Raw genomic sequence first — 576,716 nt, forward strand, 5'->3', positions numbered from 1 at the left:
GATGCCTGTAAAGAGTGAAGGTTTGACTTCTGGTACCATAAGCAGAAATGTTTACATTATAGCTGGTGTGTTTTTATCGTAGCTTCTGCCCTTGTCTTCTAGAAAATGTCCCTGGAGACTGAGGAATATTCAGAACTCTGAATTCATGGAATTGAAGAGCCACGTGTATAAGTGGAAAGAATGTGGGTCTGGATGAAAGGCCTGTCCTTGGCTCATTGTTAAAAATGTTTGAATGTGGTTGGATTATGATAGCAGGAGAAGCTCTATGAACCAATGCTGCCTGGGCCACTTGGGGGCTATCAGGAAAGGGTTACAGTGCTCCGCTTTCATTTTGCTGAGAACCTTTGGCATGAGAGGAATGGAGGGAAAAGAGTATGCATTCCCTGTGACCCTGAGTGCACATATCGACCTGCATAGAACTGGTATTTGCTGTTCTTGCTTGTTGTGAAGAGATCCAATGCTGGTTTGTGCCAGAGAAAGAAAGGTCCTGTTCAGCACCAACTGATCCAGCTCCCACTCGTGGCAGCTGTTCTTGGTTCTGCTAAGCTTGTCTGCTAAGACTTTTTTGTTCCCCAAATGTGCTCAGCCCACTGAGTTACATTGTGAGTTGTCAGCCAGATCCAGATTTATTAAGCTTCCTCGGAAAATATCAGCGCCCTTGTACCCCCCTGCTGGTTCACGTAAGGCATGCTGGTGGTACTGTCTGTGCAAACCAGTACTGAAGACCCTGCTATCCTTGGTGGGAAAGTTTGGAGACTGGGAGTGATAGCTTTGAGCTCCACGAGATTGATATGCATGCTCTTCTGGACTGAAGACCACTTTCTTCGAATTTGCAGGTCCTGCAGATGGCCACCCCAGCTCTCCACGGAGGTATCATTGGTAATTACAAAGTCGGGTATTTGAGACAAGAACGCAAGGCCCTCTGAAAGGTGGGAGGTCTGGGACCTCCAGGCTAGTGCTTCCATCATACCTGATGTGATGTTCACAAGATCATCGAACAATCCTTATGTTTGAATACACTGTTTTTGTAGCTCTCCTTGTAACAGTCTAATTTTCAGGCATGATAGAGGGACCAGATTAATCACTAAGGGCATCATGCCCGGAAGCGATCTGAACAGATGCACTGAAACTGACTTTATTTTTTAACTGTTTGAGAGCCAATTTCTTGAGCCTCTGTTGCCTGTCCTGGGATGGAAAAGCTTTGTCATGCACAGTATCTATGGCTGTGCCCAGGAACATTATCTTCTTCGATGTAGTAGCTGGTGATTTTTGGTAATTTACTGTGAGATCTAGTTTGTGGAACAACTTTAGGCAAGCCCCTGCTGCCTTGGGAGGACTTTGAATTGGTATTGAGTGCTGGCTACAGTGAAACGTAGGTATTTTAAATGTTAGGGAGGTATGGGGATGTGGAAGTATGCATCCTGTAAATCCAGAGTTGTCATGTAGTCTCTGTGGTTTAGGTGTTGCAGGATGTTGGAGAGGGTGACTACGTGAAACAATTGTTTCTATAGATACTTGTTCTGATTCCAGAGGTCTAGGATAGATCACCCTTCCCCTGTTTTCTTTTTGATCAGGAAAAAACAAGAGTAGAACCCATGCCCTTCTGGTGATGGAAACGTTTTCAATTGCTCCTTTGGCAAGCATGATGAGGGCATCTTTTCTGAGTAAGTAAAGATGAGGTGGGTGTGCTCCCTTTGGTGGAGTGGTTGGTAGCCTTTTGACAAACTCCAGGGTATGACTGTAGGTAACAAGATCTAATCCCCCTCTGTCTGATGTTATTTGCTGCCATTGCTGGAGGTAGTAGATATTCTTCACACCCAGAGTTTGTGAGGAGTTGGGGGCAGCCAGCACCAGTTTGAGGTCGCTGTTTGCGGCTGATGTCTCAAGCCTGAGGGGTCTGCTTCTGTCTAGGCCCTTGTTTGGTGTATGCCACCGTGGGGGGCTGGCAATGGGGCTGTTGTTAGAAAGAGGTCCTACAGTGATTTGAAGGGCTGGTACTGTTCTATGCTCTGGTATCCTCCTCTGTACATTGAGAAGCCCCTTCCACATACTCCCTGGAACGGCAGTTTTCAAAACTGTAAAGTGGCTAGAAATTTATCTGTATTTATGTCTCTTTTGATGGCTAAAAGAGCAATGTCCATGTGTTTTCTAGAAAGTGTTTATCCATTGTAGGCCATATCCAAGATTTTGGATTCCACCTCTGGTCAGAAAGTTGTTGGTTTGAGTCAATCTTTTAACTCAACCCTGCAGCTCCCACTAGGCGCCGAAAACCCCTGGAGGCTAAGTCTGTTGCACAGCCTATGATCTCTGATAGTGTGTGCTCACCTTCCTGCAAGATCTTTCTTGCCTCTGATTTTCTGTCCTCCGGAACCAGTTTGATGAGGGTGCTGATGTCAGACTACATCTGCCTGTCATAGTGACCTAAGAGGGCTAGGGAGTTGGCTGCATGAATCATGATGGCAGACATAGTGGAGAATTGTTTCCCTTTATTGCCCAAGTGCCTGACCTCCTTGTCTGGTTGAACAGAGATAGGAGTGGAGGGGTTCTTAGAACGGTGTTGAGCTGCTTGAGAAATAATAAGGTGTGGCTTAGGTTGCTCTTTGAGGAAAGCAGGAGAGTCTTCAGGGGCCTTGTATTTCTTATCTATGTGCAGCAAACCCATTGATACTGTGTCCGGTTTCTTTATAATCTCTTACCATATGTTGTATATAATGGGGATGGCTCTTACCAATTTATTTGTTAGCTCTTTAAAATCGCAGAGGCAGCAGTCAAACTGCTTGACTGATATTGACAATTTGGAATCTTGTTGCAGCCCTCTTCATTGAATTGTGAAACCCTCCTATGTCCTCCAGAGGTTAGTCTACAGACTATGGTGTAGGAGGTGATGGAGTGAGGATTAGGTAATCATCCCATTCGTCATGTGTGGGCTGGTTGTCCAGAATATCTCCCTCCTCCATGTCATTCTCAGATGATGATGGATCATCCCTTGGGGGCACTGCTATTTTTGATGCAAGCATCATCCTGGCCAGTATAGGTAGAAGGATAGGCCTTGAAGTTGTAGGAGACGGAGACAGAGGTGGAGCCATATGCTGTTCTTGTGGAGGTTCGGGAAAGCTTTTATGGTAGTCCTTCAGCATTGCCTGGGGGTATTGAAACAGAGACATAGGCCTCTGAACCTCACACTGTCTAAAAGGTGATTCATCATAATGCTGGTACTGTCCTTCACAATGTATAAGCTTGTCAGGATCTCATACCTGTGGGGTATTATACTCTCCATAATATATATCCTCTTCCCCATAATTTTCCTCCAGGTATTTAATATGGTTGGGATGAGTTATGGGCTGTCCCAAATGGGCTTTCATCCTCAGACTTTATCAAATCCAGAAGATGGCTTGGGGGAAAAAGAGATACCTTGCTGGGTGAGGTATGTTCAGGTAAGAGGAAAGTCTTTATAATGTTAATGTCGTTGATGGTGCTTTTTTCTACGTCGTCAAGCTGATGAAAGTGGGCTGTGGCAGCTGGGGTTGCCGAATGATTTTCAGCGTCGTCAGTGCTGTTTTCGGCGGCAGGGTTCTTGTTGATAATGCTATTGTAGGTGGTAGTGTTTGCATGGCCATTAATGGAGCCTTTGTCAACAATGAAATTTTCATTGACGGGATCGACTCTGACTCGGAGATGGAAGGCGTTGTCTTCAATGCTGTAGTCAATGGCACTGTGATAATGTTGTTGTCTTCAACACTATTCCTGTCATCGACAGATTTGAAGAGGAGGTTTGAGGTTGAGTTCCAGTTTTGGCAGATGGGCTATTGGGCTCGGATGTGGCAGTTTCTTCTCCTTCTTTGAGCTGTCCTTGGCAGACCCATGGTGGTATGTCTTAAGGGCCTTTCTGCCTTTCTCTGAAGTCCCCAGGTCATGGAATCTTTCCCTCCGTTTCTTAGGCGGACTCAGCACATTGCATACCTGTGACAGCAAGAGGATGTAGTTCTCAGTAGCCAGAAGAGAGTGTTCTCTTGAAAGAAAATCAACCATTAGCTGGGCTAAGCTCCAAGATTTTTCAGAGAGACATTTCCATTTTCTGTTTTCAATCTATCTGGTTTCTCCAGCCTATTTCCTCTCTACAAACCCCAGCTTCTGTGATTAGGGGGGCCAATGGGAACAAGGAAAATAGGAGATCCAGGCTTTTGTGACATCTGTGGTAAAAATAAGTCCTGAGCTTCAATTAGTAGGCTTCCGAACAAATATCGAGACTCAGGTGGTTGCATATGGTAACATCAGACCCTCAAATATCCTTCCTGCCTATTGTTATTCACTTTGAATGGCCCCAAGAATTGTTTGTAGATCCTAATGATTGCCAGAATGAACACTGCAGGTAGTGATTGTTTTTGGTTGCTGATGGCTTTATGAACCTGACACTTGGGGCCTGATTTCTATCTTGGCTGAGAGACAAATCCGTTACAACAGCAACAAAGTTCACTCTCTGACAAGTATATGATCGTCCCACCCAATTAAAATTTTGGGCGGACCAAAGTTTGATGATAGCTGAGACTTCTTCATATACACCATGGTCAACCTCCTCCAATGGCCCAATGAAGTAAAGGCTGTCAAAGTTTAGATGGGCTTACATGTTGTAGTTTTTAAGTGCCCATCACCATTAGGGAAAACCGAGTGGTAAAGGACACTGAAAAGTCTATACCATCATCAAACTACAGTCTAACAGAGTTTAAATTGGGCTTTTTTGGAGTGGAGGGGAGAGGAGTGGAGTAGAGTGGAGTGGAGTGGTGTGGTGTTGAATGGGACTGTATAGTGTGGAGTGGCATTGAGTAGAGTAGACAGAAGTGGAGTGGCACTGTGTGGTGTGGAGTGGAGTGGAGTGGAGTGGCATTGTGTGGAGTGGTGTAGAGTGACATTGTGTGGCATGGAGTGGAATGGCAGTGTGCAGAGGTGAGTGGAGTGTCATTGTGTGAAGTTGAGTGCAGTGGCACTGAGTGGAGGGAAATGACACTGTGTGGCATGGAGTGCAATGGCAGTGAGTGTAGTGGAGTGGCATTGAGTGGCATAGAATGGCATGCAGCAAGGTAGTTCAACATCTCGTCAGGGATAGTAAGTGCTATACAATAAATTACAATTGAGTGAAGTGGCATTGAGTGGAGTGGAGTGATGTGGCATTCAGTGGAGTGGAGTGACATTGTGTGGGATGTAGTGGAGAAGCACTGTGTGGTACGGAGTGGAGTGGCATTATGGGGTGTGATATGCAATGGCGTGCATTGTGTGGCTTGGCACGGAGCAGCATTGTGTGTCTTGGAGTGGAGTGGCTTTGAATGGAGTGGAGTTGCATTGTGTGGTATGGAGTGGAGTGGCATTGTGCCTCATGAAGTGAACTGGAGTTTCATTGAGTGGCATTGTGTGTTTGGGAGTAGAGTGGAGTGGCATTATGTGGCATGGAATGGAGTAGCATTCTATAGAGTAGAGTGGCATACTCAGGAGTACAGTGGAGTGGAATTGTGTGGTTTGGAGTGGAGTGGCATTGTGCAGAGTAGAGGGGAATTGTGAGGCATGGAATGGAGTGACATCATGTGGAGTGGAGTGGCATTGTGTGGCGACGAGTAAAATTAATTGTGTGGTGTGAGGTGGAGTTGCATTACGCAGCATGGAGTGGAGTGGCATTGTGTGATGTGGGGGGAGTGGCATTGTGTGGAGTGGAGTGGCATTGTGTGCTGTGGAGAAGAGTAGCATTGTTTGAAGTGGAGTGGCATTGTGTAGCATGGAGTGGAGTGCCATTGTGTGAAGTGGAGTGGAGTGGCATTGTAGGGAGTGTCATTATCAAGAGTGGAGTGGCATTGTGTGGGATGTAGTGGAGAAGCACTGTGTGGTACGGAGTGGAGTGGCATTATGGGGTGTGACATGCAATGGTGTGCATTGTGTGGCTTGCCACGGAGCAGCATTGTGTGTCTTGGAGTGGAGTGGCATTGAATGGAGTGGAGTTGCATTGTGTGGTGTGAGGTGGAGTGGCATTGTGCCTCATTAAGTGAACTGGAGTTTCATTGAGTGGCATTGTGTGTTTGGGAGTAGAGTGGAGTGGCATTGTGTGGCATGGAATGGAGTAGCATTCTATAGAGTAGAGTGGCATACTCAGGAGTACAGTGGAGTGGAATTGTGTGGTTTGGAGTGGAGTGGCATTGTGTAGAGTAGAGGGGAATTGTGAGGCATGGAATGGAGTGACATCGTGTGGAGTGGAGTGGTATTGTGTAGCGACGAGTAAAAGGCATTGTGTGGTGTGAGGTGGAGTGGCATTAGGCAGCACGGAGTGGAGTGGCATTGTGTGACGTGGGGGAGTGGCATTGTGTGGAGTGGAGTGGCATTGTGTGCTGTAGAGAAGAGTAGCATTGTTTGAAGTGGAGTGTCATTGTGTAGCATGGAGTGGAGTGCCATTTTGTGAAGTAGAGTGGAGTGGCATTGTGTGGAGTGTCATTATCAAGAGTGGAGTGGAGTGGCATTGCGTGGTGAGGAGTGGAGTGGTATTTTTTGGTGTGGCATTGTGTAGCATAGAGTGGAGTGGTATTGTGTGGTGTAAAGTGGAGTGACACTGTGTGGTGTGGAGTGAAGCAGAGGGGCATTGTGTTCTGTGGAGTGGCATGGAGTGCAGTGGGGTGTCAATCTGTTGCATGGAATGGGGTGGCAGTGTGTGGTATGGAAAGTTGCCCGAGTTGTCACTGAATTGCCTGTTAGTGCCTCAAAACCTTGTGCTATGTTAATGCAATTATAATACAATATTTTACCAATTATCTCAACCTACGACCTATGTAAACATTTGATGCCTTTGATCTGACACAGGAGCTTGGTAGCATATATAGAGCTTCTGTAGGAACTGGTTTGCTTACAAATAAATGCATTTTAGAGCAAAGGGGCTAGCGGGGGAGGAAGCAATATATATTGCACAGATTGGGAATAAAGGAGATGGAGCCAGGAAGCTGCAGTGATGTGGAGCTACAAATGTTATTAGCCTTTTCTGAACAGGACTAACAGTCATGCTTAGTACTCAATGATAATAGAGAATGATAGTGACTAACAAAAACCATGTTGAAAGGATAGGCCTCCCGATTGGTGGCCATCTACCTTAGGCCCCTGAGGTACTGGGTTTTTCAGAACCGGTACTGATCCGGTAACCCAGTGGTGCCAGGGTACACCAAAAGACCTCGGGTACTTTCCTGATTCAGACCACAGAAACTCAGAGTCTTCTAGGTGAAGTCAAAGATCGAATTTATTGGCTGCAACCAAGTGACAAGCGTCCTAGAAGTACAACAGCACGGTTTGTATGTTCTCAGGAGACTGTGTTTCAATGCAAAGTCAGGTTTCCTTATATACAGTTTTTTAAGCTTCAGGCAAACATTCTTGACATTTTGGTTGGTCATTCACATGTTTTCACTACAAAGGAAAAAACAGTGTCATGATGAAACCTCATATTTCATGTCATCCAACCCATAATAAATTACCCGGCAAGGCCTAGTATTTTACATCAGATAAGTGTGGACCCCCAATAAAAACGGGCACCTCCCCCTCGTAAAGTAAGAAGAAGAAAAGAGCAGGTGCAGGTGTGAGCAAGATTAGGCAGGGTGTGTGAGCGATAATAAGGGTTTTATGGCATGGTGTGCCTTGATGCTATCTGATTCGGCCACTGGGAGAGGGACTGACCAAACAGGTTTGGCCTGAGGCAATGGTTCCAGGTTGCCCAGGTCAGAGAAAAGTCAATCAAGGTGTACGTGTCCTTGGAATCAAATCTGACTGTATTATAAGCCTATGTGAGGGCAACTTTTAAAAATGGCTGCCGTGTATAAAATGGGAGCCACGAGTGCAGGACGAAAATGGCGATTTCGAGGTGAAAACGCTGCTGGAATTGAGCGAAAATGCTCATGCTTAGTGTACTAGTCATTATCGGTCTTTTGATACTAAAATCGTACTGCTGTGGCAAAGTAAATTACATGGGTCCAAAAATTTTAGAACCACAAACCCTCCTTTTGCCCTTACATAGGCAATAAACCTATTCTCATGCTAATCTGAGTCCAGGTCTATGTTTCTAAAGTCATTGAGATGTTGCTGTAACATCATCCTAGTATTTAGCTCGTCTCTTGGTGCAGGTTTCCTTATGCATGATGTAACACAGAGGCCACATATGGCAGGACAAAGTAAGGAATACCTCTATCCGCAGTAGGTGGCATAAGATCACACACCCAACAATTAGTGATGTTCACTACTAACTAGTGTTGATGCAGAAGCTGTACAAAAGAATTGCTTATGAATTCTGATCTTCTAACCTGCTCATGTTCAGGAAAAGAGTGAAAAGAGTGCAAAGAAACAATAGTAGGAAAAGACATAGGTTGGGAAGTGGGTGCAGAAGTCAATTGAGTAGAGAAAAACAATCCCACCCATAAATGACAACGTCATGTTTAAAAGACACTAGAAAACACGTTATTAAGAACATATAGACAACGGGAGAAAGTAGTGACCACTATTACAAATGAAATAATAATTTTTCACAACCCTAACCAAAAAGCAAATCCTAAAATTATCTAGTAACATTTTAGGGCTCCTCTGCATTTCAGTAATTTTGGTATGTTCAGGTGGAACAGTGGTGACTCTCATCAATGCTCTAAGGTGAAAAGGGGGTACTCTTTCCACAGAAAATGGACTTTATTCTGCTTTTACTAAACAGAATAGTACTTTAAAACAATGCCAGCAAAACAATCAGTCTCCTAACACCTAGTCTATACAATCACACGGAAACCTCTTGTGAAACCAACTATGCCCAGAGTCCGTTCAAAAAGCCTCTCTGGCAGGCTTCTATTGTCCATCAAATTTTCTTTTGTTGTTTTCTTTCGCATGGGCCTCTCAATTCAGGCCTCTTCGTGAGAAAAGTACTGCTTAGTTGGAGTGCCCTCCTGGCAAACACCCACAGCTCACTCGAAAGTCTCAATGTCTTAAAGCAATGCACCAGTGTCTCTCCTCTGTGGCAGACACTACAAACAATGTGCTCTTCATTGATCAAGGGCACAAATCATCTCGTGCAGACCCAAGCACCATTAATTGGGAAATAGCTCAAGCTCAGCAGCACTTTCAGACTCCAACACTCATTATTTAGTGTCAGAGGACGCTCAAGCTGCTCTTTCATGGGCACCACAATATAGTGCCTTTTTCCAAACTTGAAATCTCCAGTGCACTGCCCTTCTTCCGTTGGAGCAAAGAAAAGGGGGTGTGTGGCCAAAACTCAGGCCAAGGGGCTCAAGGGATTGCACACTGTCAGAGGTTACCAGCACATGACAGGTAGAGAAATGAAACCTCAAAACAGCTCTGCCATCAACAACAGGAATCCTTCTCTTTAGCTCTTTTACACTGAAACTTTGGTTTTGTGATGTCCAACGCCGTCTGATGGAGCAAGTACGATACCATGCGCTGGCGATCGCTGTCCAGCTTTGCTACTTTCTGGGTGCTAAGACTGTAGGGCCAAAACGTCCGTCTTTCATCTGTAGCTGTCACTGATGGGAATTAGGCTTAAATCAATGTCCTGCAGGTTATTATGACTTGATACCCGCAGAATCTAGTGACGTAGGAAATGTGCCACAGTTGTTAGTTCCCTTCAATTTAGTACAAAAACAGTTCATGGTTTTTAACAAGGGGACTGCAAGCAGGTGGTCTGCAATCTTCAGAGGAGTAGCCATACACCATGGGCATAAAATACAAAGACAAAGGCAGAAGGGCAAAACAGGGTCTCTAGCATCTTTAATTGGGTTCTCTCCATTATTCTCTGCCATCTATAGCTACATGAGAATTCTATCTGAATGGATTTCCTCACACAGTGGCATTGTCTAATGGGGTAAACACATATTTTCCTCAATGATTAAGTCTAGGTGTTCCTCCTTATCTTAGAACATCTCAATAGAGAAATCACATGATACCGATTATCAGGGACATGTAGAAACCTTCCTTTAAAAACTGTGCATCAGGTGCACTATGCAATACACAAGCTAATAGTCAAATGTGCAAACAAAAAGACAAGAACTAGAGGGTCCTGATATTTGCATGATTAGGACACATCTGATCCCACCAAAAAAAAAAAAAAAAGTAGCAGGAACAGAAGGGAACCGAAAACCAAATTAAAATAGACATTGAAAATTCGTCATGTTCAAAAAGGTAAACATAAGATATCTCCTATTGAGATGGAAAACTTGTCTTACTATAATATTGAGTCAGTTAACCAGTCTATCGCTACCCTGACAGTCAGGCTGGAAAACATTGAAGCAGGCCTAAGGCAAATTCTTGAAAACCAGTCTGGTCATACCAAAGGGAATTATACATAACATGGGGGTCCCTGGTACATCACTGCAGTCTGGAAATGTGAACCTGAACAATACATCAATAATAATAAAAGGTCTGACTGGTGAAAGGAATTTGAAAAAGAGAAATGGGACTAGGACATAGCTAAAATCTCAATAACTAAGCATGATGCGACATTGGTCAGGGGAAGTAACAAAAGAAAAAATCTATAGGAAGAACAAAAAAATTATTTGGGTGATAGTCAGGCATGTGACACAACACCGAGAGTACGGGTGATACACAAAGGCCAAAGTTACACAAATTGTAACTCTACCGTTGGTGACTACACCATATACGGTACTCCTAGCTAATGTTTCAGTTCCTTCTTCAGGAAAAAATGAAAACCTGGTTTTCTTTTAAGGAACAAAAGCCATATGCTACTTGGGAAACAGAACATCATTAACTAATGTAATATAGAAATTAGGCCACCTTGAGTCACAGATCTATAATTTCATCCTTAGGTCCAATCAAGGCTACATAAATGTAGGGCTGCCTGTTCCTTTAAGGGAAGGGGCAGTAACATGACTAACTGCAGGTGACACACTTTGATCCTGTATATCTCTTTTTATTTTCCTTCAATACCATTATAGCCAAATAGACATGCACTGGTGAAGTGTTGTCTCTTATGTTCACAGCATGAAATATCATTATCTGTGGAATTTAGTAACCAGAACAAGTTCAACCAACTGTTGCGTAGCGATGGGCATCGTCATGACCATCCCCTCACAACACAGGGGAGCTTGTAATAGTATCAAAAGCAGCAACAAACATGCAAAAAAAACAAATAAAAAATAATAAAAATGCACAAAACGTCAAGCTATCAGATATACTTGCTGTGTATCAAACACAAAAAGCATAGACAAAACAATAGCATGTGTGAATAAGCGGTGACACACAACACCATGTCATGTACTTTATGCACTGTAAACCTGCAGCCCAAAACCCAATATTTGGGCCTGTTTAATTTGTCAGGTTTAAAATCCTTACCCTCCTTTTGACAGTAGATCACCTGGCAATGGAAATCTGCTGTCAAATATAACTTTACTGTTTCTCTTCTAACATACAGGACCAGCAAGAACAATTCATGATAGGACCAAATACACGAAAATAAATTTCCATTACTTAACTGTTACCCTCTTGTCAGTTACTTCGCAACATCAAGCCACCTTAGTTTTACCTTTCTAAAAGTAAAAATTGTTACACTGACACTCCATATTAATTTGGCACCTACAATTTCCACTGTGAAAAATAAGTCTTAATTGGTAAATCGTTCTCATTAAGGCATGTAGCCTTCAAAATTTTAGAAAAGGGCTGCATCTTATTTTCTGTCTAAGACTTAATGCAACACTTAGTTTTCTGTCAAATAAAAGCAACTAGCAGGCATCATTTTATTTTTTTAGAGCGGAGACACAAATGTATCAGTTCTGCAGAGCATTTAACATGATGTTGGGACTTTCGAAGAAGCCCCTTTTTTTTATTTTTCCTTTGGAATTAAGTTCTTTAATTGTATTGATGTTCTTCTGGAGAAACCAGAAATCCCACTTTTAGAGGCTTGTAGGGTCATTCTGCATTTCACAGAGACAAGGCCCTAATTTAAAAGGTCACAAGTGTCAACATGACAGCCTCCTCCATTGTTTATGGGAAAACTAAAGATAGCATCTCAGCAGCGTGACTTGAGCCAGCCTCTGTAGCTCTCCTAGCTTCTGCCACTCTGAATCTGTCAAAGACAGTAGGCCTTCCTGTTTTCCTTCTAACCTGCAATAATTCACTCTATTTAAAAAATAAAAAAAATTCCTTTTTAGGCGCTAAAAAAAATTATCTCTATTTCCAGATTATTAAACTACATTTACTGTGAATAATTCACAAACCTTAATAACACACATACCAGTTGTTAGAATAAATGCTTGTTGCAATCCCATGCAATGGTACATATTTCATCAACCTCGAATGAATGAACGTCTCAGTAGGCCCAGCTGAAGTTAGAACCTTCAACCTCGATAGTAAAACAAGCCTTTGTACTGGCACATTGACTCATTGAATCATAAGAAGGCACAACCTACAAATATATATCAAACCTAAATGTATGCATTTACTGAAGCCTGAGACACTTTAAAAAGTACTCTGAATGAAAGAAAATGCAGTTTAAACAGTGCTTTTGCCCAAAATCGACTTTGATATTTTAGGCATTAAAAATCAATATCCTACAATTTTCTTGCATAATATGCATTACCAGAATGTCTATTACACAATCCATGAGTCAGCCATTGAAAATATTAACTTATACTTTATAGAAATGAGCTTGTTTGCTCCTGCGCCAAGGGAAAATTGCACATACAAATGTAATTTTAGCGGTGCAACATAACTTAAATTACATTTTAATGCTAGGAGGTCATAGTATAGGTATTAAGCTTTATAAATATTAAAAAACGATTTCGAAAGGCACTTATTTTTTAAATAATTTTTCCATAATTAATAATTTTCTTTTTTTTAAAAAAAACCAATTATTCTTTTTTTTGTGATAATTCCACATATAAAAGCAAGCTGCATCCCTTGCCTATTATTTGGGATACATTAACTCACAAGCCTAAGCGCATAAGCCTAACTTGAAATGCGTCACATTTTTGCGCCACTTTCATTTAAAAGGAAGGTTATGCAAAATTCTACCCGTGTTTAACTGGGAAAGTGCTGGCTGAATTGAACATTCCTATCAAATATACTGCAGCTGAAAAGTTTGCCTGTGAACATCTAATACAATGCATCTAAGAAAAATGCTGTAAATGTATTTATTTTTTTGCAAAAATAGATAATTTCGTTTTTTTTTTGGGGCCCTATTTATATCTATTGAATGTGTTTTCTAATTTATTAAGCATTTAACGGCAGTTTTGTATATGTGCACAATTGCTCATTCTATAAATTAAAGAGCAACATATAGCTATGTTAGCACATCACATGGTTCATTTCTGGATTTTTTCTAAGTTTCTACTTAATATTAATTAACCAACATTTTACTTAACAAACTGAAAACATCAAGAAGACCCACAAACACACATTGAGCTCATTTCAGATATAAACAGAAAACACTCAGGACACACAATACAGCGCGCTTTAGCCATTTTTCATAAATAGCGCCGTCGCAATTTACTTACAGAATCGTTTGCAGATCCTAGTTGTAAGTCATATTTACAAGAGAAAAGAAAACTTTTCTCAATAGTGTTCCAAAAAACTGCAAAAACAGCCTCACAGACATTTATTTCCAAGAATAGCGGACCCATACTTTATTAAACGTGATGGGGCCCACTCCGTGCTTCACATATAGTTCATAGGTTGGAGTTCCAATCGGAGGAACCGGACATGAGTCCTCCAACCGGGAGTCCCTTTTACAACCAAGACAAAACAAATTTCCAAGTCTGCTAAGACCAGGCATCTTCGCTCACTAGTCTAGCTTCAAACTTCAAAGGATTATCATTTACGATAGTCTCGTGAATACACAAGTCCTTCGGCTTTGGTACTTGCAAGTTCCAAATCAAAGTGATCCCGAAGGGATACCAAACCAAATGTCCAACTAAGGACCAAACCAAGTGTCCAACTAAGGACTGGGAGACGCTCCACTTATACTTAACTGAAAATATCGATGACGTCACCAGAAGACTCGTCTTATCGTTTCTCTCTACCAAACATCAAGGGTCCAAATCAGGGCGATAGCCAGGGCAGCAGTCCTTCGTAGCCGTCGGGAAGCGGGGAACCTCGCAGCAAAGACTTTCGGACCACGTCGACATGCAGGGGTCGATGAAGTGGCGGCCTTCCTCCAGAATTTTCACACGAAGCTCCCCACGGACCTCAGGCTTGGACCGGTACCGCTGGTATCGCCCCACGTTGGGCGCCAACTGAGGTACTGGGTTTTTCAGAACCGGTACTGATCCGGTAACCCAGTGGTGCCAGGGTACACCCAAAGACCTCGGGTACTTTCCTGATTCAGACCACAGAAACTCAGAGTCTTCTAGGTGAAGTCAAAGATCGAATTTATTGGCTGCAACCAAGTGACAAGCGTCCTAGAAGTACAACAGCACGGTTTGTATGTTCTCAGGAGACTGTGTTTCAATGCAAAGTCAGGTTTCCTTATATACAGTTTTTTAAGCTAGAGGCAAACATTTTTGACATTTTGGTTGGTCATTCACATGTTTTCACTACAAAGGAAAAAACTGTGTCATGATGAAACCTCATATTTCATGTCATCCAACCCATAATAAATTACCCGGCAAGGCCTAGTATTTTACATCAGATAAGTGTGGACCCCCAATAAAAACGGGCACCTCCCCCTCGTAAAGTAAGAAGAAGAAAAGAGCAGGTGCAGGTGTGAGCAAGATTAGGCAGGGTGTGTGAGCGATAATAAGGGTTTTATGGCATGGTGTGCCTTGATGCTATCTGATTCGGCCACTGGGAGAGGGACTGACCAAACAGGTTTGGCCTGAGGCAATGGTTCCAGCTTGCCCAGGTCAGAGAAAAGTCAATCAAGGTGTACGTGTCCTTGGAATCAAATCTGACTGTATTATAAGCCTATGTGAGGGCAACTTTTAAAAATGGCTGCCGTGTATAAAATGGGAGCCACAAGTGCAGGACGAAAATGGCGATTTCGAGGTGAAAACGCTGCTGGAATTGAGCGAAAATGCTCATGCTTAGTGTACTAGTCATTATCGGTCTTTTGATACTAAAATCGTACTGCTGTGGCAAACTAAATTACATGGGTCCAGAATTTTTAGAACCACACCCCCTCCCTTTACCAAAGCCTAGGGTTAAAAACCTAGGCATTTGGTGTGATGAAAACTTTACCTTTGACAGTCAAATCACAGCCTTGGCAGGCAAAAACATTGGGATTTTAAAATCCCTGAAGAACATAATTTGCCTTTTGCCTCAGTCTGCCCATAAAACTGTTTTTCATGCACTTTTTAACTTCCGGTTGGATTATAGTAATATCCTTTACTTGGGAGTCTCTCAGTGTCGACTGAGGAGACTCCAGCATGAGCAGAATTCCGCAGCCCTTCTTTTCTTAAATCTTTCCAAGTGGGCCTCCATGAGCTCAGCTCTGAGCAAATTGCACTGGCTCCCTATTAAGAAACGTCTTTCCAATAAGGCTGTTTGCTTCTGCTACCAAGCCTTTTGAAAGACAGGGGACAGTTACTTGCATCCGCTTATCAGGCCTTACTCTCCCTCGAGGTGTCACAGGTCCTCTGGGAACCAAATACCCAGAATTAAGAAGATCTGCATTATGGAAGTTCCATCAGATTTTTGGCTCCCAGGTTATGGAATTCTCTTCCTCTCTGTCTTAGGCAATTGGAGACAGAGGCTTTGTTGCAGAAACATCTGAAGACATAGCTTTTTATATAGGCTGTTAGTTCTGTCTATCTTCTGTCTGAGCTTTTGAAATTCCATTATTACTATTATTATTATTAGTAGTAGTAGTAGTATTATTATTAAGAGACGAAGAGAACAGACTGTGGTTTAAACCAAATTATTCCTGATTTGAAAATAGGGGTGCTCTATGAGGACTCTCTTAGACATTGGGGTGTGAGGAGTAGAAGCAACACAGAGAATGGGTGGGTGGGAGGGTGATAGAAGCAACAGAAAGAAGGGGACAAAACAAATAGTACATCAATCACAGTGCAATCAGTGGGTGTTAGACCTGGCCTAGTCTCCCCTGTCTTTTTTCCTCTGCTTCCTATGTTGTGACTGTGTGCTGGACTTTTTTTTTTTTTTTTTTTTTTTTGTACTCTGGGTACTTAACCACTGCTGACCAGTGCTAAAGTGCAACTGCTCTCTGTGTAAACTGTATGTGTAATTGGCTTTATCATGAATGGCATATTTGATTTACTAGTAGGTCCCTAGTGGGCCTGCAGCACTATTTGTGCCACCTATATAAGTAGCCCTCTAAATATGGCTCAGAACTGCCACTGCAGTGTCTATGTGTGCAGTTTTAAACTGCCAATTCGACCTGGCAAGTGTACCCACTTGCCAGGCCCCATCCTTCTGTTTTTATACATGCAAGGAACCCCTAGGGTAGGCCCCAGGTAGCCCCATGGGCAGTGTGCAGTGCATGTTAAAGGTAGGACATGTACTAATGTAGTTTGCATGTCCTGACAGTGAAATACTGCCAAATTTGGTTTTCACTGTTGCAAGGCCTAGCTCTCTCATAGGTTAACATGGGGACTATCTTTAAATATCTTTTAAGTGAAGTTTCCCATTGGGAGCAGATGAAGATATGGGGTTTAGGGGCTCTGAACTCGCAATTTAAAAACACATGTTTTGATAACGTTTTTTTAGATTCTTAGTTTGAAAATGGCACTTTTAGAAAGTGGGCATTTTCTTGCTTAAACCATTCTGTGCCTCTGCCTGCTTGTATATTCCACGTCTGGGTCAGACCGACTGTTGTGAATTCCCTCTAGACAGTGAGACAAAGTGAGCTGGGTTGTAGTCTGCCTATCCTGATGGGTCTCCTGGGCTAGAATGGGGAAGGAGGAGCTGGCACTTCAATATGAATGGTCTGTGCCTGTCCTCACAAAATGCAGTCTCCGAACCCCTGGTGTGTCTCTGGGACCAGGCCTGGGCAAGGCAGGATCTTGTGAACAACAGAGATTTTCCTTTGAAATGTGCCTTTTTCAGAGGCAGAAAGAAGTATAAGTAGTAGTCACAAAACCCCGTGCCTTTGGAACACTTCCAGATCAAGAGGAACCTCTGCCAAGGAGAAGAGCTGGAGGAGGAGCACTGCTCCATTGCTGTGTGTGGTTCACTGGGTTGGACTTCTATGCCTTAAAGAGGGCAGAGACTGGACTTTACTATGTATCCTGTTTGAGAAGATTCTTTAAGGGCTTGTACTGAGCCTGCCTTCTGTTACGAAGTTTCAGGGATAGCAAAGACTTTACCTACCAGCCTCTAGGATCACTTGCTGTGGACTCTAACTCACCAGGTGGTGCCTATTTCAGTTTTTCAATATCAAAAATCTTCGGTCCTCAGGGAGAGGTATAGGCCTACACTTCCACAGCACCTGTTAACTGTCTGTTAAGGAGTTATTCACAACCAAACAAATCAACATTAGATCAATATATATTACTTTTTCATTATTTTAATCATTCTTAACAAAATATATTCCATTTATGGATCACAAACCTAAGGTGCTCCCAAATTATCACAACGCAGTGCAGTGATAATAGTGATAATCAAAGTGAAAAAGTGTTTGATACAATATTTACAATAATGTGGTTAAAAACCAAAACAAAACAGTGAACTTCAAAAGTACCCCTTCATTCCAGGTGTCTTGAAGTCATGTTATATGCTAAACTACATTTAATAGTCAACGTTTTGACCCTTTCAAGAACTAATTAGAGGGTCATCTTCAGGACTAAAAGGTTTTTTGGCGGTAGCACGTATATTTATAAGGTTTATTTCTCTTTAGTTCTACCAATTTCTTCCAGGCAATAAAATATTTATGATTTATACCATGTTGAATAAAAAGTCTTGTCATGTAATTATCCACTTGTCATGCCACGGAATCATGGAAGCTCTAGTTTCCTTTTTGAGAGTACTTTTCTTATTTCTTTGTCGTGCGTGTCTTAATTCAGTCACATTTCATTTCAGTTTTTGGGCCCTTGGAAGTGAAAGGTGGTGAAAAACCAAGAAAACCAAGTGCAACATCTTTGGAGGAAGCTCGGACTAACACAGCTGCAGCATCCCACGCGGCCGGCTCCAACTGAAGCTGTGGTCCCCGCTGGAGTGCAAAGACCCCAACCCTATAGGTCCGACGCCACCTCGCTGAAGTCCACGACTCTGTGAGTTCTGAAGTGGCTTGTCACCGACACCGTCGTGACTGCCGGATATTAACTCCAGAGGAAGTGCAAGGATCTGACACTTCGCATCAATGCCACCTCACCTCCACAGCAAGGACCTGGTGCCTTGCACCGATGCCTCCACTCCTTTGACTCACAGCACCGGAACCAATGATGCACCGGATCCAGCCATGCCTTAATCCTCAACTCCGTGCAGTGGCTTTTTTCCTCATTTTCACAAGATACTGTAGCTGGATTTCTGTGCAACTCCATGACCGGCGCTATTGGTGTAGGATTGTTGAGAATGATTCTGCCACGATGCTGTGATATCAACAAATTGAAGCATTTGTGTTTCTAAGTGCTATAAGTTTATTCTTTAAAAATTCATAACTTTGATTGTGCATGTTGGATTTTTGTCATTTCGGTCTTGTTTTACTCAGATAAATATAGACTATATTTCTAACCTGTTGGTGCATCCTTTTGTGGTGTTCTCACTGTATTACTATATGTGTTGGTAGAAACACTTTACACATTGCCTCTGAGATAAGCCTGACTGCTTGAGCCAAGTTACCAAGGGGGTGAGCAGGGGTTATCCTATGTGTGTATCTCCCTTACCCTGCTAGAGAGAGTGCATACTGACTGCTAACCAGAGACCCCATTTCTAACAGTGGACTAGCACTAATTAAGATGAAACAATCTGTGCTTGGCTGATGCTCCACAGAAAGAAAAGGAAGTGAATCCTAACTCGCACCAGCCAAAAACGAGGCAGCAAAAAAGAGTGACATTGTTGCCAACAAATGGTAATTAATGGGTGGGTTCCAATCTATTTATAGAAAACAATAATCCTCACAGCGAAAGAACATGCGCTGTCAAGAGGCAAGACCTAGTAAGGAGGGAAGAAGGAGGAGGAGGAGCACAGAAAATACAGTGACAAAGTGAGGCAGTATGGCTGGAAGAGAACCTGCAATCATGAGATAAAGAGACAGGGAGTGTCTGGTAGTGGATTAAAGAGGCATGAGGTGGAATCAACAGCTTTGTTATTTAGCACACTTGGTATTCAGTTGTGCTGACCTCAGGCCTCTGAGTGAAAGTTTTGGCACCAGCACTTAATATTTTAGAAATTAAGCAATTGGAGAATGTAAATTGAGAACCATCACTGATCCTTGTTTAAAGCTCTGCCTTAGCTTACTGCCCTCACTGTCTGTCTCAAAAGTGGTTTGGGATTTGTATTGTCTCATCTCAAACTTCTGCGAATCCACACAGAACCTGATAAAATCTAACATTTGTCTATGTGAGTGTCCCTGCCCTTGTATTGAAGATGCTCTGCTTCCATCACCATTCACCGTCTCAGTCTGTGACCACTATACTCATTCATTTATTGACAAAGTTATACATTGACACCTCTTGTTGGATACAAGCAGTAGATGCCCCGAGTTCTCCAACTCACATATCACTACGTGCTGGTGAGACCCTGCTGAGCCACAGGCCACATATGAACACCAACAGATTTCAACTTATGTCGCACTCAGGTTACAGGTCTGCATCTTTCTCTGCTTCGGCTGTGAAGGATATTTTATTATTTTTATTTCCCTTCTCTGTGCAAAAATGAAAGGCAATCTTTTAATGAAAACAGTTTCAAAAGGAAGTAGTCCAGTTATATATGTTAAGGTGTCCTTCTCCTCTTCAGATCTTCATCTAATTGTTTATTAAGGCAGCCCTTTGAAGCTGCGGTTGGGGGTGCATGACGGGGTTAGTCCATCAAGCCAGAGCAGGCGTCAAAATGCTGGAGCTAAAATCTGCTGTAGTCACCATCCCTAGCCTCCTGTCCCAATTTTATTTACACAACTTTTGATTACAGTCCCTTTCTAAACTTGCATAGAACCTGCTCTAACAATGGTCATTAACTAAATTGCACGACCCCTGGGCGGACTGGGCTTTGACACTCACAAATACTGTCTTGGGTCAAGTCAAGTATGTTTACTTATCCTTATGCCCAACCCTGGGTAGTTGCGGCTGCGAGCAGTACGGATTAGCAAAGGAACAATGTGAAAAGCATTTAACAACACCAAACAACAGAATTGGGACAGTCACATGACATGAAAGAAATAAGACACCAGGTTAGAATATTAGATTAGATTTTTTTATGTATATTTAGCAACCTCGATCATCAAAATCCATCAGAGGGTTCTGAAGATATGGATTTTTAAAGGAATAAATAACTTTTGCATCAATGGCAAAGAAGCATTGGTCAACAAATACTTTGGAAACTTTTGAAAATTTCAGAAAAGTTAGCTTGGCAACTCCAGCCCAAGTTGGGTGACCATGTCTAGCAGGACAGTGGTCTAGGGGACCAGAGAGGATACTCTGGACAGTTACCTGGCCACCAGAGCATTTTCGAGCAAGATTCAAACTTTATAGGCTGTCCGCCATAGACGATAAGGGACTGATCCTGATGCTAAGGAATTCAGGCTCAAAGATGCTCAAGGATGTGCTGCATGCTGTGCGTCCACGGGGCTGAAGTCTGGTCAAGTTTTTTGTCCACAAGTGAGTGGGAGCGACTCTGGTCACTGATTTTGGGGTCCCTGGAAGTCCTCTTTGCAGGGTTCCATGGGCTGCAGATGCAGGACTTGCACTTTTGCAACACAGTGGTCACGGTGCAAATCTTTGGTAGAGGCTGGTGCCCCTCTTGGGTGACAAATCCAGTCACAAACAACACTCACAAGTCAAGCAGACATGGGTGCACCTTTTGGCTATCTCCGAATCGTCCTTGGGGGTGCCCGGTGTCCAGTAGCGGCAACACTTCTGTAGCTTCTACCAGAGTTGCAAATTCGGTTCCATTAACTTTAATGTCCCCAGTGCTGTACTGGGGGATAGCCAACTGACCCTTGGAGTCTCTGCTTCAGTCTGGGGCTGAGGATCAACGTTTCCCTGAACTAGGCATGCAGAACAGGGTCCACCATTAGCTCAAAGGCAGCAGATACAGTTGTGACAGCATTGCAGCCTCTCTTTGTGCACTTCCAAATGATGCAGAGTGATCTCCTTCTCGTCTCCTTTCTAAGTCCAGGGAGTATTGAGGTCTTGGGGGACAGGGGTGTCCATTTCTATCCCAGTAAAGTGCCTGAGAGGACAAAGTGGTAATTGACCAATGGGCTAGTTGTTCCCCTCCTTTCTGGTGACACTGATCCGGTGATATGTGGCATCTGGCTATCCCAGAGTGCAACATTCCTGCGTCAACCAATGTGACAAAACCCTTCCTTGGCTGTAGGGACCTTGGTAGCCCCCACCCAGAGACATGGCTAACAAGGGACTACACATTAAAAAAAAGGTTTGTGAACTGGTTTTCCCTCCTCTGTCCAGGGCTCTACTCTGTCTGCAGGAAACAAAAGGCATCCTGCTCAAGAGTGTTGTCACAGCAGCCCTTCAAAGGTGGCTTCTCATTTGAAGCTTGCCTTTTGGGCAAACACCCCGGGCAGCCATCATGTTGGAGGAGGTTACACCTTCCAGTGTGACAGCAGCCTTTGTTCCTGGTCTGGGAGTCCTTTACATGTCGTTCCAGGTAGGGCAAAAAGCTGTCTGTGTGTCAGAGTCTTTGTGAGGCCACTGGACTAGCTTGGGAACAGAGTGGCAACTTTATGACAGATGCTTATCTTTAAAAATGACATTCATTTTGACTTGGCCATCAAGTCGCATTTACTGCCACAATTAATTTGATACTATACGTGACCCTCTGTGGTAGTCCCAGTCAAAAGTTAACTTGGTTGGAATGCCACCAGGTTACTCTGTATTAGACAATAGGGCTACCAACTTTAACCATACCAAAACAACAATTTGAAAGTGTTGCTGCAAACACATATCGTAAAACACGTCTTACTTAACAGAATACAGATCCCTAACATAGGACTCCATAGGCCTTCCTTAGGGGAGACATATATATTGTTAAGGGATAGGGTGGCTTTGCTATAGGTTTAAATGGCAAAATCGAACTGACAGTGCAACGACTGTCCTTCCAGTCTGAAGTGGCAGGCTGGGATCATTTTGTGCCTTTGTCACATGAAGGGTAACACGAATAATGCTGAAACCGTGAATGGACTGGCCCTTACATGCCCTGGATACCATATGCTAGGACTTATACATAAGTCAGGCCTTGACAATGGGGTGTTTCCATTTCGACATATACTTTGCATGGGGTCAGAACACTGGCACCGAGGTCTAGCTAGCAGGCCTCAGTGCACTCTCAGAGTTGAAAACCCAGCAGCTAATAGTCCAAACGGGGGCAGACAGTGGGGTAAACCTGCAAAAAGCATGTTTCCTTATAATTGTCTTTTTGCGAGTTGCAACTGAGGGTCCAATTCACCTAGGTGCTTACATGTGTGGAGTCTCCTTACACTGGGTGGAATCTCCACACTGCAGTTCCCTTCATGAATCGGGCCCTGAGTTCTGGCACTGTCAAAATAAAAGGACTACCGTGGGTGATCCAGATTCCCCTAAGGCTGCCATGCTCCCTTGATCGTTTGGTATAATGGAAGGGGTAATGAAAACCTTAATAGAATTGCGGAGGTACGCTGTGTAATAAAAAAACAACCTGATAAGATTATAATTAGAGGAATACAAAAATGCTAAGGTTCAGAAGAAGTTAATATAAAAAGACAACGATATAATAAACAAATCTGCATGCCAATACAATTCAATTTCCAGCCTAAACAAAGGCTTCAGGCTTTTTTTTTGACGTATCGACCTTCTTAGCTAGGCGCATTAAGACAACTACCTGACTAAATCCTCTAACACCAACAACCATTTACTTACACTACGGTTGTTATGAGCAAGTCATGCACGATCTTCTTTATTGTTGCTGCTTTTGGCAACTATGGCCCTCATTCTGACCCTGGCGGTCGGTGATAAAGCGGCGGCCAAGCCGCCAACAGGCCGGCGGTCTAAAATATGCAATTCTGACCCTGGCGGGAACCGCCAACACAGCCCGCCAACTTAACACTCCGACCGCCACAGCGGTACAAACAAACAGCGCAGCGGTTCCCGCCAACAGCCCGGCGGCAGACAAAGTACCGCCCACCCTATTACGACCCACCAATCTGCCACCTTTTCCGGGGCGGGAGCACCGCCGATAAGAACACGGCGGAAACAGACTACGAACGGGAAAACGCTCACCTCTACGCACTCCACGCGAGATTCCGGCAGTATGGAGCCAGAGTTGCAGGTCATCCCCGCACTCCTATTCCTGCTCATATACCAGGAGCACGCCCGGCGGCGCGGAAGACATCGGTGAGTACGGCACCTACGACACAGGGGAGGGAAAAGATTACCGGCACACACCCACCCACCCACACCCACTACAACACACACATCAATGCATTCCCACAGATCACTGTCACAACCCACAAACCACCCCCCTCCGAAATAATGCAAAGACCAAAAGAAGAGATCATAAACGGGCAGATATATTGAAATATGTACACCATTAATCCCAATAAATAAATAAACTATGTACAAAATATATACAGCTACTAAATGTAGTCCAACCACTGTCCGTGGATCACAGGGGTCCTGTGCAAAGGGGCAAGGCCCAGTCCCACGACAAGAACTCCACGGAGAGAACACTGCAGGGGCATCAGAAAGAAAATAGGACAGGCACCTCAGGGGGAAGGGAAGGGAGGGCACCTCAGCCACTTGAGTACACGACGCCAGATCCACGAGGGGACACCATGACCACTGGCCCATCCTGGGGAGAGCAAAGCCACAGTCCAAACAGTCCATACAGTGGGTGGCCTGCCCACTGGGCCATCCTGGGGAGAGCAAAGCCACAGTCCATACAGTCCATACAGTGGGTGGCCTGCCCACTGGGCCATCCTGGGGAGAGCAAAGCCACAGTCCATACAGTCCATACAGTGGGTGACCTGCCCACTGGGCCATCCTGGGGAGAGCAAAGCCACAGTCCATACAGTCCATACAGTGGGTGGCCTGCCCACTGGGCCATCCTGGGGAGAGCAAAGCCACAGTCCATACAGTCCATACAGTGGGTGGCCTGCCCACTGGGCCATCCTGGGGAGAGCAAAGCCACAGTCCATACAGTCCATACAGTGGGTGGCCTGCCCACTGGGCCATCCTGGGGAGAGCAAAGCCACAGTCCATACAGTCCATAACAGACCCCACTGCCACTGGAGGAGGCAAGTTGGCCAGAGGACATCCTGCAGCCCTGCCCGAGATAGATCCTGCCCTGCCACGTCTGCCAAAGGGCCAGCGGTTCTTGCCCTGAAGGGCCCAGTTCAGCGGTTCTTGAGACGGCGGGGCCCAGTTCAGCGGTTCTTGAGACGGCGGGGCCCAGTTCAGCGGTTCTTGAGACGGCGGGGCCCAGTTCAGCGCTCCTTGCCTTGAAGGGCCCAGTTCAGCGGTCTTGAGACGGCGGGGCCCAGTTCAGCGGTTCTTCAGACGGCGGGGCCCAGTTCAGCGGTTCTGGAGACGGCGGGGCCCAGTTCAGCGCTCCTTGCCTTGAAGGGCCCAGTTCAGCGGTTCTGGAGACGGCGGGGCCCAGTTCAGCGGTTCTTGAGACGGCGGGGCCCAGTTCAGCGGTTCTGGAGACGGCGGGGCCCAGTTCAGCGGTTCTTGAGACGGCGGGGCCCAGTTCAGCGGTTCTGGAGACGGCGGGGCCCAGTTCAGCGGTTCTTGAGACGGCGGGGCCCAGTTCAGCGGTTCTGGAGACGGCGGGGCCCAGTTCAGCGGTTCTTGAGACGGCGGGGCCCAGTTCAGCGGTTCTGGAGACGGCGGGGCCCAGTTCAGCGGTTCTTGAGACGGCGGGGCCCAGTTCAGCGCTCCTTGCCTTGAAGGGCCCAGTTCAGCGGTTCTTGAGACGGCGGGGCCCAGTTCAGCGGTTCTTGAGACGGCGGGGCCCAGTTCAGCGGTTCTGGAGACGGCGGGGCCCAGTTCAGCGGTTCTTGAGACGGCGGGGCCCAGTTCAGCGGTTCTGGAGACGGCGGGGCCCAGTTCAGCGGTTCTTGAGACGGCGGGGCCCAGTTCAGCGGTTCTGGAGACGGCGGGGCCCAGTTCAGCGGTTCTGGAGACGGCGGGGCCCAGTTCAGCGGTTCTTGAGACGGCGGGGCCCAGTTCAGCGGTTCTGGAGACGGCGGCCGGTCTATGGCCAACTGCTAATTGCCTGGTGGTGCCCTCCTGGCCAGCGGGGATGGTGCTCCTTCACTGCCCACCTGGGCTGTGGGTGGTGGGGCCCTCCTGGCCAGCTGGGCTGGGTCCTCCCTGGGCAGCGGCTATGGGGGTGGTGGGCTCTCCCGGGGCAGCTGTGCCGGTTCCTCCCGGGGCAGCGGCTATGGGGGTTGTGGGCTCCTCCTGGGCAGCAGGCCTGCTGCCTGACCTCTCCGACTTGCTGCCCTTGCCCTCCTTAGTCGTGGGCCTGTGGCCCTTTCCTCCCTTTGGAGCTGTGGCTGGTGACTGTCTCTGGGTGGTGTCCGGGGGGGATGTAGAAGGCGGGCTCCTGCGGCGACCCTTCCGCCTTCTGCTCCTCTTCCCAGGGGGTGGGCTGGCTGTCCCCTTGCTGCTGGGCGAAGATCCAGACATGCGGGCTGGCGGGCTCCAATACCCCTGCACCCTTGTCAAGGGGGCTGCAGGGCTGGTGGTGGCTGAGGTGCTCTTCTTACCCCGACGAGAAGGAGGGGGGGGCTCAGGGTCAGGAAAGAAGTTAGTAGTGGCGAGGAAGAGCTTCTTGGGACAATGGAGAGTGGTAGGTACCATGGGAATGGGAGTGGAGGGAGAGGATGTGGTTGTAGGTGAGTCACGTTTGCTGTCTTTGGGTGCAGGTGCAGGAGGGATAGGCTGTCGTGAGGTGGATGGCTGTTGGGTGGGTGGGTGGCTGCGTTTGTGTGGTGTGGAAGAGGGGGTGACAGACACAGTGGGAGAGGACACAGGGGACGTGTAAATGGCAGTGGGGGTGGTGACTGCACGTGTGCGGACTGGAGTGGAGGGTGTGCTGGTGATGGAAACATTGGCTGATGGTGAGGTGAATGGAGGTGTGAGTGTAGACGTCACAGGGAGGGAGGAGGGAGACGAGGAGGTGGGGGTCACAGAGGTGGTAGTGACTGTTGGCATGTCTGCATCGGAATGTTGCGTGTGTGAATGTCTGCGTGATCTGTGGTGCTTATGTTTGGATGAGCTTCTCTTGGGTGTTGAGGTGTGTGAAGGCTGGTCTGATGGTGTGGGTGGGACAGGCAGAGGAACAGGAGACTGGGAGGAGGGAGTTAGTAGAGGCAGGCAGGAGACAGGGACAATGGCTGCCGTCAGTGCTGAGGCCAGAGCCTGGAACGATCGCTGATGGGCAGCCTGACCCGAATGAATGCCCTCCAGGTACGCATTGCTGCGATGAACCTCCCTCTCCACCCCCTGGATGGCATTCAAAAGGGTAGTCTGCCCAACAATGAGCGTTCGGAGGAGGTCAATGACCTCCTCACTGAGGGCAGCGGGGGTAACAGGGGCAGGGCCTGAGGTGCCTGGGGCGAAGGAGATGCCCGGCTTCCTGGCAGAGCGGGCACGGGGCGAACGCTGAGGGGCTGCTGGGAGGGCGGAGATGGTGCGCTGGGTGGCGGCTGTACCTGTAATGGCGGGGGGCACGGATGGTGCCACCCCCGCAAGGGAGCCCCCTTCCGAGGACGTGTCCGTGTCGCTGCAGGGTCCAGTCGTCCCCGTCGTGGAGCTCCCCTCGCCCTCCGTCTCACTGGTCCAGTCTGACTCTGTGGCATGGCCCTCCTGGGCCATGTGAGATGCAGCTCCCTCCTGCCCCGATGCCACTTCTCCTCCGCCTGATGATGCTGATGCACACAAGCACAGAAAGACAAACAAAAAGGGGGGGGGAGAGAGAAATAAAGGGATATTGAGTACATGGATCTCCGGTACAGTTAGCGGACATGACAGACACAGATGCCCCCTGCACTAAGTTGCGCACTTGGGGTACGCTACGCATTCCGTGGAACATGGCCTACACGCCTAGAGTTGACAACTGCACCCATGGATGACACGGCCCAGGGATGGCTGTACTGACAAACTACTGAGGGTGGTGGCTGGGGACACAGGGGCTTACGGGGGTGCCCAGCCTACAGATATCGCCCTGGCCTAGGGGGACCCCCAGCCCTCCTCCCCCACCCAGACACCTCCACTGCGCGACAACAGAGTAGATAATGCTTGTACTCACCTCCTTGTGTCTGCTGTGCTGCCCTCACGTGCCCATCCAATTCAGGGTAGGCCACCGCCAGGATCCGGAACATCAGGGGGCTCAGTTGACGGCAGGCACCCCGCCTACGTTGGGAGGCCATCCCCAGCAGAGACTCGGCGGTCTTCTTGGTCCCGCGGCGGATGTCCTCCCACCTCTTGCGGCAGTGGGTGCCCCGTCGATGGTGGACCCCCAGGGCCCGGACTTCCTTGGCGATGGCACGCCAAATCCCGATCTTCTCATGGGCGCGGACCTATGTGACACGTACAGGGAGGGAGAAATACCACGTTCAAGTTTCTCAGCATTTTCCTTTCCAGTGGCCCAACGCCCCCCATCCCCGCCAGGCCTCCCGCCATGCCCAACATGCCCCTCATCCCCGCCAGGCCCCCCGCCATGCCCAACATGCCCCCCATCCCCGCCATGCCCCCCGCCATGCCCAACATGCCCCCCATCCCCGCCAGGCCCCCCGCCATGCCCAACATGCCCCCCATCCCCGCCAGGCCCCCCGCCATGCCCCCCGCCATGCCCAACATGCCCCCCATCCCCGCCAGGCCCCCCGCCATGCCCAACATGCCCCCCATCCCCGCCAGGCCCCCCGCCAGGCCCCCCGCCAGCCCCAACATGCCCCCCATCCCCGCCAGGCCCCCAAGCCAGCCAGTGGCCCCAAATCCATATTGAATTAAACTCACTTGTTGGTCTGGAGGACCGTAGAGTAGCGCATACTGGGGGAGGACCCCATCCACAAGTTTCTCCAACTCCTCTCCAGTGAAGGCAGGGGCCCTTTCCCCAGTCGCAGCAGCCATTGTCCCTTCCAGACCGAGGTCACAGCAACACTTGCAGTATAGGTCCTCTCCTGTGAAAGTTCAAGTCGCAAGTGGATAAGTAGATAGAAAATGGCGGTCACGTCCGCGGCGGTGCGTACCGCGGCGGTGCGTCCCGCCACCGCCGGCGCCCTTCGCCATTGGCTCCTGAAACCCCTAGGCTTCAATGTTAACCAATGCGGCTTCGCGCCGCGGTCTTCGCCCGCCGCCCGCCGCGGTGTGCCACGCCAGCGCATTGACCTCACATCCCATTGTCACACTTCACAGGTCAGGCAGCCGCCATTTCCAGGGCCCACCTGGCTCAATTTCAACTGCGTCACACAGGCCTAGGCCTTGCATAGCCACTCAGACACGCCATTCACTGCATAGAGAATCGTATACTGTGCTAGCTGTGAGTACGTACCTGTGGGTTGCTTGACTGTGTGCTCCATGTTGTCCTTCCTAGGCACCGTCCGCTGGGTTGGGCGAGGAGACGGATGAATCCTCCCGTGTACCGACCGCTGGTGGACCTGTCGACAATGGAAGAACGCCACATTATCCTGACCTACCGTCTTAACCGTGCCACTATCCATGAACTGTGTGCCCAGCTGGAGCCCGACCTGATGTCCCCCATCCGCCAACCCACAGGGATTCCCCCTCTGGTGCAGGTCATGTCAGTACTACATTTCTTGGCAAGTGGGTCATTTCAGACAACCGTGGGAATTGCTTCCGGGATGTCTCAGCCCATGTTTTCGAAGGTGTTATCCAGAGTGTTGTCTGCCCTGATGAAATCCGTGAGGAACTACATCATTTTCCCTGAGGTGGGCGAATTGGCTACAGTGAAGGGTGATTTCTACGCCCTTGGACATATTCCCAACGTAATTGGTGCCATTGATGGGACCCATGTGGCTTTGGTTCCCCCAAGAGACAGGGAGCAGGTGTACAGGAACAGAAAAAATTACCATTCAATGAACATCCAGGTGGTGTGTTTGGCTGACCAGTACATCTCGCATGTAAATGCCAAATTCCCAGGGTCAGTGCATGACGCCTACATCCTCAGGAATAGCAGCATCCCTTACGTGATGGAACAGCTACAGAGACACCGTGTATGGCTAGTGGGGGACTCTGGGTACCCCAACCTGTCGTGGCTACTGACCCCAGTAAGGAATCCCCGGACCAGGGCAGAGGAACGGTACAATGAGGCCCATGGGCGTACTAGGAGGGTGATCGAACGCACCTTTGGCCTCCTAAAGGCCAGGTTTCGCTGCCTGCATATGACAGGTGGATCCCTAATGTACTCACCTAAGAAGGTGTGTCACATCATCGTGGCCTGCTGCATGCTTCACAACCTGGCTTTGCGCCGCCAGGTGCCTTTCCTGCAGGAGGATGGTCAAGACGGTGGTGTTGTGGCAGCGGTGGAACCTGAGGAGAGTGACGAGGAGGAAGACGACGGGGCTGAAACAGACAACAGGGACAGAATCATTGAACAGTACTTCCAATAGGACACAGGTAACATTTCAAAGATAATTTAGTAAATGTTAACTACTCTCCAGCATCTCTGCTGCCTGTCTATTTGCCCCAGTGTATGATGACTGAGTTTTGGCTTTTCCCTCCCTATTTCAGATCTGGGGTCCCCACTACGAGTCCTGTGCTTCGTTTCCCCATGGACTACAGCTTTGTGGCAGCTGTTTGTTGACTTCACCATGTACAAGGACATATTTGCACTGTCATGTCAATTACAATCTATTGAAATCACAGCCAGACTCCTGATATTTTGGTGCAAAATAGGTGTTTATTTAAGTGCTCAAAATGGGATGGGTGGTTTCAAGTGGGTGGGGGCTATGGTGAAGGAATGTCCATGGCAGAGTCCAGAGTAACAGTCACACAGGTGCATTGTCCAGAGGCCTGTGGAGAGATGGAGCATGGGCAGTTCAAGGATGGACAGGGTGACAATGTGGGACAGTGGGATGACATCAGGTGGTATCCTTTGCTGGCGGGGGTCTTGACATCCTACTCTGTCTTCTTGCGAGATCTCAGGGCCCTCTTGCGGGGTGGTTCTTCTCCTGCAGGAGGTGGGGGTCTGGTGGGCTGCTGCTGTGCGGGGGCCTCCTGTCCACTAGCGCCGGCGGAGGTGGATGGCTGTTCTTGGTCCAGGCTAGTGGCAGGGGCCCTTGGGTGTTGTTCAGTGTCCGCCCTGCTGTTTACGAGGTCCTGCAGCAGCCCTACCATGGTAACCAGGGTGGTGTTGATGGCTCTGATGTCCTCCCTGTACCCCCGATAGTGTTCCTCCTGCAGCACCTGGATCTCCTGGAACCGGGCCAGTACCGTCGCCATCGTCTCCTGGGAGCGGTTGTATGCTCCCATGATGGTGGTGAGGACCTCGTGGAGAGTGGGTTCCCTGGGCCTCTCCTCCCCCCCCTGTCGCACAGCTGCCCGCCGAGTTGCCCTGTTTCCCTGGGCCTCTGCCCCCTGGCCGGTGTGCCCACTACCACTGCCCCCAGGTCCCTGTTGTTGTTGGGGTGGTGGGTTATCCTGGGTGCCCTGTAGTGGTAGACACACCGCAGATTGGCGCGCCCTGGAGACAGAGGCATGGGCCCGCTGGGTGGGAGCTGTGCTGGTGTTCCCAGAGGGGTTTGGGTCTGTAGTGGCCTGGGCCTGTGTGAGGGGAACCGACTGTCCAGAGGTCCCCGATGGTCCGGGCTGGTCATCGGTGTCCAGGTCGACAGAGCTGCTGTCATCGCTGACGGCCTCTTGGGTGGGGGGTGTGGATAATTCTGGCCCCTCCGCCGCGGTGTGTTGACGGTCGGGTCCTGCAGGGGTATAGAGGTATGGTTATAGTTTCAATGTGTGGCATATGGGTGTATCTGTGGGTTCTCGTGTCCCCAAGTGCTGGCATTCGTGTGTGGGGGCTTTGGTGAGGGTGGCTTGTGGGGGGGATGTGTATATGCATTGGGCATGCTTTGGTGATGGGTGTCCATGCTTAGTGGACGCATGCAGGCCTAGGTTTTGGGATGTGTGGGTTGTGATGGTGAGACATTGGCGGGGAATAGGTGTGCTGGGGGTGGGGGTGAGGATGGTGGTGGGGGTGAGGATGGTGGTGGGGGTGAGGATGGTGGTGGGGGTGAGGGTGGGGGTGAGGATGGGGGTGGGGGTGAGGGTGGGGTTCGAGGATGGGGGTGAGGGTTGGGGTCTGATTTGGCATGCAGGTGGGGGGGAAGCAGTATTGAAGCTTCAACTTACCAGTATCCATTCCTCCGCCGACTCCTGCGAGGCCGTCAGGATGCAGGATGTTCAAGACTTCCTCCTCCCATGATGTGAATTGTGGGGGTTGAGGTGGGGGTCCTCCGCCAGTCTTCTGCACGGCGATGTTGTGCCTGGATACCATGGAACGCACCTTCCCCCGTAGGTCGTTCCATCGCTTCCTGATGTCTTCCCGATTTCTGGGGTGCTGTCCCACTGCGTTCACCCTGTCGACAATCCTCTGCCATAGCTCCGTCCTCCGGGCAATGCTGGTGTATTGTATCTGTGTGCCGAACAGCTGGGGCTCTACCCGAACGATTTCCTCCACCATGACCCTGAGTTCTTCGTCTGTGAAGCGGGGTTGTCTTTGGGGTGCCATGGGGTGGTGTGTATGATGTGTGGGGTGGAGTATGTGTATTTAAGTGAGTTGAGTGTGGTGGTGTGTGTTGTTTTGTGTGTGAATAGTGTGTGGGTGATGGTGTTGAGTGGCTGTGGCTGTTATGTTTTGGATGCTGGTGTCTCGCTCTTGCCTTCTTTCCGAATTTTTAAGCGTAGGGGTTTGTGGGTGATGTGGGTGTGTGTTTTATATTGTATTGTGTGTGTGGGAGTGGTGTGTGTATGTGTATCAGGTGTGTGGGATTCAAATCGTCCAATGTGGCTGAGTTTTGTTCGTTTGTGTGTATTCTGACCGCGCCGGTGTGTCCCGCCAATGGAATACCGCGTTTGAATGACCGCCGCGTGGATTCGTGGGTCGTAATGGGATGGGCGTATTTCTGTTGGCGTGGCGGTGGAGGTTTGGTCACCTCCACCTTTCCGCCGACCGCTGGTCTGGCGGTCTGTTGTGGCGGTCGGATTTTCGGAGGTTTGCCTTCTGCGGGTCAGAATGACCGTGGCGGGTTTCCGCGACCGCGGCGGGATTATGGAGGATTTCTGACCGGCGGTAGGCGCCTTTTACCGCCGAGGTCAGAATGACCACCTATGTTTCATAATCTTGTTGCAGTATTCACTGAGAGAGTAGTCTTATTCTGCAACATAGCACGATCGCAAGTATTGCAAATATATTGGGTGTGAATATGCTCTTGCTGAAGGAAAAAATAAAAAAAGACCACACGAAGGTAATGTCCGCAACCCACCACACACTCACGAGAATAAGGGGCCAAGCATGTTTGTAATTATAAGCCATCTAAAATCAACAAGTTGTCTGTGGTTTTGTGAGACAGCATGGACCATTTCGGAATTTGTATTTTACTTTTTAAAGTGTGCTGTTACTCAAAGGTGTCCTGGCAGTGTGTACCCCTGAGAGGCGGTAAACAAGCTGGGCCAAGCAGAACGTTATTGATTGAAAAAATGGCTCTTTATTGCTTTGTCTAGATTATTACATTTATAGTGTTTGCATTTTCTCATCATATTGACAGAGACCTGGATAGGATATTCTGTGCAATGATATGGCATACAATGTGTTGTTCCTTAGTTCTGCAGAAATACAAAGGGACCGATTTAAGAACTCCTAGCGCCTACTTGTGCCGCATTAGCGTCATTTTCTTTTACGCTAATGTGGCCCAACGAGGCCAAAATCTCTGAGTCAAATTTACAAAGTGGTGCAATGCATGCATTGTGCCACTTTGTAATCCTTTTCACTGCATTACGTCTGCACTAGGCCTAATGTATGCAAAGGGGATGTTCCCCATCAGGGGGGTAAAAACAATTGCGCCAAGAAATCTAAAAGATTTCTTTGCGTCATTTATTTATGCACTTTTAGCGCCTGTACAGAGCAGGTGTTAAAAGAAGGCATGCCATTCTTTACAAAGGGCCTCAATGGGCTTTGCAGGATTAGTGTCAACATTTTTAGATGCTAATCCTGCAAAGCTCTGAACTAGCATCAAACATTTTGATGCTAATTCCCCTAACTACCATCATAGTGCGCTGTATCATAGATATGACGCATACTTAGTGGCGTTAGGGGGGCACTGAGGGGCGCAAGAAAAGTGGTGCTGCACTGGGTGAAGCGCCATTTTTCTTAAATCAGGACCAAAGTCTCTATGGTGAATTTAATGAGCCTATCCGGTAACTGTGACAAAGGTCTTCGTCCTAGAGCCTTGAGTCTCAAGGGCACACCTAGCAGCAAGGGATGCAATTGGTTGCAGCTGACAATGTATAATACTAGCCCTCACTTCCACAACAGGGCTTCAACAAAAAAAACATAGTTCAAATTGGTGCTTGCCTAAGGTGCAAGAGTCTTCACTCACGTGCCCTCAAGGTCAGGCAAGATAACATCGGATATGTTGGCTTTTATGTATGTATGTCTGTCAGCATTTATTTGGATAGACGTTTCTCATCCCTTGTACCTTGCACGTGTATTTCCCTTCTATTACACATCTGGAAAATTAGCAGTTAAATCCTTAATCAGAACTTTTGAAACTTGCCTGTTCTGATAGGTTTGGTAGTTACCATCCTTTCCTGGCACTGATGCTCATTCACAAGTTGCATCCTAGGCTGGTTACTCTAAGACGGTTGTGTGCACAGTATTAATATTTTTATTTATGTCGGTGTCACCTCTGATGGATTCAAGGCTCCGCGCCGCATGCTGCCGACCTTGCGTTGTCTCCAGGCCAGGCAGGGACAGGCTCCCAGCCTGCCCTGCAGCCAATCCTGATGCTGCTCAGGCCTGTGCAGGTTCTCTCCAGCCTGGCAACTGTGTTGCCGGTCTGGAAAGATCCAACTTGGCAAATGTGTTTGTCCGGCCCGAGACGGCTGGCCAAACATACATGCGCAGTGAGGAGAGTGCACAGTGCACTCCCCTCTGCTCATCACCCCCAATGCCCATGCCCTTTCACAAGGAAAGGATAATGAACAGTTTTTTATCCTTTCCTTGTGAAAGAATTTGCAGCGGTTGCTGCTTCCGTTGGGGGGAGGGGGAAGCGCCGCTTCTCAACCATAGCGGAGGTGCCGCCACTGCTCTGATGTGTTGAGAGATACTGTAAAGTGGATACTGTTCATAGAGTAATAGTGAAGAAGAACTGGTGGGGCCATCTCCCTACCACACCAACCCTTACTGAAACAGTTTAACCTAAGAGTCATAAAGATCCATACACGGCTGATATGCACATTTTCACTGCCAACCATTCACTTCAAAGGGTGCATGTTTTTAAAAGAAAAATATTGTAACTTAATAGCACTGTCTAACAATGTGTCACTTTTCGCATGAAATCACTGGACCTACAAATTGTGTTACTCCATAAAATAGTGCACGTCCACATCTGTTAGTGCCTTGATTTTGGGGCAAAATCTTTTTATTGTGGGTTAATTTTACTTTTTAGATTACCTCTGAAATATTTAATTACGATTGAATATTATATTTAAAAAGTATTTTCTAATCATTGTTGTTGTTACATTTTCGACATAAGACTTTGTGCAGAAGGAACTGCTCTTTTTACAGCCTTTCAATTACTTCGGTTCTGCAGCATTGCATCCATCCCATAAGATTCATACCTTCACGATACAGTGGATATTGTGCCTTACAGCACGTGCCAGATTGGCAAAAGAAAGCTGTAATACATTTCCTTTTTTAATACAATTTTAGTCTGGATGCCTTGTTAGTGCTGCCTGGCAAAGGTTCTGCCGCAGATTGGGAAAGGAAAAACCTAAAGTAATCCACTTGAATTCAATAAGATTGCACTCTGAAATTGAAGTTAAAAAACCCTATTACCATTTCCGAGAGCAAAATAATTTGATCAGAAACCTTTCTCCATTTTACTGTCAAACACTGCTCTTGTCAAAGTACACATTAGACTCAATCTACTTTTCACAGTCTACCTTCTCTTGTGCACTTGAAAATTATATCTGGCTTGCTGCACCTTCAATGAGTCCCCACCAAAATAAGATGCAGACTTGTAATGCAGTCAAGCAGCTTTAGCAGTTTTAGCACATCATCTGCATGTCCCATCCTTTGGCTAATAATATGGAATAAATGTTTATTTAATGGTAAATGTTTACGCATGTTCTGCCAACTTTTTATATATGTCTAAATATTTTGCGCTCCTTATCTCATCATCTTTTCTCCCCAGCTTACACTCCTTTCTCGCTCCTCACCCGTCTTTCTACCTGCCTCATCCTCCTCTCTCTCTCCACCTCATCCTCCTTTCTTTTCACCTCATCCTCCTTTCGCTCTACTTTAGCCTGCTCATAGCAGCACCCTCTGCAAACTCCTGCCTCAAACTCTTCTCTCTTCCGCTCACGTTCCTCTTTCATTGCCTCATCCTCTTCTTTCTCCATCACGTCCTCCTCGCCCCACCTCTATCTCTCTTCACACAGCCATCCTCTCACTTTATCACTATTTCTACCTCACCCTTCTCTCTCTTCCTCATTCTTCCCTCTTGTCTCACTTTTCATACTATTCGTTCCCTCTCTCTCTTTTCCCACCCACCTCCTTCTTCTATCCACCTCTCCACCCACACTCTATCTTACTCACTACCCTTCCTCTCTTTGCCTCACTCTCCTCCCTATCGCCCTCAAACTCCTACGTTTCTCTTCCCCTCTCTGCATCCCCACTCTCCACTTCACCATTCCCTCTTTCTACCTCAACCTCCTCTCTCTCAACACCACCCTCTTCTGTTAGCCTTACCGTCACTGATCCTGCCCGAGGAGTACTGATTGTGAATATGTGAAGGAACCTTGAAATGCTTCTTTACAAGTAGTTGTGCTTGTGTTGGTGTGTGTAATTGGACCTTGCAATCCTACTGCCTTGTATCTGTTCTTCACTGGCAGCTCTCAACATTTTAAACAGAGGCTGCACCAAGCCCCAGATTACATACTGTGCTCATCAGCATACTGAAGTTCTTCAAAGACTTGGGACCGTGAACATTTTAAAGAGATAGGAAAGAGCTATGCAAAGGTTTGTGCTCTTGGTAGTGACTATTGTTATTCACTTATTTCGAATAAGCACAAACACAATTGGAAGAGCAGTTAACGTTTGGCAACTGGCCGAACCTCAAATGTGCACCTTTTTAACACTTAGCTGCCCACTGTGTCAAGAGTACCGCTTCTGAGGTTGACGGCTGGACTTGCAATTTGGTAGCTAGTTTTTCGACCTAAATTTTCACTGTCAGTCCTTTGAGTAGAATGTTTTTAAATGGGAACAAAGTGGAAGTGTATAGCCAATGTGAGTACCTCATAATTGGACAGTCGCTTCTAAATTGTGACTTCTGTATTTCTTTTTCTTTCATGTTCTCTTCCTTTCTTCCACGTGTCTTTCCAATTCCCATAACCCTCCCTACCCATCACTTTGTCGCCCCTTCTGTTCTACCACTCTTCTCTTAACACTCTCTTCACGTTATTTATCACAGTATATCCTTTGTTTATCACTATCTTCCCTGATTACATTCCTTTATCATCATTCTAGTCCTTTATCAGCCTCATCCCCTACCTTCACCTTCCACTACTTCTCTCCTCCTGCTCACCTTTCATCATTTTCTTAGTACAGGAAAACCAATCACCCAATTTCAATTACGCGCTTTTCTCATCATTCTCCTGCTCCATCCTGAACCGCCATCTCCCTTCATCTACCTCAAACGCAATATTCATTGCCTTCTCTTCTTTATAAAGCACATCACTTTCCTACTCCTCTATAAACAGCCCGTTTACTCAAATTTCTTCTTTTCCCTTCTACCTAACTCATTTCATCCACCTCTTTCCTCACCAATGTTTTGTCTTATCCTTCCGCTTTTCCTTACTCTCATCTTTTCTGTTCTCCCTTAATCACTCTCCATTTCTTATCTCTGCCCCATCATTATTTCCTCCTGTCAAAATTCTAGAATTAGTAATTGTTTTCGTTAGCCTTAAGAGATACAGTTGTGAAAACCGATGACCTGAGTTTTTCAGGACGTCTGATAAAGGGGTACCATCCCATCGCCAGCTGAAGTTAATTGATAGCTGTTAGAATTGGCATCCTTGGCATGTTCTTCCCTAACTTTTTTTGCTCTGCTTCCCAGGTTGTTAATGTGTGCAGTACTAGGTTTTTGCTGTTTTTGATACTCAAGGCACTTTACCACTGGTAACCAGTGGTAAAGTGCAAGTGCTCCTATGTAAAATGTATGTGTAATTAGCTTATCCTTGATTGGCATATTTTATTTACTTGTATGTCCCTAGTAAAGTGCACTAGAGGTGCCCAGTGCCTGTAAATCAAATGCTACTAGTGGGCCTGCAGCACTGGTTGTGCCACCCACATAAGTAGCCCTGTAAACATGGCTCACACCTGCCACTGCAGTGTCTGTGTGTGCAGTTTTAAACTGCCAGTTTGACTTGGCAAGTGTACCCACTTGTCAGGCCTAAATCTTCCCTTTTAATGCATGTACGACACCCATAAGGTGGGCCGTAGGTAGCCCCAGGAGCAGATTGCAGTGTATGTTAAAGATGGGACATGTACTGATGTGTGTTACATATCCTAACAGTGAAATACTGCTAAATTCAGTCTTCAATGTTGCAAGGCCTACCTCTCTCATAGGTTAACATGGGGGCTGCCTTTAAATATAATTAAAATGCAAATTCCCTTTGAGAGCAGATAGAAATATGGAGTTTGAGTCTCTGAACTCACAATTTAAAAATACATCTGTTGGTGAAGTTGGTTTTTAGATTGTTAGTTTAAAAATGCCACTTTTAGGAAGTAGGTATTTTCTTGCTTAAACCATTCTGTGACTCTGCCTGTTTTTGGATTCCTTGTCTGGGTCAGTTTGACAGTTGGGCTGTTTGTGAATTCCATCTAGACAGTGAGACAAAGGGAGCTGGGGTGTAGCCTGCATATACTGATGAGCCATGTGAGCTGGGGCGGAGGGAGTGCTCACTTACACCTGAAAAGGCTGTGCCTGCCCTCTCACAATGCAGTCTCCAACCCCCTGGTGTGTGTCTGGGGCATGGCCTGGGCAAGGCAGGATCTTGTGAACAACAGAGACTTTCCTTTGAAATATGCCTACTTCAAAGGCAGAAAGGGGTATAAGTATTGGACCCAACACCCCTGAAAATTAGATCATTTCTGGATTCAAGAGGAACCTCTGCCAAGGAGAAGAGCTGAAGAGCTGAGGAGAAGAGCTGCCCCTGCCTGTGACTGTGCTTTGTTTTGCTATCCTGCAGTTGCTGCTTCTGCCTAGACCTTGTTTGTGCATTCCTGGTTGAGAAGAATCTCTAAGGTCTTGAGCTGATCTTGCCTCTGGTTTTGAAGTCTCAGTGCCATCAAAGACTTCCTCTGACAGCACCTGGACTTTCTGCTGAGAATCCTGCCCTGCCAAGTGGTGCCCCCATCAAGTACCTAGGTCTTTGAAAGGTGAAGTTGGCAGAACAAGAGCATAAAATCCAAGCACAGAATGCAGTGCGTGGAAATTTGTGACGCACCATCCCCAACGCGGCTGATAAATGACTCATGGCCGGCTTCACAACTAAAATTGATGCTCCACCTGCATCGCAGCTGGGAGATTGACGCATTGCGGCTGGAGAAATGGCATGCAACACCTGCTTGTGGCTGCTGATAATGACGCAAACCCCACGCAGCGGGGTTTTCTAACACCGTGCGACCAGATTTTTCACGCATGGTCCCTGGGCATCAAAGTCAACCCAACTCTGCGTGGATCCAGAGTGCCCCATCTGGAAATCAACATATCGCTCTCTTGCAAGGGAGAAAAACGACACATCGCCGACCCGACCGGAGAAGAAATGACGCATGGACTCCCTTGCATGGAAGAAATTGATGCACCTCTGACTTTTCCGATGTACACTCGCCTGTGCGGCTTTATTTTTGATGCAAACCAGGTACTTTGTGCAAAATCATCATTTCCATTGTTTTCTATGGAGTAAGACTCTTGTTCTTTTGAAAATTCATATTTTAACTCGTGCATGTTGGATTTTTGTCATTTTGGTCTTGTTTTATTTAGATAAATATTACCTATTTTTCTAAACTGGTGTGGTGTCCATTGTGTAGTGTTTTCACTGTATTACTGTGTGTGTTGGTACAAATATTTTACACATGACTTCTGAGTTAAGCCTGCCTGCTCATGCCAAGCTACCAAGCGGGTGAGTGGGGGTTAACCAGGTGTGATTTCCTTTGCCCTGACTAGCGTGAGGGTCCTTGCTTTGACGTGGGGTAACCTGACTGCCAACCAAAGACCCCATTTCTAACAATAGCTAATAAGATTAGGGTCTAAGCTAGTTATGCTGTTTACCTAGATCAGGGACACCTAGCAGTTCAGAATTTTTACAATGATGGCTGATGGCAGGGGGTGCATATTTTTTTACAGCGCTGGCTGTCCCTTTCTTGAGTCAGAAATGAAAAGGTCTGAATAGCAATATTTGAACTTATGAAGCCATAGATTGTAGGAACATCTCTGCAGCATGTGCATTAACCCACTATATCATATTGTAGGCTTAGGACCCAAAGGGGTACCACAACACTATAATCCATTTCTATCTATTCACATGAGTAAAGAGCTTTTCATTTTACAGCAACACATGTTACTCATTTTTAGTACTTTTTGACCCATTTGAGCTTGCTTTCCTATCATCCATCTTCACAGGAAGCAACATCATTAATTTCACACCAAAACATTTCTTGCATTTGGCAGGGTAGTCTCCCCTATAAGGAACTGTCTTCTGCAGTGCCTGTCTGGATAAGTCAGTACTTACTGTGAAGCCCCTTTTGCCTGGAGAAAATTATGGCCCTCATTCTGACCTTGGCGGGCGGCGGAGGCCGCCCGCCAAAGTCCCGCCGTCAGGTTACCGTTCCGCGGTCGAAAGACCGCGGCGGTAATTCTGACTTTCCCGCTGGGCTGGCGGGCGGTCGCCTTCAGGCCGCCCGCCAGCCCAGCGGGAAAGAGGCTTCCACGATGAAGCCGGCTCGGAATCGAGCGCAGCAGACAGTGAAATACATTTAGGGGCCCTCTTACGGGGGCCCCTGCAATGCCCATGCCAGTGGCATGGGCACTGCAGGGGCCCCCAGGGGCCCCGCGACCCCCCCTACCGCCATCCGGATCCCAGCGGTCGGACCGCCGGGATCTGGATGGCGGTAGGGGGGGTCGGAATCCCCTCGGCGGCACAGCAAGCTGCGCTGCCTTGGAGGATTCAATGGGGCGGCGGTACACTGGCGGGAGCCCGCCAGTGTTGCCGGTCCGACCGCGGCTTTACCGCCACGGTCGGAATCCCCATTGGAGCACCGCCAGCCTGTCGGCGGTGCTCCCGCGGTCCTCCGCCCTGGCGGTCTTTGACCGCCAGGGTCAGAATGACCGCCAATGTCTTGATCTGGTTCACAGGCTCACTCTTAATGGATTTGGGAGCGGGTCCAGATGTTTGAGGCCCTTGCTTTCAAACGTCCTTTTACTGGTCCAGTTTCAGAATGTTCTGAATGTTCTGCCAGGACTTGTTGGGATCTTAGAGTATCTGCTCTGTCAGTTTTGCTGGAGCACATCCCTGTATGAATTGGGTCCTGATCTTCTCTGTTTGTCATGCTGCATGCATATGTTGGCAAGCTGTTTGAGACAGGTGTAAAAAGCATCAACAGATTCTTTTGAAAAATGCTGGTTTTGATTAAATCAAAATCTTTCATAGTTGGGGTTTGCCTTGGGGGAACGTAGTTGAGGACTGTAACCATTGTGGCATATGTGAATGAATGGTCTGATTCTGTCATGCTGCAAGAGAGCTTATAAATACCTTTTCCAGTAAGGTTTAGTAGTAGTAGGGGTGCACTTCCAATCTTCTACCACTCCTGTGGCAGTGAAAAACATTTCCAGTCTCAACGTGTCTATATGTTGGATAACTCTAAGACTTATAATGACCAATTAGTAACATCACTTGTTTCCCACCAAAACTGTTTTTAAAAGAAAAAGCCAAGCAAGGGGACTTATTGCCATCACTCATCTGCAAAGGGAGTGACATCATTAATCATCCATCTGCATAGAAACTGACATCACTGCATTTCTTATCACCCATCTGCACAAGAAGTTCCATCACTGGTTTCCTTTCATCCATCTGCACAGGAAGTGGCATTACGGGTTTCCCATCAAGCCTATCTTAAAAAGAAAAAGTCAAGCAAGAGGACTCATTTTCACCATCCGTCTTACCAGGAAGTGGCATCATTGGATTTTCCATCATCCATCTGCACAGGAAGTGGCATCACTGGTTTCCTGCCAAAACTGTCTTTAAAGGAAGAAGTCAAGCAGGAGGATTCATTGCGATCATCCATCTGCACAGGAAGTGACAGCACTGTATTTCTCTTTATCCATCTGCACAAGAAATAACATCACTTCCCCCCCTCCCAGAATCTACTTAATGGCAGCCGAAGGACTGCGCAGCATGTTACTGACTCCATAATGGACTTTGTTGCATCACTCACCCTTGGTGCTACCTGTTACATTCTACTCAGATACATGAACTTTCATTTGGACGAGCATGCTGACCCTAACTTAACAGCACTCAGAGGACCTTGGAAGCCTGGGTGTCACCCAATGAGTAAAAGGACCTACCTAAATCGCCGGACACCTCCTGGATCCTATTTTCACCACCTTTGACAACATCAGAGTTGGCAAGCCCACAAAAGGGCTCCTGGGCAGGCCACACCCTCATCACTGACAAGGACTGGAACACCATGCTCAACGTCCTCTGACCCAAACAGAGCAACAACCTCCCCAAAGCCATCAAGAAATACAATTGGATCACTTCCAGTGCCAACACCCTGAACCCCTTAAACACAGCATTACAAGATCCAGACTCCAGGCAAATTGGTGCACGGAGGAGCTTAGACCTCTTGAAACACCACTGCAGACACCTGGAGCCCAAATGGATAATGAGCCAGAAGAATACAGATGGTGTATGCTCAAATCTGTCCTGGGACCCTACCACTAAATAATCTGTACCACTAAACACTCCATTCAGACCGCATTGATGCCAGCATCAACTGAAGTGAGAAATCTTTGCCGTTGTGAAGAATTTTACCTCCTCAGTGTCCGTCGCTAACTCGGTCACCCCCTCATAAGGTCCGTGTAACAATCTCTCTCAATTCTTCTGCAACAAATCACTGCCATTTACAGCAACATCAAACAGAAACCAGGCCCAAGAGACCTTGCCAAACACCTCCCAATCTTCTTCAAAGTACAATAGCAAACTAATGGCCTGTAATCACGCAGAAGAAACCACCGCCACCATGAAGTCCTTTCACTCAGGGGCCCCAACAGACACCTGCCTCCAGCACACCTAGTCCAGAGGACTACAAGGCATCAGTGCCATACTCACACCATTTCCGAATACTTCCACCTTTTCTGTGAACTTCCCAGACACTTAGAAACACTCAACTGTCCTGCCATTGCTGAAGAAACCCTCCGCGCACCCTTCAATGCTCACCAACTACAGGCCAATTTCCCTGCTACCATTCCCTGTCAGGGTCTCAGAGAAAATCAGCAACAAATGTCTCATTGAATACCTCAATGACCACCATCTCTTCAACACCACATCAGTCTGGTTTCAGACTCAACCACAGCCTACACCTGCCCTCATTGCTTAGACAGATCACTTATGCATGAATGTGTGCCAGAGGAGGCACAAATGCCCTCATCCTCATGTATCCTCGCAATTTTTGACACAGTCTCCCTCTTCATCCTCATCCAATACCTACATGATATCTTTATCCAAGGACATGCACTCCGATAGATCTACTCCTTTCTGACTGGCAGGACCCAGTCAATCAGCACTCTACACCTAGGAAGCCCATGACCTCATTTGCAGTGTTCAGTGGTGATCCTCCTTGAGCCTCACCCTCTTTAAAGCATACATGATCCCTCTATCCAGTATCGTCCTGGCCCACATGCCCCTGGAACAGGAACTACTGCGTACACACCCTGCTAGAACTGGGAATACTGAGTATCCAAACTTAGGTTTATGACCATCAGAGGTTCCATCCGTCCCTTGAACAGTACAGAGCATGAAACACACAGGCCATGTAGGGATCCCATAAAAGGTGTATTATTGGAATTCCATTTTTTTGACGATTTCCATAATACAAAAAGTAACACTGGTGAATTCAGGCTCACAAAACTCCATTATGAAGAAATGCCAAAATGGTGAAATAACTTTGCCAACATAACACATTTTCATAGAAAAGGTATGTGTCTTCGAAAAGTCGCATTCTTAACAGGACGGAGGCTGTTCTAGGGGTAGACAGGGAAGGGTATAAAAGAAACGCAGCTGGAAGTGGGATAATGGAAGAGGCAGTGTAGGGGGAGAATTCCCTTAAAAACAGTGGTTGAAGGGGGGGGGGACTACCCCTTAAAAATGGCAAAGAATAAAACATACGCGAAAACACACACAAATGTTTCTTCAGATAGTTTTCGCCAGGTCCGTTTCGCCAACCTGCTGAAAACCGGAAATAAGGAAAAACTTGACAATCATGGTTCGACAAAATAGGTCACTGTTAGTCGGGGCCCAGTATGTTTAACGTGAGTACCAATTTACTCAAATAGGCAACAATGCTTGAATGTTAAACCTAGATTGTATTTTCCTTGACGAAAGCTGTTTTTAGGAAGTCAATGGATAACTAATACTCTGATAACATTAGAAGCTCTAGTCTAATGGTGGTGATTACTAGCTGACCATTCATAATAGTCAGTTTGGCATACTGTACATGGAAAACATAGGTCAACAGTTGTCCAGTTGAAACGTTAGAATGTCAGCCATCAGGATGTGTGTATGTGTTATAAGTTTCAGTAGAATATTCTCGCTAATAGTAGTAAAACGACTTTTGGGTCCACAGGCATTCAAAAGCACGCAAAAGCTGTCATGCATGATTGCCCAGACTCGCAAAAAAATATCACTAGTTTTGTGTGCTAATATACTTTATATGCTAATGTTCTTCTTCCTGGTTGCCTGATGAATCCTGGAAGAGTGCAAAGCCAGCTAATGCTTGTAGGAAACTGATTTGCCACATTCTTTAACTTTGTAAAGTTGAATTTCTAAAGCCCAGAAAGGGTCCCGTGCACCTTAAAGGCCAGTGCGACTATTTTTAAATTGTATTTCCTGAAATTGGCATGACCAGCTGTGAACCTGGCCGCATTTTCCTCTTTGTAGAAGGTATTTTTTACGTTTGTCAACACGGGCATGTTCCCGTTTTCCATTTTACCATAGTGCTGAGTTTTGCAAATGAGAGATGCAGTGAGAAAACGGAGGGGACTGTGTTTATTTGTACTGTATATCTGGTATTTTTCTTTCATGTATCTTTGCTCTAGAGATCCCACAATACCTAGTGACCCTTTCCTCCTCTCGCCTCCAATGATTCTTTGGCTAAGAGACAAGGAGAATATTTTGATATGAAAAGTTTTCTCGTTTGTCCCATTTGCGGCTCATTATGCAGACATCACTCTCCTGGAGAAGTTATCTTGCTCAAAGTTGAAGACATGTCTAATGGCACCCAAAGCTTGCTAATTTGGTACCATTAAAGCATTTTAAAGCTATCGCAAATAATCCGATACTGCCATAATAAAATATTCACTTTGACTACTCTGTCCCAGGCACTCTGCAGGACACATTTGAGCTGTTTGGGTGCTGGCATCAACAGTCTCTGTAGAATCTCTGAGAGGGTACCAGCAATTCTTTCCCCAAAAATGCAGTACTTCTCCAGATGTATGGGCCTCTTTCTCACAGGACCGCTAGAACAATTTTCAGAGTGAGGGTCCTGCCATAGTGTTAGATCACTGAAGTCATTGGGAGTGTGAAAAACACAAACCTTACACAAAGAACAAGTGTAGCAAATGTATTCAGCGAGAGAGTGGTAAGGGTTTATCATGAAGCTAGTGGGGCTTTTGGGGGAATACTGTCACAAATACTGTATATTGCTAAAGCATGATAGTGCAGTGCTATTTTCAAGCAGTACATTCTCCCTTGAAATGGCAACTAAATTATCTCAGACATACAGTTTTACTGATAAAAAGCGTGCAGACGATAATGTGCGCGCATCGGGTTTCAGTAAATAAGCATGTCTTGATTTGTTTTGATCCTATTAAATTCTTTCTTTCAATCACACTTTAGAATTACAAAATAAATGAGCTTCATCTCTGCTTTCCGAACTGCTGATATATTCTGAAACATTTGTACAGATCATTTGCATGTACTTAAATATTATTGTGTGTTAGAAAGAAAAGTAACATCTTAGAGCATTTCCTTCACACACCCTGAACCCTGCGAAATTGCCACATAGCTCATATTCAAAATCATCTCACTTTGCAGTCGAAGTAAATACCAATCTTCATGTTAAGAGAATAAACTGCTATTTGCCTGAAGATATTGCTTGACTTATGACCTCTGTCTCTGAAGCATAGAAAGCAAAATATATAAACGCATGTTTATTGCTCATTTACCTTCTGAATGGTAATTTGGGGGATATTTCAGAACCCCATATACTCCTAATTCTGAGAATTAAGTATTAAGTGCAAGCAATCCCAACTCCTGCGTGTTCCTTAAAGCTAGGGTCCTATAATGATTAGATGAAATTGTTTAGAAGTTACTGGTATTCTTTGAGAACATCACAAAAACCAATGTCAAGACGCTTTGGCAACTTTTGTGCTGAAAACATAGCTACCAAAGACCAATTTTTGCTTCTTTTGACTGGTATTACTCACATGAGGAGTCAATCCAGACTTTTTGGAGCAATCCCTGCCCAGAACCATTTTGGAACAATGGGTCGTGAGACTTAATTCAAACAGGTTGACAAAGAGTAGAAAATAAATCTTTAGATTTTAAGTCCAGCCCATGTAGAAATTGACAAAAAACATAGGGCCTGATTACAACTTTGGAGGACGGTGTTAAACCGTCCCAAAAGTGGCTGATATACCACCTACCGTATTACGAGTCCATTATATCCTATGGAACTCGTAATACGGTAGGTGGTATATCTATCACTTTTGGGACGGTTTAACACCGTCCTCCAAAGTTGTAATCAGGCCCATAATAGCAAAAAGTCAGACAAAACTACAGAACATTAATCATATAGGCCCTCATTCCGACATTGGCCGGCGGCGGTCGCCGCCGGCCTGTCGGGGGCCGCCAGAATACCGTTCCGCGGTCGAGAGACCGCGGCGGTGATTCTGACTTTCCCGCTGGGCTGGCGGGCGGCCGCCTTCAGGCCGCCCGCCAGCCCAGCGGGAAGGAGGCTTCCACGATGAAGCCGGCTCGGAATCGAGCCGGCGGAGTGGAAGCTGTGCGACGGGTGCAGTTGCACCCGTCGCGTATTTCACTGTCTGCGAAGCAGACAGTGAAATACATTTAGGGGCCCTCTTACGGGGGCCCCTGCAGTGCCCATGCCAGTGGCATGGGCACTGCAGGGGCCCCCAGGGGCCCCGCGACCTCCCCTACCGCCATACGGTTCCCGGCGGGAGAACCGCCGGGAACTGGATGGCGGTAGGGGGGGTCGGAATCCCCTCGGCGGCGCAGCTAGCTGCGCCGCCTTGGAGGATTCCTATGGGCGGCGGTACACTGGCGGGAGACCGCTAGTGTTGCCGGTCTGACCGCGGCTTTACCGCCGCGGTCGGAATGCCCATTGGAGCACCGCCGGCCTGTCGGCGGTGCTCCCGCGGTCCTCCACCCTGGCGGTTTGAAACCGCCAGGGTCGGAATGAGGGCCATAGTATAGAATTACGTATCCTATAAGAATAAAAGTAAATACTCGACCAAAATACATCGCAAATGAAGATATAAAATCTAAATTCATGATTATTACCATAAAATCGAATCACTCAACATTTAAGAAATATGAGGCATACGTTTGCTAAGCTTATGAGCCCTTGTTAATTGGGACACCCACCAACAATGCGATGACCATGTGGCTGTATTTTTAGCAATGTACTTGGCTGTCAAAACATAAGCAAAACAAACATTTTAACCACAGGAACATCTCTTTGTTGCCTTCACACCACTGAAAGAGTGAGGGCCAATAATTTGAGCAGATGGGGGTTAATAAAACAAAACCGCTACCTGCCTCATTGAACAAAGTTATCAAGATGATTCTTGGATAGAGGGGCATTTAAAATGAATATATTTTCCCTCTGACCACATAACGCCTAATTCAAGGTGCTGAGCTTCTTTTGCCAGTCACGTCTGAGCCAAGCTCTACAAAGGGGAGCCACTGGCAATGCATTTTTATTTACTTGCTTCTAAGTGTACCAAGAATGTTTCTTGTACAAACATCGTGAGTAATATGTTTGAGAACAACTAAGCCTTTCGTCTTCCTGAACCTCATCGTTGCAACAGGTGTGCCTACCTATAGATTTAGATTCATAGAGCCTTATTAAAATAACAAAGCCAGCGGTCGAATCTGGTTAATGGTGTAGAATATTAATTCCCAAGTCCGCGATTTTAACATCCCTGGTAGGGCTTCTCGCAATTTACAACTGACCTTCACATATTCTGCTACAAAGCACCATTATCTACATAGAACAATTTCAGCCTTAAGGCATACCTAGATCAACCAAACTTTGAAATGTTTTACACTGGCCCATATCCAGCTGTTTAAACAATTGTCCCAAAAAGCTTCATTGTCATAAATCAAAGTTTACCTGAGATTTGCTTTAGTAGCTCTCATGGTGTAGATTGTAGCGTTTGCAGGACATTTTGGGAGCATTTGAATACACACAAAATTTGGAGAGGAGGCTCCAGTCGTCTCGTAAGTTTTGTGGAATTTTAAGCTGACAAGTTCATCCATCAAAGGCCAAGATGGTTGTAAGAAAATATGAAACTCAAATAACAGTATCACCTTTCTTGCTCTTTTATTCTAAGGCCAAAACATAACAATACTGGCCTTTGACAGGTTCACCCTTTATTTATTGTCAAGGTTTTTTCCCAAGGGCTAAAAGCAATCCTAAAAGGCCATTTGGCATGTCGTCTAAGCAAACAGTATCATTAGCATACTTGATTAAAGGAAAGGGTGTTTATGATCGAAGGGACGCACTCTTTAGGAAAGCTTCAAAATAAATAAATACATTATTTAATGGGTCGACTCTATGGTGACTAGGCAGAATAAGAGGGGTGGCAATATGAACTTGTATTTAACACCCTGGTCGGGATTGATCTTATAGAAGTTATTGTAATCTGGTTTTGTTGTAAAGCACTATAACGTCCTAAGACCAGGTCTGCATTTTGCAAAAATGCAAACAAATAGGTTTAACATTATCCTCGCTCATTTTTGACCTGGTGATGCTGGTTGTTTTAACCCTGGGTTGTCTTTTTTTAATACCTTTGCACGATTCAGTTCAATAATGTGTTTATTCATATCTGGTTTTAAAACTTTATTTTATTGCATTGGACTGTTTCGTTTAATGAAACATACCTAATTACTTATGGAAGGAATCCCAAATGCCAAAAACTGAGCATCTTGGTTGCTTTAAAAAGTCACTGTTTAAGATGACGTGCAAGTACGACGTGCCTTGCAGCCACTCCATCCCTACTGTCTCTACAGCTACCAGCAGAGCCCCATCGGCCAAACAACGTGCCCACCGCCAAGTCTCTGCTGTCTGCGGGTCCTTGCCGGTGCTTCGCTGGTGCCTGCTGGCCCGCTCCCAGTGTTTCCTTTGCTGTTCCCCTTAGGCCGTGGCCCAGCCTTGAAAAGGCCTAGTCCATGTCCAACATGGAGGGCGCTGTGGCCTGAGACCGGGGGTGGGCCTGCGCGGCTTGGTTCTGGCCGGGCAGGATGACTCCCCAACTGGGCCCTTCTGGCCTCCCCTGCTGCCTGACCCGGTGGGAAGCCCAGCAGCCCAATATCAGTAGGGGGGGTCCCACTCTGATGCAGTTGGCCCCCCCTGGAGTCCCTAGGTGCTTCATCCGGCATGCCTATCAACAGCGGCCCACGGGCCAAGAGGTGGGAAAGATGAAAGACCTGCTTCAGTACTGAGAGGGGGGCCAAGAATGGAGCACGTACCCCCTGCACATACCCGGGACTGAGACTGCTGGGCCCGGCTGCCTGATAGCCTGCACTGAATATTGGACCAGCTCCCGCGTGCAGTGGTGCAGACCCCCTGGCGGAGGGTGAGTCACGGCCCTTCAAGACAGCAACGCAGAGCTAGCTCGGTCCTAAGGGTTACCACCCCCAGCTTCACCCCTAGACATGAGCAGACCACACAGCAAGCATGCTACATGCCTGGGGACCCTGGGGACCTTTGAATGAGGGGGCTGGGGAGGCCTTACGCTCGCGCAGCACGGGGGTGAGAGCCAGACCCCCACCGGACATTGGCAGTTGCGGCTGGCGGAGTGGGATGGACCTCCCCTTCAAGCCCTAGGCCCCAGCAATAATAAAAGCGGGCACCACAGGGACTTGGCATGCCTGGGTGGCCCCCCGGGGATCTGACCATTGAGGATGGTGTGATGGACTCCCTTGCTGAGCCCCACGGTCCGGGCGGGGCCTAGGTCATAGCCATGGGACTTTGCTCTTCTTGCCCTCCTGAAACCGGATCACCAGCACGCCGTACCAAGCACCGGCCACTTGGCCTTCGCGTGCGCTTCTCCAGGGGTGCCCACCTTACCTTTTTGAACTTTGCATCATGGTAGCTCAAAGGGCAAAAAAAGACCACTTGCTTAAGGACATGCTCACAAAACCTTTGGGGTCCACTGAGGATAGAACAACCCCACCTGGAAGCATCTGCCCATCTCCAGCTGAAGAGGGTCGGAAGGCCCGGGTGACCAGATCCTTCATGGAGGCGCTCTTCACATCACTCCGCAATGACACACAGGCTGTCAAGAAAGATCTATTGGTGGATCTACGAGAGGTACAGCAGAACCTGGAAGAAATTGGCGACAGAGTCTACGCTGTGGAGGACCGCGAGCCTGAACACGAGTGGGAGGTGGAGTGGTTAAGAGGTTCTGCAGTTGTAGGACCAACACATTGAACTTCAGGCCTATGCCGAGGATCTAGAGAACTGCTCAGAGTGGAATAATATGAGAATCAGAGGTGTCCCTCCGCGCGCTGAGAGAGGGGATCTCAAGGAATACAGAGGAGCCCTGTTTCTACATATCTTAGGAACCTCTGAAGACACCAACACCCAACTTGACTGCGTAAATTGGGTCGACCCCAGCAGGCTGGATAATTCCCCCACTACCGACATCTTGACATACGTGCACGACTTTCAAACGAAGGAAGCCATACTCAGCAAGGCAAGAGAAGCCCATTCGATTCAGTTTAGGGGCCACTCTCCTGTGCTATATCAGGACCTGGTAGCTATAACACTCTAAAAAAGTCGGGAGTTCTGCCCGTCATGACTCATCTCCGGCAGACGGAGATCTCTTGCTCCTCGGGCCACCACTTTAGAATCATCTTTTGTCACAATGGCAAATTAGTCCAACTAAGATCCCTTGCTGAGGCTTGCACACTCTTAGGTATAGCCAACACAACCTCAAAGGATGACCTAGAAGGGCCCCAGGTCAGCAAGAAGCACAAGCCAACATTCTGGGGCAGGGTCGGGGGGGGCGCCAGCACCAAGCCGGATCTCACCATGGCTAGAGAATGCCAATCAGTCCTCTAAGCCCTGGCAGCGGAAACTGAGTGACCGAAGGGCCTATATCACAAGCACTCAGATTTCTTAACAGCCAGTCATTGCAGGCCGTTTGATACAAAGCTGGTGGCGATGGAGGGCTCACCACTTACACAACAGACATACCCGCCGAACTCTACTCTCCCTGCCACTCTTCTCCTTGTGACTCAACTACACTACTCGACCACCATCATTGATGGACTCTTTCGTTGAGTTCTCTTTGGTTTTCTGTTGTTTGTTTATCAATGTTTTCAGGGTTCACTTCCTCCATCTTACACAATGCCACCATTACTGCCTGGCTCCTTTTGAAACATGCCAGTGGACCTTAAAATAATAAGCCTAAACACTAGAGGCCTTAAGAACCCAGTTAAAAGACAGGCCATCTTATCCCTACTAGAATGTTCAGGTAGCAACATTATCCTCTCACAAGAAACTCACCTTCTAGCTAAAGATACCCCATGCATGCGTTCCTTTTGGTTCCCTAGACAACTGTGGTCATTGAGCCCTTTCACGAAAGGCGGAGTGGACGTACTTCTTTCCTCCTGGTTCGGAGCACTAAAGTTTCAAAATTCACTGAGATAAAAGGTTGTTTCTTGGCCTACCCTCTTTAACTAGGGACCTTCCACTTCACAATAGCATGTATCTATGCTCCTAATGAGCGACAAGAGACTTTTATGGAAGACACATTGACACCCCTCTTCCAAACTCCTGATGCACCATCTTAATAGGCGGTGACCTTAACTTGGTGATGGACAATGCTTTGGACTGCTCGGACCAACTAGAAGATTTTTCGGCACAGGGAGTGCTCTGGCTCACAGATTTCGGTCTCACTGACGTCTGGTGTGAGCTGCATTCTACCACAAGGGATTTTACTAACTATTTTGCGGCACACAAGACATAGCCTTACATCAATTACTTCCTAGAAACACCTGCTTTCCGGCAAATTGTTTGTGACGTAACCATCGAACCCAGATCGCTCTTGGATCATGTCCCTCTGAGCCTCACCCTGCATTTGAAATGCCCATACCCTACCCAATGGCGACATAGAGACTCACTGCTCCAACACCCTATGACCATGACTGCTATATGGAAAACCATTAAGGGCTACTTGCTAACGAACAATACAGAACAGGTGTCCCTGTCACCTCTGTGGGGGACCCTGAAACTGGAAACTGGTCATCAGAGGGGAACTCATCATCCTTTCAGCCGCAGAGAACCATCTCTACAAGGAGAAACAGGCAGAACTTGAGCACAATGTTATAGAACTAGAAACGATTCACAAGGCACTGGGGCCCATCGCGTGTGGAGAGAGCTTGAGCATACTCGCTCTCTCCTTAAACCATTGGACCTAGCTAGAGTGAAGTACACCCTTCTCCGCTTAATAAATAGATCATGCTTGGAAGCCAACCACTGTGGTAAAGTTCTGGCACAAATAGCCAAAGCCTTTCATCACTTCTACCACTCTCTTTATTCCGAAGACCCAGGTGTCCCCAATGACTTCCAGGCCTACTTATCCTCCTACCCTCTGATGTCACTCCTCCCACACTGTGCAGACTGTCTTGATTCCCTCATCTGCCTAAAGGAGATGATTTCTGCAAACGCCCGCCTTCAGCCATTAAAGTCCCCCGGCACGACGGATTTTCACCCACATCTTACAAGTCTTTCTGCTGTGAATGGGCCCCGGTGTTAACATGCCTCTTTAACTCCTTTGCAACCTCCAGCACCCTCACGGACTCCATGCTGGAAGCCTCCATTTTCAAGCCAGGCAAGGGTCCCACACTTTGTGGGTCTTATAGGCCAATATCCCTCCTTAATAATGACGCCTAAATATGTACTAGTATTTTGACTCACCACCTCAGTCTACTCATGCCAGGGCTGATCTCTCACGGCCAGGCAGGATTCATTCCATCGCGCCACTGTGGAGACAACACTAGACTCCTGTACCTTTTGGATTAAGTTGTCTAGTCTCAGAAAGATGCTCTCCTCTTCTCCATAGATGAAGAGAAGGCTTTTGTTAGGGTCCACTGGCCCTATCTGCATCACACCTTAGAGGCCTTTGGCTTCGGCCTATGGTTCTGTGGCTGGGTCTCCAGCATATATAACTCCCGGAGGGCACAGTGAGAGTCAATGGGCTAACCTCCCTGCCAATGCCTTAGGAGGGGGACAAGACAGGGCTGCCCCTTGTCCTTCTCCTTTTTGCTGTATATATTGAGCCACTGGCCCAACACATCCAAGCGCACCCTGACATCACAGGAATCCGGTGTGGGGGCGAACAACATCTAATTAGCCTATATACCGACAACGTGACCCTGGCCCTCTTGAACCTGCTGACTCCCCTCCCTGCCTTCGTCTCTGAGCTCCATACATTTGGTGCCTACTCTGGCCTATATGCAAAAATCTCTCATCCTGAACCTCTCCTCCTCCCCTCAAACCGAAGTGGTCATCAAGACCCACTTTCCATTTGAATGAGTACCCTCACATATACCGTACCTAGGGCTCCAACTGGCTATCTCAATTTCTAAAACAATTTCCCTTAATTACAGCATTCTTGCTAAGCAGATCCAATCAAATATTTCCTCATGGGAGCGCCCCGGTCTCTCTTGGTTTGGCAGAATTGCAGCCATTAAAATGACCACACTCCCATGAGCCCTCCATCTCTTCCAAGCCCTCTTCCAAAAAGGCTATAAGGGCCATACAGACAGATATCAATCGCTTCATCTAGAGGGGGTGGCACCTCATCTATCGATCCACACACGAAGGAGGCCAGGCAGTTCCTTCCTTCCTGCAGGACTATCAGGCATTGCAACTTTGATTCCTGGTGGAGAGGAGCAGGCCCCTCACGGAGAAACAGTGGTGTTTTATGGATCAGGCGGTGTCTAGCTTCCACATCTGGAAGGAGCTGTGGCTTCCCAAAAAACACAGAGCTTGGTACTTTATTCCTCTCGGGTGACGAATGCTTTCCAAATATGTGGGCGCTGTAGCTAGGAGAACAGGCCTAACAACCTTCCCCTTCTCAATGACACCAATTCTGTGTAATCCAGAGTTTACTCCTGGGCTGGATGCTACCCACTTTCAGCAATGGTGGGAGGGTGGCTGCAAGAGCATTGGCTGCCTGATCGACCCACTAGGGATAATCCCCTTTGACCAGCTCTGGGAGGATTACGGACTGGCAGAAACAGACAGGATCCAATACCTGCAAAGTTCTGGATTCTGGGGGGAGCCACAAACTTCCTTCCATCCACCATTCCCCCAAGTCTCTCAATATAAATGGTAACTCACTTGTAGGGGTAGGCAAGTGCCTGCAACAGGGAAGGGCCCAAAACATACCGTGGCAATAATGATAACTGAGGTGGGTATACTAATTAGTCCTGTGATCTGGGTCCAGTTGGTGAAACTTACCAAACTCAGACATTTCTAAAAAACAGACACCCATTGGAGTCTAGCGAGGTGTAGCTTGTGTGGATTCCCTAATTTTTTTTTACCCACAATACCCTGCAAAGGTGAAATTATGGAGAAAAAAACACTATTTTTCCTTGCCTTTCTGTGAAGTAAACTACAGGAATGGATCCACAAACATCTTATCACCTAGTATTCCCCAACTTGTCCTGAAAAAACACTAACCCACTGGTGTGTCTGGGCTTAGTCCCCCTGACAGGAATGGATCACACAGGGGTCAATGGTAGTTCTTGTATGAGGGCTATTATTGACCCTGGAGTGATCTATTCCTGACGCGGGCACTAGGCACAGGCACACATGTGGAGTTGTGTTTTTTTCAGGACAAGTGGAGAAACACTGGGTGGTATTAATTTGGTGGATCCCTTCCCATTCCTGTAGTTTACGTGACAGAAAAGCAAGGAACAATAGTGTTTTTAATCAATGTTTCACTTTTGCAGGGTAGTCTAGGTAAGAAAACTTTTTGGAATCCACACATGCCACACCTCCGTGGACTGCTCCAGGTGTCTAGCTTTCAGAAGTGACTTGGTTTGGTATGCTACCGTATATGGCCGCCGAGACCAGGACCAAAGACATAAGGCCTGATTCTGATTCTGGCGGGCGGCGGAGGCCGCCCGCCAGAATTCCGCCCTCCAAAATACCGTGCCGCGGTCAAAAGACCGCGGCGGGTATTTCAAGTTTTCCCCTGGGCTGGCGGGCGGCCGCCAAAAGGCCGCCCGCCAGCCCAGGGGAAAACGACCTTCCCACGAGGATGCCGGCTCGTAATCGAGCCGGCGGAGTGGGAAGGTGCGACGGGTGCATTTGCACCCGTTGCGTATTTCACTGTCTGCAAAGCAGACAGTGAAATACTTGTAGGGGCCCTCTTACGGGGGCCCCTGCAGGGGCCCCCAGGGGCCCCGCGACTCCCCCTCCCGCCATCCGGTTCCCGGCGGGAGAACAGCCAGGAACTGGATGGCGGGAGGGGGAGTCGGAATCCCCAAGCCGGCGCAGCAAGCTGCGCCGGCTTGGAGGATTCCTGGGGGCAGCGGGAATCCGGCAGGAGACTGCCGGTTTCCCTTTACTGACCGCGGCTAAGCCGCCGCGGTCAGAATGCCCCGCGGGGCACCGCCGGCCTGTCGGCGGTGCCACCGCGTCCCACGGCCCTGGCGGAGGAAATCCGCCAGGGTCGTAATGACCCCCATAGTCTAACAAAACCAGGCTGTTTTGTGATAGGTATTTTTGATGTCTTCACAATACGTTTTGGGCCTTTCCCTGTCACAGTCACTTTCCCACCCACACAAGTGATGCAATGTTATCTCTGGAGACTTGGGGGAATTTGGGTGGTAGGAACTGTGTGGCGGCCTGCAGATTCCAGGACTTTCCCTCACAGAAAAACAAGGAAAATGTGTTTTAAGCAAAGTTTGTGATTTCAATGGGATTCTGGGTGAAGGAAAACTGGTGAGAGTCAGGCAAGTCCTGCACCCGTGTACTCCCCTGGCACTAGTATGTTAAAGTTAATCCACCACTCACAGTGGTTGGTTTTAGCATTTCCAGAAATTATGGTTTCAAAGCATGAATAGTTATCAAAGTATCTGAATATTGAAACCAAGCCTTATGAAGGTGAGCCATAAAGCAACTTCACGGCACCAACCTCTTAACTGTCCATTCACACGCCATTCACACACAACACACAACACTTTCATTCTGCTGACCAAGGGTCCAATCCAACCAAGCAATGCACTCACATCAACTTACTGACACCAGACAAGGCCCACATCATTCATACTCCACAAGACGCAATAAGTTTGACTTCATTTTACCACATGCCAATTGAGCGCCTCCTTCTTCCTGAACATTATTGAAAGAATGCGTAAGGAACCTTTACTAATGGCTCCCATGACAGCCACACAAGGCTAAGGAAGACATGTCTTTCATGAGCCTTTAGCACACTCACTGTGCTAAATATAAACTCCTTCCAGTATGTGGATGCAGTTTGGGGAGTATGCCTTGTGAGGCCTATGCCTCGAACTGAGCAAGCATATCTACCTTTGAAACTAAGGCAAACAAGCTTGGAAATGTTCTTGAAGTTCCCTAAAGAGAACATCATAAACTATGAAGAAGGGTATGTTTTGGCACAAAGGGTAGTCCGTGAGAAAGTAGCATATATCCCAGCCACCATTATGTGCAGTGCTGTGACTGTAATGCATTTATCATATAGCAAATTGAACATCTACTGAGTTCTGACAGAGGATAAACATGGCAAGCAGATCAAAAACTGACCCATACGTGTCACTGCTCTCCAGTGCCAGAGTGGCATCAATGGGTTTGAATCCATAGGTGTAGATGATGTGCACTTGTACTACCTTTACTATCTGCCTTCTACCTATGCACCTTCCCTGGGAAAGCACATCTCCTGTAAGCTTTTCTTTCTTGTCCATGTCTCTGTCCTCATCAGAGCCCTGACTAATCCTGTGTAATTGTCAAGTGAAACTATACTAATGCCTTCCGCCATTAGCTACCTGAAGCTCAAGAAGACATGTCTTTCATGTGCCATCGGCACAATTACTGTGCTAAATCTAACTCCTTCAAGTTTGTGGATGCAAGTTGGGGGTGCCCGAGTATGCCTTGTGAGGACTATTCCTCGAACTGAGCGATCGTATCTGCTGTTGAAACTAAGACAGACATGATGGTGAACACCACCTATTGTCTCTGAAAAAAGCCAAACAAACATGATGTGGGGCTCATTTACCAACACTTCCACTTTTGCTTTGAAAGTAAAGCTACAAATTGAGTTTGTACACTTTCAAACAAGTAGAAATGTTGGTGAATATGTCCGACAGGACATTTGTTTGACTTATTACACTTACTCTGGTTCTCCTTGGCAATAAGGATGGTCCTTGTGTAGCATACCTAAGTTCCTTAACAAGCACTTCAAAATTCAGTCACGCCTTTAACATTTTGCGTGGAATATGTTCTGTTCACTTGTACATGCAGTGTGGGGACTTTAATGCAGGTTAATCAAACAGAAAACCAACCGTGTTCTGATGGTGGATAAAGGTGCCAAGCAGGCTATGAGGAAGTTTAAGATTTCCTGAAGTAGATTAACTTAAATTCTGTGGCTGCTTGCCTAACCAAGCAGTGGCCCATGGAAGATCGGTATCCCTGTGACCCCTAACGTAGGAGGGCAACCTACAAGTTGTAGGGTGCAGTCCTTCCCTCTATCTACTCTCAAGCTGTACACATAACCAGAAGAGCTCTCACACATCATGTACAGCTCAATGCCATAGTGAGCTCTTTTGCTCGTAATGTATTGTCTGAACAGCAGCCGCCCTTTGTACAGCATCAATGACTCATTGACTGCTATATTCTTTCCAGGAGTATAGATCTCTGGAAACGTGGCAGACAAATGTTCCATGACAGGCCAAATTTTGAAAAACCTGTCATTGTCTAGATGGTCTGGGGGGAATGCAGCAGAATTTTCATTGAAATAAAAGCAAAAAATGATCTCTGCTCATATACGGTGTGTTAGAAATGGGGTATTTGGTTGGTAGTCAGGTTACCCCCTGTCCAAGCAAGGGCCCTCACTCTAGTCAGGGTAATCAAGCATCACCCTCAGCTAAGCCCTGCTTGCCCCCTTGGTAGCTTGGCACGAGCAGTAGGCTTAACTTCAGAGTGCTAGGTGTAAAGTATTTGTACCAACGCACAAAGTAACTTAATGAAAACACTACAAAATGACACAACACAGGTTTAGAACAATAGAGAATATTTATCTAAACTAAACAAGACCAAAATAACAAAAATCCACAATACACAAGTCAAGTTATCACAAACAATGCAAAAAGAGTGTTCATGTAATTTTAAACACAATGCTAAAGCTGTTAGTGTGAAAATGTACCTTGGGTGCGTTAAAAATAACCCTGCACGGACGAGTGTGCATCAAAAAGGGCTTGCGAAGTGTTAATTTCACTCATGAGCGAGACCTTGAGTAATTTCTCCTTTATTCAGGTCAGTGTGGGTCATTTCTTCTCTCCGCAGGACAGCAATGCGTCGATCCGGTCAGCACTCTCGGGTCCGGGCAGGCGTTGTGTCGTTTTTACACGCCCAGTGGTGTTTGCGTCGGAAATCCAGCCGCACGATGATCCGAAAACCACGCAGCGCGGGTTGCGATCTCACCAGTCTCCGTCAGCGATGCTATGTGTTGTATCTCCAGCCGCGTTGCAGGCGAGTGTTGATTTTCAGCCGCGAAGCCGGTGGTGCGTCAATTTTTCAGCCGCAGATCGGAGTTGCGTCGATCTTTTCCCCTCACGCGGTCTGTGCATGGATTTTTCGCTCTTGGGCTGATGCTTCTCCTTTCAGGGTCCCAGGAACTGGATGGGCACATTTGGCAGAGTAGGAGTCTCTCCAGAGATTCCAGGTGCTGGCAGAGAGAAGATTTTGCTGTCCCTGAGACTTCAAACAATAGGATGCAAGTTCTAAGTGAAGCCCTTGCAGAGTTCTTCACAAGAAGGAAGGCAACACAAAGTCCCGTCTTTGTCCTCTAACACAGGCAGAAGCAGCAACTGCAGGAGGTTTCTGCAAAGCATAGTCACAGACAGGGCAGCGCTTCTTCCTCAGCTCTTCAGCTGTTCTCCAGGGAGAGGTTCCTCTTGGTTTCCAAAAGTTTTCTACAGTCTGTGGTTTTGGGTGCCCTTCTTATACCCATTTTGCCCTTTGAAGTAGGCATACTTCAAAGGAATGTCTCTCTTGATTGTGAACTCCTGCTTTGCCCAGGCCAGGCCCCAGACACACACTAGGGGGTTTGAGATTGCATTGTGTGAGGGCAGGCACAGCCCTTTCAGGTGTGGATGACCACTCCTCCCCTCCCTCCTAGAACAGATGGCTCATCAGAACATGCAGACTACACCCCAGCTCCTTTTGTGTCACTGTCTAGTGAGAGGTGCAACCAGCCCAACTGTCAAACTGGCCCAGACAGGGAATCCACAAACAGACAGAGTCACAGAAATGGTTTAAGCAAGAAAATGCTCACTTTCTAAAAGTGGCATTTTCAAACACACAATCTTAACATCAACTTTACGAAAATATGTATTTTTAAATTGTGAGCTCAGAGACCCCAAAGTCTGCTTGTTTATCCTCTACCAAAGGGAATCTATACTTTAATCATAGTTAAAGGTAGGCCCCGCATTAACCTATGAGAGGGACATGCCTTGCCTTGCTGAAAGAAAGATATATCTATATATCTATCTATCTATATGTATATATAGATAGATAGATATATATATATATCTCTTATAAAAATTCCCCTCTCTATATATAGATATACATATATATATAGAGAGAGACTCTCTTTCTCTACATCCCTTTTTTCTTTATATATGTGTGGGTTCCCTGTGGGCTGATCGTTGCCCTTAGGAAAACCACACATTTACAAAAACAAACTATTCTGCCTCTCTCAATGGTACTTAAAAAACAAAAATCTCCAGTGCTTTTTTTAAAGCCCTCCCTGGTGTCGCGCAATGGTCGCGGCCGGCACGGCCATTGGCCGACACACGCTCTAATGGGGTTAATAACATATCAGTGGTAACACATCATGTTTAATATAGAGAAGAGCATGTCCCAAACGTTTTGAGTGTACCACTGGAGCTTAAGTCTCCTGAACTACTTCATGAAAAGGTAAGTTGACTAGTTTCTGAAAAGCGGTTCTCCTTTCGCATTTGGCAGGCTTCTAATGACCCTATACCAGATAGACTTTGCACAGAGTCCATACCTTTTTTGATAACTACATTTACCTCAAGAGGAGGTATAAAGCCTAGTTGTGGATGGTGAATCTGAGCTTTTAGGGCTGGACAGGTGGAGGTGACTGGGGTCGGTGATGATGACCTGAGGGTCAAAAGTTCTAAGTCGCTAATCAAACCCCAGACATTTTCTTTAATTATATTTTCCACTGATTTTGTTGCATTATTAAAGGCAGATTTCTCAGCCACGCCCTCCTCCTTGAGCCCACTTATATCACTTTGCTCGTATAGCAGACTAATTTAGCTTTTTATGGGGGAGATAGGGTGGGGTAGATTCGCAGAGCCATTATATATAGAAAGAATTGCGTCCACAGGGTCCTTCAGAAAGTTAAATTTATGGGGAATTTTCACTGATTTCTCAAACCTTTGTTAGAAGGGAGGTATTGGGGGGATTAAGGACTGATACTCGGACTTTGTTTTTCGTTTCCCCTTTTCTGTTGAAATATGGATCTTTTAGCTCCTATTTGTTTGTGGCTGAAAGGCCCTTTATTTCCCAGATCTCATCTTCACCAGCCTTATGGTTTTTCTTCACACTTGTTTTATAGACGTGCCGTCATACCTCAGGGATTGAGGGGTACAAGCATACGCACATTTCCTCAACAGCTACTGGATCCTCCTAAATATGCTCCTGGAAATCCTGCAGGCTACTAGAGAGCTTGGTCAACCCTCAGGGGTTTCCAGTGAGGATGACCTTGAGCATCAAGTTTGGTCAAAAACATTTTTTGCGTCGCCACACCTCAGCCAAAGAGGGGCACGAGCACTCACAGTCCTTTTCTCCACGTAGAAATCTAGTGGAGCCTGCTGGCTAGGTACTTAAGTATGGCGAGCGGGTTTCAATGGTTTCCCACAAACCCCACACAGACCTAGCTGGGCTGCTTCTGTGTTGGCCTGAACTCTCCCTTTTGCAGCAGTCACCTACGACTTGCCGCACTCACCAAATACTGTACCAAAACTGCTGATACTGCTAAGACTGCCCTGTTTTCACTGTATTTTGCTGTATTTATGCTATATTGCTGTATTCTGCTGTGCTGGCTGTGCTATATTCCTGTTTAGGCCTCTTGCCACTGGCCTTGTCCTTTTTGTCCTTTCTGTCCTTTTCTGTACTCCTGGCCTCCTAGCCTCCTGTCTCTTACTTATGTGTCCCACCCCCCCCCACACCTCTGCTGACCACCTTCCTACCTTTCTTACCCCTAAACGCTTCCCAAGGAAGAGGAAAGAGGGAAGGTCGGGAAATCAACAGACTGCGGAGTGGTGCTGGGGGCTGCCAAGGGCTGCTTGTATTGATTTGAAATTTGAAATAGGCTCAGTGATTCTTAAAGTTACATAGTTAATTTATTCCAATTTTACTTTATTGGAAAATGTTAATATAATTAGCATTAGAGAGAAGGTCGCAATGGCTGTAAATTTATGGTAAGGACTAAGGCCCTCATTATGACATTGGCGGTAAATCCCACTTACCGCCATGCTGACTGCCGCCAGCATACTGCTGCCGCAGCGGATATCCGTTCACCATATTAAAACACACACATACTAATCCGGCACTATTCAGCCACACACACAATTCCGCCACACCAAAGGTCAGTGATAAACTGGCGGTATCAAAACCCACACCGTTTGCGCCAACAGACCAAGTCCCACAACATTATGACGAATCACCACAGTGGACATTCAACAGCAGTAAACCATTGGCGGTACATACTGCTGCGCTCAAAATACACACACACTAACAAAACAGCACCACATTGGACAATTCAAACTACACACACCTGACACACATACACTCACCACACCCACACAACTATAAAACACACACCCACATTACCCACAACCCTTTACGAATACAAATAATTGCCAGCAGAGAGAGACAGCAAGAGCACTCACACAACCAGAGCCACATACCACCATCACCTATACACCACCCACGCACCTTACATCACAAACCCCAACACATCACCCTACACACCCTGACACACACCACTCACACTACACTCATGGCACCACAACGACACCCCAGATTCTCTGAGGAGGAGCGAAGGGTAATTGTGGAGGAAATCATCCACATAGAGCCAGAGCTATTTGGATCACAGGTGCACCAGATATCCATTGCTTGGAAGATGGAGCTATGGCGGAGAATCGTGGACAGGGTCAACGCCGTGGGACAGCACCCCAGAACAAGGGATGACAACAGGAAGAGGTGGAACGACCTACGGGGGAAGGTGCATTCCATGGCAGCAACTGGCTGTCTAGAGGACTGGTGGTGGACCCCCGCCTCCTCCCCCACTACTAAAAACATGGGAGGAGCAATATTGCAACCTGAGAGCCTGGCAGGAGTAGGAAGAGGACTGGACTCTGGTAAGTCAAATCTCTATGACTATCACTCCCGACCTGCATGCCATCATATACCCCCACCCTTACCCCCACTCCCACCACCTCTCACACACCCCACCATCACATCCCACTCATCCCACTGCTAAGCCCTGCATGCCATACCTATACATGGACACCACTCACAGATCTGCATGGACACATATCACTACAGCATGCACATTAGAGACAATAAGCTAGCCCACCAACTAACAACACACACAAGGCAAAGCTGCCAGGGCAGTAACAGCCATAGAGGGCAACCCACCCATACACAATATGTCACACATAGAAACAATAATACTGCATTCACATCCTCACTGGTATCCCAGCCAATGTCACCCGAGAAGAGGTGCCAGCAACATCCAGTTGACCCACAGAAGAGGCTCACAGTGATGACAGCAGCTCTGCTCGCCTGGATCTGGATGACCAACCTGGCCCATCAGGGACCTCCGGACAGTCAGTTACCCAGGCACAGTCTCACACCACCACAAAGCCTCCCCCTCCAGAAACACCACCACAGCACCCACCCAGCTGGCCTGTACCTCTGTCCCCAGGACACGTCAATCAGGGACCCCAGGACACCCCACAAACCCATGACGATCAGGGACCTGAGGGTCAGTGGCAGTGGGCACACAGTTCAGGGAACAGAGGCACAGGACAACAGGGAAGCTGGGAGGACTGCTGTGCTCCAGGAGGAGGACAGGTCCAGGGAACAGACTCTCCAGGAGGCACTCGCTGCGATCCTGGGAGCATACCAACATTCCCAGGATACTCTGGGCCAGATCATGGACAAGATGGACAGGACAACATGTGGCTGCAGGAGGGACAGTGCCTGGGGATCAGGGACAACTTGAAGACCATTAACACCACCCTGGTCTCCATTGCAGGGGTGCTGGCAGACATGGCCAATAGTATGAGGGAGGCAGTGGCACACCAGCGGGCCCCTAACACTAGCCAGACTACTGAACAGCCCTCCACCTCTGCTGAGGCTAGTGGACAGGAGGCCCCACCACAGGACAAACAGGCCACCAGCACCCCTCCCCTGCAGAAGGAGAACCACCCCTCAAATGTTCCCTGCGATCCAGGCAGAAGCCAAAGACTATTGCCAAGACCCCCGCCAGGAATAAGACTCTCCTGAATGTCACCCTTGTGTCTCACTCTGTCACCCTGTCCACCCTGAACTGCCATTGCTCCCCTTCCTATGTCCCCTTGGACAATGCACCTTTGCTACAAATAGACTGGACTCTAACCTGGACTTTCCTCCATCATCTCCGCAGCCCATTGCACGTCCCCCTTTTCGTCTGAGCACTGCAAAAAATACACTTAGAAAAAATACAAGTCTGGAGTATGTCAAATGATTTCAAAATGTATTTGTTTAACAAGGTTCTTAAATTGCAATTCAACTGTACAGTAATGTTTACATTGGAAAGTTCTATAGTTGCCTGCACTGAACACACCAGGAGCAATAGTGGGGCACCAACATCTGCAAAATGAGATGCCAATGAGTACAGTGAGTAGCCATATTAGTAGGAAATCACAACCTGCCAGTGACAATGTCACACATCAAACTGTCAATGAATTGTGAAATAACACTGTCTTACCTGTGTTTCATTGGAAGTATTGACGAATGACTGCACTTCTGTTATCCTCATCCTCATCCTCTGCCTCCTCATCTTCACCGTCCACAGGGTTCACTGCTGCCACACGGCCATCTTCAGCCTCCTGCTCCTGCAGAAAAGGCACATGGCGTTTCAAGGAAAGGTTTTGCAACATACAGCATGCCACGATGATCTGGCAGACCTTCTTGGGTGAGTAGCACAGGGCTCCACCTGTTAGATGGAGGCACCAAAACCTAGCCTTCAGGAGGCCGAATGTACATTCAATAATCCTTCTTGTTCGCCCATGTGCCTCATTGTAACGTTCCTCTGCCCTTGGCCTAGGATTCCTCACAGGGGTCAGTAGCCATGAGAGGTGCAAATATCGTGGGAACACTGTTAGCCACACACCAACCCCTATGTCCCATACCATACCCAAAAACCATCATCCACTGGGTGGGAACCAGGGCTCACCTATAAGAGCCACCCCGTGCCTCTGGAGGTGAGCCATCACATTTGGGATGCTGCTATTCCTAAGGATAAAAGCATCATGCACCAATCCTGGATACTAAGCATTGACATGGGAGATGAACTAGTCTGCCAAAAACACTATCTGCACATTCATAGAGTAATAATGTTTTTGATTTCTGACAAACTCTTCATTTCCTCTGGGGGGGACAAATGCTATATGTGTCCCATCAATGGCACCAATGATGTTGGGGACATGTCCCATTGCATAGAAGTCAGCCTTCGCTGTGGCCAAATCCTCCACCTGGGGGAAAACAATGTAGCTGCACATGTGTTTAATCAGGGCAGACAACACTCTGTTCAGCACTATTGAGATCATTGGCTGTGGCATTCCTGCCACCAAGCCCACAGTCACTTGGAAAGAACCTGTTGCCAGAAAATGAAACACAGATAGCACTTGCACAAGAAGGGGGGGGGGATCCCAGTGGGTTGACGGATAGCTGGTATTAGGTCAGGCTCCAACTGGGCACACAGCTTTGTGATTGTGGCCCTGACCAGTCTATAGGTGAGGATAATTTGCCTGTCCTCCATTGTTGCCAAGTCCACCAGAGGTCCGTAAACGGGGGATGTCTCCATCTCCTATTCATCCGCAGCGGTTGCAATCTATGGGGTAAAATAGTGAGCAGCTGGTCATTATCTGTACATTGTAACCACTTCAATGCATATTGTGATTGTTAAAATTTGTAGGTGAAATATGTCCAGATTCTGAAAATGTGAACTGTGACGCAGTTGAGATCCATGGCCTTCCCCCCTAGAAATGGCGTCCGCCTGTCCAGTATGGAGGGACAGGTGGAAATGAGGTAATTCCACTGACGTTGTGCGCCATTGCGGGAGGCGTTCGGGAACCGCCGTGAAAATCCTCATTGGCTATCATTGGGCCCTATGGGGTACAGTGGCCAATAGTGATTTACGCCTGTGGTTGCAGTACGCACCTCTGCGGACGTGACCGCCATTTTCTATCTGTTCACTCACTTGCTACCTGACCCTCAAGAGGAGAGGACCTACACTGCATGTGCTGCTGTGACCTGTGTCTGGAACCTACCATGGTACGTGTGACTGGGGAAAGGGCCCCTGCCTTCACCTCAGCGCAGTTGGAGCAATTAGTGGATGGGGTCCTGCCCAGTACTGACTGCTGTATGGGCCTCCAGACCAACAGGTGAGTACACTGTAAGCACGATGCATGGGGCATGATTGCATGGAGTGCTGTGTGTGAAAGCCTTGTGTGGGGGGGGGTTGGTGGATGGGCCCTTGGCAGCGTGCAGCATGTATTCTGGGCCATGTCTGTGCTAATGGGTATGGGAAGGGCTATGGTGGGCCATGAGTGTAACAGGCAGGATGGTCTGACTAATACCTTTACCTGTGTGTATTTCTCTGCAGGTCAGTGCCCATCAAAAGAAGGGTATATGGTGTGCCATCACCAAGGATGTGCGAACCCCTGGGCACAGAAGATGACAGAGGCCCAGCTGGGGATGGCCCCCCAACGAGGAAGGGGTTCCCGTCAAACCCTGACCCCCCTGATGGGCCGCATACTGGTGGTGGCCTATCCAGAGCTGGATGGGCGCTTGGGGGCATCACAGCATCAACAAGAGGGTGAGTACAGTGCCCTTCATTTCTACTTACGCCTGGTGCGGTGGTATCTGGGTGGGGGATGTGTGTGTGTGGGTGCTGCTAGGCCAGGCCCGACATAGCAGAGTAGGTCCCATGTTGGCCTAGGTTCTGATGTGAAATGTCTCCAACCTAGCTAGTAGGCATCCACTACTGGGCAGGGGTGTGTGGTTCTCAGGTATGCTGCAGATGGCATTATGGTGGTCATTACAACCCTGGCGGACAGTGTTAAAGATGCGGTAATACCGCAAACAGTCAGACGGACAAAAAAAGGGAATTATGACCCTGGCGGAAACTGCCAACAAAGACAGCCACTTTAACACACCGCCCGCCACAGCGGTACAGACAAGCAGCTCGGCGGTCACCGCCAACAGACAGGCGGGAGACAATGTACCGCCCACAGTATCACAACAGGCCAATCCGCCACCTTTTCTGGGGTGGATTCACCGTGGATAAAAACACGGCGGAAACAGCTTTTGCTATGGGAAAACGCTCACCTTCTACAAATCCCATGAGGAACGACGACTCCATGGAGCCGGAACTCCAAATACTACCTGCCCTTGTCTTTCTGCTCCTTCACGACCAACAGCGACGTAGGCGCAGAAGATTTCGGTGAGTACTGCACCTACGACACAGGGGAGGGGGGAGGCAAAAGTTAGGGGGACACCCACCAAACACCCCCACCCTCGCATAGTACAACATACACACCAATGCAGTCACAAAAAGAACAGTAACAACCCACAATCCCCCCGGAAGAATGCAAAGACAATGCGAATTTTGGGCAAACATTATAATGTGCCAATATACATTTCATACAAAAATATACAAATATATGTATTCCAAAATCACTCATATTAACATAAATAATCCGAGAAGTATTGCAGATATGTACACAACAATGTCCGTGCACAAACAGTCCAAAAATGCATGGGCGAGGCCCACAATAGATACCTGACCAAAATCCGAGAGAACACTGCCGGGGCATCAAATAGAAACACTACAGGCACCTCAGGGGGAAGGGAAGGGGGGGGCACCTCAGCCAGATGAATGCAAAGCCAGATCCACGACGGGGCTCCATGCCCATTGATGTATCCTGGGGAGTGCAAAGCCACAGTCTCTCAAGTCTCTACAGTGGGTGGCTTGCCCACTGTTCAATCCTGGGGAGTGCAAAGCCACAGTCTCTCAAGTCTCTACAGTGGGTGGCTTGCCCACTGTACCATCCTGGGGAGTGCAAAGACACAGTCTCTCAAGTCGATGCAAGTCCATACTGGTACTGGGGGGTGACTGGTGCCCAGACTGGTTGAGTCTCCCCGTGAAAGGTAGTGTCCTGTCACTGTCCCAGCTGCACATGGGATAAGGATGCCTGATGTGGTGGGCCATTCATTCCTACCCGGTGCATTGCCCTGTTCAGCGGTGCTTTGCCATGGCGGTCTCTGGACTGTTCAGCGGTGCTTTGCCATGGCGGTTCTGGACTGTTCAGCGGTGCTTTGCCATGGCGGTCTCTGGACTGTTCAGCGGTGCTTTGACATGGCGGTCTTTGCCCTGTTCAGCGGTGCTTTGTCATGGCGGTCTCTGGACTGTTCAGCGGTGCTTTGCCATGGCGGTTCTGGACTGTTCAGCGGTGCTTTGCCATGGCGGTCTCTGGACTGTTCAGCGGTGCTTTCACAGGGCGGTCTTTGACCTGTTCAGCGGTGCTTTGCCATGGCGGTCTCTGAACTGTTCAGCAGTGCTTTGCCATGGCGGTTCTGGACTGTTCAGCTGTGCTTTGCCATGGCGGTCTCTGGACTGTTCAACGGTGCTTTGACATGGCGGTCTTTGCCCTGTTCAACGGTGCTTTGCCATGGCGGTCTTTGCCCTGTTCAGCAGTGCTTTGCCATGGCGGTCTCTGGACTGTTCAGCGGTGTTTTGACATGGCGGTCTTTGCCCTGTTCAGCGGTGCTTTGCCATGGCAGTCTCTGGACTGTTCAGTGGTGCTTTGCCATGGCGGTCTCTGGACTGTTCAGCGGTGCTTTGCCATGGCGGTTCTTTGCCCTGTTCAGCGGTGCTTTGCCATGGCGGTTCTGGACTGTTCAGTAGTGCTTTGCCATGGCGGTCTCTGGACTGTTCAGCGGTGCTTTGCCATGGCGGTCTCTGGACTGTTCAGCGATGCTTTGACATGGCGGTTCTGAAACGGACATTGGTGTGTGGCATGACGATCTCCACACTGGACATTGGTGTGTGGCATGACGATCTCCATACTGGACATTGGTGTGTGGCATGACAATTTTTATACTGGACATTGGTGTGTGGCATGACGATTTCCACACTGGACATTGGTGTGTGGCATGACGATCTCCATACTGGACATTGGTGTGTGGCATGACGATTTCCACACTGGACATTGGTGTGTGGCATGACGATTTCCACACTGGACATTGGTGTGTGGCATGACGATCTCCATACTGGACATTGATGTGTGGCATGACGATTTCCACACTGGACATTGGTGTGTGGCATGACGATCTCCATACTGGACATTGGTGTGTGGCATGACGTTCCATCATTGCCCAGCGGGGCTGTGGCATCCTGGCCCCACCTGGGCTGTGTCTTGTGCGGTGGTCTCTGGACCAGTGACAATACTTGGGCCCTCCTGGGCTGTGTCTTGTGCGGTGGGCAATTGGAGTGTTTTAATCCTTTTAGAATATGTGGCAAATTGTATATACCAACCTGTTGGTTTATTAAGTCATGAGGAATGTGTCCACATTATTGCTTTTTAGTTTGAATGCTTGGGGTAGTTACATCTGGACTGCTGTTGCATTAGGATGCCTGATGGTTCTAAGGGTTATAACATATATACACCATTAGAACACACATTTATGGTATGAGTTCTGTAGCTGGATAAGTATGTTGAAGGAAATTCTGCTCATTACCTTGTTGCTTTATTGTATTGCAGAATGTTTCAAAACTGATGGCCCATATTTTGAACAAAGGGTGTAGTTACATCTGGGTTGCCTTTTCTTTGTTATCTCAGTACAACATGGAACTCTGCTATGTTGAATGTTTATGCCTGATGTACGAAATTGTATTTAAGGAAACACTACTTACAGATTACACAATAATCTGTGCGAAAGGTAAATATTTTGAAATATCGATTTCTTGCTATTTCCTGACCCTAAATAAGTAAAACCTAGCAGTGATTCAGGGTCAAAAATAGCGAAGTCATTTGCAAATGGAGAACATCGCAGTGGCACTAAGTGATGACATTACACATGCATGAAGAGTTTAAAAACACTGTTTGAGAGTCTGGCTATATAGCAGATATAAAGATATATTCTGTAGTTCTAAACTATTGATGATGATAACACAAGAGCCGCATAAGTTGGTTCCCAGGAAGAGGAAAAAGAAGAGACAATTTGAAGGAGTGGACATCTTAGTAGAAAAGTGTGTGGCAGAAAATGAGTCTATTTGAAAATGCATTCCTAGCAGTACCAGACACCATCAGGAAACACATTTGGTAAAGATCTAAGTAGGGTAATTGCTGTTGGGGTGACAAATAGAATTATGGGAGGAATCTGAAAAAGGTGGTATGACTCCAGAACACAGAAAAAATAGCTATCTGGAGGATAATGTCTGCTGCAACAGATCGAGGCCCCAGCTCCGAGGAAACTGCCTCATCTTTAGAGCAACTAATAGAATTTCCTCTACAGCCTGAGGCAGTGGCAGGGGTATCATTTATAGACTATTGTTCTAAGAAAGAAAACAGCCGCTATTGAATCTTATATGTTTATTTACATTATAAAGCAACCTTCATATTATTTTTATAGAATATCTTAACACAATAAAAAATAGTCATTATAAAAATCCATATCTGGTTTTACATCAACCTTTAACAAAGAATTATAGGTAATGTAGTACATTTGTTTTTCTCAAATAAAACGTAAAAAATATATTTTTGAAGATAAGATAACTGGGAAAATACATTTAAATTAGTTGTAATGTTTTAGAACATACTGTTTAAAATATATTATTTAATACATTATTTACTTAAATGCATGAACATTATGAAACAAGCAACACACTTTTAAGGCTTTTATGTTCCCAAACAGATCACCTAGTAGAGAAAACACAGGCCCAAACATCTGATGAATCAACAGACATTGAAGAACATGATGTTGTGGAACCTGTGACCTAGATACTTTTCTTACCACCAGAGAAGACATGAATACAACCCTGCCATCTACTAATGTGCGTATTACAACATCCATTGTAACATCTATTGTTGGCACAGAATTCACACCATAAAGTGCTAGAATTAGAAGCAAGAAGGTACTGCATCACTAGAACACATACCACTAGGTACTTCAATGGCTTCTAATTTGCATGTAGAAGAAGGACTGATGATAACATACAAAGAAAACAAACTAAGCCACTTGTGCAATAAGTTGAATGAATAAGGAGGTTCAGAATGACATAGCAGATACCAGATATGCCTGTTATTAGTCAGAAAGAGAAAGACCTGTAACAGGCAATACTTGAAATCGTACAGACACATAGGCACAGACATAGACATATAGATATGCGCCTATGGGCTTTAGGGGAGTCATTAGAGAGATCAGCACCTGCTACTATTACACTGGGCAGATGCACATCTAATATGCAGGTAGAAATGGTGTGTCAACACAGTGATGTAGTCAGAGGGCTATCTCAAATCACACTCATCATGGAGGAAATTCAAAGAGCTAATATCACCAACAAATCTTATATTGGACATCAGAAAGTGAAGAAGGGTCTATTTTTAGTATTTTGTCGGAAACACCTGAGCCTTGCACTAACAGGACTAGACATCACATTGCGCAGGAACATTTATCTGTAACAGCACCTGCAATTGAAAAGACTACTACTAGAAATTAAAAATTTAAAAATATTGGTTTGGAATGTTCCATGCTCATGTATGGAAAACATGGCTCCTTTAAAATAATATTTGTATTATATTTGCATAGTCCTAAAATTGTATTGCTTTAATATGTTAAACACATTTTACATTTACTTTAATTTGAACTATAGTATACTAATTAAACATTTAAATTACAAAAGATGTGTTTATTTTTCATACCTCAAACACAATTATTTTGACATCAGCACAGCATTTATGTCCTTCAGCCTTTCTGCAGTTGTTCTGGAGCATCATGTCCTTGGGTTGAGGGTCACGTCATATTTTCACTCTCATTGTGTGGTTAATCTGAAAATATTTCTGATGGTATTCTTTTCCCTATTCCTACATTATGTAATATAACACATGTGGTTTTTAGTTTGCAACATAATGTAGGGTAGTACTCCAATGCACCTCCACTCTTAGGTGGATATCGAAATCTCCCTTTATGTAACATAAATGTCCTTAGAATACATGATCAGGTTTGCTTGTATGCATCATTGTAATTTTTTTCTCTTGCTGTTCTTGGATTGAAGTGAGATGCTAAAATGCAAGTGCGGAAGGAAAATGTACTCTTACCTGTAAGACTGTGCATATATTTAACACTCGGTATTGACATGCTTTAATTTATAAATAATTTGAGTTTAGTTGAAGTTGTATCTTTACCAGCTGACCAGCCTTCTACAAACTCTCCTGCAGCCAGCCTTGTATAAAGCACAATATGTAAAAATTTAGGTATTATGTGTGTCTCCTGGAAAGGGAGCTACAATGTCTGAGATGAGACTTGAGCCAGTGAAAAGTACCTAGATAATAAGAGAGCTGTGACATTCCCTATTTCTATAAGCATACTATGCTTCAGAAGGTGGACAAATGAAGATATGTGTTCCATACAGACATCCAGTTATATATGGAAAGTGCCCAAAAGAATATAAAGCCACCTTTGTGGCTCATAACTCAGCTGAAGTATGACTAAAACAAACAGAAACATTTAATTTGTTAAGCATAGCATATAGAAAGTTCTGGAACATTTGAGAGAGAGCACTATGTGATGTGCTATTGTGTGCTGATAATTCCCAGATGCAAGGTGGGGAAGTCTACATAAAACTAGAATATGAGGAAGGATTGCTAGAATATGCTGGGTGGACAACCTACAACTAACAAATGAAATGTATGATCACCTTTTTACTAAAAGTGTACCTACTATACACCTCTTCATCTGTTTGTTCAAAAAGTATTCCTCTACCTGAAAGTCCTCTCAGTATGTTTCCCTCATCCTCCTCTGCTGGGCTCCTAGAATGTGTATCCTCTTTATCATGCATACAGTGCTACCACTGTGAACGACTGAAATGCATTTTGGGTAAACTTTTATATGTTGTGACTGGTTCCACCTGGTTTAAGATGGTGTTAAATTACACATGTAAGTGATATTTTTGATTTAGGGAATGAAAAAAATAATTGCTAAATTCTACATTTCCAACTGATGATATTTTACAGAAAGCCTACTTAAGGCTTGCAAACGAATAGTTTGCAGTTAGTTAATTTTTTGTATATCATGCCCTTAATTCATTCATAAAGCTTTTTATATAGTTCTGTAAAGAACCCCTCAAGGAGCAAGCCACAGGAGATGCGATGCAACCTTCACAGCCAGTGCCCTATACAAGACAGGCATTCCACGAGAGGCTATGATTACTAAAAAACACTCTGTAAGAACATGATCCAGCAAACAAGTTAACAAAAGTTTAGCCAAGATTGTGTTACTTTCACTAAGGCTTGAGTTATCAGACAAATACGCTAGATAGTTAATAGAACTTCTAACAGGGTTGAAATAATTATTTGATAGGACATGTTGAATAGGATTTTGTAAACATTTGTTGTTATCTTTCTTATGAAACCTAAAAAATATATATATATATATATTTGGATACATATATATATATTTGATCCAAATGGTCAGAGCCATTTTCTTAAAGACTCACTCAGCTGCCAGTGCCTGTAAGAATCGAGACGACCCTCGAAAGATATTTTGGTGGTCATTCTGACCCTGGCGGTCTTTGACCGCCAGGGCGGAGGACCGCGGGAGCACCGCCGACAGGCCGGCGGTGCTCCAATGGGGATTCCGACCGCGGCGGTAAAGCCGCGGTCGGACCGGCACCACTGGCGGGGTCCCGCCAGTGTACCGCCGCCCCATTGAATCCTCCGCGGCGGCGCAGCTTGCTGCACCGCCGCGGGGATTCCGACCCCCCCTACCGCCATCCAGATCCCGGCGGTCGGACCGCCGGGATCCGGATGGCGGTAGGGGGGGTCGCGATTGCAGGGGCCCCCGTAAGAGGGCCCCTACATGTATTTCTCTGTCTGCTGCGCAGACAGTGAAATACGCGACGGGTGCAACTGCACCCGTCGCACAGCTTCCACTCCGCCGGCTCGATTCCGAGCCGGCTTCATCGTGGAAGCCTCTTTCCCGCTGGGCTGGCTGGCGGTCTGAAGGCGACCGCCCGCCAGCCCAGCGGGAAAGTCAGAATTACCGCCGCGGTCTTTCGACCGCGGAACGGTAACCTGACGGCGGGACTTTGGCGGGCGGCCTCCGCCGCCCGCCAAGGTCAGAATGAGGGCCTTTGTGTCCAAAAAGTAATTTACCGCACTCCAAAGTTCCTTCAGGCAGATTTATTGATAAGAATAGCAACTACCAATGCATTTCAACTCCACTTGAGTCTTGCTCACAGCAAATGACTTTTTTTTATACCACCCTTAAATAGTGTGACGTCATTGTTACCGCCTCATTGCATTCTGTTTATGGTAGTTTGACATTAAACAAAAGCATATATGAAAGAGAAATTTAAAAAATACAATGAAAAAAATCACAAAAATTAGAATCCTAAAGTTGAAAGAATGTCCAATAAAAAAATCAAATTACAATACAATAATTACTTTAACATAAATGAGACCTATATCCAATGTTATTTTCTGCATTTTAAATATGTTACCAACATTTTTGCAATCGCTAAATTTTCATCATGAGAATGTTATACATATACCTACTTGCATATTTTTATATATATGTATTTCTTTTTATAAAGAGCTCTAGTGCAAAACCAGTTCTAGGTTACTTGTGTTCTGGTTTAGGGAGGACTTGGCCTGGAAGTTCAGGCTATACTCCTCCCATGAAGAACCAGGTCAAGACTGATTTGTGCCTGACTGGGTACAAACTGAGGTGGTGTGGTGGGCAAAAAAAGATAGACTGGAATTAGGCCCAGAGACATTGTCAGTGGCTGAGATTAATTCAGGCACTCCATTCATCAGATTGTTGTTTTTTATTTGATCCCCTAAGTGCACCAGGTGTGCCCAGATGTGGGTTCTGGGCTCGCTGTGCCACTGGAACCAAGCTATACCTGGTTGAAGAGCCCTCACTAGGGCAAAACTGGTCCTAGCTTGCTTGTTTTCTGGTTTGGAGAGGACCTGGCCTGGAAGTTTGGGCTTGACTGCTCCCATGAGGAGCAGGGTCAAGACTGATTTGCATATGGCTGGTCCAAACTGAGGTGTTATGGTGGGCAGAAAAAACATGGATTGGGATTAGTTCAAGTATTCCCTCGATCACCTTGCTATTTTCACACTTCCTTTTGCCTGAACATGACATCCATCCTATTGAGAGTGGTGCTATTCTGCCCAGGACACAAGCGGCAATGGGGCCAGTATTTCTTTGCCAAACATAAGAATTGATAAAAAGGTCTATGGAGAAGAGGGAGGGGAGTGTGAACCAAAATAAATTCAGGTTTGGAATAGGTGGGAGAGGTCATTGCAGCAACACATTAATGGCTTATTTGGAGTACGTTGTTAAGTAGGGAGGTGAATGAAACAGAAAACTAGTTTTGTGAGAAAGAAAGCGACCTCTGGTGCATGACAGCTAGTTATAACTCAGATCGTTGGAAACGCCAAGGAAAGCCAGGAAGCAAAGGCCATAAAACCCTAAGAATGTTATGGTCATTAGATTTGAACGGACAATAACATTCCAGTCTCCACATTCATGCTCACCTGTTCATGTCAAGACACAAGTGCATAATGCAATCACAGAGGAGATTAATCTTGACTAGGGATCTAATGTTCTGCAATGAACTGCATGGACAAAAGATCTTTCCACAGTCTATTTCTACCATCCTGAAGGCCACCAGCTGAAGGCCTCCAGTTTCAAATATGAAGATTTCACCTACAGCAACCCTCAATCTGGCAGGAAATAAGATTGAAGACAAGACTTCTTTTCACTGCCTCCTTTTGTAAATGCTAATTGTGGTTGTCACAGGGCTAAGTACTGTGAATAATAGGATAAAACAATTTTGTTTAACACAGTAGTCTGAAAAAAGTTCTATGACTGCTACCCTTAACCATCCTTAACAGTGCCATCAATGTTTGTGGACTTCTTGGTACTCCTTGTCTCGCCTACCACACCTTAAGAGACCCCTATTTTGATTTTGACAGTATGTTTTGTTACAGAAAATCCCCCATCACCATTTGCACGCCTGTTTAATCCTCAGCAGGTGGCCACAATAAAACATACATGGTGTTGAAATGCTATAGGGTTTACAATCGCTCAACCTACTTTGCAAGAAAGATCTGGGAGCATGAGCTTGGGTCTGAAATGCGTCAGATTAGTTCAAAGCCCTCTCCAGCTTTTGCACTGCCTGTTTAATTTTCTCCAACCTGTTTGGAGTTGGAAAGACTTTCCTTCCTGTTTCCTTCGGATGAGGCTCCAATTATTGCCCAGATATTGCCAATGTTGCCCTATATGATTTCATGTTCCCCAACATTACACCCAACTTATCATGAGTCATATGCATGAAACAATTAGGAGCTATTCTTCTTTAGAGAGGTCCATCTTGTTGTCATCCTCCACCGCCGCTTATGGAGGCAGGGTCCCAGAGAAAACCAACTCCGGAGTGATGGTACCCTGATTACTCTTGTGACTCTTGTGTTGCCCTTTCTTGTCCAAAACATTCCTTGTATCGAGACTTCCCCATCCTGCAGTAATGTTCAGTAATGTTAGAGAGGGCAGCAGGTGTTCATAATGTTCCGCTAAGTTCCTTCACTAATGGTACCCTGGAGCTGATAGTTAATGGCAATTTTCTCCCTTCCATCAGTGACTCCACGGCTTTCAAACAGTAGTCCTTTGTACCAAAATTAACTCCACAAAATTTCTGATCCCAGAGATCAATGTGGTATGGTCCACTCTATCTGTATTATCTGCAGTCATTCTACAATGATGCAATCTACCATGTTATGTTCCGGAGCGTAGATTCAGGGGGTTGTTTGGGGTGTTAAACCCCCTCTCAAAATGTATTCTGTCGTAAGTAGTTGGGTATGAGGGCTTTCAGTCCGGTATGATGAAGTGTTTGTTGGATTTCACCTTGGATTTTTACATGCCAACACTGACAAAAACAAATACACACAGGCCCTCATTATGTACATGTGTGGGGCGCCATCCCGGCGGTGACACGAAATCCCGCCAGCTGGCATGGCAACCCACACCGCTACATAACGAGCCATGGCCTGGCGGTGGACGGCACCATTATCCGACAGGGCAGCGCAGGTGCCCTGTCGGATAATGATCCCAAATCCCCCAGCCTTTCCCTGGCGGTTTTTCCCGCCAGGAGAAGGCTGGCAGATGGGGTGCTCCGGGTCACCCCTGAGGGCCCCTGCACTGCCCATGCACTTGGCATGGGCAGTGCAGGGGCCCCTGTGCATTGCCCCTTCGCGCAGGTCACTGCCCGATTTACGCCCCCCGCCGCACAGAGGCATTGGCAATGGCTCCATGTGGTGCTGCCGTCAATGTCCTGGCAGGCATTCCTCTGGGCCAGAGGTTAGAAACAATGTTTCCGCCCACTGGCCCAGAGGAATGTACATTATACGGCCGGCGGGGGGCCGGGGGAGCTGGCGGTCACTGGGAAGACCGCCAGCATGAACACAGCGGTTTTGATTGCTGTGTTCATAATAACGGCCATACAGTCTCTGCCTCTGTTTTAAAGGCCATAATAAATGTGGATAAGGGGTCCTTAATCTGCTGATTGTGTGTTATGTCTCATACAAGTGCTAATTGTAGTCAATAACTTTATTTCTGTCTATCTTGGATAAAGAATAGTGCCCGTTACGTATAGTCTATCAATGCACCACATGCACATTTTGGAACTGCTAACCTTTGGTACTCTTTACTCCTTCAGATTCACACATGCATTTATGTTTGCTGAATTTAAAGTTTCAAATGAATAATTTCTCACCACTACCTTTCATCTGCACTGGTACAATGCTATTCTCAAATTTGAGGCACTTTTACAAAAAAGGTGGTGCAGGGCCTAGCAAGTGACCTTGTTACAATGCCTTGCACCACAGGTAAAGGACAGAAATGCACCTTATTTGCAAACTACAGTGCATTTCTGTCCTCACCCCCTGCACTGGTGCACAATTTGCTGCCTAGTGCCAACACAAACAAGCTTGCACCATGTTGCAAGGGTGCCTGCGTTGCATGCAGGATTGTGTTTGTGTCGGAAGGGGGCACCTTCCTACACAGAAGCAATTCTGGGAAGCTTTTTCCCCTTTCTATGTGTGCTGCAGAAGGCCGCACACATAGAATGAGGAAGAAATTAGGAGAAATAAAGATATTTGTCCTCAATGCACCAACCCTGGGGAGGCATAAGCTTTTGACACATTCCCAAGTTTACATTGCCATGTAAATTTGGGACTTCTTCAAAACCCAGAGGTGTTGCATGGGAAAACCAATTGCAATGTCCATGGAACACCCCCTCGACTCAGTGTATGGCAATGCAGCGACTTACGCAGCGATGCCTTCCAGCATATCTACAAGACCATGAAAAACTATGTAAAATAGCTCTGCGTTGCCTCATAGTTGAAGATTTTATGCAAAGTTGGTGCCAAAAGAGCATATTTTGCCAAATGTTGTTAAGGAAATTCTACTAAGGAAAGTGTACATGATATATCATCTGAAAGTGAATGTGTTGCTCTTCAAGTTGCAAATGACAGTGATGTATGTAAGCAACAATGTGATCATTCATCAGATTCTGTAGTCTTAATGGGATTGCAGTGTCCATGATGATGGGCCTGGGGTGCAAGGCTCTTACATGTATCTGATAAAAATTATGCTTTCTTGGAAAAGTCTGCTTTTTTAAACCACAAATCATGCTCTATAATTATGATGGTAAATCACTTAAATTGATGGAATATTTTGAAGCTAACATAGAGTTGAGAGTTAGAGTTTAGGATTTGCTTTAGATCTCAATTCTAATTACCCTTCCAATCTTCATTAGAAAGTTTGATACTTTCCCTGACATGCTACTTAAAGAACTCTCATATGTATTTCCTGGAAATGTGGGTTGATTCATAGAGCATGTTCAACACTCTCTTAAGTATTTTCTGGAAATGTGGGTTGATTCATAGGGCATGTTCATTGCATAAAGTTGAAGGAAGAGTCAAAGCTGGTAGTGTGTAAGATAAGAAGCATACCCTGCATTGTTTAACCCCTGTGGTGCCTTGGACGAGGTGATCTCGTCCAAGGCACCGGGTCCCGGGTGCCTTGAACAAGATCACCTCGTCCTGCACCCAGGGACTGGGGGGAGCGCTAGCGCTCCCCCCATGGGCTTCCCAACCACCCACCCCCCCCGGTGGGGGATGGAAGGGGAAGACCTTCCTCTTCCACCCTCCACCCCGTGACATCAGCGCGCATCGCGCGCTGACAATCACAGAGGGCCTCCTCCATTGCGCTGGAAGCTCAGCTTCCAGCGCGATCGAAAGAGAAATGCAAAGTATTTCTCTTTCGATCAAGTGGAGGAGGCCAGAGAGGCTTCAAAGGGAAGGAAGTTCCTTTCCTTTTAAGTCTCTCTGAGCGTTTCAAAAGCCGGATTGCAAGCAATCCGGCTTTTGAAACGCCCACTAGACACCAGGGATTTGTTTTTTTTAATTAGAGACTGGCATAAGGGAGCGACCCGTTGGACAAGGGTCGCTCCCAGGGGGGACATTTTTTGGAAGGACTTATCTGCCCCCCCTTGGGGGAAGATCGGCCTATTATTATGCCAATCTGCCCCCAGGGAGGGCAGAAACCTCTAGGCACTATGGATCATTTTTTTTTTTTTTTTTTTTTTTTTTTACTGGGGTGGAGCGACCCCTTAGGCAAAGGTCCTTCCCCTAGGGGGCAAATTATATTTAGGCCATTTCTGCCCCCCTGGGGGCAGATTGGCCTATTTTTATGAGGCCAATCTGCCCCCAAGGGGGACAGAAACCACTAGACACGAGGGAGTTTTTTTTTTTTACGTGAATTTCACGCAAGGGGAGTGACCCCTTAGGCAAGGGTCGCTCCCGTGGGGGGCAAATTTATTTTAGGCCATTTCTGCCCCCCCCTGGGGGCAGATCGGCCTACTGTTATTAGGCCGATCTGCCCCAAGGGAGGACAGAAATCTCTAGGGACCAGGGCAAAAAAATTTTTGTCTTTTTTTTTGTTTGTTTGTTTTTTTAGAGATGGGGAGCGACCCATTAGGCAAGGGTCGCTCCCCTGGGGGGCAAATTGTATTTAGACCATTTCTTAGTCCATCCCCTTGGGGGCAGATCAGCCGATTTTAGGTCAATCTGCCCCCAAGGGGGTAGAAACCACTGGGTACCAGGGATTTTTTTTTTTTTTAGCCAATGTCACGCAAGGGGAGCGTCCCCGTAGGCAAGGGTCGCTCCCGGAGGGGGGTGGGTTGGGGGGTGGGGGCCCAAATCTATTTTAGGCCATTTCTGCCCTGCAACCACTAGGCGGCAGGGCAAATAGTTTTTTGTGTTTTTTTTGTTTGTTTTTTTAGAGATGGGGAGCGACCCATTAGGCAAGGGTCGCTCCCCTGGGGGGGCAAATTGTATTTAGACCATTTCTGCCCCCCTTGGGGGCAGATCGGCAGATTTTAGGTCAATCTGCCCACAAGGGGGGCAGAAACCACTAGGCACTGGGGATTTTTTTTGGCGCCAATGTCACGCAGGGGGAGCGACCCCGTATGCAAGGGTCGCTCCTGGTGGGGTGTTAGGGGGGTGGGGGGCAAATATATTTTAGGCTATTTCTGCCCCCCCGGGGGCAGATCGGGCTATTGTTATTAGGCCGATCTGCCCCAAGGGAGGACAGAAATCTCTAGGCACCAGGGCAAAAAAATGTTTTTTTTTTTTTTTTGTTTGTTTGTTTTTTTAGAGATAGAGAGCGACCCATTAGGCAAGGGTCGCTCTCCTGGGGGGCAAGTTGTACTTACACCATTTCTGCCCCCCTTGGGGGCATATTGGCCGATTTTAGGTCAATTTGCCCCCAAGGGGGAAGAAACCACTCAGCACAGGGGATTTTTTTTTACGCCAATGTCACCCAAGGGGAGCGACCCCGTAGGCAACGGTCGCTCCCGGGAGGGCTGGGGGGGCATATTTATTTTAGGCAATTTCTGCCCCCCCGGGGCCGGCTGAGCTAGAGCCCAAAATCCACAGGTAGGCACTTTGTAAAAAAAACCTCTGTTTTCTGTCAAAAAATGGGATGTGTCAACATTGTGTTTTGGGCCATTTCATTTTGGGGCGCTAGGCCTACCCACACAAGTGAGGTATCATTTTTATCGGGAGACTTGGGGGAACGCTTGGTGGAAGGAAATTTGTGGCTCCTCTCAGATTCCAGAACTTTCTGTCACCGAAATGTGAGGAAAATTTGTTTTTTTAGCCAAATTTTGAGGTGTGCAAAGGATTCTGGGTAACAGAACCTGGTCAGAGCCCCACAAGTCACCCCATCTTGGATTCCCCTAGGTCTCTAGTTTTAAAAAATGTACAGGTTTGGTAGGTTTCCCTAGGTGCTGGATGAGCTAGAGGCCAAAATCTACAGGTAGGCACTTTGCAAAAAACACCTCTGTTTTCTGTCAAAAATTGTGATGTGTCCACGTTGTGTTTTGGGGCATTTCCTGACGCGGGCGCTAGGCCTACCCACACAAGTGAGGTATCATTTTCATCAGGACACTTGGGGGAATGCTGAGTGAAAGGCAATTTGTGGCTCCTCTCCGATTCCAGAACTTTCTGTCACCGAAATGTGAAGACAATGTTTTTTTTTAGCCAAATTTTGAGGTTTACAAAGGATTCTGGGTAACAGAACCTGGTCAGAGCCCCACAAGTCACCCCATCTTGGATTCCCCTAGGTCTCTAGTTTTCAAAAATGCACAGGTTTGGTAGGTTTCCCTAGGTGCCGGCTGAGCTAGAGGCCAAAATCTACAGGTAGGCACTGTGCAAAAAACACCTCTGTTTTCTGTCAAAAATTGTCATGTGTCCACGTTGTGTTTTGTGGCATTTCCTGTCGTGGGAGCTAGGCCTACCCACACAAGTGAGGTATCATTTTTATCGGGAGACTTGGGGGAACATTGGGTGGAAGGAAATTTGTGGCTCCTCTCAGATTCCAGAACTTTCTGTCACCGAAATGTGAGGAAAACGTGTTTTTTGGAGCCAAATGTTGTGGTTTGCAAAGGATTCTGGGTAACAGAACCTGGTCAGAGCCCCACAAGTCACCCCATCTTGGATTCCCCTAGGTCTCTAGTTTTCATAAATGCACAGGTTTTTTAGGTTTCCCTAGATGCCGGCTGAGCTAGAGGCCAAAATCTACAGGTAGGCACTTTGCAAAAAACACCTCTGTTTTCTGTCAAAAATTGTGATGTGTCCACGTTGTGTTTTGGGGCATTTCCTGACGCGGGCGCTAGGCCTACCCACACAAGTGAGGTATCATTTTTATCAGGATACTTGGGGGAATGCTGGGTGAAAGGAAATTTGTGGCTCCTCTCAGATTCCAGAACTTTCTGTCACAGAAATGTGAGGACAATGTTTTTTTTTAGCCAAATTTTGAGGTTTACAAAGGATTCTGGGTAACAGAACCTGGTCACTGCCCCACAAGTCACCCCATATTGGATTTCCCTAGGTCTCTAGTTTTAAAAAATGCACAGGTTTGGTAGGTTTCCCTAGGTGCTGGATGAGCTAGAGGCCAAAATCTACAAGTAGGCACTTTGCAAAAAACACCTCTGTTTTCTGTCAAAAATTGTGATGTGTCCACATTGTGTTTTGGGGCATTTCCTGTCGCAGGCGCTAGGCCTATCCACACAAGTGAGGTATCATTTTTATCAGGACACTTGGGGGAATGCTGAGTGAAAGGAAATTTGTGGCTCCTCTCAGATTCCAGAACTTTCTGTCACAGAAATGTGAGGAAAACTTGTTTTTTGGAGCCAAATGTTGTGGTTTGCAAAGGATTCTGGGTAACAGAACCTGGTCAGAGCCCCACAAGTCACCCCATCTTGGATTCCCCTAGGTTTCTAGTTTTAAAAAATGCACAGGTTTGGTAGGTTTCCCTAGTTGCCGGCTGAGCTAGAGGCCAAAATCTACAGGTAGGCACTTTGCAAAAAACACCTCTGTTTTCTGTCAAAAATTGTGATGTGTCCACGTTGTGTTTTGGGGCATTTCCTGACGCGGGCACTAGGCCTACCCACACAAGTGAGGTATCATTTTTATCAGGACACTTGGGGGAATGCTGAGTGAAAGGAAATTTGTGGCTCCTCTCAGATTCCAGAACTTTCTGTCACAGAAATGTGAAGACAATGTTTTTTTTTAGCCAAATTTTGAGGTTTACAAAGGATTCTGGGTAACAGAACCTCGTCAGAGCCCCACAAGTCACCCCATCTAGGATTCCCCTAGGTCTCTAGTTTTCAAAAATGCACAGGTTTGGTAGGTTTCCCTAGGTGCCGGCTGAGCTAGAGGCCAAAATCTACAGGTAGGCACTGTGCAAAAAACACCTCTGTTTTCTGTCAAAAATTGTGATGTGTCCACGTTGTGTTTTGTGGCATTTCCTGTCGTGGGAGCTAGGCCTACCCACACAAGTGAGGTATCATTTTTATCGGGAGACTTGGGGGAACATTGGGTGGAAGGAAATTTGTGGCTCCTCTCAGATTCCAGAACTTTCTGTCACCGAAATGTGAGGAAAACGTGTTTTTTGGAGCCAAATGTTGTGGTTTGCAAAGGATTCTGGGTAACAGAACCTGGTCAGAGCCCCACAAGTCACCCCATCTTGGATTCCCCAGGTCTCTAGTTTTCATAAATGCACAGGTTTGGTAGGTTTCCCTAGGTGCTGGATGAGCTAGAGGCCAAAATCTACAAGTAGGCACTTTGCAAAAAACACCTCTGTTTTCTGTCAAAAATTGTGATGTGTCCACATTGTGTTTTGGGGCATTTCCTGTCGCAGGCGCTAGGCCTATCCACACAAGTGAGGTATCATTTTTATCAGGACACTTGGGGGAATGCTGAGTGAAAGGAAATTTGTGGCTCCTCTCAGATTCCAGAACTTTCTGTCACAGAAATGTGAGGAAAACTTGTTTTTTGGAGCCAAATGTTGTGGTTTGCAAAGGATTCTGGGTAACAGAACCTGGTCAGAGCCCCACAAGTCACCCCATCTTGGATTCCCCTAGGTTTCTAGTTTTAAAAAATGCACAGGTTTGGTAGGTTTCCCTAGTTGCCGGCTGAGCTAGAGGCCAAAATCTACAGGTAGGCACTTTGCAAAAAACACCTCTGTTTTCTGTCAAAAATTGTGATGTGTCCACGTTGTGTTTTGGGGCATTTCCTGACGCGGGCACTAGGCCTACCCACACAAGTGAGGTATCATTTTTATCAGGACACTTGGGGGAATGCTGAGTGAAAGGAAATTTGTCGCTCCTCTCAGATTCCAGAACTTTCTGTCACAGAAATGTGAAGACAATGTTTTTTTTTAGCCAAATTTTGAGGTTTACAAAGGATTCTGGGTAACAGAACCTCGTCAGAGCCCCACAAGTCACCCCATCTAGGATTCCCCTAGGTCTCTAGTTTTCAAAAATGCACAGGTTTGGTAGGTTTCCCTAGGTGCCGGCTGAGCTAGAGGCCAAAATCTACAGGTAGGCACTGTGCAAAAAACACCTCTGTTTTCTGTCAAAAATTGTGATGTGTCCACGTTGTGTTTTGTGGCATTTCCTGTCGTGGGAGCTAGGCCTACCCACACAAGTGAGGTATCATTTTTATCGGGAGACTTGGGGGAACATTGGGTGGAAGGAAATTTGTGGCTCCTCTCAGATTCCAGAACTTTCTGTCATCGAAATGTGAGGAAAACGTGTTTTTTGGAGCCAAATGTTGTGGTTTGCAAAGGATTCTGGGTAACAGAACCTGGTCAGAGCCCCACAAGTCACCCCATCTTGGATTCCCCTAGGTCTCTAGTTTTCATAAATGCACAGGTTTTTTATGTTTCCCTAGATGCCGGCTGAGCTAGAGGCCAAAATGTACAGGTAGGCACTTTACAAAAAACACCTCTGTTTTCTGTAAAAAATTGTGATGTGTCCACGTTGTGTTTTGGGGCATTTCCTGACGCGGGCGCTAGGCCTACCCACACAAGTGAGGTATCATTTTTATCAGGACACTTGGGGGAATGCTGGGTGAAAGGAAATTTGTGGCTCCTCTCAGATTCCAGAACTTTCTGTCACAGAAATGTGAGGACAATGTTTTTTTTTAGCCAAATTTTGAGGTTTACAAAGGATTCTGGGTAACTGAACCTGGTCAGAGCCCCACAAGTCACCCCATATTGGATTTCTCTAGGTCTCTAGTTTTATAAAATGCACAGGTTTGGTAGGTTTCCCTAGGTGCTGGATGAGCTAGAGGCCAAAATCTACAAGTAGGCACTTTGCAAAAAACACCTCTGTTTTCTGTCAAAAATTGTGATGTGTCCACATTGTGTTTTGGGGCATTTCCTGTCGCAGGCGCTAGGCCTATCCACACAAGTGAGGTATCATTTTTATCGGGAGACTTGGGGGAACGCTGGGTGGGAGGCAATTTGTGGCTCCTCTCTGATTCCAGAACTTTCTGTCACCGAAATGTGAGTAAAATGTGTTTTTTTAGCGAAATTTTGAGGTTTGCAAAGGATTCTGGTTAACAGAACCTGGTCAGAGCCCCACAAGTCACCCCATCTTGGATTCCCCTAGGTCTCTAGTTTTAAAAAATGCACAGGTTTGGTAGGTTTCCCTAGTTGCCGGCTGAGCTAGAGGCCAAAATCTACAGGTAGGCACTTTGCAAAAAACACCTCTGTTTTCTGTCAAAAATTGTGATGTGTCCACGTTGTGTTTTGGGGCATTTCCTGTCGCGGGCGCTAGGCCTACCCACACAAGTGAGGTATCATTTTTATCAGGACACTTGGGGGAATGCTGGGTGAAAGGAAATTTGTGGCTCCTCTCAGATTCCAGAACTTTCTGTCACAGAAATGTGAGGAAAATGTGTTTTTTTAGCCAAATTTTGAGGTTTGCAAAGGATTCTGGGTAACAGAACCTGGTCAGAGCCCCACAAGTCACCCCATATTGGATTCCCCTGGGTCTCTAGTTTTAAAAAATGCACAGGTTTGGTAGGTTTCCCTAGGTGCCGTCTGAGCTAGAGGCCATAATCTACAGGTAGCCACTTTGCAAAATACACCTCTGTTTTCTGTCAAGAATTGTGATGTGTCCACGTTGTGTTTTGGGGCATTTCCTGTCGCGGGCGCTAGACCTACCCACACAAGTGAGGTATCATTTTTATTGGGAGACTTGGGGGAACGCTGGGAGGAAGGAAATTTGTGGCTCCTCTCAGATTCCAGAACTTTCTGTCACCGAAATGTGAGGATAATGTTTTTTTTAGCCACATTTTGAGGTTTACAAAGGATTCTGGGTAACAGAACCTGGTCAGAGCCCCACAAGTCACCCCATCTTGGATTCCCCTAGGTCTCTAGTTTTCAAAAATGCACAGGTTTGGTAGGTATCCCTAGTTGCCGGCTGAGCTAGAGGCCAAAATCTACAGGTAGGCACTGTGCAAAAAACACCTCTGTTTTCTGTCAAAAATTGTGATGTGTCCACGTTGTGTTTTGTGGCATTTCCTGTCGTGGTAGCTAGGCCTACCCACACAAGTGGGTATCATTTTTATCGGGAGACTTGGGGGAACATTGGGTGGAAGGAAATTTGTGGCTCCTCTCAGATTCCAGAACTTTCTGTCACCGAAATGTGAGGAAAACGTGTTTTTTGGAGCCAAATGTTGTGGTTTGCAAAGGATTCTGGGTAACAGAACCTGGTCAGAGCCCCACAAGTCACCCCATCTTGGATTCCCCTAGGTCTCTAGTTTTCAAAAATGCACAGGTTTGGTACGTTTCCCTAGTTGCCGGCTGAGCTAGAGGCCAAAATCTACAGGTAGGCACTTTGCAAAAAACACCTCTGTTTTCTGTCAAAAATTGTGATGTGTCCACGTTGTGTTTTGGGGCATTTCCTGTTGCGGGCGCTAGGCCTACCCACACATGTGAGGTATCATTTTTATCAGGACACTTGGAGGAACGCTGGGTGAAAGGAAATGTGTGGCTCCTCTCAGATTCCAGAACTTTCTGTCACAGAAATGTGAGGACAATATTTTTTTTAGCCAAATTTTGAGGTTTACAAAGGATTCTGGGTAACAGAACCTGGTCAGAGCCTCACAAGTCACCCCATCTTGGATTCCCCTAGGTCTCTAGTTTTCAACAATGCACAGGTTTGGTAGGTTTCCCTAGGTGCCGGCTGAGCTAGAGGCCAAAATCTACAGGTAGGCACTGTGCAAAAAACACCTCTGTTTTCTGTCAAAAATTGTGATGTGTCCACGTTGTGTTTTGTGGCATTTCCTGTCGTGGGAGCTAGGCCTACCCACACAAGTGAGGTATCATTTTTATCGGGAGACTTGGGGGAACATTGGGTGGAAGGAAATTTGTGGCTCCTCTCAGATTCCAGAACTTTCTGTCACCGAAATGTGAGGAAAACGTGTTTTTTGGAGCCAAATGTTGTGGTTTGCAAAGGATTCTGGGTAACAGAACCTGGTCAGAACCCCACAAGTCACCCCATCTTGGATTCCCCTAGGTCTCTAGTTTTCATAAATGCACAGGTTTTTTAGGTTTCCCTAGATGCCGGCTGAGCTAGAGGCCAAAATCTACAGGTAGGCACTTTGCAAAAAACACCTCTGTTTTCTGTCAAAAATTGTGATGTGTCCACGTTGTGTTTTGGGGCATTTCCTGTCGCAGGCGCTAGGCCTATCCACACAAGTGAGGTATCATTTTTATCGGGAGACTTGGGGGAACGCTGGGTGGAAGGCAATTTGTGGCTCCTCTCCGATTCCAGAACTTTCTGTCACCGAAATGTCAGGAAAATGTGTTTTTTTAGCCAAATTTTGAGGTTTGCAAAGGCTTCTGGGTAACAGAACCTGGTCAGAGCTCCACAAGTCACCCCATCTTGGATTCCCCTAGGTCTCTAGTTTTCAAACATGCACAGGTTTGGTAGGTTTCCCTAGGTGCTGGCTGAGCTAGAGGCCAAAATCTACAGGTAGGCACTTTGCAAAAAACACCTCTGTTTTCTGTCAAAAATTGTGATGTGTCCACGTTGTGTTTTGGGGCATTTCCTGTTGCGGGCGCTAGGCCTACCCATACAAGTGAGGTATCATTTTTATCGGGACACTTGGGGGAATGCTGGGTGAAAGGAAATTTGTGGCTCCTCTCAGATTCTAGAACTTTCTGTCACAGAAATGTGAGGAAAATGTGTTTTTTTAGCCAAATTTTGAGGTTTGCAAAGGAGTCTGGGTAACAGAACCTGGTCAGAGCCCCACAAGTCACCCCATCTTGGATTCCCCTAGGTCTCTAGTTTTCATACATGCACAGGTTTTTTAGGTTTCCCTAGATGCCGGCTGAGCTAGAGTCCAAAATCTACAGGTAGGCACTTTGCAAAAAACACCTCTGTTTTCTGTCAAAAATTGTGATGTGTCCACGTTGTGTTTTGGGGCATTTCCTGTCGCGGGCGCTAGGCCTACCCACACAAGTGAGGTATCATTTTTATCAGGACACTTGGGGGAACGCTGGGTGGAAGGCAATTTGTGGCTCCTCTCCGATTCCAGAACTTTCTGTCACCGAAATGTCAGGAAAATGTGTTTTTTTAGCCAAATGTTGTGGTTTGCAAAGGATTCTGGGTAACAGAACCTGGTCAGAGCCCCACAAGTCACCCCATCTTGGATTCCCCTAGGTCTCTAGTTTTCAAACATGCACAGGTTTGGTAGGTTTCCCTAGGTGCCGGCTGAGCTAGAGGCCAAAATCTACAGGTAGGCACTTTGCAAAAAACACCTCTGTTTTCTGTCAAAAATTGTGATGTGTCCACGTTGTGTTTTGGGGTATTTCCTTTCGCGGGCGCTAGGCCTACCCACACAAGTGAGGTATCATTTTTATCGCGACACTTGGGGGAACGCTGGGTGAAAGGAAATTTGTGGCTCCTCTCAGATTCCAGAACTTTCTGTCACCAAAATGTGAGAAAAACGTGTTTTTTTCAGCCAAATTTTGAGGTTTGCAAAGGATTCTGGGTAACAGAACCTGGTCAGAGCCCCACAAGTCACCCCATCTTGGATTCCCTTAGGTCTCTAGTTTTCAAAAATGCACAGGTTTGGTAGGTTTCCCTAGGTGCCGTCTGAGCTAGAGGCTAAAATCTACAGGTAGGCACTTTGCTAAAAACACCTCCGTTTTCTGTCAAGAATTGTGATGTGTCCACGTTGTGTTTTGGGGCATTTCCTGTAGCGGGTGCTAGGCCTACCCACACAAGTGAGGTATCATTTTTATTGGGAGACTTGAGGGAACGCTGGGAGGAAGGAAATTTGTTGCTCCTCTCAGATTCCAGAACTTTCTGTCACCGAAATGTGAGGACAATGTTTTTTTTTAGCCAAATTTTGAGGTTTACAAAGGATTCTGGGTAACAGAACCTGGTCAGAGCCCCACAAGTCACCCCATCTTGGATTCCCCTAGGTCTCTAGTTTTCAAAAATGAACAGGTTTGTTAGGTTTCCCTAGGTGCCGGCTGAGCTAGAGGCCAAAATCTACAGGTAGGCACTTTGCAAAAAACACCTCTGTTTTCTGTCAAAAATTGTGATGTGTCCACAATTGTGTTGTGTTTTGGGGCATTTCCTGTCACGGGAGCTAGGCATACCCACATAAGTGAGGTATAATTTTTATCGGGACACTTGGGGGAACACTGGGTGGAAGGAAATTTGTGGCTCCTCTCAGATTCCAGAACTTTCTGTCACCAAAATGTGAGGAGAACATGTTTTTTTAGCCAAATCGTGAGGTTTGCAAAGGATTCTGGGTAACAGAACCTGGTCAGAGCCCCACAAGTCACCCCATCTTGGATTCCCCTAGGTCTCTAGTTTTAAAAAATGTACAGGTTTGGTAGGTTTCCCCGGGTGCCGGCTGAGCTAGAAGCCAAAATCTACAGGTAGGCACTTTGCAAAAAACACCTGTGTTTTCTGTCAAAAAATGTGATGTGTCCACGTTGTGTTTCAGGGCATTTCCTGTCGCGGGCGCTAGGCCTACCCACACAAGTGAGGTATCATTTCTATCAGAAGACTTGGGGGAATGCTGGGTGGAAGGAAATTTGTGGCTCCTCTCAGATTCCAGAACTTTCTGTCATGGAAATATGAGAAAAATGTGCTTTTTAACCAAATTTTGAGGTTTGCAAAAGATTCTGGGTAACAGACCCACACCATCTTGGATTCCCCTAGGTCTCTAGTTTTCAAAAATGCACAGGTTTGGTAGGTTTCCCTAGGTGCCGGCTGAGCTAGAGGCCAAAATCTACAGGTAGGCACTTTGCAAAAAACACCTCGGTTTTCTGTCAAAAAATGTGATGTGTCCACGTTGTGTTTTGGGGCATTTCTTGTCGCGGGCGCTTGGCCTACCCACACAATTGAGGTATCATTTTTATCGGGAGACTTGGGGGAACATAGAATAGCAAAACAAGTCTTATTGCCCCTTGTCTTTCTCTACATTTTTTCCTTCCAAATATAAGAGAGTGTGTAAAAAAGACGTCTATTTGAGAATTGCCCTGTAATTCACATGCTAGTATGGGCACCCCAGAATTCAGAGATGTGCAAATAACCACTGTTTCTCAACACCTTATCTTGTGCACATTTTGGAAATACAAAGGTTTTCTTGATAGCTATTTTTCATTCTTTATATTTCTGCAAATGAATTTCTGTATTCCCGGTATAGAATGAAAACCCACTGCAGGGTGCAGCTCATTTATTGGCTCTGGGTACCTAGTGTTCTTGATGAACCTACAAGCCCTATATATCCCCGCAACCAGAAGAGTCCAGCAGACCTAACAGTATATTGCTTTAAAAAATCTGACATTGCAGGAAAAAGTTACAGAGTAAAACGTAGAGAAAAATTGCTGTTTTTTTACCTCAATTTCAAATTTTCTGTAGGAAACCCTTGTAGGATCTACACAAATTACCCCTTGCTGAATTCAGAATTATGTCTACTTTTCAGAAATGTTTAGGTCTCTGGGATCCAGCATTGGTTTCATGCCCATTTCTGTCAATGACTGGAAGGAGAGTAAAAGCACAAAAAAACGTAAAAAGGGGGTATGTCTCAGTAAAATGCCAAATTTGTGTTGAAAAATTGGGTTTTCTGATTCCAGTCTGCCTGTTCCTGAAAGCTGGGAAGCTGGTGATTTTAGCACCATAAACATTTTGTTGATTCCATTTTCAGGGAAAAACCACAAGCCTTCTTCTGCAGCCACTTTTTCCAATTTGTTTGAAAAAAAACGCAAATTTGTACAGTATTTTGGCTAATTTTTTGGCCTCCTTCAGGGGAACCCACAAAGTCTGGGTACCTCTAGAATCCCTAGGATGTTGGAAAAAAGGACGCAAATTTGGCTTGGCTAGCTTATCTGGACAAAAAGTTATGAGGGCCTAAGCGCAAACTGCCCCAAATAGCCAAAAAAAGGCCTGGCACAGAAGGGGGAAAAGACCTGGCAGCGAAGGGGTTAAGAAGCTGTTGGGCCTTATTGTGTAGTACACTCACAAATACCATCTTGGGTCCAGTCAGGCTTGTTTACTTAGCCTTAGCCTGGCTGTGAGCAGTAAGGGTTTGGCAAAAGAACTATGGAGCTTTTTTACAAGCCACTTGTGCCGACGGTGCCTCACGTTTTGTGATGCACCAGCAGTGTATACTGGAGACCCATATCTACAAGACCACACAAAGCCACTTTGTGTGGCCTTTCATGGCCAAGTAGATAAGTTGTACGGCAATGCAGTGCAAGTTGCTGCAAATCCTTACACTGCCTCAGGGAGGTGTACCATGAGCTTTGCGGTGGGTGTACCCAATCAACACCCATGGGTTTCAATACTTTCCCAGATTTACAAGAATCTGTAAACCTGGGAATTCGTCAAAACTGTACACCTCCCCAGGGCAGGTGGAATGAGGAGAAATATCTTTATTCCTCCTCCTTGTTGCATCTTATGTGTGCTGCATTTCCCCTTTCTATGTGTGCATTTTGCAGCACAGATAGAAAGGGAAAAATACCTCTCAGGATTGTTTTTGTGGAGGAAAGTGTCCCTTCCTGCACAAAAATAATCCTGCCAATAACGCAGACAACCTTACAGCATGGTGAAAGGGAGTCTGTGTTGGCGCTAGGCAGCAATTTGTGTGCCAGCGTGGTGAAAGGACAGAAGTATTTTGTATTTTGTTAATACGGTGTATTTCTGTCCTTTTGAAATGGCATAGGAAAGCACAGCAGAAAGGCTTGCGGTGCTTCCCCACGTCAATTCCTAGTAAATATACCCTCTATGTGTAAATTATTTAACAGCACCAGACAACAAAATAATAAAGTCACAACACACAGTAGATAGGAGAAACCAATAAAAAATAGATTATATTTTCATGAGATCTGGGTCCTTTGAAGCACTCTATGTTTCAATGAAAGGCCTGCCAATGTTATGCTGCTGGTCAGTCTGCGCCGCAGTTGCAGTGAAACCCTTAGGTTAGGGCTAGTGTGCATTAGATAAGATGAATCTGGACTTAAATAGCACTCCCAAGTCAGGCAGACTTGGGTGCAACTTTTGTATATCACAGATTTGTCCTCTTCAGTGCCCAGTGACTGGTATCTGCAAAACCTCTGCGGTGGCTACCAACTTGTTGGTTTAGGCTTCTTCAGCTCTTGTGGCCCTGGAGCTGGTTCCAGGAGATCAGCCAACTGAACCTTGGCGTCACTGCTGTAAGTGGGGTCTGGGAATCAACTTTTTCCCAAGCCAGGAGCTGCAGGCACAGTTCAAACTTTGCTGCCCAAAGTGCAGCAGGTGGAGTCCTTCCGCCCATCAAGCCTGTATTTGTCCAAGAGCAGTTGGGTACTCCTTCTTCAGTCCTTTCTCTGATTCCAGCATGATCTGAGGGTCAGGGGTGCCATATATATCCCAGGAAAGTGCCCTGAAGGGACTATGTGGTCACTAGCCAATGGGCTACTAGGGTCCCCTCCTAACTAGTGAAACAATTCCTGTGATGTGTGGCATCAGACTATCCCAGAGTGTGACATGTTTGCCCTTTTCAAGATGGCACAACGCTTCTCTTGTCGTCAGAAGCTTGGTAGCCCACCCTAGAGGTGTAGCTACCAGAGAGCTACACGCCCATGATAAAAATGGTTTGGGAGTCAGTTTTCCCTCCTTGGCCCTGTTGTGACTTTGTCTGCAGGAACAAAAGGCATCCTGCTCAGGAATGGTGGCGCTACTTCCTTTACAAAGGCAGCTTCCCCTTTGGAGCTTGCTTTTTTGGGCTAACACTCTGAGTGGCCATCCTGGGAGAGGAGGTAACACCTCACTCTGCGGCAACTGCCTTTGTACCTGTGAGTCATTCACATGTAAATGTAAATGTAAATTAGCACTTGTATAGCGCACTACTCACCCGTTAGGGTCTCAAGGTGCTGTACTCATACCGCTATGGAACCCCTCCTGGCTTTTCCCTGTGAGGCACCCACTCCTGAGCACCCCCAGGGTGAAGCCAGGCATCCAAGCGCTGTTGGGGCCGTTGTGGAGATTAAGCAAGCTATTGCCCAGAGTTGCAGAGTGGGACCCATGAATTAGATTAGGCACCGAGGCGAGAATTATCTGGTCAAGGGGAATTGAGCCCAAGACCTGCCAAAGCGGGACTTGAACCCTGGTCTTGAGCCAGATCTCTGCTTCAGGGTCTGCCGCTCTAACCATTGAGCCACACTTCTCCATGTCACACATGTCTCCTTAGGTGGTCAGAAAGCGGTCTTTGTGCGAGGGTTTTAATGCCATATTTAATTTGATACCTTTCATGACCCAGTTAACTAGTCCCATTCAGAAGTTAGTGGGGTTGGGGTGCCAACCGGTAACCCTGTGTTAGCCAATTGGGCTACTTACTTATACACAGCAAAATGACAATTTGGAGGTGTTGCTGTTAAGACATATTATTAAAAATATATGTCCTTCCTAACAAAATACAGCTCCCTGGCTCCCTGCCACAGGGCTTCCTTAGAGCAGACAAATATATGTATTGGTAAAGGATACAGTGGCTTTTGGAAATTGGGCTATTAGTTGCGTGGCCAACACAAGTGATAGGTGCACAGTGGTCCTCACTGGGAACCAAACACCACATTGTAGCACTTGACTCTCACAGCATAGTGAAGTAAAGCTGTCCATGGCCTTCTCAGAGGAGGTGGTGTGGACTAGTAATCATCAATCACTGGCACTCAATAAAAACACTCAATAGATTATTGTGCAGTAGGTACGTTTGCTTTAGAAAAAGGAGAAGTACATTTACTACACACACAGTACTAAGTACTATGAAATAATTTACAAACATATACATTTGCAGATAGGGCATGCCATAGATGACATTGGGTAACCACTGGTGACCACCTAGAGGGGTCACCCAAACATATCAAGTGAGTTTAAATATTTTTGTTTGGTATTAAACACCTTACTTCTACATGTCATTGTCATTATTGTGATAATGATAAACCAATAAAACGTGCAAGTATCATGATAACCCAATAAAACATTTATCGGGAATAAAACTTGTGTTTGTGTCTTCTTTCATTTGTTTGATATCAAAGCTGCAATTGTAAAAAAACAGACTGTAGTAGACATCACATTGGAAAGGCATTGCACTGCATTGCAACCATACAAACAGCCCTTAGAGAACATAACAACATGAACATTATAGGTGTGCATGTTCAGGCCTTCCAGGCCTTAGCTCTTAAAGTGTGAAACTTTCCAGACTATAGAGCAAAACATCCAGCCATGGGGCCACCACAGGCAGAGATATGGGCAAAAAATGTGCTTCAAATAACAGGACCTGCAAGGCATTATGGGGTGATTTTGTAGAAAACAGTAAATATGATAGCAACAACTCTCCTGTTGTGCTGTGCTGGTGAAAGCTGATTCAGTTTTTTCCCTTTTGTTTTCCTTTTTCCGCTGTGTTTCACTTTTAGGATCAGGATGCCCGTTACAACCCAGGCACCGCATGTGTTGTTCTCCTTGGTTGACCTCGGCGGTTCCCTGGGCTGGCAGCACTTTGATGTACTGCCGCGGGGGCTGGCAGCAGTCATTGGTGTCTTTCCGCTCCCAGGGGCACACACGCAGTATATGTGGCCACCTCCTACTCTCTCCAGACACAGGCATGTGGAGAGGGGAGAGTGGACCACATGGAGGAAGTGTGGCAACACTCCCTCCAGTCTCCATGTTGGCTTTTGGGGCCAGGGCTGGGATCCTGGTCCCCTCCTGACTCCTGAGGGGAGCACAAAAACACCTCCTAGCATCCAGCCCTTTGGGGAAGCATGACAGCACTTCCCCACATCATAAGCTCTCTGGCGTCCAGTGCAAGGTAGAAGAATGGGGAGGGGGGCCGCACCCCCCCTCTCCTCTAGCAAATGACAAAACAACTTATTTGTGCCATCCCTGGTCCCCGGTCCAGCCTGGGGAAACTATCAGACCAGCAGCGGAGCCCCATGTGCTCCAAGGCAGGAAAGTAGGCCAAAGTTCCCCTGCCCCTGTTCTCCTTTAGGTCTTTGTAGGGGGGGGCAGAAAGGGAGGGACAGGAAGGTCCAGGGCTTTCTGCCAACTGGTCCTCAGGATGCATAAGGGGGGGGCAGCCTCACTGGCCCTGGAGGAGACCCACTGGTCTGGAGGTAACTGGGAGTCCTTAGTCCTGAGTGAGGTCATGGGGTTCCTCCTTCCAGTTCTCGATGGCAGTCCCAGGATCCAGCAGCAAAGTCTTTAGGCAAGAGAAAGTCTCCCCCTTGTGCAACAGTTTTTAAAATGCAGAGCGAGGTTCTAGAAGACAGGCACACCTGGCAAATCTAGACATGCCACATCACCTCTCCACTCTGTCCAAACCCTCCTGCACAGCATGTTGGTACAATCCAACATGGCGTTATCCAGAAGCCGTTGGTCACATCAGCTCCCGGGGTCTCAGTTCCACTGCTCATTGACATCACTGTCAGGGACATATGCACTAAAATTTCAAAGTGAGCCCCCTGATGGGTTAGCTCCAGTTGTCTGGGCACTCTCCCTTGTTCAGTGAGCTTGCGTAGGCCTTTTTTTTCTGGTGCAGTGTGACAGTTAGGTGATTGATAAAGATCATTACGCTGTACCGCTTTCCTCTTTGGGAGCTGGAAGAAGTAATGCTAATTGCTCCTTTTGTGTGGGACGACCAGTGTTCCTGCTGCTGGAGAAAATTTAATTAACTGGACACACCAGGGTGACAAAAGGCCTGAGCTGAGCCAGGGAAATATGGAAACTCTGGATGATCCATAAGATTTACAGTTATCATTTTGGAAGTTATATATTTGGTTTTCTTCAACAGGTTACACTCCAAATCAAGACGTCGATGGTTTCTGTAGGCCAGGGAAGAGTGAAACTACAGTCTACGGCAGTTTCCTCCCTGTGTTTATAATGTGGTGCTATCATAGATAAAACAGTAAAGCACACTGACTTTACCTGATAGCGTACATTACCCTTATAAGGCCTATCCCAGTTGAATACCCAATGCTGCTGAGTCCCCATTGCACCAGGCTACCTGTGCTCTGTTAGCAGGCTGTACAGACAGTAGTCTCCCACATGCCACCTGTACACTTGGGCACATGTGGTCATGTGTAACCTTACCCTTGTTGTGTAACAGCATCTTTGTCTTCAAAGATGGACACAGGTGGTAAACATAGGCAGTCCCCTTGCCACATGATTACTGTGGGTGAGACACTTGTAGCAATACTCACCCACAGTGAATAGTCCAAAAAACGGGTGATCAGAAAAGCAGAAAATCTTGGCATACTGCAGGATCAGAAACCAGCGCAACAGTGGCTTTGCCACTGGTGTGAATGGCAAAGTTGAACTGGCAGTATAAACATTGTCTTTCCAGTCAGCAGTAGCAGGCTGCGAGCAGTCTTGTACTTTGTGACACACTGGGTGGCGCAAACAGTGCTGCAGTCCTGAGTCAACAATCTGCCTTACATGCCCTGGGTACCGTGTGACCCATACTAGGGACATTATAAGTAAGTCAGTCCTTCCCAATTTGGTGTATCCAATGTAATGTCTGTTTTGTATAGGGTCAGAACATTGCCACTGACATCTGGTTAGCAGGCTTCAGTGCACTCTCAGAGTTGAGAAAGCAATACCATCAGTCTAGAAATGAGGATGTGAACATGCAAAAGGAGTCGTTTTCTTATTTGGCTCCCCCTCCAGGTGAAAGGTGATGAGCAACTAACACTTATCCTAGTGATTCTTATCAGCTAAGTGGAAGAACCTAGAAAGGCCATCTGCCTTGGCATGGTCAGTCCCAGGTCTGTGTTCCCCATGCAAAGTCCATACCCTGCAGGGAAATGGACCACCTCAAGAACTTTGGGTCCTATCCTCTTATCTGCATCAACCATCTGACCGGCCTGTGGTCAGTTTGAACTGTGAAGTGTGTCCCAAACAAGTAGGGTCTTAGCATCTTTGGGGACAAAACCACAGAAAATGCTTTCCTCTCAATGGCACTCTAATGCTGCCCTCTGGGATGAGTCACCTACTAACAAAGGCAACTGGTTGAGCCTGACCCTGGTCATTTAGCTGTGACAGAACTGCTTCAATCCTGTGTTTTGAAGCATCAGTTTGGACAACAATCTCTTTGCTAAAGTCAGGTGCCTTTAGGACAAGTGCTGAGCACAGAGCAACCTTAAAGGTGTCAGGGCTTTTTGACAGAATCACTCTCCATGACTTTCCTTGGCTGCTTATTGGAGGGTAACTCTGTTCAAGGTGGCACTATGGTACCATTTATCAAAGGGGAATGAAAACCAAAAGAGAATCATACCGGTATAATGTTCAGTGTTATGACATCATTTCAAATAATGGTATGTATTGTCAGAAAAGAGTTAAGAATAAGAGCAATGAAAACCTTTAAATAAAATGATAATCTTGCATTGTATATAATTAAGTAGGAACATTATGTAGTTGTAATTATTATATGTGTATAATTCTAGTAAGGAAACATAAAATGGGGTGCACATTTATGAAATTCATTAATCCTGTGTTACAGTGTACCACTAGGTATGCTATATACATCTAAACCAAAAGAAAGAGGTAAATTTCTCCTTATGTTAATGTAAGGCTTGAGTAACAAAAAATGGGGTCTCTGTCAAGTTGTTGACATCAATAATTGCAAACGCGCTTACCCGAATACCATAAACAATATCTCTTCCGAGTGCAACAGCAGCGTGTTGCCGAGTGCGCATCTTACTTTGACGCCATTCCGCGTGAGTGCCTATAAAAGGGGACTGACCCGTGTTGATTTGGTCCTTTTTTACTTTTTGTGTGGCAGAAAGACCTGGAAAAAATTCTACCCCTTGCACAGTGCTCTCAGTTCATTGATCCTCAGTGTGTGCAAAGTTGCCAAGTCAACTCTCTGGTTCTCCATCTTTGAAGACTTTGTAGCAGGAACGTTTTGCAAATTTGTAACCTTTTCATCTGGGAAACAGGTACCTTGTAACAGAACTTGGCAATCTCGAAAACCTTTTCTCAGTATCAACCTGGAGATTTCTTTCAGTGGTCACTGACATTATTATATATTATACTATATAGTTATTATTAACAATGAAATAAGAACACATGATAGAAAGAAGACACCTATTTATAAAAATAAATTATAATTTATTAAAGTTTTTCTTTGATGAGCAAAATCCACCAGAGAGTTCCACGGATACAGATTTTAGAAGATATTGTCACTTTTAAATGCAACTTCAAACGAACATTGATCAATAAAAACTTTGGAAACTTTGCAAAAGTTTAAAACAGTTAGTTTGACACCTCTTACCCAGGCTGGGTGACAATATCTAGCAGGACAGAGGTCTACGGGGCCAGAGTGGATACTTTGGACAGTTACCTGGTCACCATAACATTTTCAAGGCAAGATCCAAAACTTTGCAGAAAAATTGCCATAGACATCAATGAAGTGGTTCTGATACTGAGGGATACAAGCAAATGATTCTCAAAGGATATTCCATTTGTGGTGCAGTTGATGGTGGTATCTTTTCAGTGGCACCGCTGTCCATGGGTGAAGTGGGGCAAACTTGACCACAGAGTTTGTGGTCCCTCGACATTTTCTACTTTGGAGTACCGGGCTAGCTACTGGTCAGTCTACACCACGGTTGGGGTAAAATTCTTAGGTGGGGTTTAGTGTCCCTTGGATGTGACAAATCTGAGCTTAGATAGCACTCCTGGATCAGGCAGACTTGGGTGCAATGTTTGGCTATCTCTGATTTGTCTTCTGTGGTGTCTTGTGTCTGGTAGCTCAAAATGCCTGTGGTGATTACCAACCTTGACGGTTTGTGCTTCTTCAGCTCTTGTGTTCCTGGTTCCAGGAGATCAACTGACTGATCCTTGGAACCACTGCTGTAAGTTGGGACTGGGAACCAACTTTTCCATGAGCACTGGGCTGCAGGCACAGAACAAACTTTGCTAGCCCAAAATGCAGCAGGTCAGTCCTTCTGAGCGTGTAGCCTCTCTTTGTGTGAGTCCAATGGAGCAGGGCAGTCCTTCTTTGGTTTTCTTTTTGATGCCAGCATTATCTGAGGGCCAGGGTGTCAGGTGTGCCATATTTATCCCAGGAAAATGCTCTGAGGGGACCACCACAGTCACTAGCTAACAGGCTACTTGTTCCTTTCCTACATAGTGATAAAGGTCCTGTGATGCGTGACATCTGGCCATCCTAGAGTGCCACATTCCTGCCTCTTTCAATGTGGCACGATCCTTCTTTGCTCATCAGGAGCTTGATATCCCACCCTACAGGTCTGGCTACCAGAGATCTACAAGCTCACTGTAAAATCACATTGGGGGCAAGTTTTCCCTCCTTGGCCCTGTCTCCACTTTATCTGCAGGAACAAAAAGGCGTCCTGCTCAGGGGTATTGGCATTAATTCTCTTACAAGGCGGCTTCTCCTTTGAAGCTTGCTTTTTGGCTAACCATCTGAGTGACCATCTGAGGAGAGGAGGTAACTCCACGCTCTAAGGCAACTGCCTTTGTTCCTGACCCTGGGAGACCTTCAGGCATTTCCACAGGCCATCAGAAAGCTGTCTGTGCCAGGACCTTTGTGGGGCCACTGGGTTAACTGGAGTACAGAGTGGCAGCTTTCTAAAGGTTGCTAAAGCTTAGTTGTGGTATTAATTTTGAACTGGGCTTCAGGTCAGGTTTAATGCCGCATTTAATATGATACCTTACATGATCCAAATAGGTAGTCCCATTCATGAGTTAGCTGGGTTGGTGTACCAACTGATAACCTTGTGTTAGCCAATGGGGCTACTGACTTATTCACAATGAGACAACAATTTGGGAGTGTTGCTGTTAAGACATATTAAAAATATATGTCCTACCTAACACAATACAGCTCCCTGCCATAGGGAATGCTCTACATTCCTTCCTTAGGGGAGACATGAATATTGTTATTGGATAGGGTTGGCCTTGCCTTTGGTGTAAACGTCAAAGTCAAACTGGTACTGTAAACACTGTCATTCCAGTCTGCAGTGGCAGGCTGGCAATCATTTTGTAGTTTGATACACACAGGGTGGCACAAACAGTGTTGCACCCTGAATTTACACTCTGCCTTTCATTCCCTGGGTACCCTATACGTGGGACTTATAAGTAAGTCAGCCCTTGCCATATGGGTGTATTCAATTCAGCATGCAATTTGAATAGGATCAGAACACTGGAACTGAGGTTTGGTTGGCAGGCCTCAGGGCACTCTCAGAGTCAAAAAACCCAGCAGCATCAGTCCACAAATGTGGGGGTTAACATGCAAGAAAGAGGCATTTCCTTATATGAGGACATGATTAAACAAATTGAAGCATCTGAATATTGTTGTGGCTCAGGTGAGATCAGACTCTGCATTGATCTGAGGCATCTCAATAAAGAGGAAGGAAAGGATAATTTACTTTGCCAAACATTACTGAGATGGTTAGCATGCTGGCAGGGGCAAGATTTATTTTTGACTAATGGTCTTGCCTTTGCTTACTATCAGGTTTGGCTATGCGAAGAATCAAAATATCTTACCTCATTTATAACACTGTGTTTGATTTTTAGGTTTAATAGGATCATTTTTGGACTATGCTCTGTGGTGTCTGTATTTGAGAGGTTCATGAACCTCATCTTGGGGAAATTGCCAGATATTACATTTCTTCAAGATGATGTGTTGATCTTTAGTGACACCATGGAATGTCACATTGGAAAAGTCAGTGAAGTCTTGAAAATTTTCAGTGCAAAGGGAATAACCCTGAAGGCTAACAAAAATACGTTTTGCTCTTGTGAGTTAATTTATTTATGGCATGCTGTTACATCTGATGGTGTGGGACCTAAAGATAAGTTAGTAGGAACATTTTCAGATGTGCCCAGCCCAACTAAAAAAGAGGAACTGCAGACACTCCTGTGAGGAGTGTAGATTTAAGCTAGATTTATTCCTAACTTTGCTAGCCAAACAAATTGTATGTATAGATTTTAAAGAAGGGGGTGTTGTTTTCCTGGGATGACTATTGTGAGGTGGAATTGTGGATATAAAGAACAGTATTTCTAATGCCCAGAGTCTGAGAAGTTTGGGACTGTTTATGTACTGTCTGGTGACAGTGGCAAAGGACTCAGGACTGTTCTAAACCATAAGCAGAAATATGATGACATAACTTGAAGGAAGCAGCAATTAGATATTGAAGGTAGTAGGAATTAGATATTTCCCCATTTAGACGGAAGCTTTGGCTGTGTATTGGGCCATAAGAAAATATAAGCAGTTTCTTTGGGGTGTTCTATTTAAAGTTCAAACAGATCATAAGCCTTTTCAAGCAGTGTCTGGGGAAAAAAGGATTGTATTGCATTTGTATTGCATATGTAAGTGGATAGTGGCCCTTCAGCATTATCAAATTGAAGTAACATATGGCAGGGGTGGAAAACAAAGCAACTGATTGCCTTTCTAGAATGATGGGACGAGTGATACAAGAAGAGGTGGATGATGATGTCTGGTGGAAAGAAGATTAAATCAAAGTGTGCACAGTCACGGAAGGTTGTGCATCTGAAGGGAAATGTCTCAATGAACTTGAAAAGGATGAAGTGTTGAAACATGCAGATAGAATAATCCCTTCTGTTAAGCCTGAATCACTCATAGACGAAGCAGATTTGGGATACTCTATAGTTTTGGAAGAACTTTTGGTTAATGAAGGTCTTAAGGTTTATTCCTCCATTTGGTGTAAGAGACCAATTGTCAAAGCTGAGCCATGTTGGGCAACAAGGTATTTGTAAAACAAATGAAGGATTGAGGAGCATCTACTTGTGACTGGGGGTGGAAAGTCAGAGTAAAAGTTAACAAAGTTTTGCGAGTCGCAAATGGCCCGAATCGCTATTTGCGACCCCGCAAAATCCGAAATGGGATGCAAAAATCCCATTTCCGATCACCAAATAGCAATGCGATCCAGCACCGACTCGCAAAAATTGTGACCTGATTTTGTGACCCGCAATCTGGAAGTCGCAAATTGCGAGTCGCAAACCATATGCAAAAGACAGTCGCAAATTGCGACTAGTCGCAAAAAGCCCGTTTTGCACACCCAGATTACCACTGATTCAGAGCAGGTGGTAACCAGAACCAAAGTATAAATGAAGGCCCAGAAGGCATCTGCGTGACTCAAAATGGCTGAACTGTACGTGATTGCATGGAGGAGGAGAGTCCAGGCTGCCCAGCAGAGGAGGGGGAGGCAGAGACAGGAGAGGATATACCGAACCAGGCAGACACTATTTCAACAAACTGAGGAGGAGATTTATGACAAATATAGACTGAGCAGTGCTGTTATCTTAGAGATTATTGACCTGCTGAAACCTCAGCTTGAATGACAGAAAATGTTTGGCAGCGCCATCCCCACACATGCGCAAGTGCTATGCTCACTGCACCTCTTGGCCTTGGGTAGCTATCAGGGGGTGATTGCAGTGGCAGGTGGGGTATCCCAAAGTACACTCTCACGATTCTTCAGATGTTTCCTAGATGCCATACTTGCACACATGTCCAGATATATATACCTTTCCAGGAATGAGGTAGAAATGAACAGCACCAAGTTGGACTTCTACAGAATTGCCAACTTCCCCCATGTAGTAGGGTGTGTGGACGGGACACATATACAAATTTGCCCACCTGCAAATCTGAAATATGTGTTCCGCCATAGGAAATGTACCCACTCACTAAACATCCAGGTGGTATGTGACACCCATAATGTCATTACTGACATTGTAGCTAAATATCCAGGAAGTACACATGACTCATAGATATTCAGGCACAGTGGGATACACCAACGCCTAGAACGTGGAGAGTTTGGAGACGGATATCTATTAGGTATTGGTGACTACACTCTGAAGCCTTACATACAGGTCACTGTGTAACCCTTTGATGCCCTGCTAAATTTGCCTTTTTCGTCAAAAAGGTGACAGTGCATATGCCCTGAGACCATGGATACTCACCCCATACCTAACACCTGGCAATCAGAACGAGAGGCGCTATAACATTGCACATCGGCGGACCAGAGCTGTAGTTGAGAGGACCTTTGGCTTGTTTAAGGCAAGATTCCGATGCCTCCACAAAAGTGGAGGTGCACTCCAGTATGCCCCAGAAACAGCATGCAAGATAGTTGCCGCATGTGCCATCCTACACAACATTGCCACCAGATGTGGGCTACATCTCACCCCTGAAGACACAGACACAGAGGATGAGGAGCAAGAGCTACCACACCGACAGCCTGGGGATATAAGCATGGCAAATGAGGGCAGACAAAGAAGGAACCACATTACAACCCAACACTTTGGCAGGTACGTGGCAACCGTGAGCACACTCACTAATGTCAGACACACTTAGCCCAGTTGTGTAGTGAAATAAACAAAACATTTTTATTGCTAAACTATAATGTCATTTGAAATGTGCAGTATGCAACAGTCTGGTATTGGAAACAGTCAAATCAGACAGTTTAATTGCATGTGCCTCAGTACTAGTACATGTCAGTGGCTCACAGCCTCCTCCGACTGCGGCCACCATGGCTCACTCCAGGTGTGTCCCCTGAGCCCTGCCGTGCATTGCTAGTCCACAGCACATGCGCATCAGTGGCAGACACACTGCTTATTGTAGAGCCCTCCTCGCTGTCCTGCGAGGTATCCCCTTGCAGCCTGTCGGGTCTCCATTATGTCAACCGCATGGCTGATGTGGCCAAGTCCCCGTGCCACATCACCAGCAAAATGACCCAGTTTGACCTGCAGGCTGACAGTGCTCCTGTTCGTAGCCAGGTGCCGAATGGATGCTGCAAGTCTGTCTAATCGGGCTGCAGTGTTGCGCTCCCTGCGCCGTGTCTGTGCCCTGTCAGCTACCAGTTCCCTGACCAATAAGTCGATGGACTGTGTCAGAGTCCCCAGATGTGTGTTCATAGTTTGGAACTGATTGCCCACATTAGCCAGCCCATGGGTCATAGTGGTCTGCAGTCTTGTTAGGCTCCTGTTAATTGACCACAACTGTCTGTTTGCAGGCGCTGACCCTGTACTAAGGATGCCTCAAGTCCCGCAAACACAACATTTGCGACATCCTCACTGTGCAGAGACAGCACTCTGTGGCGACGTCTGCGCACTGCGCCTGCTGCTGACTGTGTGTGCAGCTCCGTAGGCCTTGGCCCTGGTGCTACCACTGCTGCCTCCATTTCCAGCGCAGGATCTTCCATGGACTCTGGTGGCATTTCCATGGGTGGTGGTGTCCTGCTGTGCCCTGCTGTGTCAGTGTCAGCCTCCTCCTGTGGGTCTGTCTCATGTTCCTCTCCCTGAACGTGTTCGCTGATGGGGGGGCCTTGTGGGAGACCTGTGGGACATAAGGGATACACTGTCAGTCTTGCACATCTGTTTTTTGCCTCATAATAAACATTTGCCTATATTTGGACTACTGTATTACATTGCCCATAATGCACAGTATTCTAGAGGTTGCTAGACTGGAATGGAGATAGTCTGGAGGTGCGTGCTGCTGTGTACTGGGATTGTGTGTATAGTGCATTTGTGGGTGTCAAAGCACATATCATGGTACTCAGTTTTTGATGCTCCAGGCGCCGAACTGTCCACATCTCCTATGCCCAGTACAGACTCCGGCTCCAGTGTTGTCTCCACCATGGTTTCCAGGGCTGTAGGTGGTGGAACGGTGGATGGGCCTCCTCCAGTGCCCTTCATCTCCCTCATGCGCTCCGCAACCCTCTCCTTGGTCCTGGAGCGAAGGTCTCACCACCTTTTCCTAATTTCATCCAGGGTGCAGTGGCTTACCCCAATGGCATTAATTTTGGCCTGGATGTCTTGCCATATTTTTTTTTTTGAGTGTCAGGGACACTCATCACTGTCTTGCCAAAGATTTGGTCATGGTGCAGGCAGCACTCCTCAGTAAGTACCTCCAACTCCTTGTCAAAGAACTTAATTTTTCTCTTTCTGCCAGCACTGGGTGACTCCTTCTTCATTGTTGCTGCAGCTCCTCTCACCTGGGTGTGGCCTGCAGTTTCGGCTGGGTGTGCTCCTCCCTCCTCCCAGTTCTATTTGGTGACTTCCTGGTTCTGATGTCATCATCGAGAGCCAGGAAGTAGGTATTCAAACTGTTTTGTTCCACCTGCAGGCAATTTGCGAGTTAGTCGCATTTTGTGACACCGGACCACACCCTTCGCGCAATTTGCGACCTCGCTTTTAGCGTGGCCACAAACTGCGACCTCGCTAAAAACAGAGGTTGCAAATTGCGGTGCGACACCTCTGAGACTCACAATTTGGAATGGCGAGTCGGAAATAGCGATTCGCATGGAGTCGCTATTTCCGAGTCGCAATTTTTTACCTACCTACATCTGGCCCTTGGTGAGAAACTGTCTGATTGCAGAGTGGCATGTCCTTGAAGACAGCTCCTATGGCTTGTCGTGATCCATCAAGAGAATGTATGATAAAGTAGCCCATGACATAGTGGTACATTTAAGCTGAGAAAACTCCTTTTTACCTATTTCTTTTATCTTTTAATGGACACATTTTTTTAATGGCCTGAAGTAGGCATTGCCCATGAGATCATCATTTCTTTACACTTTTTCAGTGATAAAATTCTTGCCCAATAGATTTTACAGAGAAGGCAGTCCAAAATATCTACTTACTGACAATGGGGTGGAAATAAATTCCAAGAATACAGGTATTCACTACACCATCCCCAAATCAACTGACCTTTTGAGCCATTTAACAGGACATAAAAGGAAACTATTCAGTAAGCAAAACTTAAAGGAACTAATTGGAAAGATAAAGTGACGTGCTGTATAGAAGAGTATAGATTTATTCTGCATTCTACAACATGCACGAGTCCTTTTGAATTGTTCAGAAAGAAAAAAATGTGTACTAAGATGTCCACCTTGGGTAGGAGCTCATTTGAAAGAATGATATGCTGTTCAAGATTTAAGGAGAATGGGCAGGACAAGGAAATGTGAGTACAAGCTAGGAGAAAAAAACAGGATGCTGTCCGCAAGACTGTCAATACATTGAATATTAATGTTTGAGATATATACAAGGGTTATGATATAAGGAACACACAAGATACATATGTGCAAAGTTGGGTGTAGTAAACTCATACTTACAAATCCTCATGTTTTCTCCCATAGAAAAAACGTCTCTGTCACTCGATGTCGTCTTCCAAAATCAATTTATTCCGGCAAATCTACATATCGCCCGGGTGATATGTAGATTTGCCGAAATAAATTGATTTTGGAAGATGACATTGAGTGACAGAGAAAACATGAGGTTTTGTATTTAAGGGATTCGTGATCCCGTCTCTGTCTGCCAATGGGTGCAAACTTACGCAAAGGAGAATATTATATATATATATATATATATATATATATATATATATATATATATATATTTTTTTTTTTAAACCCATATACATTCACTTAAAAAACAAATGTTATGGGGAAGTATGGTCACTCAAAACCATAGAAATTCAGCAACTGTAGTTATAGTTAGCTCAAGTAACTTGAACTCGTGCACTAAGATAACTATAACTTGAGGCCCGCCATGCACAGTTTTCTTCTCAGTAATTTTACTGCAAATGTTACATTGATATCATCAATAATGTTATGAAAGATGTCATGACTGATGTAATATGTGGAGTAATTAACAGTGCATGGCAAGGGTGTGAGTTATAGTTACCTTAGGGCACGAGTTAAAGTTTCTTGAGCTAACCATAACTATAACTGCTGAATTTCTATGGTTTTATGCAAGTGAAATCAGAACCTAACTATAAGGTCCCTGTATCCTTTGTTTTTTTCAGTGAATTGCTATGCTTTTTTCCCACTTAAATATTTATAATTACTATACATTAATCCAACCAGCACTGTGCACCTTTGGCCCTGCGTGGTGGCTGTTGGCCGCAGGTCAGGTGGCCAACTCCCTATAACCACCAAACCCCGCGCCATGCATGAGCAAAAGCTGAGCGCTGTCGGAGATGGCCGCAGGACCTGCCCTGTGGCCAGGCCCTGTAGCCAACTCCCTATAACCACACCAACCCCATGGCATGCATGGCCTTTGGCCATGTGCAGCAAGGCTTGGCTGCAGAGCCTGTGGCCAACCCCCTATAACCACACCAACCATACACTGACTTAGGATGTGCGCACAAGGGCTGGCCGCAAGGCCTGGCCTGCATGCATGGCAATGACACAAGTTATAGTTACCTTAGGGCAAGAGTTATGGCTAATTGAACGCATGTGCATGAGTATCTCAGTGAATCTGTGAGTGACTACATGAACCTCTGAGTCTATGAGTGCATCCCTAAGTGTCTGAGTGGTTCTATAAGTGTCTGTATGAGTACCTCAGTGGTTGTCTGAGTGAGTGCTTGACTAGCTCACTTGGTCCTTGAGTCAGTACATCCGTCTCTGAGCCCACGAGTGCATGCAAGAATCTCTGAGAGAGTATGTGAGTGTGTGCATGAATGTCTGAGTCGCTCTGTGAGTGGGTATGTGAGTGTCTGAGTGGGACTCTGAATAAGTGCGTGTTTCTGAGTAGATAGGTGAGTGTGTGTGAACATCTGAGTGGGTCTGTGAGTGGGTGCGTGAGCTTCTGAGTGGGTCTGTGAGTGGCTGCATGAATGTCTGAGTGGGTTTGTGAGTGGGTGCATGAACATCTGAGTGGGTCTCTAAGTGTGTGCATCAGTGTCTGAGTGGGCCTGTGAGCGGTTCTATGAGTGTGAGAGTGTGTCAATGAGTGGGTGCATGAGCTTCTGATTTGGTCTGGGAGTGAGTGTGTCTGGGAGTGGGTGCATGAGTTTCTGAGAGGGTCTGTGAGTAGATGCCTGAGTGTCTGAGTTGGTCTGTGAGTGGGTGTATGAGTGTCTGAGTTGGTCTGTGAGTGAGTGCATGAACGTCTGAGTAGATCTCTGAATGTGTGCATCATTCTCTGAGTGGGTCTGTCAGTGGTTCTGTGAGTGTGAGAGTGTGTCTGTGAGTGGGTGTGGTACTGTCTGAGTGGGTCTGTGAGTGGGTGTGTGACTGTCTCTGTAAGTCTGTGTGTGTGTATTTTTTTTAAACAAATAGTAGGATTTGCAAACCTTTGGTGATGCTCAGCGTGACTTATCCTGTGCACGTAATAATATCACTAACTTAAAAGAATAATGGGGTCAGGCAACCTTTACCCTGACCCCTTAAATTATATTGCAGCCCTTATTTGAGCTCCAGGGGCCATCTCCTGAAATAGAAAATGCGAACAACAACATTCCACTAAGGTTGTGATCAGCCAATCAGAGTCCTTCTGTAGTGCAAGAGTTCGCAAATCCACCAAGAGTAGAGTTGTGAAGCCTTCACACCTCTAGATTTACAAATGTTGTTTTCCTTTAATATCTACCAAACCACTGAATGGATTAACATCAAATGACAAAAAGCATAATCTGCGTACCGAAAGCTACTTTCCTGAAAAATGTGATGTAATTCCGATTAGCGGTTGCGGCTGTAGTCGTGTTCAAAGCTCCTATGGGAATAAACATGGGAAGTGCACTTTTTTGACCCCACACCTTCTTTTTTTGGCGCCTGCTTGACGGATCACCCCAAAACTTCCCATGCACAACAAGATTCTTTGGCATACTTGTTTTTGCAAAATTTTGTGAAGATTCACCAAACAGTACCATAGATATAGGCAAGTAAAAAACACACTTTTTCAATGGTATCTAGGTCCTAACTTCAACTACCTATATTAATAGTCTGGCAATATACTGAATTCCACTTACTGATCATTTAATATTAATTTGTACCTAACCTGACCTTCCATAAATGATTCTCTGATTTAGAAATATTAATCCCCAAGGCAGAAGGTCTGCTGACCATAAAACATCTCTTAGAGGCCCATATATCTGCTTCCTGGGGATTGCAGAAGACCAAATGGCTCAGTCCTGTGAAACATAAATTATGGTAGGGCAAGCATTTCCTTCACATTCAGACATTTCCTTATTCTTCTTTTATTATGTTCAGTTTACTGAGTGAAAAGTATTTAAAAAATAATTATGACATTTATGAAGATTGAAAACATTGATTCTATGTACAGATTTGGGATACCAAAAGATATGTGTTTGTTTTTCCTTCAGTCTTTTGAATTGTTTTGCTTTCTTTTTACCAAACAATACTTTACAGACAAAAATTGTTTAAGTCAACAGCTCGGCACTCAGACTATGAAGGCAAGACCTATGGGCTTTCTAAATTATCTTTCAAGCAGGTAGGTAATAGGTTCAGATGGCATTTCCGAATGCATGTCCAGGAATATTCCATAAGATGGCACTGTTACTATTTTACAACTCTCCAATACAAATGTGTTCCTTGACATTTGTATTCATCACAGGCTTCTCACTCTATGCAAAGCAAACTCTAACACTATTAGTATGGATTTATCATTGATATTCTTATAGAGTAGACCTAGCCTCCATAGCAACAGAGCACACCGCAGTTTGACTAACATGTAACAGTTTCAGCAACAATAATAAGTACAATACTAATATAATCAAACAAGCATAGTCAAAGCCAATAGTCTTGGCTTTTATATAGCAAATTTACAAGGAGTCCCCATGCTCAGACCAAAACAAATACACTGACCCGTGCATGTGGAATTCAACACCATAGCACCGATGCACACAGACATAATATAAAATGGTATCCAGGCATGTACGCAATGCGCATACATTCACACATCCGGCATACAGGGACAAATGCATACATATGACAGTAAAAGGAGTGACAAGCGCTAAACTTATCGCTTGGCCACAGAAATACATTTATTTCAAGGCTGTTGAAGTTATTTTTTAAATAAAATCATATTTGCTTAGTAACATGAACATTTTATATTTGGAACAATAATGCTGCGATGTAGAGAACTGTCTTTTTTCTTGTCATAGGCTGAACTAGGCCTCAATTAGGTCTCAACTCCGTGGTGGTCTTCCGAATAGCATCATGTTTTCATTTCTTATTCACACCACACACAGCAAAATGTGCACTAAAGCCTAGTGGTGACATGCTGTGATTGGAGAGTCTCAAAGGATGTTCTTTTGTTAATGTGTTTCTCCCCAGGGTTTCTTCCTGCCTTGCTCACTGTGAACTCATTCATTTATGTGACTCTGATTGTTTATGTAACCAGAATTGTACTGTCGCTTGCGACGACATTAGTTAAGAGTGGGGTTTAATAATGTTTATTTAGGGGAATAGTGTTTGGATGGTGTCATTACATGACGTATTAATTCAGTATTTTGATTCATCATCGTGTGTACACTTGCTTCCATTATGCTGACTGTGCGATGACTACTGTTTCTGTTGTCAATTCGTTGATAAAAAGAAATTGTTTTGAAGCTGTAGGTTACCTTTCTCTGAGCCTCTAGGGACGTTGCCCACTTTCTTCTTAAGTTGTTGCATGTTCTGGATTTAAACTATTTTCCAGATTTTGCTGATGCTGCATCTATGTAACTGCTGCCAGCCTTTATGACTCATGATTTCTGAGCCTTATGCTAATTCCCTATGACTGATGATCAGGCATTTTGACAGATTTTGAGACAAAGGGCCATATTTATAAGCCCCTTGTGCCATTTAGCGTTGCCATCATTTTTTGACGATGAAGCAGTGCTAATGTGGCTTTTCTACTGCTCCATATTTACAAAGTGGCACAATGCATGCATTGTGCCACTTTGCGACCCCTTATGCCATGTTATGCCTGCATTATGCATAATGTGTGGAGGGGGTGTTCCTGCACAGGGAGGCCTGAATAAAAAGATCAGTGAAATTTACAACATTTCACTGTGCCATTTTGTCTGTCCTTTTTAATGCCTGCTCAGTGCAGGCATGACACACCCATTATATTCAGTGGACCTCCCTGTGCTTTGCTGCACTAGCGTTAACAATTTTAATGCTAGTGTAGCAAAGCGCCACAATAGCGTCAAATATGTTGACCTTATTGTACTAACAACGGCCATGGCGTGCTGTATTGTAAATACAGCGCAACCATGGTGTTGTTAGACGCCAGTAAGGGGGGGCAGGAAAAGTGGCACATCATCTATGATGCACCATTTTCTTGTAAAAATGACCCTCAATATATTTTTGCCTTTTGTGTAGAAATGTATTATGCGTAATAAACCTTTACGGTTTTTAACATACAGTTCTCCAACCGTTTCAAGTCTCAAGGCTTAGAACTTGATTGATATTTAAAAAGCGGTTTTGAATCGTGTCTTCAGGAGCACATTTCCCTCCTCTATTCTTGAAGACAACACTGGCCCCGATCTTTCAGATCTTGTGTAGGTTCTTTATTTCTATCATATCCGATTATCGGAGATAGCACAAACAACATGCAACACATGATTTTGGCCAGTTGACCGGTAAGCTGATGTGTGAGGGGTCCCTCGCTCCCCGTTCCTATATGTTTGAGGAAGTTGGCCTCAATTCTTAGCCTTCTAGACCAACATAGAACTGAAATCTATAAACAAATCTACGCAGGAGTCATATATTTGCATCATCTAGAGCCTCTTACATTGCTTTGTACTGCAGGCTGGGCTATACATCACTTCAGCGAATGCATACAGCTATTTGCAGTTAAAAGACTACATTCATCAAATAGGTGGGAACCATTCAGTGTATTTGTCTAATTGTTATACACCAGCTAAAGAAACATTGCAAACACCCTCCTAACCTACATCGATTTATAAGTATTTTTCCTTTGAATAGTACATATTCACACTAAGCCTTTAGCAAGCCTATAAAAATATTAAACAGCTCCTGACCATCTTGAAGAATAACTGATACTGAGTTAGTTTCTTTTGAACTCCCTCACTCCCTCCTACAAGTTCATGGTATTAATGCTCAGGGGTTGGGGGGGGGGGCTAGCTGTGTTTTTAAATATTTTATGATTGTAAATAAACCTGCTGCACAATTTCTTGTGTGTTCAGCAATTTCCAGGCAACAATAAAAAAGTAATGATAACTCTGGTGATTAATGTACTTACTGGAGAGAGAGGGAATTTTGTCTAGTGGTGGTTTTGACTCATCATAAAATAGCACTGAGGGTTAATATTCCTGCTGCAAAGAAAGTGTGCCATAGAGATCACAGAACTGAGTTACCGCTTTTGTCAGAGAGATCCTTTTGTTATTTGCAGTTCACAAGTTCCATTCCTAATATAGCACATAGTATGCTTGCTCCAAGGTATATGTTATAATCTTATGTTATCTGAGCCTTTCATTATTTCTTAAAAGGTTTATTTGTGGTAGAAATAAATCGTTATTATTGAAGTCAACCCCAGCCACAGTGATATGCTTTAAATCTTAAGTTTATGTTTCTCTAGACCAAGTGCTTTTAAAATATACTGCCTACCAGTATGGATGTCTTCTGACTCCTACACTTTGTAGTCCTCATTGCCTTATGTAATATACCCTGTTTTACATATGTATGATTCAATGTTTCTGTATAATGTGTTTGTGAGTTAAAATGCTTTGGGACCCTACAGTGATATGAGCCGCACTGTAAAATGAATGAAACAAATGAAATATGTGTGAGAGATGGGCTATGTAGAGATGAGGTGCATGATTAGAGGGTGGTAGTGAGGTAAACTGTAAAGAAGGGTGCCATGTAGGCCAGGGCATAGAATTCAACTCAACTGGCAGAGTTTGTGGAATTTGGGCACCTCACGCTACACAGAGTAATGGAGAGTTCCCAAATTTCACAATCAGGCGCAGGGTTAATTCGCATGTGTGAGATTTCGTTTGGCACCTTCTTACGAGCGCCACTGTACTCTCAGCTGCTAGCAAGCACAAATGCACTTGGAGTAGATTTTCTACTTGAGATACATCTAAATATAGTCAAAAAGAGGTTTTTGAGTGGATTTCTTCTCACAGGGACCCTTCATGTTGTTTTTTACGTATGAGAAGCCTTTTATCTTTCCTTTCAAACAGTAAGGATGGGCCCCAGAGACTCCAGCCTCCTTTTCCTGACCAGCAGGCTCCTCCCAGTGATTTGTTCATCCCATGGTCACTTTTCACTTGGATTTCGAGGTGGAAGGATCACTCCCTTTGTCTCCTGGATATACCTTTGGAATGAAGGACTTTGTTTTTGTGAAATCACACAAGTAAGTTCCAAAACTATTGAACAAGGGTGTTATTTGTTTACTTGTGTATGCACCAGTATTTCTTTGTACTTCCCTTTGATTTTAAAAATGTATAGTGGTGGATGGCCTGGGGTTTGAGTATGGGCCCATTTTTTTTTTTTTTTTTGCATTGCATTGATATTCCATCCTTTGTAAAGGAAATATTTTGCACACCTCAGTACCTTTCCTACATGTTTGTAACATTTGCAATAGTATTTTACTATGTGGCCAGTAGCTCCAGTACTAGGAGTCATTAGTGAATGAAATAAATGTTTCAGTAGTATATGTTTTTAAAACTTCCTTTAGTGTAGGGATGGAATTGGATTAAATTAAAAATGTTAGCTATTGTTTGCATTTCATTTTTTTTGCAAAAATTGGATATGTTTTGGGGTAATATTTGATTGCATAGAGGATGTGTACTGTTGTTGTGAAATTATTATAGCTCAATTAATTTTCGTGTTTTGATTGCTGAATTAATGTTAGCATTTTCTTCAGTGTTACCACCATGCCTCCTCATGGCCAGTGTGTGTGCGTGCATGTGTGTTTATCATCAGCTACCATTTGTCTTTGCTCTCCATGGCTTGTGGCAGGGGCCATTTTGTGTATTCTATGTTCATAGGCTTGCATGTGTTCTTTGTTCTCAATGCCTCCTTGTTCACAGTTGTTGTCTGACCATGTAGCTGGCAGCCTTTTTGTGCATACAGTCAGTGTGCCTTTGCCATGGGCTTGCATGGGTTCTTCTTTGACCTCCATGTCTCCTTGCTGTTTGCTGTTGTAGTTTTGACTGTGTGGCTGGCGGACAATTTGTGACTCTAGCCACTGTGTCTTTGTCATAGGCTTGCATGTGCTCTTTGTTTTCCTTGCTCCTTGTTGTTTGACCATGTGGCTGGAGGCCATTGTGTGCATCCGGTCAGTGTGTCTTCCGTAGGCTTGCATGTGTTCTTGTTTCTCCTTGCTCCATGTTGTTGTTGTTTGACCATGTGACTGGCGATCATTTTGTGCATCCAGTCAGTGGGTTGTTGCCATAGGTTTGCATGTGTTCTTTGTTCTCAATGCCTCCTTGCTCCTTACTGTCGTTGTTTGAACATGTGGCTGATGGCCATTTTGTGTATTCAGACAGTCTCCCTTTGCCGAAAGCTTGCATGTGTTCTTTGCTTGACATGCCTCCTTGTTCCTTGTTGTTATTTGACCATGTGGCTGACAGCCATTTTGTGCATCCAGCCAGTGTGCCTTTGCCATAGGCTTGCATACAAACATCAGCAATTATTGATAATGTGTTTATTTTAAATTTGTATTTTGTATTTGAATTTTTAATTTAAATTTTCTATTAAAATTATTTAATTTTTTTATTTCATTATATTCTTTTGATTTTTTTATGTTATTTTTTCTTTGTTTTTTTATGTTAATTTAAATTTTCTTTTTTAATTTCCTGTTTTTTAATTTTACTTTTTGTTGTAGATCTTAATTTTTTAAAACATTTAAAAAAACGTTTTTTTATTTTATTTAATTGAGCATTTTGCCTTGATCAATCCATTCATCCATCCATCCATCCACATCCATCCACCAAAGGCAAAGAGCCACGCTACAGCATTCAGTTTCTTTAGATGTATTATAATTTCATTTAATCTTGGACACCCTGGCTGCAGTGCACTGCAGACAAACCAGCAGCATAATCCATTGTTTAATGATTATTCTATTTCTTCTGGACCACCTTGCAACCATAGGTTTTTAAGGATTATTCCATTTATCCATGCACTTCTCCCTGACTACCACAGATGTCTCCTTTACAACAGCTAGAGATAAAGCAAAGAGCTGAATATTCATGTTGTGCTGCCCGATTTGAAAGGACATTTTATGGTGTGGTGGTGTGGTTTGACTTTTCAATGCTTTATTAAATATTTAAATTATTTTTTATTACATAAGTAACCAACCACACTAATATTTTATTTATCTGTACTATTTCAACCTGCAGCAATGTCATGTTTCTCGAACTACATTTTTCTTGCTTGGTTGCTTTTAGATGCACAACAGAAGAGACGTCACATCACCCACAGTACTGCCAAAGAGAAGGCCTGTACAGTTAGTCTTCCAATCTCTTCCACTTGTGCAGCTTACTGCCACTGCCAACTGAGAGCTTTAAGTTGGCACCAAAAAAGATGGTCCCAAAAAGTGGTCAGTGAGAAGAATCAGCTTTCCACCAGTGGTGTGCCAACTGCAACCTTTTTGGGGAAACGTGTGCCTGCCACACTGGCCCCTGGGGAGGAACCTGGGAGCAGCACTACTGCATATACAGCATCATTGCAGCCTAACCTGAATACCATGTCTGCCAGTGAGACAGCCACTCCATGACAACACTGATGAGCAGTGACATTAAATTGGATTCGTCCCTTTTGCAAAGTAGTACCCAATGATATCAAGAAACAAGGTGGACAGCAGCATCCAGCAATAATGGATCTTCCCAAAATTGGAGCAGAACAGGAGGTGGAGCTCCCTCTTGAACAAGAACCTCCTTTTTTAGGATCAATGGCTCCCAGATCTCCAGCAAGAGAAAGGTAGGGCACTACTCCACCATCTTCTCGAAGCACCAATCTGATGACGATGATAGGGACATGGAGTGGACCCCGGCAGAGCATGGGAGAAGCCAGAAGAAAAGAAAAGTTCCAGAAAGCCTTAGAATCCTTAGTGTCACGGAAGGGGATAAGGGTGAGGAGATGATGATGATGAGTCAGTTATTGTGGAAGCTGGTACAGAGGAGTCCCACATTACTATCCAATCTGCTCTGAGGGATTTGGCATAAGCCTCACTGCCAGCTTCCATATTTTTTAATTTGCAGCAGAGACCTACACCAACCTGTATCGTGGTAGAAGTATGCCCTGCAGAGAGGCAATCAACACAACCACCTACCTCTAGTTCTTCTTGAGGCATTGGCAGTGTTCCAGAATGAAAGTACCTTTCCCTGGTTTGGGACTTTTTTTACAAATAGCAAACAAGAAAGGAACATTGCGATATGCTCCATTTGCCACAAGAGTGTTTGTCGAGGTAAGCATGGGTCACATTATGGTACCTGGAGGCCAGACGACCCATATGAAAAAATATTGCGCAATCCAGTGGGAGGAGCACATTTAAAGAATTGCTGAACGTGGTTGTGGTGGTGAAGGTGAGGAGAGCCGGAAACATCATCTATAACTGCTCAAATCACAGTGTAAGGTGAGGAAGAAGAGGGTGACATTCTCACACAAATCAGCCCTGTCCCCATCAGTGCACCACAATCACCATCTTTGGTGACCTCACAATAGCACAGGAAGACTCAGAGTCAGATGGTGACACCACAACATACAGTGGCTGCACCACAACGCACTTTGAGTCTACCATCACTTATATCTCAAATGTCACCTGCATCTGTGGCCCCACAAAAGAAGAACATCCAGGCTACTCTTACTGGCATGTTTAGGTAGAAGGGGCCCTATGAGAGCAACCATGCAATGACATGTTTGTACAATGGGAAGCTGACAAAAATGTCGGAACTGGACCTCCTCTTTTTGTCTTCTGTGGAAGGAGTGGGATTTTTAGAGTTTATGGAAGCCATCTACCTGAAATGGAAGGTTTCAAGTCAGACCTATTTTGGCAGAGTGTCTGTTCAGCACTGCATCACAAAGTGCTGCAATTGGTTGGACACGCATTGCAGCAAAGTGTTGTCCACACTATGCACCTGATGACAGACATGTGGACCAGTTGTCATGCTACTGATTACATTCATCAAAAAGAAGACATAGTCAACAATAGACCGACCACCTGCAGACAAATCTACACTCATTTCAGCCATTCTTTTAAAGCCCCAGAAGCAGTTATGGATTATTCAGCATGGTAACAGAGTACCAGTTAAAGCCCTGATACAGGAGGTGCCAACACATTGGAACTCAACCTATTATATGTTGCAGCGTCTGCTTGAGCAGTACAGACAGATCAATGACTATGCAATTCTAAGAAGAGGGGATGCAATTAGGAAATCTATGACCATGGATGCGGACAAATGGGATCTAATTAAATGGTTTCAAAGAATGGACTACGAATTCAACTGCATTTACAATGATGCTTTGGGGGTCATCCTTTGTTGCTGGAGTGTAGGCAGTGTGCTTCCTTTCTTTGAAATTCTCTTATTGACGGCTCCCTTGAGCCACGGCTGACGAGCCTTGGGAGGCACCTGTGCGCCATGAGTGGTACTTAAACCCGAGAAGACATTTGGTGGCATTTCAAGCAAGCCCCTATACCATGCATCTCCCTGCTGATGACCGGCTAAACCCAGAAACACTTGTACAGGGATATACAGTACTTGCTGCACCAAACACTCCTGACTCTGAGCCCACTTCTCCTGACTCAAGGATTTCCTTCCTAAGTTTAGTTTTATATTCTAGCTCCCCTTGTTCAGAAGAAGTTGATATTGCTAGTTGTTAATTATCATTTCAGGTCTTCTTTGTTGTGTGTCAAATACTGTCATTGTGGTAGTCTGGCACCAGTCTTCCTAAAGTTATAATATATGACCCACTAACTCTATGTTTTCTTTCAATCTAGTAGTTTACAGTGATAGGTAACACATTGATCAATTCTGCAGTTGGAGTTCACATATGTGGAAGTGGCACCTTCTGCCTTCCCTGTTAGTGTGCTAGCCTGCTCTACTACTACCATCCCTTTAAGACGCCACCTTAGGAAAAACCCTGCAAGAAGACTGGGGAATTAGCCCTTGCTTCATCTACACAAGTAAAAGAAGAACTATGGATAGAAGTAAACTTGTTTAGTTAGTAATTATCTGAAGAAGATGTTTTTGGTGTGTATCTAGGTTTTTGTAGGCAAAGTAGGAAATAGCAATCATCCCCTAGTCGTCGATATAGTTACAGAGGACAGTACAGCAAGGGTATAAGTAAATGACATACATTTTTTTAGCAGATTTAAAAAACAGGCTACACTAAAAGACAGTAGTGCAAACTAAATCTTAAAATAAACATTTGAGGCAGAGATTAAGTAAAAAAAATTATCCCCTTTTGTTTTTACAAGTAGAACACCCACCCTTCCACCCACCCCTCTACTCAAACAATTGGCCCATTCCCCAAAATCAAAAAGTCCACAACAAAAGTCCACAATGCAAGTCTGAAGTCCAAACCCAGTCCCAACTCCCTTCTGACCCTCTCTACCCACAACAAGTCCCTCCCTCCCCAAAACCTTTTTTTAAAAGGGCTCGGAAGAGGGCCCTGTTGATTTGGGTTTGGAGCCGGTCCAGGCTCCGCTCGATCCTCTCCAGCCGGCTCTCCACCCACCTCTCCTGGCGGTCCAGCTGCAGAATGGGCTGCTGCAATGTCCTTTGCATGCCAGCTCATGAGGGGGTGGCAGCAGCTCCTGACAGCTGGCACCGGCAATGGAATGGCTGGGAGACTGGAGGCTAGTGCCAGCTTGCTGAACTGGGGCCCCGGTCAGAGGTAGCTTGTATTTCCACATTTTCATCCTTCAGGACCACCAACTGACAGTATTCAGCCTGGATGGTCTCCAGCCTCTGCCGCAAGAGACAGGCCGCTATCTCCTGTCTGGTGGGTACTACTTGTGGACCAGCAGGAGTAGCTAAATCAAGAAAAACAATTATCTTGTGCAAACACTTGTTTAAATGTAAGTAGTGGGTGGCACAGTAGTGGTACATTGCCGTTTCCCTATGGCCATTGGAATGTGTGATTATGATTAGGAGAGTCATAAGGCCAAGTTGTTTTTTTACCCACACATGCCTCACTCAAAAACCACTGACTGTCTGGCAGAAAAGAATTAAAGCAGAATAATACCAGATTAAAAAATAACAGTGATTTGATTTTGATCTTTTAAAGACTTTTTTAGTGATAAAACAGACACTTTGAGTGGAAAAATAAAAATAAATTACCTCTCATTTATGAGTAAGGCATTATGCACTATGGAGTAAAAGATGTTGTGCTGCTAAATTAAAGGAGGCATGTGCCTTTCTCTTTCTACCCTAACTCCAAAGAGGCAGATGAATAATAAATAAGATACTACGTCACACATGTCATGTATTAAAAGTGTATATTATTTTCCACTCTGCCGCAAGTAGACGGTGAGGAAAATGGCGCGCTGAAACACAGGGAAAGGAAAGAGCTGTAAAGATTGAATTTGGCACGTTCGTCACAGAGTATTCCTTACACCAAACTTGAAATCATATCAGGTTCTTAGTCTCACTTTATTCACTGACCTCGCCCACTATCACAAATTATTTCCAACTAATTAATTCACTGGGCAGTAAGAAAAGTAAACTTGACTTACTCTACTGCAGGGTAGAAATAAGGTATGCGGTAGGTAGAACTTTTGCTACAGAATAGAGTGGTGTCACTGATCATCGATTCCTCATGTGCCTAAGCTTTGGCTTATTCAGTCATTGTAATAGACAAAACTCTAAAGGGAAAAATCTAAACAGGCATAAAATAAATCTGTTATGGGAAACCATGAAATATATTTTGAAATCACTTCACATGGCCATGGAAAAATCCATTGTGTGCCAAGAATGGATTTTTCAATTTTTTTGTTATTTGGGATGGAAGAATTTAGGAATGAATAAAGGAGTGAAGTGCTAGAAGGTGACTGAATTTGTTTGGTTTGCAATGCATTGAAAACGTTATTAATTCTGCATTAACTGAAGCAGACATAAGTTGCACAGCCAACACTGCAGTCACAAATTGAACTATACTGCATTTCCGTCATGGATGGCAAAATGTTATGCGCAGGGAGGGGCTTGATGAATGATGATTGGTGGGATACATATCTGCCTTTCTTAACAAAAACAGTGAATCCATGGATTAGAACAAGAATTATATTACCCCCCACTTTGAACCATAGCTTTGATTACCATAAAACAAAGTAATGGAAGTAGATGAGCAGCATGCCTTTCTCCAAAAGAGCTCCCTTGTTTATTCATCTAAGTAATCATTCAATCACTCTTTCATTTTTTATAATTTGACCCCTAGCCACCATGATTTAGGCTTTACCTTCTCTCATTTAGTCTTTCACCAACATTTCCAATCCATTATCTATCCATTCAGTATCCAACCTTCCTTTCAATCATCATTTCACCCATTCATCCATTTGCCCAATACTCACTCACACATCCTTTCACCCACCCACAAATCTTTTCCTTTCACTCATTTCACCCATCCTTTCTTTTAACCTTCCATTTTTCCAATTTCGATCAAGCCATCATTTGTAGCGTACATTATATAAGCATTGCTGAGTTGCAGATAGAAGAGGCTATAACTCAACCACCGCTATAGCTAGTAAAGCGTGGGGAGTTCACTTTCATGAGTCACAACAATGCATTTGTAGCTAGTGAGTATAATAGCAATTGTCATTAAGGACCCCACCACTTTTTTAGGTTAGCAGCTACCCAAGGTATCAACTATTGCTGAATTGTCTATACTTCTAAAATCCCTATTCCAAATTCCTTAACAAAAATTACATTTGGAACTAATGCATTGCAATGAATGATCTTTGATTCTATTCTCGTTTTTAACCCCCTTTATGGACGAACTCAGTCTCCCTTTTTTGCACTGCATAGATGCATACTAATGTAAAATTGCTTGGGACTCTATGAGCTACATAGAGATAGAGGATGCCAACTCACTGACATCAATAATTCACTATGGTGACAGGAGGACAGAGGAGGCTGCATTGCAACATCTTCTTAAATAATCAGCCAAAGTGAGCACTGACAAGTACTATGAGGTGGCGCCCAGCACTTGCCTAGCTCAAACTGGATCACATAATGATATTCTTAACATAAACTAAATGTAACTTACCTCTGAGTGTGAGCAGCATGCTATTTGGAAAAAAATAGCATTGTAGAACACAAACACAACAAATAATATATTTAATACTCACTGAGCCCCGGAGTCTCAAAGCAGGTCCTGCTCTAAGTCGAGGATATCCTCCCAGTGGTGTGGCAGCTGCTGGGTGGTGCGCTGGACCTGGCTGGTGCGCTGCTTACACTTGCGCACCCTCCCCCAAAGCAGCCAATTCTCCTGCAGGGTGTACCCGCTGCCAGGCCTGCACCTGCTGCGAGCATGGAGGGGAGGTAGCGCTGCATGTAAACATCCAGTGCTGCAGCCTTGCAAAAAGATGGGCTGCGGCTGAACCCTTGGCAGCAGTGCAGGCCACCAGGTAGGCGGCTGCTGCTGGCTGTTAAGGGGGGGGCTGTCACTGCTGTTCCCCTGTTCACTGCTATGCCCTGTCATGGCTCTGGGTGGGGCAAAGAAGATAAACAGGAGAAGGAAAGAAGGAAGGAAGGAAGCAAGGAAGGAAGGAAGGAAGGAAGGAAGGAAGGAAGGAAGGAAGGAAGGAAGGAAGGAAGGAAGGAAACTAAACAAAAATGCAGAAAGTCAGGATGAGGGTGAAAAAAAGAAAAAAACATAAAAAGGCACAGACATAAAAACAAACACTACTATACTAAATAAAAATGAGGGGTAAATTAATTAGGAGGGTGGAGGACTGAAAATATAAGAAAGGGATTCAAAAAAACAAAGAAACAGGCCCAGCAACACGAACAGAGTAGGGAAACAAACTGGGTGTGCCCATGCGACCTGCATGGTGCTGTTCATGCCCGATTTTGAACACGAGGACATATTCCACATTGCGTTTTACATAAAACTCTATCCGAACAGGTGCGACAGGGAAACTCCGCCCACCCGCGGAACTCCATGTAGAACAGCAGAGTTTTTTAAGTACTCCGCGAAGTTCTGCCTAGCGAGAGTACGTGAACTCCACCCAGGCCTAATGCCATGAAGGGCACCAACAAATAATTTTGCACCGGGTGCCACAAGTTCTAAAGCAAGCATGATGACATGGTCCAAGATAGCAGCAGACATATGAGGTCTCGCCCACTTGGTGTTTGTTCCACGCTGTGAAAAACAGGATTCTTCTTTTGTGGCTTCAATAGTCCATAGACTTTGAGATTTCACCTACTTGAAATGCAGTTCTATGCTTCAGATGTCGCATTTTTTTGTAAAACGTTAAAATAACCCACCTCCAAAGATTCATAGGTAACACTGATTCATGCATTTCTGCATCTATTTTGTTTTTTGCTGGTGTGGACCATCTCCTGCATATTATATGCAGGGCGGGCCTCTCTGAATTCTAACTACACAATTTATACTTCTATGAAACATTTGGTTTGCTAAAATTTTAATGTGCTGGATGAGCTGCTGAATTTCCTAAGTATGTGTATGCCTACACAAAGGGAATGTTTTATGAAATGTGGACTTAGATATCCACGTTGGCTATCGCGGCCATGACGCACTATACTAAGCGGTGCACATCATCTCCCTTTTCTTACAGAAGAATGTGATGAAGCTTTTACAAGTAGGTATAACTGCTCATTATCATCACGCAAACGTAGCAAACAAAGCATTCAGTGGTAGGCCATTTTACAGGTAACTACCCACAAGCAGCCTGCCCTGAAAAAGAACGAGAAGTAGAAGCTGTGATCGATACTGTTTGTACCATGGGGTTGATTGTGTGCGCGTAAGTATTCTCCTGAGCTCCTCTCTGTTGTCATATTTCCACTTGTAGGGAGGTCCACGATACTGAGATTGACAGCGCGTGGTTGGCGGGTTTCAGTATTGTTGCAATTGCAAAGGCTGCCACAGTGAGCCGGCGTTATGGGTGCAATTACAGGACCTACATTCTAGGAGTGTGTTTAGGTGTATTGTCGGTAATTTTATTTGTGCCTTGTACATGAGATTCAGCCAGCCTCAGAGGCTTTCTAGCACACATGCTAGTAAGCATCCACGCTTACATACAATGGGGTGGCAGACATTCTACCATTGAGTCGTAGGATAGTGATAAACTGAGATTAAAGTCTTCATTTAACAAAGAAAAAAAATGTTTCCAAATCAGTGCGTATTTGAGTCCAGCTTTTTACTTTGAAGTTTAGGGCAATCTGGCTATATTGAACCCTGTGGCTGTAATTTTACCGATTTGATAGTACTATAACTGTTCACCCCTTTTGCACATGTTGCTTTGACCGTGCTGACAGTGTGAACTTTTAGGAAATATTTGGAGTGACAGCCGAAGTGGAAGAATACAAAATAAATGGTCTGTTGTATAAGAATCCTGTGCGTGGATGCCATGCTCTGTATTGATGAGATGATCTGTGTCCACATGACAGGGCTCAAACTCCATGAGGGGCAGAGTGGATACTTCAGGGAGCAGGTGTTTTATATTGCATATAAAGGCCTCCTTGGAGCCCACGCTCAGCTTTAATGGCCGCAAAGCTGGCTGTATTGAACAAGCAGTGACATTGGCAAATGGTTCTCGCCGGAAGTGAAAACTTATCTCCGCTATGAGGGCGCTGTCCTTTGTGGGATGTGGTTCGAAATCTATAACAAGTGCTTACAGCTGTCCTAACAGGGGATGTGAAGGGCAACTGGAGAATATTCAGTGACAACATCTCTTCTTGCAGAGTGAAGAAGGAAAATAGGAATGTCAGTCCTGGCAGTCAGGACGGAGATGCTTATCCTAAAAGAGAAAACCGAGGTGATGGGCTGCAGAAGGCAACCTGATGTTTTAACTCTTTGGTGCACTAAAAGCATGAAGAGGAATGCAAAAATGGGCTTCTTGGATAACTGCAAAATGGTGGCCCAGAGAATGGTAAACATTTCTAGAAATGCATCATTATTTAAGAGGAAGAACGTGTAACATTTTATATCACCGGAGATTGAAGTGCGTGGGACTTTTTGCAATATATAAACAGGTTTAACAGACAATACATGGCAACCCAGAAAGTGAAAGTGCATACAACATCTGATGGTGTATAAGGTCTAATCACCTACACTATTGAATGCTTCTTAAGGTAGACATGGTGTCAAAACGTATTTATGTATGTTGTATTTGATAGCATAACATAACTGAGCACATTGATTGGAAATGTAGTTGGTTCAGAGGGCAGAAGTGGACTGTTACTGCTCTGTGACACAGGGCTATCTAAAGAGGTGTGTCTTCAGCTGACAAACACTAAGGTAGAAGTCAGTGAAAATCTGACAGTCATTAACACAGGCATGCAGATAGCTTCTCGCATTTTTAGGGCAGAAGGACATCTTACATTCCTTAACGAGAAGGCGCATACATTATTCTCTTTGACGTTTAGGGTTTTCGCAAGGTCTAGAAGCAGACAATATTTTATAATCCTGCCCACTTCAAGCTCCTGTGTTGAAAGTGCATACAATACATGACAGTCAACTGTGAGCCTGAAGCACATGTGATATTTGGCAGTCCTTAAGCTGCAAGCAAAAACGATCTTGGGCAACCTAAAACTGGTAAGTACATATTGTTCTGACCAATATGTCCTTCCAATGTTGCATAACAATATGTATGAAAATTATGTGGATGCTCCAGTGTTCGCATGCGTTCACATTACAGTGCAGCATAGGCCAAGTGGACAGACCTTAGGGGCCTGTGAAATGGGACTTTTATATGAAAAAAAGACAAAATTGTCTTAAGTGCAAGATGTTTAGCTCAGAATACGTGGCATATTAAAGGTCAAGATCTGGGCCTAGTTGTTGTATATAAATAAATATATGTAATTCAGAAGAACTGTTTGGGCTTTACAAAACATAATAGTGATCAAGGTACGCAGTACACACATGAAGTTTGTAATATTCTCTGCTTGCTGGCTCGTGACACGGGCGCGCGATGGCAGTGATTGCCTGGCTCTCGTCTTGAGAACTGGCATGCTTGGAAAAACGTTAGCATCAGAACGTTTTGGTTAAGACAGCCGACGAAGAAAACAACTTTTCGACTGAAACGTTTGTGGTTGCAGCTGTTTGTCAGGGTGGTTTCTGTCTCAAATAAAACCCATTTGAGGACGTTGTTGTTGCATCTATACGCAAATTTCTTTGCAAATATAAATAAGTAAAATAAGTCGGATAACCCATGATTAAAATACCATATGAGGATTGTTAGACCTGACATGCCTTAGGGTGGTCACCCCTAACTTTTTGCCTGCCTCCCTCCACTTTTTGGACCCTGTTTTGCTGGCTTTTAGACTCTGCGCACTTTACCACTGCTAACCAGTGCTAAAGTGCATATGCTCTCTCCCTTTTTAAACATGGTAACTTTGGATCATCCCTGATTGGACTATTTAATATACTTATAAGTCCCTAGTAATGTGCACTATATGTGCCTAGGGCCTGTAGATTAAATGCTACTAGTGGTCCTGCAGCACTGGTTGTGCCACCCACTTAAGTAACCCCTTTAACCTTGTGTCAGGCTTGCCATTGCAAGGCCTGTGTGTGCAGTTTCACTGCCACTTCGACTTGGCATTTAAAAGTACTTGCCAAGCCTAGAACTCCCATTTTTCTACATATAAGTCACCCCTAATGTGTGCCCTAGGTAACCCCTAGAGCAGGGTGCTGTGTTGGTAAAAGGCAGGACATGTACCTCTGTAGTTATATGTCCTGGTAGTATAAAACACCTAAATTCGTTTTTACACTACTGTGAGGCCTGCTCCCTTCATAGGCTAACAGTGGGGCTGCCCTCATACATTGTTGAAGTGGCAGCTGCTGATCTGAAAGGAGCAGGAAGGTCATATTTAGTATGGCCAGAATGGTAATACAAAATCCTGCTGACTGGTGAAGTCAGATTTAATATTACTATTCTAGAAATGCCACTTTTAGAAAGTGAGCAGTGAGCATTTCTTTGCACTTAAATCTTTCTGTGCCTTACAATCCACGTCTGGCTGGGCTTCGTTGACAGCTCCTTGTGCATTCACTCAGACACACCCTAAACACAGGGTACTCAGCCTCACTTGCATACATCTGCATTTTGAATGGGTCTTCCTGGGCTGGGAGGGTGGAGGGCCTGCTCTCACACAAAGGACTGCCACACTCCCTACTGGGACCCTGGCAGACAGGATTGAACTGTAAGGGGACCTGGTGCACTTCTTAGCCACTCTTTGAAGTCTCCCCCACTTCAAAGGCACATTTGGGTATAAAACAGGGCCTCTGCCCTACCTCATCAGACACTTGCTGGAGAAGAAACCTGAACCAGAAACTACATCCTGACAAGAAGAACTGCCTGGCTGCTCAAAGGACTCACCTGTCTGCTTTCTACAAAGGACTGCTGCCTTGCTGTTGGCCTGCTGCCTTGCTGAACTCTTGCCTGGCTGTGAAAGAGCTCTCCAAGGGCTTGGATAGAGTTTGCCTCCTTTTCCCTGAAGTCTCAGGACCAAAAAGACTTCTCTTTTTCACTTGGACGCTTCTTGTGCCGAAATTTTCGACGCACAGCTTGTTCCGCGGTGAGAAAAACGCTGCACACCGACGCTGATCGACGCGATGCATTCGGGACGACCGGAACTTCGACGCACGGCCTCGTTACGACGCCTTCCAACCACCAGAGGAGAAATCGATGCAACGCCTGCCGTGAGAGCGAAACTTCGATGCGCAGCCCTGCAGAACGACGCACAGCCGGAAAACAAGCAGGAGAATCCACGCACAGACCCGGGACAATCCACAGAAAGAGACTGTCCCCGCGCCGGAAAACGACGCACGACTTCCCCGCGTGAAAAATAACGACGCAAGTCCGTGTGTGCTGGGGAGAAATCGACGCACACGCCATTTTTCCACATATCTCTTCTTCTGTGGCCCTCTGAGGAGATTTTCCACTCCAAACCAGGTACTTTGTGCTTGAAATAGACTTTGTTTGCTTTTTAAAGACTTAAGACACTATGGGGGTCATTCTGACCCCGGCGGTCTAAGACCGCCGGGGCCAGGGTCGGCGGGAGCACCGCCGACAGGCCGGCGGTGCCCCGCAGGGCATTCTGACCGCGGCGGTTCGGCCGCGGTCAGAAGAGGCAAACCGGCGGTCTCCCGCCGGTTTACCGCTGCCCTTAGAATCCCCCATGGCGGCGCAGCTTGCTGCGCCGCCATGGGGGATTCTGACACCCCCTACCGCCATCCTGTTCCTGGCGGTTCGCCCGCCAGGAACAGGATGGCGGTAGGGGGTGCCGCGGGGCCCCTGGGGGCCCCTGCCGTGCCCATGCCACTGGCATGGGCACGGCAGGGGCCCCCGTAAGAGGGCCCCACAAAGTATTTCAGTGTCTGCCTAGCAGACACTGAAATACGCGACGGGTGCAACTGCACCCGTCGCACCTTCCCACTCCGCCGGCTCAATTCTGAGCCGGCATCCTAGTGGGAAGGTTGATTTGCCCTGGGCTGGCGGGCGGCCTTTTGGCGGCCGCCCGCCAGCCCAGGGCAAATCTCAGAATCACCGCCGCGGTCTTTCGACCGCGGTGCGGTGTTCTGACGGCGGAACCTTGGCGGACGGCCTCCGCCGTCCGCCAAGGTTAGAATCAGCCCCTATATATCACTTTTCAGTGATATCTCTACAAATTCACATTGCAACTTTATTCGTTTTGACCTACAAATATCCTGATAACTATTATATATTTTTCTAAACACTGTGTGGTGTATTTTTGTGGTGCTATATGGTGGTATTGTATGATTTATTGCACAAATACTTTACACATTGCCTTCTAAGTTAAGCCCGACTGCTCGTGCCAAGCTACCAGAGGGTGGGCACAGGCTAATTTTGGATTGTGTGTGACTTACCCTGACTAGAGTGAGGGTTCTTGCTTGGACAGAGGGTAACCTGACTGCCAACCAAAAACCCCATTTCTAACAAGGATTACCACTGCAATAAGGACTGATAGCTGTGTACCAACAGGCCCACCTCATTAACTGATCTGGACAATAGAATCAGACAGAAAATCCAGGCTCAAGGTTCAAATCTTCTGTGCACGCAAAAGGAAGGAAACATGGGCTATATGTACGAACACATTTTCCCATTGACACAGAATGGGAAAAACCCTTTGCTACATCTGGCCTCATATGTTTCATTCATTGATAAAATAGGAGTGCACTGAAAAGGCCTCTCATTTCTCTTAAAATCCCTGAATTGGGCACACGGGCGTGACGCTGACATCTATATATTCGAAATAAAAGTTAGACTTACCACACGAGCCGAACTTGCTTTCAAAATTCCTTAATAGGGAACGGTAGTTTACTTCACACCAAATAAATTAAAAAACACAGAAACGTGTCAGACTATTCACGTTAGTTTGGATGAAACTGCCCTGAGGTACATGTATTGTATTGTACTGTCCGTTTTTCAAAACATTGCTCATCTCTCCTGAGTCTGACGGATGGCCTGTACTCTACAGACAGGATGGTTTGTATTGGCAAAATTAATGCCAGAGTAGAAGAATACGTGTATGTTCTTTGACAGAGCAGTATTTTCAGCATTTTACCAGAATGTCGTCCACGGACACATTTTGCCTGGATCGAGTACATTGTACTGGAGATTTAAGGAATTAAACATTGAAAACGTGGTACTTTCAAGCTGTAACATTTTCGGTGTTTAATTTGTGGTCGCACTTTGGCAAACGAGTATCATATTACATACCAACATGCTTTTATAAACTACACACATGAACATCATAATTTCCAGATAAAGGCACATATTAATTAAGTGTGAAAAATATACCAACAGAAATTACTATAAAAAAAGGGGAGCAGGAACTGGGAAAAACATCTGCGCACAATTTATCTCTGGCAGAAAGCACTGTGGCACCCATGTAATGCACCCCTTTTCACCTAGAATATGGAGATTTTGTAAGTGCAGGATCTCCCACCAAGAAAACTGGCATATCTTATAAACAATAGGTGTATTTTTAAGGAAGAGGATATGCCTTGTTATCTAAATGAAAAGTACCATGTGAGGAAACAGTCCTTGTGATCTCTGTTTGCTCTCGTGGCCCGTTAGAATGTTTTTATTAATTAGAAAAACAATGTCTAATTCAGATACGTTTAAGTTACCATTACCATGGCACACCAGCTCGTATTAACATCAATTCATATTAACAGAAAGAAAGGTGCATTTTTATATTATTTTATGTGAACACAAACTTTTCTACGTGCAAACGATTCCTGGCAGGAATTATTGATCTTACTTCAGTCTCTTGTATCTGATACCCTGTATGTAAGAGCTACTTCAAGCGATTGCAAGCCCAACCATATAACCATCACACTGCTAGATTCTGAATAAATCGCTAGAGAGTTGCACTGTCTGTACAGCACTGTCACTTTCCCTGACCAACGTCTTTTGTTCCCTATATTTCGTCCTCCATACGTGCCTTGCATTCAAGCAACACATTGCAAGGAAGACCAGTCAGTTTGCTTAAAAGCTTCCCTCTTGATATAAGTAATACTGTTTCTCCCAGAAGATAACGCCAGAGCAAATGTACAAGCCTTAGCCCTGCTCCTAATACCACCTTAGCACCTCTGAAAGGTATCCTATGTGCAGCAGCACAACTCATCAAGGCTGGAAGAAATTCTAGCATACTGCCCCATGTTAAGAAACCTACACTGGCTCCCATTTTCAACACGGATCATCTTAAAGAAGAGCTGTATGACTTTTAAAGCCTTCAGCAAATCCTAGCTTACCTGGCAAACAAATTATCCACGTCTTGGAGACAAGACAAGACCAGGAGCCTGGAAATCACCATACTAGAGAGAAAGCATGGTAAAAAAGAGAAGCCTTTTGGGGGCGTGGCCAAAATGGCGACTGGAGTGGATGTGGAGTGAAGGAGCTCCATGTCGCGCACCTGCCCAGGCACTATTCTGCAGGAGCTGTACATGCATGCCAGCTGCCCCCGCCTTACTGACAGCCGGAGAGGCCCTTTCTGAACGATGACTGCAGTACTGCAGCCCCCCCTTTCCCCCTGCAGCCCACCTGCAATTAGGGACAATTTACTGTTTAGATGCCTGGTGCTGGGCCTGTGGTGCTCTGTCTCATGGTGACTGTGGTTCTGGGTCTGCTGGAGCAGCCCTGAAGCAGTGTGGTGGACAATGAACCAGGGGAGCGTCTGTTCCTTCTGCCCTTTGCTCCCCTTGTGGGCATCCTCCGGATTGGTGAACTGGACTGGGACTGGGTGTACCCCAGTCCTTGTCGATGTGCATAGCATTGCCTTAGGATGCAAGCCCACATGATGGAGGCTTTCAGTACTGAATGAGGACAGTCAGGGCTGCTGAACATGCCAGGACCCTCAGCCACACATTGTGTCCTTTACTTGGGTGTCATCATGGTGAAGCAGCACCTAGACCAGAGAGCTCCTGACGGGGAGGATAAAGCTCAACTGCACCTTTTGTCTCATCTGTCAGAGAGAACATGGGGCACCACCCTGCCAGAAGCTGGGGCACGGGGGGTGTTTTGATGAGATGCTTTGAGCTATCAAAGATGTGATGAACTCTCTAGAGTCCAAACTGGATGCAACAGTGATGGATATTGGCCTCTTGCAGGCTGATCACGTCAACCTCAGAGACAAAGCAGATGAACATGTAACCACGCTGGCAGAGCAGCATTCCATGGTGTGGGAGATGCAAACCCCATTAGAGCCCTGCAGGCCCAGGTCTCTCAATTGCACAAACAAACAGAAGACGCAGAGGGCCGTTCACGATGGAACAACATTCATCTGGTGGACTCCTGGAGGCCGCGAGGACCCCAACATGGAGCTCTTTCTGGAACACTGCCTCCTTCAGAATGTGTTCGGGGTTAGAGAACCACATTCATGTCTGTCTGTGGGTTCCAACTCCCTGAGCCTTGACTTACTGGATGGTCAGTGGGACGCTGCGCTTGCAGATGTGAAGGATGTTCAGCAACCCTCAGTTGAAATATACTTAATTCATCTATTTTCACCAGGCTTAACTTACTCCTCCACGGACTCCCTGTATTTTTTCTGTGACATCCTCGGCCTGCCCCTTCTGCCCCTGTGGGGTGGTGTAGGAGGCTGGACTGGCTTGTAGTGAGTACCAAGGGGTACTTACACCTTGCACCAGGCCCAGGTATCCCTTATTAGTGTATAAGGGTGTCTAGCAGCTTAGGCTGATAGAAAAGGTAGCTTAGCAGAGCAGCTTAGGCTGAACTAGGAGACGAGTGAAGCTCCTACAGTACCACTAGTGTCATATGCACAATATCATAAGAAAACACAATACACAGATATACTAAAAATAAAGGTACTTTATTTTTATGACAATATGCCAAAGTATCTCAGTGAGTACCCTCAGTATGAGGATAGCAAATATACACAAGATATATGTACACAATACCAAAAATATGCAGTATAGTATTAGAAAACAGTGCAAACAATATATAGTTACAATAGGATGCAATGGGGACACATAGGGATAGGGGCAACACAAACCATATACTCGAAAAGTGGAATGCGAACCACGAATGGACCCCAAACCTATGTGACCTTGTAGAAGGTCGCTGGGACTGTAAGAAAACAGTGAGGGTTAGAAAAATAGCCCACCCCAAGACCCTGAAAAGTGAGTGCAGAGTGCACTAAAGTTCCCCAAAGAGCACAGAAGTAGTGATAGGGGAATTCTGCAGGAAAGACCAAAACCAGCAATGCAACAACGATGGATTTCCAGACGAGGGTACCTGTGGAACAAGGGAACCAAGTCCAAAAGTCACGACCAAGTCAAGAGTGGGCAGATGCCCAGGAAATGCCAGCTGTGGGTGCAAAGAAGCTGCTACTAGGCAGTAGAAGCTGAGGATTCTGCAGGAACGACAAGGGCTAGAAACTTACCCTTTGGAGGATGGATGTCCCACATCGTGAAGAGTCGTGCAGAAGTATTTTCCTGCCGAAAGACTGCAAACAAGCCTTGCTAGCTGCAGGTCGTGCGGTTAGGGTTTTTGGATGCTGCTGTAGCCCAGGAGGGACCAGGATGTCGCCAATTGCGTCAGGGGACAGAGGGGGCACCCAGCAAGACAAGGAGCCCTCTCAGAAGCAGGCAGCACCCGCAGAAGTGCTGGAACAGGCACTACAAAGAGGAGTGAAATGGTGCTCACCCGAAGTTGCACAAAGGAGTCCCACGCCGCCGGAGGACAACTCAGGAGGTCGTGCAATGCAGGTTAGAGTGCTGTGGACCCAGGCTTGGCTGTGCACAAAGGATTCGCTCAGAAAGTGCACAGGAGCCGGAGTAGCTGCAAAAGACGCCGTTCCCAGTAATGCAGTCTGGCGTGGGGATGCAAGGACTTACCTCCACCAAACTTGGATTGAAGGGTCACTGGACTGTGGGAGTCACTTGGACAGAGTTGCTGGATTCAAGGGACCTCGCTCGTCATGCTGAGAGGAGACCCAGGGGACCGGTAATGCAGTTCTTTGGTGCCTGCGGTTGCAGGGGGACGATTCCGTCGACCCACTGGAGATTTCTTCGGAGCTTCTAGTGCAGAGAGGAGGCAGACTACCCTCACAGCATGCACCACCAGGAAAACAGTCGAGAAGGCGTCAGGATCAGCGTTACAGAGTTGCAGTAGTCGTCTTCGCTACTTTGTTGCAGTTTTGCAGGCTTCCAGCGCGGTCAGCAGTCGATTCCTTGGCAGAAGGTAAAGAGAGAGATGCAGAGGAACTCTGATGAGCTCTTGCATTCATTATCTAAGGAAATCCCCAAACAGAGACCCTAAATAGCCAGAAAAGAGGGTTTGGCTACTTAGGAGAGAAGATAGGCTAGCAACACCTGAAGGAGCCTATCAGAAGGAGTCTCTGACGTCACCTGCTGGCCCTGGCCACTCAGAGCAGTCCAGTGTGCCAGCAGTACCTCTCTTTCCAAGATGGCAGAGGTCTGGAGCACACTGGAGGAGCTCTGGGCACCTCCCAGGGGAGGTGCAGGTCAGGGGAGTGGTCACTCCCCTTTCCATGTCCAGTTTCGCGCCAGAGCAGGGCTGAGGGGTCCCTGAACCGCTGTAGACTGGCTTATGCAGAAATGGGCACCATCTGTCCCCATGAAAGCATTTCCAGAGGCTGGGGGAGGCTACTCCTCCCCTGCCTTAACACCTTTTTCCAAAGGGAGAGGGTGTAACACCCTCTCTCTGAGGAAGTCCTTTGTTCTGCCATCCTGGGCCAAGCCTGGCTGGACCCCAGGAGGGCAGAAACCTGTCTGAGGGGTTGGCAGCAGCAGCAGCTGCAGTGAAACCCCTGAAAAGTCAGTTTGGCAGTACCCGAGTCTGTGCTACAGACCTGTGGGATCATGGGATTGTGCCAACAATGCCAGGATGGCATAGAGGGGACAATTCCATGATCATAGACATGTTACATGGCCATATTCGGAGTTACCATTGTGAAGCTACACATAGGTATTGGCCTATGTGTAATGCACGCGTGTAATGATGTCCCCGCACTCACAAAGTCCGGGGAATTTGCCCTGAACAGTGTGGGGGCACCTTGGCTAGTGCCAGGGTGCCCACACACTAAGTAACTTTGCACCTAACCTTTACCAGGTAAAGGTTAGACATATAGGTGACTTATAAGTTACTTAAGTGCAGTGGTAAATGGCTGAGAAATAACGTGGACGTTATTTCACTCAGGCTGCAGTGGCAGGCCTGTGTAAGAATTGTCCGAGCTCCCTATGGGTGGCAAAAGAAATGCTGCAGCCCATAGGGATCTCCTGGTACCCCAATACCCTGGGTACCTCAGTACCATATACTAGGGAATTATAAGGGTGTTCCAGTATGCCAATGTAAATTGGTGAAATTGGTCACTAGCCTGTTAGTGACAATTTGGAAAGAAATGAGAGAGCATAATCACTGAGGTTCTGGATAGCAGAGCCTCAGTGAGACAGTTAGTCATAACACAGGTAACACATTCAGGGCACACTTATGAGCACTGTGGCCCTGGCTGGCAGGGTCCCAGTGACACATACAACTAAAACAACATATATACAGTGAAAAATGGGGGTAACATGCCAGGCAAGATGGTACTTTCCAACACAACCCCCCCAGCAAACGAAGGACAATAAGACTAGTCATTACCTGATGGGTCTTCATTGTCTAAGTGGAAATATCTGGAGAGTCCATCTGCATTGGAGTGGGTACTCCCAGGTCTATGTTCCACTGTATAGTCCATTCCCTGTAGGGATATGGACCACCTCAACAATTTAGGATTTTCACCTTTCATTTGTTTTAGCCAAAGTAGAGGTTTGTGGTCTGTCTGAACAATGAAGTGAGTGCCAAACAGGTATGGCCTCAACTTCTTCAGTGCCCAGACCACAGCAAAAGCCTCCCTCTTTATGGCAGACCAACGCTTTTCTCTAGGGGTCAACCTCCTGCTGATAAAAGCAACAGGTTGATCCTGGCCCTCAGAATTAAGTTGTGATAAGACTGCCCCCACCCCTAATTCAGATGCATCAGTTTGGACAATGAATTTCTTGGAGTAACAGGGGCTTTTTAGGACAGGTGCAAAGCACATGGCCTGCTTCAGCTCCTCAAACGCTTTCTGACAGCTAGCTGTCCTCAATACCTTTTTAGGCATTTTCTTGGATGTGAGGTCATTAAGAGGGGCTGCAATGGAGCCATAGTTCTTTATGAACCTCCTGTAATACCCAGTGAGGCCTAAGAAGGCTCTCACCTGGGTCTTAGTTGTAGGGGGAACCCAATCTATAATAGTTTGGATTTTCCCCTGAAGTGGTGCAATCTGTTCTCCACCTACCAGGTGTCCCAGATAAACCACCTTCCCCTGCCATATCTGGCACTTTGAAGCCTTGATAGTGAGGCCTGCCTTTTGCAGGGCCTCTAAAACTTTCCATAGGTGGACCAGGTGATCATCCCAGCTGGAGCTAAAGACAGCTATATCATCTAGATATGCTGCACTAAAAGCTTCCAGCCCTTGCAGGACTGTATTCACCAACCTCTGAAAAGTGGCTGGTACATTTCTCAATCCAAAAGGCATTACTGTGAATTGGTAATGGCCTCCAATGGTTGAAAATGCAGTTTTTGCTTTTGCATCTTCTGATAATTTGATCTGCCAATACCCTGCAGTCAAATCAAAAGTGCTTAGATAATTGGCAGATGCCAGTGTATCTATGAGCTCATCTGCCCTGGGTATAGGGTGAGCATCAGTTTTGGTTACCTGGTTGAGACCTCTGTCGTCAACACAAAACCGCATGTCCTTCTTTCCATCCTTGGAATGAGGTTTTGGTACAAGTACCACAGGAGAGGCCCATGGACTTTCAGAGTGCTCAACTACTCCCAGTTCAAGCATTTTCTGTACTTCTTGCTTTATGCAGTCTCTGACATGGTCAGGCTGCCTATAGATCTTACTTTTGACAGGCAAGCTGTCTCCAGTATCTATAGTGTGCTCACACCAAGAAGTGGTACCTGGCACAGTAGAGAAGAGTTCAGAAAACTGACCCAGGAGATTTATGCAGTGGTCTTTCTGCTCAGCAGTAAGACAATCTGCCAGTACTACACCTTCCACTAGAGCATCTTGTTCTGTGGAAGAGAAGAGATCAAGGAGAGGGTCACTCTCTTCTTCCTGTCCCTCGTCTGTTGCCATGAACAGGGTGAGATCAGCCCTGTCATAGTAGGGTGTAAGGCGATTGACATGGAGCACCCTAAGGGGACACGTGGCAGTGCCTAAGTCAACTAAGTAGGTGACTTCACCCTTCTTTTCAACAATTATGTGGGGTCCACTCCATTTATCTTGGAGTGCTCGTGGGGCCACAGGCTCCAAGGCCCACACTTTCTGCCCTGGTTGGTACTGAACCAAAACAGCCTTCTGATCATGCCATTGCTTTTGGAGCTCTTGGCTGGCCTGAAGGTTTTTACTGGCCTTTTTCATGTACTCAGCCATCCTTGATCTGAGGCCAAGTATATAGTCCACTATGTCTTGCTTTGGAGCTTTTAAAGGTTGTTCCCAACCCTCCTTAACAAGTGTTAGAGGACCTCTCACAGGGTGCCCAAATAGGAGTTCAAAGGTGCTGAAGCCCACTCCTTTCTGGGGTACCTCCCTGTAAGCAAAAACGAGGCATGGTAAAAGGATATCCCATCTCCTGCGGAGTTTTTCAGGGAGTCCCATAATCATGCCTTTGAGAGTTTTGTTAAATCTCTCCACCAGTCCATTTGTTTGTGGATGATAGGGTGTGGTGAACTTGTATGTAACACCACACTCCTTCCACATGGCCTTTAAGTAAGCAGACATGAAATTGCTTCCCCTGTCTGATACCACCTCTTTTGGGAAGCCCACCCTGGAAAAGATTCCCAGGAGGGCCTTTGCCACTGCAGGAGCTGTAGTGGTTCTTAGAGGAATTGCTTCACCAAGATAAACCTATTGCCTGAAGCAGTAGGAGGGTCAAGGGGGCCAACTATGTCAACCTCTACCCTTTCAAAGGGAACCCCAACCACAGGCAGTGGAATAAGGGGTGCCTTTGGAGTGCCACCTGTCTTGCCACTGGCTTGACAGGTTTCACAGGACTTACAAAATTCCTTTGTGTCCTCTGACATTCTAGGCCAATGAAACAAGGGAACAAGCCTGTCCCAAGATTTCATTTGCCCCAAATGTCCAGCTAAGGGAATGTTGTGGGCTAGAGTTAGGAGGAACTTTCTGTACTCCTGAGGAATCACCAATCTCCTGGCAGCTCCAGGTTTTGGATCCCTTGCTTCAGTGTACAAGAGGTTGTCCTCCCAGTAAACTCTGTGAGAGTCACTGACATCCCCATTTGCTTGTTTGACAGCTTGCTGCCTTAGACCCTCTAGTGTGGGACAGGTATGCTGTGCCACACTCAGCTCCTCCCTGGCAGGCCCCCCTTCACCCAAAAGCTCAGCAGTGTCTGCTTCCAGCTCTTCTGGTGTAGGTTCTGCACAGGGTGGAAATTCTTCTTCCTCAGAAGTAGAATCCACTGTAGAGGGAGGGATAGTAGGTAGTGCTTTACTTCTACTAGCCCTATCTTTAGGGAGCACTTGGTCCATTCTTCCAGGATCCAAGTCACCCTGTCCTTTTTGCTTTTTGGCCTGAGCCCTGGTCAAAGCAAAAATATGCCCTGGAATGCCCAGCATTGCTGCATGAGCCTCCAACTCCACTTCTGCCCAAGCTGATGTCTCTAAATCATTCCCTAATAGACAGTCTACAGGTAGATCTGAGGCAACCACAACTTTCTTTGGGCCAGTAACCCCCCCCCCAGTTGAGATTCACAACAGCTATGGGGTGGCTAAGGGTGTTGTTATGAGCATCGGCTACTTGGTACTGGTGACCAAGTAGGTGTTGTTCAGGGTGGACCAGTTTCTCTATTACCATTGTAACACTGGCACCTGTGTCCCTGTAGGCCTGAACCTCAACACCATTTATTAGGGGTAGTTGCTTGTACTTATCCATGTTAAGGGGACAAGCAACCAAGGTAGATAAATCAATGGCCCCGTCAGAGACTAACACAGCCTCTGTGGTCTCCCTAACAAGACCAACCGCAACTAAGTTACCAAAAGTGAGCCCAGCTACTCCCTTGGATTGGCTATTAGTAGGTTTGCTCCCACCACCACTGCTATTACTAGGGGCACTAGGTGTAGCAGCAGGGGTTGTAGTGGTAGGAGGCTTGGTGCTTTTCTTTGGACAACTGGGATCTGTTGTCCAATGGCCTTTTATTTTACATAAATAGCACCATGGTTTCTTTTCTTTGTTTTGATTTGAAGAGGATTTGGGCCCACCACCCCCACCAGAGTGTTTTTGTGGGCCTGATGAAGACTCATTTTTAGATTTGTCCCCACCCTTGTCAGAAGACTTACCATCCTTCTTCTTGCCATCTTTGTCACCCCCTGTATGAACTTTTCTGTTCACCCTTGTTATGACCCATTTGTCTGCCTTCTTTCCCAATTCTTGGGGAGAGGTCAGATCAGAGTCCACCAGGTACTGGTGCAACAAATCAGACACACAATTATTAAGAATATGCTCTCTCAAGATTAAGTTATACAGGCTTTCATAATCAGTAACTTTACTGCCATGTAACCACCCCTCCAAGGCCTTCACTGAATGGTCAACAAAGTCTACCCAGTCTTGTGAAGACTCCTTTTTGGTTTCTCTGAACTTCATCCTGCACTGTTCAGTGGTTAAGCCATAACCATCTAGGAGTGCATTCTTAAGAACTTTGAAATCATTGGCTTCACTTTCTTTCACAGTAAGGAGCCTATCCCTACCCTTTCCACTAAATGATAGCCATAGGGATAGCAGCCCACTGCCTTTGAGGGACATCCTGTACAACACAGGCCCTCTCAAGTGCAGCAAACCACTTGTTAATGTCATCCTCCTCCTTATAAGGGGGAACTATCTTGTGCAGATTCCTAGAATCATGCTCTTTTGCAGGATGACTATGGGGAATACTGCTGCTGCCACCATGGGTTTCTAAACTCAATTTCTGTCTTTCTCTTTCCACTTCTAAGGACTGCCTATCCAAATCCAGCTGTTGCTTCTTGAGCTTCAGCCTGGTTTGTTCCACTCTCAATCTATTGAGCTCCCTTTCTAACACTCTGTCATCAGGGTGGGTGGGTGGGACATGCCTTGAAACAGAGGTATGGTGAGAATGAACAGAAGGACACCTGTCCCTAACAGATGGCACCCTAACAGCTTGGCTAACAGAAACATCACTTCTACTATGATGAGAAGGAATACTCTTGCTATGATGTGAGACAACACTATCAGTATGGTGTGACTCTACATCAGTACCAGCTATGCTAGGTTGTCTGATAATGGGTAGGCTAGGAAGTTTCCTTTCTAAATCTTTTGCTAGGGGTGCCCCATGGTCAGATTGGGAACCATCAGCTAACTTTTCAACAGAAGTGGCACCTCTGGCCTTATCCTGTTCAACAAGCATATTAACCAACAGTTCTCTAGAGGGATTCTTCCCTACACTTAAACCTCTTTCTATGCAGAGACTCCTTGCTCCTTTCCAGCTAAGGTGATCATAAGCAAGTTTGGACAGATCAACAGTTTGGCCTGTGCCAGACATTTTTAGAAAGTGTTTAAGAGATAGAAAAAGTGAGAAAACGTTTTTAGAACTTTTTAAAGAACAGGAAAAAAAACTTTTTAAACTTTTTAAGAACTTTTTGAAAGTTTAGAGGTACTTTTCAGCACTTAGTAAAGAAGTGAGAGAAGAAAAGCAAAACTTTTTGGTTAGGTGTACATACACTGAACTTGTTTTGTATATTTTTCTCTTATGAAAAGTACAATGACAAAAGTGGTAAGTAGTTGCAAAGTACTTATCCCACCGCTGCACAACCAATGTAGGAGGCTGGACTGGCTTGTAGTGAGTACCAAGGGGTACTTACACCTTGCACCAGGCCCAGGTATCCCTTATTAGTGTATAGGGGTGTCTAACAACTTAGGCTGATAGAAAAGGTAGCTTAGCAGAGCAGCTTAGGCTGAACTAGGAGACGAGTGAAGCTCCTACAGTACCCCTAGTGTCATATGCACAATATCATAAGAAATCACAATACACAGATATACTAAAAATAAAGGTACTTTATTTTTATGACAATATGCCAAAGTATCTCAGTGAGTACCCTCAGTATGAGGATAGCAAATATACACAAGATATATGTACACAATACCAAAAATATGCAGTATAGTATTAGAAAACAGTGCAAACAATGCATAGTTACAATAGGATGCAATGGGGACACATAGGGATAGGGGCAACACAAACCATATACTCCAAAAGTGGAATGCGAACCACGAATGGACCCCAAACCTATGTGACCTTGTAGAGGGTCGCTGGGACTGTAAGAAAACAGTGAGGGTTAGAAAAATAGCCCACCCCAAGACCCTGAAAAGTGAGTGCAGAGTGCACTCAAGTTCCCCAAAGAGCACAGAAGTCGTGATAGGGGAATTCTGCAGGAAAGACCAAAACCAGCAATGCAACAACAATGGATTTCCAGACGAGGGTACCTGTGGAACAAGGGGACCAAGTCCAAAAGTCACGACCAAGTCGAGAGTGGGCAGATGCCCAGGAAATGCCAGCTGTGGGTGCAAAGAAGCTGCTACTAGGCAGTAGAAGCTGAGGATTCTGCAGGAACGACAAGGGCTAGAAACTTTCTCTTTGGAGGATGGATCTCCCATGTTGTGAAGAGTCGTGCAGGAGTGTTTTCCTGCCGAAAGACTGCAAACAAGCCTTGCTAGATGCAAGTCATGCGGTTAGGGTTTTTGGATGCTGCTGTAGCCCAGGAGGGACCAGGATGTCGCCAATTGCATCAGGGGACAGAGGGGGCACCCAGCAAGACAAGGAGCCCTCTCAGAAGCAGGCAGCACCCGCAGAAGTGCCAGAACAGGCACTACAAAGAGGAGTGAAACGGTGCTCACCCGAAGTTGCACAAAGGAGTCTGACACCGACGGAGGACAACTCAGGAGGTCGTGCAATGCAGGTTAGAGTGCCGTGGACCCAGGCTTGGCTGTGCACAAAGGATTCCCTCGGAAAGTGCACAGGAGCCGGAGTAGCTGCAAAAGACGCTGTTCCCAGCAATGCAGTCTGGTGTGGGGAGGCAAGGACTTACCTCCACCAAACTTGCACTGAAGAGTCACTGGACTGTGGGAGTCACTTGGACAGAGTTGCTGGATTCAAGGGACCTCGCTCATTGTGCTGAGAGGAGACCCAGGGGACCGGTAATGCAGTTCTTTGGTGCCTGCGGTTGCAGGGGGACGATTCCGTCGACCCACGGGAGATTTCTTCAGAGCTTCTAGTGCTGAGAGGAGGCAGACTACCCCCACAGCATGCACCACCAGGAAAACAGTCGAGAAGGCGGCAGGATCAGTGTTACAGAGTTGCAGTAGTCGTCTTCGCTAGTTTGTTGCAGTTTTGCTGGCTTCCAGCGCGGTCAGCAGTTGATTCCTTGGCAGAAGGTGAAGAGAGAGATGCAGATAGCCAGAAAAGAGGGTTTGGCTACTTAGGAGAGAAGATAGGCTAGCAACACCTGAAGGAGCCTATCAGAAGGAGTCTCTGACGTCATCTGCTGGCCCTGGCCACTCAGAGCAGTCCAGTGTGCCAGCAGCACCTCTGTTTCCAAGATGGCAGAGGTCTGGAGCACGCTGGAGGAGCTCTGGGCACCTCCCAGGGGAGGTGCAGGTCAGGGGAGTGGTCACTCCCCTTTCCTTTGTCCAGTTTCGTGCCAGAGCAGGGCTGAGGGGTCCCTGAACCGGTGTAGACTGGCTTATGCAGAAATGGGGACCATCTGTGCCCATGAAAGCAATTCCAGAGGCTGGGGGAGGCTACTCCTCCCCTGCCTTAACACCTTTTTCCAAAGGTAGAGGGTGTAACACCCTCTCTCTGAGGAAGTCCTTTGTTCTGCCATCCTGGGCCAAGCCTGGCTGGGCCCCAGGAGGGCAGAAACCTGTCTGAGGTGATGGCAGCAGCTGCAGTGAAACCCCTGAAAAGGCAGTTTGGCAGTACCCGGGTCTGTGCTACAGACCCGTGGGATCATGGGATTGTGCCAACAATGCCAGGATGGCATAGAGGGGGCAATTCCATGATCATAGACATGTTACATGGCCATATTCGGAGTTACCATTGTGAAGCCACACATAGGTATTGACCTGTGTGTAGTGCACACGTGTAATGGTGTCCCCGCACTCACAAAGTCCGGGGAATTTGCCCTGAACAATGTGGGGGCACCTTGGCTAGTGCCAGGGTGCCCACACACTAAGTAACTTTGCACCTAACCTTTACCAGGTAAAGGTTAGACATATAGGTGACTTATAAGTTACTTAAGTGCAGTGGTAAATGGCTGTGAAATAAAGTGGACGTTATTTCACTCAGGCTGCAGTGGCAGGCCTGTGTAAGAATTGTCAGAGCTCCCTATGGGTGGCAAAAGAAATGCTGCAGCCCATAGGGATCTCCTGGAACCCCAATACCCTGGGTACCTCAGTACCATATACTAGGGAATTATAAGGGTGTTCCAGTATGCCAATGTAAATTGGTGAAATTGGTCACTAGCCTGGAAATTTGAAAGAAATGAGAGAGCATAACCACTGAGGTTCTGGATAGCAGAGCCTCAGTGAGACAGTTAGTCATAACACAGGTAACACATTCAGGGCACACGTATGAGAACTGGGGCCCTGGCTGGCATGGTCCCAGTGACACATACAACTAAAACAACATATATACAGTGAAAAATGGGGGTAACATGCCAGGCAAGATGGTACTTTCCTACAGGTGGCAGATTCCCTTTATATGGTATGGTCCTGTCCCATCATTGAGCACTTCTGGGGGACAGTGACCACGACACTGTTGGACATTACAGGCCTGACACTGACACCCGACCCACTGTGGTGCCTCCTGGGAGTCACAGCGTGCACTTGTAAAAACAAATATGCAAAGCATATGTCCTGCAAAGAGACTCATAGCCATAGCTTGGTTGTCATCGGAGGCTCCCCCTCAGTGGCTCTGGTTGTGGGATTTGCCCAAAGGGACGAGGGCGAGGTTGCAGCCTGTCATACTCAAGTGTCGAACCAGATGAATACACAAAATTTTGATTTATGGGACACATATTTTGAGAAGCTAGTGGCCAAAACCAATGACAGACCCCAATGAACTCTGTCACACCAATCCTCTCCACCCCACCGACAGGGAATTGCTTGAGAGGGGCTCATGACCCATCTCTCCGCCCCATGGGTTGGCCATATGGAGGTTGCATACTTGGTGATCTCCTGTGGATGAGGCGTTTGGACCCCTGTTACACTTTACCACTATTGGTGTGACTCCCCATATTGTTATGGTCACTACTTGTGGCTTGTTGGGAAGTATGCCAGAGAGGGTCCACTATCCGTACTGCACACATACTATGTTAGCTCCTCAGTTTTTATATGTTCGGTTGTTGTCGCCCCGGTTGGGCACACTTTTTGAGTGTGGTGTCATTGCACCCCCCACACCACTTTTATCATGCACTGACAGGTCCAAGTGTTCATGGATGACACACTTTCCAGTTCAAAACACAACTGACTAAGGCAGGTCTATTTCTACACAGTATTTAATGCATGTAAATGTATTTATGGCTTCTGATGTTCTGATGCGTCTGTATGTTGTCCATGTTTTATTATTAATTATTAATAAAGAATCACATGTAAAAAATAAATAAAGAAAAGCCTTCTGTTCTCAGAATCAGAAACAGCATCCCTGCTGATATCGGATCAGCACCAGCTCTCCTCTAGTTCTGAAAAAAGCTGAAGACACACACTTCTTCAAGGATCACTACCCCTGACCGGCAGTATACCTTTGACAATCGCCGAATAATTGTATCTTTCCATGGGCCAAAACCCCCTGTTCTGTGTGCTGTTGATCTAGGGTCACACCTTATAAATACCAACGCATGCATACACATAGATTTATTCTAATGTGCCTTTGTTGCCTTTCACTCTGCTTTCCTTGCACCCTAGTTGACAGTACCTAGCTACCCATTTGACAGTTAGGGGCATATTTATACTCCGTTTGCGCCGAATTTGCGTTGTTTTTTTCGACGCAAATTCAGCGCAAAACTAACGCCATATTTATACTTTGGCGTTAGACGCGTCTAGCGCCAAAGTATGAGGAATGAGCGTCATTTTTTTTGCGTGAACGCCTTCCTTGCGTTAATGAGATGCAAGGTAGGCGTTCCCGTCTAAAAAAATGACTGCGACGCAAATGCGTCGTATTTATACTCCCGGGCAAAAATCACGCCCGGGAGTGGGCGGGGCAAAACCCCCCGCATTTGCGCCTCTTTTTAACGCCTGGGTCAGGGCAGGCGTTAAGGGACCTGTGGGCTCAAAATGAGCCCACAGCTGCCCTCCCATGCCTCCAGGGACCCCCCCTGCCACCCTTGCCCACCCCAGGAGGACACCCAAGGATGGAGGGACCCATCCCAGGGACATTCAGGTAAGTTCAGGTAAGTATAATTTTTTTTTTTTTTTTTTTTTTTTTGGCATAGGGGGGCCTGATTTGTGCCCCCCTACATGCCACAATGCCCAATGACCATGCCCAGGGAACATAAGTCCCCTGGGCATGGCCATTGGGCAAGGGGGCATGACTCCTGTCTTTACTAAGACAGGAGTCATGTAAATGGCGTCTGGGCGTCGTTAAAAATGGCGCAAATCGGGTGGAGGCGATTTTTTTGGCTCAACCTGACTTGCCCCATTTTAAGACGCCCTAACGCCATTTTCCCCAACGCCGGCGCTGCCTGGTGTACGTGTTTTTTTTCCACGCACACCAGGCAGCGCCGGTCTGCTAGCGCCGGCTAACGCCATTCAATAAATACGGCGCCCGCATGGCGCTTCAGAATGGCGTTAGCCGGCGCTAAACTTTTTGACGCTAAACTGCGTTAGCGCAGTTTAGCGTCAAAAAGTATAAATACGGGCCTTAATCTTTTTTTAACACTTCTGCCTGGCCTGCCTGACCAGAGATACGGGCAGTGAAGTCACAGACTGGTATTCTACAGAGATGCAAGTGCTGATTGCCATAAAATGGTGGCAGTGGGGCGGATGTAAATGTTGTGCTGCTCCCCAAAAATCATACTGTCATGATCCTGAACCAGTTGTGGACCGTGGTGATATGCCCTTGTATGATAATACACCTATCCACCTCTTTGAAGAGGCTAGTGAGCTAGTGAGGATTTCTTGTTGCAGCCAGCACAATCGCTCCTTGGTCTTTTGGGCTCTGGAGCATGGAAAAGAGCTAAATATGCTAGACACAAAAAGTCTTCTCTCTGAGAACATAGACCTCATGAATTAGTCAAGGTGGAACTCCCTTGCTATCATTCTTTTTTCAAGTGGATAGTCTGAGAGTAGGTACAGAAGTTCTGTAAGAAGGTATTATAGGGGCTAACTGTAATACTTTAAGAAGATGTTACACAGATCTGTTCTGCAATGGTCTTATCTGCAGACTCAGGGCCACTGCTTTTAATACATTAGGATGCATCTGTAGACCACCCCAATCTATGGAGAACCTGGATACCAGCTGCAGAACAGTGAGTAACCATTGCAACAGCAGGATCACTGGAAAAACCACAGCAGGATCACTCTTCACAGAATCACAAGGGAACCACTTGGAGTGTTTGGAATAAGTCAAAAACATAATAACAAGAAAAACACACAGAGTGAGGGAAAAAACAACTGAGGTGCAGGAGCCAGCATGATGATCAAATTTAATACTTGCAGGAATTAAACAACCAAGAAATTTGTGATGCAATGTGGTTCTTAAGCTATCATGAAAATATTGGGTTTTGTAATTATGACAATTGGATTGTCTCCTTGGGTCCAGCCAGAGTTATGTGCTCAACCCTCAGCTCAACTCTTTGGTAGCTATGGGGACAGAGCAGCAAGGCTTAGCAAAGGAACAATGGGCAAAGCGTTTAACAACACCAAACAACAAAATAGGAACATCACTAAACAAGAAAGAGACACAACAACAATTTATAACAATAGAGCATATTTTTATGAATTTCCTTCTCCTTGATGATTAAAATCCACCAGAGGTTTCTGGAAATATGAATTTTTAAAGCTTTTAAAAACTTTAACATCAAGTGCAAACAAGCATTTGCAAGTCAAACTTTGCAAACTTTTGAAAACTTTATAAAAGTTTGTTACAGCAAGTCTGACCCGAGTTGGGTGACCACATCTAACAAGACAGCAGTCTAGGGGTCTAAAAAGGAAACTTTGTAGTTACCTGGCCACCAGAGCCTCTTTGAAGCAGGTTCCAAACTTTACAGGACAACTGCCATTGGCTTCCATTAAGTGGCCCTGATGCTGAGGAATGCAGGCTTAAGGATGCTCAATGGATGCTCCAGATGCTGTGTAGTCCATCGGGGTGAAGCCTGGTCAAGTTGTCAGTCCTCAGATGAGTGGGGATGACTCCGGCCCCAGATCTTGGGGTTCCACAATGTCCTCTATGCACGGGTTAAAGGGCTGCCGATGCAGACTTTCCGTTATTGTAACACAGTGGTTCTGGTGCAAAACTTTGGTGGGGAGTACTGTCCCATGGGGTAGAAGAATCCAGTCACAACCAGCACTCATGGATCCAGCAGACTCAGATGCAACTTTTGGATAAAATTGTCTGTCAAAGTGCCTGGCATCCGGTATCGACCAAACAGCTGCGATGGCTACCAGAAATGTGATTTGAGCTCTTGGTCCAAATCCAGTGAGTACTCAAGCCTCAGATGCCAGGGTTGCCTATTATATCCCAATAAGGTGTCCTGAGGGGACAACATGGCCACTAGCCAATGGGCTAATAGGTTCCCTCCTACTTGATGACACACTGATGTGTGGCATCTGGCTATCACAGAGTGCACTTTGCATGCCACAACCAACATGGCTAAAGTCTTCCTTGAGTGTGAGGACCTCAGTGGTCCACTCCTGAGGGTGTGGCTACCACGGACAGTATTCCCATGGAAAATTGGCTTCAAAATGAGTTTTCCCTCCTTTGGCCCTAGCTCTATGCTGTCTAGGGGAAACAATGGGCTTCCTGCGCTGGAGTGTTTTTACAGCGGCTCTTCAATGTTAGCATCAGCCTTTGATAGCTGCCTTTTGGACTAACACCCTTTGGAGCCCATTCTGTGGGTGGTGGTTGCACCTCCAGTGCAGAAATAGCCTTTGTTCCCAGCCTGGAAGCTGTTCACTTGTCTCTCCAGGTGGGCAGACAGCTGTCTCAGTCTCTGTGCCTCTCTGAAGCTACTGGACTAGCTGGGTTAAAGAATGGCAACTTTCATAAAAGTGGCCGGCATTAACGTGGACATATCAACTGCACCGGTTAGTCACATTTGATGTCCCCTTTAATTTGATACCTTACCTGACAGGGTTGGGTATCCTCTGTCAGAGGTTAAATGCATTGTAGTGCCAATGGTTAAATGTGTAATTACCTTATCAGGCTATTTAACCATACTCAGCAAACACCAACACTTTACGGCATTCAGTCAATCAATCAGAATATTTATAAAGCGCACTACATACCCGTGAGGGTTTCAAGGCGCTGGGGGAGAGAGAAAAAGGAGGGGGGGGGTGCTGCTACTGTTCGAAGAGCCAGGTCTTGAGGTGTCTTCTGAAGGTGAGCAGGTCCTGGATCTGTCTAAGGTCAGACAAGAGGGTATTCCAGGTCTTGGCGGCGAGGTAGGAAAAAGATCTGCCGGCGGAGGATTTGCATTGGATGCGGGGGATGGAGGTGAAGGCGAGGTTGGAAGAGCGGAGTTGCCTGGTGGGGGTGTAGAAGCTGAGTCTGTTGTTAAGGTAGGCTGGTCCGGTGTTGTGGAGTGCCTTGTGTGTGTGGGTGAGGAGCTTGAAGGTGATCCTCTTGTCGACGGGGAGCCAGTGCAGGTCTCTCAGGTGATGTGGCTACGGCGGGGTATGTTGAGGATGAGTCGGGCAGAGGCGTTTTGGATGCGTTGGAGGCGTTGTAGGTGTTTGGACGGGATGCCTGCGTAGAGTACGTTGCCATAGTCAAGCCTGCTGGTGACGAGGGCCTGAGTTACTGTTTTTCTTGTTTCGTTGGGATCCATTTGTAGATCCTATGAAGCATGCGGAGGGTGTTGTAGCAGGAGGAGGAGATGGCGTTGACCTTTTTTGATATGGAGAGGGATGAGTCGAGGATGAAGCCAAGGTTGTGTGCGTGGTCAGTTGGCGTTGGAGGGGTACCCAGCAAGGCTGGCCACCACGAGTCCTCCCAGGTGGAGGGGGTGGGCCCAAGGATGAGGACCTCTGTTTTGTCCGAGTTCAGTTTCAGCCGGCTGCTTCTCATCCAGTCGGCGATGGCCTTCATGCCCTCGTGGAGGTTGGTTTTGGCAGTGTGTGGGTCCTTGGTGAAGGATAGGATGAGTTGGGTGTCGTCGGCGTAGGAGATGATGTTGAGTTGTGTTGGCGGGCCACTTGTGCGAGGGGGGCCATGTAGATGTTGAACAGCGTCGGGCTGAGGGAAGAGCCTTGGGGTACGCCGCAGATGATGTTGGTGGCTTCGGATTGGAAAGGGGGGAGGCGGACTCTCTGGGTTCTTCCGGAGAGGAAAGATGTGGTCCAGTCGAGGGCTTTCTCTTGGATCCCTGCTTCCTGGAGGCAGATTTTCAGAGTGTGGTGGCAGACTGTGTCGAAGGCGGCTGACAGGTCTAGGAGGATGAGGGCTGATGTTTCTCCATTGTCGAGCTGGCTTCTGATGTCGTCTGTGGTGGCGAGGAGAGCGGTCTCGGTGCTGTGGTTCTGTCTGAATCCGGACTGGGAGGGGTCGAGGATGTTGCTGTCTTCGAGGTATCGGGTGAGTTGTGTGTTGATGATTTTCTCAATGACTTTCACAGGGAATGGGAGCAAGGAGATGGGCCGGAAGTTCTTCAGGTCTTTGGGGTTCGCCTTTGTTTTTTTGAGTAGGGCGTTGATTTCGCCGTGTTACCAGCTCTCCGGGAATCTTGCTGTTTCGAAAGAGAGGTTGATGACCTTCTGTAGGTGTGGTGCGATGGCTGTGTCTGCTTTGTTGTATATGTGGTGTGGGCACGGGTCTGATGGTGCTCCGGAGTGGATGGAATTCATGGTCTTCCGAGTATCGTGGTTGTTGATGCTCGTCCAGGAGGTCAGGCGGTTGGTGCGGGTGGGGTTCATGGAGGGGGAGGCTGGCGTGTTTGGGGTAGTAGGGGTATTAAAGCTGTCTTGGATGTCAGCGAACTTTCGGTGGAAAGCGGTGGCTAGGGTGTCGCACAGTTCTTGGGAGGGGGGATGTCAATGATGGTGGCGCTGGGGTTGAAGAGCTCCTTCACGATGTTGAAGAGTTCTTTGCAGTCGTGCACGTTGTTTTCCAGGTGAGTTTTGAAGGAGGATCTTTTTTGCTAGCCTGAGGAGTTGGTGATGCCTGCGTGTGGTGTCCCTAAGTGTAGTGTGGCTGTCGGGTGTGCGTTTGTGGAGCCATTTCTTCTTGAGTTTACGGCAGTTGCGTTTGGAGGCTTGGAGGTCGTTGGTGAACCAGGTGGTTTTTCTGTTGGTTTGGTTGTTGGAGGGTTTCTTGAGTGTTGCGAGGCGGTTGGTGCAGTCTTCGATCCAGAGCTTGAGGTTGTGGTTGGCGATGTCAGGGTCGGTGGGGTTGGAGGGTGGTTTCTGGGCTAGGGCGGTAGTCAACTGGTTTTCGGTGACTTTGCTCCAGCGACGACGGGGTGATTGCTCGGTGTGGTGGTGTTCGGTTTGTTTCTTGAAGGTGAAATGGATGCAGTCGTGATCGGTCCAGTAGAGTTTGGTGGTGCGATTGAAGATGACGTGGTCGCTTGTGGAGAAGATGGGGTCTAGAGTGTGGCCGGCGGTGTGGGTGGGTGCATTGACAAGCTGTCTGAGGACGAGGTTTCCGAGGTTGTCGATCAGGGTGGTGGAGTTGATGTCGTTATTGTTTTCGAGGTGGAAGTTCATGTCCCCGAGCAGGATGTAGTCCATGGAGGCGAGTGAGTGGGTGCTGGCAAGGTCGGCGATGGCGTTGCTGAACAGTGCCCTGGGTCCAGGAGGTCTGTAGACCAGCGTTCCTCTGAGGGTGGTGTTGGGGTTTGTATGGATTTGAAAGTGTAGGAGTTCGGCGGAGTTGAGGGAGTCGTCCAGGAGGGTGTGGACTTCGAGGGTGGCCTTGTGGACGATGGCTATGCCTCCTCCGGTTCTGTTGATGCAGTCTCCCCGGGAGATCTTGTACCCGTTCGGAATGGCTATGGCGATGTTAGGCGCTGAGGAGTCGTTCCACCAGGTTTCAGTCAGGAAGGCTACGTCGGGGCGGTGGAGTCGAGCAGATCCCAGAGCTCGATGGCGTGCTTACGTGCGGAGTGAGTGTTGAGGAGTATGCAGCGTAGGTGGTTGGTCTTGGTCCTGGGAGGTTTGTGGGCTCTGACGCAGGTGAAGCTGCAGTTGCGGCAGGAGAAGGGTCCGTGTGTGCTTTTTTTTGAGTGGCCTGGAAGCAGGTGGTATCTCGGCCGGTGTTGAGTGCGAGGAAGGTGCTGGTGTTGTAACGGAGGCTGGTGGTGTGGCTGTTGCGGGGTCCAGGGGTTCTGGCGCTGGGTGTGGTCCAGACACGGACGAGCGCAGACGGACTTGCCTCTGGCGTGCCTCTGCGCACCCGCTGCGCAGTCGCGCAGCGACCGCCATTAACAAGGGAGCGGGGAGGGAGGAGCAACTGGGAGGCAGGAGGCATGGGCGAATGGGGGTGCAGGGGGTGGGGGGAGCAGGGAGAGAGCGGGAAAAGGTGCAGAACAGGGGGAAAGTGAAAAAGGCAAAAAGACAAAAAGTGAAAAAGTGAAAAAGATAAAACGTGAAAAATCAGAGGAAAGTAGAGCAAGAAATGCTAGAATGCAGGAAAGAAAGTCAAGGATAGCAAAAGGCTGCAGAAGAATGAACAGAGCAACAGAGAAACAGAGAAAACACTCTAGCGCTCACCCGGGCGGATCGGGTCCAGGAGGGCCACGATCCCTTGGAGCAGCGAGGGCGGGTAGGGGGAGACACGGGCACGGCTTGGTGGTGCTGTGCGCGCGGGGAGTGTTTTACCTGGCCAAAATAGGTCAGGAGACACTCACCTTAGCGCGTAGCGACTGCCATTAAGAAGGGAGGGGGGAAGGAGGAGCAGCTGGGAGGTGGGGGGAGCAGGGAGAGAGCGGGAAAAGGCGCAGAACGGGGGAAAGTGAAAAAGGCAAAAGGACAAAAAGTGAAAAAGTGAAAAAGACAAAACGTTAAAAATCAGAGGAAAGTAGAGCAAGAAATTCTAGAATGGAGGAAAGAAAGTCAAGGATAGAAAAAGATCGCATAAGAATGAACAGAGCAACAGAGAAACAGAGAAAACACTCTAGCGCTCACCAGGGTGGATTGGGTCCAGGAGGGCCTCGATCCCATGGAACAGCGAGGGCGGGGAGGGGAAGACACGGGCACGGCCTGGTGGTGCTGTGCGCGTGGGGAGTGTTTTACCTGGCCAAAACAGGTCAAGAGACACTGCATAGTCATATCGGAAAATATATGTCTGTCTTAACAATATACAGTTCCTTGCTATAGGGCTACATATGCCTACCTTAGAAGGGACTAACGTATATAGTTAAGGGACTTGAGGGACTTTGATCTCTTTGGTAATGGCAATGTCGGGTGTGCAGTGCATGGACAGCCTCTTCTGTCAGCAATGGCAGCTGAAAGTCAAGTTTTCACTTTGTCACACACAGAGTGGCACAACCAGTGCTGAGGCTTTTGTGTGGACAGCCAGTCTTACCTGTCCTTGGTACCTGGGTACCATATGCTAGGGACTTATAAGTCACCAATGCCATTTTAGGGTATCCAATTCAACACAGTACTTTAGAAAAGGAAAAGAACACTGGCACTGAGGTCTGGACAGCAGGTCTCAGTGCACTCTCAAAGTCGAAAAGCAGCAGCGAGTAGTCCAAAATGGGGCAAAACGTTGGGAGAGGGGGGCTGCAAAAAGTCTGTTTCCTTACACTCTGAGTCTGCCCTGGGAGGCCATCCTCCTACTCCTCAGCCCCAGCACCACTGATCGGTATTCCAGATTCATCAAACTTCTTTGTTTAACTGCAGCATCTGAGCTGTTTGAAATATTGCCATGTGATGTAATCTAAAGCCTTTGACTTGCTTAGATCTTAATAACCTTCTGCGCAGGGTTGTGACATCTAACCGTTAACAATATCTAGAAGGAAGGTTTCCATAATGTTAATACTTTAAATAACCTGTCTTTCTCAAACAACCTGGTGAGTCCCTACCCAACATCTTGTACACACTGAATCTAATACTTTCAGACTTTCTTTTTAAAAAAAAATCTGAAATGAATTTAGAGACAACTCATCTCATGCACTTTCTGAAGCCACTCAAGGAGTTTCTGAATTACCAGTTCAGTTTTTTTAATTTAATCAATTGATAATTAGGAAATGCGAAGTTTTATTTGAAAAAGGCCACCCATCAGGCTTTTCAGACTACTCAATACTGGGTTCTCTCCGGAAACTAATCAGAGAGCAAGTTGCTCCATATGTGTGTAAAAGATCAAATCTTTCCTCGTGAGGAGTGGGCCCCTAAAAACTTTAAACAAGGTTTGATGCGACTCTTTCTTTTAAAAAACATATTTGTACCCATTCGACCTGTCCGTATGTAGATTTCTCTCCCTGCTGCCCATTGTGTCAAACCTGTTAAAAAGTAGTCAATTACCTGTTGAAAAAGTTTGTATAGTCAGATCACCTGCTGCAGTCTATGCAAGCAGGCTTGAGACGAGGGAGGACTACAAATTTCGTTTTCACTTTTATCACAGGCAAACTTTGTACGATGTTCGGATGGGCAGTGTGGGAGTTCTTGTCTTTTTGGATTTTTACACCGCCTTTGATTCCATCGACTACTCAACCCTTACAATGCCCCAATTTTCTGCCACTTGAAGTAAATGTCGTAAGACTTTGCCATCAGGCAGAACTCAATCTTTCCACATGGTAGAATTTATTTTAACTCCAAAATTGTAACATTTGGGTGACTACCAAGGTTCTATAATTTTCCCTCTATAATTTAACCATTACCTTGGCTTTCTCGCACAAATACTATAAAATGTCAGTATTCAAACATATTTTTATGTGGATAATACATCATTTATTTTTAAGCTACATGAGAAATCTAACAACCCCGGCTCTAACCTTCACTTAATTCTGGAAGCTAGAGTTCAATGTATGAGAATTATGGGGGTTATTCTAACTTTGGAAGAGGTGTTAATCCGTCCCAAAAGTGACGGAAAAGTGACGGATTTACCACCAGCCGTATTACGAGTCCATTATATCCTATGGAACTCGTAATACGGCTGGTGGTATATCCGTCACTTTACCGTCACTTTTGGGACGGATTAACACACCTCCAAAGTTAGAATAACCCCCTATATTTCTAGTTCCGTCCTCAGGCACAATTATGGTGGCTAAATATATAAACTAGCTAATTGGAGAGGACGAGCATTACAGGCAAGGTGCCAATCTGTGGAATTATCTTCTCAGGGCTGGGAAAGCTGAACACAAGCCATTAAAATGCAGGAAGCTTCTTAAAACCTGGCCTTTTTCCAATCACTTTACTACCCATTCAGGGTAATTTTGAAAACACGTAGTTTTTTAAAAAAACTTGAAACTAGGGGGCATATTTAAGAAAAGTGGCTCTGCATCCAATTCAGAGACACTTTTCTTGTGCCCTTTGGCGCCCCCTAACGCCACCATGTGCGCGCTGTATTTAAGATACAGCGCCCGTGGCGATGGTTAGGGAACTAGCGTCAACATTTTTGACATTAGTTTGGCACTTTGCAGGATTAGCGGCAAAAATGTTGACGCTAATCCTAAAAAGCACATTGAGGCCCATTATGAATAATGGTGTGCTTCCTTTTAAGGCCTGCTCTGTGCAGGCGTTAAAAATGCCACAAAAAATGACGCAAAGAAAAGAAATGTTTTAGATTTCTTTGCGTAATTTTTTAGACTCCCCTATTGGGGGAACAGGCATAATGTGGCGCAAGGGGTTACAAAGTGGCGCACTGCATGTATTACGCCACTTTGTAGATCTGGAGTGGTGATTTTTGAAGCCTAACGTCACATTCGCGTAAAAAAATTACACTAATGTGGCACTAGAGCTTCTTAAATCTGGACTTGAAAAAGACTGGCGATTATGCCAAAAACATACAGCTGCCAAAATTGAGGATTTTTTTCAATTCAATGGTTCTACATTTTGCCTTGAAATTAATGTTCTGTAAAAGAAAGCCAGAGTACACACACACACTTCAGTGCTGTGTGATAAGCTTGGTTCCTTACTACAGCCATAACGTGCTTGTCGGTTTAATCGGGATATAGGAGAAGCCCGAACAGGATATTACCCTTTAAAGTAGTAATGTTGTTTAGGAAAATTAGGTACCTGAAAAGTTTATGCCTTAGTCATGTCTGTTAGATACTGGTAGAAGCTGGATTAATTGAGGACTTTATAGATATCTCTGAGACATTTAAATTTTCACGTGCCTTTAGTGTTTTTACACAACATTTGCACTGTCTTGCAAAGATGTCACAACAGAAAGAAAATAATATACTTGCCTCTGGCAAGCAAACTCCGCACAGCAGCATTGCTTATGAAGCCACTGAAACATGAAGGTGCAGTGCCATAAAACCACCGGTAATATAAAACATAAAGTAAATGCCTTATTGTTTAAGGCAGCAGTGCTGACTCTGCAGCCCAATGGCAGAAAATTGCACCAGTCCCCTGTAGGAGATATTCTATTCAGACCTCATCATTTTCAAGATAAGATCTTTTTTACTGGGTGGCTGAACTAATATTACAGATCATGCTCTCATGGCTCACTGAACCGGGGGATTGTCTTTCAAGGAGACAAGTCACTACAGAAGCATGTGCTCTGCAGTCTAGTCTCCTGCAAACCATGCCAAGATTGCAGCTGGAAAGATCACTCTCTGCAGCTATCGCAGGATAATCAAGTGACATAAAGCTTCACTTGGCCATGCGATAACACTTGATAAACTGCAGGAGTCTATAGAACGACCACTATTCTTGTCACTATTTTGTGACAGCAAAAGAAAAGTACTGCAGACTCTAAAACATGTTGATGTCATTGAACCACCTTTCATACAAATGGATTTTATTATAGGCAAAGTCTAAAGAATAAAAAGAAGAGATAAGTAAAATGCAACTACTGCTTCAAACTCTGGGCAGTGTTGTAAGTTTTTCACGTATACAACTGATGTTAAGGGGAAAGAATATGCTCCATGACCAATTTGTAAAAATGGCGTGATTGCTAAAACTTGAAAGCTATTTCAGAAAGCTGAAATTGTGACAATTTTCGTTGCTCTCAAAAGGTGCAGCAGAAATGCTAGGTATTCTAATCTCCAAATGCAGTGAAAGCAAGAATAATATAAAACACCATGGGCCATATTTATACTTTTTGACGGAAAACTGCGCTAACGCAGTTTTGCGTAAAAAAAATTAGCGCCGGCTAACGCCATTCTGAAGCACCATGCGGGCGCCGTATTTATTCAATGACGTTAGCCGGCGTTAGCCGCCGGCGCTGCCTGGTGTGCGTGAAAAAAAATGACGTACACCAGGCAGCGCCGGCGTAGGGGAATATGGAGCTTGGGCGCCAAAAAATGAGGCAAAAATATCGCCTCAACCCGATTTGCGCCATTTTTTTCGACTCCCAACCCCCATTGAAATGACTCCTGTCTTAGCAAAGACAGGAGTCATGCCCCCTTGCCCAATGGCCATGCCCAGGGGACTTCTGTCATGGTCATTGGGCATAGTGGCATGTAGGGGGGCACAAATCAGGCACCCCTATGCCACAAAATGTTTTAAAAAAAATACTTACCTGAACTTACCTTAATGTCCCTGGGATGGGTCCCTCCATCCTTAGGTGTCCTCCTGGGGTGGGCAAGGGTGGCAGGGGGTGTGCCTGGGGGCATGGGAGGGCACCTCTGGGCTCCTTCCGAGCCCACAGGTCCCTTAACGCCTGCCTTGTCCAGGCGCTAAAAAACGGCGCAAAAGCGGCTGGAAGTCATTTTTTTTGACCCGCCCACTCCCGGGCGTGATTTTTGCTCGGGAGTGTAAATACGGCGCACATGCCTCGGAGTCAATTTTTTAGACGGGAACGCCTACCTTGCATATCATTAACACAAAGTAGGTGTCCACGCTAAAAAGTGACGCAAACTCCATGGACTTTGGCGCTAGACGCGTCTAACGCCAAAGTATAAATATGGAGTTAGTTTTGCGAAAACGAAGCAATTCCGGCGCAAACAGAGTATAAATATGCCCCCATAGGTATACTCCAGGGAACTATGCAGTTGTCAGCGTATGTAGTATGCACTACTGAATATTAACGGTAGGAAAGGTTGAGAGTCCAAGCAATAGAAAAATGCAATGGGAGATAGACAGGAACCATTGAACTTTTCTAGGTACTGCAAGGAATATTTCAACTTAAGGTGTACAAAAGAAGAGGGGGCGTGGCCGGATGCCAATGTTTTGTGACATGGATTCCTGAGCTACTGCCCATGAATCCCCCATCAGCTGTCATCCACCCTCACAGTGAGACCTAGGGTGGCCAGTGTTAATAAATAATAGCCCCCTGGACCGTTGTTTGGGCTCCCCATAGCTGCTGTGGAGAGCAGACGGAACCGGTTGCAGTTCTGGACCGTGGGACCCACAATAGGTTACTGCCCCCAGAAGCAGACACTATCCCCAAAGGACATTGCCACTAGCAAAGTGGCACAGAGTCCTGAGCAGTGATGGGGCGGCCCTTTACAAGCAGAGGGCGTCTGTGTGACATTGCTGCGGGGACTTGGCTTGGCGAGCATGGGCGATCGAGAAGGCTCTCTGCCCAGGCATGCCCCTGGCATCTAAGAGAGCTTTCCGGCCCAGGGGCCTTGAGATGAAATGCTGCTCCAGGGAGACACCTGAAATCATCACTGAAGCTGAGGTAGGCTTCAGCTGCCCCTCTGCCACTGCCCGCAGTTACATGCTCTGGGAACTGGGACCTACGGGAACTTTGGGCAGATTAGGCCAGATTGGGGGCTCTTTGGGTGAATATGGCCACCAGAGGAGAGCCTCATGGTTATCCAGTTGAGAAGGGGATGGACCCCTGCTCCCCTGTTGCCAGTGCGCGCCTAGCCCAGGTGCTGTGACAGGAGGCCCATGGTAACCTTGAGCTACTTTGCCTCAGCTTGGAGATCGCCTAGAGACTCTGACCAGAGGACCAGGGCCTCTGCTATAGTGACATAAGAGGAGGGGTCCCCGCCACAGGCCACCCCTGAGAAGAGGGCCCATGGACCATTGGGCTATAACAGGCAGTGCATGGTAGCTATGAGAGAGCTTTTCCATAACTTCTACCCCTTGGCACTCCCTTGCAAGGCCTACCTCCTTGGTACTCTCCTTGGCTCTGTCACATGCCTTATGCTGTGACGAACGGGGGCCTCCGAACTCTAGCTCTCACTACATTTGTAGCCTGAAGTACTTGACCACTCTTTTAGCCTTTGTTGGTCCAGGCCTCTGACTGAACATGGGGATTCTTGATGGGCCTCGCTCACCAGCAGGAAGCCTGGACATCTGTCAAGCAGATAGGTAACCTGATGGACTTGCTACAGAGGCCTTGGAGACCCCAGGAACCGCTATGTTGGGACAAGTTGATTGCCCTTCGGGGGCTTCTGTAGGAGGGCCCACTGATACCTTTATGGCCATCTGGACAACATCAGAAAGAAGGAGAAGTTACGCTCCGTGCTGAGGCCCAGCCCCACAATGGGGAAAGCCATCAAGAAAAAAATCTCCCAGGCACACTAGTTGTGGATGAACATGAGACCGCTCATGCAGATGCACCTCATTCCCTATAGCGGGTCCTACAATCCAGGACTATCATCAGGTCATCACTGAATTACAAGAAGCACTCAAAACTAAGATTGATGCCTTAGGCGCTGACCTGAGTCTTCTGAAAGATGGCCACTGGCAGAGAGACTTATGACATTGGACTGACTGGTAACACCCCCCCTGACAAGTCGATGTTGTGGTAGCGCCTCATAGGTTTGAAAGATGAGGCCTGGATCTTGGAAGCTAGAGCAGAGGACATTGAAAATAGATCGCACAGGAACAACATCTGTATTATTGGGAGTCCAGAACGCTCTGAAGGCACAAATATGGTGGCTTTCCCCGAAATGTGGCTGCTGGACAAGGTGGCTCTGGAGGGCCTGTCTTCCTTCTATGCCCTTGAACAAGCACACAGGATACCATCCAGTTCACCTCTACCGCAGGTGCCACCGTGGACGCTGGTCACTCACCTCTTGTACTATAGTGATCACATTTTGGGCCAGGCCAGAGCTAAAGGAGAGCTCAACGTAGCAAATAGTAAAATCGTGATATTTCTAGACTTTATGAGAGAGGTCCAGAAGGAAAGATCATCATTCTTAGAAGCTAAAAAACAGCTCACAGCACAAAGCCTGCAATATGCAATGATGTTCCCAGCCAGGCTAATGGTGGTGACACAAGAGGGATTGCAGTTTTTCCAGACCCCTCATGAGGTATGGGACCGGTTGGAGGCCCACCCACTTGGCAGGCCGAGTGGTGGCCGACCTGGATGACCTAAACGAATGTCTAAATGCCAAAAACAACAAAGCCTGGACAGACAGTCCCATCCTGTCCCAGGCACCATCAACCACAGAGGTACAGCAAGGGCAACAATGAGCACTGGAGACGGTAGTGGCAATGAGCAGAGACAATACAAGTACCACACCCTCTCTAAATGCAGGAGCTGATGAGGACACTGCTGCAACATCTGACTCTGGATCAGCGACATCTAGTGACCCATTACCAGTGGCAACTCCATGGACAGCCAATGAATTAATTTAGCAAAATAATAGAACTGCCTTTGCAAGAATGGAGGGGGGGTTACCAGTACAAAGTAGACTTTTAATGTTTATATTGTCAAGGACCCTCAGGGCAATATCCTGCGTGTGTTAAATTGGAAGGATGGGGGAGGAAAGAGAGCGGAGTCAGGTACTGGCTATAGCCTCACTCCCACATGTCATTGAGTATATGTGGGTGCACCCACATATGTTTGTTGCTCAGATTAATGTTTGGATGAGTGGAGATGAGCTGCTTGTCCTGGGGAATGGGAGTTGGGAAGTTTGTTTTCAGTTCAGGAGGGAGTTAACTCACATAGCACCTTGACCATGGAAATTCTGCCTTAGGAATGGGCTGGGATCCTGCAGACTTGGAGACCAGCCCCACAACAATGATATAAGAGCCACTCAAATCATGCTCAATGGCTACCCCTTTGAGTTACAAAATACTTTCATGGAACATTAGGGTGATGAATTCTATGGCCAAACATCATAAGGTGTTTTCACACCTCCCTTGACAGGGGCTCCAGATTGCACTAGTCCAGGCCTAGCACTACAACATAGATGGAGAGGCCAAGAATACTGTACAACATATAAAGCCTACACCAGGGGGTCCTTATATGGATTAAACTGGCGTTCCCCTTCCAACACACTGGGTCTCTAAGAGATCCAGTCGGCAGATATGTAGTGATTACGGGATGCTCGGATGGCCGAGATATTACAGTGTGGAGCGTGTATGGCCTTAACACTAACCAAAGAGCTTTTCTTATCACCTTATCTAGAAGCTTCGCCCCTCATTTAGCAGGTTCAATTATATTAGGAGGAGACTTCAACTGAAGACCCTGTTTCAGATAGGTCACATCCCCATGCATTTTAATTCTTAATTATTTAGCTTGACTATATATATATATAGCTACTGCTCATATTCACTGTTGATGTATTGCATATTTTCTTATTTTCTGCCTATCATTGGTTAACCGCTGTGAGTATTTTGACATATACACGTGGTTCACTACATTCAAGGTGAATGCTGATGTTCAGATTTTCGTGTGCTTCTATTTGATATCTGGGAAGTGCCTTAATAAATTAATTACTCAGACTAAGAGTGCTGCATTCTTTGGCATTCTTTCCTGTTAGTTTAAAGTAGAGCAACATAATGTACCTCATTGCTACTGCAGTTCTACATGCCAAATGAATTGCTATGACGGGTGAGGGTATATGTGAGCTCCTGTCTTTGGCACCACATGAAATATAGCCCCATTGCAAATGTCCTATTTCAAACACAGGTTGTCATGCACATATGTGACGGAATACAGAAATCATCCCATGAATGCAGGTAGACCATGCATGAAACAGCAATGTACACATTTTGTTCAAAAGAGAAAGGAACACATGCTAACATGTTTGCACAAGGAATGTTGGCAACAGTGATGGAACATAAATCATGTCAATGGACATTCCCCACTTACCAACGTAAAGTGTTAATCTGTAACTGACCCAAAGAACAATGTATACTTTGTCACATGTATGATGGCCATCTTCACACTACAGACAGTAGTGAGGCACCAGTTGGGCAGATGCCAATTTACTCATTCGACCAGACACATGGTTGAGGACAGTGATCCATCACTTCTTTTTGTTTGGCCTGTAACACTGAGGAGTCGTGGTCTGTAGCATATAATATACACCCACAACAACAATAAACATAACTTGATTGATCAATGCACACAGCCATGTGCTGTTTCCTGATGAAATTGTTTGTGGTTGTGTCCTAGGTCCCTGGTCCAATAGGCAAGGCACTTCAGTATGCACCACATTACATATCTATACAGTTACTCAACTACTGTGTCATACATGGCTTATCCCTAATCATCAGGGGGAGATGTCAGAACCTAACATGTTAACTTTTCAATGTGACAGGCAGGAATATACCCTATACTAACCCCCTTGTGGCTGCTGTGTTCCCCTCCAATGCCCATCAAGGTCCAGGTATGCCACCACTAGAATGAGGGCCATTAGGGGGGCCATGGTGTGAGGTGCACCCTGCCCACAGTGGGAGGACAGCCCCAGCTGAACCTTTGTGATTTTCTAGGCCCAGAATTTCAGGTCCTCCCACCTCTTGCAACAGTTGGCGCTCCGTCAGCAGTGGACCCCCAGAGTCCTCACCTTCCGGGCAATGGCTCCCCATATCTCCTTCTTCTGGTGGGCGTTTACCTGTATGGATGCAGGAGACAAATCAAGCAATTACAATCACAAGTTTTTACCCCAATGGTTGTATCATACACATCAGAAACACAGAGCAAAAATGGTCAATTTGTCAACACACCATAAGTGTAAAGCACACAAGCCAATAAGTACATGGACATGACTACACACTTTTGTATCCATTTGCAGACTAACCCAATATCCTACTCATGGCATACAATGACTAAACACGCCTACTTACATCAGGTATCCCATGCTCTAGAAATATGCACTGTAATGTGAGCCACAATTAAACACTACACACCTATGTGGCTTCCGAAGGGTAAACTCCTAAGGCCTGACTGGACCAACACATTTACACTCTGTGACATTGACTCACTGTATACAGTCCCTACAGGCAACTTCCATAGTGCAGACTTCACCCTTACATTAAAGTGGCAGTGAAGGGGCTGGCCTGGTGGGTACAGAAAGTATCTTCCCTGTGCATGTGTGGCTATGTGTCCTACCGAATGCAGACTCATGCCACTTCAGGGTGGGCTTCTGTGGTATTTACCTGTACCACAGAACACTCCTTTGGACATATGTGTCTAAACTACAGAGATGGCATTCACGATATAGAGGTACACATTGTCATATTTCTGCTATGTAACCAAGATACTGAGTCACATGTCATGGCCTCCCAGGAATCTACACACTGTCTGAACTGTGGGTCTGTCATTTGTGCATTAAGCCTGTACAGGACAAATATGACTTCTGGCAAGGTTACAACGGAGCTGTCAGGAGTCAAAGGCACACATTGACAATGATGCAAAATGCACATATGAACTAGCTCAGGGATGTATCTCTGTACCCATTTCTAATCTAGTCAATTGACTGAGGCATTCAGGGCAACTGTTGCAATTAGAGCCTCATATTGGCCACATGACAAGATATGTAGTAGTAGTTTATTGTACAGATAATAAAATCCAATACAAATAAGGAAAACAAAAAACAATCAAAAATAGTAAAATACCCTCAGAGACTGTGTTCAAACTAAAAGCACACCATAAATCACGCATGCAACATATTAAAAAACATTTCTCCAAAAAAGGAATAAGAAAATAGAATATATACTACCTGACCCAGAGCCCCACATAAAACACAAGGCAATATACATAGGACACAGCCCTAAAGTACATGGTGCATAAGGTAGTAATTGCACTAAATATCGTCATAACTGTTAGAGCTCCTCATCCTAACCAATAACGGGCAAAATGGCAAGAGCATTGAAGAATTCCAACTAAACGTGTTCATTGCTCACAGTGCCATTAAATTTAGATCGAGCAATTTTGATAAATTTGATCAGTAACACATTTAACATTGGATTGCCTGGGTCCAGAGACTGAATAATAGCCTGTCGACAGGAGCGGATTCCCAATTCGTTCCGTTTGCTCCGGAGCAAGAGTTTACGCTCCTTTAATAAAGCTGGACACAGGCAAACTACATGGTCAATGGTTTCCTCCACGTTGCTGCAGCCTCTACATGTCACACTGTCCCCAGGGAGTAGCTGCCGTTGGGGCAGATGTTTTAAAAAAAAACAATCACCCATCCTTAGGGGCAAAAAGGCCTTTTTTAACCAAAACGTGTGCAAGAGAAAAAACTGGAGGACATACCTGGCTTAAAGGAGCCAAATACTGCCCAGGCATGCTTACGAAGGGCAAGAATGGAACAGTCAGAGTGATAAGAATACAGTTGAATAAGCCTTTTAATCTCTGATTTAAACAAGGAGTAGGGGGGATTGCTTTCCCAAAGATCACCGACATCCAATCGTCGTTTACATTCAACCATAAATTGGGAATAGGTGCACTTCAGTTTCAACTCACTAATTTCTTGCCACAGGACTGCCTCCAGGTGGCCGTCAGAGGCCTGATGCAGTTTATAACACAGCTTCAAGAAGGCACCTGCGTCAACTGCCACCAAATCCGGAAGACCGAACTCCAACCGTACCTGCGCGGGTGAACCAGGTGCGGATAATGAAAGACTCTCTTATAGATTTTATTAACCAGCCTATTTAATAGGCAAGAGCCTTTGCCCCCAACAGAATTTCTTGACCATAGGCCAATGAAGGGGTGATCTTTGCTCTCATGACTTCCATTAGGGAAAGAAGGGACGGCCCCTTTAAAACTTTAGCTAATTTGGAAACGGCCACAGCTTTAAGTTCAATTTCCTTCTTATGTTTAACAAAACTATTCCCCCAGATATTTGTAGGACTGGTCGGAGACAAGTTTACGGTTCTTATAGTACCAGCTGAGACAAGAATGTTTTTTCCCCCCAAAGGGGACCACTTTAGTTTTAAACAGGTTAACTTCTAGTTGGTTTGCGGAGGTGTACATCTCAAGTTGGTTAAGCAACCGTTGAAGACCGATCTTAGTACAGCTGAACAAAGCAAGATCATCGGCATAAAGCAGGTGACTAAGCCTGAGGCCACCAATCTTAGGGGGATGAGAGTTGACGGCGTCAAGAGATGTTGACAAATCTGCAATAAACAGGTTAAAAAGAAGAGGAGCAAGTACACAACCCTGTTTCACACCACAGGTGGTAGGAATTCTCCTGGATAGGGAGCACCCGTCACCAAGCTTAATACAGACCCAGGTGTTAGTATGAAGTTCTATAATAGCACCCAAGAGTACTGGGGGGATGCCCCAGCTTTGTAATTTGGCACAAAGGGCACTCCGGGGGATCCGATCGAATGATGCCTTGAAGTCCACAAAACAGCAATTCAATATCAAGCCTGACGAGATTGCCCTGTCAATCAAAACAGAAAGTGCTAGTATATTGGTTGAAGTGCCTGAGCCAGCAGAGAACCCTGTGTGTCCTATAGGAATTAAGGCCTTCGATTCAACCCAGGCACGAAGATCCTGCAGCAAGAGGCTGGCATAGAACTTAGCCTTGTTGTCCAGCAGGGCTATCATCCTAAAATTGGCAGGATCTGACCTTGAGCCATTTTTATATAAGGGATAAAGGATGGCACCACGCCAGGACTCAGGTATTGTTGAAGTTAAGAGGCAATGTTCGAACAAATGTGCAAAATGATTGGCCCAAAGGAGAGGGTCCTGTTTGAATAATGCCTGTGGAAGACCATTAGGACCGGGGGCTCCAAATTGCTTAGTCCTCTAGATAATATGGGGGAGGCGTAATTGGAAGGACTCCCTTACTCCCTGCAAGGGGATTAGAGACCCTGTGAATGAGTGACATGTTTTAAACAAAGCAGGATTAGACTATGGGCGCCCTCATTCAACAATTCCCCATCCTGCTCGATGTTGGAAAAATGGGTGGCCAAGTAAGATGCCCACGTTCCTTCTAAAAAGTCAGCAACGCCCATGCCTGTTTGATTACTATTTATGTTATTAATAAGGGACCAAAATTTTGTGGAGTTTGAATTTTTGCTTGTTCTTAAAAGTTTAGCCCAAAACTGACTGAGATAGGTCTGATAGTCGTCATAAACAGCCTTCCTATAATCTTTCCTCAGTTGTTTATAGTCAATGAATAAACGCTCAGAATAAGGGTTTTTCCTGATTGCCCTCGCTAGCCTATTGTGTGCTTTCTTTAAATTCTTGGTTTCCTTGGAGACAACAAAAGGCCTAGGTGGAGCATAATTGCGTGCGGATTGGTGGAACTTTGACCATAGAAGGCAAGAAAGTTTAACCCATGAATTAATCGGGGACACACAACCCGATCCCTCAGAATTAAAAAAATTAATACATTCAATCAATACTGTGCTGCCAATAGACGCATTCCATTTTATGCACTTTAGTGTTTCAAAACAAACGCCACCACCCACGGCCCACATGACATCATGAACAGGGAATCTTGATTTAATAAATACAATTTGTGGACAATGGTCACTCTCACTCCGTGGGGAAATCAAAAACCTTTCAATGAGGGGAAACAGTTCTATGTTACAGTTGGTGTAATCTAAGTAGGAGCGAGATCGACTATCAGACCTTGTCCACCGTGGGGGGCATCATCACGTAAACAACCATTCAAAACTTTAAAGCCCATACTGTTAAGATGCATTACTAAGTACTCTCCCATTTGGCAGTGCCGGCAACCCTGAGGCCTTAATTAACTGGCAGTTACCATAATCTGGACCCTCAAGAGCCTCCATTGTATCCTGAAACAGGTTTGTGTTGAAATCACGGGTTATAAGATAATTAGCACATGGGTAGTCCCCAACTAAATTGGCTACAATCTGCATTAGTCGAGACAACTTGCCCCTTTTTCCCTTGGTTCCGGGGGCAATATAAACATTAATTATAATAAGGGTCTGCTGCGCAGGACCATTCCTTAAGGCAATCCCCTGGATCCAGTTATCCTCCCAAACCAGAGGCAGTATACTCCCATCCAGTTAAACGGTCACGTAAATGGCCAAACCACCATTGGCGTGGCCATTCTTGCTCGTTCTGTGGGCAGATTCCCATATTTCTAAAAACCCTGGCAGTGGACAGCAGTGCTCAGCCCAGGTTTCCTGAAGGGCAATTATATTGTGACTGTTAAAAAATGTTAAGAGGTCTGCCGAGGCAAACTTATGCGCAACCCCATTAATGTTCCATGAACATAGGGACTGATGTCCAGATGTTGGAACAGAACCACCCACCCCTATGGGTCAGTCGGGCGGCAGTGCAAGAGAGTAGATGGCAGCCAGTCCCAGTTGGAAGACCCCTTGGAACCAGAACCAGTGTGGAGAATGCCATTAAAAGTAGAGGAGCCACCTAGGGCACTTTTCAAGATTGAGAATGGTTTCAGAACTGTGGGAGCCGTCAAACATTGATATTCTGATCGTAACACAGGGTAGCCAGACTCCTTAAAGGGAGTTATTGTAATACCCCTCAAGCAAAATAAATCTCTCCAAGAGAGAATAGACTGAGCAGTTGTAGCAGAAATTAGTGTGACCAAGGTGGAGTCTCTTGGGTAAGGCCCCCTAGAATCCAGAAATTCAATGGACACAATGGGGGTCATTCTGACTTCGGCGGTAAAAGGCGCTTACCGCCGGTCAGAAGACCGCCACAACACCGCCGCGGCCGCGGAAAGCCGCCACGGTCATTCTGACCCACAACGGCCAAACCTCCAAAAATCTGACCTCCACTGCAGCCCGGCACATCAGCGGGCAGCGATAAACTGGAGATGACCAAACCTCCACCGTCACGCCAACAGAAATACGCCCATGCCATTTTGACCCACGAATCAACGCGGCGGGCTTTCCAACGCGGTATTCCATTGACGGTACACACCGCCGCGGTCAAAATACACACACAGCACCAAAACACAGGCACATTGGACAATTACAAATACACACACCTGATACACATACACAACCCACTCCCACACAATCAATCAACTATAAAACACACCCCCCACATCATCCACAAACCCCTACGACCACAATTACTGAGAGAAGGAGAGAGAGACACAGCAGACAATCCATAGCAATACACACTGAGGCACACTACACCATCACACACACCACATAGTAGCACAAAGCACCACACACCAACATACTCATCATCACATACACCACCCCACACCTCACCCACACCACCCCATGGCACCCCAAAGGCACCCACGCTTTTCGGACCAAGAACTCCGGGTCATGGTGGAGGAAATCCTAAGAGTGGAACCCCAGCTCTTCGGCTCACAGGTGCAGCACACAAGTATAGCTAGGAAGGCGGAGCTATGGCAGCGGATCGTGGACAGGGTCAACGCGGTGGGACAGCATCCCAGGAATAGGGAGGACATCCGCAACGATGGAACGACCTACGGGGGAAGGTCCGATCGATGGTCTCCAGGCACAACATCGCGGTCCAGAAGACTGGCGGCGGACCCCCACCCACTCCTCCCAAATTTACATCATGGGAGCAAGAGGTCTTCAACATCCTGCATCCTCAGGGCCTCGCAGGAGTAGCCGGAGGAATGGACTCTGGTAAGTCCAATCTCAACTACTATATCCCTCCCACCCCACCAGCATGCCAACCCACACCCCCACCCTCACCCCTAACCCCCCAGCACACATCCTCCCTGACAATGTCTCACCAGCACAACCCACCCATCCCAACACCAACTCCTGCATGCCAACACAATCCATGGACACCCATCACCCAAGCATGACCACTGCACTTACCCCCCCCCCACTAACTACCCTCACAACACCTCCCTCAAGGGAATGCCTGCACTGGGGGACGAGGGCACCCATAACACGCACGCTATTGCACACACAGAAACAATAACCAAACTCTCTTACCCCATGCAGGACCCGAACGCCAAGACACCAGCCAGGAGGGTCCAGAAATGTCCATCCCACCCCCGGAACAGGCCCACAGTGAGGACAGCAGCTCTGTCGACACTGAACCTGATGACCAGCCCGGACCATCGGGGACCTCTGGGCAGTCGGTTCCCCTCAGGCAGCCACAGGCCACACCAGACCCGACCCCCTCTGCCAACACCAGCACAGCTCCCACCCAGCGGGCCCATGCCTCTGTCTCTAGGACACGTCAATCAGCGGTGTGTCTGCCACTACAGGGCACCCAGGCTAACCCAACACCCCAACAACAACAGGGACCTGGGGGCAGTGGGAGCGGGCACACCGTCCAGGAGACAGAGGCCGGGGGAAACCGGGCAGCTCGGAGGGCTGCTGTGCGACAGGGGGGGGAGGAGAGGCCCAGGGAACCCACTCTCCAAGAGGCCCTCACCACCATCATGGGGGCCTACCACCACTCCCAAGAGACGATGGCGACGGTACTGGCCAGGATCACGGAGATCCAGGCACAGCAGGAGGAACGCAACATGGGGTTCAGGGAGGAGCTGAGAATCATCGGGACCGCAATGGGGACCATCGTCCTGGCCCTCAACAGGATAGAAGACGAGTTGCGGGACCATGTGGCACCACACAGGGCCCCTGTCACTAGCCCGGACCAGGAACAGCCTACCACCTCCGCCGGCACTAGTGGACAGGAGGCCCCAACACCACGACAGGCCACCAGAACCCCACCTCCTGCTGAAGAACAACCACCCCGTAAGAGGAGCCTGAGATCCAAAAAAAAGACAGAGTAGGATGTCAAGACCCCCGCAGCAGGACATACCCCCTGAACTCTTCCCACTGTCCCACATTGCCACCCTGTCCAACCATGAACTGCCTCTGCTCCATCCTTCCACAGGCAAAAGGACAATGCACCTGTGAGACTGAGAACTGGACTCTGCCATGGACATTACTCCACCCCCACCCATCACCCTTATAATCACATGTACCAATATCTAGCACTGTAAATAAATCACATATTGCACACAAATCAGTTTGGAGTCATGCTGTATTATTAGCAAATGTATTACATATTACTGTTCAATATCTGTTCTGTCAATTAGTGATGACAACATACCAATGTCAATACGCTGTAGTTCATGGGCAAACCAAGCAGAAGTCAGGCACTGAGTCATACAGCACTGAGAAGGGAAGGGAAAAACAAAAATTACCCAAAAAGATCTGGTGGGAACTACAGAAAGTACAGATGCAGGAGGCTATAAGCAATTGTGAAATGGCGTGGGTGATTCTTACCTGGGTGTTACTGGAAATACTGTTGTATCACTCTGTCCCTATTGTCTGTGTCGTCCTCTGAGTCTTCCTCCTCTTCACTCTCCACAGGCTCCACGGCTTCTACAACACCACCATCTGGACCATCCTCCTGCAGGAAAGGCACCTGGCGTCACAAAGCCAGGTTGTGAAGCATACAGCACGCCACGATGATATGGCACACCTTCTTTGGTGAGTACATTAGGGATCCACCTGTCATATGCAGGCACCTAAACCTGGCCTTCAGGAGGCCAAAGGTTCGCTCAATCACCCTCCTAGTACGCCCATGGGCCTCATTGTAGCGTTCCTCTGCCCTTGTCCGGGGATTCCTCACTGGGGTCAGTAGCCATGGCAGGTTGGGGTAACCAGAGTCACCTATTAGCCACACACGTTGTCTCTGTAGCTGCTCCATCACATAGGGGATGCTGCTATTTCGCATCACATATGCGTCATGCACTGACCCTGGGAACTTGGCATTTACATGGGAGATGTACTGGTCAGCCAAACAGACCACCTGGACATTAATCGAATGATAACTTTTTCTGTTTCGGTACACCTGCTCATCGTCTTTTGGGGGTACCAAAGCCACATGGGTCCCATCAATGGCACCAATGATGTTGGGGATATGTCCAAGGGCATAGAAATCACCCTTCACTGTAGGCAAGTCACCCTCCTCTGGGAAAATGATGTAGGTCCGCATGAGTTTCATCAGGGCAGACAACACTCTGCTCAAAATCTTTGAAAACATAGGCTGAGACATTCCAGATGACATGGCCACTGTGGTCTGGAATGACCCACTTGCCAAAAAATGGAGGACTGACAAAAACTGCACCAGAGGGGGAATCCCTGTGGGTTGGCGGATGGGGGACATCAGGGCTGGCTCCAGCTGGGCACACAGTTCATGGATAGTGGCACGGTCAAGTCTGTATCGAAGTATTATATGGCGTTCTTCCATTGTCGACAGGTCCACCAGCGGTCGGTACACGCGAGGATTCCTCCTTCTCATCGCAAGTCCCAGCGGACGGTGCCTAGGAAGGACAACATGGAGCACAGAGTCAGCCAAACCACAGGTACGTACAGACAGCTTGCACAGTTAAAGAATGGCAATGGGTTGAAAGGCGTGTATGTGTGGCAATGCAAGGCCTAGGCCTGTGTGTAGCAGTAAAAATTAAGCCATGTAGGCCCTTGAAATGGCGGCTGCCTGACCTGTGAAGTGGGACAATGGGATGTGAGGTCAATGCGCTGGCGGGGCACACCGTGGCGGTAGGCGGTCGAAGTCCGCGGCGCAAAGCCGCCTTGGTTAACATTGAAGCCTATGGGTTTCAGGAGCCAATGACGAAGTGCGCCGGCGGTCGCGGTACGCACCGCCGCGGTACGCACCGCCGCGGGCGTGACCGCCATTTTCTATCTGCTTAATCACTCGAGACCTGATCATCCACAGGAGAGGACCTATACTGCAAGTGCTGCTGTGACCTCGGTCTGGAAGATACAATGGCTGCTGCGACTGGGGAAAGGGTCCCTGCCTTCACGTCTGAAGAGTTGGAGAAGCTCGTGGATGGGGTCCTCCCCCAGTATGCGCTACTCTACGGTCCTCCAGACCAACAAGTGAGTACACCGGGTGCACATGGAATGGGCTATGCCTGTGTGGATTGGGGTGTATGTAAGTTGGTGGGGTGGGGGGAGAATGAGGAGTGCAACGCCCGACAGATGAGAGCATGTGCCATATGGCAAAGTTGGTGGGGGGGGCCAATTACATCTAACATGCAGGTCATTGATGATTTCCTCCTTTCCACCCTGTACATGTCAAATAGGTCAGCGCCCATCAGAAGATCGAGATTTGGCGTGCCATCGCCAAGGAAGTCCGGAACTTGGGGGTCCACAACAGACGGGGCACCCACTGCCGCAAGAGGTGGGAGGACATCCGCCGCGGAACAAGGAAGACCGCAGAAACACTGCTGGGGATGGCCTCCCAACCTAGGAGGGGTGCCAGTCGCACCATGACCCCCCTGATGTCCCGGATCCTGGCGGTGGCCTACCCTGAATTGGATGGGCGCTTTAAGACATCACAGCAGACACAAGGGGGTGAGTATCAGCACATTCTCCTATCTTTCTGCGCAGTGGAGGCGTATGGGTGGGGGAGGAGGGCTGTGGGTGACATTAGGCCAGGGCGCTTTCTGTAGTGTAGTCCTCTCCCTTAGGCATGGCCCTGTGCCCCCGGCCCCCACCTCGGTAGGGTGACAAGTACAGCCATTGAAGGTCCAGCATCTCCCATGTGCGCGTTTGACGTCTCTTGGCCTGTTGTCTTAGTCAGTAGTACTGAGTAGTGTACCCCGAATGCGCGGCTTAGTGCATTAGGCACCTGTGTCTGTCCTCTCCGCCAACGGTGTTGACATTGCATGCACTCAACCTGGTCTTCTTTTTTCTCCCCCCACCCTTTCTCTTCCTCTTCTTGTGCATGTGTGCATTAGCATCATCAGGCGGAGGAGATTTGGCATCGGAGCACGAGGGAGCTGCAGGACACAAGGCCCCGGTGGGCCCAGGAACAGACACCGAGGGCACCAGTGATCCGGAGGGCGAGGGGAGCACCACGACGGGGACAGCTGGTGAGAGCAGCGAAAGCGACACGTCCTCGGATGGGAGCTCCCTAGGGGTGGCGGCAACATCCGTGCCCCCAGCCTCTACAGGTACAGCCGCCACCCAGCGCACCAGCCCCGCCCTCCCAGCAGCCCCTCAGTCTTCACTCCGTGCCCGTTCGCCCAGGAAGGCGCGCGTCTCCTTCGCCCCAGGCACCTCAGCCCCTGCCCCTGTTGCCCCTGCTGCCCTCAGTGCGGAGCTCATTGACCTGGTAAGGACACTCATTGTTGGGTAGACGACCCTTTTGAATGCCATCCAGGGTGTGCAAAGGGAGGTGCAACAGAGCAATGCGTACCTGGAGGGCATTCATTCGGGTCAGGCTGCCCATCAACGAGCGTTCACTGCTCTGGCCTCAGCACTGACGGCAGCCATTGTCCCTGTTTCCAGCCTCCCTCTTCTTACTGCCTCCAGCCTTTCTCTGTCTCCTGTTCCTCAGCCTATCCCATCCACACCATCAGACCGGCCTGCACACACCTCAACACCCAAGAGCAGCTCATCCAAACACAAGCACCACAGATCCCACAAACACTCACCCAAGCAACACCCAGATGCAGACATGCCAACAGCCACTGCCACCCCTGTGTCCCCCTCCTCCTCGTCTCCCTCCTCCCTCCCTGTGACGTCTACACTCACACCTGCATGCACCCCAACATCAGCCAGTGCTTCCATCACCACCTCACCCTCCAGTACAGTCCACACTCGTGCAGTCACCACCCCCACTGCCATTTACACGTCCCCTGTGTCCTCTCCCACTGTGTCTGTCACCCCCTCTTCCAAGACACACAAACGCAGGCAGCCACCCACCCAACAGCCATCCACCTCACGACAGCCTACAGCACCAGCACCTTCACCCAATGACAGCACACCTGACTCTCCTACAACCACCTCCTCTACCTCCACTTCCATCTCCACTTCTCCTACCCTTTACCTTGGCCCTAAAAAACTCTTCATGGCTAACCTTGACCTCTTTCCCCCCTATGAGCTCCCCCATCCATCTTCAAAGAGTCCCAGGAGCACCGCAGCCACCACCAGCCCAGCTTCGGGTGTCACTGTTGTGCATGGGTTCTGGAGCCCACCCTTTGCCAGCAGTGACACATCGATAAGCAGCAAGGACACGTCCAGCCCCCCCCCCCCGGCAAGAGGACCCGCAAAAACAAGGGCCGCCGTGCGAGGACCGACAGGGCTGCCCCCAAGGAGCAATGTGCGGCCACTTCACCACCCACACCATCTAGGGGAGGCAAGGGCCCGAGAGCCCCATCAAAGGAGCGGAAGGGCAGCAGGAGCGCGGAGAAGGTGGACCCCACATGCCACATCCCAGCTGGGAAGGAGGACACTAAGGAGGCCAGGAGTCCGTCCCCGAAGGGTCCAGAAACGTCACGGTCCGAGGGCGACTGAGCAGGGAGTCCAGGCCAGGTCTGGCTCCCTTGACCTGCTGGATGAGCACCGCTGAACAGGGCCCGCCGTGGAGAAGAGCACCGCTGAACAGGGCCCGCCGTGAAGAAGAGCACCGCTGAACAGGGCCCGCGGTGAAGAAGAGCACCGCTGAACAGGGCCCGCCGTGGAGAAGAGCACCGCTGAACAGGGCCCGCCGTGGAGAAGAGCACCGCTGAACAGGGCCCGCGGTGAAGAAGAGCACCGCTGAACAGGGCCCGCGGTGAAGAAGAGCACCGCTGAACAGGGCCCGCCATGCAGAAGAGCACCGCTGAACAGGGCCCGCCGTGGAGAAAAGCACCACTGAACAGGGCCCGCCGTGCAGAAGAGCACCGCTGAACAGGGCCCGCCGTGGAGAAGAGCACCGCTGAACAGGGCCCGCCGTGGAGAAGAGCACCGCTGAACAGGGCCCGCCGTGGAGAAGAGCACCGCTGAACAGGGCCCGCGGTGAAGAAGAGCACCGCTGAACAGGGCCCGCCGTGCAGAAGAGCACCGCTGAACAGGGCCCGCCGTGGAGAAAAGCACCGTTGAACAGGGCCCGCCGTGCAGAAGAGCACCGCTGAACAGAGCCCGCCGTGGAGAAGAGCACCGCTGAACAGGGCCCGCCGTGGAGAAAAGCACCGCTGAACAGGGCCCGCCGTGGAGAAAAGCACCGCTGAACAGGGCCCGCCGTGGAGAAAAGCACCGCTGAACAGGGCCCGCCGTGGAGAAAAGCACCGCTGAACAGGGCCCGCCGTGGAGAAAAGCACCGCTGAACAGGGCCCGCCGTGGAGAAAAGCACCGCTGAACAGGCCCCGCTGTGAAGATAGGCACCGCTGAACAGGGCCCCGCCGTCTCAAGCACCGCTCCGCTGGGCCCTTCTTCTCAAGCACCGCTCCGCTGGACCCCGCTGTCTCTCCACCTCTCCGCTGGGCCCTTCCTGTCAAGCACCGCTCCGCTGGGCTCTTCTTCTCAAGCACCGCTCCGCTGGGCCCTTCTTCTCAAGCACCGCTCCGCTGGGCCCTTCATCTCAAGCACCGCTCCGCTGGGCCCTTCTTCTCAAGCACCGCTCCGCTGGGCACCACCGTCTCAATCACTGTTTATGGTTCACTGTGCCCACCATGCCTCCTCCTTGACCAGTGGAGACTGTCATCCACCTGATGGACTGTGGCTTTGCACTCCCCAGGATGGTCCAGTGGGCAGCCCACCCACTGTAGAGACATTGAGAGACTGTGGCTTTGCACTCCCCAGGATGGTCCAGTGGGCAGCCCACCCACTGTAGAGACATTGAGAGACTGTGGCTTTGCACTCCCCAGGATGGTCCAGTGGGCATGGTGGCTCCTCGTGGATCTGGCGTCGTGGACTCATGTGGCTGTGGTGCCCCCTCCTTCCCTTCCCCCTGAGGTGCCTGTAGTTTTTACATCTGATGCCCCTGCAGTGTTCTCTCCAAAGGACTCAGGTCTCCTGTGTGGGCTTTGCCCTTGTTTCTCAAAACTTTGGCCCACGGACATGATGAATTCGTAGGATGTGCAGGACTTGTTACTTCAGTTATACACTGATGTGTATGTCATTTGTTTTCTTGTGAATATCTTTCATGGTTGTACGATATTTTTCAGGAGCTTTTTGGTACATAAATATTTATTCCAAATTTGATTATGTCCTAGCATTTTTCAGGGGTGTTTGGGTGGTGTCACTGTGACTTGTTGCTCTGCATTGGTGTGTACATAGTTGGGGGGGGGGGTCGCATATGTGTGTGCCCGTAACCTTTCGTCCTCCCCCCTCCCGTGTGTCGTAGGTGCAGTACTCACCGTTGTCGTCTGCGCTGGACTTCGTACTCGTGGTAGATGAGAAGGTAGACGAGAGCAGGTAGGATGTTTAATTCGGGTTCCATGCTGTCCTCCTTCCTCCTGGAGTGCGTAGTGGTGAGCGTTTTCCCGTTCGTAGTCTGTTTCTGCCGTGTTTTTATCGGCGGTGCTCCCGCCCCGGAAAAGGTGGCGGATTGGTGAGTTGTGATAGTGTGGGCGGTACATTGTCTGCCGCCTGGCTGTTGGCGGTGACCGCCGCGCTGTTTGTTTGTACCGCCGTGGCGGGCGGAGTGTTAAAGTGGCTGTCTGTGTTGGCGGTTCCCGCCAGGGTCAGAATTCCATATTTTTTACCGCCAGCCTGTTGGCGGGTTGGCCGCCGCTTTAACACCGACCGCCAGGGTTAGAATCACCCCCACTGTCCTTGGAACCAATGTGGTTAAGATCCTAGACAGCATTAAGGAGCCTTAAAATGTTCCCCCTATTCAATATGTCATGGGGACCCCTGGAAAGATATTCTGGGGTAAACACAAGTTTTAGAGTTGGGTGTTCCACTAAAGTCATAGAGGAGGACGTGGAAATTGAGGGCTGTGGCTGTTCCTCTGCATTCGGTAGAGCTACAGGTCCCCCAGGACCGGATTTTCGACAGATGCGGACTGAGGGCTTGGTGGCAGGAATGCAGGAAAACTGCCTTTGTTAACGAATGGCAATTCAGAGGAATTGGTAGAACCAAAGTTCAGAACATCGCCGTTCATATTGCTGTGCTCGGTTTTGGATACAAGCAGTGTGGTGGCAGGGCGAGCAAGTCCTTCACTACCCCAGGATGGGGCTGCCGAGACCAACACACTACTATGGTTGCCTTTCTCACCTGAAACCAAGTAGTCCTTAAAGGAAGAATCAGTTTCCTGTGCAGTTGTTCCCACCGAGGGGACCTTGATAGGCACAGACTGAGGGAGATTAGAAAGTGAAATCACCCTAGGTGCACCTTGAGACTGCAAAGGCAGCTGCACCTCGGGGCGAGCCAACAGTCGGATGTTTGTTGAAGATCTTTGAGGAGGTTGGCTCTGCCTGCTGTTCCATTGTTTGCAGAGTCTTTTTTTTTCTCTCTTGCTCAACGGAGGTTGAGCCACAGAGTCGACTCCTGAGGACGTTAGTTGAACTGGAGCAGATTGTGCAGGGGTGCAAAGAGAGTGAGAAGAGGCAGGCACCACGGGCTCAAGTTCGGGGGAAAGAGAAGACGTAGAGGCACTCTTGGCCTCGGTGACCAACTCCAGAGCTCCAGTAACAGCTTACCGAGGAGGATTATTCAAAGTTACACTCTTGACTGGACAGAGTTTGGCCGATGTTTTTGGTTGAATGGACCCATGAACCAAATCAGATTGTGCGCTTTGATTCGACTGGAGTGCCGAGGACACAGGCGCTGGAGATAGCCTCTTAATTTCACATACAGCTGAGCTTAAAAAGGTAGGTAGAGATGACAGGCTTTCGATAATTGGAGAACAGCAGCATGTTGGTTGTGCATAGTTGGAGCTTGTCTGAGCTCTGGTAATAAGCTGGTTGAGGTTCTCAATTTTTTGATCAGCCAGCTACATAAGAAGCCAGTGTGTTCAGCAGATCAACTTGGACGTCCAGTTTATCAGAATGATAGTTCAGAGCCAGCACAGTAGATTGAAGAGTTTGCAGAAGCTGGGGCCAGGCAAAGCTGGCTTCTGTGAGCATAGGGGGGGACACAGGGTTAGATTCTTTGACAGCGCCGCTCGGAGGATCAAATTGGAGACAGGAGAGGTCAAGGAGTGATTGATCGTTAAGCTCGCCTTTGATGGGCTCAATTTGAGAGCTGTGAGCGGCCAATCAAGAAGCCCTTAATGGTAACATTGGATGGATGCTGCCTGTTGAACTCCGGATCCATTGGGCTGCCGGGGGGGTAGATGGCAAAAATGTGCCGAAGTCCTGCAGGGAATCGTGGCAGCCTACAGGTGGCCCAACCGGCTCTGCCAACCGATGGAGAGCTGCTGGGGATGCCGCTGAGGAAAGCACCCCCTTGCCAGCATTTGAAGAATGGTCACTGGAGATAATAATTGGGGAAAGTTCGTGTTTTGGCGAAAGTACAGCCCGCTGGTCCTCAGGTGTTGGTGAATGGCATTCAGGGAAACTGTTGCAATTAGAGCCTCATATTGGCCACATGACAAGATATGCTGGTGTACAGGGAGTGGGCACTGAGCCACAGTTGCATAACCACAGTTATTCTCCCACAGCCAGGACTATGCCCCATACTGAGAGATAGATTTGACAGGCCCTGGTCTCTGCTAGCTGAGCATACATAACCTACATGACACTCACATTCCCATTACTTCCATGCATGACAGTACATCATGTGGCCCTCATCAATGTGGCTTGTGGTTTGTGTGGCAACCTGAAGGGCAGAGTAAGACATGCTATGCCTTCCAGACAACAATTTGGCAAGGCAGGATGTGGGTTGAAAGATCTCTGGCACTATGGACATTGCTTACAAGATCCTCAAATGACTCACACAAGTTGCATACACAGCTCATGCTTTCATGCACATTTATATTGTCTAACACTTACAACCATCATAAGCAAAGAAATGTGATTGGATGGCAGTACAGTCTCCTTGCCTAGTTATGTGCATCCAACACAAGGAGGATCTAGGACCCCAAAAAACATCATACAACATAATGTTAATGAACACAACATATAGTACTGGTCAACAATACCTGCACTATGTACATCCCATTGATTCCCAACAGGCACACAAGAAGTCTAACTGGTAAACAGGGGCACATTGTTGCCTGCAAGGAGGGAAAAGATGGTGTTGAACAGTGTCAATTGTGTACATGAGGTACTGACCTGTTATTCTGTTTAGACATAGAGCTGTCCATACAGGGGATAGACATTCACAAGCCTCTCCAGCTCCTCTGGAGAGAAGACAGGGGCCCTATCACCTGCTGGATGTGGCACGGCTGCTCCTAGAGGCGGCACACACAGATCAACTAGTGGAGGTGTTGATGGCATCAGTGTCAGAAGTCAAGTGACTGATTTTGCACAACAGGTGGTCACGTCCGCCACATACATCACTGACAGACACAGCCATTGGGCCGCAACTGCCACAGGCAACAACGTTAGCCTATGGGTGTGTCCACTGTAGATGGAACTGCCTACTGCACAGATGGCTTCCGCTAGCAGTCATAGGCGGTTCCTATTGTCCAGTGGAATAGGTCAGGAATCCACCATTTTGATGGCCTGAAATACTGTATATGGCTTTGTAAACTGCATCACACCTACAATATATGGGTTGGAACATCACAAACATCCTTATTCTGTCTTGTTATGTAGGTCCTACTGCACAACCAGCAGTGTAGTGTGTTAGAGGGCACAGATGGTATTTGATGGCGGTGCATGGTATTTTTGTCAGTCGGAAAATACAGTTACATTTCGAGGTGCAAATATGTAGCAGATAGTTGGGTTTTGCTCAAATCCATGTTGTGGACACGTGTTGACAACCATGGGGTGTCACAGGTGACCCTTGTGTACTTGCCAGCTAGGGTTGTACTGGGTGTCATGTCTATGTAGTCAGAAATGCTTTGTCACATAATATTGTTGGCATGCATCATGTATTTTGCTATGGACTCACTGACAAATGTTCCAAATCTCGGCTTGTCATACATAGGTACCCTGGGAGAGGGAGGATGTGACAACCTCCTGTCTACCGTCCACTGCCAGACCTTTAGACCATGGAGGAATGCCACATCATCCAGTTGTACCTCCTGGATAGGCAAACAATAATGAACTTATGCTGTCAGTTGGAGCCAGATCTGATGCCAGCTAACAGTAATCCAACCTGCATACCACACATTGTACAAGTTATGTCAGGATTACACTTCCTGGCTGCAGGGTCCTTCCAGCATACAGTGGCCCTATTTGCGGGTATGTCCCAACCTAAGTTCAGACTGGTTCAGAAGGATTTCCTCTCAGTAATGTTGAAACACATTGACAGCTATATCAGGTTCCCCCGATGTGAGGATTTAGCCAATGTGAAGGCTGACTTTTATGGTTTTGCCCACCTCCTACATGTGGTGGGGCCATTGATGCAAACATGTTGGCTTGGTGCCACTGCAGGCCACAGACACAAGTGTACCGCAACATAGAGAACTTCCATTCTATCAACATGCAAGTTGTCTGTTTGGCCGATCCCTACATCTCAAATGTGTGTGCCCATTATCCTGTATGAGCCCATTATTTCTTCATAATGGAGAAGAACACAATAACCTAGCTGATGTCACAACTGCACCCAGAGAGTGTCTGGCTGGTTAGTAAGTCACATCTGTCCTGATTGTGTGTGAGCAATGTCAAGTGCTACAATCATGAAGAAAGTGACTGATTGTTCCACCTATATTCCATTCCTTAACAGGAGACTCAGTATATCCAAACTGTCCTTGGTTGTGGATGCCACTGAGGAATCAAACTACGCAAGGGGAAGTCCGCTTCACTGAGGCCCATGGAAGAACACAGTGGGTAGTGGTGCAGGCTTTTGGGCTCCTGAAGGTCAGATTTCGGTGTCTGGACAGGACTGGTGGAGCCCTCCTTTACTCACCCAGGAAAGTGTGTCAGACCACAGTGGCATGCTGCATGATCCACAACATCCTCCTTCAGAGGATTATCCCATACATCCCAGAGTAAGGCAAGCCTGCAGTGCCACCAGGTGAGAATCCTGACAGGCCAACTGAAGATGACAGTGGTGAACAGGAAGGAGCTGACTTTCAAGAAGATCCCATCTACAGCTGCTTCTCATGATTGTAAGTATGTCATGTAGTATCATGACTGTGACTGTACAATGAACTGTAGTTGTGAGAATGTGTAAAGTTGAGTGTTGTGGATACAGCTAAGGAGCTGATACTCTGCAATAATCAGCCAAAGGCTGCTCTATAAGATAGCTTCTGACACATCCCCCCTTGAAGATGTTGCTTTGTTTCTGTCAGTTTCCTTGCAATGTACTTTGTCTTCAAGATGCTTGCTATGTTACTTGTGTCATATGTGTGGTTTTAGGCCTATACTCCTTGTTTTGTTCTTTGTACATGTACCTTCACCATGACATCTCCATTTGGGTAGTTCAGAGTTGTGACATTTGCAGTTGTGTGGTGCAGTTCTGACATACAAAGTGGACATGGTTTGTTCCGAGTGATGTAGCTGTACCTATAAATGTGATCATTTGTGTTTCAATGAAGTATGCTTTGCTATGTTTCAGATATATGAACAGCGTATGCACTGACCAATATAATAACATTTCTTCTTTGACAAGGCACTTGTATGTATGTGTTTGTGTGGGAAGGTTGTAATCCAGAGATGGACACTATGTACATGCAACATATCCCATCTTGAACAAGTACCTTGGATCATCACTGTATGGTTCACATGGTCAGACATATTTACATGGCTAAATAAGAAATCAAAATCAGCAGACAATGAGTCAGTGAAGGGTGATTTTATTGGGCAGCTATGATTAAAATAAAATATACTTGGCATGAGTCAACAAAAATTCAAATGTAAAGGGGTCAGTCATGGTGAAAGAAATCATTGGAGTAGATGCCACACCACTGGGAGTCCAAAGTCCAGAGTACTTCTCCCATTAGAAATGGTAGGTGGTTCAGGTTCAGTCCAGAGTAAATCTGTAACACACAAAGGAGGCCCTTAAAGAAGAAGGCTATTATAGGCAGGGGTGAGGTGATTTGTCATCTGCACCTCCTGGATTCTTTGTTAGATGTCCCTGCTTGCGTGGTGTGCGGGATCTGCTGCTACAGAGGCAGGGGTGTCTGGGGATTGTTGTTCCTCTGGGAGGGCCTCCCTTCCAGTGGCTGGCACCACTGTTGATGGACCTGCTGTTGATGAGCCAAAGGAAGGGGTAGACTAGTGTTGAAAAGCCATGCTCAGGGTGGTATGTATGTCCCTCAACACCCTTGTTAGGGAGGTCATGTTGGTATTGTGGGCCTCCATCTGTTCCCACCATGCCCTATACATGTTTCTCTATAGCTACTTGATTTCGCAGAGTTTGGTCATTACCAGGCCCATCATTCCTTGGGACTCCTGATACACCCCCAAGACATGGCTGATGGTGCCATGGCCGACAGCTGCCCAAGTGGCCTTACCCTGCTGGCCCACAGCATCCCTCCCACACACCTTCCACGCATGGGTCTGTGCCCTTGCCACAGGGTGCCCTCTTCAACTTGTTCCTGGACCCTGTTTGTTCGAAGTGTTAAACTGCAACTCAGGATCCAGGACTGGGGGGCATGAGATGGTGGACACTGTGCTAGGGACACAGGTTGGGGGGTGAATGGTTGTATGGGATGATGAAGCAACAGGGCTGGGAGGTGACGTTGTGGGCACAGTGAGACTCACCGTTGCCGTCTGACCAGGTTGCCCAGATCGGCCAGAAAAGTCCTCCATGTCCAGATGTCCAGGAACGTCGTCGTCACTGTGGGCTTCATCCCTGGGGGTAGTGGCAGTCTGTTCCATGGCCTCTGTGTGCCTAGCGGCAGATCCACCTGTTGATGTAAAAAAAACTTTGTTACTGGTTGTATAGTATCCTCTACCTCCAACTGTTTAGTGTTACAGTAAGCAGAGACCTTAGACAAAGTTGAGTTGTAGTTAATCCAATTGAGGCAAGTAACTATGGTATTGGGTAATTTGACATGACATGTGTGAAGCATGCCAACCCAATTTGAGCAGCTGTGAAGATGTGCAGATCTGCTGCACTTTGGAGGATGACCTGAAAATCATATTTTCCACTGGTGCAGCTAACACAGTGGAGAGCCAAGATATGGCTTTGCCATTTTGAGGCCTAGTTGAGTGTGATCCAGGCTGAACCAGGACTTTGTTGTATATGTGACTGGAGTCATCATGTGCACAGTGTTGTGTCACTGTGTCTGCTCCCGCTTCCAATCTGGTGATGCATCTTGAGGCCTTATGGATAGTTGCTGTAAACACTGGGTAAGGTGTCATTCCTGTCCTCAATAGTTTCATTTTGGCATAGCAAGTCAAGATGGAGCTAGGTAGACAGATACATCTCCCTTTGAGAATGATCTGTGCTTGATCACTCTCAGGTGAGTAAACTTCATTTGTGAGTTCACTTACAGATGTATTGGGACAAGTGAACACTGGGCTGGTGGTTGGAGTTCCTCAAACAGGACCTGCTGGGAGTTGCAGTCAGGTAATTCTCTGTACTCCCCAATACTCGACAAATGTTACCCCCACAGGTGAGTAAACATCATTTGGGAGTTGACAAACATGGGTATATGTACAGTAGAACACAGGCTGGTGGTTGGAGTTAAAGAAACAGGGCCTATTGGGAATTGCAGTCAGGTAACTCCATACACATCCCAACACTTAGTACACTCCCAGGTGAGTAAACGTCATTTGATAGTCCACTAACAGATGTATTTGGGCAAGCGCACACTGGGCTGGTGTCCGGAGTTACAGAAACAGGGCCTGCTGGAAGTTGAAGTCTGGTCACTCTCTCTAATTCCCACACATGTCAAATGGTATCCCCCCCAGGTGAGTACACTTCAATTGAGAGTTCATAAACAGGGGTATTTGTGGAAGTGACCAATGGGCTGGTATTTGGAATTACTGGAGCAGGGCCTTTTGTGCTTTGCATTCAGGCTCTCTACTGCACACACTATACAAATGGTATCCTCCCTTGTGAGTACACTTCATTTGGTAGTTGACAAACAGGGGTCTTTTCACAAGAGCACACTGGACTGGTGGTTTGAGTTACAGAAACAGGACCTGCTGGGAGTTGCAGGCAGGTCACTCTCTGTACTCCCTAACACTTGGCAATTGTTGTGTATTGCACATATGTATGCAGGCTCTGCTTAGGTTTGAGTATACTTTTACATTTTGGAACATGCCATGGATCCTGGAATGTATTTTTGTTACTGTGAGACTTCAGGCCCCATTTGGACATATGGCATGTGATGGGTCTTGGTAACTCTGATGTTGGGTCCAATGATACACACTGACAGTATTTAAACTCAGATACTCTGGGTATTGAATGTTGGTAGGGTATGTGAAAAAGACAGTGGCAAAAGGAGAGATGTAAGCATGCATGTCATTGAACTGTTGTGAAATTGTTTGTGTTGTAACTTACCAGAATCCACTCACCCAGGTATTCCTGTCAAGCCCTCAGGGTGCAGGGCGGCTAAGATCTTCTCCTCCCTTGCCCCTGAGGTCATTCCACCTCTTCCTAATGTCCTCCTTTGTGGGCAGGGTGGAGCCTACAGCATTCACTCTGTCGACGATCCTGTCCCACATTTCAATTTTCCTGCTGAGAGGAGTGTGCTGGACTTGTGATTCAAACAATTGTGTCTCTACTCCCATGATTTCATGCACCATGACTCTTAACTCCTCTGCAGAAAAAACAGGGATTTTTTAATGTGACATGGTGGAAAAAAAAGAAAAAGTGTGATAGGGGCTTACTTAACAGGGGAAGTGAAATAGGATTTGAATGGACAAAAGTGTGTGCAGGGTGTACTAAGGGATGGTGAGAAAAAGGGGTGCCTAATCTATGAACTCTACAAAAAAAGGTCCTTGGGCTTTGTTGTTTTGCCATGTAAATGCAAAGCATTGTGGTCTGTGAAGGTGTGTGTTTTATAGTGTTCTTTTCAGGTGTGTCCACTTGGCCAATGTGTGTCAGCTGTGTTGTTTTTCAATTCATCCAATGTGCAGTTGTCTGTTACTTTGCTGACCGTGAACCATGGTGGTTGACTGCCACTGGCTGACCACCACCAGTAGACCACCATGGCAACTGTATTATTGTAATGAACTCAGTGGTTGTCTGTGGAGCTGACAGCACTGGAGGTTGGTCTGCCTATATCTAGGCCACCGCATTTTTTGCTTGGCGGTCAGAAGTTTTGCCTGCATTACTTGTAATACGGTGGTCGGGGGGACCTCAGGCGTGATGGTCTTTTCAGGACCACCAACATGGCGTCTGGCGGCCCGAATGCGAAACTCGTAATCAGGCCCTTATTTGCTCTTGGAAGCTACACAGCCACTTTGACAACTTGGCTTCCACCGATTTGGTCTTTGTGGCATGTACTGGCACTGATTTTACTAATGTCTCCTAGTCACTTTCATCATATGCATGCTCACCTAGAGATGTTTCTTAATGTGCATATACACACTATTTTATCACAGTGAATCTCACTTTTTTTTGTTTTTTTTCCCTAAAAGATACTTGTGTATTGTATGTTCACTTTATTTCTCTTCTTGTTTACATCAATCAATCTGTGAGTATGTACAGATGTATGCATCAAGACTTTGTATGTATTGTAACCTTGCATACATGTTCTCATGAAAAGTGCCTGACCATCAGTCTGGTGGTGGTCAGTGAGAGAAAACAGCTGCCGTGTATGGAATATTTAATTAAAAAAAATAGGGGGTCAGAAAAGGGAAGGGTCAGGCCCCAAGGCCCTTAATAAGGAGCCACCATGAAAGATATGTGACAATTCCCTGTCCATAGTGTGTACATTTTTCTTGTGATATAAATAATTCTCTTTCTTGCTGCCCAAATGCAGTCAGTTAAGTAGCTTTTTGATTCTATGGCACAATTGTGACTTATCTAATTGTGCAGTGCTGGCTGTTTACTACTGCATACAGAAACTAACAGGTTAGGTTTATACCCCAGTTAGAATTTAAACACAGATTACTTCCTTTCTTGTGCTGATGGGGCCACTGTTTCTGTCTGTTCTTAGCACGGTCGGCATTTGTGCTCTCTTTTCCTCATCTGCTTTATTCAATAGTTTGAGGGGGATTGCATTGCTGGTGTTTAATGAGCATGCTTATATCTTGGGATTCTGTTTTGCCACTATGGGAGTTTATTTTGTCAAACAACTTGTGGTCCCATAACACATACTGTTACTGACACTGGGAAAATTTTGAGAGGGGTGATTAAATGTCAGACCCATCCTGTTGATTGAAGCAGGTGCATCATTGTTGGAGGCCCACCCAATGGTGTGGCTAAAAATCCTAAAAACACCACTCTCCTGCCCTCTCCTAATCTAATCAAGGGGGAACCTAATTGTCTGGGTTTGCAAGATGTGAGGAAGGTGCTGGGTTGCTCCAAATGTCCTTCCCTGCCTTTGAAGACCAGTTTAGCAGCCCTCCCCCTTCCTGCTTCCCCATCTGCTGAGGGAAGTTCTCCTCCTCCAGGCACATCTCTTTCTGTTCAGCCCAGGCTACTTCACACCTCATCAAGACAGCCTGGCCATGCTGCCAGAGACTGGCCAATCAGAGCAGAGCACTACAGGGCTGAAGTTGGCAACTTTTTATGTAGAGTTTAAAACTGTGTACCTGAACATGTTATATTAAATCCAACAATTGTAAGTGGTGGGATTTATTATAACAAATAATTTGATATCAAACTTGAGGTGTCTGACACTTAAGGGGACTTTATAAATTAAAATCAAGTTTCCCCATTCGAGCCTATGAAAGCCATTCACTACAGTGAGGGAAAAACAAATTTGGCTGTTTTACTTCACCAGGGCTTATAAAACTATTTTTATTAAGTCCCTGCTAATAGTTACATGGCACCCAACCTTAGGGGCACATAGGGCACACCTTAGGGGTGACATATATGTAGAAATAAGGTAGTTTCAGACTTTGGAAGTACTTTTAATTCCAAAGTCGAATTTGCATGTAACTTTAATTTAATAACAGCCAGCAAGGCAGGCCTGCCTTTAAAATGACACTGGGCACCTCAGCAGTGCACCTATGGTGGGGACCCTAAACCTACATGCCCTACCATATACTAGGGCCTTATAGGTAGGTTAATATTGACAATTATCATTAGCCTAATTTGCATATCCACTTTACACAGAGCACTGTCCCTGGTACTGGTAAGCAGTACCCATGGCACAGCCAAGAGTCAGTAACCACCAGTATCTGTCCAAAAAGTTTGGGGGTGACCAGGGCAAAAATTAGGACTTTCTTACGAGAAGTAGCTGCTTTTTGAACTGTAAATGCATTGTGACGTAGTATTCTTTGATGTCGTTTATCTTCAACTCCTTCCTAAACTGGAGTACTGTTGGAGTAATCCTGATGGCACTTCGATGATGTTCCAGATCCTAGATGCATAGAATAAAAGGCCTACTGCTCTGTCTTTTTTACACCTTCCAGGCTGCAGTCTGATAGTGTTGTAACTACAAGTGTGCTGAAAACCGCCATAGATGGTAGGTTTATGTGCAAGATAATTGGGGTTGCTGGTCTGACGGCTTTTTAAACTATGCAGCTGGTTTCGAAGATGGTGCGAGCCAGCAAGGGGAGTGAATGCATGTACATTAGGATAGGGGTAATGGAATAAAGTCACAGTGCTATGAATGCACCATGGTTGCCTCTTCTTGGAAAAAACACTGCAAAATGTATTTCAAAATCACACAAATGTAATCTAATAAAGACTAACAAGGTGTACAAAGGTTTGAAGTTGAGTATCTTGCCCAATTATTGAGTCATGCACACCCTGGTGCTAGGGCTAAAAAATATGACCAAACTCTGTATGCACATTTTTTTGCACTAGCACCTATTAACAGCTTAGCACAATTGTGCATACTCCTGCTTTACAACAATTGTTCCTGTCGTCATTTTACTTAAGTGCAAAGCCTGTAAAACGGGCTAAAAATGCATGTAGAACTAGAGCAGACACATTCCCCTCAACAGAAGCTGCCATTGCTAATAATTCAGGTCCCTCACTCACGTACTTTTTTGCCTGTCAGGCCTCTCAGGGCAAGAAAAAAAGAACAGAAATGTGGGCAACAATGCTGCTCTTTTGTGGGGATCTCCTGAAACAGAACATGCTTTTATTTTCTATGTATTCCTTTCTTGAACAAACAGAAGTTTCCTACACTTACTCTAAAATGTCTATCCGATGGTCCTAAACGCCGTGATAGGCAACACCATCTCTCCTTTCGCTATAAGGACAAGCGACAAGAATGGCTGATCACTCCAGGTCCTTTCTACAATGAGTCAACAGAAATACATGAGTTATGATAAATATTCCTGGATACTTGCTGAAGAGACATGACTTCTCCCACTGCAGCCAAGCAGAATAATTTTTAAACATTCCTTTTATTTCTCTTTCAAGACCCTCTTGATCAGCCCAGGTGCCCTACTTCCACTCCGCCTAAAAATGTGAGTCGAGATATCAAGAACAGCCATCAATCTCTCACCTGCATTCTTCCGGTCAGTGCAGGTCACCCATTCAAATACATCCTTTTAGGTCCTGTTTCTGAAAATGAAAACACATCAAGGACCCCAGGGATTCGTGTCACTGACAAAACTCCAACATGACTGGTAGGCTCAGAATCACTTCTAGTGTGTCAGGTTGTCAATTTATTCACCACTAGCCTAGCATAGGGTACACCATGAGAAAAGGAGCCCAATTTTTCAGGACCAGAAGATGGGAATGCCATTAAATAGACAAATTATTCGACTGTGAAGATGAAATGATTTCTAATTCTTTCATCATAGCCACAGTGGAATGAATTTCTGATAATAGCAGCAAATTACATGTCCTGCTGAACCATACTAATGAAAATATATGTGTTTGAATTAAAAGACTTTGCCAACCACTGTTTGATAATCTGACAAAGCCTGTTTAGGTGTTAGATAAACGACTTTTCCAGTCAAATTTCTATGGAAACAGCTCACATTACCCCAGAGAAAGCACATTTGTTCTATGGAAGCAGAACCTTGTTTCACTGCCATATCTCTCGGTAGAAATGGCAAATGTTCTGTAGCAGCGCGTTTCTTTCTCATATTGAGTAACCTGTTATTTTGAAAAGTTTGAGTAGCTGGAGGAAAACATTTTATCTTAATAAGAAAAAGCCAAGAAGCAAAGGACGCCAGCTGACTTTTTATAATCTCCCCTCATACAGCTGAGTTTATCTGTGCACTGGCAAAACCTAATTCCACACTTGGTGATTTTGGAAAATAGATTATTTTTAGCGGTTGATTTTGAGTGACAGGATGCAGCCAGGAGGCACGAACGGGCGTCTGCGCGCCAGTACCGGTTTGTTTGCGCGAACGCACACACACGCACCCGAGCGCACGTAGGTATACGCTTTGTGGTGTTATGTATAAGTCTTAAAGTTAACTGCAGAAAGAGATGGAGTGACTAAGAGAGCTTTTGAAAGCGCTGGGTGCATAACGTCTGATCAACATTGACATTCCATGAACGTTGTACTCCCTCCGTAAAATGCGCCTTGCATTGATCGAATGATAGACATTGCTCTCCAAGGAGACCCACAGGTTGTGGCAAACTGAAAAGTGCCTTCGTTTCCTGTTTTGCTTTTGGGTATGGATCCTGATAAATTCTGTTGTTGATGTTTGCATTTAGATTAGTAAAGGATGCGGTGTCCTCCTTTTGTATGATCTGCCCCCCCGGGCCATTTTATTAGTAACAAGGCATAAAGTCATTGTGCATTATGCTATACACAACGTGCTTAACCTGAATGAAGCAAAGGAATAATGACTTGTGATCTTCTGCCCATGATGCGTGATATTTTAAATGCTGCACTTTAAAACTACAGTTCATAAAGGTGATCACTGTAGAGCTAAACATTCACTGCAGCTTGCACAGCTTCAGCTGCTCGCATTAGCACAAGATTTGACGTGATGATGAAGTTATGAGTTTTTGACCTGGGTGGTGCCAAGATCACACTAAAAAAATACGTTTTTGCTGTATTGTAGGGTTCCATGGTGGTTAGCAATTTGCTTGACCAGCATTGGCTGTATATTCCAGAGAGTGATCGAGAAGGAGCGGAGCATTGCTCTGTGACAGCGGAGCATGAGTACTAGCAGTGAGTTATATGGCAACATTCTCAAGGCGAGTTGATTAAGCACCTTATTTGAAACTGTATGCGGGATACTACTCACCCTTAAGTATGCATATAAAGTAATTTGTGCTACTCCTTGAACAAATGCTAGACATTCATTTGCTCTTATTATGTGGAAATGATTGAAAACAGGATTAGCTGGCTTCGCTGTGGAGTCATACTATTATGCCTCTACAAAATATAGGTACATTACTTGTGCATGTCTAGGTTCTTTAGGAACATACATTTATCATTATCACATGGCTATTTAAATAAATAATAATTGCATTTATAAGGAACACACTACCTTCAAAAAGGTGTCGGCACTGGTCTCACAGAAGATCTAGTAAAGATATATTTTCAAGACTATCTTAGAGCTGGAGAATGTGGGTGATGCTTTAAGCTGGAAATGAAGGAAAGTCCATGTTATGGGACCTGCCAAGGAGAAGGCTCTTCCATTTTTAGGTTTCAGCTAGACAGCGCTTGCACTGTCTCTTGAGACACGTTGTATATTCTTTGTGGGCTTGGGCCCACCACAGGCTTCCCATTTGCTGGCTACATTGTCCCTCTCCTGCCCTTTCTCCTCATTTGTTCCTTGCATGCCTTTTGCTGTGTTTAGCCTTCCCCTAGAGCAGGGACTAAGTACTATATGAAGACACTGGTCACAATTTTACCATCTGTTCAGGAACTACTTTTTTTCGTAGAATCTGGAGCACTTGAGATGAGATCTTGTGGTTTACTGAGCTCTGCTGTAAACAGGGCTGTAAATCTTGTTATCTGGTCACATTTTCTGTGCATTTAAAGACCGAGCTCAAATGTCAAATGCTGTTTTCCCAGGGTATGTTTACTTACTGTCCCAGTGTATCATTGTTTTTTTATCTGCCTTTGATTTGATGACAAGAAACATTGGTTGCCATGTGGCTGGAAAATAATCCCATCCCCTTCTTTACAGCGGAGTCCCCGGGAAGAAGGCAGAGCCGGCCTCTACTTTCAGCTTTGGGCTGGGTCAGGAAACCCACCCAACAAGACAAACACCGGGCCACTACCTCTCACCAACTCAAAATGAGAAGAGAAAATTTGAGCAGGAGGTACAAGGTCGTACACATGTTTTTAATTTCCAGTTCTCCATCTCACTTCCGCTCTTCCATTTCTCACACCCCGACTGCAGCTGCAAGTGCCTCGCGGTGCATTCCTGCAGTTCTTCTGGAGCACAACCTTGTAACTCTGCTCAAGTTTTCTCTTCTATCACTATGGTGTGGCGCTCAGAAGGAAAGTGTAGAGTCTTCAAAACTACAAATGGCTGAGAAACTGAAACTAATTAAGACAGATATCCCTGGTGCTTTGGCAAGGAAAGTAACTCCTTATTAGAGGCACTGCTCTGGTCTTACACAGATGGACAGATGGCACATCCTAGGAAAGCCGGAAACTGGAGCACACATCACCCTTGACGCACATCCTATCCATGGTGCAACCAGCTCTATCACTTGCCCTTTTCTCCGGCCTGTCGCTTTTTTCTCCATACAGCTTGCTCAACAACTGGCAATGCCACTCTGGTTGCACCATGCTTTTTAAATTATTTACCAGCAAAGTAAATGGCTCTTTTGGACATGGGGTAAATGAAAGGTATACTCTGCCACACAAACCAAGATATCGAAAATGTAGGACTGGTGGCAATCATTTTATATATGTGAGACCCTCTATGCAAAGCACATCCAATCTCTCTTAGCAGTGGCCACTCACTTTCATCATATATACCTTGTACTTGTTTTAATCAGCTTGACAAGGGGATGCACAAAGACTGATGAAGGGGATTGACTGAAGATATGAAGAGGTATTGTACAACAATAGAGGTGTGTCTCTTTCACTGGTTTAGCAGTGGCTTGTGGCTCACTTGCACAGTACTTTGAACTGCCTAGCTGCTCTCACAGCTGGCCATTTTGAACTAAAAGTTGAACAGCTCTCACCTAGATAAAGTTGCCAATTCCGATATGTGGTCATCTTTGTAGTTATAAATCAGCTGCCAGGACTGACACTGTAAAACACACGCATTTTCTGAAGTTTTATGAAGCATGAATTTGACCTAAAATCATTAGTGCACTTTAAAGGAGCACCAGATTAGATTACACAACATCAGATTTTCTTTTTTAGCCATGCCGAGATTTTGTGATTTCCGATTTTCCCAGAGTCACAGGATGTTGAGCAACCCTGCAACTCGACCGTGGATCCCTATTTCCAAAGTCGGCAGCTCTAGTCATTAGGCCACATCTTGTTCCCCCTCGGACTGGACGAGAATTAATATTTTGTACCTGAGTAATCACTGTTCATCACTCATTATTTCAGCTTTAAGCAACAGACAGCTGTAGACAGAGGGTTTCTTCAGAGAAATTCAGATGCTTTCTATGTGCTACTATCTTATGCAGAAACAGAGGAACTGGTAGGTTCGTTTCTACTGAAATTTACGGGAAAGGTAGGATGGGTTTTGTGATGGCTAGGGAGGATGTGCACTGCAAGAACTACATCTCCCTGCGCCTCTGTTCCTGTGGCTACCAACAGCACACAGAGAACACATGAATGACTCCTTATGTTATACCCAGAATGTCGATGTAATGGTGCATATCCTCTGTGTTACCTAAATATGCTGCTGAGTTAGCAGATCTGCACCGAGCCCTGCAGCCCTACTATGGGCAGACTATTTACTCCATTATTGATCCTTAATTGGGTTAGGTACGTTTAGAAAAGAATCTTCATTTTCAAGAAATTGTATTTTTTGGGGGAACTTTTACAGTTAACGGTCGAGTCCATGAATCTATAGCCTCAGGCAGTTGATGGTCCCTGATTGTATTATCACACCAGATAATATGTGTTAAGGCTTCTATTTTTACACTTTATGAACTATAGTCAGCATCCAGTTAGATAATTATGGGATGTGGTACGCATGACAATGTGGTATGCTTATGCTGGGACTTTAGTTTATATTGGTGACAGTAAGCTTGACCATCAGTGGCCTAGGGACGTAGTGTTAATTAAACAGTCCACAGAGTAAAGAACAACTTATTTGGTGCTACTGCACATGAAACCTCTTTGGTGCTAATGCACATAAAATCCAACTCAATGAAATGGGTAGGGGGTGGGATCTATCTGGATCTAGAACATGACATGAGATGCGTTACTGCCTCGTTATCAAGGTACCGCGCAGAAATCCTGACCCAGTCTTCACTTTGTGCTTCCATGACCATTCCCTGTATTTTCCTCTCTGATCTATGGTATAAAAAAAACATGAACAGAGCAAGGAATTACTACATGTGTCCTGATGTACAATAGCCGGTTACTTTGGCAGGTACTTTTTTTGCTCATTGGTGCCGTAAAATCATTGTGAAGTCTGTATGCTTACTGGAAATCTGGATGTACATGGGAGCAGTGCAATCAAGTTACTACCCTAATGCAACCAAATGCAGGATTTTGACATTTGTATATGGGGCAGTGGCAGCTAAATTGGGCTTTCCATTGTGGCCTATTTGTGGGCAGCTTGTGACTTTGAAAAGGTATAGTGTCCACATCAGTGAATAGGAGATGCTGCAGTACTTTGTTTCAGAAGGACCTTATTGGACCGTATTAATTGCAACACAATGTGTGTATTAGTATAGCGCGCTGTCATTCGGGGGTATCCTCTCTCATCATTGCTCTTTTCTTGCACAGCAGACATCCTGAAGTTACAGAATGGTTGAACAGTACTCGCAATGGCTATCCAGCTTTGTAGAGCCAGAAGTCTTAACATTTTACTTTCTTCATATGTGAGAGAAGTTATTCATTAATTGACAATTCTGTGAGTGATGTGCGGATGGATTGGTAAGGGAGTGTGAGGAAGACTCATTCGTGGGTGATTAGGGGTTTTAGAGCGTGGAATGATGCAATAGGCTTATGCCATTTTCTTTCAGCAAATTACTTAGGTCAGTGTTCCCCTTAATTTCAGATTCATATATTTCTTTATTCTTCTTAAATTCAGGGTAACATTTAATCAGTAGAGGAACTAGTCAAGGTTTCAGAAAAGTACTTACAGTAAGCTGTCAGTTCTTGAACTCAATTCATTTATAAGCCATCTATCCACTTACTCACTAACACATTTTCCACTCAATTCACTCATCCATCCAGACTACTAGTAGTAGCACTTGTACATCAAATAACCAAATGTGAATCTCCCACGGTCCATGACTGTAAGCCAATACAATAGCATTTTAGCCTGAGATACGTGGTATCTTCACTTTAGGCTGACTACTACACCACATCATTTTGGACTCAATGCAACTGTATCATGGCGGTATTTGGTATGCCTGAAAACAACAAGTGGTAGGAATACAGCCTTGAATTGATAGGTTGAGCCACTGAAAGCTCGAGCAAGTCTTGAGTCAGAGACTGGACTGTGGCTTAACTTGAGGTCCCAGAGGTCCCAGAACAATCCAACCTTTTAGGAGAGGTGATGTGGCCTAGTAGATACAGCTATGGGTCATATAACATAAGGAATCAGGTTTGAATCCTGACCTCGGCCCAGCAATCTGTGATCTCCCAATGCCCAAAAGAAAACTCATAACATTGTCTGTGTCTGATGTGAAGCACTCTCATGTTTTTGGATCCGGTTTGTGCTATGTAAAACTGCCAAAAATGAACTGTGGATTCAACCTGTCACCCTCCAATTCCATATTTGAAAGAGTAACTAGAAAGGATTTACCTTTGATGTCAGAAAGAGATACTTATCTAGTGCAAAGTTTACAATATGAAATGGATAGTATGGGCTCAGTGTCAGCCTCTCTGCTCCACTTAAATAAGAATCTAGGCCACATACAGAATACACATAACCCCTGGCCTGCCTCCTTAATATACTTATTGCATTGTCATCGGGGCAAGGCAGGAGTATTTCTCATTTCTTGTTTAAAAACTATGACTTTTAATAAATACTTCTCAGTACAGAGATTTAATTGTTAAATACACTTTTGTCAATTTTGATGACACCTTTTCATTTCTTTGCTGCATGATTTACGTGCCAAATATTTTCAAAGAGACCTGCTTGGTTAATTCATGGTCTGTTAAACCCAGAGCTAACCTTTGGCTCAGCTCTAGTTTTGCTCCCCCATTTATTTGTTGGCTCTCCCACCTCTACTCTAGTGTTTTATCACTCTAGTGTTTTATCACTCGCAGAAGAGAAAAGTTGCTTTGTGTGAACAATGGAGCCAGTGAGCCAAATATCTTGTCTCTTCTGAATAGAGGTGGGCGAGCCACGTGAAGCTTGAGCCAGAACTGAGCATTTACCCTGACTCTGGCTCTGCTCAAGGTCCTGTTGGAATCTCAAGCTCAAAACACACCAACATTTCAAGTGGCTTCTACCTGCCCTGGTCCCTCTACCCAGAGTGTGGTGTTACGGGCAGTCTGCGAACTTTGGAACTGGTGAACCAGGTTTGTGTCTCGGCATCAGCTCAACATGCTGTGATCTGGGCAAATCACTTAATATCTCTGTGCAATTAAAATATGTGTGTGACCTTGTGTTGTTTAACTGGCGGTGACTTAAAGGGCCCCAAGGCTGTCGGATTGAGTTCTCATTATTTAAAAACTACAGAAAAATGCGTAAAGAAGTCAAAACAAAGCATTAATGTAGAAAAGTAAACACATTTGGATACCCATTTTGGTGGCTGATTGTATAAAGTTAAACCAGAAACCACCTCTTAATCATGGCTTGCCTGCATAAAGTGGTCCTAGGCAAATATATTATTTCACCAAAACTCCATTTTTCACTATCCCTTATAAAAACACTTTCAAATATGTGAGTTTAGAATAAGTTGTATAACTCCATTGTGTTTAACTTAATAGACTATGGCCCTCATTATGACATTAGCGGTAAATCCTGCTTACGGCCACACTCACGGCCCCCAACACACCGCCGCGGTTGCGGATATACGTTCGCCATATTATGACACACACACACCAAACTGACAGAATACAGCCACATACTTAAATCCGGCAGCCCAAAGGTCAGTGGTAAACTGTCAGTACCAACACCCATACCGTTACGCCAACAAAACAGCGCCCACCACATCATGACCCACGAATCACCATGTATGGATATTCAACAGCGGTAAACCATTGGCGGTACACACCGCCGCGCTCAAAATGGACACCCAAATACTAAACTACACAACACTGGCCAATTAAAAAAACACACACCTGACACCCATACACACACCACACCCACCCACTCACACCACTATAAAACAAACACCCACATTACCCACAACCCCTTAGGAATACAAGTCATTGCCACCAGACAGACATCAAGACTTCTGCAACAACTACACACACACACACCTAAACATCTCTCACGCATTCCCAATCACACTACCCAACACCCACACACTTACACACACCACACAACACCCATGGCCCACAAAGGCACTGTCGTTTCACAGATTAGGAGTTGTGGGTCATGGTGCAGGAGATAGTCAGGGTAGAGCCACAGCTCTTTGGAGCACAGGTCCAGCAGATATCCATTGCAAGGAAGATGGAGCTCTGGCGGGTAATTGTGGACAGGGTAACGCAGTGGGACAGCATCCACGAACAAGGGATGACATCAGAAAGAGGTGGAACAACCTACTGGGGAAGGTACGTTCCGTGGCAGCAAACCACCAGCTCACCATACAGAGGACTGATGGTAGACCCCCACCTCCTCCCCCACAGCTCACAGCATGGGAGGAGCAAGTCTTGGCAATACTGCATCCAGAGGGACTCACTGGAGTAGCCGGAGGACTGGACACTGGTAAGTCAACATTTACCACTTATCACCCCATACCTGCATGCCATCTCACACCCTCACCCTCACTCACATTACTCCACTCCATACCACACACTGCACCAACGCAGATGACTAACCCCAATGCCAAGCCCTGCATGCCATACCAATGCATGGGCACCCCACCCAGCCCTGCATGGACACCCATCACCAAAGCATGCCCAGCATAAGGGTACTAACAATCCCACAATACATCACTGAGAGAGCGTACCTTATATAATCTATATTAACATAAATGTTTATGAATTAGTGTGTGATAATGTCGCATAGAAAACTGTAATAGTAATTTTGCTTAAACGTGCACCTGAAATGTGACCACGGAGAGTAGCCGCCAATGTATACGTAGACTAATAATGATGATTAAAATGTTTATGTATCAATATATTGAGTACGTTTATACTAATTAGCAATAATTTTGTTATTGAATTTCTGCTGAAATCCTTTTAGGGCTTAACTTTGCATGAGTCAAAGCTTAGCTGTTTAGCTCTCATATTAAATGGATTTTTCCTATCTTGCAGTGTGCTGACTCACAAAAGGACATGACCTTTGTTTTTTTCTTCAAACTAGAAGACGAATGTAACCATGCTAGATCCGTTCCCATGAATTTTTCATTGCTTGTAGAATAATGTTCAAACAAAATGAAACAGTGTATATTAATGTAATGTACAAGGTCATTCAAACCGGTGAAGACAATGGAGCTACTGACCAAAAGATGTGCAAAGAATTACAGAAAGATGAAATCGTACCGGATGTGCCACCTCTGAAGACATCGAATAGGAGGACCAATCAGAGACTTGTAAATCAATATGGGGTGAAAGAGTAGGTGACATAATGTGTTTTCTAATAGGTTAAAGATAGTGGGGTATAACAAATGTCCAATAAAACTTTGGGGGAATGTACCACGAAAAAGGGATGAAAACCCATGACACGGGGAGACATTTAGAATTAGGTAGGGAATGCTATTGATTTTATCCAGAAACTTTGTCACTCTGTTTGGTGACTTACTTGGTTTTACTTGAACCATCCTTGTCCTTAGATTGCCCATTTACACTTTACCTCCTTATGAGGGAAGTGCCCTTTTTGCCCCGGAGCAGAACTTTGACAGATGGTAATTTGACTGATGTCCTGAAGACGAAGACTGAACCTGTGTGCTGACCTAATCTTTGGAGCTTAATTATGACAATGCATTTGTAATTTGTCTGTTTGCTTTTCCTTTCTCGGTACCAACTGCTTACTTTTGACAGAGACCATAGCTAGAGGTTTTCCAAATTGGTGTTCTAAATTGTTTTGCATGAAGCCCAACATGCGGATGCTAATCAGTGGTTAGGAGAGGTGTTCACCAAACTGACGCAAATAGACAAACAACCGCATCTATGCTTTGTTGAACTGATGCGTTATTGACACTCTGCTAAATTGATCTATGTTCACGCCGTGTTATGTTCTGATGTTTGTGATTTTCGCTTTAATGAAATCTTACCAAAGTTGCCATATCGTGACTATGCTATTATGTTTCTTGGCTTTGAGATTGACGTACCTGCTTTTAGATGTGTAAACAATAGGGAATAAAACTCATAAAATTCTACTAAACTGGTGTGGTTATTCATGACTGAAAGGTCATGGTAGTGTTTTGAATTTATTAATGACTGTGACTAAAGTGAAATGTATTTTTGTGATAAATATTGATGACATCATAGACGTATTGATTGACATACTGATTAGCTATCTCATCCTAAGGTGTCTCTCAACTGGGTCGAAAGATTCATTGGCCTAAAACGAGTCCTGATGTGTAATAAATTATCATAAAGGGACGCGTTAACATCACCATACACATTCAAAGGTGGCAGGGCAACAGCAACGATAGAGAGGAAGATAGGGATGTACAATATGTCACAGGCATGAAGCTTAATACATCACTTACATTCCCACAGGTGCCCCAGCCAATCTCACCGGAGAAGAGGTGCTGTGACTATCCAGTCCCCTAACAGAAGATGGCCCCAGTGATGACAGTAGACTTCAGGATCTGGATGAACAACCTGGCCCATCAGGGACCACTGGTCAGTCGGTCACCCCGGCCCACTCGCAGTCCACCATAGAGCCTCCCCCATCAGTATCCAACATCACAGCACCCACCCAGCGCACCCACACCTCTGTCCCCAGGACACGTCAATCAGCAGTGTCTCCACCTGTACAGGAACCCCAGTCCATACCTCGCCCCCAAGACAATCAGGGACCTGGTGTCAGTGGCAGCGGGCACACCATTCAGGCGACAGGGGCATGCGGCAACAGGACACTGGGAGGACCGCTGTGCACGGGGGGAGGACAGACCCAGAGAACCGACTCTCCACGAGGCACTCACTAATGTCCTGGGGGCTTACCAACAATCCCAGGACAGGATGGGATAGATCCTGAACAACATGCAGTAGAACAAGCGGCTGCAGGAGGAACACCATCAGGAGATCAGGGAGGACTTGCAGGCTCTCAACACCACCATGATCTCCATAGCAGGGGTGCTGGCAGACATGGCCAACATCATAAGGGAATGGACAGTACAGCGGCGGGCCCCTACCAAAAGCCAGTCTATTGACCAGCCCACTACATCCGCTGCAGCTAGTGGACAGGAAGCCCTGCCACAGGACTCACAGGCCACCAGCACCCCTCCCCCTGCAGAAGGTAAACCACCCTGCAAATGTTCCCTGCGACCCAGACAGAAGCCAGAGACACTTGCCAAGACCAAGACCACTGCCAGGAAATTAAACTCTCCTGATTGTCCCCCTTGTGTCCCACCCTGTTACCTTGTCCACTTTGAACTGCCTTTGCTCCCCTTCCTATGGCCCCGTGGACACTGGACCTGTGCTACAAACAGACTGGAACAATACCCTGGACTTTCCTCCACCATCACCCTATTCCATTGCACTTTTCAGTCAACTATGTGCACTACAATAAACCACCTTGAACACAATTTGAGTGACACTGTTTTATGTGTTGAAAATGTGCATTTGTGGGAACAGTCACATCTAGTGCAAATGAACACTGTGATAGCATACAGATAATGATCTGTAACTGTCTGTAGTGTTCACATCAGGACATTATTGTCATATCACCAACATCTGAAAAATGAGAAGCCATAGGCGACAGTAAATTGAGAGGCAAAAGAAGTGAATGCCATCATGCAACAGCCACACGGAAAACATCAATAGTCAGAGTAATGGTCGGTTCCACTGTCTCACCTGTGTGTCATTGGAAGTATTGACGTATAACTGAAGTTTTTATTGTCCTCATCCTCATCCTCTGCCTCCTCATCCTCACTGTCCTCTGGGTCCAGTGCTGCCACAGGGGCATCTCCAGTCTCCTCCTCCTGCAGAAAAGGCACATGTCGACTAAGGGCCAGGTTGTGAAACATGCAGCATGCCACTACTATCTGGTAGACCTTTCCGGGTGAGCAGCACAGGGATCTACCTGTCAGATGGAGACACCTGAACCTGGCCTTCAGGAGCCCGAAGGTCCTCTTGCTTATTCTTCTGGTTTGTCTATGTGCCTCATTATAACAGTCCATAGCCCCTGTCCTGGCTTTCCTCACACGGGTCATGAGTCATTATAGGTTTGGGTAGCCAGAGTCACCTGCAAGTATTGAACGACAACATTTAGGGGGTCATTCTGACCCTGGCGGTAATTACCGCCATGGCGGAGGTCGGCGGTAGCACCGCCAACAGGCTGGCGGTGCACCGCTGGGCATTCTGACCGCGGCGGTTCAGCCGCGGCCAGAAACGGAAAGTCGGCGGTGTACCGCCGACTTCCCGCTGCCCTTGAGAATCCTCCATGGCGGCGGAGCGCGCTCCGCCGCCATGGGGATTCTGACACCCCCTACCGCCATCCTGTTCCTGGCGGGTCTCCCGCCAGGAACAGGATGGCGGTAGGGGGTGCCGCGGGGCCCCTGGGGGCCCCTGCAGTGCCCATGCCAATGGCATGGGCACTGCAGGGGCCCCCGTAAGAGGGCCCCACAAAGAATTTCAGTGTCTGCTTTGCAGACACTGAAATTCGCGACGGGTGCAACTGCACCCGTCGCACCTTCCCACTCCGCCGGCTCCATTCTGAGCCGGCGTCCTCGTGGGAAGGGTGTTTCCCGCTGGGCTGGCGGGCGGACTTTCGGCGGTCGCCCGCCAGCCCAGTGGGAAAGCCAGAATGACCGCTGCGGTCTTTCGGCGGGAACCGCTTGGCGGGCGGCGACCGCCGTCCGCCGCGGTCAGAATCACCCCCTTAGCCTTACACAATGCTATGGGGATAACACCTGAAGGCATACACTGACATACAGTGGGTGGGGACTCTGGCTCACCTATTAGCCACACCCTGCGCCACTGTAGTTGGGCCATCACATTTGGGATGCTGCTATTCCTCAGGACAAAGGTGTCATGGAAGGACCCAGAATACTTGGCAGTGACGTGGGAGATGTACTGGTCCGCCGGGCATCCAATTTTCACATTCAGTGAGTGGAAACTCTTACGATTCCTGAACACCTGTTAAATCTGGTGGGGGGGATAAATGCTATATGTGTCCCATCAATCGCCGCATTAATAATGAGGACATGCCCACTGCATAGAATCCTGCCTTCACAGTGGCCAAATCTTCCACCAGGGGGAAGCAATGTAGCTGCACAGGTGTTTCACCAGGGCAGACAAAACCCTTGCCAGCACAATTGAAAACATTGGCTGTGACATTCCTACTGCCAAGCCCACTGTCACTTGGAAAGAACCAGTTGCCAGGAAATGGAGCACTGATAGCACTTGCACAAGAGGGGGGATCCCGGTGGGATGACGGAAAGCTGATATCAGGTCAGGCTCCAATTGAGCACACAGCTCTGTGATTGTGGCCCTGTCCAGTCTATAAGTCAGTATAATCTGCCTGTCCTCCAGTGTATCCAAGTCCACAAGAGGTCTGTACACGGGGTTTGTCTTCTCCTCCCGTTCATCTGCAGCAGTAGGTATCTAAGGGACACAAAAGTGAGTACGCTGTCACAATTTTAACAATGGAACCCCCACCTCAGTGTACATAGTGCATTTATGTGATGGGACAGTGGGAATGGCAAGGTATGTGCAAATCTAGGCAGCGACACAGTTAAGGTTAATCTGATCGTTGTCCACCACCATGAAATGGCGGCCACCTGTCCTGTAAGTGAGGTAACTCCGCCGATGTTGGGCGTCATGGCAGAAGGCGGTCTTGCACCACTGTGCAATTGCTCATTGGATAATATGGGGCTCTATGGAGTACAGTGGCCAATGGGGATCAGCACCAGCGGTGACTGCCATTTTCTATCTGATTCCTCACTTGTTTCCTGACCTTCAACAGGAGAACACCTACACTGCGTGTGCTGCTGTGACCTGTGTCTGGAACCTACCATGGCCCGTGTGACCGGGGAAAGGCCCCTGCCTTCACTGCGGAGGATTTGGAGCGATTGGTGGATGGGGTCCCACCCCAGTACGGACTGTTGCATGGGCCTCCAGACCAACATGTGAGTACACCTTGCGCACAATGCATGTGGGAAGGATGCATGGAGATGTGTGTGCAGGCATTGTGCCATCGGAGGGAATGTCTTGGAGTGGTGTACATGGTGTGTGCCGGGTGATGTGTGTGCCAATGGTGATGGAAACGGGATTGGTGGGCCATATGTGTGACAGGCTGGATTGTATGTGTAATGGTATCCTCCCATCTGTATTGCCTCTGCAGGTCAGCGCCCATCAAAAGAAGGGATTATGGCATGCCATCGCCAAGGACGTGTGGACCCTGGGGGTCTATGGCATGCAGAGCACCCACTGTCAGAAACTGTGTGAGGACCTGGGGCGCTGGGCATGGAAGACCGCGGAGAACCAGCTTGGGATGGCTTCCCAATGAGGAAGGGGTGCCTGTCAGAACCTGAAACCCCTGATGGCCCACATACTGGCGGTGGCCTACCCAGAGCTGGATGGGGGATTGAGGGCATCACAGCAGTCACAAGGGGGTGAGTAGAGTGATCATTACAACAATTTGTAGGTGGCATGGGATCAGTTAGTGGGTGCCCTTTAATGCCAGGCAAGACATGGCAGCGTGATCCAGCTCAAGAGTAATGGTTGAAAAGGAAAACAAGGTAACCTAGCTAGGTTGCATTCCATGTCAGACAGGGCTTAGTGGGTCCCAGGAGGGGTGCAGTTGGTAATGGTTGGCTCTCATCTTGCTGTGGCTTATAGGCAATTTTTTGGCAATGCAATGCACAGTGCTCAATCCTGATCCCTGTGTGTGACGATACTGTGTATGCCTTCTGTGGGGTTGGTCCACCGATGCCGAGGGATCAGTGGGACGAAGGGTGAGGGGAGCACCACGGCGAAGACAGGTGGTGACAACACTGACTCAGATACCTCCTCTGATGGAAGCTCCATGGTGGAGGTGGATACTTCTGTGACCACCCCAGCTGCATGTCCAGCCGCCACCCTGTACCAGCACCGTCCGCCCAGTAGCCCCTCAGCGAGTTGGCCATGCCCGCTCACCCAGGATGGTGGGCATCTCCTTCGCCCCAGGCACCTCAGGCCCTGCCCCAGTGAGCCCTGCTGCCCTTAGTGAGGAGGCTATTGACCTCCTGAGATCCATCTCTGTAGGGAAGTCTACCATTGTGAATGCCACCCAGGGGCTGGCATACCAGATTCAGCAATGCAATGCATTCCTGGAGGGCATCCACGGTGGATTGGCGGCGCAACAGAGATCAATTCAGGCTCTGGACTCCTCTCTGATGGCAGCCATTGTCCTTGTACCTACCGCCCCCTCCAACTAACACTTCCCAGTCCCAGTCTCCTGAACCCCAACCCATCCCATGCACACATACAGACGAGCATGCACACAAGACATCACACAAGAGTGGCACAGTCAAACACAGGCACCACACTTCAGCCCACAAGCACTCACACAACCACATCCACTGCCTCCACTGTCTCCCCCTCCTCCTCCTCCATCTTCCTCACAGTCACGTCCACACTCACACCTGAATGCACTGCATCAACATCCACCACCAGCATCACCACACCAAGCAGCACACACACCTCACTAGCAGACACCTCCACAACATCAATCCACGCGTCCCTTGTGCCCCCTCCCACCCTGTTTGTCCCATACCTCCTGCCATGAAGACGAAGAAGCCCTCAACTCCTGCCATGAAGGGGCAGGAGCCCTCAACTCCTGCCATGAAGGGGAAGGAGTCCGCACCTCCTGCCATGAAGGGGAAGAAGCCCTTGACTCCTGCCATGAAGGGGAAGAAGCCCTTGACTCCTGTCATGAAGGGGAAGGAGCCCTCGACTTCTGCCATGAAGGGGAAGAAGCCCTTGACTCCAGCAGAGGCTGGCGGGGTGATCCACCACCACCACCAGTGGTCACGGAGCCCTCACTTCCAGCTGCGGCAGTGCAGCCCACTCCTCCAGCAGAGGCTGCATTTTCACCTGCTGAGACAGTGCAGCTCTCGCCTCCAGCAGAGGCTACCCAGGAGGCACCTTCACCTGCTGACACAGTGCAGACCTCACCTTCAGATGAGACAGTGCAGCTCTCACCTCCAGATGAAACAGTGCAGCCCTCACCTCCAGCAGAGGGCATGTAGGCCACCCTCCTGGGACTGCTGTACAAGGAGCCCTCTTCAGAACCAGTGGGCAAGTCACTTACCTGAGAGACCGTGACCTTGCACTCCCCAGCACTGAGAAATGGGCATGGAGCCCCCTCCAGAACAAGTGGGCAAGTTACCCACCTGAGAGACTGTGACCTTGCACTCCCCAGCAAAGATAATGGGCATGGAGCCACACCAGCACCAGTGGGCAAGTCACCCACCTGAAAGACTGTGACCTTGCACTCCCCAGCACAGAAAAATGGGCATGGAGCCCCCCCTCCAGAACCAGTGGGCAAGTCACCCGCCTGAGAGACTGCGACCTTGCACTCCCCAGCACAGCGAAATGGGCATGGAGCCCCCCCAGAACCAGTGGGCAAGTTACCCACCTGAGAGACTGTGACCTTGCATTCCCCACACAGAGAAATGGGCATGGAGCCCCCTCCAGAACCAGTGGGCAAGTCACCCGCCTGAGAGACTTTGACCTTCCACTCCCCAGCACAGAGAAATGGGCATGGAGCCCACTTCAGAACCAGTGGGCAAGTCACCCACCTGAGAGACTGTGACCTTGCACTCCCCAGCACAGAGAAATGGGCATGGAGCCCTCTCCAGAACCAGTGTGAAAGTTCCTGGATTCGGCTGGGGTGCCCCAAACCCTCTTCCCCCTGATGCACCTCCCCACTTGCAAACTGATGCCCCTGCAGAGTTTTGTACGGATGATGTCAGGAAGCAAGTTGGGCCTTGGACTGTGCCCTGTGGCAATGTGGGCTGTTAGTACTTTGGACTGGGCATTGGCCTTTTGTGGACATTTGTACATATCCCATTTAATGCATTCTCATTACTACCTTTTTGTTGTCCTTGCATTATGATACTGTGTGTCGTGTACCATTGTTTTGCAACTGCAGCTGGTTGAGTATATGGTGTGTGTGTGTCTGGTGTGTGTTGTGCTTGTGTGTGTCACTCTCCATTTCCTCCCTCCCTCCCTTGTGTGCTAGGCAGCCGTAGTCATGGTCGTTGCTTCGTCAGCATTGGCGTTCCAGGTGAAGCATGGCGTAGAAGAGCATTGGGAAGACTTGCAGTTCCGGTTCCATGGCAGCTTTGTCCTTCTCTGTGTCTCTGATGGTGAGTCTTTTGTCTTCTGTGCAGTGTTTCTGGCAGTCTTTTGACGGTGTTGCTTCCACCCCGGAAATCATGGCGGTGTGCTGTGTCGTGATATGGTGGGTGGTACTTTGTCTTCCGCAGGGCTGTTGATGGCGACCGCCAGCGTGTGGTGTGTTAACGCCCTGGCGGATGGTGTGGTACATTGGTTGTCTATGGGAGCTCTCACCGCCATGGTCATAATTTGGCAATATTTACCACCGGCCTGTTGGCGGTATTTCCGCCACTTTATCATTCACCACCAATGTCATAATGACCACCTATATGTTGCTTTACAATAATATGGACCATGTACAGGGTTTACATGACAAATGTTTTGCCTCTTAGTTCACTAATGGTTCATGTTTTGAAACAATCACTTTAAATAACTACTTCCCAGTGCACAGCTATAATGTAACACATTAATGTTAACACTTCCACATGTTAATATAGTTTTTTTGAAGAAACTGAGTAGTATTTGACATGATGTTTGTTTTCTGATTCACATATCGGGCATTTTGAGGGCTTGGCTGGCGCACAGGCCCTAAGATCCAAGCCAGACCATTTGCTCAGCTTTGGCTCACCTCTCCCTGTTCATTTTATAGCTCTCTCACCTCTAATTGATAATGACACCTATTACTACTCCTTTATGCATAGGTGAAAGAGAGGAAGGATGAGCCTTTATTTTAGTCATTTGGTGAAAACAGTTTCCTATTATTTTATTAAACTGAGCTTTCAAGGGCATTTTCGATTGAAACCCCAACAATTTATTTACAACAGTTGAATCCAATAGAACTCGAAGATGGCATGTTCTTGGTCCCCCAAGTGATTGCCACTGCAAAAATAATAAACTTGGTTTTCAAGCAGTTCAACTGAAGTTGGGTTTGGTGCATCCAATGTTGATCATAGATAGCAGTTTCGTAAGGCATGCAGTAAATTATTTGGAAGTTTTTACACTATTTGGGACTGAATTAGAAAAGCAGGAGGACAGAGAATGTGCCAGAAATTAGTGGATTTCCTATTTGTACTGCTGGTGGCATAAGGATCCATTTACTCCATTTTAGGTGGTGAATATGCCACCAGCAGACATTCCTCATTTCTGAATTACCTCCACTAGACATGGTGAGAGATCATCTGTACAGTCTAGTTTAGTGTGACAGCCCTCAAAAGATGTCTGGTGGAGTTAATTCAATATCATGGAAATAGTAACTGGCTTTCTAATACCCAGTTACTTGGTTTTGTTGAGACCGGATTCTTGCAATAGTGTCTATGCTGGAGCCCCAAAGAAAAAGAACTTGAAACTGCAGACATTGAAGGGCCAAGAATCCAGTCTATCACAACACAAAGAGGACTTCTCATATCACACCAGCTCTTAGAGACCTACACTGGCTACGAGTGGCTCAGAGAACTAAATGTACATAGCTCTACACCATCTTTAAAGCTTTTATCCCACTATGCAGTTATGCAAAAATAGATGTGTATGACATGAATATAGTTCTCATAATGTCACAGAGAGTAACACATAGCTCATCTGAAATAGAAATGACAGTCCAACATCATATTTTCATTGAAAACCACTGGTCTGAATGATAACTTCTTGAATCTCTGCTTTAGAGAGCTGTACATTCTTTACGAGTTCCGGTGGAAGTAAGTTCAGTTTCTCAAGCTGCAGGGCCTTTCTGTCACTAGCAGGTCCCAGGTTTTATTCTCAGTAAAGTAGCCCAGTGGTTTCAGTGCCTGAAGAATAAAGAGAATTTCTTACAAGAAATATGGATGTATTATGCCAATGAAAGCAACTTGAGTGCTAAGTGATGTAAAAGCTTGAGTGCCCGCAATGGTCAATTGAGGTTGGTATCAAAGCATCCCAACATAGCATCTTTATAAAATGGATCTTTATATCCTTTTTGCCACTTAATTTCCCAAAACATCCATGCAATTACATTGTCAACATCCCTTGTACAGCAGACTTCAAGTTGTACACAGATGTGACCAAAATTACTGGACATATATGTATAAAAGGCACAATTTGTTGCTATTTTTGCTGCTATTAAATCCCCTGGAGTAGAATGATCAAGGTCTTCTATTAAGAGATTTTCAAATAATTATTCCAGACTTTGAGCAGTGTTCTTTGAACAATATTGGTTTTGAAATGTGCTTAATTTTCTCTGCCTACTTTATTTTGGCCTTGGAGAACCACCCCCAGATGTTCCTCCTTGGTACATGGAACTGTGTAGAAAACTGTTTCTTTATGAAACTCAAAATATATCACTTTGGCCATTTTTGAGCTATGTAAATAATGGGTCTTATGATTAGCTACTGCATTGGTACATAGTACATTCTCCATGGATGTGAAGTATCATTCTAGACAAAAGCAGCTCTCAGTAATTGCCAGCCTTGCCTTCCCTCTGAAGGCCTTAGCACAAGTGAGTTTTGGGTATCACTCTCCTGCACTAGTAGAGGCTTCAGCTATAAGCCCTGCATCCTGACACCGTGTCACCCACGGATGTCAATATTGAACAAAACTTCACTTAGCCACCTTGCTAGCTTAAAAAACTATTTTGATCACTCTCACTGTTCACCTACTCTGTGTTAAGTGTAGAAAAGAGTTAATGATATGTTGCCTAGAAAAGCGGTGGATGGTGGGGGAAACTAAAGCTTATATGTGAAAATGCCTTGAAACCACCTTGAGCAATGAAAAGGTATCCATGCAAATACACATACACAGAATGAATGATATTTTGGAGCCGAAGTAAAGCAGTAAACAGTCTCCTGAGGAACACAAATGTCACAGATCAGTTGAAATAATGATTAACAGTTAATGCATGATTTTAACAAAAAGAGACAAGAATGCTTATGGTTGACCTGTAATTAAAGGAAGTTATTTACATAGGTAAGTCTACAGGGTTATCAACATTATCAAAAATGCATAATCTATATGTAGAGAAAAAGTAAATGCTTGCTTACTGAATCAGGTTGTGGAAGGTACAATTAAATACTGAATACACATTGAATGCTAGAAGGGACCATTAAAATTAAATTGAGATCAATTACAATGCAGTTTAGATATAAGATGAGATGTGAGGGAGCAAAAAGAATATTGAAGCGAATGCTTCTAAATATCATTATGATGCATGTGGAGACTTTATAATTGTTGTCTCCAATGGTGATCACAACAAAAATAATCTAAGAGGGATTCTTTGTTTTTGAGTGGCCCCATTGCAATGCAATCCACTACAAGTTTGTGGTTATGTTCCCTTTATTGAGTATAATGCGATGACATTGCAATATTTCTCATTAAGTTTGGTTTGAAGTTAGCTTTGCGTCATGTGATGTCATTCTGATTCAATTTTTTTAAACTTTAATTACCTCTGAACATGTTTCAAGTTTGTCATCTGTTTATGTAGCTTCAGCTTTAAAAGTTAATGTCACTAATATTTATTGATACAGTACCTTATCTTCAGGACTACATTCATGTACACGGCGAAAGTATTAAAATGCGTAACAAGCTATCAATTACATTTTGAATAACTTGATGGACCATGGACTCTATTGAGGAAAGAGAAGAGTATCTATTTATCATCTTATTCCCCCAGGAATGTCATTTCTAAAAACTAGTTTAGACTGTGAGATAATATTTTTTAAACCTGGAGATGCCTGAGTCACAAGAACAGATAGACTATTTGATATAGCAAGGTTGTAGAAAATATTTTATCCACTTCTGAGCCATTGAAACATTTAATTTAGAATGTTATTCAATTTTATTGAGATACCATCAAAGTAAGTGATCTATGAGAATTGCCAAAGGCATTATGAATGTACTATCATTACATTTTCTTAATTTAAACAAGTATCCTTGCATCTTTGTGCATGTTGGACTGTTTTGATTGAAGGTGACAATGAATGAAAACAAATTCAACACAGAGATGTTATGGCATGTGCATTGTCAGTGTTGAGTTTCAAACAGATGTCCTTTATCTAATCTGCGACATTCTTCATGCAGTTGTGGAAGTTGGTCTTTGTGATGGTGGGTCTGCTGAGAGCCAGAGGGCGAGCTGGGTTTGGTCGGTGCTGGATATGATGTTGAGATCGTGGGCTCTGATGATGTTGGCTAGAGGCATCATGTTGGTGTTGAAGAGGGTGGGGCTGAAGGGTGAACCTTGAAAGACACCTCAGATGGTGCTCGTGGGTTCCAAGGTTAAGGAAGGTAAGTGGATTCTCTACATTTTTCTTGTGCGGAATGATGCAATCCGTCTGAGTTCATCTCCCTTGATCCCCATTTGGTACAGTTTTGAAGAGTGTGTATTGTGATACAGGGTCAAAATCTGCAGAGAGGTCGAGGAGGATCAGGACCGTTGATTCTCCCCTGTCCAGTAGGGTGTGGATGTCGTCTGTGGCAGCAATCAGGGTGGTTTTGGTGCTGTGGCTGGAGCAGAGACCGGATTGGGATGTGTCTATCAGGTTGTTTCTGTCCAGGTGTTTGGTGAGCTGCGCATCGATAGCCTTCTTCAGGACTTTGGCAGGGAAAGAGACCAGCGAGATGGGGCTGTAGTTCTGGAGTTTGCTCGGGTTGGCAGAGTGTTTCTTTAGGAGGGGTTTGCTTTCTGTGTGGTTCCATGCCGCAGAAAAAGTGGCTGTGGCAATGGATGCGTTGAGGATGGTGGTGAGTTTGTGGCCGAAGGCACTCCAAAGGCAAGCCCATCTGTGCCCCTCCGTGCCTGGACCACTCCCAGCACCAGGAACCCTGGTCCTCCGGACACCCACAGGTACTCCACTGCAGCTCTCTGAGCCCTGGACCCCAGATGCCACAATGCTCTGTTTCACAGCAAGACGAATCACCTGCCACCGCTGTCTCTTCACCTGCAATGTAGGACCTCCTGCCCTCACAGAAACCCTCACCACTCCCACTCTTCCGACCAGCCATGAAACAACAACAGATCAATACAAGATCTCTCTGCAAATTTGCCACTGAAGTCTGGGACCCCATTTCCACCCTCACCCCGATGTGACCTTTATCACAGACACCTGGCCCAACCCCTCCTCCACCCTCGACATCGCCAACGCAACATCCAACGGCTAAAAGATTGCACTCCAGGACTGCACCAACAAACTCAGAGGGGGCATCACCATCATCCACAAAAAAATAATCCACTGCACCACCACCGAAGATGACACCACCCTGAGTATGGAATATCTGAATTTTTAACTGCACACAAACAACAAAACAGCCATCAAAGGCACAATTGCCTACAGACCCCCAGGACCATGCACTGGCCTCTGCAACACCATCACAGACTTAATCACCCCACTTGCCATTGAGTCCAAGCACCACATCTTCCTTGGAGACCTCAACTTCTACCTGGACAGCCCCACAGACAGTAACTCCACTAATCTTCTGGAACAAATGGACAACATCAGCCTCACCCAACTGGTTACAGACCCCATACACAAAGCAGGACACACTCTGCACCCTATCTTCATGTCCAGCAACAGAATCAAATACAGTCATGCCACAGAACTCACCTTGACCAACCACTCCATTGTTCATTTCATTATCGCAGGACCTCCTTCTGCAGATGGAGCAAAGTGACATGGGTCAATGGTTGCCCTTAACCCAGCCTGATGCCACCAGCAACCTGGAACAAGCAGTCCAGAACTCCAACACCTCAATTGCCAATGATGCCGACTGAGTCGCACACATCAAACCAGCCAAAATCTGCAGATCCACCAAACAAGCCAGCTTGTACACACATGAGCGAAGATAGCGCAACAGAAGAGGTGCTACAGACATTGCTATCTTCAAGTCAGCCCTCGACGAATATCACCAATGACTCAAAGACGAGACAAACAACATCCTTGCAAACAGCATCGAGGCAAGTGACAACCACACCTAGGAACTCTTCACAGTCAGAGTTCTCTTGCCCTAATACAACCGAGAACATAATCCCTCCCTCACAGGAACTCTGCAGCACACTAGTGAACCACTTCCACATCAAGATATCCACCATCCCAAGAACTTCCAGCCCCAACCCGCCGACCCCCCTCAGCCTCCTCACTCCAACAGAAGCCTCCCCCGACCAGTTTCTCACTGCATTGGAACAGCTCACCACAAAGAACATCACAGCCATCATGAACTCTATCTACTTGGGAGCACCCACGGACCCCTGTCTCCACTGCCTCTTCAACCTAGGAAGAAATTAGTCCAGCCACCAACTCACCACCATCCTCAGAGAAATGACAAGTATCAGTTACAGGAGGATGATTTTTTTTTTTTTTATGAAAAAAGCCTTGTAGGGTACACCAAAGTAGATCCTGGTGATTTGGTTAAAATAAATTTACTCAGAATCACAAAGCTGGACTATGGTAATGTTAGCCAAAAAACTGTTTATTGTCTGCAAGGAGAATGAAGAAAGCACAGAGTAGTATTAATGTGAAATTTCAAGATGAAGACAGTTTTGTCAGCAGAAATTGTTGTGGATCTAGGTGACTTGGAGAATGATTGAAGAGCATGGGGTTGTATACAATATGGTGAACAGAGTGCCCTAACTGCTAAACTGATGGTTCACCCACTGTGTTTCGCACTGGGTGTACCGCCATGTTTCTCGTGGCAGAGACACCTGCTTCCACTGCCAGCAGAAACCTTAGACCATTGACTGCATGGACATATTCTGTCGGTGTAAGTACCTCAGGCCAACTGCCCTATTTACAGCAGATGTTGTGACATACAGGAAAAGCCTGTCAGAAACTGAAAAACATAGTAATCCTCACATCCACCACCCTACCATGAGAGAACAGTCCTAGGGAGTAATTTCTATTAGTTTTTTTTGTCTAGTAATAATAAACTCTTACTTGGGAGTTTGCTTTTGAATAATCCATTTCAATCAGCTGATCACCATCTACCATTCCTCTTTGGGAACACAAACTCAGAGGTGGCTGTCTGCTGTTCCATTCATGCTACCATTGCTTGTAGCCAGTCACTGGGGATCAATCATAGGTAGCTGCCTAATTAATATTTATTTGGCAGGTTGTTCAGCAACTGCTTTTGATTGGAGAAATTGTAAATGTGACCTTGCAGCAAACAGTTTGCATTGTAAAATTGAAGACTGCTTGTACAACTGCATAGCAGAATGTCTTACTACTTTTTATGGCCACTCTTTCAGTACACATGGCCCCAAGACTTCTACCTATCTTCAACCAGTCCATTAGCCTATTTTGCTTCAGTAGTTTCAGCCGATGGAGGTAGGTCTCTTTACTCATTGGGAGAGGCCCAGGCTTCCATGGTTCTCAGTGAGTGGTTTGAGTTGGAGTGAGGGTGGTTTTCCATGTGGAAGTTCAGATCTCAAAGTAAGATGTAATTGCTAGCCTTGTGGGTGAGTGGTGAAATGAAGTTCTTGATGGTGCTGGTAAAATTGGTGTGCAGCCCCAGTGGTTTATAGATGAGAATGCCTCTTTTTTCTTTAAACAGAATTTTATTGCATTTTTGCATCGATACTTACATAGAGTACATCATTAAAACAGTAGTATGTTACTAGGAATAGTTCCGATATGTTCTATAGTACTTCCTATTATATCAGGATAGTCCTTATGAATCTAATCTAGTGCAATCGCCCTCTCCTGATTCCTCTCTTAGTGTTATCGTGTAGTCAGTGAATCATTTCTCAAACTTCATAACCTTGAACCCCATCCTTCCCCCCATCCCATCCTTGGGAATGTCCTAGTCACGTCACCATTCATGTGTTTCGCTTCATTTGATGTGATTCCCTTCCAGAAGCCCCCCAGAGTAGGGCACCCGCAGAGCATGTGATGAAATGTGGTGCTTACTTCGTTGCAACAAGCATATTCAGCTGTGTTTATATGATACATCTTATTAATTTTCTCTGGTGTAAGGTATGCACTATGTAATATATAGAAATTAATTAGCTCAAACTGAGCATTTCTTGTGGCCTTCATTGTGTTATATTGGATGCTTTCCCAGTCTTTGTACCCCATCGTCTTACCAAGGTCTGCTTCCCATTTATCTTTCAGGCCCTCCAGTGGCTTCATTACTTCCCTTCTTAGCCTCCCATATATGAAGGTCACTGCTTTGACTGTCCCTGATGCCATCAACATATATTGACAACTAATTGATTGGTGTGATTCTTCTATCCTAGCCTTCCAGTGTCATTTAATAGTTTCAGTAACTGCTCTATGTAGTAGAAAGTGACTTCTCGGAAATTCGTACTAGGGCCCTAAATTTCTCGAATGGAAGGAGCGCTCTGTTGTCATAGAGTGCTCTCATCTCAGTCGCCCCTGCTTCCCTCGAAGACCTCAACCCTCTCCAAGATCCTCCAAGTGGAAGTTCCTCCAAAAATCCTATCAGGATGTCTGAAGAATACGGGTCTGTGTGGGTAGTTTCCGGAGGTGTCTTGCCCAACACCATTGTGTAACATGGAATTCAGGCTTGTTTTCACTACCAGTGTCTGGGAGCCGTAGAATCACTCTGCCTAAAGCTGCTAGGTCAGGGATTAATATGAGGAATTATCTTCCCGATGTTCTCCATCCCGCCACCCATTGGCTAAGCCATTGCAGCTATGCTGACAGATAATAAGCCTCAAACTCCGGAACTGCCACTCCTCCCTGGTCTTTGCAGTGTAGTTAGGGCTACACGGCGGCGGCCAGATCCCCATATGAATCCCTGTATTATCTTATCCCATTCCCTAAAGTATGCCCTAGGAACCCAGATGGGCAATGTTGTAAAGTAGGATAGCAACCTGGGGAGTGCCACCATTTTTAGGAGAGCCACCCTCCCTGCTACTGAAATCGGTAGTGTGGACCAGAACGAGATACTTGTTTTCAGGTCTCTCATGGCCCTACCCAGATTGCCATCCAGTAGGTCTTCTGTACGGTGGTATATTTGGACACCTAGGTAAGTCAGGGAATGAGATTGCCAGGGCAAGGGTCCTAGTGCATCCGGGGGTATGCCATTTGCCTGTACCGGGAACAGACTCAATTTGCTCCAGTTTACCTGTAGTCCTGACAAGAAGCCATACTGCTTCAGCATAGCTCGTGCTCCTGGGAGGTTGCTCTGGGCGTTCCAGAGGAAAAGGAGCATATCATCCACATATAGCACAATATAGTGCTCCTTGTTATCCACCTATAATCCCCGATATATCGTCCCTCCTCGGGCCCAGCATGCTATGGGTTATAGGGCTAAAACAAATAATAGGGGTGAATGGGGGCACCCTTGTCTAGTACCCCTCTTCAAGCTGTACTCTTGAGATATTTGTCGCCCTGTTCGGACTGTAGCCTTCGGGTACGCATAAATTAAATGGATCCAGGATATAAATGCCTCCCCTAGCCCCAAACGTTCCATCACTCCATATAAAAAGGACCATTCCAGGCTGTCAAAGGCCTTCTCTATGTCTACTGGTAGAACTGCTGCTGTCTGCCTACCAGTTGTAGTGGCCCTTAGGACTGCACTGAAGCACCGTATGGTATGGGCTGTGCTTCTTCCTGGGATAAATCCTGATTGATCTGCGTGAATCCGTAAAGTCATATGAGGCAACAGGCGCATCTCCAGGATCTGGCTTAATATTTTATAATCTGTATTTAATATTGAGAGCTGCCTATAAGCTCTTTTATAATGGGGTTCTTTGCCTGGTTTTAACAAGGGAACAATTAGGGCGTCCCTGGTAGATTGTGGTAGGATACCAATGGTCTTGGCCATGTTAAGCATATTGGTCAGTCTGGGACCTAGGGTTTCTCTATAAGTGTCATAAACCTCAATAGGGATCCCATCGGTACCAGGCGCCTTATTTCAAGCCATGGTTTTAATCGCCGCCCGAACTTCTTTGATCGTGATTTCTGCTCCCAATGCCTCTACCTGCTCTGGGGCAGTCGTGGCAATTGTAGGGTATCCAATAATTTATTCTGTGCTGTCACTGGGAGTCCTGCACGTGCTCTATATAGCTGTGCATAGTATTCTCGAAATATTGTATTAATCTCTTCTGGATTATATCGTTCTGGATTCTCTCTCAGTCTGCATGCTTGGAAGGGGTGGGTGCGATCTATGCATGGTAATATCTTCTATACAATTGTAGTCCCCTCCAGTATTACTGGTCCCATTAGAAAGGGGGCCAAAACTTTGGATATGCCAGCAAAGAACTGTATTTGGTCCATGTTCGGGCCATATATGCTACCCAGCGTCATATCTTGGCCATCTATTCTACCCTTCATGACCATGTATTGACCTTCAGAGTCTATCATTTGACTCATACATTGAAACGGTACCCCACCTGAATCCACATCAGGGCCCCTCACGCATATGCAGAGTATGTGGTCTAATAGAGTTGGCCCCACCATCTGCGCTTTAGCGCTAGCCCTTCCTTGGTCATGAGGTGTGTTTCCTGTAGAAGGGCAATTTGCACCCTTCTAGGTAGATAGGAGTCAACTTTATATCGCTTAGCCATGGTATGCATCCCTTTAATATTCCTAGTGATTATCTTATATGTTGCAGTGTCTGCCATGTGTAATCTTATCGCATGTCATTTCATTTCTGCTATCCTATGTCCAGTGCCCTTCTGGGAGCTCTCGACTTTCCATTAGTATGACTCATGTGGTGACATGACTTCGGACGCCCCATTCCCCAGAACAAACTAACTATGAACAATATCCTAAACTCCCATTCCCCAGGACAAGTGGGTCCCCCCTCCTCATCCAGAGTGTAACACCTAACTTAATATTAATGGAGATGCCCACCAGTTATTGTTGAGGGAGTGGTTACAATCAACAGTCGACATCCTGCCTGACTTCCCCCACCCACCAACATTGTCACCTTACATCTGCTCCCCAGCTCTGTTCTGTGGTCTTTGACCAGGTGAGCACAGGCAGCCATCACCAATACCCCATCAGTCGGTTTCTTTAAGATCTGTCTCTCCCTTTCTAATAGCTGTACAATTAGGTTCCTCGTACCAGTGCTCTTCTTGGGTATATAGTGAGGAGAGATCACCCCTCAACTACCGTCTGGTGCCAGATCATCTTATTGTGTGGTAGCTAGTCTCAAAAGATTAATCTGCTGTATTGGGAGTGATTTTTGGTATCTCGTCTTCCGAATGGTCTGACAAACTCTGTCTGCTAGATATGGAGGCCACGCTATTTGTTTCCATCGCCGTCGGGCTGGTGCCTTCCCATCTCTTCTTGCTTATCTCAGCCACTATTTCTACTACCTTTTGCTGATCTTTTCGTGCCTCCATTTTAGTTGGTGTGCCTCCATTGGAGCTTCACACTTTCCTCCTAAATTTCTTCTTCCATGTGCTTTTGCCTGTCAGGGGTGTACAGCAAGGTCCTGGTGGAGATTTAGCCAGTCCATTTCTTGGGTGTGTGAAAGAAATGCATCCCCTCGGCCGTGGAGACTCTTAGACGGGCAGGAAACATCATGGCATACTTCACATTTAAATGTCTTAATCTCACCGTTGCTTCTATGAACGTTGCTCTTTGTTTCTCTATGGCCTTAGTAAAGTCCAGGAAGATCATCACTTTAGGATTGTCCACCATTATCTCTCACTTTTCCTGCACCCTTGCCAGTATGTGGTCACGATCTTGAAAACATAAGACACAAGCTACTATAGGCCTTGGCTGTAGTCCAGGTTGCGGTGGCTTTGCTGGAACCCTATGCACCCTCTCCAACGCATAGAAGGCAGAGAGTCCCTCTGGTGCTATCTCCTCTTGCAGTAATCTCTCCAAGTAAGATATCACATCCCTCCCCTCCACTCTTTCGTACATACCTACGATGTGGATATTATTCCTCTGGGATCTATTCTCACTGTCCTCTGCCTGGAGTTCTAGGGTGAGAAACTTCGCCTCCATTGTTGTTTGCCTGGTCTGCAAGGAGCCTACCACGGGGTTAAGCTCTGTCAGTCTTTTCTCTGTCTGCCAGTCTCCTATGGTCATCCTTGAGAATGCCTAAGTCTACACCCAGTGCATCTATCTTGGTTTCAAGTTATTCTCTCATGGTTGTGATGGCTAACAAGATGTCTGTCAGTGTGGGGTCTCTTTAGGGTTCTTCTGTTACAGTATGCAGTTTTGTTGATAGTGTCCCATTGCTCTCCACTGCCCCCCAATCTGTCCTTTCCCATTGCAGTGATGAGGGACAAGTGGTCACACAGGTTCTACTCCAGTCATTCTTTTAGCCTACACACGTTCTGAGGCCCTCCAACCAATTGCCTATCTGGATGCTACTTCCACAGGACCAAGCACACTTCTTCTCCCTTGTTTTTTTTGTTTTAGAGCACCTTGGCTGCCAGCCCACAATGATGTGCAAGGCCGGGTGCCACTTGCGTTGTTGGGTTCTCGTATCGGGTACGTGTAATGTGACTGCGGCCACCTCCGGTCCTCAGACCCCCAGCCCACAGGCCCCTCTGTGTTTTAGGGCCAGGGGTACACAGAACCAGCCTCCAGGGCTCGCTAGTGTTCATGTCATGTTGTTATATTGTTTGCCTTCAGGGCGCTCTCTTATTCGTGCTACGTGGCTGGCGGCTATGGGTTCTCTGCTTCCTCCTGTGAGATCACTGCGATCACCTTCCTATAGACGCCCGTAGCTCTGCTGGTACTATTTGCCTCATAGGCCAACCTCTTCACCTCTGTTCGTCACCTCTGTCGCTGTTATGCGGAAGTCTAGTCGCGTGGCCTCTGCAATTGTCTTGGTCCTCCTCAGCCTCATCTTCCACCGGACACGTCTATCAGCAGACAGCCGGGGTCACCAGACTCTTGAAGGGTCCCTCCTCTGGTTCGTGGGCCTTCCACTGCCCTGTAGGTGCCTCGCTATTTTCGCGCAGTGGGTGCCGCCATTTTGATCACACAGCTCCTGCAGTCCCCTCCGTCCCCCTCTGACTCTTCCCTCTGACTCTTCGCTTACCGAATAGTGCGGTCAGCAGTTAGGTAGGGCTGCTAGGGTCCCAAAAGTTCTTCATACTGGCCTGCAAGTCTTCCCCTCTTCTGTAGGTGTTCTCTCAGCTCCAAGCGCTGTGCGCCGCAATATCGTCTCAGTCTCTTGCAGCTGTTGGAGGACTTGAACATCTTCGTATGTGTGTTCATACAGTTTTCTAGGACCACCGCTGGGGCACAGGAGGATTATCGAGGGTTACTGGGGATCCCAACTCTAATGGGGCCACTGTTTGTTTAGGATGGCTATAGATGTGGGGTCGCCGGGCGGGAGCTCGGCAATTCGCGCCCTACTGCATCGGCCTTTGGCCACGCCCCCCCGAGAAGACCTCTTAGGTTGAAGTTGGCTGTCAGGTGGAGCTTGAACAGCAGGTGTTCCATGTTGAAGGATGAAGTCTATGTGCAGATAGTGTAGTTGATGGTGTTCTTGTGGATGATGGTGATTCCACCTCCAGACTTATGAAGTCTGTCTTGCCTGGTTATCTCATGGCTGGGGGGATGACTGTGTTGATGCCATGTGTCGATGGGGGATTCAGTCATGTTTCCATAAGTAAAAAGTGGTCCAGAGCATTGTTGTGCAGCAGGTCCCAGACCTCTGTGGCATGTTTGATGAGTGAACTGGTATGGAGCATGCATGTGAATATGGACTGTTGTGTGGGTGGTAAAAATACTGAATGTCTGTTCCCAAACTAATGCTCTTCTATGGACAGCTTTTATCTGGTTCAAACCCCTGACGATCACCGAACCTACAATGACAAATGAAGCTGATATGAGAAGAAAAGATGGTAATGTAAACAGTATTCACTCAACGGAGAGAGTTCATGCTGTACCACACTGTTTGCGGACAGTAAAACTCTCACGAGAAATACACTGCAGAGTATTAAGAGTATCTACTGTTTTTTAAGTACATTTCTAAAGTTTTGTTTTTTTAAACAGATCTTTTTATCACACCTAGCTGTAACGTTACTTTAACCTTTGGTTTTTAAAGTGAATTTCTTTTGTTTTTGAGCATCAACTAATAATTATCTTACGTAAATACAACCCCCCTGACACTCACAACGTTTGGCCATGCAAGGCAGAAGGTTGGCTGCAGGGCTTTAGTCAACACCCCCTACATCAAACCCCATGCAGTAGGGGCCTGAGCATAGGGCTTGGGCCTGTGGGCCCCAATGCCATTGTTTGTAATTAAAGAAGAAAGGGGCCATGTGGCCCCTCTCCCCAAGCTTTGTTAGGCTCTGGGCACAGCACCCCCCAGGGCCCTTTCAAAAAATAAATGGGGGGCATGCAGCCCCCTCCCCGAAGCTGGGATTGACCCCAGTGACAGGTCCCCTGGGGCCACTTATTCAAATTAAAGGGAGGATGGCTGCACAGCCTCCCTCCCCAAGCCTCTTTATGCCCTGTGGACCCCATCCCCCAGGTCTATATTTTTTTTTGAGGGAGGGAGGCATGTGGGCCCCCTTCCCCAAGCCTTGTTAGGCCCTGGGACCATTCACTGGGCAGATTTCGGCCATGTGGACCCCATACCCGGTGCCCAATGTTATTGCTTAGATGAAAGAGGTATGCAACCCCCTTTCTAGACTGATTTCAGCAGCAGGGGACCCCATCCTCCAGGGCCTGGCATTTATGCTGAAGGGGGTCCTCATCCCCCAGGGCCCACACTCTGGAAAGTGGGTTCCCTGGTGGCCATCAAGGGAACCCACCACACTGTCATTGTGGGCTACAGGGGGGTTCCAAGGCCCCCATGGCCCCAGCCGGCTCCCCACATCCAGTGGGAGCAATATTTAGATCTGTTTCCCTGCCTGTATCAGTGCAGGCAGGGAAACAAATCTAAACTCCGCTCCCAGTGGGAGGGAGCATTTTTTAAGCTTCCACCCACTGGGAGCCGACTAGGTATTTGCTCCCACTTGGCTGGAATTTTGAAAATACTCCCGCCAAGCAAGGGCAAACACAGGTTTCCCTGCCCACACCACTGTGGGCAGTGAAACTGATATGTCTCAGGGTGTGCTCCCCTGGACATAGTAGCTAAGCAGACTCCAGGGGATGGGGTCCCCAGGGTCATTAATGGCTCAGGAGGGGACCCCGTGAATGCCTCTCTTAAATTAAATGTCCTCCAGTGTGGGCTCTGTGGGACATTTTGATGCTGAGGAGGAGGGAGCTGTATAGTCCCCTCCCCATTAAAACTAATTTTGGTCCCTCGGATGGGCTCTCCCGGGACTCTCAAGGCTTGTGGAGGGGCCATGCTGCCCCTCCCCATTTTCACAAATTTTGGCCCACGGGGTGGACACCTGGGGCCTCTGGAGACTTGCGGAGGGGGACCAATCAGCCTCACCTTTATTAAATCAGCCCATGAAGTAGGCTTCCCGGGGCATAAAATAATTAAATGCAGTCTGGCTGCCATTTGTTGATCCTGCAAAGGTCATTTTTTGCTCATTTTTGTTTCTTTTTTGGCCTCGGTGGGTCCTCTGGGTCACTGGGTCAGGGTGTCCCAGCCCAGGCCCCTTACACTATTGATTTTTTTAAACGTCAGGATAGGGGACTAAGCCTCCCGAGTCTTGTAATGGCTGCCACTAACACTTTTCTCATGTTGTTGGCAGCCAGTTGGCATGCTCGTTCTCCAGGGAGTCTGACTCCCATGAAAGCAAAAAAGCAAAATAGCCCAAGGGAAATAAAGCTTCTTGACCCAATCAGAATGTTCAATTTTTAAACTGCCACTTTTGCGAGAGTCTCGAGGGACTCTCGCAGACCCAACCATCCATCCATATATCTATAGGTGTGATTACAGGTTTAGCGGCAATTATGAGACATGGCAGCGGCCTGACTGCCACCGTGTTGGCTGTCAGACTGCTGTATTACTGTATTACATGGGTTTACTTAGACAAAAGGCGGCTGAGGTCCCGCCCACACCGCCAGCAAACCTAGACTGTGGTTTTGCGAGATAGACCATTGCATCTATTGGAGGGCAGGCGCCAGTGCAACTGCTGTCTCAATTGTGATGTTGCTTCCCGGTGACATGACCATTACGGTCCAACCACCACATGTTAGCTGGTAGAAACGGAGTGATAAAAGGATGAAACTTACCTGCAGGCTGCCTCACACATCCAGTGGCGCCATGTAGCTGATCCTACATGTCCTGCCGAAGCTCATACTGCTCAATGGTGCACATAATTTACATTGACGTGGACACAACCAACAGCAAGTCAAACACTTCCCATTTCCTCCAAGTCCACAGCAACTCGATGGGCTGCCATGGACCTAGTATGTGTGCTGTGCTCTGTGCAACCAAATATATTTTGTGTGTCCCAGTTCAGAGTTGTACACAACGTATGTCCCAACACAGCCCGCTGGTGCCCCCTTTGGCCACTTCATTGACACTGCACTGCCACACTCTACAAAACGTTATGTGTATGCACATCACAGTCTCAGGGATAGCGATGTGTTCATAACATTGTGTCACAAAACAGCAAATCCATATCAACATCACACCTGCCCATTGAAGTGATACCCTCATATCGTACACATGCCATGGCCTGTCATGACAGAACACATACATCTGTACGGATGTGCCATTGAACACATATCACACAATCACACATAACACCCACATTGCAAGAGAATGTACGTTAAATGGGATGCAGAATAATTTGTGTGACAAACATTCAAAGCACAAAATATAAACAACCCCTGCAGAACAGTTATGGTGGCATCATTGGGACTCCAGGAAGGCTGCTGCCCTGAAACAGCCATTTCAAACGGGAAACGCTCACCTCCATACACCCCACGAGGAATCTGGACAGCATGGAACCCGAACTCCACATCCTCCCAGCTATTGTCTTCCTGCTCCTCTACCAGGAGCACGAACGCCGGCGCAGAAGACAACGGTGAGTACTGCACCTACGACACAGGGGAGGGGGGAGGCAAAAAATTACGGGGACACACATACGCGACACACCCACCCCCACCCTCACCCACTACAACACACACATCAATGCATAGCAATACATCACAGTTACACCCCCCAAACCCGCCGGAAGAATGCAAAGACAAAAGGAAATGATCATAAACAGTCGAATATGTTGTGTCACTGGCTTATTAATATATCACACATCTAAAACTATTATATACATAAATATTAAAAGTCCGATAATTTTTGCAGGCATTGTCCGTGGACCACAGGGCCCAAATTAAATGGGCAAAGCCCTCACAGGATACCTGACACCAATGGAGAGAACACTGCAGGGGCATCAGATAGCAAAACTACAGGCACCTCAGGGGGAAGGGAAGGGGGGGCACCTCAGCCAGATGAGTCCACGACACCAGATCCACAAGGGGCCTCCATGGCCACTGTTCCATCCTGGGGAGTGCAAAGCCACAGTCTCACAAGTCTCTACAGTGGGTGGCTTGCCCACTGTTACATCCTGGGGAGTGCAAAGCCACAGTCTCTGAAGTCTCTACAGTGGGTGGGTTGCCCACTGTTCCATCCTGGGGAGTGCAAAGCCACAGTCTCTCAAGTCTCTACAGTGGGTGGGTTGCCCACTGTTCCATCCTGGGGAGTGCAAAGCCACAGTCTCACAAGTCTCTACAGTGGGTGGCTTGCCCACTGTTACATCCTGGGGAGTGCAAAGCCACAGTCTCTCAAGTCTCTACAGTGGGTGGGGTGCCCACTGTTCCATCCTGGGGAGTGCAAAGCCACAGTCTCTCAAGTCTCTACAGTGGGTGGGTTGCCCACTGTTCCATCCTGGGGAGTGCAAAGCCACAGTCTCACAAGTCTCTACAGTGGGTGGCTTGCCCACTGTTACATCCTGGGGAGTGCAAAGCCACAATCTCTCAAGTCTCTACAGTGGGTGGGTTGCCCACTGTTCCATCCTGGGGAGTGCAAAGCCACCGTCTCTCAAGTCTCTACAGTGGGTGGGTTGCCCAATGTTCCATCCTGGGGAGTGCAAAGCCACAGTCTCTCAAGTCTCTACAGTGGGTGGGTTGCCCACTGTTCCATCCTGGGGAGTGCAAAGCCACAGTCTCTCAAGTCTCTACAGTGGGTGGGTTGCCCACTGTTCCATCCTGGGGAGTGCAAAGCCACAGTCTCAAGTCTCTACAGTGGGTGGGTTGCCCACTGTGCCATCCTGGGGAGTGCAAAGCCACAGTCTCACAAGTGGATGACAGTCTCCACTGGTTCTGGAGGGGGCTTGGTGCCCAGAGTGCTTCGTGCAGACCTGCCCGACACAGATGAGGGCCTACCCCTTCTGCCAATGGGCCAGCGGTGCTTGAGACGGCGGTGCCCAGTTCAACGGTGCTTGAGATGAAGGGCGCAGTTCAGCGGTGCTTGAGATGAAGGGCCCTGTTCAGCAGTGCTTGAGATGAAGGGCCCTGTTCAGCGGTGCTTGAGACGGCGGTGCCCTGTTCAGCGGTTCTTGAGATGAAGGGCCCAGTTCAGCAGTGCTTGAGATGAAGGCCCAGTTCATCTGTGCTTCAGATGAAGGGCCCTGTTCAGCGGTGCTTGAGATGAAGGGCCTGTTCAGCGGTGCTTGAAATGAAGGGCCCAGTTCAGCGGTGCTTGAGATGAAGGGCCCAGTTCAGCGGTGCTTGAGACGGCGGTGCCCAGTTCAGCGGTGCTTGAGACGGCGGTACCCTGTTCAACGGTGCTTGAGACGGCGGTGCCCTGTTCAGCGGTTCTTGAGATGAAGGGTCCAGTTCAGCGGTGCTTGAGATGAAGGGCCCAGTTCAGCGGTGCTTGAGATGAAGGGCCCAGTTCAGCGGTGCTTGAGACGGCGGTGCCCTGTTCAGCGGTGCTTGAGACGGCGGTGCCCTGTTCAGCGGTTCTTGAGATGAAGGGCCCAGTTCAGCGGTGCTTGAGATGAAGGGCCCTGTTCAGCGGTGCTTGAGACGGCGGTGCCCTGTTCAGCGGTGCTTGAGACGGCAGTGCCCTGATCAGCGGTTCTTGAGATGAAGGGCCCAGTTCAGCGGTGCTTGAGATGAAGGCCCAGTTCAGCGGTGCTTCAGATGAAGGGCCCTGTTCAGCGGTGCTTGAGATGAAGGGCCCTGTTCAGCGGTGCTTGAGATGAAGGGCCCAGTTCAGCGGTGCTTGAGACGGCGGTGCCCAGTTCAGCGGTGCTTGAGACGGCGGTACCCTGTTCAGCGGTGCTTGAGACGGCGGTGCCCTGTTCAGCGGTTCTTGAGATGAAGGGCCCAGTTCAGCGGTGCTTGAGATGAAGGGCCCAGTTCAGCGGTGCTTGAGATGAAGGGCCCAGTTCAGCGGTGCTTGAGACGGCAGTGCCCTGTTCAGCGGTGCTTGAGACGACGGTGCCCTGTTCAGCGGTTCTTGAGATGAAGGGCCCAGTTCAGCGGTGCTTGAGATGAAGGGCCCTGTTCAGCGGTGCTTGAGACGGCGGTGCCCTGTTCAGCGGTGCTTGAGACGGCAGTGCCCTGTTCAGCGGTTCTTGACATGAAGGGCCCAGTTCAGCGGTGCTTGAGATGAAGGGCCCAGTTCAGCGGTGCTTGAGATGAAGGGCCCTGTTCAGCGGTGCTTGAGATGAAGGGCCCTGTTCAGCGGTGCTTGAGATGAAGGGCCCAGTTCAGCGGTGCTTGCAACGGCGGCGCCCTGTTCAGCGGTTCTTGAGATGAAGGGCCCAGTTCAGCGGTGCTTGAGATGAAGGGCCCAGTTCTGCGGTGCTTGAGGCGGCGGTGCCCTGTTCAGTGGTCCTTGAGACGGCGGTGCCCTGTTCAGCGGTGCTTGAGACGGCGGTGCCCTGTTCAGCGGTGCTTGAGGCGGCGGTGCCCTGTTCAGCGGTGCTTGAGACAGCGGTGCCCTGTTCAGCGGTTCTTGAGATGAGTGTCCAGGTCAGCGGATCCGGCCATGGCATGGATGTCACTCGCCACCTGACATGTGGTTGGCGGGGCCTTCCTGCCCATCTGTCTGGTGGCTTGCGGGGCCCTCCTGGGCTGCAGTACCGGGCCTGTGGGTGTCCTCCTGCTCACCTGGGACGTGGCTTGCGGGGCCCTCCTGGGCTGCAGTACCGGGCCTGTGGGTGTCCTCCTGCACACCTGGGATGGGGCTGGTGGGGCCCTCCTGGCCAGCTGGCCTGCTGCCGGACTTGTCCGGCGTGCTGCCCTTCCCACCCTTCCCTGTTCGCCTGTGGCCCTTTCCCACCTTTGGCGGTGTGCCAGGTGGCACCCGACTTCCTGCCGGAGCCATGGTAGGGATTTTGGTCCCTGGTGTCTTTGGCCTCTCGCGCCGGGCACTGCCAACCTTCGGATGCTTTTCCGGGGGTGGGCTGGCCGTGCCTTGGCTCCTGGCTGAACTGGCTGCCCTTGAGGGTGGGGGACTCCACAGTCCATGGCAAACAGTCTTTACAGGTCCCGGTTTTGTGGTGGCTGAGGTGCTGATTGGAGTCTTATGAGATGGACGGGGTGGGGGAGTTGTTGGAAAGAGGTCAAGTTTGGAAAGGAAAATCAATTTCGAAAGAGAGGGACGGGTAGGTGTAGTGGGTATGGGAGTGGAGGAAGAGGATGTGGTTGTAGGAGTGTGAAGTCTGGTGTCTTTGGGTGCAGGTGCTTGGGCTGGAGGCTGTCGTGAGGTGGATGGCTGTTGGGTGGGTGGCTGCCTGCGTTTGTGTAGTTTGGAAGAGGGGGTGACAGACACACTGGGAGAGGACACAGGGGACGTGTAAATGGTAGTGGGGGTGGTGACTGCACGTGTGCTGAGTGTTCTGGTGGGTGTGCTGGTGATGGACGTAGTGGCTGAAGATGTTGTGCATGCAAGTGTGAGTGGAGACGTCACAGGGAGGGAGGAGGGAGACGAGGAGGAGGGGGACACAGTGGAGGCAGTGGGTGTTGGTATGTCTGCATGTGGATGTTGTTTGTGTGAATGCTTGTGTGATGTGTGGTGCTTATGTCTGGATGAGCTTCCCTTGGGTGTTGAGGTGTGTGCAGGCTGGTCTGATGGTGTGTCTGGGATAGGCAGAGGTACAGGGGATTGGGTCTGGTCGGAGGAAGTTGGAGGGGGGAGGCTACGAGACAGGGACAATGGCTGCCGTCAGTGCTGAGGCCAGAGCGTTGAACGATCGCTGATGGGCAGCCTGACCAGAATGAATGCCCTCCAGGTATGCATTACTCTGGTGCACCTCCCTTTCTACACCCTGGATGGCATTCAAAAGGGTAGACTGCCCAACAATGATGGTCCTCAGGAGGTCAATGACCTCCTCACTGAGGGCAGCAGGGGTGACAGGGGCAGGGCCTGAGGTGCCTGGGGCGAAGTAGATGCCCACCTTCCTGGGTGAGCGGGCACAGGGCAAACGCTGAGGGGCTGCTGGGAGGGCGGTGATGGTGCGCTGGGTGGCGGCTGTACCTGTCGTTGCGGGGGGCACGGATGTTGCCGCCACCACAAGGGAGCTCCCTTCAGAGGACGAGTCGCTGTCACTGACATCAGCACGAGTCCCCGCTGTAGAGCTCCCCTCGCCCTCCATCCCACTGGTGTATTCGGACTCCATTGCATGGCCCTCCAGGGCCATGTGGGATGCAGCTCCCTCGTGCTCTGATGCCACTTCTCCTCCGCCTGATGATGCTAATGCACACATGAACAGGAAGACCACAAAAAAGGAGGGGGGAGAAATAAAGACATGTTGAGTGCATGCATTGGCGACACCGTTGGCGGAGAGGACAGACACAGAAGCCCCCGGCACTACGCTGCGCACTTGGGGTCCCCTAAGCAATCCGTGGGACATGGCCTACAAGCCTATGGACGACAACTGCACACATAGATGACACAGGGCCATGGATACCTGTACTTGGCACCCTACAGAGGTGGGGGCACAGGGCCATGCCTTACGGAGGGGCCTAGCCTACAGAAATCGCCCTGGCCTAGGGATACCCACAGCCCTCCTCCCCCACCCAGACACCTCCACTGCCCGCAAAGTCAGCAGAATGTGTTTGTACTCAACCCCTTGTGTCTGCTGTGATGTCCTCACGCACCCATCCAAATCGGGGTAGGCCACCACCAGGATCCGGGACATCAGGGGGGTCAAACTACGACTGGCACCCCTCCTACGCTGGGAGGCCATCCCCAGCTGAGCCTCCGCTGTCTTCCTGCTCCAGCGTCGGATGTCCTCCCACCTCTTCCGGCAGTGGGTGCCCCGTCTGTTGTGGACCCCCAGGGTCCGGACGTCCTTGGCGATGGCATGCCAAATAGCGACTTTCTGGTGGGCGCTGACCTATGTGACATGTACAGGGAGAGAAAAATAGTCATCACCTTCCGCATGCTCGATGTGAGTGGCCCCCCATCCCCACCCTTGCCATGTGGCACATGCTCTCATCTGTCGTTTGATGCAAGCCTCAATCGCTCCCCTCCCCACCATCTTTCATCCACCCCACTCAACCCAGGCATTGCCCACTAAGCATGGTCCCTGTGTACTTACCTGTTGGTCTGGAGGACCGTAGAGTAGCGCATACTGGGGGTGGACCCCATCCACAAGTTTCTCCAACTCCTCCGCAGTGAAGGCAGGGGCCCTTTCCCCAGTCGCATGAGCCATTGTCTCTTCCAGACCGAGGTCACAGCAGCACTTGCAGTGTAGGTCCTCTCCTGTGGAAGATCAGGTATCGAGTGATTAAGCAGATAGAAAATGGCGGTCACGCCCGCGGCGGTGCGTACCGCGACCGCCGGCGCACATCGTCATTGGCTCCTGAAACCCATAGGGTTCAATGTTAACCAATGCGGCTTTGCGCTGCGGTCTTCGACCGCCTACCGTCACGGTGTGCCACGCCAGAGCATTGACCTCACATCTCACTGTCGCACTTCACAGGTCAGGCAGCCGCCATTTCAAGGGCCCAACTGGCTTAATTTCTACTGCGTCACACATACCTAGGCCTTGCATCAACACTCATACAAACCTTTCAATGCATTGGGAATCGTGTTATGTGCAAGCTGTGGTTACGTACCTGTGGGTTGATTGACTCTGTGCTCGCTGTTGTCCTTCATAGGCACCATCCGCTGGGACATGCGAGGAGATGGAGGAATCTTCCCGTGTACAGACCGCTGGTGGACCTGTCGACAATGGAGGAACGACATGTCATACTGACATACAGGCTTGACCGAGCCACTATACAGGAACTGTTTGCCCAGCTGGAGCCAGACCTGATGTCACCCATCCGCCAACCCACAGGGATCCCCCCTCAAGTGCAGGTGCTGTCAGTACTCCATTTCTTAGCAAGTGGGTCTTTTCAAACAACAGTGGCCATATCATCAGGAATGTCCCAGCCCATGTTTTCCAAGGTGTTCTCCAAAGTGTTGTCTGCCCTGCTCAAACACATGCGGAGCTACATCATTTTCCCTGAGGTGGGGGATTTGGTTACAGTGAAGGGTGATTTCTATGCCCTTGGACATATTCCCAACATCATTGGTGCCATTGATGGGACACATGTTCCTTTGGTCCCCCTCAGCAGGAGTGAACAGGTGTACAGGAACCGGAAAAGTTATCATTCCATGAATGTACAGATGGTGTGTTTGGCTGACCAGTACATCTCCCATGTTAATGCCAAGTTCCCTGGGTCAGTGCATGACGCCTACATCCTGCGGAATAGCAGCATCCCGTATGTGATGGGTCAACTTGAGGCACCGGGTGTGGCTATTAGGGGACTCTGGTTACCCCAACCTGTCATGGCTACTGACCCCAGTGAGGAATCCCAGGACAAGGGCAGAGGAACGCTACAATGAGGCTCATGGGTGTACTAGGCGGGTGATCGAGCGAACCTTTGGCCTCCTGAAGGCCAGGTTCAGGTGCCTCCATATGACAGGTGGATCCCTAATGTACTCACCAAAGAAGGTGCCAGATCATCGTGGCCTGCTGTATGCTTCACAACCTGGCTTTGCAACGCCAGGTGCCTTTTCTGCAGGAGGATGGTCCAGATGGTGGTGTTGTAGCAGCTGTGGAGCCTGTGGAGAGTGAAGAGGAGGAAGCCGAAGAGGACGACATAGAGAACAGGAACACAGTAATACTGCAGTATTTTCAATGACTCACAGGTAAGAGTACACACCGGCATATTACATTTACTCAAAGACTCCCACCTCTCTACTGTCTGACTTTTTCCCCCAGTGTATGGTAACTGTGTTGTGACTTTCCCTTCCGTTTTCAGAGATGTGGGCCCCACTGCGTGACATCTGCTTTGTTTCCCCGTGGACTACGGCTGTGTGACAGCAGTTTGTTGGCATCACAATGTGAAGGAACATTTTGGCACGGTCATGTCTAATACATTTGTTCAAAATCACAGCCAGACTCCAGATTGTTTTGTGCAATAAGTGTGTTTATTCAAGTGCTCTAAATTGGATGGGAGGTTGCAAATGGTGAGGGGTGATGGTAGAGAATTGTCCATGGCAGAGTCCAGACTATCAGTATCACAGGTGCATTGTCCAAATGCCTGTGGAAAGTGGAGCAGGGGCTGTTTAAGGTTGGACAGGGTGACAATGTGGGACAGTGGGATGACAATCAGGGCGGTATCCTTTGCTGGCGGGGGTCTTGACATCTTACTCTGTCTTCTTCCTGGATCTCAGGGCCCGCTTGCGGGGTGGTTCTCCTTCTGCAGGGGGTGGGGTTCTGGTGGCCTGTTGGTCTTGTGTCGGGCCTCCTGTCCACTAGCGCCGGCGGAGGTGGTAGGCAGTTCTTGGTCCATGCTAGTGTCAGGGGCCCTTTGAGGTGCCACAGTGTCCCGCAATGTGGTGACTACCTGATTCAGGGCCACTATGATGGTACCCATGGCGGAACTGATGTGTCTTAGTTCCTCCCTGAACCCCATATACTGTTGCTCCTGCAGAAGCTGGATCTCCTGAAACCTGGCCAGGACCGTCGCCATCGTCTCCTGGGAGTGGTGGTATGCTCCCATGATGGAGGAGAGGGCCTCGTAGAGAGTGGGTTCCCTGGGCCTGTCCCCCCCCTGTCGCACAGCAGCCCTCCCAGTTCCCCTGTTTCCATGGGCCTCTGTCCCCTGGACCGTGTGCCCACTACCACTGCACCCAGGTCCCTGTTGTTGTTGGTCTGTTGGGTTTGCCTGGGTTCCCTGTAGTGGTGGACACACCGCTGATTTACGTGTCCTGGGGACAGAGGTATGGGACCGCTGGGTGGGTGCTGTGCTGGTGAAGGTCTGCTGTGGCCTGTGGCTGTATGAGGGGAACCGACTGTCCCGAGGTCCCCAATGGACCGGGCTGGTCATCTAGATCCAGGGAGACAGAGCTGCTGTCCTCACTGTGGGCCTCTTCTGGGGGTGGAGTGGACATTTGTGGACCCTCCTGCACGGTGACCTGGCGTTCGGGTCCTGCAGGGGTATAAAAGTATGGTTATTGCTTCTGTGTGTGCCATAGCGTGCAATGGGTGGGTGCCCATGTACCCCAGTGCTGGCATTCCTTTGTGGGGGATTTTGTGATGGTGGTTTGGGGGGGGTTGTATGTGTATGTGCAGTGGGCATGCTTTGGTGATGGGTGTCCATGCTTTGTGGACGCATGCAGGGCTAGGTGTTGGGATGGGTGGGTTGTGATGGTGAGACATTTGCAAGGAGTAGGTGTGATGGGGGTGGGGGTGAGGGTGGGGGTATGAGTTGGCATGCAGGTTGGGTGGGGGGGATGAAGTAGTGAAGATGAGACTTACCAGAGTCCATTCCTCCAGCTACTCCTGCGAGGCCCTCAGGATGCAGGATGTTCAAGACCTGCTCCTCCCATGTTGTAAATTCTGGGGGAGGAGGTGGGGGTCTGCCGCCAGTCCGCTGCACCACGATGTTGTGCCTGGATACCATGGAACGCACCTTCCCCCGTAGGTCGTTCCACCTCTTCCTGATGTCGTCCCTATTTCTTGGGTGCTGTCCCACAGCGTTGACCCTGTCCACTATTCTGCTCCATAGCTCCATCTTCCTGGCAATGGTGGTGTGCTGCACCTGTGTCCCAAACAGCTGTGGCTCTACTCGTACAATTTCCTCCACCATGACCCTGAGTTCATCATCAGAGAACCTGGGGTGTCTTTGCGGTGCCATGGGGTGGTGTGGGTGATGTGTAGGGTGGATTGTGTGGTGCTAAATGTGGTGATGTGTATTGTTGTGTTGTGTGAAGTGCGTGCAAATATTGCTGGGTGACAGTGAATTGGGCGTCTGGGTGCTCGGATGTCTTTTATCGGTGCGTGTTCACGAATCTCTAGGAGTGGAGGTTTGTGGGTGATGTGGGTGTGTATTTTATATTGTATTGGGTGTGTGGGAGTGGTGTGTGTATGTGTATCAGGTGTGTGTATTTTGAATTGTCCAATGTGGTAGTGTTTTGTAGAAGTGTGTGTATTTCGAGCGCGGCGGTGTGTACGCCAATGGAATACCGCGGTTGAAAGACCGCCGCGTGGATTCGTGTGTCGTGATAGTGTGGGCGTATTTCTGTTGCCGTGACGGTGGAGGTTTGGTCATCACCAGTTTCTCGCTGGCCTTTGGTGTGGCGGACTTTTGTGGATGTCTGTATTTTGGCGGTTTGCCTCTTGTGGGTCAGAATGACCGTGACGGTTAACCGCAGCCGCGGCGGTGTTATGGCGGTCTTCTGAACGGCGGTAAGCGCCTTTTACCGCCGAGGTTGGAAAGACCCCCTATATCTCCTGAAATCAATACTAGTCTACGATTCTAAGCCTAGTCACTCTGAAAACATGAACAATCTAAGAGTTAAGTTTAAAATGACTAAGTTTCAAGATGGCCGGATACCTGTAGGGGAATCAAGATGAATTAAATGAAAACTTTCTTATTCAAGTACTTTCCTTTACATGAGAATCAGAAAAAACATTCTGACTAAATTTTAAACCAGTCATATAAATCCTGTTTTGAGAATGTATACTAGGACCATACAATAGTGCATCTAGAAACTCTGGCCTTCTGTGTACTCTTAAAATGTTTCAACACAAATTGCGCATATTGCAGATATATATATATATATCTCTCTCTCTCTCTCTCTCTATATATATATATATATATATATATATATATATATATATATATATATAGTAAACACCATAAAAGGACTGTGCACCATGAATAACACAATATGGATTCAGGAAACAAATCACATAACTTGTCAACTCGAATATTACATAATATATATCTTAGAATAGTAGCATACAATAAACAACATGAATTAAACTCGAGGAGAGAATCGTGCGTCTTGCCAATTCGATTGTTACCATGTAAAATACCAAGAAATGGTAGCACGCAATGAATATCAAAGTCAAATCAACATTAATCGAATCGCGCGTCTTGCAGATTCGTAAAACACGATGTAAATGTCAAGGAATAACAGCTCACAATAAATAACAAGATCAAAGTACTATGAAACGAATCGTGCTTCCTTTGCCGATTCTTAAGCCACCATATAAAATGTCAAGAAATGGTAGCATGCAATGAACAATAAAGTTAAATGCTCATGAAACGAGTTGTGCATCTTGCCAATTCGTAAAACGTCATGTAAACGTCAAGAAATAGTAGCGCGCAATGGACAACGTTTAAACACCATAAAACGAATCGTGCGTTTTGCCGATTCTTAAGCCACCATGTAAATGTCAAGAAATGGTAGCGTGCAAGTAATCTGTTACTCATTCAAGAATTTAAACCAAGAATATGAAAATTCTAAATAACGGTGTCGGGACAGTCCAACCACCGTCTTACCGCCTGGAACAATGATCACCAATGAAGGATTAGGGCAGAAGACTTGAAGATCCAAATAGGCCGCCGGGACAGGAGCTCAGGAAGAAGCTGCTGCTCTGCACCGGGACCTCTGAATAGTGAGCACTGGGAGTTGGGCTGGCTCTCTTTTATAGAGTCTTGGCCCAGCCCAGAACCACGCCCAGGCATGTTGCAGGGAAAGTCTCTGGAAGGCCCTGGAAAGGGACCCCACGCTAACACACTCTGAAAGCCAGCAGCAATACATTGCAAAGAAACATTATTTGTAAGCATATTAAAAATACGTTTTCAGGATTGAATTCTGCAATGCAAAATGTTAAACCACAACATATCTGCACAATGCATAAATTACTTTGTTTTGAGAGTGCTGGGCTTTTGCATTTTTGTCGCCAATAGAGTGCGTACTGCTCTGGTGTTGACACTTACCACTTGAAACAACACCCAATGCAATGCCAACCCAATTGGATCACATCCCACACATCCATCCATAGAACATTTCCCCTTGTCCTGGGTAACTCTAGCACTGGTTCCAAAGTCAGATATTAACAACCTCAGAAAATGGATAATCAATTAGGATGAAATAATGCAACTGTAGTCATACCTCACATATTAATCATGAACATCAAAAGGTTAGAAACATAATGGCAGAACTAATGTACAGCAAAGCAAACAACTGAACCTTATTTACAAACCTCCAAAAATGGAGAAGAGGCCAATGGCCTTTTCTTGGTGAAAGGTGTGCAGAGCACGCTGCTGTGCCCCACAACTTCCATCACAGATCAATGCCACAGAATCCTCCACAGGAAGGGGTATTTAGTGGGCATTCCAAGCACCTCAATGAGCACCCATGGGTGGGGTGGGCTCAGGTTTAGGATGAGTGGGTTTGGTCTTGGGAGGGGTGGGCTTCACTTTGGCAGAGGTCCATTTCTTCTTAGGTTTTGGTGGGGTATGACAGGGGTCCGGTGGGAGGTCAGGTGCCACAGGGGAGGTCTTTGACATGAAAGGGATAGGCTGGGGCATGGTCGAGGTCCTTTTTGCTTTGGTAGGGGGGTGGGTTTCACAGGCGTAAGGGCAAGAACAAACATAAAACTTTCTTTGGTAAAATGGCGAGGGTGTACAGGAGGGATTAGGGGTTGGAAGTTGAGGAAGTATCTGTGTCAGGTGTGGCGTTGGGTGTTGGTGCTGGTGTGTGTGTGTCTGAAGTATATTTGTGTTTAGTTAGTGTCTGTTGCGTGTGTGAGTGTGGGTATTTTAATCTCTTGGTTGGCTGTGATGTGGATGTGGTGGGTATGGTGGGAGTGGTAGATGTGTCTGTGTGGTTTCTGGAGGTATGGTGGATGTGGTGACTATGCTTGTGGGTGTTGGGGTGGTGTCTGGGTGCATAGTGGGGTTGCCAGCTGTGCTTGTGGGTGTTAGGGTGGTGGCTACGGGTGTGGAGGATGTGGTAGCTGTGTCTTTAGGTGTTGGGGTGGTGTGTGGGGGTATGGTGGATGTGGTGGCTGTGTCTGTGGGTGTTGGGGTGGTGTCCGTGGGTATGGTGGATGTGGGGGTTGTGTCCCTGGGTGTTGGGGTGGTATCTGGTAGTATGGTGGATGTTGTGGTGGCGGTTGTGAGTGGGGTGAGTGACTGTTGAGTGCTTGCCTGTTTGTGTGTCTCTGTCTCAGATGTTTTTTGACCAGAGGTACCGTAGCCAGCTGCTTCCCCTCTGATATTGCCACTGCCTTCTTCACGTGCCTGTGATTATGCTGACATGTCAAAGAGAAATAGTCCATGTGCCAGAACACACTTGAACAGCAGCTGTGATTGCAAACTATTACAATAATTTACAGTAACCCACAGCCACAAGTACCTCCAACATTTGCAACACCACATGCATGCAAACTGCATGAATTGTAAACATTTACGCACAGGAAAATCAGAATCACAAACAACTTCAGTTGCATGTGTGAAGTTGTCCAATCACAATACCCATGGATCAAGTAGGACACCTTGTCACCTTGAATGGTTTGGTTCTTGTAGCACCTCTCACTAACCTGTTGGCATCAAAGATAATGGCAATGTCAAGGACAGTCTCACAGATTCCACACAAGGTCCTGCAATCAGCAAATGTTCATGTTCACAATACCACATCAGGATGAAATGATAGGCAAATAATCCATCCAGTACAGTAGCCCAAAGAAGATGACATGGAAACACCCATGTCACAATGTAAAAAGTCACCAATAGTAATTTCACAATATGTACAAAATAGTGTAATGGAATTTGTAGTAATGTTGCTTTTCTACATAACACATCTTGCACAGAAATATACACTGGAGACAAACTGGTCAAAATGTCTGGGAGATTTGTCAACAAGTATCTACAGCACAATGAATCAGCTAGGCTTAGGGAATTCACCTGTATCGATTGGTATTGCTGAGAACACCCTTCTAATATTGCATTACTAAAAGGCAATAGTCCATTGCATGTTGTGGCTCAGGGAGTCTCCAAAATCCGAAGATGGACTTTAACATGTTTCTCAAATGGAAGGCACCTCTCTGTACCTTTATGTCCTGCAAACACAGATTCCGTTGGATTACTGAGTGTACACACTCACATATGATTCCAGCATTTCTGCAGGTCACTCCCTGAGCCATGTCAACAGTCAGGTAGAAAACATTTACCAATTGTCATGTACAAAGCACTTAGCCAAATGATTCAACATTAATGGCATGGAAATGTATTTTGTGAGTAAGTAAGTACTGTAGGTCTACCTGTCATGTCCTTCATTGCGTCTGCAACTGTTGATGAAAAGTGACATGGAGTAATGGGCTAGGTTATATGAGTGACCCCATAAAAAATGTTGACACACTCCTATATGTGGTAACACATGAACTGTATACCCATCATATGAAAAATTTTAACAAGAGATTTTGGCATGAACACATATGTGATGAAATCAGACATCACACAATGAAGACCGGTAGATCATGTTTGAAACTGTAATGGAAGTTATACTACAAAAGTTTAAGGTACACTTTCTAACATGTATGCACAAATGCTGATGCCAACAGATGATGTTACACAAATCATTCAACTTTGCATTCCTAACTTACCAGGGGAAAGTATTGCTCAGTGACTGCACACAAAGGACAATGTCTGCTATGTCACATGTATGAGGGCCAACACTACATGAGATACTAGTGAGGCACCATCACTCTTGACACACTGAAGCCAAGTGGCCTGTTGGGTATAAATGCCAATATACCCCCTTGACCACACACATGGCTGAGTACAGTGCTCTATTACCTCATGTTGTTTGATGTTGGGGCTGACACACTGAACCCTAGTGAAATGTTGGGTACAAAGGACAGCCATATCATGAAATAGCATGAGATGTTTGACCACAGCACTCAGCCATGTGTCTGCTCACGAGAATATAGTGTTTGGGACTGTAATCTGTTGTTTCCCTGGTCACTAGGACAAGAGTCCAGGCACATCACCATGCACCAATTACTGTACATACACAAACAATAATTAATCTTGTTTATTGCACATTGGCCATCTCCAATATTCATGGGGAGATGGCTGCCTCTAATACATCAACCTGGCAATGTAACAGGCATGAATCTGCCCAGGACTTACCTCCTTGTAGCTGCTGTGCTCCCCTCAAGTGCCCATCAAGCTCGGGGCAGGCCACCAACAGTAAGCGGGCCATCAGGGGAGTCAGGGTTTGGTGTGAGCCCCACCCATGTTGAGAGGACAGCCCCAGCTGGACCTCTGCAATCTTCTGAGCCAGTGTGTCAGGTTCTCCCACAATTTCCGACAGTGGACACTCCAGCGACAATAGACCCCCAGGATCCGCAACTTCCAGGTGATGGTTTTCCAAATCTCTTGCTTCTGATTGGTGTTGACCTGTATGGATGCAATAGATAAATGAAGAGGTCACAATTGCACTTTTTTAGGGCAACTGGCTGTGTAACACACATTTTTGAAACACCTGGCACAAGCATTTTTGAAGTGTTAACACACAACATGTGTAAAGCACACATGGTGTTAACTACAGGAACATAAAGGTACACTTTTGGAGGCATCTGCTGACTATCCATAAACCTGGGCATGGCCTACACTACCAATCAAGCCCACTGACATATTGTAGCCCAGGGGCAAGCAATATATACTGTGATGTGAGCCACTAGGAAACACAACGCACTATTGTGACCTTTGGAAGGGTAAACTACTTGTGCATGTCTGTACAGACACTTTTACATTCAGGCCCAGTGACTCCACTGCATATGGTCCATACAGACAACTACCATGGTACAGATAACACTGTAAGAAGGTGACAATTAAAGGGCTGGCATGGGTGTCACTGAAAGCTTCTTCTCTCTGGATGTGTGGCAATGTGGTCTACGTAATGGAATCTCATCCCAATTCTGAGTGGGTTTGTGTGGTATATACTGGTATCACAGGAAACACCTCTTACCATATGTGGCACTCCTACAGAGATGACATTCAACATACCAAGGTTAGGTTGGTCTGATTGATTGCATGTAACAAAGCTAGTGATTCACATTGCATAATCTCCCCTGCATACACCAACTATCTGCACTGTGGGTTTTTGACTTGCGCAATAAGCCTATACTGTACAAGCATGACTTCTGGAATGGTGACAACAAGGGCCGTGCCATTAGGCAATGACAGACATTGACAATGAGGGTCAGTGGAAATAAGTACCAGGCCAGGTATCTACCTCAGTTCCCGTTCCTAATGTAGTTAATGTAAAATAATGCAGGCCAAATCTTGTTCAGAAGACTAATTTTGGCCACATCCGAGGATCGTAAGGTTTACATAGAGTAGACCCAGTGCATCAGTTTCATAGTCATAGTTACTGTGCACTAGACTGGGCTATGTCCCATACTGTGAAAGGCTTTGACCAGCCTTGCTCTCTGTAGGCTGAGCAAACAGATCCTACATGAATAGCACATTACCATCACTTCCATGCATAAGTTCAGGGTTGTTTGGCACTCTGAAGGGCTCAGTGAGTTTTACATGGGTCTCAGACCATAGTTTGCTAAGGCCTGATCTAGCTTGAGTGATTTGTGGGACTTTACAATTTGTTAACAACATCCTCAACTGACTCAAACAGTATACTGACATTTCTGAGTTGTGACATTGGCAGGCATATGATGTTGTTTTGACATACGAAGTGGACATGGATTGTTCCTGGGAATGTAGGTCACAGACTTTGGGTGCACAAAACCTGTGCCAAGACAGCTTGCACAGTGATAAAATGGAAGTTTAGAAGACTCCATTGGGCTTGTTCCTTGTCATGTTTGGCCCTGATGTATCACGTGGGTCATCATGTGGTCAGAAAATATGTAGTCCTAGACCGAATCATATTAGCTTCCCTTCACATTGGCTAAGCACTCTTTTTGTATGAACTGTATGTAGCTGTTGATGTGTTTCATCATTGGAGGCCTAAGTGCCTATGGCTCATAACTGACATTTGTTTGTGTTATACCACCAGATGCAAACATATTGGATTGTAATGACCCTGTGATCAGAAACTGTTGGACTGCATATGTCTTAGATGATGTTGGATTATTTCTGTGATGTAGGCGATGTGGCTTCAACATCAACCAATTTTGCCTATTCTACAGGACAATGACTGATATATCCCTTCCTCCCATGGTTTGGAGGTCTGTACCTATAAACTTGATCATTTACCCAGTATGATTCAATCATATATGATTTGCTAAGTTTCAAACATATTGACACCGATGAGCTGAACAATGTAATACATTTTCTTCTTTGACAAGGCACTTGTATGTATGCTTTTGTGTGGAATGGTTGTAATCCTGAGCTGGACACTGTGGGGCATATTTATACTCCGTTTGCGCGGGAATTGCGTCGTTTTTTTTGACGCAATTTCGACGCAAAACTAACTCCATATTTATACTTTGGCGTTAGACGCGTCTAGCGCCAAAGTCCATGGAGTTTGCGTAATTTTTTAGCGTGGACACCTACTTTGCGTTAATGAGATGCAAGGTAGGCGTTCCAGTCTAAAAAATAGACTCCGAGGCATGTGCGTCGGATTTATACTCCCGGGCAAAATTCACGCCCGGGAGTGGGCGGGTCAAAAAAAATTACATACGGCCGCATTTGCGCCGTTTTTTAGTGCCTGCAAAAGGCAGGCGTTAAGGGACCTGTGGGCTCTGAAGGAGCCCAGAGGTGCCCTCCCATGCCCCCAGGGACACCCCCTGTCACCCTTGCCCACCCCAGGAGTACACCCAAGGCTGGAGGGACCCATCCCAGGGACATTAAGGTAAGTTCAGGTAAGTGTTTTTTTTTTTTTTTTTGTGGCATAGGGGGGCCTGATTTGTGCCCCCCTACATGCCACTATGCCCAATGGCCATGCCCAGGGGACAGAAGTCCCCTGGGCATGGCAATTGGGCAAGGGGGCATGACTCCTGTCTTTTCTAAGACAGGAGTCATTTCTATGGGGGTTGGGAGTGAAAAAAAATGGCGCAAATCGGGTTGAGGCGAAAAAATTGCCTCAACCTGACTTGCCCCATTTCTTGACGCCCAAGCTCCATTTTCCCTACGCCGGCGCTGCCTGGTGTACGTCGTTTTTTTTAACGCACACCAGACGGCGCCGGCGGCTAACGCCGGCTAACGTCATTCAATAAATACGGCGCCCGCATGGCGCTTCAGAATGGCGTTAGCCGGCACTAATTTTTTTGACGCAAAACTGCGTTAGCGCAGTTTTGCGTCAAAAAGTATAAATATGGGCCTGTGTACATGCAACATATCCCTGCTTCCACAAATAGCTTATTTTTTTCATTATATGGTTCACATGTTCTTATAAATCTACATTTCTACATGTGAAATTTAAAACAGTAGACAATGAGTCTGTGACTTGTGAATTTATTACACTGCTAAGGCTGAAAATAAACTTGTGGCAAAAAGTAACATAAATGAAAAGTAATGGGGTTAGTCATGGTGAATGAAATCATGGGAGTAGATGCCACACCATCGGAAGGCTAAATTCCATAGTATGCCTCCCATCAGAAATGGAATGGGGTTCAGAATCACTCCACAGACAGAATGAATGTGTGACACACAAAGGAGGACATCCGAACCTTCTGGATTTTTACATGGACATCCTGCTTGCGAGGACGGAGGGGGAGGTTCAGCTGCTGCAGAGGCGGAGGTGTATGTGAGTTCTTAGTCCTCTGGCAGGACCCCCCTTCCTGTGTTTGCCTCAGATGTACATGGGCTGATGTAGTTGATCCACAGGAATTGGTAGATGGGGTAGAAAGCCGTGCTCAGGGTTGTATGAATGTCCCTCAGTACCCCTGTTAGTGTGCCCATGTTGGAGTTATGGGCCTCCATATGTTGGTTCATGTCCCTTTACAGCTGCTTGATTTCTCAGAGTTCAGTTAGCACCTGCCCCATCACACCTAGGCACTCATGATAGACACCCAAGACTTGCTGATGGTATCCTGGTCATGAGTAGCTCCAGGGCCTCACTCTTCATACCTCCCATGGACCCTGCCCCCACAAGCCTGTGTCCTTGGCACAGGTTGCCCTCTCCAACTGGATCCTTGACCCTCAGTGTTAGGATTGCTGATTTGCACCCCAGGAAACCGAGATGTTATAGTTAGGTTCAGATTTTACACACACAAAACCATAGGAATTTAGCAGTTACAGTTATACTTACCTCAAGAAATTCGAATATAGCAATGTAGAACCCAAATGAAACCTATAATATCCAAAAAGACCAAAGAAATATACAACATGTTACAATGCTTTATAAATAGCAAAGCTATTACCAGGTACAGGTAAATCAGTTACTAATGTGTGGGGGATTTTATTGCACAATAATATAACATTGAGGATTTCCTAAGTTTGATAAAAGCATCAAAATGTTTGTTACAAATATATACACATTTTTTTGCATACCTGTTATTATTAGCTCCACTCACCTTATTGACATCTCTGCAGGAACACAGACCTTCGTCAAGAAGGATTGCTCATAAATGGGAATATAAAGGCTATCAAAAGCTTGGGGGTTTCCTTAGAGCTAAGGCCTGGAAAGAGTGGCCAGACATAGAACCTGGCATTCAGCATGGGAAGATGGCCCTTTGCTAATCCTTTATCCATATTAGACACTTTTTCCAAGCTTTAGATTTGATTAAGATTAAGGCCACTTCAACGGTAGCCGCAGATTTGATCAAATCTGATAACTCTTGGGCAGTTAGTTTCTGGTTGGCTGTTTCAGAAGTATCCACCTAGGCATCTGTTTGATAATGTTGAAGAAAAATGGTCATCTCAGGCAGGGGTATCAATTTCGGCTGAGTTTTGGAACATGACAAATAGATTTCATTTTTCAGTGATAAGAGGTGCAAACCTCCATTGGATACAATACTACACAAAGTGGCTCCTATACCAAACACCTGCATTTTTACATAATATTAACCCCCAGATACAAGACAAATGTTTCAGATGTTTTAAGGAGAGCACAGGAAAGTGGTGGCATATTATTTGTGACTGTCCAAAAATAGCAGGGTATTGAGCTTCTACTAACGAACACTGTATTCGTACACTCAACATTGACTTTGCTCATGATGCTCAAACCATCACACCAGGGGTTTCTGTGAGTGTGGATGGTTGATACAAAGAAGCTATATTTGGTTACACTGATAGCCAGATCCCTCATCCTTCAAAATTGGAAGTCTGAGGTTTCTTCAACTTTTTCACATTTGTGAGAGAAAACGGAAAATAAAAAGGGCCTAGAATGTTTCTATGCTTTAAGATCCAGTTTGTATAAAACATTTAGGAAGCTATGGGCAAGATTTTGAAATGTGATGTTCTGTGCATGTTTGCAATCATGGGAGCCAGGAACAGGGGGTGTTTAAGTAGGTCATAGTGGCAGATTCATATTTATTCACATTATTGAAATTAAGGGGGTCATTACGACCCTGGCGGCCGGCCGTAAGCTGGCGGTTACACCGCCAACAGGCTGGCGGTGTTCCGCCAGCTATTATGACCGTGGCCCAATAGCCACGGCTATACCGCCGGCCCCTCCGACATACCGCCAGGCTTCCGCCTGGCGGTCATAATCCCCAGGGCAGCGGTGCTCCGCTGCCCTGGGGATTATGAGTCCCCGACCGCCAGCCTGTCCGTGGCGGTAAACACCGCCATGGAAAGGCTGGCGGTAAGGGGACTTGGGGTGCCCCTGGGGGCCCCTGCACTGCCCATGCACTTGGCCTGGGCAGTGCAGGGGCCCCCAGGCATAGCCCCGTCGTGCATTTCACTGCCCAAGTTTCGGGCAGTGAAATGCGCGACGGGTGCTACTGCACCCGCTGCACATCAGCATTGCCGCCGGCTCTATTTAGAGCCGGCAGCAATGTTGATGTGACTTTTCTGCTGTGCCAGCGGACGGTAACACTGTTACCGTCCGCTGGCCCAGCGGAAAAGTCATAATAGGGAGCCAGGAATACCGCCGGCAATGGCGGTATTCTGGCTCCCGCAGCCTCAGCGGTCTTTTTGATAGACCGCCGAAGTTGTAATGAGGCCCTAAGTTTCTAAATTGTCTTGTTTGATATGTGATATTTTCATGTGAACTCTCTGAAAAACAAATAAAATTACAAATAAAATGAAAAAGCACTCTAGAAATCATGGAAAGCATAGCAAAACAATGCTATAAGCCACAAAGCAATCCAACTTCCAACTTACAGTAAGGTCCAACAATAACAAACAAATGCACTAAATCTATTTACTTACAAATATTATGAATCAGTCTAGACTACAAATACAATTAAAACAATATCCAATAAGACTGATGAATAAAAATAATGAAATATAAAATTAATAAACAAATAAATAAATACTACAAAACACATTAACACAAAATTAAAAATCCCAAACCAACAAGCACTTTGTAAGGAATACATTCACTATGCAACTTTTAATTTCAAATCACTCTATAACATATAACTTTAACAATAGCAATGTTTTCCACTGAAAATAAAAAAATAAAATCAACCTATGGATCTTTAGCTGATGTCCATGACGCTCCTGCAGTACACTAAAGACATGTCTACAAAACTAGAGAAAAAGTACTTCCAAAAATGCAGAAATAAAAAAAAAAAACATAAATCCACAAAATTAATCCACACTCCTAGGAAACTATAACAAACTTGCAATTAATATAAAACACTCACTGAAAACCAAAATAGGAAATGAAAAAGTAATCTTTGTTAAAATAACAAACCAAACTATCTTCTTTAAGAAATGATCCAAAAATGAGAAAAGACTTCCACTCCGATAAAAATTTAAACCCACCTTACATAACATACACCCCAAATACATGACAAAAAATGTAACATTAATGTACTTGCAAGACTACCATAGTGAAAATAACTAGAAAAATTAACTACACTAAACATACTACACTAAGGACTACCTCACATACCATGTAACACTGAGGTACAATCTAACCCAAAACTACACAACCACTGCAAACCAATGCACTATTCTACACTAACTACTCCCACTCATCTCCATCCCCCAAAAGCACAAATGATAACTTAAGTGTAGTTGTGGCCTACAACTAGACCAGGAGGAGGGAACCTTGACCAACATGAACAAAAATCGCCTAACAGTGATGTTAATATATAAAAAACAAGGCTGCTATTTGAAAATAAGAAAAACAAACTATGTTGCAATGGTAATCAATGTATATTTAAAAATAATTATTAAAAGTATAAAATGTGTCATAAAAAATTATGTAAAAATGTTTTAAAATGATACAAAATACAATGAACATATTCAACATTATTTGTAAAAATGCATTTTAAATAGTACAATTAAATTAGTATTATTAATTAATAGTACTAATTAATCAATATTTTAATAGTTTATCTATTGTTATTAATAATTTTCATTTAATATTTTCTTTGCACTACAAGTGTATGTTAAAAAAATAATTATATAAAATGTGTAAGATATGCAATAATGTGAACTATATATTTGTCCCATGACAAAGGACATTACAACATGCACCAAAGCTAAAAACTAAGGGCCACTTTTCTTGCACCCCTTGGCGCCTCCCCTAAAGCCACCATGCATGCGCTATATTTAGGATATGGCACACCATGGCTGTAGTTAGGGAACTAGGGTCAAAATTTTGGACGGTAGTTTGGCCCTTTGCAGGATTAGTGTCAAAAATGTTGATGCCAATCCTGCAAAGCACATTGAGGCCCATTGAAAACAATAGCGTGCCTCCTTTTAACGCCTGCTGTGTGCAGGCATTAAATTGCTGCAAAGTATTGCCATTTTTTCCCCAGCCCTCCTAACACCATAATGTGGTGATAGGGGTTACAAAATGGCACATTGCATGCATTACGCGGCTTTGTATTTATGGCACGGGGAAAGGCTACATTAGTGCTGCCTTAGTGTAAAAATATCACGCTAAGGCGGCACTAATGTGGCAAAAGGGGCTTTTTAAATCTGCCCTTACATATGTGAATGTATAGTAATACATGAGCATGTGAAACAATGTATTAACCTATTTTGTGCAAATGAAATATGTAAAAAATAAACTATATGCATTTATGTGTGCAATTAATAACAAAATACATAAATAATTTATATGAAAAAATATAAAAGTGTATTTGTTTTTGTCAAAACATATAAACATTACAAAGCACCCAACACTACAAAACATACAACAACTTATTAAAATTGTTTATATTTCCTATTAATCTCTACAATACATTCTTCCATTACATTGGACTTCAAAAGGAAACAGTAAACTATAACCACTTCAAGAAGTATTTTGGAGCAGATGTTGAACATTAAAGGGGTAATATTTACTATTCGTACACCAAACTAAACTACAATAGGGTAGGTGTTGGAGATTTCAGAGGCCAGATTTACTATTTCCACAGCATTCTAAATAATTTTGTAAAAGGTGTTGGCCTTTTAGGAGGCCGGATAAATGCTTCCCACTCCAGTGTAACCTACTTTGGGGAAAGAGTTGGACATTGAAGAGGTCAAATTTACAATACATGTTCCAAAGTAAATTGCATTTAAGAAAATGTACAACAACAAAGATATTAGATATATTTCTACCACTACAAACGATACTAAATTAAAATTAGTATTGTATTTAACAAACAATACAAACTTTCCAAATAAGTAAACATCTTAACCAAATAGTGTAAAATAAATGTCCATAAGTAAGGAGAGAATTATATTATTTTAAATATAAAATGTATTATTTTCCTTTACTTTAAAAAATGAAAGGTTTCCTTAATTGCCGAAATAAAGTTTGAAATAAAAAAATTGTGATAAATGTAATACTGTAATATAATTAAATATATATTTAAAAACAAACATATAATGTTATATTAAATATAATTGTATACAATATTTTAACTTCCAATTATAATACACAATGTTAATATACCATCTACATAAATTAACAAACATACCAACAATATAATTTCACATGTAAACAAAAAATACACATTTACATGGTTAAAATGTAAATTTACATTAAAAAAAATGTAAAATAAAAAATTTTAATTGATAAAACCTTTTTTAAAATAAATGTTTTAAATAATCTTCCCATACTTCCCCCTACAAACTCAACACCCTCACTAAAGAAACGTAATAAAAAAAAAAAATGGTATTAAAAATATTCTGAACTTAGAAATTTTTCTACACTGTTCTATACAAATGTAACTTCTAAACTAAAAATAAATTTATAACATTTGAACACAAAGGGGGTCATTCTAACTCTGGCGGGCGGCGGAGGCCGCCCGCCAGAGTTCCCCCGACAGAACACCGCTCCGCGGTCTAAAGACCGCTGCTGTGATTCTGTGTTTCCCGCTGGGCTGGCGGGCGACCGCCAGAAGGCCGCCCGCCAGCCCAGCGGGAAACCCCTTCCCACGAGGAAGCCGCCTCCGAATGGAGCCGGCGGAGTGGGAAGATGCGACGGGTGCAGTTGCACCCGTCGCAAATTTCAGTGTCTGCTAGGCAGACACTGAAATTCTTTGTGGGGCCCTCTTACGGGGGCCCCTGCAGTGCCCATTGGCATGGGCACTGCAGGGGCCCCCAGGGGCCCCACGACACCACATACCGCCATCCTGTTCCTGGCGGGCGAACCGCCAGGAACAGGATGGCGGTATGGGGTGTCAGAATCCCCATGGCGGCGCAGCAAGCTGCGCCGTCATGGAGGATTCCATAGGGCAGCGGAAAACCGGCGGGAGACCGCCGGTTTTCCTGTTCTGACCGCGGCCAAACCGCCGCGGTCAGAATGCCCTGCGGGGCACCGCCAGCCTGTTGGCGGTGCTCCCGCCGACCCTGGCAAATCACCCCCAAATTGTATTATATAACATTACAAACAGCATTACTAACAACATTACAAACATATCTAAAAAATTCACTTTTTTACCATTTTTTTTTTACAATATTAGAAATAAGAGTTTTGGTGTAATATTTTAGGCTCTTATGAACACAAAGGTTAAATGATTTGGCACTAGTTCTTTTTGAGCCCTCTTTTGGCATGATCCCTCATGATATCTGTGCCAGAAAATCCTCATCACCAAGCACAGCGCTGCAAAAACAATGGAGAGGAGACACTGGAACCCTATCCCCTTGATTGACAGTTAGACAACAAGTTCGCAATATGCTGCAAATCACCACTATTGGTCTATGAGCATGGGGGCCGGTTCAGGGCTTGCGGTGTGATCTTATTTCACTGCACAAGGAGCAGGTCCTACTCTCTGACACTGAACTACAGACTAGTTGACATGCTTGTCAACTAGGAATTTAAGCATGTCATCGGGTGTATGCACAGGAATTTATAAAGAACTGATGCCCAACTGCTTGCACACACTTGTTTCTGCATCATCATTTACTGTGCTATCAACCCATGGTAGGAATAGGATACTTTTGGGTAGTGATTGTCAGTGAGGGGTGAAATGTCACTGCCTATGATCAAAGACATCTCTGACTGTGGCGAACAAGCATTATCTTAAATGTGGGAGATAAAGGGTTTGTGTGGGCAGTGTAGTGTTCCCGGAATAGGAGTGAATATTCACCCATCTTTCCAGGGAGATGAGGTCTGTGCTGGGTTATGTTTCGTTTTACATTTGTTTGCCTCATTCTAAAGCATTTGAGAAATTAGGTGGGCTATTGTATTTCCTATGACGTATTTTTTCCTGTGTCCTACTGACCTAAATGCTGGCACCTACTAGTGCTGTAGGTCCTCTCCTGCTATGCACCACAGAAAATTGAGCTTTTTCGAATGGGTAAATTGTCATCTCGGTTTACCAATCTGATGAGATCAATGATTCATTTTCTTTCCTCTACTCACTCTTGTGCCTCAGGCCTATGTTCAAGTAGAATACATTTAGAGAGGGCTATCAAATTCATAGCCTCCTATGCTGATAAGAAAATATTGCACCTCATTTCTGAAGTAACTGGTATGATATGCGTTATAATTTCAAACCACCTTATGCATTCCAAGCATTGAGCACATGTCTGGAGAGATGGAGAAATCTAAACCCGTAGCTCCAGAAGAGACAAAATATTTGGTGCAGACCTACTACATTGGCTACTCAAGCACATTTTTCTCTAATGGAAGAAGTAAAACAATAGTAGAGGTGAGAGAGCCAAGAAATTACCCTCGTCAGCTCTGGTTCTTAGCGCCAAAGCTGAGCACCATGAGTCTCTTGAAAATATTTGGCTTGCAAATCATGCAACAAAGAAATTATAAATTGTCTTCAAAATTGAAAAAAATGTATTTAACATGCAGGAAGAGTTTTATCTTAGAACAGTGGTTCCCAACATTTTGACTTGTGTGAACTTCCACTTTATTACTTCTGGAATTTGGGAACCCCCACTGAATCATTATTGGAATCTGGGCACCCGCAACTGAGTCATTTCTGGAAGCCAGGGACCCTGGCCAAAACATTGTGGATGATTTGAAACGCAAAAACAATACACACAAAAAACAGAAACAAGCATTCATCAAACACATACACAAATGATAACACATTTTATTTAATTTGCAAACAAATATAAAAAGAGGACGGTTGGAGCTTTTCTAAATTCCATAGGAGCTCCACATCATCCACACTATTTTCTATTTGATGCACGTGCACTGCTCCCACAAATCAATCCGAGGACTCTAATTAATTTTTTTGCCTCCAATTTCAAATTCCTTGACATTTACAGTGCATTTAAAAATTTCAATTGCGCATTTAGCTACTTTATTCATATACACTTTATTAATCTGTGAATAAAAATCCAATTTTTTGAGCAGTCGTGGGCCTCCTGCCAAGGCTTCTCAGACCGCCAGGAGTCACTGGACCACAGGTTGGGAACCACTGCCTTAGAACATCAGATTGTATCTCTGCATTGAGAAATATTTATTAAAAGTCATAGTTTTAAAGTAAGAAATTGCAAACATTCCTAATGACAGTTCTATTACTGCATAAAAGATGTAAGTTGAGGGTCATCTGTGCCCAGTGTATGGCTAAGACTCTTTTTATGGGTGCAGAAACATTATGGCTAATAAATAAAAAATCTGACTCTGTGAAATAAAGCATTTGCTTAGCATTACACAATTTAGTTAAGCGGGGAATCTGGGATTGAACCTATATTTACCAGTTTCATATTGTACAACTTACATATTGGATGGGTGTCTCTTTTGACATCAAAGGTTCCGAATTTCTTGTTAATTCTTGGAGGATGACAGGAAGAAACCACACTTTTGGCTTTATTACGAGTGTGGCGGTCATATTTGCAGTGGTGGGCAGGACCACCGCTATTGATTTCGGTGGCCTGGCGGAGGTCGTATTCCGCATGCAGCACCGCATTGAGGATTCCGACCTTGTTCTCCACCAGCCTTTTCATGGTGGTAACACAGGCTAGTGGAGAACGGGTCCAGGGGCCTACAGGGGGTCACCTGCACTACCCATGCACTTGGCATGGGCAGTGCAGGGCCCCCGCTGCCCAGCACCCTCGCAGTGTTCACTGTCTGCTTTGCTGTTGTACACTGTGGGCTACAGCATTGCCACCGGCTCGATTACGAACCAGAGACAATGCTGTAGCTTGTTTCCCACTAGGCCGGTGTGCGGAAACTGAGGTTTCAGCCCGTCGACCTAGTGGGGAACTCTTAATAACTCTGGTGGGGTGGTTGCCACAAAGGTGGTGGCCACCATGTCGGAAGCTTGTCGGAAGGGCTTTCCTGTCTGTGAAATTCAAAATGAGGCCCTTTATTTATGTCAGTTTTATAGGAGGAAGGTGCTTCCCAATAGACACAGACAACATTACAGGCCATTTGGGAAGACCGCCGCGATGGCGGCCACTAAATGACCGTCATGTTGGAGGTAATCTGACTGCCGTATTAAGAGTTACACTGTGAAATCCACCAAAAACAGACAAATTTCTAAAACCGCCAGGACACTGGAGGGCAGAAAAGACACGGTTTCAGCACCAGCACTGCCAGCCTGACAAAAATTCTCCCAACATATTATGATCCACAAATCATAACAGCGGTTCCTCCATGGTGGAAAACCCTCTTGACAGTGAGAACCACTGTGGTCTCAACTCACTTCAGTCAGAACACCACAGCACGTTGGATAGTTAGAATACCCACACCTGATCCACATCCACACACCTGCCATACCTACTCACTGCACTATATAACACAGCTGTACACAACCCACAATCCTTTGCAATCAAGGCACCACACACAGCCATAGACAACCAACATCCCAGAGAGTTTAAATTAGCAGGAATAGGCACCCATTTACACTTCACAACACACATATCACACACCTGCACAACATATAAAATACACATATAAGTACACACACAATCCACAACACCCAGCACCCACTCACATCACAGTACCTACACCTCAATAATTTACCTAACTCTGCACCCTTTCACTTTGAACAAAACCACACTGTCTTCACAACCACTACCATGTCCCCACAAAAAAATACACGTTTCACTGATGAGAGGTTGAGGGTCATGGGAGATGAAATTGTCAGTGTAGAGCCACACCTGTTTGGCACACAGGTCCAACATACATCTATTGCCAAGAAAATTGAGTTGTGGCAAAGGATAGTCAACAGGGTGAATTCTGTAGGCAGTTATCCAGGCACAAGGGAGGACATTAGGCAGAGGGGGAACGACCTCAGGGGCAAGATTTGTTCAATTGCATCCAGTCACCAGCTCACTGTCCTGAAGACTGGCGGTGGGCCCCACCTCCTCCCCCTACTTTCACATCTTGGGAGGAGATGGTCTTGGACATCCTGCATCCTGAGGGCCTAACAGGAATACCTGGGGGAGTGGAGTCTGGTAAGTGCCCACAGCTTTCATGTCACCCAATTGTCTAGTCCTGCATGCTCCATCACCACCTAAACCCACCCCAATTAACACACCACCCACTACAACTCTGTACTAATCACTTAATACGCCTTTCTGGCATGCCACATGTCCACTAAACTCATTGCACCCCACAGCCCTTGGAATTGGCACATGAAGTACTGGCTAATTATAGCACTACAACTCCCAGAATGGAATATCACAACATTTTCAAAACCTAGACACTGCACCAAATATTACATGTCATGCATGCTAAACTAATTTTCTATCTACACCACCTTGATTGTTCTAGTGTGGAAAGGTACATGGCAATGACAGCAATGCAATTGCCCATTCACACTAGCATCCCAAGCAAAACACAGCTATAGTTGAGTGCCCAGTTAAAATGGCCACAGATTGAAGATCCCAAGCTTGAAATATACTCACCTGGTTTGGATGGTTAAGTGGATGCACATGTAGTACATCCAGATACAGGTAAATGTCTATTGCTTACTCACATACTGTGTTCATAAAAGGACACCAATGTGCATTATACAACTCTCATTTGTGCCATCTATCATGGCAGACAGTTCACTATGTAACAGAGTTGAACAGCTATGTCAATAATCAGACAATATCAGATGCCATCAGCATTACAAACAGTACCAACCTAGTCTAACAGCTCTATACATGGAGTGTGGCTTTCAAGTCACAGTGTTGTATGTTGCACTAAGCTATTCTATACAGCAGCTGTGAATGCTGTGAATGCCATTGCTGGGGATCATGTTAAGGCACTGTCTGCATCTCACACAACTGCAACAATACCCACAATTTAGCCTGAACTCTGTGTTTCACTCCTTCCACAAGTTAACTTGCCATTGTCACCATGGATGAAGGCCCCATTGAGGACAACACACCTGGATGTCTGGACAATGACGATGAACCTGGCCTCTCTGGGACACCTGGCCAGTCAACAACTGTCAGCCTTGCCCACATCAACTCCTCCCAGCCCTGTTACATCTACAACAATGGCAACCATACACCCCCAAACCTGTGTCAGAAGGACTGTTTCATCCATTGTGTGACCCACAGTACAGGTACCTGAGTCTCACCTTGCCACCCCTGACAATGGGGGACCTGCCACCACTGGGAGTGGGCACACTATGCCAGGGGCACAGGTACATGTGGGTAGGGTATGTGGGATGGATGCTGTGGGCCAGAGGATCGAGACTCAAAGGGACAATACTGACCAGGAAGCCATCTACTAAAGTTTCCAATGCATGATGGGCCAAGTTTTCACCATGTTGTGGGAAATCCCAAAACTGCAGTGGGACAACCACAAGGAAGTCATGCAGCAGTGGCAGGCACAAAATGCCCACTTGGCTTCCATTGCAGGGGTGCTGAGAGACATGATTACCACTCTGAGTAGGTTTTGTAACCAACATCTGACCCCTTCCACTAGCAATGAAACATCAGACCCTTCTATATCTGCTGCTGCTATTGAAATGGAGGCCCTGCCATGAGAAGAACATTCCTCAGAACCACCGCCTCTGTAGCTGAAGAACTCCCCGCAAATGTGGACGTCCACCCAGACATCCAGCAGGAGCAGATGCCAAAACCAAACCCACTGCCAGGAAGTAAACCTCTCCTGCCTTGTAACCCTTGTGTGCCACACATATACCCTGCTGACTGTCCTGTAACCAATCTCCATTTTCCTGTGGGGCAAGGACACTGGACCTGTGTATCCTAATGGTGTAGCAACTACCCTCATAATTCCAGCCACCATAACTAAAGCCATCACTGTTTATTCTATGTGTTTTTACGCTAATAGTCACATATGTTGTTTTTATTTCCACAATAAATCACACTGTCCTGTCCTGTGTATGTGTCATTTATCATCCAAGTACAATAGTTAAGCATGCCAACTCTAGTCTTAGTATGCCCCTCTGTATTGTACACCCATTGTTATGGATACCAAACGTGGACTCCATTAGCAGGAGACTGATTACAAAAGGATTGTAACAGGACAGATTCCAAAAAGGTTGTAAACTACAACTACACATAGTCATTGGTAGATATGCAAACAGCACATAAAGCATGACTGAGATTAGCACCAGGATGTGTGCTAAGGTGTCACACAATGCTAAACCACAGGATACAGAAGTTAGGGTCATGTTAGTCTACCAACAAGGCAGGAGGCACCCAGATTGGTCCTTTCTATCACCTGGTAAATCCTTATCACATACTCATACCATAGCTTCCAAATATTCATATCCAGTGGTACAGAAGGAGATCAGTACTGATGTCCCCAGTCCTGGAACCTTTCACCTACATTGGTCACATGCCTGTGGGCTTGCCATTTACCTATGTCAGTTCACAGTGACATGCACATTGGTCTGCAAAGTAGGAACACACTGACATCTATTTTCAAGGTAGGTTACATACAACAGAAACCATTGTGATGGGAGAGGATACATATCCAGACAAACATGACACCATTTGACAACCTCCTGTACCATACAGGTGAACTTGAGGGGAAAACACTTTTCCACCCCTGTGTCCTGGCACACTCCACATAATCAAGACTAGTAGTACCTGGTTTCAGCCATGTCCATCTCTCATGTCTGTCTGCAATTCCCATCTGCTTCTGACACTGTCTGTGGTTTGCCAAGGATGATGAGCCAAACATGATCTAGGCAAATCTGCGATTGAAAGAGAGAAGGGAGAGGACATAGCAGAATACCCTCCTCAGATCAGAGAAGTCACGTCCACAAGTGTGCCCTTGTATGTGCTATAACAATACATGATACTGTAGACCACTCTGTCCTGTCCACAATACAAACTTTCAGTCTGCATGCTTAACTCGCTCATAGGCATTGGAGCTATCTACAACCCCACAGATGATGCAATAAAGGAGGTGACACGCTACCCATCTACTTCAGGTTACAAAATTACATCAGAACATTACATCAACTTCACATGCATTTTAGTCAGTTGAAGTACTGATTGAGCATTGGCAAATCTGGATTTCTACTCCCAGGTTCTGGTGACTACCCCTCATCTGGTATAAATGTATTTGTTGTCTCAGGAAAAGATTGTGGAGTATGCACCAGGCAACTATTATTTGACATACTTTGTTGGGTGAGTACGGGAGGGCTCCTCCTGATATGTCCAAACACCTAAATCTTGCATTCAGGAGCCCGAGAGTCCACTCAATGACACATCCAATCCTCCCTTGGGCCTGATTGTAGAGGACTTCCCCGGTGTGGTTGGGTACCTCAGTGGTGTCAACCAAGGATGGTTTGGATAGCCAGAGTTACCTGTGAACAATTTGGTAGAACAACACAAACATATCTGTGGGGCATGCAACTTGTGATGGCAGGAGACATACATTGCAAACACACATTTTAATTGTAACTTACCAACCAGCCAGGCCCTCTCTGTGTGGAGTTGTGTCATCAGCAGTGGTACATTGCTTTTCCTCATGATGAAGGAATCATGGACTGATCCTGGATACTTAGTGCTGGCTTGTGAAATGTACTGGTCTGCCAGACACACCACTTGAATGTTTATGGAGTGGTAGTTTTTCCTGTTCCTATACACCTGTTTATTGACACTGGGGGGAACCAAGGCTGCATGGGTGTCATCCATGGCTTCAACCCCATGTGGAATGTGTCCCATTGCATAAAACTCTCCCTTCACATAGGCAAAATACGCACGTTGGGGAAACCTGATGTAGCTGTCAAGGTGTTTCAACAATGCACACAGTACATCCTTCAAAACCAGACTGGACATGGGCTGAGACACCCCTACAGTAGGTCTACTATATTCTGAAAGGACCCAGTGGCCAGGAAGTGCAGCACTGACAAGACTTGAATGATAGGAGGTATGCTATAGGGATTGTGAATGGCAGGCATCAGATCTGTCTCCAACTGATCACAAAGATCCATGATAGTATGGCAATTCAGCCGATATGTCTGGATACAGTGTCTCTCCTCCATGGTATGCAGATCTACAAGTGGACGGTATACTGGTGGTTGTCTTCCTCTACTCATGGCAGGGTAACTATGTGAAAAGATGTAAACATAGTACTGTCGCGTTGGCTCTCATTATTCTAATGAGACTACTGGATTTTGAGCTACAGAATCGCCTGTGCCCCATGTTGGTCACCATGTCGCGTAGGCTCTCATTATTCTAATGAGACTACTGGATTTTGAGCTTCAGAATAGCCTGTGGTGTGGGAGACTGAGTCTGACCCACTACAGGTGACACCTGTCGCTCCAAACCGGGTTTTGCTCTGGCTAACTAGCAGTGCCTCATTTCTATCTACGGTCAGAGATGATTGGGCAGCTGAGCGCATGACATAACTGGTTTCTCAGGGAAGCCGTGGTCTCTCAGGTCTCATCCGTTTCTCTCAGTTACATTCGTTTCATATATACAATGACAAACAGAGGCAGTATATGTTTCAATAATGATTTTAATGAAACAACTGCATCTTAGATAGTAAAGCGTGAGCTGCAATAACCAGGACGATTCAACATGACAAGATTACAATTGTGACAAGGAGAGTGAAGCTTAAGAATAACACTACCATATTGTCACTACAGTCAATGGACTAATTCCTACCTAGGCTATATTATAGCACAGCGTGCTAAGCTCTAATTCTGCCCTTCAGGTTCCCCTGGGAAGACATCAACCCCCATACCTGAGCAAAGGCCTAAAGTCTGCACAGGCAGCTGTAGGAAAGCATTCAGCAATCAGCATACAGTTGTGGTTCTCTGGCTGGAATCTCCCTCTAACGTGTAAGGGACAAGGAAGTGTTTTTATCACAAAACAGCTGATGTTCTGAGAAAATGTCCCTACGTAAGGATGTGTGTTTTCTATGAATGTCAGAGACAAAACTTTATACCATGTTCATCGGCAACCTATCTTACTGCAGCCTTGGAAGAAGCACAGAGTGAGCAAGGATGTCTTGTTTGAGAACAGAGAGCTGGCCTATGCAAAAACAGCTAGATAGAGAAAATAATACAAGACCGTAAAAGTGGCTACTGTAACAATAATAAAATGAAGCCGAATAAAAATATATCTAGGTTAAAGTGCACAGCGGCAGGCCTAGTATGCTAAAATAATGTGCATGGAGATACAACTAAAATGGCTACACAACAGTATGTGGCATGCAGCATGCACACATCATGTAAAGTTAAATAAATAACTCACATATCTGCTGTCGAGGTCAGTTAAAACCTCCGACATCTGCAGTACAGCACATAGGTATGGATTGGATGACACCCTCCTTGGTGCACATTTCCTCAACTAAATATTGAACTACACACACCTATTCATCTGTTACTGTATATGTTTGTAAGTCCCACTGACTTGACATGTCTTACACATATTGTTGCACATTATCTACATTTTCAAAACACATAGGAACCTCAGAGTAGGTGTGCATTGCTCTCCCCACATGTCCTCCAGTTACACAGCATTTACTGAACAGATTCAAAAATAGACAACTAAACATGAAGGCAGTACATAAAGATATGCTGCACAATATGGGGTATAGTTTATGACGCACATTTTAAGACTCTTCCATACATGATATGTGCTTAATATGGCAGCCGCCTGACCAACTGTACTGGACAAGTAGAAGTGACCTAAGTCCCCCAGCGGAAGTGATCATGGAGGTAGGCGGTCACAAGCAGAGTGGAAATTGCTATTGGAGACCTTTGCTGCCTTTGGCAGACTTGGGCCAGTGGCGATGTCCACCGGCAGTGATAGTCATGTACGTGGCGGACTTCTGCAGTATTGCTCACTCGACTCCTGACACTGCTGCCAGCAAGACCTCCACTACCTGAGCTGCTGTGTCCTGCCTCTGGGAGCTATCATGCCACGTCCTGCAGGTGACAGGGCCCCAGCCTTCACCCATGAAGAGCAGGATAAGTGTGTGTAGATGGTCAACCCCTGTATTAACAGCTATATGGTGCACCAGGGAAGCAGGTGATTCCAATACAAAACCAATGTGTGATAGGTGTGGTGTATGATGATATACCTGAAATGTAAAGTAGTGAAGGTGTTGATGCATGCAGATTCTAATTTGTAAATGAGTCTGAGCTGAGAGTATGGGAATGTTTGACTACTTGCTGTCAATGAAGTGTTCTCTCCACTACTATCGGTATGGTGCATGTGGACGTGACTTTTTCCTTTTGTCTGTGTCATACATGCAGGTCAACTCCCATCAGAAGAAGGGAAATTGGCATGCCATAGCCAAGCAAGTGCGGAACCTGGGGGTCCACAGCTGGCAGAGCACCCACTGTAGGAAGCGGTGGGAGCACTTGAGAAGCTGGGCCCAGAACACTGCAGAGGCCCAGCTGGGGATGTCCTCCCAAAGAGGGAGGGATGACTGTCGGAACTTGACACCTCTAATGGCCCCCAATTAGGCAGTGGCCTACCCTGAGGTGGATGGGTGTTTGAGGGCAGGATAGCAGCCAAGAGGGGGCAAGTACTGACTGAACCCATGTACACGCCTCTGTAGGTTCAGTATATGATGTATAAGTACATCATCTGTGACAATGTAGTAAGTCATACAGGTAAAGTGTCTCCTAGGTAGACATAGTATTACAGTTGGCAACATAGAAACACAGATGTGGCCATAGTATTGTGCATAGGGACATGTTCATAACCTATGTCAACCAAATAGCGTGACTGCATGTGGAGATGCAGATGTGACTGTGCCATATGTGTAATTCTACTCAACCAGTTGTGTCATCCTACCCACCTAATGTTCCCATGTCAATTTACCCAATTGATCAGTCATATAGCTTTTTGGTCTCGGACCAGTCCTATTCCACTGGATGTTGCTGTACATGCAACATTGGGTCTGGCAGATGAGTAACATGGTCAAGTAAGCCTGTGTCCTGAAAAAGATAAAAACTTCATGTGTGGCTGTCATTCCAAGCAGGATCTAGCTATGTCAAGCTCACTACACTCCCTATGAGGTCTGAGGAGGTATCCGCATTGTAAGGTCAGATTTATAATTGGGAAAGCTGACTTATGATCAGAGTGTACATCCTACATAGTGGAAATCATGTTGGTAATAAAAAATGGACATTTCAAGACATAACATTGATATGTGTACTAATACCTTTCACTCTAATGAATATGGTTTTGAGAAGGTAAGTGGCTTGTTTGCTGATCCTTTTGCCCATTTATATTGTCCATGCTACATAGGGCAATACCATACCTATATGAGTGTAACAAAAACTATTTCCTGAATACATCAGGTGTCAATTGATGCTTCGTGCCTATTGTAATGTTGAGACCTCTTCTTTGACAAACTTACCTTTGCTAATCTGAGGCTGTTTGGACAGTTTTAGTAATGGATCTGCTCATGTCTGCCTGACCTAATGGTGTAGCATGTGTTCCATTTGACATGCACATGTTGGTGTTATGAAATATGTTGCATTCATTTTGCTTGACTCTAGATGTATGTGGTTTCTAATCAGAAGGTATGGTGGAATGCTATGAGCCTTTCATGTACATTGTTTGGTGTCCATTGTATTGGTGGTGTTACTATGCTCCCTGTTGTTGTCTGTGGATGTATCCTTTGTGCTACGTGGGGCCCTATTGCAGGACATATAATTTTTGTATATGTGTCAATTAGTTCAGCAAGTGGGTCCAGATACTCTTTATGAATCTCTTCATAGTATTTAGATAGATGTTTCAATGACATGCTATGTCATTTTGTGAGGCACACTGGATATGCCATATGTAGTGGCTTCATCCGAGGTGTTTGACGTTGTGTAATTTGTGTACTGAATGATAAGTTAGGCATGTGTATGCAAAGCAACATACTGTGTTGTATATGAAGTGAAATGCATTTACGTTCATGGAACATGACTACTGGTGATGGACTGGACAAGTGTGGAGTAGGGAGAGGCATGAATTTCCTTAAAATGATTTGTTGATAGACAGTGATGATCTTTATGGGCAGAAATGGAATGGTGATGTAGTGGTCAGATGGTTGGCTTCTTTTGTGGGTGTGACTGTGGTCATATGGGAATGATGGAAGTATCTAGTTATGACATGATGCTTCTGTGCATCAGCATCAGCAGGCAAAGGAGATGGGGCACAACTGAGTGGGGAAGCTGATGGCCACAGGACCCGGAGTGCTGAGACCACTGACACCGATGTCCCCAGTGGCCCGGAAGGCAAGGGGAGACACATGGGGAAGACAGGATCCACGTCTTTATCATCGGAATTCTCCTTCAATGGACACACCCTGTTGGTGGCAGATCCATCTGGGACCACCCCAGCACCATCTCAGTCCACCAGCCCCCTTAGTACCATTACCCTCTCGGTAGCTCCCCACCCAGTTGGTCATGCCCGCTGACCCAACAGGGTAGGTGTCTCTTTTGCCACAGACACCTCTGGCCCTGCCCTTGTTAGCCCTGCTGCCCTCACTGAGGAAGCTATTGACCTCCTGAGATCCATCTCTGTGGGTCTGTTGACTATCGGGAATGCCATAGAGGACTTGCAACTGTGATTCAACAGCGTAATGTGTTTTTGGAGGGCATTCAAGATGCACTGGCTGGCCTAAAGAGATCCTTTCAGGCTCTGGCCTCCACACTGATGGCAGCCAGTCACCCTTTGTCTTCTGTCCCCCCTCAACGTTCCTCTTCCCAATGCAAAACCCTCTTCCCTGACCCAGCCAAATCACACAGACAGACAAGCATGCATCCACCTCAACATCCAAGGGTAGCTCAGACAAACACAAGCACCACAAGGCACACCACCAACATGCACACAAGCAACATACACCTGCACACACATCAACAGTCTCAACCTGCCCTTATGCCCCCACCACCCCAGCATCACTGACAGCACACCTGATACACATGCAGACACCACACCAACATTCACAGATCCAGCCACTACACCTATCTTATCCACAGACACCACCACAGCAGACCTTCAGGCATCCAGCCCAGTGACCACATCCTCAGACAGCACAACCACAGACATGCCCACATGCAGCACATCCACCATACCTGCAGTCACCCCCATAGCTGACACTCATCCACCCACCACGACATCTCCCAGCACCTCCACTCCCCTTCCTCCCAAGACACATAAATGCCCACACTCACCCACCCAACAGACACCCACCACCCCCAACCATACCTCCCACAAACATTCACCCAAGAAATCCACAGCAACACCTCGGGTAACCACTCCCTCTCCCTCCACACCAAAACCCTTTTGCTATGACCGTCTCCGTGTATCTAAAAAAACTTTCCTTTTAGAGTTTGCCCTTTTCTCTACTCCTCTCCCAATCCTTGATACCCCTAAACATTAATTGTCACTCCCCAAATCTGGCATTTCCACCTCCAAAACCTCCCCTGCCTCCCTGCAACTTCCCATGCCCCTCCCCTTGCCAAGCAGTCTACCCCTCCACCTAAAAACCAACCCTCCCCTTTGGACCTAAGTTCAAACCCAAACCTCCCTCCCAAGTCTGATCCTAAAGACCCCCCTCCAAGATCCAAACCCAAACCCTCCTTTCTGCCCCCTCCTCCCCAGATAACCCATTAGGTGCCTGCCTGGCCAATTGATGCATCTTCCTGGGAAGGTTACATGGCAGTCAGGAGTCAAGTTGTGTGCATACAGCAATAATTACTTGAACCAATCAGTGGTTGGTTTCCTGGTTACATCTTTGTCATGCATTTCTTTCTATAGCATGGAGTTGTTCCTGCCTGACATTAGTTTTGTGTCTGTATGTGTGTGTGTGTTCTGCTTGGGCTATGTGTGTTGTTTGGGCAGTATGTGAGGTTGTGTCCAGTTATTTTGTCTCAAAGTGGCCGGGTATGTGTTATCTCATGGACATTTGTGTGTTGAAGGGATTAGTTGTGTTGGTATTGTGTGTTGTTGGAGTTGGTGTTGTGATGTGTTTGTTGGTGTGTTGTGTGGCTTTGTGTGCTTTGAATGTGTGCTTGTTATGTGCATGAAATGTTGCACACAGAGTTCTTTGTAGGGTGATCGATAATTAGTATGATTGAGTATTTGTATGTGTATTTTGCCTTTTGGTGTTACATTGTGAAGTCTCTGTGATGTGTCCCTAGGTTGTGTCAACCTGTGTGTCCCTGCTAAGTAATTGTAGATGGTGAGGATGTGTTGTTTTTGTGATGTGTTGTGGTGTTGTGTGGTAGTGTGTGAGTGTAGGCCTGTGCGGTGTTTACGTGCGTACCTGTGTGTGTTCATGACCGTTGTGTGTGTGTGGTGGCTGTGGCGTGTTTGTTGTGTAAATGCAAGTGTGCATATGGTTGTCTGTGAGTGTGTATGTTAGTGTGCAGTTACATGTGAGTGTCACCCTCGCACCCCCTTCCCGAATGTATGTTGTGTGTGTGTTAACATTTTTTCAATATACAACAATAACAAGTAACAGTGTGTACTTGCAGTTGCTGTCATCGACGCTGCTGGGCTTTTTCCCTTATGCAGGGTCATCCCCAATCTTTTTGCCTCCTGCCTCCTATTTTTTCTGACCTGTTTCTGTTGGCTTTAGAACTCTGAGCACTTTACCACTGCTAACCAGTGCTAAAGTGCTCTTTGTGAAAATTGTATTGTTGATTGGTTTATCCATGATTGGCATATTTGATTCACTAGTAAGTCTCTAGTACAGTGCACTAGAGGTGCCCAGGGCCTGTGAATCAAATGCTACTAGTGGGCCTGCAGCACTGGTTGTGCCACCCAAATGAGTAGCCCTGTATTCATGTCTCAGACCTGCCACTGCAGTGTCTGTGTGTGCAATTTTAAATTGCCAATTCGACTTGGCAAGTGTACCAACTTGCCAGGCCTAAACCTTACCTTTTCTTACATGTAAGACACCCCTAAGGTAGGTCTTAGGTAGCCCCATGGGCAGGGTGCAATGTATGTTTATGGTAGGACATATATTAATGTGTTTTATATGTCCTAACAGTGAAATCTGCTAAATTCATTTTTCACTGGTGCAAGACATATCCCTCTCATAGGTTAACATGGGGGTTCCCTTTGGGAGTGGATAGATATGTGGAGTTTGGAGTCTCTGGGCTCACAATTTAAAAATGCATATTTTAGTAAAGTTGATTTCAAGATTGTGTGTTTGAAAATGCCAGTTTTAGAAAGTGAGCATTTTCTTGCTTAAACCATTCTGTGACTCTGCCTGGTTGTGGATTCCCTGTCTGGGTCAGTTTGACAGTTGGGCTGTTTGCACCTCTCTCTAGACAGTGACACAAAGGGAGCTGGGGTGTAGCCTGCAGATCCTGATGAGCCATCTGTGCTAGGAGGGATGGGAGCAGTGGTCACTCACACCTGAAAGGGCTGTGCCTGCCCTCACACAATGCAGTCTCCAAACCGCTGGTGTGTGTCTGGGGCCTGGCCTGGGCAAGGCAAGATTTCACACACAAGAGAGATTTTCCTTTGAAGTAAGCCTACTTCAAAGGCAAAAATGAGTAGAAGAATGGCACCCAAAACCTCAAACTTTAGATCACTTCTGGAAATAAAGAGGAACCTCTGCCTGGAGAAGAGCTGAAGAGCTGAGGAGAAGTGCAGCCCTGGCTGTGACTGCTTTTTGGAGCTATCCTGCAGTTGCTGCTTCTGCCTGGTGAAAGGGGAAAAAGACTGGACTTTGTTGTGCATTCTGGCTTGTGAAGAAATCTCCAAGGGCTTGTCCTAAGCTTGCCTCCTGTTGTTGAAGTCTTAGGGCCATCAAAGACTTCCCCTGCCAGCACCTGGACTCTCTGCTGAGACTCCTGCCCTGCCAAGTTGTGCCGCCGGCTCCGTGGGTGAAATTGACACAGCGCTTGTAGAGTGGCTGGAAGATCGATGCTCGTGGCTGGAGAAACGACATGCCACATCGCTGAAGTAGGCTGCTAATGTCGCAACCCACACAGCACGGTTGTGCTGTTACCGTGCAGCAGGATTTGTGACGCAAACCTTTCTGGACGTGGGAAAACGATGCAACGCCTGCCCGGACCCGAGTGCTGCACGATCGATGCATCGCTCTCCTGCGGAGAGGAAAACCGACGCACGCCGACCTGACCAGAGAAGGAGAAATGATGCACAATCTCGTTTGCGGGTGAGAAATCGACGCACCGCTTACCTTTTTTGACACACAATGGCCTGTGCGTGTTATTTTGACGCTACCTAGGTACTTTTCAATGCTAACAGTGTTTTGCCTGTTTACAAAAGGATTTAAGACTCTTTTGCTTTATTAATTAATATTTTGACTTGTGTATGTTGGATTTTTGTCGTTTTGGTCTTGTTTTATTTAGATAAATATTTCCTATTTTCCTAAACCTGTCTTGTGTTATTTTGTAATGTTTTCATTGAATTACTGTGTGTATTGGTACAAATACTTTACACCTAGAACTTTGAAGTTAAGCGTGCCTGCTCTGCCAAGCTACCAAGAGGGTGAGCGGGGGTTAGCTGATGGTGATTCTCCTTTGCCCTGACTAGAGTGATGGTCCTTGCTTGGACAAGGGTTAACCTAACTGCCAACCAAAGACCCCATTTCTAACATTGGTGATCAGCGGTTGGGATTGGACTTGTATTTGTACTTGACATAAAGTGATTAAGTGTACACTACTGTTTTCAGTTCAGACCATTACGTGACCACATACATGTTTTTCTTTTTGTTCTCTGATGTCCTCCTGGAAACATATTGTTGATACTTGGACTCTGGTTAGGGGTTGCATCTGTGAGGCCTTGCCAGAATGGAAATCAACTTCTTGCACCCCTTCATCTATACAATGAGGGAGCAAAAAGTATTCTGCAAGGAAAGGAGACTGGCTGTAAAGAAGAGGTCCAGAAGGGAGTATCTTGAGTCAGCCCTATTTTGTTATGAGCTGAAACACTGGCAGGCAACACTACCAGATAATTCTGAGGAGGAGGACTACTCTGAGGAGGAGGGCAGTGGCACTGAGCAGAGAACAGAAAGAGATGAATGGCTCCTAGCTCCAATCCGCAGACTGGAACAGCTAGATGCAGAGCTTGAGAGGGCTGAGGAGGAGAGAGCCTTAGCCTTGGTAAAAGAAATGTTTGTAGCTCAAGAGCTGAGCTGTGAAGAGCTGAAGCTGGAAGCCATAAGGCCTGAGTCCAGTTCAGTTGGTGGCAGCAAAAATCTTGTATCCAGTGCTGCTGAAGAAGTGCACATGCCCAGAGATGTGGTGCCCTCCTTGAAGGAGGGGGTTAACACACAGCAGGAGGGTCAGGGGTATGAGGTAGCTCCAGTGATGCACAGGGTCCCTGAGGTGGATTGGGGAACTGGCATGGGGAGTCATATTCCTACTGGTGGGAGGGACACTCTACTGACTCTAGGTGAGAGTGACAGTGAGAGGGGTTACCCCCAGGTAGAAGTCCTATTTATGGAGTGTGGAGACATCCCAGAAGAGTGTGGGTTGAGTGTCAGGGACAGTCAGGTACTGTCTCACCAATCTCAGGATGGTGATGCCGGGTACTTTTTCAAGGCTGAGTCACTGGATGGTTGGGTGAACGGTAGTTTAGTTAATTCATGTGAGGGGCTATGTGATGTAATTGCTGGAGAGCATATGTCTAGTCCTTATTTTCCATAGCTACACCAACACCTGGTGGAGTGTGAGTTCTCTGACCCCAGAGAACTTACACTGGAGGCAGACCTCTGCGTGACTACCAGAGAGTCTGAAGAGGCATTTGGGGGTGCTCCTGAGTGGAGTGGTCTAGGTATTTCCCATCCAGGTGAGGTAGGGAAGGATTGCAGTGTCCCAGGTAGGTCCCAGTGTAGTGGGATGGGTGAGGGACCCCATGTCCAGTCTCAGAGGAGAGGGAATGGGGATGGGCTGTGGCCCAGGGTGCCCAAGATCCAGTTCCAGGTCCTGGAGTGATCCATTAGGGAACACCAGGAGGGGAGCCTAACCTGTACCGTAGGGCCATCTGCTAAGGGAGACCCCACAGTGTCAGGAGAACTTGGAGAGGCGGCTGTAGCCAGCGTCCCACCAGTTCTGGTGTCTGGCAGTACCACTCCTAATGAGGGGTTGCAGAACTCCAGACAGGGGGTTGAGAGGGGGTTGCGGACCCCAGTAGAGAACCTGGAGGGTCAGGGGTTAGCTCTGAGGTTAGAGCCCGACAGGAATGACCTTGGTGAGACCATTTCTGGGTTGGGGAAAATCCAGATTCTGCCAGATGGGCAGGGGTCAGGAGACCTGCGCCAGCCAAACTTTTCTGTGGCCCTTGAGGACGGTATGTCCCCGGTGGGGGTTAAGTGTGCCTCCCAGGAAGTCCTGGTGTGCCAGGCAATCGTTCATCTGCAGGGTGGTGACTCTGGGTTGAATGAGCAGATTCAGGGGGTAAACTCTGACCTGATGGGGAGTAGGTGTGCTCCCAAGGAAGTCCTGGGGTGCCAGGTAGTGGTTCAACTGCAGGGTGGTGACTCTGGGTTGGATGACCAGGTTCAGGGGTTAAACTCTGACCTGGTGGGGGGTAGGTGTGCCCCCCATGAAGTCCTGGGTTGCCATCCACTGGTCCAGTCTGAGGGTACAGACCCTGGACTGGAGGATCAGGTGCAGGGTGATAAACCTGACCTGAAGGGGGGGTGGTTTGCCCAATCACCCCCCCTGGTGTGTTTTCTAGGGGTACTCTCCCAGACGGGGAGTGCAGAACCCTGGGAGTGGAGGCAGGGGAGGGAGATACTCACCCCTGACCCCAGTTCAATCTAAAGGTATAGTCCCTGGATTGGAAGGCCTGCTTCAGGGTGTCTCCCCTGACCTGAAGGGAGGGGCTACTGCTGACAGTGCCCCTACCATGTTGTCTTCTGGGGGTCCACTCCTAGTTGGGGGGCGCAGGACCCCAGAGGGGAGGGCAGGGGAAGGGAAGCCTCACCCCTGGCCCAACGTGAAAGTACTGACCCCAGGTTGGAAGACCAGTTGCAGGTTACCATCCCTGCACTGGTGGGAGAATTGTGCAAGACTGTTTTTATAAGCACCCTGACAATTTGGGACTCTGGGGATGCCACTCCTGGAGGGAGGGTACAGAGCCCCAGAGGGGAGGACTAGAGTCAGGCTGTCATCCCTGACCTGGTGGAAGGGAGAGTGGTCAAAGGGTGCCAGGCACCTGGGTCTACCGTTCCCTACTCTCCACTGTCACAGTGGTTGGAGAGCCTTGAGAGGCTTGGGGCCTGGCTCTCATCCCTGGCAGTGGCCACTGTGACTTGCTGTCCTGGTGGACAGAGTTGCCCCATGGGGGACAAGAGTCACAACCCGGGGGTGGAGTGGGCAACACCACTGTGTTGTACTATCTGCCCCCTGGGATACATCTGTGAGCAAAGTAAAGTAAGGTGCTGCACAGATGGTATCTTCAGATGAGGAGAAGGGTTCCCCTTGGGTTAGCTTAGTGAGCCCTGAGAGTATGGACAGAGGGATCCAACTGGAGTCAGAAGACGTAGAACTATAACATGCCCCTGCTGTTGTGGGCCTGGGTCCCCGTTCTATCGCCACAATCAAGGAAATCTGTCAAGGTATTGATTGGTCTCCCCTGGCTTCAGGCTGGTAGGGGGTCGTGTTGGACTTTTTCCCCTGTGCAGGGTCATCCCCAATCTTTTTGCCTCCTGCCTCCTATTTTTTCTGACCTGTTTCTGTTGGCTTTAGAAAACTGAGCACTTTACGACTGCTAATCAGTGCTAAAGTGCATATGCTCTCTGTGTAAATTGTGTTGTTGATTGGTTTATCCATGGTTGACATATTTGATTTACTAGTAAGTCACTAGTACAGTGCACTAGAGATGCCCAGGGCCTGTGAATCAAATGCTACTAGTGGGCCTGCAGCACTGGTTGTGCCATCCACATGAGTAGCCATGTAATAATATCTCAGACCACTGCAGTGTCTATGTGTGTAGTTTTAAACTGCCAATTCGACTTGGCAAGTGTACTCACTTGCCAGGCCTAAACCTTCCATTTTCTTATATGTAAGACACCCCTAAGGTAGGCCCTAGGTAGCCCCATGGGCAGGGTGCAGTGTATTTTTAAGGTAGGACATATACTAATTTGTTGTATATGTCCTAACAGTGAAATACTGCTAAATTTGTTTTTCACTGGTGCACGGCCTGTCGCTCTAATAGGTTAACATTGAGGGATGCCTTTAAATATGATTAAAGCGTAGGTTCCTTTTGGGAGCGGATAGACATGTGGAGTTTGGGGTCTCTGAGCTCACAATTTAAAAATACATCTTTTAGTAAAGTTGATTTTAAGAATGTGTGTTTGAAAATGCCACTTTTAGAAAGTGAGCATTTTCTAGCTTAAAACATTCTGTGACTCTGCCTGGGTGAGGATTCCCTGTCTGGGTCAATTTGACAGTTAGGCTGTTTACATCTCTCTCTAGACAGTGACACAAAGGGATCTGGGGTGTAGCCTTTATATCCTGATAAGCCATGTGTGCTAGGAGGGAGGGAAGGAGTGGTCACTCACACCTGAAATTGCTGTGCCTGCCCTGACACAATGCAGTCTCGAACCCGCTGGTGGGTGTCTGGGTCCTGGCCCGGGCAAGGCAAGATTTCACAAACAAGAGAGACTTTCCTTTGAAGTAAGCCTACTTCAAAGGCCAAAATGGGTATAAGAAGGGCACCCAAAACCACAGACTTTAGATCACTTCTGGAAATCAAGAGGAACCTCTGCCTGGAGAAGAGCTGAAGAGCTAAGGAGAAGTGCTGCCCTGCCTAGGACTGTGCTTTGTGGGGCTATCCTGCAGTTGATGCTTCTGCCTGGTTAAAGGGGACAAAGACTGGACTTTGTTGTGCATTCCTGCTTGTGAAGAAATCTCCAAGGGCTTGTCCTGAGCCTGCCTCCTGTTTTTGAAGTCTCAGGGTCATCAAAGACTTCCCCTACCAGCACCTGGACTCTCTCCTGGGGCCTTGACAGGTGAAGCTGGCAGACTAAGATTAAAAATCCATGAACAGACTGTTGTGCGTGGAAATTCCTGACACAACCTCCGAGACGTGGCTGATTTAACGACACGCCACCAGCTCTGCGGCTGAAATCAACGCAGCGCTTGCCGTGCAGCTGGAAGATTGACGCTCGTAGCTGGAGAACCAATGCACTGCATCACTGACGGAGGCTGGTAACGTCGCAACCCACACAGTGCGGTTTTGCTATCACCGTGTGGCAGGATTTTTGACGCAAACCTTGCTGGGCGTGGAAAAACGACGCAATGTCTGCCCGGACCCGAGTGCTGCCCGGATTGACACATCGCTCTCCTGCAGAGAGGAAAACCAACGCACGCCGACCCGACTGGTGAAGGAGAAACGACACACGATCTCACTTGTGGGTGAGAAATCAACAAACTGCTTACCTTTTTCGACGCACACTCACCCATGCGTGTTATTTTGACAATACCAAGGTACTTTGCAATGCTAACAGTGTTTTACCTGTTTACAACAGGATTTCTAACACTGTTGCTTTTAAAAATAATATCTTCACTTGTGTATGTTAGATTTTTGTTGTTTTCGTCTTGTTTTGTTTAGATAAATATTTCCTATTTTTCTAATCCTGTTTTGTGCCATTTTGTTGTGTTTTCATTGAGTTACTGTGTGTGTTGGTACAAATCTTGTACACGAAGACTCTGAAGTTAAGCGTGCCTGCTCGTGCCACGCTACCAAGGGGGTGAGCGTGGGTTGGCTGAGGGTGATTCTCCTTTACCCTGACTAGAGTGAGGGTCCTTGCTTGGACAGGGGGTAACCTGACTGCCAACCAAAGACCCCATTTCTAACAGTTGCATATTCCAAAGCAGGAGTAGGGGGAAGATGGGTAGTTCTGTTTCCTTGCCAGGTCCAGACGAGTATGGCTTCCTGAAGGTGAGTGTCTCCTTTTATGCATTTGGTTTCTGCCTGGGGTTCCTTGATGGTGAGACCGCGGCGGAGACCGCGGCGGTGTGCAACCTTGTAATCTGTGCAGTGGAAACATGGTCTCCACTGGCCGGCAGGTGGTTAACTTCATCAGTGGTGGCCAGACCTCAGTGGCGATGCCAGAGGTGCTTTGGCTGTATTCTGTTGTGATTACCGCCATGGTCAAAATATGGCGGTCTTCTCCGCAAGCCTGTTGGCAGTGCAACCACCAACATGGCAGTCCTAATTAGGCCCTATATGTTGTCTTTCGGGCACACAGAGCTCATAGGTGACTGTGCTGAGGCTAGGATTTGAACCTGGGTCATCATATTAAATGGCCCACAGTGGTAGCTACTGGTCACATCACTTGTGTTAAAAGCTTGTCTCGTTCTGGGCTTGAGGTTCCAAGAGGACCTCAAATTGAGTCAGATCCTAGCCTCTGGCTTGAGTTTTTAGTGCCATGCCCATCTCTGAACAACAGGAAATGTGAAGCACACCTTCTGGGAAGTGTTTTGAGTTACATACAGGTACATTAACTTCACTTGCAGGAGTTTACTTTCTTGTGATTAGCTAATTTTGATACAAACTCTGCGTCAGCAAGTTGTTTTTCCATTTAATGTGGCATAAACATTTAGGGCCTCATTATGACTTTGGTAGTCCCACCACGGGACCGTCAATGCCACGGGGATGATGCCATTGTCATGCTGGTGGCACCCCCCTGTCGTATTACAATGTTCCCGCTAGGCTGACCAGTGGAAACCTTGTACTACGACGTTCTCTCTGGGCTGACCTGCACTCCAGCACAACTTCCTCTTACAATAGTTGGAGATTCAGTGTTCACTGAATCATCAGGAATGTTTTGGCAAGTTAACATCTCCAACTTCATCTTGTTCAATGATGATGACCAGAATGTATCAAGTTGCACAGATATAGGTGTCAATATTTATTTTGATGCAGGCAAGTTAATTTGTTCCACTTGTACACATTCATCTGATTCTCTTACATTATTTGACAGATAGTTCAAGAGAACTACCAAAGACAATGTGCAGGTCTTGCAAGGTGCAAACTGACTTTGTTTGTTTTGCATGGATGAAATCTTGATTATTCGCAATGGTGACATATAGTCCACAATAACCAAAGTTTTCAATGAGAACATCTTTTTAATTGAAATTCTTCAGGTCAAAGTTTGAGCTTTTGTAGAGTTTCTGCTTTACTGATTAGGTTGCAGCTTCTCCATCAAATAATGCATTTGTTGGAAGAAGATCATGCAACAGAATGTCCTTGATAAATTCACCAATTTCTCTCGCTACATCCCTCTCTCCATGTGCTTGTGAAAGTTGTTTTTTGTAACCTGTATTTTAGTGGCTGGTTGGGCAAACTCTTACTATAGCAATTAAAGAGTGGAAGTTTAGCTTTAGTGATTGTCAAACAGCTTGTTCTCTTTCAATACAAATCTCTCCTGCTTCAGTTCTTCATATAGTTTCGATCCATAAACCAGGGCATCTAGTAGATGTGTCTTTAACTCGTTATCCACATATTTGTTGCTCACAATGTTGTGTAGTTGTACAGGCTCACTCATTTCAAAGGGGGTTTCTTGCTGCTGCATGAAATGAAGAAGGCTGTCAAAATGTTTATTAAAACGTTCCCCTCTTTTTCCCATAGGTTCGTGGTGAGGAACAGTTTCACGATTGTCCATTTATTTTGAATTTGTCATCTCTCTGAAAACACTGCAAATAGAAAGGACTTCATGGTAAACTAGCTGCCATTGAGCAACATATTCACTTTTACATCTGACTAACAATTCCCTTGGAGCCTTTGTGTGATCTTTGGATCGTCTGTTCCAGTTTCATATCCGGAGCCACAACATGGAACCTTTCCTCTCAGTCTTTTACCACAAAATGTCTTTGGATTAATTTTCTGTCGAGGTCTGGTTTTTCTACCTCTAGCTTCTTCACTCTTTCCAAATACCAAGGACCCATATCTCAGGTAGTTTAGGCAATCAAATTTGCAAAACACAGTAATCAGTGACTCCACAGTCTTCACATGCAGCTCCCAAGCACCATCCCTATCAGCATGTACCAGGTTTTTCACTAAGCTATCATATGTAAAACATTTCCCCAGTACTTGCAAAGTTCTGAATTTTCTTGACATTCTTTGACAAACTGTAAAAACTTGGTTTTCAGGTTTGCTGATTTTGAACTCGGTGTATTGAACAATGCCTGGTTTTCCATTATGTATTTTGAATGAAGTGCACCCTGTGCTTTGTTCACTTCTGAGATAAGATATGCAAAACCTAATTTGTCATTCTTGTTCCACAAAGCATTCCAACGCAATGTTTCTATGGTCTCAGATAGGAGGAGCATACCTTGTAACGAAAAAACATAATGAGTTCTGCTCAATACTGACTGGACAATTTTGCTTGCAAAGATTCCAGCCTCAATAAGTGTTGCGCCTATGCCACATCCACTGAGATAACTACCTACACACCACAACTTAGCTTTTGTAATGGCCCATCTCTGGATAAAGATAATCAAATTCTAATGGATTGCTCATTGAAATTTCAGCTACAGTACAGAAAACACCATCACAGAAAATTGTTAGGATAGGCTCATCTTCAAGCTGAGCATGCATATTTTGGATTTTTTTTAGAGCTGTGTATACTTTTGCATATTTTGTGACTGGAGAAGGTATTACTGGTAAAATCCCCACCTTCACAGTGGGGCGGTATTCTGGGAGATCAGAGCACGTATTCCAGCCCATGGAGGAACTGGCTTTTCTTCATCTTTCAGTCCGCAACAAATAAGCTATACGATAAATCCAGTAAAATCAGCTTTGCAGCATCGGATAGAAGAAGAAGATCCATGTCACTAGCCACTCTGAAACTATCTGGTAGACTGGAATGTTTTGATGGATTGTAGTGATTTTGCACACGTTGGCAAAGCAGTTGGGTTATAAGTTTGCAGCTTCATTTGTTTATGCCTACAGCCTACACAGCTTGTTTTCTAGCAGCCACTTCATAGGTACAGTCTTGAAAAGGCACCATGGCAATACCATGTGTGCTGGATGTTCCAGACAAAGAAATACTGTCTTCAAAATTGAAATTACCAGGAGAAGCAATTGTAAATCCTTTCCTGGTAAAGTGACTTGGAAGGGGTTTGCTGTCAGATTCACAAGATTTTATAGCATGAGCTGCTAACAAGTTCCTGTTACGTACTATGTCATTATAACTTGTTGATACATCAATCCTATTCATTGAAGTGACTTGCGGCCAGATGTAGGTATGTTAAAATTTGCGAGTCGGATATAGCGATTCAATGCGAATCGCTATTTCCGACTCGCAAAATGAAATCCAAGAAAAAAATGCGATACCAATTTGCGAGTCGCATAGGTGTCGCACCGCAATTTGCGACCTCGCTTTTAGCGAGGTCGCAAATTGCGAGAAGGGTGCCGCAAATTGCGACTGACTCGCAAATTGCCTGCAGGTGCTGCACAACAGTTTGGAAACCCACTTCCTGGCTCTTGGTGATTACATCAGAACCAGGAAGTCATCAAATACACCTGGGAGGAGGGAGAACCACACCCTTTCCAAACTACTGTGCCACACCCAGGTGAGTGGAGCTGCTGCTACAATGGAGGAGACAGGCAGTGCTGGAAGGAGAAGGAAGGTCAAATTTTCTGATAAAGAGCTGGAGGTGCTGACAGAGGAATGCTGCGTGCACCACGACCAACTATTTGGGAAGGAAGCCATGAGTGTCCCAGACACTCAAAAGAAAATTCAGGAAAGGATAAATGCCGTAGGGGTGAGCCACTGCACCCTTGAGGAAATCAGGAAACAGTGGTATGACCTGCGCTCTAGGACGAAGGAAAGGGTTGCAGAGTGGCTGAGAGAGATGAGGGCCACCGGAGGAGGCCCATCCACCGTCCCACCACCCACAGCCATGGAAGCAATGGTCGAGCAGACCCTGGAGCCAGAGGTCATCATTGGAATGGGGGAAGAAGTGGACAGTTCTGCGCCAGGGACATCCAAAAGTGAGTACCATGAGATTTGCATTTACACCCACAAATGCAGTATACACACTCTCCCAGTACACAGCAGCAGGCACCACCAGAGTAGCTCCATTCTAGTCTAGCAACCTCTAGAATAGTGCATTATGGGAAATGTAGTACAGTAGTCAGAATATAGGCAAATGTTTATTATGAGGCATAAAACAGATGTGAGAGACTGACAGTGTATTCCCTATGTCCCACAGGTCTCTCACAAGACACCCCCAGCAGCGACACCAGGCAGGGAGGAGAGCATGGGCCAGAGTCACTGCAGGAGGCTGCTGCTGAAATTCCTGGGCCCAGCAGGACACCACCAGGGTCCTATGAGGAACATGCACAGGAAATGGGGGCAGCTGACACAACCCCAGGGCCCAGCCACACAGCGAGTCAATCAGAGCCAGCAGCAGGACAAAGGCGCAGACGCCGGTGCAGAGTTCTGGCAGTGCCCCAGGAGGAGGTAGGGGAATCAGGCTTCGCAGGAATGGAGGCATAATTGAGGTCAATATCAAGAACCCTAAACAAGATGCAGAGCAGCATGACCACTGGGGTGGCTGATGTGAACAGTCAGTTCACAAGGATGAACGATCATTTGGGGGATCTCACACAGGCCATTCGCCAACTGGTGACAGAACTAGTGGCAGACCGACACAACTGGCCTGTCTAGACGGACAGTAAGCCTACAAGTTGAACTTGGGCACTTTGCTGGCGATGTGGCGAGTGGACTTGGCCGCATCGGCCATGCTGTGGACCTGATGGAAAGTAGGCAGGTGGCAAGGGGCACGGGGGAGACTCCTCAGGACAGTGAGGAGGGGTCTACTATAAGTAGAGTGTCTGCCAGTGAGTCCCGTGTGCTACGGAGTGGAAGTTCACGGCAGGGGTCAGGGGATCCACCAGGGATGAGCCATGCTGGGCGCTCAAGGAGGAGGGTGTGAGCCACCATACAGCACGGTTCATGAGGCACATGACATATAATGTGTCCTCATCACATTTGGACAAGTACAGACTGTAACAGACAGCACTTTTCTTTCACCATATAGTTTAGAAATAAAAAGGTTTTGTTTGTTTCACTACACAACTGGGCTATGTGTGTCTGACATTAATGATTGTGGTGACGGTTGCCACGTACCTGCCAAAGTATTGGGTTGCAATGTGGTTCCGTCTCTCTCTGCCTTGATTTGCAATGCTTCTATCCCCAGGCTGTCGGTGTGGTAGCTATTGCTCCTCAACCTCTGAATCTGTGTCTTCAGGGGTGAGATGTAGCCCAAGTCTGGTGGCAATGTTGTGTAGGATTGCACAGGCGGCGACAATCTTGAATGCTGTTTCTGGGGCATACTGGAGTGCACCTCCACTTTTGTGGAGGCACCTGAATCTTGCCTTTAACAATCCAAATGTCCTCTCGATGACAGTTCTGGTCCGCCGATGGGCACTGTTATAACGCCTCTCGTTCTCATTGCCAGGTGTTAGGTACGGGGTAAGTATCCATGGTCTCAGGGCATATACACTGTCACCTGTTTGACAAAAATAAACAATGTTAGCAGGGCATGAATGGTTTCCACAGTGACCTGTATGTAATGCTTCAGGGTGCATTCAGCAATACCTAATAGGTATCCGTCTCCAAACTCCCCACGTTCTAGGCGTTGGTGTATCCCACTGTGCCTGAATATGTATGAGTCATGTGTACTCCCTGGAAATTTTGCTACAATGTCAGTAATGACATTATGGGCGTCACATACCACCTGGATGTTTAGTTAGTGGGTACATTTCCTATTGCAGAACACATATTCCAGATTTGCAGGAGGGCAGATGTGTATATGTGTCCCGTCCACACACCCTATAACATGGGGGAAGTTGGAAATTCTGTAGAAGTCCAACTTGGTGCTGTTAATTTCTGCCTCATTCCTGGGTAGGTATATATACCTGGCATGTGTGTGAGTATGGCATCTAGGAATGATCTGAAGAATCATGAGAGTGAACTCTGGGATACCCCACCTAACACAGCAATCATCCCCTGATAGCTACCAGAGGCCAAGAGGTGCAGTGAGCATAGCACTTGCACATGTGTAGGGATGGCGCTGCCGCGCATTGTCTGTCGTTCAAGCTGCGGATTGAGTAGTTCAATTAATTCTAAGATTGCTTCACTGCTCAGTCTATATTTGTCATATATCTCCTCCTCAGTTTGTTGGAATAGTGTCTGCCTGGTTCGGTATATCCTCTCCTGTCTCTGCGTCCTCCTCCTCCTCTGCTGGGTGGCGTGGACTCTCCTCCATGCTATCACATACAGTTCAGCCATTTTGAGTAACCCAGATGCCTCCTGGGTCTCCTTTTATACTTTGGTTCTGGTTACCACCTGCTCTGAATCAGTGGTAATCTGGATGTGCAAAATGGGCATTTTGCGACTAGTCGCAATTTGTGACTGACTTTTTCATATGCTTTGCGACTCTGAAATTGCGACTTCCTATTTGCGGGTTGCAAAATCAGGTCACAAAATTTGTGAGACGGTAATGGCTCGCATCGCTATTTGCACTTCGGAAATGGGATTTTTGCATCCCATTTTGGATTTTGCGATGTCGCAAATAGCGAATCAGGCAATTTGCGACTCGCAAATGTTTGCTACATCTGGCCCTTGGTCCCTACTTTTCCACTCGTTATATATTGGGTTGCCGGTCATCGTGTGTAGCGGACCTTTCTTTTTGCCCTGATGTAATTTATAAAACATGATTTGGAAGCAACAGTAAATTTGCACACCATAAGCCTGTTGGTTCATGATATTGTCTTCCACTTCTTCTCTAATATCTTCAAAGCCATCATCAATGTTGTTGGCTCCTGTTCTGAAATCAATAACTTTTGTTTGTAGGACAAAAAATATCCCTTGTTCCCTGGCTTGTTCAACGGCCTTTAATCATAGCCCCTCTTTCCTTTGCTTAATGTGAAGAGGTGGGAAGGTTCCCATCCCTTCTCACATTGCCCAAGTGTGAGAGCAGAATTCCAAATACCCCCAGCTGGCCTCAACAAACAGTGAGGGCATAAATCCTTCCTGCCCCTGCCTTGCCCAATAATTGGTGGAGTTCTGACATTTTAGAAGGTGGCAGGGAGCTATTGTGTTATGTTCCACTGCCCCAATAACCATATAATGCTGCAGGACATAGGGCCTATCAGCATCCCACTTTTCTGGGAATGTCTTCCAAAATCCTAGAATGGCACCAGCCCAACAGTGTGCTGGCTTGGCCTCCTGTGATCTTCAGCCTTATGCACAGTATTGCAAATCAGCACATAGCTTTTCTGCTGCCATCTTTCAAAATGCAAAGCCATAACTGGAACTGCATACTGCACGACTTGAGGGACAGTTCACCAGTGCTGTGTTTCACCAGTGTGGTGTTCATATTATGGAAGACTGCACCAGAGCAGCTGTTAGAAGATCTGCCTTTTTTGTTATGTTTGTCTTCCTTGGACAAGGCAAATTGTAGTGGTGAACTACACACCACCACTACCCTTTGGTAAGGAGGGTGAACAATTGCACCCTGTGGCACTTTTTAATAAGTCACATTTCTTTTGAACTCACCCCTGATTGTGGACAAGGCAGGAGCTCAATGATTCTTTCCACTGACCACACTAGGGCAACAGCGGACTGGAGCAGCTGTGATCTATTCCATTATGCTTCTTTTTCTCCGTCACCCTTGTGCAAAGTGAGGGAGGAAGGAAGTAGATCACACCATTCCCAACATGAGGCAAGGCAGAGATGGGCACAATGAAGGATCTGATTTTTAATAAGTCCTCATTTTCAGGAACATAGAAATATATATTTTTTTAAAACAAACAAAAAAACATTTTAAATATCCCCAATGTTTAAAAAAAAAAAACTTTAACCTTGGCCAGTACTGGGACAGAGCTGCGGTAAGCTGCTCTGCAAGTCATAGTCTAATCTTTTGTTTACCCCCCTCAGTCTTGGGTATGGAATGGGGCATGATGTAAGGGAGGACATGAGCCCTCCTTTTTTGGGTAAGGCAGGTGTAGGTGAGCAACTGAACACCTGACCACAATATGTCCTGGTGTTCAAAAAGATTGTGACATACTAAAGAAAACAAACAAGCATCCCTGATCTTTGTCAAGTCAGTTGAACCACAAAAGGAAACACTCCCTCCCCATCCCTAGGTTAATAAGCGTGAACAAACCAAAAATAACACATTTCTTGCAAAGGGTATCAGGGGAGATTTAAAAATCTGAATTCCCATCCACTCACCCAAAATAGAACCATCCCGCGTCCCACACAACCACCATCATTCAACTGTGCACAGGTCATCATCTGGCCATACACCAATCTTCATTCATCATCGGACATATATATGTCTTGCAGTACAGCTTTGCCTCTCACATGGTATATATGCACACAGCACCTCTCCTAAGGCTCACATGGAGGATGAATGTTGAGCTTAGGACATTTAGCAGAGGACACGACGCTCTATTATTTGAAAGTCTCAGGAGAGGCTACCTGTTCAAAGGTGTGCTTAGTACCCAGAATGAGTGTGCCACTAGGTGAAGTAAAGTCTTCCTTTCTCTGTCTCTCACAGCAAACGCTACGAATGCATTAATCATCAGTTATTCAAAGGTTTAGGCTCTGGTACTCAATCACGGAATGTACTGGCAGGCCGGTCTGAATGTCAGTTTATAGATCTTTTACAGCAAACAGAACTGAATTATTTTGCTAAAATACTTTTTAAATGAAATTCTCAACTGTGAGAGCAAACTTAGCAAGACATATGTGGAAGAAATACACCATCTGCCAGGAAAGCATCTCGCATATCACTTTGGAAGTAATTAAGAAGAAAGTGAGAGGTAACGTAAAGGTTATTTTAAGAACAAAAGTGCACATGCTTAGCTTCCAGAATGATTGTGGTTATTGTTGCTATAAATATTGCTCGAATTATAAAATAAGTACCAACTGTTCATGGGTATAAAAAAGAATCTAAGATGTGCGTCTGACAAAGAACTCCAAGGCCAGCTTCCAAGAACTATACTTGCTTCTTCCCTGTTAATTTGAGAGGTGGATCCTGGGTTAAACTTCAGTGTGATAACAGATGTTACTCATATGCCGTGAAACGCGGGGTACAGGGCAGGCTTTAGCGCTAGTGCCACCCGGTGCAGTAATCTTTTTGGCTCCGGCATGTTAATGACCGCCTCCTGAACGAATTCCCTCTTTACCGCCCTCCAACACTGGCCCTCATCTTTCTATAGCCCTTCTCTCATATGCATTTATTTTGTTTTATAATGCTACTCATACCAGTGTAGGGTGTCAGAGCCTTTTACATCATATAAACATTACAGAGAGGCAATGAATGATACGTGTGTAAATCCGTCTGGTCTGCAGGAAATGTTACATAAAACAATGAGGATTGCACGTGTGGGAATCGCATGTCACCCATACTAGTAGGAAGTATATTTTAAGGGTTTTTGGTCCAGGGAAGCACAAGATTTAAAACGTACCACAGTGGTTGGGGTGCCTTTACTAATAAGAATGTGTTTCTACCCAAACAAACCCTTTTTAGTACATTGGGATAATAAAAAACTGGGAAAAAAACATAACGAGCATACTTTCCTAACCTATGCCATCAAGTTTGCATGCTATATTAGGATTGTAATTTATGAACTGTAAATAACTAAAGACTCTCTTTGATGAAAGCAGTAACCGAAAGAGCTATCCACATAAAATACATTTCTGTGATCTACATGGTACATGTTCTTTGCGGCAGGCATATTAACCATCTTTGCTACTTTATGATGAGGCAAAACTACAACTGGACAAAACCTTAATCTCTATCCAGAAGGAACATTAATCACCAGAGTTATCTTGACATTTTTAGTGTTGCCTGAAAACTGCTGGACCCACATGGGACTCTGCAGCTGGTGTTTTTAAACTCATAAGTTATTTCACAGCACACCACAGCTCTGTACCAGGCGAAGCTACACCGGTCACACTGCCCTAAAGCCAGTCTTGATAGGGTAGGATTGGCCTAGGTGGCACTCCGGCAGTGCTCCTTGGGCTGGTCTGAAAAGGTCAATGTGTGGATTTCCCTGATATTAAAACAAATATTGCTTGCAGCAAGCTCAAATGCACTCAGTCTTCAATACCTCACAATACACATGTACAGTGTTTCTGTAGCTATCCTAATTTGCAACCACTGGACACTTTTCAGCTATTTCACTAATGGCGGGTACATTTATTTTGATGTCTGGGCCTATTTTTTGACCTAATCTGACCCTGGATGCAAGTAATCAGTACTACAGCATACATGTTTGATATGACCGAAAATCCTAAATGTCGGAAGGTTACAATAATTTGGAAATCTATAATTTCACTGTTCATGGACTTGACATTGATTAAGCTGATTTTTTACCTGGAAATAGTCAAGTCCTGACAATGAGATAGAGCTAAGAAGAAACATTTCAAAAGCTCTGCTAGTTAAATTCTGTAGGGACAGTTTCATAAAGGCACTTATGAGTGCGAGAAGTGGTACTACAGGTGTACTCTTTCATTTACTCGTACATGTTTTTGTGAATCGGTCGAGATTCCCTACTAGTAAAAGTGCAAAGAGGGCACAGTGTTTTTTATTTGTAATGTTTGCATACAAATATGGCTGGAATATTCCCATTTTATTCCCATTTTAGATGTTTTTGGCCAATTTACAATGGCATTTAAGAGTAAATAAAAGAAACTACAGAATTACTACTTGACCTTCTCCAGAATACCTTTGTGAATGTGTCCCAACGTGCTTAAACAGGACTAGGTGCAATTGATAGAAGAGGAGTGTAGCTGGTCTTTTGGGGTATTTCTCCTTCTCACTTCAAGTTTCATATTCTCCTCCTAATAGGCACTTCTTCCTAACATCTGGGTCACTGAGAATGCACATAGCTAGCTGATGGACAGCAAAGTCTTAAGTGAAAATCATTTTCTTTTTTGAGCAGCATGACGTTACGAGCCAGGACACCATCAGACTTTAGATGAAAAAGTGTAAGAAGGAAAGGATGCATCATGAAAATGTGTGCTTGTGCAGGGCACAGCTGTGCCCCTGTTTTAAGCAATTGCACTTTCTAAAAAGGATACATTTGACTCAGAATTTCTGAGTTATCACGTAAGTTCTTTATGTACCTAATAGGTGGTTGTAATAGTTAACTATGTTTTAAATATAACAACATAATTTGTTTTCATAGTGCGTGTTTTAATTTTATTGCAAACTTCATCTGTGTCCAATGGTACTATTTCTTATAATAAAAAAAACATTATTATGTAAGTCAACTTGCACTATCACCAGTTTCTATTACAGTGACAGGCTAAATTGGCTTTCTCCCCAAAACTAACTTGGGCCTCTGATTTCATTATGGGCGGCAGGCCATAGACCTTTGCGTTTATTTTCCTGGCTGTAAATATTAACTTACATTGTTTTGCATCCAAGCAACGGAAGATTGTGAAGATTTTTATCTCTGCTCTGGAAGAATGAGGGCCCTATTCAGAAAGGAATGTATTCATAATATAGGGCCACATGTAGGTAGCTTTTTGCACGTCGCTAAGCGACATGCAAAAAGCACTTTGTGATGCACAAACCCACAAAGTGTTATGCAACTCGCAGTTAGGAAGGGGTGTTCCCTTCCTAATTGCGACTCACAGTGCAATGTAGGATTGTTTTGTGACCGCGAACGTGGTCGCAAACCAATCGCAGTTTGCACCAATTTCAAATGGGTGCTAACTCATTCGCAAAAGGGAAGGGGTCCCCATGGGACCCCTTCCCCGTTGTGAATGTCACTGTAAAAAAAAATTCTGAGCAGGCAGGCATGATTATTCATGAGGTGGGCATTTGCGACCCCCTTGCGAATCGCAGATGGTGTCAGGGACACCATCCTACATTTGGATTTGCGACTCGCAATTTGCTGGTCGCAAATCCGAAATTTTGTACATGTGGCTCAAAGTCACTAGTGCGGAGTTTCTGCAATCGTTAATGGAATCTCTGCAAGGCACTATTCAGAGAGATCGCCGTCTGGTGATTCTGCCCCGTGTAAGGCGATTTCACTATGAATTCGGAGAGTCCGCCAAGAGTGCAGAGACTCCACACTCATATCTTTGCTACAGGGAAGTCCCTTTGTGAATCAGGACCTGGCTTCCGATGCAGGAGCATGGGAGCACAAAGTGACTCACGTGTAGTAAAGGTAGGAGTCTGGAGTCTCCTCACTCATTGCAAACTCTTGGCACTCAGGTGGAATCTCCGCATAGCACATGTCAAAGAGCGCATTGTCTGGGGATTCTGTTGAGTGTAGTTATTTCACCACAAGTGCGGAGTCCTCTGCACTCGTAACTTTACTACATACAAATCCCTTTGTAAATCGGGTTTATGGGTTCCAATGACAGAGCATGGGAGCTGCTCTTTGACACTATCACTGGCTTGGAAGCTTCATTGAACAGCAGAGGAACGTGGAGGCATTTTCTGTGTTTTACCCCTGATCCTTCTTCTGCCACCTTCGCTTTGTATATGTGGAAGATGTTTGGAGCCTAAGTTTTCATCTCTGTTTAAACCATGTTTCTGTTATTTTTGGAGATTTTTGTGGAAATATGATAGTTTTTTCTTAGCTTCACTGTTGGGCCTAGCCCTTTCTGCAGGGTTATCCCCAGACTTTTTGCCTTTTCCCTCCACTTTTTGCTGAATTTGTTTTTGCTGACTTTAGGATTCCGGGCACTTTACCTCTGCTGACCAGTGCTAAAGTGCAGGTGCTCTGTACTATAAACATGGTGAGTGCATTAAAAATGTTGGACATGTACTTTTAAGTTTAACATGTCCTGGTAGTGAAAAACAATTAGATTTGTTTTTCACTGCTGCAAAGCCTATTTCTCCCATAGGTTAACATAGGGGTACGTTGACGCAACCTTCAAGTGTAACATCCAATTGGGAAAAAATAGAAATTTGGAGTTTGGTGTCTCTGGACTGACAATTTAAAAACACTACTTTTGGTGAAACTGAATTTTAAATTGTAAGTCTGAAAATGTCACTTTTAGAAAGTTGGCATTTTCTTACTTTATGTAAGAGTTTTATGTAGCACTGGCAGGGCCTGTGGGTATCAGAGCACTTTACATACATTGTCAAGGCAGAGTTAGGAAACATTGATTGCAGAATAAAAACTTCACACAATCAAATCAGAATATTTTCTAGAGAGAAAAAACACATACAGTACACAATATACAGTTTGGGGAAGGGACTCCAGTTGTGAGCTAGGTATCAGAGTCCAAAGGGTTACGGAACTGATTGATGAGAAGATCTTTTAATTGACTTTTGAAGCTCATGAAGGAGGGGTTCATCCTTATATGTATTGGGAGTAAGTCCCACATTTTGGCTGCACTGCCCAAGAAAGAGAGTGCTAGAGCTTTTTATTTATGTTTTATAGGTGGGATGAGAAGCAGGGTGTTGGTTCGTCTTAGATTTCTCATCTGGCCTGCCTTTGTTAGTTTGGATGCAAGGTTTTTCTGGTGTGAAGGACTTTGTGAGTGAGGCAGGCAGGTTAACCATTCTGTGCCTCTGCCAGTCTCAAAACACACTTTTGCTGTTGGTAACAGCAGGGCTGTTAGAAATGGGATTTCTGGTTGGCTAAGGTGTGCACCTAAGCCAGGCAGAACCCACCCACTCTAGTCAGGACAAGGGAGTTACACATCCAAGATAACCCCTGCTCACCCCCTTGGTAGCGTGGCACGGCCAGTCAGTCCTTTACACATAACCTGGAGGCCATGTGTAAAGCGTTTGCACAACACCCACAACACACGTGATGCAACAAATACACCACAAAGAAACACAACACCAAGTTATATAAAAATAAACTGTATTGTACCCAAAATCATTAGACCAAACACCACATGTCAGTAATACCCTGCTACCTAAGCAGTTGTCAGAACATTACACAATACTGTTACTCTGCAAAAAGCGCACAGATTACTATCACAACAGAGTAGAAAGTGTATAATGTGAGGCACAACTCACATTATATGTGAGTATTATTATGTGAGTGGGAATCAACTCGTGCAGATGTCATTACAACACCTGGAATGCACATTAATCATGAGACATTTATTACTATTCAGGCGCTAGGCAAACACAAAGAAGGCGCTCACAAGGCACTAGATGCAAGTACTTGCAGGGGCCACAGCACCCAGGTCCTGGGGACGTCAAAAGTGGAGCACAGGGCGGTAGGGCCCAGCAACAGGTCAGCACAAAAGGGGATGCAGACAGTGGCAGTTCCTCCAAGTGACCAAGCAGGTCACAGGTCAGCACAGCAGCAGCAGTCCACGGTCCAGTTCCAAGTATGTTTCTTGTGTCTTTTAATGGGGAAAAATCCCATGTACTTATACTCAGTTTTGCAAACCATTTTCAATGAGGGGGAGAGGAGGTGTCAACTAGTTGCAACTGGTTCTAGGAGTGTCCCCTCGCTCCTCCAGCACAGGCTCCAAACATCAGTTGGGGGTAAACGACCCTACTGTGTGAGGCCAGGGCACAGCCTTTACAACTGCAGGTGTGCCCCGCCTCTCCCTTTTCTCAGCCCAGGAAGACCATTCAGTGTGTAGATGCACCTCTGTGACACCTCCACCCTACCTGTGTACAGGCTGTCTGAAAAGTATGCACAAAGCCCAACTGCCACTCTGCCCAGACGTGGATTGGAGTCAAGCTGCAAACACCAGAGTCATAAGCACAGAGAAATGCTCACTTTCTAGAAGTGGCATTTCTGTAATGATAATAAAATATCCACCTACAATAGTAAGCTGAATTTCTCACTACCATCACAACCATACCAAACATGCCTACGCTACCCCTCATAAATCAGACAATACCCCTTACACTTAAGGCACAGCAATTCTAATGCAATCCTGTGAGAAGGCAGCACTCACAGTAGTGAGAAACAAAATAGGCTGTTTGTTACCACCAGGACAGGCCACACTACCAGGCACATGTCCTGCCTTCTACATACATAGCACTCTGCCCATAGGGCTAGCTAGGTACTACCTCAGGGGTGACTTACATGTAGTAAAAGTGGAGTTCTGGGCCTGACAAGTAAATTTATATGCCAGGTCCCTGTGGCAGAAATCTGCCCTTGCAGGTCGTGCGCTAGCAGGCCTGAGACAGGTTTGAAAGGCTACTTCTGTGGGTGGCGCAAGCTGTGCTGCAGGCCCACTGGAAGCATTTACTTTACAGGCCCTGGGTGTAGTGATACCACTGTACAAGGGACTTACAGGTAAATTAAATGTGCCAATCAGGTATAAGCCAATCATACCAAGTTTACAAGGGAGAGTACATGCACTTTCACACTGATTAGCAGTGATAAAGGGACCAGAGTTATAACGTCAGTCAAAAAGGGTCAGAAAAATTAGGAGGAGAAGGCAAAACATTTTGGGAATTACCCTGTAGAAAGGGCCAGATCCAACATGGGCTTTGTGCATTCCCTCTAGAGAGTAACACACAATGGGAACTTAGGTGTGACATAATGGGACTAAATGGGCCTTTAACTGGCTTGATGAGGGTATAGAGCTTAGCACTGCCTCACTTACACCTGAATAGGGTTGTGTGCCTCCCCACACAAAGGGCTGTAGGAGCCATGGAAGGAAGAGCATGGACCTTGTGATCTTCAAAGGCCTCTTTGAAGTCTCCCCCACGTCAAAGGCACATTTGATATAAGTACTGGACCCCAAAGCCCACCAAATCAGAACTCTACTGGAACCAAGTACGCTCCGCCAAGAAAAAGGGCTTCTGTGCTGCCAGGAGGGACTGCCACTTTGCAACTTACTTTGCTGTGTTGGTGTTCTGCCTGCTGCTTCTTACCTGGAATGAGAAGGACTGGATGTGTTCTTTACATCATTGAACCCAAGATTCTCCAAGGGCATGTTGGCTTGCCCCCAATCCTGCACAGTCTCAGGGACATCAAGGACTGCCTGCAATTCTCCTGGTGCTTCTGGACTCTGCCATCTGTGAGGCCTACCCTTGCCAGAGGTGCCCCCTCCAGACCTTGCCCTCAGAAGTGGGTTCTGCAGCTGAACTCTGCAAAACTCGATGCATCATGCCCTTAATATTGAAACTTTGCTCCATCAAAGGTGTTGTTACAGTAGACCCTGCATGGGTTCAGTAGCTGGCCTACCTTCCATCGTGGCCAGCTTGAACTTTGGATTTGTTCTGGTTCCTTGCGACGTTAAGTAACCTTTTGACCACTAGTGCCTTCTAAGCTCTGTTTTCACAGTTAATCTTTAAAAATTAATATCTCGACTTCTACTTATTGGATTTTTGTTGTTTTGGTCTTGTTTTACTGAGATAAATATTCTCAATCCTTCTAAACCTGTGCTGGGTCTTTTTGGTGTTTTCATTGAGTTACTATAATTTAAGTGTTGCACAAATACTTTACACGTTGCTTCATGAGTTAAGCCTGACTGCTCTGCGCTAAGCTACTAGAGGGTGAGCACAGGTTAATTTAGGTTGTGTATACTGACTTAACCTGAATTGAAATGTAGTCCCTACTTGGACAGGGTGCAAAAAAGTAAAGCAAAAACGTTATTTGTTTTGGTTAGGTAAAACCTTTACAAATGGGTAACAAAATACTAAAAACAGTAATGAGTATATACAAATATCACAATTCCACATATAAAATTCCATATACAGATATAAAAATGGAGAATGACTTAGCCATCTCAGCCACTGGAAGGAAAGTTACAAAATGTCTCTAGAGGGCTGAGAGCATATGTGAATTGTACAATTCCCTCTTGCCTCAAAAGTGAGATGCAATTCCTCATTTCTAGGCGTTAGCCAGGGCAGTGGCACATTAATAAAAACAACTGTTTGTTGCTAAGCTTAGTGAGTGCAATTAATATCTAAATACACTGATCATTCTTAACCGGTTCCGTGCCGCGGACGTAATGGTTACGTCCTGCGGCACAGTGCTGCTGTGCCGCGGACGTAACCATTAAGTCCTCGGAACACAGCCCAGAGGGAGCGCTCTCGCTCCCTCTGTGTGCTTCCCCCCACCCCACCAAAGGCAGGGATGGAAGGGGAAGCCCTTCCCCTTCCACCCCTGCCTCCCCCACCCCCCCATAATGACGTCAGTGCGCGATCGCGCGCTGACTTCATTACAGGGTGCCCGTCGCACAGTAAGCCATTTGCTTCCTGTGCGGCGAGGGTGGAAAAGGTGAGTTTCTCTTCCCGGTGGGTGGGGGGTTTGCAAAAAGAGTCACCGGTGGAAAGGAAAGGGTTTTCCTTTGCCCCAGTGTCTCTTTGAGCATTCCTGCTGCCCGATCACATTGCGATCGGGCTGCAGGAATGCCCACTAGACGCCAGGGATTTTTTTTTGTTTTTTCTCTAATGTTTGATTTTACTGTCGGGGAGCGGCCCCTTGGGCAAGGGTCGTTCCCCTTTTGGGGCAAATAATAAACAGCCATTTCTGCCCCCCTTGGGGGCAGATCAGCCTATTATTTTTAGGCTGATCTGCCCCCAAGTGGGGCAAAAACCACTAGAACGCCAGGGATTTTTTTTTAGTTGTTTATTTTTGTGGGGGGACGTCCCCTTGGGCACGGGGCGCCCCCCCAAGGGGGGCATTGACCTGTTGGCCATTTCTGCCCCACTTGGGGGCAGATGGGCCTATTTTTTTAGGCCCATCTGCCCCCAAGGGGGGCAGAAGCCACTTAGACACCAGGGATAGTGTGTGTGTGTGTGTGTGTGTGTGTGTGTGTGTGTGTGTTAGTGGATGGGGGGGGGCCCTTGGGCAAGGGTCGCACCCCCTTTGGGGGCACATGTACCAAGGCCATTTCTGCACCCCTTGGAGACAGATCGGCCTATTATTTTTAGGCTGATCTGCCCCCAAGGGGGGCAGAAACCACTAGAACGCCAGGGATTCTTTTTTTGTTTGTTTATTTTTGTGGGGGGTGTCCCCTTAGGCACGGGGTGCCCCCCCCAAGGGGGGCATTGACCTGTTGGCCATTTCTGCCCCCAGGCCTATTTTTTTAGGCCCATCTGCCCCCAAGGGGGGCAGGAGCCACTTAGACACCAGGTATAGTGTGTGTGTGTTAGTGGATGGGGGGGGGGGACCCTTGGGCAAGGGTCGCCCCCCCCTTTGGGGGCACATGTACCAAGGCCATTTCTGCACCCCTTGGAGACAGATCGGCCTATTACTTTTAGGCTGATCTGCCCCCAAGGGGGGCAGAAACCACTAGAACGCCAGGGATTTTTTTTTATTTGTTTATTTTTGTGGGGGGGCGTCCACTTGGGCACGGGGCGCCCCCCCAGGGGGGCATTGACCTGTTGGCCATTTCTGTCCCCCTTGGGGCCATATGGGCCTATTTTTTTAGGCCCATCTTCCTCAAGGGGGGCAGAAGCCACTTGGGCACCAGGGATAGTGCGTGTTTTTTTGTTTTTTTTGTTAGGGGGCTACCCCTTGGGCAAGGGTCGCTCCCCATGGGGACACACTACTAAAGGTATTTTCTGCCCTCCTTGGGGCAGATAGGCCTATTTTTTTAGTAGGCCCATCTGCCACTATGGCAGAATCCACTTAGGCACCAATTTCTAAATGTTTGATGGTGGGGTGTTTGTCAACTGATGAAGTATTTGCATTTGTGATAAAAAATGTTTTTCTCCTTTTTGTTGTAGTTCAAAGCTTTTGCTTTATTTGCTGTGGCTCCTTGCGGTTTTGGCGGTGGTTGACCTGCGGTTTGCATAGTTGCATGTTTTAGGTAAGTAAAAACAATTTACTCCAAAGGAGTATTGTTGCCATGCATGAATGACATGTTTGTAGGGGGTGTACTAAATGCAGGATTGTGTGTGAAATTGTCCTTAGATTTGTGCACAATGATATTTGTTTTGTCTTATTTCTAATTTGCTTTTCTTTCTTTCTTTTTAGTGGGATATCATTGGTGATTGCTGTGTCTGTGCAGAGTAGTTGCTGGTGAATCAAGCTTTTTCAGGCAAGTAAGCGGTATAGTTTTTGAGTTTATAACTCTTACTAATAAAGCTACACTTTGTTACTTATTTTACACAGTGCTGGTTGTTGGTGGTGAATTTGTCCAGTTAATTTTAGTAGGAAAGATCATGGCTAGCCGCAGGATGACCACTCAGCAGGTGGTTGGTATGCTTTTTGAGTCATTGTCTGATCATGATTATGAGACGGACTCTGCATCTGAGGCAGAGGAGGAAGTGAGAGATTCTGGCAGTGATGTTTCTGTTGGAGAGGAATCTTCTGATGAGGAAGCCACACTCAGTGCAGATGAAGGGTCTGTTTTAGAGGAGGACACTGATGTGCCATTAGTGCAGCAACCTGGGGCTGAAAGGTTTCCCGTTATAAGACCTGATCTCTGGGTTGCCCCAAACATGGAGCAGCCAGAGTTGCCTGCCTTTACTGGTCTCCCGGGGTGTAGTGCCAATACAGAGAACTTTTTGCCTGTCAATTTCTTGGAGTTATTCATGGATGATGTGTTTTTGGAAGAGATTGTTGAGCAGACTAATTTGTATTCGGAGCAGCATTTGAGGGACAACGCTGCTAGACTTAGGCCACACTCTAGAGCTGCCCAGTGGATTCCCACAAATTTGGAGGAGATAAAAAAGTTTTTGGGTTTGACTTTTTTGATGGGGTTGATAAGGAAGCCGTCACTGGCTTCTTATTGGTCTACTAGTCCCTTGATGGCAACAGCTATATTTCCTGCGACCATGAGTCGTAACGGGTATTTGCTTCTTCTTAGGATGCTGCATTTTGTTGACAATGCATTAGCCTTGCCACGAGATTACCCAGATTCTGACCGTCTTTTTAAGATTAGGCCTTACTTTTCTTAGTAGGATCACCGCTCCAGCACAAAATTCCTACTCCATAGTTTTCCCCTCAGTCTCCCAAGTAAAATGACACCTCACTTATGTGGGTCCCTAAAGCAGAGTCAGCCTTAAGATGTATAAAAGAAGGATATGTCCTTATAAACTCGCTGTGCTATCCCCTCTATCTCTACAAGTTTTGGGCCTTATTCTGTTGCAGGCACCTGGCCCACCCACACAATTGAGTTATCATTTTTACCAGGAGACTTGGGGGAACGCTGGGTGGAAGGAAATTTGTGGCTCCTCTCAGATTCCAGAACTTTCTGTCACCGAAATGTGAGGAAAATGTGTTTTTTTTAGCCAAATTTTGAGGTTTGCAAAGGATTCTGGGTAACAGAACCTGGTCAGAGCCCCACAAGTCACCCCATCTTGGATTCCCCTAGGTCTCTAGTTTTCAAAAATGCACAGGTTTGGTAGGTTTCCCTAGGTGTCGGCTGAGCTAGAGGCCCAAATCTACAGGTAGGCACTTTGCAAAAAACAGCTCTGTTTTCTGTGAAAAAATGTGATGTGTCCAGGTTGTGTTTTGGGGCATATCCTGTCGCGGGCGCTAGGCCTACCCACACAAGTGAGGTACCATTTTTATCGGGAGACTTGGAGGAACGCTGGGTGGAAAGAAATTTGTGGCTCCTCTCAGATTCCAGAACTTTCTGTCACCGAAATGACAGGAAAAAGTGTTTTTGTAGCCACATTTTGAGGTTTGCAAAGGATTCTGGGTAACAGAACCTGGTCAGAGCCCCACAAGTCAACCCATCTTGGATTCCCCTAGGTCTCTAGTTTTCAAAAATGCACAGGTTTGGTAGGTTTCCCTAGGTGTCGGCTGAGCTAGAGGCCAAAATCTACAGGTAGGCACTTTGCAAAAAACAGCTCTGTTTTCTGTGAAAAAATGTGATGTGTCCACGTTGTGTTTTGGGGCATATCCTGTCGCGGGCGCTAGGCCTACCCACACAAGTGAGGTACCACTTTTATCGGGAGACTTGGGGGAACGCTGGGTGGAAGGAAATTTGTGGCTCCTCTCAGATTCCAGAACTTTCTGTCACCGAAATGACAGGAAAAAGTGTTTTTTTAGCCAAATTTTGAGGTTTGCAAAGGATTCTGGGTAACAGAACCTGGTCAGAGCCCCAGAAGTCACCCCATCTTGGATTCCCCTAGGTCTCTAGTTTTAAAAAATGCACAGGTTTGGTAGGTTTCCCTAGGTGCCGGCTGAGCTAGAGGCCAAAATCTACAGGTAGGCACTTTGCAAAAAACAGCTCTGTTTTCTGTAAAAAAATGGGATGTGTACACGTTGTGCTTTGGGGCATTTCCTGTCGCGGGCGCTAGGCCTACCCACACAAGTGAGGTACCATTTGTATCGGGAGACTTGGGGGAACTCTGGGTGAAAGGAAATTTGTGGCTCCTCTCAGATTCCAGAACTTTCTGTCACCGAAATGACAGGAAAAGTGTTTTTTTAGCCACATTTTGAGGTTTGCAAAAGATTCTGGGTAACAGAACCTGGTCAGAGCCCCACAAGTCACCCCATCTTGGATTCCCCTAGGTCTCTAGGTTTAAAAAATGCACAGGTTTGGTAGGTTTCCCTAGGTGCCGGCTGAGCTAGAGGCCAAAATCTACAGGTAGGCCCTTTGCAAAAAACAGCTCTGTTTTCTGTCAAAAAATGGGATGTGCCCATGTTGTGTTTTGGGACATTTCCTGTCGCGGGCGCTAGGACTACCCACACAAGTGAGGTATCATTTTTATCGGGAGACTTGGGGGAACGCTTGGTGGAATGAAATTTGTGGCTCCTCTCAGATTCCAGAACTTTGTGTCACCGAAATGTGAGGAAAATGTGTTTTTTTAGCAAAATTTTGAGGTTTGCAAAGGATTCTGGGTAACAGAACCTGGTCAGAGCCCCACAAGTCACCCCATCTTGGATTCCCCTAGGTCTCTAGTTTTCAAAAATGCACAGGTTTGGTAGGTTTCCCTAGGTGCCGGCTGAGCTAGAGGCGAAAATCTACAGGTAGGCACTTTGCAAAAAACAGCTCTGTTTTCTGTCAAAAACTGGGATGTGTCCACGTTGTGCTTTGGGGCATTTCCTGTCGCTGGCGCTAGGCCTACCAACACAAGTGAGGTATCATTTTTATCGGGAGACTTGGGGGAACGCTGGGTGGAAGGAAATTTGTGGCTCCGAAATGTGAGGAAAATGTGTTTTTTTAGCCAAATTTTGAGGTTTGCAAAGGATTCTGGGTAACAGAACCTGGTCAGAGCCCCACAAGTCACCCCATCTTGGATTCCCCTGGGTCTCTAGTTTTAAAAAATGCACAGGTTTGGTAGGTTTCCCTAGGTGCCGGCTGAGCTAGAGGCCAAAATCTACAGGTAGGCACTTTGCAAAAAACAGCTCTGTTTTCTGTGATGTGTCCACGTTGTGTTTTGGGGCATATCCTTTCGCAGGCGCTAGGCCTACCCACACAAGTGAGGTACCATTTTTATCGGGAGACTTGGGGGAACGCTGGGTGGAAGGAAATTCGTGGCTCCTCTCAGATTCAAGAACTTTCTGTCACCAAAATGACAGGGAAAAGTTTTTTTTAGCCAAATTTTGAGATTTGCAAAGGGTTCTGGGTAACAGAACCTGGTCAGAGCCCCACAAGTCACCCCATCTTGGATTCCCCTAGGTGTCTAGTTTACAAAAATGCACAGGTTTGCTAGGTTTCCCCAGGTGCCGGCTGAGCTAGTGGCCAAAATCCACAGCTAGGCACTTAGTAAAAAACAGCTCTGTTTTCTTTCTGAAAATGTGATGTGTCCACGTCTTGTTTTGGGGCATATCCTGTCGCGGGCGCTATGCCTACCCACACAAGTAAGGTACCATTTTTATCGGGAGACTTGGGGAAACATAGAATAGCAAAACAAGTGTTATTGCCCCTTGTCTTTCTCTACATTTTTTCCTTCCAAATGAAAGACAGTGTGTAAATAAGACATCTATTTGAGAAATGCCCTGTAATTCACATGCTAGTATGGGCACCCCGGAATTCAAACATGTGCAAATAACCACTGCTCCTCAACACCTTATCTTGTGCGCATTTTGGAAATACAAAGGTTTTCTTGATAGCTATTTTTTACTCTTTATATTTCAGCAAATTAATTGCTATATACCCGGTATAGAATGAAAACCCACTGCAGGGTGCAGGTCATTTATTGGCTCTGGGTACCTAGAGTTCTTGATGAACCTACAAGCCCTATATATCCCCACAACCAGAAGAGTCCAGCAGACGTAACGGTATATTGCTTTAAAAAATCTGACATTGCAGGAAATAGTTACAGAGTAAAACGTAGAGAATAATTGCAGATTTTTTCATCTCAATTTCAATTCTTTCTTTTTTCAGTTGTTATTTTCGGTAGGAAACCCTTGTAAGATCTACACAAATTACCCCTTGCTGAATTCAGAATTTTGTCTACTTTCAGAAATGTTGCGGTTTCTGGGATCCAGCATTGGCTTCATGCCCATTTCTTTCACTGACTGGAAGGAGGCTGAAAGCACAAAAAATCGTAAAAATGGGGTATGTCCCAGTAAAATGCCAAAATAGTGTTGAAAAATTGGGTTTTCTGATTCAAGTCTGCCTGTTCCTGAAAGCTGGGAAGCTGGTGATTTTAGCACCGCAAACCCTTTGTTGATGCCATTTTCAGGGAAAAAACCACAAGCCTTCTTCTGCAGCCCCTTTTTCCCATGTTTTTGAAAAAAACAAAATTTTCACTGTATTTTGGCTAAGTTCTTAGCCTCCTTCTGGGGAACCCACAAAGTTTGGGTACCTCTACAATCCCTAGGATGTTGGGAAAAAAGGACACAAATTTGGCGTGGGTAGCTTATTTGAACAAAAAGTTATGAGGGCCTAAGCGCAAACTGCCCCAAATAGCAAAAAAAAGGCTCGGCACAGGAGGGTGAAAAGGCCTGGCAGCGAAGGGGTTAAACAAATGTGCAGTTATTAGTAATTTAGCTATTAAGCACTACATCAGGGCTATGAGAGTTGTATTTTGCAATCTCATATTTGTAAAAAAATTATTGTTGCGCTTTTTATAAAGCTTTAATTATATGGGTTTTTAGACATGTCCAACCGATTTTGTGTATAAAGAGTGGTAGGTATAAATGTATTGTTTTATTGTTAATTTTTTATGTGGACCTCAATTGAGTTCCAAAATATAAATACAAATAGAAATTGAATTGAAATTAAAACTGGGAGTCCATGCACATCCGGACAAGATGCATACCTCTACCAACTAGAGACCCAATTTCTAACACTCACCTTTAAAATGTATTACATATGGAAATATATCTGCTTATGTGGGTTTCCCAAAGCGACCTGGCTGCATTCTGCTTCTTGAGTCTTCCTTCCAGGCCATATCCTTGGGATCTCTAAAAGCAAAATGGACAATCTCTTGGTGCGTGTAAGAAATGGGGTTTCTGGTTAGCTAGGGTGTGCATCTCAGCCAGGCAGAACCTACCCACTCTAGTCAGGGCTAGGGAGTTACACGTCCAAGATAACCCCTGCTCACCCCCTTGGTAGCTTGGCACGAGCAGTCAGGCCTATCCCAGAGGCAATGTGTAAAGCGTTTGCACAACACACACAACACATGTGACGCAAAATGTACACCACAAAATAAACACAACACTGAGCTATGTACAAATAATCTGTATTGCACAAAACATAATTAGACCAACATTACACGTAAGTAATACCCTGCTACCTTAGCAGTTGTCAGAATGTTACACAAGTTACTAATACTCTGCAAGAATATGCAGTGGTCACATTAGCACACGTAAGTACTCAGGATTCTGCAACATAAGCAGTAGTCAGGAATTATAGAAAAAGATATATGCACTTGTCATGAACAATTCCTAAATACCCATAAAAGGAACATTAGAGAATATCTCCCAAGTCATTTAAATACATATCAGCTAGACATGCCCATAAAAAGGAACATTACCACATATATGTAGGAACAGTAAACAGGTAGGAAACCTAAAACAACCAAAAGTCTGTACTAGGCTCCTAGAGCCAAGATTCCCTAAAAAGTAACTGTTTCTGTAGTATAGGCACTCCCAGTGCCTAGGAGTTGAGCATGGGGACCCCGGGTGCTCCTATGCGCAAAAACAGGGCCCACGCAGTGCTCTTTGGGGGGGAGGGGCATTCAGCGCCCTCTCTCTCGTGTTTAGAATGGGCCCCTCTGGGGACCCGTGATCCTGGTGGGGCCCCCCTGGGCCTCTGATGGCCCTCTCCCGAGAGGGGGGGGCGATTGCGCCCCTAGCGCAGTGACCGGGGGAAAGGGAACTCCCTTCCCTCCCCACATCCTGCTCAGAGGGAGGCAGCCGCCCTTCTCCACGGCGCGGCTGCCAGACAGGAGGGAGAGAGAAGCAGGGGCCTCCAATGCGGCTTCCTACCTGCTCTCCAATGCGGTCGCACCCGATCCGGTGCGCGCACTGATCCCAAGCCCGGCCTTGGCTGTTACGTGGGGCAGGCACCAAGGATGGTCCCTGCCTGTGCCCTGGGGGCGCGTCAGAAAGCGCGCTTCACCCCGGGGGCACTGTTGGAGCGTACTCGCTCCGGTTTTTGTCATCTTGGGTGCCCCGGGGGCACAAAGAACAGCACGATCCTCGCGCTGGCTGCAAATGCGACCCCCGGGTCGCGGCGGTGATCTATCTGGCAGAGGCGTGCTTAGCAAAGCGTGGGGACTCTCCTATAAGCCCGGGCTGCGGCGGTGACTTTTAGGTTCCAAATAAAGCGCTTTCCACAGTACTAAGACCAAATCTGCAGCCTGGGCTGGGGTGGTGATTTTTGGCGAAAGCAGCGCTTTTGCAGCGCTAAGGAAAATGCGGTAGAGATTGTTACAGGGGTCAGTGGCCACAGCACCCTGCCCCTGGGAACAACAAAACAAGCAGGATTACAGTGCTGGTGGGCCCAGCTACAGGCCAGCACAAGGGGTGCAAATGGTGGCAGTTCCTCCTAGTGCCAGGCAGGTCACAGGTCAGCACAACAGCAGCAGTCCAAGGTGGTTTCCTGGTGAGTCCATGCATCAGCGTTCTGTGTCCAGTTTCAAGTTCCAAGAGTGTTTCAATTGTGGGGAAAATTCCCCTGTACTTATACTGGGTTTACAGTGTGTCTTACAATGGTAGGGAGAGGAGGTTCCAGCTAGTTACAACTGGTTCTGGGAGTGCCCCCTCTCTCCTTTCAGCACAGGCTCCAAACATCAGTGAGGGGTTAACGACCCTATTGTGTGAGGCCAGGGCACAGTCTTTACAAATGCAGGTGTGCCTCTCCCTTCTCTCAGCCCAAGAAGGCTTTACAATATGTAGATGCACCTCTGTGTCACCTCCACCCTCCCTGTGTTCAGGCTGTCTGAGAAGTATGCACAAAGCCCCAACTGTCAGTCTGCCCAGACGTGGATTGGAGGCAAGCTGCAAAACCCCAAAGTCATAAACACAGATCAATGCGCACTTTTTCGAAGTGCCATTTCTGCGATAGTAATAAAAAAAACACCTACACCAGTAAGCAGCATTTCTCACCACTATCACAACCATACCAAACATGCCTACGCTACCCATCATAAATCAGACAATACCCCTTACACATAAGGCAGGGGGGCATCTCCAATGCAATCCTATGAGGAGGCAGCACTCACAGCAGTGAGACACCAAGTTAGGCTGTTTGTCACTACCAGGACAGCCCACGCTACATGGCACATGTCCTTCCTTCTATATACATGGCACCCTGCCCAAAGGGCTAGCTAGGGCATACCTTAGGGGTAACTTACATGTAGTAAAAGGGTAGTTCTTGGCCTGGCAAGTAAATTTAGATGCCAGGTCCCTGTAGCAGGAAACTGCGCACACAGGCTCTGCGCTAGCAGGCCTTAGACAGGTTTGACAGGCTACTTCAGTGGCTGGTGCAAGCAGCGCTGCAGGTCCACTAGTAGCATTTAATTTACAGGCCCTTGGGATAGGGATACCACTTTACAAGGGACTTATAGGTAAATTAAATATGCCAATCAGGTATAATCCAATCACACCAAATTTGTAAGAGGGAGCACATGCACTTTAGCACTGGTTAGCAGTGAAAAAGTGCTCAGAGTCAAAACGTTAGCCAACAAAGGTCAGAAAAATAGGGAGGCAAAAAGTCTGGGGAATGACCATGTAAAAGGGCAAGGTCCAACAGTGCGTTACAATTTTGCTTGTTAACTGTTGCTTGTTCCAAGAGTTCCAAACTTCATGTTAGCATTTATCCTTTGGCTCAAAGCTTTCCAGATTTCCTAATTAAATTCACAATATGTAGTCATCTACTGATTTTTTTTCCCCAAAAATATTGTTTTAAGTTTTTCTTTTTTTTTTTAGATTTTTTGTCCCTAAAGGTTTGTGATTCAGTCTTCTTCATACTTTTGTTTCAGTCCCCAATTAAGAGTTGAGGTAGGAAAATGAAGAAATAGGTCTTATCTTCACCAGAGGAAAATATGCGCAGAGGTGACTAGAAGACCTGTCATGAAAATATATATCTGTAGCTGTGGTTCCCAAATGTAGGCTTCCAGAGAGGACCACTTTGAACCATCCTGATCCTTTAGGACGAGACATAACTCCGAAAAAACAAATCTATTATTTCTTAATCATATTTTGGATTTTTTTTAATTTGCATTTTAATATAAAATCTTATAAAGTATATGAATCTTTCCTTTGAGTTTGGTCCTTTCTGTTTACTCATGCACTGTCTATAGAGTAGGTCCGTTGGCTGCTACAAGTGCTTTAAAAGATGCCTAAAGTGACCTGTAGCACACTATAAAATTCATAAATCGTACATATGTGTGTAGGTTGTGAAGAAGGATGATTATATATGTTGATACATTATACTTCAAAAGCTGTAAAACAGAAGTTGTATTTAATGTTCGAGCAGAGTAATGCCTCTGAATTGAAATACTATATGATGTACTTCACAGTATAGTGGGTGTTTTTTTAATACTCTTTGAGAAAAAGGGCCTGTTTATGAGTATGGTGGTCTACAGACCGCCACACTCGTGGTGGCAGTTTGACCGCCATTACAACCCTGGCAATCGGATCGCCAGGAAACCACCAGCTCCATTATGATCTTGGATCCTGGTGGTCTAGCAGTGGCAAGATCCTAATCCTCCAGGGCAGCACTGCCCTGTGGATTACAACCTCTATATCCGCCAGAGGTTTCATGGCAGAAACACCACCATGAAAAGGCTGGTGGTGAACAGGTGCAGGGGTCAATGGGGGGGGCCTGCACTGGCCATGGACTTGGCATGGGCAGCGCATGCCCCCTGGCTAGCACCCTCGCAATGTTCACTGTCTGCCTTGTGACCATTGCGAGGGTGATGGTGCACCCTGTGGGCTACAACGTTGTCACCGGCTCAATTACGAGCCAGAAACAATGCTGTACCCTGTTTCCTGCTAGGCCAGTGAGTGGAAACTTAGGTTTTTGCCCCTTTGATCTAGCAGGAAATCCATATTAGCTCCAGTGGGGAGGTCACCGTGTAGGCAGCACCCACTCTGCCACGAGTTTGGCGAATGCAGTTTTCCATTTCCCAAATTCATGATGGGGCCTAAAGTGTCTTCTCAGGAGTGGGAGTAGTGTTGTCCTCAAAATTATTTGAGGCACTGAGCCCCACAGAATTTAGACAAGCAGCAAATAAATCAGCATAGTCAATTAAATAGGAGTTAGGACTCAAGAAGGCTCAACATCAATAAAAGTTAAAACCATGAAAGTTTTTTAAGTAAGTTAACGTGCAAAACAGAAGGCAAAAATAATAGGTAGTCAAAATGTATGGTAAATCAATAAAGGCATAAGCATTAGGCTCAATCAAGTGCTGTCAAGAGAATCACATGAGGTAAAGTCTCGAAGTGAAATATATTAAGTCCTAAGCAAGAGACAGTATAATGTGGGTCCATTCTCAAAAGTCAGGTCAAACCAGACTTGGCTCACCTCCTGATTAGTAGAGTCCTTATACAAGAAAATATAGAAGGGCAATCTCATTGTCAGCATAACGTGAACGAATATGTTACAGTTTGATAAAATCAGAATACAAAATGTAATGCATCATCATCTTACACCATCTGAACATCATCTCCTAAATGAATAGTTATATATAACCCCTTTTCAGCTAATGTCATTGGATGTGTCAGTACAAATCTAGTCAGTCTCAAAACAATGACAGTCTCATACTATGAAAAGGCATATGGTAATAGTTCGAAAGAACCATGAATTGTTACAAAGAACGGAAAACTTTTACCGGAGTTCTTCTAGACGTGTATGTCAATTCAGAGCCTTTCATAATTGCGTATTTTGCTACTGAAAAGAAAATGGAAACACACATATCATGGCTGTGTTAGGATTCAAAATGGAGTAAGAGCTATTTTGAAGTGCATATCTGGTGCCTGATTAAAGTCAAGCACTTTTGGCACAGATGACCAGGCAACTGTTTGCTCTCAGTTCCAGTGACAAACCAGTGAAAAACAACAATTGTAATGTCTACTGGAGTTTTTCTCCAGACTCGTAGGCGGACCTCTGGAGACGAACACCTCCAGTTGTTGAGTAGCTGCAGGTGACAGGCCCACCCATACTGCCTGACATCTAAGAAGGACACTCTCATTGTAAACTGATCTCTTCACTGCCTGTAGTGCTATCCTGGGCGCCCTTCTGTCCCAGGGAAGCCCGTGGAAAGTATTATCAAGCCTATCGAAGTAGGAATTTGGTATAACGTATAGAGTATTCCGTAAGATACACAAGAGTTTCCTGAGCGTTATCTTTTTAAACACTGACTTTCTCCCCACCAGTTTGATGGTTTTAAATAAATTACTATGATCAGTCTGCATCATTTTCACTGTAGTACTTGTGTGCAAATATAGAATGCCGCTGTGCCTGATGTACTTGTTGAGTATCTGTACAGTGTTTCATTAAACACTAAAATATGTGTATAGCTATAAAGCACAATGCAGTATAAGAAAGTAGTTTTACACATTTGCAGCGAGACTGTGTAACTTAAGCATTGATGAGTATCCGTGCAGAATGGTGTATGATAACCAATTGCATCCCAATCGCTGCAGTACAATATTAAATAGTTGTGTGCTCTAGACCTTTACACGAAGATGAAAGTGATGAAGCAGAGTATTAATGGGCGCTTTCTGGCACGGAGGTATTTGTGGATGAGATAGTATTGCTAAAGTACAGTATTTATGAGCATTGTGCCTCAGACAAGTCTAAATTCACAAAGATATCTGTGCACTTTAGTGACAGCTAGCTAGACTGGTACTATAATTCACAATTGCAAATTCACATTGACAATTCAAAAACGATACACATATTAGGAGATTTACAGACACGTGTACATTTAGCAGCAGCTTAGAATGCTATTGTGATGGTGTGATGTGCTTAAATCTGATCACAGTGGAAGACTGGACGCGTTCTAGTATGGGTACCCCTGCATAGGTAGGTGTCCAACAAACCTGTGAACATGTGGGTATTTCAATGGCTGTTTTGCGGACCGAATTCCATCTTGGATATTTTGAGATCTGCATTCCTCGGAGGGGCAAGAAGATGTCCTTAGCTGGGAAGGGGCAAGGTTTGAATGTCCACAGTGAAGGGAAAGAGGTCAGTCCATGTATTAAATATTTCACCTGTGTTGAAAACAAACAAGTGCAAATGTACACACATGGTAGGCAGAAGCCTGCAAGTGGCAATTTCTCACTGTGAAGCCTGGACATTTTTGAATCAAGTCGAACATGAAAATAAAATAACTTTGACTGAACAGCTCCTTTGACGAGTTCAATAAATATTGGGCCTGATTAACAAAATCTTTGAATAAAAACTCAGAAAGGTTGTTCCATAGAATTACTTTCTGTTTGGAACACAGTTCAATTTTTTATAATGTTCAAGGATAGCCAGGAGGACGCCTAGAAACTATGGCTCTAATTTAAGAGTGCTGGCAATTTAGTGCCACCTTATCGTCATTGTTTTATGCTAATGCAGCACTAAGGTGGCCTTTTCCCTGTGCCCCGGGCGGCTGAAAAAATGGTTCAAAGAATTCTAAGAGATTTCTTTGCATCATTTGTGTCAGCACTTTTAACTCCTACTCAGAGCAGGCGTTAAAAGAGGGCACACCATTGTTTACAATTGGTCGCTGTGTACTGTTCAGGGTAAGCGACAAAATATTGGCGCTAACCCTTAACAGTACATCAATGGGGACATAAATTCTGATGCTATTGCCCCCTACCCTGAGCCATGGTGCCCTGTATTTTAAATACGGTGCACACATGTTGGCGGTAGGGTGGCGCAATTGGCAGCAAGAAATGTGGCGCAATATCTAATGTAGCCCCACTTTTCATAAATCTGGTCCTATGATTGCTACAGTTTCCCAGTAATACACACAAGAGTAACGTTTACATTGTGCAGAATGTAAACCTTGGGAAAACTTCCAAACATAGAAATGTAATACAAAAGTGGATTAGCACTGTTCTCTCTTTCTGCAAAGGAAAACTGTTTTTCCTTTGGAAGGGAACCTTACTCATCTCGTTCCCATGAAGCATGGAAATGGTTTCTCCCCATGCCCACTGAGAAAACAGACTCAGTGGGAACATATTTGCACAATATCACTGATTACCCACAACCCCAAGGCCCGTATTTATACTTTTTTTAGCGCCGCATTTGCGCCGCTTTTTGATGCAAAACGGCGCAAACCTACAAAATACAATGGGTATTTTTTGCAAGTTTGCGCCGTTTTTGCGTCAAAAAACAACGCAAATGCGGTGCAAAAAAAGTATAAATACGGGCCCAAGAATCTGTAAGTTTTCAACAGCGTTTACAGATGGATCTAGATAGGAAAATCTGCAAGCATGACTCTGTACTTATAGAATTTGCAAATTTGAGAATCCATTTTTCACGTGGATAATTATGCCAATCCTGGTTATTTGAATACGATTTAGACATTTCTGTGTGGCAAGTGAATATTTTATGCATCTATGTTGAATGTAGGCGTACAAAATCATTTGGAATCAGCACAATGACAGACCACAAGATCTGCACTCTTAAAAAGAATTAAAAAAATACATATGCAGAACAAAAAGAATAATATTCAACAATGGAGGTTTAATTGGGGAAATTGGCAGCACAGAATAGGCACATACTTAGGGGTTGAAACAAAGATGGAGTGCAGTAATCAATAGGGAGGGTGAACCATAAATGTATGCCTAGGCATCATGTCTGAGACTCTTCGTGGTTTTGCTAGCGCATCAGGCTTTAATAAGTAAACTTGCAAAGGGACGCGAATAGGTCGACAAACCTTTTGACTCGCATTTAAGATGTTACCACCATATTTCCAGAACATGCAGATCAATAATCAATAACCTTAAAAATCAATGATAATCAATAACATTAGTAATCAATTGGAGTCAGTAAGTATCACACACCATGACCTTTCAGTCATGAATAACCACACCTTTAAGTAAAAGTTAGAATATTTATTTCCCTATATTAACAGTGCTAATGTCACATAAGATAATCTCAATATCAAATGATAAACATATAACACCAACGTCCAAAGCAGCAAAAGAATCGTAATCTAATCAAAACTTGAGCCCCTACACATTCTAAATTTACAGTGCAAATTATTAACAAGAACAATTGCGCAACCAATATCACATACATTTAGATTCAGCAAAGAAAAGGCATCAATTATTACTCCATATAGCGAACTTTCATTAGTGAGGACCCTAACTAACACCAGATGAGCATCAACATGTTGGCCTTCATGTAAAACAAATTAGTCAACACAAATTTGGAAAAACATCTAACTACGGCTCTATTAAATTAGCGCCGTTGGTACCTAGAAAGAAAAGCAAATAGACATAGCAAACAATCTCATAGTTTATATACCTATCCTCAGTTTGAATCAGCAAGCTGTGACAGTCTTTGTCATCAGGACATCAGTTCGGTCAGCAAGGCAAAGCTAATACATAATGCATATCCATTAATATGACATATTATTACATTAATCAAACATAAGCTCGTCATTTCATATTAATAAGCCATTAATAAGTACACTTGGTAAACATTGGCGGCCACTCATGTGGTCATACTTTCAAATGCATACATTGATTTTCTCTAAGTCATTATATTTTCTATGCAAATCCATTACTCAAAGTACATGACTACTCATTAATATTTTTGTTTGAAACTCCTGCGCTAGAAATCCCTCCTCTGATGACTAAATGTTTCATCCCACTAAACTATCACTTTTTGCATCAGCTAAAATTCTGTCATTTCAACCCTTTCAAATCTTTGTTCCCTTTTCAAACTTCCCCTAAACAATTTTTCTCTTTTCTTTTCTTCCCTCCTCTTGTTATTCTTTGTCTTTTAAAATGTTATTCCTTTACACAGTTTACATATTCCCCATACTCCAATCAGGCAAACCACAATAATCAATATCTCCCTTATTATTTCCAATAAAATTCCTTTCCCAATGTTGCTGAGCCAATTTCCCACTGAAGCAAAACCTTTGCAACTTTCTCCCAAACACCTGACTCTTTCAATTCTTTCAAATCTGCGCTTTCATTAGTCAGATTAGTAAGTAAGCTTCTAATGTCTTTACCATTATCAGGAATGGACGAACAGTAATGCCTAGAATTAAGCATTTTGCAAACTCCGCCATCCTTTGCTAAAAGAATGTCTAATGCAAGGCGATTTTGAAGAGTCATAGCTCTTTCAGCAGCTAATTCAGTATCTATCAGGAGTATGGCTTCTGAAAACTTCATCAGCATGTTATCCACAATAGTAGACAACTTTCAAATCTTTGTCGAGTTCAGAACAACCCCTACTGAGGGTATCATTGCTCCAAATATATCTCCCACTATACCAGAAGGAGACTCTCCTCTTTCTAATGTCATGTAACTCAGTCACTTATGGAAATTTCTTTAAATCATCTAGTTGAAATATCTTCAGGAAAACTATCCCCAAATACCATGTCCCATACCATCCTCTTGGAAGACGGTAATAAGCATTAGGACCACAGATTATATATCCCAGGGATTGCTGGATCCTGTCCATTCAACATAAATGTCCATTTACTGTGAAACAAAAACACATGTCTACATTTACTCTTTCCCACAAATAAAGTGTCAGTGCAAGATTTAGGCCTATATATACCAAACTTCCCTACATGTTGGGCATCTAAAGCTAATTTCCCTTTTTTTTTTATTGCACTATAACCATAATAATTTGCGTATGTCCTTTTCTCTAAACCCTTTCCTAACTTCTCTTTCAATGCCTTTCTCCTGTCATCTGTGTGACCTAAGAAGTTATTTTCTAATGGTGTAAGCAAACATGTCAGGTTGTTCTTGTGTGCATAGTCTGTTCCAAAAAGTAATGTAGGCTCGAAGAAGCCCCTTTATTAACACTATGTCATAGTCCTTAGCTACTCTACTCAAATATCTAATTATGGGGACAAATGAAAACATGATGTCATGGTTAGAACAGAAATACTGTATGTACTATTGGTTATGGAATATTGTTAGTAACAGACTACAACTTATCCCAAAAGTAAGAGGCAAGCTATAAGTAACTCCTTTTTCAACTGATGGAGGAATCTGCATACACACATAAAAATTCTTTGCATCCATCGTCTCAACATACTCACTCAGAAAGCGATAGAAAAAATTAGAAGAAAATTTCCCTTGTGCATTAGTACCCTCGTGCAGATACATCTCATCTAACCCAAACTTCTCTTTTGCTGTTAAGGCAGTGATTGTCTCAAAAGCAGAAGTATGGTTGTCTTTGCTCTCATCAAGAACAGTTATGCCCACAATCAATATCGCAAACAATATCACACAAACAATTGCCAAACCAATACTCATGTATTTACAGCACCTATTCTTCCTACCCCGTTGGCTAATGTTACTCATGATCTGTAAAGAGTCAGACAGCAGAAAAGAAACTTTTGAAACATTGCAACAAAAATAAAAAATAAAAAAAAATCTTCTTTCAGCACGTATTTACAGCTTTCAGTCTCACTTCCAGGGCCCTTTGTCAAAAAAAAGAAAAATTGGTAAGCAGCTTGTCAAAATCAGGTTTCAAAGTCAAATCAGGATATCAAAGTATTTTTTGGCTACTTTCAACAGCCTTTTTCTCTTTTTATTTTCTCAAAAACTTTTCCAACAGTTCAGTTCTTTAGTTTAATTCAAGTGGCAAAATATTGAACTGGAATGTCTTGATCAAAACAAAAAGACAAACATTATTTGTGCCATTCACTTGTGGTTGCCTACGCCCACTCAGGACCTGCCTTTCTTTGACTTGCTATTCTCTTTCTTTTCAGCTTTCGGTCACCATTCAATTCTCTTTCACTTAGATCTTCTCTACTTGTTGTATCTACTTCTTCCTTGATTGTTGTCTGAACAACTATTTCCTTTCTCTTTGCCTGTGATTCCGACCACTTATCTCTTCTGGACCCTTTGCCAATGTTATTTTCAGTGTTGAATTTGTAACCTCTCCTTGCTCTGTGGTGTTTTCTCTTGACAGACCTGCAACTGGTTCAGGAGGAGTCAGATCACAATGACTTTGATCCGCCTCAACTCCTTTCCCCTCGGGGTCTGGCAACTGCTCTGTTTGTCCCTCAAAATCATCTGCTTCTGAGAAAACCCTCCTTTGACTAGGCTCTCCTGCTGCCTCAATTGAGATAGGCTCACCGTCACCCTCCTGGAAGTCTTCTCCTTCGTCTCTCACAGAAGTGACTGAACCGTCCTCAACGGGCTCAGATCCTGTCTCAGCTCCTCTTTCTTCTTCTTCCGGTTCTGAGACAGGTCCTATCGCTGTCGGTATTGTATTCTCAACAACTCTGCTTCTTCATCAGTCGGGCATGCCACTTTCTTCGTGTGCCTGGCATGGATCCAGTTCAGAACTCCTGCGCAGTTTACAGCTGTGGTAGTTGTCAGAGCTACCTGGAAAGGACCCTTCCAACAAGGCTCTAAATAAGTTTTCCTCAAGTGTTTCCCGACCACAACCCAGTCACCGGCTCTTAGGTTGTGCCCTGGGTCATGGATCAGTGGCAGTGTGGTGGCTTCCACCTCAGTCAGTCAAAATAACTTTATTCGGCGTTTTGCCATAAAAGTGCACATGCATACATAAAAGTCATCATAAAATACAGTACTTATTGCATACGTCAAAAGCAAATCTATTAAATCTAAGTTTACCGCCCAAGTTACTAAAACAGTATAAGATAATAAATACTTATAAAAACATATATAATAATAGGACAATATAGTAATAAGACAATGCCTAGTTTCTCTTAATAAATGGTCACATTACCAGTTCATATCGGTTTCTAATGTTGATAGCAGATTTAATAAAACTAAGAATAGAAATGCACATTTGTTTGGATGAGAGGCTTTGGATGCCAGTCAATCTGTCTTTGTAGGAAGAAGTGTGTAAGTTACGCAAAATGGGTAATAGAAAGGATTTCCTGGGAACTGAGTAAAGTTTACAGAATAAAATAAAATGGCAAGTACTTTGTTTCGAAAAATTATCGCAAGGGCATGGCGGTAGTGTTTTTTCCCACACGCATTTTATCGGGAACGCCACTCTAAAATGGATCATATTAAATCTAAAAAGTACGAGTAAAGAGTATAAAGAAGGGGTCGGGAATCAAACTAAATAAGGTTCTAACAAGTCTGATGATAGAATTTGTATGTATGAATTAAAAGAACTCAATTTCTCTGCCACTTGGTATCTAAGATTCATAACATGCTCCTTATGTCGAAGTTTAACAATTTCTTTCGCATTGGCTGGCAGGAGCTCTGGTTTAAAATACATATACTCCAAGTCCAAGTTTCGGAAGCCATTGTGAACAAAATTTAGCCATGGAATTTTGTTACAGTTTGTCAATGAAATATAGGGGGTCATTCTGACCCTGGCGGTAATTACCGCCATGGCGGAGGTCGGCGGTAGCACCGCCAACAGGCAGGCGGTGCACCGCTGGGCATTCTGACCGCGGCGGTTCAGCCGCGGCCAGAAACGGAAAGTCGGCGGTGTACCGCCGACTTCCCGCTGCCCTTGAGAATCCTCCATGGCGGCGGAGCGCGCTCCGCCGCCATGGGGATTCTGACACCCCCTACCGCCATCCGGTTCCTGGCGGTTCTCCCGCCAGGAACAGGATGGCGGTAGGGGGTGCCGCGGGGCCCCTGGGGGCCCCTGCAGTGCCCATGCCAATGGCATGGGCACTGCAGGGGCCCCCGTAAGAGGGCCCCACGAAGAATTTCAATGTCTGCTTTGCAGGCACTGAAATTCGCGACGGGTGCAACTGCACCCGTCGCACCTTCCCACTCTGCCGGCTCCATTCTGAGCCGGCGTCCTCGTGGGAAGGGTGTTTCCCGCTGGGCTGGCGGGCGGACTTTCGGCGGTCGCCCGCCGGTCCAGTGGGAAAGCCAGAATGACCGCCGCGGTCTTTCGGCGGGAACCGCTTGGCGGGCGGCGACCGCCGTCCGCCGCGGTCAGAATCACCCCCACAGTCTTTTACGCAATCGTGTGTTAAAGTAGCCGCCGGGTTTGACCATACTTTTATCCATAGCAAAAGTGGGGCAATATCTATCAAATCTGTAATGTAGCGGATTCCCAGTTCCTAATGGCATTAAATGTTTGCTATGTTCTTAGGTACTGTTGGACTTTTGGCCATACGCATGGTCATCCCTAGTCTTTTTGCCTCCTTCCTCCTGGTTTTTCTGACCTTTCGCTGTTGGCTCTAGGACTCTGAGCACTTTATCACTGCTGACCAGTGTTAAAGTGCAGGTGCTCTCCCATCTAAAGTTGGTATGATTGGCTTATACCTGATTGGCATATTTAATTTACCTATAAGTCCCTTGTACAGTGGTATCTCTATACCCAGGGCCTGTAAATTAAATACTACTAGTGGGCCTGCAGCGCTGCTTGCGCCACCCACTGAAGTAGACTTTCAAACCTGTCTCAGGCCTGCTAGCGCAGGGCCTGTGTGCGCAGTTTTCTGCCACAGGGACCTGGCATCTAAATTTACTTGCCAGGCCCAGGACTCCCCTTTTACTACATGTAAGTCACCCCTAAAGTACGCCCTGTGGGCAGGGTGCCATGTATGTAGAAAGGCAGGACATGTGCCATATTGCATGGCCTGTCCTGGTAGTGACAAACAGCCTAACTTGGTGTCTCACTGCTGTGAGTGCTGCCTTCTCATAGGATTGCATTAGAAATGCCCTGCCTTATGTGTAGGGGTATTGTCTGATTTATGAGGGCTAGCGTAGGCGTGTTTGGTATGGTTGTGATGGTGATAATAAATACTGCTTACTGGTGTGGGTGTATTTTTTATTACTATCACAGAAATGCCACTTCTAGAAAGTGCGCATTTATCTGTGCTTATGATTCTGGTGTTTTGCAGCTTGACTCCAATCCACGTCTGGGCAGAGTGACAGTTGGGGCTTTGTGCATACTTTTCAGACAGCCTGTACACAGGGAGGGTGGAGGTGTCACTGAGGTGCATCTACATACTGAATAGTCTCCCTGGGCTGAGAGAAGGGAGAGGCGGGGCACACCTACATTTGTAAAGGCTGTGCCCTGGCCTCACACAATAGGGTCGTTAACCCCCCACTGATGTTTGGAGCCTGTGCTGAAAGGAGAGAGGGGGCACTCCCAGAACCAGTTGTAACTGGCTGGAACCTCCTCTCCCTGTCATTGTAAAACACTGTAAAAAAAGGACTATAAGTACAGGGGAATTTTCCCCACAATTTGAACATTCTTGGAACTTGAAACTGGACACAGAACGCTGATGAATGGACTCACCAGGAAACCGCCATGGACTGCTGCTGCTGTGCTGACCTGTGACCTGCCTGGTCACTAGGAGGAACTGCCACCAACTGCACCCCTTGTGCTGGCCTGTAGCTGGACCCACCAGCCCTGTGCTCCCTCTTGTTGAATTGTTCCCAGGGGCAGGGTGCTGTGGCCCCTGACCCCTGCACTGATCTTCTTTAAATGTGGCCTTAGCGCTTAGGGGAAAAGCGCTCTTGTGGACATGCTGTAGAAGAAATCACCGCCGCAGCCTAGGCTGCATAATTGCCCCAGCGCTGTGAAAAGCGCTTGAAAAGGATCACCGCCGCAACCGGGGCTGCTGAGGTGTCTCCGCGCTTCGAAAGCGCCTTCCTTTTGCCCAGGGAAATCACCGCCGCAGCCCGGGAGCCTCAATGTGTCTGTGCGCTCTCTACAGCGCTTTTCCTGTGTTGTAGAATCACCGCCGCAGCCGGGTTCTTTCTTTGTTTGTTGCTGAGAAGCGAGGAGCGCGCTCAGCTCTGTGCCCCCGGGGCACAGGAAAGATCATTTTTAAAGAAATCGGAGCTGGCACGCTCCTAGCGTGCTCCTGGGGGACGCGCCCTTCTCAGGGCGCCCCCGGGGCACCAGCCGGCCCATCCTGGGCCACTACGTCAGCCAGAGAATCGAGGGAGAGGAGTACGCCTCTCCCTCGTGCGCAGGGGTCCCGGAGGACTCTCCTGCTGTCTCTGCCGGGCGGCCGCCTCACGGGAGGCTCGCCCTGGCCCCCAGCTCCGGTGTTGGCCCCCTCGTGGGCCCAGGCCATCGGAAAGGGGTCTCCCCCTCTGAAAGGGCCAACGGAGGCCCCGGGAGACCCCAGGAGTTTGCGGGCCCCCAGAGGGGCCCGTGCACAGCTTGGAGGGGGTGCGTGGCGCCCCCCTCCTTAACCACAAGATTTCCCTGACTCGGGGCCCCCCCCCTGGAGAGGGCCGGTGGAGGCCCGGGGGGCCCCCGGTGATCACGGGTCCCAGAAGGGGCCCGATAAGGAGTCAGAGAGGGTGCGTGCCGCCCCTCTCTATCTGCAATGTTTTGGAAGCCCCCGTTTTTGCGCAAAGGAGCGCCGGGGGCCCCATTATTCGTTTTAGGCACTGGAGGTGCCTTTTCATCATTTTCAGGTACTTTAAAAGGGACTAATGTAACGTTGATTTAAAGTTCTTGCTACAGACTTTTTGTAATTATGTTATATTGCCTACCTGGTCTTTGATGTTTTTTGACATATGTGTGCACATGTTCCTTTTATGGGCATGACTTGCTAATATGTTTGCTTAACTTGCCATAGATTTTCTAATGTTCCTATTATGGGCGTTTTATGATATTCTTATGACAAGTGTGCTAATGTGATAACGTGTTTCCTGACTACTGCTTATGTTGCAGAATACTGAGTAACCTGTGTGTTATGTGTGACTACTGCTAGTTTGCAGAGTAACTAATGTGTAACGTTCTGACAACTGCTAAGGTAGCAGGATAGTACTGTTATGTGATGTTTGTCTGATAATTACGTTGTGTACAATACAGGATATTTTCATATAATCTAGTGTTGTGTTTCCTTGGTGGTGGGAATATTGCGTCACATGTATGTGTGTGTTGTGCAGACGCTTTACGCATTGCCTCCGGGTTAAGCCTAACTGCTCGTGCCAAGCTACCAAGGGGGTGAGCAGGGGTTATCTTGGACGTGTAACTCCCTTGCCCTGACTAGAGTGGGTAAGTTCTGCCTGGCTGAGGTACATACCCTAGCCAACCAGAAACCCCATTTCTAACATTGGAAGTCAGCGGTGAGGATAGGACTTGCGCTTGCACAATACCATTGTGACTCATTATTTCACTACAAGGATTGCGTTTAGACCATCACATGTTTGGCTTCTCTTAACTTTCTCTCTTTGGTCATTTTTCCTGTTTTCAGTTCTCACGCTTGGGTATTGTGGTTGTCACAGTTGAGTTATTTGTACCTTTTCAAGATGGGGCTTACCTTTGATTTAGAGGACCTGCCGTTTTACACGCAGGGGGAATTAGAGGGGTTCTGTAGAGAGAGAGGGCTGCCTGTAGAAGGGGACCTCAGGAGATCTCTGAATTTCTTTGAAAGGTTTGTGACATTTACCCAGGGAGGGAGTGTGCGTAGGGGGTACCCAGAGGATCCTGAGTGTAGCGAGGGTTCCCAATGGGAGGGCTCCCAGACCTCATCCCTAGAGAGTGGTAGAGAGACTGATCAGGAGGGTGAGAATGACCGGTTGGGGACGCCAGTTGACAGGGAAGGCCCCAGTGATAGGGAGTCCCTTGCTGGGTCCAGTGTAAGAAGCAGGGCTACCTCTCATTCCATGACGCCTGATGAGCTAAGAGATAGGCGGGAAGAGAGGGACCTGAAGTTGCAGTTAGCGCGCCTAGCTGTTGAGGAGAGAAGGGCTGAGGTAGAGAAGGCCTTAGTACAGGAGAGAATGGCAGAGGCAGAGAGGGCCTTTGCCAGAGAAAGACTCGCTCTAGAGCGCAGTCTGAAGGTTCTGGACTCACCAGCGTTGCAGGTGGAGTCCAGTGGTGGCAGCAATGTACAGTGCTGTAGCAAAGAGGTTCCTCACATACCCATAGATCTGGTACCTAGGTTCCAAGAGGGGGGTGACATACGTCAGTGGTTAAAGGAATATGAGAAGGCTCTGGTAGAGCGCAGGATCCCTGAGAAGGATTGGGGAACTGGCCTAGGGAGTTTTATTCCTGAGGAGGGGAGGGATGCCCTACTGACTCTAGAAGAGAGTGACAGGGAGGGGTACTCCGCTGTGAAGAACGCACTGATTGTGAAGTATGGTTTTTCCCCTGAGGAATACAGAAAAAGGTTTAGGGGTGGTAAGAAACTGTCCCACCAGTCTTGGGAGGAGTTTGTGGAGGCTTGCTGCATTGCACTAGATGGATGGGTGAAGGGTAGCACAGTAAACAATTTTGAAGGGCTGTTTAATCTGATTCTCAGAGAGCACCTGTTTCGTTGTTGTTTTTCAGAGTTACGCCAACACTTGTCAGTGTGTGAGCTCTCTGACCCCAGGGAGCTTGCAAAGGAGGCAGACTTCTGGTTGCGTACCAGAGGGTCTGGTGTGACATTAGGGGGTGTTCCTAATGAGAGTGGTCTAGGTGTTTCCCAACAAGGTGTGGTGGGAAAGGAATGGAGTGTCCCAGGTAGGTCCCAGTGGACTGTGATGGGTGAGGGACCCCATGTCCCGTCTCCGAGGAGAGGGAATGGGGCTGGGCTGAGGCCCAAGGTGCCCAAGATACCGTCCCAGGCCCCTGAAGGTTCCATGAGTGAACGCCAGGAGGTGAGCCTAACCTGTGCCGTAGGGCCAGCTGTTCAGAAGGATCCCCTTTTGTCATTAGGACTTAGGCGGGTGGCTGGTGATAGCGTTCCGCCGGTCCTGGTGTCTGGTAGTCTCGCTCTACAGCGGAGGAGGCGGAAATCCAGGCATAGGGTTGAGAGGGGGCTGCGGGCTCCAGTGGAGAACCTGGAGGGTCAGGGGTCAGCTCTGAGTGCAGAGCCCCCCAGGAATGACCTTGGTGAGACCATTTCTGGGCTGGGGGGAATCCAGACTCTGTCCGATGGGCAGAGGTCAGGAGACTTGCGCCAGCCAGACTCTTGTGTGGCCCTTGGGGAAAGTGTTTCCCTTGTGGGGGGTAGGTGTGCCCCCCAGGAAGTCCTGGTGCGCCAGGCAATGATTCAACCGCAGGGTGGTGACTCTGGGTTGGATGATCAGGTTCAGGGGGTAAACTCTGACCTGATGGGGAGTACGTGTGCTCCCCAGGAAGTCCTGGTGCGCCAGGCAGTGGTTCAACCGCAGGGTAGTGACTCTGGGTTGGATTGCCAGATTCAGGGGGTAAGCTCTGATCTGGTAGGGGGTAGGTGTGCTCCCAAGGAAGTCCTGGTTCGCTGGGCAATGGTCCAGTCTAAGGGTGTCGTCCCTGGACTAGATAGACAGGTTCAGGGGGTAAACTCTGACCTGGTTGGGGGGGCGGTTAGTGTGCTCACCCCCCTGTGTGAAACTTCTGGTGGCTTCTCCCGAGGTGGGGAGATGCAGGACTCTGGAAGTGGGGGTCAGGGAGGGGGAAGCCCGCCCTGGACCCCGGTGCAACCCAAGGGTGTCGTCCCTAGGTTGGGTGGTCAGTCGCCAGGTAGTGATCCTGGGCTGGCGAGAAAGTTGTGCAGGGCTGCTGTACCCAGCACCCTGGCAAGTGTGGATTCTGGTGATACCCCTCCTAGGAGAGGAGGGCGGGATCCTAGAAGGAGGGGTAGAGGGAGGAGAGCCTCGCCTCTAGCCCCTGTAGAACCTATGGGTGCGGACCCTAGGTTGGTGGATCAGTGGCAGGGTAGAGCCCCTGAACTGATCGGAAATAGAGTGGAGACAGGTTGCTTTGCACCTGGGGCTACCGCCCCCCACTCATTATGGTTTCAGAGACCAGAGGCTCCTAGATGGCCTGGGGCCTGGTTCTGGCCATTGGCAGCTAGAGAATCCCCGTGGGTTGGTCTAGGCTGCCTGGGACGCATTGACAGAGAGATCCCAGTGGAGTCAGGAAGGCGTAGAACTGGAACATGCCCCTGCTGTTGTGGGCCTGGGTCCTTGTTCTATCGCCCCAATCAAGAAAGTACATCAAGGTATTGATTGTTCTCCCCTGGATTTTGGCTGGTAGGGGGTTGTGTTGGACTTTTGGCCATACGCATGGTCATCCCTAGTCTTTTTGCCTCCTTCCTCCTGGTTTTTCTGACCTTTCGCTGTTGGCTCTAGGACTCTGAGCACTTTATCACTGCTGACCAGTGTTAAAGTGCAGGTGCTCTCCCATCTAAAGTTGGTATGATTGGCTTATACCTGATTGGCATATTTAATTTACCTATAAGTCCCTTGTACAGTGGTATCTCTATACCCAGGGCCTGTAAATTAAATACTACTAGTGGGCCTGCAGCGCTGCTTGCGCCACCCACTGAAGTAGACTTTCAAACCTGTCTCAGGCCTGCTAGCGCAGGGCCTGTGTGCGCAGTTTTCTGCCACAGGGACCTGGCATCTAAATTTACTTGCCAGGCCCAGGACTCCCCTTTTACTACATGTAAGTCACCCCTAAAGTACGCCCTGTGGGCAGGGTGCCATGTATGTAGAAAGGCAGGACATGTGCCATATTGCATGGCCTGTCCTGGTAGTGACAAACAGCCTAACTTGGTGTCTCACTGCTGTGAGTGCTGCCTTCTCATAGGATTGCATTAGAAATGCCCTGCCTTATGTGTAGGGGTATTGTCTGATTTATGAGGGCTAGCGTAGGCGTGTTTGGTATGGTTGTGATGGTGATAATAAATACTGCTTACTGGTGTGGGTGTATTTTTTATTACTATCACAGAAATGCCACTTCTAGAAAGTGCGCATTTATCTGTGCTTATGATTCTGGTGTTTTGCAGCTTGACTCCAATCCACGTCTGGGCAGAGTGACAGTTGGGGCTTTGTGCATACTTTTCAGACAGCCTGTACACAGGGAGGGTGGAGGTGTCACTGAGGTGCATCTACATACTGAATAGTCTCCCTGGGCTGAGAGAAGGGAGAGGCGGGGCACACCTACATTTGTAAAGGCTGTGCCCTGGCCTCACACAATAGGGTCGTTAACCCCCCACTGATGTTTGGAGCCTGTGCTGAAAGGAGAGAGGGGGCACTCCCAGAACCAGTTGTAACTGGCTGGAACCTCCTCTCCCTGTCATTGTAAAACACTGTAAAAAAAGGACTATAAGTACAGGGGAATTTTCCCCACAATTTGAACATTCTTGGAACTTGAAACTGTACACAGAACGCTGATGAATGGACTCACCAGGAAACCGCCATGGACTGCTGGTGCTGTGCTGACCTGTGACCTGCCTGGTCACTAGGAGGAACTGCCACCAACTGCACCCCTTGTGCTGGCCTGTAGCTGGACCCACCAGCCCTGTGCTCCCTCTTGTTGAATTGTTCCCAGGGGCAGGGTGCTGTGGCCCCTGACCCCTGCACTGATCTTCTTTAAATGTGGCCTTAGCGCTTAGGGGAAAAGCGCTCTTGTGGACATGCTGTAGAAGAAATCACCGCCGCAGCCCAGGCTGCATAATTGCCCCAGCGCTGTGAAAAGCGCTTGAAAAGGATCACCGCGCAACCGGGGCTGCTGAGGTGTCTCCGCGCTTCGAAAGCGCCTTCCTTTTGCCCAGGGAAATCACCGCCGCAGCCCGGGAGCCTCAATGTGTCTGTGCGCTCTCTACAGCGCTTTTCCTGTGTTGTAGAATCACCGCCGCAGCCGGGTTCTTTCTTTGTTTGTTGCTGAGAAGCGAGGAGCGCGCTCAGCTCTGTGCCCCCGGGGCACAGGAAAGATCATTTTTAAAGAAATCGGAGCTGGCACGCTCCTAGCGTGCTCCTGGGGGACGCGCCCTTCTCAGGGCGCCCCCGGGGCACCAGCCGGCCCATCCTGGGCCACTACGTCAGCCAGAGAATCGAGGGAGAGGAGTACGCCTCTCCCTCGTGCGCAGGGGTCCCGGAGGACTCTCCTGCTGTCTCTGCCGGGCGGCCGCCTCACGGGAGGCTCGCCCTGGCCCCCAGCTCCGGTGTTGGCCCCCTCGTGGGCCCAGGCCATCGGAAAGGGGTCTCCCCCTCTGAAAGGGCCAACGGAGGCCCCGGGAGACCCCAGGAGTTTGCGGGCCCCCAGAGGGGCCCGTGCACAGCTTGGAGGGGGTGCGTGGCGCCCCCCTCCTTAACCACAAGATTTCCCTGACTCGGGGCCCCCCCCCTGGAGAGGGCCGGTGGAGGCCCGGGGGGCCCCCGGTGATCACGGGTCCCAGAAGGGGCCCGATAAGGAGTCAGAGAGGGTGCGTGCCGCCCCTCTCTATCTGCAATGTTTTGGAAGCCCCCGTTTTTGCGCAAAGGAGCGCCGGGGGCCCCATTATTCGTTTTAGGCACTGGAGGTGCCTTTTCATCATTTTCAGGTACTTTAAAAGGGACTAATGTAACGTTGATTTAAAGTTCTTGCTACAGACTTTTTGTAATTATGTTATATTGCCTACCTGGTCTTTGATGTTTTTTGACATATGTGTGCACATGTTCCTTTTATGGGCATGACTTGCTAATATGTTTGCTTAACTTGCCATAGATTTTCTAATGTTCCTATTATGGGCGTTTTATGATATTCTTATGACAAGTGTGCTAATGTGATAACGTGTTTCCTGACTACTGCTTATGTTGCAGAATACTGAGTAACCTGTGTGTTATGTGTGACTACTGCTAGTTTGCAGAGTAACTAATGTGTAACGTTCTGACAACTGCTAAGGTAGCAGGATAGTACTGTTATGTGATGTTTGTCTGATAATTACGTTGTGTACAATACAGGATATTTTCATATAATCTAGTGTTGTGTTTCCTTGGTGGTGGGAATATTGCGTCACATGTATGTGTGTGTTGTGCAGACGCTTTACGCATTGCCTCCGGGTTAAGCCTAACTGCTCGTGCCAAGCTACCAAGGGGGTGAGCAGGGGTTATCTTGGACGTGTAACTCCCTTGCCCTGACTAGAGTGGGTAAGTTCTGCCTGGCTGAGGTACATACCCTAGCCAACCAGAAACCCCATTTCTAACAGGTACCATAAGTAACCGATGAAGGAATTTGTTCTCTGCAAGCTGTAGAATGCTTGGACTGATATATCCCCAAAGGCCACCCCCATATATCGCTGCCGAAACACATTTGGAGTTGTAGAGCGTGATGATCTGGTGGACCGGTCTATGCCCTAATCTGCGGGCAAAACGAAAGATTGCCTCAACATTTCTTGCCAGTTGTTGGAACTTAAAATTCAAATGGAATTTCCAAGACAAAGTGGAACTTAGATACAGACCTAGGTAGCAAAAGTCTTTTACCTTTGTCAAGGTGTTCCCCCCATTCTAAAACATTTGGTGCGAGTGGTTTTAGGACCGCAGGTCATAACGTGTGATTTTTTTAAATTGACTTTCAAATCAAGCTCTCGTGTATGTGTTAAAAAAAGATCCAGGAGGGTCTGTAGACTATTGGCCGTGCAGGCAAACAGCATCATCGGCATATAATAAAATTGGCAATTGTCTAAAACTCATCCTGGGGAAATCCTTACCATTTTGGACCAAACAATTGTACAAGCCGTTTATGTACAGTAGAACAGAAAAGGTGCCAGTGTGCAGCCCTGTCTAACACCTCGATTGGAAGCAAGGGGATGAGACCTTTCACCATGTTGTCCAAACTGAATTGAAATAGAGAGGTCAGAGTATAAACGTTTGATCAAATCCAGCAAATCCTGCTCAATCCCCATTGTATCCATTATGTCCCACAGTTTTGCTCTGTTCACCATATCAAATGCACTGGACAGGTCTATAAATGCTAAGTGGATAGGTTCCCTTTGGGCAATAACATATTTACTGAGGATAAGATGTAAATTTAGGGCCTGATCCACTGTGCCTAATCCAGGCCTAAACCCACATTGAATTGGCGATAACATGTTTGTCCTTGCACCCCAATCCTCGAGCCGGGACAGAATGACACTCCCCAATATCTTTGCCGTGGAGTCTATTAAAGAGATGGGTCAAAAGCAAAAAGGGTCAAGCCTATAACCCTTTTTGAAGATCGGGACGATTATTGCCATTAACCATGAGGAGGGGATAGTACTTTGAATAGCATTGTTCAGAACATTTGTGATTAATGGAACCCACAGATCAGGTAAAGATTTAAATAGGTCCACCGGTATCCCATCGGGGCCAGGGGCTTTCCTTAATTTCATTTTAGTTATTGCTGCACTGACCTTGTGTGCCTCAAATAAAATGCCGCTCTTAAATGGAATTAGAGTAGCCGAACATGGGAGGCCACGTACCTCCCCTCCATCATTAGGATTATTCGCAGATTGAAATACAGTAGAAATATGGTCTACCCAAACCCCCTCTGGTATCAGACAGTCATCGTCCCTATTTTCCTTTCCTGAGAAATATGGGTGATTAACCACCTTCCAAAATTGAGAGGGATCCCGTAGTTCTGTCGCTGCCATAAGGTCTCCCCAAGCGCTAGTGCGTATTTCGTTCTTTCTTTCTTCAAGGGCTGATTTGTATCGGCCCCTGGCCTGTTTAACTAAATCCCGATTATAAGGAATAGTTTTGATCGCTGACTTTAGATCTCTATGAGCGGCCGTACAGGCAGAATTGAACCACCGTCGAGGTTTTTCGCCTTTGGGATATTGGGCACACGTCAGAGCCTCAGAAATAGCACAGCTTAAAGATTCAAAGGCAGTTATAAGGTGGAATGGAGTGGATTGCAGGGACAAGCAAGTATTGATGTCAGCCTTATTTTGAGTTATAAGGTTCATGTGAAGAGTGTTAGGGTTTACTCTCTCCCACCTCATGCGAGGGCCAGAATTTCTTTTAAGCACCTCTTTCCCTTTATATACAATCCTAGGTAAGATTACTATAGTTTTAAAGGATAATTTTATACTCAAAGGGTTATGGTCACTGGCACAGTGAGATTTAATTTTAAAATCCACTATTGAACTTGAAAGTGAGGAATTAATAAGAATAAAGTCAATAATGCTACCATAAGTACTCCCTGTATAGGTGGGTATTTCTCTTATCCGACTGTTTGCCATATCCCTTGCAAAAGCAAGATAAAATTTATAAATGAGGGTATTCAAGGCATTTCCTAAATTAGAGTGAATGAAATGAGTAAGTGATTCTCTGGCTTCTGTAGCAACACCACATATCTTTCCGTCCAGATATTGATAATAAAACTACCAAAAAAAAAGCAGAAGACCAAATCAATGAAACCTCAATTTTTGGGAGTAGTAATGACACAAGTACCAGAAGACCTCCACTTGCTCTGCCTGCTCTAGATGGGGTAGCTGGCTGAGACACGGACAAGTAGCCATTTAAATGGAAGGATGCTGTAAGCCAAGTTTCTTGAAAACAAATGATATCAAATGTGGAAATAAACTCCAGCCATTCTAAATTTTCAGCTTTAGAACGAAGCCCAGCAATATTCCAACTAATTAAAGATAACAATGCATTACTTTGCTGGGGCATTTTCCCAGACTCCTCAATTATGGCTGTATCTGTTATAAGGTGTGGAAAGCTAGCTAGCTCATCAGACCCTATGGGTGATTCCAAAAGTGTATGCACTCCCATCAGCTGTAATTCCTGTAAACAATCAGGAGCCCCAAACTCTCCAATTGTCAATCAATTGCATCAAGGGAAGAGTGATTTTGGGTACCCCCAGGGTCAAGGGTGGGGTTCTGTAAAGGTGCCTTTGTTAAAAAAGTTTTACCATGGGAGGCCCTCGTAGAAGGAAGTGATGAAGTGGGCGGCCTGTAGAAGAAGCTTAATGGATAGACTTTGATCCCACCTTCCCCTTTTGGACTCGATGGTAGAGACGCCAACAAATAATTAACACAATGAGAATTTGCAAAATTGATCACTATACAATCGCCTTCATATACTTTTTTAGACAAACCTAACCACTTCACCCTTCCAGCCATAATTATTCTATTATTTAGATCATCTTGGTGTCTAAGTTTTTGGCTCATCCAATGTGCACATTTCCTTATTAACGCATAAGTATCTTCCTTCTGGGTACAATCAAGAGGAGGAACGTTTGCTAAGACTAAAACATATGGCAAGCTATCCGGAGGAAGCTGTAGAACCTCCTTTGTACTAGTGGAAGATCTAGGTTTAAGAGCAGTTTCAGGCTTCAGTAAGGCAGTCGCACCACCGGCCAAAGTAGACAGAGGATCAGTTAATGAATCATCATGGGAATTGCGGGTAAGCATGCGATGGGACGGGAGTTGGTTACAATTCGTCAAACAGTTAGCCTGCTGAGAGGCATTAGGATCAGACACCAGTTTCGGAGTAGAGGAAGGGGAATTTGTACTCGTTTTTAAAGTGGACTGCTGAGGCAGATATTTAAGAATAGTTTCTTGTAACTGCTCAAATTTGGAATCAATAAGTAATGTTAGCTTCTCCTCTAAAGCCGAAAAAAGAGGTTTAAGGATCGAGTCTAAGTTGGTCAAATGATTGTCTTTTAGAATCCTGCAGTCTGAGCCTCGTTCGCCCAATGATGGAGTTTTTTTTGGAAAAGGGTCGGGCAGGGTATCCAATGGTGTAGAAATACATTCCTTGGCCTTCGTTGGATATTTAGGTAACTTATTACACTTATGGAGTCCTTCAGCTTTCCTTTTTTTGGGGGGAGGGGGAGTGTCAACTGAATGTTCGGTGTTAGCTGCATTAAAGGGCTGTAAGGAATGCAGGGCATTAACGTCATCTTCAGGCAGAGGCGAATTGAGCTTGCGGGGAGTAATTGAAGAGGCTGCAGACTGTATATAAGTCGTGGGTTCTAAAGAGATTCTTTGAGTCAAGTTATTTGCCACCCCAATTCTTTCTTCTACTTGGACAATTTCAGTTTCAATGGCCCCAATAACTGAAGATAAGTAGCTGGTTATTGATGATTGGACGGGCACAGCGTGTGCTCCATCGGCCCCAAGTGTGGTGATCTTTCTTTTACCCATCGTCTTACAAATGATAGTGGGGCAGAACACCAATCTAAGCCAATATGAGTGATATGCAGGGAAGCTATGGCAGTGTGAGAATAGTAAATAAATAAGTGGAAATGCTCTATTAGCAGATATTACTTAGATGCCAGTTACTTAGGACCTCCTAAGCCGTGAAACCCAAAAGGGGGTTATGGAAGAACAATCACAGGAGAGAAAAATGTAGTACCTCTTAGAAGTCCAATGAGCCTGATCCTGAATTCCCAAGGTAGTTCTCAGGGGGATGGCCCAGCCCAGCCTCTTCCGGGCGCTGACGGGCGAAGGACGGGCCCGCCCTTGGCCCGGGCTTCGCCCGGGCGCCGCCCGCGTGCATCCCGCGACAGCGGGAGCGCGAAGTTTAGTTAAAGGGCTCCTGCCCTATGGGCTGCCTCCTGCTGCTGCCGCCTCCAATGCGCTTCCCGCGACAGCGGGAGCGCGAAATTTAGTTAAAGGGCTCCTGCCCTATGGACTGCCTCCTGCTGCCGCTGCCTCCAATGAGCTTCCCGCGACAGCGGGAGCGCGAAGTTTAGTTAAAGGGCTCCTGCCCTATGGACTGCCTCCTGCTGCCGCCGCCTCCAATGCGCTTCCCCTGCTGAGAGAAAGAGAGAACCATATCAGCCAGACCTTTGCAGTAGTCCAACACCATATCATCTGTAATGTTGACAAGTGCATTCCCAGGCACCGCTGGCAACCTCATGGCTCGACCCATGAGGATCTAATGCGGCGACAATCCTGTCTTCCTGTCGGGTGTGTTTTTCATTGTCATCAGAACTAAAGGTAATGTGTTGGGCCACTTCAGATTCCTGGATGCACACATCTTTGCAACTCTTGACTTCAAGGTCCCATTCATTTGTTCCACTAGTCCTGATGCTTCAGGGCAGTAACTACAATGCAACTTCTGCTCAATGTTCAGTGCTCCACACAGTAATTTAATTACTTCATTGTTGAAGTGACTTCCCCTATCTGATTCTAAAGAGATCGGAAGCCCAAAACTTGGTATCAGTTCCCTAACCAGTAGTTTCACTACTATGAGACTGTCATTACTCTGTGCAGGGTACGCTTCAATCCAGTGACTAAAGATGCAAACACTCACCAGCACATATCTCAAACCTCCAAACACAGGCATCTCAATTAAATCAATTTTCATTCTGCTGAATGGACCTCCTGCTTTTCCAATGTGGCTCAAATTAACCACTGTCCCTTTCCCTGCGTTCATTTGTTGACAAATGACGCAACAATGGCAAACGGCTTCAGCAACCTGTCTAAACCTTGGATTGAACCAATTGTGCTTGAACAGAGGAATCATGGCATCCCTCCCAACATGTGCTTTACCATGATAATACCTAGCCATTTGAGACAACAGACTATTACCAATTGACCCTCTTCTGAAACCCACAGTTCATCTTGTTGTTTTACACATTTCATTTTGCTCCATGAACGCTTTTCCTCCCTATCAACATTATTCTGTAACGTTTTCAATTCCTCCAATTTATCTATTACCTTCAATGGAAAACTTGGACATGTTTCATCTTCAGGTAACAGTTCCTACTTATCTTTGAACGATATACAGTTCGATGCGCAAAACCTTGCGACTTGATCCGCATATCCATTTCCCATTGACACAAAGGCCCTCATTACAACCCTGGCGGTAAATGTCACCGACCGCCGTGCTGACGGCCGCCAACATACCGTGACCACAGCAGTATACCGTTACGGGTATTATGACCCACACAGAGAAATCCACCTCTATACAGACACCATAACAAGTCCTCCAGACCAAAGGTCAGTGATAAACTGGCAGTACCAAAACCTTCACCGTTACGTCAACAGAAATATGCCCTCAGCATCATGACCCACGAATCACCGCAGCGGACATTCAACGCGGTAAACCATTGGCGGTACACACTGCCGTGCTCAAAATACACACACACTAACAAAACTACACCACATTGGACAATTCAAAATACACACACCTGACACACATACACACACCACACCCGCACACCCAATCCAATATAAAACACACACCCACATTACCCACAACCCATTAAAACGAAAATAAATATAGCCAACTAAGAGAGAGACAAGCTGGGAGCACCCACTGAATCAGAGCCACATAACACCATCATCCAAACACCATCCACACACCTCACAGCACACACGCCAACACCTCACCCCACACACCCTCACACATACCACTCACACTATACCCATGGCACCACAAAGAAACTCCAGGTTCTCAGAGGAGGAGCTAAGGGTCATGGTGGAGAAAATCATCCGGGTAGAGCCACAGCTATTCGGATCACAGGTGCAGAAGATGTCCATTGCATGGAAGATGGAGCTAAGGCAGAGAGTCCTAGACAGGGTCAACGCCATGAGACAGCACCCCAGAACCAGGGATGACATCAGGAAGAGGTGGAACGACCTATGGGGGAAGGTGCGTTCCGTGGTTGCAAGACACCGGATAGCCATACAGAGGGCTGGCGGTGGACCTCCACCTCCTCCCCCACAGCTAACAACATGGGAGGAGCAATTCTTGGCGATCATGCATCCTGAGGGCCTTGCAGGAGTAGCAGGAGGACTGGACTCTGATGAGTCAAAGCTTTACTACTATATTCCCCACCCTACCTGCATGCTATCCCAAACTCCTACCCCTACCCTCACCCCCATCACTCCAAAACCTCACATATATCCCACTATCACAACCCACCCATCCCAATACCAAGCCCTGCATGCAACACCAATGCATGGACACCCATCACAGACCTGCATGGACACCCATCACTAAAGCATGCACATTAAAGAGAATCACCTAGCCCACAAAATCACCACTCTCACAAGGCAAAGGTGACAGAGCAATCACAAACATACAGGGAAACACATCCATGCACAAGATGGCACACGCAGATACAATAACACTACATGTACATCCCCACAGGACCTCCACTCAATGTCACCGGAGAGGAGGTTCCAACAACATCCAGTCCCCCCACAGAAGAGGCCCACAGTGATGACAGCAGCTCTGCACGCCTGGATCACGATGACCAACCTGGCCCATCAGTGACCTCTGGACAGTTACCCTGCCACAGTCCCAACCCACCACAGAGCCTCCCCCTCAGGAAACACCAGCACAGCACCCATCCAGTGGGCCCATCCCTCTGTCCACAGGACACGTCAATCAGCAGTGTGTCCACCACTACAGGGACCCCAGGCAACCCCACAAACACAGGAAGATCAGGGACCTGGGGTCAGTGGCAGTGGGCACACGGTTCAGGGGACAGAGGAACAGGACAACAGGGACGCTGGGAGGACTGCTGTGCGACAGGGGGAGGACAGGCCCAGGGAACCCACTCTCCACGAGTCACTTGCAGGGGTCCTGGGAGCATACCAGCATTCCCAGGAGACCTTGGGCCAGATACTGTACAAGCTGCAGGCGACCCAGCGGCTGCAGGAGGGACAGTATCTGGGGATCAGGGGTGACCAAAAACACATCCACACCATCCTGGTCACCATTGCAGGGGTGCTGGCTGACATGGCCAACACCATGAGGGAGGCAGTGGCACACCAACGGGCCCCTGACACTAGCCTGACCGAAGATCAGCCCTCCACCTCTGCTGGCGCTGGTGGACAGGAGGCCCGCCACAGGACAACAAGCCACCAGTACCCCTCCCCTACAGAAAGAGAACCACCCCACAAACAGTCCCTGCCATACAGGCAGAAGCCAGAGAACATTGCCAAGACCCCCACCATGAAATAAGACTCTCCTGATTGTCACCCTTGTGTCCCACTCTGTTACCCTGTCCACCTTGAACTGCCATTGTTCCCTGCCTATGCCCCCTTGGACAATGTACCTGTCATACAAAGAGAATGGGCTCTATCTGGACATTCCTCCACCATCACCCCAGCCCATTGCACATCCCCCTCTACTTATTAGCACTTCAATAAACACCCTTGGAGCAAACACAAGTATGGAGTCTGTCAATTGATTAAAATATGTATTAGTTTATCAAGCTGTAAACATTTCAATTCATATGCACAGTTATATATACATAGGTATGACCTTTAGTGGGCCGCACCAGGAGCCAGGGTGGGGCACAGAGATCTGAAAATAGAGATGCCAAAGGGTACAGTAAGTGGCAATAGACATAGGGAAATCAGGCTGCCATGTTCCATGTCTAACACAAAACTGCAATGAAAAGTGAAGTTACAGTGTCTTACCTGTGTGTCACTGGAAGTACTGTTGAATGAGTGAACTTTTGTTGTCCACATCTTCATCCTCTGCCTCCTCTTCGTCACAGTCCACAGGCTCCATCGCTGCTACAAGACCATCTCCAGGCTCCTCCTCCTGCAGAAATAGGCACCTGGCGTCTCAAGGCCAGGTTGTGCAATATGCAACATGCATCGGTGATCTGGCACACCTTCTTGGGTGAGTAGTACAGGGATCCACCTGTCAGATGGAGGCACCAGAATCTGGCCTTCAGGAGGCCAAAGGTTCTTTCAATTATCCTAATTGTTTGCCCATGTGCCTCATTGTAACGTTCCTCTGCCCTTGTCCTGGTATTCCTCACTGGGGTCAGTAGCCATGAGAGGTTGTGGTAACCAGGGTCACCTGCAAATATCGAGGGATACCTGTTAAACACACACTCACCCTTAGGGACAACCCCACACCCATATAACTACAACTGGGTGCAGACCATGGGCTCACCTATTAGCCACACCCGGTGCATCTTGAGTTGAGACATCACATATGGAATGCTGCTATTCCTCAAGATAAAGGGATAATGCACAGAGCCAGGATACTTGGCATTCACATGGGAGATGTACTGGTCCGCCAAACATACCATCTGCACATTCAGAGAGTGAAAGCTTTTTCTATTCCTGAACACTTGTTCATTTCTCCCAGGTGGGGGGGGAAACAAATGCTACATATGTACCATCAATGGCACCAGTGATGTTGGGGATATGTCCCAGGGCATAAAAGTCAGCCTTCACTGTGGCCAAATCCTCCACCTGGGGGAATACGATGTAGCTGCGCATGTGTTTCAGCAGGGCAGACAACACTTTGATCAACACGTTGGAGAACATTGGCTGAGACATCCCTGATGCCATGGCCGCTGTTGTTTGGAAGGAACCACTTGCCAGGAAATGGAGCACTGACAGGACCTGCACCAGAGGGGGATACCTGTGGGCTGGCAGATAGCTGAAATCAGGTCTGGCTCCAAATGGGCACACAATTTTTGGATTGTGGCCCAATCTAGTCTGTGGATAAGGATAATGTTCCTGTCCTCCATTGTCGCAGGTCCACCAGGGGTATGTGAATACGAAAGTCAGTTGATGTGCCAATGTCTGCTGTGATGCAGTTAGGTGCCATGGCCTGTGCCCCCCTGAAATGGCGGCTGCCTGACCTGTGAGGAGAGACAACAAGAAATGAGGTAATTCCGTTGGCGTTGTGCGCCGTTGCGGTCGGCTGTTGATGACCGCCGCGCAACTTCGCTTTGGTTATCATTGGGCCCTATGGGTTCCATGAGCCAATGGCAATGTACGCCAGTGGTGATGGTACGCACCGCTATGGACTTGACCACCATTTTCTATCTGTTCAATCACTTGCTACCTGACCTTCAACAGGAGAGGACCTACACTGCAAGTGCTACTGTGACCTGTGTCTGAAAGAGACAATGGATCAAGTGTCTGGGGGAAAGGGCCCCCACCTTCACTTCGGAGGAGTTGGAGAGACTGGTGGATGGGGTCCTACCCCAGTATACTTTACACTATGGTCCTCCAGACAAACAGGTGAGTACACTGTGAGCATGCTGCCTGGGCCATGAATGTATGGATTGCTGTGTGTGTGTAAGCCTTGTGTAGGTGGGGCTGAGGGGTCCTGGGCTGCATGTATGGTGGTCAATGTCTGTGTGTAAGGGGATGCGAGGGATATTGTGGGCCAGGAGTGTAACAGTCCGGACGATATGACTAATCCCTTTTTTCTATGCATATTTTCCTGCAGGTCAGCGCCCATCAGAAAAAGGGTATTTGGCGTGCCATTGCCAAGAAGGTGCGGACCCTGGGGGTATTTAACAGGTGGAGCACCCACTGCCGCAAATGGTGGGAGGACCTGCGCCGCTGGGCAAGGAAGACGGCGGAGGCCCAGCTGGGGCTGGCCTCCAAACAAGAAGGGGTGCCTGTCATACCCTGACCCCCCCTGATGTTCCACATCCTGGCAGTGGCCTATCCGGAGTTGGATGGGCGCTTGAAGGCATCACAGCAGCCAAAAGTGGGTGAGTACAGAATCAGATTCATTACTTTGCACGCGTTAAAGTTGTACCTGGGTGGGGGATGTGGGCTGTGGGTGCCCCTAGGCCAGGGTGAACTGGCAGTGTAAGGTTCCTTTTTGGGCAGGCTCTGAAGCACTCCAACCCCAATAGTGTTAGTGGGCATCTACTAGTGGGCAGGGTCCTGTTGTTTTCAGTGTGCAGCCAGTGGCGTTGGGCAGTATACCCCATGGGCTGGTGACTACCTTTGTAACTGGTAGTGCATGGCCCAGTGTATAGGGCTGATCCCTGTGTGTTGTGTATGCCAACGGTAGTGTTGTTGCTGGCATTGACCAAGTGTATCCTCTGTCTCTTCCCCCCCTTCTTGTTTTGTCACCTTGTCCTTGTGTGCATTAGCATCATCTGGCAGAGTAGCAGAGGCACTGGCGACGGAGGGAGCTGCATCGGACATGGGCCTGGAGGCCGAATCCACCGACGCGAGGGCACCAGTGGGACAGAGGGCGAGGGGAGCACCACGACGGAGACAGGAGGGGACACTACAGACAGCGACTCCTCCTCCGATGGAAGCTCCCTGGTGGTGACGGACACATCTGTGCCCACACCAACAACAGGTAAAGCCGCCACCCTCATACTAGCACCGCCCTCCCAGCAGCCCCTCAGCATGTTTCCCGTGCCTGCTCACCCAGGAGGGTGGGCATCTCCTTCGCCCCAGTCAGCCCTGCTGCCCTTAGTGAGGAGGCTATTGACCTCCTGAGATCCCTGACTGTTGGGCAGTCAACCATACTAAATGCCATCCAGGGCGTCGAGAGGCATTTGCAAAAAACAAATGCATACCTGGAGGGCATTCACTGTGGCATGGCAGCCAAATAGAGAGCATTTCGGGCTCTGGCCTCCGCACTTATGGCAGCCATTGTCCATGTCTCCAGCTTCCCCCCTCCAACTTCCTCTACCCAGTCCCAATCCCCTCAACACCAACGTATCCCAAGCACACCTACAGACCAGCAATCACCCAAATCAACACATAGAAGTGGCTCAGGCAAACATAAGCACCACACTTCATCTCAAAGGCACTCACATAATCACCATCCCAATGCAGACACACCAACATCCACTGCCTCCACTGTGTCCCCCTCTTCCTCATCGTCCACCTTCCTCCCAGTAGCTTCTGCACTCACACCTGCATGCACTACATCCTCATCCACTACCTCCATCACCAGCATGCCTATCACTACACGCCCCTCACTGGCAGTCACCACCCCCACATCCACGCACACACCCCCTGTGTCCTCTCCCACTGTGTCTGTGACCCCTCCTCTCAAAGTACACAAACGCAAGCACACACCCACCAAAAAGCCATCCATCTCACAACAGCATCCAGCTCATGCACCCAAACACAGCAGATGGACACTTCCTATAACCACTTCCTCTTCCTCCACTCCCAAACCTTCACCCTCTTCCCGCCCAGTGTCCCTAAGAAGCTTTTCCTCGCCACCCTTGACCTCTTCCCTACCACTCTCCCCCATCCTTCACCTCGGGCTAGGGTGGCCAGAACCCAGCCCAGCACCTCAGACACCAAGTCCACATCTGCTGTGGTCTCTGCCGCTCTGAGAGGCTCTAAAGAGGCAGCCATCAGCCCAGCCAGTGTGTCACCAACACCTGATAAGGCCAAGAAGGTTCCTCCACCAGGAAAGGGCAAAAAGGGGACGGCATCCTGCAAGGAGAAGCAGGCACAGCCAGCCAGCAAGGCCAAGGCAAAGACTCCAGCTGGCAGAAGCAAGGAAGCACCACCATCTGCCAAGGGCAGGAAGGGGCACAGAACAACAGCCAGGGAACTTCAGCAATCCGAGGCTGCAGGGGAAGGGCTGGAGCCTCCCACCACCACTGGCAGCACCGCCACCTGCATCGCGGCCAGCACCGCCACCTGCTCTACTGCAAGCAGCACCACTGGCAGCAGCCCCAGTGGGCATCCGTCCTGGGCTGCAGGGGAAGGGCTAGAACCTCCCCCCACCACTGGCAGCATCAACACCTGCACCGGCACTGCAACCACTGTTCAGCCATCCCCGCCAGCAGATGGACTGTAGTCTTGCCTCCATGGTGTTTCATGCATCCTGCCCACAGCAAATCGTGTGGGTGACACCCAGGTGAGTGACTGTGACCTTGCACACCCCATGTGCTGCATCACTGGGCACAAAGGCCCCTCCAGAACCAGTGGAAGAAGGCATCCACTCACCCTATCCTTGGAAGGATGAAGCACACTGGGCACAAAGGCCCCTCCAGAACCAGTGGAAGAAGGCATCCACTCACCCTATCCTTGGCAGGACGAAGCACACTGGGCACAGAGCCCCCTCCAGAACCAGTGGAAGAAGGCATCCACTCACCCTATCCTTGGCAGAATGAAGACAGTGGGCACAAAGGCCAATCCAGAACCAGTGGAAGAAGGCATCCCCTCACCCTATCCTTGGCAGGATGAAGCACACTGGGCACAAAGCCCCCTCCAGAACCAGTGGAAGAAGGCATCCACTTGAGAGACTGTGGCTTTGCACTCCCCAGGACCAAGCAGTGGGCAAGCCACCCACTTGAGAGACTGTGCCCTTGTACTCCCCAGGACCAAGCAGTTGGCAAACCATGTGGCCTTGTACTCCCCAGGACCAAGCAGTGGGCAAACCACCCACTTGAGAGACTGTGCCCTTGCACTCCCCAGGACCAAGTAGTGGGCAACCCACCCACCTAAGAGACTGTGGCCTTGCACTCCTCAGGACCAAGCAGTGGGCAAACAACCCACTTTTGAGACTGTGGCTTTGCACTCCTCAGGACCAAGCAGTGGGCACACCACCCACTTGAGAGACTGTGGCTTTGCACTCCCCAGGACTAAGCAGTGGGCAAACCACCCACTTGAGAGACTGTTCCATTGTACTCCCCAGGACCAAGCAGTGGGCAAACCACCCACTTGAGAGACTGTGGCTTTGCACTCCCCAGGACCAAGCAGTGGGCAAACCACCCACTTAAGAGACTGTGGTTTTGCACTCCCTAGGACCAAGCAGTGGGTAAACCACCCACTTGAGAGACTGTGGCTTTGCACTCCCCAGGACATCACAGAGGACATGTAGCCCCTTCCAGGAGCAGTGGCGTTGTACCATCTTCCGGCTGAGGTGCCCCCCCATTTCCAGTCCCCCTGAGGTGCCTGTGTATTTTCGACCTGATGCCCCTGCAGTGTTCTCTCCGTATTGAGGCAGGAGTCAAGTGTGGGCTTGGCCTCTGTGTTTGGGCCCAGTGGGCCACGGACATTTTGAGTGGACATTGTCACGCCTTTTGAATATTTGTACATATTGTAAACACTGTTTTTGAATTATTTCTAATATAACACTAATTTGACTCCATTGCTTTTGTCCTTGCGTTATTCCAGAGGGTTACAGGGTGTATATGTAAGGTTGTTGCATGTGTTTGTGTGTATGGGGTTGGGGGTGATGGTGGGGGTGTTGCATGTGTGTGCCACTCTCTTTTTCCTCTCCCCTCCCCTGTGTGCTAGGTGCAGTACTCACCATGGTTGTCGTCACCGGCGTTGGTGCTCCTGGTGTATGAGCAGATACACCAACATGGGGAGGACCTGTAGCTCGGGCTCCATGGCGTCCTGGTTCTTCCTTGAGTGTCGAGAGGTGAGTCGTTTCCCTTCAGAATACTGTTTCTGCCGTGCTTTTGATGGCGTTGGTACCGCCCCGGAAAAGGTGATGGATAGGCCTCTTGTAATACAGTGGGTGGAACCTTGTCTTCCGCCTGGCTGTTGGCGGTTACCGCTGTGGTGTTTGTTGCTACCGCCGTGACGGGCGGAGTATTAAAGTGGTTGTATGTATTTGCGGTTTCTGCCGTGGTCATGATTCCATTTATTTTACCGCCGGCCTGTTGGCGGTGTTACCGCCGCTTTAACACCAACCGCCAGGGTTGTAATGAGGGCCAAAGTCTTGTGACTTCAAATGTGCACTTCATTTCACCATAGCAATCATTTCATGCATTTGGATAGCATGCAACAGTTCCTTAATTCTCTCACCATTTTTCACTGGTGAACCAGAAGAGGTCATGAAACCTCTCTGTGACCACAACTGGCCAAAATCATGGACTATTCCAAATCCATACTGGCTATCCATATAGATAGTAACTTTCAGCTGAGCAGAAACATGGCACGCTCTAGTAAGGGCTACCAGTTCTGCTACTTGTGCAGAATACACTCCTCAAAGCCAAGAAGCTTCCAGAATACCAGTATTTGTTAACACGGCATATCCTGCTCTCAGTGTCCCTGTACTGTCTTTTAGACAAGAAACACCGACAAAGATAATTTGGTAACTTTCCTCCAATTGGGTGTCTCTAATGTCAGGCCTTGTTTTGTGCATCAGTCAGTTACTTCAAGACAATCATGCTCAATGTCCTCCAATTTCTCAATTTCAACATTTTCATTTGGAAGTAAAGTTGCTGGGTCAGCACTGTACATCTTTTCAATGACACATTTGGTAACCCTAGAATATTTGTCTCATTTCTGGTCAACCTTGCACCTGTTAGGTATTGAGTTTTCATCTCTGTAAGTAGGATCTCAGTGGAGTGAGGGACCATAATAGTTAAGGGATTTCCCATCACAATACCTTCACACTGAGTGAGGCTCTGTCCAACCGCTGCAACTGCACGCAAACAACCTGATAAGGCTGCTGCAACTGGGTCCAAAATAGCTGAAAAATTTGCTACTGGGCGGTTTACACTTCCATGGGCCTGCGTCAAGACAGACAAAGAACATGCATTACCCTCATGACAAAACAACGTGAAAGGGTTAGTGTAGTTAGGCATACCCAAAGCCGAAGCCTTGCACAAACTCTCTCTCAATTCAGTAAATGCTTTCCTTCCAGCCTGGTCCAACACTATGTGATCGGTAACTTCTTTATGGGTCAGCTTCTGCAATGATCTTGAAATGACTGAAAAATTGGGAATCCATTGGTGGCAGTAGCCTACATCCCTAGAAACATCCTGACACCCCTCTGTGTGGTCGGGGGATTAATCTGCAATATGATTGTGACCCTTTCACTGGATTTCTTTCTCGACCCCTTCTCAATCTGGTGGCCTAGGTATTTCACTTCTTTCTGACAGTATTGCAATTTAAGTGGAGACACTTTATGACCATTCATTCCCAAACGGTTCAGTAAAGCAATTGTATCATACTTCCACTCGTCCCTAGTTTTGGCCGCAATCAGCAAGTCATCAATGTACTGTATCAAGGTCGATTGGAAAGGCAATTCCAACGACTCCAAATTCTTTTAGAAGATCTGATCGAATATGGAAGGTGACTCTGAATACCTGTAAGGAATTCGACACCAACAGTAAACTTGTACACAAATTTGAAACAAAAGAGAAATTGGCTGTCCTCATGAAGAGGCACAGAAAAGAAGGCTTGCGACAAGTCAGTGACAGTGAACCACTCAGTATCACATGGAACCTGAAACATTATCACAGCTGGATTGGGTACCACGTGGCAACATTCGATCACAATGTCATTTATTTTTCTCAAACCCTGGACAATTTGGTCTTTCCCACAGGGCCTTTTCAGACCCATTATCGGTGAATTACAATGGCTGCTCAATACTTCCTTCAGAACCCCTTATTGCACAAATTCTGCAATTATTTGGGCAACTCTCATAAGGACATCTTGTGGCATATGGTACTTGGGGATTTGGGCAAAAACTGCATTCTGATTTACAGTAACTTTAACTGGCTCAACTACCTTTATCAGACCTATCTCTTTCCCTGTTAGATCCCACACTTTCTCCTTAACCATTGCCTGTAAATCAGGATGAAGCTCCTTCACTGTGAACACTGGGAAAAAAATCAATCAGCGGGTATTCTTCATTTTAGCTTCACACTCTGTCTCGGGAGCTGGGTCATCTTCATCATCACTATTTGTCTGTATCTCGATTCTGTCATTTGAACAAATCATTGAGCATCTTGTTTTGCACAGCAAGTCTCTTCTCAGTAGGGATACAGGACTTGAATCACAGACAACAAATTTGTGAAATCTCTGAAAGTTGCCAATTTTAACCTGAACTGGATCTGTAATCGCCGCTCCTATGATCTGGACTGTTTTTCCTGAAAGGGGAAAGTTTGGAACTTCTGCACCTATTACTGTAGAGCGTGTAGCTCCTGTGTCAAACAAGAATGAAACTCTGTGACCCATCACTTTTCCTTTCACATAGAGATCATTCTGATCTACTTCTAAGGAAGCTGCAAGCACACACTCTTCCTCATCCGAACTTTCACTCACCCAATCATCGTTTATTCCATTCTCACTGTTTAACAGGAATTGGTGTACTGTGCTTTTACTTTGATTGGATCTCTGACCTGTGACCTGTTGAGAAAGCATCACCTGCTGCTGTTCCATTGGGGCCTGAGGTATTTGGATTTGCTGCCTAGGTACCATGGGAACCTGCTGTTGCATTGGCTGCAACTGTGTCATCTGTACATGTGCCATTTGCACCTGCTGAATGGGTTGAAAATTTTGCATTTGATTCACTTTATTTTGAAAAGTTTGTTGAACAACACCCTACTGCACCAACATCGGACACTCCCGTTTCCTCTATCTGACCCCTCCGAAGAGTGACATGGTAACAATCTCTTCATCCCCTGCCAATCATTCTGAACCACTACAGTAGTTAAATCAGGACTGCGGTTTCCATTACCTCCGCAATCTCTACTTCTCATTTGATTTTTCAATACCATATTTCTCTGCTGTAGCTATTGCTGTAGAAAATGTCCTTGCATGCCTGTCTGTGCAGCTTTAATCTGCATCCCCATCGCCTTCTCTTTCAGCTTTCTTTGCTTCAACTCAGTCTCATCACTACAGTACTTTGCATACTGCAACACCTCGTCAGTCGGGCTTGCTTGCCAGCAATCAAATGACTCTTAATCATCTGTCTAATTTCAGGTCTCAATCCTTTCACAAATCTGAACATAAAATGAATCATGTCTTTCGTCTCAATTGTCTCTGTACCACACTGCAACAATCTCTCATAATACACATATATCGACTCTTTTGCTTCCTGAGCTGTCCTGTCAAATCTCTGCCAGTCAATATTTTGGGGCAAAATTCTCATTTAAAAAAATTCAATCACCTTGTAATAATATTTCATTACTTCAGGAGACGGCGCAGCTGTAACGTGATCTCTCTCTGGTTCTTTTGTTGGCAAATCTATAATCCTCTTACACATCATCCGCAACTCAGCTGGAACCGCTATCTCTAATAAAGTATTCAAGTCCTCCCAGAGGAACTTTGCAAGTTTCACGAACCTGTCTGTCTGCTGGTACCATTCTACTGACTTCTCTCTCTCTTATTTTTAGATAATCATTTGTAAATGACTGAATGTCACTTCTGCTCCAAGGGACATGAACACAATTCCTTCCTGGAATCTCTCTCATTGGTAAAATTTTCACCAGATCCTTTTCCTGCTGCATATTTGCAGTTACCTCTGTAGAATCCCTTTTCCTCTTATCTCTTTTCTTTACCCATCTACCTTCCCACTTGTCTAATGCTCCCCAAGTTTGGGCACTTTGAAGTAATTCCTTAAGGTGTGCCTTCATTCCGGGGGATTTCAAGTGTTCAAAGTCTTTAGTCTCAAAGTCTAACCTGTAACTCCTTTTCAGATGTTTTGTTTTCTCTATTTCTACTCCGTATTTTTCTGCCAGGTCTGCTAGCTTCTGAGGCACATTTCTCAATTCCCTTGTAATCTTCGGGCACACATATCTCAATTCTGCTTCTGTGTAGGACTCTAACCTGTTCACACCCATAGTTCCCTCAATGAGCTCACCCGCTTCCATGCTTAGTCTAGTGTAGTTCAAGTAATCCTCTCTCTTCTGAGCACTCTGCGGGGTATTCACCTTGTCTAGCCATTCGGTCAATTGCTGGGCTGTCAACCCCTGCAACAAAATGTTGCTGGCTTGGACAGGTGGTACCTGTTGCACAACTGTATTTGGAGTCTGCGGTGTCAACAATTTCAGGCTCTGACTAATGTTCAATCCTATCACAGTATCCGGAGGAACTACGAACGGACTAAGATCTAACAAGGAGCTGGACTAGTCAAAAGTCTATCCCACGGGGGAGACTACTCAAATGTTCTCATTAAGCCCTCCCCTCATTACATTCTGATTCAGGACTCCTTGTCCCCTTACAATGGGTTTCTCTTGCGCAAACAATGCCACAGCCGGACCTAAAGTAGTAGGTACAGATACAGAAACTGGGCTTGGTCTGACACCTACGTTCTGTGGGAGAGTATCTTCCATGTTCTGATTCATCAGTGCAGACACATCTGACTGTGTCCCTGTTATTGGCGTGAATCTTGGCATTACCTGTGGCTGCACCTGCGGCTCTGGCTGACGCAACGTCGGTCTCGGGAAAACTTGTCCTGTAGGCACTATTAAGTTTTTGGCAGTTTCCATAATAGGCACATCTGGGTGAATTCTCTGGACATTCTGCTGATTTTGTACTACTGAAGTAGTAGATGCATTAGGACTAGTCTGCATTAGGCTCTATGTTGGGCTAGTATTAACCTGCACTGGACTCGATGTCCCATTAACCTGTGTCGGAGCTGAAGGATCAGCATTGGTACTCGGACCACTCTCATGTGCTGCATATGGTGGTGGACGATTTCTCAATAACTAATAAATAAATAAATAAATTCATCATCATCTGATTCTTCCTCCACTATCAAAGACTTTTAGCCTCCGTGTTCTTGGAAGGGCTCTTATTAGTCTTTCTAGTAGCTTTCCTTCCTTCTTTCCCACTGTCCTGCATGATTGGTGGAAACAACTTGATCCCCTGTAAAGTCTCGGTTCTCCAAAATTTCTGAGCATGATCCCATCTACTTTCCACTAGTGTCTTCTCTGCCTTTCTCATTCTATACTCAAATTTATGTTGCTGTTGCTGTCTGGCTACTAGCTCCCAGATCGCTAATCCCTCAAATTGTGATGGTCTCGAAGGAGGTTTCAGATCATACAGCACCCTCCTCAAATGCTCTAGGCTCCTCAAATTAAATGTTCCATTAGCATGAATCGCTAAGCTTCCTTCTTTCTCTGTCACTTTACGCCATTGCTTTAACCAAAGACATGGCTGACACCCTTCTCTATCATTACAATGTAAGCTGGTGTACCTTCTGGTGGTGTAATTTCCCCTATGCTCGTTGTAATATACATATCTACCTTTAAAGCACTCTTTAAAGCTTTGAAAAATGTAATCTTTTCAACCTTTATGTTATTCAAAATCAAATCAGGAAGTGACTTTTAATCCCAAAATTCTCTTCACCCACCTTCTCAACCAACTGTGCCTCACGGATGGCTGCCAATCCGTGCACAACCCTTATCACTAACCCACCTATTCCAGCACAGCTCCAATGACTTCACACTCACAGGTACTGCGGCTGACAAAGTCTTGCAGCTTGTCCTCCCAAACTTCAATTCACACAAAACTATTGTAAAATATTGTGAGCACTAACCAAAATCAAAACCAAATTTGCCAATTTACTACAGGTAAAGGTAACACGATCGTTTAAAAAACTTTATGGATTTTTCACTAACGGCTCTCGCAGCTACTCCTTCTTTCTTGGACTCTCTGATTTGCCAGCAAAATTCAACCAGCAAATTTTACTCTCAGCTGATCAGTGGGTCTGTCCTGGTGCACATAGGACTCGCCAGATCTCAGTCGAAATTCTCTTTCACTCACTTTGACTCACACTCTGACTTGTCGACCACGCCCGTGCAACCTATTAAACCAGACAAATTACAACAAAGACCAAGTATCTCATACACTTTTCAATATACTTCAGAGTCTTAGACCACACAGGGTCCGTACAACAACAGCCACATGGACAATGTTTGAGCACAAAGCAATACACACATGTGAAGTTCGATGACTTCCCTTCTCTCACACTGTGGAGTACGCACACTCCTTCTACAACTTCATTTGGAGTACGCAAACTCCCTAAACCCTCACAAACATCATAATTCACCTGCGATATGCATAAGCTGTGGAGGCGCAAAACCTACTTCATTCACACTGTCACTAGAATGCCGAGAACATCCTCAAACAACCATTGGCAGTCTCCAAGATTCTGGAAAAGTCATTTCAGGATTTAGGGACACATTTTCTCTCCAATTTGTATCATTGAAAAATAAAATCCAAATCTCACTAATAATGAACTCTCAAAAGACAAGATCATCAAGCTACTACCCACTCTGGGAACACCTGTTATTTCTTGCTTAGAATCTCTGAGACCAAATATTCTGCTACCTCTCTTTGGGCATCTATGATGAGCTCTTAAGGAGATGAACCATCAAGCTGTTACTATCTCTGGGAATACCTGTTATTTCTCAGTACCATGTATCGGGCTTCTACAATGGGCTCTTAAGGAGACAAACCATCAGTCTGCTACGATCTCTGGTAGCGTGTCAGGCCTTAATAAGTAAACTTACAAGGGGACGCGAATAGGTTGCTGAACCTTTTGACTCGCATTTAAAATGTTCCCACCATATATCCAGTACATGCAAATCAATAATCAATAACCTTAATAATCAATGATAATAGTAATTAGTAATCAATTGGAGTCAGTAACTATCACACACCATGACCTTTCAGTCATGAATAACCACATCTTTAGGTAAAAGTGAAAATATGTATTTCCCTATATTAACAATGCTAATGTCACGTAAAATAATCTCAATATCAAATGATAAACATATAAGAACAACACTGGTTGTCCAAAGTGGCAAAAGAAGAGTAATCTAATCAAAGCTTGAGCCACCACACATTCTAAAGTAATAGTGCAAATCAATAACAAGAACAATTGCGCAAAACATATCACATACATTTAGATTCAGCAAAGAAAACACATCAATTGTTATTCCATATAGCTAACTTTATTAGTGAGGACCCTAACTAACACCAGATTAGCATCAGCATGTTTGACTTCATGCAAAACAATTTAGTCAACACAAATTTGGAAAAACATCTATCTGTGACTCTATAAATTAGCACGATTGTTACCTAGAAAGAAAAGCAAATAAACATAGCAAACAATCTCATAGTTGATATACCTTGATATACCTATCCTCAGTTCGGATCAGCAAGCTGTGACAGTCTTCATCATCAGGAAATCAGTTTCGTCAGCAAGGTATCAAGATTCAGAAAAGGCAAAGCCTTTAAGCATTAAAGTTAAGCATGTCTCTGTTCAAGACGCTTCAGAAAATAATGACGGTATCTTCCCACGGTGCAGTTCTGGCTAAGTTGGATTTCCTAAAACTACTTTCTAAGTCCCTATTGGTCAAGGGGTTTGCATGTTCACACCTTGTCCAATAAAACTAAAACTTCAAATCTACATTTCTACTAGTACACGGCTCACATGTTGATGATTGGCTCCTGCTGTCTCGTTCTCATCATCCGGCTCATCAGGTAGCAATACTGTTGCAGTTTAAACTTCAGTCAGTATGGTCATTGTTCTCTCCTGGGAAAGTCAGTCTTACACACTTTACATTTACAATGTTGCTTTAGTAAGAACAGCATCTTCTAGCATGCAGTTCTCATCAGAAATACTTTTAGCTACGAGCACATTAGGACAGCACGGTGGAAAATCACAATTAAATTCTCAAAGCAGATATTTTATTAAAAGCCTAAGAAATACAGGGAGTGCAGAATTATTAGGCAAATTAGTATTTTGACCACATCATCCTCTTTATGCATGTTGTCTTACTCCAAGCTGTATAGGCTCGAAAGCCTACAACCAATTAAGCATATTAGGTGATGTGCATCTCTGTAATGAGAAGGGGTGTGGTCTAATGACATCAACACCCTATATCAGGTGTGCATAATTATTAGGCAACTTCCTTTCCTTTGGCAAAATGGGTCAAAAGAAGGACTTGACAGGCTCAGAAAAGTCAAAAATAGTGAGATATCTTGCAGAGGGATGCAGCACTCTTAAAATTGCAAAGCTTCTGAAGCGTGATCATCGAACAATCAAGCGTTTCATTCAAAATAGTCAACAGGGTCGCAAGAAGCGTGTGGAAAAACCAAGGCGCAAAATAACTGCCCATGAACTGAGAAAAGTCAAGCGTGCAGCTGCCACGATGCCACTTGCCACCAGTTTGGCCATATTTCAGAGCTGCAACATCACTGGAGTGCCCAAAAGCACAAGGTGTGCAATACTCAGAGACATGGCCAAGGTAAGAAAGGCTGAAAGACGACCACCACTGAACAAGACACACAAGCTGCAACGTCAAGACTGGGCCAAGAAATATCTCAAGACTGATTTTTCTAAGGTTTTATGGACTGATGAAATGAGAGTGAGTCTTGATGGGCCAGATGGATGGGCCCGTGGCTGGATTGGTAAAGGGCAGAGAGCTCCAGTCCGACTCAGACGCCAGCAAGGTGGAGGTGGAGTACTGGTTTGGGCTGGTATCATCAAAGATGAGCTTGTGGGGCCTTTTTGGGTTGAGGATGGAGTCAAGCTCAACTCCCAGTCCTACTGCCAGTTCCTGGAAGACACCTTCTTCAAGCAGTGGTACAGGAAGAAGTCTGCATCCTTCAAGAAAAACATGATTCTCATGCAAGACAATGCACCATCACACGCGTCCAAGTACTCCACAGCGTGGCTGGCAAGAAAGGGTATAAAAGAAGGAAATCTAATGACATGGCCTCCTTGTTCACCTGATTTGAACCCCATTGAGAACCTGTGGTCCATCATCAAATGTGAGATTTACAAGGAGGGAAAACAGTACACCTCTCTGAACAGTGTCTGGGAGGCTGTGGTTGCTGCTGCACGCAATGTTGATGGTGAACAGATCAAAACACTGACAGAATCCATGGATGGCAGGCTTTTGAGTGTCCTTGCAAATAAAGGTGGCTATATTGGTCACTGATTTGTTTTTGTTTTGTTTTTGAATGTCAGAAATGTATATTTGTGAATGTTGAGATGTTATATTGGTTTCACTGGTAATAATAAATAATTGAAATGGGTATATATTTGTTTTTTGTTAAGTTGCCTAATAATTATGCACAGTAATAGTCACCTGCACACACAGATATCCCCCTAACATAGCTAAAACTAAAAACAAACTAAAAACTACTTCCAAAAATATTCAGCTTTGATATTAATGAGTTTTTTGGGTTCATTGAGAACATGGTTGTTGTTCAATAATAAAATTAATCCTCAAAAATACAACTTGCCTAATAATTCTGCACTCCCTGTACAGCTTGACTTAAAGTCATGCAACTAGGCCAAGACCTCCGCTATGTTAAGGCCTACAATTAATAAAGCTAATACATAATGCATATCCATTAATATGACATATTACTACATCAATCAAACATAAGCTCCTCATTTCATATTAATAAGCCATTAATAAGTACGCTTCGTAAACGTTGGCAGCCACTCACGTGGTCATACTTTCAAATGCTTGCATTAATTTTCTCTAAATTAATACATTTTCTATGCAAATCTATTCCTCAGAATACATGAATACTCATTAATATTCGTATTAAAAACTCCTACGCTAGCAGTTTTGAGAAGCAGAGGTGATTTACCTTATCCTGATTGCATTATGAGTATGCAATTGGTGAATTAATTAGTTCTATATCGAGTCAATAGTAGTTCTTGTGCCATTTCCCTGAATGTTTTTCAGTTAAATGGGGAGGATTGAGTGAGAATCCATAGACTTCATTCCATTTACAAAGAAGATATATTTTACAAAATTCCAATGACTATTTGACCTAACAGGGCATAATTCTGGATGGAACATATGCCTAGATGGATAGATAACATTGGAAAATAGAAGCAGTAACATATATTTGAAGTTCCCAAAGTTATGTAGAGAATGTACAAAAATAAATAATGAATAGTTTGAAGCCTTTTTGACTTACACTTCATGAAATACCTGTTTAATATGATGATTGGCTGCCTGAAGGCTGCATATGTTGGTGCACGCTGCTTTATTTTATAAGTATCTGTTGATGTTATTCACATACACCTGGAGCAAAATTCCCATGAGTGCTGTACAATGATCTCGAACTGTAGTACTGTGCGAAGACTGGGACTGGCTGTAGATATGAAATTGAATTGAAATGCTCTGAATATGAATGGTCTAAAGGCAGTTATTTTATAAAGCAAGGTCATCTGTATGCTCTACAGCTCTGCTTACATCTGCAGAGCAAGCACACTGTGAGACAAATATTGGTAACCCTACTACTTCCCTATATTCACACGCGTAGTAGGAGGTTTTACTGTGGCTGCTGATGGAGCAGGGAGCAAGTACCACAATTATTAGCTATCCCATTGAGTAGGAAGATAGAGAGAATTGCCCTAAGCCATGGCAGAAGCTCAAACCCTCCTCTATAATCCCACCCCTTCCCATGCTTAGCTGAGTTTTGCATCAGCTCTGACAAACGATGGGTCAGGAGATACCTAGATGGGTAATAGCTTGCAACAGGCATAGCTGTATGTACTTGTCCCTGCCTTTGCCTACTGCACTACAACAGCCTCTTGCTTGTGCATATACCAGTAAACAGTGTACCAGTTCAGAGAGCTGTGAAATGCAGCTGTTTCCTTCTGGAGCCACGGGAAAGCCAAGCACCACATGGTTGCCAGGTGGCCCCAGGGACAGTGCCCCTTCCCCTCCAGAACCAGAACAGGCCATGGAGTGTGGTGGTGTGCTCTAATGACAGAGATGGAGTCAGCAACCACCCCTCTCATTATGAAACCAGAGGAGCACTAGTACATTGTTGTGTAGGCAGACCCCAGAGGATGATCCTATCACCTATTGGACTGTACAAAGATATTTTATGCTTCCAGGAAGAAAATGAAGATGTTAGTGACCAGCCAATGCCACAACAGAAGTCCTGGACCAGGGTGTAGATAAAGGCAAAATTTCAGCATACTGCATGCCTAGTAAGCAACTTCCACCAAAAATGTAGAACACATCGAATAAATGTGGCCCAATGTTTTAGGACCCATGCAAAACAATAAAGATTCAGACTAACTACTACTAAGACACATTTCCAGTTAACATCATAAAATCTCCATAGCATCAAGACCCCAAATTGCCATGCAAAAGACTGGCGGTGGACCCCCACTTCAGAGCTCTCATTGTGGGAGGAGAAGGTCATTGAAATCCTGCATCCAGAGGGCCTGACTGAAATACCCGGATGACTAGACTCTCATGAGTAACTACCACTCCCCCTGCACTACTTCGACCTGTCCAGACAGCATCCTTACCACCCAAACACTCCCAATTACACCCCATCTCCCACTACACATCCCACCTAATCACCTAATGCCCCTCTCCTGCATGCCACACCACCACTCTGCCCCAATGCACATACACACCCTGTCAAGTGCAGGGATAGCACAGCCAATTACTATCACTCCCACTCCCAGAATGCACTAGCCCATCTACAACTAAACCTGCAATGTGCACTTCACATCACATCCTTTGCATGTATGACATTTGCACTAGCTACACCAAATTGATGCTTTGACTGAGGACCACTACATGGTAATGACAGCAATGCTAAAGGACAACTCAATGCCAAACAAGTCCTATGGAGCATTGTACACAGGTCACAATCCACTATCCACAAACTGTGTCAGCACAGCTGCACCTGTCATTGCCATTGCTGGGAATCAAGTCCAGCCACTGTATGCATCAATCAAATAGACAACCAATTACACCTCCACCATTAAACCCCCTCTCACTCCATCCAGAGCTACCCCTGCCACTGCCATCACGGAGAGGATTCCAGAGACAGCCAGCTCTCTTCAGGATGAAGGCCCCAGTGAGCAGAATGCCACTGGATGTCTGGACAGTGATGACCTACCTGGCCCATCTGGGACCCCTGCTCAGTCTTCCACTCCCTGTCCACATCATACCTCCCCCCACCCTGTGGCCCCAACATCTCATTCAACCCTTTGTCCCCAAACCTGTGCCTAAAGGACTGTTCAATCAATTGTGTGCCCTACAGTACAGGGACCTAAGTCACCTCCTCACACCCAAGACAATGAAGGTCCTGCTGACACTGGGAGTGGGCACACCGTGCCAGGGGCACAGGCACATGGGGACAGGGTGTGTGTGAGGGGACCTGTGGGCCTGAGGACGGAGCAGCAAAGACAATCCCCTGACCAAGGAGCCATCTCCCAAGTCCTGGGAGCTTATTATCAATCCCAGGACAGGATGGGCCAGATCATAACCATGTTGGGGGAAAACCAGAGGTTGCAGTGGGAATACCACCAGGAGGTCATGCAGCAGTGGCAGCCCCACAATGCCACCATGGCCTCCATTGCAGGGGTGCTCAAGGACATTAACAAAACCCTGCATGCTTCCTCTACCCACCAGCGGCCTCTTTCACTAGCCACATCATATCAGAGACTTCTACATCTGTGGCTGCTAGTGGAATGGAGGATCTGCCAGGGGAAACACAGGGCACAGGCACCCCTCCCTCTGTAGCTGAGGAACCCCCCATAAAAATGGACGTCCATCCAGACATCCACCTAGAGCAGAAGTCAAGACCAACCCACTGCCAGGAAGTGATCCTATCCTGATTACTCTCCTTTGTGTGCTACTGAAAGACCATGTTGACTTTAAAATGTCATTACAACTGGACCTGTGCTACCTACAGTTGTGCCACCTATGCTGAGGATACCATCTAGCATGACCCATCTCTTCACCTTTTTTCCACTGTATGCGCAATAAACACTAAAGATCACAGCTACTGCTTTTGTGTTTTTATGTGTCTGAACAGGGCACAGCAGATATGAAATGAGAACAGGAGAATACAGTACACATAGCACAATATAGGCCTGTCCATAGAAGATGTGAATCTGCAACCTGCAGAGAGTACACATGGTAGAGATGATACATTTTTAGACAGTACCTTACATGCATTCAGTCACCTCCCACAACACACACATAGGGATAGGTACACTTCACAACACCACTGCCAATCCTAATCAGCTAATCAGGAGGACAATTGATAGCAAACAATGTTGAATTAGTACACATGCAAAAACATACACAGCATCCCTGTATGTGACTGGAAGTACAGATTGATGAGCTCTGCCCTGGAGTCAGTTGCACCGTCCTCATCTGCATCCTCATCACTTTCCACTTTTGCATCATCACCAGCCACTGGTCTAGGTGCCTCCTCATCTTCAGCTAGTAAGGGAATCTGATGCCTCAGGGCCAGATTGTGGAAAATTCAGCAGTCAACTATGATCTGGCACACCTTTGGGGGACTGTAGAGGAGAGCACCTCTAGAGATGTGCAGGAGCCTTCAGGAGGCCAAATGTCCTTTCAGTTACATGCCTCGCCCTGCCGCGGGCCTCATTGAAATGGAGTCCTCTTCAGTGGCAGGGTACCTCACAGGAGTTAACAGCCAGGGAAGGTTAGGATAGCCAGAGTCCCCTGTGTGCACAGAGTTAGGCCCTGTTACAATGCAGGGACAGCCACAGAGAAGAATGTGTAGACAGATGCCATAACAGAGACAAACATCCAAATGCATACATACCAATGAGCCAAGCCCTTTCTCTCTGTAGTTGTGCCATCATGTGGGGGACACTGTTGTTCCTGTAATGTAGGAGTCATGCACAGATCCTAGAAAACTTGGATGTCAATTGGGTGATGTATTGGTCTGCCACACACATCACCTGAACATTGATGGAGTGGTAGTTTTTCCTATTCCTAGACACCTGTTCATTGACTCTGGGATGGACCAAAGCTATATGGGTGCTATCTATGGCCCCTATCACCTGAGGGATGTGTCCCACATTATAGACGTCTGCCTTCACATAGGCCAAATCCCCTTGTTGGGGCAACCTGATGTAGCTGTCCATGTGTTTCAATAAACCACACAGTGTATCCTTCAACACAAGGCTGAACATGGGCTGTGACATCTCTGCTGCCAAGCCCACTGTAATCTGAAATGAGCTTGTGGCCAGAAAGTGTAGCACTGACAGAACTTGTACTGTGGGAGGGATGGCATAGGAATTACATATGGCAGGCAATCGAACTGGCTCCAGCTGGGTACATAGATCCATGATGGTCTGACTTTTCAGATGATAGGTCTGAATGATATGCCGCTCTTCCAAAGTTGCAAGGTCCATGAGCGGACAGTACACTGGTGCATGTCTCAATATCCTCATTACAGGGTATCTAGGATAGAGAGGAGAGAATGTACAACGTGAAATGCATATGTTAGCGAGCATATCATTATCACACACACCTAACACTGTAGACATGCTGCACACTGCTGACACATACAATATTGGCCATGTTGAAGAGGCATGGACTCAATCCTTGCTGCACATTGCTGCCCCTGATCAATAGTATCTGACATACATCAATTGCGTTGGGTTCTATTTGTGGTGCACTGAGCACATATGTAGTCATGCAAAATACCTCTATGGTTATACCGCCTCAGAGCTGACGTGTAACTGGACATGCATGTCATATGACAACCAGCAATATAAGGCCACTATGTCATGCATGTCACATGTATGAGACAAACCATGATGTCACAACATAGGCCCACTCCGCCTTCACATGAAAAAAGTGTATGGCGCACTTATTCTCATGCATCAAGGCATGATATGAGCATGAAATGGTAGCTGCCTGGCCTGCAGCACTGGACAGATGGAAGAGACCTAAGTCCACTGGCATCTGTTGTCATGGCGGTAGGCGGCCACAACTGCTTTGCAACCCTCATTGGGTAACATTGCTGCCTATGGGGGACTGGAGCCAATAGCGATCACCGACGATGGTGACGATCCTGTATGCGACGGCAGTGGACGCCATTTTCTGCAGCCTTGCTCACTTGACTCCTGACACTCTTGCAAGCAAGACCTTCACAAGCTGAGCTGCTGTGTACTCTCTCGGGAGCCATTATGCCACGTCCTGAAGGTGATAGGGCCCAAGCCTTCACTCAAGAAGAGCTTGAGATGCTGGAGGAAGGAGTCCTATCCCTGTATGGGCATCTGTATGGGGCACCAGAGAAACAAGTGAGCCCAATGCCATGGTCATGTGTGATAGGGGTGTGTGTGAGGCTGAATGGCATACGTGTCCTGGTCAGGGAGAACATGCATGCAGGGGTCTTGGTGTATAGCCGTGTGAACTGTGAGCATGGGTATGTGTGGGCTTTTGCTGGGTCTGCATTTTATAGTCCACTGCTGTTGGCATGGTGCCAATCTACATAACTTGCTTCTCCTGTCTGTATCACCCATGCAGGTCAACGTCCATCAGAAGAAGGGAATATGGTGTGCCATCAACAAGCAAGTGCGGACCCTGGGTGTCCATGCCCGGTGGAGCTCCCATTGTCACAAGCGGTGGGAGGACCTGAGACACTGCACCCAGAAGACCTCAGAGGCCCAGCTGGGGGTGTCCTCCCAATGAGGGAGGGGTGCCCGTTGGACCGTGAACCCCTAATGGCCCACATTTTGGCTGTGGCCTACCCTGAGGTGGATGGGTATTTGAGAGCATCACAGCAGCCACAAGGGGATGAGTACTGACTGTATCCTGGAACTTGGCTGGCCTTAAATGGGATTGGGGGCCTCACTGCAGGCAAAGTGACATTGAAGTTAATGCTACACGTGTATCAACAATTGGTTATGGGTACTAGGCATTCTGGCTGAGTCTATGCTGTAGATGTGTCCCCATGCTTTACTGTCAGTGGATGCACATCTCCCTTTTCCATAGCTCTCCATGTCTGTAATGTGGAGCTGCATTAACGTCATAGGCACATGTGTGACTCCATCCTCGCCATACAATGGATGTGAGTATTAGTATCACCCTAAGCATTGTGTATGAGCAGTTCCAGACAACTGCATTAGTCTTTCTGAGGTGTCAGTCCAATCCATTATGTGTAACCGATCCTGTTTATGCGATGGGTATCACTCTCCTGATATCACTGCGACTATATAGAACATGTACCGGTAATGGTGTTGGCATATTGTGGGGCTGCCATTACAGCTCCAGGCCTTGCCTTCATGGCACATGAGTATTGGCCCAATAGCAGACTAGGTAAATACATAGGTGATCTGCTGACTGTAGGGTATGTGTAGGTAGCAAACCTGGAATACTGTAACATGTTGAATTGATGAGGTCTGATAGCACAGGTGATGCATTCCTAGTAGATATACTTTTGGGGATGTGGGCTTCCAACATCCCACACACGTACACAGAACACATCTACACACAGGCATACCTCCACCTCAGCAGACCAGGGTAGCTCAGACAAACACAAGCACAAGCGTTGGCGCAGTTGTGTGTCAAAAAGTATAAATATGGCCCACTGTGTCTCCAAATCTATTTATGGTCTGCTAAATCGCTGGACTTGTCTGCTGTTTTGATTACATGTCAACCACACGAATGTTATTTGCTGCACAAATGCGTGTGTTAGTTTAAGTTAAGAATACATGTACGCTTTTGGAGAGGATTTAGACACTCTCCTTTTGCCTGTGGTAGCAATTCCGTGTTTGAGTCACATACCCTCTACTTGCATCCTATGAGAAGATGACTCGAAAAAACCTTTCATATTACATTATTCATATGAGAGTGGACAGATTTCATAGAGATCATCCTCTTCCAAGGTCAAACGTCAGCGCCTCAACCACTGAATCACTGCCATCAATCACAGAAATGCAACAATTGATATGGTGAGATAGGGCAGTTTGTTGCCGGGGAGAAGCAAGAATAGAACGTTTTTCTGTGCTCTCTTTCAAATGTGTCGCAGAAAAAGAGGGATTTAAATCAGTCACTAAAACACTCACTGACTCATCTCCACTCACTCCATAATGCTGCGTTATACGAGATACTCAGGTCAATCATTCTGCACATCTAACTCACTCGTAACAGTACTGACCCTTACTGCCCAGCAATTGCCATCATAAAAACAAGCATATGGGCAAGCAGACTTCTTGTCTCTCTGTATCATCTAATTCATATTATCTATTCTGTTAATAGCACAGGCGTGGCTTCTCCGCTAGGGCAGAGGAGTGTTGCACACTCCGCCAGCAGCTGCAAACCTTTTACCAAAAATCAATAATAAACTATGCAGCAGATTTATGGAAAGTGGTGCTGAACCGAGAGCAGAGCCACTTTCCCTGCACCCCTTAGCACACCCCTACCACTATTTAAAATACGATGCACTATGGTGAAGGCTAGGGGGCAATAGTGTCATTTTGTGTGACGCTATTGATGTAAATATTGGCGCTACTCCTGAAGAGTACATAGACCCACATTCTAAAGAATGGCAGCCCCCTTTTAACGCCTGCTCTTGAGTAGGTATTAAAAGTGGCATAAAAAATGGCGCAAGGAAATCTCATAGATTGCCTTACGTCATTTTTCCGGTTCCCCTAAAGGGGGAACACCCCCTTTACATACATTATGCCTGGTGCAGGCATAATGGAAGGCAAAGGGTTACAGAGTGGCGCAAGACATACATTGCGCCACCCTGTAAATAAGCCACTCGGATTTTGGCCTCATTGTGCCACATTAACATAAAAATAAATGACGTTAATGTGGCACAAGGTGGCTCTAGGGGCCTATAAATAGTTTATTATCGTTTTTTGGTAAAAGGGGCAGGGCCACAGGCTGTGACAAGCACTGAGGGGGAGTCACTGGGCATGTATATTTGGCCGGCCATCTCGAGCAGATCGGCCTCAGGGCAGACTGGGAGCCAGTGCCTCCAGCCTCTCAGCAGAGGAGAGGAGAGGAACAGCGTGGTTGTGAAGACAGCAGGGTGGCACTGGTAAGTTTGATTTTTTTAATTAATTCTACCCCCACCCACACACGCACCACCCTGCCCCTTTTTAGTACCAAATACCGCTCCTGTAATAGCACCCTCTACAATAGCAACATAACAATGGGAGGGGAGAACGAATTGGCCTGTCCTCTGCAAATAATATTAGCCATGATTTAATTCTGCCCTGATGGAGTTCCTGATACGTCTGTGATGTAGCCAAAATTCCTCCATAATTATAAAGATATCTGCTGTTCTACCGCTCAGGACCATGCACTCAAAGGACACACACTGAGGATACTTTTGTTTGGGTGTGTCACTAATTGCCTTCTGCCAGTCTCTGTACAGAACCTTGGTATTTGTAAGATCCCTTGTGCTTTGAGGGCTACGAATTGGCCTGGCATTGCCTTAGTCTGTATGCTGATAAATTGATCTACTGCTTGTTTCTGGTCTTTTTGAAGGAAGGGGGGGTATCTGTAATCTAGTAACATCCCTGGAAGATGGGGATGATAGCTCACTCCTGGGGACCTATGGGCCAAGGATCTCTGCCTGGTATGGATTTTCCCGCAAATGTAAGGGCATCTCTGGCACAATGGGATCCCTTGAATCCGTTAGAATCTCCTGCCATCTTATGGCCTTCCCTATGATCTTGTGGCATCAGTTAGGGGCATATTTTAGGAATGTGGCATTGCACTCAGTGCAGCGCCACTTTACTTGCGCCCATTAGTGCCCCCCTACCGCCACCATGTGTGCACCTTATTAAAATACAGCACACAATGGCACAGGGTAGGGGGCAATAGTGTCATTTTATGTGACACTATTGATATCTCTCTGCTGGAGTAGCGCCAAAATGTTGGTGTTACTCCTGCAGAATACTTAGGGGTCCATTCTAAATAATGGTATGCTCCCTTTTAACACCTGCTCTGAGCAGGCGTTAAAAGTGGCAAAAAAATGGGGCAAGGAAATCTCATAGATTTACTTGTGCCATTTTTTAAGCAGGCCTAATGGGGGAATGCCCCACTTGCATAGATTATGCCTGGTGCAAAATAAGGGTTTACAAAGTGGCGCGATGCAAACATTGCACCACTTTGTAAATATGGTGGGTGAGAAATGCCACCTTAATGCCACATTTGCGTTGAAATAAATGCTGCAAGTGTGGCACAAGGTGGTGCTAGGGGCTTATAAATATGCCCATGAAGTCTTGTGGACATGCTTCTTATATGGTGGGCATTCCGAGCATGTGAAAATAGTGCAAGGGCAAGGAAATAGTTGACATTTAGAGGCCAGTTCTAGGGTATTTGCTAGAAAATGGAAGCTCATATTTTTGGGAGAAAAAATTTTTGACTCTTGAAAACAACAAACTGAAGTTTGAGTAAATTTGTTTAAGTACAAATAATGAAAAAATAGTATTATTGACTGTTGGGACGGAAACAACCTCTGCTGGGTAATGGATATGTACCCCTGCCCAAACGTACTGCTGTCTGGATCCCTGATGATGATTTTTGTTGTCATAGGTAAACACCAATCATGCATGTACGCTGTGACAGAGGCCTGTCTTATGAATTGCAGCCTTGTTGGACCGGGAGGGGCACCCAAAGCGCTACCCTCATTGTGGTGAAAGATTACTGCCTTCATCAGGAGTTAGGCAAAACAAGCCCAGTGATGGCAGCACACCATGTAGAAATACGAAGGAGTGAACAGGTCCTTTTTAAACTGTTCCACGGGAATGAGTCCTACAGGCTCACTCACTTTTTAAAGTTCTGCTGATGAGTGCTTAACTCATTCTTTGGCCTACATCACATACATTTGAAGTGCTGTGCAGGGCAGGAGTGGTGACTCTGCACTGGTTGTATGTGTGCCAAGTAAGGGTACAATACAGGGATAGAGCAGTGCTGTGCGTACATAATGTGTGCATGTACAGGATGCATGTGTAACTGCGAAGAGTGCAGTACATAAAAGATGTAGTGCTATGCGGTGCATGCATGGTGGGTGCATGTACCGGGTGATTATGTACCTGCGAGGAGTACAGTACAGAAGGGTGTAGTGTAGTGCTGCACATGCATGGTGAATGTGTGGACTGGGAGTAGGTGTGCCTGACAGTAGCACATTACAGAAAGGCTACAGTACTGATGAGTGCACTTATGTGGAATCTGAGTGTTGAATATATGTGTGTATATGGTGACACAATACATTGAGGTAACAGTCATGGACAATGTGTTTGCTGTGCACATATACTCAGTGCAAGTGTGCTTGTACACTACATTGATGACCCTGGGTTACATTTAAGGAGGCCCAGCCCTGCCTGGTGAACACATAATGCAGTTGACAAATGCCCCAGACAGACTTATGTTTTTCTTCATTCCTGTGAAATTGATGGACTGATTGAGGAAGGGAAGCTCTGCGAGACACCTACCTGTCCAGGACTAAGGGCCAAGACATGGCAGTCTCCTTGCTGGGTGAGGGGACATCAACCAGGGATACCAAGACCTCCTGCTTTGGAGCCTTGAGCACCAGCACCTGCCTGCGTGTCAAGATGTGTGCCCTGTGAGGAAGAGAGAGCATTGGAGGGAGCGAGGTCCTGTGGGGAGCCCTGTAGAGTGGACTCCTGGTGTGAGGTATGGAGAGATGGCTGCTGCACCAATTGGGTCATTGCCCATGTTCAACAATGAGTCATCACGTCCCATATGCCAGGAGAGGGCTGGTGTGAAGATAGCTGTGTAAACATATTGCCTTGTGGTAAGGGCAGAAGCCTGTGCAGCACCGTTGTGGCAACCCCATGCGTCTGTGGCGGAGACTGCCTTGGTATCAAGGCCAAACTCTGTGCAACCCTGTAGCAGTGGCACCGTATTCCTAGAGTGTCTGCCATGGTAAAGAATGCTGTGTGGTAGGGGCTGAAGGATTGCGTGGCAGTGGTGCAACACTCTTGTATGCCAGGGTCAGCTTATGAGAATAATTGTGCCCTGTGGATTGGGCAGGAGCCAGTAAACTGTGAGTAGCTATGACCCATAGCTCACCAGGAGCAACTAAATCTGTAACTGACCCGACCCTGTGGACCAAGACAGAATGCCATGGGAGCTTCCCCACCTCAGTGGGATCGAGATCAGAAGCATTGGAACTCCCCTCCCTTTCGGGAGTGTGAAAACCTACCCCGCAGGAGAAGCACAGAAACACCTCTGATCACTGTTGGACCATGACCGCATAAACTAAAGAGAGACCCTGCACTTGCCAATTGTTGCCACTAGCATGCATGTAGCCAAATCACTTTAGCTGCACCAGAGCTGTTGAGAGTGGCTGTGGATGGGGCACCCTCCAAGATGCTGCATGCTTCCTTCCTGCCAGAGTGGGTAACACTTGTTATTGACCTTCCGGTTCCTGGGGCACTGGCTGCTGAAAGCGCTAAGGCACCTTTGACTGTAATTGAATAGTCAGAGTGTACTCTTGAGATAAGGACTGCTAGTGAGCATTCATTGGATGTGGCCACCAGTGAATGGAGAATAACCCCAATCACACTGCGAGCAACTGGTGGGACAGGGACTTGCCAATGAAACACCACAGCCCTGAAAATTGTGGTTGTCTGTGCATGCTGTAACCTTCTTTTGGGCATATAAATATTTGGCTGGACATTGATCTGCTGCTGCATACTTTTTGAGATATGAGCCATGTTCGCTAACTTGTATCCACACATCCCCTAAGGGAGCCTTTGAATGCTTTTTCTTGTCTACCACTGACAGTCTAGTGCAGAAGGGGTACTTGGCCCATTTGCTCAGGATTCATAATAGGTCGAGCTCTGAGACATTAGAAATAAAAGGCACCATCCTTCATAGTTGTGCCCAGTAATACCTGCATGCCCCATGGCCCTCTGAAAGTGGTTCTGACATTGACTATTTTTTCAATAATTAAGCTAGGGTTTATGGACAATCAGAAGAATAAAAAAATATATTTAAAACTTGTGTTTGAGTAGCAATGTTTGCTGAATTTGGGAAGTTAAATGCAAATATGGCATCATAGCTGTTATTTTATAACTATGTTGAGGCTATTCAATTACACCTTTTTAAGGATTTATCATCAATTCTGCAACCTTAGTCCTGAGATTGTAAGTTTCATACATTATGCTACTCATGTAATCTCTCCTGAGGTCTAGTGGCATGCACACGCCATGTCTGGGCCTTTCAGAGACTGCAGCACTACTCAGCAGCCTGCTTCTATCATCCTTCTCATAAGGAGAACATAGGACCAGCCACTTGGTGGAGAATAAATAGAGTCTGAAATTGGCAATGACTGTGTTTGTCATGTCAGTTACGAAAGTAGAAACAGCAGCTCCAATAAGATGTTGACTGGTCTAAGGTAACAGGCATTCCAGGTAAGACTACAGAGAGATTACCAATCCAAGGTTGTACCTAGGATATCAGATATAACAAGGCACACTCAGCATCTGAGGATGTTGGTTGGTTTCTTTCACTTTTGTTGCAGTTTGGACCTGGCTACTTCACTCACCTTCTCCCTCACATTTCTTTTGCTCATGCTATTCCCTCCAAGTATCCACTGACTTTTGCTGTTGATTCTGAGCTCCCTTCCACAGATCCTCAATTACACAAAATATAGCCCTAGTTCCTCCTTAACCTGCTCTCTGCACCTACCTGGCTGTGGCCCTCACAATGGCTGGTGTTGGTGAGCAGTCCTTACAAATGTGACATGGCACTTAATGGTTCTTGATACATATTGATATCCATGTGTATGAACCTGCAATGTACAGTTTTTCTCCAACGAATTCTGACCAGGTGTGTGGTGTGCATGGTGCATATTTATTGGCTTACCTCTCTTCCCTGTTCCCCCAAATATTTATCAGGGCATAGGTGCGCACCCTAAATATTGATCCCGGAATATTGATGGAACTCAATGTTGAGGATAAAATACTGAAACACAAATATCAACAGGTCTAGATTTTTTATACATATCTTCACATATATGTACCTACATGGCACATATATCATCAAGGTAAGTAAATATAGAGTTATGAATAGTAATTTCATATGAATAGTAATAGTACTAGTTAGAAATAGTAAATCTATACTTCCCAATATGCACTTACCTTTTGATATTCCCAATACCCCCAATATGCACTTACCTTTTGATAAGCAGCTCTACTGTTATAGCCTGACTGAGATCTTTCTAACTTGAGCCACAGCTCTATTGTGTATAGCCTGCAGTTATAAAATATTTTAACTATTCATTTTCAGATACCGCCACTTCCATTAAGATTATCAGTTATGTTGTATCTATAATAATGTATTTGGAAGCAACTGGAAAATAAATTAAACAAAGCAGGAGGTACAAGTGCTACAACTAACCAGTATTTACAAATCTATAAAATAAATAAATACAAATAAATAGAAGTGACGTTCTGGTGGAGCAATGCCCTTGTAAAGGAGGGCCTAGGTGCCATATACTAGGGGCTTATAAGTAAGTCAGTCCTTGCCAAATGGGTATAGCCAATTTGACATTCATATTGTATAGGGACCGAACACTGGCACAGAGGTCTGGTTAGCAGGTCTCAGTGCACTCTCAAAGTTGAAAAAATAGCAGCATCAGTCCAAAAAATGTGGTAGCAAACATGCAAAAAGAGGCATTTCCTCACAGCTGTCTAAAGCTATATTATAACTGTGTTAAAGTTGTTTGATAGTTGAGTTGATCTGCATGTATGGGTTAATATGTCTGTGAAAGTGGATAACAAAAACATACCATTGCATAATCAATTCCCCAGATGTGTAGCTTCATCATAGTCCTTATAATATATTTCAAAAAATCTGGTTTAGAAATATATTATTAAACTTTGTGAAATGTGTGTGTCTTGAAGCCAGAGTACAAATTAGGGTCAGTAATTCTGGCGGTAACATTTTTAATAATGTGCAGTTCGCTCATGCATCTCTGTAATGTGCATATGACAATGTTCCCACACATTTCATAAAGTGGCTGCTCTCGACCAATAGAAGTGGTGGGGCCAACATTTAAGGCACCGCCAGGCACTTATTAAAACAGCAGTGCCCTTAGGCTTATGCCAAAGCTCTCAAATATGGTCTGTTTTAAGCAATGTTTATAGAGGGCCATGATTGAGAGCACTGGAGTTGAGGGTGAAGTCACTGCACAGACAGCACCTCGTCGTCAATGGCTCCACCAGCACAGGCTCACAGAGCCTCAGCAAACTCCCCTCTTCCAATCATGATGCCGCTCTCATGCTGCACTACAGCATGACAGAAGCACCAGGATTGGCTGAAGAGGACTGGCTCCACGCTCACTAAGGCACTGGGAGCCTGCGGTTGCTCTCCACCTGGCTGTCTAAGACAGCTGGGTGGAGAGGTTTAAAGTATGCTTGTCAGGCTGGCCGTTGCAAAACGGCCAGCCAAAGTGACATGCACACTCTAAGCTGGTGGAGTGAGCACCACACTCCTGCTGCCAGTCAGTAGCAGGGGCTTGCCCCCAAACACGGCTCAGCTGGGGAAAGGGAAAAATAAAATGGTAATAAATTCAATTTATTACCATTGTATTTTTCACCTTTGTGGTGCTGTCAGCAATGGACGACAGCCATCAGCTTTATTAGATCAGCCACCGCTGCTATGATATCCATGTATTCATTTGTGACCGCCTGAACACAGTAGTGGTTATGAAAGTTTGTTTCACGTTTGAATTTAATATTTGATTATAATACCCTTTTGAAAACAACTGACCATTGATGCTCATTGACACATAAATGATGCTGTCACTTTGTTTTGGATTTTAATTCTGCATAATCAATCTATTTATATGCATCTTATTTGGGAGGCTGCTCAGTAAAACCAGGCATCCTCTGATTTAAATATGTGGCAAAATTAACTCGAGCACAGCAATTTCCCTGAAGTACAATAAAATATTTAACACAATTATTCATGCTGAGTATATTTGGTTTTGTAATGCAACTTATTATGGAGTGACATATAGGGCTGCGTTCAATTGTTATCTAAAACTATGCTAGATTTTGATAGAAAGGTGCATATCCACACAACGTAATGTGCTTTTTTTTCTTTGCCTTTTTCTTCTTTCATTGTACCTTGTGCTAAGTAAAGAGAGATTTTTGTGCAGAAAACTATCAATGGAAACACAAGGCATGGTCATGTTTTATTTGTGATAATATTCTTTGTCCAGATGAAGTGCTTGACGGTAGATCTCAGCTTTAGCCAAAAGATACCCTTTATCATCCGTTGTATTGATAGCTAAACTGATATAAACAAAAAACATATCTGTGTGATCTATAGCCAAAGACTATAAAAACTGAGGGAGAACCTAACCATAACCAACTCCTTGCCTCAGAGGACGAATCCACGACAGGATTTATTTCCCTCCCCTTTTTCTCGTTTGAAGTCTCTGCGTTCATCCAGGCAGAAGCGGCTCCTCCGCGAGAGTGGAGGAGTGTCGCGCTGCTGAAAAAGTGCCGCCAGAGATGAACAATTAAATAGTAATAAAGTTAATTTACTACCATTTTATTTTTCAGCACCCCATCCTGAACCAAGGCCCCTATTTATACTTTTTTGGCGCCGCATTGGTGTCATTTTTTAACGCAAAAGCGGCTCAAACTTACAAAGTACAGTACTATTTTCTAAGTTTGTGCCACTTTTGCATCAAAAAATTATGCATATGAGGCGGAAAAAAAGTATAAATATGGGCCCAAGTGTCAGGACAAGGCGGCAAGATTGCTGCTGAGTGGCAGCAGGAAGCTGTGCACTTCAGTTTAAAGTGCGCATGTCTCTGGCCGGCCGTCTTGTGATGGCCAGCCAGACATATGCACTTTAAACTTCTCCAACCCAGCTGTTTTAAGACAGGTGGTTTAGAGAAAGCACAGGTCACCAGTTCTTTGAAGAGTCTTGAGAGAAGCTGCTCCCTCCAATCCTGACATTTCTCTTATGCTGTTTAACTGCATGAGAGCAGTGCTAGGACTGGATAGTGCAGTTTCCAGTGTCAGAGCTTTGAGGAGAGATGAGGAGTATGCCGTGCAGCAATCTACTAAGGTAAGTGCCATTTGTTTTATTTTATCATATAACCACCTATATTTTGCCCACCCCACCCCTATTAATACAAGTCAGCCTCCTGCATCCAGGATCGCCAAGACTAAGGAGGGTTTGTGGTTGACTTAAGTTTACATTATTCTTCAAAAGCATGATACTAGTGTAATCATTACATAGGGGCAAACCATTACAGTTACATTATTAGCAGAGTCAGGTAAGAAAATTGAGCTAAAGGAATATTTAACATTGTTCTGATCACCTGCCCCTTGCTCCTCCCTTTTAAAAGGCAAGTGTAAAACCAAATACAGGTTCCCCCATCTTTTCCAATCGAACCTTTTCAAAAGAGAATCAAGTAAGAGAAGCTGCTTCTCCAGGTGAAGGAATGAATCCTCGGACATTACCCACTCATAATAGACAAGAAATTTAAGGGAACCATTCAGCATATTACTAATACTGAGCTTTGTGCTTCCTTTGCTTCAAGAGCAAGTTTAGAATGGCATCTGAATTTTGAGCAAGGATGCTTACAAATAGCATTCTTCTACAGCAATATTTCTTTCCCTTAGAGCTCGTGTGGTGTCTTCAGAGGAGGAGAAACTAAGTTGCAACATCTCAGGTTCATCAGTTCATTTTGGTGGTTGGAAATATTTTTTTATGTCTCCTTGTAGGTGGCTTCACAGAAGGCCACGAGGGAATCTGAGAAGCAGATGAAACTGGTGGGAACCTGCCTGGCTGGCAGTCGTGGTGGTAGATATCCTTGCCAACTTGTGAGTGTTGTGGGCGACCCTCAGTGCTTTAAATTGGCTGGCACTCACCGGTACGGAGTACCAACGCTTTCCATTTTCTCCCCTTGGCTACCAGAACTTTTCCATGGACAAGGAGAGTACCAGTACTCATAGGGGCTTCTCTTTGACACAGGTGTGCTGCGCTCATTGGATCTATCCAGCAGCACCTTTGACATGTCCCATCAAGCATGCCTTTCAAACAGGGAGGCTCAGCTGGTGAAAGAATGCCTGAACAGCAGCTCTTGTCTTCAGGACACAGCGATCTACATGTGCCACTGTGCATGGTATAAGAGGAGGGGTATAGCTGCGGGGTATTACCTTTGTCTTTGCATCCTACCCAGTCAGTTATAGAAAAATGTAATAGGCAGAGGTGTTGGCTGCATTTTTTGGGCAGTACAGCTTCTTAGCATGTCCATTATTTTAAATGCCTGAACATCATCACTCGTCAGCAATTTGAATTAAATGTCCTTTCTTCAGAGTAAATGTCTGCGTTCTCCAATTTCCTCATATAAATAAATGTTTTTTTTTTAAATGTTATACCAAAGTTTTTGGTAAAAAGGTAAATGTGTTATTAACTCTATTCTGCCATCTGATCAGAACAGGCTGACTTTCAAAAATCACTTAGTCCAGACTACAATGACACTTTAGTAACTCTGGTGGTTAATGTATTTGCTGGAAAGTTCTGTGTGCATTCTATTCAAAGGTTTGGCTTAGCATTAAATTGCTGAAAAGCACATCATGAAAAGTACAGCTCTCTTAGGGCCAGATGTAGGAAACGATTTGCGACTCGCAATTTTGCGAGTCGCAAATGTGAGTTTCCTATGCAGAAATGCATTTTGCGAGTCGGGACCGACTCGCAAAATGCATTTCCGACTCGCAAATAGGAAGGGGTGTTCCCTTCCTATTTGCGAGTCTGAGTGGGATGCAATACCATTTGCGACCGCGTATCGTATCGCAGTTACCATCCACTTGAAGTGGATGGTAACCCACTCGCAAATTGGAAGGGGTCTCCATGGGATCCCTTCCAGTTTGTGAATGGACCCCAAACATTTTTTTCAGGGCAGGTAGTGGTCCAAGGGACCACTGCCTGCCCTGAAAAAAAAACGAAACTAAAGGTTTCGTTTTTTTTTTTTTAAGTGCAGCTCGTTTTCCTTTAAGGAAAACGGGCCACACTTCAAAAAAAAAAACTGCTTTATTTAAAGCAGTCACGAACACGGAGGTCTGCTGACTACAGCAGGCCTCCATGTTTGCGAGTGCCTTGACTCGCTATGGGGCCGCAATTTGCGACCCACCTCATGAATATTCATGAGGTGGGTCATTGCGACCCCATAGCGAGTCGCAGTCGGTGTCTGAGACACCGTACTGCATAACATTTTGCGAGTTGAAAATAGCGAGTCGCTATGACTCGCTATTTGCAAGTCGCAAAATGTTTTGTTTCTACATCTGGCCCTTAGAGCCTGGATTAAATCTCGGCAAGTGCAATATTCCATCACAAACATGACAAATACCATGGCCGTCGTATTACGATCTCCATAGTACATAATGGGATCCTGATACAGCAGATGGGATAGCCATCGTGTTTGTGATGGAGTATTCCTCTCAGCCAAGATCTAAATCAAGCTCTTGGATTTTATATAGCTAGCTCAGCTGGTTGTTGTTTTTGTTGCAGAAATCCTTGTGTTACCTGCAGGTCACAAGTTAAAATCCTTGTCTTATAGCTTAGCGACTGATGATCCTACATCAAGGAAATGATGCAAAGTATGAGGCCAATGTTTAGAACCTTGATGTTTTTCCTCAATATTCTGTCATTCTAAAGTTGCTAAAAATGTAACTTTGGTTAATAATAAACAAGTGTTAGTTGGTGCTATCGAAATGGTTATTAGTGCAATAACTCGTTGGCAGATGCATCAGACATTCTTACAATGCATTCAGATTTCTTGCATACAAAGTTTAGAATAGTCAAAAACCTAGTCCCGCCCTTAGCACTGTCCTTAAGCTCTCATCAAACTCAATACTTAGTCCACCTCTTCTTTTGGTGAGCACCTGCACTCATTTTTTCCATTTCGAGCACTGACGACCCTGAAGTATTTCATATTTCGCCATTTTCTTTTAAGAACTGCCAGTTAAAAAATACCTTTGTTTTTGTGTTGTGAAATAACTGTCTAGGCCCCTATCTGCTAAAATGTTTTGTGGAGCAACTCCCAGATACATCCCCAGATGGTGTTGAATTTCGCAGCGGATTACGAGACTCGTAGTTAAAACAAGGGCCCCGCAGCTCAGCCCACTGTCTTCAGATCCCCTCGACAACTATTGGGATCCAAGCGCAGTTACTCTTCCACCGGAATTGAGCTCACTGCACCCTAATTTGCCTATAAAAGCCTCACATTTTCTGTCTCTAATAACAGATCAAAGCCTACTTCCTAACTAGTTTATTAATTAGTGCTTGGAATTCTTCCCAAAAATGTTAGCTGCAGTCATTCGTGTCTCCGCTTAAAATGTTTTTTTTTCTTGATTGGCTGAACGGAAGATGGCAGTGTTGCCCTGTCAGAGAGAAGAGCTTCTCTTCATAGGTCCGATAAAGTGGTCGAAATGACACTTTGTGCAGCCTTTCAATGTGATACATTCTTATTCCCATGCACACTTCATGTTCCAACCATTTCGGGGAGTCAACTCCTTTTGCATTCGTCACATTAAATTCGTATGCTTTGAACGTACACGTCAACCCTTTAAAGGTTTGAAAGCATTCAGAAAGCATTCCTAAACGTCTCGGCCACAGAGCAAGTGACGCAGCTAATTTACCTCAACGAACATACGGCCTAACCGATGCTTCGGCCTCTTGTGTGTAGAGTCTTCAAATCTTTACTTAATTTTTCGAAATACCTCCTAAATTTGCCAGAGCTATAAAAAAATTAGATGCTCGTCTGCTGTAAAGAGCTTACTGTAACCTTTCGGCAACAGCTATCATCCTGTTTAGGGTTATGTCAGATTTTATACCTTCCAAAATGTTATAACATTTTTACAACTTATTTGGGGAAAATGTTTTAAAGCTCCTAGGGCTCTCTCCATTTTCATGCCTGAGTGAATCATTGTCAAGGTGTGGTACGATCTCGGTAAGGCAATTGCAGACGCCCTTAGACGACAAGTCCAGCACGCTGTGTCGGACTGGCGTACAGGGCGATCTGGCAATTTCCTAGGGGCTGGTCTGGCAGGTCAGTGTGTGCGCTACTTTTCTTTTTCTGGTTGTTTATGGGCCTGTTTTGCGTTTAGTAGGCATGGTTTTAATGTTGTTTTTTTTTTTTACATTACAACAAACATTGCAAGCAGCAAGCATAAATGCACGCTGTCTCCCATACCTTGTAAAGCACCACTTCAGCAAGTCTTCGCCACTTCAAAACTCCCCCGATTTGCAAATGAGGGCCACCTCTTCAGTTATCTTGTTGCTAATGGAGCCACTTTTATTTTGGTGCCTAGATCTAATTACTGACCCAGTCCGACCATGCCAGTACAGGATCAGATTGAACCATAGGTATAATGCAGAATGATTAAGTTAAGGTGTGCGCTCTTAAAGGTGAAAGTCGTCTTTTTTTGTAGTGGCTGTAAAGTGTGCCTGTGCCTTGTGTGGATGCAGAAATAAGGCACATATGTCGGCATGGGAGGGAGCTATAACAGATGTAAGGCATGTCTGTTATGCCAGGACCACTATCCCTCACTAGGGCATTTGATTATTGGCTCAAACGCATGCCTAAAGATATCTGAAGGTGTTTCAGATCTGCCAGATGTAAACTGCCACGAGGCAAGTTACTAACCTCCAAGGTCACACCTATTTCACATGTCAAGACCTGACAAATCATGGTCAGCCATCAAGCAGTCCATGACCCAGTTCTGACCCGGAATGAGTGTTGAGGTATGCATGTTGTTGGACAAGCCGTGGTATGGGGTGTTGGAGGCAATGATTTTGGCACATAGTTGAATTGAGTGAATGAGTAATATGTTAAATGGATGTGCTGCAGGTAAGGTATGACAATGGTGCTGTGAGAGAAATGCATTATAAAAGACTGGTGGTGAGTGAATGATGTGAGCAGTTGATTTTGTTATGGATGGATACTGATGTGCGCATGTGGTTGAGTGGTGTTGGGGCTGATGTTGCGAAAGCTGATTGACGTCAAAAGCTGACCTGTGATACAATGGTGGGATACGTCGGGTGAATAGGTGCAGTAGCAAGTGGGTGACCTGCTATTGTGTTGTATGGATAATTCATGCTGCAAATGAGCTGTGAATGGCTGGGAGTGAGTGAACAGTTACCCAATGGCGCTGAGTGGGATTAAGCACCAACCTGTGCAAGGTAAATAGACAAGGGGTGTGACAGCCTTTTGCCTCAGTGCATGCAGTTGTTTGCTGGTGGATATAGACCTTGGAAGATACTTTGGAAGAGGCCTCTACCGCCATTCTGCACTACAGATCAAGCCCAGAGAACCCAAATCGAGATATTTTGGCTCAGGGATTCAATCTTTTGCACTGCATAAATAACGGTTTTCACGTATGCATCTCAGTAAAATGTACCGGTGACAAACATTTCTGCGGTTGGTTGGTTTATTGCACAGAGGTCCACCGGGAGTTTCTGCAATGCTTGATGTTTCAAAATCATAGTCTTTCACTAGTCTTTTCCTAACGCAAAAACATAAATGTCAAGGCCCCATTTCAGGCACTACTGATATTTCCCCTCCCTTCAATTCTGTGACTTCAGCCGTCGTGTTGGTGATCCTTCTCCACCACCGTAGAAACTTATTTCGAGTGAAAACGAGCTTGATGACTGTAAAGCAATGGTTACACTTGTCCACATCTGGAATGGGGCTCATGATGTGAGGATTAAAGCTTTTATTAATGCACCCTTACTTCATTATCTTCAAGAATGGGAATATTTTAATCTTGTGATTACAACTAAAACTTGCTGATTACAGTGTGAAGCAATCCGAAATAAGCAAAGCCATCAGAAGACTAGTTCAGTCAATCTAAATAAAACCAAATGTAAAGTGTTCAAATCATGTTCAAAGTCACCAAGCATTATTCCACAGCAGAATATACCTCAGCTTGTGGCTGTAATGTGCTCTTGTTCCCCAGCATTTCCTGAATAATCCAGAGCTCTCATTGTTTTAGGTCCGTGTGTGAATGGCTCATCCTGCCCAAGTTTTTCGTTTACATTCTGAGAATTGTAGTACTGGTTATCACATTACAAAACCAGTACTACAAACCCGCAATGCAAAGAAGAAACCTGGAGTGAATGAACTACTCACACATGGATATGGAAATTTAAGAGGTCTGATAATTTGGAGTTGTCTGTCACACTGTGGATAATGTAAGCCAAAGTCATTTTAACAAGAAAACTAAGGGAATGCAAGCAGGAAGAGTAGGACCTGCAGCCAGTGCTGGACACAGAGAACCTATTTTCTTTACAAGGACTTTCAGCATTGTAGACAATGTAATGTATTATTAATGTTTATTGTTATATTAACGTAAAAAACGTTTGTGAATGCCACATGTGTTTTTCATTTGAGCATCCAATTGCCCTTACTCTGCAAAACAAACAGAATGAATTAAATCAGCCCTTCCCAATGTTTTTTTATCCAAATACTATTATATGAAGTGCTAATCACCAGTTATTTTTAGCTGCTGGCAAACTAAAACGTATACTGAACTGATTATATACTGCACATTCAGTGACCGAGTTTCTGGGTTACAAGCATGGTTTTTATATAGGGTGACCATATTTCCCAATTTACCTGTACTGTGTTGGTTTTGGGTACTGCTCCCTGGAGTCCTGAGTGACCCTGTTGGGATGCCCGTTTGTCCTGGTTTTATGTGGGGCATTGCTTGTGAGGCGTGCGGGAATGCCTGTGTCAGAACCCCTTTCAGCGGGCCGTGCAGCACGCAGGGGCTAGTGGGCTTAACCGTGGTGGTTGAAGCCTTTTACTCCTGCTGCCATATTACACAAAGTACCCCAGGGGCACAACAGGCATTTGCGCTCACTTTGCATGTCCCTGGGGCACTTTGATATTTCAGAAGGGGCTTCAGATGCTTGTGTAGCCCCTTCTGTAATACAGTTAGCATTGGCGCACATATAGCTCCAGTGCTATCATCAGAGGGTGTTCCCTTATTTGCCTGGGGGTGTGTCCCAATGCAAATGAGGGAATGTCTTTGCCTCTACGCCCACGCAATCTGATAGACTTGGGCACAGAGGCGCCATCAGGAGGGGCATCTGATTGCAGCATTCTGGAGGGGGTGAATGGGGTCCCATGGATTCCCTTGAAGGCAGGTATAATCATTCAATGCACCCTCCTGCAAGGAGCTCTCTCACCCCTCTTAAAAGTGCAGGCAGGTTACCGCCTGCACAGTGAAACACAGAGTGGCTGCTTCAAAGCCACTACGTATTTCATTTGAAAGCTCTGCCACCAGCGCAGTGCGAATTTGCGGTTCCCTTAGGGGCAGCGCTTTCATTCTAATATGGTGCACTCTCCTTGTTTGTGCAAGGAGCACCTTTTGAAAGGTAAGTCCAGCACAAACAAGGAAAATGTGCCACCTCTGTAATACTGCCCCTGGTGTCCTAGGCCCCAATTTACTAAGGTACTTCTTAGCTGGTGTAGGGAAGAACTGTGTGAATGTTTGAGGACAGGAGCAACACTGTAGTGGGCCGCTTATCAGGTTTAAGGTTATTAGGCACATAGCTGTTCTGTCCCTGGAGCTTGATTGTTACCAGCCTAGTTAATGATACAGGATTGAGGTAAAGGAGCAGAGTCTGCTAGTATGTGACAGTGTTAGATGAAAAGGTGGTATGCCTCAATCAGATTGGGGTGTGTAACAGAACTGTGAATTGATATCATGCTAGCCACAGTAGTGCTGATGCATGGTTGAGTTGTATTGACAGAATTGGGTTCCATCAGGGGATAGTTTTCTCAGGACAGCCACAGTAGGGAGTGCAGCAGGGCTGGGGCACACTGGCCAAGTCGTGAGGGTGTCCCATGGGTGACACAGCTGTGGATCCATTCAGTGTTAAGCCTCATAGGCAGCCCTGTGGGCTCATTCTTAGGATACCATGCAGTGTATACAACGATGTTTGGCCTTTAGACATCAGTCGACCAGGTGCATTCCAGCTGAGTCTCTGAGGCAGGCCCTGTCTTCTCCAGTCCCAGGACATCTCATTTCCTCCTTTGCTAGCCCGACCTAGGACCACAGGAGTGCCTTCAGGTAATCAAATATAGATTTTCTTTACCTAACTCCACATCGATGTTCCTACATGGTACATACCTTCAACATACATAGATGTAGAGGCAGGAATAGTGAATCTACTCTTCCTTATTTGTAGTTACCTTTCGACATTTTGCCGCTCGATATTATGTCCTCGATATTTTGCTCGATATTCGTCGGGGCCAATATTCAGGTGTACAATCAAAAAGAGGTGTCTCTTTTCATTACCTCACCGTCTTGGTTGGCCTTCTGGAGCCCACGGTGCTTCAGAGCACACCTGGAGCCCCCATTCGCATACACTTGGGCATGCTCGCTCCACTTATCATTTGAAGAGAGTGACCTTTCCCAGAGGCCAGGAACGGTGGGTGGCTTTTAAAGTAAGCTTTTTTCATCTTGGTATCAATAGAGAAAAGAAGGTATTCTCAAAGAACCACGTCCTACAGAACTTGCTCCTTTCTCACTCTCCCTTTGTGGAGCCTGTGCTAATGCGAAAAGGCAATTTTATGTAAGCTACCAGCTATGACAAACATGATTTTTGAAAATGAGGATAATATGGAGCAAATTTGAAGCATGCGCTTACGGTGTCATTCGCTGAACATGGCATAATCAAATAACATGCAATATAATCTGCTCGAGAATTCACCGACGAGCAATATGCCTCGGGTTGTCTTTATTCATAAAGCTGCGTGGCAGGGATCAGCCTAGGCTGAGCAAACATTGGATAGGCACAACGCTACAAACCTGTGAAGACAGCCCTGTGTCCTAGAATGCCGATATGTGTGTGGCTTATCACCCTCATCATCAAATTGCCTGAGCCCTAAACATATGTGTGCTTAGTGTAATTTACAAATATCACTTCCTCGTTCCATGACTTACTTACTTGAAGAGGACTGGCCCTATTCTCCTCTTACAGCAGCCCTATAAAAGCACGCTTTTTAGACATAGGCCCATATTTATACTATTTAAGCGCCACATTTGCGTTATTTTTTGACGCAAAAGCAGCGCAAACTTACAAAATACAAGCGGCCCGTATTTATACTTTTTGACGCTAAACTGCGCTAACGCAGTTTAGCGTCAAAAAATTTTGCGCCGGCTAACGTCATTCTGAAGTGCCATGCGGGCGCCGTATTTATTGAATGGCGTTAGCCGGCGCAAGCAGACCGGCGCTGCCTGGTGTGCGTGGAAAAAAAACACGTACACCAGGCAGCGCCGGCGTTGGGAAAAGTGGCGCTAGGGCGTCTTAAAAATGGTGCAAGTCAGGTTGACGCAAAAAATCACCTCCACCCGATTTGCGCCATTTTTAACGACGCCCAGACGCCATTTACATGACTCCTGTCTTAGTAAAGACAGGAGTCATGCCCCCTTGCCCAATGGCCATGCCCAGGGGACTTCTGTCCCCTGGGCATGGTCATTGGGCATAGTGGCATGTAGGGGGGCACAAATAAGGCCCCCCTATGCCACCCAAAAAAAAAAAAATATATATTTTATACTTACATGAACTTACCTGAATGTCCCTGGGATGGGTCCCTCCATCCTTGGGTGTCCTCCTGGGGTGGGCAAGGGTGGCAGGGGGGGTCCCTGGGGGCAGGGGAGGGCACCTGTGGGCTCATTTTGAGCCCACAGGCCCCTTAACGCCTACCCTGACCCAGGCGTTAAAAAGTGGCACAAATGCGGGGTTTTTTGACCCGACCACTCCCGGGCGTGATTTTTGCCCGGGAGTATAAATACGACGCATTTGCGTCGCCGTCATTTTTTTAGACGGGAACGCCTTCCTTGCATCTCATTAACGCAAGGAAGGCGTTCACGCAAAAAAATGACGCTATTTGCCCATACTTTGGCGCTAGACGCGTCTAACGCCAAAGTATAAATATGGCGTTAGTTTTGCGCCGAATTTGCGTCGAAAAAAACGACGCTAATTCGGCGCAAACGGAGTATAAATATGCCCCAAGCGTATTTTGTAAGTTTGCGCCGTTTTTGCTAAAAAAACGGTGCAAATGCGGCGCTAACAAAGTATAAATATGGGCCATAATCTGTTCAGTAAGAAATGTACCCACCTCCCCACGCACTGGCGGCGCCATATTTCTTCTTCTCTGTTGGGGTTCGATATTGCTTTTTACAGGCTTAGTCCCGTAGTGCTTACGGTGCAGAGGTCCACCTACTATTGTTTTCTATTTATAGGCACTGGTGGGCACTTGTGGCAGTCTTCAGCTTGGTCCAGTCTTGGCTGTGCAGCCCAGTTCTATGTATGAACAGTGGTGCTTGGGTCTGCTTGATGGAGGGTGTTGGAGTTGTGGTGGTATGGAGGCTGGCCCATATTTAAAATAGAATGACGGAGCGCAATACTGCGCCAAAGTTGTCTGGACTGTGTGCCATCATTTTCACAATGCAGGGGTGCGCCATATTTAATTTAATACAGTGCAGAATGCGGCACACACAGAAGTGCCAAAACGTCATTTTGAACTGATTGTTTATGTACAGGAAGGGACACCTTCCCGCACATAAACAGTCATGTCTGGCATTTTGCTGTTTATATCTGTGCTGCAGAATGCAGAAGGCAGCACACATAGAAAAAGCAAAAAACAAGAAGGAATAATAGTATTCCTCCTCATTGCGCCTTGATAACACTACCTCGGGGGTGGCGTTAGATTTTGGTGCAGCCTCAGGTTTATAAAATCTCGTAAATCTGAGGCAGCGTCAAAATGAAATGGGTGTTACTGTGGCATGCCCACAGCAACATCCATTGCACACCCCTTCCACACAAAGGGCTGCGTGTGAAGGGGATGTATTTACAAGGTGGCATTAAGCCCCAAAAAAGGGGCTTAACGCCACTGTAGATACGGTGCAGGACAAAGTGCCACCAGATCGTCACTAAAAGTGACTCTTCAGTGGCGCTAGGGGCTTTTAAATATGCCACTATATCTGGCTAGTGGCTCAGTGAGCTAATATATTCATACCTGAATCCTGTGTTGATTTCATGGCTGTAGGTTTAAATTCAGCGGTGGACATTGAGGCTTTGATACTTCTGAAGTCGAATTCAGGTGTGGCTCACCATATGATTGTTTCGGTTTGCTAATGGCTTATAGGAACCTATGCATCCACTCCAGAAGCATCTGTAGCTCTCCTGCTGCAGGTTCTAATCCAAATGGGTCCATTCAGCCTGTTATCCTTCCAGAGATGTTGCTTGGGCCCACTTTGGGTCATTTCTGGGTATGAAATCTGGCTGATGGCTCAGTGAGCTAATGCATCTATTCCAGAAGCCAGTGCTTAATTTAGGGCTGCAGGTTCAAACCAGAAGGGACTATTAGCTTTTTATCCTTTTAAATTCGAAATCAGATAAGCTCCTTAAAGGAGATATTCCTTCAGTTTATTGTTTGTTACATACTCCTAAAGTACCATTGATAATTGGCTAACTGGACATTTTGGCTACCATAAAAAGATTTTTTTGTATGTGTACTATTATTCTTTTTTCCTCAGACATTCCATTGAATTAATGGTTTGAGTGCCATTGTTTTTTCTATGGAAGTTAAAGCCCAGGGGTTTTGCCACTGCAAACGTTAATTCCGATGTAGGAGATGCGAGCTATAGCTTGGGGCAATTCTTTCTGCCTCCAATCTCAGAGGCACCTGTAGTTTATAGGTCCAGATACCACCAAACGCATTCAATCAATCAATCAATTTCTAAAGCGCACTACTTACCCGTGAGGGTTTCAAGGCGCTGGGGGGGGGTGAGGGGGGTGCTGCTACTGCTACTGCTCAAAGAGCCAGATCTTGAGGTGTCTTCTGAAGGTGAGCAGGTCCTGGATCTGTCTTAGGTCAGACGGGAGGGTTTCCAGTTCTTGGCGGCGAGGTAAGAGAAAGATCTGCCACCGGAGGAATTGCTCCGGATGCGGGGGACGGAGGCGAGGGGGATGCCTGCATAGAGTACGTTGCCGTAGTCGAGCCTGCTGCTGACGAGGGCCTGAGTTACTGTTTTTCTTGTTTCAGATGGGATCCATTTGTAGATTCTACGAAGCATGGGGAGGGTGTTGTAGCAGGAAGAGGAGACGACGTTGACTTGTTTTGACATGGAGAGGGATGAGTCGAGGATGAAGACGAGGTTTTGTGCGTGGTCGGTTGGTGTCGGTGGGGTGTCCAGCGAGGCTGGCCACCACGAGTCGTCCCAAGAAGAGTGGGTGGGTCCAAGGGTGAGAACCTCTGTTTTGTCTGAGTTTAGCTTCAGCCGGCTGCTTCTCATCCAGTCGGCGATGGCTTTCAAGCCCTCGTGGAGGTTTGTCTTGGCGGTGTGTGGGTCCTTGGTGAGGGAGAGGATGAGTTGGGTGTCGTCAGCGTAGGAGTTGATGTTGAGTTTGTGTTGACGGGCTACTTGTGCGAGGGGGGCCATGTAGATGTTGAACAGCATCGGGTGAGGGATGAGCCCTGGGGTACGCCGCAGATGATGTTGGTGGCTTTGGATTGGAACGGGGGAGGCGGACTCTCTGGGTTCTTCTGCTGGAGGGGAAGGATGTGGTCCAGTCTAGGGCCTGGTCTTGGATCCCTGCTTCGCAGAGGCAGGTTTTCAGAGTGTGGTGGCAGACAGTGTCGAAGGCGCCCGATAGGTCTAGGAGAATGAGGGCTGATGTTTCTCCATTGTCGAGATGGCTTCTGATGTCGTCTGTGGCCGCAAGGAGGTGCTGTGGTTTCGTCTGAAGCCGGACTGGGAGGGGTCGAGGATGTTGTTGTCTTCGAGGTACCAGGTGAGCTGTGCATTGACGATTTTCTCAATGACCTTTGCCGGGAATGGTAGCAGGGAGATGGGTCGGAAGTTCTTCAGGTCTTTGGGGTCCGCCTTAGGTTTTTTGAGTAGAGCGTTGATTTCGGCGTGTTTCCAGCTTTCTGGGAATCTTGCTGTTTCAAAGGAAATGTTGATGACCTTCCGTAGGTGTGGCGCAATGGCTGCGTCTGCTTTGTTGAATATGTGGTTTGGGCAGGGGTCTAATGGTGATCCGGAGTGGATGGAATTCATGGTCTTGCGAGTTTCGTCGTCGTTGATGCTGGTACAGGAGGTCAGGCGGCTGGAGCGGGTGGAGTTCGTGGAGGGCGGGGTAAGTGTGTCCGAGGTGTGAGGGGTGTTGAAGCTGTCGTGGCTGTCTGTGATTTTTCGGTGGAAGGCGGTGGCTAGGGCGCTGCATAGTTCTTGGGAGGGGGTGATGTCGTTGACGGTGACGCTTGGGCTGGAGAGCTCCTTTACGAAGTTCTTTGCAGTCGTGAGCATTGTTCTCTAGGCGAGTTTTAAAGGAGGATCTTTTTGCTAGCCTGATGAGTTGGTGATGGCTGCGTGTGGCGTCCTTGAGTGCTGTGTGGTTGTTTGGTGTGAGTTCGAGGAGCCATTTTTGCTTGAGTTTACGGCAGTTGCGTTTGGAGGCTTGGAGGTCGTTGGTGAACCAGGGGGCTTTTTTGTTGATTTGGTTGTTGGAGGGTTCGTTGAGTGGTGCAAGGCGGTTGGCGCAGTCGTTGATCCATAGATTGAGGTTGTGGGCGGCAATGTCAGGGTCGGTGGGGTTGGTGGGTGGTTACTGGGCTAGGGCGTTGGTTAGCTGATCTTCGGTGACTTTGCCACAGTGTCGGCGGGGTGGTTGCTCAGTGATGTGGTGCTCGGTATGTTTCTTGAAGGTAAAATGGATGCAGTGGTGGTCGGTCCAGTAGAGTTCGGTGGTGTGATTGAAGGTGACGTGGTCGCTTGTGGAGAAGATGGGGTCAAGAGTGTGACCGGCTGAGTGGGTGGGTGCATTGATGAGTTATCTGAAGCCGAGGTTGGTGAGGTTGTCGATCAGGGTGGTGGAGTTGATGTCGTTATTGTTTTCGAGGTGAAAGTTCAGGTCCTCGAGGAGGATGTAGTCTGTGGAGGCGAGTGCATGGGTGCTGGCAAGGTCGGCAATGTCGTTGCTGAACAGTGCTCTGGGTCCAGAAGGTCTATAGATGAGCGTTCCTCTGGGGGTGGTGTTGGGGTCGGTATGGATTTGAAAGTGCAGGAGTTTGGCGGAGCTGAGGGAGTCGTCCAGGAGGGTCTTGACTTCGAGGGTGGCTTTGTGGATCATGGCTATGCCTCCTCCGGTTCTGTTGGTGCGGTCTCTGCGGGAGACCTTGTACCTGTCAGGAATGGCTACGGCGATGTCAGGAGCAGAGGAATCATTCCACCAGGTTTCCGTTAGGAAGGCCACGTCTGGGGTGGTGGAGTCGATCAGGTCCCAGAGCTCGATGGCGTGCTTGCGTGCGGAGCGGGTGTTGAGGAATATGCAGCGAAGGTGGTTAGTCTTGGTCCTGGGGGGTTTGTGGGCTCTGGTGCAGGTGAAGCTGCAGTTGTGGCAGGAGAAAGGCGCCTGTGTGCTCTTCAGAGTGGCCTGGAAGCAGGTGGTGTCTCTGCCAGCATTGAATGCGCGGAGGTTGTCGGCATCGTAGCGGAGGCTGGAGATGTGGCTGTTGCAGGGTCCAGGGGTTCTGGTGCTGGGTGCGGTCCAGGCGCGGACGGGTGAAGACGGGCAAGCCTCTGGCGCGCCTCCATTGAGATGGACTTCAAGTTACATTAATGCAGTTGGTGTCTTTGCGTCTAGGATTTTTGTTTTCAAAGCAAATTTTTGTTTTGTATAGTGTCTAATGGGTTGGTTAACTATTGCTTCTGCTCCACATACACGGTTTTCATCCCAGATCTTGCAAGGCCACTCAGCCTCATTTTATTTCAAGGGATCCTTGATTGGGACACAGTGAGGTTGGGGATCACAGATATTGGTTATTTCTGATTAGGTTCATTGATATTGTAAAATCATATGTGAATTCCATCAAGATCTAATACCTATGATGGTATCAAGATGAGATGTGTTTGACTTTTGTGAATATTCATTTGGCACTCTCACTCATATCACAAGGTTTTCTAAGGTCTCTCTAATGATTGATGGATAAGTTATTTGAATGATTTGATATTTTTCTCATGTGAAGACTGAGATTGCCGTGTATACTGAACGAGTGAAGCATGGGGAAAGAAAGGATCCTGTCATAATACTTCTGGTTAAGATGAGAGATGACTTCTAGTTGCGAACCACAGCCTATTTTGCCTACTTTTCACTCTCAGCTGTGAAGCATGGGAGCCTTTGAAACTGTTGGATCAACAGTACAGTATCTACTTGGGTTTCATTTGGACCTCAGAAATAACTAATTTATCATTGACTTCATATTGAAGTGTGGTTGAAGAGTCAACTTACTAAACTTTATTATGCAGGCTCCCTATTCTATTCAGAGGTATTAAATATACAGAGACTTGGTTGTGGTGCCTGATTTCAGAGGCTATGGTTTATCTGGTCTCATGGATCCCCAGTATTATGGCTCTCACATTGCATCAATTTGCTAAAGCATTTCTCAGGTATGCTTTTAACAAGGTCAATGGGTCTTTTCACGCAACATAAAGGGGTGGAAAAATCAAGCATCAAAACTCAAACAACAATTTAAAGTTATATATGACCCAATTGGCTATACAAGGAAAACTTCAGTCTGATATATAGTTAAGGATTTTATTACAGATTCAGGCTCAGGTTTATATAAATGATTCTCAACATAAAATTATAAACATACAGAAAACCCATGTGTTGGACTTTTTTGCTTATGCAGGGTCATCCCCAATCTTTTTGCCTCCTGCCTCCTGACTCCTATTTTTTCTGACCTGTTACTGTTGGCTTTTGAACTCTGAGCACTTTACCACTGCTAACCAGTGCTAAGGTGCATATGCTCTCTCTGTAAATTCTATTGTTGATTAGTTTATCCATGATTGGCAAATTTGGTTTACTAGTAAGTCCCTAGTAAAGTGCACAAGAGGTGCCAGGGCCTGTAAATCAAATGCTACTAGTGGGCCTGCAGCACTGGTTGTGCCACCCACATAAGTAGCTCTGTAATCATGTCTCAGACCTGCCATTGCAGAGTCTGTGTGCGCAGTTTTAACTGTAAATTCGACTTGGCAAGTGTACCCACTTGCCAGGCCTAAACCTTCCCTTTTAGTACATGTAAGGCACCCCTAAGGTAGGCCCTAGGTAGCCCCAAGGGCAGGGTAGAGTGTATGGATAAGGTAGGACATATAGTAATGTGGTTTATATGTCCTGACAGTGAAATACTGCCAACTTCGTTTTTCACTGTTGCAAGGCCTGTCTCTCTCATAGGATAATATGGGGGCTACCTTTAAATATGATTAAAGCGTAGATTCCCCTAGAGAGTAGATGGACATGTGAAGTTTGGGGTCCCTGAACTCACAATTTAAAAATACATCTTTTAGTAAAGTTGATTTTGAGATTGTGCGTTTGAAAATGGCACTTTTAGAAAGTGAGCATTTTCTTGCTTAAACCATTTTGTGACTCTGCCTTGTTTGTGGATTCCCTGTCTGGGTCAGTTTGACAGTTGGGTTGTTTTTCACCTCGCACTAGACAGTGACACAAAGGGGGCTGGGGTGTAACCTGCATTTCCTGATTAGCCATCTCTGCTAGGAGGGAGGGGTGGAGTGGTCACTCTCATCTGAAAGGACTGTACCTGCCTCTGACAATGCCGGCTCCAACCCCCTGGTGTGTGTCTGAGGCCTTGCCTGGGCAAGGCAGGATTTCACAAGTAGGTGTGAGTCCCCTTTGAAGAAAGGTGAGTTTAAAGACTAAAATGGGTATAAGAAGGGCACCCAAATCTACAGACTTGAGAAACACTTCTGGAACCAAGAGGGACCTCTGCCTGGAGAAGAGCTGATAGCTGAGGAAGAAGTGCTGCCCTGCCTGTGACTGTGATTTGTGGAGCTTTCCTGCAGTGCTGCTTCTGCCAGAGTAAGAGGGAAAAGACTGGACTTTGTGTGCCTTCCATCTTGTGAAGAAATCTCCAAGGGCTTGAGTTAGAGCTTACCTCCTGTTGTTTGAAGTCTCAGGGACAGCAAAGACTTCTCTCTGCCAGCACCTGGAGTCTCTGGAGAGACTCCTGCTCTGACAAGTGGTGCCCTATCCAGTCCCTGGGCCCTTGAAAGGAAAGCTGGTGGAAATCCAAGGAAATCTACTTCGGACGACTCCGGACCGACGCCGCTGCTGAATCCGGTAACGCCGCCTGCACCAGACGCCGTGACCTTCGCTGGAACGCAACGCTCTTCGCAGGCCCGATGCCGCTGCAGACCCGCTGAAGTCCGCGACTCCGTGGAAGTGACCGACGCCGCTCGAAGTGCACGGATTCAACGTTTCGCACAGACACCTCGATCCCCGACTTCGCGCATCGGCTTGTTTTCACTCTTCACCAAAGGTACTGTACTTGGGGGTCTACACGACTCCGTGTCCGGCCCCGCTGGTGTCGGCTTGTTGGGAACGACTCCGTCATGACGCCGTGTTAACATCTCATCGAAGCATTTTTGTTTCTAAACGCTATTTTTGAGTTTAATCTCTAAAAATTCATAACTTGACTTGTGTATGTCAGGTCTTTGTCGTTTTGGTCTTGTTTTGTTTAGATAAATATTTCCTATTATTCTAAACTGGTGTTGTGTCATTTTGTAGTGGTTTTCATTAAGTTACTGTGTGTGTTGGTACAAATACTTTACACCTAGCACTCTGAGGTTAAGCCTACTGCTCTGCCAAGCTACCAAGGGGGTAAGCAGGGGTTAGCTGAGGGTGATTCTCTTTTACCCTGACTAGAGTGAGGGTCCTTGCTTGAACAGGGGGTAACCTGACTGTCAACCAAAGACCCCATTTCTAACATTGGTGATCAGCGGTTGGGATTTGGACTTGTATTTGTACTTGACATACAGTGATTAAGTGTACCCTACTGTTTGAGTTCAGACCACTACGTGACCACATACTACTTGTTTGGTGATCTGTTGCTTTTTCTCTTAAGGACTCCTTTTTGTTTTACTTCCATGATTTTGCTGATCCCTTGACGGATTCTTTTTACTTCATTGGGAACTTATTTTCTGCCTTTGGAACTTTGCACTTGTGACCACCATGTCTCAATCTGGAGATGCAACAGCTGGAGCTGTGTTTGAAATAAAGAAACTGAAGGAGTACTCAGTTGCTCAATTGAAACAGTTCCTTAAAGATCTTGACTGTCCCACTGAGAGCTCCACCAGGGAGGGGGAGCTGCAAAAGGCACAGAGGGCCTGGGTGACAATCAAGAAGGCTGGAGGGCACACAGAGGAGGAGAATGTGGGTGGGGAAGTGCAGAGGATACACAGTGGTGTAGTGGAGGTACCTGTTACACCTGGGGGAGGGTCCCCAGGAGGGGTAGCAGGGTGTCATCCAAGGGTCTGACTCCTGAAGAGTTAAAGGACAGACAGGCAGAGAGGGCTCGCCGGTTCAAGGAGTTGAGGATGCAAAGGGAGAAGGAGTTGGAAGATAGGAGGAGGGACTTAGAGATCAAAAAGAGGATTTGGGCTTATGAGCTCAAAATGAAGGAGCTGGAAGTCATGAGGGCTGAATCCAGCTGGAATGGTGGCAGCAACAATTTTATATCTAGTGCTGCTGAAGAAGTGCACATGCCCAGAGATGTGGTGCCCTACTTGAAGGAGGGAGTTAACACACACCAGGAGGTTCAGGGGTGTGAGGTAGCTTCAGTGATGCACAGGGTCCCTGAGGTGGATTGGGGAACTGGTATGGGGAGTCATATTCCTACTGGTGGGAGGGACACTCTACTGACTCTAGGTGAGAGTGACAGGGAGAGGGGTTCCCCCCAGGTAGAAGTCCTGGTTATGGAGTGTGAAGACATCCCAGAAGAGTGTGGGTTGAGTGTCAGGGACAGTCAGGTACTGTCTCACCAGTCTCAGGAGGGTGATGTGGGGTGCTTTTTCAAAGCAGAGTCACTGGATGGTTGGGTGAAGGGTACTTTGGTTAATTCATGTGAGGGACTGAGTGATGTAATTGCTGGAGCGCATATGTCTAGTCCTTATTTTCCAGAGCTATGCCAACACCAGGTGGAGTGTGAGTTCTCTGACCCCAGGGAGCTTACAATGGAGGCAGACTTCTGGGTGAGTACCAGAGAGTCTGAAGAGGCATTTGGGGGTGCTCCTGAGAGGAGTGGTCTAGGTAGTTCCCAACCAGGTGAGGTAGGGAAGGATTGTAGTGTCCCAGGTAGGTCCCAGTGTAGTGGGATGGGTGAGGGACCCCATGTCCAGTCTCAAAGGAGAGGGAATGGGGATGGGTTGAGGCCCAAGGTGCCCAAGATCCGGTCCCAGGTCCTGGAGGGTTCCACGAGGGAACACCAGGAGGGGAGCCTAGCCTGTACCATAGGGCCATCTGTTGAGGGAGACCCCACAGTGTCAGGAGAACTTGGGGGGGCGGCTGTAGCCAGCGTCCCACCAGTTCAGGTGTCTGGCAGTACCACTCCTAGTGAGGGGGTGCAGAAGTCCAGACAGAGGGTTGAGAGGGGGTTGCGGACACCAGTGGAGAACCTGGAGGGTCAGGGGTCAGCTCTGAGAGCAGAGCCCCCCATGAATGACCTTGGTGAGACCATTTCTGGGTTGGGGGGAATCCAGACTCTGTCAGATTGGCAGAGGTCAGGAGACTTGCCCCAGCCAGACTCTTGTGTGGCCCTTCGGGACAGTGTGTCCCTTGAGGGGGGTAAGTGTGCCCCCCTGGAAGTCCTGGTGTGCCAGGCAATGGTTCAACCGCAGGGTGGTGACTCTGGGTTGGATGACCAGGTTCAGAGGGTAAACTCTGACCTGGTGGGGGGTAGGTATGCCCCCCAGGAAGTCCTGGGTTGCCAGGCAGTGGTCCAGTCTGTGGGTACAGACCCTGGACTGGAGGATCAGGTGCAGGGGGTAAACCCTGACCTGAAGGGGTGGGCGGTTTGCCCAATCACCCCCCCTGGTGTGATTTCAAGGGGTACTCTCCCTGAGGGGGGGTGCAGAACCCTGAGAGTAGGGGCAGGGGAGAAAGAGCCTCACCCCTGGCCCCAGTGCAATCTAAGGGTACAGACCCTGGATTGGAAGGCCAGGTTTAGGGTGTCCCCCCTGACCTGGAGGAAGGGGCTACTGCTAACAGTGCCCACCCCATGTTGTCTTCTGAGGGGGCCACTCCTAGTTGGGGGGTGCAGGACCCCAGAAGGGAGGGCAGGGGGAGGGAAGCCTCACCCCTGGCCCTGGTCCAACCTGAAGGTACAGACCCCAGGTTGGCGGACCAGTTGCAGGTTAACAGCCCTGCACTGGTGGAAGAATTGTGCAGGACTGCTTCTACAAGCACCCTGACAGTTTTTGACTCTGGGGGTGCCGCTTCTGCAGGGAGGGTACAGAGCCGCAGAGGGGAGGACCAGGGTCAGGTTGTCATCCCTGACCTGGTGGAAGAGAGAGTGGTCAAAGGGTGCCAGGCACCTGGGGCTACCACCCCCCACTCTCCACAGTCACAGTGGTTAGAGAGACCTAAGGTCGGGCTCTCATCCCTGACAGTTGTCAGGGGTCACTGTGGCTTGCTGTCCTGGTGGACAGAGTTGCCCCTGCGGGGGGGGACGAGAGTCACACCCCGGGGGTGGAATGGGCAACACCACTGTGTTGGCCCTGGTGGTGCTATCTGCCCATTGGGATACATCTGTGAGCAAAGTAAAGTTAGGTGCTGCACAGATGGTGTCTGCAGATGTGGAGAAGGGTTCCCCATGGGTTAGCTTAGTGGGCCCTGAGAGTATGGACAGAGTGATCCAACTGGAGTCAGGAAGGCGTATAACTGGAACATGCCCCTGCTGTTGTGGGCCTGGGTCCTTGTTCTATCGCCCCAATTAGGGAAGTACATCAAGGTATTGATTGTTCTCCCCTGGCTTTAGGCTGGTAGGGGGTCGTGTTGGACTTTTTTGCTTATGCAGGGTCATCCCCAATCTTTTAGCCTCCTGCCTCCTATTTCTTCTGACCTGTTGCTGTTGGCTTTTGAACTCTGAGCACTTTACCACTGCTAACCAGTGCTAAAGTGCATATGCTCTCTCTGTCAATTCTATTGTTGATTAGTTTATCCATGATTGGCATATTTGGTTTACTAGTAAGTCCCTAGGAAAGTGCACTAGAGGTGCCAGGGCCTGTAAATCAAATGCTACTAGTGGGCCTGCAGCACTGGTTGTGCCACCCACATAAGTAGCTCTGTAATCATGTCTCAGACCTGCCATTGCAGTGTTTGTGTGCACAGTTTTAACTGTAAATTCGACTTGGCAAGTGTACCCACTTGCCAGGCCGAAACCTTCCCTTTTCTTACATGTAAGGCACCCCTAAGGTAGGCCCTAGGTAGCCCCAAGGGCAGGGTGTAGTGTATGGATAAGGTAGGACATATAGTAATGTGGTTTATATGTCCTGACAGTGAAATACTGCCAACTACGTTTTTCACTGTTGCAAGGCCTGTCTCTCTCATAGGATAATATTGGGGCTACCTTTAAATATGATTAAAGCATAGATTCTCCTAGAGAGTAGATGGACATGTGGAGTTTGGGGTCCCTGAACTCACAATTTAAAAATACATCTTTTAGTAAAGTTGATTTTGAGATTGTGTGTTTGAAAATGCCACTTTTAGAAAGTGAGCATTTTCTTGCTTAAACCATTTTGTGACTCTGCCTTGTTTGTGGATTCCCTGTCTGGGCCAGTTTGACAGTTGGGTTGTTTTTCACCTTGCACTAGACAGTGACACAAAGGGGGCTGGGGTGTAACCTGCATTTCCTGATTAGCCATCTCTGCTAGGAGGGAGGGGTGGAGTGGTCACTCTCATCTGAAAGGACTGTGCCTGCCTCTGACAATGCCGGCTCCAACCCCCTGGTGTGTGTCTGAGGCCTTGCCTGGGCAAGGCAGGATTTCTCAAGTAGGTGTGAGTCCCCTTTGAAGAAAGGTGAGTTCAAAGACTAAAATGGGTATAAGAAGGGCACCCAAATCTACAGACTTGAGAAACACTTCTGGAACCAAGAGGAACCTCTGCCTGGAGAAGAGCTGATAGCTGAGGAAGAAGTGCTGCCCTGCCTGTGACTGTGCTTTGTGGAGCTTTCCTGCAGTGCTGCTTCTGCCAGAGTAAGAGGGCAAAGACTGGACTTTGTGTGCCTTCCATCTTGTGAAGAAATCTCCAAGGGCTTGAGTTAGAGCTTGCCTCCTGTTGTTTGAAGTCTCAGGGACAGCAAAGACTTCTCTCTGCCAGCACCTGGAGTCTCTGGAGAGACTCCTGCTCTGACAAGTGGTGCCCTATCCAGTCCCTGGGCCCTTGAAAGGAAAGCTGGTGGAAATCCAAGGAAATCGACTTCGGACGACTCCGGACCGCCGCCGCTGCTGAATCCGGTAACGCCGCCTGCACCAGACACCGTGACCTTCGCTGGAACGCGACGCTCTTCGCAGGCCCGACGCCACTGCAGCCCCGCTGAAGTCCGTGACTCCGTGGAAGTTGCCGCACCACGTCGTGACCGACGCCGCTCGAAGTGCACGGATTCAACGTTTCGCACAGACACCGCGATCCCCGACTTCGCGCATCTGCTTGTTTTCACTCTTCACCAAAGGTACTGTACTTGGGGGTCTACACGACTCCGTGTCCGGCGCCGCTGGTGTCGGCTTGTTGGGAACGACTCCGTCACGACGCCGTGTTAACATCTCATCGAAGCATTTTTGTTTCTAAACGCTATTTTTGAGTTTAATCTCTAAAAATTCATAACTTGACTTGTGTATGTCGGATGTTTATCGTTTTGGTCTTGTTTTGTTTAGATACATATTTCCTATTTTTCTAAACTGGTGTTGTGTCATTTTGTAGTAGTTTTCATTAAGTTACTGTGTGTGTTGGTACAAATACTTTACACCTAGCACTCTGAGGTTAAGCCTACTGCTCTGCCAAGCTACCAAGGGGGTAAGCAGGGGTTAGCTGAGGGTGTTCTCTTTTACCCTGACTAGAGGGAGGGTCCTTGCTTGAACAGGGGGTAACCTGAATGTCAACCAAAGACCCCATTTCTAACACCATGCATTTTCCCAGGTGACAGGAAAAGTTCAATGTCATTAACATCAAAAGGTCTGAGCACTCAACTATAGCAATACAAAACATCAACAGAATTATCTGGTGAGTCAAAACAAGCACTGTTCAGTTCTTTTAAGCATGAAGTCATCTAAGTTTAGCTAGCTAGGGTAAAGAAAAATCCCTACAAATTAGCAAATCACAAATTAGCATGTGCTGGGCTAAAATACATGAGGACAAAAAGTAAAAGAGAAAAAAGACAAAAATAATCTGGGAAAATGACAACTGGGCAAAAGGTGGCTCAAAGTTGGAAAAAAGGAAATAAAGAGGGAAGGTGTCAGCATTTCAGAAGCTGGGACAAGAATCTTCCCCTTTAGTCAAGGGAAAAATTCTAAGTCTCAGCAAAGTATTTAAAATGAACCGTAAGGGTAGAGAGGTCTGTACCTCCCAGAGTACAAGGGATCTTCTACTAAAAGAAAAGGCAAGTAGAATGCTCAACTGGGATCTGGAAAGAATTAAGCTGATCCTACTGGGGAACAGTATATCAAAGTCAAAAGTGACTGATGATTTGTACATCAGCTGCATGACATCAATCAGAAGACTCCACTGTCCAATCCAAGTTCATCGCATGACATGGAAATGCAGCAGAGGGATATATTACAAAGTTCATTATGAGAGAGGCAACCTTCTCAGCTCATCTGGGCAGATTGAAAAAAAAATGTATAGTCCATTTCCACAGTTCCTCAATACACTGGTTCAATGCTTTCTCAGACTCACTATGGGTAAAACACAAGGACATTGATTTCCAAGCAAGGCACATCTAGGCCCTCATTATGACTTCGGCGGTCAAAACACTTCACCACCAAAGTCACTCCCGCCAGGAGACTGCCATATTATGCCTCCTGGCAGCTCTTTGCCATAAATTGGATGGAGAGCCGCCAGCAGCCATAATAGCGTTCAGCGGGCTAGTGGAGGTTGCTCCGCTGGCACATCATCACAATACCGCCTGCCATATTACAACTTTGTAATTGGCGTGGCGGTGTTGTGGTGACAGGGCGATGCTGGCGGAGCAGGCCCCATGGACCCCGTTACCTCCCGGATGACCACCATGAGCAGGTAAGGTGATTGTCATACAGGGGAGGAGGGAGAGGAGTAGTGGGGTGTGTTGAGTGTTGTGTACATGAATGGGGGGTGAGTGTGTGTGAATGGAGGGGAGGGTGTTTTGTGTGCGTGTGTGTGCATGTTTCTGTGTGAATATGTGAATGAGTGTGTGTGGTGTGCGCATGCGTGGATGGGGGATATGTATGGGGTTCGGGGGCAGGGGATGGTGGTGTCCACAGGGTTCAGAGGGTGGGAGGGGGGCTGTGGCTGTTTCGGGGGGATGGGGGAGTCGCATACTGGTGATTCTGGTGACAGGAATGTTTATTCCTGTCACCAGTATTCTTTCCGCCCTGTCACCAGTATCCTTTCTGCCAGGGATTTCCTGGCAGGGTTGCCGCCAGGAAATCCCTGGCAGAAAGGAGAGTCATAATACCTTTGGCGGTATAAGGTGGACCACGGGCAGAAGGTGGTACACCTTCGGCCCTTTGGTCCCACCGCCCTGAGGGTACAGGTGGTGAACTGGCTGCTTTGCAGCCAATTCATCGCTGTGGTCATAATTTGGCGGTACTGTTCCACCACGCTGTTGGCGATGTTACCACCACCGCCGGCGTGGCAGAGCAGGACCGCCAAACTCACAATGACCACCATAATATTCAAAATATGAATTCAGCAATAATAATCTATGTGAGTGTGTATGTTTTAATAGATTTAAAACGAAAATAACTCAATGCATTTTTGCAGATTTAGCACCGAATTAAAATGTTTAACTGTTGTGTGTAACATTTAAGAATTTCTTTTTAGTGAAAACAATTAATTAAGATGATGAAGAAAGACATGAAATCAAAACGAATGATTATACTTGAAGGGCTATGCAACATCACTTAAAATCTCTATTCTTCAGTGAATGCACGTTAATGTAGGCATTCAGCACACCATTTTACAGTTAATTTATTAGAGTTTTCAAATAACAGAATGCAAAGATTGTCACATATAGATGATTACTGTGATGTCAAAAGTAGCAATAACATTTCTGCTACATCACTATGGCAGAGGGATAAGTGTTTTTTGCATGAGGCTAAAACTGAATTTTGTTTCCATGGATTAATTTGATTGATAAAATAAAATTGTTTTAAAGGATTATGTCAGAAGACAGCTGCTACAGACTTTAGGAGAACCTGAGTCTGGCTTCTCTCTAAAATCTGCTTTTGAGGTCTTCTCAAGTTATTGACAGGAGAGGGTTGCTGGTCACCATTCTCTTCTGAGTGAATGGGTTTCAGCATAATTGAAAGAGCATTTGATAAACGTTTTTAAAATGCCTTGTACAGCCATAGTTTTTCATTTTTTTCCTAAGTGAGGCCAGCATTTACCATAACTTGGTATTATGATGGCCCCATATGGCATTTAACATGTCAGATAGTGGTAGAAATCTTTTCCCCTTCAGTCAAATCTTTAATATGTGTGCAAGATACCGGGTTATTATTAATGAATCAATGTGTTACCCGTTTGAAAGCTTGTAGTCTGTTGGTGTGGTATGCAACTCAGTTTGTGTTCCTCTGGCTATGGCAGGTCAAAAGGTCCAGAATTGTCATCTGACAGTTTTTTTTCTGGAGGGTAAGATACTTTTTCATTTTCCTCTTTGTTCTGAAGTGATCTCAGGCTTTTCTACATTAGTTTCAACTATGGGAGGAATGGATAATAATTATGCTGTCATATATGTTTTCTAGATTTGGTTTAAGATCCTTGCGTTGCTGCTTGGGCCAGTTGCTGCTTGGGCCATTTAGGTAATTTGGTGGCAAGGGTTTGTCACAGATCATCAAAAATTCCATTCAGCATATGCCAGAGGCATGCAGGCCTTTTTAATAAATTTATTTTTAGATGAACTTTGTATGTTTTTCTTCCTCTTGCAAGCCACATTTAGCACTTTTTCTTCTCTTGCCACATGCTCATGCCAAATTCAGCATTTGGCTCTGAGTGCAGTGGAGCATGATACATTTTTATTATTATTTTGTAAGAGTTTACCTTTATTTTTTGAAGGTGCTCATTTGTTTCTCAGGAGCAGGTTGTATCTGAGACTTCAATAGTCTACCATATTAGGTGACATTGCAACCAAAAAAAAATCTCTTTCAAATTGCAAATTGATTCTTCAGTGGAACTTCTTGAGAGGCCATTCCAGATCATTTTTTTACCTTTCCACTTGTGTAATCCGGGAAGGCAGTAGGTTAAATTATGTGATTATCATAAATTTTTAGTATTTCTAGTCTTTGTGCTCCACTAATATATATGTAAATTCAATTTAGGAGGTTTTGCCTTGGTCTATTAAGTCTCCAATGTATTTGCTCAAGTACTCAAGGGTCGGATAATGGCATATTACACAAAATATATGGAAGATAAAACTGTCGTAGTTCAGCAGTTGCACAAACTATTTATTTAAAAACTGGTATTTATTCAAAAAGCTCTTGGGGGCAATAGGGAGAGTTATTTCCCTTTATGGAGTTCTCTTTATGAAGAATTATGAAATTCTGGTCATTCAGGGATAGATGATAGTGGTTCCTTTCATCTTCTGGGGCATGCCTGTCATTGTGAGTACGGGTATACAGTCAGTTGTCCTTAGTTGTCCAGGTTTACTCTGCAGTGAGTCTTGTAGTTGGACTTTACTCTCATACCTGTGGTTTGCTTTGCCTTGTTTACCCAGGTTCAGAGAAGGCCTTATCATAAAACAATAAGGCTTTTTTGTAACTGTGATGCCTGAACTGCACTCTAACTCATTTAGCTGTCAGTTTTACTCAAGGTCTTGAGCCTCGTAAGACAGACAAAGGTTAGGCAATTGACCACCAGGCTGGAAGATCACAAACCAACAGAGTAACTGGAATGCAAGCATGTGATACACCATCAAACTACTTCTCATGTATGATGACTTCTTCATTTTATGTCATTCATTCTTTCAATGGTGTACAAAAAGAGGTCAGAAGCCATAGGTAATTTAAATTTCATCTGTTTTTTATTTTCAGTGGCCTCTTTCTTATTGGTTTCCTTAGAACATTTATATGTGGGAAATTGCAACAAGGAGGCAATACCTAGTGTTAGGTGCTCTTGCATCAGACATTAGAGACATTTTTAATCATGCTAATTAGACCAATCAGTTTTTTACATCACTTTAGAGGAACTGACCTTTAAAATTATTGTTGTGTTGAGGTGGTCTCTGATGTAGCCTATTTACATTCTTGGCCGCTGAGTGGTTTCTGTTATCTCTTTGGTTAACTTATCTCTTCCTGGTGGTTAAATGCATAGCCAAATTAGCTGCCTCTTCATCACATAGGCGCTGGCTTCATGTTCGTTTTCCATATGGTTATGACGTGCTTTGCAGCTTCACTGTGACTTAAGTCAGATGTATTTTACCATGATCATCATTTAACTTTAACATTGCTGTAATACAAAAATGATACAGCCTTGCTTTGGATTTCTGTATGTATTATCATTAGGTTAGTTAATTGCATTAAAGGCATGCTGCTTGGGCAGACCCTCATCTATTAGGGACTGGGACAAGGAAGGACATAAGGAGGTAATGTCTAAATTACTTACAGGTAAGCTTCATTATTCTGATTCTTCATTGTTCCATTATTTATGACCTACCCTTTCTACTGTGTGTGGCTTTGTTTGTGATCTTGAGCTTGTTGACTTGGTATTAACAGTAAGTGATTGATGAGGAAGTCCTTTTTCATGAGTCACCTAGGGCAAGTTAAGGGAGTGTGGGTCAACACCATTTTCAAGTGACTATGTCCACAAGGAGAGCTTTTGTGTAGTGTGCCCATCAAGGAGAAACAGGCTGATGAGTGGTGGGAAGGACAAAGGCTCACCAGAGATAAAGCTGTGAGTGGGTCACGATGTCACCCCTATTGCCTAATCCTCTTGACTTGGGCATGTATAGTTTAAGTCATGGTATTTTTTCACAGGCTGGGTCCTGTGGCAAGTGCCCACAAAGCATTACCGAAGTAGGCTCTGACCTCTGCATCTCTATTCCATCTGTGCAGGGACGGGGCAAAGGCAAGTCCTGGCACACATAAACCACTAGGCTAGGTGAAAATGGTCTCTAGTATCAGAGATAAGGAGTTCAGAGAGTCCAAATGCAGTGGGGTATTGCTTTGATCAGGGGCCAAATTACATAATAAAAATACAAAATGCACTGAAATACATCGTTAACAAGAACTTATTGTTCTTTACGCAGTACGGAAAATCACGTTTGGTATATGAAACAGATGTGTTGAAAATAATCTTCAGCTGAAGTGACGCTATTGCTATGAAGCACAGCTAATTAAAACGGACATTCATCAGTTTCTGTGAGCAAGAAAGCCACAGCTTTCCCCGTACAATATTCATAACCTCATACATGATGTCATGGATGACATGGCAAACGAAAAAAATAATGATATTATTGGCGATATCAGGAGGAATTTAAAGCTCCAGAATTTCAACCAAAACGATTTAATTACAAATCAGATAACTTGGGGTGAAAATAATTGTGGCACTTCTTGTTCACCAGTTGTCTAGTGTTGGAACCCTGTTGCTGATGGTGATATCTGGCCGCTCATGTCTCCATTTAGGGCCGGGGTGGTCGATGAGTGAGCCTCTTCTGTACATTGTTCTTGCTCTTCACGTGAGAGTGGTTTTTAATAGCGCTCCCAAAGGTGGGCTTCAATGTGATGGGCCAGAATAGTCGTCACATATGAGTATGGCTGAGATGACATACTTTGAAGATTGCAATTTGTTTATTCATTTTTGGGCTCATAGAGGTGAGATGCAAACCTCCTACATCTAGGAGATCTTTCAGCAATTTGAATATTGTTCCACAATTTAGATATCGACGCTGATGATGTTTCTGACCACAAGAAAGATGTGAAGTAAGTTGATGGTCACCAACGCAGATCAACCCAGTGAAACTTTATATTTTCATTGAAAATTGCAGAATAAAGCAAGCACTGAAAAGCGTATCCAAAAAAGACTTAAGATGAACACAAATTACCTTTTTCTTGATGTAGAAACACAGCTACACTTTCACTGTGCTTATTTGATTTAAAATATGTTGCTCAGTGTACAATTGATTTCTTGGTTCAACTTCTGCTTAATTACATTTTAATATCTTTAATGTGGTGTTTTTAGGGCCTTTAGGGCCAGATTTACACTTTTTGATGCAAAACTGCTCTAATGCTGTTTTGTTTTGCGTCAAAAATGTTAGAGCTAACTAGCGCCATTTTTTAAAGCCACCCAGGCATCACATTTCTACTTTGACGCTGGGTGGCGCTAATAAATGTTAGAGTCATTTTTTCCGATGTTAACCATTGAGCCTTGTCGTAAGGCAAAATGACGTTAACGGAGTAAGAATTACTCTAATCCGGTTTAGGACATGTAAACACGCCGCAAATGGAAATGCACCATTGTTGCCCACAATAGCGTCAAAACAGATGGAAATGGAGAAAACAGTGCAAAGGATAGGCAAAATGGAGCCAGGAAGCTAGGAGAGAACCCAGGGAGACCCCATTCAACCAGGAACCAGCCAGGAAGACACAGACAAGACCCAGGGGCTAAGCACTGCGCCATATTGACAAGGTGGTTTTAAGCCACTTTTTGTGACTTAACGTCACCTTGTAAATACAACTTCTTCCCACGCATCACTGTACATGGAAGGGGCATGCAATGGGTGTTGCTGTGGGCATGCCAAACAATTTTAATTAGAATTCAACTAAACTAAAAAGAATGAAGAACAACTATCCTAACCTAACCTAACCTTACTTAACCAAACCTAACCTAACGTGAGCTAACCTAACCTAACCTAACCTTAACCTAACCTAAGCTATCCTAACTATTCATAACCAACAATAGACCCTAACAACTCAATGCTAAACTTACCTAACACATTTAACAACACACCCTAATTATTGGTCCCCCAACCCCCTTATATCACGAGAAACATGCAGTACAACATATACTAAACTACACATATGCTACCTAGTACTATACAAATATATATTTTTGGGGTTTATTTTATTTTGTAAAATGTATATTTATATGATGCTTTCATACATACATATAGTCTTCATCTATCTATTGAGATATAAAGCAATTATGTTTAAAAATGCCGCCGCGTTTTAATATACACATGTGTCATTGAAATTAAAGAAGGACTGCATTGGACAAATTGATGTGTGCAATAATGTCAGCCAATGTCCAGTTGAAGGCATTTGCCGCAACGTGTTGACATTTGGTCGGGACAGTTTACTCTTGATTAATTTGAATCTTTTTGTGTTTTTCTCCACCTCCTTCTCAAGAGTGTCCAACTTTTTTGAGGACCAGTGTGACATCCCTCTGTTAGTCCCAAATAGCACTCATGTCTATGGCAGCAGGTGTGGTCGGCTGTGGCACAGATATTGAGGGTTCAGCAGCTGAGGCTTCTTTGATGGTGGCAACTGTGGCCCCCTGCACAGCTGTGGTGCTTGGTCCTCCCTGTGTGGGTCCCCCTTGGATGTATGCCTGCCGCTCACCAGTGGATCGCTCCACGCGATAGCGGCGTGCCATCCTCCAGAACCCAGAATCCACTGCCAGTATGTGCCGATAGCGGACTGCCCTCTTCTGAAAAGCACGCAGTTCCTCATTATTCATGTTGGCAGCTGTTAAAATGAGACAGGCAACCATCAGTGTCAGCATTGTGTGGAGAATGTACAGATTATTAAGTTACACTCTACATCGAATTGCACATGAACTCCAACTCACATACCGGATAATACAATGGCCCTGATGAATGAAACAACAACACTGCCTTAGCATCATTTCATTGACACCATAGCCACTCACAACAAGATTTGGAAACAAACAAATTTAGATGTGCATTGATTTTGTGCGATGTGTAACAATGCAAAAGCAGTGTCAATTTCACATAGATCAGGGCCACTATTCCTCATCATCTGTGTCAATAATTTTTGGGAGTATGGGATGCAGTTGGTAACCATGAGGGGTTAGTGTTGATAGGTACACATTCAAGCCTAATAAAAATGACTGTCACCTACACTGTGAGCATGACATCTACCTACAAATTTGTTGTTCCTCACCCCCTGTGCCTCAGGGTGAATGGCCATGCAATTCATCATCTTAACTGTCCAGGTCATCCACCAAGGTATGCCCACTCATACTTGGAGTGGACCATATGTTAGGAGGGCTGACAACTAGGAAGTTGGTATCCATAGGTCTTTCACATCTACATTCATGTGTCCAGGTGTAGACACCCACCAATACCTGATCAGCCAATACCATTCCTTACACACCAATATCCATGCCAGTGTAGTGAATCCTAGTTTGTTTTAACGGGTTAACAGGAGTTAGCTTAGCCGTAGGCTTGTATACTTGTGCCCCGTCACCCAGTGACTTTTAACCTACTTAGCTTGCTCTGGCTTAGTCCATTTAATTATTTATTTCCTTTAAAATGGCGGCCTTGTTTATAGTTAGGCCACTTGTTATGGGTTCTATTATCAGTGTCACTGCGCCAAGGCGTCAAGATCAAGCACGAAAGACAAACATACAGTAGGCATTCACACTTAGGGATTTTCCCTCTCTATACTTTCGAGGGATTGTTGATATTAATTGCCGTCCCAAGCATGCCTGTTATCTATTGTTATGAATAACACTTATGTCAGGGGACCTTGTAGATCTGTATGAATACAACACACTTTTAGACAGATGATCAGAGGGATTCCGACCAGAGGGCATCGCCACCATCGCTGATACCGATGCTGCAGTCATCTTGACACTGACCCAGTCTTCGTGTCCCTGCGGAGTCTGAGATAGAGACCTCATTCCAAGGTAACGAGGGTTGGGGGCTCCTCTCATGGACACAGCTTTGGCAGATTAGGTTTAACGAACCCAGCTCTTCCTTTTTTAGGTAGAAGGTTAGACCTACTCTCCTTAGGGTATTAGGGCTTATTCCATCTTTTACATATACATATATTTATTTCATATATTGCATAATGGTGGGGGTCTTTATAACAATGACTCTCCTCTTTACAATACTGTTGCTTGGTATATTCATTATCCTAATCATTGCAGTTCATGCAACTTATCACAAATTGCAGTTATGTTGAATAAAAAGTATTATAACTTTACTGCATCTGTGTTATTGCCTTTGTTTGTATGAGACATAATAAATCTGTGAGAAAAGGGTAATTTCCGTTTAACCACGACAACCCTGAGATATTATACTTTGAGTCCATGCGTAAGCGACTGCTACAAATCACCTTTTACTATTGTGTTTCTGGTGAGGTACTGCTAGTAAGCCGGTAAGGTTTGGACAACAGTTACAAATAGTTGTAGGAAGAGACTTAGGGGCTGATTCTAACCCCGGCGGTCTTCGACCGCCGGGGCGAGGGTCGGCGGGAGCACCGCCGACAGGCCGGCGGTGCCCCGCAGGGCATTCTGACCGCGGCGCTTTGGCCGCGGTCAGAAAGGGTAAACCGGCGGTCTCCCGCCGGTTTACCGCTGCCCTCAGAATCCCCCATGGCGGCGCAGCTTGCTGCGCCGCCATGGGGGATTCTGACCCCCCCTACCGCCATCCTGTTCATGGCGGGAAAGCCGCCATGAACAGGATGGCGGTAGGGGGGGTCGCGGGGCCCCTGGGGGCCCCTGCCGTGCCCATGCCAATGGCATGGGCACGGCAGGGGCCCCCGTAAGAGGGCCCCGCAAGGTATTTCAGTGTCTGCCTTGCAGACACTGAAATACGCGACGGGTGCTACTGCACCCGTCGCACCTTCCCACTCCGCCGGTCTTTTGGAGACCGCCCGCCAGCCCAGGGAAAAACTCATAATACCCTCCGCGGTCTTCTGACCGCGGAGCGGTATTATGGGGGCGGAATTCTGGCGGGCGGCCTCCGCCGCCCGCCAGAATTAGAATCACCCCCTTAGTCACCTACAAACGAAAGTACTGTCATCCTGAGACCAGCAGTCTTGCTCAGAGCAAGAGTCCAAACTACGACATGGCGCCACCAACGATGGTGTTTAGGCACTAATTTACGGATACCCTGACTATCACTGTCCCACAGACAACAGGTCCCTCAGTGCCATTATACGGAGACGTCCGTGGTCTTTGGGAGAATCCTCCTCAGCCAAACAGGTAACACCTGCTTAGGCTGTAGGTTGTTCGAGCTCGAACTCACCAAAGGAAAAACTTCCCCTATTTTGGTGTTCCGTTTCTCTAAAACAAATATGGCCAATAGCATAGACATTCCTGCAAATGCTAGAAATGCACTTACACAACATTTAATAGCGCATGGCCTTACGGAAGAGGGCGGGGATGTTACTCTGATTGTAGAAGCGAGTGAAGCCTACCAAACAGAAACATTTTACTGTTGGGTTGCCTTTCCTGAGGCTGACCAACGGTCGCACACATTTCACACATATGACATTGCGGACGTGCCCGTAAGATACGAAGCATACCAGTATCATGAAATATCGCTCACATATCAAGAACACCAGAACTGGTTTGAAGGCGCCCTACCACATGTACTAAAACGGGTGAGGCTAGGTCCTTTAAGTAATGAGGGACCTACATGGCCTATGTTTGCCACATATACACCTCACCCAGGCATCCGGAGTATGCCGATCGCAGATTTGCAAATATTATATAATGAATTAGTGGCATTTTATAGACGATTGGTTCAGTTCGTGATGCGAACATTGAATACTACCCCAGCGCGTCCAGCACCGCCAGTAGCTGGTGGATATCAATTAGCTACCAACAGTGCATACCATTATGGGTAAAGTGCCCACGGAACGGGAAAAAATACCGTTCTGGATTGCCCAGAAAACAAATCAGCTGGAAGCTGTGTTCCCCCATACGGGGCCGCAGGACAAACATAGATTGCTCACTATGTGCTTGCCGTTTGGGATGGTTCCCTCAGTGGATGAATGTGCCACATGGGGTACAGTCTTCGCTGCCGTTTATACTACCACACATGGTACCCCTACACTTGCCAATTTACCGGAAGTGTTAAAACAAATACAAAATGAACATGGGGCCGCACCGGCCCTGGTTCTGGGGATGAAATTGATGCGTAACTTTGATGCCGTCTCTTCGATAATACTAAGTAATATTAAAGGGGAAGCGGTGGCACTGGCAATACGCCAGCGTCTCCGGGAAACTCCAAATATGGAACAAGAGAGACAGCTGCCGAGAATAATATCCGATACCTATACTAGTATAGGACGGGATGGTTTGGGAGCCAAACCTAAAAAATTGGAATTACCAAATACCACCCATAAGGAAGGTACGAAGCAGGCACAAGAGGGCTCTAAGAAGCGCTGGGAAAAACAAAAAGATTTCAAGGATAGGAGAAACAAAAGAGCTGATTCTCCTCATCCGGAGTACTCCGAAAGGAGGTATAATCTCAGAAATAGGGATAACATTAGAACTCCAGACAGATATACTGATTCACGTCCTTCTCGTTCCTTTCAGGACGCACCGGATAGACGTAGCGAGAGAGGGGGCCGTCAAGATCGACGTCCGGAATACGTGAAAGAAAAGAAAGACTCGCCACAGTCTACTGTTAAAAAAGAAGAAAAGACTCCTCAACAAAAGCCACAATTTAAAAAGAAGAAAGCGGCTGCACTGACCATTAAAAATGCCGGTAGTATTGAGAAAACTGTTGAGGAACAAGAGGTGGGCAGTGACTCTGTTGGACAGCGCGGCAAAGGTCATTATATGTCGCCAGAGTCTGAAAGATCATCTGGATGCGACAGCAACTAGCGATTACATCGCAGTTGAAACGGCGGATGGCCGCGTACTCCCACCCGATCGGGTTTTTGATTTAACAATTCAGATAGAGGGAGACTTAGAACGCATTATTAGTGTAATATTTTGGGATGAACTTACTAGTGATATCCTGTTGGCCGAGAGAGACTGGCCACCTGAACATGTCCGCATGTTCCCACATGGGGAAGATGTCATTTTGCCTTCTTTCTCCGATCTTGTTCCGGGGGCAGACAAACGAGCCTATGCTGCTGAATGGGCTTTAGCGCAGGCACCTGCATTATACAGTAATCATATAGGATGGGACAAGGACTCTCCTTGTCATGTTATTCCCGTTCGGCCTACACCACACCCGCAGCCACAATACCCTGTTAAACATGAAGCAAAAGCTCCAGTGACGGAGATACTGTCACAACTTGAATACCAGGGAGTAATTGAGCCCTGTACATCGGCAATGAATAATCCGCTATTTCCCGTTGCAAAACCTGATCATTCATATAGAATAGTGGTTGATTATAGGCACTTGAATAGTCATGCACGCACTTATGCTATACAAAATTCACACAGCACAGCGCTAATAAATAATAGAGTGCATAAAAAATACAAAACTACATTGGATATATCTAATGGTTTTTTCTGCCAGAATTTAGCACATGAAAGTAGGGACCTAAGTGCATTTTCCTTTGGTTCTCAGAAATGCTTTTGTCGTTTACCCCAAGGTTATAAGAACAGCCCAGGACTGTTTTCGGCCCGTGTCACATCAATCTTGCACGAGCTTGATTCCGAGGCATTATCATATGTGGATGATATCTATCTCACTGATGACACCCTTGACATTCATCTTGCAAGGGTCGATCGGATAATTCTGGGATTTGCTGCCTACGGATATAAATTTAATTTTATGAAAAGCAAGATTGTCTTTCTTAGTGTATTGTTCCTGGGATATGAGCTATCAAACGAGGGGAAGAGCCTGGCCCCGCACTTCCTAGAGAAGTGTGCTCAGCTACAGCCTCCGAACACGCTTAATAAATTGCAGTCATTACTGGGTTTCTTTAATTTTGGCAGAACATATATTCCAGATTATGCTGAACGCGTAAAGCCATTATATGACTTAATTCAGCCCAATTATTCTAGCAGGCGATGGACAATTGAAAACACACACATCCTAAGGGACATACAACGAGACATGCTGGAAGCTAGACACTTGTACACACGGGACAATAATACAAATTTGGTCATCAGAATAATAGCTGGTGCCCTAGGATTTACCTATGTCACCTTTAATGAGGGTGACACGGTGCCAATAGCATACAAATCACATTTGCACTCCAATGCAGAGAAACGTTTTGCTCCTACTGAAAAAATTCTGACGGCAGTTCAGATTGCCGTCATAAAGGAGAGACCGCTTGCCCAGGGGAAACACATTGTTGTTGTCTCCCCGGTTCCGGCCTTAGAGGCTGTCACTAAAGCGAGCGTTCCTAACGCTAAGGCATTGCATCCACGCTGGATTCAGTGGGCAACGTCTCTGACCGCCACTGATGTTGATTATGTGTTTGACCCAAGACTTCAGACACAGGAGTTTCTCCAGTATGAACAGGAGTACCCCGCTCCCTTACACATATTGCCAATAGACAGTTATGATACAATCATTTATACTGACGGATCGGCACAACCGGCTGTGGGTACTAAACATCAATACTCGGCAGCTTGCGCAGCCGCGTGCGGGGTAATGGAAGACAGAGTTTTCCATCCTCATAAAACCTACACACAGACCTTAGGGGACTGCACAGCCCAGTTGGCCGAGCTTAAGGCTCTTCTTCTAGCGCTCGAAAATACAGAGCCAGGAACACAGACTTTGATTGTCTGTGATTCGTATTACTGCGTCCAGTCATACAATGAATACCTCGCTCATTGGAAACTGAACAAGTTTAGAGACTCTAAAGGGAACACCATTAAACACAAAATGTTGTGGGGAAGGGTGGCTGATCTTAAAGATAAGCTGCCATGTGTCCATGTGGTACATACATTAGGGCACCAACGTGTAGGAATACATGTTGCCGGTAATACATTGGCTGACGAAGCAGCCAAAGCATCAGTAGCTACGGCTTCTGTGGCTGCAATGACTCATTCTAGGACGTGGTTGGATAATGAAATACTGATTGCCGTTAAAGCCTCGGCTGCAGGCAAGACCCTTCCGAAAGGATACCCTACGAACTATACCTATCATATCAGTGCACAGAATGTTGCTTTTGCAACAATTCCTGATGTTGGTGATCGAGTGATCCCAAATGAGGACCAAAGATTGGAACTGATTACAGCTGCACATGAGGGTGTCGCTTCTGCACATGCTGGTATACAGGCCACTATCACCATTCTACAACAACGGTACTGGTGGCCTGGTCTATGCAGACGGACTAAACAGTATGTCCTTTGCTGTGACATTTGTCAGCAGATTAAGGGCTCGAATATCAGACTCCCTCCGCAGACATCTCTCTTAGTGTCAGACAAACCACTCCATTGTGTGTACCTGGACCATTGTGGTCCTTTGCAACCTGATGGTGCATACAAATACATTTTAGTGGCTGTAGATTCCTGTTCTAGATTCCTGTGGGTATTGCCACAGCGGTCGGCTGACGCCCGAACTGTTATAAAAGATTTGCTGATCTTTATCGGTACATATGCGGTTGCAGCATTCCATTCGGACCAGGGTCCTGCATTTGCCTCTAAGGCTTTCAGGGACACCATGAGGACGATGGGTGTTGAACTCCATTACTCCTCACCATACCATCCCAAGGGAAATTCGGTCGTGGAGAGGCGGAATCGTGATCTAAAGCAGTCCTTAACAGCTCGAGTATTAGGTTCAGGCCGCAGTTGGTTACATCACCTATATGGGGTCCAGAGAGCACTGAATAATCTGCCAAGACGGTCCTTGGGGGGAAAGTCTCCATATGAGGTTCTCTTTGGGACAACTATGTATGTTCCCGATCTTGATGCCCCTGGTATGGTGGCAGCAGAAACACCATTTGACATAAAAGAACGTCTCGCTGTTTTACAGGAGCTTCAACAATTCCGTGATGATAAATCATCTGCAAGCGCTGCCACCTTGGGAATAAGGGATTTGGCGATAACTTCGACTGGCTGGATTCCTAATGTTGGGGATCTGGTTCGTGAGAAGATCGCTGTGAAAAAAGAGTTTGGTCCAGCATACAGAGCACCTGTACCGGTCTTGGGGATAAAAGGCACCAGGACTGTCATCCTTCCGCCATTGTCTGGTTCCAAATCAAACAGATTCATCTCCATTGATGACATCAAATTACACCATGTGGCCGATTCTTCACAGTAGACCAGGAGGTCCCTTGGGTGGTTCCCGATCCCCTCTCACTACCCAACAGGACATCCCTCTACATAGTAGGATGACCATCGCTACTACTGACTATGCAACTATGTCAGCTGCTGTTCCAGACACTTCCTCGACCATGGGGAGGGCGGAAAATGAACTTTTGTTGGTTCCTGTAACAACTTCGGAGAACACACCGCTACAGGATTTGGCTGTATTTTACACGAACACTTCCACGACTGAAAACGTCATCTATCATGAACCTCCACGAACAGTGGATGGGAATTCGATGAGTCCTGTGTTTGCGGAGATTTCCTCTGGCTATTTTGTGGACATTGATGATTTTTCTTCAGATTCATCCAAGACTGAGACTGACAAACTTTCCAGAGGTAGCAAGTTCTATCAATGGCTTAAAAAGAACTATTTGATATATCCATGGAACTATCTCTGGTTCTGTTTGACATTTATTGCATTGTTTTTATGGATTGGTTTTGTGACTGTTTTCTTTTTACTAATTAATGGTCACTATATTGCTGATCGCTCCTCAGTGGAGCCTGTTGATGTAATTTTAACGCCACATCATTCATCACATAAGGTCCGACGTGATTTGTCCCCGGTCAATATTACGGCTATTCCAATTTCTGATGGGATTGTTTGGGACAAAGTTCCGTTCGATATATACGGGCCTACAGAGATAATTCAAATACCATACGTGTTCAAAATTTCTATGTCTGATGTTATTACACCTAATGTTGTCTCTGATGATTGGGATGTCCAAACAGTGGATTCCATGCTAACTGAAATGAAGGACTACTCCGCTTTTGGAAGTGATGATGTATATGATTTTACAATGAATTATGGTGAAATGTTCTGCTATAATAATTGGGGACATCACTACCTGCACCGTGCAACTAGATATAGGCCTCTTTTTAACTTCACAAAATGGGAACATTGTTCAACACCACGGGTGGGGAGTCCAAAGTATTACAGTGACAAATTCACATACTTTTCTGGGCATGATACAACGAAAGCTGAATCTTATTATTTTCAATTACCTAAGACACACTTTAGAAAACTGTTGCTAACAGATACAAAACTGATTTATTCAGATCCCTTTGTTTCCCGACTTTCGATTGAGGGTTATGAATATTGGAAGAACACTATCGATTTGAAGAGTGTATGGGGGACGCAAGATTGGCAGATGCAGGGTAGGGAGGCTTTGTTTCGAGCTTGCTTAATTCCTGTGCAAATGATTTTTTTAAATGACACTGTTGAGCAGACATCATGTCTGGGATTAGCTAAAATAAAGGATCTAAACACGCCCAGTATCCCTACACCGACAAAATTTAAAGATTGGCAACACTTTCTAAATGTTTCTGAGGAAAGGCTAGATGCATTGGTTAAGGCTGGTGACTATAATTCTTCACTTTCCAGTCCCGGGGGATGGTTGGTATGGCCCACCGATACTGATGAGTGTCAAAGGCGTTTTTTGAACTCTTCAGGGTTTTTTTCCATTCATAGACCAGACCCTCGCTTTTTGTCAGGTCAGCATGCTGGTATAATTACAACATACAGTGTGGGCAAGCTGAGCCAACAATGGGTACAAACGAACACCTTAACAGCGGTGAAACAACACCTGAATACTCTTTCTGACAGTATAGACCTACAAGATTTCCTATTAGGTCCTAGAAAACAACGCTCAAAACGGTTTTTATATGCCATGTATAATGAAATTTGGAAACTTTCTCAAATTGAGGCTGCTGCACGTTTACGGCAACTTGATAAGGAGAATTTGGAAAACACGTTGGCTGTTGCCGACAATGGCATGAACACGCTATCCAACAGGATTTATTCCCTGTTGAATATAGTGTCATCTGCTATTGATATCACTCAGACTGATTTGTCTTGGTTATATCATGGGCAAACACAGCTGCGTTCCATCATGCAGCTGAGTTGGGCATTGCAGATGCTGAAAAGTGGTCACATTCCATGGAAATACCTTAATGGGAGTTATGTTCTTCTGAGCGATGACAGCTGTTGCGGCTTGCGACCTGGAATTGCCTACGCAATCTCAGTCACGAAGGTCGTTACGTGTTGTGGCCATGTTTTGTTTCCCCCCACACGAGAGATACAAGTATCTGAAATGTGGCCCCACATTGATACTATTAATGTGAACTATGACAAGTTGAGTAGACTGAAGGCGCTATTGTTTCAAAAACAGGTCGCCTTGACATCCGCAAAAGAGACGTATGCTCTCCAGGTTGCGAGATCATCAGCCGAGATACAATCCCTTTTAAATACCGATTTCCCCAAACACTTTGGAGAGTTGGTGTCCAGAATATTCAATGCTTCAAGCACAACTGGGATTGTTCATTTCTTTAAGGCTGTCGGGTCTGGTTTCGTGTCCATCTTCCAGACTGTCTTCGGAGTCATCCCATCAGCCATCCATTCTCTCTTTTCCAGTGTGTTTGGTGGCTTTCCAATTATTTTGGCTTTAATTGGCGGACTACTACTGCTATTTTTTCTGATTCGCGGTGGTTGTTTTTTTCCAGCGACACAGAGCAATGGAGCCGCTCCCGTCAACGCCGCTGTGCCGTGAACGCATGGTTCGGATCTTCGGTACACCTTTGCTGGTGGAACTGGAGTTTGACTGGTCATTGTCATTCCGGCCTCTACTATGGTGCGTACAACCGGTGTTCCGCTGCATATGGTGTCTCTTTGAACATCTGCCTATGGTCTGTCTTGCTGTTGCACCGACATCTCCTGTGGACCACGAACTGCTGATGTCCCCGATGAGGGTTCATACACGGTCATGCCCCTTGAGACTGAGGTTGCTCCGCGAGGCCACCTATGAGCCTTCTGTTATACGATCTAACATGGATGAGGACACTGCAGCGAGTGTCGATACACCGATGACTTTGGCTCACTTCTGCTCTGTGGATCCGTTTGTCCGTCCAGCTCTCGATTTCACTTCAGACGATGTTGACTCATTTTTGAGATCCTTGAATGTTGACTTCGATGACATTCTTCAAGATCCTGCATATAGCACATAATTTGATGAATTCGCTTGCCAGTTCCCGATTCTAATAAAGTAGCAATTATACTAAAAAGTTTGCTATACTTGTCATGGTTGATATTAAAGTCTCTGAAATGTTTTTTAAACAAATTTTATAAAACAAGCATTTATTTTATCATTATGTTTTTTGGCTTTTTAGTTCAGTAGCAGCTTTTTAGCAATTGGGTTTCTTTACCTTCATCATACCTGTTACGGCAATGGGGAGGGTGTAGTGAATCCTAGTTTGTTTTAACGGGTTAACAGGAGTTAGCTTAGCCTTAGGCTTGTATACTCGTGCCCCCGTCACCCAGTGACTTTTAACCTACTTAGCTTGCTCTGGCTTAGTCCATTTAATTATTTATTTCCTTTAAAATGGCGGCCTTGTTAATAGTTAGGCCACTTGTTATGGGTTCTATTATCAGTGTCACTGCGCCAAGGCGTCAAGATGAAGCACGAAAGACAAACATACAGTAGGCATTCACACTTAGGGATTTTCCCTCTCTATACATTCGAGGGATTGTTGATATTAATTGCCGTCCCAAGCATGCCTGTTATCTATTGTTATGAATAACACTTATGTCAGGGGACCTTGTAGATCTGTATAAATACAACACACTTTTAGACAGATAATCAGAGGGATTCCGACCAGAGGGCATCGCCACCATCGCTGATACCGATGCTGCAGTCATCTTGACACTGACCCAGTCTTCGTGTCCCTGCGGAGTCTGAGATAGAGACCTCATTCCAAGGTAACGAGGGTTGGGGGCTCCTCTCATGGACACGGCTTTGGCAGATTAGGTTTAACGAACCCAGCTCTTCCTTTTTTAGGTAGGAGGTTAGACCTACTCTCCTTAGGGTATTAGGGCTTATTCCATCTTTTACATATACATATATTTATTTCATATATTGCATAATGGTGGGGGTCTTTATAACAATGACTCTCCTCTTTACAATACTGTTGCTTGGTATATTCATTATCCTAATCATTGCAGTTCATGCAACTTATCACAAATTGCAGTTATGTTGAATAAAAACTATTATAACTTTACTGCATCTGTGTTATTGCCTTTGTTTGGATGAGACATAATAAATCTGTGAGAAAAGGGTAATTTCCGTTTAACCACGACAACCCTGAGATATTATACTTTGAGTCCATGCGTAAGCGACTGCTACAAATCACCTTTTACTATTGTGTTTCTGGTGAGGTACTGCTAGTGAGCCGGTAAGGTTTGGACAACAGTTACAAATAGTTGTAGGAAGAGACTTAGGGGGTGATTCTGATTCTGGCGGGCGGCGGAGGCCGCCCGCCAGAATTCCGCCCCCATTATACCGCTCCGCGGTCAGAAGACCGCGGAGGGTATTATGAGTTTTTCCCTGGGCTGGCGGGCGGTCTCCAAATGACCGCCCGCCAGCCCAGGGAAAAACTCCCTTCCCACGAGGATGCCGGCTCGTAATCGAGCCGGCGGAGTGGGAAGGTGCGACGGGTGCAGTGGCACCCGTCGCGTATTTCAGTGTCTGCAAGGCAGACACTGAAATACTTTGCAGGGCCCTCTTACGGGGGCCCCTGCCGTGCCCATGCCATTGGCATGGGCACGGCAGGGGCCCCCAGGGGCCCCGCGACCCCCCCTACCGCCATCCTGTTCATGGCGGCTTTCCCGCCATGAACAGGATGGCGGTAGGGGGGGTCAGAATCCTCATGGCTGCGGAGCGCGCTCCGCAGCCATGGAGGATTCAAACGAGCAGCGGAAAGTCAGCGGGAGACCGCTGACTTTCCGCTTCTGACCGCGGCTGAACCGCCGCGGTCAGAATGCTCGTTGGAGCACCGCCAGCCTGTTGGCGGTGCTCCCGTGGTCGGTGGCCCTCGCGGCCACCGGCCGCCAGGGTCAGAATGACCCCCTTAGTCACCTACAAACGAAAGTACTGTCATCCTGAGACCAGCAGTCTTGCTCAGAGCAAGAGTCCAAACTACGACACCAGCACACGTTTGGACTTGACCAGCATGCATGCCTTTTACATTCCATATAAGTGTCACGCAAGTGGATTACAATATATGTGGCACCATGCTGGGGGACAATTGCCCACCCAGTCCTACATGTACATTACAATATAGGGAGCACCAATCTGTTTGCAAAATGGTGCAATACTGTGCTGTGAGAATGACGGTGTGTCCCAGTGCCAATATTTTCATGGTGCACATCTCAGTCACATATGGACCTACATGTGGCTTGTCATCACCTTGTTTACACAATGCTGCCCATTGAGCGCCACAAGCCTCACAAGATATGACTTTCTGCTTGTGCATGGGGAACCCCTAAATGGGACACAGTATCACCATCCTGCCTACTTTGATATCTGATCATTTGACAGCTCATCACTTCTAGCATTGCGTGCAACACACATGACTCACTCACACAAAAGGAGTGAGTCACAGAACAGACATAATCACACTTACTGGATACATCTGGGTCCTCAAATCTTGCCACTTCGCCTAAGGTGTAGGGGGCAGGTCTACCTGTAAGATATGGATGGAAAACCATGGTTACCATCATATCACTGTCACTACTAGTGGACAACATATTACAGTGTGTACTATTTGAGAGGAGTGAGCTAATTATCCAGGTTGAGGACAGTGCAACAGACACACCACTGCAAACTTACGATGACACTGACGCTCAGGTGAGCGAGAGCCACACATCTGCACACCTGAGACTCATGTAGTGCTACACCCTGTAACAACCGTATGTGGGCAATCTATAGAAGATGGAACTCCATGGTATGAGGGGGAGTTGGGTGACAGATAAATGACACTACCCTGGTGCTGTGCAAGACAACTGACTCAGGTATTCTGGCTTGTCCTGCAAGGCACACAGGGCACTTTGTGAAGGACAAGCTTCTCAGTTTTTAGTCTGCAATGTTCATGCATTGATTAATTCATGACTGATGTGTCAAAGTTGTCTGATGGTATCAAATGCCCCATTGCCAGTGCCCCCTAAGGCGCATATGCCCTCTCTGCTAACATAATGGCAGGGATGATGGATGTGAAATCATGACAATGTAGCACCGTACATTGATTGCCATACTTTGTTATCACAATCCAGTTACATATGGTATGCTGGCGGTGTCTTGGCTCAACATAAGTGACACAATGCTGCAGCACAGATGTTGGCATGGCCCTTGAAATGTGTGATGGTTGTGCATGACTCTCCAAACATCTGAATTGCATTGGTAAAATAGTAGGAGATGTGAACTTCATGTCTATACTGGCACTATTACACTTCATTCTGGTTGTATGCAACCTGTCCACAACCATTGCATGCAGCACGCCAACACATTTGCTACTGTCATTCAAGTAAGGTGAACAGTAAATAGTTTGTCAATGGGAGACTCACCAACAGGGAAACCAATCCCCACACCAAGATGGTCTAGCAGATCCAGCTCCCTGGCCACCAGATCTGCCCAGCGATGCTTCAACTGGTGCTCGTTGTGGCTGCTGCAGTACATCCTCTTCAGGTGATGGAGCACCTTGCCGCTTCGCAGCCTCCATCCGGTAGCCCTGTATGACACAGCAACCCATTACCAACATTAATGGGTGGTAGTGGGCTATCAGCCACACAAAGCATCCCAGCTCCTCGTCCCCCATCCTAGTCAACCTCCCCCTACCAGACATATCTCTGGGTACAGGTTGACAAAAAAATATGATTGTAAACAAAAATTAAGTAATGGAAACTTAATGTCCAGAAATAACAACCCAAACTAACCCAACTTAACAACTACCCAGGACAGACACCCCACAGTACAAGTGCAATGAAAAATAAAAAAAAACACACAAATTCACTAACACTGGGACATTGTACAGTCAAATACTACAGAAAATACCACAGAAGGGACACCACAAGATTCAATACAGAGCAATAACACACCACCAGCTCCAGGACACAACCACACCGTCAAAAAAGACACAGACTGTAAAGAGAAAGGGAAAGTACACCCACTGTACCATGCCTGTAAACATGATTTCCTATTACATCACCTCCTGTCCCCGTGCCTCACGTTTTCTGTAATGCATGTATTTATTTGATGCATCTGATATTTGCATGAGTACTTCTGACGCATGACCTAAGTGCGTCTTTTTTATTGACCCATCGATTGAACAGTAAATCAGCATTGGGATGAGTGCGAAGGTGGAAATCACGCTAATGGCCCATGGTTCTTTACTCTATTTGTGATGCGTGATTTGTCCATTGTCAATGGATGCACCCTGTATCAACATACAAATTGAATGGGCTGCAGTGTGGCATTTTGTGTATGGCCACATGTGGTAGTCCATACAACAATGTGACTTGGGTGTGATTGGTCGGTTACACCAATGTGTGTGTTACAGAATCGACAGCATGCAAATGTATTCACGTCATGCATATGTATGCATGTGTGACAATAGTGTATCCACATATGAATGGCAGTCAGTACTATGCAACAGTAATGGATTGTGATAGTGAATTGTGTTTACTTATGTGATGCGTGTAGTTGTCTTACAGAGCATTACATTTCAGACGACATACGCAGCTAGGGCATTGTTGATGATGGCTGATGAATGCTATGTAGCAAATGTTACCCGACAACTGTCTCCATATATTGATCTTAGTATATGGTGACTTGTGTGTGGACTGCACATATGTCTGACATGTGTACATATTTGGTACATGCTGTGATTGACACACTCTGCCTACATTCCAACCATATCATGTTTTGAAAACAATAGTCAAATAAAAGTCACTACATTTAGCATTGTTACATGAATTTTTGTGTGGTGGACCTGCAGCACTAGCTGCATATGTTCTCATCCATTCTGATGTGCATTCCACAGACGTGTCCTTCCAAAGTGTGAGGTCATGTGTACCCTGTGACAGAATTGAGCCCCGTGGCAGTGGCAGGACTGATTTCCATGGACGTACTGCGTAGAATCAGTTTCTCCCATTGCTTGTTATACCTGGGTTACTCATGACGACCATTGTCACCAATTGTGTCCCCCCCCTTTTCACACATGCGCCATGCAGCCATTGCAACTCTCACACTGAGTTGTGTCAGTGGTCTGTTCAAACATTACAGTCTCACCATGATTTGACATCCACTGCCTCATGTGTGGGCCCCTTGTTTACCTCCTATTTGGACATGTTGTAGTTCTGTGTGATAAGCTATTGTTGTACAAGTTGTCAGCATGGATGTAAATAATATGTTGTGCTCCATAGATTGTATCCTTCAGTTGCCACATTCAAGTGATGAGGCTATTTGTGAAATGTGTGATGTAGCAGTTCAATCTTACGTATCACATTTGATGTTGCTACTGTACTCATCAGATTAGTGTTTGTGACATGCTCCCTGAGGTTAGACTCACAATCCTGTGGCGTATGTTGGGTAAATTGAAGAGACCAAACCCGAATTTAGGGAATAAGTGAGGTGTTTATTGACAAAATGTACAATATGAGTTACGTGAATGTAAAGGGAAGCAGTTTTCAATGATGTGCAGTCTGTGGCGTATCTCAACAGCTGTTCCCCCTCATTTTCTTCTCCACCATCCTCCTCCTCCTCAGGAAGGTCATCAACCTGCTCATATAAGGGGATGTTCATTCACACACATATGTTCTGCAGGATGGCACATGTCATGATTATCTTGCAGACAAAGTGTGAGGCATATAGGAGGCTTCCTCCTGTGATGTCTGGACTTCTGGATGCCAAATGTCCTCTCCACAATGGTCCATGTCCTCATATGTCCCTCATTATATGCATGCTCTGCTGCTGTGCTTGGGTAGGAAAATGGGGTCATTATCCATGACTGTATGCCATAACCCTGGTCCGCTTCAAAAGATTAAAGGAGTAAGTTGTTGTTAGGGCTTGCAACAGGTATGTCATGTTGGATGGCAGATGATATTTTGAGCTGGTTGTGACTCATATGTATTTGTGGTATGGTGTGAGTTCCTATCCTTGTGTAATGTCTCCTCAGCACTAAGTTGTTGGACATAACAATCTTGTGTTTGGCTCATGGACCTGGGACACATGATTTGGATTCCAAACTGATGGTCATTATGTATGTATCATGCGTTGTATAGTGCACCTGTGTCTCAGTGTGCTATCACTAGTGTGGACATGACACATCCTCACAACACAATGTTGTGGCCAGATGGGGTGGCAACATGGTAGCACTACAGAGCCTGGACATTACATACCTTTTGACATGTGTCATTGCAGATGATGTGTGACACTTAGGGCCTTTGAAATTGGTAAGTGAGAATGCACAACACTTTTCCAAAATTGGCTGCACTGTCCTGCAACATTTAGACTATGCAAGAATGCCTCATGTGTGACATGTTACTTAGCAACCATTTGTTGTCCCCTGTGCCAGATGCTCATATTCAGCCGTGCATCAACACTACCTACCCTGCACCAGGGTACTTGGCTAGCTGCCTTGTGGTGGTGGATGTATCTGTGCAGGAAGGTACACCGCCCTATATATAAATCAAATCATTAACATTTATAAAGCGCGCTAGTCACCCGTGCGGGTCTCAAGGCGCTAGATATATATATATATGCTGTTTTGATTGTCGATTGGCTCCTTCTGTGTGTGCAGCAGAATGCAGCATGCACTGGTGGCACAATCCTCTGAGTTGAAAGCACAGTCTACTTCCCAGTTGCAACATGAATACAGCACCCCTGGGGTGGTGTTTGTTGTTGGCACATCCTCAGGTTTTTAGGTGACAGCTATGTATCTTGCGGTGACGGATCTGCAGTGGCACACATTGCACACCCCTTCCACACTACATAAAGCATGGGAGGGTGGCCGATTTACAATGTGGCTTCAAGTCATTATGAAATGGTCATCTGCCAAGTTGTACATACAGTAAAGGCCATGACAATGGAACTGTGGGCTATTACCTAGGTCCTTTGGTGATCCATAGTGGCAGCTAATGTTTGTGGCAGCCATGAGGTGTCCATGGGTGTGTATCCCATTGACACTGGATGATCAACATAACTACCAGTGTCTCTCCTATCTTCCAAAACATTAATGTGCATTTGTACAGTCAACTCATGCACAGTGCAGGCTATGGGATGGAGCTCAGCTACTTAGCCAATGTGTCCCTTGGCACAGTGCATGTGAGGTCAGTGATGTCCTGTTTTCTCCTACTGGGTCCCACTATGACATCCATGAGCTGCACTGCCTGACAGTGACTCTGTCCCATGTTGGCCCATTTATCATATCAGGTACATACATGATGGTGTTGTGGGTCAGTGAGTGTTGCATGTGAGGTGGCACTACAGTAGGTGTGGTATCAATTATCACACATCTGGCACACATCTGGTATGTGATGGGTATTGATCTTGTATTCCAATGCTTCGGGCAGATGTCTCTGCACACTACAGGTAAGACAGGTATGTGTTGATGAGATGTAGTTGATATAGGGGCATATTGTCTGGTATTTAATATTTGTTCTGGAAGTGATTTGCACAGCATGATTTGAGGGATCTGTGCCTATATGGTACTTACATAACATGGGCTTGTAGTGGTCTGTGTAGTTCTTCTGTTAGCAAAGGGTACATGTCTGCACCTGTCGTTCACGTGGTGTGCCTGTCAAGTTGTGGGTGTGTTACGTACATGTGGGTGTATGTATTTGTGGTGTGCACTGATTACGCTGTACTGCAGCATTGGGCATATGTGTTGTTACCTGAAAATGTGTGTTACCCTGGCCATGTGTTACTGTAGTGGTGTATGTCTTGTGTGTTCGACAGGGTTGGTGTGTTGTGTGTATATTGCTTTATTTGTTTACTTACCCACAAGTAGTCCATTTCTAAACTGTCCATCCTGGAACTGTTCATTGATCCTGGTGTGCTGGAATATGTAGGCGTCATGGATACTCCCAGGATACTTGGTCAAATTCTTTATGAATAGTCACCGGTGGTCCAATATGCCCTGCACATTAATGAAATACGTGTGCTTGCGATTCTGGCATAAATGCTCTGTTGCTGCAGGTGGTACGAGCTGGACATAGGTGCAGTCAATTGCACTGAGTAAATGAGGGAAGCCAGGGATTTGATACAACCCCTGTTTGTTCTCCTGTTGCTTTTGCTGGGGATTGGGGAAGCTGATGTGGCGCGGTGGCAGGAAGATGATAGCGTCTAACACCTTTGGCAGGAATGCAGAGAACGACGACTGTGAGACACCAGCAACCAGTGCACCCATTGTTTGGAAGTAACCACTTGCCAGCATGTGCAGGACAGTTAGTAGCTTTGTAACAGGTGGTATGTTGTGTGGGGTCTGCAGGCTGGCTGTAATTTGTGGCTCAATGTGCTGCAGCAGGTGTAGTAAGGCTTGCCGGTTCAGTCTGTAGACTGTAGCCTGTCCAGGTTCCTGAGGCCAATGATGATTGTCCTGGTTCTGAAGACCCTCTCCTGCCTTCTGCATTGCTATTGTGGGCCGTGCTGTCGTGCTGGTGATTGCTGGAGTTGTTGCTGTCCTCTGTGCCGTCTTGCAAGCTGGATCATTATCACCTCCATCTTCTCCTGTGGGTTGGTAATGTTGTTTCCTTAATTAGTAGTATGTTTGCCTCATTTTAATGTCTTCCCTGACCTAGGCGTTAAATTTTGATGGAACTCGGTGTTAACATCATTTTTGGGTCCGCCTCCCACCCGTGCGTCTTTTTTGCCCAGGTGGATAAATATGGCGCTAGGGTGTTTGAGTAATTTTTTGGGCACGAACGCCTACCTTGCATCACATTGACGCCAGGAGGTTTCATGCATCTGAAAAATGACATTAACACCAATATTTTGATGCTAGACGGGTCTAGCATCAATATATAAATATGGCGTTGAGTTTGCTCTGGATTAGTGTAAAAAACATTATGCTAATTTAGGGCAAACAGACTATAAATCTGGGCCTCAGTATATAATCATGAATTCAGTTTTGAGAACTACAAGGCTTTTTCATTGACTTTATTGATGTGACGATGGGCAAAATTATTGAGGTCAAATATTTCTCTAACACACATTCATGTTACAGAATTAGGGGTAGGTGTTGGGATGTCTCCTTGCCAAAACTGTAAGTGACTTTGCTATTCTGTCTTTCTTTTGGCCCTTCTCCTGCAAAATCCTGATTGCCCCTTCAAACCTGGGCCCCAAATTGACCATGAAAGCCAGAGCCAGTCTCTGAGATCTAGTAGGTAATAACAAAAGCTTACCCATTAACTGACAGAAAGCTACTGTCTGTGTACATGGGAGGTATACAAAGAGCGGTGCTGGGCGGTTACCATTTTGGAATCTATAATGATTGGACAGGCATTTTTCTCTGTTCCAAGAAAGATGAAAGCAGTGGCCCAAAAGAAGCAGTTTGCCACAAGAGCTGGTCTGGAACCAACCAACGTGAATCCGAGGTTCTTGTGATCTGCTGTCCTCATAAAAAAAAACAGGCTTCTAAGTGATGATCGACTAGTGCGACTAGAGTTCCCACACCTGTGACCAACAAGAAGACTGGTACTGACTCTATTTTCATCATACTTGAGGACCTTGATCCAAAATCACTGACTGGAAGGAAAGAATTTTCCACCTCGTGTGCTGAAACTGCTTGATCAAAGGGCCTTTAACAAGTTGGTGCAGTCTTCCCTGGTCTGACATGGAGAGGATAGCAAGGCCGCTGAAACAAACTTCGGTGGCTGAGAGAGTGACTGCTCACTCCATGCGCTCCAAAAGGCAGACATGAGGATGACAGTTTTGAGTGCACACCACTGTGAGATAAAACAATAACTCCTGAGAGATAAAATGCCTACGCCCGTTGCTTTCATGAACATATGAGAAAAAGTACCCCACCATAAAATTAGATTGTCAGCCAATCAAATAGCATAATAAATTAAATAAGCATTCTTGAGACAAGGTATAGCTTAGATTCAGTGACTGTTTATTATTAAAGTTAATTACAGAAGGCAAAATCTAGCTAGTGTCAAAATCAGGCAAAGTGCATAACAAATCATATTGATGGAATTAGCATAAGGTTCAATTAAAGAAAAGAAAATACAATACTAACACCATCCCCTAAATGAATAATAATGAGTTCCCTTTCGCCTTAATACCATTGGATGTGACAATACAAATATAGTTACACATAATAAAATGCCACACATGAAAGAAACAGGGCCACTGAGGTCAAGCAAGAACAATGAAAGAAACAGCAACATTTAAGAGGAAAGCTTCCTCTAGAGCTATCAAAGAACAACATTTTCATTCATAGAGAGCTGTGAAGATTACAAAACGTATTTCATTCAGTAATGTTTCTTTGCTTATTTTGCTGCATGTAGAGTCAGTGAGAAATGAAACCATATCAAGTTTTAAAATAGAAGATGGTGTTCGGGCCTAGTTTGGCCAAACTAAGAAAATGCCTTGCGAAGTAGACCAGATTTGTTTTGGTTGCAAACCATTAAGATCACTAATGGAGTCTTTGTGAGAAATCAGGTTGTTAGTTGATTGGGGTATGAGACCTGGTCAAGCAATAACCACAATTCCTTGCATGGAGAAAAACAAAGAGACACTAAATTAACTTGTGATAAACCCTAGATAGCTTGGTACAAAAAGCAGTCAGACTTAACTTAGAGGCAATGTATAAAGTATTTATGCAGCACACTAATATTAACAAAGGGGAAACACAGCACAAGAAAAATCCCAAACAAATTTGGAAAAAATAGAGTACATTTTAGTAAATAATTTGATACCAAAATGACCAAAATCCAATCTATAGAACCGGAATTATGATTTTTTTAAAGTTTAAGGTTCAAAATAGTGGCTAGAAGATAAAAGTGTCAACCAAGGACATCTGGTCACGCAAGACTAGGTCAAAGTTGAAAGTTAAGACAGACCGTGATGGAGCACAGTTCGGATACAAGAAATAGATTGGGCCCAGTCATCTCTTCCCTTCAAACTTAAAAAAGTTTGAAAGAAAAATGCCTGAGGATTGTCTGAGGAGGGAGCTCCATCACAGGATGGCCATGGAGCAAAGCCTCGGTGAAGGCTTTCACCTTCAGACTTAGTCACTGAAACAGAAGTCGAAAAGTTCCAGTGGGACGAAGCGGGAGGCTGGAGCCAAAGACAGTTTCACAAGGGTGGATAACCCTTTGGGGAAGGACAGCAGAAATGGAATTGCTGCTGTGGAGAAGAGTGCAGTGGGAGAAGCCGCAAAGTCAGTCCTGCCAGTGATGCAACTCAAGAGTTAGGTGAGCAAGATGGTCTAGGTCTCTTCCTCTGTCCCCAGTTTTGGAAAATAACCATCTGGGCACTTTTAGCACCACAACCAAGGGTCCAACAGTGGATGGAGACCTCGTAGGGGTTTAGGACTCACTCAGGCTGGGTCCAGGTGCAAGATTAAGATGGTGGGAACCTGTTATGTCCCTGTGGCTCTGAACAGGAGGCCAGCAAACTAGCCCTCAGAGTCACTTCTAGAAGTCCCGGGTGCAGGTGTAGATGCAGGGTTCAACAGCAGGGCTGGCTTCTGAGATCTCAAGGCAGGCTTCAGGCAGCAAGCATTCTTTTCAGGTACATCAGCAGTCTGGCATGGGCACAGCAGCCAGTCCTCTGAGAGTTCTTATGCGGGACAAAAAGTGAACTGAAGAGTGGATCTGAAGGTTCTATTGTTATGTCCTGCTGCCCTTCTACTGTAAGGTGGGAGGTGTTACTGGAAAGGTTCTTTGAAGTTCTTTGAGTTTCCTGGCTTCCCAACCATGGCACCAAGTTGGCTGCAGTGACAATACAGGGTCATTAGGCCTATTGTGAGAAGCTAGGACACAGCCTATTCTGGGGAAAGTGAGTCTGTGCTCAGCTCCACCCCTCCCAATCCTGCCATTTGATGGCCATTGAGGCACAGCTATGCCCACTATTGTGTGACTGGGAAGTTCTCAAAGTCTGTCAGCAATACCCCAGTCATGGGACCCATGACATACTGTAGGCACAAAGATCTAAGGGCAGGAAATGCCAATTTTCTAGAAGTGGCATTTTCAAAATTGTAATGATAAATCCCACTTTACCATTAAATAAGGTTTATCATTACAATTCAATAGCTAACATAACCTATCTACCTCTTCTTATTCATGAATTACAGCTTATTAAATGTAATGAGGAATCTCCCATATCCTCCTATGGGAGGGGTAGGCCTCACAGTAGTGAAACATGGATTTGGAAGATGTTTACTACCAGGACAAGTAAACCCTAAAAGTACATGTCCTACCTTTTAATTACACAGTACCCTGCCCCATGGAATACCTAGGTACCACTTTAGGTGTGATCTCTATGTGGTAAAAGGGGAAGTTAAGGCATGGCAATTGGGATTAAATGGCAGGTTGACATGGCAGTGTGACACTGTATTCAGGCTGGAATGGCAGTCCTGGGACATGTTTTAGAGGGCTACTTAGGTGGGTGGCACAATAAGTGCTGCAGGTCCACTGGTAGCATTTAATTTACAGGCCCTTGGTATATGGTATAGCAATCTATGAGGGACATACAATATGTTACATATGCCAATCATATGGATGCCAATCAAACCATGTTTAGGGAAGTGAGTATAATCACTTTAGCACTGGTCAGTAGTAGTAAAGTGCAGAGTCCTAAGGCTAACAGAAGCAAAAATCTAAGCAAAATGGAGGCAAGCAGGCAAAAGGCTTGAGAAAAGACCACCCTAAAGCTGGCAGGTCTAACAGTCTTTATTATTAATGAAAAATCTGTTCTAACAATGCCCCCTCTGATGATGAACAAATCATCACAATTCAGACTACTTTGACTAAATACATTTACAAAACAGTTTCCAGCATCTTCTGCTTCTTGCATCTCAATTCCTCAAAAATCTTGATATTTCTATAAGCATGTCCCCTAATGTTCTCCAATACCCTTTTATCTCTCTTTTCTTTTTGTCTTTGCTGACACTTTCTTTTAACACTCACAATGTATATCCTTCTTCAAACACATTACTCCTATTATTTTAAGATAAGAATGGGACTGAGTATGCAAAGGAGAATAGTTATTGATGGAGTTAGAATTTTCAGAAGCATGGTTCCCCCTATATCACCAAACCTTTCACTCACTTTTGTAATTCTTCTTCCAATCTCACTAAACCATGAACCAATTGTTTCCCACAGACCATACACTTCATGAATCTCTGCTTCACATGCAAGATGCTAGTGATGTTACTATTATTATTATTATTATTATTATTATTAAGCTCAGTTATGAATGTGCAGCCCTTCTGAACATTTGATTCATGAAAAGGTCCTCCTTCTTTTACAAGAAGAATGTCCAAACTATGGCAATTTTGCACCAGCATAGCACCCACGCATAGCCATTAGTTCTTCATTAATAGAGGTCAATGTTCCTGTTGTGTTAGTAGTTCAAGGAACCTCCAAGGAAGAAGTTTTCTTATTTTTGCATTATTCAAAGCCACACCCATAGAAGGTATAAAAGCACCAAGCATATCCATCAGTACTTGTATAATTATGTTTCTGACTTCTAAGACTCATATCATCCCTTTTCACTCATCTAATTCTGATGATAAACCCAAAGGAAGACATAAGCGAGAAGCAGCGTTCTACCCAATTATGTGGGAGGTTAAAATATGCAGTTTTGCTTCAGACATAGTTAATTCCTTTAAATATTGGTTCTTTACCAGTAACAAACTCATCATCAACCATGTAACTCTAATTATACTCACTTTTTCTAACCATTTCTATTGGCTTATCATTCTGAGAGTTCTCATGGACCATACACATCACTCCTTTCTTCTCTTGCTGAAGTGTCTGTCTCGGATGTATTTTAAAAGCTTGAATATCTCCACATCACTCAATTTACCCAAAAACCTGTTTTTATTCATGTTCGGTTCCCGATTAGTTCTTATGAACAGTCTCAAATGGTTAGAAATGACCCTAACCCCCTAATTTCATGCAGTTTACAAAAAGAAACATTGTAATGTATAAAAGAGGGTTCCAAGAACTCTTAACCACAAAGAACACTAACACAAATATTGCACTATAGTGGATAGATTAATGGATGCTGTAGATGAATTACCCCCTTGAAACAGAAAAAGGGGGAAAGGTACATACATAGCAGTTATTCACCTTCATGATTTGTGCATATCCAGCTAATAAGTTAGAATAAACATCTTCCTTAAATTCCATATCAATGTTTTCCTAATTTTATGTCTAGTATGCTATTATGTGTAGTGTCTAACTTAACATTTTCAATATGAGGTAAGATATATTCAACTGGCACAATCAAGCTTACCAGTATGCCAACTATAATTATATTTAACAAAATTTGAAATTATATAACTAAAATTGAGCAGCACATTTATGTAACAACAAATCTAATGCAAAACATAAATCTAACTCCTACTTTTAAAGTGCAAAATTAAAAATAAAAGTTCAATTTCTTTGAATGTTCAATTAATAGCCTCAGTCCATATATTCAGTGTAAGCTTAAGAAAAGAACTGCATTATCTTTGACTGGATACCTAAGGTACTAAACAAATAGACTCTAACTATGAATACTATGCAAGCTTAGAAGGAGAATTAAAAAGATCAAAATTCTGATTAAAAATTAATTTCAGAATGTTATTCTGTATTGATATTCAAATCTATTCATCACAATTCAAGGAGGTTCTTCCAGATCTTCCTTTGGCTTAGTGTTAACTAAATAGGTCTATTCAAGAGCCTCATAATTTATATTCGGAACACTTACTCTTGGTGATCTTTTGACTGTTGGCTGTTCACTTTCACTGTCATAAATGTCTTGTTTTACTTGCTCAAGTTCTTCTCTAATTGTTTCTGGCATTTAGACTTTCTTGAACATTCTTTTTCTTTGACGTTGTCATATTCCCCTCACTAGAGTATTCCACATCAGCTAGGCCTTTGCAGTAGTCCAATACAATGCCATCACTATAACCTCCAAGAGCAACTGAAGGGAAGCAAGGAATTCTTATTGTTCTTCCCAGTAACACTTCATGAATAGTGAATCCTGTCTTTGTATTTGGAGTATTCCTCAGACTCCTCAGCACAAGTCGAATGGTGTCTGGCAACTTCAGTGATGTTGAGGCACACACATTTGAAGCTTGCACTTCAGTGTACTGTTAACTCTTTCTATGATTTCTGATCCTTGTGGTATGTAAATACAACAGAACATCTCCTCACTTTGAAATGCTGTGCACAATAATTTCATTATTTCACTTTTACATTCCTACCCTTATTTGATTCTAAAGCAATTGTCATGTATACTTTAGGGATTAACTCCGTCAACCATTGTTTGGCTAATGTCATGTTGTTGCATCATCTAGTTGGATAGGTCTCAACCCACCCCGAGAAAGAGCATAGAATCACTAAAATGTATCTCAAATTGTTGTGAATGAGCATTTCTTCAAAGTCTAACTGGATTCTGGTGAATGACACTTCAGACCTGCCTATGTGATTCATTCTCACTAATGTTTTCTTCCCTACATTGATTCACTGGCAGGTAACACAACTATGACACAGACTTTCAGATACTCTTCTAAAGTGTGAATGAGACCAGTACATATAAAAAAAGTCTGATCATGTCATCACAAAAAACATGTGTAAGACCATGTATTTACCATACATTGGTGATGATATTGACTGGGTAAGGTATACTGCTTTTCACCTGACATCCAAAGCTCATTCCGATATTTTATATGAATTGTTTTTTTCCAATTTCTTTTTGTCTACTTCTGGTGGTTTGCTCCCTAAAATTGTGACACTGAATTCATTGGATAAGCAGCAAGCTCTTGTTAAAGCAATCAAGACTACTAATTTTGATGAGGTTATATTATAGAAATATGATGCTTCCAAAAAATCTAGCATTGAGCAGACTGCATATGTGGCCATCAGTGTTCCATGATGGTCTCGCAGACAAGCACCATCCATAAATAAAATTAAATCAGCCAGTTCAAGTTGTACATCTTGTATGTCTGATCTTGGTGCAGAACTCGGTCACATCAATACAACCTTGATCACATTCTTCATCATCACTGTCTGTTTGTAATTGACAAAAGCATTGTAGGATTCTGGTATTGCCTCTCTTAATTGAAATATTCTCAGCTGCTTGGATCACCTGTTCATATTTAGGGCTTCATTACAAGGCTGGCAGTTCAAGGACTGCCAGTCTTGCAGCGATGGTTTGACTGCCACAACTGTGGCGGTCAAAGCGCCATGTTATGACCCTGGCGGTCTGACCGCCTGAGGACCACCGTCCCCACACAGAACATTGTTCCTGACATTCCGACAATGGTCTGAGTTGTACTCAGCCAGGGCAGTGCTGAGTTCAGAGCCGCCTGGCTGATTACAACTATACTTACCACCAGCCTTTCCATGGAGGTCTGACCCTGAAATTTAAATGGCAATCTATGAATAGGAATAAAATGAGAAAAAGTTCAAGTTTTCTCTTCAGTAGCAAAAAGAAACAAATTTGATTTTGATTTATCAACACATTCTCTTCATTTACCTTAGATCAGTATAAACCTTCACAAACACGCTGCCTATGCTCCCGTAACAGATTCAAATAAACAGTGGAAGAAAGGATCAATACAAGGAGAAGATGAAAGCACTCTTTGATAACTTCCTTGCATAGAAAAGAATGGTAACACTTTGGTGGTGCTTTGAAATATAGGAAAAATCTGCAATTGGTAAATTGCAAAACAGTTATATTGAGTTTCAGTATATTTGCACTAGACGTATTGCTCTATACTTTGATTAATTTGCTCTGTTTGCTCTTTGGAACGAGAATGATAATCAGAAAGGAGTTTGTTGAATTCCCAATGCCTTGCACAAAGATCTCAAAAACATTAAAGAAATTGAGTACCTCTAGGAGAAATTACAGTATGAGGCAATCTGTGAATAAAAATATCAGTCAGAAACATTGGGCCATTTCAGCTGTTGAAAACTTGAACAGAGGAGACAACTGGCATTCTTTAAAAAAGTGTTCACTGTAACCATTATCAACCACTATCATTTGGAAGGCGGAATGCTCATTATGAAATCTGTTAAGGTATCATGCCAAAGATCAGGAACAATTGTTATGGATGTAAAACTTCAAAATACTTAAAGTGCAAGGATTTAAGTTGGGCAGAAATAAGACAGACAAGAACATATTCTGGGACACCATACCAGAATAAATGGCTAGCCATCAAAAAGATTGTAAAACTAAATCTAATTTAGTCTGACCTCCTCTATGACCACAATTGGATGAGTTATAAACATATCTTTATTGCAGCCAACTGTAATTTTAGTTGTCATAAAGGTAACTTGTTGGCTGAAATGCAATTAATTTATTAAAACCAAAGGTGTATTTAAGTGAAGATTCTCTAATTATTTGATCAGTTTTGTACCATATTGAATTTGTCTAAGAAAAACAGAACTATTCCAACCACATGTTGACAAGGTCTTATAGGCTGATCATGAGTTTGTAGTAATTCAGAATAACAATTGGGTAGCACACCCTTTAGCACATTCTTTGAACCGGGAATATAAATGCTCATAAGATCATAATCTGGAGAGAAAATGACCATCTAACTTGGTCCGTTTCCTGCTTTGAGGATTTTGCCAAGACTTCATATTCAAATTATCAGTTTAGATATTAAGGGCCATATTTATACTTTTTGACGCAAAACTGCGCTAACGCAGTTTTGCGTCAAAAAAATTAGCGCCGGCTAACGCCATTCTGAAGCGCCATGCGGGCGCCGTATTTAATCAATGACGTTAGCCGGCGTTAGCCGCCGGCGCTGCCTGGTGTGCGTGGAAAAAAACAACGTACACCAGGTAGCGCCGGCGTAGGGGGATATGGGGCTTGGGCGTCAAGAAATGGGGCAAGTCAGGTTGAGGCAATTTTTTCGCCTCAACCCGATTTGCGCCATTTTATTTCACTCCCAACCCCCATAGAAATGACTCCTGTCTTATCAAAGACAGGAGTCATGCCCCCTTGCCCAATGGCCATGCCAAGGGGACTTCTGTCCCCTGGGCATGGTCATTGGGCATAGTGGCATGTAGGGGGGCACAAATCAGGCCCCCCTATGCCACAAAAAAAAAAAAAAAACACTTACCTGAACTTACCTTAATGTCCCTGGGATGGGTCCCTCCAGCCTTGGGTGTCCTCCTGGGGTGGGCAAGGGTGACAGGGGGTGTCCCTGGGGGCATGGGAGGGCACCTCTGGGCTCCTTCAGAGCCCACAGGTCCCTTAACGCCTGCCTTTTGCAGGCGCTAAAAAACGGCGCAAAAGCGGCCGTATGTCATTTTTTTTGACCCGCCCACTCCCGGGCGTGAATTTTGCCCGGGAGTATAAATCCGACGCACATGCCTCGGAGTCGATTTTTTAGACGTGAACGCCTACCTTGCATCTCATTAACGCAAAGTAGGTGTCCACACTAAAAAATGATGCAAACTCCATGGACTTTGGCGCTAGACGTGTCTAACGCCAAAGTATAAATATGGAGTTCGTTTTGCGTCGAAATTGCGTAAAAAAAAAACGACGCAATTCCGGCGCAAACAGAGTATAAATATGCCCCTAAGTGGTTCTCAAGTGCCCATCTAAAGATGTCTCAATTCAGTACAGCCATCATCATGGCTGTAACTACCTTTCAAGAATGAGTAGTTCCATAAAGAATTTGAAAAAACCAAAAGAAGGATACAATTTGAGCTTAATTGTCTCAGCAAAACCTCTCCATATTTTTATTTTTAAAAACAAGAGTGGGGTTACTACATATATCTGTAAATTTCTTAAGAATTTGCTGATAAAGTTTGTAAATTGAAAGACCCCTTGAATCCCTTTAACATTAATTGAAGAATGACAATTTAAAACAGCTAAAACTATCTTTGGATCCCTTGAATGACTAGCAACATTCAATCTAAAAAATATTCAACTTCGTGCTTTTCAAACTCACACTTCTCAGTTTCCTAGACTGGTGTTGTTGATGAAATCTTGACAGCACCTGGTAAGTCAAGCTTCATAAAGACTCATGCGCCATGAACTGACTCACAAATTTCCTTTTTAAGAAATAAAAGATATTAACCATTGATTTGGTGTTTGATTGAAGCCTCTACTGTGAATACAAAGTCAAACATTTTGCTCTTTCTTGGGTAGAAACACAATAGTACAATAAAAACATTTAGCACATGCTGGTGTAAATTAGTCTTTGGTAGTTCCTTGTTTCTCAGGTAAGGAGTAAATATATTCCCAGTACCAATAGCGATTGGTTTGATTAGCATTGCACAACCTTATTCCATATGAGGAGAATATGCACAAACATTAGGCTTCAAAAAGTAGAATAAAAACCTGGTGCTGCAGTGACACTGAAGAACGTTTAGCCACTATTAAATTTTAAGTGAAGTCCATTATCTCATCACCTGGTGAGTAATAACTTCTTCGGTTATAACAATGATCTGGGATAGATAACACTCCTCTATGATCTCCGAATTGAGACTTGTAATTCAGAAAAGGCCTCAGATAATAGACCTGAAGTTCATGGCGAGCCATCAACAATTCCAATCATTCCAGGAGTCTTCTTGCTTCTCTTAGGATTGATATTTTTAGTGACCCAGTCCTGGTCTATAACAGTCAACAGGTGTTGCTGTCTTACACAGCAAAGGTATTAATTAACGTTCCCACTTCTGTTCTCTTTGCTACCAGTATAAGGAAGCAATGATTATCAATATTATTCAGAGAAGGCCCAATGTAAAGAAGCCAACACACTTCTGTTTTCTCCTTACTGGATGCTTTAGTTCTTCAAGTATTTCCCCATGTTGTTTAGTACAAGATTGAAACATATGTCAAGTATCATTCCAGTCCAGGCTTTCACTGATGCTCCTTTTAATTTAGTTTTTCAGCCCTTGTTGTGCCTTTGCCCCTGATATTTGCTTGTCTGTCTATGGAAAATGTAAAAAGTTCCAGTAAAGGTGCATCATAAAGGTGGAAGCCACTTGGCCAAAAAAATGCAGCTGGCATGGCAGTGAGCTCAAAATATGGCAATCCAGCTACCACTGGCTCTGAGGAAGCAGCCCCAATACTCTACTAACCATTTGAAATGCCATACCTTAACAAATGAGGCAGATAATCATGTGCTTAGCATAATTAAGAGCAAATGTTAATTCCTGCTATGAAATTAAACCTAAATGAAGAAGTGCCTACATTTCCTCATCAAGGTATTGACACATTTCTCTCTTATAATTTAATTAACAAACGCATTAAGTTAATAGCACGGTTTTGATAGCTATTATATCACATCAAGAGCAATTATGTGTAATACCTTGGGGTTCATTAACAAGAAACTGGTGCATTGAAATAGATCTGCTAGTTTTCTTGTGCAAGCCCTGGACCCCTTACAGACACCATTATAGTGCTGTATTTATGATACATTAAGGCCCTCATTAAGAGTAGTCTGGGTTCAGGTGCACTGGTACCTCAGAGGTAGTTACGCTAATCCTGTCCGGAAAACCGGCACCTCAGTCTAGTCATTACGAACTTTTGTACCCAGAATGGGAAATGATCATGTGAGTTTAAAATTACAAGATTCTTTGCTGCAGGTTTCCTCCCATTTCGGGGACGAATTTAGTCAGATTTATCACCTTCTCACAGCAGTTGGTAAATGTGAGCCGGGCCTGGGAGAGAGCAGGCTGCAGTACAGAAAGGCTTATGGGAGCAAGACAGACCCTGCAACATCTTGGTGGAGCACTGCCTGCTCTTGTGTTGGTTTGGGCAGTGTGGTGTTGGACTGTGTGTGCCCACAGTCCATGCTCAGAGGGCCAGTGATGCCCAGTGGATGTGGGCCATTAGAGCTTTCACACATGGTAATGTTGGTTGTCAAAGGACCACTTGTAATCTGGTGGCATGGTATCCCCTGCTGGGAATACTGCTTCACCATACTTGGAATGAGGAACTACATATTTTCAGAGGAAATTTGCTGAAAGTGAAGTATACGGTGGAAATTCTAGTAATCCAACTGTATTTTTTCGTGACTGGTTGTGATATGTTGTAGTGCACATTGATAAGTGTATTGTGTTTGTACTAATTTTCTGAACATTTTGATCAAATGTTCTGTTCATAGTAGGTTATCTTTAGTTAACAACTGTGCTTAAGAGTTCAGCTGTAGGTTGTTAAGATACGCATGGCGGAGAGAGGCTGAAGAGTGATTTAATGATTGAGATGATAGTCAATGCATCGATCATTGTGAATTTGCACTCTAGGAGCAACTAGAATTTGTATGAGGCATTAGTGACTCTTAACAGAGGAGATGTGAGCTTCTTCGGGTCAAATGGTGTTCTATAATGGTCTTGAAAACGGACAGTTTCATCTCTAACATGCAAAGAGAAAGCGTTCCAAGGAGAACATTTTCAGTTTTTTTTTTCTGTCGGCATGGGGTGGTTTTAGGTACAATGTGATAATTAAAGGATATGTAACTGGGGGCAGTTCATATTATAATTCAAGATGAGTGGTGCCAGGTAAAGAGTGAGAGTTAATTAATATCTATGAATACTTGAAAGCAAAAGGATCACATTAATCTGTATGAACTAGTGAGTAAGTTTTCTTGGTGGCTGAATGTGGAGGTTAAACTTGTCGAAGAGGTCGTACATAAAAGATCGAGTTTAAGGATTAACGTGAGAACTGTTTTTGAAAGAATTTCGGCTTGGCAAATAAAGTGAGAATTGTTTTAGAATATGCAGTGGGGCAGACTGACTAGGAGATTGTTGCAATAGTTGCCTTTACTATGAACCCGTGCATCATTAAGGCTTTTGTCTAGCAAGAAAGTGACTTTGGTTAGGGTGTATGTATGTTGCATCAGTGTAGGGTCGTTAAAGGTTGTTGAGGACATAAAGGTTGAGAGCCTTGCCTCATTGTTTCGGTTAACATTGTTTGCGGACGGATGTGAGAATCAAGTAAGCAGGTAAAAGGAAGACAGGCTGATTTGGAAAGGAGTGGATTTGGAAATGATCGTCCTCCATCCCCTCGTCACCTTCTACTGATACCTCCTGGGCTCTTTCTCAGTGATACTAGTTGATGCACCTCTTGGTCCTAATTCTAACTACATCCCCTTGGAGGATTTTTTTTAGTTATTCCTACTCCAGGTAACATCTGAGTCTTAAACTAATTTCTCTTTGTTTGCAGATGATGATGTCCTTTCTTCATTTATTTTACCTATAATATATTATGTCAGTTCACCATAAGTGAAGCTATGCATTTGTCTGGTAGACACCTCTATGGTAATGTTTCACTTGATAAAAATACAAGATAAATTGAAAAATAAATAAATCATCTCAGTCTTGTCCCACTTAGGAGACCATCCTGTATCCTAGGCAGGGGACCCGTTTGTTATTCAAGGGAAGAGTGTCCATTAGGGAAGTGATCAGAGATAAAGATATGAGTGTCACCAATAATCAGTATTAAGAGAAGCTGTATTAGGAGACAATGTGCCTTACAAGATAGTGTGAAGGAGTAAGAGGAGAAGGCAGGTAGCAGAACTCCAAGGCCAGAGCTAACTCAGCAGAAGGACATCTAGGACCTCATTACCAGCGGCCTCTTAGTTCCGACGGGCTAGCAACAGCAGTTACCAGCTCCAGTGGATATATAAGATTTGTGGTTTGTTTGACTTGACCTTCTCCGCAGGGTTACCCCCAAACTCTTTGCCTTCACCTCTCCTGTTTACTGAATTAGTTTTTGTTGGCATTAGCACTGAATTTTGCCACCATTACCATTGCTTACAAGTGGTATGCACTTGTGCTCCCTCCTTCCAACATGTTAAAATCGGCCTACAACCTGATTGGTGCATTAAATGTATTTGTAAGTCCTAGTAAAGAGATACTATATGTATGAGAGAGCGTAGTTTAAACATTACCTATTTTAGATGTGAAATGCTTATATTAACAACGCTAATATTATTCATTGAAACGTATTTTAAACGTGGAGAATTTTTCACATGCATAAACTAATTTCGACTGTAAGGAATAATTGCTGGAATTGTGACTAATTGAATATATTAATACGTACGATAATTGCATTTTATTAGAATCCATAAGCCTTAAGTTAGCGTGAGTCAAAAACTAGCTGTGTAGCTCTCATATTAAAGCATATTTTTCTGTTTCTCCAGTGTGCTGACTTGCAAAAGGCCATGACCCAGCATTTGTTCTTTTTCTCCGCTTATTGTATCATTGACCGTTATATTCTCATCCGCATGCTAGTTGCTTTAGGATAAAGTTGTACGCTTTGCAACAAAATATGGACACTTTCAAGGATACTGAACCACGGAAGAGAGAACTCTTGACCCGAAGAACGTGCCAGAAGATGAAGTAACCCCGGATATGCCACCTACGAAAGACGTCAATTATGAAGACCAATCAGAAGGATGTAAATTATCGTAGAATGACAAATGCATTACTTAATGTATAATTTGATAGGTTACAGATAGTGAGGCGTAGTGACTATCCAATAGAATTTTGGGGGAATGTATTACGAAAAAGGGATAAAAACCCATAACACAAGAGACTCGAGAGCATGAGGTAGGGAATGATATCGATTGCATCCAGAAACTCTGTCACTCTATTTGATGACTTGAGACTTAGACAAAACCATCCTCACCCATAGACTGCCCCATTACACTTTCTTCCTTATGAGGGAAGTGTCCCCTGCCCATAGACTAGATAGACTGACGGCGATCTAACTGATGTCCTGAAGACGAAGACTGATCCTGTATGCTGACCTATTCCGAGGAGGGTAAATTATGTTGTTGCTATTGAAATTCATTTATTTGCCTTTTCTTTCTAGGTACCAACTGCTGTGTATTTTTGATTAGAGACCTTAGTTAGATGTTTTCCAAATTGATGTTCTAAATTGTTTTGCATGAAGTCCAACATGCTGATGCTAATTGTGGTTAGATGAGGCATTTCATCTTGACTGACGTGACTGACGTGGTGCTATGCTGAACTAAACATATATGAGGTTTTATGCGTTTAGATTTGTTTATCTTCATATTGCCATCTTATGCCTGTGATCTTTGCATTATTACTACATTGTAACTATGCTCTTTTGCTTCTTGGTTCTGAAATTAATACATTTGCTATTAGATTGTAATCAATAGGGAATAAAATTCACAAAATTTCAATAAGGTGTGGTTATTCATGACTGAAAGGTCATGGTTGCGCCAAAGGTTTAACTAATGTCTAAAGTGAGATATATTGTGGTGATATATGTTGTCAATATTATTGATATATTGATTGATATATTGATCAGTTATCTCGTCTTACGGTGCTCACCACTGGGTCCAAAGATTCATCGGCCTAAAACGAGTCCTGATGTGTATAAATTAACATAGAAGGACGCGTTAACATGTACCTAGGGCCTTTACATTAAATGCTGTAGTGGGGTTTATGTAGCACTTTAAAAGATGTCTCCGGCCTGCCATTGCTAACTCTAGTGCAGTTTTAAACTGCCATTCCAACCAGGTAAAATAAACCTTTTGCCAGGCCTAAACGTTCCTTTTTAATATATATACATGACCCCTAAGGTAGGCCTAAAGGCCCTTAGGGCAGGGTGCATTGTATTTAAAAAGTAGGAACATGCATTTAAGTTTTACATGTCCTGGTAGTGAAAAACACTTGCATTTGTTTTAACTATAGTATCTATTTTAACAGGGAACAGGTAGGAATATCATGTGTGGACTAAAAATTTAAATTCCTCTATAATGGTAAAATTTGATTTTAAGTCAAAATTCTGTAGATGCCACTTTTAGAAAGTTGATGTTTTTCTTACCCTAACCGTTTAGGGCCTGCCGCCAATGTCCTTGATCACATTACTGTGAATGGTTCTGCTGTTGGGGGTTTGACTATTTCTGCCAGAGATTGAGTAAAATGGGACTGAGTGTAGGCAGGAAGGGCCATCCTGCCAGGATTGCTGGAGGGGGAGCTGTTCCCTGCCTCACTTACTTTTTAGAGGGGTTTGCCTTCAGCGCACAGAAAGGAACGTAACACTAGTCTTTTTCACTCCAGATTTCTTGGAGCATCAGCAGGGAAAGGGAAAAGCTTTCTAGAACCAGATGTTGGGGTATAAGGAAGCCCCCCATTCCAAAGGCTGGCACCCATTATAAATATTAGACCATCTTCGGTGCACTCCTGGACCAGTGGACGTTACAGAAGAAGTACTGTATTGTTCCCCTGAAGACAGCCCTGCTGCTATTAGAGGATTGCCCTGCTGCTGGAAGACTGCCTTGACTCCCACAGGGCTCTTCTGCTCTCTGAGAAGGAAATCTCAACCTGCTCCGTGCATCCCAGGCCACCTGAGTGGCTCTCAGGATCAGTTGACTGACCTGTCTGAACTCGTGGGACACAACAAGATCCAGAGGCCTCCCTGCAACTGCCCAGCTGCCCTGCTGCTACTCAACCTACCAGGACTTGCAAGTGAACCTGCCTGAGTCATGCTGGCCTCTGCTAGAGTGAGTCTCCATTTGTGCCAAGGCACTGATCATCAATGCAAAGCTTTGGTGAATCTGACTCTTTGCACTACAGAGTCCCCCAGCGGCAACTTGCATTGCAAGACCTGCAGTGACAGACAACGTGAAGCACCAGCAATGACACCTGATCTGCTTCTCACTCTACAGCAAAAACCATCAAGGATGCTCTCCCTGCTCCTCGCAGCCTCCCCCATTGTGAACAGAACCCTTCTCGTCGAACTTTGAGAAGGCAACTTTTTCAGCTGAACTAAGCTGATCCCTATGTTATGCCCGTGCTCCATCTAGGGCAGCCTGAACATGTGACTTTCTCCTGGTTTAGCACAACCAGGCGATGCAAGTGGTGCATTGTGCTTTTAGGCGCTATTTTACTAAACATTTTGAACTTCTATATCTACAGTTCTACTGATTGGATTTTTGTTATTCTGGTATCATTTGATTTATTAGAATTTACCCTTTGTTTCTAAATTTGGTTGGGATTTTACTTGTGTTATGATTTGGCTTTATCACTGTGTGCTGCATAAATACTTTACACTTTGTCTCAAAGTTAAGCCTGACCGCTTTGTGCTAAGCTACCAAAGCATTATGTACAGGTTAATTTAGTGACTTTTGTGGTTCACCCAGACAAGGACTGTGGTTGTTGCCTGAGTGGTGGTTCCACTGCCCCCCCCTCAACCAATAATATAGTTTCGCACATAGCGCTTTTACAGATCTGTTTATTTTCACAAGGATATTTGGGCTGCTGAAAGCAACAAAAAGTGTCTGTCTAAACTGGGCAAAATTAAGAATTACAGGGAAATCAGACCTTATTTTACTTTTTTGGGGGGGTAATCCCTTATTTCCAAGGGTACCCTGGGGCTCCCACTTGTAATGAACTGCACCTCCCCCCCCCCTCCCCCACTGGTGTTATTGATGCTCCTCGTATAGACGGTTTGGAGAATCCAGTCATTTTATGACTCACCCATAGTGAGGGCCCCAGAAGGACAGACTAGTAAGGTAGACACAAAGTCGATCTCAAGAGTGCTGTCCCTGTAGTACCAAAGCTCTACTTAGCTTTCAGGAACATGGTATCATCATTTGGAAACATATTTTATTGTGTTTACAATTCTCAGCCATCAGCATAGCACACATTAAACGTATACCACATATATCCATGCAGGAATGCTCTTGATACAGTACAATATGCTCTACATAGAGGTTAGGTTCTGTCTTAACATTTGTAACAGATGTTCTGGTGCTCTAAACTCTTCACATATTGTAGGATAAAGCAATCATCAGTCCATCCCAACAATTGGTTCCATTCAAAGCTTGCCATGGCTTAAAGTATGCTTTCCCCCTAATCTCAAAATCACCATGTAACATTAAAGATAAGGTTATGACACAAATTAAACGAATCCAATCGTTTTTGAGTAGCTGCCTAGGGTGAACATACAATGCAGTGTTTATGAGGAGGTAACTGAAACAGATCATCAGTTTTACAGTGCATAATTCTTATTGATGTGTTTTCTATTGACTTCTGTTTTTGCTATCCATGTAGAGGAAAAAAGGTGGAGGGAAGGAGGCTATGAGAAATACAGAGGGGAGAATGTGAGAGTCGAAAAGTATATTGTGTACTGCCTTCCCCGCCATAATCTCATTTTATCACCTTATTCGTCTTGGGTTGGGGGATATTCCTTCTATTGGGTCACCTACTGCCACAATTGTACCAAGATATTGCAGTATCAAATTATATGAAAAGGGCCTGTTCCCTTCCTGTTACACCTGGGACAGATATCCTAAAAACCTGGACAGTACCTATTGTTTTTGTGGGATGTGATATATGCCCTGTGTGAAAATGATTCAATTTCAATTAGGTATTCCGAAATAGTTGAGAGATATTTCTAAGGACTCGGTCCCACTCTTCCCTGCTAATTTATCTATGTATATCTTCTACCTATCTCTCTCTCTGCCCCTCTATTGTAGTATAAGCCTAACTAAAAGCGTTCAGTATAAATGTGTGATTGTTTTGTGTTTATCATTATTAATGGTATACATTTCAGGTTTCATACCTTGGTGCATAATCTGCTCACTAATGTTTTAAGGCCACTATTACTGACTGATGTAGGAATGACTGACTGATGAAGGAGAAAGTTTCACTGGGGCAATTCAAAGTCGTCCATCAAGTCTTGGAACTCCAGTAATGTCCCTCTATAGAGCCTTCTATTGTCTGTAGACCTTTGTCTTACCAGGTTTTTATGCTTTTCCAACAGTGTACATGCTGCAATGCCTGCATGCACTCAGTCGGAATATTCGAGCACAGGTCACTTGCATGTGGCTCATTTGTAGGTTGTCCATCAATTTTTCATAATGTGTCCTGATGCTGCTGCAACTCCCTGTTTGGGCAATACCAGGCCTTTCCTCAATTCCAACAGTTTGGGCTCATGGTACAGTAAGCTTCCTGGCCCAGCAATCATCCTTGCCACCCATTTTAGTAACCACTGTAGTTGTGCAGCTAAGTAATTAGCTTTCATTTATGAGTCTGCCTATCTGTATTCCAGTATTGGGAGCCACAGCTTGGTCATGACCACCTTGCATTTGCCCCTGCAACATATTAAAACCGTGATTAATGTATCCAGCTTCCAATACCAGCCCCTGGGGACAATGAAACAGATTAATCAAGGTAGTGCACTCATTTTTGCCATAGTAATTCTTCCTGTCATCGATATTGACAGAGTCCTCCAGAACTGCTCATTTACCTTCAATTATGAGACTGCAGGTTTCAAGCTTTCCTTCACCAGATCACTTTTGTTTCGATATAACTACGCCCCCAAATATCCAAAAGTTATCTGACCCAATGTCAGCCTTTCCAGCACCTCTGATATAGCTTCCTCATTCCTATGCCGGCAAACAAGGAATGTGTTGAGTAATGTTCCTTTCAAGGGAGTAGCCAGAAATTTAAAATAGTCCCCACTTTCAATCAAAGTGCTGATGCCACCAAGCAAGCAAAGCAACTGAGCCAAACCCTCCTTTCAGCAGCTTCCTTGTCTCTGCAATCCATGTACCTATTAATTCATTCTTTTCACCCCCTCCATCCACCTACTATTTCCCACTATTTCATATTTACATTTTGTCATCCATTTGTTCTTTCATCCATCATTCAATCTTTCCCCACTTCATGCATCCACACATCAATCCATCCACTGACTCATCCATCCATTTTCCATCCATCCATCCACTCTGCCACCGATTCATCCACTCTGCCACCCATTGAGCCATCAACACTGCCATGTACCCTCCTATCCATCCATCCATCCATCCATCCGACCATCCATCCATCCATTCATCAAATCTGCTATTCATCCATCCACTCACTCTGCAATCCATCCATCTAGACAGTCTGCCACTCATCAATCCCCACACTCACCACCCATCATCAACTGTGCCACCCATCATTCTAACTACTGTGCCATCTATCCACTTTGCCACCCATCCATCCATTCTGCTCTCCATCCATCAGTCTTCTCTGCAATCCATCCATCTAGAGACTCTGTCATCCATCCATTCACCCATACCAACACTCTACCTCCATCCATTCTGCCATCCATTCAACCATCCATCCCCTCTCCCACCCATCTAGCCATCCACTCTTCCATCCAAAATCCCATCCACTCTACTGTCAATATATCTCCTCTGCCATCCATCCATACATACATCCACTCTGCCATTCAGCTATCCACCTATCCATTATGTCATCCATTCATCCACTCTACAATCCATCCATCCATCCACTCTGCCATCCATCCACCCACTCATCCATGACCATTCACTTCTCTTTTCACCCACTCATCCAAACATTCCTTTAATCTGCAATCATCTTACCTGTCCATCCACCTATCCATCCATCGTCTACTTATGTCATTCTTTCACCTGGCCATCCACATGCCCATCCACTCACTGTGCAATCCATCCATCTAGACAGTCTGCCACCCATCAATCCCCACACTCACCATCCATCATCAACTGTGTCACCCATCATTCTAACCACTGTGCCATCTATCCACTTTGCCATCCATCCATCCATCCATTCTGCTCTTCATCCATCAGTCTTCTCTGCAATCCATCCATCTAGAGACTCTGCCATCCATCCATCCATCCATCCATTCATCCATACCGACACTCTACCTCCATCCATTCTGCCATCCATTCAACCATCCATCCCCTCTGCCACCCATCTAGCCATCAACTCTTCCATCCAAACACCCATCCACTCTACTGTCCATATATCTCCTCTGCCATCCATCCATCCACCCACTCTGTCATTCAGCTATCCACCTATCCATTATGTCATCCATTTATCCACTCTACAATCCATCCACTCTGCCATCCATCCACCCACTCATACATGACCATTCACTCCTCTTTTCACCCACTCATCCATACGTTCCTTTAATCTGCAATCATCATACCTGTCCATCCACCTATCCATCCATTCTAAACTTATGTCATTCTTTCACCTGGCCATTCACATGCCCATCCATCCACCCATCCATTTACTCTGCCAACATTTCACCTTTCCGTCCACTGTCCATCCATTCCTTTACTCTGCCATCCTTTCACTTGTCCATCCACCTATCTATCCACTCCTTGAGTTTGCCATCCTTTCACCTATTCATACCCTATCCCGTCATTCATTCACTCATCCCTTTACTTTGCCATCCTTTTGCCTGCCCATCCATCTATCATTCACTTATCCTTTCACCCACTCATAAATCCACATACTCACTCATCCACACACTCACTCATCCACAGTTCATTCTTTTCACCTTTCCTTCAAATATCCTCTCCCCAGCTGTTGTTGTTCTTTGCTCCTGCGTGCTCCTCTATTGATGCTGAAATCCTGTGTTAATGATGAGTTTCGCCTGCCACGTTGCAGACAGTGGAGGCCCAAAGAGAAGCCCACCCTCGCTGTAGCTTCTAAAGTGGGGGCAGTGGCAGGTGAGTTCATGACGCACTTGGCTCCAGTCACCTGTAAACCCGAGCAGTCTCCAATTTATGAAGGACATTAATTACGTTCCAGGCATCTGCATACATATTGCATAAAATAACAGCATTCTGTCAGCATATATGGAGATGTGGGTGTGAATGTGTTCCTCCTTTTCTGAAGAGTTTCATACTCTGATAGAGTGAGATGGGTTTCCCGCAACAGTGCAATTTATACCCCGCTTCTCTTTGTGTATGTTTGAACCCTATACCTTATGTTCTTAAAATTACCCCTCCTAACATTGCAGGTAAGCAGTTTAATATTCAGTGATTTATGTTTTGTATCAATAGTTCCTATTTCACTACTACCAGTTGTAAAAACAATGAGCATGGTACACCAGCGTTTCAAACAGGACCCCACTCATGTATGACACTGGTTTTACATTTTTTCAATAATGCCTCCCCTATTACTAACCACTCCAAAATAACATACGACTGTAAGAGACTTCCCCATGCCTGAGTAGGAAGGTAGTGATCCACCCATCCAAACAAGGATGAGCAACTACAACTGCAATCACTGCTGATCTTGCATTCCCATCAGACTGCTAAGTCAATACCAAACAAAAAAGAGGTTGGGTGAGTGTGTGGAATATCTAGCCTCCAGCTGACCTCTTAGTCACCCAATATTTGCACAACAATCAAAATCTAGTGTTGCTAGGTCAGCATCTCTCCTGACTCTCAACTTTGAGAGAGATGTCCAATTTTGTTGTGATCTGGGCTCTTGTGTAACTTTGGGCCAGATGTACTAAAATGCAATTTTGCATTTCCTAAATAACAACTTCATAGAAATTGCTGTTTAGGAAATGCAAAATGCTATGTTCTAAGATACCGATTTCCTAATAGTGACTCCTACATAGTAGGAATCGCTTTTAGGAAATCGCAATTAAGAAATCCCATGCTATATGTAACAATGGATCGGTTTTGCACGTCCCAAATAGCGATTTCCTATTAGGAAATCCCTGTTTGGGAAATGCAAAACCAAGGATGGCTCTGGACAAAAGGCCCCCTGAAATGCATCCTAACAATAGTGGTGCACATGTAGAGTCCCAAGGGCCATGTGTGTGCTCTATTGTACTTTAAAAAAAAAGCATTTAGGGCTGTTTTTCATTAAATTGCACATGGTTACCATTGACTTGAAGTCTATGGTAACTGAATTTCCTAAATTCCCAATTTGCATTTAGGAAATGCTTTGTATATCTGAATAGGAATCACAAATAGCCAATTTGCGATTTCCTGAAGGTCTTTGCACATCAGAAAATCCCATTTTGCATATCTTAACGGCCTGAAATAACGTTTCGGACCTTTAAGAAATGTAAACTGGCTTTGTACATCTGGCCCTTTATCTTCTGTGATTGGTGTGATCCTGAGAATCCATTCCTCTTCCACTTCTGTATGCAACATATAGGTATCTGAGTTTGAGTCTGTGCCAGCTCTGGGGAATCTGCTTGTTACCTCTTAAGTGTAGACCCTTAAAGGTGTCTGCCACAGCGAACGCATTGTCTCTGTCTAACTAAACCTGATATTGAGATGTATGATTGAGATACGATCTTTTTCTGCACCTTGCCTGTTGGCTGGGAATCTGGAATCATGTGGCCCTATTTTTGACTATATCTTTGTTAAGTTGTCCTACCCAGTTCCAAACATCATAGGGGGCCTGTGAACATTTTTGAACTGGAGGTCATCACGTTATTCAACTTGGCTGGAAACAAGAGCACATACTTCAGTCCCACTTCCCTGAGGCTGTGATTCATGTTGTTAAAGGAGGCCCCCTGCTGCTGCACAGGGGCCTGAAAGTCAGGGAATCACGTTTCTTTATGATTTATTCCCGTGAGGCCCTTTTTATGTGATATATGTAACTTGCAATCCCAATGTGTAAATGAAGTAGCCTGGCAACCACAGGCCTGGGCAGTCCCCCAGATGCTCTTGCTCTCTTCGGGACCTCTGTGCTAGGGAAAAGAATTACAAGAAGTCTCCTGGTTCGATCAAGTGTTTCAGCTATGCTTCCAGAAACGTGACCATGCATTTTCCTGACATTATTACAATGGACCCTTCGATCTGCGTCGTCCTCAGTCCTGTATTCCATGTTCCGGATTCTTTCCGTCATAATCTTCTTCTGTATTTGAAGGTCCTCAGTGGATGTTTGAGTTCCACCACTACATGCTCAATTTTTGTAAAGAGATTTTTCAAGGACTCAGCTATCTCCAACTTCATCTCATTTCTGATGGCCACTTTCACTTCAGCAGCAGCTCAGCTTGCTTTTTTCACAGACTTGAATGCCAAACATTGCAGCATGGTGATTGTAATTGAGAGAGCGCAGCTCATTCACTTCGAAATTAACATGAAATGTTTATGAACTAATGCGTAATAATGCCGCATAGAAAATGTATTAATGTATTTTGCTAAACGTACGCTTGAAATGTGCCCACGGGGAGTGGCCGTCAATATATACAATGACTAATGAGACTTACTAGTAATGTTGAACTGTTATGTTAGGAATATAATTTTGCACTAATAATAAAAGGTTATATGTTAAAGTTCTGCCAATAAACCATTAGGCCTTAGTTAGCATCAGTCGAGGCCTAGCTGCAGGTTTCATATTAAATGTGTTTTTCTAACGTGCAGTGTGCTGACTTGCTGAAGGTCATGAACTCTTGTTTTTTTCCAAAGCTAGAAGATGAATGTAACTGTAGTAGATCCGTTCTCATGAAATTCGACTTGCTTAGTGAAACATTCTTGCTGAATGCAACAGTGTAGACTACTCCCAGGTACAAGGAGCCACTGACTAAAGATGCAAAGAGGACAACGAGAGTATGAAATCATACCGGACATTCTACCAGCTGGAGACGTCAATCATAAGGACCAATAAACTACGTGAGAACTGTTATGGGATGACAAATTTAATGAAGTCATTGAAACTCTATTGGAGGGAGATAGTGGGGTACTGACCCCAACCAATTACATTTTAGGGGATTGTACAACAGAAAAGGGATAAAAAACCCTTGACACAAGGAAGTAAATGAGAATAGGAGACTAGGAGATAGATGAGAGGGAGATGCTGCCGCATTTTGCTATTACCCAGACACTTTGTTACTCTGCATAGAGACTTTGCTGTTTGGTTATGAGGGAAGCGCCTCTTTACCCAACTTGCTGAATTCCTGATGGCGAATCAACTGATGTCCTGAGGACGAAGATCGAACTTGAATGCTGACCCAATACGGCGGGTAACTATATGACAATGAAATTGTAATAGTCTGTTTGCTTTCCCTTTCTAGGTACCAACTGCTTCTTTTGACAGAGACCATAGTTAGATGTTTTTCTAAATTGGTGTTGCTAAATTGTTTTGCATGAAGCCCAACATGCCAATGCTAATTCGAGGATAGATGAGGGGTTCACTAAACTGACGCAAATAGACAAATGACTGAATCTATGCTTTGTTGAATAACGTGATAATGATACTCTGCTAAGGATAACCTATGTTGACGTCGTGCTATATTCTTATATTCATGATTCTTGCCTTAATGAAATCTTATCAGAGTTTCCATATTGTGATTATGCTAATGTGTTTCTTGGTTTTGAGACTAATAAACTTGCTAGTAGAATTGTAATCAATTGGGAATAAACTTCATATAATAGTACTAAACTGGTGTGGTTATTCATGACTGCAAGGTCATGGTGGTTTCTGAGTTTTATTAATGTCTTTGACTAATTTGAATTGTCTTATTGTGGTAAATATTGATGACGTTATTGACATATTGATTGACATGCTGATTAGTTATCTCGTCCTAAGGTGTCTTCAATCAGGGTCAAAAGATTAATTGGCCTAAAACGAGTCCCAGAGTGAGTAAATTAGTCATAAAGGGATGCGTTTGCATAATGATGAGTACCGGCTGGGAGCTGAGCCAAGTGTGAGCTATTCCTTCCGCATATGCCGTCATGAACGATGTGTAGGCAACAGCAAGACCGAATTCATGGATGAGCGCAGATTCATTGGAATAATATTTTTGGAAACAGGATTTCAGTGGGTTGCCTAGGTATTTACTGTGAAACAGATAGAAATGTCCTTCTCAGGGATATTTTGGCAAGAATCAGAGGAGAAACACATGGTAATGTTTGAAGATGTAGGGTTAATAAGAAAAGGTTAGCAAGAAAACTCTAACATTATGCAGGGAGAATAAATCCTTGTTTGAGTGATGGGTGAGAATGAGTGGAGAATGGGGTGAGTTCAGGTTTTGAGTTGAAGACGATGGGAGAGAGCGAATATGTTGGAAATGGTGTAGATGGAATGAAAAAGTGGGTAGAGCAGTACGAGAATGGGAAAGGTTGTTCGAATTGTTTAGATGCAGGCTGCAAAGTTTTTGACTGTGATGGAAAGGAGAGGACATGAGCACATAATGGGCAAATGTACAGTTTATGAGATTTGGCGAGGGTGACTTAAAAGGGACGGGATAGGGCAATGGCAATACAAAGGCTCCTGCAACCCCTGCCATTTGGGGGCAGGGCCGAGCTCCAGGGCTCCCCTTAGCACAGCACCTGGCCTGAGTGAGTCTGGAAGGGGGCCTCCTCCATGTTCTTTGCAGGGGGTCCCCCTCCAGTTTTGTTATACCACTGAGATAAGGTTTCAAAGGTGGGTACATTTGGTAAGGTCAAAGTGGGACTGGGCAACGGTTTCCCTCCTGCAGAGGTGAATACGTAGTTGATGTCAGCTTGTGTTAAGACAGCAGGATATATCAACGGAGTATTAACGGCATGAGTGCACAAATTGACGTTTTTAGTGAAGGGAAGGCCAGTGAACTATGACAGGCACAGAACTGTTCAATGTAATGAGATTTCACAGCACTGGGTTCAGTCGTACATTGGCATTTTGAAAATGTGGGCAAGGATGTGAGTGGTGGTAGATATGAGGTCATTAGTAAGGGCCTATTGATGAGGCAGCAGACTCAGTGAGAGAAGTCCATTTCAGGGTAGCTACATTACAGGGCTATGGGGATGGGAAAGAGATTGATGGTGTTTGTGCTGGAATGAATGGGCAAAGAACACAATAATGGGAGGGGTTACTCCTTGACCTTTATTTTCAGGATAACATTGTAAAAGAGAAGAAGAGAGGGAAAGTCCAAGAAGTGGTTCAAGTTCTCCAAGAAAGTGCATGCATCAGTGCAAGTGAACAGTGTTCAGGGATATGTAGATCGGGGAAGGCCAGCCTTTTGGCCAAATGAGGAGCCATTAGGAGAGTGGATGAGCATACTAGAGAGGGTCAGCTTTGGAGATATAAATTAGGTCAGCAGCGTTTTGCTTTTTGTATAGGGGAGTGATTAAAAGATATCTCAATAGTGTACCAAGAACAGGGCCAGGTCTGACTCGGTCAGTGCTATTGACCCATTTTTCAGATGGGCCGACTAAGTGGAAGGTGAAACTTAAGAAATGGGAGTCATATACGACCATGATGAAGCAGGCATTTTTTATGAAACTCACATTGCCTAAGGAAAATGGATAATCTTTCGTTTCTCTATGTCTTTCCCATTATCTAGGACAAAAGGGTCAGAGAAATAAACACTATAACCCCATTTGCAGTAATTTCCAATTAATTAAAAATAAATGCAATAACAATCACACATCACAACAAGCATTGGCAATGCCAGTAGGTCTAGCTTTAAAAGAATGATGTATGGTAATGTGAAGCATTACAAGTAGATAGCACAGGATTGGATATGTATTTGTGTGAAAGAAATAAACAGTAAGGCTAATATTGGTTTAGGCTAAAAGGGTAGAGACAGCTGCATTGTGAAGCCAGACCCGAAAATCCATGTAGATTAGTGACTGTCCTTCTTCCGTCTGTACTGATGGCAGAGAAAAACACCATCAAGTATTTCGTTATCTAAGACTTTTTAATCACATTACAATGTCACCATCAATGCCCCTGAAAGGTCAACATCAGGCAGCTGGATAAAGAAACAAAATTATCTCAGCTGCCTGGAGGGCAAGCACTTCTTTTGTGGAAGCACACTATTTCTGCCCAATCAAAATGTGTGCTCCTGGCTCCCAACATGTGTTTGGAGCCAAAGTCCTTCTCTAGTGAGGTTCACATGATTCTCTTGCAAAAGTTGCACTGTCAACCCAGACCATAAAAATGAAGACTCTGACATACTTATAAATTGCCATGAGGAATAAACATTTCAACAAAATCCAAATTTTGCTAAAACACAGTCAAGTGTTGCGGTTTCAGATTCACAAAGGTAATCTTACGCTTAAGTCTAAGGACCCAATCAATTTACAAATGGGAGCTTCGGCTTAAGTCTAAGTTTAAAAAAAAAATCAAGACAGGGGAGTGAGAAGTATTCTGGGGAGGGTTCACTCAGCTTCCCAAGTTAGACCAGAAAATATCAACACAAATACAATCAGGTATCAGCCTAAGTAGAGGGGGACACAGGATATGAAATAGCATACGAACATCAGTAAAATCTTTTGATATGATCTATTCATAAATAATACCCTCAAAGCTACATGAACAAGTATAAACACCACTAGAAGTGATTGGCTACTCAGCAAGATGGAAGGGTTGCTGTAAATGAAAGCATAACAGGCAAAACTATCTATCTTGAAGATCAGCCTTGCGTCTATTGGGGTAGGTGGACATTTTGCCAAACACAACAGTTGCCTTTGTATCTGCCGCAACCTTTTCTCCAATTATGCCTTCTCCAAACTACCTTCAAGCACAGCTGTTGTAATTAGTTTTAAACTTATATATTGCTACTTCATCTATCGTCAAGTTGGCACATATTACATATCGTTTAACATAATTAGTTTCTCTTTAATAGACAGACCTGTGTCTTACGGTCACTCATGCTGGTAAAGTGACTTACCTCTGGACACCCATGGGAAGTACTCAGAGATATTGGATACTTGGAAGGTTCAGTGGGTAAACCTCATTGAGATAAGGAATTTTGATGTGAGGAGAAAGACTATACTCACAATTGATACAAGCACAAAAGGGTTAGGTGCTGTTCTCACTCAAGTGGTAGACAACAAGGAACAAATAGTGGTTTTTGCTTCACAAACACCCAAGGGCTTGGAATTTAATTATTCTACAATCGAAAGAGAAGCACTAGCCTGCTACTGGACCATACTAAATTTCAAGTACTTGCTCTGGGGTCTTCCCTTTACTTTACGTACAGATCACAAACCCTTAACTTCTCTTTTCTCATCCAAGGGCATAGGCAATCCCGCACCACAAATTGCTAAATTGCTTCTAGGATTAGAAGGGTATAGCTACAAAGTTGAACACGTCCCGGAAGTAGAAACTTAGCAGCTGGTTGCCTTTCCAGATTACCTCTAGAGGAACACAAAAATGTTGAATACCACCAATAAGAACCAATACTAGAAGTTATCTTACCACAAATTACGAGAGAAGAATGGGAGGGGATATCGAGGAAGATGATATCTCATCTAAATTAAAAAATAGAATTGTACAGGGATGGACACACAGACAGTCTTGCTTGCTGGAAGATCTCTAAGGTTTTTGAGTAGTCAGACAGGAGCCCAGGATTGTGAGGAAATTGGTCAAAAGAGGTAAAAAGATGATACCACCAAGAAAACTATGGGACAGAATAGCAAACTTTGCACATGATAGGCATCCGGGTAGGAGTCTCACCAAAAATAAAGTGAGGTCTCACTATTGGTTCCCAGGGATGGACACATCATTAGAAAACAATCTCAAAGATTGTATCAAGTGCACTCAAAGTAACAAAACCAAGATGACCAGGAGAGCCCCAATTTATCCTGTAGAGATAACATGCAAACCCGGGTATAAGTTACCTTTGGATATCATAGGACCCCTTAAGTTTTCTACTTGGAGTGGAAAGTCTGTCCTCATCAATTACCATACACATTGGATAGTGACCAAAGTGGTACACTCTGTAACTACCAACATTTTGATAGAGTTTCACATGGGTTCATTCTGCGCCGAGGACATCCCCAGTACACTGTACACTGACAATGGGGTACAGTTCACTTCAGAGGAGATGGTAGATTTGCTTAACAGCATGTCTATCAAACATCTCAGAGCTGATTTGTATTGCCCTAGGGCCAATGGACTAGTTGACACTGAGAGGACGAATAGGATGATCAAAGAATGCCTGCAATTGGCTACTGTCCTGGAGAGTCTTTAGGTAAATCCCTGTGTGGCATGCTGTGGCCTTATCATACAACTCCAAATAGTTCTTCAGGTAATTCCCCTTTTGTTTCACTGAAAGGGAGAATACGAGGAACTAAGGGCCAGATGTAGCAAGCCGTTTGCATGTCGCAAACTGCAAAAATCGCAGTTTGCACCATGCAAACGGCCTCACGCGATGCACATTCACAAATTGCGAGTCGGTTTCGACTCGCAATTTGTGAAGGCGACTCGCAAATATGAAGGGGTGTTCCCTTCCTATTTGCGACTCGCATCGCAATTCAGAGTTGCTTTGTGACCGCGAATGCGGTCGCAAACCAAATCGCATTCGCAAAAGGGAAGGGGTCCGGGACCCCTTCCCCTTTGTGAATGTCGACAAAAATATTTTTTCAGAGCAGGCAGTGGTCCTATGGACCACTGCCTACTCTGAAAAAAATTAAACCAAATGGTTTCGGTATTTTTTTCATTTTGCAACTCGTTTTACTTTAAGGTAAACGAGATGCAAAATAAAAAAATAAAAACTGCTTTATTTAAAAAGCAGTCACAGACATGGAGGTCTGCTGACTTCAGCAGGCCACCATCCCTGTGAGTTTAGGGACTCGCTATGGGGTCGCAAAATGTGACCCACCTCATGAATATTGATGAGGTGGGTCTTTGCGACCCCATAGCGAGTCGCAGACGGTGTCTGAGACACCGTTCTGCATCTGAGATTGCGACTCGGAAATTGCGAGTCGGACTGACTCGCAATTTCCGAGTCGCAATCTCGGCCTTTCCTACATGTGGCCCTAAGTTTTCTCCTAAATGGTTGGGAGGAGGTCAACCGGTGGGGTTACAGATAGAGGAAGTGTTGGACCTGGCTTTTTGACAGGGACATCCCCAAACTTTTTGCCTCCTTCCTCCTATTTTTTCTGACCTGTTGTTGTTGGCTTTTGACCTCTGGGCACTTTACCACTGCTAACCAGTGCTAAAGTGCATATGCTCTCTGGGTAAATTGTACTACTGATTGGTTTATCCATGATTGACTATTTAATTTACTTGTAAGTCCCTGGTAGAGTGCACTACATGTGCCTAGGGCAGGTAGATTAAATGCTACTAGTGGGCCTGCAGCACTGGTTGTGCCACCCACCTCAGTAGCCCCTTAACCCTGTCTCAGGCCTGCCATTGCAAGGCCTGTGTGTGCAGTTTCACTGCCACTTCGACTTGGCATTTAAAAGTACTTGCCAAGCCTAGAACTCCCCTTTTACTACATATAAGTCATCCCTAATGTGTGCCCTAGGTAACCCCTAGAGCAGGGTGCGGTGTAGGTAAAAGGCAGGACATGTACCTGTGTAGTTATATGTCCTGGTAGTGTGAAACTCCTAAATTCGTTTTTACACTACTGTGAGGCCTGCTCCTTTCATAGGCTAACATTGGGGCTGCCCTCATACACTGTTGAAGTGGCAGCTGCTGATCTGAAAGGAGCAGGAAGGTCATATTTAGTATGGCCAGAATGGTAATACAAAATCCTGCTGACTGGTGAAGTCGGATTTAATATTACTATTCTAGAAATACCACTTTTAGAAAGTGAGCATTTCTTTGCACTAAAATCTTGTTGTGCCCTTCAATCCACGTCTGGCTAGGTTTAGTTGACAGCTCCTTGTGCATTCACTCAGACACACCCCAAACACAGGGTACTCAGCCTCACTTGCATACATCTGCATTTTGAATGGGTCTTCCTGGGCTGGGAGGGTGGAGGGCCTGCCCTCACACAAAGGACTGCCACACCCCCTACTGGGACTCTGGCAGACAGGATTGAGCTGAAAGGGAACTTGGTGCATTTCTTAGAGACTCTTTGAAGTCACCCCCACTTCAAAGGCACAACTTAGTATAAAACAGGGCCTCTGCCCTACCTCATCAGACACTTGCTGGAGAAGAAACCTGAACCAGAAACTACATCCTGCCAAGAAGAACTGCCTGGCTGCTCAAAGGACTCACCTGTCTGCTTTCTACAAAGGACTGCTGCCTTGCTGTTGCCCTGCTGCCTTGCTGAACTCTTGTCTGGCTGTGTAAGTGCTCTCCAAGGGCTTGGATAGAGCTTGCCTCCTGTTCCTTGAAGTCTCAGGACCAAAAAGACTTCTTCCTTTCACTTGGACGCTCCGTGCGCCGAAAATTTCGACGCACAGCTTGTTTCGCGGCGAGAAAAACGCCGCACACCGACGCTGATCGACGCGACGCCGTCGGGACGATCGAGACTTCGACGCACAACCTCGCAAGGACAAAGCCGCCCGACTTTCCAGGAGAAATCGATGCGACGCCTACCGTGAGCGCGAAACTTTGACGCACGGCCTCGCAAGGACAACGCCGCCCGACTTCCAAGGAGAAATCGACGCGACGCCTGCCGTGAGACCAAAATTTCGACGCGCAGCCCCGCAGAACGACGCGCAGCCGGAAAACAAGCAGGAGAATCCACGCACAGACCCGGGACATCTGTTAATCCCCGCGACCCACAAAAAGAGACTGCCTGCGTGCCGGAAAACGACGCCCGACTTCCCCGCGTGGAAAAGAACGACGCAAGTCTGTGTGTGCTGAGGAGAAATCGACGCACACACCCCTTTTTCCGCGCATCTCTTCTCCTGTGGCCCTCTGAGGAGATTTCCCACCAGAAACCAGGTACTCTGTGCTTGAAAGACACTTTATAGCTTTTTAAAGACTTAAAGACACTTAATATCACTTTTCAGTGATATCTTTACAAATTCGTATTGCAACTTTGATCGTTTTGACCTACAATTACCCAGATAAATATTCTATATTTTTCTAAACACTGTGTGGTGTATTTTTGTGGTGCTATGCTATGGTGTTGTATGATTTATTGCACAAACGCTTTACACATTCATTGCCTTCTAAGTTAAGCCTGACTGCTCGTGCCAAGCTACCGGAGGGTGAGCACAGGCTGATTTTGGATTGTGTGTGACTTACCCTGACTAGAGTGAGGGTTCTTGCTTGGATAGAGGGCAACCTGACTGCCAACCAAAAACCCCATTTCTAACATTGGTGATCAGCGGTGAGGATAGGACTTGTGTTTGTGCAGTGACATACAGTAGCTAAGTATTTCACTACCTACCCACAGTTGAAGGTCAACTTGATTTTTCATCTTTTTTTGCTTTTGGTTCTCTGATGTCCTCCCGGATATACTATTGATATTTGGGACTTTGGATTTTGGTTTTTGCTAGTAAGATCTTATCAGAATGGGATTGCTTACCTACTCACTCTTTGTGCCTACTGACCACCTCACTAAGGCTGACTTAAGGAGGCTTTGCAGAAAATGGGGCCTTCGTGTATCAAGGAAATCTACTAAGATGGAAATGCTACATGCCTACATAGTCTGGGAGGAAGAAAGATGGGCAGAGAGAGAGGCAGAAAAAAACCAAATGACTAAATACCCCTCAGATGAGGAGGGGGACTACTCAAATGAGGAGGATGACTACTCAGATGAGGAAAGAGATCCAGTGAGAGCAGAATGGCTCCGAGCTCGAGAGCGGTGGGTGGAAGAACTAGATGAGTTTCTTGAAAGGGCTGAGGCAGCGAGTCTCTTAGCCCTGGAGGAAGAAAAGATTGCAGCTCAAGAACTGAGCTGTAAAGAGCTGAAACTGGAGGCCGGACGGGCTGAGTCCAGTTCAGATGGTGGCAGCAAAAATCTTGCATCTAGTACTGCTGAAGAAGGGCACAAGCCCAGAGATGTGGTGCCCAACTTGAAGAAGGGAGTTGACACACCCCAGGCAGTTCAAGGGTATGAGGTAGTTCCCGTTATGCACAGGGTCCCTGAGAAGGATTGGGGAACTGGCACAGGGAGTCATATTCCTACTGGGGGGAGGGACACTTTACTGACTCTAGCAGAGAGTGACAGAGAAAAGGGTTCCCCCCTGGTGGACGTCCTGGATATAGAGTGTAGAGACATCCCAGAAGAGTATGGGTTGAGTGTCAGGGACAGACAGATACTGTCTCACCAGTCTCAGGAGGGTGAAGTAGAGTGCTTTTCCAAGGTTGAGTTACTGGGTGGTTGGGTGAAGGGTACTGTGGTTAATACATGTGAAGGGCAGAGTGATGTAATTGCTGGAGAGCATATGTCTGGTCCTTATTTTCCAGAGCTACGCCAACACCAGGTGGAGTGTGAGTTCTCTGACCCCAGGGAACTTACAATGGAGGCAGACTTCTGGGTGAGTACCAGAGAGTCTGAAGAGGCATTTGGGGGTGCTCCTGAAGGGAGTGGTCTAGGTGGTTCCCAACCGAGTGTGGTGGGAGAGGATTGTAGTGTCCCAGGTAGGTCCCAGGTCCTAGAGGGTTCCATGAGGGAACACCAGGAGGGAAGCCTAGCCTGTACCGTAGGGCCACCTTTTGAGGGAAGCCCCGCAGTGTCAGAAGAACTTGGGGGGGTGACTGTAGCCAGCATCCCAACAGTTCTGGTGTCTGGCAGTACCCCTCCTAGTGAGGGGGTGCAGAAGTCCAGACGTAGGGTTGAGAGGGGGTTGCAGACCCCAGTGGAGGACCTTGAGAGTCAGGGGACAGCTCTGAGAGCAGAGCCCCCCAGGAATGACCCAGGTGAAACCGTTTCTGGTTTGGGGGAAACCCAGACTCTGCCGGATGGGCAGAGGTCGGGAGACCTGCGCCAACCAGACTCTTGTGTGGCCCTTGGGGACGGTGTGTCCCTTGTGGGGGGTGAGAGTGCCCCCCAGGAAGTCCTGGCATGCCAGGCAAAGATTCAACCTCAGGGTGGTGACTCTGGGTTGGATACCCAGGTTCAGAGGTTAAACTCTGACCTGGTGGGAGGTAGATGTGCCTCCCAAGAAGTCCTGCTGTGCCAGGCAATTGTCCAACCTCAGGGTGTTGACTCTGGATTGGATGACCAGGTTCAGAGGTTAAACTCTGACCTGGTGGGGGGTAGGTGTGCCCCCCAGAAAGTCCTGGCGTGCCAGGCAATTGCCCAACCTCAGGGTGGTGACCCTGGGTTGGGGAACCAGGCTCAGAGGTTAAACTCTGACCTGGTGGGAGGTAGGTGTGCCTCCCTGGAAGTCCTGGCCTGCCAGGCAATGGTTCAACCTCAGGGTGGTGACTCTGGGTTGGCTAACCAGGTTCAGGGGATAAGCTCTGATCTGTTGGGGGGTAGGCGTGCCCCCCAGAAAGTCCTGGTGTACCAGGCAGTGGTCCAACCTCAGAGTGCTGACTCTGGGTTGGATAACCGGGTTCAGAGGTTAAACTCTGACCTGGTGGGGGGTAGGTGTGCCCCCCAGAAAGTCCTGGCGTGCCAGGCAATTGTTCAACCTCAGAGTGGTGACTCTGGGTTGGATACCCAGGTTCAGAGGTTAAACTCTGACCTGGTGGGAGGTAGGTGTGCCTCCCAAGAAGCCCTGCTGTGCCAGGCAATTGTCCAACCTCAGGGTGTTGACTCTGGGTTGGATGACCAGGTTCAGAGGTTAAACTCTGACCTGGTGGGGGGTAGGTGTGCCCCCCAGAAAGTCCTGGCGTGCCAGGCAATTGCCCAACCTCAGGGTGGTGACCCTGGGTTGGGGAACCAGGCTCAGAGGTTAAACTCTGACCTGGTGGGAGGTAGGTGTGCCTCCCAGAAAGTCCTGGTGCGCCAGGCAATTGTTCAACTTCAGGGTGGTGACTCTGAGTTGAATGGCCCAGTTCAGAGGTTAAACTCTGACCTGGTGGAGGGTCAGTGTGCCCTCCAGGAAGTCCTGGTGGGCCAGGCAATTGTTCAACTTCAGGGTGATGACTCTGAGTTGAATGGCCAAGTTCAGAGGTTAAACTCTGACCTGGTGGAGGGTCAGTGTGCCCTCCAGGAAGTCCTGGCATGCCAGGCAATTGTTCAACTTCAGGGTGGTGACTCTGAGTTGAATGGGCAGGTGCAGAGGTTAAACTCTGACCTGGTGGGGGGTAGGTGTGCCTCCCAGGAAGTCCTGGTTTGCCAGGCAGTGATCCAGTCTGAGGGTACAGACCCTGGGCTGGAAGACCAGGTTCAGGGTGTCCCCCCGGACCTGGAGGGAGGGGCTACTGATAACAGTGCCCCTACCATGTTGTCTTCTGAGGAGGCCACTCCTAGTTGGAGGGTGCTGGACCCCAGAAGGGAGGGCAGGGGGAGGGAAGCCTCACCCCGGGCCCTAGTCCAACCTGAAGGTACAGGCCCCAGGTTGGAGGGCCAGTTGCAGGTTAACAGCCCTGCACTGGTGGAGGAATGGTACAGGGTGACTTCTGTAAGCACCCTGTCCATGTTGGACTCTGGGGGTACCGCTCCAGGAGGGAGGGTACAAAGCCCCAGAGGGGAGGACCAGGTTCAGGCTGTCATCCCTGACCTGGTGGAAGGGAGAGTGGTTAAAGGGTGCCCAGCACCTGGGGCTACCGCCCCCCACTCTCCACAGCCACAGTGGTTGGAGAGCTTTGAGAGGCCTGGGGCCTGGCTCTCATCCCTGGCAGCTGTCAGTAATCACTGTGGCTTGCTGTCCGGGTGGACAGAGTTATCCCTGGGGAGGGGACAAGTGTCACACCCCAGGGGTAGAGTGGGCAACACCACTGTGTTGGTCATGGTGGTACTATCCTGCTCCTGGGATACATCTGTGAGCAAAGTAAGATTAGGTGCTGCACAGATGGGATCCGCAGGTAAGGAGAAAGGTTCCCCATGGGTTGGCTTAGTGGGCCCTGAGAGTATGGACAGAGTGATCCAATTGGAGTCAGGAAGGCGAAGAACTGGAGCATGCCCCTGCTGTTGTGGGCCTGGGTCCTTGTTCTGTCGCCTCAGACAGGGAAGTACATCAGGATAGTGATTGTTCTCCCCTGGCTTTAGGCTGGTAGGGGGTCATGTTGGACCTGGCTTTTTGACAGGGACATCCCCAAACTTTTTGCCTCCTTCCTCCTATTTTTTCTGATCTGTTGTTGTTGGCTTTTGACCTCTGGGCACTTTACCACTGCTAAACAGTGCTAAAGTGCATATGCTCTCTGGGTAAATTGTACTACTGATTGGTTTATCCATGATTGACTATTTAATTTACTTGTAAGTCCCTGGTAGAGTGCACTACATGTGCCTAGGGCAGGTAGATTAAATGCTACTAGTGGGCCTGCAGCACTGGTTGTGCCACCCACCTCAGTAGCCCCTTAACCCTGTCTCAGGCCTGCCATTGCAAGGCCTGTGTGTGCAGTTTCACTGCCACTTCGACTTGGCATTTAAAAGTACTTGCCAAGCCTAGAACTCCCCTTTTACTACATATAAGTCATCCCTAATGTGTGCCCTAGGTAACCCCTAGAGCAGGGTGCGGTGTAGGTAAAAGGCAGGACATGTACCTGTGTAGTTATATGTCCTGGTAGTGTGAAACTCCTAAATTCGTTTTTACACTACTGTGAGGCCTACTCCTTTCATAGGCTAACATTGGGGCTGCCCTCATACACTGTTGAAGTGGCAGCTGCTGATCTGAAAGGAGCAGGAAGGTCATATTTAGTATGGCCAGAATGGTAATACAAAATCCTGCTGACTGGTGAAGTCGGATTTAATATTACTATTCTAGAAATACCACTTTTAGAAAGTGAGCATTTCTTTGCACTAAAATCTTGTTGTGCCCTTCAATCCACGTCTGGCTAGGTTTAGTTGACAGCTCCTTGTGCATTCACTCAGACACACCCCAAACACAGGGTACTCAGCCTCACTTGCATACATCTGCATTTTGAATGGGTCTTCCTGGGCTGGGAGGGTGGAGGGCCTGCCCTCACACAAAGGACTGCCACACCCCCTACTGGGACCCTGGCAGACAGGATTGAGCTGAAAGGGAACTTGGTGCATTTCTTAGAGACTCTTTGAAGTCACCCCCACTTCAAAGGCACAACTTAGTATAAAACAGGGCCTCTGCCCTACCTCATCAGACACTTGCTGGAGAAGAAACCTGAACCAGAAACTACATCCTGCCAAGAAGAACTGCCTGGCTGCTCAAAGGACTCACCTGTCTGCTTTCTACAAAGGACTGCTGCCTTGCTGTTGCCCTGCTGCCTTGCTGAACTCTTGTCTGGCTGTGTAAGTGCTCTCCAAGGGCTTGGATAGAGCTTGCCTCCTGTTCCTTGAAGTCTCAGGACCAAAAAGACTTCTTCCTTTCACTTGGACGCTCCGTGCGCCGAAAATTTCGACGCACAGCTTGTTTCGCAGTGAGAAAAACGCCGCACACCGACGCTGATCGACGCGACGCCGTCGGGACGATCGAGACTTCGACGCACAACCTCGCAAGGACAAAGCCGCCCGACTTTCCAGGAGAAATCGACGCGACGCCTACCGTGAGCGCGAAACTTTGACGCACGGCCTTGCAAGGACAACGCCGCCCGACTTCCAAGGAGAAATCGACGCGACGCCTGCCGTGAGACCAAAATTTCGACGCGCAGCCCCGCAGAACGACGCGCAGCCGGAAAACAAGCAGGAGAATCCACGCACAGACCCGGGATATCTGGTAATCCCCGCGACCCACAAAAAGAGACTGCCTGCACGCCGGAAAACGACGCCCGACTTCCCCACGTGGAAAAGAACGACGCAAGTCTGTGTGTGCTGAGGAGAAATCGACGCACACACCCCTTTTTCCGCGCATCTCTTCTCCTGTGGCCCTCTGAGGAGATTTCCCACCAGAAACCAGGTACTCTGTGCTTGAAAGACACTTTATAGCTTTTTAAAGACTTAAAGACACTTAATATCACTTTTCAGTGATATCTTTACAAATTCGTATTGCAACTTTGATCGTTTTGACCTACAATTACCCAGATAAATATTCTATATTTTTCTAAACACTGTGTGGTGTATTTTTGTGGTGCTATGCTATGGTGTTGTATGATTTATTGCACAAACGCTTTACACATTGCCTTCTAAGTTAAGCCTGACTGCTCGTGCCAAGCTACCAGAGGGTGAGCACAGGCTGATTTTGGATTGTGTGTGACTTACCCTGACTAGAGTGAGGGTTCTTGCTTGGACAGAGGGCAACCTGACTGCCAACCAAAAACCCCATTTCTAACAGGAAGTAAGTGAGAGTATTCGACTACATCAAGATAAATACAAAGACCGTTACAATAAAAGATATAACACATCCGGGAAAACATGGGAGGTTGGAGATGTGGTAGTAGTAAAGCTCCCAGTTTCTTGTAGAACTAAAAACAGTCATTACTCCACCCAAAAAATAGTATCAAGGGTGCAAAAAAAATTTGTTGTGTTGAATTACGGTAGAACATGGAGCATGGACAAACTGGTGAAATTCAATGCAACATTAGCCAATGCTCAAGGTGCCCAAACTTCATCTGATGTCAATGAAGAGTCAATTGAGAGCAGAGTTTGAGACAGGGCAAAAAGAAGATCTCACTGGCACAAGGACTATGTCAAGAAATAAGTGTACCCATTCCACATTCTTGTGTCCAGTAGCTTTTTTAAAAATTCACTTTAGGGTTGTTGGACACTCTCAAAATGACCTAGGTTTCCAGTAAATTATGAGTTGGTGATGTTCAATTACTGCAGTTAAATTTCTTTCCCTTCATCAAAAAGGGACATGTGTTGTAATTAGTCTTATACGTTGCTACTTCATCAGAAGTAAGATGGTACATATTACTTATGGTGTAACAATTCATTTCTGTTTAATAAACATGGGGCCAGATGTAGCAAGCCGTTTGCATGTCGCAAACTGCGAAAATCGCAGTTTGCGCCATGCAAACGGCCTCATGCGATGCTCATTCCCAAATTGCGAGTCTGTACCGACTCGCAATTTGGGAATGCGACTCGCAAATAGGAAGGGGTGTTCCCTTCCTATTTGCGACTCGCATCGCAATTCAGAGTTGCTTTGTGACTGCGAATGCGGTCGCAAACCAACTCGCAGTTACCACCAGTGTCACAATGATGGTACCTCATTCGCAAAAGGGAAGGGGTCCCCATGGGACCCCTTCCCCTTTGTGAATGTGACAAAAATATTTTTTCAGAGCAGGCAGCTAGTCTGAAAAAAATGAAACCAAATGGTTTCGGTATTTTTTTCATTTTGCAACTCGTTTTCCTTTAAGGAAAACGGGCTGCAAAATGAAAAAAAAAACTGCTTTATTTAAAAAGCAGTCACAGACATGGAGGTCTGCTGACTTCAGCAGGCCACCATCCCTGTGAGTGCAGGGACTCGCTATGGGGTCGCAAAATGCGACCCACCTAATGAATATTGATGAGGTGGGTCTTTGCGACCCCATAGCGAGTCGCAGACGGTGTCTGAGACACCGTTCTGCATCCGAGATTGCGACTCGGTAATTGCGAGTCGGACTGACTCGCAATTTCCGAGTCGCAATCTCGGACTTTCCTACATGTGGCCCATGGTACCCCCATCCTTCTGTCCCATCCCCTCTCCTCCCCCATTACTGATCTGCTGGATTGTCTAGGTGTTTGGAATAGAATGTAGGTGACAGAACTGTTATTGGGTGAAATGGAGGTGCTTATACTGATGAATAAAGCGGCATCTTCTAGAACCATGTTCCTCTTTTTAACAACAGCTCTCTCCCTTGTGTGCACCCACGTTTCGAAATCAACACCCCAGCCAGAGTACAAAGCTGATATGGAGCTTTAGCCCTCATACGAAACGAACCCATCAAGGCAAGGTCCTATGGCGCCGCTCCCACGAAAATAAGCAGAGCTGAATGTGGGGCACAAGGTTGAAAGCACCTCCGTAGATAATAAACCCCAAAAAATCAGTGTGAGGTATGATGGGCAAATTGTGGACAAGGGAAAAGAATGCGTGTATGAAAATGAGGCACGGGGTAAATTCTACCTTTGGCTCTGGGTCCCAGCCCACCTCCATGAGTGTGCAGCTTCCATGTTAAAGTGGGCTGCCTCCACGTGTCCACATACAGAAGAGGGGTTCAGAAAGGGTGGAAAATATTTTAAAAAAAGCAAAATATGTGAAGGCACTAGGGGTAGCGACGGAAAGCAGAAGGAGATTGAGGAACACCAGTTGGAGATTTCCACATACTCTGTGCGGTAGCGACTTCACCATTGTGAAGTGCCCTAGAATCAACACCAATGAGGCAACTGTAAAACATAAATCGTAAAGTCTGAATTTTGAGGCTGCACTGACAAATGGAGCAAACCATGCAGAACTTCTTGAAGGGTTGTCATGCGTGCGACTGATTACATGAAATGCTGAGAGCTTATGTTTTGCTCAAGTGGGTCATCCTGGCATCCTGGGAAAGGAGTGTGGTTGCTTTTTCAGTGTGATAGGGGATTGTACACTATAAGCACAGGACTGGCTGCACAAACTGAATTATGTCACTTCTCATGAAATTTTGATTATTTCTGTATTCCCAACAGATAAAAAGGCTAGCAGAGGTGCAGTCTTAGCCGTTGGCGTTATTTATGTTTCAGCAATGATCACACATTTCAACAGACATTTCTCTGAATGTAACTAATTAAGAGTCCTGAACTGAGGCCAAGTATCTCTAGTCGCTGGCAGGATAATGTGATTGCAAAAAATGAAGCAGAGTTGATTAGAACTATTATCCAGCGCAAACAATCGTCCATTCCTCAATGTTCTGGCCCTATTGAAGAGTTACGCCATGTCTACCCATTGTCTATAAGTCGGTGCTGACTCTGCAGTGGTTAGAACGGACTTGCAGAATCACAAGCATGAGTCAGCAGGAATTATTTTGAAAAGGTACGAGAAAATCTAGAATGCTGAGTATGAACATCAAGATCATTTGCTATTGAGAATAAAGTGAGATGCTTGTCGACACAACCACCAATTCGTAGGCAACATGCTTAGCATGACATATATATATAAGGAAGTGTTTATTAGAAGCCTTGTGTTCTTTGGAGCACTTCACTGTCGGGGTTTTGTATTAGGTGGCTCTGAACTTTCTGTGGGAGACGTACAATCTAAAGGGAGTCACATTTCTAGTTGAGGAACATATTCTGTTGGGAGAAAATATAATTTCCCAAACAGGTCATCGGACATCAAGTGATATTAAGATCATTTAATTGAACAATTTCTCCCAGGTGTCCCACGTTGTTAATTTAGGCATATGGGAAACGTGCATGCTATAAAGGTTGCACATACCATTTTGTTGAATGAAACATACTTGCAAAGGTGGAATGTGTGAATTCTTTCATTTGGTCTGTGCATTTGTGTACTGATTAATACTTATACAGTGGCAGATAGCAAATAAGTAACTTCAGTATATTTACGGAATCTAGGTGATTTTATCTTATTTGCTTAATGAGCGCTTAGTTGAAGTGGATGGTAGTTCTCTTCAAGTAATCATGGCACTGTTCCTTACTATGTCCAGTTAGTCCTTGATGATTTAAACATGAGCCCAAGCCTCAGTAGCTGTAGCACTGAGCAGTCTGGATTAATTTAGGGAAAATGTGCACCACATTTATCAGTACCAACATAGTTAAGTACAAAATACAGCACACTAAAAATCCCTAAGCAATGTATAAAAATAGAGACGATTATAATGAGCAAAAAGACACCAAAACTACAAAAATCTTATGTACAGATCCGTAGATTTGATTTTTCAAATGTTTAGAGTTATCGAGCACCAAAAAGTGCTATGCACCAAACATGGGTATCTTGCCATGCTAGAATGGAGCAAAGTCAAAAGTTAAGACCACAATGGAGTGTGAATAGGATACAGGGTCCATTTCAGTATGGTGGTAAGTTTTTCTTACTTAGGGCCTGATTGAGATCTTGGCAGAAAAGCTACTCCATCACAACTATGATGGATGTCCTGTCACTGAAATCTACTTCCCATTATACCCTATGAGATTTATATTTCAGCAGATGGGATATCCGTCCCTGTTGTGATGGACTAAACAGCAGCGGCTGGTACCCTTTGAAAGTGGTGGGGCAAGTGAAGTGCCCCACCACTTTGCAAAATATAAAAAATAAAACACCTCCTCCCTCCAAAACCCCAGAGTAAACCACCCCCTTTCAAAGGCCAAACATTAACACTAAGTACAAAATAAACACAATGACTGCACTTTCATGCATTACACACTAACATGCATTACACACATACATGCCTTACACACACATGCAGTACACATTAAAAAAAAATTAAAACGCCACTTACCCACGGGCTGTGCGTCCTCCTCGATGTTGTTCTCCTTCGCCAATGCTGTAAGAGCTGCCCTAACCAATACTGGCACTGCTCTCACGCTGTTTAAAGAAAGGGAGCACACTGCCTACACTCAAGCAACAAAGTATGACCTCAAAGCATCATAGTAAATGCAGTCAAATGCATGGTCCATTCAAAAGGTAATAAAGACTTTCACCTCTGTAGGTGCAGCAAGTGCTGTATATCCCTGTACACGTGTTTCTGGGTTTAGCCCGCATCAGCAGGGAGCAGCATGGTATAGGGGCTTGACTGAAATGCAGCCAAATGTCTTCTCAGGTTAAAGTACCACTCATGGCGCACACGTGCCTCCCAAGACTCATCAGCCGTGGTTCAAGGGAGCCGTCAATAAGACCGTTTCAAAGAAAGGGAGCACACTGCCTACACTTCAGCAACAAAGTATGACCCCAAAGCATCATGGTAAATGCACTCAAATTCATAGTCCATTCAAAAGTAATAAAGTCTTTCACCTCTGTAGCCGGCCAAAGTGACTTGCACACTTTGGACCATCAAGTCATGCCAGTGCTCTAGTCCTCTGCTGCCAATCGCCAGCAGAGGACATACCCAGCATGACACTTGGCTGGTGCATGGTGTGCATTAAAATAAAATGACAACGACAGCTTTTCATTGCCATTTTATTTTTGCTGTGCAGCTCGCTGCGGGTGGGGGGGGGGGCAATGCTCCACTCCCCTTGAGAAGAAACTGCTGCTGTGAGTAACTCGTCCACCAACGTCTCAATCAGACCCTTAGTCTTTCTCTTGAAGAACATTCTTGCTGGCAATGGATCCATACATAGGGGGTCATTCCGACCCTGGCGGTCCATGACCGCCAGGGCGGAGGGCAGCGGAAGCACCGCCAACAGGGTGGCGGTGCTTCCTGGGCGATTCTGACCGCGGCGGCAAAGCCGCGGTCAGAAAAGGGGAACCAGCGGTTTCCCGCCGGTTTCCCGCTGGCCCAGGAAATCCGCCATGGTGGAGCTGCATGCAGCGCTGCCATGGGGATTCCGACCCCCTTCCCGTCATCCTGTTCCTGGCGGTAATTACCGCCAGGAACTGGATGGCGGGAACGGGTGTCGTGGGGCCCCCTAACAGGGCCCCATAAAGATTTTCAGTGTCTGCAAAGCAGACACTGAAAATCGCGACGGGTGCCACTGCACCCGTCGCACCCCTACAACTCCGCCGGCTCCATTCGGAGCCGGCTTCATTATTGAAGGGGCTTTCCCGCTGGGCTGGCCGGCGGTCTTCTGGCGGTCGCCCGCCGGCCCAGCGGGAAAGCCGGAATGGCCGCCGCGGTCTTTCGGCGGGAACCACTTGGCGGGCGGCGACCGCCAACCGCCACGGTCAGAATGACCCCCATAGTGTTGTCAACGGTGGCTGGCTGCAGTGCCGGACCTCAGTGGAAGCCTTAGTGTTGGTGGAAAGATTGACGCTCTTGATGTTAACAGTGGGAAAACCCAGAATAGGTTAAGTCTGAAGCTCAGGCCCAAGAAGATGTTGTCAGCGGCGGGGTGCTACTTAGCATTGGTTCAGGTGAAATCCTCTATGTTCAGACTTGGAAACGTTTTTGGAAATCAGGATTCTTTTACTTCTACAAACCATGGAGTTTGATCAGCAGTTTGATGTCAGAAGTTGCAGCTCAGTGTCACTCCAGTAGTAGCATCTTGTACTTTTGACAAAATCTTTGAACACCTTTCTCAGTTCTACTTTTAACATTAGGCTGGAGAAGTACTCTCTAACACTTATTCAGGGGCTCCGGGACCTTGGGGACATGCTTGTGAATCAAGACTCAACTGGACAAACCACCAGCAGAGTCCAGGGCTGGTCTAGTTGAAACCTGTCAGCTGGGTTCTTAAGAAGGTGGACTTTTTGCAGCTTTTGCCTCCCTGTGGCTTACCAGGAGACCAGTCACTGACTCTTGTAGTTCACTTCTCAGTCCTGGGTACTTGTGGGAGCAGGTCCAGCCTTGGTGTCTCTCTCCATAAGTTCAACAGTAGGTGCAATTCTTCTTCTATCTTTCACAGACCCAGAGGTGTTCTGAAGAAGGTACACAGGATTTCACCTTTGTGCCTGTAACTAGATTGTGGGTGGGAAAACTCCTTGACCAATAGGGGAAAAAGTACCCAGGGGCAACCCTACCCACTTGGATATCATTTCCTGGGGGTTTGGCCATAAACCATCCCACAGTGCCCTGCACCACCAAACTCCAACACAGCAGAATCATTCTTCCCACGGCGGCAGCTCTAGATTCACCTACGAGGTGTGTCTAGTGAAATGAGGAGGTGCCCCTACAAACCAGGTCAGGAACAGGTCCCATTCCCCCACTGGGATTGGTTCCATACTGGCTCCTTTGACAATGGCAGGGGTAGGCCTATGTTTGAGTTATATCTGCCTTTGACTGGGGATGACCCTTTGAAACTTAGGTTTTTGGTGGATGCATACCGAGGCCATCCTAACAGGAGGCGGTCACACATCTTTCCAGCCAAGGCTATTTTGTTCCCTTTCCTGGTACCCATTTACTCCTCCCAGCAGGCTGCCAGGTGACAGTTGGGGATTACCTCTGAAAAGACTACTAGCAGATAAGGCAGGGAAATGCTAACTTTCAAAAGTTGACATTTTCAAAATAGTAATTTAAAATCCAACTTGACCATTTGATTGGGTTTTAAATTACTATTAATTTGAGTCCTTCAATCGTGGCTCTAGCGATTCCCAAACTGAAGTTATGTATTGTAAGGTATTATAATGTAACCCAGTGCTTTTCTATGGGAGAGCCAGCCTGGTCACAGTGAAAAATGATTTGGGAGATTTTTCACTGGTAGGACAGGTAAAACTTAAATATCAATGGTCTTCCTTCATGCATCCTGCTCCATGGGCATTTAGGGCCTACCTTACAGGTGATTTATAAGTATCAAAAAGGCAGGTTTAGGTTTTTTAAAAGGATGATTTTAACAGGTTGAAATGGCAGTTTTAAAACCGCCATTCTTGGCTGCAGTGGCAGGCCTGGAGTCATGTTTTACATGGTCACTTTAGTGGTGGTACAACAAATGCCACAGTCCACTAGTGACATTTAACTTAAAGGCCCTTGATACACAAGGAACTGTATTTTAGGGACTTAGAGGTAAATAAATATGCCAATTAAGAGCTAGCCAGTTGTACACATTTTAGGGGTCAAAGTACATGAACATGGGCCTGGTTAGCAGGGCCCAGTGTAACAGAATGGAAAAACCAGAAGCGTCAGACTATTAAGTGGATGGAGAAATGATCATGTAAAAAGAGGCCTCTCCTTACAGCTTTCAACAGTAAACCTTTCCCAATAAAAGAACATTCATGCAAACAGACCATGAAATACACACATGACATTGGAAACACAAAAGGAAACAAGCATTGGCTGAGCCAACTAGGCTGCTTTATAACTGAAAGTGCTATGATACTTTCATCCATGCAGTCGCTCATTCATCCACCCATTTGCTCAGTCCTCGCTATGCCTAGCAAGTGAGCAGAAGGACAGTAAGACTTTTTGGCAACAATAAACCATAATTATTTTGACAAAGGCCCTGACCTTGACACTGTGATTCCTCCTGATGTGTGGGTCTCTCCTTTTGCAAAGCTTTATATGGACCTTTCTGCAGAGAACACTGCAGAAAGGTCCACTAAGTTAGAGCCGCCCTTAGGTTCCCTGGGTTCCACTCGGCCATTGACAACTTTCACTGCTGGGCCAGAAGCTGACTTGGGTGAGGTCCTTTTGGGAATAGCCAGTTGTCCAGGTGGTCGTGCCCCTGGCCCAGATGGGATCCCCTCAGATATGTTGAAGACTAATTATGGGACGCATTCTGCTGGACCACCTTCAAGTATGGGCCGATGAACACTCTCTGAGGTTCAATGTAGGTTTTGCTCTGGCCTTGGAGCAGTGGAACAGTCTCTTAATTTATATCTGTTAACAAATAAGTATATGATGGCCAGGTGTTGGCAAGTTGTTCCTGGCTTTCATGGACCTCACCTCCACTCTCTGTGTAGCATGACAGATGTGGGGGTAGATCAGTATGTTGTCATTTTTCTCAGATAGCTGCATAGTGAAATGACAGACAGTGTCAGACATGGCCCAAGCGGGGAAATAAGCTCTGCATTCAATTTGGCCAGAGAAGTTCGCCAGGTCTGTGTCCTGGCCCCATTTTTATTTTCTTTATACATAAATGGCTAGGAGAACAACATACTTGAGTTAGGGCTGATTTTCCCCGCATAGGGAATCATAGTGTTACCACGCTAGTCTATGACGATGATACTGTCCTAATAGGTAGGACAGCAATCGACCTGCGATGTTTGTTGGGTCCGTTCTACCAGTTTATGACTAATTTGGATTTAAGGGGCAACCAGGGTAAGACTCATGTTATGATTTTTGGTACCAAGAAGAATTTTAACTCTGCTTTTGTAGTTAATAACTCAAGGGTGAGCACTGTTCCTTCATTCACATATCTAGGATTCCCCTTTGATAGTCATCTAACATGGGGGCCACTTTGGACTAGTAGAGCTATAGCTTTTTCTAACGCTCATGAGGCCCATATTAATTTTGCCCGTAGGTTGGGACAGAAGCCAATAAAGGAAATTGTAGCCATCTGTAAAGCTAGGTGCTGCTCTGTTGCTTTTTACTGGGCCGGGCTGTGGGGAATTAAAGATCATGAGGGCTGGGATGTTATTGAAAATGGTTTTATCAAAAGGTCCCTATCTCTCTCCAAAAACACTAGGTCATTTATATGCCACTCTAAGGCAGGAATTGGGTACATAAACAACTTAATTAGTATGCCATCGCTCCTCCTGTGGCTTAGAATTTGGTCTAGGACCAAGGCGACATTTAATAGGGCTGTGCTTATTGATTGTTTGAAACTTGATCAGTGCTTAACAATTCCCTGGATGTGATATATTTGTGACATTTATATACTTTTGGGATGAGAAGATCTGTTCATTTCCCCTAGTAGTGTGGCAGCTGTTTCACCAAGTTCTTGTAAAAGTTTATGTTTAGCTGATCACCTCAATTGGAGAATCCAGAGGGTGGCTGAATGCTAACTGTTCAGGCATATATGCAGAATTGTACAAATGTTTGCACTGAAACTTACTTGATATGGGTAGGCAATCAGCACCACAGGTTTTTACTAGTCAGACTTTGATTATGCACAGTGCACCTTTTGGCTGCTTTTCCATGGCAGGGATCCTATTGTCATCACTTATCTGTTTGCCCTTGTGACGATCATTCAGCCCAAACTACGATATAATTTATGTTTTTTTTTTAAATTGTATTCTTTGTTGATTAGGTGCAATTTGTTTCCTTGGGGTAATGTGTGACAGGTCTTCTGTGAGTGGAGTGAGTGTGATGTCTGAAATTTGAGACAGTGTGTGCGGGAAGAGAGAACACTATCAGAAGTGTTGGAGAGCTACTGTGTGAGGGGCTGACAGTACTTCTGGTAGTGTGTGACTGCTACTTGTATGGGGAGGGATTGTTGTCAGTAATGCAAGTCAGCTAGTATGTGAAAGTTGTGACTGCTAGGCTATGAGCAGTGTATGAGGCCAGTCGGAATTTAGGGTTTTCCACCAAAACGGCTTTGACAGTTCACATCATGTTTTTGTTGAGGGTATGTATGAAGACACCTAATGTACCTTTTTAGTTATCAAAAAGTCTTATTCTTGAAGCAAAATTCTAGCAATTTTTCATAAGTGGAGTCCTCTTTCTCAGTTGGTGAGCCTTGATGGTCATCTTACCTTAATGATGCTGCTGAACAAAAGAGTAGACCAATAATGACCCAGGTGGTTCATTTATTTACTTGCCCAGTTATCATTGGCTGCCCTCAACCATCAATGCCCTACACATGGAGCACTGACATCTCACACCATGCGCACGCCAAGTTGTGTGTACTGTTATCAGGAATACCAGTGCAGAGCCTCAACCCCTTGCCTTAGTGCTCGCATTCACTCCACACACTCTCTTCTCCTGGACTCTTCCTTCACATTTGCATGAACAGCTCTACAACAGTGTCTAGCAGGTGTACATTGCGCACAATGATTACTAGACCTTTCTAGACTATCCTGTACTAGAGATAGTTGTAAGAAGGTCTATTGGTGTTAAATTAAGTAAAGCCTCTTCCCATAGTATTTGTCACAGAGTTCACAATGTAAAACCCTTTCCTACTTTACTTGTCATAGGGCTAAGCTATACAAGCCCCTTCCCACTGACACAACTGGTGCGCAGCCAACTATCCATAGTGGAGAAGTTTCTCTGATGGGGCAGAACGAAACTCTGTCTCTCTATGTACTGTTTATTACATCCTTTTTGGAATTAATGAGCCTTGGCAGGCAGTGAACACTGTCTCTAACCAGACATAAAAGTTTGTGCCACCTTGGCTCTTTTACGAACCCCAGCCACCTCATTATGCATGAGTGTCTACTTGATTTATTGTGGGTTTGCCCTTATTTACACAAAGGGGGTCATTGCGACTGGCAGTCACAGGACCGCCATATTGGTGGCGGCGGTCGTACTGCCAACAGGCCAGTAGAGAAGACCGCCAAATTATGACCATGGTGGTCTTCCAAACACAATACAGTCAATCCACCGCCGGCACTGCCAGTGTGGTCAGGCCGCTACGGACGGTGGTGGGAACCTTCAGGCCAGTGGACACCATGGGGGTTATTCTAACTTTGGAGGAGGTGTTAATCCGTCCCAAAAGTGACGGAAAAGTGACGGATTTACCACCAGCCGTATTACGAGTCCATTATATCCTATGGAACTCGTAATACGGGTGGTGGTATATCCGTCACTTTACCGTCACTTTTGGGACGGATTAACACTCCTCCAAAGTTAGAATAACCCCCCATGTTCCTGTGAGAGAGATTACGAGGCTACACACCTCCAAGGTTTCTGCCACGGTCGCACCTCCATGGAAACCCTGGAGGAAACCAATTTTATAAGAGGAGACGCTCACCTTCAGGAACACATAGCTGTCTGGAGCCGACATTCAACCTGAACCAGACGTCTTCCACCACTCCTGCTCGCCCGATGACTTCAGAACCAGTGACGGTGATGACAACAACAACCGTGAGAACACACACCTACCTGACACTGTAGGGAAACCCCAAAGTACCCATGCACACAGAACATACACATGCAGTGCGAGGGGTGATGGTGAAACACACATGTGACCTCACACCCATATGCATATTCACACACAGCCACATACCCCAACACACACACATACTACACACACCATGGTCAACACACACGGACAATACACACACCAACCCGCAGATACGCAGCACTGGCACAGTTGAACACAACAATAAACAATACGACCAAATTACACAACAATACCGCAAACCGCAACTACCTGAAGGCCTTATCAAACATAAACAATACATACCTCCACCTGACAACACATACATAGAACAACAGGTAACAACACCTGATAACCAATACAGACAATCACACACCCATACAACGAATCATAGATCAGACCACCATGACACACCACACATCAGTTTGGACATACCCATGACCACACACACCCACACACAACAGCCACACAAGGGCACACAACACCACCATTACAACACATACATGCATGTTCCAAACACAAACACAAACAAGTCCAACACAAAATACACAGGTGTTAGACCTGACAGCCTTAGGGTGGTCACCTGCCTCCCTCCACTTTGTGGACACTGTTTTTGCTGGTTTTAGGACTCTGCACACTTTACCACTGCTAACCAGTGCTAAAGTGCATATGCTCTCTCCCTTTAAACATAATGACATTGGATCATACCCAATTGGATTATTTAATCTACTTGTAAATCCCTAGTAAAGTGCACTATATGTGCCCAGGGCCTGTAGATTAAATGCTACTAGTGGGCCTGCAGCACTGATTGTGCCACCCACTTAAGTAGCCCCTTAACCATGTCTCAGGCCTGCCATTGCAAGGATTGTGTGTGCAGTTTTACTGCCAATTCGACTTGGCATTTAAAAGTACTTGCCAAGCCTAAAACACCCCTTTTTCTACATATACGTCACCCCTAAGGTAGGCCCTAGGTAACCCCTAGGGCAGAGTGCTGTGTAGACAAAAGGCAGGACATGTACCTGTGTAGTGTACATGTCCTGGTAGTGTAAAATTCCTAAATTTGTTATGCAGTGCTCTGACATATTTAGTATGGCCAGAATGGTAATACAAAATGCTGCTGACTGGTGAAGTTGGATTTAATATTACTATTTTAGAAATGCCACTTTTAGAAAGTGAGCATTTCTCTGCACTTAAATCCTTCTGTGCCTTACAATCCACGTCTGGCTGGGTTTCTTGACAGCTCCCTTGTGCATTTCACTCAGACAACCCCAAACACAGGATGCTCAGTCACGCCTGCAGACCTCTGCATACTTAATGGGTCTTCTTGGGCTGGGAGGGTGGAGGGCCCGACACTTACATGTCAAAGGACAGTGGCCTGCCCTCACACAATGGACTGCCAAACGCCCTACTGGGACCCTGGCAGACAGGATGGAACTGAAAGGGGACCTTGTGCACTTCTAAGTCACTCTTTGAAGTCTTCCCCACTTCAAAGGCACATTTGGGTATTGACACAGGGCCTCTGACCGTACTAACTTAGACACTTCTGGACAAGATACCACTGGTGAAGAAACTCTGAACCAGACCCTGCAACTTGCCAAGAGGAGCTGCCTGGTGCCTAAAGGACTCACCTGACTGCTTTTCTGCAAATGACTGCTGCCCTGCTGTTGCCCTGCTGTCTTCCTGCATTGCTGCCCTCTGGCTATGCTGAGAAGTGCTCTCCAAGGGCTTGGATGGAGCTTGCCTCCTGTTCCTTGAAGTCTCAAGACCAAAAAGACTTCTGTGCCTTACAATCCACGTCTGGCTAGGTTCGGTTGACAGCTACCTTATACATTCACTCAGACAATCCCCAAACACAGGATCCTCAGCCTCACTTGCATACATCTGCATATTGAATGGGTCTTCCTGGGCTGGGAGTGTGGAGGGCCTGACACTTACATGTCAAATTACAGTAGCCTGCCCTCACTCAAAGAATTGCCACACCACCTACTGGAACCCTGGCAGACAGGATTGAACTGAAAGGGGACCTTGTGCACTTCTAAGCCACTCTTTGAAGCCTCCCCCACTTCAAAGGCACATTTGGATATTTAAACAGGGCCTCTGCCCCTACCAACTCAGACACTTCTTGACAAGACGCTCTTGTCAGAGACACTTCCTGGAGAAGAGAACCTGAACCAGAACCTGCAACCTACCAAGAAGAACTGCCTGGCTTCCCAAAGGACTCACCTGACTGCTTTCTGAGAAGGGCTGCTGCCTTGCTGTTGCCCTGCTACATTGCTGCTCTCTGGCTGGGCTGAGAAGTACTCTCCAAGGGCTTGGATAGAGGTTGCCTCTTGTTCCCTGAAGTCTCAGGACCAATAAGACTTCATTCCTGCAAGAAGAAATCCTGGTGTGGTGAAAATCGATGCACAGCCTGCCAGAAACGACACACAGCTTGTACTTCGGTGAGAAAATCACTGCACGCCAAACCAGAACGACGTAGGCCTGACTTTGCAAGGAGAAGATCGACACAGCACCAGCATAGCAGCTGGAGATTCGACGCACGGCCCATTGGATCGACACACAGCCAAGCCGGACCAATACAGCCCAACTTCCTGAGAGGAATCAATGCAGCTCCTGCCGTGCAGTAGAATTTTCCACGCAACGCCAACAGATCGACGCAGCCCCTGTGACTTCATCCTGCCAGTGCTGGATTTCAATGCATCGTGCCCAGGGTGTCAGAAAACCCTGCAACCCGAAGAGGACCCAAGTCAGAGCGCCGGAAATTGACGCAAAGCCTTCCTTGCGGGAAAAACAAACGACGCATTGCTGTGTGCGGCCCAAGAAATCGACGCACACTTCCCTGTTTTCCACACCTCTCCTCCTCTGCGGTTTCTTGCGGAGATTTTGAACGCAAACCAGGTACTTTATGCTTGCAAGAGACATTTGTTGCTTTTAAGAGACTAAAGACACTTTATATCATTTTTACAGTGATATTTCAAAATATACTTATTGCATCTTTATCGTTTTGACCTGCATCTTATCAGATAAATATTATATATTTTTCTAAACACTGCCTGGTGTACTAAAGTAGTGTTCTACTGTGTCATTGCATGATTTATTGCACAAATACTTTACACATTGCCTTCTAAGTTTAGGCTGACTGCTCAGTGCCAAGCTACCAGAGGGTGGGCACATGATAATTTGGATTGTGTGTGACTTACCCTGACTAGACTGAGGGTCCTTGCTTGGACAGGGGGTAACCTGACTGCCAACCAAAGACCCCATTTCTAAAAACAGGCATCACAGCAGTAGAAATGCCCAGGATACACCCACACATGCTGCCCAAACACAACAACTAACACGATCAACACACAGAGACACATGTCACTCACACACAAACCAAAGCTGGCAAGACTAAATCAGCCATGTGGAAAGAAAGGCAGGACAAATATGTAACCATTGAACCAACAACTAGTTAGTCCATATATAATAAATATATAAAAATGCCAAAAAATAAATAACTATTTAGAAGATAAAAGGCCATTGGCCATTCCAATTAGACAAGTGCAAAATGCACAGATAGCACTTCAGTGTGCCACTATATAACTTCTGGCTGCTGAATGATCTCCACAGGGTAGGGACATAAAGGGGGCATGCAGGCACCTCAGGGATTTAGAAGGGTATGGGGTATTTGGGCTTCAGTCTGGGAGGGGGTATTTTGGGCTTGGGCTTTGGGGAGGGCTTAGGACGAACTTTAGGGGAGGGCTGGGAATACTTGGGAGGGTTCAACTTTTTGGCAGGGGGAGGGGAATGTGTACTAGTGGAGGGCAGGGGAGGTCTTGGGAAGGGCTGGACTTGGCGAGGGACACAGATCATTTGGGGGTATCACGCGGTGGGAAAGGAGTAGGGAAGAGGGAAAATTCTGAGAGGAACATCTTTTTAGACACACGGGATGGTCATGGCAAAAGGGTTTGGGAGTGGAGGGAGAGGGAGTGGTTGTAGGAGGTGTTTTGGTGGATATCATGGGTGCATGTGTGTCCAAGGAATGCTTGTGGGTGTCTGTTGGGTGGGTGAGTGTGGGCATTTATGTGTCTTGGGAGGAGGGGGAGGTGGTGCTGGGAGATGCCACGCTGGATGGGTGACTGTCTGTTGGGTGGTGTCTGCAGGAATGGACGATGTGCTGCATGTGGGGGTGTCAGTGGTTGTGATAGCTGTGGATGTGGTAACTGGGGTAGATGCCTGAAGGTCTGCTATTGTGCTGATTGTGGGTGGATAGGGGTTTTGACTGTATCAGTGAATGTTGGTGTGGTATGGTGTTTGCTGGTGTGTTTGGTGTAGTATATGTGAAGGTAGGGGTGGTGAGGGAGCCTATGCAGGTACTGGATGTTGGTGTGTCTGCAAGTGGGTGTTTTCTGTGTGCATGCCAGTGGTGGGTCTTGTGGTGCTTGTGTTTGTCAGGTGTAGGATGTTGAAGTGGGTGCATACTTTTCTGTCTGTTTAGCTTTGGCTGGGTTTGGAATGAGGGGTTTGGGATTGGGAAGAGATAGGTGGAGTGAGGACGGTAGACAATGGGTGACTAGGTGCCATCAGTGTGGAGGTCAGAGCCTGAAAGAATCTCTGTAGGCCATCCAGTGCACCATGAATGCCGTCCAGTAGCGCATTGCTGCCAATCCCTGAATGGCATTTACAATGGTCGACTGACCCACAGAGATCAACCTCAGGAGGTCAATAGCCTCTTCACTGAGGGCAGCAGGGCTGACTGGGGCAGGGCCAGAGATGCCTGCAGCGAAGGAGACACCCACCCTACTGGGTGAGCAGCCAGGGACAACTGGGTGGGGAGCCACAGGGAGGGCAGTGCTAGTAAGGGAGGTGGCGGACTTAGATCGTGCTGGTGTGATCCCAGAAGGATCTGCTACCACAGAGGAGTGTCCACTGGTGGAGGATTCCAAGGATGATGTTGAAGATCTCCCTCGGGCACTCCCCTCGCCCTCCACGCCACTGGGTCCCTCGATGGCAGCACTCTGGGTCCCGTGGCCTGCAGCATCCTCACTCGCCTGTGCCCCGTCTCCTGTGCTTGCTGATCCACACATATAGAGAGAGGGAGATAGGGGGAGCGAGAGGAAGAGAGGGTGTCAACATATAACTCACATAAACATATTTAGACATGCACATCTGTAGGAATACACATCCTGGCTAGGCTATCTCTGGTTCCAATACACATATCCTATATTGTTGTAGCTATTTTAGCCATATTTTAGACACATTATTTTAGCGAGCTAGGCCTGCAGTTGTGCACTTTAGCCGAGTTACATTTTATTCAGCACTGCTTTATTTTTCTAGCCACATTTCTATCTAATTGTTATTTCGCCTAGCAAAGCATTGCGTTCTCAGTAGGACATTCATTTCACTTTGTGCTTTCTTCAAGGCTGCAGTCAGATAGGGTTGCCGGCAATAGTGGTACACTGTGTCTCCAACATTCATAGAAACACACATATTTATTATAAAAACACTCCTTCGTCCCATACACGTCTGAGGGAGATTCCAGGCAGATGACCACGACTGCATGCTGATTGCTGATTGCCTCGCTACAGCTGCTTGCTTAGACTGTCGAACCCCTGGTCTACATGGGGATGGTGTCTCTCTAGACTACAGGCTTCCTTACTTAGGTGTGAGGGATGATGTTTTCCCAGGGGGGGAACATGAAGGGTGGATTAGGCTTATTATGCTGTGCTCTAACATAGCTTATGTAGGAGAACTATATAACACTCCTAGTAACAGTATGGTGGGACTGTTTTTGTGTTTCACTCTCCTTGTCACAATTTTGCTTTTATTGTGTTTTATCATCCTAGTTATTGCAATATATGCCATTTTATCTAAGATGCAGTTACTTCAGTAAATTCTTATTGAACTATATTCTGCCTCTGTTTGTCTTTGCCTGTGTGAGACTAACATAACTGAGAGAAAGGGATAAGATCTGATTGACCACGATTACCATGAGTAGTCTTTCTTTTCATGCGCCCGGTTGCCTCAATCATCCCTGCTCTTGGGTAGAGATGAGGTGCTGCTAGTTGGACGAAAAACCCAGATTAGGCCGACAAGCGTCATATGGTGTGGAATTGTATCTAGTACCCCACAACCTATGCACTTCTGCAACCCAAATCTAGAAGTCTCATTAGGATAATTAGAGCTTACATGACACGTTGCCACCAACATTTGGTCAGGCACAAATTTTCAGATCCTGTTAAGTATCTCAGTCTCACTAAAGGCTAAAGACATCTTGATACTATATATGGAGACGTCCGTGGTATTGAGGATTTCTTCCTCAGCTAAGTAGGTAGTACTTATCTAACACTGTAGGTTGTTCAAGCCTTAACCTTAAAAGGATCAATCCCCATTTGGTGTCCTTATCTCTGAACAAATACCTTTACCATTAACATAGCGAGCCCGCAACGGGTAGCAATTGCAGTAATTATGCAACCACCCCTTACTGTACACCTATTGGCAAATGGCCTAACGGCCCAGGGGGGGGTCAAGTCACATTTATTGTTGAGGCTCATCCAGCCTACAGAACAGAAGCATTTTATCCTTGGGTCACTTTACCAGCAGTTGATGGGAACACAAACACATTTCATTAAAATACACCTGCAAACATACCTGCACAATACAAAGCTTATGCTTATTTAGAAATACCTCTATCGTACAAAGACCTAATAATTGGCTTGATCGCGCCCTACGCATACAATATTACACGTTAGATTAGGTCCTCTGAGCAATGACGGCCCGACTTGGCCTTTATTGGCCACATATACCCTGCACCCTGATTCAGCAACCTTAGCGGTAGTTGTGGTTCACCGCTTAAATACAGAGTTCACCGAAATATACAGACTATTAGTACAGTTTGTAATGCATACATTAAATACTAACCTAGCAAATGCTGCCCCAAGGCAACCACACACAGTTACACCAGGAATTAACCCTGCAACTGTCCATTTGATCATGGGTAATGTACTCGCCAAATGAGAGGAAATTCTGTTTTGGTTAGCTCAAAAAATAAATTTGCTCTAAGCACTCTTCCCCCATATGGGTCCTCAGGACAAACATAGAATCCTCACTATGTGCTTGCTATTTGGGATAATTCCCACTGTAGATAACTGCAATACACAGGCATGGTATTTGCCTCGTTCTATACCACCTCACGGGGTGTACCAACACTTGCCAGTCTTCCAGAGGTGTTGAAACAAATTTAAAATTAATGCAGGGCAGCCCCAACCATGGATTTGGGGATGCAATTAATTGGAAATTTTGCCACTGTGTCTTCAATCATATTAAGTAAGCATTTGCACTAGCAGTGCACATGCAGCTCCAGGACCTTCCTGTACAGGATCAAGAACGTGAGCTGCCAAAGATTATCGCTGAGACCTAGTCTAGTAATGGTCACGAAAGTCTGGGGGCCAAACTGATTAAACCACAGTTACAAGGTAGAACGCATAAAGATTCTACTAAGCAAGCACCTGAAGGTTCTAAATGGCACTGGGATAAAAAACAAAATACACCTAAAACAGAAAGGGGAAAATCTCTGCTTCTTATCTTAGAAGTAGAGATAACATAAAAACACCTGAAAGACATTAATATACTGATACACGCCAATCTTGTTCCTTCCAGGACTCATCGGAAAAACGCAGTGAGAGAGGTGGGTGGTTAGAGCAGCGAACAGAGTACTTGAAACCGAGAAAGGACTCACAACGTTTGCTTGAAGTTTCTGTTAAGAAAGAAGAGAAATGTCCCCAACAAAACCCCAGTTAAAAAAGAAAGAGGTGGCAGCAGTTGCAATACAACATGCCATGTAGGAAGAGGGCTTTACTGAAGAACAGGAAGTGGGCACTGGCACTGCTAGACAGTGCAGCAGAGGTCATAATAGTTTGCTGGAATCTTCAAGAGCTTCTGGAGGTGAAAGCAACTCATGGCTTTTTACAAGCTGAGACTGCTCCACACCAGACAGGGTGTATAAAGTAATTATATAGTTAGAAGAAGACATTAAACACACAATTGATGCTATCTTTTGGGACCGTGTCATCACTATTTATGATATTTTACTGGCCGAAAAAGATTGGCCACCAGAATTTGTCCGTGATCTCCCTTATGGAGAAGAGATTATTGAAAAACCCTTTTCACCCGTTGTTCCCAGAAAGATTGTTGAAATACACGGAATTGATTTGGCAGTGGTGTAGGCACCTGCATTATACCACAACCACGAAGGGTGGGAGAAAGATTCCCCCATCACGTAATACCAATTAAGTACCAACCTCAACCCCAATATCCAATAAACCATGAAGCTAAAGCACCCATGAGGGAAATCCTCAAACAACTAGAGTACCGGGGCGTGGCGTAATTGAACCTGTGTCTCAGCAATAAACAATCACACATGCACATTTGCTATACAAAATTCATACAGCACAGCACTTATGAACAATATAGTGTGCAAAAAGTACAAAACAACCCTGGATATTTCCAATGGGTTCTTCTGCCAAAACATAGCGCCTGAAAGTAGGGACAGGTTTAAGCGCCTTAGGCTCGCAGAAAAAAAAACTGCTGACTCCCACAGGGTTCAAGGACAGTTCAGGACTGTTCTCAGCTCATGTTACATCTATTTTACACGACATTGACCCTGTGGCGTTGTCATACGTGAATGATATCTACCTTACAGGCGACGACCTGATGTAACATAGAAGATGGAATGGTGTCACAACATGTCACTACTAGCCACCCCTGTATGCCAACCCTCACACTCACATCTAAATCCAAGTAAGTCAGCACGAAAGTAATCCACATAATCACCACCAATGCCATGTATTCATGCACATCATGCCCTGGCAGAAGTACAAATGACCACCTGAATCATCATCATACCTCTCCGTGCTCCCATCACCTTTTGGAAGTGCAGGAGACTGAACAAAACACATCAGGCCTGTACAGTTACTACACCATTTTCTTTGTAAAGTTCCATGAAGACTACTCCACTCACACACCACATGCCTGTCACATAACAAGGATGACATGACACTCTGTACAAAAAACCAATAGAGAACTGATAACTGATGTAGCCATTGCAAGTTGGACACCCAAATAGATGACATCTGATGTGTAGAATACAAGTCTGGGGCACATACATGTGATAGGTCTGACCCAATCACAGAGGAAGATCTGCAGATACCAGACGACCCATTTATACCACCAATATTCATACAACTAAATGCATCTACAATGGCCCATATTGCACAAGTTACATATCCATACTCAGTCACTGAGTGCAGTGTCACAACTGATGAACTTCAGGAATACAGATATAACATCATGGTCCACATACAATTCCACCAGACATGCAGTATCAGTTGTTGGACCTCTCAACATGATGTGAATACCTGTGCCTAAGTTCTGCAAACATACAAGTCATTCGGAAAAGACATGTAAGCATTATGCAAACCTGGATCAACGCGACTGCCATAGTACTGACAATAGATTCCAGTACTGCATAGGGCTGCTTCATGATAGAATAAACAACAAATATTTCGCATCAACATTGCATAAGTCATACAATACAGATTCCTGTCCAATTCAGCCACTTCAGCTAGGCCAAGAATAAGAGTCATTGTTCCACTCCAACAGATGTGCCCCCAAGTAACAATTGAGACCTGATGTAGGCTGCAACAAAGCTATGTTGCACTGTAATTGCTTGGGCATTGGCACAGATGGCATTTACATTACCTATTGTGAATGGTGAGGTCTGCCTAGGCATCTACCACCTGGAGTACTATCCCATTGGGTTCAAGGTTACATCCCCACAAGTCTTACATATTGCAATGCATAATGATTGCAATCATATGAATTCAAACACCCAATTCAATCTTCCTACTGTTGCAACCTTCACATACCCATAGATGGAAGATGAACATCATATGATGCTAAAAGTACCAAGCCATAAGTCTAGTCCCATACAGCCCTTATCAGTGCAGGAAATCCAATGGCCCATCTACCTCAGGGTGTGCCACCACCAAAATGTGGGCCATTGGAGGGGGTCAGGGTATGAAAGGCACCCCTCTCTTGTTGGGAGGACATCCCCAGCCGGGCCTCCGCAATCTTCCGGTCCTAGCGTCTCTAATCCTCCCACTGCTTGCGACAATGGGTGCTCCACGGACTGTGGACCCCCCACGGTCCGCACTTGCTTGGTGATGACACGCCAGATCCCTTTCTTCTGATGGGCATTCACCTGCATGGATGACAAGCAGAAGGAAAACGTCATGTACACTGGCACCATACTAACAGCAGTGGCCAATACACATCTTACTCACCTAGTGCCCACACATACCAATCTTCTCTGCTCACATGCCTTCATGTTCTGCCCTCTGTATCCATATACTCCCACACTGGTACATATACCTGAGTAGCAATATTAGGTCAAATGTCTGCTACTCTGTCACCTCCTCTGGCACTCCATACAGCTGTCCATACAGAGGTAGGACCTCCTCCCCAAGCTTCTCCAGCTCTTCTGGGATGAAGGCTGGGGCCCTTACACCTACAGTACACAGCAGTTCAGGTCGTGGAGGTCTTGCCAGCAACAGTATCAGGAGTCAAGTGAGCAAGGCTGCAGAAAATGGAGGTCACGGCTGTCACGTACTGGATCTTCACCGCAGACGGTCATCGCCATTGGCCCCAGTCCACTACAGGCAGCAATGTTAACCAATGACAAGTAGCACAGCAACCGCCTACCGCTGTGATGACATCTGCCAGCAGACTTAGATCACTTCCAACTGTCCACTTCAGCTAGACAGGCGACTGCCATTTTGCACACATATATAGCATTGATGTGCCTAAATAGGTTCGTCATGCACCTATTCGCCCAAATGGTGGAGTAAACCTATGTTGTGCCATCATGGTAGTGCAATATAATGTGACAGTCATGCCACAGTGATGTGATGTGGCGGTATGTCTGATGATGGCCATGCACAGATACCCCGAGGCACATAGGCGATGGCAATATTTTGGAATATTCTATTCCATTTGTTTTGATCCGTGCAGGACAGCTCAGTCAGCCACATATGGTAAATTACACATGTGGCATTTGTCCTGTACAACTGACATGTACGGCAATGTGCTGTGTAGATGGTGTCCAAAGCTCTTCTACATGGGCATAATAGTATATGTCAGCAGTGCTACGCATGTCCTTCTGTGTTAGGTGTGTGCTGTTTTAACATGTTCTGCTTACATGTGCCAAGTGCTTTATTCAATGTACATTCTCTTCTCTCTACCTAGATACCCTCCCATGAGGAGAAAGAGACAACCACCAGTGTGCCGTCCACTAGTTGACCTTGCAACCATGAAGCACAGGTATGTCATCCAGACCTTTCGTCTGAATCGTCAGACCATCATGGATCTTTGTACACAGTTGGAGGCAGATCTGTTGCCAGTCATACACAATCCCTATTGCCTCCCTCCCACATTACAAGTCCTGCCAGTACTACACTTTCTTTCCACAGGCGCCTTTCAGAATACAGTTGCCTTAAAAGGAGGGATGTCTCAGCCCATGTTCAGCCTGGTGATGGAAGGATGTACTGGGTGCTTTGTTGAAGCACCTGGACAGCTACATCAGGTTTCCCCAACGTGCGGACATGGCCTATATGAAGGCAGACTTTTATGATATTTGACACATTCCTCATATGGTGCGGGCCTTTGATGGTATCCACATAGCCCTGGTACCTCGCAGTGCCAATGAACAAGTGTGTAGGAACAGGAAGAACTACCACTCCATAAGTGTTCAGTTGGTGTGTCTGGCAGACCAGTGCGTCTCACAAGTGACAGCCAAGTTTCCAGGATATGTACATGACTCCTACATATTGAGGAACAGCAATGTCCCACACATGATGACACGACTACAGAGAGAGAGGACCTGACTCCTTGGTATGCATGCATATGAAGGTGTTTCACTGTTATGTCACCTGTCATCACAATCTTCCCTGTTGCTGTACCTGTTATTTCACTGGTCCTACATTTGTGCACACAGGTGACTCTGGCTTTCCTAACCTTCCTTGGCTGTTGACACCAGTGAGGTACCCAGCCACATATGGGAACTCTGTTTCAGTGAGGCTCACAGGAAGATGAGGCGTGTAATCGAAAGAACATTTGGCCTTCTGAAGGACAGATTCAGATGTCTGGACCGATCTGAAGGTGCCCTCCTCTACTCGCCCCAAAAGGTATGCCAGAAAATAATTGCCTGCTGTATGCTCCACAATCTAACCCTGAGATGTCACATACCATTGCTAGCTGATGAGCGTGAGGCAGCTGGACCAGTGGCTGGTAATGCTGAAATGGCAAGTGATGAGGAGGCAGAGGAGGAAGGTGCAGCTGACTCTAGGACTGAGCTCATCAATCAGTACTTCCAGTAACATACAGGTATGGTGAGTGTGGTTTGCTAGTCTTGTATGCCCACGATCCTTGGTGACAATAATACTCCTGACTTTATTCATCAGTGGGGGTGTAATGCGGTCTTAGCTCAATGTGAGAGTTGTGGGAGCTGACTGATAGCATGTAAGTTGCACAGTTGCAAGGTGCACAGTAAAATGTATCAGCTCAAACAAGTGTTCTCACAACAGTTTCCTACATTCACATCTCAAATGGCCAGACCAGCATTGAGCTATGTTTGCTGCATACTCCTGTTCTCCTGTCATTCCACCCACTGACTATGTCATCTTACTCAGTCCCTCTGCTACCTCTGGTTTGAGGCTTTCATAGCTGTTACCCACTGGCAAGTGATAGCTCAATGGTTTATTGGACATGACATTTGGCAGGTAAATATATTTGAATGTATAATCTTCTGCTTAGAAATTATCCTGGGGTGGGCACGACATCTATGACCTGCATATGTTGTTTGTGTGGCATCATGCTGTCCATCCTGATAGTACTCTCTGTCATGTTATTTGTGCAGGTTGGAATACTCACTGTACCCTTGTTGGGCCCTGGATTTCTAACTATCTGACATATGTCCTGGGACACATCTGTTGTACTGTGTCTCCTGCTGAGGATACCTCCCTCCGCTGTCCATTACACTGCCTGTTGGATACAGGGGGACATTACCAGACCACAAATAGCTACCATGACTATTAGACCTTACAGCCTTAGGGTGGTCACCACCCCAACTTTTTGCATGCCTGCCTCCCACCAATTTTCTGACATAGTTTTTTGCTACTTTAGGACTCTGCACACTTTGCCACTGCTTATCAGTGCTAAAGTGCATATGCTCTCTCCCTTAAACATGGTAACATTGGTTCATTCCCAATTGGCATATTTGATTTGCTTTTAAGTCCCCAGTAAAGTGCGCTGCATGTGCCCAGGGCCTGTAAATCAAATGCTACTAGTGGGCCTTCAGTACTGATTGTGCCACCCACATATGTCGCCCCTTAACCATGTCTCAGGCCTGCCATTGCATGGCCTGTGTGTGCAGTTTCCCTGCCACTCTGACTTGGCATTTAAAAGTACTTGCCAAGCCTTAAACCCCGCCTTTTTCTACATATGTCACCCCTAAGGTCCTAAGTAACCCATAGGGCAAGGTGCTTTGTAGGTAAAAGGCAGGACATATACCTGTGTGTTTTATATGCCCTGGTAGTGGAAAACTCCTAAATTCATTTTCCACTACTGTGAGGCCTGCTCCTTTCATAGGCTAGCATTAGAGCTACCCTCATACACTGTTTGAGAGGTAGATTCTAATCAGAAAGGGGTAACCAGGTCATGTTTAGCATGGCCAGAATGGTATTAGAAAATCCTGCTTATTGGTGAGGTTGACTTTTATATTACTATTTTAGAAATGCCACTTTCAGAAAGTGAGCATTTCTCTGCACTTAAAATCTATCTGTGCCTTACAGCCGGTCTCTGATCAACATCTGGGCTGGGCTGGTTGACAGCTTCCTTGTTCATTACACCCAGACAACCACAAACACAGGATACTCAGTCACACCTGCACTCATCTGCATACTGAATGAGTCTTCCTGGGCTGGAAGTTGGAGGGCCTGACACTTACATTTCAAAGGCTAGTGGCCTGTCCTCACACAATGGACTGCCAAACCCCCTACTGGGACTTTGTGCACTTCAAAACCACTCTTTGAAGTCTCCCCCACTTCAAAGGCATTTTGGGTATATAAACTGGATCTCTAACCACTCCAAATTAGACTCTTCTGGACCTGAACCTGCAACGTGTCAAGAAGAGCTGCCTGGGTGCCAAAGGACTCACCTGGACTACTTTGATGTGAAGGACTACTGCCTTGCTGTTGTCCTGCTGCCTTGCTGGCCTCTGAGTTTACTGAGGAGTGCTCTCCAGGGGCTTGGATTGAGCGTGCCTCCTGTTTCTGAAGACTCAGGACCAAAAATACTTCCTCTCTTCAAGAAAACTCCTTGTGCGCCGAAAATCGATGCACAGCCTGCCAGAAATGACACACAGCCTCCCCTGGGACGAGAAAATCTTTGCACTGCCGAACCGGAATGACGCAGCTTGACTTCCAGAGTGAAGATCGACGCAGCGCCTGCATTGCGACAAGAACGTCGACGCACAGCCCTGCCGGATCCACGCACAGCCAAACCGGAACAATGCAGCCCGACTTACTGAGTGAAGAATTGATGCAGCGCCTGCTGTGCATCAGAAACTCTGAGGCATTGACCACAAGATCGATGCAGCACCTGTGACGTCAGATCGCAAACCCAGGATTTCCATGCATCGTCCCTGGAAGGCACATCACAGTGAGGACCCAAAAGTGCGTGCCAGAAATCGTTGCAAAGCCCTTGCAGCGTGGGAAGAAATGATACGTCCTCTGTGCTGCGTCGGAAAATGTGACGTACACCTTCCTTTTTCCATGCATCTCCTCCTCTGCGGTCTATGTGCGTGTAATGCTCGTTATGGGTGTTTTGTGTTGGTTGTGCAGTTGTATGTGTGTACTGAGTGAGCTGTGTGTATGTGCCTATAGTCTAAAGGTGCTATTTTAGTGTGTTTGACTGCTCTTGCTATATGTGGAAGTTGTTTTAGTTGCAAAGGATTGCAGGTTGTGTGGGATATGTTATATAGTGTTATATAGTGCAGTGAGTAGGTGTGTTTGGTGTGTATATGTGTGCCAAGTGTGGGGTATTTAAACTGTCCAATGTGGTGTTGTGTCCTGACAGTAGTGGGTTTTGACCGCGGCGGTTTGCACCGCCAATGGTTTTCTACCATGGAAGAACCGCTGTGCTGATTTGTGGTCGTAATCTGGTGGGTGGAATTTTGTCGGGTTGGCAGTGCTGGTGGTGGAACTGCCTCTTTACCGCCCTCCTGTGTCCTGGCGGTGTCGGATTTTTGGCTGTTTTCTGGTGGACTTCAGAGTGTGACTCAATACGGCAGTCGCATTACCACCAACATGGTGGTCTTTTGGATACTGCCACCGCTGCAGGCTTGCCAAAAGACCACCAAAGTCGTAATGGGGCCTAAAGTTTCTTTGCAGTCGTTATACCATGCCTCATTTACTCTAGTGCCCTGGTGTCTTCTTGTCAGAGTCACCAGATCCTCGGGGTCTGTGCACGTTCCCAACACTTCCACCACAAGACAGCTCCAATACTCTGATTAGATTTATCACAGAGTCTAAGAGAGTCCAAGTGGGGAAAAGGGGATTAGGACAGGAACAGCTGGGAAGGAGACCTGTAGGAAGCAAAAGGTTAAAACACAACATCAAAATTACATCTCATGAAATCAGTACCATGCTACAACTCTAAACTTCGTCTTTTCCGAAAAACATGAACAACCCTAGAATAGTCCTAAAACTGACTAGGCCTTAGATGACCGAATGGCTGAGGAGGAAACAGGAAAAGTTAAATAGGACTTTCAGATTTGAGTACTTTCTTTAGCATGAGAATCAGAAAACACTCTGAGCAATTTCTAAACAACCATATGAATCTCCTTTTAAGAATATATATCAGGAACACACAGCATTACATCTAGAACTCTGGTATTGTTGTGTTCATCTCAGAAAAAACATTGGGAAGTGAATTGCGCACATTGCAGAGTTTTATATGAGTATTAAACACCATAAAGGATTGTACACCATGAAATCACACAACGTAGATTTAAGGAATAAATCACACAACGTGTCAACTTGAAATGCTACCAAGAAAATGTCTTAGAATAGTAGCGCACAGTAATTTACATTATTTATACACGAGGAAAGAATTGCGCGTCTTGCCGATTCAAATGCCACCATACAAATGCCAAGAAATGGTAGCGCACAATGAACAACATGAAAAGCACTCAGGGAAAGAATTGCGTGTCTTGCCGATTCAAATGCCACCATGCAAATGCCAAGAAATGGTAGCGCACAATGAACAACATGAAAAGCACTCAGGGAAAGAATTGCGCGTCTTGCCGATTCAAATGCCACCATGCAAATGCCAGAAAATTGTAGCGCGCAATGAACAACAAAGTTAAATGCTCATGAAACGAGTTGCACGTCTTGCCAACTCGTAAAACATCATGTAAATGTCAAGAAATATCAGCGCGCAATGAACAACAATGTAATAACGAAGTCAAATCTTTATGGAATAAATTGCGCGTCCTCCCTATTTGCAAACCACCATTCAAATGTCAAAAAATGGCAGCACACAAGTAATCTGTTATTCATTTAAGAATTAAAATCAAGAACATGAAAATTCTCAATTACGGTGTTGGGAAATGTCCAAACACCGTCTTACAGCCTGGAAACAGTGATCACCAATGAGAGATGAGTGCAGAAGACTGGAAAATCCAAATAGGCCGCCGGGACAGGAGCTCAGGAAGAAGCTGATGCTCTGCACAGGGACCTCTGAATAGTGAGCACTGGAAGTTGGGCTGACTCTCTTTTATAGAGTCTTGGCCCAGCCTAGAACCACGCCCAGGCATGTTGCAGGGAAAGTCTCTAGAAGGCCCTGGAAAGGGACCACACCCTAACACACTCTGAATGTCTGCAGCAATACATTGAAAATGTACAGTATTTATAAGCACCTTAAAAATTAATCTTTTGGATGGAATTCTGCAATGCAAAAGGTTAAACAATAACATATCATCACAATGCATAAATTACATTATCTTGCGAGTGTTGGGTTTTTGCATTCTAGATGCCCGTAGAGCGCGCACTGTCCTGGTGTTGACAGTACTCCCCTCTCCCAGGCGCGCTCTAGGGCCTGGTTTATCTGGATTGAGACGATGAAAGCGTCTCACAAGTACTAGAGCATGAACACCAGATGCGGAAACCGATGAATTACTTTCAGGGCCATAACCTTTCCATGAGATTAAGGGGCATATTTATACTCTGTTCGCGCCGGAATTGCGTCGTTTTTTTTGACGAAATTCCGACGCAAAACTAACTCCATATTTATACTTTGGCGTTAGACGCGTCTAGCGCCAAAGTCCATGGAGTTTGCGTCATTTTTTAGCGTGGACACCTACTTTGTGTTAATGAGATGCAAGGTAGGCGTTCCCGTCTAAAAAATTGACTCCGAGGCATGTGCGCCGTATTTACACTCCCGGGCAAAATTCACGCCCGGGAGTGGGCTGGTCAAAAAAAATGACGTACGGCCGCTTTTGCGACGTTTTTTAGCGCCTGGAAAAGGCAGGCGTTAAGGGACCTGTGGGCTCGGAAGGAGCCCAGAGGTGCCCTCCCATGCCCCCAGGGACACCCCCTGTCACCCTTGCCCACCCCAGGAGGACACCCAAGGCTGGAGGGACCCATCCCTGGAAACTTAAGGTAAGTTGAGGTAGGTATTTTTTTTATTTTTTTGGGGTGGCATAGGGGGGCCTGATTTGTGCCCCCCTACATGCCACTATGCCCAATGACCATGCCCAGGGGACAGAAGTCCCCTGGGCATGGCCATTGGGCAAGGGGGCATGACTCCTGTCTTTGCTAAGACAGGAGTCATTTCAATGGGGGTTGGGAGTGAAAAAAAATGACGCAAATCGGGTTGAGGCGAAAAATTTGCCTCAGCCTGACTTGCCCCATTTTTTGGCACACAAGGTCCATATCCCCCTACGCCGGCGCTGCCTGGTGTACGTCGTTTTTTTCCACGCACACCAGGCAGCGCCGGCGGCTAAGGCCGGCTAACGTCATTGATTAAATACGGCGCCCGCATGGCGCTTGAGAATGGCGTTAGCCGGCGCTAATTTTTTTGACGCAAAACTGCGTTAGCGCAGTTTTGCGTCAAAAAGTATAAATATGGCCCTAAGTACCATAGGTTACGCCCTCTCAGTTTAGAGTCCAACACTTTCTTGACTTCATATTCTTCTTCCCCCTGTACTAGAACAGGAGCTGGATGAGGGTGGGCCTTTTGGACTGCCTTTTTTAAGAGGGAAGTATGGAACACTGGATGAATCCGTAATGATTTTGGCAATTGTAGTTTATAGGTCACAGGATTGATTTGCTGAAGAACAGTGGAAGGACCTATAAATTTGGGGTTGAACATGTGCTTCTTCTTGAAGTCTATATGTTTTGTGGAAAGCCACACTTTGTCACCAGGTTGATACTGCGGTCCCTCACAATGTTTCTTGTCATAATGCTTTTTGTATTTTTTTTTCGCTTTTTCAATGTTGTTGAATTGATTTCTGAGTTTGATGCAAATGTTGAATGATTTCTGACACAGCTGGAGTGAGAGAACTTTCTTGAGGAATTGTGATGGGCAAGGTGTCATGATGATAGCCAAACAAACCAAAGAAGGGTGTAACGCCAGTAGACGTGTGGAAGGAGTTGCTGTAGGCTAACTCAGCTAACCAGAGCATTGATGTCCATGAATTAAGTGCTTTTTCAGCATAAGCACGTAGGTATTGCTTCAAAGTCTGATTTAGTCTCTCCGTTTGACCATCTGTTTGAGGATGGTGGCTAGTAGATAGGGTAGATGTCACTTGGAGTGTTTTACACCATGTCTTCCAGAAGTTGGAGGCAAATTGCGATCCCCGATTGGAGAGGATCACTTTTGGCAGTCCATGATAAAGAACCACTCTATTCAGTAAGATAGTTGCCAGCTCACTAGAGGTGGGTAATTTCTTACAGGCAATTAAATGTCCATATTTCGTGAGACTATCTACTACCACCAGAATTACTGAATGCTGTTGAACCACTGGCAGACCTGTAATAAAGTCTAAAGAGATGTGTTCCCACGGACGACTTGGGGTTGGGAGTGGGTGTAACAACCCTTTCGGTTTTGAATGACTTGTTTTAGTGTGAGCACAGACTTCGCAGTTGTTTACCATTGTTTTTACATCCTTTGTTAAGGTAGGCCACCAAAATAGCGCTGGATTAATTCAAGAGTTTTATGAGTACCAGGGTGACCTGCTGTAGGTATAACATGCAACCAATGAAACACTATCTTGCGAAGTTTGGTAGTGGGCACGAACAAACGAGCATCATGAAAGTGTAATCCTTGCTTGATTGATCTTTTCGGATCTGCTTAGGCCCACGCCTGCTGTTTTTCAACAGTGAATGAATTGCGGATGTCTTCAAATAAATCTTCTGTTTTTATGATACATAGGACCTTGTCAGGAGCAATGATAGCTCTGGAGGTTTGAACTGCAGGCAATGTAGTAGACTCTTGGCGGGACAAGGCGTCAGCTTTGCGATTATCTTTACCAGGCCGGAAGGTTACCACAAAATCAAATTCGGCAAAAAACAGCATCCAGCGTAATTTGCGAGGAGTCAAAAGTCTGGCAGAACTCATGAATTGAAGATTGCGATGATCAGTATATACTGTGACAGTATATTTAGCGCCCAACAAATGATGTCTCCATTCTTTAAAGGCGTCACGAATCGCCAGAAGCTCTTTTTCAGCAATAACATAGTTCTGTTCGGCTTCGTTCAACTTCCGAGACATATAAGCTACAGGATGAAGCTGACCAGTGTCTTTGTTTCGTTGTGACAAGACTGCTCCTATCGCCACATCTGAAGCATCAGCTTCCACTATGAAAGGTCGATCCGCATCTGGATGAGTCAAGACTGGGGCAGTGGAGAAAGCTTCTTTCAAAGTTGAAAAGGCTTGGTCTGCTTCTAGGGACCATACACATTTTTCTTTCTTTCTTAATAATTTAGTAATTGGAGCCACTGTCTGGGAAAAATGATTGCTGAACCTCCGGTAAAAATTTGCAAAGCCCAGGAAACATTGTACATCACGAACAGTCTTTGGGATGGGCCATTCAGATACGGCTTTTACTCTCCTTTCTGCCATCACCATACCTTGAGGGGTAAGGATAACCCCTAAAAACTCAACTGTGATAACATGAAACTCACACTTGGTTAGCTTGCAATATAAATTGTGTTTACGAAGGGCTGCCAAAATTTTCTTGACATGTTGAACATGGTCATTCTCATTGTCTGAGTAGATCAAAATGTCATCAATGTAAACTATGACAAAGATATCGAGGTACTCTCTAAGAACGTCATTTAAGAAAAATGTAAATGCTGCTGGAGCATTGCACAGACCAATAGGCATGACAGTGTATTCAAAAAGGCCATATCTTGTTTTGAATGCCGTTTTCCATTCATCACCCTCTCTCATTCTGACCAAATGGTAAGCACCTCGAAGATCAAGCTTCGTGTAGATTTTTGCTTTCTTTACTTGTTCCAGTAAGACCGGAATTAGAGGCTAAGGATATTTGTTCTTGATGGTGATTTTATTCAAGCCCCTATAGTCGATACAAGTTCGAAGCTCTCCGTTCGCTTTTGAAACAAAAAACAAAGGAGAAGCTGTGGGAGACTTAGAGGGGCAGATGAAACCATTCTCTAAGAATTGATCCAAGTATTTTCGTAAATGTTGATTTTCATGTTCTGACAGGGCATACACACAACAGTTGGGAAGCATCCCCCCTGGGACTAGATCAATTTGACAGTCATAAGATCTATCAGGAGGCAAGTTGTCTGCTTCCTTCTCATCAAATACATCTTCATAAGACGAATACTGTTTGGGCAACTGAACTTCTTTCTCTGCAGCGGTAGCTATGTAAGAATGGCGAACTTCCGATTCTTGAGTCCTTTGGAGACAACGTTCTTTACATAGCACTGATGAAAACACGATCTTTCGTTCTGCCCAATTAATCTCTGGATTGTGATGAGTTAACCATGGCAAGCCAAGGATGATCCCATACTGGGGAGCATGGATCACGTCAAGGATGAGTTCCTCTTTATGTTTCTTGTTTGAATTTTACCTTCACAAATTATTGTCAAGGTAAGGTCAAGGTCTGAAGAGTTATCGGACCTCCAGTCAAGAGTTTTCCATCAACTGCCTGGATGGTTTCTGGGGTCTTCTTTTCAATACATGGGATCCCCCATGCACGAACCAATTGGGCGTCAACAAAGTTTCCGGTAGCCCCAGAGTCGACTAGAGCCTTCTTGAAATAGGTCTTTTTCTTGACCTGTACTCTTATTCCCAATTTTAGATGTTTGGATTGTGAAGGATCCACGGTGACACCCAAGAGCAACCCTTCTCTGCAAATTGGGTGCTTTAGATTTTCCGACTCGACTGATGCATTGGTTGCAACTTTCTGAACTGGGCCTCGCTTGCTCTTTTTTTGATTGGACAATCTTTGGCGAAATGACCTTTCCGCCCACAATAGAGACATTGCCCATTTTTTCTGCGTAGGTCCTTTTCATCTTTGGTCAAAGGTCTCCTGATGGTTCCAATTTCCATCGGTTCCGGCGTTCTTTCTCTCGGAGTTCTTGAGTCTTTGTTATCATGAGCATGCCTAGAATGTTTTTCAGTCTTTTTCCGCGTTCCTTTTCGTTCGTTTAAACAATGATCAAGCCTCAAGACAAGGTTTATTAAATCTTGACAGTTTGCAGGTAGTGGGTCGATTTGCGCTAAGATGTCTTTTAGCTCCTCTTTGAGTCCCCTGTAAAACAAGGCGCTTTTCTTCAGGCCAGGGATGTCTCAGCGACCAGCTGATTAAAGTTGGCTAAATATGACACTAAGGGGGTCATTCCAACCCTGGCGGTCGGTGTTAAAGCGGCGGCCAACCCGCCAACAGGCAGGCGGTCAAAAAAATTGAATTCTGACCCTGGCGGAAACCGCCAACACAGACCGCCACTTTAACACTCCGACCGCCACGGCGGGACAAACAAACAGCGCGGCGGTCACCGCCAACAGACAGGTGGGAGACAATGTACCGCCCACCCTATCACAACTCACCAATCCGCCACCTTTTCCGGGGCGGGAGCCCCGCCGATAAAAACACGGCGGAAACAGACTACGAACGGGAAAACGCTCACCTCTACACACTCCACGAGGAATCTGGACAGCATGGAACCAGAACTACACATCCTATCAGCTATTGCCTACCTGCTCCTCTACCAGGAGCACGAACGCCAGTGCAGAAGACAACGGTGAGTACTGCACCTACGACACAGGGGAGGGGGGAGGAGAAAAGATTACGGGCACACACATATGCGACACACCCACCCTCACCCACAACTACCTACACATCAATGCAGAGCAACAACTCAGAGTGACACCCTCCAAACCCCCCGGAAGAATGCCAAGACAAAATAAAATGATCATGAAATTCAAATATATTGTAAGGCTAAGTAAAAAATTATTTCCAACATCTATAACTATATACACATATGTAAATTTTCCTGTCCAAATTGGGTTTCAGTCATTGTACGTGGGGCAATGGGCCTCAACACATGGGCAAAGCCCACACAGGAGACCCGAATCCATTGGAGAGAACACTGCAGGGGCATCAGATAGAACAACTACAGGCACCTCAGGGGGAAGGGAAGGGGGAGGCACCTCAGCCACATGAGTCCACGACACCAGATCCACGAGGGGCCTCCATGGCCACTGTCCCATCCTGGCAAGTGCAAAGCCACAGTCTCTCAAGTCTCTACAGTGGGTGGCTTGCCCCCTGTGCCATCCTGGGGAGTGCAAAGCCACAGTCTCTCAAGTCTCTACAGTGGGTGGCTTGCCCACTGTGCCATCCTGGGGAGTGCAAAGCCACAGTCTCACAAGTCTCTACAGTGGGTGGCTTGCCCACTGTTACATCCTGGGGTGTGCAAAGCCACAGTCTCACAAGTCTCTACAGTGGGTAGCTTGCCCACTGTGCCATCCTGGGGAGTGCAAAGCCACAGTCTCACAAGTCTCTACAGTGGGTGGCTTGCCCACTGTTACATCCTGGGGAGTGCAAAGCCACAGTCTCACAAGTCTCTACAGTGGGTGGCTTGCCCACTGTGCCATCCTGGGGAGTGCAAAGCCACAGTCTCACAAGTCTCTACAGTGGGTGGCTTGCCCACTGTTACATCCTGGGGAGTGCAAAGCCACAGTCTCACAAGTCTCTACAGTGGGTGGGTTGCCCACTGTTACATCCTGGGGAGTGCAAAGCCACAGTCTCACAAGTCTCTACAGTGGGTGGCTTGCCCACTGTTACATCCTGGGGAGTGCAAAGCCACAGTCTCTCAAGTGGATTACAGACTCCACTGGTACTGGAGGAGGCATGGTGCCCAGAGTGCATCGTGCAGCCCTGCCCGACACAGATCCGGGCCTGCTTGAGATGAAGGGCCCAGCGGAGCGGTGCTTGAGATGAAGGGCCCAGCGGAGCGGTGCTTGAGACGGCGGTGCCCAGCGGAGCGGTGCAGAGATGAAGGGCCCAGCGGAGCGGTGCTTGAGACGGCGGTTCCCAGCGGAGCGGTGCTTGAGATGAAGGGCCCAGCGGAGCGGTGCTTGAGATGAAGGGCCCAGGGAAGCGGTGCTTGAGATGAAGGGCCCAGCGGAGCGGTGCTTGAGATGAAGGGCCCAGCGGAGCGGTGCTTGAGATGAAGGGCCCAGCGGAGTGGTGCTTGAGATGAAGGGCCCAGCGGAGCGGTGCTTAAGACGGCGGTGCCCAGCGGAGCGGTGCAGAGATGAAGGGCCCAGCGGAGCAGTGCTTGAGACGGCGGTGCCCAGTGGAGCGGTGCTTGAGATGAAGGGCCCAGCGGAGCGGTGCTTGAGACGGCGGTGCCCAGCGAAGCGGTGCTTGAGATGAAGGGCCCAGCGGAGCGGTGCTTGAGATGAAGGGCCCAGCGGAGCGGTGCTTGTCTTGAAGGGCCCTGTTCAGCGGTTCTTGAGACGGCGGTGCCCTGTTCAGCGGTGCTTGTCTTGAAGGGCCCTGTCCAGCAGTGCTTGTCTTGAAGGGCCCTGTTCAGCGGTGCTTGTCTTGAAGGGCCCTGTTCAGCGGTTCTTGACATGAGTCTCCAGGGCACCATATACGGCCAATATATGGATTTCACTCGCCATCCGACTTCTCGCTTGCGGGGCCCTCCTGTGCTGGAGTCCCGGGCCCGTGGGTGTCCTCCTTCACACCCGGAATGGGGCTGGTGGGGCCCTCCTGGGCAGCTCGCCTGCTGCCGGACTTGTCGGCCGTGCTGCCCTTGCCATCCTTCCGTGATTCTCTGTGGCCCTTGCCTCCCTTTGTAGATGTGCCAGGTGGCACCCCACTTCCTGACGGTGCCAGGGTAGTGCCTTTGGAGGCTGCCATCTCTGGCCTCTCGCGCCGGGCCTTGCCTTTCTTGGATTTTTTCCCAGGGGGTGGTCTGGCTGTCCCTTTACTGCTGGCCGATGTAGCTGCCCTTGAAGGTGGTGGACTCCAATATCTTTGTACTATGGTCCTTGTAGGTCCAGGGGTTGTGGTGGCTGAGGTGCTGATTGGACTCTTACGAGATGGAGGGGGTGGGTCAGGTGATGGAAAGAGGTTAATTTTGGAAAGGAAAAACTTTTTAGGAGCAGTGGGAAGGGTAGGTGCAGTGGGTATGGGAGTGGAGGAAGAGGATGTGGTTGTAGGAGAGTCAAGGGTGGTGTCTTTGAGTGCAGGTGCTTGTGACGGAGGCTGTCATTAGGTGGATAGCTGTTGGGTGGGTGGCTGCCTGCGTTTGTGTGGTTTGGAAGAGGGGGTGACAGACACACTGGGAGAGGACACAGGGGACGTGTAAATGGCAGTGGGGTGGTGACTGCACGTGTGCGGAGTGTTCTGGTGGGTGTGCTGGTGATGGACGTAGTGGCTGATGATGTTGTGCATGCAAGTGTGAGTGGAGACGTCACAGGGAGGGAGGAGGGAGACGAGGAGGAAGGGGACACAGAGGAGGCAGTGGCTGTTGGTATGTCTGCATGTGGCTGTTGCTTGTGTGAATGCTTGTGTGATGTGTGGTGCTTATGTCTGGATGAGCTGCCCTTGGGTGTTGAGGTGTGTGCAGGCTGGTCTGTAGGTGTGTCTGGGATAGGCAGAGGAACAGGGGAGTGGGACTGGGTGGAGGAAGTTGGAGGAGGCAGGCAGGAGACAGGGACAATGGCTGCCGTCAGTGCTGAGGCCAGAGCGTTGAACGATCGATGATGGGCAGCCTGACCCGAATGAATGCCCTCCAGGTATGCATTGCTCCGGTGCACCTCCCTTTCTACCCCCTGGATGGCATTCAAAACAATGAGCGTCCTGAGGAGGTCAATGACCTCCTCACTGAAGGCAGCAGGGGTAACTGGGGCAGGGCCTGAGGTGCCTGGGGCGAAGGAGATGCCCGCCTTCGTGTGCGAGCGGGCACGGGGCGAATGCTGAGGGGCTGCTTGGAGGGCAGAGCTGGTGCGCTGGGTGGCGGCTGTACCTGTTGTTGCGGTGGGCACGGATGTTGCCGCCACCACAAGGGAGCTCCCTTCCGAGGACGTGTCTGTGTCGCTGATGTCTCCACGTGTCCCCGTTGTGGAGCTCCCCTCACCCTCCGTCTCACTGGTGAACTCTGAGTCGGTTGCATGGCCCTCCAGGGCCATGTGAGATGCAGCTCCCTCGTGCTCCGATGCCACTTCTCCTCCGCCTGATGATGCTAATGCACACATGAACAGGAAGAGCAGCAAAAAAGGGGGGGGGGAATAAAGACATGTTGAATGCATGCATTAGCAACACAGTTGGCGGAGACGACAGACACAGAAGCCCCCTACACTACGCCGCACACTTGGGGTACACTACTCAATCATTGGGACTTGGCCTTCAAGCCTATGGATGACAACTGCACACATAGGTGACAAAGGGCCATGGATAGCTGTACTTGCCACCCTACAGAGGTGGGGGGCGGGGGCACAGGGCCATGCCTTACGGAGGGGCCTAGCCTACAGAAATCGCCCTGGCCTAGGGATACCCACAGCCCTCCTCCCCCACCCAGACACCTCCACTGCGCGCTAAGATAGCAGAATGTGCTGGTACTCACCCCCTTGTGTCTGCTGTGATGTCCTCACGCGCCCATCCAAATCTGGGTAGGCCACCGCCAGGATCCGAGACATCAGGGGGGTCAATTGACGAGTGGCACCCCTCCTACGTTGGGAGGCCATCCCCAGCAGAGCCTCCGCGGTCTTCCTGCTCCCGCGGCGGATGTCCTCCCACCTCTTGCGGCAGTGGGTGCCCCGTCTGTTGTGGACCCCCAGGGTCCGGACGTCCTTGGCGATGGCACGCCAAATGTCGTTTTTCTGATGGGTGCTGACCTATGTCACATGTACAGGGGGAGAAATAACATTGTCATAATTTTCTGCATGGTCGATGTGAGTGGCCCCCCATCCCCACCCTTGCCATGTGGCACATGCTCTCATCTGTCGTTTGATGCATGCCTCAATCGCTCCCCTCCCCACCATCTTTCATCCACCCGACTCAACACAGGCATTGCCCCCAAAGCATGCTCCCAGTGTACTTACCTGTTGGTCTGGAGGACCGTAGAGTAGCGCATACTGGGGGAGGACCCCATCCACGAGTTTCTCCAATTCTTCAGAAGTGAAGGCAGGGGCCCTTTCCCCAGTCGCAGCAGCCATTGTATCTTCCAGAGCGAGGTCACAGCAGCACTTGCAGTATAGGTCCTCTCCTGTGGATGATCAGGTCTCGAGTGATTAAGCAGATAGAAAATGGCGGTCACGTCCGCGGCGGTGCGTACCGCAGCGGTGCGTACCGCGACCGCCGGCGCACTTCGTCATTGGCTCCTGAAACCCATAGGGTTCAATGTTAACCAATGCGGCTTTGCGCCGCGGTCTTCGACCGCCTACCGCCACGGTGTGCCACGCCAACGCATTGACCTCACATCCCATTGTCGCACTTCACAGGTCAGGCAGCTGCCATTTCAAGGGCCCACATGGCTTAATTTCTACTGCGTCACACATGCCTAGGCCTTGCATCGACACTCATACAAGCCATTCAATGCATAGAGAATCGTGTACTGTGCAAGCTGTGGGAACGTACCTGTGGGTTGATTGACTCTGTACTCGCTGTTGTCCTTCCTAGGCACCGTCCGCTGGGACTTGCGAGGAGATGGAGGAATGTTCCCGTGTACAGACCGCTGGTGGACCTGTCGACAATGGAGGAACGACATGTCATTCTGACATACAGGCTTGACCGAGCCACTATACAGGAACTGTGTGCCCAGCTGGAGCCAGACCTGATGTCACCCATCCGCCAACCCACAGGGATCCCCCCTCTAGTGCAGGTGCTGTCAGTACTCCATTTTTTGGCAAGTGGCTCATTCAAACAACAGTGGCCATTTCATCAGGGATGTCTCAGCCTATGTTTTCAAAGGTGTTGTCCAGAGTGTTGTCTGCCCTGCTCAAACACATGCGGAGATACATCGTTTTCCTTGAGGTGGGGGATTTGCCTACAGTGAAGGGTGATTTCTATGCCCTTGGACATATTCCCAACATCATTGGTGCCATTGATGGGACACATGTGGCTTTGGTACCCCCCAGAGAAAGTGAACAGGTGTACAGGAACAGAAAAAGTTATTCCATGAATGGCCAGGTGGTCTGTTTGGCTGACCAGTACATCTCCCATGTAAATGCCAAGTTCCCTGGGTCAGTGCATGACGCATACATCATGCGAAATAGCAGCATCCCTTATGTGATGGAACAACTACAGAGACACCGTGTGTGGCTAATTGGTGACTCAGGTTACCCCAACCTGTCGTGGTTACTGAACCCAGTGAGGAATCCCAGGACAAGGGCAGAGGAACGGTACAATGAGGCACATGGGCGTACTAGGAGGGTGATCGAGCGGACATTCGGCCTCCTGAAGGCCAGGTTTAGGTGCCTGCATCTGACAGGTGGATCCCTAATGTACTCACCAAAGAAGGTGTGCCAGATCATCGTGGCCTGCTGTGTGCTTCACAACCTGGCTTTGCGACGCCAGGTGCCTTTTCTGCTGGAGGATGGTCCAGATGGTGGTGTTGTAGCAGCTGTGGAGCCTGCGGAGAGTGAAGAGGAGGAAGACGAAGAGGACGACACAGACAACAGGGACACAGTGATACAGCAGTATTTTCAATAACACACAGGTAAGAATCAACACCGGCATTTTACATTTACTTACAGTCTCCTGCCTCTCTACTGTCTGTCCTTTTCACCCAGTGTATGCTAACAGAGTTGTGACTTTCCCTTCCAATTTCAGAGATGTGGGCCCCACTGCGTGACCTCTGCTTTGTTTGCCCATGGACTACAGCTATGTGACAGTGGAATGTTGTCATCACAATGTAACTGGTCATTTTGGCACGTTTATGTCTAATACATATTTTCAAAAATACAGGCAGACTCCAGATTATTTGTGTGCAATAAGTGTGTTTATTAAAGTGCTCAATTTTGGGACATGGTTGAAAATCGGTGATGGGTGATGGTGGAGGAATGTCCATGGCAGAGTCCAGATTCTCAGTCTCACAGGTGCATTGTCCATATGCCTGTGGAAGGTGGAGCAGGGGCAGTTTAAGTTTGGACAGGGTGACAATGTGGGACAGTGGGATGACATCAGGGGGTATCCTTTCCTGGCGGGGGTCTTGGCATCCTAGTCTGTCTTCTTCCTAGATCTCAGGCCCGCTTGCGGGGTGGTTCTTCTTCTGCAGGAGGTGGGGTTCTGGTGGCCGGTTGTTCTTGTGTCGGGGCCTCCTGTCCACTAGCGCCGGCAGAGGTGGTAGCCTGTTCCTGGTCCATGTTAGTGACAGGGGCCCTTTGTGGTGGCACATGGTCCTGCAATGTGGTGACAATCTGGTTGAGAGCCACAACAATGGTGCCCATTGCGGAACTAATGTTTCTCAGTTCTTCCCTGAACCCCATAAACTGTTCCTCCTGCAGTACCTGGATCTCCTGGAACCTGGCCAGGACCGTCGCCATCGTCTCCTGGGAGTGGTGGTATGCTCCCATGATGGAGGTGAGGGCCTCGTGGAGAGTGGGTTCCCTGGGCCTGCCCCCCCCCCGGTCGCACAGCAGCCCTCCCAGTTCCCCTGTTTCCCTGGGCCTCTGTCCCCTGGACCGTGTGCCCACTACCACTGCCCCCAGGTTCCTGTTGTTGTTGGGGTGGTGGGTTAACCTGGGTGCCCTGTAGTGGTGGACACACCGCTGATTGATGTGTCCTGGAGACAGAGGCATGGGCCCGCTGGGTGGGTGCTGTGCTGGGGTTCCCAGAGGGGGGTAGGTCTGCTGTTGCCTGTGGCTGTCTGAGGGGAACCGACTGTCCTGAGGTCCCCGATGGGCCGGGCTGGTCATCTGGGTCCAGGGAGACAGAGCTGCTGTCATCACTGGGGGCCTCTACTGGGGGTGGGATGGACATTTCTGGACCCTCCTGGGCTGTGTGGTGGCGTTCGGGTCCTGCAGGGGTATAAGAGTATGGTTATTGCTTCTGTGTGTGCCATAGCGTGCAATGGGTGGGTGCCCGTGTACCCCAGTGCTGGCATTCCTTTGTGGGGGCTGTTGTGACGGCGGTTTGTGGGGGAGATGGGTATGTGCAGTGGGCATGCTTAGGTGATGGATGTCGATGGTTTGTGGTGGCATGCAGGGTTTGGTGTTGGGATGGGTGGGTTGTGATGGTGAGACATTAGCAGGGAGGATGTGTGATGGGGGTGGGGGGGATGGTGGGGGTATGAGTTGGCATGCTGGTGGTTGGGGGGGATGAAGTAGTTGAGATTAGACTTACCAGAGTCCATTCCTCCAGATACTCCTGCGAGGCCCTCAGGATGCAGGATGTTCAAGACCTGTTCCTCCCATGTTGTAAATTCTGGGGGTTGAGGTGGGGGTCTGCCGCCAGTCTTCTGCACCGCGATGTTGTGCCTGGATACCATGGAATGCACCTTCCCCCGTAGGTCGTTCCACCGCTTCCTGATGTTGTCCCGATTTCGTGGATGCTGTCCCACAGCGTTGACCCTGTCCACTATTCTTTGCCATAGCTCCATCTTCCTGGCAATGGTGGTGTGCTGCACCTGTGTCCCGAAGAGCTGGGGCTCTACCCGAACTATTTCCTCCACCATGACCCTGAGTTCTGCGTCTGAGAACCTGGGGTGTCTTGGGGGTGCCATGGGGTGGTGTGGATGAGGTGTGGGGTGGTGTTTGCGGTGATGAGTGTGGTGAGTGTAGTGGTGTGTGGTGTTTTGTGCGTGGTTGTTGTGTGGGTGATGGTGTAGTGTGCCTCTGTGTGATGGTGTTCTCTATTCTGTGCTGTCTCTCTCTGGGCTTCGTCTCTGATTTGTGTTCGTAGGGGTTTGTGGGTGATGTGGGTGTGTGTTTTATAGTTAATTGGGTGTGTGGGAGTGTTGTGTGTATGTGTCTCAGGTGTGTGTATTTCAAATTGTCCAATGTGGCTGTGTTTTGGAGCTGTATGTGTATTTTGAGCGCGGCGGTGTGTACCGCCAATGGAATACCGCGGTTGAAAGACCGCCGCGTGGATTCGTGGGTCGTAATGGCATGGGCGTATTTCTGTTGGCGTGACGGTGGAGGTTTGGTCTTCGCCAGTTTAACGCTGCCCGTTGGTGTGGCGGACTTTTGTGGATGTCGGGTTTTTGGCGGTTTGCCTCTTGAGGGTCAGAATGACCGTGGCGGTTTACCGCGACCGTGGCGGTGTTGTGGCGGCCTTCTGACCGGCGGTAAGCGCCTTTTACCGCCGAGGTCAGAATGACCCCTAAGTCCTGATTCCCTTGGCGTAAGTCTAATAATTCACAATCTGCTGCCTGTCTTACAGTTCTACGATCGAAAACTCTCTCAAATTCACGAACACATTTTTTCCAGTTGTACAACAGGGGACTATTTTTACACACAAGAGGAATAGCCCAGGTAGCTGCATCTCCAGACAGATATGACAACAAGAAAGCTACTTTAGACTGGGCATCAGGGAAAGTATGTGGTCTGCAGGTGAAGTGAAGTTCCACTTGAACCAGAAAAGATTGTGCTTTCAAGGGATCACCTGAGAAGCGTTCTGGGGGAGCTAAAGGAATGGCTGAAGGAACATTGAGGGAAATGTTAGTCGGATTACCTCCAGAAGTCTGAGAAGAAGTACCTGGCCAAGACACACCTGTGGGACTTTGTTCTTTCTTCTCAACCTTATTCTGTAACTGACTCACCCTCTCAGCTAGACTATTTGTCAAATCCTTTGATGATACCACTTCTGACTGGAGCTGGGTAATAGCCTTGACTAGCTCGTCCAGTGTGGCCATGCTGAGAACATACACAAACCAGGAGGATAATAATTTGTGGGCTCACTATTCTGTCAGAGTCACCAGATCCTCGGGGTCTGTGCACGTTCCCAACACTTCCACCACAAGACAGCTCCAATACTCTGATTAGATTTATCACAAAGTCTAAGAGAGTCCAAGTGGGGAAAAGGGGATTAGGACGGGAACAGCTGGGAAGGAGACCTGTAGGAAGCAAAAGGTTAAAACACAACATCAAAATTACATCTCATGAAATCAGTACCATGCTACAACTCTAAACTTCGTCTTTTCCGAAAAACATGAACAACCCTAGAATAGTCCTAAAACTGACAAGGCTTTAGATGACCGAATGGCTGAGGAGGAAACAGGAAAAGTTAAATAGGACTTTCAGATTCGAGTACTTTCTTTAGCATGAGAATCAGGAAACACTCTGAGCAATTTCTAAACAACCATATGAATCTCCTTTTAAGAATATATATCAGGAACACACAGCATTACATCTAGAACTCTGGTATTGTTGTGTTCATCTCAGAAAAAACATTGGGAAGTGAATTGCGCACATTGCAGATTTTTATATGAGTATTAAACACCATAAAGGATTGTGCACCATGAAATCACACAACGTAGATTCAAGGAATAAATCACGCAACGTGTCAACTTGAAATGCTACCAAGAAAATGTCTTAGAATAGTAGCGCACAGTAATTTACATTATTTATACACGAGGAAAGAATTGCGCGTCTTGCCGATTCATATGCCACCATACAAATGCCAAGAAATGGTAGCGCACAATGAACAACATGAAAAGCACTCAGGGAAAGAATTGCGCGTCTTGCCGATTCAAATGCCACCATGCAAATGCCAAGAAATGGTAGCGCACAATGAACAACATGGAAAGCACTCAGGGAAAGAATTGCGCGTCTTGCCGATTCAAATGCCACCATGCAAATGCCAGAAAATTGTAGCGCGCAATGAACAACAAAGTTAAATGCTCATGAAACGAGTTGCACGTCTTGCCAACTTGTAAAACATCATGTAAATGTCAAGAAATATCAGCGCGCAATGAACAACATTGTAATAACGAAGTCAAATCTTTATGGAATAAATTGCGCGTCCTCCCTATTTGCAAACCACCATACAAATGTCAAAAAATGGCAGCACACAAGTAATCTGTTATTCATTTAAGAATTAAAATCAAGAATATGAAAATTCTCAATTACGGTGTTGGGAAATGTCCAAACACCGTCTTACCGCCTGGAAACAGTGATTACCAATGAGAGAGGAGTGCAGAAGACTGGAAAATCCAAATAGGCCGCCGGGACAGGAGCTCAGGAAGAAGCTGATGCTCTGCACCGGGACCTCTGAATAGTGATCACTGTAAGTTGGGCTGACTCTCTTTTATAGAGTCTTGGCCCAGCCTAGAACCACGCCCAGGCATGTTGCAGGGAAAGTCTCTAGAAGGCCCTGGAAAGGGACCACACCCTAACACACTCTGAATGTCTGCAGCAATACATTGCAAATGTACAGTATTTATAAGCACCTTAAAAATGAATCTTTTGGATGGAATTCTGCAATGCAAAAGGTTAAACAATAACATATCATCACAATGCATAAATTACATTATCTTGCGAGTGTTGGGTTTTTGCATTTTAGATGCCCGTAGAGCGCGCACTGTCCTGGTGTTGACACTTCTGATTATGATTTTCCAGGCAACTATCCAGAAACGACCTAACATTTAAGTGACTAATGACATGTCCTAAGTCAGAGAATCAATATTTTCTTCTTAAGTTATTTTAATGAGGTCACATCAATGGAACACGATGGAAACTTTCTGTATATTTTAGATAACCTCGATGGTTTAGTCCTTTGCTGCCTTTATCTTTTCAGATTTTTTATGAGGACAGTAAAATAGCTCCTTGTCATTGCAAAGAGTCTCCTTTGATGGAGATTTGCCAAACTCCTTATATGCGGCTATGGACTACTTGGTGCATTTGCATATATTGGCATCCAAGAGTTTTTTTCGACCTCTGCTTTGTTTTGACAAGATTGTTACTAGCATGATTGGGAGCGTGGTGTTATTCTATGTTAGTAGGACCTTTGATTTTAACTGTTTTTTGTTCTGCATTTACCATTTGTCAGGGCGAAGCAGATTTTGGAAGGGTTTCCAGTTTCATGCAATTCTCAAATGCTGTATCCCCCAGGTGGCGCACGAAAGCTGATGTGACTTTGACTGCATAACATGTTGGGCAATTTTACCTTACTTTGGGTGTAGATAGATATGTAATTTCCACTGCTAACTCTATTGAGAGGAAACTTTGATAGCATCTACGGTTTCTTCCAGATGGCTTTTCTGACCACCTTTGTTCCAGCAGACATTGGACTCAAACTTCATTTTCATATGATGAGCTGCTTCAATATTTTGCCTAAAACCTTGACCAGCTGTCTGGAAAACGCGCTTCCACGCCTCCCTTACAGCTCAAGTGGTTGTATTCCTGATGGTTCAGCTTATTATTGCAGTGTAAATTTGGAGATTCCAGCTTAAAGTGCTTGCTGTTTGGACTCACAAGCATTAGTACTCTTTCACTTCATCCGGACTAAAAGCACAGAACTATTTTCCCAAAGTAGAATACATTCTTCAATGCCTTTAACACTAGGAGACTCTTGACTAGCCACCAACATCTCCTCATGTGGTGACGTATTGCTACAGCTCACACCCTCTGCTCAACTAATAGAGTGGGAGCAGAGTTAATTCCGTCAGGGATTTTGAAGGAAAGAAAGTAATGTTAAGTTTATTGAGGCAATTGTGCATACAACAAAGTAAAAATCATAAGTACGACATTTAAAAATCTTAGTTAAACACTGTTTAAAATACTGCTTAAATGTGAGTATACAACATGCGATACCTACTGCAACATCACAAAACCACATATCAGTCAGAAGGGTCATCACCTGAGATCTAAACGTATTTGGTATTTTAAAAAAAATGGTTTTAGAAACTTAGGGGCATATTTATACTCCGTCTGCGCCGATTGTGCGTAAAAAAAAATTGACGCACAATCAGCGCAAACGTTGCCCCGTATTTAAACTTTGACGCCCGAGGACGACAAAATTCCACTGTGTGCGTCATTTTTTGGATGCGGCAACCCGCCTTCTGTTAATTATATGCAAGGTAGGCATTCCCGTCCAAAAAATGGCTTAAACGGCCGTACGTCGTAATTATGCTTTCGGGCAAAAATGACACACAGCCGGGAGGCGGAGCCAGGAAATGACGCACAGCCCGATTTGCGTCAAAAATTAACGCCTGGGTCAGGGCAGGCGTTAAAATGGGGCAAACAGACCTGTATTTAATCTGAACACACAGAACAAACAGCAGAGCAGCAGAGCAGCAACAGGGAGCCATGGAGGTGATTCTAATCCAGCGTGCACGTAGACGCAGAGCCCAGCAGCAACAACAGCAGCTACAACAACACCAGCAGGGACCCCAAAGGCAGCACAGAAGGCAGGAGAGGATATTCCGCCCAAGAACAACCCTTCAGGGCCTCAGGGAACACAACATCATACAGAGGTACCGGTTCAACTGGCAGGCCATTCAGAAGCTGCTGCGAAAATTGAACAGCAGTTGGCCCCCACTTTGGTGAAACCCCGCACCATCCCAACAGAAACAAAGCTGCTTGCCGTACTTCACATGCTGGCAAGTGGCTCTTTCCAAACAACTGGTGCCCTGGTTGGCGGAATATCACAACCATCATTCTCCGCCTTTTTGCCCAAAGTACTGGACGCCATAATTCGACTGACACCCGCCACATCTGCTTCCCTAACACACTGCAGAAGCAGCAGGAAACAAAACAGGGGTTCTACGCAATCAGTGGCTTTCCACACGTCCTTGGTGCAATCGACTGCACACATGTACGCCTTGTGCCACCTGCTGCAACTGAACACCTCTACCGCAACAGGAAACACACACATTCCATCAATGTGCAGGCCATTGTCGATCACCAGGGATTGATCACCAACATCGTGGCTAAATATCCTGGGAGTGTACATGACTCATACATCATCCGTCACTGCACCATCAATGAACACTTCCAGGATGGACGGTATGGCAATACTACTTGTTGGTAAGTACAAAAACCTACTTATATACCCACTGCACAGCAACCCTCTAGGGCACACAACACATACACCACAACAGCAACATGTGAACAGGAACACACTGAGGTCGTGACATCACTAGCCATGTTTCTTAAGTCACCATTGAACCTGTCACACATTGGAAATTACTGTACAGCCTAATGTGAAGACATCAATGAGTGTGGTTGCCTAAATGTCACCTTGCAAATTGTAAGTGTCCCAATGACCTTTACATTAATACATTGCATAAGTGTCAAGGTATGGGATGTCCAGGGTACTTTGATATGAACGTGTTAACAACACTTTCAATTTAAACTGTGCATGGAACTATCATCTCACCCCCAGTGAAGACACACGGACACCTGTATCACAAGTCACAATGCTAGGGAGGGCACACTGTACTGCAAATCCCAAAACGTACTGCTGACAAACGGTTAGCAGACAAACACTCTTTCAGCCAAGGAAACAACACAATGCAGATGGTACAGCCTACAAGCATAGGATGTCACATTAGTACACAAAAGAGTCACAGACAACACAAGACAACTACTGCCATTAAAGGTCTTTTCAATAGTGCCAGCTACATCAACATGATCCCATTCATTTTCTCTTGCAGCTGATCAGGGGTATGGCATCCAGCCATGGATTATGACACCATTTGGCAACCCGAGTACAGCTGCAGAGTGTGCATACAACGAGGCCCACAGGCGGACACGCAGCATTGTCGAGCGGACCTTCGGCATCCTCAAGTCAAGGTTCCACTGCATCGACATCACTGGTGGTAGCCTCCTATATTCCCCCGAGATGGTCTGTAGGATCATCCTCACATGTGCAATATTGCACAACATTTGTATCGGAAGAAACAGTCCCCTCCTGGAACCAGATCCACACATGCCTGAAGAGGAGGAAGAGGAGGATGCTGACCTGCAACAGGAGGGGGAACTACAGAACACAGCTGCTGGTATACGCAGGCAGCAACAGATTGTAAATAATTTCTTCTGAATATGACCACCTTCACCACTTTAGTTAACGAATTTAAATAAACACCTATTCTAATCACCATATCATGGTCTGGCTATTCCTTTTTGCACACCTTCATCTCTTCTTATCAGAATAAGAGTATTGCCTCATGGAGCATTGCTGAGATACTGAGTAGGACACGGAACATCCCAGAGCTAATGTGATGCCTAACATACAATGGTCACATACACACACACTCTAATGACATATATCATGTACATATCTCCTTTGAAGGCCAATAGCAGAGGGCCACAACTATTTCACACATACATGTTGAAAGCACGGTCCAACGCAGCATATGGCACACAACTATGACACCATCACTCAATAAGGGGAAAACAAGCCTCATACATGAGGCAGTCAATGTGCTTTGGCATCACTAATAGGAATGTCTGACAAGACCCTTGACAGCAGTTAGTCCAACTGCATCCAATATTTGCAAGGAATATCTGTGACTAGAGTTCCATAGAAGCAGAACATAGACAGCACAAGTGCGACACATATGACATGCATTGCGCACATGACATTCCATGCACATGTCAGGCCATTTCCTAACTCCTGACACACCCATGCACCTGGTCACAACCCACCTGTCGGAAGAGGTCCCTGGAATACTAAGATGTGTACCCTGATAATACCTCCTCTACACACACAGACCAACATTAGCAAACCAGTGTGCTACACCCTTTCCTAAGGTATGCCATTGTCATATAACATCTGACTGCATGGACGTCAGGTCAATTTATACACTGTCTTCTAGTTTCAAATCCCTGTTAGCACATGTAGATTGCTTCCCCTGGTGAAAATGTCTGTTGGCCCTTAGAATGCAAGTCTCACCTACAGGACTGGTGAGAAACAGATGCAGCCCACACCTGTGATCACCTCCATGCACACCACCCATTTCAAAAAGCGCTGCCCCTGATGATGCCTGGAACAGCACAGGAGTTGCCATTATGTCAAATACACCGTCAACCATTGATACTAATTAAGCCGTGTAACACAGTCCTTGGGTTCATTTGTCATCTTCAAAAACACAGGACGTACACAGTTTGACATGTCAACTGCCTAGTTTGTCCTCCAAACAGTCTCAGTCAGACCACTGATTATGAAACTTGTCCAGTAGCTGGATCCTGAATCACCTTGCATTCTGTCAGCCTGACTGGCAACTGTCTGTGCGTCACACTAAAGTATCCCTGTGTCTACATATGTACCACACGTGCGTAAGAAAACCTCCCATTCATCAAGGGGCATTGGGCATGGGCTTCTTATGCATACCCAAATACATTGTATAGCATCATCTGCCTTTTAACTGTACCATTTGAGTTACATCCTCTTGGAAATGCAAAATTCATGGCCCATCCCTTGTCTGGGTTGCATACATGCATGAATGACAAAGTGTGACAGTGTCCCAGGGTCATAGGCAGGGATTGGGTACAGGGCTTTCAGCACAACCAGCAACCTCTGATAATGTACATGAATAATACACAAATGTCAGAACCATGACAGTTCACACACAGCATCACAGTGCGCACAACATAGTGATGGGCCGTGTGTGGTGAATAGCTGCGAGAATAAACAGCACAGAGGCTATGATGTTCCCAGATGCAGTGGGAAGTGCAGAGGCCAACCTGTGTACAAATGTTGTAATGACACCTGCCGGAACATGACAATTGAGACATTATCTCACTCAGCACACCAAGGTTGCCCTGTTGACTGTCTCATTACACGTCTTTAGTGACAGGGTGGGACCATCCACATGTTGGTTCACATGTCCACATCTACTTTACTCACATTGATCAACAAAGGATACTCAGTAGTTACAGGAATAGCTGCCACTGACTCATGATGAGTCCTGGTCCGAACTGTGACAAATTACACCTCAAACAATCTACAGGATCATTATTGGACCACACACATGAACAAGACACCTATGTGCAATTGATCACTGGAAATATGTGGACACGTGCTGTCTTGTATGCTGGTCCACCACAGCCACTTGATAGTTGGGGCTTACTTCTATGGCCTCAACTGTGGTGTCATCATACATATGAGATTGACCCTTGTCTGTCTGTGCAAACAACATGGTACCCACTTCCTCAATGCATGTGTATGACTCACTGTGGGAATCATCAACTAGTGCCTAGGAAGCTCTTACCAATACTCTAGGACATAGAATGTAGAAAATGTGGACCATTGACATGAACATGCGTCTGCCATCCATCTGGTGCATGCTTTGTCACATGTGGTGTCTACGTGACCCTAAAACTTGGAAGTATACTTTACTGGTGTTGTTACATGTATGACTAACACATGCCCTTGCTCATTCCAAATTTGACTTGCATCTTAGGATTGGCCACATGGACGTCACATTCATACAACCATATGTACAATAATGCTTCATGTGATATACACACACACTTGGTCAACCAACACATTAGTTGTCAAAGCACACACTTTGAGCCAAAGGCATTTAGGTATTGTACATATGTGCGTCACATTGCTATCCTCTGCTTATGACAAACATGCACAATTTGTGCCACACATATATGTAGGCCACACTTATGACCATCTATGACGTCAGCCAACTGGAAACATACTGTAAAGGGTGTAGTGCATGATGTTCCGTTGCAGTATGATGTCACACATGTGAACATACACCATCAACACCATACTGTCTTCAATTAGCCAATCTCTGATGTGTTCCAAATGTAAAATAACCAAAAAACAAGTAAAAATGCCCCAAACCAGTTAATGCACTGTAATTTTGACGTCCCCAGCGGTGTGCGTCATTTTTTGTTTACCAAAACTGTATTTGCGTCATTTTTTTGGACGCACAGGAGTGAAATTTAGCCGGCATCCTGATATTTGTACAGTCCATGTATCATTATGTGGATGCGGGTTAATATTCACGTCTGTGCGTCAAAAAAAATGACGCAAATACAGTTTTGTGCAACACAAAATGACGCATAACGCGAAAAAGGCAGGACTTTTCATACAGGAAGTGATGTAATAGGATATCCTGTTTACAGATCATGTACAGTGGGTGTACTTTCACTTTCACTTTGCAGTCTATGATCCTTCTAGACTGTGTGGCTGTGTAGAGAGTGTTGTCCAGAGATTTTGTGCTGTATTTGTCCTGTGTGCTATCTGTAAAGTCCTTTTGTGAAATAAATATTGTTTGTGTATACTGTAGTACTGTGTTTTGTCTACATTTGTCCATTTATCTTGTGTATTTCTTGTTTGTGGGAGTCTGTTGTGGGTATTGTTAGTTTGGGGATAGTTGGGCTCTTTTAGTGTTTAGGTTTACTTTTTTTCTGTCTTTTTACCTCTACTTTCACCCATTTCCCCTTTCTATTTCTTTTACCCCTATTCCTTATCTTCAACAATAAGTATGTCTGGTAGGCCACGCCTTGGCAGGATGGGGGAAGAGGAGTTGGGGGGCTTCATCTGGCTGGTGACACATTTCTTGCCGCTCATGATCCAGGCAGGGGGCAGGGTCATACAGGGGTACCCGACAGAGGCGCGCAGAATCCGGTGGGGAAAGGTGCTGCATCACCTGCAGCGTGTGTATGCCAGCCAGAGGAGTGACCACCAGCTGAAGCACTGGTGGGCTGACCTCATCACCAGGGAGCAGGATCTCTTGGACCACCTGAGAATCATGATTGGTGGCACTGTTGGTGAGTACGACAATTGTTAATGTGCACGATTAAATGCTCTGTAGTGACATCAGGGGATTAGTGCAATGTCTGCCAGCTAACTTGATGACTGTGTGTAATGCTGGGGAAATATAAGGGGATCGTTGATGCACTATGGCAAGGATCACAATTGCTAGCTGTCAGGTAGCACGTGCTCAGCAAACTTACAGATAATTTTACCATGAAGGAAATTGGTGCGGCCTTTTTGTCAGCACAGCTAACAAAATAGGAGCCAATCATGTCTATATAGGGTATTATTGACAGAGAAGTACAGATGTACCAACATTTAGGCCAACTATGTTAACGCAATTGCTAGACTGACTTTAGAATCACTACATGATGCTGTAAATGAGTGCTGCCTTCACGTCAATTGATAATAGCAAAGTGGCTCAAACATTGGTCTCATGTTAGTCTGGTGAGTGTGGAAGAATAGCGTTCACAGAAGTACTATGAATGTGTGGGATTATTTTGTTTCTTGATCTTTTTGGATACATGTCAGTTCATGATTTGAAAACATCGTGAAAAGGTGTAAGGTGCCCTCAGCTAACATCTTAAGATGTTTGTTGGAATTAGTTGAGCCACAATCCAAATATGGATGGCAGTCCAAGTGTATGCACATGGCTTCACATCTCCATGGTTAGTGAAAATCACCCTAGCTGGGCCACATCAATTGAATATACGGTAACAACAGGATGGCTTACAGGAGTCCCTGCCCCCCCCCTCTGTACATTGGGCCTATGTGCAATAAATGTGTCATGGCCACAAGGCATGTTTGACTGGTAATGCAGTCCTCAAGTAACCAGGCGTTGGATGTTTCTCTTGGATGCACATGATGAGACGATTACACTCCATATTTTTTAGTGCTCACCAATTATGGGGCAAGTTTGCAACCACATGATATTTAGGGCCAATGTATGTGTGCAGATATGTGTGTAACTGTCACAGGAGACCCATGCTATGTACAAGTTGGCCGTGAAATATCAGATGCAGTACCATCATGTCTGAATGGCTGCCATGTCCTTATTCAGCCTACACATTGTAAATGATTATGAAATTGTTGCACTGTGCACAGATTTTGAGCACATTTCTTCCTTCCATACCTTACAGGTGGACCGGCACCCTACACTGTGGGAGAGGTGGCGACATTTGTGGACCCCGACCACTCCAGTAAGTGTTGATATGTCTGTTATGTGTTGTGTTTGCTGGTTATGGACTCGTGTGAGTTGGACGCATAGCAAGGTGTGATGCGTTGGGCAAGTTTTTCACTTGTTCCATGAGTGGGAATGCAGTTCTCACATGTTTTGAGTTTGCCAATGCGTATCCAATGGTATCATGTAGGGATTGTAGGACATCCCTGTAGGCCCCACTGTGAGTACAGGGGATAGTAATGTGTATGACACTTGTATCACCATGAGTCACAATGAAAGTCAGCCCCAATTTAGTCAGCCTGTCAGACCCACATTCTCTAAGATTGGTAGAGCTAATAGCTTTACAATAGACACCTGCTTCCCTATTTACCTACGTTATTTTGAAACAGTAGGTAGAACCTCCTAGCAGCATATACTTCCACATGTAGTGCATCAAGTCTGTGGAAACTGAGTGTAATGGCCTAGGTGTGCATGCAATTCATGATCATGGGTGTTCTAGCAACTCTGTGTCTGATGTAAGTCAGGTCTCACTGGAAGTATATGTTGTGTACTAAGTTCTGAATTTCCTGACATGTCTGACCCTATGAGTGCTCTAGAGTTTGCTGACTCCAAATTGTAGATAGACCTTACCTGTGGTGTGTCTGTAGAGACAAACATGTGTGGAGTTGCCTATACACTCCTCGGTATACATGTTGTTGGCAAATTATAGTTGTGTATCCACCGCCCCCCCTCAAACACGGCCATGGGTTTGTGAATGGGGTACCTAGTATTGATGCTACCAGTATGTTACACATACCTGTGAATAAGTGACGGTTTGGTTGCATACTAGTATACACACTCAGGTTTGGCACTTGGTACCATACTGGAAAGTCCAGTTACAACTTGCAGACCATGTGGCTTTAGTTTCGCTTTCCGTACACTGACATTTGTAGCCCAGCTCTTGGTGGAGGATATGCAGCATGATTCTTAGATGTTAACTGTCAGAACTCAGATTGCAAGTCAAAGCCAGTTGTTACCCATCTTGTGGGTTATGGATGTGCTTTGTGTGATGTCACCTTTGTTGTCTGGCCTGCCATATACTTCCTCAGGGACATTCAATGCTCTGTATCGTGATATGAGCTGTTACAAGTACAGTAGATGTAATGTCTGATTAACTTGCTGTGCCGTTTCACACAATGCAGTTACTAATGTAGCATATCTGCATTTGTCTTCACAGCAGCTAACATGACTCCAGACCAGGTCCGTGAATTTCAGCATCGGGCCATGCAATACCAGCACATCCTGCTGGTGGAGTCGGGGTTCCGGAGGATGGCCCGGCGATATCGCCATGAACGTGCCGCCGGGGCATGGCGAGCCTTCCCACAGGGTGGGCCTACTTTGCCCACCACAGCCACCACAGAAACAACCACCAATCAGAGCCAGGTGGCCCCACCCACAGTTGCCACTGTTGATCCAACATCTGCTGGACTTCCTGGCCCCAGCATTGCCACCGGTGCAGGACAGCGCACACAGAACTCCTCCACCGGTACCCAGACTGCCACTGCTCCAGCTGTTGACCCTGCAGCCTTCAATAGACTTGAACATAAGATGGACAAAGTGCTGCGCAAGGTGAGCCACTTGAGCCGGGACGTGCAGCACATTAAACGGCGAGTCAAGGATATAAAGAGGACCCTCCGGAGGGCCAACCTCTAGACAGTTGATTTGATGGACATGATACCCTCCCCTCCCTCCTCTTTCCTTGTTCTTATAGTTAGTGGCCTTAGGGGGCTTAGTGTTAGGTTAGTATAGGCTGTTAGTTTAGTTAGTGTTAGTGGTTGGGGGGTCCTGCTTGTTTCTTTTTTTACTTATTACATGTGTGGGTGGGTGGGTGGGGGACTATGTTGGGGTTCTTGTGTGTAAAAAAAAAATAATACAAAAAAAGAAACAAAACTTTAAAAAAAAAATACAAAAAAAATATATATTTGTTTAGGATAGTATAGTATGTGTTTAGGTTAGTATGTGTTGTCCTCAATGTGTCCCATCTCATAAGGGGGGTGGGGGATAGATGTTTAGAACGTTTCGTTACATGTGATTAGTAAGTGTAGCTTAGGTTAGTTAGGGACAGTTGTGGGTAATGAGTAGTCAGGGTAGATTAGGGTAGGTAAGATTTTTCCTTCAGTTTCCTCATCTATGGTTAGCTTTTAATAAATATTTGGTTACCCCTTAATAGTATGTGTTGAATGGTACTTGATCGTGGGTTTGGATTCAGTGTACATCAATTTTGTACTATAACATCTGTGTCCTATGCTACAAACAAATCCCAACTGAGCTCTACGATTGGCAGCTACCCCAGAGCTACCTTGCAAAGTGTCTACCCTTTTTTTGCAACCACCAATCACAGTTAATATGGTTCCCAATGTGTTTCTGTTGATAAGTGTGTTTTCAAAGTCACTAACAGTGCTTCCAGACTTGATATTGGGGAAACAGTTTTAGGTCTGACTGCAGGGTGATGATCATGCACACCCTTATAAGATGAGTTCTCATTGGAAATCTTGTATTCGTGTCTTCATGACCCTCATACATCATTTGTGACACAGTTTGGCATGATTACCTATTTGTATGTTAACTCAGACACCTTCATTTGTGCAGTTTTTTTTGTATTTACTTAGATTAGTGTGGCATGTTTATTGTGTTATTTTTGCATGTTGACAACATTTAGCAGGCACTATTTGATGACTTACTTATCCCCTGTGGAAGCATTCTTCTGTCCTACACAGCATGGTGGTGTATCGTTTCTCACTTCATCAGATTATTCGCTCAGGATAGGCAGAGTATGATGCAATCATGGTCACTGTGCAGATTTCTCTAACTACATAATATCTGGACAGTTGTATTGATAAGCTACGTAATTTGACAGTAGGCACATTTCAGTTATCTACTGCACAGTTGATATGTCACATTACCCAGAGACAGATTTGTTGTGTAAGTGCTATTTATTGAAAAGTGCTGTAGTGCTGTATGTACATTGTCCATGATTGTCAGTCCATTATAGTGATATCTTCCATTGTGATCCAACACAAGGGTTTACCAAAATGTTTTTGTCATGCTGGGGTTGCTGTTTCAGACAGTGCAGAGGGACAGACTTAGCCAATGAGTAGGAGAGAGACAATCACTGGGAAGGGTGACAAGATAAACAGTGCTTAGCAGAACATTGCTTGAGTACAGTTGTTGTAAGACTGTCATGTTTCAAAACGCAGGACTTTGGTAATAGTTGGCCATGTGGCAGGGACTAGTGCTTCCGGGTACTTTTCCTTGTGAATGTGATCTGTTCCATGTCTTCTTCTTCTGATGTGTGTGTTGCCTGCTTTGTCCTTGTTGTTGTTGGTTGTGAAGGGGCTACACACACCTCAGTGTTAGACGACGTGGATTCAGACATCCCGGTCGCTGCTCCCTGTGAAGGTCTTAAGGGCAGTACTGCTGCAAGGAGGGCCTTTTGGTTCTTGAGAATAGCAACCCCATCATGATGGTAGGCAGCCAGGTCGGCCCTGAGGGGTTCAATGTTGCATTCGTGCACGCGTTGACAGGATTGCTGTTGTAGGCGTTGGGTCAATTGTATTACAGCTGTGCTGATTTCCTTCTGGGTTTTTTGCAGTTCCTGCAAGATAGATGTTAGGGCTTGCATAGCTGCTGCCTGATCTGCAAATTACATCATGCACAAACGCACCCCCTCAAGGCTGGCTGCCATATTTTGCATCCCCACCCGCACCTCCTTGGCCAGCTCCCGCTGTACTCCAACTACAGTTCTCTCAAAGCTGGTGCCAGTGTCGTCTGAGTCCTCAGCTGTATTGGAGCTGGCAGGTCTTACAATTGGGGTGGTGGGTGGTTCCTCTGCTATGGCTGCTTGTTCTGTGCTCCTCCTTGTGACAGAAGGTGGGGTCTGGAGGGTTTCAAGGACCTTTTGGATAGTCTCCTGGGGAATGTTTATCGGCTCGTCCTCCATGTCATCAGGGAAATCTGGGACAGGCATATCGGCAGGAGATCCATCTTCCTCTGCAATGAAACAGGGTACAATTAGTGTGTCTGTGTTGTGGCAATTTTGATGTGGCGTGCCTGCCTTTTGATGAATTCACTTTATGATAATGTTTTGTGTTAATATCTGCAGTCCTTCAGATGGGCATTGTTTCAGGCCTATGGCCCACCTGTGTGTCACATGTATGTTATTGAGTTATTAGAATTGTCAGCATCACATCCTCTAGGTGTTGATTTTAGCCAAATAGAGAATTGCCACCTTCTTTTCCTACTCGACCCTCCGTGTACATCCATTCTCATGGTGAGACCTTTCACTGGCTGTGGGTGTTCTGATGGCCCTTGCAGCACACTTAACAATCTGGACCTGCCCCAATCCCTGATCGTTCACATCGACTTAAATGTAATTGACATGAGGCATATCCTATGCATGGCAATGTTATGATCCGATATGGATGTTGACATTGTTAATGGGTCCTGCTGATGTTGGGTAATGTGTGTTACATTGGATTGCCCTGATAGTCGTATCAGTGTCCTATTTCCTCCTCTGACTGTGCAGGTGTATTTCAGTGACCAGTTACATGTGTCCCCTCCTCTACGCTGTTGTCTGAGCAGTATGACATTTGGGATGTTGCCTTGTTACCCAGGCACATGATTGACCCTGACATATGCAGCATGGGTGTGTTCTTAGTGCTGTGTCGCTCCTATTGTTGTATACTTTGGCTGATGTTTGTGACAACTATGGGCATTGACATTTGAGTGTACTGGGGCCTTTGTCTTGTTTCTGGGGATTGTTGCAGATGTCATCCTCACCCCCTAATTTAGGTGTGTATGATCCATGGGGAGGTTACTGCCATTGGCTACTTGAGCTGCACACAGATCAGAGGTGGTAGCGGCAACTGTTGTCACAGTTACATTGCAGTTGTCGGTTTGGCTAGAGGATTGCTAATAGGGCCCTAGTTAATGTAGGAGGTATGTTGGCTGACGAGTTCCAGGATGTAAGTTTGACGTAGTGGCCTTCCCTCCTGTCCAGGCTTTCCCTTTGCTCCTTCGTTGGCATGACAGCATGCCCCCATGGGACTGTTGTTGGTGTAGTGTAATGGTGTGCCCCAGCTTCTGTCTGTGCAGGCCATCCCCCAATGCCATGCCCCTTTACTCATGCCACTCCATGTATATGTTGACTTCCATGCATTTTGTGGTCGGTATCCCCCCCGCTTGCAGTTAACATTTGTGCATTTTAATTCCCCATGCAACTTACCCTGCATGTGCATTGTCTCCTGGTAGTCTGCGCTGTCCTGTCCTTGAATCCCTGTGACGATCTCCTCAGGGATGACGGCAGCGACCATCTCCTCCATGTGGTCCAGGGCCTCCTGGTGTGCTGGACTCCCCCCTCCAGTCTGCAGTGCTGCCTTCCTGTTCCTTGCCATCTTTTCCTTGGTCCTGCGTTTGCAGTCATGGTAGCGTTTCTTGCACTCGATGACTGTTCTGCGTACTTCAGCCACACTGTTAATCTTGTCGACAATTTGTTGCCATATAGCCTCTCTCATAGTGATTGGCAACTTTGATGTGACAAACAGTTGGTGCTGGTGTTCCGTCACCTCTTTAACCACAATTTCCTGCTCCTCTGCACTAAAATGACACATTCTTTTCTTCTTAAAAGTGTCCTGGTTTTTGTGTGGGTCCTCCTGGCTGGTTCCTGGTCTGCTGTCATCTTCCTGGGGTCTGTAGTCGCGTCTGGGATCCATTTTGGCTCTCCTCTGGTGAAATGGCTGTGTTCTCTGTGTTTTTTGACGCTATTGCATAAAAAAACGGCGCATATCCGGTTTGCGGTGTCGTAAATCGACCCACAGTCATTTCCGCTGCGTTAACGTAGTTTTCCTTTATGACTTGACGCCGCGGTGTGCGTCAAAAATAATGACTCCCACCTGTTGTTTGCGCCGGCTTGTGCGTCAAAGTATAAATATGTCGCCCGCACGGCGCACCAAAATGGCGTTAGCCGACAGTAATATTTTTGACGCAAAACTGCGCAGGCGCAGTTTTGCGTCAAAAAGTATAAATATGGGCCTTAATACGAGCTGCCTTGTAAAAAATACAATCCATAAAAATGTGAGATAGTGAGCATTTTCCATTGAGAGCACACATAAACACCAATTGTATTCCATACTTCCTAATACCACTCTATATTATTAAAATTGAGATTGCACACCAATCTCTTTTCTATAATTTCTTTATATAACTTGGGGTCTGGTAACTGAGTCAGATAGAGAAAACCATCTTCCTTACCTAAGGTCTGTAATGCAAACTTTGTTGAGGGTTTCTCAAGCAGGTAGGCTATATCCAACGTGTAGCACACTTTCTGGGCTAATTTCCACTAGGCTTGCTCGCTTGGGAAGGGGGACAATGTTTCTATTGTGGCCTAGGAGGAGTGCATAGCTTTATGGTCCCTTACCCTAGTCCAAATTTCCCTAGACCACTTTATTTTGCTAACCAGGATTTCTTCCCAGAAAAGCTTAGAAATGCTTGAAGCTTCTTCCGCATTGTCTAATAGATTCATGTACATCAGCGTATGAGAGCTGGCCATTACATACCAAAGCATCAGTTTTAGATTTCTCCTTTTAGCCTGAACAATTTTTCACAGGGGAAGACTTAATAGACCCTTAAGGACTGCAGTTTCCACCGGATCCCAGGTGAAGGAAGAGTCGAGTGCAAGTACCTCTGCCCCAAACATGATGATGGAAGCAATTTTACCCTTGTTGGCTTTCAAAAGGTGAGCAGCTGACAAATCTCCGTACACTTGGTTAAACTAAACCAGACACCATGTTTGCAACAAGGCTCTAGTCTCAACGCTTCCCATGTGAACACCCCATCTCTGGTTTCTAGTTAATGTTAGCCCCAGATATTTGTTTGAATCCACAGCTTCCACCGGATTAGATATGAGGATTCATGTAAAATTGTTTACTCTTTTCCCAAAAACTAATATCTTGTAATTTTTAGGGATTTTTTTAATACACATCAAGGGATTCCAGTTTTCCTTGTAAAGCCTGTGTAGTGTAATCTAAAAATATCAGATTATCCGCATACAATAGGCAAGGAATATGCGCCTGCCCCACTTTTAGCGAGAATGATTTAGATAATTTTCAGACTGTGGTTACGTATGCCAAATACAGGCTAAAAAGGGTCAGGGCCTAAAAGCTTCTCTGCCGAAGGCCATTCCTGATTTTGATTCCCCTTGATAAAATACAAGTTTTATCTAACTGTACCTGTGCCCAGTGTGTAGTGGATTCAAGAATTCAAGGAGTTCAAGGATTTTGGTGCTCCCAGCTGGACCTGTGTCTCAATTAAACCTTGCTAGGTGATGACTTCAGTTTAAGATGTAGAACTCATTTGGCCAAAAAACAAGATATAGGGACGTCTTAAACCTTTAAGGTTTTATTTTCAGTATTTTGACATGCAAGAGATCAGTTGGAATAATCAAGATCCGTTAATCAATAAATCAGAGTGCAAAGCTCATAGAGAGTACAGAAATCAGTCAAAGAACACAGTAAAGTTCAGATCCACAAATTTCAACTCATAATATGAGAGAGAAATCCGGCATGGATTCACCTGCAAGGGTCAGTAAGGTAAAGCCTCCATGGACCTGGCATCCTTGGTGTGATTTCCCCCTGCCTTTTTGTCTTCTGACCTCCTGTTTTACTGACTTCATTTTTGCAGGCTCTAGGACTCCGGGCACTTTACCACTGCTGACGAATACTAAAGTGCATGTGCCCTGTCTCTAAAACATGTTGGCAACAATCAACAATGGGCATATTTAATTTACTTTTAAGTCCCTAGTAAAGAGAACTGCATGTGCCAGAGCCAGTAAATTAAATGCTAATAATGGGCCTGTGGCACTGATTTTAAACTGCTATGTCGACCTGTCAAGTTAACCCACTTGCCAGGCCCCAAACCTTCCTTTTTAATATGTATGTCACCCCTAAGGTAGGCCCTAGACAACCCTAAGGCAGAATGCAGTGTATTCAAAAAGTTGGGCATGTACTTTTAAGTTTGACTTGTCAAGGTTGTGAAAAATTCTTATATGTGTTTTTCGCCACTGCTAGGCCTGTCTCTACCATAGTTTAACATTGGGATTGCCTTATTACATTTTATAAGTGTAATTTCCAATTGGGAAAAGATAGATATTTTGAGTGTGGTGCCTCTCAATTCAAAATCACAACTGATGGTAAAGTTGTATTTTAAGTTGAAAGTCTGAAAATACCACTTTTAGAAAGTTGGGATTTCCTTACTTTACCCATTCTGTGCCTCTGCCTGCCTTGGAATACATGTCTGGGTAGGTGGCAGCTGGGCTCCTGTGCATTCTCTTCAGACAGCCAAAGGGAACTATGGGGGTCATTACGACCCTGGCGGAACAAGTCCGCCAGGGCCGTGGGACGCGGTGGCACCGCCGACAGGCCGGCGGTGCCCCGCGGGGCATTCTGACCGCGGCGGCTCAGCCGCGGTCAGAGAAGGGAAACCGGCGGTCTCCCGCCGGTTTCCCGCTGCCCCAAAGGAATCCTCCAAGCCGGCGCAGCATGCTGCGCCGGCATGGGGATTCCGACTCCCCCTCCCGCCATCCAGTTCCTGGCGGTTCTCCCGCCGGGAACCGGATGGCGGGAGGGGGAGTCGCGGGGCCCCTGGGGGCCCCTGCCGTGACCATGCCTATGGCATGGGCACGGCAGGGGCCCCCGTAAGAGGGCCCCTAAAAGTATTTCAGTGTCTGCAAAGCAGACACTGAAATACGCGACGGGTGCAACTGCACCCGTCGCACCTTCCCACTCCGCCGGCTCTATTACGAGCCGGCGTCATCGTGGGAAGGGAGTTTTCCCCTGGGCTGGCGGGCGGTCTTGTGAAGACCGCCCGCCAGCCCAGGGGAAAACTCGGAATACCCTCCGCGGTCTTACAACCGCGGAGCGGTATTTCGGAGGGGGGAAGCCTGGCGGGCGGCCTCCGCCGCCCGCCAGGCTCGGAATGAGGGCCTATGTGTTCCTGATTGACTATGTGTGTGGCTCGACGATGACAACACATCTATGACCGCGGATCTGAACCAATTCATTGCCTTCACATTGTCCTCTCTGCTCTTTGCATCGTATCTTTGATGTTGACACAACCCTCCACACAAGGTATTGTTTTAGAAGGACAAGATTGGTCCCTGTAGCTGGCCAGTGCTCCATCGAGGTCAGCCTGAATTTTGGATTTACCCCAACCTAGTGCAACAAGATGTCCCCATGTAGCGCTTTAAGCCTTTAACCACAACAGTTACATTTAATCTTTAAAAATTAATATCTCGACTTCTACTTATTGAATTTGTGTCATTTTGGCCTTGTTACGTTCATTAAATTAAATTAAGCTCTATGGGGGTGATTCTGACCCCGGCGGTCTTAGACCGCCGGGGCCAGGGTCGGCGGGAGCACCGCCGACAGGCCGGCGGTGCCCCGCAGGGCATTCTGACCGCAGCGCTTTGGCCGCGGTCAGTGCAGGAAAACCGGCGGTCTCCCGCCGGTTTTCCGCTGCCCGTCAGAATCCTCCAAGGCGGCGCAGCATGCTGCGCCGCCTTGGGGATTCTGACACCCCCTATCGCCATCCTGTTCCTGGCGGTTCGGCCGCCAGGAACAGGATGGCGGTAGGGGGTGTCGCGGGGCCCCTGGGGGCCCCTGCAGTGCCCATGCCAATGGCATGGGCACTGCAGGGGCCCCCGTAAGAGGGCCCCGCTTGTATTTCACTGTCTGCATAGCAGACAGTGAAATACGCGATGGGTGCAGTAGCACCCGTCGCACCTTCCCACTCCGCCGGCTCGATTACGAGCCGGCTTCATGGTGGGAAGGTCGTTTTCCCCTGGGCTGGCGGGCGGCCTTTTGAAGGCCGCCCGCCAGCCCAGGGGAAAACTCAAAATACCCGCCGCGGTCTTCCGACCGCGGTACGGTATTTTGCCGGCTCCCGCTGGGCGCGCGGTGACCGCGCCCGGCGGGAGTCAGAATGACCCCCTATATTTCTAACCTGGTGTGGAGTATTTTTGATGTGGTGTTGTCAGTGTTTTATTGTTTTAAGTGTTGCAAATACTTTACACATTGCCTCCCACGTTAAGCCTGCCTGCTCTGTGCCAAGCTACCAGAGGGTGAGCACAGGTTAATATATGGAGTGTAACTGACTAGAATTGTGGTTCCTACTTGGACAAGGTGCATGCCTCTGCCAACCAGAAACCCAATTTCTAACACTCCACTACACAGGCAAAAGAGCCACACTTTTATTGGGTTGTTCAGAACAGAGGATATTATATATTTTATATGGTCGTACAAGGCTCTCACAACCCAAACCAATGAGAAGTAAATAGAGTGAAACAGTTTGCTGATTAATACATTTTGTATATCACTCATAATTTTACAACATTAAGCTTCTCGCGAATGCCACCTGTGCTGGAACAAATAATGTTCCCTGTGTGAGATTCTGCTCAGAAAGTTATGTGCAACCTTAAGTTAATACAATTTGTTTTTTAAACAGCTTGTGAAGGTCATGGTCCCACCCATGAAACACATCTAAGCGTTATTCTACTCAGACATAAAAATATGATTTTATCTGCATGGTCCAGTTAAACATTATAAACAAAATGGAGCCTGAGTCCTAGACTATCAATATTAACCGGAGTTTGAGTTTTCGTCAGTGCAAAACATTAGATTTCAGCAAAACAGATTTATTAGTGGTCACTGACATATAGGGAGAATTCCATTGGCGCTAGCAAGCGATCTTGTTTATCCCTAACCTCCCCAAGTGAGATGATGCTTAGTTGTCACTCTTCAATTCTTGCCTTTAAAGCTGGCAAAACATCTCTAAGAGGGGAGCTATGATGATTCTCAGCAGCTTCATTCTTTGTGGACTCTTTAAGTTACATTCATAACTTGTCTCTCAATTTGTGAATTTATTTACTTAATGTATGTTGCTCTTTCACTATGTATCAATGACTCTAGCTCCTTTGCCCCAACATTTTACTATGACAGCCTGACCTTATTCTTTACAAAAATCAGTATACACTTTGCTGCTTCGATAATATGCTCTTCACTTATTCTCAATTGGTAAGAACTGGCTTGTTTCTTCTGGTATGCGCACACTGAGCTTTTGCTCACACTAGCTAATGTATTGTCTTGCACTCATTTTTTGCACGACTACTGTGACACATTTGGGCACGTGGGGAGCTCTAAGGGCACTTATGTGACTTACTTCTATCTACTTCTGTTTGAACTTAGTGCAAGTGTGTTACATGTGGCACATGTTTGTCAACACAGTGACCACAGATAGAAATATGGAAGCTTAGGCCCGTATTTATACTTTTTTTAGCGCCGCATTTGCGCCGCTTTTTGACGCAAAACGGCGCAAACCTACAAAATACAATGGCATTTTGCAAGTTTGCGCCGTTTTTGCATCAAAAAACGACGCAAATGCGGCGCAAAAAAAGTATAAATACGGGCCTTAATGTCCACTCCCTAGTCCCCAATACTGATCCCTTCTATTTTATCTCATAACATTTCTATTTGGATCGACTTGGGGTGCTTACTCTGAAATGTTCCTTAGATTCCAATTGGTTTGGTGGACCTCTATGCATGGCTTTTCTTTTTACTTTTTTTACTAAATTGGGATTTCAAGTTTATTAATGACCCTTATATACATACTTAATCCGTGATTATATGTGTTGCACCTACTCATGATTGCCATTTTCTTTTTGAATATGTACAACAATACTATCTGATGGGTTATCATATTGAATTTATCATGATGATGTCTTTACATGTTATGTATGGTTTGCCACATCTACACAATTTGTATTTGTATCTGATGATCTGTTGAAATTCCTGTGGTCTTTTTAATATTGTTGGTGATGCTTTGAGTTTTCTTCTGATTGGTTTTATGTTGAGTTTTCTTGCAATCCATAACAAATGAGTTGTTTCTATGCTGGTGTGTTCTTATTTATTTATTTCCCAGTGTTTCCACTGGGTCATGTTTTGTTTTCCAGGTTCGCTATCAGCCTTGGGAAAGCCCCAGACCTGTGCGTTGAGAGGGGGCAAAACAGGTGTTGAATGCTTTCCTTGATATTACATGTCCTTCTGGTGAAACTTCCAGAATAACTGAAAGAATAAAGATGTATTTTTATGTTGAACTGGACTTTCTGTCTACATTGGGGTACCAATTAAAGTGTCACTCTGTCACTCAGCCCTGTTCAGTTTTCTCCTATGGAACTGATGTCAGTGGGTTAGAGGTTTTCCATTTTTGGACATCTGAGTAGCATTGATTCTTCCCATTAAACTGGACGGATAGCTCTGGAACCTTATACCTCTTGCTTCCTGTAGTCAATAACTTGTCTCTGAAAAGATCAATAGTCAATTGGAAATGGATATAGGTAAAACATAGTTTTATTTTCCTGCTAATATCTAGTTATAGTCTATGGCCCTCATTACCATTGTTATGGAAAATGTGCAGGATTTTCCTCACTAAATAACCCAAAAACAAGATGATTGTAATGAAGACTTGAACATGGTTTGTTGCCAAGTACAACACATGAGGGTCAACAATACAGTGGAGTAGCAGCACCAAGATACACATCTGGAATCTATCACAGCTCAGCACCAACTGCCACTGATTCCAAACACCACCCCATTCCATTCCTCACACTCCAGGATTCACATCACATTCTATCTTCCACGCCCCCAACATGCCACACCCACCCCAGAGTTACTGATACTGGGGAAAGCTATAACTCTTGGGATTGGGAAAATTAGACCCATTTAGAGTTAGATCCTTAGGGTTCAAGTAGGGGAGTCAGCAACTGCAGGTTTCACTCCCCTGGCATTTCTTTAGTTTTCTCCAGAAAATCACATTAAGATTTACACTGTTCCAAGAGCCAAACTCTCCGTGTGAAAAAACATTTATACTTCTGATGGGGGCAGTAAATGCTGTTACTTTAAGCCTACTCATAAAAAGCTGTGATTGATAGTGTACAGATTTCCTTGAAAGCTCTTTGGCCAGAGGACTTTAGATTCTCTTCTATCTATATTTTTAGTCTCTGTAAGATTTGTGTTGTGCAGACATGTCAATCAATTTCAATTAGGCCTATGGGTTAGTGTTATTTGACAAATTCATTTGTGCCATTTGTATACATAGGGTCTAATTTTACAGTTATTTGACGGCTTGGGAAACTTCAGCGGAACACTCATCTTTAGAAATGAAATCCTCCCTGTTTGATACAAGTGCATTTTAAGATTTTAGATCTTTAAATATCTTTGGCGCATCTCCAATCTCCTTCTCTAAAACTCTTGTTTTGCCTCTTGTACGACTAGATCCTTCAGCTTAGAGTGGGATTGTTTTGCCTCCTGCATTGTAGTTTTCTTCTGAACTTTTAATATTTCACCAGCTGGTTGCTTAATTGCACTGGCATGCTTTTGTTTGTTTAGTGGCTAAGGGAAGGAGATCTGACACAGTAAGACCCTCTTACCTTTTTACCTCTTCATCATCTTTCCTGGGCGGCTCCCTCTTTTTTATACCCTTTGCAAAGTATAACTCTTTATGTTTCTATTCTATCCAGATTCCTTTTTCTTCTGTCTTGATGCTTTTTGGAACCTTAACTCTTTGAATGAAAAGGAAGGGGGGCAAACACCACCTAAGGAACACATAGTTTAGTTTCCATTACTATTCTTCCCTTGGTACTAGGATCCCATGAAATATGTAAGTCACTATCTATTAATAGGTCCTGATCTTCAATCTTCATTCTTCATTCTTTAGTGATCTTTTACATTTATTTAGAAAAGCCTTTCCTCTCCCACATGCATCCTTTTAAATGTTCCATGTTGACCCATGTTCAACATCTCATGATGCTGAATGTTGTTTGTCTGTCCACCTAAATTTACCCTCTCTCTTTGGTTTGCCTTATCACTGCTGTTTTTGACAAAGTCACTTCTGTATTGTGTCTTGGGTTAAAAGTGATCCTTACTCTGGATTCTCCAAACCTGTATTAAACTCCCAGACTTCAGCTGCAATGGACCCCAAATCATGAATATGACTAACCTCCCTTTTCATTGTCACTTGCCTATATCCAGCTATAATGGTTTGTCAAAACATTCCCTCCTTTCATCTTTCCTCATCATATGCTCATTTGTTTGTCCATCGAGGAGCAGAATTAGAGAATGGTCATGTGTTTTGTTGTCAGCGTTCAGATTCAGATTATCATCTTCATGTCGGGTCTCAGGAAGATACCCATTCTTTGATTCAGCTTTCATTCTGTGTAGTGCTACTCCCAATCAATTCTTTTTTCTCTGTGAACATATTCTTGCAGCCTATCTGCATTATCATGTTTTCTCATCTCAGCAGTTCAAAAACTGATTGATTTCTACCTGGCGTGGTTAATGCCTCCTTGAATGGTCTGCCCAAGCTGGCGATTTATACTTTCATCTTCATCCTTCATCTACAACTTTCATATGGAGCTCAGAATTTTCACCTGGAATTTAACTATTCTCTTTCTCACAAAAATTAGCCAGTTGATCCCCACCAGGATATTCAAGCAAGATGATGGACCTCTTTCCAAAGCCCTAGTAAATGCATTTTCCAAAGTGTGGTAATTGGTGAACGTTCTCAAGCCACCTTTGCTGGACCATGAAGTGGGGAATATTGGCAGGCAGAGTCACTAATATTCTAGGGTTTGCAGTTATCTCTATGGTGGTGGACCTTAACTTCAGCTATAAAAAATGTGCTCTCACATTCTTTCTGTTTTCTATTAAGCTGAACAAATGGTACTAAAATTATAATAATAGCTCAGAAAAAATTGAAAAGTGATATATTTAATAAACTGTACAAATTAATTTTCTAAAAAAACATAGTTTATATAATATCCACCTCTACTCCAAATAAAAATGAAAACCACAAAAATACATTTTCAATATTTGAAATAATTTCTCCCATAAAATAAAAATTATACAAATAATTATAAAATGTTAAAACATTATTAACCCTATACCGACACTATACAACCGAAAAAATACTTAATTCTAATTATTATAAAGAAATTAGAAATATAATAAGATAAATCATGACAGAAATAAACAAATCAAAGCAACAGTGAAAATAAAATTAACATTAAAAAAATACTGAAACAATATAAATATATAAAATCAAATTAGAAAAAAACTGTGTTTAAACAATTTGTGAAAAACACACAAAAATATTAGAGGAAATATCAAAGTTTTAGATAACCACAACTTCAATGTTAATGTTCCACTAAGAACTACTAAACACTTACAAACAATATTCTATGCCTCAATATATTACTGCCCACTATATTTGAACTTTGATATTTAGAATCCCCTATTGATAATAACGCTCTGTATACTTTTATCACAGTATTATCGGAACAACTTTCTGGAGGTGTCAATGTGTGACAAGAATGTTTGGGCATATTTGTTGTGATAGTAATGTGGTCTGTTGTTTTTTGTGCTGTTGTGTTTTGTACTGCAATATTTCAATGTGATACTCCATTGAACTATGGTTGTTGAGTTTAGACTGTTTTGTTGTGTTATGTGTTGTTAGGTTGTATTTGCATTCTTACATTGCCTTATGTGTGATTTTGTTTTCTATTTGCCTTAGACACATGAAAAATCTACTTAGCCAGCCAAATGCATCAGATGCTTCTAAAGTTCCTGTGACAAACAATTATGGTGGTCATTCTGACCTCGGTGGTAAAAGACGCTTACCGCCGGTCAGAAGGCCGCCACAACACCGCCGCGGTCGCGGTAAACCACCACGGTCATTCTGACCCTCAAGAGGCAAACCGCCAAAAACCCGACATCCACAAAAGTCCGCCACACCAACGGCCAGCGTTAAACTGGCGAAGACCAAACCTCCACCGTCACGCCAACAGAAATACGCCCATGCCATTACGACCCACAAATCCACGCGGCGGTCTTTCAACCGCGGTATTCCATTGGCGGTACGCACCGCTGCGCTCAAAATACACATACAGCTCCAAAACACAGCCACATTGGACAATTTGAAATACACACACCTGAGACACATACACACAACACTCCCACACACCCAATTAACTATAAAACACACACCCACATCACCCACAAACACCTACGACCACAAATCAGAGACGAAGCCCAGAGAGAGACAGCACAGAATAGAGAACACCATCACACAGAGGCACACTACACCATCACCCACACAACAACCACGCACAAAACACCACACACCACTACACTCACCACACTCATCACCGCAAACACCACCCCACACCTCATCCACACCACCCCATGGCACCCCCAAGACTCCCCAGGTCTCAGAGGCAGAACTCAGGGTCATGGTGGAGGAAATAGTTTGGGTAGAGCCCCAGCTCTTCGGGACACAGGTGCAGCACACCACCATTGCCAGGAAGATGGAGCTATGGCAAAGAATAGTGGACAGGGTCAACGCTGTGGGACAGCATCCACGAAATCGGGACGACATCAGGAAGCGGCGGAACGACCTACGGGGGAAGGTGCGTTCCATGGTATCCAGGCACAACATCGCAGTGCAGAAGACTGGCGGCGGACCCCCACCTCAACCACCAGAATTTACAACATGGGAGGAACAGGTCTTGAACATCCTGCATCCTGAGGGCCTCGCAGGAATATCTGGAGGAATGGACTCTGGTAAGTCTAATCTCAACTACTTCATCCCCCCACCCACCAGCATGCCAACACATACCCCCACCCTCCCCTACACCCTCCCCCTCACCCCCACACATCCTCCCTGCTAATGTCTCACCATCACAACCCACCCATCCCAACACCAAACCCTGCATGCCACCACAAACCATCGACACCCATCACCTAAGCATGCCCACTGCACATACCCATCTCCCCCACAAACCGCCGTCACAACAGCCCCCACAAAGGAATGCCAGCACTGGGGTACACGGGCACCCACCCATTGCACGCTATGGCACACACAGAAGCAATAACCATACTCTTATACCCCTGCAGGACCCGAATGCCACCACACCGCCCAGGAGGGTCCAGAAATGTCCATCCCACCCCCAGAAGAGGCCCCCAGTGATGACAGCAGCTCTGTCTCCCTGGACCCAGATGACCAGCCCAGCCCATCGGGGACCTCGGGACAGTCGGTTCCCCTCAGACAGCCACAGGCCACAGCAGACCTACCCCCCTCTGGGAACCCCAGCACAGCACCCACCCAGCGGGCCCATGCCTCTGTCTCCAGGACACGTCAATCAGCGGTGTGTCCACCACTACAGGGCACCCAGGTTAACCCACCACCCCAAAAACAACAGGGACCTGGGGGCAGTGGTAGTGGGCACACGGTCCAGGTGACAGAGGCCCAGGGAAACAGGGGAACTGGGAGGGCTGCTGTGCGACAGGGGGGGGACAGGCCCAGGGAACCCACTCTCCACGAGGCCCTCACCTCCATCATGGGAGCATACCACCACTCCCAGGAGACGATGGCGACGGTCCTGGCCAGGTTCCAGGAGATCCAGGTACTGCAGGAGGAACAGTTTATGGGGTTCAGGGAAGAACTGAGAAACATTAGTTCCGCAATGGGCACCATTGTTGTGGCTCTCAACCAGATTGTCACCACATTGCGGGACCATGTGGCACCACAAAGGGCCCCTGTCACTAACATGGACCAGGAACAGGCTACCACCTCCGCCGGCGCTAGTGGACAGGAGGCCCCGACACAAGAACAACCGGCCACCAGAACCCCATCCCCTGCAGAAGAAGAACCACCCCGCAAGCGGGCCTGAGATCTAGGAAGAAGACAGAGTAGGATGCCAAGACCCCCGCCAGGAAAGGATACCCCCTGATGTCATCCCACAGTCCCACATTGTCACCCTGTCCAACCTTAAACTGCCCCTGCTCCACCTTCCACAGGCATATGGACAATGCACCTGTGAGACTGAGAATCTGGACTCTGCCATGGACATTCCTCCACCATCACCCATCACCGATTTTCAACCATGTCCCAAAATTGAGCACTTTAATAAACACACTTATTGCACACAAATAAACTGGAGTCTGCCTGAGTCGAATCAGCACCTCAGCCACCACATCCCCTGGACCTACAAGGACAATAGTCCAGGGATTTTGGAGTCCACCACCTTCAAGGGCAGCTACTTCGGCTAGCAGTAAAGGGACAGCCAGCCCAACCCCTGGTAAAAAATCTAAGAAAGGCAAGGCCCGGCGCGAGAGGCCAGAGACAGCAGGCTCCAATGGCACTACCCTGGCACCGTCAGAACGTGGGGTGCCACCTGTCACACCGACAAAGGGAGGAAAGGGCCACAGAGGAGCAGGGAAGGGTGGCAAGGTCAGCACGCCCGACAAGTCCGGCAGCTGGCGAGCTGCCCAGGAGGGCCCCACCAGCCCCATTCCAGGTGTGAAGGAGGACACCCACGGGCCCGGGACAGCAGCACAGGAGGGCCCCGCAAGCGAGAAGACAGATGTGCACGAAGGGCCCGGCAGCCACATGTCGGGTGGCGAGTGAACTCCATCTCATGGCCGGATCTGGTGCCCTGGAGACACATGTCAAGAACCGCTGAACAGGGCCCTTCAAGACAAGCACCGCTGAACAGGGCCCTTCAAGTCAAGCACCGCTGAACAGGGCACTGCCGTGTCAAGAACCGCTGAACAGGGCCCTTCAAGACAAGCACCGCTGAACAGGGCCCTTCGAGACAAGCACCGCTGAACAGGGCACCGCCGTGTCAAGAACCGCTGAACAGGGCCCTTCAAGACAAGCAGCGCTGAACAGGGCCCTTCAAGTCAAGCACCGCTGAACAGGGCAGCGCCGTATCAAGAACCGCTGAACAGGGCCCTTCAAGACAGGTACCGCTGAACAGGGCACCGCCGTGTCAAGAACCGTTGAACAGGGCACCGCCGTGTCAAGCACCGCTGAACAGGGCCCTTCAAGTCAAGCACCGCTGAACAGGGCACCGCTGTGTCAAGAACCGCTGAACAGGGCCCTTCCAGACAAGCACCGCTGAACAGGGCCCTTCAAGACAAGCACCGCTGAACAGGGCACCGCCGTGTCAAGAACCGCTGAACAGGGCCCTTCAAGACAAGCACCGCTGAACAGGGCCCTTCAAGTCAAGCACCGCTCCGCTGGGCCCTTCATCTCAAGCACCGCTCCGCTGGGCCCTTCATCTCAAAGCACCGCTCCGCTGGGCCCGCTGTCTCAAGCACCCCTCCGCTGGGCCCTTCATCTCAAGCACCGCTCCACTGGGCCCTTCATCTCAAGCACCGCTCCGCTGGGCCCTTCATCTCAAGCACCGCTCCGCTGGGCCCTTCATCTCAAAGCACCGCTCCGCTGGGCCCCGCCGTCTCAAGCACCGCTCCGCTGGGCCCTTCATCTCAAGCACCGCTGGCCCATTGGCAGAAGGGGCAGGGCCGGATCTGTGTCGGGCAGGGCTGCACGAAGCATTCTGGGCACCATGCCTCCTTCAGAACCAGTGGAGTCTGTAATCCACTTGATAGACTGTGGCTTTGCACTCCCCAGGATGGTACACTGGGCAAGCCACCCACTGTAGAGACTTGTGAGACTGTGGCTTTGCACTCCCCAGGATGGAACAGTAGCCATGGAGGCCCCTCGTGGATCTGGCGTCGTGGACTCATCTGGATGAGGTGCCCCCCCTTTCCCTCCCCCTGAGGTGCCTGTAGTTTTGATATCTGATGCCCCTGCAGTGTTCTCTCCAATGGATTTGGCTCTCCTGTGTGGGCTTTGCCCATGTGTTTCGGCCCATTGGCCCACGTACAATGCCTGATACCCAATTTGGACAAGACAATTTACATATGTATATATAGTTATAGTTGTTTGTTATATTTATTTACTTAGCCGTACAATATACTTCAATTTTCATGATCATTTTATTTTGTCTTTGCATTCTTCCGGGGGTTTGGGGGGTGTCACTCTGAGTTGTTGCTCTGCATTGATGTGTATGTAGTTGTGGGTGAGGGTGGGTGTGTTGCGTATGTGTGTGCCCGTAATCTTTTCTCCTCCCCCCTCCCCTGTGTCGTAGGTGCAGTACTCACCGTTGTCTCCTGCAGCGGCGTTCGTGCTCCTGGTAGAGGAGCAGGTAGACAATAGCTGGTAGGATGTGTAATTCGGGTTCCATGCTGTCCAGATTCCTCGTGGAGTGTGTAGAGGTGAGCGTTTTCCGTTCGTACTGTCTGTTTCCGCCGTGTTTTTATCGGCGGGGCTACCGCCCCGGAAAAGGTGGCGGATTGGTGGGTTGTGATAGGGTGGGCGGTACATTGTCTCCCGCCTGTCTGTTGGCGGTGACCGCCGCGCTGTTTGTTTGTCCCGCCGTGGCGGTCGGAGTGTTAAAGTGGCGGTCTCTGTTGGCGGTTCCCGCCAGGGTCAGAATTCCATTTTTTTTACCGCCTGCCTGTTGGCGGGTTGCCCGCCGCTTTAACATCGACCGCCAGGGTTGGAATGACCCCCTATGTGTCACTGTCTAAACTGGTAACAAAGCACTGGTTCAGCTCTTCACTTATTGAAACCTTTAGCTGCTGGGCCTTTCGCCCCATTGATGAGCCCTTTTTTGGCTATTTGGGGTAGTTTGTTCGTAGGTCTCCATACATTTTTGTCCACGTATGGTATTCACAGCAAATATATGTCCTTTTTTCAACATCCTGGGAATTCTAAAGGTACCCAGGGTTTGTGGATTCCCTTGAAGGGGACTGAGAAAATAGCCAAAATATAGCTTTATTTTGAGTTTTTGGGGAAAAATAGGAAGAAGTGCTCTGGATAAAATCGTCTGTTTTTTCATAAAAATAGGGACCAACAAATGTTTTACTGTGCTAAAGTCTGCATCTTCCCAGCTTTTAAGAACATACAGTGCTGAATCAAAAAATCTATTTTTTACCACCATTCTGGCATTTTTCAAAGAGGTTGCCTGATTTAACTATTTTTGTGCTATCAACCTACTACCAGTGTGGTACCTATGGGTGATCCAGGAGAGCTGTAGTGGGCACAATTCTGAATTCAGCAAAGGTTCACATGTGTAGATCCCTCAAGATTTTCCCAAGTGTTGAAATAAAGAAATATTGAAAACGAGAAGGAAAAAAACAGCCATTTGTGACAATGTTTTCATCTGTAACTTTTTTTTTACCATGGCCTATTTACACATATTTGTCATATTTCTGTGATGGAAAGTTCTGGAGTGTGCAGGGAGTCACAAACTCCCTTCTACTCAGCATTCACCTATGTTTTCCAATAAAAATGGAACCTCTTTTGTGTGGGTAGGCCTAGTACCCACCACAGGAAATTACCCAAAATGCAACATGGGCACATACAATTTTTCTAATAAAAACTGACCCATTATTTGCAAAGTAGGTAGCTGTGATTTTGTGCACTAGCTCTGCAGGGTCTTACCAAACCAAGAAAACCTGTACGTTTTTTAACAACTAGATATCCAGGGGAATCTATGATGGGGTGACTTTCATAGCTGTCCCAAGGTTGCTTTACCCAGAATCTCTTGCAAACCTCAAACTTTGACAAAAAAAACACATTTTCCTCACATTTCTTTGTCATATTTCTGTGATGGAAAGTTCTGGAATCTGCAGTGAGCAACAAACATCCTTCCAGTCAGCATTCCCCTCTTGTCTTCTGATACAAATCATACCTCACGTTTAAAAAAAAAAGTCCCTGGTGTCTAGTAGGCCTTCTGCCCTTCCGAGGGGCAGATCATGGGTAATAATCCCCATCCATCCCCGGGGTAAGAAAGACAAAAGACTGTGTTCCCATTTATTAGGGGTGGGGCCATGGCAACACCCAGCCCTCATTTTGTAGAGTATGAAAGAATCCCTGGCTGTCTAGAGGGATTTGTGCCCTCCTGGGGGGTGGTAATAACCCCATCTGCCTTCTGGGGGGGGGGAGGTGGGAGACTGTTTCCCTATTTTCTAGGGTAGAGGGTATTGCCATGCCCATGATGGGCAGCCCCCTATAAATCTTTCTAATAAATGATCCCTGGTGTCATGTGTGCTTTCTGCCACATCAGGGGGTAGGTTGGGGGTTATTGCCCTCATTAGCCCATCAGGGGGGCAGAAAGTCTACATGATAAAATTAAAGCCAGGGGGAGCATAATCCCTTGCCCAAGGTGCCGCTCTCTCATCCCTGGTGGCTAGTGGGTGGATCCTTGCTTGGGGATTGCCCTCTTGTGGCGATACACAAGCAGGGATCTACTGGACAGATGTATATTTGGAAAGGGGGGGTTCTTGTTTTACTTTCAGTTTTAGCACTGATCGGCCTCACAGTAAACAAAAAAAAGAATCAGGCTTCTCTGGAAGCTGAGCATCATAGGGGCCTTTAGGTGCCTCCCCTGTGTCGGCCAATGGCGGACACACGCACAGGGAAAGGAGTGTGCGTGTCGGTCATTGGCTGACACCAGCACTTATTGGGTGTATAGTACATAAGCCCAAACTCTGGTAGGGACCAGTCCTAAATTAGTACTTCCAATGCTACTTTATGTGAAAACGGCCATGGACACTGCAGACTCTATCCTGTAATCTCATCCTACTGCATTGGAGCTTGGCAGACTGCCTGGACCTTACATGCAAGGATATAATTGAAAGGCACATTTTCTAAGATTCTTTACCTAGTGCCATATCTACCACCTTAGTTACACATACATTAAGGCAAACCATATCATTTACTTCCCCCTTTTTTCTGTCTGTAGTCTGTGCACATCCTTGTTCGAGAATATATCGTATTTGTGCCAGAGCTATAGGTCATGTTGCTTGCATAAATAAAGTGTGACTTGTGAACTCAATAAACAGAAATAATATGAATAGCTTTGGGTGAAACACTCTTGTTGTGGACAGACTGCTTCCCGGCGTCCATGAAAATTAATTAGCCCTTGATCCTACTTGAGACACTAAGGCGGTCATTCCAACATCGGCGGTAAAAGGCTCTTACCACTGTCAGAAGACCACCACCATACCGCCGCGGCCGCGGTAAACCGCCACGGTCATTCTGACCCACAACAGGCAAACCGCCAAAATACAGACATCCACAAAAGTCCGCCACACCAAAGGTCAGCGAGAAACTGGCGATGACCAAACCTCCACCGTCACGCCAACATAAATACGCCCACACAATCACGACACACAAATCCACGCGGCGGTCTTTCAACCGCGGTATTCCATTGGCGGTACATACCGCCGCGCTCAAAATACACACACTCTTACTAAACACAGCCACATTGGACAATTCAAAATACACACACCTGAGACACATACACACACCACACCCACACACCCAATTAAATATAAAACACACACCCACATCATCCACAAACCTCCACTCCTAGAGAATCGGTACCATGCACAGAGAAATAGATATCCGAGCACCCAGACGCGCATATTACATTCACCCAGCAATATTACCACGCACTTCACACAACACACCAATACACATCACCACACTTAGCACCACACAATCCACCCCACACATCACCCACACCACCCCATGGCACCGCAAAGACACCCCAGGTTTTCTGAGGATGAACTCACGGTCATGGTGGAGGAAATCGCACGGGTAGAGCCACAGCTCTTCGGAACACAGGTGCAGCACACCTCCATTGCCAGGAAGATGGAGCTGTGGAGCAGAATAGTCGACAGGGTCAACGCTGTGGGACAGCACCCAAGAAATAGGGACAACATCAGGAAGCGGTGGAACGACCTACGGGGGAAGGTGCGTTCAATGGTATCCAGGCACAACATCGCGGTTCAGCGGACTGGCGGCGGTCCACCACCTCCTCTCCCAGAATTTACAACATGGGAGGAGCAGGTCTTGGCGATCCTGCATCCTGAGGGCCTCGGCGGAGTATCTGGAGGAATGGACTCTGGTAAGTCTCATCTTCACTACTTCATCCCCCCCACCCCACCAGCATGCCAACTCATACCCCCACCCACACCCTCCCCCATCACACCTACTCCTTGCAAATGTCTCACCATCACAACCCACCCATCCCAACCGCAAGCCCTGCATGCGACCACAAAGCATGGACACCCATCACCAAAGCATGCCCACTGCACATATCCATCCCCCCCCAAACCACCGTCACAAAAGCCCCCACACAGGAATGCAAGAACTGGGGTGCACGGGCACCCACCCATTGCACGCTATGGCACACACAGATGCAATAACCATCCCTTTATACCCCTGCAGGACCCGAACGCCACGTCACCGCGCAGGAGGGTCCACAAATGTCCACTCCACCCCCAGAAGAGGCCCACAGTGATGACAGCACCTCTGTCGACCTGGATCTAGATGACCAGCCCGGCCCATCGGGGACCTCGGGACAGTCGGTTCCCCTCAGACAGCCTCAGGCCACAGCAGACCTTCCCCCCTCTGGGAACACCAGCACAGCACCCCCCCAGCGGGCCCATACCTCTGTCCCCAGGACACGTCAATCAGCGGTGTGTCCACCACTACAGGGCACCCAGGTTAACCCACCACCCCAACAACAACAGGGACCTGGGGGCAGTGGTAGTGGGCACACGGTCCAGGGGACAGAGGCCCAGGGGAACAGGGGAACTGGGAGGGCTGCTGTGCGACAGTGGGGGGACAGGCCCAGGGAACCCACTCTCCACGAGGCCCTCTCCTCCATCATGGGAGCCTACCATCATTCCCAGGAGACAATGGCGACGGTACTGGCCAGGTTTCAGGAGATCCAGCTCCTGCAGGAGGAACAGTATGTGGGGTTCAGGGAGGAACTACGAACCATCAGTTCCGCCCTGGGCACCATTGTAGGGGCTCTGAATCTGATAGTCACCACATTGCGGGACACTGTGGCACCACAAAGGGCCCCGGACACTAGCATGGACCAAGAACTGGCTACCACCTCTGCCGGCGCTAGTGGACAGGAGGCCCCGCCACAGGACCAACAGGCCACCAGCACCCCACCCCCTGCAGAAGGAGAACCACCCCGCAAGCGGGCCCTGAGATCCAGGAAGAAGACAGAGTAAGATGCCAAGACCCCCGCCAGGAAAGGATACCTCCCTGATTGTCATCCCACTGTCCCACATTGTCACCCTGTCCATCCTTAAACTGCCCCTGCTCCACTTTCCACAGGCATTTGGACAATGCACCTGTGATACAAATAGTCTGGACTCTGCCATGGACAATCCTCCACCATCACCCCTCACCGATTTGCAACCACCCACCAATATAGAGCACTGTAATAAACACAGTTATTGCACAACACAATCAGGAGTCTGGCTGTGATTTTGAACAAATGTATTAGACATTAACATGCCAAAATGCTTATTTACATTGTGATGTCAACATACCAATGTCACACAGCTGTAGTTCATGGGGAAACAAAGCAGATGTCACGCAGTGGGGCCCACATCTCTGAAATCGGAAGAGAAAGTCACAACTCAGTTACCATACACTGGGGGAAAAGGACAGACAGTAGAGAGGTAGTAGTGTTTAAGTATATGTAATATGCCGGTGTGTATTCTCACCTGTGTGTCATTGGAAATACTGCTGTATTACTGTGTTCCTGTTGTCTATGTCGTCTTCTTCAGCTTCCTCGTCTTCACTCTCCACAGGCTCAACAGCTGCTACAACACCACCATCTGGACCATCCTCCTGCAGAAAAGGCACCTGTCGTCGCAAAGCCAGGTTGTGAAGCATACAACAGGCCACGATGATCTGACACACCTTCTTTGGTGAGTAGAATAGGGATCCACCTGTCCTATGGAGGCACCTGAACCTGGCCTTCAGGAGCCCAAATGTCCGCTCGATCACCCTCCTAGTTCTCCCATGGGCCTCATTGTAGCGTTCCTCTGCCCTTGTCCTGGGATTCCTCACTGGGGTCAGTAGCCATGACAGGTTGGGGTAACCAGAGTCACCAATTAGCCACACACGTTGCCTCTGGAGTTGACCCATCACGTAAGGGATGCTGCTATTCCGCATGATGTACGCGTCATGCACTGAGCCAGGGAACTTGGCATTAACATGGGAGATGTACTGGTCTGCCAAACATACTATCTGCACATTCATCGAATAATAACTCTTCCTGTTTCTGTACACCTGTTCACTCCTGTGGGGGGGAACCAAAGCCACATGGGTCCCATCAATGGCCAATGTTGGGGATATGTCCAAGGGCATAGAAATCACCCTTCACTGTAGCCAAATCCCCCACCTCAGGGAAAACGATGTAGCTGCGCATGTGTTTCAGCAGGGCAGACAACACTCTGGACAACACCTTGGAAAACATAGGCTGGGACATCCCTGATGCTATGGCCACTGTTGTTTGAAATGACCCACTTGCAAGGAAATGGAGCACTGACAGCACCTGCCCTGGGGGGGATCCCTGTGGGTTGGCGGATTGTTGACATCAGGTCTGGCTCCAGCTGGGCACACAGTTCATGAATAGTGGCACGGTCAAGCCTGTATGTCAGTATGACATGTCTTTCCTCCATTGTCAACAGGTCCACCTGCGGTCTGTACACAGGAAGATTCCGCCATCTCCTCGCATATCCCAGCGGACGGTGCCTATGAAGGTCAACAGCGAGCACAGAGTCAATCAACCCACAGGTACGTAACCACAGCTTGCACATAACACGATTCTCACTCCAATGAATGCTTTGTATGAGTGTTGATGCAAGGCCTAGGTATGTGTGACGCAGTAAAAAGTAAGCCTTGTGGGCCCCTGAAATGGCGGCTGCCTGACCTGTGAAGTGCAACAATGGGATGTGAGGTAAATGCGCTGGCGTGGCACACCGTGGCGGTAGGCGGTCGAAGACCGCGGCGCAAAGCAGCATTGGTTAATATTGAACCCTATGGGTCTCATGAGCCAATGACTATGTGCGCCGGTGGTCGCGGTACGCACCACTGCGGTACGCACCGCCGTGGGCGTGACCGCCATTTTCTATCTGCTTAATCACTCAATACCTGATCTTCGACAGGAGAGGACCTACACTGCAAGTGCTGCTGTGACCTCGGTCTGGAAGAGACAATGGCTCATGCGACTGGGGAAAGGGCCCCTGCTTTCACAGCTCAGGAGTTGGAGAAACTTGTGGATGGGGTCCTCCCCCAGTACGCTCTACTCTATGGTCCTCCAGACCAACAGGTTAGTACTGAGGGAGCATGCTTTATGGGCAATGCCTGAGTTGAGTGGGGTGGATGAAAGATGGTGGGGAGGGGAGCGATTGAGGCATGCATCAAACGACGGTGAGAGCATGTGCCACATGGCAAGGGTAGGGATGGGGGGCCACTCACATTGAATATGCAGAAGGTGATGACTATTTTTCTCCCCCTGTACATTTCACATAGGTCAGCGCCCACCAGAAGATCGATATTTGGCGTGCCATCACCAAGGACGTCCGGACCCTGGGGGTCCACCGCAGACGGGGCACCCACTGCCGGAAGAGATGGGAGGACATCTGCCGCTAGAGCAGGAAGACGGCGGAGGCTCAGCTGGGGATGGCCTCCCAACGTGGGAGGGGTGCCAGTCGGACTTTGTCCCCCCTGATGTCCCGGATCCTGGCGGTGGTCTACCCCGATTTGGATGGGCGCGTGAGGACATCACAGCAGACACAAGGGGGTGAGTACACTCTCATTCTGTTGACTTTGCGCGCAGTGGAGGTGTCTGGGTGGGGGAGGAGGGCTGTGGGTATCCCTAGGCCAGGGCGATTTCTGTAGGCTAGGCCCCTCCGTAAGGCATGGCTCTGTGCCCCCGCACCCCACCTCTGTAGGGTGCCTAGTACAGCTATTCATGGCCCTGTGTCATCTATGTGTGCAGATGTCGTCCATAGGCTTGTAGTTCATGTCCCACGGATTGAATAGTCGACCCCAAGTGCGCGGCGTAGTGCAGGGGGCTTCTGTGTCTGTCCTGTCCGCCAACGGTGTCGCCAATGCATGCACTCAACATGTCTTTATTTTCTCCCCCCCCCCTTTTTGTGGTCTTCCTGTTCATGGGTGCATTAGCATCATCAGGCGGAGGAGAAGTGGCATCGGAGCACGAGGGAGCTGCATCCCACATGGCCATGGAGGGCCATGCAATGGACTCCGAATTCACCAGTGGGACAGAGGGCGAGGGGAGCTCCACAGCGGGGACTCAGGCAGACATCAGTGACACCAACTCGTCCTCTGAAGGGAGCTCCCTTGTGGTGGCGACAACATCTGTGCCCCCCGCAACAACAGGTACAGCCGCAACCCACCGCACCAGCGCAGCCCTCCCAGCAGCCCCTCAGCGTTTGGCCCGTGCCCGTTCACCCAGGAAGGTGGGCATCTCCTTCGCCCCAGGCACCTCAGGCCCTGCCACAGTCACCCCTGCTGCCCTCAGTGAGGAGGTCATTGACCTCCTGAGGACGCTCACTGATGGGCAGTCTACCATTTTGAATGCCATCCAGGGTGTAGAAAGGGAGGTGCACCAGAGTAATGCATACCTGGAGGGCATTCATTATGGTCAGGCTGCCCTTCAGCGATCGTTCCAGACTCTGGCCTCAGCACTGATGGCAGCCATTGTCCCTGTCTCTAGCCTCCCCCCTCCAACTTCCTCCACCCATACCCTATCACCTGTACCTCTGCCTATCCCAGGCACACCATCAGACCAGACTGCACACACCTCAACACCCAAGGGAAGCTCAGGCAAACATAAGCACCACACATCACACAGGCATTCACCCAAGCAACATCCACATACAGACATACCAACACCCACTGCCTCCACTGTGTCCCCCTCCTCCTCGTCTCCCTCCTCCCTCCCTGTCACGTCTCCACTCACACCTGCATGCACAACATCTTCAGCCACTACGTCCCTCAGCAGCACACACACCAAAACACCCCGCACACGTGCAGTCACCACCCCCACTGCCATTTACACGTCCCCTGTGTCCTCTCCCAGTGTGTCTGTGACCCCCTCTTCCAAGATACACAAACACAGGCAGCCACCCACCCAACAGCCATCCACCTCATGACAGCCTCCAGCCCAAGCACCTGCACCCAAAGACACCAAACTTACAACTCCTACAACCACAACCTTTTCCTCCACTCCCATACCCACTACACCTACCCGTCCCACTGCTCCTAAAAAGTTTTTCCTGTCCAAACTCAACCTCTTTCCCCCACCTCCCCCACCCCGTCCATGTCATAGGACTACAGTCAGCACCTCAGCCACGACAAAACCGGCCCCTGTCATCAGAGTCTGCCATGGGCTGTGGAGTGCCCCACCTTCCAGGGCAGCCAGTTCAGTACGAAGCCAAGGCACGGGCAGCCCACCCCGGAGAAACATTCAAAGATAGGCAGTGTCCGGCGCGAGAGGGGGAAAACACCAGGGACTAAAACCCCTACCATGGCTCCGGCAGGAAGTGTGGAGACAGCTGGCACACCGCCCAAGGTGGGGAAGGGCCACAGGCGATCAGGGAAGGCTGGGAAGGCCAGCACGCCCGACAACACCGCCATCAGCCCAGCTGGCCATGAGGGCCCCGCCAGCCCCATCCCAGGTGGGCAGGAGGCCACCAACAGGCCGGGCACAGCTGCCCAGGAGGGCCCCGCCAGCCGTAGGACAGATGGGCAGGAGGGCCCGCCAGCCACAGGACAGGTAGCAAATGACCTCCCCGCCATGGCCGGATCCGCTGAACTGGGCCCTTCATCTCAAGCACCGCTGAACTGGGCACCGTTGTCTCAAGCACCACTGCACTGGGCCCTTCATCTCAAGCACCGCTGCCCTGGGCCCTTCATCTTAAGCACCGCTGAACTTGGCCCTTCATCTCAAGCACCGCTGCACTGGGCCCTTCATCTCAAGCACCGCTGAACTGGGCACCGCCGTCTCAAGCACCGCTGCACTGGGCCCTTCATCTCAAGCACCGCTGAACTGGGCCCTTCATCTCAAGTACCGCTGGCCAATGAGCGGCAGGGGCTGGCCCGCATCTGTGTCGGGCAGGGCTGCACGAAGCACTCTGGGCACCAGGCCCCCTCCAGAACCAGTGGAGACTGTTATCCACTTGTGAGACTGTGGCTTTGCATTCCCCAGGATGTAACAGTGGGCATCCCACCCACTGTCTGGACTTGTGAGACTGTGGCTTTGCACTCCCCAGGATGTAACAGTGGGCATGGAGGCCCCTCGTGGATCTGGCGTTGTGCACTCATCTGGCTGAGGTGCCCCCCCTTCCCTTCCCCCTGAGATGCCTGTAGTTTTGCTATCTGATGCCCCTGCAGTGTTCTCTCCGTTGGAATCAGGTATCCTGTGTGGGCTTTGCCCATGTGATTTGGGCCCAGTGGTCCACGAACAATGCCTGCTACATTGCTTGGACTTGTACACTTATGTATATAAGAGTTTTTGATGTGTATATATATTTTTTTGCCAGTAATAGAATATATTCAAATGTTTAGAATCATTTCCTTTTGTCTTTGCATTCTTCCGGGGGTTTGGGGGGTGTCACTCTGATGTGTTGCTATGCATTGATGTGTGTGTTGTAGTGGGTGAGGGTGAGGGTGGGTGTGTCGCGTATGTGTGTACCCGTGATGATTTTCCCTCCCCCCTCCACTGTGTCGTAGGTGCAGTACTCACTGTTGTCTTCTGCACCGGCGTTCGAGCTCCTGGTAGAGGAGCAGGTACACTATCGCTGGGAGTATGTGGAGTTCGGGTTCCATGCTGTCCTGATTCCTCGTGGGCTGTATGGAGGTGAGCGTTTTCCCTTCGAAATGGCTGTTTCCGCCGTGTTTTTATCGGCGGGGCTACCGCCCCGGAAAAGGTGGCGAATTGGTAGGTTGTGATAAAGTGGGCGGTACATTGTCTCCCGCCTGTCTGTTGGATGGTGACCGCCGCGCTGTTTGTTTGTACCGCCGTGGCGGGCGGTGTGTTGATATGGCGGTCGCTGTTGGCGGTTTCCGCCAGGGTCGGAATTCCATTTTTTTTCCCGCCAGCCTGTTTGCGGTTTGGCCGCCGCTTTAACACCGACCGCCAGGGTTGGAATGACCACCTAAGTGGGTAATGTCCAAAAGAGCTGTAGAAAGACTAATGGGTCTTGGCTGGTGAGAAATATTTGGTAACTTTCCTGCCACTTACATATTAAAAAGCAGGCATCCTCCGGTAGAGAGAGATAAAACAAACCACATGGAGTTTCACAAGCAGAGGATCTTCTAACAGGATCAAAAGCCAAATGAAGGATGAGATTAATAAATAATTACTCTAAGCCAGAATATGATGACTGACTGGTGCTACCTATAGCAAATTGACAGTCCTGATGCTGACCCCCCTGATAGATTAATCTACATAAATGGGGTCGAAACGTCGACATTTTGATATTGTGGATTTTGTGTGAGAGACTACAAAAGTGACTTTTGGACTTCTGGAGTAATGTGAGTCCACCCATGGAAGATCGCCGAAAACTTATGTTTTAACCACAGTTTGTATATATTGTGCAGAGCATATTTGCACAAGCAATTTACGTTTCATTCACTTTCACTGCACCATCACTATAGGAGCACCGTAATGATTTAATTCAAAGTATAAGAATGACTGTTTTTTAACTAAAAACATGCATCTATTATATAACAAAATATGAATTGGTGACAAAATTTGTACATGGTTGAAGATTGTTTAAAAGTTGTTTCCCAGGAAGACAAGGGTCTTACTTCTCCCGATAGGGCCATTGTTTATTTTGCTTATTTAACTACCCAGGTTCTAGGGTTTTGAGGTGTACCTTATTTTCTTTAAATAGTATAAATCACAAGCTGGAAGTCTCTGACTAAATTTGCAGTGAATAAAGTCACACATTAAATAACATTACCTAGCTAAAGTGAACAACCTCTAAAGAGCAGTGGCGAAATATGTAATTAATATAGTTTTTTGATAAAATAACACCAAGCACTGTTGGAAAATGCATTGTTGTTTTATGATCATTTTCTGTGGACTGATGCAGCTGTTCTGTTGACTCATGCTTGTGCTTTTATCCATTAAACATGTAGGTTATTCTCTTAATTTGCATATTTAGTTTCCCCTAAGCTCCTAATATATGGTATAAAGTGCCCCTAGGACCTGTAAGTTAAATGTCATTAGTTGACTGTAACACCCATTTTGCCACCCACTACAGCGAAAGTTCAAATATGGCTGTCGACCAACCACTGTAGCCTCATTCTTGCAGTTCTGACTGCAAATGTGACTTGTCTTCCTTTTAAATATTAACAGGTGTCCCATGTAGGTCTTAAAAGCCCTGAGACATGGTGCATGTTATTTTAAAGTGAGACATGTAGAAATGTAATGTTGCAAATGTTCTTATAGCCCCTAAAGCTATTTGCACTGTAGCAGGGCTGGCTGTCCCATAGGAAAGAACTGGGTTACATTATTACATTTGATAATGCTAATTTTGGTTAGGAACAGCTATGAATAAAACTCAATGTATTTTCATTACTTATTTATGTATTTCAAATCCAATTTAATGGTAAAGTATATCTGTGATAACTATTGAAGAAAAGGTACTTTTAGAGGGTTACCTTTTCCCTGATTATAGATTCTGAAAGCCAAGTTGCATGAGCTTTAACTGCCATGCAGGAGGTGTTTAGCCCCATTGATAAGGTGTGAACATGCACCCAGCGCTTAGTCAAAGATCTTGGGTGTGGCTAGGTGTTGTTGTTCCTTTGACAGGATGGCCTGTGGGCTACGCAGAGGAACGTGATCAACTTTAAAGTGGAGCAACCTGTCACAAGCACATTTAGCTAACACCTAGGCTAGCCCTGTTCCCTGTCCGCCTAGTCAGGAAGACACCAACCCAGTTGGAGAGGAGCTGCCCCTGAACTGCTTTAGAGTGACCTTGGAGAAGGGGACTGCTCCTCATTATGGCACCCCTGGGTGGGCAAACAGGCTCTGAAAATGGGAAGAAGGCTTCTGCCTTTGTTGGATTTAGGTATAGAGTTGCAGTGTGGGATTGGTTACTATAATGCAAAGATGACCTGCTCAAAAAGTGGGTAAGGTCCCCTGGAAACATTTTTTTCTATTGATAAGGGAGGAGGCAGGAGTCTCTTTTGCCCACAAGCTACTGCCAGGGCATAAATATGGCACCTCTAAGAACCTTCTTCCGAACACTACTGGTCCTATGAAAAACAAAAGAAGGACTGAACCTCCTTTTGAGACCTGTTAGAAGACCAGAAGGGCTGATCCTGCTCCAACCTTTCCCCAGCAAAGGAAAGTGGACTATAAGGGTCAGTTAACCCAACCTCATCTTATGATACAGGACTGCAAAAAGCTGCAAGAAGCCCCTTTGCCTGAGGAGCCTAGCTTATAAATGTAAGGTGGTTGTGACCAGTCCTTTGCTCATCCAATCCACCCAATATAGTCCATCTTATGCCAAGGTTTCTGGGCCCAAATAGCCTTCTCTTTCCTTTGGCTAACACTACTCTAACTAAATTTAAATTATTGTCAGACTCCTTTCAAAGCTGTCAACGCATTTTGGCCATCACAAATTCGGCCTCATCAGGACGCCGGAAGACAAGGAAAGTTCATCAATCCTATTGAAAACATTGGTATAAGAAATAAATATATCAAATTGTACATTAACTATTTTAAATAAAAAAGTATGTTAAAACACACTGAAAGAGCCACCAAAAATGCTATTGGAGAGCACCACTCATAATAAGGCAGAACTAAACAGTGCTCTTGTGACCATTAACATGGGTGGACATGCCAGACCAAGTACATGCAGAAACATTACAGATGCACCTTTCTACTGACACCCACAGCAAGTACTGTGATGTTAATGCTTGAATCCCCATATTATCCAAATTCTTGCCCATTAGAAGGTGATTACTGTCAGTACTACAGGCATATTTTCCCTCAATGACTGCCAAGTGAGTCCTTTATGGACCTATATATTAGAAAGGATGCCCAGTTGTTCTGGACTATAATACCTTGTGCACGTGTATCCCACGTCTTGTCAATGTCTATATCCATTTAATAACAGCCAATGGTTCATGTTACCAAAAAATGACTTATGTGACCATTGTGTAATAAATGTTCTCAAATTGCTTGCCCAGTGAAGAAAAGCAAAACAAACAACTAACTGGAGCCTCAAAAATGTTGTCTCAATACTGTCCATGGACTTCCAACATGATCAAAAGATCGAGCAACCGGTTTACAAAAAGGGGCCTCAATCTGGTGTAGTAGAAATTTATGACACTGAAGGTGTGCGCGTTACTCGCTGCCAGCGTTACTGCAGGGAAGCATCTTTTTAACCTTTTTAACCTTTAATTTCTTAGTTGTGTGGGGATTGTGCTGGGGGGTTCGTTTTTTATTTTTCTCGCAGTCTTTTGCTTTTATTTCTCTTGGACGGAAATGAGGGTCTGTTAGAGCCCTCCTTCCGCCTATTTGTAATTCTTCACCGCTCAGTTAGCGGTCCAGCTGACGTGGGGCTCTTGGCCCGGCGCCATAAATGACGGCAGCTGTGCGGCCGCGCCGCTGGTGCGCCAAAGGCGTGCTTAAGGCAAGCCTGCCTGCACCCGTCCACGCCCAAATGGGCCCAGGGGCCAGAGATCCTTCTCTTTTTGTTAAAGGGGTGACCCCTTTGGGGCCTAGTTGCAAAGCTCAGAACTTGCCTTGCAAGCATAAGGTGCCTCTTGATTACAGGTTCGCTTGGACCTGCGAGGAATGCAAGTGGGGAGTACAAGCTCCATTAACCCTGAAGGAGGCCAGGGTTCAGTATAGGAGGCCTTGGATATCTGAAATGCCAGCTCATCAGAATACGGCAGCCTATGGTCAGCCGTTCAGATATGTTTTGGCAAATGTCCGTTCACTTCCCAAGCATAAGTTGGAAATCTATGAGTTGATTGATACCTGGAATATTGACTGTTTGTTTATAACAGAAACCTGGGGCAGAATGGAATCAGACCCTGACTTTGTCGCAGCATCCCCTCCAGGGTACACCTATTATTGATTAGATCGACCCCGAAGTAGGGGTGGAGGTTTGGCTATTATCTGTAGGGCTACTCTTGTGTGCGTTTGGTCTGGCCCCTCTGTTGAAACGTGCGAGATGATGGTTTTTAAGATTTCTAACAAGAACGGTATGCTGTTGGAGGGCTTACTGATTTGTCGGCCGCCGGGCCCTCTCATAAACTTTGTCCAAACTTGGGTTAATCTGATAGAATTTATGATTTTGTCCCCCAAAGCAATTATTTTAGGAGATTTTAATATCCATTTTGATGAAACCTGCAATCCAGCAGTTAGGGAGTTTTTAGATCTTATGGAGGCCTTGGATTGGACCCTTAGAGTCTCGGCAGCCACCCATAGTGCGGGACATATATTAGATGGGGTTTTTGCTCGTACTTCCCTACAGCTGGTTGTAACTAACATTCAGCTAAGTTGGACCGATCACCACCTGTTAAGCTTTAACATTGACACCACTCATTTCTCTTCTTTGTATGAATCGGAGAATAAAGTACTGAGGCCATGGAAGCAGATTGAAATGGAAGAACTAGTTCCTGCCTTAGAAGAGGGGTGGGACAGGGCCAAGAAGTTGGCCTGGCCCTTGCTTGATATCTTCCACCAAGGTGTTGAAACGGCCATGGCTCAGTTGGCCCCTCCTAAGGTCTTGGGGTCCTGTAGACGGAAGAAGCACAGTCAACCTTGGTTTACGAGCGAACTCAAAGATTTTCAGAGAAATTACCAGCAACAGGAGCGCCAGTGGAAACTTAACCCAGTCCCAGAGGAAAGGGTTGCACTAAAGTCCGCTCTTAATGCTTACAAAGCAGTGCGATTCAAGGCCAAATCTAATTTTTATACTGCTAAAGTTAAGGAGGCATCAAACGCTCCCAGAGAACTCTTTAAAGTGATAAAAGTATTATCCACTCCTTTCAGGTCATCTGATCTGGAAAGTTCCCAGGAGTTCTGTGATAAGGTTGTAAGGCACTTTGAGAACAAAATCCTTCAAATACACGCTAATTTTGTTCCCCACGAGGTCTCTAGGGACCTTCCCCATGTGGTGCTCTCTGATTCTAATGCTAGTTGTGAAGTCCTATTTGACTTTCATATCCCAACTAGAAAGATGATCTTAGAAATAAAGTCGGGTTCCCCTTCGGATACGTACACCCCTTCCATTTTTAAATTGGCCCCTGCCTTGATGGCTCTGGCCTTAGCCCCTATTTTTCAGGAGGTCCTAAATTCTGGAATGTATCCCTCGTCATGGAAGGAGACTATAGTCATTCCTCTAAAGAAGAAGCCTGATGGAGACAGTCAGGATTTAAACAACTTACGGCCTATAACACTTCTTCCCTTTCTGGCAAAAATTTTAGAGAAAATCTTGAATAAGGAATTGGTGAAATTTTTAGTGGAAGTGGGAGACCTGGACTCCTCTCAACATGGTTTCAGAAAGGCGCATAATACAGAGACTGCTCTGATCTCATCCTCTAATGTTATTCGGAAATTGGTAGATGAAGGCCAAGGGGCCATTTTAGTATTATTAGATCTATCGGCGGCAATTGATACTATCTCCCCTCATCTATTGGCGTCCCGCTGTTAGAAATGGGGTTTTTGGCTGGCAGTCAGGTTACCCTCTGTCCAAGCAAGAACCCTCACTCTAGTCAGGGTAAGTCACACACAATCCAAATGATCCTGTGCCCACCCTCTGGTAGCTTGGCACGAGCAGTCAGGCTTAACTTAGAAGGCAATGTGTAAAGTATTTGTGCAATAAATCATACAATAACACAATATAGCACCACAAAAATACACCACACAGTGTTTAGAAAAATATATAATATTTATCTGGATATTTGTAGGTCAAAACGAATAAAGATGCAATATGAAATTGTAGAGATATCTCTGAAAAGTGATATAAAGGGGGTCATTCTGACCCCGGCGGTCAAGGAACGCCGGGGCCGGGGTCGGCGGTAGCACCGCCAACAGGCTGGTGGTGCTCCGCCGGGCATTCTGACCGCGGCGGTACAGCCGCGGGCAGAAGCGGAAAGTCGGCGGTGTACCGCCGACTTTCCGCTGCCCATGGGAATCTGCCATGGCGGCGCAGCTTGCTGCGCCGCCATGGGGATTCCGACCCCCTCACCGCCATCCTGTTCCTGGCGGTTCCGCCCGCCAGGAACAGGATGGCAGTGAGGGGTGTCATGGGGCCCCTGGGGGCCCCTGCAGTGCCCATGCCAATGGCATGGGCACTGCAGAGGCCCCTGTAAGAGGGCCCCACTATGAATTTCAGTGTCTGCTCAGCAGACACTGAAATTCGCGACGGGTGCTACTGCACCCGTCGCACATCCTCCACTCCGCCGGCTCCATTCCGAGCCGGCATCCTCATGGAGGGGTGTTTCCCACTGGGCTGGCGGGCGGCCTTTTGGCGGTCGCCCACCAGCCCAGTGGGAAACCCAGAATACCCGCGGCGGTCTTTTGACCGCGCAGCGGTATTCTGGCGGTTCCCTCCAGGCGGGCGGCTCCCGCCGCCCGCCGGGGTCAGAATGACCCCCAAAGTGTCTTAAGTCTTTAAAAAGCAAACAAAGTCTCTTTCAAGCACAAAGTACCTGGTTTAAAGTGGAAAATCTCCACAAAGGGCCGCAGAAGAAGAGATACGTGGAAAAATGGTGTGTGTGTCGATTTCTCCCCTGCACACACAGACTTGCGTCGTTATTTTTCACGCGGGGAAGTCGTGAGTCGTTTTCCGGCGTGCGGACAGTCTCCTTCTGTGGTTCGCAGGATTACCAGATGTCCCAGGGTCTGTGCGTGGAATCCTAGGCTTGTTTCCCGGCTGCGCGTCATTCCGGTGGGCTGTGCGTGGAATCTTCTCCCTCATGGCAGGCGTCACGTCGATTTCCTTTCTGAAGTCGGGCGGCGTTGTCCAGGCGAGGCCGTGCGTCCAAGTTCCAGTCGCACCGCAGGCGTCACGTCGAGCGGCGTCTTTCCGCATCGGCATGCAGTGAATTTTTCACCGCGGAGCAAGCTGTGTGTAGAATTTTCCGGTGCACAAGGCGTCCAAATGAAAAAGAGAAGTCTTTTTGGTCCTGAGACTTCAGGGAACAGGAGGCAAGCTCTATCCAAGCCCTTGGAGAGCACTTCAGCAGCAAGGCAAGAGTTCAGCAAGGCAGCAGGGCAACAGCAAGGCAGCAGTCCTTTGTAGAAAGCAGACAGGTGAGTCCTTTAGGCAGCCAGGCAGTTCTTCTTGGCATGATGCAGGTTCTGGTTCAGGTTTCTTCTCCAGCAAGTGTCTAATGAGGTAGGACAGAGGCCCTGTTTTATACCCAAATGTGCCTTTGAAGTGGGGGAGACTTCAAAGAGTGGCTAAGAAGTGCACCAGGTCCCCTTTCAGTTCAATCCTGTCTGCCAGGGTCACAGTAGGGTGTGTGGCAGTCCTTTGTGTGAGAGCAGGCCCTCCACCCTCCCAGCCCAGGAAGACCCATTCAAAATGCAGATGTATGCAAGTGAGGCTGAATACCCTGTGTTTGGGGTGTGTCTGAGTGAATGCACAAGGAGCTGTCAACTAAGCCCAGCCAGACGTGGATTGTAAGGCACAGAAAGATTTAAGTGCAAAGAAATGCTCACTTTCTAAAAGTGGCATTCCTAGAATAGTAATATTAAATCCAACTTCACCAGTCAGCAGGATTTGGTATTACCATTCTGGCCATACTAAATATGACCATCCTACTCCTTTCAGATCAGCAGCTACCACTTCAATACTGTATGAGGGCAGCCCCAATGTTAGCCTATGAAGGGAGCAGGCCTCACAGTAGTGTAAAAACGAATTTAGGAGTTTTACACTACCAGGACATGTAAACTACACAGGTACATGTCCTGCCTTTCACCCACACAGCACCCTGCTCTAGGGGTTACCTAGGGCACACAGTAGAGGTGACTTATATGTGGAGAAAGGGAGGTTTAGGCTTGGCAAGTACTTTTAAATGCCAAGTCGAGGTGACAGTGAAACTGCACACACAGGCCTTGCAATGGCAGGCCTGAGACAAGGTAAAGGGGCTACTTAAGTGGGTGGCACAACCAGTGCTGCAGGCCCACTAGTAGCATTTAATCTACAGGCCCTAGGCACATATAGTGCACATTACTAGGGACTTATAAGTAAATTAAATAGTCCAATCAGGTATGATCCAAGGTTACCATGTTTAAAGGGAGAGAGCATATGCACTTTTGCACTGGTTAGCAGTGATAAAGTGCGCAAAGTCTAAAAGCCAGCAAAAACAGTGTCCAAAAAGTGGAGGAAGGCAGGCAAAAAGTTTGGGGAGACCACCCTAAGGCTGTCAGGTCTAACACCCGCCTTAGTCAAGTAGGGTCAGAGAGCGAGCCATTAAGCTTCTGGAATCTTTTTTGACAAATAAATGGACCACTGTAAGTTGCGGTAACTTTAGATCCACGCCTTATCTACTACCCTGTGGGATACCTCAGGGTTCTTCTTTAAGTCCTACTCTGTTTAATCTGAATGTTGCCCCGTTGGCAAATCTCATCCGATCTTTCGATTTATCCCGACCTCCTATGCCGATGATACTCAGCTCATCATCCCAATTAATAAGCCATGGGAGGAGGTTGCAGATCGGTTCAATAACTGCATGCAAGAAGATAGTAATTGGATGAAGACCAACTGGTTGAAAATGAAAGCCACCAAAACCAAAATCCTCTGTTTTGGTCCAGCAAAAGAGTTATGGAATCCTCGTTGGTGGCCTTCATACTGTGGTATTCTTCCTGTTCCCACCACTATCAGCAGGAATTTGGGCATTCTCTTTGATGATCATTTATCTTTTAAAAGTCAGGTAAATCATACTTTAAAGATTTGCCTTTGACCTATTAAAATGCTTAGGAAAATATTTTCTTACCTCGAGTATGAATGGAGAGTCTCTGCTATTTTAGCTTTGGCTATGTCTAAAGTTGATTTTTGTATTGCCTTATTCCTTAATTTGGACAAGGCTCTGGTTAATACGTTGCAACTGGTCCAGAATTCAGCTGCTAGAGCGGTTCTTAACCTCTCGCGGTGGGCATCAGTTAGTGGGAGCCTCAAACAACTACACTGGCTCCCGGTGGCTCAGCGTATTATCTTCAAATCACTCTGCTTGACTCACAAAGCAACTCACGGGATTGGTCCTCGCTATCTTACCACTAGGCTCTGTTGGCATGTTCCTAAGAGAAATCTGAGGTCTTCTAAAGCCTACAGAATCCAGGTCCCCCGTACTTACAAAGCCAAATGGGGTGACAAAGCCTTCACCGGGCTACTGCAAAATGCTGGAACTCGCTGCCTTTGAACATCCGGGAAGAATCCTGTTATTTAAGGTTCAGGAAACTGGTTAAAACTTGGCTCTTCCCCCGATAGCCTTTGTTTGGCTCCCGGTCTGCTCCTCCAAGCAATTTCTCTTATCTTCTCCGGTCTGTCCTTCTGGGGGGCTTCTTTGGTTTTGGTTCCCTCCTTTTTCCCACACCTTCTACACCAGCGCTTTGATGCTTTTTGTGAGTCGGAATGCGCTTTATAAATACGCCATACATACATACATGAAACCAAAAGCTTTCTATTCCATATATTTGTAAGGGAAGGTTGATGAAATAAATGGTTTCCCGGTCCTGTAGGACACCCAAGAGGAAATACAGTACATGTAGATATGCCATCGACCCCATCTACTCTGGAGAAATGACAGAGGGTCCAAACATACAAACTGCCCCACAATGTACCCTATGGTCCCTACGGGAACTCCTTACATAAATCAGCAGGTCCGCTGCTCTGTACGATTTGCGTGCTCCATAACTCATCTTCACTTGCCACAAATATAAACCTATGCACGTGGCATCCCATAGCGTGATAGAAATCAAATGAATTTGTGAAATAATGGATAGAAATTTTTCAAAAAAATAAACGTACTTCCCGTGATAATTAATGTTTTTCACTGTGCATAGGAACGATTTTACTTATCCCATTTGTTCATCCTTCCTTGTTGTTTGTGTAGGGATCAGTCCAGCACAAACAGATGACTGAGGGTAGCACTTTATGCTTTTTCATGACATTTTATTTAAACCTTTAAAAACATCATATCTCTGGTTCCCCTTATTGGACTTTTGTCATTTTTATGTCATTCCATTTATTAAATTAATCTCTATTTTTATAAAATGGGGTGAACTTGTTTGTGTTTTGTGCTTTCAATTTTTGTACTTTTCTGTAATTCTAAATATTTTACACATTTTCTTATGCGAAGCCTGTCTACTCTGTGCTGTAGCTACATGAGCTTAAGTCAGGTTTAAATGACTGAAATCTCCACTGGACCTAACGAGAATAGTGACATTAAAGTGGATTACCATCAACCACAAAAAATAATTCACTTTCTCACAAGTGCTATATAATATGAAATAAATGAGTGAGCACTGCATGTATGACTTAGTGCCTGAGGTAGATGAAAGCTGTGACAGTAAATCCACCAAAGCTAGTGGATTTTAATTCACACAATGCCATCTGGCTATATCTGACTTTTAGATTGATGGTGCAAGGATGCCTGCGTTTGCGCTAGGCAGCTAATTGTGCACCAGTGCAGGGGGAAAGGACAGGAATGCACCATATTTCACAAATACGGTGCATTCCTAACCTTTCACATTGGCGTGCGGCAGGGCAGCGAGAAAACTTGAGGTTCTGCCCTTCTCCAATTCCCCATAAATATAGGCCTAGATTTAGAACTCCACAATATTGTGAAAAATATAGTTTAGGTGAGAAATGGTACAGAGCATAACTTTTGTGTGTAAAAATAAGAAAGTTTGAAAAATGTGACTTTACATTGTGTCCGCTCTGAGATTAATGATGATCTGCAGGCCCAGAGCGCTTTAGGGGGTTTGTTTATAAACGTGGGTTGGAGCCGTTGTCAATGTGCACGCTGTTAAAAGGCAGGATAAGAAACAGTGTGTCTTCTTTGCATTTTTAAAACCTCGATTGGAGTTAAAACTATAAACTAAAGGGTACACTGTTGCGCAAACCGGGAAAGAAGAGATACGTTGTGGCCTCAGCTCATATATAGAAAATGGACTGGACCATAGTTGGTAGAACAAAAATACCAAGGAGCCTCAAATAGATTGTGTCCTCTATTCATGCATGATACCCCGCCTGGAGTGGATTGGTCTGATCTCTAAGGCCTCCAAAGACAGCAACTGGAATTCATGGAAATGCATTTCAAGAAAATTCACAGTCAAACTAGGCCTACTTTACTGGAAGGCTGAAAGAAGGGTAATTCTGGAAGTAATCCTGTAAAATGTAAGTTGTTCGAATAGTTATTAATGAAGTGTGCCCAGGTGATTAAAAAGGTCAAAGAAAGAATAAATAACATACGTACAATTTACATATTAATATTCCTTAAAGATAGCAGTGCTGGATTACCCACTCGTTAGCTATGAATACTTTCACCATGCTCGTTGAGTCCTTTGTTGAGCAAGTCTTAAAATAATCCATTTACATTGATGCATGTTTAAAGTTTAGCCCTCCATCTGCACCGCAGGGGTTCACCTGTACTATTTCCAGGACTAGCCATTTGAGGTCATCGTGTTTAAGGTTGAATGTCTTGGAATGCCCCACCAAGGGAGCTGCTGGGGTCTCAGATCAGATGGGGCTACAATGTTGAAGGATCAATTGCTTGACCTACAGTGGGGAAATTGCAAGAGTATAGAAAGGCATAGCTAACATTCATGCTATTAGAGTTGATGAAACTCTTTAATTCATAAGTCTTGTTTGGGAACTATTATAGTTTGGTTTTTGTCACAACGTACAGGCCTTAACACTTGGCACATCTAAAGTGACCCATACAGGGTTGGAGATTCCATAACGTTTGTATGGTTAGTTGCTCCGTGTTTGCTAGAAATGCCCTCGTAATAGAGTCTTTTACAGTGTTCCCTCTCTTAAAAGGAAATAATAGCTTTCTGAATGTGCCTAGTTCACACAAGACCAAATTCAATGTTTGTTCACAAATTTGTATTTTGTTCCTGCCAGAGCCTCTGCCCTTACCCCTACCTCTGTTCATACCCTCCGTCCATCCCTGAAAAAGGGGCTTTGGAAGTATGTTTCACTTGTGGAGACAGGTGGGAAAGTAGAGAAACTATGCCCTGGTTGTTCATTGTCATTGCCAGAGCCACCGGGGACAGATAATTCTGAGAAGGTGACTACTTTCCTTTGACTGTAGTTTCCTCTATTTGCATAATACCCCTGTCTATCCTTGTTGCAATATTCTCCTTCAACCTATGGATGTGTTGTTTTTATCATATTTTTGATGTCCTTTGCTAACTTGCTTAGTTTCTTATTCAGGGTAAAGGTCCTAAAAACTGTCTTCGTTTATAAATTTGAAGAATCCGAAACTCCTCCGGTTTCTGGAGAAAACTCTGAATGCGGAGTATAATAGACCAACCGAATTTCCTCCACAACAAAGATATCATTATGAAAAAAATCGGCCAGTGGAGCTCATTCTCTAAAAATTCCCCCAGAAGGCTTGAGGATTTTCAACGTCCTCCAAATATTAATGGGGCTCTTAGATGACATTTTTCTGTCTCTCCACAGCAGCCTGTTTCAAGTGATATTACTGTTTTAAGGTTGAGTACTGCTTTCCAAACAGAAAACACAGAATAGAGGGTTTGAGTAGCCAGCCCTTATTTTATGAAACAGAAGGGTAACCTAAACTTGCATTTTGACCACTCCTTGTGTAGATTTTGCTCTGACCAGTTTGCAGGCTGACAAGCAGGATTTGATTTGACCAAGGCCCAGAGAACAATAAAATAACTCTATTGTCCTTCATTCAATATGAATAACGAAGTCATACAGTTACACTTGGATTTACAAAATGTTCCAGAAAGGGGGATTATCCGGCATTGGGCACATCAAAAACTCACTCATCGTAGGAATCTGGGTGATCTCCAACTGAGGCCAAATAAAGCAGGCATCTCCAGAGTGACACACACACACACATGGCAGGTCAAACATCGTTTTGAAGACTGCAGCAAAGTTAACCTGCCCGTAGGAAAGACTGACATTATTTCTTTTGAAAGGGGGAGACAGACATATTTTAGTGACGAAGATTGACAAATGGGTATATGAAAGCATATCATAGCCTATGCCAACCAAAGAACTGGAGTGCACAACTATGTGGTTGGACTGAAGGGACACAAGGCACCAGCAGTCAGAACTTCTTCCAGCAGAGTGAATGTGAAAGGTTCTCTTTGCTCTGCAACTATTCAGTGGTGTTAAGGGCTGCCACGCTCTCCAAGCCCTCATCTCCAAAACCTTAATTGATCATATGTGCAGCAGGATCACATAGGCAGAGATGCATTGCACCACCGTTTCTGGTACAATTACCAATGGACCCATTGTTTAGGTCCAGAACATCGGGCTTGCTAATCTCCAGAAAGTAATGCATGATGTGCATGTAGATCAAGTGAAATGTGGTGGAGAATAGGTGCTGCTCTTGACAGAGACCACTTTGCTGCTTTTTACTGTTACTCATGCTGCCGGACACTGTAAGAACCAAATAGCCGACCTGTGGGCTGGAAAAATACACGAATGACACTGGAAAACAGCCAACGAAAATGGGGCAGGTCAATCACGCCATTCCCTGTATGCTAACTGTAGGCTGTTCCACAAAAAGAATTGCACAAGCAGCAGGAGATTCACCCAAAGCCACTTTCAGTTAATGGTGTGATTATTATGTATTCTCTTTCATTATAACAAGACGTTGCTGGAAAACCAGTGCGGCCTGTCCTTGGACCTCAAGAGGGTATATTAGATTGAGCAAAGGTCAGCCTGACAGCATTCTTTATGTTCAGGTCAGGCAACTAGGCATTATACATGCAATAAATGCACAGGTGCTTGGCTGCCTTAGCCAAACCTTGCAGGGCTGAGCATTTCACGATCCTATTGGTACAACTTCCTCAGCCCAGCAAAGAGCCTCAATGTCCTCCCCTGATGACAAGGGGGCGAGTCACTGATCCAAGTCTTGGATCTGGGGGTTTCAGTTTTAAACCCCAAAATCCACAGGGCTGAGTGTCAAGAAGTGAGGCGTGTAACAAAGTAGGTGGGGTTAACAGTCTCACTGACCCCATCCCTCTCTATGACTTTCATGTGGTTCCTATTATGAGAATAAGACTGCATCTTTAGGGCAGCAGCTTCACTGAGTGTGGGACACTGAGTCAGTGCCATACCACTTTGGATGCTGTCGGCCTATCTCCTGGCTAGCCCGCAGAACCTCACCTAGGCCTGGAAAGGAAGAGGTGATTTGTGGCAACCCAAACTTGACACTCTGACTCCTCAGGGAAGTCGTGGAAACAGATCATACACCTTTTACTAAGTTACTCATACATGCCAAGGCAAGACATGAGATGCACACTGGATTGCAATTTATTTATTGAAGCAATTGCATCCTAGTATAAAATGCATGGGCTAAAATAATAAGGCAGATGAAACACAATAAGGTAATCATCATTACAACCAGTGTAAAGAAGGTAACCCCAGCATTTTGTATGATTTTAGAAAGCCTAGACATTCTTGCCTAAACCCTGTGTCTAAATTTCATAGCATAGTGGTTGTAACCCTTCAGCCTTTCCTGTTCCGAGAGAATAACCCCTATGCCATACCTGAATAGGATGGCAAAGGTCTGCCTGTTGTCTGGATGGCAATCCTCTCAGTAAGCTGAAGAGTCTGCGTCAGGGTCACTAAAGCGCTCCGTTGTATGGTAGGCATACCAGGACGGCCATCACTGGCATGCCCTCTGCCCTCTTTAGACCAATGTGTTATTTATATAATAACTATACATAGTTTGTGGAACAGGCCTGATGTACTGGTGTGTCTTTGTGCATAGGACTGGCTCCTGGGCTCCTGGACTGGCAATACAAGTTAGCATATCATGTTCTGTAAATGACAGCCTTGAATAGGGCACAGAGTGTATGTTGTACAAATGCTTGATAAAATGTACAGCATAAACTCTGTCTTCTTAGAAAGAGACAACTGATAAAAATACGAAAACAACTAGCTAAAAGCAGGCTTTGCTAAAAAATGTGAACACAAATAAAACTTTATGTAAGCGTAACTGGCACAGGCTGTGGGCCTAATGCTAAAATAAGAGTGTCCAACCTAGGTGCTAAAGAGGTCCCACAACATGACAAGGTAGGGACTCACAATGCTTCCTCTCATTGACTTACTTAATGTCAGAAAAAGAGGGGACCATCCAACCTTCCAGGAATCTCGAAGGCCTCCCTTCCAGAGATCACTTCTGTAGCCTGGAAACTATAACTCTTGTCCTCGCCATGAACTGCTAATTGCCTCGTGTATTACATCACTTTTTGACATTTTCAATTACATCATTGATAGCACTGTTGCAACATTTGCAGTTAAATTACTTGATGATAAAACTGTGCATGGTGGGGGTAGTTACCTTAGGGCATGAGTTATAGTTGCTTGAGATAAGTATAACTATAACTGCTGGATTTCTATGGTTTGTGTGTGACAAATCTGAACCTAACTATAATGTCTCTGTAACCTTTGGTTTAGTCAGTGAACTTATAAGGTTTTTTAAATGTCGTTTCCTAACCTCCTGTGTTTATTTCAGTGAATATGCATATACATGTACATCTACATATATATGTAATGTTATAGTTAGATGTAATAAAATATCTGTTTTAATGTATTAAAATAACCTTACAAATGCACTGAAAAAGTAACCTTATAGTTAGGTGAAATTGTCAGTGTCAACGTTAATGCTTTGAACTAAACAAAAATACAGAAACTCACCATATATAGCAGATAATAATTTATCACACATCATTTTTTGCACACAGATACAACGTTACTTTAACCTTTGTTTTTTTAAGTCAATTTCTAGGGTTTTTTTTGTTAGTAAATTAAGGTATTTAATGCTAATCTATATTAGACTAATGAATAACATATGGTTGGATATCTATGTTTTTTTAAAGTGATGGCTCTCGGGAGATGCCTCCCAGGAGCTGGATGCACAATCCACTGTGTGGGTTCCGAAGGGGCTGTGCTTTCTTTTCAGTTCTCATGAACTACTCGCAAGATCGTACATTTAGAGTTAAGTTAAATATAGCGTGTTACTGTAATTTTGATAAAAGTAGAGCATTATACTTGTTTAAGGTAGAAAATAAATTGTGTACTATTCTATAGATGATATAAAGGAAGGGTGTATAAATAGACTGGCCTCTCCTTTAAGACCTCTCGCTCAGATGATGGGTGTGAGTAGCAGGATGCGTGCATCGACTAGCTTCTCCTTTCAGATGTCTCTCGCAGATGATGGATGTCCATAGTAGAGTGTGTGGCTCGACTAGCCTCTCCTTTAAGACCTCTCTCTCAGATGACAAGTATTCATAGTAGGGTGCGTGGATTGACTGGCCTCTCTACCAAGACCTCGCTCTCAGAAGACGAGTGTGCATAGCAGTAAGTAGAGAGAGACTCCCCTTTCCTCTTAGCCCTCTCTCTGAAAGGACGGGTGTGCATAATAGGACGTGGGAGCAGATTCTGGCCTCTCTGCTGAGACATCTCCCTCAGATTCTAGTTGTGCACAGTAGTAAGTAGAGAGGGACTGCCCTTTCCTCTCTGACCTCTCTCTGAGATGACAAGTGTGCATAGTCAATCAATCAATCAATTAATATTTGTAAAGTGTGGCTACTCACCCAGGAGGGTCTCAAGGCGCTGGGGGTTGGGGAGGGGCCTCAGCCGAAGAGCCATGTCTTGAGGTTCTTCCTGAAGATGGTGAGCAACGGACTTTGTCTGAGGTCCAGTGGAAGGTTGTTCCAGCTCTTCGCTGCAGTGTAGGTGAAAGATCGTTCTCCGGCAGTGGTTTTGTGAATGGGAGGGACGGTGGCCAGGGCCATCTGGCCGGAGCAGAGGGATCTGGTGGGATTGTGGAAGGAGACACAGTGGTTCAGGTGGGTTGGTCCTGTGTTGTGTATGGCCATGTACGTGTGGGTGAGAAGCTTGTAAGTGATTCGCTTCTTGACCGGTAGCCATTAGAGGGTCCTCAGGTATTGGGAGATGTGTCCTCCGCAAGGGAGGTCCAGAATGAGTCTGGCGGCAGCATTCTGGATGAGTTGAAGTTTTTTGATGTTCCTAGTTGAGGTGCTGGTGCAGCGGGTGTTGCCTTAGTCAAGCTTGATCATGACTAAGGCATGGGTGACTGTCCTGCGACAGTCTGCTGGGATCCATTTGAAGATCTTCTGAAGTTTGGGGAATGTGTGTCAGTGGGAGGAGGCAACAGAGTTTATCTGGCGGGTCATGGATAGGGAGGAGTCGAGGATGATTCCTAAGTTGCAGGCGTGCTCTGTTGGTGCAGGGGGGTGCGTTGAGTGATGTGGGCCATCAGGAGTCATCCCAAGCTGAGGTAGCATATCCGAAGATGATGAGCTCCTTCTTGTCAGATTTGAGCTTCAAGCAGCTTTCTATCATCCAGGTGGCGACGGCTTCCATTCCTGAGTGGAAGTTCCTTTTGGCCGTGTCTGGGTCTTGGGTGAGGGAAATGATCTGTGTGTCATCGGCATATGACACGATGTTCATACCGTGGCTTCTGACGATGGCAGAAAGAGGGCCCATGTATACATTGAACAGTGTGGGACTCAGTGAAGATCCTTGGGGGACACTGCAGTTGATTCCTGTTGGTCTGGAAGTGTAGGGCGGGAGTCTGACTCTCTGCTTCCTCCCGAGAAGAAGGAGTGGACCCATTCCAGGGCCCTTTTGCGGAATCCTATGTCGTGAAGTCTGGTGCTCAGAGTGCTGTGGAAGACCATGTCAAAAGCTGTTGAGAGGTGGAGGAGTATGAGTGCGGCAGTGTGGCCACGAGTGAGGGGAGAGGGAATGCCTGGAGAGGGAGTGTCTTTTCCTCTCAGACCTTTTCGCTGAGATGACAGGTGTGTGTGGTATGTTGTGCTAAGAGAGATTGCTCTCTCTGATGAAACATCTCTCTGAGATGACAGGTGTGTGTTTCAAAATGTGTGCAAGGTTGGGCCTTTCTGTCAAACAGCAGGTATGCATATTAGGGTGTGTACATGGACTGGCCTCTCCTGTCAGACCTCTCTCTCAGATTATGAGTGTATGTAGTAGGGCATGAACACAGACTACCCTCGCCTTCCAGTCCTCTCTCTCAGATGACGCATATTAGAACATGTAAATGGATCACCCTCTCCTTTCAGACCTGTCTCTCAGATGGTGGGTGTACATATTAGGGTGTGTACATTGATTGGCCTCTTCTGTCGGACCTCTTTTTCAAATGATGGGTGTGCCTAGTAAGGTGTGTACATGGGCCACTCTCTCCTCCAAGACATCTCTTTTTCTCAAATGAAGGAGATTGGCCTCTCCACTAGGTCCTCTCTCTCTGATGACAGGTGTACGTCTTAGGGTGTGTTTATGTTCTGGCCTCTTCTGTCAGACCTCTTTCTCAGATGATGGCTGTCCATTGTAAGGTGTGTACATGGACTAGCCTCTCCTGTCAGTCCCCTCTCTCTGATGATGGATGTTTGTATTAGGGTGTGTGTAGATGGACTGGCGTCTTCTGTCAGACCTCTCTCTCAGATGATGGTTTGCGTAGTAGGCTGTATGGAGAGAGACTGGCATCTCTACTTGGACCTCTCTATTGGATTACATTTGTGCATTGTATGCTCTGTCCAGGGACTGTCCTCCCTGCTAAAATCCTTCTCTCTTATAATGGGAGTGCATAGCAGGGTGTGGGCAGAGACTATCCTCTACACACAACTCTTTCAAAGCTGATGGGCATAACATAGACTCTGATAAACACCATCTCCAATAACCCTTCTTCCCACCACAGTATATTCAAAGATCACCTACTCCTTTCTACAACACATGCAATTTTTCACAGTAGCCAGGAATGCTGTCCATTTAATTTCTAACATTCCAACTGCCAGCCAATCAGAGCACTTGTTCTCACTCCCATGAGACTGTGAAGTTTCACAAGAAAATCAAGTCTCTCAACTAATCACAGGGTTCTTTTTTTGATTATGCTCTCTCTCAGGAAGATCGCCGGACTCTTGCAAGCCCAACTGTCACATTATACAATAATTGTGACTCTTTATTTCTCCAAAAACTACTGAACGGATTTACACCAAATCATAAAAAGCACAATCTGTTAACCAAGATCTAGCTTCCTTCCGATGTTAGTGTAATTCCATATAGCAGTTTTTGCTGTATCTGTGTCTAAAGAAATCTATGGAAAATGCATCAGAATTTTATGTTTTGGGACCACCCCCTTTTTTCTTGCCCCCCACTTGAAACATTACAGGAAGGAGCTGAGGTGGATACAACACCTGAGGTATTATGAGTGTGTTACATCTAAGTCCACTGTTTGAATATGGTAGCCTCAGGTGAAAAATTCCTTGGATATGTCCAAATGGAATAAGCTAAGAAGAGTATCTAGATAACCAGAGGTCAGGTTTCCTGATAAGATGACTGTAAAATTGGAAATTGACTAGTCAGTGGTGGCATTTTTTGGCTGTCTGTGTACATGCATACAATGTTAGTAATGGGCCAGGTAATTTGGCTTAACATTTTGGGTGCCCTTACTTAAATATGGGAGTTCAACAAGATGGCTGCTTGGGCAGCTGATTAATCTCCATGATTTCTGGGATTGGATTCAGTTTAAAGTATGTTTCCTGGCCAAAGCCCAAATATAATTTCTTCAAACTGCAAAATAATTTAGCAGATGTGTATTGATTTCAAATTGGTCGACATGGCTGAAGAGTTGACGAGCAGTGTAGCACATAGAGAGGCAGTATACTGCTGGGCAGTGGAGGCTGGTAAAATGTGAAGGTGGTGAGGCGTAAAAGTAGGGGATGAGTGTTGTGCTGCGAATGATCGAACTGTGTGCTCCTGGGCAGAGAGTGTATGCATTGTACCATGACAGTGAAGATTAATATTGCCCATATTAGCATGTTCGATTGCACATTCACACATTCAGTATGAGTGCAAAGGTGAAATTACAGAAGAAAAAGTAGGCCTATAATCACAAGGCTTTTTTAAATGTATTTTTATTCATCTGCACTGCATGACTGAACCTCTCAACTGTTTCACTATATTTGTTTATAACTTCTGTAAAAACAGCTGGCTTCTTTCTACATCTTGCCCTCTTGTTTGCAAATAGAACACCAATAATGAAATGGAAGCCAAGCAGAACTGAAGACTAGATCAACCCCCACATAATTTTTTGGGCAACTCTAAATTGAACCCAGACTGATAACTAAGCTCTGCCCAGAGAGGAGGCCTGAAGCCTGAGAAAATAGCTAACCACTCAGATGACATGCTGTTCAATCTAAACATTTAACCTAAAGATGATACCATATCAATAGCGCCATAATCTAGTGCAACGTTCCTGGGATATTTGTAAGATTTTGTTTCCCATTAAGCTCATCTGCATGCAAGCCTGCGTCATGCACCTGTTACAAAACCCAGAACGCATGCAGCTGTGATCATCGCAACCCTGCTATATCTGTGCTTATACTCTTTTATCTGACCTTCCCCATATATCAAATGTCCATCATTAAAGATGTTCCCCTGCTAGCACCACATGGGAAAACCTAGACCATTTCTCTGGCTTAACGTTAATAATTAAGCTATCTACTCCCGCCTGCTGTTTTAACGTGGTATGCATAGTTTTTAGACTATTCCTCGTTTCATCTGAATTTGGGATTATCTACTCTTTTTAAACATCAACACGGCCCCCTTCTCCAGTGCAAACACAGCCCTCCGAGGTGCCTCCCACCCCTCCCCCAGTCCTGAGGACACCATGAGTGGAACCTTGGAGGGTAACCAAGTTCACATCATGTTTTGCTCCCTAACTTCACACCTGCAAAATTCCTGCAAAAATTAGAAGTCTGCGTCAGCCACTTCAGAGAGTAGGCAGGCCCCAGGGTGCATAAAGGGAGCACTCAGAATACTGGGAAACGAAAGTAAAGGAACACATAAGTCATGTGATCAGTGCTAAACAAAATATTCATGCGGATAAAAAGATCACAGTTACAGCAACCAGCAGCAGAGCCAAGCCTGCAACATCTGATATCACTCCCGCCTGAGCCCTGCGCCACTGCGTCAAATACAAACAAGCATTGATCAAGTCAATAGGATTGGATTTTGTATAATGAAAAGCTTACAGAGCCGTAGCTAGCTATTACTAGTACTGAGGGTGGAGTGGAACCTGACCACAGCTTCACTTCAGTCGTACAGGCAGCAGAGATCCACTGCCACACAGACGCCATACACTTTGCCATTTTCATGCCAGTCCTGCTGCTTGGAGACAGTTTTTTCAGAAAGCAAAAACCTGCATGAATTCAAGCCTTCCTCAAGTCTTCCTTTTTTTTTTTTTATGAGTTGACTGTATAAACTTGACTTCACCCTTGCTTTTGAAAGAACCCAAGACAGCGCAGAAAATTTCACTCTGCCAACAAGAGGCGCAGGTGGAGAAAAGTATTTACTCCTGTTTGGCAGCAGTTACAATGAATAAATTACTTTATATAATAATGACAGGAGTTCTGGTCATGTGATCCATACCAGAGAATAATACCTTAACCCATTCAATATGTGACCAGACATGCAATGCACAAAAACCCTAGCCCAAAATATAGATATTAGATTCAGGCATATACCTGGTGCTCCACAGACACGCACCAAGGGATGTGAACAATGTAAAACTATTTCTGTATGTGAGAGGCATGCAGCCAGTGTGTCTGTAATGACATTGGCAGTAAATCCCACTTACCGCCATGCTGACTGCCGCCAGCATAACGCCGCGGCGGCAGACAACTGACAACCATATTATGACACACACAAACCAATCTGTCACTATATATTCACACACACAAGCCCACCAGCTCAAAGGTAAGTGATAAACTGGCGGTATCCAAACCCACAATGTTATGCCAACAGAACTAGACCCATTACATTATGACTCATGAATCACCACGGCGGACACTCAATGGCGGTAAACCATTGGCGGTACATACCGCCGGGCTCAAAATACACACACACATACAAAACAACACCACATTGGTCAGTTCAAACTACATACACCTGACACCCATACACACACCACACCCACACACCCACATTACTATAAAACACACACCCACAGTACCCACAACCCTTTACGACTACAAACAATTGCCACCAGAGAGAGATACAGCAGGAGCACCCACACAACCAGAGCCACATAACACCATCACCTATACACCACACACGCACCTTACATCACACACCCCAACACATCACCCCACACACCCTCCACCACGCCACTCACACTACACCCATGGCACCACATTGACACCCCAGGTTCGTAGAGGAGGAGCTAAGGGTCATGGTGGAGAAGATCATCCGGGTAGAGCCACAGCTATTTGGATCACAGGTGCAGCAGACATCCATTGCTAGGAAGATGGAGCTATGGCGGAGGATCGTGGACAGGGGTCAACGCCATGGGACAGCACCCCAGAACAAGGGATGACATCAGGAAGAGGTGGAACGACTTACGGGGGAAGGTATGTTCCGTGGCAGCAAGACACCAGCTCGCAGTACAGAGGACTGGCGGTGGACGCACCCCTCCTCCCCCACAACTTACAACATGGGAGGAGCAAGTCTTGGCAATCATGCATCCTGAGGGCCTGGCAGGAGTAGCAGGAGGACTGGACTCTAATAATTAAAATCTCTTTTACTATCACCCCCCCTCCCTGCATGCCATCACATACCCCCACCCTTACCCTCACTCACATCACTCCACCACCTCCCACATACCCCACCGTCACAACCCACTCATCCCAATACCAAGCCCTGCATTCAACACCAAAGCATGGACACCCCTCACAGACCTGCATGGACACCTATCACCAATGCATGAACACTGGAGAGAATCACCTAGCCCACCAAATAACAACTCACACAAGGCAAATCTGCCAGGGCAATAACAACAATAGAGGGCAACACACCTATGCACAATATGTCACACGCAGAAACAATAACACTGCAATTACATCGCCACAGGTATCACAGCCAATGTCACAGCACATCCAGTCCCCCCACAGAAGATGCCCACAGTGATGACAGCCGCTCTGGTCGCCTGGACCTGGATGACCAACCTGGCCCATCAGGGATCTCCGGACAGTCGGTTACTGAGGCACAGTCTCACACCACCACAGAGCCTCCCCCCTCAGGAAACACCACCACAGACCCACCCAGCAGGCCCATACCTCTGTCCCCAGGACACATCAATCAGCAGTGTGTCCACCACTACAGGGACCCCAGGCAACCCCACAAACACAGGATGATCAGGGACCTGGTGTCAGTGGGCACACGGTTCAGGTGACAGAGGCACAGGACAACAGGGAAGCTGGGAGGACTGCTGTGCGACAGGGGGAGGACAGGCCCAGGGAACCGACTCTCAAGGAGGCACTCACCGCGATCCTGGGAGCATTCCAACATTCTCAGGATACGCCGGGCCAGATACTGGGCAAGTTGCAGGAGAACATGGGGCTGCAAGAGGGACAGTACCTGGGATCAGGGAGGACTTGAAGGACATCAACACCACCCTGGTCTCCATTGCAGGGGTGCTGGCAGACATGGCCAACACTATGAGGGAGGCAGTGGCACACCACCGAGCCCCTGACACTAGCCAAACCGATAAACAGCCCTCCACCTCTGCTGCCGCTAGTGGACAGGACGCCCCGCCACAGGACCAACAGGCCACCAGCACCTCTCCCCCTGCAGAAGGAGAACTGGACTTTCCTCCATCATCACCCCAGCCCACTGCACTTCTCCCTCTACTTCTTAGCACTTAAATAAACACCCTTTGAAAAAATACAAGATTGGAGTATGTCAAATGATTTAAGTATGTATTTGTTTATCAAGGTTTAAACATTGCAATTGAACTGTACAGTAATGTATACATAGGAAAAACCTGTAGTTGGCTGCAATGAACACACCAGGAGCGATACTGGGGCACCAATATCTGCAAATAGAGATGCCAAAGGGTACAGTGTGTGGCCATAGAGGTGGGAAAAACAGCCTGCCAGTGACAATCTCAAACAAAAAACCTGTCAATTAAATGTGAAGTTACACTGTCTTACCTGTGTGCTATTGGAAGTATTGACGAATAATTGCATTTCTGTTGTCCTCAACCTCTGCCTCCTCATCTTCACTGTACAGGGTACACTGCTGCCACACGGCAATCTCCATTCTCCTCCTCCTGAAGAAAAGGCACATGGCGACGCATGGCAAGGTTGTGCAGCATACAAATGCCACAATGATCTGGCAGACCTTCTTGGGTGAGTAGCACAGGGATCCACCTGTTATATGGAGGCAACGAAACCTGGCCTTCAGGAGGCCAATGGTCCTCTCTATAATTCTTCTTGTTCACCCAGGTGCCCCATTGTAACGTTCCTCTGCCCTTATCCTGAGATTCCTCACCGGGGTCAGTAGCCATGAGCGGTTGGGGTAACCTGAGTCACCTGCAAATATCGAGAGACAACTGTTACCCACACACTAACCCTTAGGGCCCACACCATACCCATACACCAACATATATTGGGAAGGAACCAGGGCTCACCTATTAGCCACACCCTGTGCCTCTGGAGTTGAGCCATCACATTTGGGATGCTGCTGTTCCTCAGGATAAAGGCATCATGCACAAACCCAGGATACTTTGCATTGACGTGGGAGATATACTAGTCCGCCAGGCCCACCATCTGCACATTCATGGAGTGAAAGCTCTTTCGATTTCTGAACACCTGTTCATTTCGCCGGTGGGGGACAAATGCAATATGTGTTCCATCAATAGCCCCAATAATGTTGTGGATATGTCCCATTGCATAGAAATCAGCTTTCACTGTGGCCAAATCCTCGGTTTGGGGGAAAACGAAGTAGCTGCACATGTGTTTAATCAGGGCAGACAACACTCTGGTCAGCACTATTGAGAACATTGGCTGAGACATTCCTGCTGCCAAGCCACTGTCACTTGGAAGGAGCCAGTTGCCAGGAAATGAGCACTGATAGCACTTGCACAAGAGCGGGGATCCCAGTGGGGTGACGGATAGAAGAGATTAGGTCAGGCTCCAATTGGGCACACATCTCCATGATTGTGGCCTTGTGAAGTCAATAGGTGAGGATAATGTGCATGTCCTCCATTGTTGCCAAGTCCACCAGGGGTCTGTATACGGGGGGATGTCTCCATCTCCTATTCATCTACAGCAGTAGTAAACTATGGAGTAAAAGAGTGAGCATTTGGCCACTATCTCAACATTCCACCCACAACAGTTCAATGCATTTTGTGATTGTTACAGTATTTTGTTGGAGATGTTCAAATGGTGCATTTGTGTACTGTGAAGAGTTAGGATCCATGGCCTGCCCCCCCCTGAAATGACATCCACCTGTCTTGTATGGAGGGACAGGTGGAAATGAGGTAATTCCGCTGACCTTGTGCACCATTGCGGGAGGCGGTCGCAAACCGCCGTGCAGCTCCTCATTGGGTAACATTGGGCCCTATGGGGTACAGTGGCCAACGGTGATGTACGCTGGTGGTGACAGGACGCACCGCCGCAGACGTGACTGACATTTTCTAGCTGTGCACTCACTTGCTACCTGACCTTCAACAGGAGAGGACCTGCACTGCATGTGCTACTGTGACCTGTGTCTGAAATGGACCACGGCTCGCATGACTGGGGAAAGGGCCCCTGCCTTCACCTCAGTGGAGTTGGAGTGACTGGTGGATGGGGTCCTACCCCAGTACCGAATGCTGTATGGGCCTCCAGACCAACAGGTGAGTACACCGTGAATACGATGCATGGTGTGTGAATGCATGGAGTGCTGTGTGTGAAGGCCTCATGTACGGGGTGGGTGGTGGATGGGCCCTGGGCAGCATGCAGCCTGTATGGTGGGCCATGTCTGTGCCAATGGGGATGGGAAGGGGCATGGTGGGCCATGAGTGTAACAGGCAGGACGGTCGGACTAATACCTTTCCCTGTGTCTATTTCACTACAGGTCAGCGCCCATCAAAAGAAGGATACATGGCGTGCCATCGCCAAGGACGTGAGGACCCTGGTGGTCTACGGCAGGCGGAGCACCCACTGTCCGAAACGGTGGGACGACCTGAGACGTTGGGCACGGAAGACGGCGGAGGCTCAGCTGGGGATGGCCTCCCAATGAGGAAGGGGAGTCCGTCGAACCCTGACCCCCCTGATGGCCTGCACACTGGCGGTGACCTATCCGGAGCTAGATGGGCACTTGGGGGCATCACAGCAGGCACAAGGTGGTGAGTACAGTGCTCCAATATACAACTTGCGCCTGGTGGGGTGGTATCTGGGTGGGGGGTGGGCCCTGTAGATGCCCCTAGGGCAGGCCTGGCATTGCAGGGTAGGTCCCATGTTGGGCAGGATTCTGATGTGAAAGTACTCCAACCAAGCTAGTAGGCATCCACTACTGGACAGGGGTATGTGGGTCTCAGGTATGCCGCAATTGGCATTAGGTGTCCCTATCCATGGCCTGGTGACTAGCATTGTGACTGGTAGTGCATTGCCTAGTGCGTAGGACTGTTCCCTGTATGTGAGTGTGTTGTGTACGCCAACGGTGGTGGTGTTGGCGCCATTGACCAAGTGTATCCTTTGTGTCTTCCCCCCCTTTTTGTTTTGTCGCCCTGTCCTTTTGTGCATTAGCATCATCTGGCGGAGGAGTGGAGGCACCGGCGACGGAGGGAGCAGCATCCCAAAGGGCCCAGGAGGCCGAATCCACCAACGGTGAGGGCACCAATGGGACAGAGGGCGAGGGGAGCACCACGGCGGAGACAGGAGGGGACAGTTCGGACACCGATACCTCGTCCGCTGTGAGCTCCCTGGTGGTGGCGGACACTTCTGTGCCCACCCCAGCTACAGGTACAGCCGCCACCACCGTACCAGCACTGCCCTCCCAGCAGCCCCTCAGTGAGTTTCCCGTGCCCGCTCACCCAGGAGGATGGACATCTCCTTCGCCCCAGGCACCTCAGGCCCAGCCCCAGTTATCCCTGCTGCCCTGAGTGAGGAGGCTATTGACCTCCTGCGATCCATCCCTGTTGGGCAGTGAACCATTGTGAATGCCATCCAGGGGCTGGCAGCCCAAATGCAACAGACAAATGCATTCCTGGAGGGCATTCACATTGGCTTGGCGTCCCAACATAGATCAATCCAGGATCTGGCCTCCTCTGTGATGGCAGCCATTGTCCCTGTTTCCAGCCTCCCCCCTCCAACTTCTTCTTTCCAATCCCATTCCCCTCAACCCCAACCTATCACAAGCACACAGTCAGACCAGCATGCACCCAGGACAACACACAAGAGTGGACATGGCAAACACAAGCACCACACTATATCCCACAGGCACTCACACAAACACCATCCAGAAGCAGACATACCAACATCCACTGCCTCTACTGAGTTACCCTCCTCCTCATCCTCCATTTCCCTCCCAGTTGCATCTACACTCACACCTGCATGTACCACATCCTCTTCCACTACCACCATCACCAGCACACCTATAAGTACATGCCCCTCACTGGCAGTCACCACCCCCACATCCATGCACACATCCCCTGTGTCCTCTCCCACTGTGTCTGTTCCCCCTCCTCCCAAAGTACACAAACGCAAGCACTCAGACACCCAATGGCCATCCGCCTCACAACAGCATCCAGCCCATGCACCTGCACCCAAACACAACAGACTGACACCTCCTACAACCACTCCCTCTTCCTCCACTTTCAAACCATCTCGCTCTTCCCGACCCGATGTCCCTAAGACGCTTTTCATCACCAACATTGACCTCTTCCCTAGCACTCCCCCCGTCCCTCACATCAGGCCAGGGTGGTCAAAACACAGGCAAGCACTTCAGCCAACCAGTGAGCGGGCACAATAGTGTCCATAGCTACTGCAGGTGGGAGAGGATCCCGGGCACCAGGCAGCCACACTGAAAGGGTGCCTGCACCACATGCTTCAAGGAAGGGCAAGGAAGCACCCCCAGCTGCTGCAAGGAAGGGCAAGGAGGCACCCCCAGCTGATGCAAGGAAGGGCAAGGAAGCACCCCCAGCTGCTAAAAGGAAAGGCAAGGAGCAGTCGCCAGCTACTGCCAAAAGAAGCAAGGAGCCATCCCCAGCTGCTGCAAGGAAGGGCAAGGAGGCACCCGCAGCTGATGCAAGGAAGGGCAAGGAAGCACCCCCAGCTGCTAAAATGAAGGGCAAGGAGCAGTCGCCAGCTACTGCCAAAAGAAGCAAGGAGCCATCCCCAGCTGCTGTAAGGAAGGGTAAGGGGCCTGCACCAGCAAGCAGAAAGGACAAGAGGCCTGGTGATGGGACTCAGTCAGAGTCCCCACCACCAACCATGGTCGTTCAGCCGTCCGAGGCTGCAGGGAATGGGTTGGAGCCTCCTCACACTACTGCCAGCACCACCACTAGCACCACTGCCAGGTGGCAGTACTCACTGTGGTGGTCTTTGCCGGCGTTGGTGTTCGTAATGGAGCAGAAGGTAGAAGAACATGGGGAACACATGCAACTTGGGCTCCATGGCGGCGTGGTTCTTCCCTGAGTCTCCACAGGTGAGTCCTTTGACTTCTGAAATCTGTTTTTGCCAGGCTTTTGATGTTGAAGGGTTAGTTGTCATTTTAGCATGGTGAATTCGAATTTTGACAACGTAAATGCTTTCTTACCACATCCAAGCAAGCTAGCAGTTAAGTGGTGCATTTGATTACATTCCTACAGGAAATATTTAATTGCTGTTGGTGCAGATGACTTTGAAATGAAACGCAAAGCTGCCATTCTGTACAGTCATTTGGGGAAAGAAAGGCAACAAGTGTTTGATAATTTGCCCGTAGTTCCTCATTGTCCAGAAGAGGGGTGATTGGGATAAGTTTGCAGAGGCTATTGCATGTCTTCAAAAGAAATTTTCAGAGGAACCCAGCATTCTTCTGGAAAAGTTGAATTTCTTTAAAAGAAAACAAGCTGCAAATGAGTCTATTGAAGAGTCCATTTCTGCCTTGAGACATTTAGCTTCAACATGTAATTTTGGTGCATCATTAGACATTATCTCTCATGATCAATTTGTTTATAGCTGTTATTCAAGAAATGTTCAGGAAGGATTGCTTACCTGTAGAGATCCAACGTTAAATGAAGTCTTAGATTTAGCGAAAAGTATAGAATCTTCTATTGTTTCTACAAATGCAATGGCAATGGTTAGTTCTGCAATCTCTTCTATGGCTATTAATTCACTTAAGGATCAGGTTGATTCAGTCAAACTCAAGCATAATAGAAATGTTAGAAGCTACCATGTGAAAATTAACTCTTTTTGTTACAGGTGTGGCTCAAAGTCACATTTGGGTAATTTTCAGCTTCTTCCAGCTAAGGGTAAACGTTGCACAAAGTGCAAGAAAATTGGGCACTTTTATGCTGTATGTAGTATGGGCAAAGGGGTTTGTTCATAGTTCGTAGTGTTGAAGTGTAAGTGCAAGAAAATTGGGCACTTTTATGCTGTATGTAGGACGGGCAAAGGAGTTTGTTCATAGTTCATAGTGTTGAAGTGCCAGTTGAAGAGGTGCCTTGTGATTTGTCCAATTTAGTCTTAATTTTGGATGTTAACACTGAATTGGAGGGCAAGATCAAAGGCCCCTTTGTCAGGTGAATCTGGGGGATGTCATTACTATCCGAATGATGAATAACTCAGATGCCCCTATCACCATTATTTTGGATACTTTATTTAATTTACATTGGAAAGATTCTGTGATATTGAAAGAATCTGATGTACATCTTAAGGCATATGAGGACTGAGACATTGACATGGTGGGATATTTTGAACAACAAATTGCTTGTTTAGGTCAGCAAGCCATAACAAAAGTGTATGTAGCAGTTAAAGGGTAACAGATTATTGGGTGGAGAGATCTGGCAAAGATCTGGCAAAGTTAGGTCTTATGTTGTTGGTCCCAAGGTCTGATTCTCCTGTCCAAATTTCTGATGTTGCTGTTTCTTCTGTACAATTTTCAAATTTAGCTTCTCAGGAAAGTATATTGCAATCTTATCCTGATTTATTTAGTGATAAGTATCAGAGATTAATTGAAAGTGTTCTTAGATAAAATGTTGAAGGATGGTGTTATCAAAGAGGCTGGTCCATCAGAACTGGTTCAGAATTTTGACTATTTGGGGCATGGCATTAGTCCAGAGGGTATTTCTACAACCTTTCTACTTCTTAAGGCTATTCAGGATGCACAACTTCCCAGAGATAAAGATACTACTAGTTATTTTTTAGGATTAAGTGAAAATTATTCACGGTTTGTTAAAGGTTACACTTACATTGCGCAGTCATTAAGAAATGTACTCAAAAAAGGGTCTAAGTATGTTTGGATCAAAGATTTGGATGAAGCGTTTATTACCCTGAGGAACATGACAGTGTCTGCACCATCACTTTCTCCTTTTGTTCAAGGAAAAAAGAGTGTTTTCACTGTGGATGCTAGTCAGAATGGGTTAGGAGTGGTGTTGTCAGAGTTTGACCTTTGCAATGAGAGCACTGTTGCTTTTGCTTCACGTTCACTTTCCAATGCTGAATCACATTACAGTACCATTGAGCGTGAAGCATTAGCATGTTCGTGGGTAGTAGAGAGATTTAAAAAATGTATTTGGGGTGTGTTAGACCTGACAGCCTTTGAGTGGTCACCCTCAACTTTTTGCCTGCCTCCCTCCACTTTTTGACACTGTTATTGCTGATTTCAGGACTTTGCACACTTTACCACTGCTAACCAGTGCTAAAGTGCATATGTTCTCTCCCTTAAAACATTGTGACATTGAATCATACCTAATCAGTATTTAATTTACTTGTAAGTCCCTAGTAAAAGTGCACTATATGTGCCCAGGGCCTGTAGATTACATGCTACTGGTGGGCCTGCAGCACTAATTGTGCCACCCACATAGGTAGCCCCATAACCATGTCTCAGGCCTGCCATTGCAAGGCCTGTGTGTGCAGTTTCACTGCCAATTCGACTTGGCATTTAAAATTGCTTGCCAAGCCTTAAACTTCCCTTTTTCTACATATGTCACTCCTAAGGTAGGCCCTAGGTAACCCATAGGGCAGGGTGCTCTGTAGGGAAAAAGCAGGAAATGTACCTTTGTAGGTTATATGTCCTGGTAGTGTGAAACTCCTAAATTCATTTTACACTGCAGTGAGTCCTGCTCCTTTCATAGGCTAACATTAGGTCTACCCTCATATACTGTTTGAGTGGTAGATTCTGATCTGAAATTAGTAACAAGGTCATATTTAATATGGCCAGAATGGTAATACAAAATCCTGCTGACTGGAGAAGGTGGATTTAATATCACTAATTTAAAAATGCCCCTTTTAGAAAGTGAGTATTTCTCTGCACTTAAATCCTTCTGTGCCTTACAATCCACGCCTGGCTGGGTTAGTTGACAGCTCCTTTGTGCATTTCACTTAGACAACCCTAAACACAGGATGCTCAGTCACACCTGCACACATCTGCATACTGAATGGGTCTTCCTGGGCTGGGAGGGTGGAGGGCCTGAGACTTACATGTCAAAGGACAGAGGCCTGCCTTCACACAATTGACTGCCAAACTCCCTACTGGGGACTCTGGCAAACAGGTTGGCACTGAAAGGGGACCTTGTGCACTTCTAAGCCACTCTTTGAAGTCTCCCCCACTTCAAAGGCACCTTTGGGTATTTAAACAGGGCCTCTGACCCTACTAACTCAGACACTTCTACAGATACTTCTGCAGACACTTCTTTACAAGATACCTACTGGGAAAGGAACTCTGAACCAGAACCTGCTAAGAGAAGCTATCTGGCTGCCCAAAGGACTCACCTGACTGTTTTGCTGAAAAGGACTGCTGCTTTGCTATTGCCCTGCTGCCTTGCTGCCCTCTGGCTCTGCTGAGAAGTGCTCTCCAAGGACTGTTTAAATTGAGCTTGCGTCCTGTTTCCTGAAGTCTGAGGGCCAAAAAGACTTAGGAGGTCATTATGAACACTGCGGTGTTTACCGCTGTGTTCATGCTGGCGGTCATTTCACTGATCGGCAGCCCCCCTGGCACCCCGCTGGCCACATGATGAACATTCTGCTAGGCCGGCAGGTGGAAATATTGCGTCAATGCCTCTGTGCTGCGGATGCAGCTGCACCTGTCATGCAGATCACTGTCCGTAAACCAGGCAGTGACCTGCGTGATGGGGCACTGCACAGGGGCCCCTGCACTGCCCATGCCAAGTGCATGGGCAGTGCAGGGGCCCCCAGGGGGGCCCTGGAGCACCTCTTCTGCCAGCCTTTCCCTGGCGGGGGAACCCACCAGGGAAAGGCTGGAGCCAGTAGGGATCATTATCCAAGTGGCAGCGCTGATTGCAGCGCTGCCCTGGCGGACAATGATTCCCTCCACCGTCAGGCTGTCTGTCAGCAGCAGTCTGGCGGTGGAGGAGGGCCACCACAGGAGGCCCTCACTGTGTGCATTATATGGTGGTTCAGACCGCCATGCCGGTGGCAGTCTTTGCACCTGCCGCCGGCATGGCGGTCTGAACCGCCGGGGTTCATAATGACCCCCTTAATTTCTGCAAAGAACTTCTGTGGTGAAAATCGACGCACACCCTGCCGGAATCGACGCACAGCCTGCCCTGCAATGAGAAAATCACTGCAAGCCAAACCGGAACGACGCAGCCAGGCTCCCCGATTGGAGATCGACACAGCACCAGCGTTGTGACCGGAACTTCAATGCATGGCCCACCGGATCGATGCCTCGCCGACCCAGAACAATACCGCCCGACTTCTTGCAAGAAGAATTGTTGCAACGACTGCCATGCAACAGAAATGTCCCCACATCGCCCACCGGATCGACGCAGCTCCTGTGACTTCGTCCTGCATGCCCAGGATTTCTCTGCATCATCCTCGGGGGGTTCAAATACCCTGCAACCCAAACAGGATCCAAGCATGCGCACCGCAAAGCCCTTGCTGCGTGGAAAAACATTGACACATCGTCTGTGTGCACCCAGAAAAACTGACACACACCTCCCTGTTTTCCATTCATCTCCTCCTCTGCGGTCCTTTGCGGATAATTTAGATGCAAAACAGGTACTTTGTGCTTGCAAGAGACAATCTAATTTTTAGAGTGATATATAACCGTGTACTTATGAAATCTTCATTGTTTTGACCTGCATTTAATCAGATAAATATTCTATATTTTTCTCAACCAGTGTGGTATATTTTCGTGGTGTTCATACTATGTTGTTGCATGAGTTATTGCACAAATACTTTACACATTGCCTTCTAAGTTAAGCCTGACTGCTCAGTGCCAAGCTACCAGACGGTGGGCACAGGATCATTTGGACTGTGTGTGATTTACCCTGACTAGAGTGAGGGTCCTTGCTTGGACAGGGAGTAACCTGACTGCCAACCAAAGACCCCATTTCTAGCAGGGTGTGAAGTTTGATTTGTTCACTGATCATAAGCCATTACTTCATCTCTTGAATGGTAATGGGTTTGGTAGAGCATCTTCTCATTTAGTGAGGTTACTTTCAAAGTTGCAGGAATTTGATTTTGTTTTTAAGTATATCCCAGGTGGCAAAAATGTACATGCAGATTGTCTGTCCAGATTGCCAATGCTGTTTCAATCAATCAATCAATCAATCAGGGATTTGTAAAGCGCACTACTCACCCGTGAGGGTCTCAAGGGGCTGAGGAGGGGAGGGGGGAGAATGCAGGGGGGGAGGTGCCACCACTGCTCGAACAGCCGGGTCTTGAGAAGTTTTCTGAAGGTAAGGAGGCTTTTGGTCTGGCGCAGGTGGGTGGGAAAAGTGTTCTATGTTTTGGCGGCGAGGTGCGAGAATGATCTACCGCCGGTTGTAGTTCTGCGGAAGCGTGTGATGGTAGCGAGGGCGAGGTCAGCGGAGCAGTGATGCCGGGTCAGGGTGTAGAAGGAGAGTCGTCTGTTGAGATATTCCGGTCCGGTGTTGTGCAGTGCCTTGTGAGCGTGGGTGAGGAGTTTGAAGGGGATTCTCTTGTTGACTGGGAGCCAATGCAGATTTTTCAGGTGGTCTGTGATGTGGCAGTGGCGGGGGATGTCCAGGATGAGGCGTGCGGAAACGTTCTGGATGCGTTGCAGCCTCTTCTGGAGTTTGGCCATGGTACCTGCGTAGAGGGCATTGCCGTAGTACAGCTTGCTGCTTACAAGGGCTTGGGTGACTGTTCTTTTGGTTTCGGTGGGTATCCATTTGTAGATCTTTTAGAGCATGCAGAGGGTGTTGAAGCAGGAGGAGGAGATGGCGTTGACTTGCTGGGTCATGGATAGTGAGTGGTCCAAAATGAATCATAGGTTGTGTGTGTGGTCGGTGGGAGTCGGAGCAGTTCGAGAGTGGCAGGCCACCAGGAGTCATCCCATGCAGAGGGGGTGGAGCCGAAGATGAGGACTTCCGTCTTGTTGGAATTGAGTTTGAGGCAGCTGCTCTTCATCCATTCGGCGATGGCCTTCATTCCTTTGTGGAGGGAGGTCTTGGCGGAGTCCTTGGTGAGGGAGAGGATTAGCTGGGTGTCGTCGGCGTATGAGATGATGTTGAGGTTGTGGGATTGGGTGATGTTAGTGAGCGGGGCCATGTAGACATTGAAGAGGGTCGGGCTGAGGGACGAACCCTTGGGTACGCCGCAGATGATTTCTGTGGCCTCCGAGCGGAATGGGGGAGATGGATTCTTTGGGTTCTGCCAGTGAGAAAGGAGGTGACCCAGTCCAGGGCTCTGGCATGGATTCCAGCATTGCTGAGGCGTGAGCGTAGGGTGTGGTGGCAGACGGTGTCGAACGCGGCCGAGAGGTCCAGGAGCATGAGGGCCGTGGTTTTGCCGTTGTCCAGTATGATTCTGATGTCGTCGGTGGTGGCGATGAGTGCAGTTTCAGTGCTGTCTTTGCTGCAGAGTCCGGATTGGGGAGGGTCCAGGGTGCGGTTCTCCTCTAGGAAGCTGTTGATGGCCTTCTCAGTGACTTTTGCCGGGAAGGGGAGCAGGGAGATAGGCCGGAAGTTCTTGAGGTCCTTTGGGTCCGCCTTGTTTTTTTTTGAGGAGGAGGTTGATCTTGGCGTGTTTCCAGCTCTCCGGGAAGGTGGCGGACTCTAAGGAGCTGTTGATGATCTTCCGTAGTTGGGGTGCGATGATGGAGCTTGCTTTGTTGAGGATGTGGTGAGGGCAGGGGTCAGATGGAGAGCAGGAGTGTGTTCATAATTTCGAAGTTGTCGTTGACGGGGGTCCAGGAGAGCAGGCGATTGGTCGGAGGTGAACCTGTGGTGTTGGTGGTTGCCGGGGGGGTCTGGGTGCTGAAGCTGTCGTGGATGTTTGCAATCTTGCGGTGGAAGTAGGAAGCTAGGGAGTTGTAGGGGTCTTGAGATGGTGGGATGTCGTTGGCGTTGGAGCTGGGGTTTGGTGAGTTCCTTCACGATGTTGAAGAGCTCCTTGTGGCTGTGTGCATTGTTGTTGATTCGGTCTTTGAAGGTGGTTCTTTTGGCGGCTGGGATGTGTTGGTGGTGTCTGCGTATGGCATTTTTGAAGGCTGTGTGGTTGTCCAGAGTCTGATCTTGGTGCCACTTTCTTTCGAGTCTTCTGCAGCTTTGCTTAGATTCGTGGAGGTTGGCGGTAAACCAGAAGGCCTTTCTGTCGGTGCGTCTATTGGAGGGATTCTTGATTGGGGTGAGAGTATTGGCACAGGTGTTGACCCATTGCCTGAAGTTGCGGGCAGCTGCATCAGTGTCAGTGGTGTTGATGGGTGGGTTCTGGGAGAGGGTCACGATAAGTTGGTATTTGGTGACCTTGTTCCATCTGCGGTGGGGGATCCGTTGTGGGTGGTGGTGTGTTGTGGGTTACTTGAAGGAGAAGTGGATGCAGTGGTGGTCTGTCCAGTGGAGTTCGGTGGTTTGGCTGAAAGAGACGTGATTGCTGGCGGAGAAAATAGGGTTGAGTATGTGTCCTTGCGGAGTGGGTTGGTGTCGTGATGAGCTGTTTGAGGTCATGGTTGTAGAGGTTGGAGAGCTGGGTGGCGGTGTTGTTGTCGTTGGTGTTCTCGAGACGGTTGTTTAAGTCTCCGAGGAGTATGTAGTCAGTGGATGCGAGAGCGTGCATGCTGATGATGTCGGTGATGGAGTCGCTGAATTGCTGCCGTGGGCCGGGTGGCCAGTAGACGAGGGTCCCTCAGAGGGCGCTATTTGGGTCAGTGTGGATTTGGAAGTGCAGGAGTTCGGCAGTGCTGAGGGTGTCTTCGGTGTTGGTCATGATCCTGAGAGTGTTCTTGTGGATGATGGCTATGCCTTCTCCTGGTTTTTTGGAGCGGTCCCTGCGGGTGATCTTATAGCTGTCCTGATGGCTATGGCGATGTCAGGCGCTGAGGAGGGGTTCATCCAGGTCTCTGTCAGGAAGGCGACGTCTGGGGAGGCTGAGATGAGTAGATTCCATAGCTCTACTGCATGCTTGTGGATGGAGCGGGTGTTGAGGAGGATACATCTGAGATGGTTGCGTCCTGCCTTGGTGGGTGGGTCGTTGGTGTGGAGGCTGGTGAAGGTGCAGTTCTGGCAGGAGAAGGGTCCGCAAGTGGTCTGCTTGGAGGCTTGAAGGCAGACGGGAGAGTGGCTGGTGTTGAGGGCGCGGAGGGTTGCAGTGTCGTAGTGAAGATGTGCGTGGCGGCGGTGGGGGGGATGGGAGCCAGGGGTTCTGGTGCTGGGCACTGTCCAGGCGTGGACGGGTACAGATGGGTACATCCACCATTAAGTAGGGAGGTGGGGGGAGGAGAGGACAGCTGGGAGGTGGGAGGGGGATGAAAAATATCACAAAAAAGGGGGAGGAGCTGAAAAGGGGGCGGGCCCCGGGGGCAGCAGCGGTAGGGAAGAGAGAGATGGAGAGAGCGAAAGTGAGAGAGAGAGAGCGGAGTGAGAGAGAAACGAGGAAAAGGAGCACTAAGGGACAGTAGTGGAGCAGAGAGCAAAGCAAAGCAAAAGGAGGAGAGAGGCAGAAGGTAGCCTAGTAGGAAAGCGGAGCTCTCCCACTAGACACCAGGGATGAGACGCAGGCAGAAGCCTGCGGGTGGAGGAGGGCCTCAAACTCCTGACAGGGGTCAGGAGTTCAGAGGAGCCAGGGAAAGGGCTCTACTTAGAGGGTGGAGCCACGGGAGGCAGGTGTGATGAAAATGATTGTGTTGTTTCTTTGGTGCACAACATAGTACATAACTCCGGCCCTTGATCACATGAAGTTTTGGTTACAGCCGCACAAGAAGAAAAAACATTGGTGGAAGTTAAGACTTTCTTGGATAAAGGCTGGCTGAAAGAAAGGAATGTTGAGAATAGTTTGCGTTCTTATGTGCAAGTTTCTAATGAGTTATCTTTTATTGATTGGGTATTATTACGTGGTGATCGTTGTATTCCTCCAGTGTAATTGAGAGATTTCCTCATCAGAGGGGCACATAAGGGACATTTATGTATTTGCAGTACTTGCAAGACTCTCAAGCAGTTTTATTGGTGGCCAGGTTTGGATTCTCAGGTGGCTAGATGTATTGATGTATGTACAACTTGTCTGATTTCAGATAAGCATTGTAAAAATATTACTACTACTCTTTTCAAATTTCCTTTGCCATAAGAAGCTTGGCAGAAAGTAGCTTTAGATTTTTGATTTTGCAGGACCTTTTGTAACTCTTTCAGTTTCACAGAGGTATATGATGGTGTTGGTTGACTATTTTACAAAGTGGGTTTATGTAGGTTTTTCTTCTATTCCTAACAGTGATTCTATTATAAAATAAATTCCAAAGTTTTCTTAGTTGAAGGAGCACCTAAGGAAATAGTGACCGACAATGGCACACATTTTATTTCACACAAAATGAAAGAGTTTATTGAGAAACTCCAGATGAAACATATTAGGGTTGCGTTATACTCTCCTTCTGCTAATGGTCTGGTGGAACGTATGAACACATTTCTTAAAGATGGAGTTCATACTGCTTCGGCAAGTTGGGTTGATGTTAAAACCTTTTTACAACAGAAAATGTGGTCATATTCCATTACTCCCCAAATTACTAAAGGGGTGTGCCCATTAGTTCTTTTACGTAGAAGGTTTCCAAGGTGTACCATTGGTCCAGATTGGATGAGGAAGTTCAACAAGGACAGGTTAGAAGACTTTTCAGAACTAAAGACAACAGTTCTAAAGAATCAGGTTTGGTCACAGGAATTATTTGATAAGAAACACCGAATTAAGGTTGTCAATTTTATGATAGGTAATTGGGTACTTGTGAAAGTTCCTATGAGAGTGAGGAAAGGTCATTCGAAATTCATGGCACCTGAACAGGTTGAGAAGGTGTCAAAGGGTTCAGTGTTGTTGAAAAATAAAGGGTGGTGGAGTAAAAGAGATCTGATAAAAATCACACCTGTTCAAGGAAGTAAAATTTGAGCTGTCAAGGATCCTGATTTTTTGCCAAGTTTTGGGTTTATTGAGGATCAATGAACTAGTTGTGGTAGTTACAATTCTGACGCATGTGTGTCTGATTTTGTAGATGTTTCAGAGAATGAAGTAGTGTCATCATCTTCTGCAAATTGCGGGCAAGCTCTACATCAAGCCTATCAAATTCAAGGACTATTATGTTTCATGATTTTGTTGTTGTTTTATTTTTATTATATTTTACTTTGCTTTTAATTTAAAAAAGGTGGAAGGTGCAGTAGTGTAAGTTTTGTTCTCAGTGATGTAATTAGTTCTGGTCTCAAGCGCACTCGGGTTCTGAGTGTGTTCAAGGCTGTAGTCTATTCTCAGTTCCAATCTGTTTGTGTTCAAATGTGCCCAGTGCCAAATGTGGCACGTGTAATGTTTTGCTTTGAATGGTTTGTGAACGGATTCGTGTTGTCATCAGGTGGAGCAGTTAAGGCTTTTTCCTGACGACTGCGGCGGCATGGGTTGCGGACTCATTTTACCTGTATGAAGAATACATTTGTCTGTGGATTTTCTTTTCATTTTCCTTGGAGTTATTACATCACAACAGACACTGTTTGCAACACCCAGGGAGCCACACCTGATGCTCATTTGGGGTCCAGGAGGCTGCAGCTGTAATGTCCCAGCTCACTAATCGAGCAGATGGGGAGACGCATTTAGTGCGCATGTTGGGCTGGTCACTGCAAGGCAGCTGTCCATCCCGACATGAACACTTTTAAGTGAGAGTATACGCAGCTGAGCTGCCCTGATGAACCAGGCCTGCGGTTGAAACAAAGCACATTCACGGGCAAAAAAAAATCTATACTTATTTCGGTTGACTAATGGGGCTCATGGGTGCAACACTAATAAGGAGCATCACCCCGTGGCCTAATAGAGCCCACCCCGCTTTTCTATCTGTTTCTAGCCAAAAGGCCCATTCAAGGGCTTTCTTTTCAGCCACCTTTATTAACACAGTGACAAAACCAGGATGAAGTCATCCATCCTGAAACCTGGGTGACCAAACAGCAAAGGCAGACCAAACATTTGTGCAGCACATACATATGCACTCACATGTGGTAAAACTGCATTCTGTCAAATATTTAATAAAAACAGGAACACCAACACACTGGTGTGACTGACCACTAGCAACTGGTAGCCATACTCAGCTTACAGTCTATTGTTCATAGTGTTTGCAGCAGGGTCCGATTAGCTCTCAGGTGCTAGCATGGATGGTCAGACATCATCTGCAAAATACCCTCCCTGCTTTCCTGGTCTGTCTCACTCACCTCTCTCTTAGTTACAGCATCCTTGTCTTCTGTAATGCCTTCAGCCAGCCAGTCATCTGAGAATTATAGGAACTCTTGTTGGTCACTAGGGCCTGAGGAACTATTGAACAGGTCATTTTCCATGGGGTTCTTTGTCTTCTTCCTCGAAATCCCACATTGTACGTTTAGTAATTGTGTGAGTACTTCAAAATGCATTCCTTGTCACTTCTTCCACTCCTTTTTTTCAGTTATCATCACCCCATTAACATGGATAATCTTCCATGGAATTAGTCCACAGCGGATGTGAAATTTGCTCCCTCAGTATTTGTCCTTGATGAGCACCAGGTCGTTCACAACTAAGTGTGAGTCTTTGGCTTGAATGTTCTCCTTATTGGCATTGCTATTTCATCTGTTTGCCTCAGGGTCCACACTGGATGATTACTTTTTGTGTCTGCTAGGGCCCTTGCCAGGCACAATTGACAAGTAGCTCCTCTTGTCATGGTGTGGAATGTCTATCTGTACACTCACATAAAGGAGTAAATGGCTTGATGGACATTCTGATGTTCTGTTAGGACTACTCAAAGATCGTTTGTGAGAGCACTAACAAACCTTTTGGCATCCCCATTCATTTGCGGCCATTGAGGTGTGACTTTCTGATGCTTGATGCAAAGTTTTTTTAGATAATCCACCATCTCTTTCCCTTAAAACGAGGGGCCTTTGTCAGACATGAGTTCACAGAAGACACAGTGATTGCCATTACTTTGCCAAACTTAGGAATCACCTCTTCCACTGAGGTCACCACTCCACTTCTGTGTACTTTGAATAGATGTCTATGATTATTAATGTGTACTACTCATCTGGCTAAACTCCTGAAATCAGCACTCATTTTGACTTAGGGAGAAACTGGAATGTCTTTGGTGTTCACTGGTACCTGCGGTTCTTTCCGCTAGCTGCTTGACATTGCACACACTATTTTACAGCCTTTTCTACTGAGTCATCCAACAGAGGGAACCACTTTTTTGACCCACACCTAATTTATGATTTTACCATCACATGATGGCCTGCATGACCTAGATGTAATGCTGTTAGTGACAATATGGGGAGAGGGGTGGGTATTCTGAAATAGCCTCTGACAAAATGGCCTTCTGAGTGCAAAGCTTGTTCATCCGTAATGTTGTACAGAGAGGTTAAAACTTGCCATGCTCCCAGAGTGCAGACTACAAGGTTGCCTATTAACTTATCTAATTCACCTGATCAAACTGCTTGGGTGGCAAGTTAGAGACAATTATTGCAGTTGTTGGTGGTTATGCCATATTTCAAGAGCATTGGCAGTAAATGAGACATCTCTATTACCATTTTAACATATTTCTCGGTATGCGTGGTCTTTTTCTTCTTCAGTGGTTGCTGAAATACCTCAATAGCTAGCCAACAAGATGAAGGAAGCTTTGGCCATAGACTACTGTAAATGCATTCTCTTGTACTTGAAGTATCCACTTCTTGGCCAGGGGAGGAGACTTGGAGATCATACTGTAAAATGATGGCCATCTAAGTACAGATGGAAGTGTCTGCACCCCCACTGGATGTCAATTGCTTCTTGTTCAGTTTGAGAATAGCATTGTTTTGTGGCAGCCAACAACCCGTCTAGCACAGGTTATAGTAGTGCATTTGCCTTGCTTTTGTTACAGTACTGTCTCAAGGCCCGTAGGGTTAGCATCTGTGGCAAACTTTGTGTCTATGGCAAGCTTAGTGTTTTCCCCAAAGTACAGAGGTCTTTGTGATCTCTCTTGGGCAGGCAGTTGAAGTTGTTAGCTTTTTTTATAACTGGCACACAACACATAATCAAGCCCAAGAAACTTCTTATCTCTGTCGTGTCTTTGACCATTGCTGGGTCCTGTGCTATTCCTTCCTTCTGCCAAAAACCTGCACCTAAAGAAACTGATGTCCTGTGTTAGAAATTCACACCTGGTGTAATTCATTGTGAGGCCTCTGTCTTGGAAGTGCTGTAGAACTTTTCAATGGTAGAGAGGAGGATCTTCCAGTGTGTGGGTGAATGCCACTTTATCATCACTGACCTTGATGACTAATCAATCTGGAAAGGACCTTCTGGATGGTGTTTTGAAATTTCTCTGTCACACTGGATGTCTCAAAGACGTTTATACCTCCTCAGATCCAGATGTGTGAAAAGAGTTGTGATGTATCAAGAGGCAGGTCCAGGAACAGCTGCTGGTTCCCTGAAGAGTTCCAATTTGGAGAACCAGAAAGTCCCACTGATTCCACTCACAAGTTCATCCACTGTTGGTGTGGTGTGCTGCTCTCTCTAAATTGCCTAATTTGGAATGCATATGTCCACATGTAGCTGCCTTTATCCTGACTGTATGGGTTTTCTACTGACAACGATAGAGGAAAAACATAGAGTGGGTCCATAGACTTGCTCTAGGATGTCTCCCTCTCCTAACCTCTTCAGCTTCTCTTCAACTTTTGGACAAAGGTGAAAAAATATCCTGTCAGGACAGATTGCAAAAAGCTGTATAGATTGATCAATCTGTAGTTGCACAGTCTACTTCTTAAGGTAGATGAAGCCATGGAACAGGCAGTCGTACTCCTAGAGGGAGATTTTCCAGCTCTGCAGTATGTTCGTGATAACCTAAATGAACCAGCTGAAAACGTTCTGCCGTCTAACAGTTCAGGAGCTTGCCCAATTCCTGTTTGATGACATACACTCATCTGCAAGTGGTAGTGGGCTTTGAAGTCCATATATGTAGATTTTTACTAATTTTAGGTTTTAGTCCATGCTGAGTTGTCAGGGATGCAAATGTAGTTTTCGCAATCATGTTTATCAATGCATCAATATTAATTTGCGCTTGAACTGGTGGGCCTCCCACCTAGACATTACACCGCGGTTGGGTGAACTTCAGAGGATGAAGTTGATGGCATAGACAACATGTACAGTAGCTGTTCCTTGTTATGTGCATTAGGGCCCCGCCCCATTTAATTTCTCCTCCAAACAGATATTTTGTTATTAAATTTAAATAAGGTGATTTGCTTAAAATAATAAATTCAGACTCTAGCTGAGGGCAGTCCATATCGTTCTACAGCCTGTGATGCTCTAATTTGCATGTGCAACCAGGTTGTACATAAGCAACATTTCCTAGGCTGATGATTTCAAAGCCCTGAGGCCTGTGAGTGCATCAGCCTGCCAAGACACTGTGTGCAATGCTACAGACCACCTCTATTATCAAGCACTGCACATAAACCTAACCAAGGGTGCTTCAGTCTAAAGCCCTGTAGCACCATGGGATAAGCATCAATCAAACACTGGCACTATGACACGTCATCCCTTCACAGCTCATCACAGGTTGGGGTGAGGTTAGCAAGCCTTCCTCGCCCCACCCCTCTCCCATGAATAGCTATGTAAGGGTTGGTTGGAGAAGGCAGACCGAACATGGTGTAACAAATCCAGTCACTGTTGCAGTCAAGACAAGAGAGTATGAAGCACTGGAGAGCAGGGTTAAGAGCAGGGGCGTAGGAGACACTAATTTTCTGGGGGGACAGGGACAGCTTTGGTAACTATACAAATTGCCCGTAGTCTGCGAGCAGTAGGCTCCAACAACCGTATAAAATTGCATAGTTCTGAATTAAAAAAGGGTAGTAGTGATAAAGGCAACAGGTAATCACAGTTTGCCAGTATGCTTTATAGGGTTTTATATTCTGCAAAGTAGTTAGAAAATATGTGAAAAAACATAAAAAAACATTAAGGCCTAGATTTATGTTGGCCAAGTGCGTAATTTCTTTACGCTAATGTGGCGTTGAAAGGGCAAAAACGTTGCACCATATTTGCAAAGTGGTGCAATGCTTGCTTTGTAAGAACTTTGCAAGATCTTGCGGCAGGCATAATGTATGCAAGGGGGGCTTTCCGGCACTAGGGGGGGACGTAAAAATGGTGCAAAGGAATCTCTGAGATTCCTTTGAGCCATTTGTTATCAGCATTTTTTAAAGCCTGCTAAGTGCAGGCATTAAAAAGAGCCTCCCATTGTGTTCAAAGGGCTTCTGGATGCTTTGCAGGATTAGTGTCAAAGCTCTGGACTAGCGTAGAAAATTATGACGCTAGTCCCCCTGACCACCGCCATGGTGTGCCGTATTTTAAATAGGATGCCCAAATCGTGGCGTTAGGGGGGGTGTTAAGGGGCGCAAGTAAGGTGCAGCGCCACTTTTAATAAATCTGGGCCTAACTTTTTATCTTCATTAACCAAGTAATTGTGGAGGCTAAAAAAGGAATAATAATAATAAACAAAATGTTCTCAGTGACCATTCCTAAACCTCAAAATGCAAATAGACTATTCATAAACAATTTATGTAACAATAGCGCCAAAAAGCTCAGAGCACAAATGATAGTCAATGGTTGCAGTAGATCGAGACATGTTTGCAAGTTGAAGGTGAACACAAGGGACCCCAGGTCTGATACATCAATCAGATCTGTTGAGGTCAAAGATTTTACGTTCTGACTTTAGTCCTTTAAATCCCAATCGACCGCAGGAGTAGATTTCTAAAGGCCCTTGTTGGACATGGCACTTCTTGGGGAATTTCCCTAAAACATTTTGATTTTTCTCCCTGTCTTTGCTGGCTCCCTGTGCGTGACCTTAGGACTCTGGGCACTTTTTCACTGTCTGGCAGTGGGAAAGTTCATGTGTCCTTCCTACCTATGGCAAGGAGGGGCTGGGATGGACATGTTTCAGGTGCTGTACCCAGGAGGACCCTGTAAAAAAAGGTAACCCACATACCCTGGGGCAAGTATGGCCCAGGCTACTAGGAGGATGTTGCACTGTTCATGCCACCCCCAGAAGACCACGCCAACCATGTTTTCGGCCAGATTTTATGGGCCTCCAGGGGCGCTAGTTTATCTGCACTTAGGGTGGCAGCCCCTATCTGGGGGCCAACCCTGAGCCAGCCTTACGCCTGTCTGGGAGGACTCAGAAGACGGGGCAGGTGGTAGGCATAGGTGCTTTGATAGCAAAGACCCCCCCAAGTGGGTGTCCCCTATCTGGGGGGCAGCCGTGCCCATGAGATGGGCTGCTCCCATAGTAGTGGTCTTTGGGCCCTGGGCACTGTCCCCCTGTAGGTGCAGCATGGAAGTGCATGTGCATGTCCTCTACGGAGTAAGAGGTGGCGCTGACCAATGTGGGCGTGACCAGCATTGGCAGGCCCCAAGGTGTGCACATGCACCCGAGGACCTTTGGAGGCATGTGCACACAAAGTCCGGAGTGTGCCCCCCTACATTATTTTGGTTTTATATACATTGAGTCTGCCATAGCTGGCCTCTTGGTGCCTACCTGTTCCAAGGGCACCATACCTATATTGAGTCTGGTGCTAGCCCGTGTGCGCATACTGGCACAAGGATGCTGTTTCATAAAGATATTAGTTCTGGCATCTGCCATGGTCTGCACACTTGCACGGTGGTATTCTAAATTAGGGGCTGAGCCTGTTAGAGCCAGTTAACATAGGCACACTTGCCCTCTTATGGTGGCTGCAGCATAAGTTTCCAGACTGCCTCTGCAGGTTTGTATGTGCACCAGGGCACATGTGTCTACGGGGTGCAGAACACCCATGCGTGCTCGAGCTGCCCATGAGAGCTGTTCTGCCGATAAGGTTACATGGGAAAAAGTGGATTGCAGAGGAGCAGCCTCATGATGTTTGGAATCATTGGATTCAGAGGGCCAAACCCCCTCTAATGGTACCAGTGGTTTTAGTATTAATGCACTAGAAATGACACTTCTAGGAAGTGGGCTTTTCTAAATTCTAAAAAAAGTTTTGTGTGTCCTGCAAATTCAGCTTTATGCCTCTGGCTGCAGGGGAAGAGCACATCTGTGCATTCCCCAAGCAACAGCTATAAAGCCTGGGCACCCAGAATGACAGACCCTGCCATTTCAGGCCTGGGACAGACCGATTGGAGGGAGAGGTTTCTGACACTTGGCCTCTCAGAGCATGGCCCCACTAAAGATAAAAATCTATCTTTCACATCCTCGGGTGGATGGGGAGGAAATTTAGGGGAGACATCTGTGGTTCAAAGGAGAAACCTTTCAACCACCCCTAACTTCAAAGACACATGTGAATATAACTAGGGATACTATCCTTCAGCAAGACAGAGTTGCATCTACTGTGACGCAGGACTGGTGCTGCTGGACCACATGGTATAAACTGCCAGAGGAATCTGTTGTGCAAAGGAGGATAACTGTCTGAAGAAGGGATCCATGAACCTTCCTGTATTGTGGGTTGCCTGAGCCGACTGCCTGCTGCTGTGTCATAAATTAAGGTGTGCTCTCCAAGGGCAGGGTGACTGTCCCCTTTTCTCTGCGGAGGTGTCAGGGACATTGAAGACCTCCTGTGAGGGATTTACATCGTCTGCCTGTCCCATCTGGAGAGTGGAGCCCTCTTTTGGGCCTTCATTGTAAGCTGGACTCCACCGGAGTGAGCGTGGACTAAGTATTGTGTCTGGAGACTACAATGCCTGGTGCAGAGCGTACAAGCACTGCCTGCACTTCAGATGAGTAGCCCTTCATCGTGGGGAACACTACACACCAAGACATCTTGTGGTGTGAGTGGGATCACCCATTGCCGGACCCCCAATGGCCCGCTGTTGAGGTGAATCACATTTTTCTTGTTTGACCCTCAGCTACGCAAGCATTGCAGTGGAACCAAACTTGTGCTATACACTGCCTCCTATGGTACAGCTGATCTTGCGTCAAAGTGTGTGACTGGGGAGTCTGGTGTGACTAAAGTCATTGTGCACTAGACGTTGTGCCTCATTCCATGGAGGTACAGAAATGAAGTTCCTTGTGTGACCGGATTATCTAGACTGACTCAAGTCATTGGTTGCTAGATGTTGTGCCTCAGAGAGGTCTGGGATTCACATTCTTCGTGTGAGCATCCAGGAGTGTCGGGTGCAGTTCAAGTCATCATGCACCAGACTAGTGCTTCCTCCTGAGGGCATACCACATCGGAAACTGTCTTTGAAGTGATTGTATGGTCAGGCCATTTCAGGTCATTAGGCCCCTGACGTAGTGCCTCATTTTTGTGGAGATACAGCACTCAGCACTTTTCACATGGGAGCGCAACCGTCTGGTGCAACTCAAGTCTTCATGCACCAGACAAGGCACTTCCTTGTTAAGGGGATGCAGAACTAATAACTCATTGTGTGCAACTGGAATTGTTGAGGGCGACTCAAGTCAACATGCCCGATGGTGCACCTCCGTTCAAGAGCTGCTGCAATTGGTAACTATTTTGTAGCAGTGACTGTCTGGCAGGGCTGGGCTCCACGATGGCTAACTGGTGGTCCAGTGCCTTTATTGCTGTGTGTTGCAGACCTCTAAGTGAACCTTGTACTAGGAGTCCAACCATCTCCTTGTTAATTGCTGTTGGATCAACTGTTGTCTTTTCTTCCCCCTTCCCATCTTGTCCCCAGGATCATGCTTAGTGTGGTTAGGGCCGCAAGCGGCCTAGTATCTTAGTATGCACAGGGAAGGTTGACCCAGTCTATTGTTGTGGTGGGATGAGATAGCTGAAGCTGGTTGATGGGTTAAGGACTGTTTGGGACTCAAGGTGCCTGCAAATACAGTGGCATCGACTAGCCAGATATCAGGACACCGCATTAGGGTGCCGGGAGTGCATGTGTCCAAGTGTTGGTGTGCACAAGCCCACTGATACCCGTGGGATCATCCGACGGTACAGAGTGGATGTGAAGCATGATTGTGGGTGAATGAGAGGGCAACACTGTGGAGCTGCTGGTCATGTCCCCCCTCAGAGAATTCCTCAGGTTCGCAAAATGATATACTATGTGTCCTAGTCCTCAGTGCTATGTGAAATTGTTACAACCCTTGAATGTACTGCTAGCATTGGGAGCCAGGGTGCATCCTGAGCTTAACTGTTACCTCAGAGTTTGTTAACTCTAAGCTGGGTCTTGTGCTGACAACATTTGGCACCACATGAGGGTGCAGGAAGGGAACATATTGTTTTCTCACTCGTACATATTGTTGTTGGTGTTACACACAGTTGACCTGAATATTGTGAACTTCATTGCTAAACGTGATTTATGCCCAGATTTCCATGCTACTCATGCTATGTTAACAATATGTATGTTGAATACAATTTTTATATACCTACACAGTGTGTGAAGTCTCATTTGTGCCACTCAGTGTTGTTATGGTGGGAAAGTGCTGTGCTCTTGTTTTACACATTGCCTCTGTGATAAGCCTGACTGCTGTGTGCCAAGCTACCCAAGGGTGAGCGCAGGTTATACAGTGAGTGTAATCTCCCATCCCTACAGGAGTGGCGCAATTCTTCCTGGCTAGGGCATTGCTGCAGCCTACCAGAACATGCCACACATACCATTGGTGTAAATTGGCCACTGCATCTATAAATAAATCTATATTAGGGGAGGGTGGTGAACTCCGCTCCGCTTGCAGAGTTTTTCCCATTCCTTGCTCTGCTGAGATCGTGGAGTTCCTAAAAACTCTGTGTAGTGGAGCGGAGTGGATTTTTTTTCTCCCTAGTGTTCGCCAAAATTGAGTTAGTGAGCGAGAAAAATCTTACTCCACACCACATCCCAGCAAAATTTCTCAATGGGGCGGCTGCGGATGGTCACTACCACTCACGTTGAGAAACCTGTTCGAGTTGAAGAAGCTGCCACTCGAGTAGAAAATCTATTTGAGCGGTAGAAAAGAAGCAGTGCCTTTTGTACTGTGTGTGGTACTGTTCACTTTCATTTTACAGCGTGGGACAAACACTTGGTGCTACAAATCAGTGCGATCGGCACGACCTAACACACTCCGCCGCTTCATGGAACTCGGCGTTGCACAGCAAAGTGTTTTGAATTTTTTGGTCACTTTATGGAGTTCTACATAGCGGAACTCTGCAAATTCCACCCAGGCCTCATCTATATTCCTAACTTACCTGTAAGTGAAAGGTCAGCTAAATGATTAAATGAGATTGTGTTATTTTTACCCATGTCTCTGCCCCAGCCCTCATTGTAGTCACAATCACAATTCCCATGCATTTTATGCACTGAAAAAGGAGTTAAGCTTAAGCAGGGACTGCACTGCTGTCGCTGTCTAAACTTCAGATGTTGTTCAAGTGTACATGGGTACATTCCAACATTAACCACATATCTGGCATTGGATGTCTAGAGTGGAGCTGGAATAATTTTCACAGTGGGAGTAGCAGCCATTGGAGTCATCTCATGTAAATAATAAGATGGTTGAAAGTACCTATGTCGTGAATTATTGAAAATAGCCAGTGGATGAAACCTTTACCTTCTATAGCATGCGTGAATCGCCTCCACAACATTTTTTAAAAACAGTCTTCAGTGATGCACATATTCCTAAACATAAGGGAGAGATGTGGTTTAAATGGGACAAAACATGGTATAGCCTTTATGGTAATTGATTTGTCCATGTTTGAACCACTCAATATGTTAGTGTACCCTAACTTGTTTTTAAACCCTACTTAAAAGACTGGTTCACAAAAGTAAACTTACACTTTCGAGTAAATTTACGATTGTTTGAAACTCACAAAGTTACTTTACTAGTAGAATATTTATGACTGGGATGTCAACACATAAAAAGATAGGAATGCCCTAAAGATACTACTAGGAAAATGCCTTTGTAAATAGCAAACAATTGTAAACTTACACAAAAGTGTACATTCACTTTTGTGAATCAAGCCTGGTATGTCTGATTGTTAAAATACAGTATGACTGATTTGTGCGTCCACCCATCAGTGCTAATTCCCTAGTGATGACGCAGTATGAATTATACAAAAGCTAAATAATATTTACATTTGTTCTTTGAAGAAAGAGGTACTCTTTGATAACGAATATCACAAAACGTGTCAGTTCTGTGAAAATGCCCATGCTTTCCTGGAAGACAAATGTAAGCATAGATTTACATGCTAACAAATTTAATTGTAATTTGTGAAAAGCAGCTGTTTAGTCCTGTTAACCTTTGATTCTTTCAAATGCAAAAAGAAAAAGAAACCTCATCTTGTTACCTACTCTTCTGCTTAATCTTCGCAGATTTCTTCCCATCCCTATTTGGAGCACCACTAGAAGTCTGCAGGAGTAGTGCAGGCAGCACATTGATTGGCCTCTTTGTTATTGAGAGACTGGACTTGGAGGAGACAGTCAGGGCAGGGATGAGGAGGACCTGGGGGCTAACATTTTGTGCTCCCCTCATCCCCTCAACCTTGTCCCCGCTGTCCCCCCCTACTCTAAATTATGGGGGGAAATAAATTCCCTATGTCCCCTACACTTTCTACTACCATAGGTATGAGGGAGAGCAGGTAGTTTTATTAATTTATTTGAAATGGAGGTAAGAAAAATCGCACTTCGCCACAGGCAATGATTGAACTGCAGGCCAAAGGTTGGCCTTTCTGTGTACTGTGAAAGATTGCTGGCTCATGAAAATGTCTAAATGTTAGGTGGCTATGTGTGGTTGACCTGTTTTACCTCTGTCAGAAAGTCACTCTGCCGAGACAAAGGAAAGAAAATGATAACATCTGTATAACACAGTCTGCTTGTGGATGTTCCTTTTTTAGTGTGAATCTAATTTGGAGGCTACTTGTAAGACGTGTTTCTTGTTCCTCACTTTGAGGTATACTGACACTCATGGAACATGCAGTTAAAAAAGCACATATGCCAATTAAACTAACAGATTAAACATTGTGAATGATGTTCAAAATTTAAAAGTAGGGTAAATCCAGAATTTGCAAAAGTGCAGCAAATCACCTGTGAGGGTTTCAAGGCGCTGATCAGGCACTGGGAGAATAAGTGATTTGCCCAAAATCACAGAATGCTGAGCTGACACCAAGACATGAGCCTGGTTCCCTCAGCTCTAAAGTCAGCAACTCAGGTTATTACGCCACAGGGTAAGCTAAGTGGCAACAGTTTAAAAAAAAAAACTGTCTCTCTCCATCTTAAGTCATAATTGCTGGCTGCAGACTTTGTGTTGGTTAAAGGAATGTGGACAACCTCTTCTGTGTTTTATAACAATTATCTTAATAATGTGAAGCCATGCAATGTATTAAATTTCAAGAGCTGAGTAACTGTTACATATGTCCATTTATTGAAATTAATTATTGTAATTTGCACCATTATTAACCTTTGCTGCTTGTCTAGTAAAAAAATAATACATGTTTCTGCAGGCAGAGTCTCTCTGTAAATAGAGGCTTTAGCCTTTATGTGTATCTGTAGCCTTTTATCCTTTGAACAAGTGGCACAGGGTTCCTTAGTGGCTGATGACTGAAATATCTGACAAAATGATATTTTAAGTAACAAGCAGTCTGTTTTCAGATAATTATGTTACATGCAGTGTGTGGTTTACAATACTTAACTGAATCAAGTGTACTTAGCAGTGCAAACGTGAGGAGAAATCCTATCAATGAAATAATGCTTTTACTTTAAGTAGACAGTGCAGGTATAACTTCACTCCCCCTTTTCGTAAATTTTGGTTGCTCTCTGTGCTCACTCTCTTAGGTGAATGCATTGGTTCATCTGACGCTCCACCACTTTGAAACTCCACCAGCCGCCACTGAACGTGTACCAATTCTTATGCTTCGTTGTTGCCATCCATGTCATTCAATGAGATGTCTTCTCATGACAGGGGGTTACATTGATGCTGGATTTATTGGGCAGCTGAGACAGTGTACATGATCTGCACACCTTTTAAAAAGCGCTTGAACCTACCAAAGGTGGTATCTTTCATGCACTGGTAGGATCATGGGTGGGGAAATTTACTGTTACAGTCTCCACAAAGCCAGTTCTGGACAGTTTGGGTACTGCCTTAGGTCAAGAGAGTGTCCTTGAAACCATGTTGATGGG

The sequence above is a fragment of the Pleurodeles waltl genome, chromosome 7 (assembly GCF_031143425.1).
Source record: "Pleurodeles waltl isolate 20211129_DDA chromosome 7, aPleWal1.hap1.20221129, whole genome shotgun sequence".
Classification (NCBI taxonomy): domain Eukaryota; kingdom Metazoa; phylum Chordata; class Amphibia; order Caudata; family Salamandridae; genus Pleurodeles; species Pleurodeles waltl.